Genomic DNA, 531,336 nt, shown 5'->3' with positions numbered 1-531,336 from the left:
CTGGATCCAGCCCCTCCACTGAGGGCATCGTGGGTCTAGGGCACAGCTCCACACTCAAGTTTTTGGGGGCTGCTCAGGGCTTTGTGCACCCAAAGGAGGCACCTTGCAGTGGGAAGCATTGGAGATCCTGTTTCCACATTGAGACCTTGGGGATTGTCTTTTGCCATCTCACCCTGCTTATGGCCACCAAGTGCTATAGCCAGGCTCTTCTCAGGTGCCCGAAGTGTGAGGCAATGGGAGAAAAGCAAAAGTGAACACTGACTATTTTTAGTCAAGGAATTGGTTGCCAGGGACATGAAGATAATTCCTTCCCCATATATCAGGGCAATGGCTGCAGTGCTGTTTGAGAGGCCTAATTGAGAGGATTTATAGTAAAATGCAACTTGTCAGATGTGGCAAAGGCAAAATAAAACAGTCCCTGAGACTAGGAAATCAGTCCATTCGTCATGGTTAATCTGAAACTCCTTGATGCGGCACAGAAACAAATGCATGAGATGGGTATTAGGGATGGGGAGACTGAAGAGACATATCGGATCTCCTGGAAGAAGGGAGAGGAGTGGTTTAACCTGACTTGATCTGCTTTTGGTTTATTATTGTTATTTATGTAACTGCACATGGTTTGACACTCCTGTTTCTGAGCAGCTCCATGACAGGGGCTGTTTCTGTGACTTACACCACTGCAGTGCTCCTACATTGTCCCCTGTGCTCATCCCCCTCCTTGTTTCAGAAAAGCATGTAGCTTCATGTGTCCAGGCTGCACAATGGGGATGAGATTGGAGCCGGTCACTGCACGAGTGGAATGCAGCATGTGTGTCCCCACTTCCCACATGGGGATCAGTAGCACTGTGGGCCATGTTTTACTTCCAAATGGAACATCTGTAGGAAAAAAATACTCCTTGGTGTCATGGACATATAGATCAGGTTGATGGAAGAGTCGAGTTTGGCTCCGCAGCTGAAAACACAGCTGAGATCAGCAACGTGCCTCAGTTTCCCTACCAGTGTCTTGGGACTGTTTCTTTCCTGCACAAAGTGAGTGAAGGTGAGGATGCTTTTCAGTAGTGCTTGGTGGAGGAATGACTCTCAGCACATGGAGCTGCATTAGTAACTGCAGGCTGAGAAAAAAACCAACCCAAACCAGCAAGTTTCTCCCACGGGACTTGCTTTTCCCACCGGTTTTAAAATGCAGGCTCGGGCTTTCTGTCCTGTGTCTGACACTTTTCCCTCCTCCTAGACCTGCAGTGAGGGGAAGAACACGCTCTCAAACTCTGCCTGACAAAAGAAAGTGGTTGTTGGCGCCATGTTTCCCTCCTTCCAGGTCACCACATCACATAATCATGCCCCACATTCAGGTAGCCCTACTGTATTTGACCACTGTATAGTCTGCCTCATCCCTGCAAGCCTTATGGCTGCTCTGAAAGGAAGAGCAGGAAAGCTTAAACCACAGACCCGTTGAACACATTGAAGGGAAGGAAGCTTGTTACTCAATCAACAACCTCCTTTAGTGGTTATTACCTTCGAGCTGTGCTGCCAGAAAAGTTTCTTGGTCCTGACAATCTTGCGAAAGGCTTAGGTGGCTTCTGGACACTTCAGATTCTTCATCCTATCAACCTCTGCTGAAGATCATAGAATCCCAGACTGGTTTGGGTTGGAAAGGACCTTAAAATCATCTAGTTGCAACCCCCTGCCACAGGCAGGGACACCATCCACCAAAATGGATAATGAATGGGGCTGCAGAAGTTGCCCATGTGGCCATGCAGGGAGAGACACCAGTGGAGAAGGAGATGCCAGCTGAAACATGCATTGGGCTGGGTTTTGCTCTGACTCACTGCTCAGTGCAGTGAACGACTGATTCCTCCAGTATACGGATAACTCCCTCCTGCCCTTTCTTCTCCCCTCCCCCAGACCGTGTGCCTCAACAGGAGAGACCATGTTCACAAAAGCTAAGCTGCAAAATAAACCAAGCAAACTGAAGGATCCCATAAAAATCTGGGATCTATCTGAAAGTCCCATTTGGTTTCTGAGGTTCTTAAAATAGCTTGTCATATTTTTCAGATTTCTTTTGGGAGGAAGTGTCAATTTTGAATAGAACAGAAACACAAAAGCTTTTGTTTTACAACTAATTGAACCTCAAGGCAGAATGCTAAACTAATCGCAGAAATAGTCATAATTATGATTTTTCTCAATCAAAGTGCTTTAGCAAAGTCAACCACAATTTGCCAATCAGCTGATTGGCATTTGCATCAAACAGAACTCATTGTTTTACTCTGGAGACTGATTCCATCAATCCACCAGCCAAAAGTGATCTGCTTTCATGGACCATATGACAGAGACATGTACAACATAGTCAGCGTCAAGCCATCCTGTTGGTGGCTGTGTCTGCATTAGCAACATGGGGACCCATCCTGCCTTGCAAGGTGCTGTTGCATTTTACATGATGCTGTTGCATGGAAGTCCAAGAGTTGCATGGGTGTGCATGATGCTGCTGCATGGACCTACAAGAGTTGCATGGGTGTACATGATGCTGCTGCATTGATGGTAGCCAGTGCAGCTCTGCTGACACAGGGAAATGCCTGTACCTGGGGATCTGCCAGTGGTATGGCCACATCCACAGGGTTGCACATATTGCAGCTGATACACCTTTCCTCTGGGCATGACCACACAACATCATGGGCGATGGAAGTGTCCTGCAGACAAAGATTGTGACTTCCTCAGAAACAGCTTGTGGCAAAAATACCCCTCCCACTCATCAGGTCTGTAAATGCCAGTCAAGGCAGGAGAGATTCTGGATGTCTTTAAAATCTGGTTATTTATTCCCTGTACATTTGATGAAATATTAATCTCCTCATCTGCAAAAGGCAATCAAATAAAGCGCAGAAGGGATGACGCACAGGGCCTCGGTGGAGGGAGCAAAAAGCAGCAAAATAAAACTACAAATCCGAACATAATGTAAAATTCTATAAGAGGCATCTCTGCTGTGGCATGAATGGCAGAGACAAAGTAAGTGACCTGGTGCCCTCAGGGCAGATGGGCTTGGGAGGCTGAGTAAGACCATGCTGGGAAGAGGGCTCAGATCAGGCAATTGTTTGGGCAGATCTTAAGCTTTCCTGTAAGGGCTGTTGGAGGGATTTCTTTGAAGGTTTCCCTTTCCTTCTCTTATGCTTTAATTAGAGGGTGGGTTTGTGCCAAGACACCAGCCAGCTTGGGCCATTGTGCTGGAGATGGGAGGAAGCCAGACGGTGGATGTGTTGGAGGTGGTGCCGTCTGTTACTCGTAGCTGTTTGGCATGATGGTGACTGGCAGTCTTGTGGGAAAAGAACTTTGATATGGGAATGTCTCCCTTCAAAACTCAAGGCTGATGCAAGGCCCTGTCTCCATCTGATTTCGGGGTAATGCAACCTGAAAATGGATTTGGCTGTTGTTTGTGGTGTTTTGCATGACTACATTCTCCAAAGCCCTGCTCCTCTGTCTTTCTACACCCAAGAGTATAGAATCATAGAATTGTTTGTGTTGGAAAAGACCTTCAAGATCATCAAGCCCAACCGTAAATCATCTTGTAAATATGACTCTTGGAAAACATTCATGGCTACTGTGGATGGTGCCGGTCCCAAATGGTTTGCATGTGTAGTCAAAGAAAGTCTGGCAAAGGGCTGTTCAGTTTTGTATCTTCTCAGCCCGTTTTCTTGGTGTGTTTGGGGATGTTGGCACATCTTTTCTTTACAAGAATCTCACAGACAATCTGATATTTGATGGCTCCAAAAACTTCCCACCTTCTCTGTTTCTCCAGCTGTGGGCTCTGTAGAGAGGAGGCGGTTCTTGTGGGGAGTGATGTAAAGGCAGCTGGTCTACCAGTTGCAGTGATAATATAATTTGGCTACATAAGTAAAACCAACACTTCATTCCATAGAGTTTAAGGTCCTTTGCAGACTGCTAACTCTATTTCTCATGCATGTTTTACTCTAGCCAGAACTTTTCCTTCATTAGGAATAATTAACTGCTGAGTGAGGGTCAACCAAAGGACTGTAGTTTCTTTCAGGGACAAAGAGGAAATCACAAAGCTGGTCTGTAGAAAGGGAGCCACTTTGGACAGGGATGTATTTCCCCCTTCAGCACATGTTCTTGAATGTCTCAGTGGTGGGCATTGGGTGTGAATGGGGGAGCTGTGTGTGACAGCCTGTGCCTCCCTCCATGCATGGGGAGCACTGCGATGGCAAGGGAAGGGGAGGGAAGGGAAGGGAAGGTGAAGGGAAGGGAAGGGAAGGTGAAGGGAAGGGAAGGGAAGGTGAAGGGAAGGTGAAGGAAAGAGAAGGTGAAGGGAAGGGAAGGTGAAGGGAAGGGAATGGAAGGTGAAGGGAAGGGAAGGTGCAGGGGAGGGGAAGGGAAGGTGGAGGGGAGGGAAGGGGAGGGAAGGGGAGGAAAGGTGAAGGGAGGGGAAGGGAAGGGGAAGGGAAGGGAAAGGAAGGGAAGGTGAAGGGGAGGGAAAGGGGAGGAAAGAGAAAAGGAGGGAAGGGAAGGGGAGGAAAGGGGAAGGGAGGGGAAGGGAAGGGGAAGGGAAGGGAAGGTGAAGGGGAGGGAAAGGGGAAGGAAAGGAAAGGGAGGGAAGGGAAGGGGAGGAAAGGTGGAAGAAGGGGAAGGGAGGGGAAGGGAAGGGAAGGTGAAGGGAAGGGAAGGTGAAAGGAAAGGAAAAGAAAGGTGGTCCACTTCCTCTGTGCATGTCCTTGGTTATCTGGGATGGAGCCAGATACGAAGAGGCCTCTTTCACATCCGGGCTTCTGCATACATTTTTGACCTCAGGCTATCAGGGAATGCCGGCTGGCAGGAATGGTGCCCGCTAGTGCAAAGGCAGCCTGGGTCAGGCTCCATCAGTGCTGATGCTGGGCTGCAGAAAAGCCTCATCTCCCAATTTACCACACTCAGACCCAGACTGTGTGAGGTCACCAGTCTGTGTCACGGATGAGGTGTGTGCTGGGGAGCTGCAGTCCTCCCTTGCCGTATCCCAGCCACTTGGCACTGGGTGTGCTAAACCACACCATTCCTGAACCTCTCAGCACTGCAGTCCAGCAGCAAAGCCCTCATGGATGCACGGACGGATGTCTGCCATAGCTTATTCCTATCTCCCCATCCATCTCCCCTGCTTTTTCCTGCCTGCTGCCCAGATGACGATCTCCAGGGTGCTGGGACCATGAAGCAGGGCTGGGATGTGCAGCAACAACCTCAGCATCTAATTCAATTCTATAATCAATTACTTGTGTGTTGCCGGTTATCCAGAGGAGCAGCTCAGAAACCAGCCGCACAGATAGCTGCAGGTTTACATCTTGAGCACAGGAAGGAAATGGGCAGTAGTGTCTGGACCTGCCTCTTTGTTCATGTGCCAGTCCAAGGTGTGTTGGCAGCACTCTTACCTGTGAGCAGATGAAACTCACTCTGAGCTCTGCAAGGCACCATTCATCATCCCAGCTCCTGAGCTTTACAGAAAGGCAGTGACATCCACTCCAGTGCGGTGACGTGATCTCATGGGTCTTTTACTACTTGGGGTTTTGCTGCTACGCAGGATGACTCAACACAACTAAAACCTTCACATTCCCATTAACTTGAGCTGCTCAAAGCTACCTCCTCAAAGCTTCTAAGGTGTGGTCAGCAAGATGCACAATGCCAAATTTATCTGTTTTAGGCTGAGTGAGCTCCTGCCTCTGCACTTAGAGTCACAGAATCATAGAATCAACCAGGTTGGAAAAGACCTTTAAGATCATCAAGTCCAACCATTCCCCAGCAATGCCAAGGCCACCACTAACCCATGGCACTGAGGGCCTGGTCTACACAATACACGAACACTGCCAGGAATGGTGACTCTGCCACTGCCCTGGGCAGCCTGTTCCAATGCCTGAGCACCCTTTGGGGAAGGAATTGTTCCCAATCTCCACCTAAACCTCCCCTTTGAAAGCTTTGCTGCTGCTAAGAAAGTCATCGTCGTGTCCACGCATTTCTCCCCCATGGGAAGGAACTGGCTCTGCTTTCTAGGCAGAGAGGTGTCTGTGCTGCTCAGGTTTGCTGTGAGTCCCAAAATACTGGTCTGTGTGCAGGCTCCAGCTCCTTGAACCTGCAGGAATGGTCAACCTCCTTCATTCTAGGAAAATTAGGAAATCAGGCTGGAAAATGTGACTCGCAGGCACCCAATATAGGAGGGTGAGAACCCCAAAGTGGAATTTAGGCTTTTTAATAGCTGGGGCCTTCCAGTCGGTGGAGGTGAGTCCCAACGTCAGCTGACAGTTTTTGAAGGTGCTGAAACAGGTCAAGTGAGGCACAGAAATGCCCTTCAAGGAGTTCTGATCCAGGAAGTATTTTCCCGAGCACTTCCAAGAGCAGACTGCAGGAGCTATGGCTGCTTCAATGGAAGTTTTCTCTTCTGCTGACCTCAAAACCCCATGAATATTTCCCTTTGGAAAGCCATAAGGAAGAGACTTAGTTCTTACAGAGTGGCTGGAGCATATTGGAGGCTTGGCAAGCAATAAACGGCCTTTACTTAAAATTAGCTATGGAGCAGCAGGGGCAGATCAGGCTGTGAGTGCAGTGGCTGCTCTGGCTGCTCACCTGGGTCTCCAGTAATATCATTTGTGGTTCTCCTCCATTCCTGGGATTTCTAGTGCTGGTTAATCTTTCTGACAGCTTACCCCACTCCAGAAGCACACCAGCTCTCTTAGCATCACCTGCCCTGTCTCCTCAAGGTTAGCTTGTGCAGGTTCAGTAATGGTAAGTGGTGGGGTTGCCAGGAGGTCTCTTTTCCTCTCCACAGATCCACCTTGCTCCTATGGACCAAGCCATAGTGCAGGGACCAGCATAAAAACCCCTCTGGGCTTCTGGGGTCTTAGATAAGCACACACTGAGCTTTTACAGTTGAGGCTCTGCAAGAGGATAGGAGCCTAGTCTAGCCTTAGAGGGATGCTCTAAGTCTTGGCATCTTTAGATGCTTAGTAACAAGGATCCACGAAATGCCTTAGCAAGGCATTTGGAAGAGGAGGGATGTGCCCTTGTCCTTGACCGAGTTATGTCTGAGTGGCTTCCACCCTGGCTAAATCCCCAGCTCCTGAGCAGCGCTATGTGCCAGGAGGTCAGAACTAAATGAGTCTCCAATCTGTCACTGCCTCCGAGCAGAGACTGGACATTCATTATCCCGTGTGGTGCACCTGCAGGGATCGTGTGCCCTGTGCTCTCAGCAGCACGGGCAGGGACAACAGTGGTGATTTATGTCATGCTGCCAATGTGCTGAGCCAGTGCTGGAGCCTGCTGCCCCCCGTCCCTTCCCAGGACACTGAACTGCCTCCCAAGCAAATCTACACGTGTGCTCTATAAGCAGCACATTGGAGACAACATCCTGCTCTGAAGTGAAGCGATGTAGGTCAGAGAGGTGCTTCTCTGAGGCACCTCCACCCTTTGACCTTCTCCAGTGGGGGAGAAGACAAATTCCAGCATTGCTTCTAGGTGTCTTCAATCTGACATCGGTGTGTTTAACCCATCAGATGATTGCTATTAGGGGTCTACACTTTCCTGGCATTTCCTCAACATTCAACCTTCAAGACGCGGGATTTCCCAGCGGTTCCCTTTTCCCCTTCCCAGTTTGGGCAAAATCAAACAGGGGCAGCTGCCAGCAGCCTGGCTGAGAGTGTGCAGGGATCCCAGGATGCGCTGGCTTATGTGGACTGGCTCTGAGAAGGCACCTAAAGAATGTGGGGAGATGGAGAAGGAGGAGGGCTAATGAAACATCAGAGTGTGCTGGGAACACAGCACTGCACACTGTGCAGTGACAGCAGCAGACTGACAAGGCTGGAAGAGCAAACCGCAGGTAGATGGGAACCTTCTGAAAATGGGGCTAAACCAAACTGGATCCCCAAAGGCCAACCACTTCATCATGAAAGCATCACCCAGTGCAACTTCCTCTGCCTGCATCTGCTGGAGAGCAGCAGCAGTCTGAGAAATCAGGCCCTGTTCTAGTGTTTTTCAGCCTCATGGGAAATCTGCTTTGGCAAACCCAAGCTCCTCTGTACTTTCATTTCCCATATTGTAAACTAAGCTTAAAGCCCAGCTTATAAAGGGTGTTACAGAGGGAAAGCAGAGTGGACCAGTGATTATAACAGGATGAATTACAGAGCAGGATCCCAATGTGGTGAGTGTGTGCAGGAACTTCACAGGGTCTCTTACAAGCAGCCAGCTTGTTATGGTTTAACCGCACTCCCCCCAGACACTAGATCACCATGCCCTGGTGGGATGGGGGAGAGAATTTGAAGGGTAATAGTAAGAAAGTTTGTGAGTTGAGATAAAGACAGTTTAATAGGGAAAGCAAAAGCCCCGTATGCAAGCAAAGCAAACAAGGGATTTTTTCACCACTTCCCATCCCCAGTACAGCAGGGCTCAATCACGCTTAATGGTGACTTGGGAAGACAAATGCCATCGCTCTAAATGTTCCTTCCTTCCTGCATCTTTCCCCAGGTTTATATGCTGAGTTCCACATCCTGTGACCTGGAATATCCCTTGGGTCAGTCGGGATCAGCTGTCCCGGCCATGTCCCCTCCCAGCTCCTCGTGCACTCCCAGTCTGATGGGGTGGTGAGGAGCTGAAAGTGCCTCAGCTCTGTGTAAGCACTGCATTATCAACACTGTTTCCAGTACAAATCCAAACCATAGCCCCACACCAGCTGCAATGAAGTGAATCAGCTCTATCCCAGCCAAAACCAGCACGCAGCTTCAAGCCAGAAGAGCTGTGCTGAGATTAAGAAAATGGGTATCCCCAAGGAAGTGCTGTCTGTGCCCATCCGAGGGGTTACGGGGCAGGATGATGCTGCTGGTGTGGGGCTGTCCCACAGCAGCGTGGGGACGGTCACTGCACAGGCTGTAGATGCCACCTAGGGGACACATGCAAGACTCCAGTGCCTTCTCCTTTGCAAAATAAATCCCAGAACGTCCAAATTTAGGGGCCCAGAAACAACCACCGACAAGAGCACGAGATGGTCCATGGGGCTTTGATGGATGTTCCGTGTTTCAGGCTGTACCTGCCCCTAAGCAGGTTTCATCTGGGCTTCGGTTTTACCATGGCTGGCAGGAACGGCACAGGCTGCTGTGATGGAGACATCCTGCCACATTCAGAGGGTGAAGAAATACAGACAGATAAGTAAGCAGCTTTCCGCTGCTGAGACATGGCTCTGGTCTCTGCACACATCATTTTTTAGCAAGAGAAGAGGAACAATATGCAGGAACATAACTGATGAGCACAGACATTGTGTTTATGCTGCAATAAGAAGGCACCGTTGATAGGATCCTGTCTAACCTGAGGCATCCAGGACCTCTGCCAGGCCCCTGGGTGTCCTGAAGAAATGTGAATACTGTCAAATTCTACCTGGAACAGAGCTATCTGGATGAGCTGTGGTTTTTCTTCTAGTCTTCAGCATGTTTTTTTCCCTATTCCCACTCTGTTATCATCATTTAGCATTCCCAGTTAGCCAAGGACCACAAGCACTTGGCTTAGCTTGGTGGGAAGAAGGTGGCTGTGCATCTTGTTGGAGATCAGCCCTTCTCTGTGACTCCATCAGATCCTGGGGGTGCTCTGGTCCCTTTAAGAAGTTTTTATTTCATTTGGATCTCTAAGAGGTTGGCTGTGCCTTAGGTTGTATTTTAACATGAGCTTTACAGGGCTGCAGCTCCTATCAGGGGTCAGGGTGGTGGCTGATGCAAACCAGGGTTTGCCTGTGGAGTGCTGGGACTATAGCAATGGCTCAACCAGGTTTCCATCCCTAAATCCAGTGTCTGGAGGCTGAAATCATCCTGTGTTTCCCAATAGCAGATGAGCTCAGAGCCTGGATCTCCTCCATGCTATGGAGCTCGATGGCTTTGCTACTGTGCTTATACTGCTGTGATGAAGGTGCACTGGGAGTTTGAGCTGCAAAAGTAATAGTCATGAAATGAGTTGGTGTGATTAACCTTGTTATTCCAGGCAGAGGACCTAGATCAGCCCCAGTCAGCTTAATGGCTGCTCTGTGGATATTACCCAGCCGATACATCTTCCATGTAATCACCGTGCTGTAAGGATGAGACAGAGTGATCTGCGGATGTTTGCCTGCCATTTAACCAGCCCTGTGATGCTGGCTGGGATTATTTAACACACAGTGATTCAGAGGCTGGGAAATGCCTGTCAGCGGGAATTGGCGATCCCGCTGGATTTGTGCTGGAAAAGGCCTGAGGGCATCTTGGTATTGAGCTTAGGCGAGATTTTTTCAAGGCACTGAAATCTTTTGTAAAGCAAAATCCCATCTTTCACCTTTGTTCTTTCAGTTCAGTTTGGTTTCACTTCTGTATTTTTTGTTGGGGAAGGTTGTTATCTGTCACCCCAGTGTCTCCACACTGGGGCTGGTCACCCTAAGCTCCCTTCTTCCCACCCCAAAGAAGATATCTGCCTTAGGTCAAATGAATCAAGCCCTCAGCAGGACAAAGCTAGAAGAAGGAAGAAAGTCATCAGATAGAGGGGGAGAAAGCCAGCTCGGGAAATGCATCAGAATGGGGCTTGGAGCAATGTGGTCTAGTGAAAGATGTCCCTGCCCATGGCAGGGGGTTGGAACTGGATAAGCTTTAGGGTCCCTTCAACCCAAACCAGTCTGTGGTTCTATGAAAAGCATAGAGTGAAGGCTGTGTGCAAGCTCTGCAAAGCAAGTCAGAGCTATTTGCTGAGCCTTGTGTAACACATACAGAAATTTCCTAACATCTTCCTGGAAAATGAGATCTTGTTGAGCTGATTGAAGGGAATTATCCAGAGATACCCTGCTAATATGTTGTGACAAGCTCCCTGCTGCAATGTATTAGGTCTCCACTTAAATGTAGCAGCACAGAGAGTGTCTGAATGAGCCAGAGCTAAATAGAGGTTCCCTGTGCTCAGCAGTGACACCCAGATACCTCAGAGAGGGGGAAAAGAGACAGCCAGAGTCACTGGCAGTGACCCAGGGCAGGAGGTAGCCTGGCTGTCTCCGTGAATGCTTTGTATCATCATTTGCTCTGAAACTGGGAGGCTGTGGGTAGGGAGGGTGGTTTTCCAGCTTTGATGCTTCATTAAGATTGGGGGTAAAGGAAACCAGCCAGGCAGGACCAAGCCCCTGGTCTGGGGGATGCTGGTGAGCATGGCGCTGGGCTTTTCAGTATAACCTGGAAGCCAAAAAATCTCAGATCCTACCAGCAAAAGAGCTGGTCTTTAAAAAGTAATTAGATGTCTCTCTGCCTGTATGTACCTCAGTATGTATGAACTTATTTCCCCAGCTCCGCTATTTCAATAACAGCTTTTCCCTGGGGATGTAAGAGTTGGTACCAGCAGGAGAAAAAAGGCTCTCACATTGCACAGCATGATATGTGAACTGGAAAAAAGCAGGCTTTCATTCCACTGTGCTTTGCAGAGGTTTGCTGTTTGTGTTTGGGAGAATTTGAAGGACAACGGTGTGTTCATAAGGAAGATGCTTTGCAACCAGCAGGTCATTGGAGCCAACAGAACAAGGACGGGACATCTTTCATCCTCCTGGACTGGCTGATTTGCTTGAAATGAAGACATGGGAAGTGACTTGGAGGGCCCAAGGAATGACTGAATGCAGCTTCGCTTGTGACAAGGCAGTGTCCAGCCCACCTCTTGAAAGCAGACATAGGCAAAGCTGAATTTGTCCCCTTCTACACTCCCAGCAGTGTTTCTGGTGGAGCAGGAGAGGATGGAGTAGGTGCCCAATGCTGCATCTAGAGCCACAGCTGGACCCCACTTTTCCCTTGCATGCAGCGGGCATTGCATGCTCTGACTGGGAACCAGCACATGCTACTGGATGCCAAATATTCCCCTGGTGGTGATGGGACAGTGTCAGGCCCCCAGGGCTGCCACCCAAGAGGAACTGGGATGGAGGGACTTCTCCAGGCAGCTCCGGTGCGGAGACCCGCTTGTCTGAGCCAGGCTGAGAGCACAGCAGCGGCTGCAGAGGGAACTGCCGGAGGCAAAGAGCACATCCAAAGGATCAGATGGAAAACGCTGAGCGGTGCCAGTTGCAGGCAGAGCGCCCGGGTCCAGCGACAGCGCTTGCAGGGCGCGGGAGGCAGAGCTGCAAAGGAGAGCCCTGGTTCTCTGAGACCAGCTGTGATAACTGCTCTGCTCCACAGGGAACTGCCTGAGGGCACCTTTGCTGGATCAGAAAGCAGAATACTCCTGCACCTAATTGACTTGACAAAAACATGCCATGCCGGAGGACATGAGGCAGAGCAAGGAGCAGGCTAAGCAAGTACTATTGCTCTTGCCCTGGCCGCTGAGGCTGCCCCAGACCTTGCTGTGAGCAGCCAAGTAATTTCTGATGTCCATATATGCATGACCAGTCAGTTTCCACATACGATCTTCCCAGTGCTCTCCTTTAGCTTCTTGAAAATAAGCTTCAGAGCCTTGGGCAACATGGTTTAGTGTGAGGTGTCCCTGCCTATGGCAGCGGGGTTAGAACTCTTCTTTCCTCTTCTCTCCTCTCCCTTCCTCTCCTTTCTTCATTATAGCTCATCTTCAGAATCCTCAGCCGTCTCTTTTTCATAGTAGCCAGGTCATTTGTTATTCACACTTGGCAAAGATTTAATCTCGTTGTCTCCTGACAACTTCATTTTCACTTGCAGGTACCCAGCACATTTCAGCTTAAGACCCATTCCTGAAACTAGAGGCAGATGCCTGACTTCTCTGCACTTTGAAGAGTGTTTGCATATGAAATACAGAAGGCTCATTTCAGGGACAAGTGCCAAAGAGCAGCAAGCACTTAGGGCCAAGTCCTGAAAACTGGAAGCATGTATGTTGGGGGGAGCTGGAGCGGGGTGGGGAGAGAGAAAAGGAAAAAGGTGTGTTGGGAAGGGGGAATAGAGAGAAAATGAGCAATTACGGGTGCAGTGGAGAAGGGCCATGGCTATCCTTGGTGGTGGTCTGCCTGTATAACCTCTTGGGTTCAGGTAGCCCAAAGCACACAGCCCTGAGCTATCTGAGCTTGCCTGCAGCCCTGGGCATTTAGTTTTTACCATTTCCGTTGCACTGACTGTAAACTTAAGGCTTCCCATTTATTATTCTTTTAAACAGAATCTTCCAAATCAAAGTCTATTGCAATAAATGGAAAAGGAATGGAAATTAAAATAACCCTGGTCGTGACATTTCTTGGGAGCTGCCTGAGTCTCTTTGATCCCTGGAAGCCACCAGCCATAATTTGCTCTTTGGAGGGAGGCTCTGATCTCCCATGGTCTAATGACTGCATGCAGGGCTGTGTGGCTAATTGCTGCTTTTGTCTTCTTCACATTTCATGCTCTTTTCCAAAGCAAAGTCGATTTCTAGAGCAGACAGGAGCAGCTGCAAAATAGAAGGAGAAAAAATACCCCAGAACAACTAAAGCGCAAGTGCTGGAGTCAAAGCCCTATGGGGCTAAACATTGGAATTCATTCTAAACCTCACACCTCTGTGTGTACACGTATCGGGCCTACGATGGAGCAGAAGGGGAGAGCAGAGTAAGATCCATCATCTGGAAGTATGTCTGACCATTAAAAAGTAGGCTTTGAGCCATGCATCTTGTTACCATTGGCCATGACCTCGTCTCCTCTGGTCTTTTCAAGGCTTACTCCAGTGCCCCCAGTTTCGAGGGTATCTGCCAGGCTGGGTTGTCCTGCTCAGTTCTTCACCCTTTACCTGCCCTTGCTAACTCCCCTCCTGCTTACAGCTCCCTGCTTTTCCATCTCCCCACTGCCACGGAGCTGAGCAGATGCCTAACATTCTTTCCCTGACTCCCAGCTTCTGTTGAACATATGAAGGTTTGCAGATGTCATTTGCAGAATAGATAAATACCCATAATATGTTCTAGCCAGAGCCTTTGGAATGATTCTACAGCTTCAGTGAAATCAATACAGCTTTCTGCACCTTTCCAAGCTGAATGCCAGTCAAATAAAGTCATGTTCTTCCTTCTGATTCCTCCAAAGTGTCAGACTGAAGTTAGAACTGTGTCTCCTTCCCACGGGAATCTATTAACTCCTAATGTTATGAGCAATGTTCAGTTAATAATGTTCCTACTTTCTCAATATGTCATATATGCATGGAGAGGAGATAATGCCAAGTGCAAAGCCTTTGTTAATGCCACAGAAATATATTGGATCGTCTCTTTTCTGATAGTGCTCTGTGCTGTGTGTGTGAGAGCAGGAGCGCATGAGGGTGCGCAAAGGAGGATGAGGAAAGAAGCCATAAGCTTTATCAGAGAGATCGTAATTGAAATTAAATTGCATTTGATGTACCATGATTAGCAATTCCAGCATGAATGTGAGACAGGCAAAGCGATAGTCCTCATGAGAAATGCCTTGTTCAATCACTTCACATTATTAAAGTCATTTGGAAGCATCAGTCCTTGCCATTGGCACAGGCTTGCCTGACCCAGGAAATGTGTGCTCTGAAGAACATTATTCATGGGCCAAAAAGCTAAGCAATGGGAAGTGCCTTGCTCTTTTCTGTGTGGTTACCCTGTCTCTGGCTGTGGGTGTGCTCTGCCTGAATTGAAAGCCTCTGTCTGTTTGCTGGTGTGTCAAGACCTACTAAAAGAGTCACAAAAGGGAATAGGAGAGGATTTTGAAACAGATTTTGCAAGACTGGGCTAGCAGGCAGTTTACCCATAAGGAAAGATACAACTTAAGCCATAACTATAGCAGTTTTGTTCCCCATGTATGGGACTGCTGCAACAGGCTGAAGAGCAGAGCCTTCTGTGACAGCTCTGCCCAGGAGAGGGGAGCATCCCCTGGGTGGGCTGTAAGGTACCAACACCACCACCACATACCTGCAGGTGTGGTTGGACTCCAGACCTCCAAAACAGTCTTGCTGGGGGCTTCAGCCAACCCTGACAGTTGTCAGTGTCCTGCTGTGTCCAGCTGCCACCTTGTAAATAGCTGAAATGCAATTAGAGATGCAGAAGAGCCCAACCTGGAAGGCCACTGGGGCAGTTTGGCAGAGGGTCTCCTGTTCACCTCTGCAGTTATACCCTGCAAGTCCCCCAAGCTCTCTCTAGTGACCCATTAGGTCATGATGCCATGGTTATCTTCCATGGTGGCAGTGTCTGATTAAGTAGCTCCTGCCTCCTCCTCACCCCATTCCTCACTCCCCATCCCATATGAAGCTCTTTGTTGTACTGGAGGTGCAATTTCTGGCTCTGTTGAGCCAAGTGGATGGGGAAACCAGCTGAAGCTTTGAGTTGCCCCCTTATCCCATTTTCTTTCATACAGAAAAGAAGAAGGTGTCCCTAAAGGCTCTGCATTATCAGTTTACAGGACCAGTGGTGGGTTTCAGTGAAGGAAGTTGTCTGAATGCAGAGCAATAGCATCTCTTTATTGGATTATTCTACAAACAAAGTTCCATGGAGGCCAAAGGGTTTTCACCACACTGAGCTTGCAGTAATGCAACAACTAAAACAGTCACTTTGAATCCTGAGAGAATGAACTCTTAAATAATTCAGTCAGGGAGAAAAACAATCTCAGGATGTTTATGAGATGGATGAAGGGATTTTAATTAGCCAGCAAGATTTCATTTAAGCTGCATGGCACTCCAGAAGGGGGGATATTAGCTCCTTTGTGAGGTTTTATGCTGTTTATAGCATGTAGATGATGAACTTGCTTTCACTGCAGGAGTGGCATACATCTTTTTTAATCATGTGAAGAGTCCTCAGGTTCTCGGGTGGCCACCGGTGTGCAGTGGGCAATGCTGGATAAGTGATGCATGGAAAGGACCACCGCTTCCCTTGAAATGGCAGGAGGCTGATGCTATCTGTACCATCCTGGGTAGAGGCCGCAGGAATTTCTTACTCGTTACAGATGCTACTTTGAAGAAGGTGGTGGGAAATACCCTTGGAAGCAGCTAAACACACAGCTGCAACAACCAGAATGACTAAATCAGTGTTTGAGTCAGCCCTGCCAAAGGGAGGCTTCAATTCCCAGGTATTTAAAACCTGGCCCGATTTTACTTTTCATTAAGGGATGAAAAAGGTGAAGTTGTGTCTGTGTCATATTATCCACCAGTGCCAGGGAAGGCGTATTCCCTTCAGACCTGCAGACACCCCCATTCCTGCACTGTGAGTCATCCCCTCAATGCCATTTACTTAGCACATTCTCCCACTCAGCCTGAGTCACTCTCAGTTGCGGTGGATTCCCCACTAGGATGGCACTCGCTCTGCAGGAGCTCACCTGGTGTGTGTATTCTCTGAGTATAGATCTGGGAATAACCCCATGTTTCTGAAAGCTAAAGGCAGGAACTGGTCTCCTTCTGCTCTCTGCAGAGATTTTTGGAAGAGGTGCACACATCTATGTCCAGTTTCCTGGACCTGGACCACTGCAGCCTAATGTGACACTTCTGCTCACCTGGAGATAAAAACCCACAAGTATTTTGTATTTAATTGTTTTCTTTCCATTTTCTGCAGAAAGCCTGAATTTGGATAAAGGTCACGTATTGAAGACCCTGCCTTTCTGCTGGACAAACTCCAGCTCTGGGCTGCTCCCATTCTCGTAGCTGAGCCCATGACTTCCAGCCCAATTAGAGCCTGTTCCGTGTAGATGTAACTGCAAAGTCACTGTTCAGTTTTCACATCACTAAAATCTTGGGCCTGCTGGACGTTTCTGCTGGACAGAGCCTGTTTGCTGGAAAGGCACTCAGCTTTGCTCTGGAAACAACAGAAGGGAGGCTAGTGCCTTGTTGGATGGATTAGTCACGCTCATTGCAGAAAAAATCCTGATGCCTCATTTCCAATGCAAAGCTGCCCTGGTTCAGACCCTTACCACTGATTCCTTCTTCTCCTCATTCAAGAGCACTTCACTACCTTGTATTTTCTCTGTAGGGAGGCACTTATTCACTGTGATCAAATCACCTCTCAGTCTGGCTTATTTCTGATCAGCTAACCAGACTGAGCTCTTTAAATCTCCCATGGTATGGCATTTTCTTTAGGTCTCCAATCACACCTAGTCCCTGCTCTTGTTCCCTTCTGATTTTTTCACCTTCTTTTGAAGACCACAAATACTTGCAGCACCTGAGCTCTCCATGTAGGCAGAGCCAGGGAAGCACAGACTAATTGGTTGAGTATTTCTGGCTCCAATGCAGACACCTATTGCCTCCAGTCCTTTCAGAAAGGATGGAGTTTGGTGCTTCTGTAGCCTGGTTCATTTTCTGAGCTGTCAAATCCCAGGATACAGACACCCCATAGGTAAGCCTGGCTTGTCCTTTGATGCAGAGCTTTGTTTCTGGGGAGAGATGATGTCGTGGTTTAAGCCCCGCCAGTAACTCAGAACCATGCAGCCTCTTCTCTCCCCCTGCTCCTGGAGGGATGAGGAGGAGAATCGAAATCCCACAGGTTGAGATAAGAACAGTCCAGTAACTAAGGTACAATACAAAACTATTACTACTACCACTAATAATAATAATGATAATGGAAATAACAATGGGAGAAAATATAAAACTAAAAGGGGAAAAGGAAAAGAAAACAATAAACACAAATTACAAATTACTTTGTCAGGAAAAGTAATAGCTTTCCTCAGTCAAGTTGGGCAGATAAAGTAAATTTTGGGCTCAGTGCTAATCTTTTAACCAGTATTAAGCCAAAGGCCTTTCAGAAATCAAAATCTACTGTGTCAGAGCGGGTACTTTCATCAACCACAAGTGTGAAGCTGAAAATCCACTTGTCTAGAGACAGCCTCAATCCATCAATGGCAAATTATTCCCAGCCTTTAGTTCCCAATTAACCCAATCCCATGATTAACTTTCCCATTATTTTGCCCTTGACTGGCACCCATTTAGTGAATATGTTGTGGTATGGAACATCCCGCTTGTCTTCTCTGTGCAATGCTCCCTCAACTTCTGTAAGTTCCTCCATAAGAAGGATTTCTCACTCATTAGCATTTCATATCAGTGTGCTGGAGAACTCCTTGACCAGCTTTTTAAAGACTGCTGAATAAAAACAATCTCAGATTATCAATTTGAAATGATACAGTTTTGTTCCTACCAGGCGTTGCTTCACAACCTCCTTAGTCACTAATGGAGAGAAAGGTCTTTCATTTCTTGCATTTTTCAGCTCCTTTACAAATATAAAAGATAAATGTTATTGGAGATCTTTTCATGACTGCCGGTATCTGTTCCTCGGAGATGTACAGAGGAATGAAACCTCATCAAAGGACTGAGTCTGGAAATAACCCAGTTCATGTTCTTGGGGGAAAAATATGATCAGTGTTTTTGTGAGAGAGGAAGCTATTTCTGAAAAGACTTTAAAAAGAAAAACAAAGGCAACCTCTGACTATTGTTCTGGAAATAATACAATTACAAAGAGCACACTAAAGCCCCACATGATCATTTATAGCACACAGTGTGAGAAACCAAAGCCTCCAGGAAAAGCTAAATGAAAATGAAGAAGGAAAAGGAAGTAACTATCCCACTATTCACTCTTTTCTGTTGGGGGACATTGCACATCTCAGACACCTACCAGCTGCCCTTCCTCCCAGCAAGCGGCTAAAGTGGTGGAAGTGGTGAGCGTTCCTTATACCCAAGGCTGCCAAAATAATTCCTGTGCCCTGGATAGCGAGACTTGTTTCATCTCTGAAACACCTTTCAGCAGAAAAGCTGCTTGAAATATGAATCTGAGTTTCTGCAGACACCTCAGGGGTTTCCTTCCTGCCTCCATTGCTGACTAGAGTCAGACTTAAGGGTGAAAGGTGTGAGTACAGCTACACTTCTGGTGTCTCTAGATGGAAGTGCTTTGCTGAGGGTTGGCAGAGCTGTGTGAATGGGAACCTGGACTCCTGTGCTGTAGTGGATATGCAGCTGATTTACTGGGAAAAACTTTCTTATCTTCCTACTGACAGAGTCTTTGTGATCAACAAAGCAGAAACTTTCAGGAGAAAGTACAAATACATCCATCCTACCTTGCCCTTCTACTGCCTTTCTAACCGCTCCACCACCTTGCTGACACCCTGTCCCTATGTCCTCTGCAGTGAAGGCTCACCATCCTCGCCCTCGCCACTACTCCATCCTGAGCCACCACTTCTGTAACAAGTACTTGCCTTTAAGCCCAGTTCAAAGCAGGAGGGATGAAAGATTTGTGAAGCTGGGTGGGAGACAGGGGCGAGCAGGGGTCCTCGCACAGAACATGGCTTCAGGTACATCGAGGTTGGGAGGTGAGTGCTGTCTGGGCTGTAAGGAAGGGAATAGGACAGATGTTGTGCCTGTTACTAGTAACAAATGCATGTATAGACATAGGAATAAAACAGCTCAAAACTAAAATGGAATTTTGCCCCCAAAAGTGCATTGTGAAGGTCAGGGGCAGGATGGCTCAGGTGTCCCAGTCCAGCTCTGCAAGTTTAGACTGACTTCCAGATTTGAGGAAAAATTACTTTCCTCTTCCTGTCAACTACCTGCACATGTACAGGAAGCAAAGTGCTCTTTAGAAAGCCTGGGTGATGGGCACAGACGTGCCTTAGCCCTGCCAGCCTGCAGTTGGGAGCCCCAGGCCGTGAGCCCCTCTCTACCATCCCTGTCTTTCCTGTAAGACTGCTCTGACCTGTCAGACTGCAGCGCTGAGAACAGACAATAGCATGAAATCTGTGTTGTCTTCATTCATGAATCTCGATGGTCCCATCAAAAACCAGTTGGAGATGGTGCTGGAAATCCAGTATGGTTTGAAGCAGGAGGGGTTATTATTTGCTCTTGAAGTATAATTTGAAATCTTTCCTTTTCCTGGCTTATAAAATCAAGAAGCAACTTGAAAAGACACCCAGAGTTGATTATAATTTCTTAAAACATTGTGACTTGAATCAGTCACCTCAATTAGATGGAAAGGATGGAGAGGGGAAGGATGAATCCTGGTTTCCCAGTCTGTTGGAGGAAGGGCACTGCTGTGTTTAAGAAAGCCCAAATGAGACTAGGAGGAGGTTGCATCTTCATGAGGTGCCAAGCTCAGCCAATCTCCTCGTGAGCCTCACATATACATAATCCTTATTACATATTCCACGAACAACTTCCACTCCGCTTCCAGACAGCCACCCACCAGCCATTGAGCATGATGATGTTCCTCGCATGACAACCACAAAGTTCAGCAGCTCAGAAGTAGTGGAGCGCAAACCATGAGGGCAAGCATCCCATTTGCCATGTCCCGTGGCTTCCTCTGAGGTACAGTGAAGCCAGAGGACCACTGCAAAGTGGGGGACATGCATCTGAAGCCAGGGCAAGAGGGTGCTTTCCTATGCCACATTTTGAGATTGGGAGAGTGCTGATGTAGAATTGGGCAGTATTTGATGTAATATGATAAAGTATTTGGCAGATAATGGAAGTATTTCAGCAAAACCTTCAATTATTTGGAGTCAGGAATGCTTCCTCAGTGCCATATGGCTTTAATAGAGGTTGTCTAAAATAGACACATTGAGTTCAGTTGCCCAAACATGGGTGGTTATTGCTATCTCAGGTGCTGCAAGCTATCTGTGAGGTTCCTGGTGCTGGAAAATATGATGTAGGACCAGGAAATATTATACACATCTGAAGACACAGGAGTGTCTTCAGGTTGAGGAGTACCTTGTTGCATCTAACATGGAGCTAGACACCTCCATCTAGGCAACTACAAGAAGTCCATGATGCTGGTGAGATGCCTCACTCCTCTTGCTCCATTCACTGCCTTTCTGCAGCTGAGGCTTAGACATCAACCCCATGTACTGACATACATGCAGGCATCTCACACCAGCGACTGGTGTTGAACCTGTGAGGGATTCTTCATCAGGGACTGTAGTGATAAGACAAAGAGTAATGGTTTAAACTTAGATGGGGAAAGTTCAGATTAGATATAAGGAAGAAGTTCTTCCCTGAGAGGGTGGTGAGGTGCTGGCACAGGTTGCCCAGAGGAGCTGTGGCTGCCCCATCCCTTGTAGGTTAGGGGGTGATCTTAAGGTCCTTTCCAACTGAAACCATTCTATGATTCTGTGATTCTATAATGACTACACACTCTGAAGTAGGCTGCGAGAAAGGAAAACATCATCAAGAATTTAGAGGAGAAACAAATGGGCATAATCCCTTGGCTTGTGTTTGGCAGCCAAGGTAAGGAGGATGACTCAGCCCTCCTGGTTTTCAAGTGCCTGAATTGGTGACATGAGGCAAATGCAGAAAAACATGATGGGATGCAGGTCTTGTTCCTGAGTGCACTTGTATTTATTCCAGTGCGTGGAGGCAACGGAATGCTGCAGAGCTGCTGCAGATGAGGGTGGGTTTTGCAGTGGAATAGGTAGTACTTCAATAGCAGTTTCTCATCAGGGCTGTCATGGATCTTTGCCAGCCTAATTGGAGTGGGGGGTGCTTTCCTCTACCGACGTATTGTTTGAGCTCTGGTGGTGGCCTGGCAGCACTTGTGAACATTATTAGCAAGGTGCAAATGAGAAAATGTTGTTCTGATAGAGCTGTGCCTGAAATTGAGGTCTGGAGCAAAAGGCTGAGGTACCACCTGCTTGGAGAACAGATAGTGCTCTTCATCTGATGACCTCCAAACACATGACAGTCTACTCCTCACTGCCGGAAAATGCCTGTTGCCTCATCTTCTCAACTATATCAGTCATCTGCAGGTGAAAGGAGTGGAAAAGGCATCCTGCTTAGCAAACTAAGACATCTTCTCATCAAACATACTTGTCCTCCTAAACCAAAACCCCACACCTCACAATGCAAGGCTGCAGTCCCGATACAGAAATGCTTCTCTATCCCTCATCCACCTCTCCATGACAGAGACTGTGTTGTGGCCATGATGAGAGGTCAAAGCAGATATATGAAGCTGAAAAGAGACCATATTCCAAATTAGACAGACGAAAGGTAGGAAGAGGTTTTCCTGCCTCTCATAAGGAGAAGGGGATCAGCAAATGGAAGGACTTGTTCGATGCATTTGGTGAGTTGTTATCTCATTATAGCTCTACATTTGTGAAAGGAATCCACTGAGATGTGTCTTTTCCAGCCCCTGATTCATGCTCCAGAGATTTCCCTCCTCTTGGAAAATCAACAGCAACAAAAAGAAACTAGTTCATCGCAGTGCCTGCAGGAGCATTGAGGAGACTTGGGAGGAAGAAGGAAGCAAAGCTTATCAGACACGGCTGTGAGGAGCAATCAGGAATCAGGATCATGCTGTCTGGAAGCAAAAGGGAGAAACCATAAATGTTTCAAGCATGGATAGAGTTGCCTGTACTGAGCAGCCAAGTTACAAGTGTATGCCTAGGCGGTACTCAGGTTCAAAGAGCAGCTGCCACAAGGCTGAGCTCCTGCCTACAGAAGATCGCACTCGAACAGGGCAGGAATTCAGCACCTATGGATTGTGGGGAGAAAAAGCTTCTTCTGGTTTCCATGAGTTTCCTTTTCCCTAACACTCTGTAGACCAGGAGACTCAAACACCAAGTGAACCATGGTATGAGACACCAGTCAATCCAGGGATGAACAAGCGGGATCCCTCTCAGGAGAGCTCAGTGGGTTGCCCTCTGGCTTGTCTCTCTGCTGCTGGTGCTGTGTCCCTGAGGTCTTCAGAGACTGTCAAAGGAGTAACATGGGTCTCTGAAAGACCCTGTGCTATTGTGTGGAGAAGGATGTGGACACTGGGAAATGTCCAAATGTAGCTTTTAAGGAGGATTAGGTGTGAAAGGTGGCCCTGCCCACTGCAGGGAGGGTTGGAACTGGATGATCTTGAAAGGTCCCTTCCAGTCCAAACCATTCTGTATTTCTGTGATTAGCATGAATATAGATTATTAAGCAGAAACTTGACAGAAGATAACCAGTCTGGTGCTATGTCTGAGGGACAGACATAATGTGTATAAAGGGTGGATGCAGGTTACCTTGATATTATTGGTTTGCTTACACTACCCTGCTGATAAGAGCTGATAGCAGAAGAAGGTTACACTTGCTATTTGCTACCTGACAGAGAAACCCAAATGATGGATCTGCTGCTGGGTCTGGTTGTATATCTGGCACTCATCGGAGTGAACAGGGCAATGGTGGGTTAGGGACAGAATGATCCATAGTCTTCCAGTGTCACCTTATACCCTTCCAAGGGCCCTATAAACACAAGAGACATCTCCTTTTTGTGTCAGCTCCTATGGGTCTCAAGTTCCACGCTATGCCTGAGGACTTAAATTACAAGTAAAACTCAAGTTGGGCACTGAATTTTGCTGAGTTTTCCACTGTAAGGGGAGAACACATTGTTGGGCTGTCAGAACAACAGCCTTCAGATTGGACCAGATGTGCACAGCATGTCTCCATGTCTCACTTTGGAGAAGATGCTCAGGCTGGACATTTCAGACTGGACCAGCACTTGCATCTTTCTCATTCAATATCTCTGGCTTGGAATCTTAGCAAACTTTGTGACAAAACCCAATCCCAGTTACACTTTTCCCTTGATTCCAATGCTAGTATTTTCCACCAATGCTCGTGGTGACTTTCAGCTCCAATCTAAACCTGGGCAAAAGGATCAGAGGATGTATGTCAGCACTTGTTTATTGAGATCTGAGCAAGAGCCCTTTGTGTCTTTGAGTGGGCAGAAGAAATACAGCAAGGGCAATAAATATTTGCTCTTTGCCTGCAAAGGAATTTGCCTGTAAGCCTCACCAGCCTCCAAAAATATCTTGGCATGTTATTTTCTCCTTTCTCTTATTGATCCTGGAAGCTGTCACTGTGACAGACAGTGGAAAGTGCACAGCAAACACCCCTCTCATCAGGGAAAGCTTTCAGGTGCCTTTCAATTTTGTGTTTAATTTTTATTTTCATACCTTCACAGTGTTTTCGGCACCAGTTCTTGAATTCAGGAGGGGGCTCATTTATTTCAAGCCTAAGCCACTGACTATCTGATTTGCTCATTATTGTGTTTCATAATTCCGCTCTCCTATTACTCTGGAAGCAGTTTTCGATCTGAGGATTAGGTGCTGAAAGCAAATAATGGGCTGGTTCAAAATTAATTGTTCTCCTTTGTGAGGAAAAATAAATAAATGAATAAAGACCAGCAGCTGTGCTACTGAACCACAGGAAATCCTAGTGTCTGTCTGAAAGCTGCTGGGTGAGAGAGGTGGGTTTGTGAGCTGTTCAAGTGGTCTTGGGAGATAACTCAGGTGGATTTGCTCCATACCTCTGTTTTTGCACAAAAAGCAGTGTTTCCTGTACATTAGTTAGCCATCTGAAACTGGTTGAATATATTTATGAACTTATTTCAGATGCCTGAATTTCAGTTCAGGCATCACTGACATATTGGTTCTTGTTTTTCATCTTTGAGGACTGAAAAGCTGCTTGATGCCTCCACGTCCAGATCACAGCTATTCCGAAGAGTTTCAAAGATGGGCCAGATCTGAGATGTTTCAATTCATCCCCAGGAGAAATCTCCTCCAGGGTGAGAGACTTTGGATCTAAGACAGGAGGAACAGGGCAAGGAGGGGTGAGGCTGGGTGGTGGGGGTTGTCAAGGATTGCTCCTTGTGTAGGTGACTGCAGCTGCCCAACAGAGCTGGGTAAATTCTTGTGAACAGAGTAAATGTTTTGATTAGCAGCTTGCTGTGGACTTGATCCAATGTCTGCTACAAAATGATCTGGTTTTCACTTTGGGATTAGTCAGAGTCTCGGTTTATCTAATTAGCAGCTTTTCTCCTTTTAATTAAGACACAGCAATCAACCGTTTGCCCCTTCTTAATCATCCCAGGTAAGAAATACAGTAGATTCATCTAACCCACCTTCATGGATGCATGTGATCAGGCTTTACTACTCAGGTGATAGTTGATAACATTTTCATTCAGCCTAATTCAGCCTTGGCTAATGACTATTCGCCTGCCTCAGTCTGAGCCCATCTCTTCCCAGAGAAGGAACTAAAAGGCATGAGGAGAGGAGATAGCCTGTATTTTTCTTTTCTACTCCCCTAAAATAGTGCCAGTGTTGGCTGCTGTGTTGCAGGGACTGAAGGTGTATTGAGGCGGATGTAGCAGGACCAGAAGAGCATCTGTTAGTGAGGTCTTTCCTGTCTATAAGCTGCCCATGAGCAGCTTGGATCCAAACCCCAGACTGCATTTTTCTCTTCTCTGCCCTGCACAGTCAAGCTGAATATGCCTTATTTCTACGGGCACACTAAAGTGAAATGTTTAGGGACTGGAAAAACTAGTAATTTTGGAAATGTCAAAATATTTTAACAGGTTTGGATTGACGTGAAAGATATCAGCATTGTCAAAATGAAAGTCTCTTCTATGCTCACTGCAAGACCATGAAATGCTGTTCCACCTCTGCTCAAGCCAGTAAGAAGTGTGAGATGGCAGTTACAGAAAGGGTACTAAAAAAGAGAAATGGCTTATTACATGTGATTTGGAAATCTCATGGGATATATGGGGAAATGCAGTGAGCGTTGTGTAATTGTAGGAGACTCTGGCTCCTGCACCTTTTTACATGTTGGTCAAGGTGACCTCCAAATCAGCAGCTCTCCAGCTTGCTTTGCCATCCACAATTGTGCAAGACAGGCAATTGTGGAATTGTGGAATTCAGGAATTGTGCTTGTGGCTTTTCTGAAGCTCACTGAGAATTTGCAGAGCAAAGGGCTCATGCAGGAACTAATGGCAAATTCATCTGCTCGCGTTTTCTGGGTGGGTTTCTTGCAGCAGGCACTGTCATGGAGCTCAGAAGTCACAGGAACAAGCCTGTAAGGAGAGGAAGGTGCCCTCCCTGCTGCCATGCCTGTGTCTGAGAGCAGCTTTCAATGTAATAACTATCACACTGCAGTGCATTGTCTTGGGCAATGTGGATGTGATGCCCTGGCTCCAGCCCTGGTCTCAGCCCAAGTGAGAGCCTTGGAGGGATAGAGAGAGGAGCCAGAGCCAGGAGAAGATGCCTCTTGCTTGCAAATACAACCGGGCAGATGGCCTGCTGAATTCCAGTCCTTAATTAAAAATGCTTTATTCTCTAAGCTAATTATAGACTAATTCCTGCTGTGGGAGGGGCTCCTTTGGCATGGAGAGTGTGGTAATGAACATCTCAGTTCGCCTCCTCATCAGCAGGCTCAGCCCTTCATTCTGCTGCTTTAGGGATAAAGATAGCCTCGGCCGTCATTTCCAAAGTGGACCCTGTGAAGGGAAACAAAAGAAAGGTGAAAGAGGTCTCAGACAGCCCCAGCATTATGGAATAGGATCTTACTGCTGTGTCTGTCACAGTGTGGATAATCCAGGGAGCTCCCACACAAAGCTAGACCCCAAACTAGGTTGTGACTATTAGTGAAAGCTCTGCTAAAGCAGATACATCTCTTCCAAGTGACAAAAATCTGGTTTTGGATAACGTTTAACAGGATTAGAAGAGGTTAAGCTAGCACTCCGATCCTTTTCTTCAGGACTTGTACTTTAAACTAGCTTCAGCCTCTGCTTGTCACATGAACCTGGAAGTGCAACCTCACTGTACATCCCTGTGCTTCTTCCATGACAGCCTATCTGTATGCTGCACTGGGGAAAAAAGCTCAAAACACAGATGGAAAATGACATGAAAAAGAACCATCTGCGCAAGATGCAAAAGTTTCACAGCTTGAGCAACACCAAGCCCTTGCAAGCAATGGGATCCTGGGGTGGCTTTGCTGTCCCAGCAGCTCTCACCTCAATAAATAGCTGGTGCAAAGTGTCACCTATCTCCCAAATTCATCATCCATCACCTCGATGGCTCTGCCAAGTGGCAAAAGATACTGCCTTCCTTTCTCACCTGTTTGCCATGACCCTTCCTAAACGGAGTGAGGTTCGCCCTGTCCCCCTCCATTCTTTGCTCAACATCGATTCTCCTGTACAGCCTTCATGACTTCCCCAGCTCCTCAGGTTTATTATCCTATCTCCAACCTCACCTTGCAATTAGAGAAGGAGAATAAACTGATGCCTACAAAACTGGGCTTGACCCCTTGTGAGAGGCTTGGGCTGGCCTTGCCTTATCAGGGCAGAAGTTGGTTTTATCTGCGAGTGTCAGCAGCACTGTCTTTCTGACAGGGCTCAGGGAATAGAAATGCTGCTGATCTCTATCTGCTTGGCATTTCTTTTTCCGCATCAAAATCAATGTGAGGGATCTTTCTTATCCCCTCTCCCCATTGAAGGAGGTGGGGGGAGAGGGGAAAAGGATGGAAAAATACTCAGCAGATGAGAAACTTTTCTTGCAATTTTTCCTGCCTGCAGCTTCTATATATAGGTTTAATTAGAACATTAAAGGCACCTCAGGATTATGCTGTGAGATTTGTTTCCTCAACCCTGTAACTAATGCCCCGTGGTTTCAATAACGCTGCCTTGACTTCGTTAGCCTCCAAGCAGAGATTTACCTATGGAAATTGCGGAGTTGCTATCCTGGGTTAGAGCACCACATGAGCTCAGCCAAGTCAGAGGCTCTGCTTTAAATGCTCTCTAATTATCTCTAGCTGAGGTTACGGAGGAAGTGGTTTGGCACCTGTGAATTGAATTCTTGGGAGAGATCCCCTTGAAATGAGCTGCTTTGCCTGATACTGGAAAGTTTTGACTCTTGGTTCCCACAACCCTTTGTGGTGGAGGCAGATTAACCCTTTCTCGCCTACCTGAAAAAAGACACCTCTGACGGGGATGTTGAATTAGCCAGCTTTGTTCTGGCTGCCAGGGTAGCTTCGTCTGCCTTTCTGAATTATACTGGAAAAGGGCTGTGACCATGCAGCTCATAGCTGCAACTTGAAGGAAAGCTATTCCTGCCTGTCCAGGTGAGTTTCTGTCTTGCAGGATATGGCCCATAGGGCACTTGCTGGGTGTCCTGGAAACCTGAGTGTGGATCCTTCTGTACAGAATGGCCAATTGCTCAATTATTTTATGGGCACTGAATGTCAATGATACTTCCTGTCATCATAGAATCATAAAATGGGCTGGAAGGGACCTTAAAGCTCATCCAGTTCCAACCCCCTGCCACGGGCAGGGACACCTTCCACTAGAGCAGGTTGCTCCAATCCCCTGTGTCCAACCTGGCCTTGAACACTGCCAGGGATGGGGCAGCCACAGCTTCTCTGGGCACCCAGTGCCAGCGCCTCAGCACCCTCACAGGGAAGAACTTCTGCCTTCTATCTAATGTAATTCTACTCCCCATGCAGTGGTTCTGCATTGTTAGGCTGAGGCAAAAGACCATGGTGCCTGCAGGAAGAGCTGGGGCATAGCCAGGGGCTGAGCTACCTGCTGAGGCACAGACCACATAGACCATGCTAGTCACTGTGGTGGCATCTTTGGTTCTGCCATGAGAATACTTACCATCTGATCCAGCATCATGGCTGTACCTGTATATTAGACCTAAAACTAGGACAGCGCTTAGGAAACACAGCCATGTGATTATATGGGAACCTTGAGGAAGACAAACACAGTTCTCTATGTCCAGGAAGGCTTTCAGAAAGCATAGGTGTTTAAAGTTAAAGCTGAATTATACTTCTTTTCCTCCTTTCTGTTTTCAAACGTCAAGTGGATTGAAATCCCAAGCCTCTTCTGCAGTGTGCTTTTAGGAGACACAGCCTGGTGTTGCACATATTTGCCAAGGAATCTTAAGAGCCTTGAGGACTGCTTTCTACCTGAAGCCTTTCTCAATTACTGTCATCAAAACATAGAGCAGTACAGAAGAAAGGCAGAAGGTGCATCTGGGGCTGCTCCTTCCATCATGGAGATGCAATTAGAAGAGCTTTTTGTGGATCAGACGAGCTCACAGCCGCATTGCTTTTTCTTCCCACCATTTCCTGTATACACAAGTTAAATGACAAAACTGCTGCTGCAGCTTTTCCTCCTCTCTCCTACAAATATTATTATTGTCATTATTATTAAGGGCACAACAAGATTTATTTTCGGTAAAACAAACCATGTTGTTGTCAAGACAGATTTAAAGGGCTGGATTAGGAAGAGGTATTACAATATATTTTGTATGAAAATGAAATATCATGAGCCATTTCTTGGCAGACCTAATATCTTTCAGGGCTGTTCTTTGGGAGTAGCAAATCCAGGCAGGGACTCTGGAAAAAGCAGAGTGCGTCGGTATAATGAGAGGTTGTATCGGAATGGATATGCAGGAGCCGGGCAGATTAATATTTAATGATGAGTGAAGTTTGCTATCCCTAATCATCGAATGCCTGGGATTTGCAAAGTGGCTAATTTTAATGTATTTCATGTGGAATTATTCATGCATTTAAAAGTGCATGACTTTCTTGCAGTCTAAGTCACTGAAATGGAATTTAACTCAATGAAATTTAGTCATCACAAGGTTGGGCGTAAGGTCCAGCTAAGACCACTGCACTGCGACAAGGGTATTCTCTTATTAAAGGATGTGATGGAGCTGGAAAAGACAGGCTTCAGGCATGCAGGCTTCTTGCAGGGCAGGGATGGCCTTATCCCAATGGGTTTTCTTGGGAACCTGTAACAGAATGGATCCTTTGTTGAGCTTTTACAGCAAGGAAAAGCCAGCAGTGGGTAGAAGGGCCAGCAAGAGCTACAGGGCAGGAAAATCATTTAGGCGGATGAAACCGCAGCACAAGGCTCCTGGTACAGGGCAGGAATAGGGCTGGGTCAAACCCAGTGGTCTCATTTGAGTGATAGTTCTGCCACCATCATTTTGGTTTGTCTTCTGCCTAGAATGATTACTTAAAACATGCTTCTTGATCCGGAGCTTAATGAGACTTTACTTTGGCTTAAACAAGTGTTTTTTGGACCTCAGCTGAGACAATTCTTCTGGCGCTTTTTCTGGTCTTTTCCTCACTGGTTTCTTATAAAAGAATGTTTCAAAGAAAATATCTTTTTCACTTGGAAAATGGTTTTTTAATTGGGGCATGGTGAAAGATTTTGCTCCCTGGTACCTTTAAATAATTTCCACTCTTTCTCTGTTAGAAAACACTTTTGTTGAAGTTAATGCACCTTCTTGAAAGTCAGTGTTTGACCCAAGCTTGTGGGAGGCAGTGGAGAATGATTTTTCCTCTCCACACAGTCTATAAATGCAATAAGCAAATGAGCACAGATAAAAGAAACCAAACAAAAAGTGATTCCAGCTATTTGAATGCTACTAATTATGCCAAAGAGCACTGCTGGAGAGGAAAAAATAATAAATTAATAGACGTATGGGAAAGGCAGACAAGGGACGGGCAGAACGGGCTAAAGATTCATTTTTTCTTCTGTTCCTCATATAAAGAATCTGTGTTATCAGTACAAGCAATAATGATGATACTGGCTCATTAGGAAGATATGGTTGGGTAAATGCTGAAGTCAGGAATGAGACAGTCACACCTACAGTCTCAGCTGTGAGCCCTGAAGTCAAATGACATGTTAATAAGGAGGGAGGAAAATGAGGTGTGTGTGCACCTGTATCTTCAGCATCTCTCTGTATTTGCTTGGAAGCAGTTGGAGCATTTTATTTTGTTATTTTTGGAGCAAAATGTTGACACAGAAATAAATTTGTCTTTTCTCTGGATGAACTAAAATCAAAGGTGAGCCTGAAAATGAAGAGAAAGCATTTCACGTGAGCATGAAAAAGCACTTTGATGAACCCAAAGTAAAGAGTTTGGGGTTTTTGTTGGTGTGTTTTTATTTTGTTGTTCTTGTGGACTTCGCAAGGATTTGGCACTGGGCCTACCCAAAGGTTATTTGTTCTTTCCTCATCTTTTTTATTGGGTCCCTGAATAGAAAGATCTATTCTTTTCACAGCAATTATTCTAAGTATAGCTAGAGAAAGCCACATTAAGTCCCAATTTGAATATTAAACATAATTAAAAGACTTTTCTACATCGTGAATTGTTCTCTTATCTGCCTGCCCATAAATGTCAATGTATTAATGGTCACGATTTGCCTCAGATGTAGGAAAGAGCCTTTTCCTCTCATTGCCTTATTTAAGCAGTGGAGAAACAAGCACAGCAGGTCATGCGCACGTGACCATGCAAGAAAGTTCCTGATACAGTTTTGCTTCAGCTTCAGTGGAAAAGCCAATCCCTAATTGCCCGCTGATTACTTCTACTCTTGAATATACTCTTTAAACCAACAAATGTTATCTAGAAGCAGAAACATGCAGGAGTATATTTTAGGAGCCTTTATTAAATTACAAGCCAGAAGGAAATTGAACAAATTAATAACTCAGAGGGTGATTAATATGAAGCCTTTTTTTAATAGCTGGAGATTCAAGGAAGTAGAAACTCGATGTTTTGTAATAACATGAAGAAATGGTCCATGTGAATGTTTGTTCCCAGATTCTCATGCTCTTGTGTTTGACCCAAGCTTTTGAAAACAACAACCACCCTCCCACTAAGGGTTTCCACCTCCAAGAACTCTTGCTCCCTGTGATTAACTTCCATGGACTCTGCATCACTACCAGGCTAATAGCCTTAGTTACTTACTTTTTTGATTTGATTTAAAGCCTGTCTCTGCACGACTGCATTGTTGTTAGCAGATACACAGAGGGATGGAACCACCATACGCACATTGAACTGGTGCAACTTAAATTCCTTGGGAAAGCTGTCCCAAGAAGATAAACGCATATGTGAACATTGGAAATAAAAGTATTAAAGACCAAAAGTTATAGAGCAAAAAAGGAAAAGAATAAAAATAATAATAAAAAAGGAAAGACTATGGAATTTTGCACTCTGGTGACAGGACCAAAAGATGGTTTAGGAACAATTGCTGTAAAGCAGGCAGGGAACTACAAAACCTGCACATTTTTGTTTCAGACATTTCAGACATTTCTGAACTTGCCATGTGCACAAAAGGCAGCTTTCCTCTGCTTTTCAAAGGAGTTTCTCCTAATTGACACCACTGGCTGGAAGTCCCCAACAGGTTCAGTTTTTCAACTGAAAATAAGGATTTAAAGAAACAAGAATAAGCCCCTGAATGAACTGGTTTTGTCAAAAAAGTGATTGAAGTGGGAATTGAAGCCTTTCCTTCTGCTTTCCTGTAATTCAGGTGCAGAAACAAACAGCTGCCGCTGGAATCGACCCAGATGACCACATCAAGGTGAAGCATTTCAAGGTTTCTCAATACTAGTCACACTGTTCAGAGGCTTTGTTTAGTGGGCAGTTTCATCTTGTCCTCAGTGCTAGAAGATTACAAGATGGATTACTGGATGTGTGAATTGAACACCATCAGAAAACGCAGCGGCCAGACTTTGGGAGAACAGAGCTTTGATGGGTGGTCCTGGGGCCCATATGCCCACACTTGAAGGTCCATCCCAATATGATGCTGCCTACCCTTTCCTTGTCCCCACTTTCTTCTGCATCCATAGTGCTTTCTCTCTTATCCCTGTATCCTTGTACTCATGGCCCAGGACTCATTACTGCTAGAAAATGGTGGAAACCCCATTTGTGGGTCTGTTGGGAACTTGACTGAGCACAATGCTATGAAACCATCCTGGGTGCAAATGAGTCCAAGGGGTGGATTGATGTTTAGAGACCTTTGCTCCTTTGCCTCCTCCATCAGTGCTGCCTACCTTGGTCCCTCTGCTGCTCAAAGGAAAGACAGGAGGGAAGCATAGCATTTGCATGGCTTTGGAGATCCAGCACAGAACAGCTGTGCAAGGAGTGCATGGTGAGACTGTGCCTACAGCAAGGCAGAAATTCTTCCTCTGGTGTCTCCATGTAGCTGGCACAGCCCAGCTGCCCTCCTTACCCACCTTCCACAGCTTCTCCCCAGGAAGCCATTTGGTTCTGCAGTGCCTTGGTGCTGCTGTTAGCCTGGCAGCAACAATGAAAGCACCAGGTTAATTAAACACACAAGAGCATAATTGCAATTAAACCCAAACAAACTGCTGAATCAGAATAGCAAATTGCCCGGACACTGAGGGGAAAGGCTGGTTTGCTTATTCTTTTTTTATCATAAGGGCTCATGAGGCACAGAGTGGCCAAGCAAATGCTGCAACATGAGACGTGCTACTGGCAAGAACGTTTATCCTGCTGAATAAAAGATAAAGACGAAGATAAAGCTGGGCTTCGAACAGCCTGGCTGCTCAAGTTAATATAAGTTGGTTTCACTGCAGGAAAATCCCAGGAGCCTGCAAACTTTGCTCCCCAGATGGGGCCAGCCCCACCAATCCATTCCACTCCTCACTCCCTATTTCAGTGATGCAAACCCATGGTGGAGCGGTCTGATGGCCAAAGCACCCCCTTAGCCCTCACCAGAATAAACACCAAGGATGCCTTTCCATGGGATCTGCGAGAAAGATATGATTTGCTCTGCAGCATACCTGATCTTCAAGGAAAATCTCAAGGACAAAACATGGACCACCTGAAAAGGAACCTGTAGGGCATTCCTGTCCTGCCCCCAACCAGCGATACCCATTGGGTACATGGAGGAATTTTTTTCAACTTACCACTTCCACTACACTATTTCTGCAATACTGGTTTGCAGCAAACCCATCTATTAGGCTCACTTTAGGGTTGGTTTCTGTCAAGCTGCTTCAGTCTATCCAATGAAAGGCATAAAGCTGAGAGAAGTCAGTGAATTATAAAGTCTCTGATAGTAGGACTCAGTGAGCGGCTGCTGTTAATCTTCCCTTTGCTACCCAGTTATTGTTCTGCTTGTAATAAATCCCCACACCCTTTGCTATTGAAACTGCAGCCTTGCTACTGCAAAAAGAGAGAAAGGAAAGCTGGAGATTGCCTTCTGCAGAAATAACATAAGAGATTCATGTCTTGGCCTGGCCACTACTTCTGCTTACAAGGTCTGAGTCTTAGTGTGATCACCTGGAGTTCAGTGTAGTAACTCATGCTGGACTATGGTGGCTTGGAAAAGCTGTTGGATTAATGCAGGAAATAGGGCACATGGCGCTGTGTGGTTTCTTATAGCAGGGATGAATGGCTGGTTGGAGACATGATGTGATGTTGCTTCCAAATCTGGAGTAACAGCTGGCTGGGAGTCTTTTTCCCAAATGCCACCTCTGTGGTTTTACTGCTACTTGTGGGAAAAGGTCATACTTCTAATAAAAGCTGGGGGAAAAAAAGACTATCGTAGACTATCATCTACTCTTTGCTTTGTTATGATCAAAATAGTTCCTATCTTGGTTTCAATCTGGGAAGGTATATAAAGCAAGAGTTAAAAATATGAATAAATAATGGTGAGAAAACACAGCACTTGACAGCACTCAAACTTTGGCACTTTTATTCAGGTTCTTCATTTGTGAAACATTTTTGGCTTTTGACTATTCACCTCAGAGAAAAAAGATGTCTTGAGGGCTTTGCAAAAGTCTGCTGCATAGAAAAGAAGCAGCAGATCTTCTTATGGTGGGAAAAGCTGCGTCTTGGTGACAGTTCAAACCATCTCATCACCCCTCCCCGTTCCTTGGTCCCTCTGCTCACAAGCTTCATCATTTCCTGTGGCTCAACAAATCCCTAATCCCAGAGCCGATTTCATGGTCAGGGGTTTACTTAATGTGTAGCCCTGATTCTTGTTGACAGCAAGATAGCTTTATATTACTTGTCAGGCTAGGGAGCATTGAAGAGGGTGCAAATTTCTATTAGCTTCCAGGCAGGAGCTGTAAAAGATTGCCTTTGTGTGACTGAGAATTGCATCTCTGCAAAAACGGTCGCTGGGGCAGCACTTGTGCTGATGCTATAGAATATGAAGTCTTTCATGGTGAGACCATTAATGTTGTGACAAAGGTGATGTACGTTCACAGAGGTAATAGCTTTCATTGGACCAACAGATATAGTTAGAAAATGGAGAAGTTTTTGACACAACCCCTCTTCTTCAGGTCTGTAAATGTTATATGGCTTTTTACAGCCGTACGAGCTACTGTGTTCCTGGCTATGAGGCTGTAAAGGATGCTCCCTGCAGGAATTAAGGTCAAAGGAGAAAAATGAATGCCAAGCCACTGCTATCCAACAACACAGGTAACAAGGCTTTCATCCACTTGATGAAGGAATGGAACTGCATTGCCCATATTTGAAGGACTTAAGACATCAACAGCACAGCCCACACCAGGGAAACGGCCTCTTGCTCTCCCCAGCAGGAGCAGCAATGGGACATGATCTGCCTGGCTCTGGTTGCATTGAGTGGCTGGACATGCTGATAAACTCTTGGATGTCAAACAGGTAAGGGGAAACGAAGCAGAATTGGTCCCAGGCTCTGTAACTCAGGGATTTTGATTTCTTAGAGCAGCACATGAATTGTTTCTACCTGGATCTTGAAAATTTCCATCAGAATTAGTGGAAAAGGAGGGTTTCAACAGCATGCTTTCTTTCCCTACGGTGGGAAACACCAAGACCAACATGCTCCTTCACCCCATGTAGTCCCCAGAGGGAACATCAAAGCATCTTCTCTGAGGACAGTTCTATTTTTCTGATAGCTCTGGTCCAAAAATGCTGTGGATTAGTCTAGAAACCATTGTGATTTGAAGGAATTTGAGCAGGTTGGTTTTTACACAGTTGAACTTCTTTGGAGTGAAAATTGCTTTTTTGAGCAATTCTCCTGTTTAACTTTGAACAGATGAGAAGTGACAATGAACTAGCCTTGAGTAGGAGTTGAATATGAAAAGCAGACTCTTACAGAGGAAGGAAAGATATGAACTTAATGAACTTACTGGCTTAATCATATAAAACTGAGCAAGAGAGCAATGTCATTTCTGAAGTGACAGTTGTGTTGCTGTTCCAACTATGCCAGCTAGTCTAATAAAAGATATGACTTTGCTCCCTATACTTTGCCCAGCTGATTATCTAAACAAATGCCAAGTTCTGTATCATATCCTCAGTAGATGCAAAATTAAGTGGAGTTGTCCCTACTTGCAAGTGCAAATCTGCTGGAAATGTTTTATAGTAACACACTGGGTTGGATAACATAGCACAGGGGAAAAAATTGTGTAGACTCACTCCTACAGACTGAAAATCCTTGCCCTCCTTGTTCCATTTACATTTTTAACACTGTTAAATTGAGACTGGTATTTTCGGTACATTTTCTAGGATGTACTGAAGTGCTTTTTAATATACTTGGATGTTTAAAGAGCAGTGAACGTTTTGCTTCTTTTTTTTCTCTTTTCTTTACCCAAACCTTTAGACATTATTAAAACAAAAGACTGTGATATTTCTGAAGCAAATGCCAGGAATTTCAAAATTCCAGAAATGTAATTTCAATTGAAGGTGAAAAGCCAGAGCAGAGATTTGGGCCTTTCATATCAGAAGACTCTGCTGCTCTGATCATGACCATGGGAATTGCCTGTAACTTGCTATAAGGGCGTTTCTGGTAGATCGATTTGCTGGCCTGCTCAGAAGCAAACATGAGCACTTCCCTCTATTCCTTCCAAATGTTTCCAAATTGCTGCATCCCAGCAATTGCTTTTAGGTCTTCAGTTGTGTGAAGAGAAGGGAAACAAGCTGGTTAAACATCAGCTGGTTTGTTTATGAGATCCTGAGACCCTGAAGCCTATTAGTACCCATTTATTGCTCACGAAAACTCCTGCCCAATACAATTGCTGGTCTTTTCCAGGCCTTTCCAGATGGTTTTGGGGAGCAGGATGAGGATGTCTATCCAGGTCCATTGCTGGGGGCCAAGAACATCACGTGTGAACCCCCCATTGCCTCACTGACTTCTTGTGCCCCATCTCTGTGGGGCAGCACACCAAGGCACAGCGGCTCAGGGGTAAATGAGCAGCTTGCAAAGAAAGCAGGTATGTTTGGTTATCTTTTCTTTCATTCCTGCCCTCAGCAGAGGCCCCAGAGCTGCAGCTGATGACACCAAGTGAAGTAGAAACTTTTTAACTAAGGGGAAATATGTGGCAAAGCTGACAGTAAAATATTGTTCTCCAGGTGAATTATTCATGTTGACATAGGAGGGGATATTCCTTGGGAATTGGGTATTTCTGAAATGACTCGTTTCTTCCCCTAACCCATAGCACAGCTCTCAGATGGTGGGTTTAGGCTGCAAGGCAGCAGGATTTGCTGTTGGACAGTGACTCCAGAGCAAACAAGCTCCCAGTTTACAGAAGAATGTCTCCTTTCATGTTAATTACCTCCAAAACCTCAGCCTGTGCTGCCGGAGACCAGCCGCTCTCTTCCTTTGTGAATCACGGCCAGTGACACAAGGTACAGGGTTCATGCTGGCCCGTGTGACAGCATCAATACCTCCACATCTTCAACCGCTAACTAAAGCCAACCCAATTTTTCCATCTGCAGCTTTGTCATCGTCCTGTGACTCTCCTGGGTCATCATTTCATTGCCAGAGAGGTAATTTGGGGAAAGATACACACACCCCCTGCCTATATCTTCCTTCCTTGTTCATACCATGAGGATCATGCTTGTGGTGCATGTGGAGACCTAGGAGATTTACTGCTGAAAAGATTTCTTGGCTGCTCTTTACTTTGCACGGTGAAGAGCATTTTTTAGTAGGTTTCTTTTCCCTTCTCCTTGTAGGCACAGTGCTGTTCGCTTTCTGAATCATGCTGGCAGATTTGTCTAGAGCAGTACAGGACCACAAAAGGCTGAATCCTGTCCCTTTGCACACTGGGGGAACGTGCATCTCCTGCACGCCTCACCCTAAACTTGAGGACCTCACCCTAAGTTTGAGGCACTGACTCGGAGGTGCTTAGCATCCCTCAGAGAGCCACTCTGGGATTGTTTCTTTGCAGGCACCACCATCTAGTGCAGAGCAATGGAACTTCATGTTTGCCCCTTGGATTTTATTCTGCAATAACAATCGATTGTTGGAGCTGGTGGAATAATTGGTGCTTAATAAATCAGCCATTGCATGGAGCTCTTTACTCTTCCTAACCACGGCGGACAGTCCTCAAAGTGGGCCTGATTTCTAAGCCGGCATGGTTGGTGCAGGAGGTCTCTGCTGCTGAGTCCTTCCGCTCCCGGAGTCCCATTGCTGGATTAGCTGTGGAAAATGAAACTAGAAGGTGCAAATGGAGAGGTTCCTTAGAGCCAGGCTGGCTTTTCCTCTCCTGAGAAGTGTCTCAGCATTTGCGTGGATCACGACTTTAACTAAGACCTTTCAGATCTAATACCTGCAACCGCTACAGGCTAAGCTGGAGGACCTGCTTTTCTTCCCAGAGCGCTGGAACTTCCCCCAAAATTAGGTAGAGGGAGCAATGTGACTGTTACTCCATTACAGATTAAGCAGGTTTATATTTTTGTTTGCTTTGAGATACTTCCCCAACACTAGTTTCAAACGGAAGCTGATTTTCCCCAAATAAGACAGAGAAGCCCCCAATTTGGAAGTTCGGGAAGGGTTGCTTGGTAAAGCTTGATCTAAAACTGTGGCGCATGCCCTGTTTCTCCCCATGCCAAGGCAGCCTGCTCATGGTCACGACTGGAGCATGGAGTGGTGATGGGCTGACATGCTTTGGGGGTGGGAACTGTGGGGCAGAGCACTCCAAGCCTGTTTACAGCATTGGTCATTAGCCGTGTTGTGCAGCCCTCCATCCTTGCATCCACTCACAGTCAAGCACAGGTTTCAAGTAGTGGAAATAAAATGACATTATTCCAGATAGAGCTGATTTCATGCAAAATGCATTGTCTTTCCATGGCTTCAGTGACAATATATTGGTTTCTGCCAGATTTAATTAGAAGCCATCTATTCCTAAACCTTGGGAAGAACTGCCAGGAGAGGGGAGTGACTGTGAAAGGTTTGAGAGACTTCTTGCGGGGACTGAATTAACAGACTTTTACCCTTTGCCTGCAAATGAAACTAGAGTAATATTTCCTCTCCTGAACATGCACTGGAAAATGATCATATAAAAACACTAAAATATAAATTTCTTTATGATCTGGGCACAGGAATTACTGCTTTGCTTTGCTTTGCTTTGGCTTGCAATACATCATTTTGCCCTAAAAGGTGAAATAAAACCAAATACAAGTAAAACTATTACCCACCTTAAAAATAGGAGTCAGGGTGAGTGAAACAGAGAGGTGCATTCAACAGCAAAAATAAATGTTTCTATTTACTTTAAAAGGCCCTCAAATTTCTGGTTGTATCTGCTTTTCCCAATATTGCACTGTGGCAGTTTTGGAGATGAAAGCCCTGAAATGAGAAACCAAGACATTTCATTTTGTAAGTGTCAAGACAAAGAGTCTTCACTTTTCCGAAGTCCTTCTACCTGTTCTTTTTTGAGCTGAACTCAGCAAGTCTTCAAAAAACTATGGGGCTCTCAGAAAGGGCTTGAGTTCTCTTTTTAAACCTCCCAGTCAGCAGATGACTGCTTAAAAGGTGGTGTGTTGATCAGAGACCAAATATCATTTTTCTGGCATTGACTTTGCTACCAAGGAGCCCCGAATTGTCTTTCTGAAAAATAAATGGTCTTGGAATAACTTGGTTTGGGTGCTCCTGAACTGCAGTTCAAGATTAACCTTCCCCAGAGCAAGGCATTTATATTCTGGAGTAAATGTACTCACACACAGAGTTATTCTGCAATTACTACGTGCTTTATGTTTAGTCTCAGTGTAACATGAACAAGCACACAGAGGCAGGGTGTGCTGACTGATGAATAGCAAGAGCATCCTCTGCTGCCTGGCAGAGACATACACTGGACTGATCTTCATTGATTTCTGCATTTGATATTTGGCAACTAAAAATCGATTCTTGAATGAATGAGTGACAGAAAGATGTGATCACCTAAAGGTTTTGTGCTTTGGGAACCTCAGTGAAATCCCTATCAGGTGTTTTCACCTCTGGTCTCTGCAGGAGGACAATGGTTTAATAGAGGGGATGTGAGTCATCATCAGAGGGCTTTACAAGGATTCTGACTTTGCTTTCAAGCGGTTTTGTGTCAATTCCTATTAAACTGGTTTGAAACGAGGTAAACAGCAATGTGCCATTTGGGCAGATTCGTCCGGACAGCAGATAACACTGCTCCAACTAGACTGGTTTGATAAAAATAGTTTCTATGGAGCATAGAAATGCTTCAGCTTCCTAAATACCTGAGTTACACCACCCTCATGTAGGAAGTCGGCCAAAATTAGGACATGCTGAAGGTGACTTCCCCCACCACTTCCTCATCCCCATACAAGCAGTCCCTGTAAATGATGAGTGTGTAATGATGAGTAAATGTAAGTGATTAACAGAAGCTCTGGAAGAGAATGGGCTGCGTTGCTGTGTCCTGCTCTTGATTAATGGGTGCAGCCCTGAATCTGTGCTGCAGTTATCAGCAATTTCCCAAAGAGGAGGAAACAAAGCAGGTTTTGGCAAGGTTCACTCAACCGAATCACAGTTTTCTGTTGAAGGGGTTTTGCTGCTTGCAAACTTGTCTGTCTTGTATTTACTGCTCCTCAGCCAGGCTCCTGGGATGGGGGTTCCCTGTTGGTGCCACAGCAGAAATAATAACTGCAAGAGTTGGTCTCTGAAGAGCTGGACTGATGCCATCACAGGAGATGCTTCAGCTTCCTGTGCTGCCACCACCGCTGCTGCTCTGCCCAGGTCAGCAGCAGTGGGGTCCTGCCCACTTGGTGGGCTCTGTTCTGCTCATGCTGACCTCCACTAAGCACTGGGTAAGCGAGGGTTTTCCTGCCCACTTTATTGGAGACAAGAGCCTTGAAATGCTCTTCCATTGTTAGAAGCATGAGATGCTGCTCTGGTGATAACTGCTATCACATCTGGCTTCCGAGCAAGGATGAGGGATGGCCAATTTTTAGCTGCTTGGGGATTTTCTTCTGAAGTTTTCCATCTGCCCTGGAGAGCTGCTTCCTCACTACCCTGACCAGCTCATGGGATTTGAGTCCCAGCTCATTTTAGACTAGCAGGAAACCTCTCATCACATCACATCTGGCTACAATCACCGCCAGACACAGAGTCACGGCAGTGAAATGAGCAGCACTTGCTTTGTTCTTCCATTAAAAGTTGATTTCATGCTGTAGTAAAACATGAATAAACGAGAAAGCAAAGATGGGACTGTTCCCTCTAAATCAGGTTGCCTACAGAGCCACCTTTGCTACCTTCACAAACGAAGGCTGGGAAATGGCCTCTTTTGCTCTGAGGGAGGATGGAAACACTCAGCAATGCTAATAAAGCACCTGGATTGCCCTGAACCTGCCAGTTTGCAGTTTGCAATTTCACAAGCCACCACAACAGGATCATGTAGGAAAAAGACTCAGAGACCCTCCTCTGCGGGGGCAGCTCTGCTGTAATCCAGACCAGCAGGAAATTGGGCTGTGCCCTTGCCTTGCTGTGCTGCCCAGATCTCCTTCAACTGTAAATCAAGGGATGGACTTCTCAGGTGTGGGGATGTTTGTACTGCAGAAACCCACATTCAAGTGGGTTTTCTCTGTCCATAAAACCCTAACCCAGACAGGGAAGGTGGTGGGGAGTTGTGGTTTAAATCCAGCCAGCAGCTGAGCCTGCCCAACCGCTAACTTCACTCCCCTGGTGGGATGGTGGAGAGAATCAGAAGGGTAAAAGTGAGAAAACTCGTAGGTTGAGATAAAGACAGTTTAATAAGTAAAACAAAAGACATACAAGCAAAGCGGAGCAAGGAATTCTTTCACCACTTCCCATCACAGGCAAGTGCTCAGCCATCCCCAGGACAGCAAGGCTCCGTTATGCATAACGGTGACATGGAAAGGCAAATACCATCCCTCCAAACATCCCCAATTCCTTCTTCATCCCACAGTTTACATGCTGAGTACGACATCCTGGAATAGCCGTTGGGTCAGTCGGGATCAGCTGTCCTGGCCATGTCCCCTCCCAGCTCCTTGTGTACTTCCAGCATCCTTGCTGGTGAGGTGGATGAGGAGCTGAAAAGGCCTTAGCTCTGTGTAAGCGCTGCTTAGGGAGAAGGAGGACATCTCTGCACTACCAACACTGTTTTCAGCACAAATCCAAACCATAGCCCCATACTAACTACTATGAAGAAAATGAATGTCCCAATCAAAACCAGCACATTGGGGAAAGGGGTTATTAATCTTCTTCTATTACGTTTAGGCTGAACTAATTTTAAATTTTTTTCAAAACACGTAAAACCCCCCAAAGTTTTGGGTTTTTGGAGTTTTCGTTGTCATTACACAAGGTTTCTGTGTTTTCATTCTTCTGGCAGCTTTTGTTTTTGCCCAGATATCACTCACCAGCTTCACTAGGAATAGTTCTGCCTGACCTGAGAATGCTTTTCCACTGAGCAGATAATTCATCTTAAATGAATTATCTGCCAAGTGAGAGCAGTGAGAGCAGTGAGTCACTTGTCTCTACAAAGCTGGTAGCAGCCTCTTTACCAGCCAGGCCAGCAAAGCTCACACCCGCAGACAGAGAGTGCTCCATCTAATGCCATTAGACCAGGGAAAACAGATCCCTCCTTCATCTTCTGGAATGAACTTTCTGTCCTTCTGTAGACAGGAGACCAGGAAAAACACCAGGGTAGAGAACTGGTGATGGATTTGCAGATGGGAATGAGCAAGGATGTGCTTGCAGGGAATGTCTTCATGCACGCATGCATCTATGGCTCTGCCTTTCCTTTTGCAATAAGGTAGGGAGAGGAGGGCAGGAGCTTTGGGTGCTGGCAGGAGATCAGCCTCTTCAGACCTGCCTTCCACTGTGCCTGGCAGGGGGCTGTGCCTGCAGGTCCTGCGCTCTGTGGAAGCAGAGGGAGGATCCCCTCTGGATGAGCATATGAGGATGATCATCACAGCACATAGTCAATATGTAATGCCAGTGATGGGCTCATGACGGCGAGGGGGAGCGTTGCTGTCTGGTCAGGTACAGGTAAACTCACAAAACCTTTTACTGCTGAGTCACGAAGCCCGGATTGCTCAAGTGGAGTTACTAAAGAGATGCCAAAGAGAGTTGTTTATCATTTCATTGGGAAGTCTGAATATCAAGTGGGAAGGGTCAACTGCAGATGGAGCAGAGCATTTTAGTTGAAGTCTTGGGTCCTTCTTTAGGTTTTAATTTGTAAAGACTTTCTTCTGTAAATTAGGACACAGTATTTGACAAGACAGAGAAGAGCTCTAAGGAAAGATGTCCTGAGCCCAGGCTGCAATTTTTCCCCACTGAAAGTGGGAAGAACTCTCCTTTAGCTTTTCTGGGCCTTTATTCTTACCCAAAATCTCAAGTACCATCTCAGGGAACCTGCGTTACGTCACTGCAGAACAGTGAAAGGTAAGACCCTCTTGTGCCACACCTTTATCTGAAGGGATCTGTTTAGCATGGGCAGCTCCATAGAGCAACAATTGCCTGTGCTGCTCAATTCTGCAACGGAAAAGCTGTGCAGTTATTACCGTGTTGCTTTGCTCTGACTTAAATTATATTCACAAGGAATACAGAAATTTCATGTATTCTTTCCCTTCAGAAAGGACAAGGATTCAAAACCAGCCTTATTCTATCAGTGCAGGAACAGCTCCACTCTGGACTGGATATAATCTTACTGAAGAGTGAATACCATAACCTAGTCGGGGTCCTGTCCCTGCTGCTTCTCAGACAATTGAATAAACATTAACTAACCCTTCCAGTGTCCCTCAGGAGGGGAAAGGATCAGGTCCATTCAGCACACTGGGGAGCACAGAGTAAATGACCCATTTCCAGCCACCATGTGCCTCAGCTGGCCTCCAGCAAACTTCAGCCCTTCCTTATCCACAGCTCTAGTTCTATAATGAAAGGTCTAATGGTGTCACGGGACACAGCTTTGGCTGTCCCCACAAAATACAGTGGTTTTAGGAGGCTTTATAGGGCTTCTTTAAGTCAAATCACTTCATATCAGCTGCACTCCACCAAACCCCACTGAGGAGATGTCTGTTGGTTTATGGAAATAGAAGTAAATGATTTTAGTCAAACGTGGTTGAAACTGGCTTAAAACAAGCTCTTTAGGTCTGGAGCGGTCCCATGTTCACACTTGTCCTCCAGTGCATCACCAGCTAAACTAAACCAAGCTCCAGAGACGTCTGGAGGAGCAGAGGATGAGCACAACTCATGCAATAATGCTGGTTCAGCTCCTGTTTGTGCATCGGTTGGGACTGAGCATCGCTGCACCACTGACGTTGCCACTGTCACAGCCTGGGATGGGAAACGGATGGGTGTGCAGCCCCTGTAATGACAGCCTTGGGCAGCTTCATTATTGCACTCTAATTAATTCAAGCTGCGATTTACTCTTGATACAAATGCAAATAGAAGGTTTCTACCTGATGGCTCTGCAGTCTATCAGGGCTGGGAAATCCTGCTGTGTCCTCGCAGCACTTCAGGGGCTTAGAGTTGGATTTGAAAGCTGCTTTGGCCTGTTAGAGATGAGTGCCACGCTGAGCTCCAGAGGCAGAGCTGAGTCCTCTCTCTGCATAAAATATCCCTCTTTGAGGCTGGAAATCTCCAAAGGATAAGCTTTTCCACTAGGGCAGCAACATCTTCTCCTCTCTTCTGGCAGAAGCATGTCAGTCGAGTAAATCCCTCTTTGCCTGACCTGCTCATTGTGCCAAAGAGGTTTTGAGTTTCCTATCGATAGCACTTCCCTAAGCTCCATCAGCATGGGGGATGTCCTGATTGGAGGTGTCCTCATCAGGACACCCCAAATAAGACAATGTCCCTGTGTGCTGGGTGTCTCTGCTCCCCCCTCAGTCACTGGGGATTGGGTCAATCCAACCTGGAGAGCCCAAACCAACTCTTGCTGAAGCAGAACCTCCACAGCACAAGCCTCCAGGGTGACCAAGTGTTCCATGCTGAGGTCGAATGGAAATGGCACAGAGAGATCCCCCCTGCGGAGCACCAAGCACCATCTGCCCCATCTCACCTCCCCGCTCTGCTCTTTTGGCAGCAGGATAGCAATTATCTCTCAGATTGGTTTTTTGCTTGTTTTCTCAGTTCAGCCACTTGAGGAAGGACAATCAGGGTTGCTATAGTGATGAAAGGATGACTTCTTAATTTGTGGGATTCTTTCTCTTAATTATTCTGAGAATCGTAATCCCATGAAATGAAAATTCCCGTTAGGAGCTGCACTGGCACTGAAAGAGAAGATTAAAAGAAAGAAAGGCTGATGAAGACATTTTGGGGCAAAAGAATGAAAAAATAGGTATTTTGGTGAATTTTCCTGGCTTATTTCATGTGCCGACAAGGAGAAATGCCTGGCTTTATCCAGAAACAGGGGCCTGGAGTAGGTCCTAAACTTGAATTATCCATGAATAATTCAAAGTGCTTTCATAGACTTCCTGAGGAATTAGATTATCAGGCAGAACTAACGCTTCTAACTCAAAATTAAATTGTGTGAAGCTTGAGAGAGAACAAGTATGATTTCCAGGGCTATTGAAATGGGGAGGTGTCGAAGGAAAATGTCGTTCTTCCCCTGCACTTTTCATCCCCAAATCTCTACGCCCAAGACGCAGGACAGGAGCACTGTCGCTTGAGTTTTGCATGGAATGAAAACCCGCTGTGTCCTGCTTAGGGTTCTGCAGTGAAATGATGGCACAGGAGGATGGAGCTGAGGCCCTGCAATCCCTGCAGCTCACTTTGCACACTGAGTAGGTGCCGTCCCCACTAATGTGAACATCCGCAAACCCTGGCTGAGCCCTGGAGAGGGCTGATAAATCCAAGTTACTGAGAAGAAGTCGGGAATGTCAGAGCGAGTGGGACCAGCTCTGACTGCTGGAAAACACCGCTGCAAACCCAATATTCCCTTTCTGTAATAAAATCTGTGGATGTAACTCACTTTGCAAGCTCTGGGCTGATTTGGGCTCTGCATAATCTCTATGCACCAAGGGGAGCTTCTGCCCCCATCACCAGCCGGATTTGGAGGCTGGAGGCTCAGCTCTGCCACCACTGAGCTATTAATGTGCTAGAATGTTTCTGCAGGAAGAGGAGGAGGAGGAGGAAGGTATCCTGGAGCATCCTCTCTGCTACTGGGTGGTGCCAGGCATAGTTTCCCCTCAAAATAGTTCCTCCAATGGAAGATGCAGTTTCACCACTCTGTCAATATGATGTTTTTATCAGCACCTTTCTTTGGGGGACATGGGTATCATTTCATTCTCTTCTAACACCTTCCTTTAGAAGGTGCTTGCCAATATGCAGCCATGTGAATATTTTTGGTTTTCTTTCAAGGAGACTTTTTATTTTCTCTTTAATTGCTTTAATTGCTTGCATTTGATACCCCATTATAAATCCAAGCATAATATTAAATACATTGAAATTCAATCAAAATTTCAGTTTTATATATACGTTAAAAGCCATTTAACCGAGCCAAAGCTACTTTGGAAGGGATTTAATTTCAGGAGAAACATCAGCGTTCAGCATTATCTCCCCATTCGGAAAGGCAGAGTTATTTAAGTAGTGAGCTATCTCCGCTAAGTGGAGCTCTGGGTACCAAAGAGATTGAAGATCCTGGCAATAAAGCAGTTAGGTGACAAGAGAATCCAAAAAGGTCAGGGAAAGGCTGAGAAATGGAGGGAGATTCATGGGACCACGATCATCTTGAACAAAGTCCTTCTTCCTGGTGCCATCGTTGTTGGCCCAGTGCTCCCTGGCTGCACCTCCAAACCCTGTTGTCCTTGTTTTTTGCAAGGCCCAAGGAGATGCAGCAGAAGCAGCACCCTGTGAAACTGAAAACACACTTGGACACTGATGGGAACGTTCTTCTAGTTCATTGCAACTACAGAAATGGTCTAAAGCTGGGCCAGGGAAGATGAACCACTCTCCTGGCCTGCAACCATCATTGCTTTCTCTTTTCTTCTCTTCTCCTAATCAAGCCCAGAGCGAAACATAAAGCCAATAAATTGGTAGAAAATGCATCAATTTCCATTGCTAAGAAGAGGGCTCTGGCCCAGGGCAATGGAGACCCTGTGCTGAACCACTCAGGGGGCCAAAGCATCTCCTTTTATTCTGAGAACAACCTATTGCCCTGCCTGTAAGGCCACTGCTGACTTTCCCAGTGCAAACCCTCGCCTGCGACACGCTCCTGGGAAGGCTCAGGTGGGGCTGTGGAAGCAGAGGGGGTCACACAGATCTCTTCTCTCGCCAAATAAGCCCGTTTCCTATGTGTTTCAGGGCTGAGGGCCCTCATTCTGAGCAGTGCAGCTTTAGCTTAAGACACAAGAGGGCAGACACAGGCTGTACCAACGGGAGAGGGCTCCGGTTCTGCTCCCCGGTCCCTCAGTGCTGCCCCCTCCACCACCTCATCTCTGTAAAGGATGGGGAAAGGGATTTTCCTCCTAAGGGACATGTCTTCTGTCCCTGCCCAGCTCCTCTGTCCTTCTTGCTGAAGGACATTTGAAACGGAGAGGTCTGTGAGGAATATTCAGAGGCTGAAGTTTGGCTACGAGCTCCCAAAGCAGCTCCTTCACGCCCCAGGGATGCACTGCCATTCCCTGGGTGACCCAAGGAAGGAGAGTGCAGGTCTTCTTAGCTGGGCTGTGCTATCTCAGGGTCTTTTATAGGACCAGCCATGGTGCTTTATCCTTACCATGCACATCCTCCTGCAGAGAGGCTGCTTACATGAGTGGTGAGAGGTGCCAATAGCCCCTACCATCCCTTACACCCCATCTCCCCTATGGGGTCAACACATAGTACATCCCCAGGGACAACCAGAGCTGCTTGCCTTGGCTCTCAGAACACGGTAGCTGATGCCAACTCTTGGGCACAGCCTGAGCCACAGGCACTCAGTGGAGAGCATTTGCCTCCCTGGTTTATCCCCAAGTCCCATGAGCAAAGCCTGGTGCCAGGCAGCACTGCTGGGCACAGCGCTTCTTCCTCCAGACTGCAGCCAAAGCTCTCTACATAGTTAAATAATCAAAGGCAGCAGATGGTATATGGTATGAATTACAGACAACAGGATTGTAAAGACAGTGCATATGGTGAATAAACGAAAGCATCAGCGTACCAGGCCAAATAATGCAGATGGGGGGAGAGGAGGGAGATTTGCAGATGGGTTGATCATGGGTGGGAAAGGGAGCCCATTCCTATAAGAAATTTTGGGGGGAAAATAGTCTTGTCCCTGGCCATGGGGAGATGGTGAGCACAAGAGTAGACAGGCAGAGAGGTCTGGAGCTCAGGAACAAGGGTGCTGTGTCCACTCTGTCCTCAGCTGCTTTAATTCTTCTGTTGCTTGGGTCTGCTCAGTGCTGCCTTCTCCATCCCTCCTGGAAAGGGCATGCCAAGATGCAGGAGGTCTGTAAAGCTTCACCTTGGCTGAAGTTCTGCTTCATAAACAAGGGGCACAGCCCTGTTTAGCCACAGACAGTCTTGCACTGCTCACAAGCCCTTTGTCCTCTCTTTACCTCAGTTTCTCTGGTATAAAAAGAAGAAAGTAGCATTGTGCTGCCATACAGCAGTGCCGGGATGAGTAGCTCAGCCTGAGAGATACTGCCATAGGAGGATGATAATCCATGCTGGGGGATGCCACAGCTGAGCTTGCCTTTGGCTGCCAGGGCCAAATGTGGCTTTGGAGATAGCAAAAGCTGAAACTATCTTATCCCTGGATGAAAATCACCAGGGAGAGGCCAGGGGACAAATGACTCAGGGGTTTGCCAGTGGCGACGAAGCACCTGAAGAGATGATGGAGTCAAATGCTCTTTCAGGGTCTGCTCTCATGGTGTAACAGCAGTTGGGGTTTTAATTTCAAACACTGGGCTCATTTTGTCCTGTGTAATCTTTGGCTTTGTCCTTAAGGTAACCTCATGGGTGGCTGAGATTCACCTGGCATTGCCCTGCAGACTGTGGCAGGCTCAGTCTGTGCTTTGACTCTCTGCTCCCACCTCATCCAAGCTGGAAAAGTTGCCTCCTGGGTGCTGCCATGGCCCCAGGCACCCTCCCCAGCTGTAGTGCTGGGTGCTGCGCAGAGACTGAAACTGGGTTTTAATTCAGTATCTGAACAAAAGCAGGCAAAAATACTGCTGTGCACTGAGACAGGATGGAGGGGAGCTGTTCCAGTCCCTGCTCGGACCCCAGCACCTTTCGTCTCTGGGCTGAACCCTGCTCATTCCCACCTCCTGCAGTGTGCACTAGGGATGCTTTCCTGTGTGGAGGCACCACTACAGGGTTTTGCAGTATCTCTTGGGTAGAAAATCTTTCCCAGTTTGCCTCCCCCACCTCCTCCTTCCAAACCTCCTGGCTGAATGCACATCTGGAAGCATCTTCCCCAAACACATCCATCACTGCTGCCTTTCAGCGCCAAACAGAACATCTGGAGATCCTGCTCGCCAAAACTCTTCCGAGTCCTCAGTGGGTTGAGCCCGGGGGCTACAGAAGCTGTTTGGCTCATCCCTCCCCGGACCCCACTGAGGCACAGCCACCTCCAGCCTCAGGCACCTCCTGCCGAGGGGTCTCGGATAGCATCCCCCTCTCCCTGCCCTCCCCTGGGCTCTTGCCCTGCCGCGGGGCTCCGGATCAATGCAGGACTCACGGCTCTCAGCGCTTCTCTGTCGAGAGTGCTGAGGTGAAGGGAAGCTCTGAGACAGACAGAGAAGAGATGAGAGATGCTGCAGCCCCTCTCCCTCTGCTGCCTCTCCCCACCGAGGCTTGCCCTTCCTCATTTTGTGCTCTGAGCTGCTGTGTGACAGAAAAGAGGCTTCATCCATTGCTTTTTCCGCGGCTCGGGTTGCGTGTGCATGTGTGCATGGAGCCAGGCAGTAATTTCCCCCCCTTTTCCTTTTCTTTTTAGCCTTTCCCTTTCCCTCCCCCTTTTCCTCTCATACTTCTCCTGCTGAATTAGCTGCCCACCGTCCCCTGAGAGAAATATCACTGGCAGCACAGGGTGAGTTTTTGGGGTGGTATTTCTTGAAGCCCTGCCCAAAATGGAGGGGTGGGGAGGGGGAGAGATGCTTAAATCCAGCAGCTCGCATCCCAGGAGCACAGGGAGCATCACCCGACGGGTCTGAAAGCCCCAGTGCTCTGCAAGACATCAGCTCTGGGCAGCAGCATCCCTGGGCTTTCCGCACTAGTTAACAGGCTGTGAGCTGGCTTGTTTTAAGCTCGGTCTCTCACTTAATCTCATCTCCCTTCAGCTCGTGCGTGTGTCCATGTGTGTGTGTGTAGGGGGAGGACTTTAATTCCATTGGCTCAGCTTTTGCTGCCCACCCACATCTCTTCCACATCACCTTGGTGTCTCCCTAAATAAAACCAGCCCTTCTTATCGCACGGAGGAAATCAAGAGCGAGAGTTTGAATGGATTTGATATAAACCTTCACCACTCTAAAGCTACTGCTGAGCTTGTGGGAGAAACTGGCAGCAGCCGGCCTGAGGCTCTGCTTCTCTAGAAGGGTTTAATTACTTTTGAGAGGGGAGGGAAGAGATCTGGATTCAAGTTCCAGCTACAGATTGACCCAAAAAGCAGTGCCAGGATTTAGCTAACTGTTCCTGATGGATCTGAAGGACAGCACCAGCGAGGGCAGCATGGGCAGCCTGCAGCCTTCCAGCATCCAGATTTTTGCCAACACCTCCACGCTCCATGGGATCCGTCACGTCTTCGTCTATGGGCCAGTGACCATCCGGCGCCTGCTCTGGACCTTGGCGTTTGTGGGCTCGTTGGGTCTCCTCCTGGTTGAGAGTTCAGACCGGGTGGCTTTCTACTTCTCCTATCAGCACGTGACCAAAGTGGACGAGGTTGTGGCAAACAGCCTGGTCTTCCCTGCTGTCACCATTTGTAACCTCAATGAGTTTCGCTTTTCCCGGCTCACCACCAATGACCTGTACCACGCTGGGGAGCTCCTGGCTCTGCTTGATGTCAACCTGCAGATCCCTAACCCTCACCTGGCTGACCCAGCTGTCTTAGCCATCCTCCAAGAAAAGGCCAACTTTAAGCAGTATAAGCCAAAAGTTTTCAACATGCAGGAGTTCCTGGCCCGGGTTGGCCACGACCTGAAGGATATGATGCTGTACTGCAAATTCAAAGGCCAAGAGTGCAACCATGAGGACTTCAAAACTGTGAGTATGAGCAGACACTCTGCTTTTCTTTTCTCTGGGTGTGTGGATGGTAGTGGTGGTGTTGCAGGACCAGGACAGCATTGGAGGTCATTCGCCAACACGTGGTGTAATGAGTGGATGGTTCTTGCTGGGCTCTGGCACAGCAGAGGAGGAGGAGGCAGCCTGTTGAGTTGAAGTTTGTTTGCTGGAGGGATTATGTGGGGCCAGCCCTGCAAGGGGCTTGCAGCAGGTCCAGCCTGCATCCTGCATAAAGCTCATGGCTGCTTGGTGTCAGACCAGGGCATCAGATGGGTCCCTGCTGAGCATCAGAGGGGGCTTAGAGGTCTCTTGCTATGGTCAGTGAATACTACTCAGCTGAATGAAGTAGAGAGAGCTGGAAAGAGGCCAGCAAGAAAGGCGACTGTTGGGGATGGTCTGAGTGATGTCCATTAGCTAGTTGTATTTTCCCAGGTGTTTGTAGCCTTGCTGAAATCATGGAAAGGGGAATTATTCTGCTCACTCCTGGTGGTCATGGCTCATAAACCCTAGTTTGCTGCACAGTGTGGGCAGCAGCTGGGTGCTGGTGCTGTGTTAGAGAGAAGGAAGGGGGGAGAAAACAAGGGGAAAAGAAATCAGGCTCAGCTCTGACCCTAGTCTGCTCTTAGGCTGGCAGGGAGGTGGAGAGAGCTGGGTAGCCAGAGGATCCTGAAGGAAGCAGACACTGCTCTGTTTATAGCTTCTGGATGACACGGAGGTGGCAGTGCAGGCTGGCCTGGGCAGTTTGGCTGCCAGAAGGTATCAGCTTCAAATAGAAACAACAAGCAGGTTGCCTGGAAGGAGCGATGCTCCCCGTGTGCTGCTGGGGCAGAGCAGGGGCTGGGCATGGGGCTGCAGAGGGGGCTGCTCCCCCAGGCTGGTGGTATGAGCCATATCCCAGCAGAGATGCAGGCTGGGGACTGTGTTCAGCTGTACTTTGCTCTCAGACCATCCTGGCCAGTCCCTTTACACCAACTGAGCTGGCTGGGGGTGGGTGGGCAGTAATCCTTGAAGTCAGTAATGGTACAGCTTTCGGATGGTTGTTTCTCTGGGAGCAATGCTGCTTGTTCTGCCCACTATGTCCTGCAGACAGGCAGGTGCCATAACAATTTTGTGATGATCTGGTTGTCAGCAGGGTCTTTGTCTGGTTTTAGGAGAAGGGAATATTTTCTATCTGTGCTGCTTTTGGATCTCCCAGCAAATGAGTCCAACTGACTCATAGTACAAAGTCACTGCCATCACCCAGGCTGTGCTCTCTTTAAATGTCTGAGCAGAAACACAGATTTTTATGTCTCAGTTATTGCCTGTGCACAACACTGATGCCTTGCCCATTTCAAACTGGATATTTAGGCAAACTACTCCTTTGCTTCTGCTCCCTTAGCAGATCTTAGCAGAGGCTGGGTCACGCGAGTCATAGGAAGGAAGCAAGAAAGTCACTAGGAGAAGAGCTTGCTAAAGAAAAGCCATGTGTGACTGAGCCTGGAGAATGGGATAGAAAAGGAGAAACATATGCAAAAGTTCAGGGGACAGATGAGTTGGTGAGTAAGGAGAGATCCCAACAGGATGGACAGACCTTCCCTAACCATAGCAAGGGTTTGGGGAAACGGAGTTATTCTGGGCTTCCCAATAACAGAATAAACACCAGCCAAAAGCAAAAGCCTCAAAGCCAGCAAGCAAACAGCACATTCAAAACATCTGTGGGACTTAAAAAGCAGGACCTTTTCTCAGAAAAGACAGGAACAGAGAACAGGACCTGGCAGCCTCCCTGGGACACGGTGGGGTGTCATCTCCCTGACCAGTTAGGTTTTCAAGGTAGCTATTTCTGAAATAATGATGTATTGTTTTTCTATGGGGGATACAGTAGTTTCCAGAAAGGCAAAACATGCTTTGTCTGCTAAATAAATCCTTGCTCTGCTAAAACAGGTTAGGGCCAGCTAGAAACAGACAGGATATTACAGACTGACAGTGCTTGTTGTTGTCAAAGTACTGTGCAGATTCAGAAACAGTGCAGTGGAATACTCCAGCCCATTCTGCCAAGCAGATCCTAGATGATCCAGAAGACAACATCTTCCCCGCATTGCTTGCTGTGCCTTTGTAACAGAGGAAGGTGTTTCTGTCTCACTGAGCCCAGGTGATCCTTCAGGTTATGGAAATGCAGGGAGCAGCACTCAAAAGTGACACAGCAACCCTGTTTTCCTTCCAGACTTTACCTCTCAGAGATAAAAGTCAGCAAAAAGTGTCTGCTTGAAGGATGAGTAGGTCTTTCCACAGGGAGCATGCTGTAAAAGTCTTTGAACTGCCTCCAGGCTGAATCAGAAGCTCATGTCCTGGATGAATTTTGCATTTAATCACCAACAACCTGTTGCAACTGCACAGAGGCTCTGTGACAGCCCATCCATTCTGCTGCATTACCAGTTGGAACAAGAAGCATCCTCACTGGATCCTGCTTTCTTTCCTGTCAGGAAACAGAGGGTGTAAATCCCAGAGCAGTTTTGTAAGACGTCATCATGGCGAAGAGCTCCTGCTCTCTTTCTGTACTCCCCAAATCCATGCAGCTGGGAGCGGAAGAGGCAGGAGTTTTGCTGCATCCAAGCAGATAACTGCTCTAAGGCACTGCTAAAGAACTCTGTGAGGTGTTGCCAGTTGGTCAGCAGCGCCTTTTGATGCACAGGGTGGGGTGTTGTGTGCAGTGTGCCTCCTGAGCAAAGCACACGTTGCTTTTGCTACATGTGAAAGCAGAAGCTGTAATGACAGTGCCTTGGCACTTAGAAAACGTGTCTTCACCCTCCTTCCTCCTCCACTTGGCTGTTTCAGTTCTCTGTTGCTGCTTTATTAACAGTATTTGAGCTGTGCTTTCCTTACAGTCTCTGTTCCTTCTCCCCAGGAAAATGTCTAATGCCTCTCAGACAACATTTCCCCATGTTATGGTCTGCTAAGAGGAGTGAGTCCCCTAAGCTTTTCTGCAGAGATACATCCAAAGGGAACAGGAAGGACTTAGCAGAGTATGTGCTGATTCCTGAGCTGGCATTGCAACGCACTGAACAGCAGATAAGATAATACGGGCCTCTGCTGTAGGCAAAGCAATGAAGAATAGAAAATTGGCAGAACACGCTTTAGCAAACCCATTCCCTTAGAGTATTTCGAGGGGGGAAGCCTGATAACCGCAACAGTCATGGAAATCCTCTCCTTTTTTCCTGCATCCCTCCTCCCAGGAGTTCTTGGTTGAAAATGACCTCACAGATGGCATTTTTCTGGAGGAGCCATGCTCATGCTGCTTGACATGACATTAAGGTCTTCCCATCCTACTGCTGCTGAGCATGGTAAAGCAGTGGCTCGTCAGCCCCAGACACACTGCTGTGATTTTCTGAGTATCTCTGTGGTTGTTCCTGTTGGTGTGGCTCACATGTGGTTCTTTAATGTTCCAGAATGGAATGAACTGGGTAATGGCAGGGGAGCCTTACAGGAGATTTCTGCATGGGGCAACAGAGGAGAAAAGTCTGTGAAACTGTGTCCATGGGGCAAACACAGAATGACTGATAGGATGACCTGGGAGTAGAGACCAAGAATATGAGTAGCAGGGGGAATGGGCTGTCTCAGTCCCACCTTGCTGAGAGAATGAGCTCCAGTGACCAAGCTCTGCCAGATCTCTTCAGACAGTGGCAGTGGGGATGTGAGTGGTTCTGGTGTTTGGGCATGTTTTTCAGTTGGGTCATTCACTAAATGCAATGTTAAGCATGTGCTTCCTCTCACATCCAATTCATTTTAGAGGTAACGCAGTAACTTGTGCCTGCTATGCCTTCAATGCCAGATGTCTATTTATTTTCAGTGGCCATGACAATCGAAGGATATAACTCATTTATTTTCAATACACATCCTTACTGACAGACAGTGTCCACACAATGGAGAGTATCTCATGTGAATAGTTCTACTCTGAGGCACAGGTTTCTGTCAATCTGTCTTTCTCCATGCATATTTTTTCTCCCATTCTTTCTAGTCCACCCATGAGGCCAGTTTTTAGTAAATAGCTTTTGCTTTTTAGACTCATTAGCCCATTCTCATCTCCTGTTATACAACATCCACTTTTCTCCAGAAAAGAAATCAGGATGGTGACTGCTTCATTCAGGAAAACATTCCTTCTTTCTATTTAATACTTTTTTCCTGGAAAATCCTTACTTTTTCCAAAATTTGCTTCAGAATCTGGGATGCCATAATGAGATCTGCACTTCTGTGACACCTTTTACACAAGTTGATAGTTCTTCTTCTGGGATACACAATCTCTGAGCAGCCTTCCCAGTCTGCACTACAACATCTTGAGTTTGCACATGCTGTTGAGTTTCAGTGCATGAGGCACAGGAGGGAGGGCAGTGTTATCGTGTTGCTGTTGTTGGTGTATCGTTGGGTGTCTGAAATGAGGCAGATTGTTCTTGGGTCGCATATCTTGCTGACACGCAAACCTTGCCCTTGAGAAATGCAGATCCTCATTCTACCCAATGTTTGTCTGGACTACGTTTCTCTGTTCATCGAGAATTTAGCTGTAAAATGCGCTGTAAAATGAGTGCTTCCCCATGGTGCTGGTGGGGTTTACATTTACTTTATTTATTAAAACATGGTGGGATAAGGCTTTAAAACTCACCAGAAAATTTCATGGAGGATGCCAGTTGGGATGCACATCTGTTCATGAAAAACTTCCCAGGTCTTGAATCTAACAAAGAGAAGGCTGTAGAACTTCAGTGGGGTCTTTTCATGGCAAAACCAATTTTAAGTCCTGAAAGTATTCACACTGGGTGAAACAACTCTTATAGGACAGAAACTCCAGAAGTGTGGCTGAGGGTCACTGGGGCACTGGTGCTCTACATCTGAGACCCTAGTCTGACTCAAGACCTGAGCAGTATGGTGATTGATAAACTCTTCCTCAGATTTCTTTCAAAAGGTGTGTGCTTTGTTCTGATTGGAGCTGTTTCTTGTCCAGGCACACTCCTCTCCCTCACTAGGAGTTTGAGATGGAAAATACTCTAAAGATCTGAGATATCTCAGAAAGAAGCACAGCCCAAGTATCAGAGACAACTGGAGACCAGAGGGTTTTGAGTGCAAAGGGAGATGAGGCACAGAGAGGGCTCTGGAGAAGGAAAGACAAAGCACTTCTGTGCATAAAAATCAGCTGTGGACTCAGCCTTCCCTTGCCCAAGGCCTTGGCTTTACACTGTGCATCTGGCCGCTTCATTTGAAGGAGAGCAAGAACTACTCTTGTCTTCTAAGTGATTCCCATTCATCACAACCACTCATCATGAGGCCAAGTGAGAGCTCCTCATCCATGCCATCTGTATCAAACAGCATCTGGAGTCAAAGCAAAATGCAGAAATAGGCAGAAATTAAAACCAGTGGTCATGAAGTGAAACAGAAGTTCTCACTTGATTAAAGGAGAAAACAAGCCTGACTTCAGTGGTGGCCTGGGTGGCCTCTTGAAGTCAACCTGAATCATTTTATGACTCTATAATAAAAACCAACTGTATCCCTTTTTGCTGTTTTAGAGGAGTCTCATTTTTTCCTGGAATCATAGAATCACAAACTGGTTTGGGTTGGAAGGGACCTTAAAGACCATACAGTTCCATTCCACTGCCATGGGCAGGGACACCTCCTACTAGACTAGGTTGCTCCAAGCCCCGTCCAACCTGGCCTTGAACACTGCCAGGGATGGGGCAATCACAGCCTCTCTGAGCTCAATTCACTGTCAGTCTTCAATGTGAGTATGAAAAACTAGAGCCAATTTTGGAAGATGGTTACCTTCCCGTCTGTGAGTTCACATTACTGACCTATGGAAAAAGATTAGCCTAAAATGCACAGTTGTTGACAACTCTGTCTGCATGGACTGTCCAAGGCATTCACGGCTCTGATTCTGTAATAAGCCCATCACAGTTTCTCTGAGCAAGCCCCTGGCCTTTTTCACCTCCTGAAACCATCCCCATTAGCTTTAGGAGGAGACAGCAGAGAAAAACCCCTCAAATCCATCATTCAGCTCCTCTTGACTGAGAAAATGTGCCTGGCAGCCCCTGAGAAGCGCAGCTGCACAGGCTGCACAGTAGCAGGGACAGCGAGGTCATCTGAGGTATCTCCATCTTCTCTGGCAGGGCCTGGCGTCTGCAAGTCCCTCCTACGCCTTCACAAAAACATTCATTAAAGACATTTCTACCTGGAGTAGACTCAGCATGGCTGGTGCAGCAGAACTGCACATTAATTGGCTTTCGGGGGGACTTGTGATTCAGGCTGCAGGCAATAAAAAGGCAGATATTCAGCCTGGACAAGAGAAGCTGCATGGAGACCTCAGAGCAGCCTTCCAATATCTGAAGGCGGCCTACAAGGATGTTGGAGAGGGGCTCTTCATCAGGGACTGTAGTGATAGGACAAGGGGTTCAAACTGAAACAGGGGAAGTTCAGGTTAGATATAAGGCAGAAGTTGTTCCCTGTGAGGGTGCTGAGGCGCTGGCACAGGGTGCCCAGAGAAGCTGTGGCTGCCCTATCCCTGACAGTGTTCAAGGCCAGGTTGGATGGAGTCTTGGGTGACATGGTCTAGTGTGAGGTGTCCCTGCCCATGGCAGAAGGGTTGAAACTAGGTGATCTTAAGGTCCTTTCCAACCCAAACCATTCTACGATTCTATGATACTGCTCAGACACCATGGTAAGCTGGGCCCGAGCAGGGCGTCCGATGGATGTATTACTGTCAGAGCTGTATCAACTGTATATAATACTCAAAAGATATAGAAAGCATTTTGCCTACTGTGATGTGACCCTTCATGTGGCTTTCCACAGGAAGAGCTCTTTGGAAAAAATAAATCCATGAAAAACTTTCTTGCCTACAAGATGAGCCCAGCTATGGGAGAGCCAGGGGTAGAGGAAACACAGGTCTTCCAGAGGGAAGATATCATGAACTGTGGCTATATTTGCAGGTTGTAAAAGTCAGTGGTTATTTTGCCACCTGCGTCTGCTGAGAGGTTAAGAAAAAAGTCTTAAATGTGTTCACTTCATTGAGGGATGAGCAGAACCTGAATTGTCTTCTAGAAGCTCATCGGGATTTCCAGACCTCACAGAAAATAGCTGTGAGGAAACCTCTTAGGGATCACAAGCTCAACAAGCTAAGGTGGAAAATGAGCTAGATGAGGGGGATGTGTCTGACTCCATCTGCCATGGATTAATCTATGAGACCAGCACCAGAACAACAAAATTGCCCCTTGGAGGTAAAAAGAGACTGTGAGTCATTTAAACAGATTGACACCAGTATGCTCAAGGCCCATTAAGAAACAATTTCCATCCAGCCATGAATATTTACAACTGAAGCACGTTCCATTATTTGAAGAAAAGCAGAATTGTTTTGCTCATTTGTTGTTGCTGTTGAAGAAATGATTTAGCCTGTGTGTTAATTCAGGGACCATGAAGATGTGAACAGTAATGGAAAACTCACATATATTTGCTGAGGGTGAGATAAATGAAAGGAGGTTTAATCTCTGCTTGGTTGTATTTCCAGAGAGGAGCCCATTGCAGGGGAACCTGGGCCGCCAGTGCTTTTTCACATGCAGTAGAAGTTGCGCAGTTGTCTGCCCCATCAGATGAGCCAGTTCTGCACTGTGATTTCCTCAGCGACTCAAATTTGAAAGGAAAATCAAGACTCTGTGGCTGCTGTTCCATTCGTGTTCTTTCCAAGCTTTCTGCAATCCCACACTCACGCAGGGAAGGACAGTTACGAGGGACTTCACTTTGTGGGGCTGAATCCCATAACAGTGATTCAAAGTGTTTGTTCACCTGAATGTTTGAGAGAAATTAATCTTAGGCCGGGAGAAGAGAATAAATAAACCCAAGCAAATGCTCTCTGGCGACTTCGCTGCATGTACTTGAGCAGGAAAATTGAAGGGCTCAAATCTCTGCCACTGTGACAGGTGACTTACCTCCCCCAGCTCAAGTAGAAAATGATGAGCTGAAGCCCTGATACAGCAGAGTGGAGAGTATAATTGCCATGAGGGATCATTCAATGGCAGACAAAACCCCATCATTGCAGTATGCCATAGGTGGGATGATAAAGGACTAAATTAATTGCAGCAGAGACTTAATGACCAATGGGGAAAATTAATGTACGCTTAACCCTTAATTAGCTAAACTTTCACCACCACACTCCACTACCCCCTGGCACTAAAATGGATGATATATGTAGATAGATCCATTAAAGCCTCTGTATTTCTTCCACCACCACCTGCTATGCTTTGAAAGAGCAGCATGTGTGATCCATCTTTGCCTACTATGCATGAAACAGCAGCATCAGTAGGGCTGTTAACTCAGCAACAGTTTAACATCATTTTGGGAGGTGGAAGGGACTGGAAAGTGATGATTTACTGGGTAGGGATGGACCTTGGATTAGAACAGGATTTTTTGTTTTTTCTCTGAAAACATGGACCAGAAATGTTACTGTGAATTCTGCTAGGAACTGCAGTTTCTGTTCAACATAATGTTATTTTTCTTTGGGCACACTGGTTGGATTATATCACCCAGAACTTGACATGTTGTCTCCTTTTTTGCAGGACTCTTTGCAGCCACAGAGTCCTTGTGTATTAATCTTTTTCTTTGAAGCATTTAATGTTTGGGGATTCTTCCTTTTTTTAATAAAGAGAAACAAAATATTTTCCCAAAAGCTTTTTTGAAAGCTGCTGCTGTCGTAGCTTCTCCAACAATATTCCCAATCTTTATGTAAAACACTGAAACAGTTCTCATGAGTAGCATGATGAGATAGACTGTGGGTATCATGCCCTCACTAGAAGAAGGAGTTGCTGTGCCAGATGTTAAGCTTCACACTTGTTCATTGAGCTGCATTTCCTGTACTCTACCCCGGCGATGAATCCCACAGCCACCATCCCTTCTATAGATGCTCCAAGAACACTCTAAGTAGCCATTAACTAATGCTAAATTATGATGGAGCTTCTCCTGAAATACATGTGACATCTACATGCATAACAAACGAATTTGTTTCTGTCAAGACAATGACAAGGGATTGCAGCAGAATTAACATGAGTGCTGTTTGCTGCTCTACACCAACTGCAATAAGCTCCTTCTACGGTGCATGTCATCACAGGGACACAAATGACAGCAGAGGGATGCTGTGAGTGAGAAGATGCAGTGCTGTAGATGGCTGTTATGGATGAGCTCTGGGAGAAAGCAAGTCCCGGGCTGACAAACCAATCCTATTTCTATTGAACCCCAGTGGAGTTTGTCTCCTGAAGACATTAGTGAGAGTGAGATCATGCTGTTTGCCTTCACAATTGCATCCATCCCTGGAAAAATCATTCTCTTCTCATTATCACTTGGCAGTACAAAAAGACCCTTAGAGGTCAGTCCTATGATGATGTCTCTGAACAACTGCATATCTCCAGAGAAAAATAAACCACCAAAGATTTTTCTATGGTATTCATGCACGATACTCAAAAAATGTGCAAGAGTCTCCTATAGTGCCCATAGGACTCTAAAGTTACTAAAACCACTTTCTCTGCTGGGTACTTTAGTGTTCAGAAACTTAAATTACATCTCTGCTTTGGCAGGAACAGGGAAGGTGAGACAGAAATGGGGGAAAACTGTGTTTATGGCATGAAGGAAGCAAAGTCCTGAGGCTGGCTCAGAGAAAACCAAATTCAGATCAGAAGCAAATATGGGTTTTGAAACAGAGATTGATGAGCCAGTGTCCAGAATCACTCTGAACATTTCCATTGAGATTTTTCCATCAGAAAAAGCTTTCTGAATGCAACCCAGGAGATTTCACATGGATTTTGAGGCAAACCTGGTATCATCTGATGTTAAGGGTGAACCCTGATTTCTATATTCATATCTGGCTTTCCCTGAATAGAGGGATTTCATATATTGCTTTCACACGAGTCGCCTCATTCAAAGGGCATGATTCAGAGCAAGATGCTTTCTGATAGACCATCCTCTGAGCTTTCTGGTTCACTTTTAGCCTTATTTCATGATTATAGAACATTTGAGCAATTTTGCCTCTAATTAAATGAGAAAAGAGCAGAAGTCTCCAAACCAGTTGGTTTCTACAAGTTTCATGAAAACTGGCAGCTGGGAGAGGTTCAAGCTCAAGTCCACCAAGGAGAAGCAGGGTCAGCAAGAGTATTATACACTTAATCTGACAGCGACCAGCTGTCCAACAAACATACATGCCCCACTTTCTCCAAAAGCAACCTGGCAACAAGAAGACAGTTTACACTTTTCTGGCAGTACAGACAGCACAAGGAAGGAAAAACCAGTATGAATCAAGCTGTGCTACCCATGGGACAGGGAGAAACAACCCAGGGGTAGATTTGTGTGTGTGTGAAGGTGGGTACATGGATGTGGGTGTTAGCTACTCCTGTGTTGTTTACTCTGTTTTGACCTGGTGGGAGTCCTGAGGAACCTGGGACAGAGCAGAGAGAGGTTAGAAGACAAAATTCTTATGAAAACAAGCTTCATAAGAAGAACTTGTTCTAGCATGGATTTGTTGTTTCACAACTATGTAACACATCAATTTCCCCTCCTTGTATTTGCTGAAGAGGTTCTCCTCTGCACACCTCGAATCCTGTGTTCAGTTCTGGGCCCTCACTACAAGAGAGACATTGAGGTGCTGGAGCAAACAGAGCCAGTTCCTTCCCGTGGGGGAGAAATGCATGGATGACCTTCATAGCAGCAGCAAAGATTTCAAAGGGGAGGTTTCAACTGGATATTAGGAACAATTCCTTCCCCAAAGGGTGCTAAGGCATTGGAACAGGCTGCTCAGGGCAGTGCTGGAGTCACCATCCCTGCAAGTGTTCACACACCATGTAGACCAGGCCCTCAGTGACATAGGTTAGTGGTGGCCTTGGCAGTGCTGGGAAATGGCTGGACTTGATGATCTTAAAGGTCTTTTCCAACCTGGTTGATTCTATGACTCTATAATTCTATGCATGTATCTACATGAATCACCCTGCTGGGCTGTCACTGCAGTTCCTATTGGGAGCACAGGTGCTGCATCCTGAATTTTTAACCATCACATTGTCCAGAAAGTCAGAGATGCTTCTGCTGGTTATTATTCAGGCATAGCTTTGGAATATAGTGCTGTATATATAATATGGGTTACACAGATCACAAGGATTTGGGGCGTACCAGAGCCTCATGGTGCTGGATGGTTTACGCAGTAAATGCCCACACCCCATCTCTCAGAGACAAAGTGGGAATGTGGAAGGGGAGCTGGGAGAGTGGAGACATCCTGTTATTTTTAAGCAAAGGCCCAGACAAATGACACGAATCTCATTCTTCCCTCCCGAACTTGGGAAAGGGCAGGAAAAGTATGAGTTTAAACCATTTAAACACTTTCTCTTGCTGGGCTTTGCCATTCTGATTAGCCCCTGACAATTCGGGTGTGACTTCTTTTGCTCTTATGGCTCATAGCTCTTGAAAAGAGATGGGAAAGACAAAGAGCTCATGTATGGAGCCCTCCAGTCTTGCTCCTACTGTGCCCTCTGCTCCACCTCACAAACAAGAGGCTGTGAGCAGAAATGCTGCCCTTTCCCTCCAACACCCAGGTTACCTATTTGGATTTGGGAGTTAACTCTTGGCCTCCAACCTGAAGTGAGCCAGCAGCTAATTTCTGTGGGTAGAAAACAGGGATGCTGGTATCTTGCCCCATGGCATGCACAGGACAAAAGCCACGCGTGGGAGCTGCCCTGAACGCCTCCTCCCAGTGCCCAGACCACTCTCCATGATTTTCATCACAAAGACAATGTATGTGTGGCCACACTGGGGAAGACCAGGAGAAGACCCCAAAACCCATATAGGAGTGATGCTGCCTTGTCTCAGCAGGATCCACTCCCAGCTTAACTCCATGTGTAACAGCTTTCCCCCTCCAACCAACTAGCTCTGAGTCTGCCTAATTCCCGTCAGCAGGAGTGGGCCCATGGTGCTGCTGTGAACCTGAGCTGCAGGAATTGGGATGCACAAGCTGACTTCAACTTTGCATTGTATTCCTCAGGGCATGGGGAGGAACAGGCGCCTGCCCAGTTCTGAGCCTCTGTAATACATGTTAGTGCAGCATTTACATTACTCTGTTCAGATTGACAATAAAATTGCCAGCTCCTTGGGGCAAGAACTGTCTTCTTGGTTTATATTTGTTATTACACGTTTAGTTTTAAAATAGATTAAAAATTAAATAAGGGAGGGGATTGCTTTTAACCGGCCTCAGAGAATGACAGAGGTCGTGATTTTGTGCAAGAGAAGAATATCCATCATTCCCAGTTGGAAGGAATTAAAACCAAACAGATTTTTTTCTACAAATGTCTTCACTCAAAGACCATTTTGATAGCCTTGCTTACTGTATTTGCAAGTCAGGTACACAGTGTACCTGAGCATCCACAGCTATTCCCAGCTCTGCAAACCCCAGATAGTTTCTGCAAGCGCCTGCAGGCTAAACAGTATCCCTAAGTAAAAACGCCTGCCTCGCCTCCACTTTGGAATGCTGTTAAACATGGAAGGGTCTTTCTAAGCCTAAGATTATTCCTCCATTTGATGTGCTGTTGTTGTTTGCTGGCACAATTAATTGCAGCATATTTTCCTCCTGTGTTTCAAACCAACCTGTAATGGCATCCCTTGCAGGGGGTTAAAGTAAAGCGCAGCTACCACAGGTAAATTGACATGGCAAACTATTTCTAGAGATCAAGCAAGGACAATTTAGTCACCAGGGATAGGGAAATGTTTTGTGCATTGATTTTGTTGCAGACCAGGTAGGTACAGTCCCCATTTGCAAAGTAATTGTGCAAGCTGGGGAAGAGGTGTAAGTGAGTTGTTAACACTGTTGTTGTTAGCCCTTTTAGCTTGTGTATTCTGGGCCTTCCATACTTCCTTCTAACAGGAGGAAAAATAAATGTATGAGTCAAGTAGGTTCTTGTAATTGCACTTGTCTTTCAAAAAAGACACACACACTTTCATTAAACACAGTAAGAACAGAAAACAGCATGCTAGGAAAGCCTTCAGTCTGCCCCTCCTCTGAGCTGCATGCCCAAGCAGCTCCATCTCCCTGCAGTGTTTCATGGTCCCACTTAGAATAATTTCTCTTCACTTGCTCTCCAGGCACGTCCAGGCTTGAGAGGTTTCCAGATATTGGGTGTGTGACCAGGGGTCCCCCTCAGGCCACGTCAATGGGATGTTTTTCAGTCAAGATGCTGGCTGCTTCCTCACTGAATTATGAAGGATGGTAATGATTCAGTGATGCAGATGATGATTTTTTATCACTTATTACAGCAGTGATGCACTAAACCCCAGTTTTATGCATATGATGCTTGCTACTTGTGGGGAAATCCACGTTCCTGAGATATCCATCTAGGCAGCCCTGCGGGGAAGGTTTTTGTGCCTTGCTTCCTGAGTTGAGAGACAAGAGTCCAGTAACTCCACACTGGGTTTCCCCACCTATCCTGTGCTGGGAGAGGAAGGAAAGGCCGGGGGAAGGGCAGCCTGCTGTTCAGAGTAGTGCCCAGGCTGGTGGAGATCAGGGAGGCTGCTGAAGGTAGGCAAGGGGCTGCAGCAGAGGATATTCCCTAGGGACCATGCTGGCATAGAAACACAGAATCATAGAATGGTTTGGGTTGGAAGGGAGCTTAAAGCTCATCCAGTTCCAACCCCTGCCACGGGCAGGGACACCTTCCACTAGAGCAGGTTGCTCCAAGCCCCTGTGTCCAACCTGGCCTTGAACACTGCCAGGGATGGGGCAGCCACAGCTTCTCTGTGCACCCTGTGCCAGCGCCTCAGCACCCTCACAGGGACGAACTAAGAGCTCATCTCAGTCTACCCTCTGGCAGGTTAAAGCCATTCCTCTTGTCCTGTCCCTACAGGTCCTTGTCCAAAGCCCCTCTCCAGGTTTCCTGGAGCCCCTTTAGGCACTGGGAGCTGCTCTAAGGTGTCCCCTTCAGGAGCCTTCTCTTCTCCAGGCTGACCCAGCCCAGCTCTCTCAGCCTGGCTCCATAAGAGATATGTTCCAGCCCATGTTCAGCTCATTTCTTGCAGGCACCAGGGAGTTATCAGATGTGCCATTGGTCCTTTAGACCAACTTGCACTGGGTGTGAAGATCAAGCTTTTGCTTTAGTTACCACATTTTCCAGGGATGCTGGAATGGATCCTTAAGTGCAGAATCACTTTGGGAACCCAAGCTCTGGTCTTCAATGTCAGTTCATTTGGGGGTTCTCTGCAAACTATATCACTTTGTGCAGCACAGATGGCCATGGAAAAGCACAAGCATATCTAATAGTGTCAGGTGATATTCTCCCAACCGTGACATCAACTGCCTGCTGTGCTGCTTGTGTGATCTTAACTCCAGAAAGGATTTGAATTCAAGGAAGTGAGGGACACTTGTATGAACCTCCATTGCTGGAAAAAATGCTTAGCTCTATTATTTCCCCCTCATTTTTCATGCCAGACTGTCATAAAAAGATACTTCCATGCTGAATTCCATAGCTTTCCTCCCGCCTTTGCTAGCAACACAGAATTATCTTCCTATTCCTTTAGAATTCTGAGGTTTAGGAAGTAGATAAAGCACACTTCTTAAAAACCCAGCCCCAACTATGAAGCAAATACTCCTTTCCTCTCAGGGAACCATTCCTTTGACTTGTTATTTTGAGCTCCATCACGGATGCTGTGCAATGGCAACTTTGTGGAAAAGGGGATTGTCTTGGTTTAGGCTGGGATGGAGTTAATTTACTTCCTAGGAGCTGGCACAGTGCTGTGGTTTGGATTTAGGATGTGAATAATGTTGATAACAGAGGGATATTGTAGTTGTTGCTGAGCAGGGCTGACCCTGACTAAGGACTTTTCAGTGTCCCATGCTCTGCAAAGGCAGGGGGCACAAGAAGCTGGGAGGAAGCACAGCCAGGACAGTGACCTGATCTGGCCAAGGGGTATTCCAAATCACAGAATGTCAGGCTTAGGATAGAAGCTGGGGTCGGGGTTGGCTTGGAAGGGCCAATCGCTGCTCAGGATGGGATTGGCGTTGGTCAGCAGGTGGTGAAAAATGTATGGAGCATCACTTGGGTTTCGTGAAGTTTATTCCTCTTTCTCTTTTTATTACCTCCTTTTCATCAAAATTATTATTACTATGACGATAAATATAGTTCAGTTATTAAACTATTCCTATCTCAACGCAGGGGTTTTACCTTTTCCCAGTTCTCCTCTTATATGCTGGGGCAGAGGGGAGTGAGCGTGCCTGGTACTTATGTGCCAGCAGGGTTAAACCATGCCAGAGGTTAACTGTTAAGGTTAAAACAGATTCAAGCATAATCTAGAGTACCCTTGGCAAACAGAAGTGTTTTAGTGGGTCTCATTCATCATTGCCTGACTGCTTGAAGTGGTGGAGTGGCTCATTATTGTTTTTATATGCCTTTACAAGAGCTGCAAAAGAGCTGAAAAGTAAAGTACCACTGTTTTTGTCCCTTAACCCACACTCAACAGGGAGCAATAATATACAAGACCTCAGAGTGCAATGTAAAAGGTTTCTTCTTCAGAAACCAAATTCCCCTGTATGAGCCATGTGGAGCAGATCAGGCTCAGCTCCAGAGAGAAGGTTTCTGTTGCTTTGTGGAGTTATGTCTACAAAAGCGTTTTGGAGCTGGTAGCAGGGAGCTGTTATTGCCAGCTGGTGTTGCCAGACCTGCTTTCATGAAACCATTGTCTACCCCTAAGCCAACTGGTGGCTTTTCTCCTCATCAATCCTGCCAAAGCTTTTTCCTCCCTGTTCATTCCCCCATGCTACATGCATTAGCATAGAGGCATTTAAGTTGGGCACCCCATGAAGCCGACTTACTGGCTGGAGTCGCTGGAATTCCTTTGTGCTGCTCTTCAGGTGCTTTTCTGCTGACCTATGATCCCTCTCAGTCTCTGGGCATCAAACTGGTAGGGGTGGGTTAGATTGAGTTTCCCCTCCCCTGGCAACTTCAGTTTAAAGCCCTCTTCTACAGCTTGGCAAGCTAGTGAAGATGCTCTTCCCTTTCTCTGACAGGTGGACCCCATCAGCCCCCAACAGAGCAGGTTTCTCAAAGCCAGTCCCATGTTCTAAGTAGCTGAACTGGTTGTGGCACCAGTCTTGTAACCATTTGTTGAATCACCAGATTTGACTGGTCCTTTCAAACCACTTCCCTTGGACCAGGAAGATTGATGAGAAAATTACCAGTGCTCCAGAGTCCCTCACCATTCTCCCAGCGCTTGGTAGTCCATCATGATAGTCCTCAGACTGCTCCTGGCTGTGTCCCTGGTGCCCATGTGAAACAACAGCAGTTGGTAATAGTCAGTGCAGTGTATGAGGCTTGCTAGTCTCTTGGTGATGTCCCTCTAGCCCTCTGGTAGGCAGGACACCCCTCTCAAAAGCACATCAGGTTGATATCTCTGTACCTCTCAGAAGAGTACCTTGCCAAGGACCTTTATGAAGCTGTTTCTTATGGAGATCAGGATATGTTGATGCCAGTGGAGAAAGCAGCGGGGAATGGCAGTGCAGAGCGAACAGTTAGTCTCATGGGCTCAAAAGCAGCTGAACCCAAAGTGGAACAGGTACGGAGAGACTACGAGGAGGATTAAGGGAAAAGCACCTGTTGTAGAAGGGAAGATTATGAGAATTCAGCTTGTTTAAGCTCAGGCAATGACTGTGTGAAGGGCTGTGATTACTCTGTAGAAAATATGCCAAGGGGATAAGCACTGAGAGGGAAACAGCTATTTCAGCTGAATGATGATGCTGGCTTTGGAACAAATGGTATAAATTGGTCACAGATAACTTTATGATGGAAGTTAGAAAGGTTTTTTTTAATGCTTGAAGGAATGAACTCCTGAAGGAACTACTCAGTGGGAATAATGGGGATAAAAAGCCTAGCAGGTTTTAAAATGGGATCATCTCTTGTGGATGGGATTATGTGATGTGGTTGCCAGTAGCAGGAGGCTGCATTCAAGGACCTGTCCAATCTGATGTTGCAGAAGGAATGGATTGGGTGTACACCTGGGTCGTGGGTGTTGGGCACATCCGATGCAGGTTCAGCAACAAAGGGTGGGTGCCTGGGAAACCTGGAAAAACATAGTCATATCCTGGAAAACCCTTTCCCCTGGTTCTTGGAGACACATGGTGTGAATTCTGTGCTTTTCATCATGGGAAGGTTTTTACACCAGCTTGTCAGATCTGGAAAGTTGATTCACTTGGACCCTGCCTGTGTCTAGATGGAGATATTAACATTTAATCCATAAGGATGCAAGCCCTTTGGGTGCTCAGCTGTGTCCACTGCTGTGTGAAGATCCTGTGTGGAGGCTGAAGCAGCTTGTATGGTTGAGGGTTTTCATGTTGCTATGAGCATCTACCCAATATTTGAGTGCAAGACCTGAGCTGCAGTCACTCTCCAGTCTGACCATGTCTCAAACTTACATGTTAACATCAAATTGAGTGCATCCTTGAGTGTTATTCAATGTTTTCACCTTAAAGGAGTGGTAAAAAGGTCCTGGGAGTTTTGCTAATGGCCAATCTGGCCGAAATCAATGCACTAGATGCAGTGGGACTTTATCATCTATACTGATAAAGCATCTGTGAGCCCCTGGAATGCTCCTGTATTAGACATTGTACAAAGATGGATCAGAAACATGGTCTCTCTACTACTTAAAAACAATATAATGTTCTCTCTGATTTAAGAGGTGTCTGAGAAGAATGGAGAAAAAGAAGGGAAAGCATCTGAGAAATTGATTCTGACCAATAGCTTTCCAAAATACAACAGAGAGACAAAAGGAAACCTTATTTGAAAATACAATAATACAGTCCCTCTATAAATGAGTTAGTTGGTCTTGCTTTTATCCACCTGGGTACTCTGATTATTGTCTCATGAAACAGAGCACCTGGTCTATTATCCCATATATAAGTGAGAGCAAATGCACTGCATTTCATTACAAAGTATGGCTCCCCTGCAGGGCTGATGCACATGCTGGAATATACTGCAGAAGAGGAAAGGCATTTGGAAGTTTGCCCTCAGGTTTCCTAGAGAGACAAGGCTGTGGTAGCAGTGAGAGAAATAGTCACTCTGCCCACCGGGGTTTCCCTCCCATGGCTAAAAAGTGATTGTTGTTGCTATTAATTAGAGCTGTATGGAAACATTCACAGGCAAACCTGGAGCCACATCAAACATGCCTTGCAGGGATGTGTTACAGGCTTAAAGTGCAAATCAGCTCCCTTGAAAGATGCACTGCAATGCCTGAAGGGGGTGAGTGTGTGAGGTGGAGGGCTGGGATCGAGTGATGTGTGAATGCATTTAGGACAAACCCAGGTCCAGATGTGGACTAATTAAGACTCACTTTCTGTTGCCTTAGGGGATGTTATCTGGGACTGGCATCCCAGCTTTGTGTTGAATGGGCAGTTCGACCTCCTTTCCTGATTTTAGTGCCAGCCTGGGGATTTTGCTCTGAGTCCATTTTGTCCCCTTTGAATCCTAAATTTTGTGCTCAAAAGCTCCACTCTAAGCGAGGACAGCAATGACCCTGCTAATGCCACCCTGTGCTGCAGTCAGAGCTGATTGATACTATTGAAACCCTCTGGTGCTTTGCTAGATTCACCCTACAACCCATCTTCAGAAGGATTACCCTGATGCAAGGGTAGGGTTGCTTTGCTTAACCAACGCAAGGAGAGAGACTAAAAACTAAACCCATACTGGCTGTTTGATGCAAAGTAAAATAAAGCTATTTGAATGGGTGAGGGTGGCTTTACCAGAGCTCCCTTGGACATTGAAATCACCTCTCGGTCAGCAGTAAAAGGTTCTTGCTGATGAAAATGCAGCAGGACAGAAGCATGAAGGGTCTGCCATAACCATCAGCTCAGCATCAACCCCGAGATACGTGTCAGACTGGAACGTGAGAGAGTTTTCCATCTCTTGCTGTTGTGTTCCAGATCATTTGCTTTGACTGTGTGCATATGTTTTCGATTCACCAGCACCTTTACGCAGTCACTTATAATTCACGTTTGTTGGTTTTTAATGAATGTTTGTTCACTGGAGCATTTTCCAGGGAGTGTGCGTGGTGTGCAGAGCCAGCCCACATCCCAGCAGCCTCCAACACAAGCTTAGCCGAGAAATCAAGCTCAGAAACAAATCAAGAATGTATTATCTGACATGCACCACCTGCAGTGTGAGACAGAGGGGGACTCTCTGGATGGGAGTCTTGCAGGAAAGTCCTAGCAGCCATGTAGATTGAACACTTCTTGCCAAATGCAGTGGAAAATCCCAGGGAAAATCATGAATCTGCTGAAATTCCCTTAAAATCCAAATATAGTTTCAGTCACTGCCACGCTGAAGCACCTCACTGTCTTCTGTTCCCGCGAGGTTTGTTCTCTGGGTTGCTATTGCCATCATCCAGATGGAGAATGGAAGAAAACCAGGGTCTATTGGTTGCATGGTGAGGAGGGCCTTTGAGAATCATGCCAGGAGCCCCAGAATACCCAGGAGGGTATTGAGAGACAGAAAGGATACAGACAGCACCAGGACTGAATGTGATTCTTATAAAGATTCAGGACTCATGCAAAATAGGGCATGCAAGGGCTCTGTGAGTACTTCAGAGAGTGCTGGGAGCCCAATCCGCTTTGTTGATAGAGTGAGCAATGCAAATTCATAATTATTGTAGATAAACACGTTCAAGTTAATTACTTCTCCCATTTGAAGACTGTGCAAATGATGCAATGACTAATTGAGACTGCTCTCCATTCTTCTTTGCTGGGAAAGCCAAGGCTGCAGCATGTGCTTGGGAAGGATGTGTCAGGAAAGCCAAGGAACAGACAGACGAGTAGATGCCAATGTCAAGCATCTTACTGGGGGGCATGAGTCTGTGACCAGGAAACTGGACTGGGATTTCAGAAGCTTTTACTTCTGTCTCTTTGCCTCCAAATACAGCTGCTACTTGGACAAAATCAGCCTGTCTTTAAAGTGGGTCAGACTCTGCAGAACTGAAGTCGTCTCAGGATGCTCTGTAGAAAGAGAAATACATGTCAGTGTGACACCACTCTCTATGGTGGCTTTTAATCGAGTTGCTCTCCTTTTACTGTTCCATGTGATTCAAACAGTGGCTGTAACACAGAAGAAATGCTGCATTCAGCTGGGACAACCCAGCTGGGTCACAAATCCCACGGGTCACAAATCCCACCTGAAGGGATGGACTCAAGGAGAGATGAGGACAGCACAAGAGAACCATTCAAATTCTCAAATTGCTTCCCAAAATATGGACTTGGAGAAGCACCAGGATCCTGAGCATCTTTTTAGCAGATATGGGATCCCAAAACCCTAGTTTGCACTCAGACTCTAGTGTGTGTCATTAAGTAATCCCAGATTTTTTTTAATAGTCTCTCAGCAGTTCAGTCTGGACTATTTTAATAGCGTGAAAGCATCCTGGACACTCTTTATAGGTCTTAGACGCATAATTAGCAGTTTAGGGTTCTGAACAGCTTGTTAGCAGTTTGTGAATCAGCAACACCATGATTTCAGGCACCTGCTCAGCAGCTGTGAGCTTTGGATCCTCCCTTTTAGCAGTCCACGGGAATTTCAAACCTGTTTTTCAGGGAAGCTTTTGCATTAGAATCATAGAATGCCAGACTGGTTTGGTTTGGAAGGGACCTTAAAGCTCCTCCAGTTCCAGCCCCCTGCCATGGGCAGGGACACCTTCCACTAGAGCAGGTTGCTCCAAGCCCCTGTGTCCAACCCGGTCTTGAACACTGCCAGGGATGGGGCAGCCACAGGTCCTCTGGGCACCTTGTGCCAGTGTCCCACCACCCTCACAGGGAAGAACTTCTTCCTTATATCTAACCTGAACTTCCCCTGTTTCAGTTTGAACCCATCACCCCTTGTCCTATCACTACAGTCCCTGATGAAGAGCCGCTCTCCATTATCCTTGTAGCCCCCTTCAGACACTGGAAGCTGCTCTGAGGTCGCCACGCAGCTTCTCTTCTCCAGGTTGAACAAGCTGAGCTCTCTCAGCCTCTCTTTGTATTGGAGATGCTCCAGCCCCTGATCATCCTCTTGGCCTCCTCTGGACTTGCTCCAGAACCTTCATGTCCTTCTGATGTTGAGGATACCAGCACTGCACACAGTGCTGCAAGTGGGGTCTCATGAGAGCAGAGCAGAGGGGCAGGATCACCTCCTTCGACCTGATGCTCATACTAGCCTGGAGACAAACTTACATTTTGTCTCCTGCTATTCCCCAGCAGCCAAATCTTTCTGCTGTGTTTTCCTGGGAGGCAGCAGTCCCAGGCACTGCGATGCCTGAGCTGCAGTTTGCCCTGTTTGCTCTGTGCTCTGAAATCTGCATTTAGCTTAACACATTAAGCCAATCTGTTTCCCAAACCCAGCTGCAACTACAACCCTTGGCAGCGCTGCTGAGCTGATACCACTCGCAGGCTCTTTGGGAAGGCAGTGAAGAGGAGAGGAGACGAGGAAGAAGATGTAAAAGCAGATCAGCACAGCACTTCTGAGTGACTTTCCCTTCTCCCAGAGCCACCCACCATTCAACAGAAACACAAAAGAGAAGAGAAAAATAATATTTGCTGACTCTCAGAGGAATGCAAAGCTGAAGCAAACACCGTGCGAAGGATCTATGCATTATTTATGGCTCTGTACTGTGTGCTATCCCCTGCAGATGAGCAAGTTTTCTTGTTCAGCGAGATGCTCTTAACAGACACTTTAAACCCCAATCCCTCTTTTCTCCACTGAGCTGAGACTGTAGGACATGAAGGCACAGCTGAGTTCCCTTCATCTCCCCAGGGGAAAGCAGCCAGATGGATTTGTCAGACCAATCGCACATGGGATGTGGACCCACCACCCTGGAAAGCACATCTTCCCTGGGAAGAGCTTGCTGCTGGTGCCCTCTTGATTAGAGCCAGCAAAGCTCTGCTGAGCCAGGCAGCAATTAGCCCTGTATTCTCCCTGTCTAGACAGGCCTTGGAAATGGTGCTTGAGTCGAGATCTTCCAGCTGGGGTAGGTTTGTTTCCCAGCCTCGCTTCATGGCTTCCCTTGGAAATGCTGCTGCACTGTGATGGGTCCCTGTCCTGCTGGACCCCAGCCCAGGCAAACCTGCTTTTCAAACCAATTCGTGCTGGTCTGCTCCATGATGCATGTAAAACAAATCAGAATAAAAACCAGAGCAACATGAAGGTAATGCTGATGTGGGCTTGATTGCATTTCACTTCTTTATTACCATAAAATATGAATCTATATTATAACATGATAGGGTTTTATACTGTCTTACACTAGGCTTCAAATATTATAAAGAGTTCAAATTAAATATGACAATAAATATTTTTCAATGCACATATATTAAGTGGGTATTTAGTATAAATCAGATGGTTTTGTTATCATAAAACACCATCAATATTTCAGTACAGCAACATGTTAAATATGAAAGGGGTTAAAGTGATGAATTACAACTGTTTTGCCTACCTAAAATGAAAAACTTCAACATTTTTGTATCACATCTAGGTAGAGAAGGGCTCTCCATGAGTACAGACATCCCCAAAGCCCCTCCATCAGCTGGTAGTCACCTGAACCTACTAACACAGCCATCATGGGCACACACAGTGGAAAAATATGCCTTAAAATACCTAAACATACATGTAGACCCTGGGGTATTATTAGTGCCTAACGCTTTCCTTGTTGGTAGGAACTACTCAGAGTGACAGCCTGGGACAGGAGGAGTTTAAATTGCTTAGTTTTGTCTCTCAGAAGAGGTGATGGGTTTTGCTGAACTTCAGAGAGCCTGAGTAAATGGAGCAGAGAGAAACCTGGGGAGGCAGGCAGCTCTTTTGCCTTCCTGGAAAAACCTCCATGAGGCTCATCTGGCCTGATTCAGCTATAGCAAAACTCTCTGAAGCAGCTTTTGGTTAAGATGTGGTCACAAACGCCACAGGGGCGAGGGCTGCCTCTGCCAGCGGAAGGTGAGATCCATATGGAAAACCCTGTGCAATCTGCTCTGCTGTCCCTGTGTCTGTAGGGCTGCTGCTCCTGTCTCTGTTTGTTGGGCAAGACACAGCCCCAGGGAAAGCCTAAGGAAAAATCAGCAACAAAACGAGCAGTGTGAAGTGCTGAGAGGCAGCAGGAACCTCTGGCGCTGCAGTGGCTTCCAGCAGGAGGAAGCAGAAAGTTGTTTAAGGAGCCATGAAGACCTTCCCAGCCAGATCCTGACAGATATGGGCTCAGACAACCCAGCAGATCTTCCCAATATGTCCTTCAAGAGATGCAGTAAATAAAAGGGCCCTGCAAACCTCTTTAGTTTGTTTGCTCCTGCTGCACATCTGGTGTAGAAATTGAGCCGGGTTCATCAGACAGCGATGTGTGCTGCAGCAGGGACTCGTGGATCACTTCCAATGGATCCCTGCTCTCCCAAATCTTGCCAGGGGAGCAGGTTGTGCCTGGGGCTCTTTTCTACTCAAGCATCCACACTCTGGACTCAGGGACTGGGAGACCCCAATATTTCACAGTCTATACAGGGGAGATGGCCAAAGCTATGGGAGGAGAGAGGGGGGAATCAAAGCAGGAGCTCTGGGATCTGAGTCTCATGCAGGTGCATCTGTGCTGTAAAAGTTGAAAGCATCAGTAGCTGTGGTGGGTCAGCATCACCTCTTCTCATGTCTCATAGGAGGGGACATCCTGCATCCTCACCTTCTTTTAATTTGCCCTAAGCAGTTCTGAAAACCCAGCAGGGGGTGCAGAAGAGAGAAGTTACCTGGAGGGGAGCAGGATGCAACCACCCACTAGCACCAAACCCACCCTGTAAATTGTTCCCTGAGCTGGTAAATTAGGACAGAAAGAAGCTAAGAGCTGGTTCCACAGTGTACAACTTTCCCCTTCTCCTCTCCTGCTCCTTGCCACAGCCTGGGAACAGGAAGAAGCTGAAGTATTGTGTTGAAATGGCTGGGATGTCCAGTTCTCCTGCTACAATTTATTACTAGGCTGGTGGAGGAAGTTGGCAAAAATAGCCAGCTCCATCCAAAGACTATGGAGTGTCAATGCCTTTGTGCATACTCCCCACATCTCACTCTTTCACCAGCTTTGTGAGCTGTCCTTAAAACTCCGTTACCATCCGCAAAGCTCAGTTCTTTCCATTCAGAAACAGCATTTCTGAAACTGTTCTTTAAAGGCAGGTGAACAGATCCTACTCTTGGCTCAGGAGCCTTTCAGTGACTGGGTCCTCTCATACTTCCATTACTTGGGCAGCAGTTCTCTCTGCAATCACATACACATATGGTGCAAGGAGGAACTGTGAACACTCTTGAAGATGCCCCGGCAGAAAGCCCAAGCAACAACTCCCACAGTCAAGAGCAATTCCAAAAAATTCCTTTCTCTTGTGCACCAGGACTATTCATCCTGCCCAAAGACCAATTCTCATAGTTGGGTTCATCTAGTGGTTACATGTGATGAGATGCCATATACATCCAAAATCCACTCTTGGCTCCACTAGTGACAGTGTTTCTGAAGCAATTTTGGACCAGCAGGTCTGACATTGCTTCAAGGAAGTGCTTGATTTCTGAGCTCCACACCTTGAAGTAGAGCTTCCCCAGGCAGAAGGGGAAACTCTGAATCTTTACTGTCATAATTAAAATAGGATTAATGTGAATGTGAGTTCTTAATCAGTGGACCATAAGCCTCCCTGCTCCCTGAGGGCTGATTTCTCTGGTTTTCTATCAGTATGAAACAGAGAAGAGATTTCTTTTGGCTCTGTGACCCATCTCTGATAGAGCAAACTTCCCCCTGAATCCCAGCCTGATGGTTTAACCATTGCAAAAGCCCCTGGTTATGAGGGGCCATGGTGGTGTACAACCAAAGAAACCACTGTGGCTTCCAATGCAGAGATAACTGCTGAGCTGGATGTACTGGCATATATGAGGGGGGCAGGCATGTGTCAGAGTTTGGTCCACGCACCCATACGGCCCCTCTCCTGAACTGCTGGTGTCTTTTCAACCACAGGTACCCCTGTGGCTTTGGAGCCGTGGAGGAATTCATTTTCTTGGGTGCATTTGTTAAGGGTTCCATGACACTGCAATGAAAAGCACTGCAGATTTGACAGTGTGGCCCTGGCAAGACATCTCGTTGGAAAACACTATTTTTCCTCTCTCTTCAAGGATCTCACGCTTTTTATTCCTCCCATATCCACACAAGGCAAGGGTCAGACTTGCGATGAAGAAGAAACACCTTCCTCACCCCTTCCAAGAAGCTTTCATCACAAAAGATGCACTGCAAATAAACCTTGTTTCCTCTTGCAGCTGCGGGTTTTATGTTCTGGGCTGAAGAGATAAACTAACTCCCTATTTGCAACAGAGAGTGTTTGTAGCATTTATTTCCAATCCTCTCTCCGCACACACCCACCCTGGCATGACAAATAAGAGCTTGTAATTCTCTGGGAGGCATGCTTTATGGGAAGCAATGCATTTTCCTGTCCAAGCAGCTAAATATTATGTAGCTCGGCAGCTGATATGAGGTTTGGGCAGTATATTCTCTGGCAGAGTTGCCGCGATTTTCCGATTCACTGAGCTAATACGGGATGATTAAGAAGCCTTACTGGCTTCTCCTGTAATTTTTCCCCTGCACCATGTAATTGATTCCCAATTTACTTTTGCACAAATGGGGTTGCTTCTCCCTTCTCCATGTAGGTCTATTTTTCTTCTTATGCAGCCGTGGCGATCATGTCCCATGGAGCAGGTTCAAGGAGCATGTTTGTGTGTGTGTCTCAGTCCCGTGTAAGTTCACTATTCTCAAAGCTGGGAAACCTGGAGAATATAGTCTACTTCTGCTGTGACCTTAACTCTTTTAAGCTGCTCTTGCATCAAAGCACAGACTGTCCAGGAGAGGAGGGTATGCTGCAGATGACCCTCAGTACCTGAGGCATGAGTCTTACTTGTATTCAGGACGGTATCGAGGACTTGTATTGAGGTTAGTCTTGCACTGAGGACTTGTATTGAGGTTAGTCAGCTCCCAAGTGGTGATCTGTGTTGACCACCCTGCACTGCTTTGTTTAAAATACAACCAGGTCTTTCAGCCCAAAGGCTCTGTAAATAGCACTGTTTCAGTGGGATTTATAGGTATGTTTGCCTCCTTCTGTATCTTCATGCAATCTCTGTTGCTGATACTGGCATTTAACTAGCTAATATCATTGTCTTGACATAATATGGATGCTGTCCTGCAGTTAACAGGTTATAATACAGCTATTTTGCAGTGCAGACACAGTCCCCTCCTTCACCCTGGGAAATTATGTATGCCAGCTCCTACAGACATTGTGTAACAGCCCATTTCAAAATGTATTGATGTTTCTCTGCTCTTCATCATTGTCTTCACGCTCCCTTGGTGGTGGTACTGGTGTCACTGACCCAGCAGGAGCTGGTTACAGTTTTGCTTCTAATCTCAGCAGGGCATAAGGAGCATAGCAGAAGTATAAGCATGCCAAAGAATTAGGAGTCTGTTAATAGGGGTTTTTTTGCTCGTGGTAGAGAAAGTGTTAAATATAGAGACATTGTTCTGAGTTCCAGAAAAGGTAGAATTAACAAGGGTATTTTCTGTTTTTATTTTGGAGCACAGAAGAGATGCGTCATGCAGGGGAATCAGGTAGCTCGATTCTCCTGTGGTTTCTATTCACTCGCTGAATTTACTAGAGGATGCAGAGTGCAAGTGACTGAAGGGCAGGCTATGTAAATTGATGTGGTAGCACAGTCTAGATATAAATTCCCTTTTGTACTATAGGAGTGGGATAATATTCAACACCAGAAGTAATGGCAGCTACATAACAATTGAGATAGAGAACACCAGACTATTACCAATATAGTCTTGATGACTATCACTGAATTCAGAAATTGCATTATCCTCTTCATTTGTATTTTATGACTGTGCCCATGTTTATGCTATTTCTGCTATGTGATGAGAACACTGGTTAGAGAGGAGAGGAGAGGAGAGGAGAGGAGAGGAGAGGAGAGGAGAGGAGAGGAGAGGAGAGGAGAGGAGAGGAGAGGAGAGGAGAGGAGAGGAGAGGAGAGGAGAGGAGAGGAGAGGAGAGGAGAGGAGAGGAGAGGAGAGGAGAGGAGAGGAGAGGAGAGGAGAGGAGAGGAGAGGAGAGGAGGAAGAAACAGGGGTAATCACTGGCCTAGGGACAAGTATAAGACACCACTTGTGATTGAGCAAGGATGAAGGCAAGGGCAGACGAAGGCAAAGCATTTCAAATAGAGATAGAAGAATATTAATGCACTTGTACATGGGGAAATTCTGGTCACATGAACAAGAAATCACAGAAGAAATGGATTTCCCTTGACATTCCTTAGGTTGCCTGTTCCTCTGGCAACACCCAGAATACACTGTCCTGGCAGTAGCAGTAAATCTCTTTAGCAATGGCAACACAAGACCAGTGAGCAAAATCACCATTTTCCTGGTAGGGGTTGCGTTTGCCTGTGAATGGATAATTACTGACCCAGCAGTTCCTCTGCACACAAACTGTCCAAAGGCAAAGGTGGTGGGAGAGAAGCAGAATCTTAAATAGGAAAATGATGAGAGACTTAAGCATATAAATTACTGCAGTGTTGTAACTGTGTCCCAACAAAGCTAGCGGGATGAAAGCTGGGAAACCTACTAAAAACCATCTTAGACTGATGCCCCTTAATGTTTACCACATTTTGGAAGGGACCTGAAGTTCAAGAAGAGAGTAGTCCCAGCAGAGAATTAACTTCACCATGGGCAGAGAGGGACAATGGAGCAGGAGGTGCCTGTCTGGGGAGCTCTCAGTGATGCTCATGGGTTGTATCTGGCTGGGGCTGCTCCATGCTGGGTGGGAGCTCAGCTGCACCTAATGCAGACCTAGAGGTGACAGCGCTTAAGGGATCTTGAGCAGGGCCCTGGCAGCCGTCCTGTGCAATGAATGGCCATGACAGCCTATTACCCAGTGATTTTGCTTCAAGGCTTTAGTTAATATAAGAGCAATTTATCTGTGCTGTAGTCTGCCCTTGTACATAAAGCATCATCTGCCCCTGTTATAAACATAAGAGTGGAGACAAGGTCTCTTACATAAAGGCCTGAAATCTAGATAGAAGCCCTGGATGTCCCATGAGGGCCCCTGGCTTTTCAGTAGTAATTAATTTAGTTGTACTTGGCTCTGGGGATGCAAATTGCACCTCTTCATTGAATTTGTAGCTCTACCTCCCTGCTGGTCCCAAGATAGGATCATCACTTACTAATTAGTGCACAGCATCTTTCTCCTCTCCAAAGGTATTTCACCAGCTGGACAGACTGTGGCTCTGAAATCAAGGCAGTTTGTGATGGGAGATAAAGTTTGGGTTGGAGCTTCAGGAGGAAAGCTCAATGTGTTTGTTCCACATGTACAGGTAATTTTCCAACAGCACAATGCCATAGGCCTTTAATTCCTGAATACAGTCAGGAATCTTTGGGTTTGTATCCCACAAAAAGAGTTGTGTGGTGCTTTTGCCCCATTTTGGGATTATAACTTGAAAGATGATGCAGGTGACACGTGGTGAGCCAGTATACTGGAAGAAAGAAATGGACTTTCTAATACACAGAGAACATAACCAGTTTCCTCTAGAATAAAGAGGATTGACGCGTTTTTGCCCTATCTGGACCACACAACTGAGCAGCTCTTTTCTGTCAGCTAGAAGCTATGAGAAAGCAAAGGGAGGAAGACAGAAAGGGACAACGAACCACTACTGAAGGTTTTTTTTAACAAAAAGAGGGTGGAGAAGTGTTTTCTGTCCTCGGTGTCGTGCCATGTTAGCAGCTTCGTAGCTCTAACAGGATTCAGGAAGGTATAAGACAAAGAAATGAATCCCAGTCAAGACGGGCTATGATCATTAAGTGAATTTTAACCTAGCCTGAAGCTATGCACTGCAAACATCCTAAAACATAACCTCTCTGTGACCTTGAATGAGATTTTTCCTGTTTGAAAATAAAATTCAGAAGGGGAGAAAGGAGAAAATTGATAGAATAAGCGTTCCAGACTTTAAACACAGGCATTATTGAGCACAGCCTACGTAAATCTTTCTCAATCCCTCATGCATTTTCTCATGAAAAAAACCTTTTATCAACTGTTCCATCATATTTGCATTTGGAGAGTGGCTGACAGGCAGTTATGGAACTAGATTAAGCACCAACGTTTGCAATCCTTGGTATAGGCAGAATGAAATGAAGGCCCAGGATTAGGGGCTGTGCTATTACCTGTTTGGAATGCAGATCCATGCACTGCATTGCTTGCCAACACCTCAAAGCTAAAAATAGAAACATTTCTTTCACAGTTGGCATGCAGGAAGAAGCTGAGTGGGACCATTACAGCGTTTCATGGGTAAATGTCTCCTTTGGTTAGCTGTACATGACCAACTGGCATCAATGACAGAAGCAATGAGCAGCGTCAGATACTTTGGAGAATAATGAAGAACAGAGTTGGCCCAGAGCCTACAGATATTGTATACAAGATCTAAGAGGACAAATTGAACCTCAGAGGTGCTCCTATTGGGAGCATAATATTAGGCAGGAAGCACATGGCCTCTGACCACCATGGGGAAAGAAATACTTCAGCTACCACCTCCATCCCTTCTGTTTCACCGGAGTGACATGAAGTGCCCAGAAAGAGGAGCTGGGCCGCATGGTTTTGATTGTAGTTAAAATCTGATGCAGGATCCCTACAGTGTCACAGGTTGGAGAGCTTCATGGTGGCCATAGCTGGTGCAGCTAGGTAGTCCATAGCCTTCTTGTGTCAGTTCTGTTGACCAGCCATTAAGACTGCTGTGTATAGAAGGAGCATGAGAAGATATTAAAATCACTCACACATGTCACTAGCTATGACCTGATTTTGGTTTAGGGTAAGTACCTGGCAAGCCTGCTCAAAGAAAGGTTGGCTGGGGAGGGAAAAGGGTTCACACCTGTCATGAGTACTAAACGGAAGGGAAGGTGACAAACACACCACATGTAAGACAACTTTTATATCTTATTCCATGAACAATCCATTCTGTTTGGTGAATTCACCCACTTCCACCTTTTTAGCCTGGGACCCACCTGACTTGCCACCAATGTCGTGTTTCCAGGTGAGGTGATGGATGGGCCATCATGTTCTTGAGACAAGACTCTGCTCTCAACAATGATATTTTTTGACTGCCTTCCAACCTCCTCCATCTCACTGCCCACAGCCATATCTGGATTACTTGATCCCCCGCAGAGAAGGATGCCTCAGGGCTCTGGGCACATTTGGGAGTCTTCTACCTTCTTCGGGACCTCTGCCACATAATGACAAACTGGATGACGTCTGCAGCCTGCCAGGAAGAACAGGAAGGCAACTTCACATCCTCTGAAGCTAATGAGCTGCAGAAAAATGATGACACCTTTTCAGCCTTGTTTCAGTTGGCCACAAACACTGATCATGGCTGATGATCCAAGAGAGTTCATGCTGCTCTTCTCTCTGATACCGTAGTGACCACAAGCACAGGCGGTGGGAACCTGGGAACCTTTCAAGGGATGTCACAACAGGTCTTTCTCAGCCTTGTTGAAGTAACTGCAACAGCGGAGGATATAACCCACTGCCTCAGAGATGGCTGGCAGGCTCTACTCTGAGCTTTATTGGTAGGACCTTCTCATTGAAGTAACACTGGTTTGGATTGCTCTTGATATAGTACACACTGTTACAGCTTCACTACCTTGTTTTGTTCGTTTGGGGCAAATAAGTGATGGGAATAGGTTTTCTCCCTTTTGGGTTTACATTAGGGTAGTTTTCTTCTTTCTGCATGTGTGTTGGTGAGAAGTCACCTCTCCTCAATTAAATTTGTAAGCAGCATGATCATGGTGAAATGCCTATTTACAGCCAGACTTACTCTTTTTTAACAGGTCCATGCAGAGCAGCTTTTGCTTCTGGCAGGAACAGCCAAACACCCCCTCAGCAAATGCTAGAGCCAGTAGGCAGCCAACTTCTCCACTTCCTTCTGAAGGTTCAGCTATTCTGCATCTTGAGGTCCATAAGTGAGGTCCTGACGCCCACTGAGGAGGTGAAAGGCAGAGTGCGTGCGGTAACGTATATCCTAGGAGGAGTTAAGTCTTGCTGTGTTTGACATGCTCCGGATGACGCGTCTCAGGGACGCGGTTGCAGTCTGTCCTTGATGTGCTGGACCAGAACATTGTGGTAGTGTCAAAGCACTAAGATCAGCCTTAATTATTTGACTGTTGTTTGCTCTGGAGGGAAAGGGGGTGGTGAGGTAGAAGAGCTAGAAAGGAAGAGTGCTAAAGCTCTTTATGTCAAAGGGAAAGGAGATCATGACCCATTAACTATGGATACCCCCAAGCCAGGCAGAACGGGATGTTGGCATGGGAGGAGCAAGGATTATATCAGTGTCATGTGTTTCCTTTCTCCACAGCTGCCAATGGATGGGAGTAACATGCATCACCAAACACCACAGCTATGTGGTGTGGCCATGCAGGGAGAAGGAGAAGCACTGAACTCCATATTTGTCACCATCCCAAGCTTGGACCAGCCATCCCAAAGAGGGATGTCACTATGGGTATCTCTACCATAGGAGATGCCATCTACTCAGTTATTGCCCATAAGAAGAGGACAGTGGTTCAGGAGTTACTGCATGAGGAGCAGAGCACCCACAACGCTGAATATCTCACGGTTTTTTCAAGAATCATTTCATAGTCTGTGTTTGAAGAGGAGAATCCAATTTAGGATTTCAGACAGCCTTTGGATGTCATCTTTCCCTATTCCCTGAAACAATTGTCACCTCTAGGTTAAGAAATACCTAAACGTTGAAAGCCAGACCTCCTCCACCAGCTTCCAGAAGACCCAACTGCTGCATGAAAGGCTTGAATTCTCATTTGAAAGCTTTTCCCAAACACAGATCATCATCATAATCATTTCTTCTGGTCCACATGGCCTGTGAATTGCAGACACTGAAATACTCCTGAAAGCATGCCTCTGTTCCTCATTCCAGTAGTTGTAATAGGATCTCTTGCATTGCTATGGTACATTGGGTTTATGACGTGTGTGTGCTTCAGGTGCAGTGCGCATAGGAGAAACTGGTCTCCCATGAGGCATCTCCTGTGTTGCTTCTAGGTGGTGATATTTGACTGATGGCTGCAAGATCTGACCAATGGTTGTAGGCATATCTGGTTCTCGTTCAGGTTCTCCAGTTCAGATTGTCCTCTTACTCTGTAGCTCCATGTTCCTGTCTGGGTTGAGCATGTAGCCTGCAGAATTTGCTAGTAAAGGTGGATGAGACTCCTCTTTAGAGACATTAGGGTGCAATGTGCTTCCATTTCTGCTCAGACACTTGTGGTTTGTGCTAAAAGGGAGCAATTTATTCACCTCTGCTTCAACACAGAATGGGCTGGAAACAGAATATTTATCTTGGTCTTTTGCAAATGATAGTTGCTTTGAATGAACACTGATGGCGACTGCAGAGGACTTCACCAGAAATTCTCTCTTCTGCGTGATGCTTGTGTTTCTCCCCACCACACATTTCCTGCTTTTTCTCAGTGAGCAACAAATTGGTTCCCACAGTCTGTTGTCTTTTGCAGCACAGCTGGAAACAAGGAGCGTGGTGGCTTTTCACATCCAGAACTCGGCCCTTTATGAATCTTTGGGAACATCCCTCCAGCTGCCAGACATGGAACCAAAGGAGGACAAATCTTTGATACCAGGATGGGGAAAAACTGAGGATATTTGTCATTACCACCTAATATTTTAGGAAGCTGTGGCAATCAGGAGCATGTTTCTCTTGCCTCATAATTATCTGGAGAGATTCTGCTGCAGAGGAGAGGCATTTCTCAACCCTACTGTTAGAGTATAGCTATTAGAGGAGATGATGCAGGCTCTGAAGCTCAAGGGCCTGTTTTTCTTCTTGTGTTACTTCATATGAATCCAGCCAGCCAGGCCAGTCTGCATGGACCCAGGCCAAGGACTGCACTTGCTAGAAGGTGCTGCAGAGATTTCATATTCCCAGAGAAATGAGGCATCATCCAAGAAGTCTGTGCCTGGTTCTGGAAGAGAAATGTACTGCTTTGCTTTACATCCCAGTTACTTCAGTAACTACACAGACCTTATATCAAAACCCATGTCCTGCCATGGCAGTGGTCTTTGCATTAGCTGGACTGGATCTGGGAAGAGAGCCAAAAAGAGCCATGAGCTCTTGCTACCAAGTCCTGGCTCGCACAGTCAGGAGACGTGAACACCACAAATCATTCTGCTTGGTGGGATGCTGAGCTGTCCCTCAGTCATTGAAATGCACTACCCTGATCCCAGTTGCTTGGCAAACTTCCCAGGGAAGCAGGTCGCTGGGTAACAAAAGCCCATTAATTGGTTTTGCGAGCTGCCCTGCTAAACCAGATTTGTTTGGGACTTGAAGCATTGCAAAGCTTTGTGTGCAACGATGGGAGACTTGGAGGGAGGCAGAGGGCCACGTTAGCAGATGGAGGCAAGCGTTAACATTCTACAGCACCAACAAACATGTGCCTGGGGCAGCTTGCAAGAGACAACATGGGATGGACAGCCCCAGCAAGGCTCTGGGGAAGGGACATGCCACTGCTCTTGGACAAGACCATATCAACATTTCATAGCAAAAGCTAGTGGTCCTGGGATTGGGAGATAATTTCGTGCCCATAGAGAAATCTTTGGGAGCTATGTGGGCTCTGGAGCTGTCATCCTGCATAGCTTCCTTTGGGAAAGTTCCTCTGGTCCACAAGCAGAGCTGGCTCAGCTTGGTTAATTTTGTCTGGTTTACTGGGGTTTGGGGCTAATCTGCAAGATTTGAGAAAAGTCTTCTTCAAGAAGACAAGTTTAAGAGTAGGAATATCCTGTCTGCCATTGGTACAGCAAGATCTTGGTGGTTTTGGTTTACTGCAAGGTTAAGTGAGCGGTTTTTTCTTCTTTGTTTTTAACCTCCTTTTCATTTTAAGAACCCCCTACTCAGAATAAAGCATCTCAAAGAATTCTCTCTCCCTCTCCCTTAATTTAATTTGGGCTTGGTTTTCTTATATTTATTCAAACTCAGCAAAGAACAGCTGCAAAAAGCTGGGAGTTTTCAGCGGGGGGTGATAAGGTTTTATAAGCCAAAATATGGCAGCTTTCTGCAACCTCAGGCAGCAGCCTGGGTCCAGCTCTCCTGCTGCCCCCCTTTGCCAGGCTGTGAAGTTCCCTTTGAACCCAGGTTGAGCTGAGTAAAGGAGCAGTTGGATGGTAGGCTGGTGACTCTGGAGGAAGAGGGGGAAATAACTGGTGTTCAAAGTATTAATACATTGAAAACAATAACTTGAAGAATTCTTGAGAAATCAACTGAAAACACCTCTTAAAATTCCAGCATTTCCAGAGTGATTTTCAGTTAATACAAAGTCCAGCTGAAGGAAGCTTTGAAATGAAACATCATTTCAAATGAAAAAGAATCCACTTGTTTTTTTCTCCAAATGCCAGATTGACACGAATACTAAACACTGAAATGTTTATAGCCTCCTTTTTTCCCAATTAACAGCTTGAGTTTACAACATGTATTAGTATCAAACTCATTTATTTTTTAGCTGGAAAAGATCATTATATCTCCCTTTCTCCAAACTACCCGAGCTTCACCTCCTACTTGTTACAGTCTTATGCTCCTGCCAAAATTCAAACATAGCACAAACTCAGTGGTAAAAAGAAATCAAAGGGAAGGAGCAAACAATATATGCTGTTTGCTCCGATGAAGTGAGACAGTTGCTTTGCACATGAAAGCCAGCACTGTAAGTAAACTTGAAAATAGCACTTTTTTCCCTGAGACATGCCTCAAAATTGATATTTCACCCAAGGATGACTCTCCCAGGAGTTGCGCAGCACATGTGGCACTTGCTGCCACAACACTGCTATGCTGACACCCTTTCAATAGACTCCCTTCTCCATCTTCATTAGCAGTGGTGGGTGCTTTGGGGCTACAGAAACTGAGACATGTTTTGGAAAGCAGCATCTTGCATTCCCCCATCCTACCCTGAAACAAACATTTTTGTGATGGGGAAGCTAAAGATCACAGCACTAAAGCAGTGGGATTGATGGGTGGAACAGGGAAGCTCTTTCAGGCTTGTAGATACAACAGTGAGCATCACACTACTAGATTTCATTTCTAACTTCTGGATATGTAAAATTAAGCAAGAAACCCAGCTCCTGTGCTCCCATCTGTTTGCTAGAGATAATGACAATGCTCTATTTTCCGGAAATGTTGAAAAGATAAATATAGCCTTCAACTGTATGAGAGAGAACTGCAAAGCGGAAGGCAATAATGAGTCCTCCCTGTCCATGGGGGGATAACGTGAGAAATAATGGGTTTAAGTTGTAGGAAGAAAGATTTAGGTTAGATGTTAAGAAAAGCTTCCTAATGGGAAGGAGACTGAAACGCTGAGATAGGTTTCCCTGCCTGGGAAGCAGAGTCTCCATCACTTCAGGTTTTTAACGATATGTTAGGCAAGCATCTGAAGTGGTTTTGGGGAGAGCTGAGCTGCTGGGAGGCGAGATTGCCAAGGTGAATCCTATGGGCTCTGCTTTCTCATTTCCTATGAAAGACCAAGGGACTTGATGACAGGCTCTTAGTAAGTGCCTTCGACTTTGAAATAGCTGGGAATGATGTTTCATCCCGCTCTACTATGCCTTTCCCCACTCTTTCGCCGAAAACCACTTAAAGGCTTGGAAGTGGCACCGCAGAGGAATTGCAGATGCTCCCTCAATCCCTGCTCTGAAGGTGCTGTGTCAAAAGAAGGAGAGCAATAGAGAGGAACTGAGCAAAACTGGAGTCAGCACACGTGGGACCTCAGCAAGATGAACACAGAATGTACTCACACTCTGGGCATGGAGCAGTTTATAACTTGTGTAGCCATGCCCTATCGCTCCCAGTTCATGCTTGCCTGGAGATCAATTTTCAAAGCTTTTGAAGTCTGAGTTCCTCTGAATCCCTTGGGGTTTTAACATTAAATCCCTCCAGAAAGAGCAAGTGTCTAAGAAACAACATGGCCTAGAAGCTGGGATCCGTGCAGCCATGGGCATACAGAGCTTCCTGGTCTGACCTGATGGCTCAGAGATGCCCTCAGAGAAACTGAGGCACAGCAGAGGAGCAGTGAAATGCTGAGGAGCATTCACTAGCTGGACCCCGCACACCCTGCTGTGCTGGGAGGGCAGTGAGGAAGCTTTGATCCCTACACCATGACGGGGGGAAAAGCAGAGAAGTAGCCCCAGAGGCTACTCACAGGAGGCTTGTTCACCTCCTTGCCAAGCAGCAGTGCCTACCCTGGCGTTTTCAGGCACTGATATTATCAGCCTCACAATACCTAAGGGGGGCTGACAGAGCAGAAGGATGTCTTGTTCTTGAAGAGCAAGAGGAAGGGTTAACCCACTGCCTTGCGTAGGCTGCAGCATGTTGTTACATGCATACAAATCATCCAGCAACCTTTTACATACAACTTGAGCCAGAGCAAGCAGCAAACAGACCACCAGATCCTGCATGAGCACCCAGCTGCTCCACACACCCATGGGCATTGCAAGGGGCCCATCTGTATGATAACACACATCTCCACGTGAGCCCAGAGTCCAGGGCTGGCTGTGCCAAATCTCAGCATCTGGCTGAAGGTGTCCATCAGCTAGAGGCAGCTTGTTTGTTTAGCAGATGATGGAGGTGTTTCCATCTCTGGAGGTCAGTAGGAGCTGCTCTGCCCTGCCAAGGGGTCTGTGATGTCACCCAGATGGCATTTGTGACCAGGACATGCTGAGCTACTCAGGGTGTAAGCAAGCAAAACCTCTGATGGTTGCTGAGGAGTTAAGTGCTTGATATTGAAATCCTGGACTGCTGTATTTTATTCCTGTTTCCCTCCAGTAGAAAACTCATCTCTGGAATCATTTACTGGACACTGACAGAACATTTCTTTTCCTCCTTAACATGAAAAGTTTTGGGAGGTAAGAATTAATCTCCCATACAAGTCACAAGCTTGGCACGAGTCTATGTAGCTAACTTTGTGCTCAAAGTGCCTTTCTCAGCATTAGTCCTTGAGCTGGAAAGCAGCGTGCAGCAGGAGTGCCAGTTCTGAGCAAACACACAGGAAATCTCTCTGGGCCTGATCTATCCTTCTCATTGCAGCAGGAACAGGCAGAGCTCAACTCCCTGGTTTGGTGCTTTTGGAAAACTTGAAAGGGGAAGGACTGTTCCAGGAAATGAAAAACCTGGTATCTTGGAGTGGTGGGATTCTGGGCTTTGATGATTTTACTCAGTCATCGCAGTATGAGGGCTCAAGAAGCACTCAGAGAATATAGCCTTTGAAATGCTTACCAAAACCCAGCACAAGCTGGTGCCTCCAGGGATGCAGGAAAAACAAACTGCTTCTGGCCCCATCCTCAAGCTCACCCCTACACCTGCATGAGCCACCAGCCCACAGCAGAACTGGAGCTGTTTGCAGCCTTTAATAGATCTAATCCCATTAACACCTCCTCCCCACTGCAGCAGAGTGCTGACACCCCCTTTTACCATTGGGGTAATCACATCCAGGAGAGCCTGGCTGAATTTATGAGCCCTCACTCCCACCCCAAGTCCTATTAAGATTCATTGATCATTGCACCAGCAATGCAGCCACCCTTAGCTGGCAGGAAGGTGCTGAGTTACTGCAGCAAAGCCCAACTGCAGGTATTAGTGCTGAGTTAAAAGCAGAGCAATCTCTTCAGTAAATAGAGAGTTCTGTCTCGGCAGGGGGGGCAAGTGTAGCAGGGAAGTTTTAAACCGGGAGGTTGCTGAACTGGTGAATGCACATACCTGAAGGCGTATGAATTTATGGAGCTGTTGCATCAGTGACCCCTGTGTCAATGTAGCATGAGGGTATCTGAGTGCGGGTGAAGGCCCTTTGCTTTGGAGGGAGACAGAAGTCTACGTCTCCCAGAAACTGTGTTGAATCATTTTTTTCTGCATAGTCCGACCTTCAAAGGGTGCAGGGAACAATCAAACACCCTGCTGGCTGCCTGCCCCACAGTGTGGGAGCACACGCACACTCCCAGGGTAAATACCTGCTGTTTTCTTGGCAGCTTTTCCTGGTGTGTCTTGGGGAGGGTGGTTGATGCTGGAAATTTTGGCCAATAACTGCCAGGACAAACAGCATTGGACCTGCCAGATCCAGGAAGTAGGCAAAAAGAAAGGAGAGAGTTCCCTTTTGAGTGACTTGATAATCTTAAAGGTCTTTTCCAATCTGTTTGGTTCTATAATTCTATGAAAGGAGAGGAGGAATAGGGGGTGTTTTCTCCTTTCTGAAGACCATGTTTCTCTAGTAGGACGCTGACAGTTCCCACATAGATTGGCAGGAAGGGGGTGCAGCAGGAGAGCCCTTACACCTTGTCACACGTTGTGGTAGGATGGGGAAGGCGCAGCCAGGATGGGGACTGTGACCAGAGAGTGACAACCCCATGTGTATGGCACAGCCAACCTGTCTGTGCTGGCATCCAAAGTGGGGATGCTGGAGGAACCTGCTCCGGTCCTTCCCCTGACCTGCACCTCCTCCACCACCACACTGAGGGCTGCATCACTTTAAGCCCTCATAAACCAATCACTGCCCTGCAGCTCTTGGGAGAGGGAGCTGCAAGCCCAGTTTACCAAATCAGAGCCTTGAACCTCCTCATTCCCAGTGTCCCTGAGTAGAAGAATGCCACCTCTTTGTGCAGAGCAGCTACAGCCAGGACACAGATCCCAAAGCCCCTGCTAACACAAGCTAGGGAAGACTCTTCTCCCAACCTCTCTTGCAGCTCTTGCCCAGGCTCAGCTTTGAAGAGCACTGCCCAACACAGGTCCCAGCTTCGGCTCCTCTGCAGAAAGGCAGTTTGCCTGTTACAAACACATTCTCTCAGACTAGCCTGTTGCCTCAAGGATTATTCATGACAGAGCTGTGCAGAGACACTAAGACCCTTTCATTCATACCCAAGGGAAGCAAAGGAGAGACTTTAATTATCAGCCAAGTCCAACAAAGCAGATACATCCAGGTTAATGAGCATCCCACTGGCACACACCTTATCAGAGCAGGTAGGCATTTCTGCTGTAATTGAAAAGAAAAGCTATTCACTAGGCAAAAGTTCTTTTTAGTAATCCAAGGGACTTTCTTTATGCAATTAAACTGCTAATGAGACCTCTTAGTCCTTCCTGCTTTCCTTTCAGTATCTTCCCACTGAGGCACAGCCCTGCTATTGTATTAGATACAAACAGGGCAAGTTTCATTCCTTTAAGGCAGTTGATGGACTCTGGGGGGGCTCGGGGTTGGCAGGAGGGTGCTGCCAGGACCCTTCCCCTCCTGGGGCTCAGGGTTTTTGCTGAGGGCTCTGATTTCTCTGCTTTCTTACACTCAGGAATCCAGGTATAAATGCTCATCTCTAAGCACTTCCTTAGGGTTAAGTTCATTTTATTTAGTGCTAGCTAGCTCTGTTTAAGATACTCATTGTATGTATCTGTAACTATTCCTTCTAAGCTTCCTTCTCACCTAAAGTGCTAGGCAGTGCCTCCTTCTATTTGGTGGCTACAACAGTGGTAAAGGGGATGAATACTGAAGTAGGGACCTCTGCTGTTTAATCTCCTGAGCATGGTGAAGCCACACAGCACTCCTGCTTCTCCAGCATAAAAAGGGAAAAACAAACCTGAGAACCCCATTTCTTTCAGCCTAAAATACACTGCCAGGATTTACAGCAAAGCTGAGAGCATGAACTTTCTATTCCTCTTCTAGTAAGTCTTTTGTTTCTTCCAGAGGTCAATCCTGAGCAATGGTTTTGGGGTTTGGTAAAAATGTTCCGGTGCAATTGCCTTGTTCTGAAAAGAGCTGAGGCTCGTGTAGATGTGGCTGGGCTTGCAAGTGTTTAAGCTCTTTAGGGAAATTGCATGTCATACTTGGCTGGTTTACAGCTGTAAACATCATAAAGACAAAAGCATGGTAGTTCTGTAGTCAGATTTGTACCTGCTCATACTAATATTTAAGAGCAGATGGACTGTAGAAGAAACAAATGCAGAATTCACTGTTTTGTCCTTCTTTCTCACCTCTGGCACTGAAATGCTTTGCTAACTACCATACCCAGTGCTTTCAGTCCAATGCTAAGCACTGCAACAATTGTGATAGAAACACAAAACAGCTTTTATGAGCTACTATTAAGAATGATTATAGATGTAATTATAGATTCCCTGATATTTGCATTAAAATGTTTGGAAGCCCTGTCGAAGGCCAGAACACAGCTATACTAAATATGGATTTCTCTGTCTAATCACCTGATGCCATATTCTTTCCAGTGTTCCCAGCACATCAAGAGAGGGAATTTATTAGGCTTACAGACAATTGAAAAAATGCTGTTGGTTTTAGCTGTTAGGATACCTAATATTTATAATCCCTTCTTTTCCTATTCAGAGCATTTCATATTCCTCTTCTCTAAAGATTGTGTAGAATCAGGAACTGTCTCAGGATGAGATAAAGGCTGCAAAGGTTATGAGCAACTCTGTGCCAGTAGATGCCTTTCCTTCTTTGCAGATCCTCTGGAAGATCTTGGAGCTTTGCCTGGTTGGGAGCATGATAAGCTCCTGAAAACCTCACTGCAATATTTCTAGATGGGGATCATGCTGCTCCGTACTACTCTACTTGTAAAAACTGAAAATCTGTCTACTTTGCACAGGAGCTGCATCCAACTGACTACAGAGCCCATATAGAGGTAGTATTTGCTTTTGCAAATGAACAGGCACATATGCTAATAATTCCATTTAGAATCATAGAATCCCAGGGTGGTTTGGGTTGGAAGGGACCTTAAAGCTCATCCAATTCCAACCCCCTGCCACAGTCAGAGACACCTTCCACTAGACTAGTTCACTCCAAGTCCCTGTGGCCTTGAACACTGCCAGGGATGGGGCAGCCACAGCTTCTCTGGGCACCCTGTGTCAGCGTCTCAGCACCCTCACAGGGAACAACTTCTGCCTAAGAGCTCATCTCAATCTCCCCTTTGGCAGGTTAAAGCCATTCCCTCTTGTCCTATCAAAGGAGAAGGAAATATTTATAGGAAAAATAGGAAATAGAGGACTACATGCTGTGGAGCTGCTGTCAATTATTGCCATTGCTTCAGTCACTAGAAACTCTGTCCTGCAAGGGGTATCTTTCTTTCCTTTATCATGGCCACAACTTCCAGCCCATGAGGCAACCCTGTCATCTTAGCTCAGGGAAATACCAAATACGAAGTGTGAGAAGCTGCTTAAACTGGAGCACGGTGAAACTTGGTAGAGCATCCCCAACAACAAGGGCAGTTTAAAATGGACTGCTTCAGTTTGCTTTTACTGTTGAATTTTGACATGGGTGCAAAATTTGCAGTAAAAAGAGGCAAATCCAGGAGGGAAAACAAAATGGGACCTTTCTAGGACCACCTCCCCTTCCTTTGTGCTCCCTCGCTCTCTCTGAAAACATAAGCAAACCTTCGCACAAGATCCCAGAGCTCAGGGATGTATGAAAACAGGGAACCACACCTGGTACTGCCCCAAGAAAGGTGACAGCAGTGGCAGAGAAGGACAGATGAGGGACAGAGGAGCCAGGGGCAGCTACTAAAAATCGGCAGATAATCAGTACATCTAATCATGTATGAAGGGCTCCTATCTCCTTAGTGCTTCAGACCCAGCAAATCTCTGCACTCCTATTGATTTTCTGCCTGCATCCTTAGGGCATGGTGCTCACTGAAGATAACGGCTTTCCCCTTTGGGCTGCAGGCTGAACGAGGCAGGGCTCCCTGCAGAAGCACCTCCTGCTCAGAGCTTGTTGCAGAAAGAGGAATCATGTGCAAACCCCTCCTTGTCTGGGGAGTCTGTTTCTATCAAGCAATTCTGCAGGAAAGACTGATCCTGGCCCTGAGCATGGTGTTAGAGGCACAGCTGGGATTGGGGTATGGCCTTTAGAGGTCTGGAGCTGGCTGGATTGGGATTTCAGGTGCCAGCATGACATCTTTGATGTAATCATTCACTTTTAGGCTAAATAAAGTTACTCTGATTCAAAAGGAAAAAGGATGTTTCTTGTTTATAGAGCTTGGAAACAAATTGTTTGCTTCAGTTTCAAAGCAGTCCTTCTTTGCGCACCAGACGCTGTCGTTACAATCTAGAAAAGCTTGGGCTTGATGACTTGCAATTATTTTAATGGGAAAAAAACATGTCATCAAAAGACTTGTACTGTGTCTTATTCCCCTTCAGCAGGTCCTTTTCACTCCTTGTGAGTTTGTTTTACACTTGGCAGGAAAAGGAGACTGAGGCACCAGGAGTGCTGGCCATCATCCTTCTCCTCCATTGGCTTTGTCCTATTTTGACAGGAGGATGGTGGCAGGAGTCAGCAAATAAACTACTGTCAGGCAAAACCTCTGAGCTCACACCCAGAGTTGGTCACGTCCCCATGCTTTGGGGACCCTTTCCTCAGGTCTCAGTTCACGTAGTCCATGAAACAGATTAGTAGCCCAAAAAAGGGGTTTGTTGCCTTTATTCCTCCCAGTAGAAGCCTTGAGTAACCTCCCCAAGAACTGAGAACTATGATGGGAAGAATCAGTGTTGTATTAACTGGCTGAGGGAGGATTTTCCACCCTTGGATGTGCTGCCTGGGGGACTCTGAAGTGGAAGGATTTAGAAAAGCAGGCAGGAGCAGAGGGGCTGCCCATGGACCATGACAGCACACAGCTGCCATCCCACAGGAATGCTTTGCTAACGGGAAATAAACCCTATCCTGGGGATGTTCGGAGGGAGAAGAGGCAAGTCCTCTCTGTGCCCTTCAGCAAAATGAGAGAGAGCAATCTGGAAAAGCTGTGTGATGAGCAGAAACTGCCTTCTTTTCAGTCTTTCATGGAAAAACACAGGAATGCCTTGGGGAGGTGCATATTAATGATATATTAAAGCGATATATAACGGCCATGCAACAGGTCCCATGCTTCAGCCCCACTCCCTGAGCTCCCCTGTGCTTCAGCTCATCAGAAGTTATTTACAACAGTGCCTTGTTCTATTACACAAATAATCTTTTCCTTCTCCATTTAAGTATCTGCAATGGTCCTGTGGTACAGGGGGTTGGCAGGAAGGCTGCCCTGTGCTGAAGGAGTCAGGGTAAGTCATTAGGTGCAAGTCCCATGCTATTAAACTGGATAAAAACCTCGTTTGTGTTGCTTTTCTCACAGATCTAATACACTTTCTATCGCATGATTGAGAGCACAAATTGTGTTTAATCCTGCCACCAGAATTACTCATATCTCTGTGCTCTAAGCATGCCAGGAATAGCAAATTTGCAGCCAATCCTTGTGAATTCAGCTTTTTTTTTGGATTAGTGACTTGTCTGTGGATTCTCTCCTCAAGTACTTGTGTGTATTTGCTGAATAACCTGGACAAACTTCAGCTCTGGCAGTGAGTTATCAGCTTGACAGCTTCCTCTGCCAGGGAAAAGGCCTGGAAATGTACATTTTGGATCACATGGTCGCCAGCATTAGTGATTTTGTTAAGAACCTTGCAAAACTGAGTGTTTTCCTTGAAGCCCGAGCTCTTCTGATGAGTTGTGAATCCGCACCTCAATGTCATTTCAAAGCAGAGAAAAGGCTGCAAGTGTGACTGAAAAAGCTGGCAAGGCCAGTCAATGAAATGGACTCACGTCCTTTCATTTAAACCTCCTTACTTGAAAGCAAAATCTCATTGTTTTGTGGATAACTGGCTAGCTTGGTTAGAGCCAGTGCTTCTGGAGGGGCAGAGTGCTCAGCACCTACTCGCATAAACGCAGACATACATACGTACACATGCACAAATGAGAGGAGAAGGGTAGGGCTCGCATGCTGCTTGCCCACAAAGCCTTCGCAGCTTGCCAAATCCTCTGCTGGTCCTCAAGCCCTCACCTCTGCACTCCCTGCAGGCAGTTCCTGGAGCCTCTGCAGTGCTGAGATCAGTTCTGCAAGCAAAATCCTCAATGCAATGTTTCTGGCTCCAAATGGCCTAAGGTTTAAATGAAGCAGAATCCGATGTTCATCCCTAAGCATCTTCTTGTCCCAGGGTGCTCTTTTTCATGCTGTCCCAGTAATTTGGAGAGCCAGACAGAGCAAATATTTGGCAAAACAGAATGCAAATACCTGCAAAACTCACTACCCCCAACCACTACCAAGCACTGCAGCCCTCCCTAAATCACCTATGGTGCTATTTAGAGAAACCATGAGGGATGCATGAGAAGATGGGAGGATAAGTAACAATTTGTGCTCTAATGCAAGCTGGTAATCACAGGATGTCTTCTGAATGTGCTTTGTATGTCAGCAAAACAAGGGTCCCCTGCCCTGCGCTTCCCTAGGCTGCTTCCCCAGCCCCTCCAAGAGCTTTAGCAAGCACTAAAAAAGGATAAGCACTGTGATTTTGATGTGTCACATCCATCACTGGTTCAATCAGGAGAGATTGTGTAGATGCCGACAAGATGTTTTGTCTGTGAAACTGTTTAGACTGATTTAAAGCACTGGGACTTGTGCTTCCAGGAGGCACAACTGCCTGGAAACGGTTGTTATGGCAAACAGGGGCAGGCAGCGGTGCCTACCAGGAGAAACGAGTGTGAAGCCGGAGGGCTTGGGGGGCAGGTTCCTTCCCGATGCCCAATTCAGTGGGGTCAGAGGCTGTGCATGGCGTGGGAGAGGCAGGGATGCTGCCGGTCTGGCTGCATCCAGCACCAGTGCCCCAGGAGTGAACACATCAGTGTATTTTCAGGCAGGGTTTCATGCAGAAGGGGCACAAAGATGCACTTGGGCTAGATCCCAAAGTCCTTCAGACTTTGCCCAGTGACTGGACTGCATGGGGAACGAAGCTGAGTTTCCACATGGGTGCAGGACTGGCCAGGATGAGGGATCTTTGAAGGTGCTGAGGCGCTGGCACAGGTTGCCCAGAGAAGCTGTGGCTGCCCCATCCCTGGCAGTGTTCAAGGCCAGGTTGGACACAGGGGCTTGGAGCAACCTGCTCTAGTGGAAGGTGTCCCTGCCCGCGGCAGGGGTTGGAACTGGATGAGATTTAAGCTCCCTTCCAACCTAAACCGTTCTATGATTCTATGATCTTCTGCCCATGTCTTCATCAGGCACTGGAGAACTGTGGAAGTAGCTCCTAGGTTTTGCCTCCTGGGAGCTGGGGACAATTCATGGTCCAGGTTTCTGATGCTTGTGTCCTGTGATGGCTTTTTGAATTTAGCTGCTGCTTTAACATGTAGCAAAACAACTGCTGGGCTGGAGCCAGGGAGAGCTCTTGACCTGGTGGGTCGGTGAGCAAACAGCTCATTCAAATGGGTGAACTGGTCAGGAGGAATTCTGCTGTTTGAGTCTCTCCCATTGGAGGAAGGAACTGATATTTCATAAAGCAGATGGGTTTCCATAGAAACCCCAGGAAAGTGTCCTGCAGTCATACGGAGGAAGGGTGGGTTTTTAGTCAGTCCAAACAGCTGCCAAGAAGTTAAATGCTGAAGGTGATGTGAAACCCCTGTCCCACAGCCCAGCTGGGAGGGGAAGCTGCTTTTCTCTTCTTAATGCTTCTACTGCTGTATTAAAGTAGCTGCATTTTAATTTGGACAGTTTTAGATGCTTTCCATTGCCCGGATCCCTTCCAAAAAGCAAATAACCCCAAATGCTCTACCGTGCCTGGTGGAATGGAGCCCATCTGCACAGGAGACTCCAGCATGCAGCCAGGTTGGGTTAGATGGTGCATCACGTCCAGATCATTGGCATATTTTGGCATCAGTTTAATCCATTGTAACTACAGTGAGTGAGCTGAGCTGCAAACTCACCTGGCTGAGAGGATGGGAAAGCTGGGACTGGGAGGGAGCAGACTGCAAGGGAGCACTGAGACCGGAGGACATAGGTAGAGCTGAAGGGTTTTCCTCCATGAACATGGTCCAGGCAGTGTCATGCCTTGCATGATGTCCATGTGCTGTTTTGTGGGCATAAGCGAGCTCAGTCTATGCAGTGAACTGATGCAGTCGCCTCTGCTCACCCCCTGAGCTGGGTGGTGGGTTAGGACCAAGAAACATCCCACAGCTGCTGGGTTTAGATGAAAGTCCCCATCCTCAAGGAGAACCACTCCTCACTTCCCCCTGAGCCCACAAGTCTGTCTGTGCAGGTAATATCTAGATCAGTCATCAATAACAACTGCTGGTCCTCCCCTCTGTGTTTTGACCTTCTCATTCCCACACATGTCTTCCTTTTTCCAGGTGTTGTCACTTGCAGTTATCTGGATCCTTCCTGGTTTTGTTAGGTCACCAGCATGGGCAGTACTCATACACTTCCAAGCCATTGGCTTTTAGAGGCAGAGCACAAGGAGCAGGCGATCCGTCATCCCCCCAGTACCCCAGCTCAGGCAGATTTGCTGGAGCTGTCACCAGGCTATTGCTCAGTTCTATCCAGGAGCCTCTGAGCCTATCTAATCCCCTTCTGACACAACTTTGGACCCTTCAAACCCTGTGTCAATGAGTGCTACAGCTTCATTATGTACTGGATGAAAGGATTGCCACTGTCTTAGAAAGGCCTTTAGGGCCATTCCCTGACTCCTCTGATGCTGCATCTGGGAAGCAGCGATCCTCGCCATATCCAGTTTATGATTTTTATCATGTTCCACTGCCATTACTTCTTAGGTTTTATTCTGAAGCTCACTCCCACACTTTCCTGTGCTGACAGCCAGCCCTAGGGCCTGAATGAACATGACCACAACCTTTCCAGGGCTCAATGTCCTTTTGTGAGAGAGCACGCTCTCTTTTAATCTCCAACTGTAAGCATTTTAAACTGTGACTACCAGAAGAATTTGCTGCATCCAAGAATGGGAATCATAGCACTTGCTCAGCCAGGCTGAGAGATGGTAATTACAGAGAGGGAGGCTCAGTGTTTTTCACCAACCCCTAGATGCATGGAGGGGAACGCACTTCCAGAATTCCCTAGGGAGCTTCATCATTAGGGAGGGAGGGAGATAAGCATGGTGCACAGAGGGGATGGGTCTGAAACTTTGCTGCCCAGTGAGGTAGATCCAAGTGGTATTTACAGAGAGTTGCTTTTAAATCTTTGCCCACTTGTGCTATACCTCCAGGAACAACTTGTTCAAGCTGGCTTTGGCAACTGGCATTGGAAGAGTTTTCCACAGTTAAAAATCTCCACACTCAACCTAAGTGTAAAAGTCATGAAAACATCTGGAGATACAGTGTCAGAGTATTTTTTCTGTTGTTTATGATATAAACAAGAATAAAAGAACATTTCATTTTCATTAAACTTGATGCTACAAACTATGGTTTACTGTGGTCCTTTCCCCCACCACTCAAACTGAAAAGCTTCCTAAGGAATCCTTGATTACAAAAATATCCTTTTCCTGATGGCAAAAGTTTTGCTCTTAGTAGGAGTGGTAGAAGTATTTGGTTCTCCATGGTCAGAGCAATAATGTGAGGATGGCCAGGTGCCATCACCTCTTGGTGTTTCTCCTGTGTTTAAGGGATGATGTTACCATGGATTATCCTTGTGCTTTTGTAAGTCTTTGCACCTTCATTAGCTCCATGGAGCTCAAAAATAACAAACCACTAGCCTGGGTGCCTCAAAACCTTTCATATTCATTAGCTAACCAACACTTTTAAGACCCCATAGAGTTGCTTAATGTGAATATAGCTCTTTTATGGGTCTGCAAATGTGTGCTGCAGCCTTGGGAAACAGGAGCTTCTGCTCTGCCTTGGTCAGACCATAAGAGCAAGAGGACTTTCTGAAAATTAAAGAGACACTTAAAAACCCCCAGATGTGCATACTATTTTGTTTCATCCTTTGGAAGAACATATATGTGGCAGGATCAGAGATGAGGGATTGGACTAGCAACGTTTGTCAAGGTTAGATAATTCTCAACTTCCTAGAAATGCTTCAGCTGAAGCTCAGAGACAGTAAATAATTTGCCTGTAGGCAAACAGAGCTGGTGACAGTATGGAGAAATCATATTTCTTCTAAATCAGATGATCTCATTCTTCTGCTGTTTGTGAGCCATGGCCAATAGGGCTGCTTTCCAGTCAGGCCAGACAATCCTTCCAGGCTTAAGTGGAAAATGTCATCAACCCTAAAATCAGCAGTACCATTATCACTTTAAATTTGTTGCAAGGCCAATCCATTTTTGCTGTCCCTCTTTAGCATGATGAAAGCCATAGCAGGGCAGGGATGGGTAATGAACTGCACTGTACTTGGCCCTAGTAATTCAGTTTTCTGCCTTAGTGAAGCACAAGAGCCATATTTTGAAAAACTCATTATAGTCAAGCTATCTTTGGTCAGAGAGGGCAGGGCTAGATACATAAAGTGAACTGCCCTAAAAAGGTAAAACCCATTGGCCCTACATGATGATGATTACAGAAAATAAATGGTCTGGACCTGGGATCCCTGTTGATATAGAAGCAGTTTTTGCTAGAGTGATCAAACACTTTTCCCATTCAGAGCAGACAAGAAAACATGAAAATCAACATTCTTCATGAAATCAGATGTGTCTTCACCCACAATGAAACTTTTTGCTTAAATCATTGGGAAACTTTCAACTTGAAACGAAGAGAAGATGGAGGGATTTGGCTTACATACCTAGACACCGAGAGCACCTTGATCCAGGTTTGAAATTATTTCATTTCCAAAATGCTTCACAGAAAAGCCCTTTAAAGTCTGAAATGAAACAGTTTTATTTAAAAGGAATGTTGCAGATATTCCATTTCAGCAGTTTCCACATCCTCGCTTTGTTTTCACCATAACTGCTTCATGCATGAAAGCAACTTGACCACTTTCTGACCAAGTATTTCATTGAACTCCCAGACAGGTATCAAAATGGGAAAACAGCTTTACAAGGAAGGTCCATTTTCATTACTGCACATTGCACAGATTTAACACAATGGTGAATAAAAGTCTTTAAGCACTTGTTAACTCTGCGAGCAGAAATGAGTTAAGCTCATTTGTCTCTCTCTCTAGATGAATTTTTCATTTTCTCTTTCAAGCCCATTGACGTTTGTGAAATGATTTTCTGGCATATGTTCAGTCAATAAAAACTGCTGCTGGATTTCAAGTCACCACAAAGTAATGCCTGGCATTAGAGATGCAGAGGGGAATGTGTGTGCATTGGGTTATAACAAAAATCCTTGATTTTTATCTCATTTGGATCCATTTCAGGTATTGGCTTTTTGTGTCTCTCTTCAGAGCTGTCAGAGTGGTTGGGAATGGTGGCTGATGAATTCCACTTGTCTCCACCTCAGGCAAATGTGATGGAGCATCTTTAGAGATGTAATGAAATCATCATTGTCCTGATAAAAAAAAAAACCAACAACCCATCTTTGATTTTAAATTCAAAGCCACTAATTTAAGCAAAACTTACCTTTTGCACAGTTTGAAATCAGAGATGAAGCACCATGTCCTGGAAGATGTTTTGGTTGATTGGATTCCCAATGCTTTTTAGGAATTCAAAGGTTAGTTGCCACTTTGTTAAAAAGAGGAAAAAAAATCTGCTGTGACACCTCAAGCACCTTTTCAAATGGGGCAGACTTTTCTTCTTGCCTGTGCATCTTAATCACATAGTATGCAGCCTGAGATGATAACTTTCGGGTTTTTTCAGCAAACCTTAGTCTTTTCCTGTGAATTGAGTAAAGCAGATAGTTGACAGAGAAATAAGGCTTTATATTGGTTCATCCTGTCAAACAGTGGGATGAATTAAAATGAAACATGTTGCTTTAAACACCCCACTGCTGAGAAAAAGCAGAATTTGCCTTTGCGGACTTTGAACAGGGAAGAAGGGAAGGCAAGGGGGAAAATCTCCTAATGACCAGCCTAACGCTGTAAGAATTAATAAGTATGGATCATTTTTATTAGCCTGACCCAGAGTGCCATGGAAGTCATTGCAAGTCTCATCACTGATTTCTGAGTATGTCAGGCTGGGTAGAAGAGACATAAATTGACTTTGCAAAGTCAATGGGGATGTATCGACCTGTGCTGCTAAATACCTGGCCCTGTCTTTACTGCTTCAGGATCATGAGGCTGTGAAGTGAGCAGTCTTTAATGAGGAAGTAAGGCAGTCTGAAAGTCTATACTGCTACCTGCCTCCTAATTAATCCCAGGGTTAATTTTAAAGTTAAAGAGAGCATCCAGAGATGCCCTGTGCTGTAGCCAAAGAGACCCATACAACACACTGACTCCACAAGGCGGTTTGGAGAAAGCCAGCAGGCACAGAGAGCACAGAGAGCTGAAGTTTTGATCTTTAAATATTGCTAAGTAACTAAATAAGTTTTACTTTCAACCACCAGCCTGTAAAGTGATGTTTCAGTGTCTATGTGGAGAGTGCTCAGGTGTTTGGGGACATATCTGTAATTAGAATAATTAAAGCTTGCCATCTGGAGAGAAAAATCTGCTTCCTTCTCAATATGGCTGGGGTCGCAGGCAATTCCACATATGCTACCAATGAAGAACTTTCTTCCTCAGTTATCACCTGATTTATCAATGAATAAGGGCTTGATCTGTAATTTGAGTTCTGGGTATCAATCTGATATGGCTTAGGTGAGGGGAAAAATCATGGTCGTTGAAAATAGTCCCCCAGCAATGGGTTCCAGGCAATACCCTATAGCAATCCTCCCCTTGCTGTTTCTCATGGTTTTATTGCCTTCCAATAATTGGTGATTTTTCTGAAGGCTTTTGTGAATCAGTGAGAAATGCTGGGGTTTGTTCCAACAGTGAGTTTTCCACTGATTTGGTTGCTAGGGGAAGCTTGAAACTGAGACCCAAGAATGACCTGAAAGTTCAAGCACCTGAAAACAAGAGAAGCCAATAATTATTCAACAGTCTTGTGTTCTAGGCGCATGACTGTTGCTTGCTGTAGGGCCATGCCCTGACTGTCTCTTTGCCCTATGCCTGGGAAGGAGCCGTGGGAATGGGCAAGGCATCTGCTGACCATGCTTGGTGTGAAGGGCTGAGCTTCTGGTGGCTCAGTGCAAGAGGATCACTGTGTTTGCTGTGTGACTTCCGTCAGGAGGTTGTGTATACATTGCTCTTCCCTCTATAAAGAAAAAAGAAAAGAATACACTAGCTGAAGATGTTATTTTGGTCAGCAAGAGCTTTCACTGGGGAAAAAGAAACCTTTTTTAATGCTATAGTAAGGAGCTTTTCACATGCTGTAATGGAAACAACAACGGGATCTCCGTCTCCTTGCCAAGCTTCAGGACTTGGCGTCATCCCCGGTCATCGATATGCAACTGATGACTCAAGCCATTAAATTATCCCTGGTGCCTTTTCCTGCTGAGTAGGAGCAAAATACTTGTAATGGCTATTTTGGGGGTGTGTGTCTGTTTGTCTGAAAGAACTTTGAGCTTAGAGACAGTAATGCTCCCATTTAAATTGCACTTGACATTTTCTGGGTGGGTGGTTTCCTTCCCCGTAGTTTTGCCCCTGTGGCAGAGCTAAGGTGGTTCCCTGGTTGCTGTCCTTCTCCTGACCTTATTGCCATGCACCAACCTGCTGGGGCACAGCATGACTTTGCTCTTGGTGTCTCCAGCAAGCCTCTTACTGAAAATGTTAGAGATCACCATACTCGTATCTGCAATATTGATGTTTGTCCACCAGTGCTGACATCCCAGAGTTACTTGGCAAAGACCCAAACAATGCCAGGAATTGGCAAAGGCTCTCAATCACCATTTAACAAAGCAACGTGTTGTCAGTGCAACAAAAATTCGCATAGTTTTTGTCAGCTGAGTCGTCCAAGTGCTTGCCTTGACTTAGGGCTGGATTCTTCTTTCTTCTGTACAAGGGACACTTACCTTGGGAAGCAAATGACACCGAGTATCTTTCAATTCCCTTGGCTTGGTTCTGATGAATCACCTTTCAAATGAGAAGGTTCATCTTGCTGAGGTTGAGCCTAGGTCTCTGGCACTGAGTTTTCTGATGTTTCAGAGCGTATACTGTGTGAGCTTGCACAAGTGTGAGTAGATGCATGTTTGTAAATGTTCATACATTCAAAGCTGTATGAATACACACAAGAGATGGAGGTCTTCCACCACCATACATCTAGGCAGAGTGCTCCTGGGTTTTGTTGAAGGTCTGATTGAGATCTTTAAGGAGATCTGAACGTGCAGCTTGATATCAGTGCTACTGCTGCTCATTCCTTCCACTTCAGCTTGAAGGACTTGAAGGGCTTATTCACACAGTTTTTGCAGAGCTCTGGGCTTGGAAACACCCTGGGATGTGCTGTATCTCTGCAGGGACATGGAGCTGGAAGTAAGCATTATTCAGGCTCTATAAAGGTGTAAAAATGTTTGAGTTTTGGGGTTGTTTTTATTTTTTTGAAGTCTGCAAAGAGCCAGAATTCAAAACTGATCAATGCATTTCTCAATTCATAAACTGAATTAATGCTTCTTTGATACTGCAACTGGAAAAAATCACTTGCCTATCTGCTTTACAGATCAATTGGTTATCATTCAGGTACTGTCTACAAAAGATAAGGAAATGTTGCTTTAAAGGATATTTTTTCACAGAATGCTTTGAGGTTTGAAAATCATTTCAGGAGTGTATTTCTACCCTGATACAAAGACAATCTCACCTTTTCATCTCTACATCTAAATAGCACTCTACTTCTGGTCAAAATTATTTATTTAATTGATTTGGGTTTTGGTTGTTATTGCTGGGTGTATTCATTTGAATATAAGCAAAAACTCTCTAAGTGCCTGGCCTCCAGTTCTGTTCAATTGATGTTTAGAGAACAAGGACAATATTTTAAGGAAGAAAGTCATTCACCTGCTTCCCTTGTGGCTTCAGCAATGGTGTTTGTGTTAATGTCGGGATTCCTTTGAGAGCTTCACCGGAGACTTGTTTTCTCTCTGAGATTACCTCTAATGTCTTTTTCAAGAAGCACCCAAATAGCTAAAGAATAATCCAGATCTTACTGAGGCATTCAAAATGGGCTCTTTTAGAAAAGGAGACAAGGATTTATGACTGGTGAGTACTTGTTGCAATGAACGTGGAGAACTGTGGCTCTAATAACAGCAAGATTTATGGCTTCCAATCCATCAGCGCCCAAGTTGCGCGAGAGGTTTTTATGACTGGAACTTTGTCAAGACAATGCAGGCACCTGAAGGTTAAGTCTCTATTTTCATGAATACAAGTTACATTTGGAGGGTTTTGGTTGTCAGAAAGGAGTCCTGAATCATCTGTAGATTAAAGAGGAAAAACAGCTCTCACAAGAGGAATTATTGGGAGGGAAGTACAGCTGAGGGCAACAAGGCTGGTGGGGCATAATGAAATCAAAGGGCGTTCTCAAGCTATTGCTTGCAAAAAAAGTCCTCCTTCAGGTTTGACATCCTCTTTCAGGGACGGCCAAGAAAGTGCTGTGGTAGATCCTGTGCTTTAAGACTCTACAGACTGCCACTTTGAGCCTGACATAGGGTGCCCTTGGGTGTGACAGGCAACAGCTTCCCCACTACAGCTGTGTCTTTCTTCAGTTAGTGTCAGCATCACTTGCTGCAGTGGTTAATAATAAATGTAATGAGTGCTAAAGATCTGTCCTGCAGGCTCTCTGCTTGTAAGTCAACTCTGTCCATTTAACTCACTGTCCTTCACTCTACCCATCCTCAAAGGGCAGATCTATTTTTCTATTTCAACAGTGTCCAAAATAACTTCCTTCTGACCGTCTTTCCATCCATGGGGTGGTCAAGCTCCATCCCTTGTTACCTTTTGGCTGAGAGGAATAAGCTTGATCTTCATATTCCTTTGCACAATAACAGGTTTTGTTTCTCAGCCTCCCTGGCCCAGCAAAGCTAGGTTTGCTGTAATCAACCAGGCTGTAAAGGAGGCTGGTGGAACTCCTGAACAATGGCTTTAAAAAGTTGATGTTCAAATAAACTGTTTGTTTGTTTTCTTGGATCAGGGTTTGGTTTTGTTTTCCAAAGTCTTTTGCAATATTCTCTATGCATCTGTCTTTCTTACGTAGCTGCCCATCTAGATTTTTAGGAGAGACTTTTTCTCTGCTGGCAAAACAAAAGCTTTGGCACAAATTAAATGGTTACCCGTTCTGTTTGCCAGTTGGCCAAAAAGCAGGAATGTATCAGAGTACATCCTAATGTTTCCTGCTCAGGAGATAGAAGGTTAGGGATGCAGGGTTTACCTCTTGTGCTTATAGAGATATATAGTTCCTAATAGTAAGAAAAATAACCAACTTCAAAAGCACTTGCAAGCTAGAATCCTTGTTATGGTGTTGTTTTGTCACTCAGCTTCACCACAAGCCCCCTGCCTCTCCTGAGCACTTGCTCTGCTTAATCCTTTAAGAGCTCTTTTGCTGCTTTGAATTTTGCAAGTCTCCTCCTCCATGAAGCTTGTTCATGCCCTGAGGAGCTTCAAAGATGTTCAGGTTTTGTCTCTTCAATATGGGAACTGTTTGCTGAGTGAGAACATCACTTTTGTCCCAACCCAAAAACACTTCTAAGAAGCAAAGCCATTTTGAACTTCTCAAAAACAACACAGCATGCCCCCTTTGCCAGTGTTTTCTTCTTCTGCACTGGCTCACAGTCACTAGTATTTTAGAAGCAAACTATCCTGCTGAGCTGCTGCCTTGTTGCTTTGATCCTGCATTGCCCTGACTCTCACAGCCTTTCTTTCCTTGAGCACAAGATTCATCTCATCTAGATGCAGCTGTGTAAGTCTGAAATAGTCATTCTGGGCTTGCTTTGTAGTTATTAAGGAGCAAGATGCTCCTAGAGGGCAATTCATCTTCCCTGTCCTACATCCAATTCCCAAGAGAGGCATCTCTTGTCCTTCAGGGCTGCCTTCTTCACCCTTTTAACTACAAAGGTGGCCACTCAGATCTAGATGGCTTTTTGCTTGGCTCAGTCAGAGAAGATTAATGCCCCCACCTGTATAATTAACCAAAAAAACACCCAATTCTACACATGACATTGAGTAAAAAGGCTGAAAATGTACAAATGAGTTCCCAGAGGTTCAATTTAAAGCACACTCCACTCCACTTAAGTCTAAAGTTATCCTAAATAATTCCTTCTTGCAGTTTCATGGTGGGTATTTTTCTGTGATGCTTCCTCTATGACATTTGCAATGACCCAGTTTACTGTTTTTACAAATACTAATTTGTCTTAATTTTCTCTTCGAAGTTGCAAGCAAAAGACTAAATCTAAATAAAGAGTGAAATCTAAACCTGGTCACCTTGCTGGATGTTTTAGGTCAATAAATTATCTTCATGCATAGCTTAGTATTTTGGCTTTCCACTCCAGTGGATGAGAGCTCTTAATGCTTGTTAAAATAGCAGATATAACTGATTGCAGTCTGAAGATGGAAAACATTGAATAATGCAAAGATCTGTGGATTTTGTGATTTTACTTGGCTAAGGGAGAAAATCCTTTGATTCTTTCAGAGCCAGAGATAAGAAAAGCTTTCTTTTCAGTTAGGACTATCCATATTTTTAAGCCAAACACAGTTCCAAAAAAGTACACTGATGATAGCGTTCAAGGGCTATGCCAGGGATGGACATTTCTGGCCTGTTTTTTGGTTTAAATATTAGGTACAGACTGAGGAAACCTTGTCAGAAGCACCAGTTATTGCTACTAATGCAGGTGATGTTCCAGATGCAGGTTCTGGATGGTCTGATGACCAAAGTTGTTGCCCAAAGTTGGTTTACTAGATGGAAACCTGATTCTAAGGACCACTTCAAATCAACATTACTAAAAGTGGAATGATGTTTCTCAAGAGAACACTGGGACTTCTAACGAGGCAGAGATGTTTATGGAATGAGCCTGACTTCCTCCATTGTATTATTTTATCCAGGCAAATAAAAATCCTCAAGGCCACAGACTTCTTTTAACAAGACAACAGAAAGTTCTGGCAAGAAACTAAAAACTTTTAATGAAAACCAAGTTTGCAGCTTTTCTTATTTCCATTCCTCTCTACAGTCTTTCTAATAAGCTGTAAATCAGATCCTCCAGGGTCCATTTCCACTTCTCAGATCATCAGTTTTCTTTCTTCTTCCTTACAGGGACCATTTTCTGGGTGTCAGGTCTCACTACATATGGCCATCCACGCAATTGTGCTGGCTCGGCTGCTGCCTCCTAGAAGTATCGTCATAAACGAGGTCCATCATTCTGAATCTCAGTACCCTGCAAACGGGGCCATGGGCTCACATTCTTGGCACTGAAGTTGCACTGTTTTTTCCTTTCTTATAAACAGGGATGTATTCACCATTTCTAATATTTGATTCCCCTGTCAGCTTATGAGAAAATAATAATTACACCCTGCTCTGCAGGACTGGGAATTCTAATCAACACCAAAGCAGCAGCAGTACAGAATTAGAAACTTGTTTTAGCTGCTTTGTTAGAATTTATCACGCAAGAAATTGCCAGTGTCAGCCAACAGGATTTTAACCAGTAAATCTAAAAGTGACACATCATTGGTATAATTGCTACTGCAGCAGCAGTTAAAATCTCCACCATTTGCTGTGGAACAATGAAGTCCAAAGACTGTTGAAAAAGTTGCACAAATCAGTCAGAAGCACTGTCCCAGTGTCTGGAAAAATTGGGGTTTTCAAACCAGAGGCATGGCTTTGTCTGCACCTTGTTCCTGCAAGGTTTAGGGCTCTTCATGCCACCCAAGGGTGCAAAGGGAAGTGCATTAGCCCTGCTTGAAGTTGGCTAACTGAAGTATGAAGAGGTACTGAAGTCAGGACCTCTTTTGGGAGGTACTTTGGGAGCTTTGTTCACAAAAAGGACATTTAGAAATTGAGCTGAAGAGCTCCAAAGAACTTGCATTTCACACAGACTTGAGCCAGTCTAGGGTTGGGACCCAATCTTATAAGACTTTTTGAGCAAGTACTTGACCAGAGCACCAGTTTTCCTCTTTCAACTTGCCTGTGTTTCACAGGGATGGCTAGTCTCCACCATCTCCTCAAAGATCTTCCTCTCCAGTTATCCCACGGCTCCCAACTATGCCACGTTCAGGTGTCTGCCTGGCATGTGGCATAAGGATATTGGCCATGTCTGATGCTGGACCATGTCTGGGCTCCTCTAGCCTTTGGGATAGTGATTTTTAAGAGGCAGTGCTGGGCAATATGCTACAACAGAGGAAAAAATTAAGACTGCAGGAGCTGTCCATGCTAAAAGCAAGGAGGACTCACATCCTGGTGTACTTGGCTGTACATTTGCACTGCCGTAAATGGCAGCTGAGTGAAAATAAATACCTCAGAGATCAAAGAGTTGGAAACTCACAGTGGCTAGAAGTGGGATAATACATGAGACAAACACTTCCATGCAATGTATTTGCAGCAAAGGGATACTGATTACATGATAGTTCCTTAGCAGCCTCCTGCGAGCTGGAGACAGTATCATGACTGTCTTGGCATGTCCTACATTCTCTCATTGACTTCCAGTCTTTAAGCTGCATTAATTAAAAAAGCTCCCTTGTTCACCTCTGTTATAGAGTCAAGAGCTTTTCTGGCTGAAATGATTTGGAATCCGTGTAAGAACAGTAAAACACCTTGTATGGCAGTGTTTTAACTGGCTCCTCTGAACCTTTTGTCCTACCTGCATGTTACTCTGCAGCTTAGATGCAATGGATCCAGACCCTACAGCCTGCTCATAGGCCTGCATGGGCTTCATTAAGTGTACACACGTACTAAGTTGTCTTGATTCTTGCTTTTTTTTTCCCCTCAAGCACCTGAGAAGTCTAGACGAATGTGAGAACGCAGGAAAAGAGCTTTTAAACGCATTATAAATCCCATTTTAACTCAGGTAATTATAGCTACAGCATAATTAAAATATTGTGTAGGAAAAGAAAATAATCCTACCAAACTTAAACCTGTGTGTATTAGCATATTGCCATCTGCAGATGACTGAACCTTTTACCTTGAAGCAAAATGATCAATAGCATCTTTTGCCAGGAACAGGGACCCTGCTAAGCACATCTGTCAGGCTTGCTGGGTCCTGGTCAGAGAGGGAAACGTCTCTGAGTGGTGTAAACTTCCTCCTGCTCCCTTTCTTAAAAGGTGAGAATAAACACATTGAAATGTTAGCAATTACAAATCAAAATGTCACACCAGAACAAAAATCCTTTTGACATAAAATGTCTTATTTCATATTGATTAGAAAGTTCCAGCCTGAGAAATGAAAAATGCTGAACTTGCTTTCATGACCACAGCCTTTTCTTTTTTTTTCTATTTACAAGCAGCAGAACAAGCCATCACGCCTGCAAAACAAATGCAACTATTTCCTGACCAGCTGGAACTTAGTAATTTCAGGAGTAATAAATTTGCTGTTGTAAAAAAAACCCAACTATGACACTGAATCTTCATCAGTCACAGAAAAGCACCATATATGTCAAAGAAAGTCCAAGGTAATATATCTGATTTAAATATACTCACACGGGTCAATCAAATTCTTTCAATATCAAAGTGGCTGAATTACCTTGCTTAGTGACATGGAATATTCTTACTGCAAGAAGTGAAGGGAAGGATGGATGTTTCTTCATGTCTCCAGCTGAACCAGAAATCACAAGGCATAGCACCAAAATTACAGGGTGGATGTCGATGTCCCGTGTTATGCTGGAGGTCAGGCTACATGATGATGATAACATTTCCTTCTGGCCTGAAAAAAAGGCGTCTGTGAAAATACAATCAGAGCTTATGGGCCATTGAATGCATGTGCTCAGAAATTCTGCTTTTTAGCAGTATAAATGATATTATCTGCAAGAACAAATACGCTGCGTCTCCCAGAGCCAGCAGTGGAGCCCGAAAATGGGAAAAGTATGAGGAGACAATCCCAACCTGCTTAATTGCTTCACAAATCAAATGTATGGGCAATAACTCCTGTTTAGGGGAAATTCAGATGAGAAATATGATTACTGTTCTCTGCAGAAGAAAGAGAGCACTTTGACAAAAGGAAGACTGATTCTTTCCGAGTGATCCAAGTGCTGGGCCTGACTTGCCAGAATGCCTTGGGAAGGTCAAAGTATTCCATTGTTTCAGCAGTTTTGTGAAGCTTTGGGAGGACTCGAGCTGGTGCAGTTTCGCTCATGGACTGGGTTCATGTCCTTCTGTGTGTGCTGGGCAAAACACAGGGCAGTTTATGGGCCTTTTTTTGAAATTCAAATGAATATGACAAAACTATTCTACACATATATAAAACTTTCCTTTCTCTCCAGGAAAGCAATTTGGGAATTTATTAATACAAAGACATATGAAGGCTTAGATAACTGGGGCTGTTCAGCCTGGAGAAGAGGAGCTGCGTGGAGACCTCAGAGCAGCTTTCAGTATCCGAAGGGGGCTACAAGGATGCTGGAGAGGGACTCTTCATCAGGGACTGTAGCGATAGGACGAGGGGTGGTGGATTTAAACTGAGACAGGGGAAGTTCAGGTTAGATATAAGGACAAGGATGTCATGCGGGACAGTGTCAAGCGTTTTGCACAAGTCCAGGTAGATGACGTCAACTGCTCTGCCACTGTCCATCAGTTCCATAGCCCCATCATAGAAGGCCACCAAATTGGTCAGGCAGGATTTCCCCTTCGTGCAACCGTGTTGGCTGCCACCAACCACCTCCTTGTTTTTCATGTGCCTTAGCATGCTTTCCAGGAGAATCTGCTCCAAGATTTTGCCAGGCACAGAGGTGACACTGACTGGTCTGTAGTTCCCCGGGTCTTCCACCTTCCCCTTCTTGAACATGAGCGTTATATTACCCTTCTTCCAGTCATCAGGAACTTCACCTGACTGACATGACTTTTCAAATATGATGGACAGTGGCTTAGCAACTTCATTCGCCAGCTCCTTCAGGACCCGTGAATGGATTTCATCAGGTCCCATGGACTTGTGCACGTTCAGGTTCTTAAGATGGTCTCGAACCTGATCCTCTCCTATAGTGGGCCTAAGGTCTTCATTCTCACAGTCCCTGCATCTGCCTTCCAAGACTTGGGTGGTGTGGTCAGAGCATTTGCTAGTGAAGACTGAGGGAAAGAAGTCATTAAGAACCTCAGCCTTCTCCAAACTCAGGGTAGCCAGTTCTCCAGATAGCTTCCAGAGAGGGCCCACGTTGTCCCTAGTCTGTCTTTTATTTGCTACGTACCTATAGAAGCCTTTCCTGTTATCTTTCACATCCCTTGCCAGATTTAATTCTAGCTGGGCCTTAGCTTTCCTAACCTGGTTCCTAGCTTCCCGGACAATGTTCCTGTATTCTTCCCAGGCCGCCTGTCCTCGCTTCCACCTTCTATAAGCTTCTTTTTTCCTTCTAAGTTTCCTCAGCAGCTCTTTATCCATCCATGGAGGTCTCCTGGCCCTCCTGCCGCGCTTTCTTCTAGTTGGGAAGCAACACTCCTGCGCACGTAGCAGGTGATCCCTGAATATCAACCAGCAGTCTTGGGCACCCCTGCCCTCTAGGACTATATCCCATGGGACCTTACTAAGCAGGTTCCTGAAGAGGCCAAAATCTGCTCTCTTGAAGTCCAGGCCAAGGAGCTTGCCCTGAATTCTTCTCTGTGAGGGTGGTGAGTGCTGCACAGCGTGCTCAGAGAAGCTGTGGCTGCCCCATCCCTGGCAGTGTTCAAGGCCAGGTTGGACACAGGGGCTTGGAGCAACCTGCTCTGGTGGAAGGTGTCCCTGCCCGTGGCAGGGGGCTGGAACTGGATGAGCTTTAAGGTGCCTTCCAACCCAAACCAGCCTGGGATTCTGTGATTCTATGATTCTTTTAATGGGGCAGTAGATGAAATGTTTGTATATAGGTAACACCCAAGGGAAAGCTGTGTTCACGTGTATTAAGCTTCCAGAATATCCTGTACAAAGTATCTTGCCCCAAATATTTTGTCCAATAGGAGAAAAATGATGTTTTGCTCCATCTGAGTAGAATGAGTCTTGCATAAATCCACTGGCAACTTACACAGGCAGATTTACCCTGTGCTGGAGTAACGTAAGGGACAACATCTAATCTGATATCTTGGCTTTATAGAGAGAATTTTGAAGGGTTAAGAATAATTCCATTTATCAAAACAACCTACTACAAATATAAAGCACAAATATTTGGGTGCATGGTGTTTGTTTGTCTTCGCATAGACACCTGGGTTTGGGTTTGGCTGTTCTCTGCTTGTTTCAGTGCCCATTTGCATCTGCTCAATGCATCCTTGTATGTAAGATCACACCGTGATGGAAATTCAAACTGCACATACACACAGTAATAGGTCTGCAGCTGCGGGTGGAAGCAGGTGCTGTACAGCTTGTGTACAAATGCCGGCTTTGGGTTCATTTTGTTCTGACTTGCGTCTCTTCCCCTCCCCCCCCATTCTATGCCCCAGAGTTCTTTGCTTTCTTCTGGAGAGGGAAAGCTACTCTGTTGTTGGCAATGGTTGGTAGAAGGGTTTGCCCATTGGGCAGTAGAAGCTTATTCTGCGGCTGGACTCAGCCTAAGCACGGCGAGTGGCTGCTCCAGCATCTTCATTTCTTAACTGGAAGGGCTGGTCCAGTCAAACAGTAGGAGCAGAGGTGGAACTGGCTTTTATGCGGCAGCTGGGAGGCGAGTGTGGGAGGCTAAAAGTGATAGGTGGTCGTGGAACATAAAGGACAGGGTTAAAGCCCCTCAGCGTCATGCATGGTGCAAGGGTGAAGCTACTTTTATTCTTTGCTGAGTATTAGTACAGGGATTAAGTGGAACTTAATTGGTTCTTTGGCCTTGAGCTGCCCTCAGCGTGGGAGCTGGAGAGCAGACACAGTCAGCAGCTACTGCAAAGCCAGTGAACTCCAGCCTCTCACCTTCCCTGGCCTCTCAGAAGCAAGCAAACAAACACTCCATTAATTAACTGCGATGAGTAGTGCTGGGAGACATCACCCAGGAGAGAGGAGTCAGGGAAAGAGGGAGGCTGGAAAAGTCAATCCAGCAGAATAATAAACTCTTCCTGGGTAGGAGGATGCAAAATGAATTTGGGCTGTTCTTTTTCTTCATCATCTATCCAGTGCTGGTGAAAAGGGCGAAGTGGCAGGAAGGACCCCTGCTCTGATTACCCACAGGAGGGCTTTCTTGCACTTCTCTGTGGCACTTCCAACATCTGAGCCACTGAGTTACAATGTCAAGGAACAATCCTGGGCATAGGGACTCCAGTATACCCAGTGGTAGATTTAGACCTGGTCCCCATCTTAGGTTTGGAGCAGTCCCAATGGGTTTTTACTAATCGAAATCCCTCATGCAGTTCAACGAACAATTCCCATCATATTGTAGAGTGTAAGAGTTAAATTGTAGTGATCTGGGTGGTTCCCCATCACCTTCCATCAGTGTCAGAGGACAGTCTGTGACAGGGCAGCTTTGCTGGTGTCAGTGCACGCTTGGGCCACTGCAGGGTGATGGCTGTGTGATGGAGTACAGCATCAGGCTCGACAACTGAGCTGGAACGTGTCTGGGTCACCCTACCAAATCTGCACAGAAAGTTGTGAAATGGACATAAGTACCATGTTCTTCCATAGCATTCTAGGAGCCTGGTTGCTCCCTGCTCCCAAGATTCAAACCATCCGCAAGTACAACTGCAAAAAGCTCTCTTAGCAAAACAAATATCCATAAACTTCTTTGTTGGCTGATCTGTGCTCTGAAGGATTTCAGCAGACTTTATCCAGAATGCTCAAGGTCCACCTAGCACAGTGTGAATCTTCTGCATATTCAAAGTAGGGCATGTGCATGTTCCCTACTGCTTCTGGGATACATGGGGATACGTGTTAAAGCTATTTACAACATACGCATTATGCTGAGTCCTTCCCAGGGTGGAAAGACACTTCAAGATGCCCTGTTGGCATGAGTTGCTCAATTAATGCATTGGCATGGGATCTCTACTGTACCCTATCTCACAGAGATTTGGATATACTAATGTATATTTTCTGTGACCTAGAAATGAAATGATTCCTGAGCCATTTGCCAGACCTGTGTAATGCCTGAATTGGGCAGTTTTTGTAAGACTTCTGTAGTTTTGTTATTTTTGCTGCTTCTTGAATCAGGTTATATAGGTCCATTCAACCAAAGAGTTCTACAGAATACCTGGTTTTTAGAGTTCTTATTTTTATTCCCAACTTTTCAGTCATGAAATCAATTTCAAGGCCAGCAGGAGCTGATGAGACATGCCAACTGCCATTACACCCCTCTGGGCTTATTTTCTTATTCAGACTTGTATGCTGTAATGGTGTTCAAGGAAAATCCCCAAAGGTACAGAGACCAATGATGCATTTAGGAGACTCTGCGGAAATGCAGGAGTTTTGTGCTGTGACAGGATTATAGACCAGGCAGTGCAAGAGCTCAGATTCCTGCAGTATCCCATTGATCCTGCTTTCGTTTAACTGGTCTTTCAAACTTCAAGTCTCTCTTGTGGCGTTGTTTCCAAACCCCGAACTTCCAGTGAAGTTCAGGGCTGTGCTGGCCACTGGAGGCTGAAAGGCAGTAGTAAATCTGTATTGATTTAGTTGAGTTGGTAGCTTTGATTCTGATCCTGGCAAGGAGCTGCTATGATGATCCAGAAGAGTCTTCTGCAATTACATTTTAGCTCAGGGCAACACTTGAGGGCCTCCACCTTTCTCCCCTGTCCCAGCACTGAGTTTTGAAAGCAGGGACCTTCCAGGCTCACAGCAATTGCTCACAGTAATAGACTTCCATAGCTGTTTTTGACACTGGCCTCAGTCCATGTTAGTCAAGTTTGCCAAATATTGATGAAGCTGCAGAGGGTTGAAATCCAAGGAGTGACTGCACTGTAGAAACATACCATGGCCACCACCACTTTTGAGTCTGCTCTGTTAGTACTGGCTATAAATATGTTCCAACAGATAACGTCACAGTAACAACCATCACAAAAGGAGGTAAACAAATGAAGGTTGTGTGTTCATACATGCTTCAAAGAGGTTCTGTCTTGCATCCGACTGAGTTGTACTGCAGAGGGCTTTCATCACCAGGGAAGGCCTGGAAATCACTGATAGTTCCCTAGGGAGCCATGGAGAAATGGGATTGAGCTGTGAGCAGCCAGTAAAATGTTACGGCGCTGAAACATGTTACTGGCTGCAAGTCTTGAAGGGTAGGTCTGGGATCTGCACAAACAGAAATACAACCCAAGACTTTCCTCTCCTCTGGTTGCATCTCTTCTGTGTTGCGTCCAGCAGTTAACCTTTAGGGGACAGAACCAGACAGGTGCAGAATTAATTTCATTTTCCTTCATAGACTGTGGGAAGAGCGTAATGAGTCAGAAGGATGATGTCTAGATGGCCCACATGGGGTATGAAGTCTTCAGCGCAGAGAAGCTTCATCCAGGGTTGATCAAGAGAAGTCCATTGAGTTGTGGAGTTTATAAAGAGCTCCGGATACAGTGAAATCCTTTTGCCAAAGTAGCAATAATCTTCTTCCAAAGCACATATTATCGGGCTATTGTAAATGCCACAGGTGAATTGTGGTGCATAAGGTCAAGGGACAATTGCTCTCATCTGTCTGAAATATACTCTGAGACCCTATTAGTACCTCGTGTTTAGTGTTATTCTGGCTGAGTTAATTCAGTCCACCTCTGCCCAAGTGCCACTACATAAACCTCACTGACATTTCCATTTCCATTTCCATTTCCATTTCCATTTCCATTTCCATTTCCAGCCTTTGCTGGCAGCAGACCCTCTGATTTCCTCCCACTCAAGGTTTTAAAACTTTGGAAGAATCTCTTCTTTGTACAAAACAATTTGTTCTTCTTTCCCTGCTCAAGGAAACACATTCTGGCAGGAACATCACTGAAAAACCTGATACAACCAACTTCACTGGACTCGGGTTGTTTATTCTGTGTTCTCAGCCAGCACCTCCTGCAGATGGAGACCAAACCAAAAGGGAAAGAAAAGTGAGTTGTTAGAGGTCTTTGCTATTTCTCTGTATTACCTTCAATGATTGGTCACCCAGAGTTGTAGGAAGGGTCCTTGAATGTCTGTGGGAGCTGCTGTAACAGAAAGGAAAGTGTCCCTCCCATTACAGGTTGACCATTAGCCTCTACACCTGTGGCTCGTACCTGCTAACGAGGTTCTTCTGGAAATCCAACTTTGTTTCTGCAATCCTTCCTCCAATTTACTATATTTCCCCTGAAAACTACAAAAAAAGAACACCACCAACAGCAGCTGGTTTTGGCTCCTATCATTCTCCTGTCTTTATCTCCTGTACAACACTAAGCATTTCTTGCCTGCTTTGTCTAATCTATTTCTACACATCTCCCTTGCAATGTGATGAATGTGATGTCCTGTGGGTGCCTGTTTTTCTCCATTAACTGTCAAGGGAGTCTAGATTGTTCTTGTTCAGATGGAGATAACACTGAGGACATTTACATTTGGACAAAGAATATCAGTCCAGAGTATGTAAGGGATGAGATTCATCTCATCATGCTTTAGGTGTCCAGAGAGAGGATGTCGACAGCTGAGCCAAGGCATCAAGACTTTCTTCTTCCTCAGCAGAGAAAACTCACCCTCAGATGTCGGAAGAGGGGATGACTAATCTATCCTTTGGCTGTAAAAGGAGTCAACTTGGCTAGCTGGGATGTCAATACTCATTTTGCAGATGACTCAGGGTGGGATTTAGCTGAAGAGCCTCACACAGTTGCAGAGCAATGGCTGAGCCCTGGCCTATAGTCACACACCATCATTTGTCACCAGCTTGTCTGGCTCTGCTCCACTACTGATAGTTTAGGGAAAAGAGATCACCCGAGCCTAGTCCTTCTGAACCCGATGACTAAATTTCTGCAGACTTTAGCAATAGAAAGACCAAAATCCACTCACCTTTTGACTCTGATGTTCTGTCACAACAGTTTTGCAGCAAATAGATCACTCACATCAGGCATACATATATTGAAACATGCAAATAGCTCAGTCAGGAAGAAACAAGCCTCTGAGTACGCTGTTGGGGGAGGATGTGGGATACAGAGAGAGGTGATGCTGGCTGTTACCTTAGCAACAATCTCCATCTGGTAGGGATCTGAAGCAGGCAGTCTGACCCCTGGCAATAATGTTTGAACCTTTAATGACTTAAATAACGGAATAATTCTCTGCTGTTATGAAAGGGAGCACCATGTAGCCCCAGTTGAACATCACTTGTAACCATAATGGGTGAAGACACGTTTCACATGCTTAGACTTTGGCAAAGAAGGTGATACCAAAATACATGCAAGGTACTATGTCTGAAAGAAAATGGGCCTGATTTTCTGCTTGAACCAAACTCATGTTATTCTAACTCCACAGAGAATTGAGTCACTATTTCTTTCTAAAAGGAGACAAGGTGGTTTAGGTTATTGGTTATATAGCAATATCAAGCTGTCATACAGCATTGTTAATCCATAGGTTTCAATATCCATTAATGCCACAGAAGGGGAGGGTGCAATTTCATTTCACTTGCATTTCAATTTTTCAATTATTATTTGATTGTGTGTTTTGTTGTGGCTGAGTAATTCTAGATTGATGCCCTGGAGAGTTTGGCTCAGCCTTGAGCTAGTTTCATGGACAGTTTGTAGAGCCCTTTTTGGCCAAAGTCTCGTTGGGTAATAGAAAAAGACCCAGAAGCTTTATGATATGTTCTAGATTGCCATCTGTTGTTTCTTTAGCCACAATTATAACCACACAAAGATTTAAGTTAGAAGGCCACTTTGGATATCCATCTAATCTAACTCCCCTTTGAGTCTAAGGACTCAAAGTAGGATTTACATACAGGCAAAAACTCTTGCCATAGGCATGCTCTTGGCTAAGGCTCTTTTCACCTGAATCAAAGAGCTTTGCTCTGGCAGAGGCTTCTATCATCACTTGCATTTATTTTGTGGCTTCTTTGTGACTGATAGGAGGAAGATAAAATGCAACAGAGATTTGTATTGTTTTGACTGTGTTCTGTTGGAACCTGCTATAGGCCACCAACAACTGACTTAGAAACTATAGCGTCCATCTTGCTAATCATGCCTCATTTTTCATTGTATCATGGGAATAGTTACCTTGTCACCTACTTTTCCCATGGCACAAGCCATTTCATGCAGACCAAGCAAAATTTGGTCACCTAGCACCTATTTCAGCCTTATCTTCTCCTGTGCTTTTTATATTATTTAGTGCAGGACTATGACTCTTCCTCGGCTTTGGCCCATGCTGCCAGCTAGCAAGCCATGCTCCCTTCATAGTCCTGGAAAAATTCCCCATGTTCTCAATACTCCCTGACAAAATAAGCTGAAATACCTATTTCTCTTCACTAACCCTCAGCAGAGCCCAGAACAACTGTCTCAGAAGGAAGGACCTGCATTAATTCACCATTTAGCACTGGCTGGGTAACTGTCATGGAAATGGCTTTTTGCAGAATGCTTTCATCTGCTTCAAAGATTCCTGGCTCTGGAGCTGGCAGTGATGACAACTGTAGTGCTTCCCAGGATAAAAAGCACTGGGGTAATATGAAAAAAAGCAATAGAGGTGGCAGTCAGGCTGTTCTCTGCCCTACTCTCTCTTCCGCAGCTTGCGAAAGGTGAGAAGACTGAAATAGTTCTTACACTGGGGGAAGCAGCCAGTTGCCACCCCTCAGCCCTTGGTTTCTTTATTTCTTTGCATTGGTGGTTCAAAACCTGTTCACTGCAAGCTGGCCCAGACGTATTCACCGATGAGGTATGTGACACTCCCCTCACCAGTGCACGAGGCCCAAGAAGCTGCTGTGGTTTGTAGTAGTGGAATTTGTTCATTTGTCCACAGAAAGTTTGGGTTGGCTTTTAATATTTTTATAAATCAAGAAGATTTAATGCAAGAAGGTAAGCATCACATGTTACAGTTTAACTAAAATGTTATTCACCTGGGAGAGCCATGCCTTGCCTTCCCCATATGCCCAAGTGATCCTTGGGGATTCATCAGTTGCTGGTTTTAATCAGAGGGGAGAGGAGAGGTCAGGACAGCTAAATGAGCATTAACAATCTAATGATAAATTTAAGGCTTGGGAAGCTTGAAACTCTGTGCACGGGCCTGATTTTGCATTTTATACCCTTATGAAACACAAAGCCTGTGCTCAAGAAAACAGATGGGTGGATTTTGGGCTCTAGAAACAAAATGAGTTTTGGATTTGTGCAGAGGAAAACAAAACTCCTCCAGAATAACAAGGTGGGATGAGCTGTGCAAAACTGGGTTTTCTGCCAGCAGAGAAGCAGAAGTGGAGCTGCTGGGAAAAACATCACACCTCCAGCCCTGCACCCCATCTTTGCCTTGGTGCAGCCACTAGCAGAGCTGCCTGTCTGAGCCCTGTTTTGATATGAAACACATTAATCAGTCGTATGAAGATTTGGCCATCACTTCCTTGGGCATAAGTAAAGCAAGGAATGGGGTCCTGGGGAGCCACTTTGCCACTCCAAGCAGCTGCCAAAGGTCAGATCAAGTCCATGCCTTAAAAATGGGTGTGTGGGAATCCTTGTGCCTGGGGTATCTCACCTGCACAGAGGAAGTGAGGCCTGAGTCACTCAGTTCTGAATTACTTCTCTCATGCTATTTACAGAATTTTCAATGTTTGATCACAGATTAGTAGGAAAATGCACATACAAGGCTCATTCATTCCTGTAATTTAGATTTTGCAGTGCAGTTTAAGGTTATCTCTAAATTCTCTCTGTAAGTGTAGAACAGAGAAAAATCAGATAAAACTCCAGATACCTTCAAGATCTTGTGACATGAGAAACCTTGGTAAATTGGTTTTTAGAAAAAGGACTTGTTTTTAGAAAAAGGACTCAGCTCAGTACAGGTTTCGTATTTAAATTAGGATCGTAAAATTGAGATTTTTTTTGCAGCAAGCAAATAGATGATTGTGTGAGGATGGATACAAAGACAAATGTAAGCTGAAAAGAGATAAACCAACTAAAATAAACCATCATAGAATCCCAGACTGGTTTGGGTTGGAAGGGACTTAAAGCTCCTCCAGTTCCAACCCCCTGCCCCGGACAGGGACACCTTCCACTAGAGCAGGTTGCTCCAAGCCCCTGTGTCCAACCTGGCCTTGAACACTGCCAGGGATGGGGCAGCCACAGCTTCTCTGGGCACCCTGTGCCAGCGCCTCAGCACCCTCACAGGGAAGAACTTCTGCCTTATATCTAACCTGAACTTCCCCTCTTTCAGTTTGAACCCATCACCCCTTGTCCTGTCACTCCAGTCTCTGGTGAAGAGTCCATCTCCATTATCCTTGTAGCCCCCTTCAGACACTGGAAGCTGCTCTGAGGTCTCCACGCAGCTTCTCTTCTCCAGGCTGAACAGCCCCAATTTGCTCAGCCTGTTGGGCTCTATAGAGAAAGCTCTGTTAACTGAAACGGAAAACTTTGCATCATTTCTTTTCAACATATCCTTGGAAGAAGTCTTTGGTCAAAGTGACAAAAGATTCCCACATCTGTATAACTACTATTGCAGCATATGTGGGGCTTGAAGCTGGGAGAGGATGGCACAATGCTTGGGCCACTCAGCACTCCAAAGACTGAAGTTTCTCAGTGCATCCAGAGCAAGGCTCCAAGTGGAGTCTCCATACCCCAGCTGAGCACTCTGGTGCTCAGGCTGTTCATCATTCCAGGATAGATTGATCTTTTTCTGTTCTTAATGCAATTTTTCAGAAGCTTCTGACTGTTCTGATGCAAAATGAAAACAAATGTGCAAACCTCAAATAGTTTCACAATTCATCTTTTCCAGCCATGCCAGATTCTTGGAGCATGTCATTAATCTTTTCAGTGGGATAGCTGGGTTTCTTACTAGGGATTTGCTTCTTGCTTACTTTGGATCTGCAAGTCTCTTGTCTTCTCCCACACTGTCCATGGATAAATGAGAGAGAGTGCAAAGACCATGCCTCTGACCAAGCCCATGCTGCTGCTGATTAGGTCCTGCCTGCCCAGTTCCTGGTGGATAAACCTTCATCTTGTGATGCTTCAGGATGTCATCTGTGACATCCCTTTCCTGTATTTCATCGGTGTCATGGTTTCTACAACCCTATTCCTCAAGGGTTGCCGGTTGTGGCTTTCTGTCTGCTCTCAGTTGGGCACACTGCTCCCTACCAACCCATTCTGCTTTATGAAAGGCTTACAAGCACATCCAGTTAACAAACTGTTCCAGGAGCAAAGAGATTTTTCCACATTTGCTATTGTTAAAAGACCAGACGGAACATCCATGTGGAAATGAAATGCTGCATGTGTGTTTCAATTACTGTCAGAGCTGTGGCCTTTGTCTAATGAGAGTAGAAATATGTGGACATAACAGAAATTAAATGTGTTAGCCTGACTCCATGGTTACTAAGAAACAGAAGGATGCCGGTACACTGTAGTTATTTCATTCTCAGATGAGGAAGCTGAAGCTTAAGCTGAAATAAAAGTTTCTTTTCTAAAAGAGCTGTACTTCTGTAATGCAAGAGCAAGCCCCGCTGTTGAACCTGCACAGCCAGTAAATTGTCGTGTTTGTTTTGCACCCTCTGTCCTTTCAGCACAAGTAGATACAAACCTTTGTTCACTTAATTACTTTTTCCTCTTTTGTGTATTAAACCACATTGCCTTCAGCAGATCATGTTCCAGTCGCAGTGGGTAAAAATACTGGAAAGGAATTATTCCAGATGAAGCAAAAGTTCCCACCTCCTTTGCAAATGAGCTTCAGAAAATTAGCAAGACAAGTCAGAAACAGAAGCAAAGGCGAGTGTCAGGTTTGGCAAACAGAATCTTGTGCTTGAAAGGGGTGAGGACTTTCCCAGCCAGTCTCTACGCAGTCATCTCCCTCCTCAGGGAACATGAGGCACATTAGGCAGCCAAGGGAGTGGAGGAGAAACACCACTGCCTCTTCCTCCTGTGCCGCGAATTTCACTTACCAGCTGCTTGAGGTACATCCTCATTGCCTCCAAACAACCCAGGGAAGGAAGGCAGCTGGCTGCACCACCAGGGTAAGCAGCCAAAAGGATTAGATTCCCTTGGCTAAGGCTTCCCCACTGCCACCCACTCCAGAGGGCTCCTCGCTGCCTCTGTAACTCATCTCTGCCCACCCGCTGATGTTTGTCTGATCCTTCTTGCTCACAGACCCATTTCTTTCTCTATGGTGAGCCCTGGCAGGGAGCTCCATCCCATTCAGCTGTTAATATTTGATTACGCCTCTAGTGAAGTGAACACTCATTAAGTTAATTCCAGCAACAATATAAACATCAAAGGGCTGAATTAGTTGTAATAGCAGAATGTGATGGGCTGGCATCAATGCTTATTTGTTGCTTTCTGCCGCTTCCTAATGCTCCCAGTGCCGTTGGGGACAGAGCATGGCTTTGGGGGAGTGTCTTAGTGCTGCTTTTCAAACTTGACTTCAATCCTAAATAGTGACTCCCACTAAGGTTTGCAAGACCTGGTGTGAGTGTGGGCTCTGACTCACCTGAAATATGTCAACTGTGGAAAACAATGGATATAGAACTGAGATTTCATTGTGCTCCTTATAACCCTCTAGAAGACTCTAGAGAGATACAAGCTCTTGGCTGTTTGTGCTTACAGGTTCAGACGAGCACTGGAAGATTTGGGATAACTTCAACTCACTGGGAGTCTGGTATTCCTAATGGAAAACTCTGTGTTTTGCTTTGCTTTTCGCTTTCAAATCTCTCAAATTGATTTCCAATAAAATAAGAAATAGATCAACATTTGGTGGGGATGTTTAGATCTGGGCTGCAGCGCACTGAAATGTGCACTCCAACCTTTTGGTTTGCTCTTGCTACTGGTTCACTGCAACAAGCAAAAAGGCTTTATTTTGCCTTTTGCTAAAACAACTTCCGTTCTGCTCAAACCTGAATGTCACAAGTGATGGTGAATGTTGCTTAGTCTCTGAGGGGATTTATAATGGAAAGCAATACTGTGAGATGGAAATGCTGCCATAAAACTTCCCTATTTAAACAAAGTTTGGAAAAATATTCACGTAGTTCACATCTGTTCCAAAGGAAATGAGAAATATTGACTTTTCAAAGCTTGTTTTCATCCCAAGTTGCAACAAATATCAATTACCCCTGAAAATATTATTGTTTCTCGGCATCCTTGTTGTCTTCCCTTAAATAACAAAACTTCCCATGTACTCTCATGCTGCTCTGCACCTGGTTTTGTGTTGATTACCTGGTGCTACTCAAACCTGCTGGTTTCTCAGGTTTCCAGTAGCACCATTTCTCTCTAGATTCTCACAGTGGGGCATAAAAGGACTTTGCAATTGGCAGAACTGAGCTAACCGATGCCTCAGCTCTTCGAAGACTGAAACAATTGCACAAAGTGGTTCAGTAATGGATGAGGATTTGGAAGCCTATGAAAGACTTTGCTTGTGTTGGGCATGACAGACAAATATAAAACCTGTTGTTTTATCTCCTGTAACTATAATTACCCGGTCAGATGAGGGATTATAGCACTCATAGTATTTGCTCTGGAATTAAAGCACTTGTAGCGCTTTAAAGTACTTGCATGCTCTGGTAAATGAAATCAACTTGAAAATTACCTCATGTATTATAAAATCAAGAGCAAGAACAGGAGGCAGGGACAAACAATTCACCTTCTTGAACGGTTTCATGGGTCTTGTCTTTGCTATTCCTTCTCCTCCCTGGATTTTGGGCCATCTCATTTCTCCAAGTCTGTTTTGCTTCACCCAAGATTAGATCTATCAGATGGATGAAGGGATGTGTGAGCATCCACTACAACTCTCCCACTGTGCAACATCAGCACTACCCTGCCATGACCCCAGCCAGGTTGTAGTTCTGCAGCTTGGTGCAACTTTCAGTTCTTCCCATGCATTTCCCACACATTGTACAGCCTAGTTCAGACACTGGGGATGGGCAATTGGCAGCTGCTCCTTGTACCCTCCTCTGCATCAGAGTTTTGCCCTGGTCCGGCTGCTGTTTGTTGCAATTTTAAACTCATTCTTCAAATCCAAATTTCATTTGAAGAGCATGCCAGAGAGGATAAAGGAACTTACTTACTTACTTACTTACTCCCCTTGCCTCTGTTCTTACAAATCATAGAATGAGTCATAGAATCCTAGAACAGTTTGGATTTGAAGGGACCTTAAAGCCCATCCAGTTCCAGCCGCCTGTCATGGGCAGGGACACCTTCTGCTAGACTAGGTTGCTCCGAGCCCTGTCCAACCAACTTTGAGGGAGGGAAAGCGTCTCTTTATCTTTTCATTCTCCTTGAATGCTGGGTGGAAATTCTTTTGGGGCATTCTAAATATTGCTCTCAGGTCAGGTAGCAGGACAAGTATTACTGCCTTACAAATGTAACTTCCTGCTTTCTTTCCCCTTCTCTAGGGGAATCCAGGAGGAATGGCAAATGGTGGGCTGAAAGTGACTTGGGTCTGGCTCATGTACTCCATCAGGTCATTTCCATTTAACATTCTAACAACTCTTGGTGAAATGGTCATACCTTTGCTGGAGTTGTATCCTCAGTTCCTAGAGCACATGCACAGATCAGCATTTTATAATCACTGCCTTTACTGTAGAAACACTTTAAATCTTTTACTTTAATATGTGATGGCTGCTCTACACTTGTCACCTCAGAAACCCTCTAAGATGCCTGGCTAGATGGGAACACAGTCGCATGAAACAGCACGACACTGGGAACCACATGTTCAGGTCCTGTCCTTCACTCAATAGTTACCTTCCATTTCTTGATACCTCAGTTTACCCATCTGAACTCTCATGTATTCCTGGCAAGGCAATAAGATACTTTGGCTATGGAGCCTTGCACAGGTAGAGATGACTCTGATGTTTTTCTGTAGCATCTGGCTGGCTGCGATCCTGCAGAGCTGATCAGCTCAACACTTCCTCAGTTTTTTTTCACTGCAGGAGGTGTTTGTTAGTGTTTGCAAAGCGTATGCAGTGAGCATCTGAGGTACCTTGAAATAACTAAATAAAATACGGAAAAGACAGTTGCAATCTTATGTCAACTCATACACTGTCATTAAATAAAGTCTGGTGTGAGTGGAAATGTCGTCAGTGCAATTAGCTAAAGCTGGCACTATAAAATGCTCATATTTGATTTCTTCTTCTTCCCTCTTCCTTTCCATCAGCTATTTAACAGCACACAGCAGGTAGAAATGAACACACACTGTTTGTCTCCATTGCTTTTCCAAAACGTGCTCGAAGCTGTTGAATGTGTTCTGAAGTGTTCAGGCTGAGTTTGACTTGTTCACTGATTAAGCCCAGCTAGCTGGGGGTGCCTCCTCCTTGCTTCCCTTGTTCTCTCCTGGTTCCCCAGGTGCTGAGCACAGCAGAAGATCAGCCCCTGGTAGTGGGTGCGGGTGACTTCTGTGTCACAGGGGGTTTGCAGCACTCCCACACCGGCCCTGGGATCCAGGCTGCTGCACAGAAGCAGTTGTCACCATGGACACCAGAGCAGGGCAGATTCATCAGAAGATATTGATAGGGTAAAATGTCAGCGACTGGAAACTAAACCAGCATGGAGTCTTTAAAGGAGAGCAGTGAATCATCTTTTGGTTAGGTAAGGTGATCTCCGACTGCAGGGAAAGTGAAGGGCTAATTTACATCTTGCATTTTTATTATTAATAGCAGTGTTACAGTACTGGAACAGCAGCCAGTGTGTTCAGATGCTGGATAAACAGAAAACAAAACCCATGTCAGGTCCTATGGTTTTGCTGGCTGAGTACCAGGCAACAGCTAGGACGGGCTGGAAAGACTGAGCTGAGCCCCAGGATGTGTTAGACACCAGACTGATGAGCCCTGACACATTCAGCACCAAAGATGAAGCTTGGGCAAGGGCACATCCGCAGACCCTGGGAGCAGGGTGATGTTAGGTACTGACCTTGCAGTGACAGGGGGAGATTGCTGCTTTCGGTCCTGCCTTGTCCAGTCCCTGCTTGCTGTATTTGCTGCAGTGTAACACAGCCCTGATGTTCCCTAGGAGTTAAAACACCCAAGATCTTCCAGCCCCTAACCACTGCCATAAGTTTGTATCCCAGTATCCTAGTATCTTCCAGCTGTGGTTCAGGAAGATACTTAATTCAGTCTGCTCTCCCTCAAAATAACAAAGACCTTACCAGATAGCCCATTTATCATTCCAGAAGGGAATTTTCTCATCAGTTTTCCAATCAGAACCTCCTCAAATCCCAGAGCTAATCAGACACTGATTTACTGCTTGGGTTTGCTATATAATTTGCAAAACTTCATCCACAGTCTTGGCTGTAATGGCAGTGCCTTTACATTCTGTAGTTCTCTGAATGTATCTGATTACATTAGTCAGAGCATCGAAGTAGCTGTCAAATGGAAAGAACAACTTCAATAGACACAAGTTTACTGCTTAAAGGAACTGTAAGAAGAGAAAAGGAATGCAAATAATTCACCAGCTAATGCAATTTTTGATTGTATGTGTGCTAGGCATAAACAGGTACTTTGCAAACACATTTTAATGTGGTTTTGCTTCTCTTGGAATATTTAAATTGTCTTAATTGTTTAAAATCACACATTACCTGTGTCACTTGGAGATCTGTCTTTTTAATATTCCAGAAATGTGTTCCAAAATGGGCTTTCCCGTGGCATGAGCTGTGCTTGAGTGGAAACAGGATCTGAAAGATTAAAAGGGCTTATCTTGTCATGAAAGACAGGGGAACTTTGAGGGGTCATTTCATCAATGTGATAAAGTCTGCAGGTACAGTCTGACATGCTCTCAACACGGCAGGTATGAGTGATGGGGAAGGAGCTGATTCCTAAGGTAGAGATCAGGTTTTAGATCAGTTGTCCAGAATTCCCTTCTAGGAAAACTCAGAACACATTGAGAGGAGCTACTGTCAAGGAGAAAAGTCAAACATTTTTGTGATGATAGGGTAGTTCCTTTTCAGAAACTTCCAGGATGAAAATGGACCTTCTTGACCTCAGAAAAAGGAGAAAATAAAATAAAATTTTAAAAAATTCCTTTGTTTGACCTTTTTTGGAAAGTAATTGTCTGTTTCCAACTCCAAATGAAGTCTCTTCTCCATGTGCAACTGATGGGTAACACCCTTCCTCTTCTCACACCCTCCCCATACCTTTCGGCTTGGGCAACTACCTTAAGCAGTAGCTTAAGCAGAGTCCTGTGCTCACGGAGGTGATTTTGCCCCCTGAAATGACTAAGTGCTATGCACTTGCTGTGCCGATCTAACTGTGGGGTGCTGATACTGTGAGAAGGGGAGAAATGGGCAAGGCAGAGGCAGGGGAGAGGGAGGCCACATGAGCCACCACAGCCCTTTGCCAAGACCCTGGCCACTCAGAGAAGCAGGGGAGGCAGTTTGCAGCCTGCCAGGCTCATGAGACAGAGCAAACCCAGATTGTTTTCTTTGCCCTGGTATGCTGCTTTAATAACTTGCCAGTGTGGAAGACCAAATGCCTGTTCACAGTTAGCCACAGTTGCGCTAGGACTTGAAGTCATTGTTAATGCTGTTAGCTCTAATTCTGATGTAGACATTTTGGTCATTTAATCATATTGAAAAAGATTTTTTCCCTTTTAATTTCAGGGGATTTTCAGATGTGTTCTTCATCTGTCTAATGCATGTACTGAACAATGCTGGTCATTCTGCCTGCCAGGCAGACTCTGGAATGACCCTTGAACTGCTGTATGATTGTTGCATCGTTAGTGATTGATGGTATGATGATTATTTTTTAGGAAGGACTGAAGCAGTGAATAGGAAGTTAGTTGCACTATATTATAATTACAGCAGAATAAATCTGACTGTAATCAGGATGTTCTGATTGCACTCCACAGGGATTTCTGGGTGTCCTTTTTAGCCACGACATCATGTGAATGTGATTTTGACACCATTAGAAATAAGCAACGGGGAAGGGAACTGAGGATGTTGGAAGTAGTCCTGTACAACTAAACCTAGAGAAGAAGACTATTCAAACCGTTCCTGCTCCCAGGCAAAGATCACGCATTTGAGGAGGCGGTTTAGGAGATAAACTTCCAGAATCTATCTCACAGGTTTTGAATTTACATTCCAGGCCACAAGGTGTTTTCCCTATAAACATTTCCAACACAAAATTCTAAGAGATGTTGCCAGTGTAAGAAAATTGTAAAGGTTATGTAGAATGAGCCAAACCATCCTTTGTTGCCTTAAAATCTCCCTATTGTCTCCTCTTGTGAAGCTAACATAGAAGATGTTGCTTTGGGATATTTCTCATAATCCTTGTCATCAGTTCTTAACTGAGGGGTCCAAATGATCAGCAGTTCTGACACAAAAAAGGCAGGTTGATTAACTAGTGCAGTGACAGGAAAAGAGATAGGTGAGTTTTCATAGAAAAAATGTACGGGAGTCTGAATCCAGACTGTTTATTTAGGCCTTGTCTTCAAGAAGCTCTCCTTTCTCATCCTAAAAACGTCAGCAGGGTCTCCAATTCTTTGTTCCCGAAGCCTTTCAAAGGACTTTTCCCCTGACATCCAAAAAGCACACTGGTGAAACACCACCTCTGCTTGTTCATTTACAACAAGTGCTTTTGGCAGCTTTAATGCACGTACACATGTTTTCTCAATGCATCAAACAGCAAGATTCAGGATGCAGGAGTAATCTACATTGCAGGCACAGATTAGCTCCTGGGGGGTAACACAACAACATTTGAATAACTTTCAATACAAAATATTTTCTAAGGGACTACCGTAATTGTTCCATTTAATCCATGGCCCCAGCTATTCAAACACAGCAGAGTTCAGCTCAGCTTAGCATTTGCATTGTCCCATATTCATCATCTTTAGCTTTTCAACCAAATCCAGGCTGGTGGGCTGCTGGCAATGAAGTGGCCAGAAGCTAAGCAGTACTTCCTTCCCACTCAAATATTTAGAGACAAGTACACCCCAGCTTCCCTTGGTGGTAAGAAGAAAATTGTTCTGTGTGGTATTTGGGAGGGAAACTGGACCTTGGAGAATGGGTCATTCCTTGTCAAGGTGGTGATTCCTTCTCAAAGGTTTGCTGAATTCCAGCAGTTCTCAGTATCCCCTTCTATTGTACATTTAATATTATGAGCTGTAAAGTGGATGTCCAGGAGTAGCTCCCTGTGCATGGCTGCTGCTCCAGCAATGCCTGAGAGGGGTACAAGCACACAGTGAGGAGGTGCAACCATATGCTAAGCGTCCTTTGTCAGTACTGATAAGCCAGCATCCTCCCTAACTGAACTGTGGCATGGAAGTCACCAATATCTATAGCAAACCCTGACAATCCCTGTTATTACCTTTCTGCTGTCTAAATAAAGGCATTTTTCACAGGGTCAGGAAGAAGGGCATTTCACATACAACCTTCACCTGTGACTCAAATTCCTTGGTGATTTTTGTTTAGCTTTTGAAAGAGAAGGACTGCTGGACTGACAGGGAATTCTTCCTTTTTATTGTGGCGTTGGAGCATAAATGAGATAGAACATCTTCAGGTTGGCTTTGGCACACATTTGTGTTAAATGTTGCTTTAAATAGAAGGGGGTTTGCAGTGGCAGGACACTCCAGCTCTACTCTCCTTTTCTGTATAGAAAATTTTCTTTTTTTCCGATTTGGGTTGAATTTATTTCTAGGAGTCTTTTGTCCTATTTTATATTGAAGTACTAAGCTAAATAAATAGGATTTAGATGACTAGAATCCCTAGGTGCCCATGTGAAGCACCTCACAAACCCATTAAGGATGGATAAGAGCTTGTCTGGGTTCTGATGAGGTCCTTATGCTGTAGCCTATATAGCTTCGATGCTTTGCTTTGGTGTCAGCGCTTAGATGTGTGTGCTTATGTTCCTTGACCAAAGGCCACATGGGTTAAATCCACTCATGTCTTTAACTGTAGTTAAGTTTGCTTATTAAGGGAAACATTTGGTGCCCCATGCCTACAGGAAAAGGGGGAATTTGGCCTCCAAACCTCTCATCAGACACAGCATCACAGAAAACTCTCAGCAGTGCTGTTATTTTCATGCTTGATAACCTTGACATCTCTATTTTTTTTTTCATGTGTAGTCACTGTGAAAACTATTAAAGCTGCTGTACAAACCCCACATCATTTAAACAAAGCTTTGGAGTACAATGCCTCTATTGAAAATCAAAGACAAGCATTGAGGCTGGAGCCAAGCAAGAGCTGCAACTTCATGGCAATTAACAAAGACAATCACATTCTTATCATGAAGAGATGTTTTTTTCAACTCTAATTATAACTAGGCACTCAAACATACCCATCTCCTGCAGGACACTGAATTGAGTTTAACAACACTTTCAGTAACCTTTTCTGAATGCTTATGCACAAAAATGTATGAAATCCTGTCCTCAAATAATGACAGAATTAATTTTCTTTTTCTGAGCCAGTGACTTCTTTGCTGTGCAACAGACCCAGAATTTAAGGCTGAAATTAGACCCTTTTAAGGAAAAGAAAAAGAAGTGTTTCTGATTCAAGCCTGTGCTGGAGAATGTACTTGTGTCCAGGAGTTGTGTCGTCCTTTCAGGGTTCATTGACAGGTTCAAGAGCTACTCTGAATGAGAGATTTATGTAGGGTGCTTGTGGAGGTTGCTTTCTCGGGTATCATATCACAGTTTCACATGAGAAGTGGCACAGGAAAAGAACATTGTGGTCACTGTTAACTCATTATCCACTTGCTTAAAAAGTACTATTTTAAATTAAATTTAGCTTTTAAAATCTGATTTAGAGGCAGTGTTTTTAGAAAGGAGAACCTTGGTGTACAGCATTTCCAGGAAAGGAGATCCTTCATTTGTCTCAGTTGTGATCTCTATATATACCCCTGATCTACACAGATGACAAACATCTACAGAATACTACTCCTCCTCCTCCAGGCCCCATGGTCTTCTGGCAAGTTTAAGTACCAGTCTGGTCTTGGAGTATCTCATCTGGTAGTAGCTATGTACCATATTCTTGGTCCAGCTTTCTTGGTGGCAGTACCCAAACTGTAATCGTGGTGTGTTTCTGCAGACATCACTGCATGGCAAGGATCTCCTAGAGAATCCCCTTTTCTTAGCCTTTGGACTGATAGCAGAAGGAAGAAAGGGGGTGTGTCTTGGCTGAAAAGCATGCCTTGCTGTCATTCCTCCTGCTTATTGATCCAAGGCCAGGGTCACTCGCTGTTCCTCACAGCTCCAGACTGCTGGAGGGAGGAGTAAATGACGGTTGGTTTTACAGCCAGAGCTGCCACATGGGCTGTGCAGTGAGAGAAGCCATGAGACTGATGAATGTTCAAGGGCAGGCAGCCTGGAGAGATCCTAGTAATCTTCCTCAAGTTGTCCCAGAAATGGAGCAAGTTTCACAGCACTGCTCATGTTAATAGACACCTAAAAGTGTCCATACCCCACCATGAGTAGAGAGATGGGCAAACTGACTGGATTAAGTAAAAGCCATGAGTTATGACATACAGGATTTATAGCTCTGATCCCAATCACACTACTATATTAGCTTGCCTGTCCCACGTCCTTGTGGTGATGATGTCTTCACCACATCCCTTGGGATGCATGCTGAATGCCCAGCTGCTCCTTCTCTTGGTAAAATTTTCATCATGTCTCACCTAGGAGGTTCTTTACTTTCCTAGGACTGCTCTTTGCCAGGTGCTGACTCTGCACAGAGATTTCCTAATTGCAAATTCAAATTATTCACTGCAGTTCAGATGAAGACAACAAATTAATCCATTAGAATGGGGAAGATCAAAGCATCTCATCCCTTGTGCAGTCTGCAAGGGAAAGCAGCAAGCCAGGCATCTCTCAGAGCATGAGTAAAAGGCAGCAGAAGCAGCTGCTTGAAAATGGGAATTTTCCTGCTGCAGGAAGCACCAATATTTCCCCCCTTGTTTGTACTTGGGCAAAGGATAAAATCAGAAAATGGCAAAGGATTTGCATTAAGAACACCTTTCTGACACTACCACACACAACACTTTTCACAGCCAGCTCAATCGCTTGCATTTCCTTCTAGAATTGACACTCTGCACCTTATTCCCACTCATTCCTGCCTTGAACTCATTCTCTTTATTGGACAGATGCATCAGTTCTGCACTACCATGGGCATTATGTCTGAAAAGAGAAGCACATGGTATCCATGCTGCAATTCAGGTGAGGTATCTGATGGACTCAGGATCAGTCCAAATGCTCCATGTCTAAATTGTTTTGCTTCAACTTCCCCAACCAAAAATGAAAAATGCAGCATTTTCCCTGGAAATATGTTGAAATAGGAGCAAAATTCTATTTTCAGTCAGCCTTTTTTCTCCTATTGCAAATTCACCTTGACACACAATCCCCACCCACTTCCAAGTAAGGAAAGCTCTGGAAAACAAGCTCTGGAAAACAAGTCCCTCTGTTTTTAAGCCTTAGGTGAGGAAAATGTTCCTCCATATCACCCCAGGCCCTTCACTGGAGACAGCCCCTTACAGGGTGTCTATAACAGAAGTCTCAGGTGACTCCTGGCAGGTCTGTGTTGGAGGCATGTAGTTGGATGAATTTGTCCTCAGTCTTGCTGAGCACACTAACAAGGGGGTAACAGGTCACACCACCTTGGGGATGGGCATGGAGTGGTTAACAGCTTGACTGCAGACGTGTACACCAAAACCTTCCTATAACAGGGTTGTATTACTGGACCTCAATAATGTAGGGATAAACTTATCTGTTCTTGAGGCATCAATAAATGTGCATAGGGACTGCCCTTGTAACTGCTTAGTTGTACATGCCCAGACATTGGTATCAGTAAGTGCCACCTGTAAGTGGTGGCAGGAATACAAGCTGCTGTCAGTGTTGATAAAACCCTTGCAGCCGCCCAGCAAAGTGCTACTTTATTAAACTAAAACAAGCCATTTTAACAGCATGAGCCATTTTAGCATGGGCCACTGAAGCTCACAGCTACCAGTGACCGCTGATAAATGTCTACTTGCATGCGAGAAGTAGGAGGGCAAGTAGGAAGTGGCTTTTGATAATATATTAAACTCAGTTTGTAGCAAGGATGATGGTTGAACACTGCATGTGACTATAATCCACCTGGGGCCCAGCGGCTGGTTTGCTCTTGGCCTCTGAACCGACTGCAGCTGGCCTCTGAAAACCTTCTGAAAGACAACAACTATTTCCTGGCAGATCAGAGCATAGATAAGAGTTAGAGTAAGGTATTTATTCCTCATCTTTGCTTTCACTCACTTTAATGTAAGTATAGCAATATTGTGGCTTTTAGTAATACAGGGACTGATGAAAGATGCATGTGAAAGTCTCTGTCACTGAGGACTTTTACCACTACCCATCATAACATCTAAGCTATTTCCATAGAAAACCAAGAGGAACATCTCCTAAACTAGCTTCCATTGCCTAACTTTCCTCAAATCAGTTTAGCTCTTTGTCTCCAACTAAAGACATTTCACCCTGCCAGGCAGTTCTGGTCCTAGGTCAGATCATCCTGGCTGAGGACAGGCAGTAGAAATGACAAAAGCCTGAAGGGCTGAAATTGTGAGCTTCTGGAGAAAACAAACTAAAGGAGCACATGAAATAATGCCAGCGTAAAGGTGTTAGATTGGCCTTTCCTATTTCTCCTTTGTGCTGTCAGCTGGAGCAGGAAGGCACTTCACCTAAAGGATCACTAGAAGATTCAAAAATGTGCTGGGTAAGTGCCTTTTCATTCCCTTTTGTTCTGAGTGTTGAGGTATTTAAGGGCAGAAAGTTATAAAATAGAGAAAACCAACAGAACAAAAAGCATGAATATCTACCTGAGTCTTGAGATCATCCAGATCTTACACTGGAAAGCCCCGGTACTTTTACAGGGATATCCATTCTTGTGCTTCCACTTAAATCCCACTCTGTCTGGTGATACAAAAGCTTCATATACACCAGATATTTCTTAGTCCACAATCCTCAAACACTCATATGCTTACTCCCTTTCTTTATAACAATTGTTACAGCCATGGTACCAAAGCTGTGGCCTTACCATGATTGTGTCCTCCCTGAAGCCCTCTGGAAAGCTTTGCCTTGAATGATTTCTCAGCCATAAATTCCCAGCAATGGGAATGAACAGCTGATAAAGATCATTTTCCTCATGGCCAACATTCAGACTGTTGTAAAGGTGCTGAACTTTCTTCCTGGTTGGCGGCTATATCTGGGATGGAAACTTGTTTTGGCCATGACTTTGTGGCTGCAACTTGCTAGAAGTGAGGCAGTCTCAGAGAGAGACTGTACATGTGTGTCTAACTGGACACTGCTAGCTGACAATCTGTCTGTCTGACACTGCAGTCTATCTATGAAGCTCTTTCTCCTAGGAATGCCAATCACTACAGTGCCTGGCTGCCAAAGCTAACGTTTTACTCTTTCCTGCAGTTGTGACCAGGGAACAGCTCACACATCATGGCCTCGGAGGCCCCAGGAAGACACTTGAACTCACAGTAAGCTGCTGACTATCCATACCCCATGGTAACTCAATGCCTTTCCCTGCTTTTCCTCCACATTTCTTAAATTAAGACTTAGACTTTACGGAGCAACATGTATACCTCCCAGCTTATTTTCAGTGTTACCAAAAGAGATTGGTGTTCTTGGCCAATGATCCTCCCTCTGAGGATTAAGCCCAAGATACTGGAGGTGAGGAGGACTGGAGATAAGGATCCTTATGAGCTTATCACCTGCCCTCTGTCACTATGAAAGCTACATCCTGCTCCAAGCTGGAATTCCTCAGCAGGCTGTTTACTTGATGGGATAGGTTGCCTGATGCTTTTTAGACAGGGATAACAGCAGGGGCGCAGGAGGGAAGAAAGGAGGTTGCCTGTTTCTTTTCTCTGGAAAAGCCCACGCTTTAGATGCCATAAGGGAATGTACATCTCTGCTTGGCTGACTCATCTGTCATCCCAGTAAAACAGCTTGACAGCTCGCTGCTCACGCCTGTGTGCAGACAAGGTCACCAGATCAAGGCACAGGGGGTACACATTTAACAGAGGGAACTCCCAAATTGTTTACTGCTTCTTCCAGCAGAGCCTCTCCAAAGAGCTCTGATTTTTTTTCTTGCCTCTCTGGGTTTACTTGGAAGTTATCTCCTCCTGGTAAAAGACATGGCAAAATGAACACACTGATGGTGCAGGCAACTGCAAACCTGCATTCCAGATGTCTCGGGTGATGACTGCGAACTTGACAGTGGAGGAGAGAAAGAACAGGACCAAAGGGCCAGATACTTATCCTAGTTACACCATTACAAATCTACGGTTGTTCCTTTAGGTGTCAAAGGACGTACAATACATTTCTCAGAGAGCAAGTCAAGTGGACTGGAAGGTGCTCTAGCAGTACTGAGACTGAACACCCAGAGAACAAACGGCTTCCAAGTGAGACAGCAGCAGAGATGAGCCTGTTCTCTGCATATCAGGGGGCTTGGAGGGGACCTGGGTCCTCCCTACAGCACAGGATGGGAACCAGTAGACAGTGACACGGGTCTGTTGGCTGCTTTTTAAAACACATGCAAGGCCTGTTGAAGTGCATTACCCCTAATACACCAAAGGTAATTGCATGCTAACTGCTTTTGGCTAGCCAGACTTTTGATTAGTCTGTGTGTGACATATTGATCATGTAATTTCATCAGCCAACTAAAGCAGCTGGGGAGGGAGAAAAGATAATAAAGTACTCCATTTTCTGCCTGAGGGACAGACAATTGGATGACAAACCATGTCTCTAAGAGATGTTAATTACCTTGTTCCCTCTGGGGCAGCCTTCTCAATCTCTCCCTCCTCTCTCTGTACACCATGCCAGTCTTTACCAGGTGTGAGAGGTGTCTCTCACACTGAGTCCAGTGTCTCCTGCCATTTCAAGGGGCTTCAGACTGGTGATCACTTGAGCTAATTTTTCTTGGGTTTAGCTCAGCAGATTGAATGTCCATGGAACAGCAATGAATTGAGAAGCCCTGACCTCCACCCTGCTGCAGGCTCCTGCTGTTCCAACAGGGATTTCAGAGGATTTAATTTCTTTCTTGTACAATTCTTGCTGGGAGCACAATGTACCATCATGACCACCTCCCACCTGTATGCAGGGCATTGGCACCCCAAACCTACAAGCTTAGAACAGTGGATCAAGAGAAAACCCTAAATATCAGGTGTAATTTTGGGGTGTTATTAGAATTTACCCTCTTTCCCACATGCCTGGCAGCAGGATCTCTTCCACGCTTCTGGACAAAGTGAGTTGGCCAAAGCCATCTTATGGCATTTGTGTGAGGCCTCTCTGTCTACACAGGTGAATATAACCCAATAAGCACTTAATTCCATCTATAGGCACTGCTGTTCTTCAGGGACCTTTCCCACACGACACTCAGAAACTCCCCATTTGGCATGCCCTTAACAAGACTTCATCTCCTCTGTCGCAGTCTCTTACCGAAGCTTCATCAGCTATCATCTCGAGCTGTTTTTTCTGGTGGAAATGTAGTGCCTATCCACGAGAGAAATGTTGCTGTAATGCAATTAGTTGGAAATTGCTCATGGAATAAATGTATAATTGAATTTTCATTAATACACTTTGCTTGCATTCCTGATTTCTTTGCACCAAATGTTGAGCTGTATTTTTCTCTCCAAGAACTAGAGCAACTTTTATCACAGGCTGTTATTGTCACACTTCTACCAGGAAAAGCCACAACGTAACATTTCACAACAATCTATCTCATTAACTTGCTTTTCCTCTTTAGTTAAAAGGTAGTTAAACCCCTAAACATTCATTCAACTTGAATGAGGATGGGAAAGTAATTGCATATGTATTTCGGTATAATTATGACTTAATTGCATTACCAGTAGATTTATCTTTTGCTTATTTAGCCAAGCTCAGAAGATAATGTATTAAGGATGAGTTGATGTTTGTTTGGACTGTTTCAAAGGACAACATGATTAGGAACAGAGTACTCGTACACATGAGTACGTAGAGGAGGCATAAGTAATAGATTTTTTTGCAGGTTTAGCATAGACTTTTCCTGAAGGTCAGCTTTAAATGCTTGTTACCAGCTGTAGAGGTGTTAAAACTCTTCAAAGATCAACAGGAGTCCAAGATACAATTTTGCTGGTGTTTATTTTTCTGACTGGTTTTGAAGCTCTCAGACAGCTTCGGAAAAGGATCTTGATACCTATTAGTCACCTCTAACATAATTTGGGCATCAGCAAAGTCAGTTTTGCTGGTCCAAGGAAAACCACTTCATGTTTGAAGTAGTTGTGAGCTGTCTTCTTGCTTTGGTTCTCCTGTGCCACTGTGGTCCCATGTTAACGTTGAACACATGGATGTTCCCTGATGCCTGGAAAGACAATCTGTCTTATTTAACACAAGTACAAAAGTCAGGGAAAAGGGAATGCTTGTGTTTTCCAAATGAATTTACAAACCGCTGTTATTTCATGGTGAACAGAAGGAGCCATTTTGGAGTGATGTTTCAAGGGGCAATAAAAGCTAACATCTGAGAAAATAAGGTTGTATCTATACTAGAACATTCAAGACACTCACAGGAATAAGATTGATTGTTACTAAGCTCATGTAACAGTCTCTGGAACAAATCTGTTCTATGCTAACTGACTCTGTCTCTCTCTTGTGTGCTCTTCTGATAATGATATCGGTATTTCCTAATGCTCTTCATTATAGTACCTGGCCTTCAGCTGCTTGGGAATGTGTCTGATTCCACATCTCAGCAAAGATTGTTCATGTGTACCTCACATTTTTTCTTTTCTTTCAGCAAGATCTATGCAGTATTTTTCCATCAAGAAACACAGAATAGTGTGTTTAGGCAATGTTAGAAAACACTCTGTGATGGCCAACGCAAAATGAATGTCTGCTGGATCACATTTGTGTTGTGAAATACTCAGGCATCTGTGGACTAAAGTTTGGTGCAAATCAAATGCCTGGTACTATTGTACAAAACAATAAACCATTCTGAGAATTAAATGTTCTTCTAAAATACATATCACTCTTCTAATAAATATATGCAACATGTATACTTAATATTCTTTCAGACCACGTTTTTGATACTGGCCCCATTCTGGTCAGAAATGATCCAGTCACTTCCCAAAGTGTATTCCCTAAAATCCTTTGTGAATGGCTCTTCCACACATCATGCTTAAATATCTCTACCTGTTTCTAGAAAAGGCTCTCCTGACTCAGAATTTTGTTTCTGTTTCTGACCTCAGGGAAATAATAATAATAATGCAAAGAGAAAATGGAAAACTTTAGCTGCAATCCATCTTCTTCTTGCCACGACCATGGAAAATTCAGATTTTCATTAAAAAAAGAACAATTTCTCAATAGCTGTTGCCACAAAAGACCAACTCTGCAAAGCATTTAAATGCAGAATTGTCACTGATTTTTAGTATGACTTCTGTAAGTTCTTCTTTGGGATCTACGCTTGAGTGTTTGGGCCTTGAGAAAGGGTCACCTCTGAGTTCATTGCAACAGAATCCTGCCTAATGGTTCTTGGGAGAAGCAATATATTAAAAAAGCCAGGAATGTGTGGGAAGGTCCCCCCCGCTCACTGCATATGCTCACTAAGTGCTGTACCTGCTGTTGCTGTCAAAAAGGGACTGGAAGTCCAGGATAGCAGGAAAATGAAATGCGTATGTGCTGGAATTAGCCTGAAGTAGCTGGAAAAGAGGATCTGGAAGGAGATGGGCTGAGGGGCTGATGGTGGTTTATGCCACACTGAGAAAGATCAGTTGTAAAATTGGTACCTGCTGTGCAAGGTGCTACATAAGCCATCCCCAATCCTGCAGTTGCTTCTGCAGGAATCTGTGGTGGGATATGATTAAGATGGCCAGTACCTGCTGGCTGCAATGGGCTTTCCCTGCAAGGGGGTCTCTGGCTCACAGGCTCTGATAGTTAGAGCTGGGGTCATAGTTATGGACCCTGTTTCTCCAGCCTGCTGTCTTATGTGCTATGCCCTGGTAGAAAATGAGTCAGACCAAGGAGGGGCCTCAGGCTACTGTGGTAGTAACCTCAATATCAGCCTGGGTTGATCTGCAACACTTGCAAGTTGCTGCCCTGTGGAGCCAGGCTACCGTGAGCATTGGCCACCACACTGACACTGTCCAGTACCACTGCTGGAAGTGGAAATCTATCCCCTTAGCTCCCAGCCACAAATTCCCAGACTTCGTCCATCCTATGTCCATGTGTGCCCCAGCACAGGGCAGTGATAGTCTGGGAACAAACACCCAAGCAGATGGAGAGGTCTGGACAGCTTTTTTGTGTAGCCATGCTGTCTCAAAACCAAGAGTCATAAAATGGTGGTGTTGCAGGGCATTAGCTATGAGTGGAAATCACTGGCCTGGCCAAGAACCCCCTCAGACATGGAGGCAGATTGGGTGTACTTGGGGAGGGGAGACCAGTGCCTGGTGAAGGGGTAATGAAGTGCACTGAAGTTGTTATGAAGCGGTTATGGACCATGTTTAGTCCCCTCCTTTCTCTCCTGCTTGACTGCAGCCATGTCAGGGCTGAAATCATCAAGCTTGTAGAGGAGAACACACACGGGACAGTGCCCAGGCACCAAGCTCTACAAATGCATCATGTGTACATCCCTGGGCAGAGCCCTACTTGCTGCTGCAGAGAATTTCTAACCCAGGGAGAGTGCTTGCTTTGGTCCTTGAGCCTGGTACACTGTGTTGACAAGGACCCATTAGAAGAATACAGGAAGAACTTCTGCCATCAGCCTGGCTTGCCGTCTCTGCAGATCAGGGCCTTTCTACAAGTGCTCTGGGGCCAAGTTATGCTGCCTTCTGCATGTGGAGGGAGTGTTTCAGACTTGCCAGGCAGAGGAAGGACAGCTCTATTGTTAAGTAGCAGGGATGAGACCAGTGTCTAGAGACTTGCATTTATGCTGTTTTGTGTATGAAGAGCTATTGTTGCTACCTGTTTCACAAGCAAACGCATCTCCCTTGTAAATAGGATATGTCTTTAGATGGGGATTGAGATTCAGATTACCTTCAGCACTGTCTAAATCCCAGCCATAGCTGATTTACTTCATCTGAGTTTAGGGTAATTAATTTGGTCTGGTCTTCTTCACCAGATGGCTCCTGGGAGTACTTGAAACCAAACAGATATTTCCAGTTTGAATCACAAAGGTGACTGTTCCCTCTTTATCCCACAGTAGATTCTTCACCTGTAGGCTTCACAGAGCATCCCAAGAAACTCATGCCCACTTCTTTGTGGCAAGAACTAAAGCTGGATGGACTCAGGGAACTCAATGTTGTTTGTGACAAGCGTAACCTGGTGGCTTGTGCCCCAGTCTAAGATCTGCTCCTTGAATGTAGGTGTATGATGGGAAATTATGCAGAGATCTCAGAAGCTGGAGTATTAGAAACCATCTTACCCAGCCTTTTTGCCCAAGGTAAGAAAGGAGATTCCATTTTACTGGTCATCTTCCTTCTAATCACCATGGCTCTGCTGTCCTGGAGATCAAATTGTCACCTGCAAGCTCTGGGTTTTACCCACTCAGTCAATTAAAGTAGGTAACCAGATGGAGCAACCTGCACCAGCATCGATGCTCCCAGGCCCCTCTGTGCTCATTCGTGATCTACTGACTCTCATGATCTGCACATTTGCATCACTGAAGTCCACATCTATATTTGGTAAAATGCAGAACACCCAAACCCCATTTACTAGGCCTCCAGTGACTACAGAAAGGCTTCTGCACCTGGGCTGTGTAGGTTGAATCCCACCCTTTAACCTTCCTGCGTAGTCAGGGGAAGGCAACAGGCAGCTCCAGAAGAAAATAAATCCCACATATCTTTGATGCCTTCAGAAGGAGAGATCTATTTTCTATTTCCTTCTCCCACAAAAGCTATAAATAAAGGAGAAAAAGTTGGAGGGAGGGGGAAAGTTGTGCAGATTTTCTTTGGAGAATAAAAGTAAAGTTCTTCATTTGCTTTCCTGTTGTCAGTCCTCAGCACATTTGTGTGATATTTTCCTACTTCCTTTGCAATACAAAGCCACAAATACCCTTCTAAGTGCAAACTGAGATTCTCACACAGTTACACAATTCCAAGAGCTGTGCCTGAAGAAAAAGTCCCACTCTAAAACATCATGATTCTTATTTAAGAAGTGAAGAGTGTTACAGACATCAAGTCAACACAACCGAAATGGGAATACTCATTTGCAAAGTATTTATAGAGTGAAAAAGGGAAAGAGAAAATAAAGTTGAATTCCAAATGCTTTTAAAGAAATGTGCAGGTTGCACTTGGATTCCTCTTGAGGAAAATAATGAAGAAATAAGCCCTACCTGAGGAAAAAACCCTTCTGTATTGAATCAGGTAACTTGGCTCTTGGAAACTGAAATTTATCATCATGCTGAGAGCCAACACAAGGCATCACAGAGCCTTCACCTTGGGGGTGTTGGAGATCACACAGCTCTTGAGACAGCGCCCCGGAGGAGATGAATTTCCCCCTTACTGAGCAGGGACTCCTGTCGCGTTTCCCTGGTGGAATTTAACAATGTTTTCCAATCATGGTTCTCAATCACCTATTGTTGCTGGAAATGGATCCTGAAGTGTGACAGCAGTTACCAGCCCAGCCGAAGAGCTGCTCACTCCCAGCTCCTTCTCTACAGAATGTCTGAAATCATCTCCAGCACATGTTGGTTAAAAATTCAAGGGCAGATGAATAATGAATATCAATGGACGCTCCTGCATTAAGATTTAATACTCCAAAGGAAAATGGAAACAAGACATTTTCCAGGGTTTTGCAGAACAATTACAAGCACTATTATTTCTCTCTAGAACAGGCTTTGTCCACTGAGGTCTTCAGGGATTTTACTGAGCAATCCTACAAACATGCAAGTGAAAGCAGTCATTCAGATAAAGGTGCAGAGTGCTTGGGGCAAAGACATCTTTTCTTTATTAACTTCCTAACTGTGGAATGTGGAGTGAGTCAGTTTTAGAGAATCACATATTTTAAAGCTAGAAATGAACATTAGAGGAATGCTGAGTAATGTAGGTCAGCAAATGTCATTCCACTGCTCTCGTCTTCTAAGCCACAGAGCTTTTAGAAAGACATTTAATCTTGATTTCAAGACTTTATACAGTAACAGGCTGGAAGGCCAAGAGAGGCTGGCTGATGCTAGCTCTGAGAATCAGTGCTCTAGTTTAAACAGGAATTAATTAAAGGAATTCCTTTGCCATGGGGAAATGCCTATGGGTCCGCACAGCAGTCTGACCTCCCATATAAACTGACAAAAGGCTTGCTGTCCTTAAAAAATTTCTGAGGCTCTTTTCGGAAGTAGCTGCATGTTCACAGAAGTCTCTTGGAAATACGGACATCTTTATAATAAGTAAAGCCCTGAGCCAATGCATCACTAAGGGGTGTTCTCATCCTTAACAGTGAGAGGGAATGAGTCAAATTCGGGGATTCAATATAGTGAAATGTTAAAGTAGAGACACAGTCACTCCATCTTATTATGCAAAAGCACAAGTTAAGATTATGACAGGAGACATCTTAATTCCCTTTTCATTTCCCCTCTGCTGCCTGGCAGAGCCGTGGGCACTCAGGTATTTCAACTGTACAGCTTGCTTAGAGAATTGCATTTTCCCCTTTACTGACTTTTCTTCCTCCTCTTTGCCTAAACAGTATGATTCCAGCTGCCACTCCGAGGTGTTACTAGTTATAGCTTCTAAGGAGCTGTAGATCCTAAGGAGCCTGAATGTGCCTTAACGACATTAGCTGTTATTTAGAAGAGTAGATCAGAGGAATGACAGTAGCTGACTAAAACTGATTTGAATAACAATACAGAAATCTCCTATGTTACAATAAATAGGCCTGTTCCTTGTCTTCATTTTGTTACAGCCTCCTGATGGTTGCAGCCGCTGTACTGAGGTATCTGGTATGTGCAAGAGTAATCACTTCCACACACCAAGTTAGTTGGACAAAGGTGGTAATCTGGGTTTGAATACAGCGTATTGCACTATTTCCTTGGCCTATCACTTTCAAGCATCCTTCTGTATGCTCCCTCCATGCCCTTCCCAGCAGTGACTTTGGTTCACAGGTGAGTGATGTAATTCCTGCACATGGATAAGGTCAGGTCCTAAAAGCCCGGCTAATAGGTCCTGGGTCTGGGTTTTGATGTATTAATAAAGAGAAACATGATCCTGATGTCAGTCTACTCCCTCATTTCCCTTCAAGTTTTCCGCCTTTATTGCAAGGGAGACAGGCACTGAACCCCACAACCTACAGCTCAGTACCAAGGTTATTTGCCTTAGACTGTTTAGAGAGATGAGCTGTGAATTGGGAGCCAGAACTATGAATAAGTTAGTCCACCAAAAGACATAGGTAGGTGTCTGTGGTGGTGGTATTTGCAAACGTTCAAGACTGGAGCTAGACTCCAGTAAGAGCTGGATGATTGTTCTGCCAAAGTGTCACTGGGTAAAGATAATAAGAAGGGGCTTTTTTTACAAGAACAACATTGGAGGTTTGGGACTTCCCAACATGGCAAAGGGAAAATACATGACACAGAAGGGTCTGATTTGGCTGAAGTCCCTGGGTAACCCTGAGCTTCGACAGCGCTCATGTGGCTCCTGCTTAACTGTATCTCTGGCTGGCCAGCAGCCTGCTTTCCTGCGGCTGCCCACTTCCACTTCCATTGCATCTTTGGTGCACCCAGAGCCGGGGCTTCAGAGACAGATGAAGCTCTCAAGAGGCAGGGGCGTCTTTGCAGCATTGTAAAAACAGGCTGTAGCAGCACAAGTGCCCACTCATTTCAAAAGGAGTAATTCAGAATTGTGCTGTGCTGTGTTAAGGAGGAAGAAATGTGAGAGACTCACGGTGCTCGGTGCTGAGGCGCGTTAACTGGCTATGAGGAAAAGCAGGATCCTGGGCCCCATTAACTCAATGACTCCTGCAGCATTCTCTCCATGTCAACAGGCTGATACAGAAATCCAAGGAGGGGGGGGAAAAAGCCCTGCTTGAACTCAATTTGTTTTGCTAGCAAAATATTTTCAAGTGGCTGTGGTCGCTAAATGAGAAGGTGGATTGGAGGGGGTGAGAGAGGAGGGTGGAAAATGAAGTATTTCAGCAATTCTGCACATGAAACCAGAGCCTGGCTGGATATACTGCAACACAGTCCAGCTGCCTGAGTGTGTAATTAAACTCCAGTCTCTCTGGTTGAAATGCAGGCGGTATTTCTGCAGTGAGGTTAAATTAAGAGTTAGTGATGACAGGAAGACATTATGGAAATGTCAAAATTAGCATGTGCTGAATGAGAACACTGGATGGCCCGAGCTACAGTCCAGAGGCTCACAAAGAGCAAGGGAAGTCTGAGAAAGTGAAATAAGTCTCACTGCGGCTGCTCCTACCTGGTCTCTGCAGAGCAGTTACTCTACCACATCATAGACAACTTTTGCCAGAGCTGGTACTTTTTCAGGAAGGATAACATGAGGAGGGAAAGATCAGAAGTTGGCTCCTGCTCTGAACTGCCTTATGGCAGTGTCCTCCTTCCCCACCAACTGATGGGGGGAGCAACATCTCCTCAACATAAGGCTTTTAAGACGATGGTTCCCACAGTCACTTCCAGAGCTCCTGGGTTCCCCCAAGATAGAGAAGGCTCCTTTGTGTTCAGTCTCACTGCTTCCTAACCAAGCTGTTGACTTACAATTTTCATTTGCACCATGCCTATATATTGTGTTTGAAATAAACTGAACAAAACAACTCCCGGCAGGAACAGGCATGGATTTTGTAAGCTTTAGAGCTGGTCAGGGAGTCCTCCTGGGTTATTTCTTGTACAAAATGTCATTGTGCAGAAATGTGGAAAAATACTCTTTGGCTAAGGAAATGAGGAATGCACTTAAAATAACACATAGCCTTTCCGATAGGAGGCACTGTTTCAGATCGCTTTGGACTTGAATGCGTCTTCATCATGACAGGAATGTCTGTAAGCTGTTAATATGTTAACTAAGATGGGGGAGAAGGGCAGGACTGTTCATGCTTGCTTGCTTGAGTTCTCCTTCAGCTAGCAATGCTTCTGGAAATAGAGCTGTTAACTCTGCTGTCTTGACAGGGACACCAACAAAGACTTGTTCAAACCACATTAGGGAGCTGTGGAGAGCTCCATTGTGAAGCCAAACCTCTCTCGTAGACCTCTGCTTGCAGTTACATGCAGTCAAAGGGGAAGGGCCCACTTACGACCCCTCCATTTCTCCACTAATGTCTCTTTCATGCTGATACAGCCCAAGTAAATAGAAAGGGAGAAAAAGTCCTTTTTGTAAGACAGTTCAAAGCCTGGCTGGCTCGCAGAAATTGCAGTGATTATCTCGAAATGAAGGAAGAGGCTAAACTGTGTGCAGATGCATAGACTGCCTTAATTCTGCATTCTATTCATTTGCTTGCTACCTGCTACCATGGGCACGAGTTCAAGTGAAGGAGCCAGACTCATCCCTCTAGGGGAGAGATCATTAAGCTCCGTGTGAACACTGGCTTCCATCCCAAACACAAACTGCCCTGTTACCTCAGGGTTCTGTTACCTCTTGTGCTAAGGTGATGGGCAGGAGAAGCTGCAGGAAGAACACACTTTTCTATTTGTCAGGAGGAGATACCCAACCAAGCTAATAGGAATTCAAGACTGAAGTAAGAATGGGATAAGCAAGGGATACAGCTAATTTGCCTGATAAAGCACTAAAAGGATGAAAGGGACTTTTTTTCTTCTTACTTGCCATGACTGTCCTTGAATCTGGATTAACATCATTAATTTCTTTACACAGCTCCATTTCCCGCATGGGGCTAAAAAAGGAGCACAGTTCTCCTCCTCCATGGATCACCAGGGAGGGGCTGGGAAATTAATTCCTGCATGCTGCAAATGCTGAACCTTGCTGGAGGCAGGGAAGGGAAATGGAGAGGGAGAGATCAGTCTTCTAGAGATCCCAGCACGAGGAGCTGCTTCTTGATATTCTTGGGGAAGTCACCAAGCATTTCTTAATAAGATTTTTTAACAGACTCATCAGTAATATTGGATTTTCAAGGATTTCAGAGGGAATTCTTGCTAATTGAGGTATTTTTTTCCATTAGCAGCTCACAGCAGGAGTCTTGCATACAGGTGGAAGAGCATCATGTAGCTTGTAAAATCAATAGTGCAGCAAGGCAAAAAAAAAGCACAATTAGCGTAGCTGATTCAAATTAGAATTGCAAATTCCTAATGGCTCCAGATGTCAAGGCAAGGCTGAGATGTAGGAGTCCAGTGTGCTTCAATCCAGTGACGTTAATTCGCACTCTGTTCCCCACAACAGCACCACGTTCCCTGAGAGAGTCACTCATGCTCCTGGATTTCAGAACATTTCAAGGGGATGCAATGACAGCTCAGTCTCCTGCACTGCTGAGAACACAATTCTCCCTCATAGATGAAGGGAATAGTCAAATGTGGGTTTTGGGCTTATTGAGTCCAATAAATCATAGAATCATAGAATGTTGAGGTTGGAAAGGACCTTAAGATCATCTAGTTCCAACCCCCCAGCCATGGGCAGGGACACCTCACACCAGACCTTGTCACCCAAGGCTCTGTCCAACCTGGCCTTGAACACTGCCAGGGATGGAGCATTTACCACTTCATGCTTCCCTCCCCAAGCTGTTCTTTGGTGTGCAATAAGAAGATCAAACTTGGTCTCTCTGGAAGGCAGGGCTTGTGGGGCAGGGATTTGCTGAGTGAAAAAGAATGAAAACAGAATGAGACCACGTCCATTAGTGTTTGAATCCTTTGGGCCACAAGCTGTTGACTTGGCCACTCTCTTTTATGCCTAGCCAGAAAATGCAAGTAAATTTGGATCACAAATTCCAGAAAGCATTGCTGGAATAAATTATATTAACCATAGAGGACAGGGAGGGGCAACCAGAAGGTGGTTTGCTGGGGTGCACAGGAAGGTACACGAGCCAAGAAGAGAAACTGCCACCGGGTTTAGGCAGTTGTACAAGGACTGTGTTTATGCTACAAGTCTCTTCTTGGCCAGACAAATCTATCTTGCAGAGAAAGTAAGTGACGCTTTATATCCTGACTGTGAACAAACTGTTCATGCTATTCCTCACTTAAAATGATCAGCATTGTTACTTCTAATACTTCTCACATGTCTGGCAACTGTTATAGTTATATATACGGTCACATTTGATTTTATCTGTATCATTCACCATGCGTAAAACTTGTAGCACTTTGAAAATGGGCTCCAGTCTATAACCCTTCACTAATGTTACCAGGGCTTCAGCAAAAGTACTCTTAAATGTGCAGTTCAGCCCTTCTGGAGATCACCAGTTGCTCCTGTGAGGACCAGCACTGTAAGGGTTTGATTAGTGGTTGAACAGCTCGATGTTCAGCTTGGAGATGAGTTTTCAAGCAATGATATTTTGGGTGACAGCAGGGCAGACGTGTCACTGCTGTGATTTTAGAGTAGGTTAAAATCTGCCATTGTCACTACTTGGCCCTGTGGGTGGGCTGCAATGAAAGTCATAGAAGCAGGAAGTAGAGAATATGACCTGCTGGTCACAGTCTGGTCATGTAGACTCTTTCTGAGAGTTTGGAAGCACAATGAACATTGAAGCAATGTAAAGATTATGTACCTCTGTATTCTATACATTTATAACCATTTGTTCTAGACACCAAAGACATGCCCTCAGTATAAGATCCCTCTGCCATATGATCCCTCTCTTCAACACTACATTAATTATTGTTGTCAGAGGTGCCTGGAAAACACACTGACAGGATGTCTTTCTGTTAGAAAATACAGATTCATTTAAATCAAATCATTTCATGAGAACACATTAGGCTTTTCATAACCATTTGCTAAAGGAAAAATCAGTATAAATGACTCCAACTTTTATCTCTGACTTTACAGTACCCAAGAGTTCTGTTTGAACAGAGCAAAATGATTTCATGTCATTCAAATAGTTTTTTGATGTTCACCCTGTATACAATTACTTTAACTTCGGATTAATTTTGCAGCAAAACTTTGTTGTTAGAATCAGAGCGTTCTTGAGTTTTCCATGGCCACATGACCCCAAAATCTGGAGCTTTCTGGCAAAGTCTCTTGGGACACTTGTTTGCTTGTGGGAGGATACAGCTGCAGCCTCTGCTCATTGGCAAGCACCAGAAATGCAGCAGGTGTAGCTCTCAACTACTCTCTTTATCACTGGCAGTATTTCATCCTCTGGATTTGCAAGTAGAGTTCTTGCAAGAAGGGATGTTTTAAGCTGCTGGTCTGGAAATGACAGATAACCCAAAATCAGAGCATGGAGGATGAGCAGAGCCAGGTACCAGACTTATCCTGCATGAACACAGAGTGAGGTAGGATTAAAGTGTTTTTCAGCTTCTACAAAATGACAACACACATTTTCTGCAGGCAGGCAGAGATGGCACCAGAGCAGCTCTGCTGGCAGTTCTGAGCAAACACATTCCCCTTCCAGGAAGGGAGTCAGAACTGGGAGACGAGCTCCTATTTGTTTTCCTAATCTACTTGCTGGGCTACTTGGCTCCCTCTCTGCTCCCCTAGCTGCTGAATCTGCCCTGTGCCAGCCTTGGGGTGCTACGGGTCAGCTGTCCAGGGACTTCTGCTGTGAGAAACCTACCCAAAATCTCTGGAAGTTGGGGATTCTGCTACTTGAAGCAGCCTCTTTCTTTCCTGGGACAAGGTGCTGGAATTCAGATCCTTTAGCACTTCTCCAAAAGCCAAGGTCATCATCCATCAGTTTTCCTCCTTTCCCTCTGGATTCCTTTTGCTTTCTCTATCCCATTTTCTCTGCTCGAGTCCCCTTTCCTCTTTCGCTCTTTTTCAATTGCTACAGCGTTTCCCAAGCTGTTTGTCAAGTGGCAGCAGCCTCTGCTACCCACACTGCTCAATGACCAAATGGCAGCCACTCTTCCTAAAATCACTGGGGAGACAAGGAACCTTTATCTTTTTGAAGGAGCACACAGCATTCAGACAGTCTCAGGAGGATAGAACCGCTGGTTAAAACGGTGCTATAAGCTCTTCCTTGAAAGCTCATTTCAAAGTCCCCCATGCAATTAATTCTATTTTGTCACTGTAAGAATCTGGGACTCTGTTACCAGGCAAACATTATCCACGCTACAAACTTGGGTCTGATACCAAGAATTAAAAGGACAAAACTTGGACTGTAGTGGGAGCTGGTGAAAAGTAGAAGCTTTGTCCCAAATCTTCTTCTTTTCTTTCATAGTGCTTATTGAACTGGAGTCTTCTGGGAGTTGCATGTGAGTAAGTGATAACACAGTCCAAGGACTGAATAGAGCCCATTGCTAATGGGCTTGCAGCTGATGAAGCAGCTGGAGACTGGTGCTGCAATTTGCTCAGCTAGTGCTGTCCAATGTGCAGTTGTTTTAGCCTCCTCTCCCTGTTCCTCTAGCAAAAGAAAGGAGAAGCCTGACAGAGTTGGCTAATGTGAGTTACCTTGTAGTGAGTGGAATAGATAAGGTTTGCAATAGCAAACAGTAAGTCTGCAATAAAGCCTTGCCTTTTTTATTTTGGCTCTGGAAGAGGAGCCTTGTCACACTGATCTTACCATCCTTCCATGCTCTCCTTTTCTAGAAATGCTTTCTGTTTCCTGCTCCACACAACAATCCCACTGAATCCAAAGAAAGCTTACCTATGAATTTCTCATTGAAAGAAAGAATGTTTGGTTTGTTATTTTCCCTCCTCCTCTTCCAACTAGAGGAAGTTTAGTTGGAAGAAGTTTTTCTACCTGCACTCACTTTTCCTCACAACTTCTTCACTTACTAGGTCTGCAGAATTAAATGCACCCTTTTCTCTCTTCCATGCAAAGCTGCAAAGCCTGTTAATTGCATTTTAAACAGAGCCCTGCAATGTCTGGCAGGCACTCATGGTGCTCACAGCTTGCCTGAGTCCTGCCAGATCAGAGGTGTTAGACTGGTTACTGAGCCAGCAGGCCAGAGCCTTTTAAAGCTAGACATTTAAGGTAGGATGAAATGCCCTCAGGATCTTTCTCTCCCAGGTAGCTTACGTGGCTAGCTTAATTGAACCTAGACTCCTAGCTTTTAGATAGCCCAAATCAAGCAAGATCATTACCACCATAATAGCAGGTTTCCTTATGATTGTTCATCTTCCCATAAAGTGGGGATAATAGCATTTCTTCCCGTAAGGTGGGGATAATTGCAAGGCTGAAACGATGCAGGAAACCAAGAGCTCCCAGTCCTTGAGTGAGCGTTGCCTGACCAAACACAGCATGGCCCATGTTTGATAGACTTTTAGTAAGAATGCCAAGATTCTTGCAATCTGATTTTCTGTTTCACTCATAAATTCCCATTTACGTCATTAAGGGTGGGAGAAGTTTTGAGCAGCTCATTGAGGTATTGTCTAAAACACACAAGAGAATCTTACAGCGCAGTTTCCTCAGGAAACAATTTATCACAAAGCTGTACAGAAGAAAATTCTTCCAATAGGTGTAACATCTGTTAAGAATGTTACAGTGGTCTTGGGGCTGTGTCCTCAACCAGCTAAAGAAATGGCCCAGGATTAAAGCAAGTGTCTGCTTCTGCACGTGATTTTATGCTGTGTGCTCCTGGAATATCTGATTATCTGTGGAGATGGGGCTTTTGCAGTGTATGCAGTGTAAGTAGGAGGGAGTTAGTGAGTCATAGACACAGATTTACTTTAGGCAATGTTACCCTGAGTTGTACAGATGTGGTATTGTGCATTACAAAGATTTCATTTCTTTGAATTCAGAGGCTTTGGGGCATTCATCTTTTAAAGGCCTCCTTTGGTGGCATTACATATTTACTGCAGACTTCTGACACTTTGGGCTACAGATTGCTATAGACAGATCTATTCTCTTAATGCCTTGGGCTTTATCCAAAAGAGGAAAAAGGAAACTTTCCACTAAATATAGAACCACACTCACTCTTTCAAATTCTTTTCACACATGCTGATTTTCAACTTTTTGCTAGCTCATTTAATTGCTTTCACAAGCTGCACCCCCCCGCCCTTTTCCCTTCTCACTACTGTAAAATATAGCACCTGGGTTCTTTCTCTTGCCTGCTCTTTTTTCTTCACATATGAGAGGGATGACCAGAAGAGAAACTTCACAAAGTGCATTGTTCAGGCTTTATTTTTCAAATTGCCAAGAAACACAAACCAATTGATGGAGCTGGGTGAGGTTACAAGAGTTTTTCTGCCTCTCTTTGTTTAAATCATAGAATCATAGAACGGTTTGTGTTGGAAAAGACCTTAAGATCATCCAGTTCCAACCCCCCCTTACCTTTCATAGCACCTTACTTTTGTAAGAACAAAACTGTTCTTCAGGCTTTAAAAGAATTGGAAACATCCTTTTCACAGCCCCCTTTTCTACTACAGATTACGTCTTTGTAGCTGTTTAATTCAACTCTGAGCAAGTCCTAAGGGTAAGGGAATAGCAGTTGGGTCTGACCCAGACCTGCTTGGATTCCGTTTTCAGCTCTTCCTTCACAACAGGCATGTATGGTATTATTTCTTTACTAATAGCCAAATATCCTTGATGTTACTGGTGACTGCTAGGATAACTGTCTATTCATTAAATTTAATATTAGCTTGTGAATGGGAGATCACTGCATTCAGGAATAAATTAACAATGACCATCACCCATTTCTGTTTCTGCAACTGAAGCCAGTGGCTCTGAAATGCCCAATTCCTTTCTGTTGTCTCTATGCCTGGTCCCTGCTGGGGTGTTGCTGGTAAGTGGAAGAGCATGAAGTATGGTTGACTCTCTGAGAGCTGTGTTTGCAGGGAGGAGAGGATTAGGTAGTTTAGATGTGACTGTTAATTCAAGGAATTGGTATTTTCAGAATTTGCCTGGTGTAACCACAATAACTGAGAAATGTCGACAAAAAACCAGAATAAAAATCAAGCTGCTAATGCCAGCAAACCTCCCAGCATGGATGGTGCTGTACTGGCAACAGACCACTTTTGTCAGCTCAACTCATGGCGCTTGGAGGCATTTTATCATGAAGCTGGCAACTGCCATACACTGCGTCTACATGAAGAGAGTCTGACAGTGTAGTTATGCCAGAGAGGATCTTTGTTGTACACTGCCCATTAATAGCTTCCTGGGGCTGTTCCGATCTTCGAGCATTTACTACTATTTACAGCCATGCAGCATGCTCCTCATGAGTGGATTATTCAGCTTTAGCACAGCGTGCTCGGCGGCCGTGGAGAATTTGGCCTCTGTTTTCTCTGCAGCTCAAGGCTTGTTTCTCAAGGCAACAAGCACATTGTGAATGTCACCCTCTGCAAATCCCCCCACAGGAGCCATGTCTATCCAAAGCAGCACACTGATGTCAGAGGGCTGCCCCATAACTTGGCATTTCTAGGCTGTGGAGTGAGTCATTGGAGCTGTAACCACTTAAGGCTAAATGAAAAGAGTCAAGACTATTGTTGGTTTCTCTCTGACCTTAGTGTTGGGGAATACGTGGAGGCAGCATTCCCAGAAGCAGTCAGCATTGCTTGCAGAGTCTTGGATAGGTGTCCTTTGTCTTCCTTGTGAATACTCAAACTTGTGCCATCAGCTTCAGTCCTTCCTACCCAAGCTGCAGGAGGCAGAGTAGCAAACATTAGTCTGTCCTCCTTGAGGAGACCCTAGAAGAGACTGTAAATCCTGCTAGTTCTCTCCAAACTCTCCTGCGAGCTCCCTGTTCAGTATCAGTGTGTAATAATTGATGGTGACTGCTCACACTTATGGTCCATTTTGCAGTTACTTGCCATAACTTTTAGTGCTTGCTGGGACTCACCCGTGGGAACATACATCTCTCAGTTTTTGCCCAGTAATTATTTGCTTAAGCAATTCAATGTCCCAGCAGATCTGCAGTGTGACTCAGTGCAGGGATGCTGGCAATTAACCTGCAGTGTGTGATACCCTGTACTAGGCACTGGTGAGGCTGCACCTCGAATCCTGTGTTCAGTTCTGGGCCCCTCACTACAAAAGAGACATTGAGGCGCTGGAGTGGGGCCAGAGAAGGGCACTGGAGCTGGTGCAGGGCCTGGAGCACAAGTGTGATGAGGAACGGCTGAGGGACCTGGGGGGGTTTAGTCTGGAGAAGAGAAGGCTCGGGGGGACCTTCTCGCTCTCTGCAACTGCCTGACAGGAGGATGGAGCCAGGAGGGGGCTGGTCTCTGCTCCCAGGTAACAAGATGAGAGGAAATGGCTTCAAGTTGCACCAGGGGAGGTTTAGATTGGATTAGATGTCACCAAAAGGGTTGTCAAGCACTGGAACAAGCTGTCTAGGGAAGTGGTGGAGTCTCCATCCCTGGAGGGATTTAAAAGACACCTAAACATGGCATTTAGTGACACGGTAGTGGCAGTGCCGGGGTAATAGTTGGACTTGATGATCTTAAAGGTGTTTTCCAACTTAAATGATTCTATGACTTTATAATACAGCCATGTTAGGGACAGGAATAATGATTCAGCAGTTCAATAATTACACATTTTTATGCAACACCACTGTCACTACATGGAATTTTTCATGCAATTAATCACACCATGCCTGGAAACATAAACCACTCCAGCTCTTGAACATAAATAGTCTGTCTGAGCCTTTGCCACCCTTATCAGATGTGTTAACAACTGTGGTTTAAAAGCTGCTGTGCTCATGGAATTTTTCCAGGCATTCCCAGAGGCACGACTGTGACTGGCCCCACTGCCTCAGTCTTTGAGAGACCTGAAAATGCTTTTTCAGTCATGGTAAAAGCCCTTTGCTCAGCATCACCTTCCTGCCACCTAATGATCTTTCTTGAAAAATGTGATTCTCATTTCCTTCCAGCTTTACAGCAGAGAGTTCACAATACTCATTGCAAATGCTTGATCTGCTTAAATGCTGAAAACCTCCAGCAAGTATCTGAGACCTCTGAGGAGAAGCAGATCTGCAGCTCCGCTGTCAGCTGTGCAGGGAAGCAGCTGGCTAATATAATAGCAGATGAAGGTGCCGTGTGGGAAGGAGGTGCCAATGTTTGAAGTGATCTGGCAGCATGTCTTTTACTACATTTGTCCCCAGTGCTAATGAGAAGTTGTAATGAACTTTGGTCAGACTTATTTTCTAATATATTTAATTTATCAGGCATGGCATAGTGGCCAGAAAAGGTAGGGAACCTGAGATGAGATGTGTTTAGATCAGAGAGTGTTGAAGGTCTAAATGTATAAGTTTCTCTGTTTCAAGCCAGCTGTGCAATCATGCTGGAGACTTGGTGTCGGAGAAATGTATGTGGGACAGTTTTAATGTAAGAACATCAAGGACTGGGAGCAGGGTCGCTACGGCAAGAAGGAGCAAGCCCCAGGCTGGAGCTCTGGTTAGGTGCAGCTTCCAGACTGAATGCGAACACATAGAAGACCCAAGAAAAGCCATTACATACCATAACTGGTACAACATCACAGCAAGCAAATGGAAAGCAAGCTTGGGTATCCCTGCTGCAGCCTGCATTGACGATGCTCCCTGGATACATGGAGCCATGCAGAAAAACAGGCTTCCACCTCATGGAGTTGTTTGCAGGCTCAAGGCTGGAGTAACTCACTTGGAGCACTGGGACTGTCTTGTCTGTGCTGTCTCTTCCAAGGATCAGGGTCTTTGGACTCTCTTGCCTGAAGAACTGTGCCTGTTTAACAAGGCAAATTGTATTATGGACATTTTCCACAACATTTTTCTAAATCCCATGTCTCAAACGCATAAGCTAATCTCCTGCATATTTAAAGTGCTCAGCAATGATTTAAGAGGGCAGCAATTACTTGACATGTCTCTTTGAAGGCTAAACAGCACGATATGCTGGTGTTTAAAGTCTAATCCAGAGTGCATCAGGAGCAGGAAACCTAGTTTTGATGGCTACCAGCTGCAGAAGGTGCCTCAGGACCAATTCAAGCTGCAGGCTGTAACATATATTTGTCCAGCCACTGGCTGCTCATGCGAGGGCTTGAAGCTGACAGAGGAGGACGGCTGGATTACTGGTTAGTATTCTGTGTGCAGAGTGAGTGAGAAGGAGGAGTGAGGTAGCAGACTTGGGTATGGAGCTCTTCTGGCATAGATCTTTCCCCTGTGTATAATTTACAAGGACCGGTATTGGGGGATTGTGCTTTCCCCGTTTATGCCTACATTTAGGCTATCACACTGGTGATTCAGTTTGGGGCTTGAGAAATTGTTATTCAAAGAGGTAATTATGTTAAACCTTTCTGAGAGTTTTCCAAACAGTCCAGCTGTTTTGGCAAGTCCATTTGGACAGTGAAAGTCATTTGAAGTCTGACAACTTCATTTTCCCCTATAACCATAAGTATTGGTGAAAGTGCCAGATAGGCAAGCCGGATAACTAAGGGGCAGAAAGGAGGTTTGTTGAAAGGAGAACAGTGTCTTGAGATTGAAGCATTATTGGGTTTGGTGATTTGGTAGCAGTGTGTGTCTGTAAAGTTTCTGTGTGACTTTTGATAAATGACTTGAGATCTTGAGTGCCTGAGGTCTCTGCTAAATCAGTTCTATCCGAAGAGCTGGAATTGTGTATCCCCTCTTCCCATATGGTCAATGGCGAGTGTCAGATGTTTCCAAAGTGTAATCTAAAAGTACATATTCTGGGGAAGGTTCTAATCTCTCCTGATGTGGCCAGTGTGTTATTGTTATATTGTATGTTATTGTATATTATGTATACTGTTATTGTATGTTATTGTTATATGCTTAGTATGTTATTGTTGTAACATATTAGTTACAGTACGTTATTAGTTGTATGTTACTGTTATTAGTATGTTATTGTTGTAAGCTTCACATTCCTGTTGCTACTGGTAGAACAAGAATCAATGTTGAGCTCTCTGAGGTACATCCAAGGTGTCTTTTCCCTTCAAATTTGCAGATAAGGAAAAATGAACTGAGATGTAGTGAAAACTATGTACTTGGGGTAGAAATTCTATCATCTATCTAGCCTGATGTTCAGCTGTGGACTTCCATGAACAGCATCGCAACTGCATCATGTTGTTGTGCACAGGTTTGATGCCTGCTTTGGAAAACACTGCCACTACAGGCATGGTTCTTAACTTCAGTTAATCTTTCTTACTTCCTAAAGTCATGCTCTGGTTACAGAGAAACTCCTCAGGTATGGTCATTTAGCTCTCACTCTGCACGTGGCTGTAGCAAGCCCTACTCACCTCGCTGACCACCAGTTTCTGCTTTTACACACTACTTCCCTGGCAGCTCGCATCTCAGAGCTATTAAGTTTACCAGGTTAAATCTGACATTTGGATAAAACTGTAATGAAACCAGAATCCTCACTTTGGCATCTTTTCTTGCTCCTGTGCATCACACAATGTCAGGGGCAGCTACCTGAATCTCCCATCAGAGTGCTCAGTCCCAGAGCAAGCTAATCTCCCTCTTTCTTACACACATTTCGGAACCACCTAGCTTTGAACAATAAGCCACTGGTGGAACTAATCCTTCCAAAGACTTCCTTCTTTGAAAAGGGGAAAGCTGCAGGGAGCAGAGTAATTGAAAGAACAGTGTCTTGCACAGACAGCAAGATCTGTAATGGACCTAGAATGAAAATGGAGTTATAAGGTAATTCTTTACTAATAGGAGGATAAATGTTTTAGGTGAAGATTAAGTCTCTCCCATCCCTCCTAAAATGCCACTTGGAGCAGACTAGTGGTGGGACCAGGGCAGCATACCCAGCTCCAGCTCTGCCTTTAGTGTTGGGAAGCCACCCTGTTAGTTGGGAGTGTAGGCTTAAATTATAGATTTAACCTAACAATAGTGAGTGTGACTTTAAACTAACATAGTAAAATACAGCAAACTATTATAACTTGCTAACACCTAGGGAGTAAGGAATGTCTGGCTGATGGGTGAAGGAACATCACGGGACTGATAACTAAGAGGGCAGTAGATAAGACCAAGGATTGTCTTATCTGTTATCTAGCCTTCTAGATAACAGAGACCAGAACAGAACAAAAGCAAGGACATACTACTGATAACTCAGTGCTAGGACCATTTACTTCTGCTTTGCACTCTGCCTTCTCTTCTCATTTTACCTTAATTGTATTCTAGGGCCTTACCATTCAGGGTCTTACAAAGCATAGCCAGGAAGTTCTTTCCTCACTCTGCCTGCTGTCATTACTCTAATTAGTAGTCGCTCATCATCAGCCTGTTTCTTCTCTAATTTCTCTGAAGACTTGTCTACATGTGCGAGGTATATCACTTTAGTAGTAGCAGCAAAAGCACTGGTGGTGGAATTTCTCTTCCTAGGGCTGGGAGTACCTTGGTCAGTTATCTAGAGTATTTCACAGAGCTAATTTGGACATCTAGGACTGAGAACTGAGCTTATTTTTGCTATCTAGCTTAAAATGTTTTGTCCAGGAATTACTGGACTCTGACATGGATAGCATCTAAACTTAATGGGGAGAAATGTGACCCTCAGCATGAAGACAACTGTATTGGTACAAAAGTCTTTTAAATTGGAGGAGTTGCTGGGATGTAGGAATAAGATTTACTGGGAATATGCCCTTCCTGTTGAAATAACTCTTGACAGATCAGGGCAGTGGCTCCCATGCCAAAGATGATGATACTAGGGAAATTGTTGCTCTTCTGAGTGTCATTAGGTTCAGTTTCATAGGCCTGAAATAGGTGGTAAGTCTGGATTCTGCCTAATACTTGGAAGTCAATTGCTTGGCTCAAGAGGTGTCCCTGCATATGTATGTGTGATCTATGAGAGTTACGGTTGAAGCCACAATTCCCTAGTCTTGGTGACCAAGCTGGGAAGTTCAGCAACCTCCCTAGGCAGCCCAGGCACCACAAGAGGAGGACAGAGACCCAGAGATATGAGGCAGATGATCACCACAGTTCTTGGAGTGGCATACTCGAGCTGTCACCCATTATGTTGCTCTCCAAAGCCATCTGTGTTTGCAACCCTTTTAAGGACGTGCACTGCAATGAAACCATATGTGTTTTCATTTGGAAAGACAGCTTGTGGTGAAAAGAGACGGGTTATAACAAGACGAGCAGATGGCAAATTTGCTGCAATATCATGATTACTGTACTTCAAAGAGATAATCAATAATCAGGCAATTAGGTTCTTGTTAAATCAGAAGCAGGTTCGGAGACGTTTAGGAGGATGCATTTTCAAAGCATCCCTCTGAGATTCAGGGATGGAGCTTCTCCTCAGCAAAGAAAAATATCTGCAGGAACCTCCTATAGAGCACTTAATACATACCTCTTAATCACACTAATTGTTCACAGAAGTAGCTGAGGGGCAATATGGTAACATTTTATGAACTATAACTTTACTATGTGTCAAAGTGAATGTTTCAACTTCTATGTTTTTAGTTTTTAGAGTTTTCTGGATAATATTGACCGAGATCTGAAATAAATTCTGATTTCTTACTTTAAGGTATAATTTAAGAAAAAGAGTCAAAGCTTGGCTGAAAAGAGATAATCCCATTCTTGAGCATAAAACATGCCTGTCTGGTAGATTTTCTTGATTTCAAAGAGTTGAATATGGATTCATATGAATATCATATGAGTATGATATGGATTTCAACGAGTTTAGAAAAAGAGAACACTACTGGATGTGGCTGATAATTTTTTGGTGTGCCAACTTCCACTTTCATAAAGTGAATTCATTGAAACCAATATGGTTTCAGTCTAACCAAATAGTGATTAGTCTAGTAGTCTAATTTCCTTCTCAACACAGAAAGAAAGGAGAGGGGAGGTTGCAGTTGTAGTTGAACTACCCCTATAGCACTTAAAGCATTGAATTATTAGGGCTGGAACACCCCACCAGGCCTGTCTGACTCTGGTGACAAGAGACAAGCAAAAGGGCTGACATCCTTCCAGCCAATTTATATACGGCCACACTGCCTTTGGCTCCTGTCTGTTTTGTGTGTATAAATATATATGCAAACATATATAATGTGTATATATACATACACACATGCATACATGCATATACATGCCTACATATGCACACTTGTCACACAGCTACATGCAGGTTTCTGCTGGAGCAGCTTTTGAGATTCTTGTCTGTGCAGACAAAGAAATGGCATGAATGATCATGGTGGGGTTGCACTGGTGGTGTTTAGTTGTGCTCTTACTCAAACTCTTGAAGCAGAACTTGAGTCGTGAGCCTAAACTATGTTTGAGTGTCTTATAAAGACCCTTCAAATAATTTATAAGAGCACAGATTTTGTTCTTTTTTATGCTAATGTGATATAGCTCAATTTTGTTTTATTTTTTCCTGAAGTGATTGACTGGTTTATAATTACTTTGTGATGCAGAGCCAGCGAAAACTGATTGACATCTCAAAAATGTTTTTGATGGCATTGCTTAATACTGACTTCAGCTTTCTGAGATCAGACTAAGCTCTGTGCAAGTTAAGTAGGGTTGTTCTTTTTCTTTACTGGGGCCCTGTAATTAAGAAGAGAGATTGCTCACTATACTCTGGGAGTTCATATGATGGAGATAGCTTGGGCTCAGAACACTGTCTTTACTGCTCCTGATGCAATTGAATATAGGGGATTATTTGCTGTATTTATATTGTCTTTCCTGAGAAACAAAGACAGGGGATTGGGCTTTTGCTTCCATTGCAGGAAGACACAGCACCCTGGTAACTTTCACACAGCAGCTTTTCTAACTAGATTACCCCATCACTGACAAGGGTTTTGCTCTGTATCAACGTATGTTCCACAATAAGCTGTCTTGAACCTGCCATTGGAGTTCAGCTTGCACTTTTGTGAAATGCTTAATGTACCAGTCAGAAAACACATTAACCCTCTTACTCCAATTATACACACAGTAGGAGCATTATTAGCAGAGCAAATGAGTTGTGAACTTTGCATCCCCAAAGCAGCCTCTCCTCTAGCGAGTGTGCCTGGCGATGTGTGCTCTCACGGATAGATAGGAGTTGTCTGTTTAAATGTAACTCCACAGGCAAAGTGTGTGATGCTCAAAGTGATTCAGAGAGAGACTCATTGCATCAGGGCCTTCCCAGGTTCTGTGCACCTTGTGTCAGCTGCAGCAAAGCTCTGTATCACCAACTGTGTGTAAATCGGGTTGGAAACTTCAGCCAGAAACTCCAAACTCATGAAGGTGAATCACTTCAGGCAAAGATGCTGATTTTGCTAAGAGTGATAAATAGCAATCTCTTTTCATTAATGTCGCCTTACCCTTTTATGGGACAGCTTTCCGCTTTTCACTTGCAATATGTTTGGAGGGGAGGAGTGAATGTGCACTGGTAAACTGAAATACTGAACAGTAAAATCTTCAATCCAAATGTTTTGATATTTTAACTTGCAATTTCCTTTCAAAGCTTTTCAGTTTAATCTTTCTTTCTAAAACCTCATTTAAATACATGCTAAAATGGAGGAAAAATTTGCAAGTTTGCAAAAGAATAAACCATATAAAATCTAAGCTTTTCATTTGACCTTTTTTTTTTAATTATTATTATTTCTGAAGTACTGAAAAGTTTTGCTTTTGTTTCATAGGGGAACAGTGCTTTTCTGTTGTAAAAATTGCCAGGAAGTGTTCTCCTCTCTTTGCTGCATTAAGTTGCTATCCTCTGTTGAAGCACACAAAGGTGAAGGTGCGTTTTCTTCCTTGGTGTGTATGAAGGGCTGTATTTGCAGGAGACCTGTAGAGTAGTGTCACAGGGAGAGTAGTCACGTCCCAATGACCAGTCCTGCAGTGCTGGGTTTCCTTGCAAGAAGGACCCAGGACAAGCTGCTCTTTGACCACAGGAAGCAACATAAGTAAGATCTGTCTATAATCTGTGCCTGTCTGAGAAAGAAGTCCGTAGAGCATTCATAGGCACATTTCATGGCTCATCTTTTGCCCCTATATCCATGCTTCCAGGTGACACACATGTGCTCAAAAATGTGCAGATGTGACTGGTGTGCTTAGACACCTAGGGAAAGCCTGGAGGGATATAGCACCATGAATATTCATCTCCTCCTCAGCAGGCCTAGCCTACTGGTTTCCATAGTGACTCCGCACAAAGGCAGGAGACCCGCAGGTTGCTCAGCTGTGTTTGGTTCTTGTTAGGTTTGTCCAATCATTCTGATTCTTCCCAGTCAGCTGTGATTTTCCAGAGCAAGCCTTTCCTTCCCATTGCTCTTCTCTGAATGTTTGACCCAGGATCTGCCCATGTGCACAGCCTCATGTTTCTGAGTGATACAGGACTCCTGCCAACATGTTCCTCTACCCTGTAAGAAGGCTCCTTCTATGCATATCTGGTTCTTCTCACCCTTGTGTGTATGCCGAGATGTTACTGTCCCTTTCTGGCGGACAGCAGTTCTGCCACAAACCTTTCTCTTGTCTGTGCAAGTGGCCTAGAGCTGCCTTTGTGTTGGCTGCTTTCAATGCTGGAAGTGATTCAGGTGTCTTCGTAAATGCCTCTATCTCCCTGAAAAATCCATCCCTCCCTCCCTGAACAAAATGCCCTTCTTCTGGCCAGCATGTGGTGACTCTCAGGATCTGGCTATTCTGAGTTTGTGACATAGCACCTTAACAGAGATGTCGTTTTCAGGAAAGGATTTTCTTCAGTGTAGAAGAAGTAAATGAACAGGGGTTGATGATTTCACCTCTGGTAACAGCGCCGATTTAAGACCCCTGAAATACAGACAGTGATGGGTGTTTGAGGAAAGTGTTAAGGAGAGCTGCAAAGGGATAGATGTTGAAGGGGTGTCTGGTTGCCTGGTGCTGCAGTAGTCTTCTGCTAGCAAAAGAGTTACTACATTAGTGCTTGCTGTGATAGCTTCAGCAACTGTAAGAATGGGCCTAGATGAACCTGTATTTATTTACAGAGCTTGTGTTTCTTCAGGTTCTTCACCCCTTTCCTTGTAAGGCTCCTTACCTTCATTGGGCACAAATGAACCTAACACATGGCTAGTTTCTTTAATAGTGAAATGGGTATTGAGTAATGAACTAGCACTGAATTAGAGGCGTTACGCCAATGGTTACTGTCTCTGGGTGATATTCCTGTTTCAGATGTCTGCTTTAATTATCTCCTTGTTCTTTGTTTCCATCAGCTTCCTCTATAGCCAGTGGAGCCTAAGCTGACATGTTTGGAGGTTTCCTGCAAGGGAGAAAGAAGCAAGGTCGAGTAGCTGACCAGTTTCTCTGAGGCAGCTGCCTGATCCCATTTCATGCAGCTGTAGCCGGCTGAATGCTTCTTCCCCAGTAGAAAAGCCTATATGGATTTGAATAAAAACTCCCATAATAAAATAGTTCATAAATGCAGATGTTCTTATAAGCACATTCTGACATTTAACTTTTCCAGCTTTTATATTGTGCTTTTTTCCTATTTATATTATCTTGTATTTCATTGTTTGTCAATAGTAGACCTTAACAGATGCTACTACTAATGAATATGCAACACAACTACTTAAAAAGTGTATAATACTTCAGATAAGTGCAGCAGTTACTTAGCACTGATTGAAAATCTCATCTTTTCTACATCCAAATATCTCCTGTTTATACCATAGAGTGTCAAACTGTTTGATTACATCAAGCTGCAGACATTTTCATCTAGAAAGAGATGAGACCTTTCAATCAGTGCTGAATAGCAGCAGCACTTAATGATGTGAAAAAAAAAAACCCTAAAACCCAGACTACATTAACTCTATATGATGTCATGTGGGTGCCAGTGGGAGCAGTGTGTTTCATGAAATAATGGGGAAATAATAAAACTAATAAAAACTGGGAGCTAATTCCTTTTCTCAAAGTAGGAAATATTTTTAGAAAGCTGATATCTTGCAAAATTTCTGTTTAATGAAGTATTATATCTTGAAAATGAATTGTCAAATGTTAATTTCTGGTGAAATAGGAATGCTGAACTTGATAAGACTCTTCTCAGATTCTCTAGCCTAGTTTTCTAAGACAATGAGGTTGATGTGTTTGGGCTGCCTGTGCACATGTCTGTTTCTTTCCATTAGTGTGTTTTGAACCCATCAGTCAAGTTCAAGTGGATTTGGCAAGGAACTGGAGGTCTTGAAGATAATAAGGGTCCTATGAATTTTGTGAAAATTAGAAGTTCAGTAAAGGCAAGAGATCTCATAAGTATCTTCACTGAGGCGGCAGCAGACAGGAATTCGCCTATTAGTCATAAGAGGAGTCTTAAGAGGAAAGAGCTTGCAGGAAGGTATGCTCTGTAGCTGCTAAGAAGATTCCACTTGTAGGACTCCCATTCACAGGGAGTCAGGCTTACATTGTTCCTTTGCTTGGGAACTGATTTTATGCTGGAATTTAATTGTGTGGGGAAGGGATTCAGCTCATCTCACTTCACATACCAGCACAAGGCACCTGCACCAGAACAACGCTGTTTTCAGAGTTAGTGGAAAGAGGCACTTCCAAACCCAATATTTCTTCTAACCTTCTGTGGATGTATAATTAAGGAGAAGGTGACAAAATTAAAATATAGATTTGCAGGTCTTGGTACATCCTATGAAAGGTTTTAGTCCTCTGAACTAACAAATGTTCATAGAATCATATAATCATAGAATAGTAAGGGTTGGAAAGGACCTTAAGATCATCTAGTTCCAACCCCCCTGCCATGGGCAGGGACAGCTGGCACTAAACCATGCCACCCAAGGCTCTGTCCAAGTCCTTCTAAATTAAGACACCCTATTTGCTTCCAGTTTCATAGATCATAGAATGGTTTGGGGTGGAAGGGACCTTAAAAGATCATTTAATTTCACCCTCCCTGCTGTGGGCAGGCATACCTAGTGCCATCTTCCAGCCCATCTCAAAAAAACTCATCCATGGTTCTAAAGCACAGCTTCAGATCCAAAGCCCAGCATGAGATTTGGTTATCAGACTCCTACAGGTACTAATGAGAAAAAGCTTAACTCCTTTTTATTGTGTGAAGAACCCAAAGCTGAGTTCTGCTCGCCTCCAGCTCATTCACGGGATCCCGCTCATAGGAGTTGTTCTCTTGCTTCACTAGAACTGCTCTCTAAGAGCTCACTTCTCACAGGTTGCCTGGCTGAACCCAAGCTATCTAAAAAAATGGGCCAAAAAAATTCCATTGGAGCAATTTTCTGTAAAAGAAACACCAGCTCCGAGTTTCATGGCATGATGCTGACATTCATCAGCTTCTTTGGGAAAATCATGGTTTGGCTTTATCATATAGTGCCTGCATCCTCTGTATAGGAGGAATTAAGCCTAGCATGGTTTAGGATGTATGCACAGAACCTCTCCTGCACTGGGATTAAAGTAAATGTGGAAAGCTTTAAATTTCAGGATAGGAATCCCACCTTTTCAGAAGGTTTACTTCCAAAACCCCGATTTTGCCAATCTGGCTGTGGGGTCCCAGGAAACAGGCACTGGTTCTCATCTACCTATGGACAGAGACACTCAGGAGTGGATTACACAGCATGGTGCTAACAGATCTCCATCTCCCACAAGTGTGAATGTCAAGCCATATGTAAGAGCATTGGATCAACCTATAAACACAACAGCTATTCTCTGAATGATGGGTATAGCATGTATTCCTCATTTGCAGTCCTTCAGGATGGAGACATTAACGTGAATGATAACTAACCTTCAGGGGAAGGTTCTGCATTCTTCAAGTGGAAGCAGCATGCAGTGAAGCAGGTGGCTGGTCAGTCAGGGCATGAGTAGCTGCAGTTCCTTGCCATGTCTGAGGACACAGGAGGGTGTGAGGGGGGGGACTGGGCATGCATGTGTGAAGCTATTTTGCACTTTGTCATGTCGCTTCTCAAAAGTGACTTTATGCATTCAACAACTGCAGAAGCGTCTCCTGCCTCAGCAGGGCTTTAAGGGTCATCTCTTGTGAATAGCTTCTGCATCTGTGGAGCATGGGTGATGGTAATTGAAAGTGACAGGAGTGTCTTCTAGCCCACGGCATTGTCAGCAAGCCAAACTGCTCAGAGATGACAACCCTGCTTCCTCAACAGACTACGAGCTGTCGCTCCCCATTTGGGTTAAACCAGTGAGGGCTCTGATGAACTGATTTCAGTGAAAACATATAAACTGCAACCAGGGCAAATGGCACAGCGGAAGTGAGGTTTGATTCTGAAAAGACTCCAAGGTGTGAAGTGAATGAGGAAGGTTTATAAGCCAAAACCATGGCAGAATGCTGGGTCAGGACATTGATCTAACTCACCTGGTGCTGATGATGGTGGTTATAGCATTGGGATGCTCACTGGAATCTGGCTGGTGAAAGAGTAGCAAGAGATTATTATGTTTCTTTTCATCTCTGGTAAGGACCATTTGCTGTCACAAGACACATACTCGCTGTAGTGTTCTTCCTAAGGAGTTTCAGTAGCTCTAAGATAGGCCTCCTGTTCTAGAGCAGTAATCATCCCAGAGCATCTATCTACACTCAGGTAGTTCAGGCTTCTGAGACCACTTGTCCAGATTCTTTGACTGTCTGTATTATGGCAAATATGCTTCTAGATGTGCACTTACCTAAATTGACTGGTTTGCCTTTCGGAGAGAAAGAAACCAGGCTTGGCATAGAGTTGCATAGAAGGGAGCCTATGCCAAGTGTAGGGTTGTATAAAAGGGGCCATCTTGTATCTTTGGGTGTGAAATAGGGAAGATACATCCCTGCAATGCGAGGTGTAGCCTTTATAACTTTGACATAGCTTTGATCATGGGCAACTTTACTTCGGGGGGACATTTCCACAAGGAAAAGGCTGGGTGTAAAACCAAGCTTATTTCCCTAAGCTTAGATCCTCCTCTGGGAATGCCACAGGATGCGAAGTTGTGCCAGAACTGGAATGGTAACAGCAGGGTTAGATAAATGTCCAAATAGCTGTCAGCAGGATAACAATGGGGAGGGGGTGGGGAAGGGAGAAGTTTCTTGGATATTCACTTTTAATGCACAGATATTAGATGTTTGTTTCCTAGTGCCTGTTCATCATCTTCCTGACACTTGGAACAATGGTGTTTGAGATTTTGAATAATAAATAGCTTTACTGAAATTTGACACATGCTAAAGGGGATTTTGAGTAACTAGCCAATGCTTGTGTAGTCAGAGCAGCTCAGAGTAAGGATTGTGTGTTCTCATACAGTAGATGTATGCATTCAGTGAGTCACGTTGCAGACAACCCTGTTTGAATCCCACCTTACTGATCAAATGCAAACGTCAATAGTATTTGAACAGAGCATGTTGAATTGTTTTCTTCCAGTATTTTGAGTTTCCTACATCCAGCATTACCTGAGGTAAAATGGTCTCTGGTAGGGAAAAGACCCATGAATAAGAAAGAAGAGTGTGTGAAGCTCTTGGCTGGATGTTCTGCAGAAGTCCTGCTGGGGTCAAACTTCACATTTTCCATGTAGTTGGAAATTTTGTGTTTGGCTTGAGAGAATCTTCTAGTTTGTGTGCTTGTTCAGTTAGTGTCTGGCTCCTTGGGAATTGCTCAATACATAGTTTAATGCAGCCATTTCAAACAGAGACTAAAATAGCCACAAAGACCTGTGTGTTGAGAAAGGCTGCCCTCACGCTGCATTCCACAGAGCAAGGTCAAACATACTACATTAAACCACAGAGCATGAAAACTCCTGTGGGTCTAATGATTGCCTGAGATGTCTGGGGAATTTATGTGGGTTCATCCTTGTGGGAATATGAGCACTATTACTTGTCACGTTTCCTTGCCTCACAGAGCTGTGCTGTAACTTCTTAATTAGTCCCTTGCAAAGCGCTTTGAGATTTTCAGATGAAAGGTAGCATAGAAGTCCAAAGGACGTAGAACATCCATTACCAGCTGAGAGCTCCATGAAGAGTTGGAGAATGTTGAAAGCAGTCCTGCCAGTTAATTTACACTTAAACAGAAGGGTTTGTTTTTCTGAACATTAAAAAAAAAAGAAGCCAAATCAAAATCAAAAAGGTTCAAGACCCCCTGGATAAAATGCTGCCTTTCTAGTTGGTATTTGTTCAGGTTTGCTGATCAAAGCATTAAGACTTGAAAATATAGTGATTGTATGATTCTCATGGATAATGAACCTAAAACATGGGAAGACTCATTTGCTTCTGTGAACGCCAGGTAAAATAAAGCTGTGGTGAAACAGGCTGTTGTCTAGGGAATGAAGACCAGTTTGTCTGCTTTCTCTTCTGAGCTGGCTAAAATACACGAAGCAACCAAACAACTTAACCCAGAAAAATATCATTAGACTTTTGAAGATGTGCTTGTGTGGTGCTATTTATAGGCGAGGAAGGAGAAAGGAGTGACAGACTAGAGGCAAGAGAAAGGACTGAAGTTCAAAAACCCAATTACGAAAAGCCTTTGCTGTCCCTCACTATCAACAGAGATCTGTTGTTTCTCATTCTTGCAGAGGAAAATCTACCAAGTCTACAAGTGAATGATGAATGTGGGGGAAGGAGGGGAGGATATGTTAATTTTTTGACTCTTTCTCCTGGAAAACAAAAAAATCTCATCTGAAGCCTCTAGCTAATGAGAACTCTTGGTTGTGTGGAGACTTTGTTTGGATGCTAATGGGCTTAAAATGAATTCTGTTTGTCAGTAAATATTCAACCTGGCAATAAGGATGTGGCTCTTTCCAAAGGTTTTGTATCCACTGGTTCTGCCCACCTCCTAATGCTGAATGATTTGTGCATATATTCTCAAATCTTATCTGGTGTTTTTCATGACAAGGCAGTGATTTCTCATGGAATTTTTTTGCTGAATTACTCTTGAAGCCTCTCTTATTTCTAAGAAAACCACAGGATAGAGGAGAAGGGCTTTATTGTTTCTTTATGCATAAACTTGTCTTTGGTAGATTTTCAGGACAGGCTTGACCTTTGCCTGTTGCTGTCTTCAGGGCTGTTGTTATCAGCTGCAAACCATGAGGAGCCGTATACTGTATATGGGAGAATGGGAAAGGCTGGAAGCGAGGCAAACACACTTTACAGATAGAGCAGCAAACAGATGGGCTGAGCGGTTTCAAAGAAAGCAACGCACAGCCCACCTCATTGCCAGAATTAAACAAGGGAAACGTCCTGATTCTCTCTGACTCAGAATGGCAGAAAATATTGTCTGGGAACTCTGCAAGTCCTTTTATCCTGAATTCAGATATTCAGACTTTCACATCAGTTCAGAATCACAGCAGAGGACTTTAGTCTGATAACGAAATTTCGATGTGAGGAATTGCTGACCTTGGCTCCCCTCTGCCCAGTGGCCAAATGAAAAATCTGAATTACATTCTGCTTTGAGGTATGTCTTGTTGAACTACCTTTCTCCTCTGCTGTGTCATCTCCTGTATCTGTAGCACACATGATGCTACGCTCAGTGGCATTTTCCAGCTGGTTTTCCAAGAAAGTCTTGTAAATATCTATCCATCAGCTCTGACCTGAAGTCTGCTAGTGATCAGTTCCTAAAAAAAAGATGTGCTTGCTCTGAGGCTTTTGTGAAGTCAAATAAGAGAGAAAAGGAAAGAGCAAGTATCTCTGCCTCTGCAAAAGCAAAGGGTTGCTCTCAAAAGAGATTTGAATGACCTGACAGTATGCATCCAGGGAATTGTTGCTTTTATTGCGCTCTAGGAGGGGAGAAGCAGTTCCCAAACTAGGGCCTAATTCTGATCTGGATTTTAGACAGTCTCTGATCCTACAGGTTGCAAATACAGTGTTCAGGTGTGGCTTTTAAAGCAGGGTGGCCTGTCCACTTGGAGCATTACATTGGCTTTAGAGAGCTGTTACCACCACTCCTCTGGGCTGCTTCCAGTCAGGTACCACTTCTACAACCCCCCAATTTAGTCGTGGGCCCTCTGAGGCAGGAATAAAGCACCTGCCATGGTCGAAGGGTCCCCATCAGCTCTAGTAATACTCCTTAATCAGAAGTGGCTTCAGGATTTGCTGACCCTTCTGTAGAAATACAATATATGATGTGTGTAAGACGTACATGCACAAAGGTCCTAGAAGCCATCTAAGGCCCTCAGTAATTTTCATCTACTCCACCTTAGAGCTGGGAAAAACTTACTGAAGCACATAATGCATTTCCCTCTCCTGCATGCAAGCTTTAATTCTTTATGGATTTTCTCCATCACAACACCCTTTCTAGAGGCAATTCTCCTCTTGACTGGCTCTTCCCTCTGTCTATTACCTTAGAGGTAGAGACAGTCCTGGTGTCCTGCTTCCTCTAAGCTTTTTCTTTTGACACTGTGAAAGGTTTCATCCTCAGCCCCTTGAAAATACCCTTTCCTGGAGAACTAGCTCCTGCCCTTTCTAAACAACCGTCAGGTACCTGTGAACTCATTTCTTCTGCTATGAGATTGGCTGCATATAGCTCTGTACTCGCCTTTCTGTGGATTCCTAGACAGACAAGTGATGCTGACTGAAGCAGTAGTGTGGTGCAGTGAACTGTTCAAGGTTATGAACCATCTGCTCTGCAGAAGGGACAGCAAGTTTCACACATGGGATGCACAGTGAAATATGAAGTGGCCGCTTAACCCATTTAGCAAACTCCTCACCAACTCCATTTGCAGGAGAAGCAATTCTGAGTACAGAGTAAATTAAGTAGCTCTCTGGAGCAGCTGAATATTATAAAGGTTGTGCAAAATTATACAGATGACTGTGCTTTGGCCAAGTTCTGCTCACCCACCATGAACTCTGGGCAGTCTCAGGCTATTTTCTTTGCAGCACTGCTGCATCAGAGACAGAATGTCACAGAAGGGCCATGGAAGTAGATGGGTTGAAGTAGGACTTGCCACCACAATTTTGACTGAGGAAGTGCTTTATAGAATATTAAGAGTTAGTTTTCTAATTCGTTTTATTGGACCTAGTTTTCTTCTCTCCAAGTTCACTAAAGCAAATCCATAGATTGTTCCCCACAGAGTTTAAGACATTTTAGATCCAACAGCAGAAGCCCAAAACTTTTCTTTTTAAATAGTTCTTTTCTTTGTTTTTTGATGAAACAGTTTTTCTGATTTACTCTATTCAGTTGCTGATCTGAACTGTTTACCTGGGATTTGTGTTAAAATTGGGGACTTTATTATGGTCTGTAAGTTTCTTCTCAGGCTCTTCCACTTAATCATTAATATTTTCAATTAAAATATTGACTATCTTCTTTGGTATCTTCTTCCCATCTACCATGGCTGAGGATACAAGGAAGTGGTGCTTTATGGCAGTGATAGACAGCACGGAACCTGGACCAGCTGGAACATTGGATGAGTCTCAGTGCAGCAGCCTCTAACCTCCTACCTTTGCATTTATTATTGTTTCATTCTGTCTCCCCTCTGTTGTGATAGACAGATTAATAAACATAATCTGATGAGCTGTGACAGTGTTTGGGCAGGTTTAATACCAGAGTTCATACAGGTGCTGCCACAGGCCATAACAAAAGAAAACAAAGCAGACCTTACTTTCACATCTTGTCTGAGCTACAGCATCCATAATAGCACAGCACCTTTTAGCTCCATGTCATAGTATTGATCCAGCTTTGATTTAGATAAAAGAATAGCTGTTTCCATGCTCTTGTAAGTTCATTCTGTGGCAGCTAGAATGTTCTTCCCAATCATAGCCACATTTGACTTGGTCCTACTTGCTATAGTTTCAAAGAGCTGAAAATGTTTTGAGTGAAGGTAGAAAATGTACTGGAAAATGAATCCCACAGAGGCGGAGGTTTAAAACATTTACACCCCATTTCAAGTGTTCCTGACCTCACTTCTTTGGACTTGCAATGCAGTTGGGTGAAGCACACTAATACAGTCAAAGCAGTTTCCTATAGACTAGTGAGGGACTGGCTCAGTGAGCCCTAAGCTTTGCTGTGCACAGCTCTGCAAAACCAAACCTGGTCTCCGACAGTGAAGCTCTTGCTTCAGTGTGGAGCCCATGAGCCTCTGGAGGCTGGTTAGACACCCAGTACCTTCATTTTCAACATCAAACCTCCATCTGTCCAGTCAGAAATCTCCTGAAGTTGTAAAGTTGCAAAAGAAAAATGATGATACTTCAAAGACTGGTGACACCACATTATTTTGCTTCTGTTTTGGGTTGATGCTGGGTCTGTTGCTACATAGGGTGGTTCCACCCTCCATATTTCAGTAGCAAGTCTGTTCTCTTCCAGTGGATTTGTGCTAAGTAAAAATAATAGTTTTGCTGAAAACATAATAAAAATATTTGGAATTTTTACAAAATTTTGGAATCCAATAAAAATACTGGGAAGAAGAACAACAATTGGATCTCCCAAAGAAAGAAATCATTTTTCATCTTAATTTCTTAGGAGAGCTTGGGTAAACTTCTGTCTGAAGGAGATGTAGGATGTAGCTTTCTGTTTTAGGAACAAGACTTTCACTTCCTAAACGGCAGAATCTGACTGGTATTGAGTGGTGAAAGTGTGAGAAATAACACTTGCAATGACTGTGACTGGTTTCCAGCTCAGGCCAGATGCAAATTCGATGTGACTAATGAAGTGTGTGGGGAGAAACAAATCCTTCTCCCTTGCTGCACAGAAAGGGAGGGCTTTTACCCTCATCACTTACCCACTGCGTGTCATTATGCCATCCAGCTGATCTGGTTCATGGTCCTGGGAATGGTGCCGCTTCTGTGGAAAGACTGGAAGACAGGAAAAAGAGGGAATGTGGAGACAAGGGGCCCTGACCAATGCTGGCAAGTCCACATCTGTCTGAAGAATTGAAAAGCATTCAACTCTGTCAGGCGGACGCTCCTCTCTTGCTCATGTATTGCCTGGTTTTGCCCAGTGGAAATTTAGCCAAAAGTGGTTGCCTGAAAGCAAGGTGAGGAACCACTTGTTACCCTTCAGTGTTCCAGACAGCCAAATAACTGCAAAGGAGGCCAGAAAAATATGTGGAAAGGGCATGTTCTTTCTCTGTGCTTCCCTATTTGACATTTCAAGTGGGATATTATTTCCCAGTGGGAAAATTCAAATGATAATTTCCCTGCAAGAACTCCAGAGGCAAAAAAATAACACTCTCGATCTTCAACCCAGCAGTAATTCTGAGTACCTGTGTTCCAGGCAGAATGTTCTGTTGTTTCCTAAGGGAACTGAATGAATTCTGGTAAGCAGTATTTCAACTTTTAAGAGAGGTTTCAATTTTTTAGCATCTGATTGATATCTTTCATTTTTCTTTTCTTTTTGTTCACCGAATTACTTCAAAGGCTTCCTTGATTTTCACCAGAGAGCGTCGTGTGGAGCCCATCCTCTTGATCGGATTAAACTTTACATTGTGATTTGCAGATATAATCATCAAATTGCAGAAGTCAACTACAGAAGCCCATGAAAAATTGCAGGTCCCCTTAATAATGAATCATTGCCAAGTGTCCAGATGCTGAAGCAGCACATAAATCTTTGCATTCAGACTGAAGTGAGAGGAAAATGCCATTTTCCAATGAATATTCATGGTCAGAGTAGTATGTGTTGTTAACAGGCGACATCAAAAGGTGTATGAAAAAAAGTAGGTAAATAAAATTATTTAATCATTCAGGCTAGGTCTGCATTACATGGAAGAGCTGGAGTTCATATATATAAATACATTCAAAATGGTTTGAGTGCTGAGAAAGGCAATAGTGTGCTGCAACACAGAAGTGGCCAAGTGAGTTATCTGGGAAGGCCTCTCAGGGTGCTATTTCTCTGAAAAAAGCCATGTTTTTCAGAGGAATAGCATGTGGGGAAATATGGATCTGTTTCCTTACAAAGGTTTGGTTTTACTCACACACACATATTTGCTTGGAATGCTCCAGTCTTGTGGTGGGCTGAGCCTGGCTGGACACCAGTGCCCACCAAAGCCACTTGAACACTCTCCTTCTCAGCTGGATAGGGGGAGGGAATATAATGGAAGGCTTGTGGGTCAACATAAGAGCTCACTCACCAATTACCATCACTGGCAAAACAGATTTGACTTGGGGTAATGAGTATCATTTATTACCAAGCAATGCACAGTAAGATAGTGAGAAAATAAAAACTAAATGTTAAAACACCTTCCCCCACCCCTCCCTTCTTCCCGGACTTAACTTTACTCCTGATTTTCAATACCTCCTCTCCTGCAGTGGCACAGGGGGACAGGGAATCGGGGTTGTGACCAGTTCATCACACGTTGTCTCTACCACTCCTTCCTCCTCAGAGGGAGGACTCCTCACACTTCTTCCTTGCTCCAGTGCAAGTTGTTTCTCTGGCATATTTTCACTTCTCTCCCTGGCTATTGTTCTATAAGGCTCGTTCCTGCCTGCCCCTTAACTATGTTATCCCGGAGGCTCTATCACCGTTGCTGATGGGCTCAGCCTTGGCCAGCAGTGGGGCTGTCTTGCAGCCAGCATTGGCTCTGTCAGACACAGGGGAAGTTTCTAGCAGCTTGTCACAGAAGCCACCCCTCTAGCCCTCCCATTACCAGAACCTTGCCATGCAAACCCAATCAAAGCCTAGATGTAGTCCTTCCCCACTGGCAACTTGAACAGCTCCTTGGTGAGTTCAGGTGAAAGTGTGGCTCAGTGCTGTCTATGCTGTGCGCCTCTGTTTTGAGGTGCTAACAGCAATCACATAAAGCCACCATAACCCCTTCCTCCTGAACTGGGAAAATGGCAGTGTCTAGGATTGATCCTGTGGATAAGTTCAGAGACTTCTGGAGGCAGAATGCTATGGTAGAAGATGATGTGGGCCAGGTAAAATGCTGTCCTCTGGACTGGGCAGCCTGCTCACCTTTCCAGCCAGACCATTGTAGTTGGGTATCGCAAACTCCATGCTAAGTCCCAGAGTGTCTTGATTTTAGGCTGATTCACCTTGTTTGTGCCTTTGTCTCTCTGTCTGTACAATGGAGAGAGCAACAGCTACCTGCATTGTGTGGTGATTCAAGATGAAAGCGCTATCTAGGAATCAGGTGTCTTCAAAGGAAGAGCCTCTTTTCATGTGTGTTTTGTTCATATCGAACAACAATTTACTGGCAGGGGGGTGTTTATTCTCAGTTCTTGGCATCTCTCTGGTTAACTTCTGCCCTGCAAGTGAATGAAACTAGTATTTTATCCACTGTCTACAGTATGCTATTTCTTTGGAAGCTGGATTGTAATAAACTTGCTGTTTATTACAATTAACAAATAAATCCCTATGCCTTTAAATTAGATCATAAATCTTTCAGTGAAATTCAATACTGCTGCGATTATGTTTTTTTTCCCATAAGAGATTCCTCGGTGATAGCAGCCAGGCAACTTCTGTTCCAAATTAGATGACCCTGAGGATGTTCCTTCTGACACTTTTGGCTGCCTTCTCTGTGGCTTCCTTCTTTTATAATCATCTGAGATGCAGTGTAACCGCGGCAGTGCTAGCTAGTGAGTTATAAAGCAACTTATATGGCAGAGAGAATTACCTTCTGGTGGTATAAAATCAGTGCAATTTAGGCTGCTTATCTTCCGGTGGGACTGGCCTGGGAGCTGTACATTCAGTGCCTGGCACAGTGCTGGTCTAAGGAGCATGAGAGAAGTGGAGATGTTAACTACAATACAAAGAGATTTGTCAAGTTTCACTCACTGAACATCAGTCCACTGAAGTCTCTGCATAGTTTGTAGTTCAAGCCCATGCACTGAAGACAGCTCTGTGGCTTCTCCTACTCTCTCTGAGCACAGCACTAGCCAGATCCGTGGTTCTCTGATCACTGAGTTGGGTGCAGCCTACAGAAAACACTGCAGAGATGCAGTGTAGATCAGATAAAGAAACCCTGAGTCCCACACTTACATTACGCTCCCAGTTACAGCTGTGTTGTACATCTGTGCATCATGCAACACCCAGTGCTTTGGCTGTTCATTCCTTCTACGCCTGCGCTGACAGACTGGACCCAAGGAATCACAGAAAATAGGAAACTTGTGAAGAGCTGACTGCAAATGGGCCGGGGCCAACTAACACAGCTTGCCCTTGCTTCAGAGCAGCTTGTTGTTTTTTAAAGTGAACCATGGTCAAATTATCACAGTCCCGATTTTGATTAAGCATAAGTTACAAGGCCAAATCACTATCTTTTCTCACTAGATTTAAGAAAACAATTTAAGAAAGCAAAGTCTGTCTGGCTCTTCACTTTGATTCTACCCTGAACCTACTTAACTTGTCAGAAGAAGAGGATGGAGAAATGTTAGTTAATCTTGGCGACAACCTATTTCTCAGACTTGCCTTTTTAATCTCTAAAGTAATGATTTTATATGTTTAATATGACTCAGGCATTGGACTACCTTATCCCTGCTTCTTGTAGGTCTTTGAGATTTACTGAAAAATGGTTAAACATCCTGTCAAGATGATGTTTTTAACCTGGCAACAGCTTTCAGTATCTTTCTTTCCCCTTTGTTTTAGCTTTCCAATGCTCTCTCAGTCTCCTTTCCTCCCTCCCAGCCACCAAAAATTGTTTCCTACCTCTGACTGGAAAACAAGGCTAACAACTTCAGGATAGAATGAAGATGAGATGTTGCCAGCTCATGGAAAAAGCAGCATCCTCACGGTAAATGAAAAATCAGGCTCCAAAGCCAACTTGTCTTCCCTGAACAGGAGTTTCCACTGTAACATCAATGGAAGACTGAGCACAGTGGCTCTGCTTTGTACCCTCCAGCCCACCTGGTAATGATTTAGGAGTTAGTATCTGTCATGCTTCTTATCCTTTGCCTCTTGTTTTAGTACTTTAAAGGATGTTGAATTCTTGTTGTGATAAAAGCCAGTCTTTTGGATTACTGTATTGGAAGCAAAAGCAAGGGTGTGAAAACAATTACAACACTAATCCATCCAGAGCTTCTAGTTTGCCACCTTCTGTGAACTGGGTCCCATGATAGAAGCTGCCCCTTTCCATGGGCCTGGCTTCTCTACAACCTGAGGGGTTGGCTGTGGGTAGTTCAGCACATGGAGAACCCTCAGCACTAGCTTTTCTCTCTACTCTTGCCTAATCTGGAGCTCATGGAGATGAAATTCAGACCCCTTCAGTACAGAGGGAGAGATGTCCCTTCCCCTCTCAGCTAACTCATCAGAATGAGGATTTGTGTCTTCTGTCTCAATTCAAATGTGAACATTTGTAAAAGACAGTAAATCTTCAGTTCAAATGTTTGCTCTCTTCTGCCACCCACTTTGTGATCTGACTGGGAGCAATGCTGAGCTGTCTTCCTGACTCTGCAGGCAGCCTGAGACACTCGCTCAGAGACATCTGGAACAGATTCTTCAAGTCAGTAGTGAGGAACCAAGACACCAACTTCCAAACATTTTTACATCCATGTTTCACAGCTCAACTCTCATTTGCTTTGTGTGACCCCCGGAGCTGGAGCATTAATAGAAGCACCCTGGACTCACTCAGGAATTGAAGACATTTTCCAGTGCTGAGAACAACCCCAGCGCCCAGTGGTGCTCTGGATGCACAGCTGACTCATGCTGGGTAGGACAGGAGCAAGCACTGAGAATTCTTCATCAGGTATTTTAAAAGCACACATGGAAGCAGCAGCTACTCTTAGTGAAGAGGAAATACAGGATCTTCAAAAAAAAAAGATATATGTCTTTTTTCATCCTAGTTATTCTTGTGCTGATTCCCTTGCTGGGTAGAGCTGGCCTTTTTCCATCCTGTTTCCGTCTGGATTTCAAACCTCCTACATACTACATCTCCACTTCCAGCAATGCTGGATCTCCTCAGAATGGAGCCAAACCCTTTCACTCAGATCACGGGAATGTTCCAGTTGCAATGAGGAAAATTATATTCATTCCCAAACATGACAGCATGGTGCATAGAAAGGGCTAAGCTTCACCTCCATACCTGCACTTTCCAGGGCAATCAGCAGCTCACGTACTCCTCTGTCTGCAGAGCTCAGCCACTCTCCGAGTACCACTCTCCATGGATTTGATGTCCTCTTGCTTCCCCTGAAGGCAGCTTTGCCTCTGTATCCTCCCATGATGTCTGTCAAAAGAACCACTCGAGAATCTGTTTGCAAATGGCTGGTGACACTTGAAGCTCCCACTAATCAGAAATGTCCTAATTAGCTGCAGTGCAAGTTCAGTGTTGATCATTGTCAGCAAATCCAAGACACAATACCAATTAACAATCATAATTCAGAACAATTAAGCAGTTACTGTTGCAGTGAAATGAAGCTTCTCTCCAGCAGCGCCTGAGCTCTCTGGTAAAGGCTTTCCTGAAAAGCAAAGTAAATAACCACAAGTGTATAAAGAAAAAAATCAATGAAAGATAATTTGCAGCTTGTCCAAGGTTTGAGATGAGAGCAGGAATACTTACTAGATTGTATTTAATAAGGCTTCAATAAATGGTGTGTTTACAAGGTGGAATGGGAAACAACCTGGATTGAGGTTTTCAGAACTGTCTACAGGGACTTAGATTAGAACAAGCTGAATGTTTAAAAGCACAGCACCTTCTCTCTCTCTCTCCTTGCATTGTATTATTTTTGGGCAGAAATTCCCAACTGAGTCATTTTAGCCCAAAAGTTACAGTTTTGCTTTTTAATATATAGAAGCTTTCAAGTTCACAAGTTTTCTTCCTTTCATTTTAAGATCAGGAATTTTCTAGTGGCAGATTGGAGACCCACGGGCCAGGAGGGCTGTAGGCACTATTTTCCAACTGGCTGCACTCCTGATTCACCTCTACCATTCACATCTAAAGAATATCCCTTTGTATGTGCTCAATTGCTTTGAAACCTCACGCAATTCTTCCTTTGTACTTGCCTTAGAAGCAGTTGAGTGAGGCTTGGCAGGAGGGAAAAGCCCAACTTGCACTTTCTTTAGTTTCTGATTTTCCTGGGTTTAGGTTGGTGATGTGAATGTTTTAGCGCCTGGAGGCACCACTCTTTGTGACTGTAGCTTTGGTTATTCCGGCTGAACACTGCCTGTTAAACCAGCTTTTCTAGAACTTGGTCAAACAACCAGTTGTTCTCTCAAACATGTGTCTTTGCTATTTGCAAGAAAAAGTCTGCACTGTGATTTAGTCCAAGGGAGAAAGCTGTAAACCTAGAAAGCTTCTAGGCTCCAGGAGGTGCTCGTAGTTTCTCTTCTCATTTGGCTGGGGAATCTGTTTAGCTGTGAAAGGTCACAGTTGTTATACTTTTAAGTACTTGACCTTCTGGTTTATGAAAAAGCTATTTAAGATTTTATAGAGAAGTCACTGAAGCATGGTGGTTAGGACAGGCTTGAAGGCTGTGACAGAGCACACCATCCTCCACTGGTTCCTGAAGAAGTTCATCTGGCTCCTCAAGGAATGGGTATTGGGTTAAAATGCCTCAGCTGGGAAGTCTGTTCCTCCTTAGCTGGAGGCATCACAAAAACTGCAATGCACCACTTCCCTTGATCACTTCTTTCCAGTTGGTCGTTACTATGTGGGTCTCCTTTCACCTTATAATTTGTTCTGCCTTTTATCTTGATTCAGTGGGTCCTTCATTGGCAGACAAGACTTCTTAAGGACCCAGCACTGTCTTTGTGCAAGTGATCTCACATGAGCATTGTCTGGTCTCTATCTCTTAGATACAACAGCCGTGACAGACAGTGCTTGGCTTAGGGAAACTGCTTTCCAGCTCTCGCCTCTTTTACTTGTTTTTCTTGCACCTCAACTGCTGCTTCCTTACTGCTCTTAGTGGAGGGCTGTTTGTGGCTTTTCCATCACTGCCCAGGGACCTTGCAGGCTTTGCCCTAGAGTGGTGAATCCTATCTCAGTGCTATGAGTTGTGTTTGGCATGCGTGCTCATTGAACTAAAGAGAGAAGCCTTAAGCGTGAGATACGGACCTAAATGCAGAGGGGACCATGGTGCTAAAACGTAAAAGTCTGGTCATAGAAGAAGTCCCTGTGAGGCTCCTGCTGCTTCCCCGGGAACTCCCCCTTCCCTGCGTTTTTGCTTCAGGTTGTTTTTTGTGAGTGGGAAGTGATGAAAAGTCTGTTGTGTTATTAGAAACACTGTCACCAAAAACAATGTTAAAATAGCTTCTCTGTAAAAATGCATTGTTCCAGAGGAACTGAAGGGAGGGAGGATGAAATAAAGGAGAACTTCACACTTCCTGGAGGTGACTGCATTTTTTATGAGTGGATTAGCTGATACAAAACCCTTTGTAAATCACTCAGTGTCTGTGTCTGTACTACTTTGTCTCTGCACATGTGAAGAGGAGGAGGCCATGAAATGGCAAGGATTCATGCTGAATCACTCAGGAGTTGGTTGGATAATAAGACAAAAAGACCTGGAACAAAACTTTTCCATCACTTTTTTAATAAATTATTAACAAATAAATGTTTTCTACTGTTTGGCTGCTGCTGTAAGACAGGTAAATGCTATCTGCTGAGAGACATTTTCTGTTTCCCATCAGAGCTAGCATTATGTTTGCTGTGAACTGTGTTCTAGATAGGGAGCTATGAGGGAAGACTCACACCTTTTTATGCACCGATACTCAAAGTCCACTTTAGGATTTTCAATTCAAACATTATAGCAGTGCACATTCAATGGTTGAGTCAAAACCATGTGAAGTACCGACTGGTATAAAGTGGGGAGACAAGGCTGGAAGTTACTTGAGTGTTATACCTGCCTGCAGCTACAAAATGAGGGCGTATTTGTAGTGTGTGTGAGGGAAAGGGAAACTGCTGTACTCTGGGAATTGTGGCCAGCAATGCACCCACTTTCAGCCCTGCAATGGACTGCAGCAGTGCCAAGAGATGCTCAGAACATGCAACCTCATAGGACAACCGCACTGCCATGACACGGAGCAGAGAAACAATTCCAGGCCCCAAGTTCAGGCTCCAACAGCATATTGCAACAGGTAGGGCATGCCTTGGGATTCACAGCGTGTTCTTGCCTTAGCTGCAAGTCACATCACTGCTCTGGCATGTGTTTCCCTGTCTGCTAAATGAAAATAATGATGTTTCACCATGGGCTTTGAGAGGTCTGGATGGAAAGTGTAAGTCAAAGCTGTAAGAGGTGAGGTTTGTACCTGATAGAGTACCAGAGACAGTACCTGATGATAGAAACAGAAACCAGATTGGCTGGCTTTCAGGCCTGCAGCCCTTGAAGTTTGTGGGAAAGGTAACAACTTTGACTAGTTGTACTGATGGAGCTGAAAGAAAACAAACAAATCAGTGAACCTTTGCGTACCTGAAGGTTTGTCTTAAAAAGTATTGCCTCTCCCTGATAACCTTGTCTCTTTAATATCCCAAGATCATCACAGCCACAACACTGTTATGAGAGCTCACTATAAATGGCATCCTTGTCACCTAATGTCTATAGATGAAAGGCCAAAAAGAAGGCACCAGGGAGCCCCTCTTGGCCCTGCTACGGCTGCCCCATTTCTGCTCAGTGATGGCTTTGAGTACACCTGGATATATGCTGTGTATTGGTGTTTGAGCCAGTGCAGCACTGGCTTTTCCAGATCAGGAGGAGGACAGCCTGGGCTGTGCCCGGATAATCATAGGCTCATAGAATAGTTAGGGTTGGAAAGGACCTTAAGATCATCTAGTTCCAACACCCCTGCTCTGGGCAGGGACACCTTACGCTAGACCATGTCACCCAAAACTCCGTCCAAGGCAGTCATTGCTGCTTGGGCTGCTTGAGAGCCAACAGTTTGGAGTGGTTGATGAGCTTGTGAGTCCAAACTGCATGGCAGCCATTGGGGTTGTAGCCATCAGTGATGGTGCTGTGTTGGTTGCACAGTGAGCAGTCCCCGGTAGAGGAAAAATCCACGGGGTGCCAAAAGCAAGATTCTCACTTCAATCCTCTGCACTAGGTCCCACTCCATAGCCATTAGTGAACATCCCTGGAATGTCTCTGTGACACACAACTCAATTTTTGGTGCACCAGCAAGTAAAATAACAATGTATTGTTTTAACAGTGTTAGTGGCAAAGTGTTTGGGCAAAGCCACATTTGGCTACTTCTGTCCACTTAGGTGATGCCGTCCATGGTGGTTTTAGGGAACAGAGAACAGTATCTCCGGCTCATGTGCTTTGCACTGCTGCCCTCAGAGCATTATTCTGGACAAGTTACTTGGCATCTCACCACTATGTGGATGAGGAATGTCTCCATCTTAAAAGCAAGATCAGAATCAGGGCTCTGGTTTGCAAGTGGGAGCAACTCCTGAAACCCTGTTGTGACCCACTCCATGGCCACATCTGCCATCCCACAGCTGGCGCTGGCCAGAACCAGCCTGGGATGATTTTGGATGAATTGGGTTTTTGGTGTACCTGATTCACAGTTTGGCTCACGGGCCATGTGTGTTTCCAGAGGCCCAGCAGCATGCCCAGTATAGGGTGTGCTTTTCTTTCTTCTCAAAACTGGAACCTGGGCATGATTCTGTGCAAGCAAATCCCATGTTTATGCAGCTCTAACGCAAAACACAGTAGAGGTATGTCACAGCAATATTTTGGGATAGAAAGTGAAGAATATGGTATGCCATGAATCAGGAACTGAGGAAGGAAGCTGAGAGTTTGCCAACACAGCAGGGCAAGAGTTTAAACTCCTGTAAATGAAATTCCCTTTAAATAATCCCAAGATGACGGGACCTGCGTGGCATTTCACACTGCATTTTAGCATCTCGTTGCCTCTGGAACTGTTCTTGATTTGAGTAACTACCAACACTCCCTGAAGTGCCAAGCCCCTCAGCACCCCGCTTGGAGACTGGTGGTGTGCCACTCAGTTATCTGAAGCAGTGGCATCTAGTGCCAGTTCATTCTGCAGTTGCCATAAAAGCTGATGCTGGTGCTGTGCTCTCACTCCAGGTGAAACAGCATGGCATGTGTTCCCAAATAGGTCCTTGTAGTGAAATTGCTATATAATGAATATCCTGATTAATCCGAGAGCCTATGCTAATAAACCCAGTGCAAAGTCATCTGGAACCCCAGAGGCTCTCCATACTGCTTCAATATGTACCACTTTAATACTAAGGAAGGAAAGATTTTGCTAGCAGAGGGAAGCATGAATAATGTATGGCTGTGGATAATGGTAAATAGTCATTACACATTCCTCCTTTCCTTTGGATGTACCGTGCATATGTTAAAGATGGTCTTTGTTCAGAGGAAAGGATTATTTGAAACAGGGAGGTGACGCACAGTGTCTCGCAAATTCTAGTTGTGAATGCGGCAGATTGCACCCTGGTGTCTGACAATTGCCTACAACATCAAATTAATTACTCAAGAAGGCCAATTTTTGCTGGCTGCATGTGTGTTTGCAAGATACAAACAAAACAGGGGAGGCCTGTTTGTGTGTAAGGAATCTGGGAAAGATCTTTAGGAAAGGCCACCAGTCCGCTCTATTTGAAAATGCCGAAGTAGCTATTAAGGTAGAGAGCTTTGGGAACACGTCTGCTATTCCCAGGTAGCTGTGGAGATGATCTGCTCCCCACGGAGCTCAGCTTCACAGCAAACCGTCCACTTAAAAGCCTGTAACTCTCAGTGGGGCTAGCACTGGACTAAAGGAGGGTCAATGGGGAGACTGAAGGAGAATGCTGACAGAGTCATCTTGCAGAGCACAGATACTCCTCGTGCTCAGCTACAACTGCCTGCGAGGTTAGGGTCTGCACTGACACAACCACTCCCAAGTAAGAGCCAGAAGGAATTGATCCAAGTCCTATCACAGTAAGGTCACTGCGGTGCTGATATCACACGTGGCTAACTGAAGATTGTTCAACAGCCAGTCTGAACAGCCTGAATGGAGGTTACTATGAGTTAGAAGTCACTCGAGGATCTATGGGTAGAGTCCTGCACTGACATGCCAGTCGGGAATTGACTGGAAATCTGACCACAGCTGATGTAAGCTTAGCTGCTGGGAACTTGTTGCTTACAACAAAATCTGTTCCCACTTCTGCTTAATGCACAGCCAGAAATCTACTCCTAAAAGTCTCTGTGTGATCCAGTGCCCCATCTGCAAACAGGGAAGTATTCCCTACACATTTTCGCCTATCTAGATTTTCAATTGGATCAAAGGTGTCCTCTCATTATGCCCATTTCTGCCCCATCCCTGGCAGTGTTCAAGGCCAAGTTGGACGGGTCTTGGAGCAACCTGCTCTAGTGGAAGGTGTCCCTGCCCATGGCAGGGGGTTGGAACTAGATGATCTTAAGGTCCTTTCCAAACCAAACCATTCTGTGATTCTATGATTTGTTTATTAGTCACTGTGGTGGGAAAGGTTGGGCTTGTCAAGGAACATCATTGAGATACAGGTCCCACAGCAGGGCTGGGGAGCTGTGATCCTGCTGTTTCGGTCCTAGGCAGTATCAGGTGATCTGCCTGAACTCTTGTGGTATCATTGAAATAGTGAATTATTCAGCTCCATGGGCCAAGGGTGAATCCTAACCAGAATGCTGCTGTCACCTCGATAGTATCTTACAAAACCTAGTGTTTGTGGCATGGTTCATTGCCTTGTCGCAACCACACGTGCATTCCTTTGTGCTCACTCCTGGACCAGCTAGGGCAGATCTCTGGGAAGAGCCATGATTCCTGGATGGCTGAGGACACTTTTTGGCACTGGCCTGGGGGGACAAAGCAAGGTGTGTGACCTGCACTGATTCCATCAGATCCATCTGTCCTCTTCTACATTTAATTTAGAGGCACTCTTGGTTTGAGCCTGTCTGTGGAATATACTTTGAAGCAAACTGGGCAGTCCAGGGTTTGGCAACAGTCTGTGTGAGCAGCTTAGTCCTTCTGTGTGCTCTTCACAGGTGAAGGAGAAGTTACAGATCTTTGCCCTTCCCCACCTGGTCACTCTGTGTCTTTTGCCAGATCAACACTTCTGCTCTAACAGCTAGAATTGTTCACTAGCCCAGTTCTATCACAATGATCTGGATTAGCCTAAAGCACTGCTAATAGTAAGGGTTTGTTTGTTGAATCTTTTAAACTCAAATTGACAGAACCAGGTTAAACAGCAGCTCTATGATCAGTTATGCCAGCTGATGTCAGAGACTGGTAAGCGTTTAACCTACCCCAGCTGAACCCAGAACAGCATGTGTGATGACAGCCCACAGCCTAGTGTCTGTCTACCTCTCTGGTGGCAACTAGTCCTATTTCAAGCAAATGTGGCAAGGAGGCAGGTAGAAGTGTTAGGCCCAAGCTGACATTCTCCTGGAGGAAGACTGCTGGGGAGTTGTGTTTGGAGGGAGAGCAGGTTCCTAGGGGAGAAAGAGCAATGTGGGAGAATTCAGGCCTGCTTTGTGCTAAGGTTGGAGCTCAGACATCATCACAACCTGCTTTGCAATGACTTGTCTTTGTGCCGGATGTGTCTCCTCTGTTGGCTCTCTTGGGGCTGACAGGATGCCTCTGGCCCTGCCCACACAGACAGAATAATACAGCAAAGGGAAAGGGAGTCCTCACTGTGTGGAAATGTGCCATGGCTTCCAAGCTGAAAGGAGTCTTTGCATTCTCATGAGGACATTAAAAGGCTGGGTTGAAGTGCCTTTGTTCTGCTGTGCTCTTCTGCTCAGAAAAGTAACCTGGCAGAAGAAGGGCAATCACAAGGGAGGGGCTGGATGTAGGATGAAACATCCACTTGGAAGAGCTGAGTTCTTCCTAAAAGGTCAGTGGAATTAGGTTTTTACTCGTGAGAAGCACTGATGCATCAGAGGTGAAAGCCTGTGGCTGTGTGTCAGAGTGGGAACACAAGGAACTCTGGCTGTTTATGGAGGGGAATTCTGGTTCATTAAATACTTGAGGAAACACCTGAAGAGAAATACACCATCCTCCAGGATGCCTCTTATTGAACAATTTGATCTTCAGGGTACCCATACTCCAAAGTTATGATCAAACCCAAACTTCAGTTATTAAATTCCTAATTTTAGGCACTTTTAAAGTGCCTTCAGTTATTACATTCCCTGCCTCAGGCAATCTGAGGTTGAATTTTTTTGCAATAAGCTTTATAGCTCTGAAGGACCTGGTTCAAGAAGTTTAAAGATGAGAACCAAAGGGCAAGTTTTGCTGCTGAAGAACGTTCCTCCCTGTTTTTTAAGATGTATGTTCTTGAAGGGAACTTTGGAAGCAGGGACAGTTCTCAGCATGAATGTGCACTTACATTGGAGCTCAGGACAGTTATCTTCCAGGATGTCTGTCCCCAGGGCTGATAGACATCTTTCACGCTTCAGCTTTGGACATACCAAGCAGTGGACTAAGGCCTGGTTGCCATTGGTCTGATCCACCAAGACTACTAGAGATCTACATCGAAACTTCAGGGATTCAATGAACTTGTGAAGCTGCATTTCTCCCCTTTATTTTGTTGCAACATTTCTTAGTGTATTTTCTCTCCACTCACCCTTTGCTCAGGTAAGGCTGGATTTGGTGTTACGAGGAACGTGGCATGGCTGGGAAGGAGGAACACTCAATAACTGAGGTAAACAAGATGTTTCTCCTCCCCTGTGGAGCTGTTAATAACCCTTCCTCTATGAAGCCTTGCCAGGTTTGTTTGCCTCATCCAAATCCAAGCCAACTCCTTTGGCTTGTTTAATCACTTGCATCATCCAGCTGCATCTCCCAAAGTCTCTGGTGCAGAGTTTCCAGAGCACAAGGAATACACACAATTTTGAACAGCAAAAAAAGGAGAGAAAAAAGGGGCATGGAGGCAAAATGCAGAGCAACAAAGTAGAATCTCTTTGCTGGCACTGTTCATCTGTATTTTTGAGATTACTTTGAAGCTGGTGAATCTGAATATAGCTATAGAAGGCTGTGCTTCTAATCTGTGTGTAAGGAGATCATCCCAACCATGACCTCCCTCTCTCCACTTGATACAACATTTACTTCAATCAAAGAGGTGATTAAACTCCCGAGACGAGAAATCCCCATGGTTCATGTCCTGAATTTAGTGCAGCAAAAGTTCTTAAGTAATAAAATGACAGAACCTGCAGTTGTTGCTGGCACCAGACAATGCCTAAGGCATAAATACAAGGGAATAAGTTTTGTCATGGATGTTCTGTTTGCCCTGAAGGCCACTGCAGGAGCCCTCACACGTACAACCTGGGCATGCCAACCAGGATTCTGCTAAAGGGAGGTGATGAATGGTAGGGAAAACGTGATGGTGGACATAACAGTGAACCAAGGCACTGGAACTGCAGAGAGGTTCATTTGGTACAGCTTTGTTCTGTTCATTAGCTTAAATGCTGGTCCAAACTCAGAGCTGGCACAGTTACAGCTAATGACAGAGGAGCAGAAGGCGAACTCTCAATAGCAGGTTTTTTGCATTGCTGCCATTTTGTTGAAATAAAAGCTGTTCAGGAGAACACTCAACAGCCATCGTGGTGGAGGAGAACTGTGTTTTGTTTCATTACAACCAAATGGGGGTGATACAATCTGTGTAGCGCATTCAGATTAAAATGATGCTGCAGTATGTGTATGAGAGGGGCAGCACCATCCTTCTGAAATGGTTTGATGACTCCACGTGGAAATGAACAAGCCTTTTTTTTTTCCTCATTAGAAAATGCTGTTTTTCCCTTGGCTTTGAGGTGAAAGTAGGGTTTAAAGGACTGGAAAAATAGAAACTTGGTTCCTGATGAGTTTAAAGATATAGCTTGAGAGGCGAAAGTCAAGGGCTGTCTGTGAAGCCTGGAGAATTTCATTAGAAGTCAAGACAAACTGAGGCTGCTCAGCACTTCTTGGCCATAAACCATTTCAGATCTTCAGAAGGGGCTCTCTCTGTCCATGCGGTAGAAGAAAAGAGGCAGTGACACAGGCGCTGTGAAGCACCTTTCAGGCATCTGAAAGGCTTGTGCTACCTTGCAGAGTGCTACTTGACATATACAGTAATTCCGGTGGGAAGCACAGCAACATTCACATTCATAGAATCATAGAAACATAGAATGGTTTGGGTTGGAAAGGACCTTAAGATCATCTAGTTCCAGCCCCCATGCCATGGGCAGGGACACCTCACACTAAACCATTTCGCCCAAGGCTCTGTCCAACCTAGCCTTGAACACCTCCAGGGATGGAGCATTCACAACTTCCTTGGGCAACCCATTCCAGTGCCTCACCACCCTCACTGTAAAGAACTTCTTCCTTATACCTAATCTAAACTTCCCCTATTTAAGTTTGGAGCCATTACCCCTTGTCCTACCACTACAGTCCCTAATGAAGAGTCCCTCCTCAGCATCCTTATAGGCCCCCTTCAGATACTGGAAGGCTGCTCTGAGGTCTCCACGCAGCTTCTCTTCTCCAGGCTGAACAGCCCCAACTTTCTCAGCCTGTCTTCATACGGGAGGTGCTCCAGCCCTCTTATCATCCTCGTGGCCCTCCTCTGCACTCACTCCAACAGCTCCATGTCCTTTTTATGGTGAGGACACCAGAACTGTACACAATACTCCAAGTGAGGTCTCACAAGAGCAGAGGGTCAGGATCACCTCCTTTGACCTGCTGGTCATGCTTCTTTTGATGCAGCCCAGGATACAGTTGGCTTTCCGGGCTGCAAGCGCACGCTGCCGGCTCATGTTAAGCTTCTCATCAACCAACACCCCCAAGTCCTTCTCCATAGGACTGCTCTGAATCTCTTTTCCTCCCAACCTGCAGCTGTGCCTGGGATTTCCCTGACCCAGGTGTAGGACCTTGCACTTGGCTTGGTTAAACTTCATAAGGTTGGCATTGGCCCACCTCACAAGTGTGTCAAGGTCCCTCTGGATGGCATCCCTTCCCTCTAGCGTATCAACCGAACCACACAGCTTGGTGTTGTCGGCAAACTTGCTGAGGATGCACTCAATCCATGTTGCCGACAAAGATGTTGAACAAGACAGGTCCCAACACCGATCCCTGAGGGACAGCACTCATTACTGTTTTCCAACTGGACATTGAGCCATTTACCACAACTCTTTGCGTGCGGCCATCGAGCCAGTTCTTTATCCACTGAGTGGTCCATCTATCAAATTGATGTCTCTCCAATTTAGAGACAAGGATGTCATGTGGGACAGTGTCGAACGCTTTGCACAAGTCCAGGTAGATGACGTCAACTGCTCTGCCCCTGTCCGCCAGTTCCGTAGCCCCATCGTAGAAGGCCACCAAATTGGTCAGGCAGGATTTCCCCTTAGTGAAGCCATGTTGGCTGTCACCAATCACCTCATTGTTTTTCATGTGCCTTAGCATGCTCTCCAGGAGAATCTGCTCCAAGATTTTGCCAGGCACAGAGGTGAGACTGACCGGTCTATATTTCCCTGGGTCTTCCACCTTCCCCTTCTTGAAAATAGGGGTTATATTACCCTTCTTCCAGTCATCGGGAACTTCACCTGACTGACATGACTTTTCAAATATGATGGACAGTGGCTTAGCAACTTCATTCGCCAGCTCCTTCAGGACCCGTGGATGGATTTCATCAGGTCCCATGGACTTGTGCACGTTCAGGTTCTTAAGATGGTCTCGAACCTGATCCTCTCCTACAGTGGGCCTAAGGTCTTCATTCTCACAGTCCCTGCATGTGCCTTCCAAGACTTGGGTGGTGTGGTCAGAGCATTTGCTAGTGAAGACTGAGGCAAAGAAGTCATTAAGAACCTCAGCCTTCTCCAAACTCAGGGTAGCCAGTTCTCCAGATAGCTTCCGGAGAGGGCCCACGTTGTCCCTAGTCTGTCTTTTATTTGCTATGTACCTATAGAAGCCTTTCCTGTTATCTTTCACATCCCTTGCCAGATTTAATTCTAACTGAGCCTTAGCTTTCCTAACCTGGTTCCTAGCTTCCCGGATAACGTTCCTGTATTCTTCCCAGGCTGCCTGTCCTCACTTCCACCTTCTATAAGCTTCTTTTTTCCCTCTAAGTTTCCTCAGCAGTTCCTTGTCCATCCATGGAGGTCTCCTGGCCCTCCTGCTGCACTTTCTTCTAGTCGGGATGCAACACTCCTGAGCATGTAGCAGGTGATCCTTGAATATCGACCAGCAGTCTTGGGCCCCCCTGCCCTCTAGGACTATATTCCATGGAACCTTACTAAGCAGGTTCCTGAAGAGGCCAAAGTCTGCTCTCTTGAAGTCCAGGGCAGTGAGCTTGCTGCATACCCTTCTCACCGTCCTGAGGATCTCGAACTCTACCATCTCATGATCGCTACAGCCAAGGCTGCCCTGGAGAGTCACATTTCCAACCAGTCCCTCCTTGTTGGTGAGCATGAGGTCAAGAATGGCACCTGTCCTTGTCGGCTCCTCTATTACTTGCAAGAGGAAGTTGTCTTCCACACAATCGAGGAACCTCCTGGATTGCTTATGCCGGGCCGTAACGTCCCTCCAACAGATATCAGGGTGGTTGAAGTCCCCCATGAGGACAAGGGCCTGTGAGCGTGAGGCTGCTCCTATCTGTCTGTAGAGTGCTTCATCCACAGAGTCCTCTTGATCAGGCGGCCTGTAACAGATCCCCACTTTAATGTCCCCCATCGCTGTTCTCTCTTTGACCCTGACCCACAAACTCTCTGTTGAGTCATCACCTGTCCCCAGACAGAGTTCCATACTCTCCAGCCTATCACTGACATAAACAGCAACTCCCCCTCTCCATCTGCTGGGCCTGTCTTTTCTAAAGAGCCTGTAACCTTCCATTCCAGCACTCCAGTCACAGGAGCCATCCCACCATGTTTCTGTGATACCAATGACATCATATCCCTGTAGCCTTGCACACGTCTCTAATTCCTCTTGTTTGTTCCCCATACTATGGGCGTTTGTATAGAGGCATCTGAGCCGAGCTCCAGATGAAGCCGTCTCAATGGCTGGAGCAGCTGAAATATCTCTACATCGCTCCAAGCACTTACTTATTATAGGTGCTGGCAACTGACCGGGAGTGTTGGGATGGATCAATGCCCGCCTCCCCCAACACATCTAGTTTAAAACTTTCTTGACCAGCCTGGCAAGTCTCCTACCAAAACAACTCTTCCCCTTCTTTCTTAGACCAATTTCACCAGCTGCCAGTAGACCTGGCCTCCCAAATTGAGTCCCATGTTCTAAATACCCAAACCCCTGACTATGGCACCACTGTTCTAACCATTTATTAACCTGTCAAATGTGCCTAGCTTTTTTAAGGTCCTCCCCTTTATCCTGGAGAATCAATTAAAAAAAACATCTGAGCTCCAGAGCCCCTAACCACCTCTCCCAGGGCTCTGTAGTCCTTGTTAATGTTCTCCAGGCTACTGCTATCTATACCACTAGCACTCACATGGACCACTAGAAGGGGGTAACAGTCAGTGGGACTTACTAGGCCAGGCAGCCTCTCAGCAACATCCCTGATCCAAGCCCCTGGCAGGCAACACACCTCCCTTGAGACTGGGTCAGGCCAACAGATGGTTGCCTCTGTGCCTTTCAAAGTAGAGTCCCCTACTACTATGACCAGCTGCTCTTTCCTGGAGGCACCAGTAGTGATCCTCTTTACTGGTGCATCAGCTGGTTGTTCATTTGCCTTGGTGTGCATTACCTCGTTAGCCCCCTGCAGAACTGCAAAGCGGTTCTGGGTGGGGACATTGGATTTAGGAGGAAGCCCCTTGCTCTTAATTGTCCTCTTCCTCCTTTTTTTGTTGGTTTTTTTTGTTACTAGTTCCCAGCTGCCTGGGTTAATGCCCTCCTTCTTTCCTGTATGAGCAGTGATGGGCACTTGTGGCCCCTGCACGGTTTGGGCCTAGAGCAAGCAGCCCAGCTCCCTGTCACTTCCCTGGCATCTTTTAGCTTAGCAACAGCCTCCCTCGGTGGCTCTCGCTGCTCAGAACTGAGGCTCCGGAACGCTGTGCTTCCCCCCGCTCCAGTGTTGAAGGCGTCCTCTCTGGAGGTACTCACCTCGGACATTCAGATCCATGTAAGCTGAATTAGAGAAAAATACACATATTTCTTATTCCATTCAATTTTATTCCGTGAGGTTTCCAAGAAGAAAATTAACCACCATTAAATGGGCAACGCTGCCCACGTCCAGCATCTTGAACATTAACTGTTCTTGCTTCCACCAATAAGCCCTGCAATTTCTCATACCTGAGATTCCTGATCAGGCTCTCCCGAGGGCTGTCAGCTCATGAACTCCCATTTTGTTCTGGGTAAAGCATTACTTTTAAGTACACATCATTCCATTTGTTTTTTCCGGTCCACACAGGCAGGAGTAAATGGCTGGGTCATCAACCCCACACGGTTGCACTTGTACAGTTTGCTCTTGCAGTCAGGTTTGCAGCATCAGAAAATGTGGCAGCTTCTCTCTAGGGCTGCTGTGACTGTGAGACTTGCGTCAAAGACGTTCCACACCCTGGTTGATTCTGCTGTGTGTGCCCCTGCAATGGGAGAGCTCCTTTGCATGCCATGTGCTGAGCAGCTTTTGCCTTGAAGCAGAAAAATTGGGTGCCCTGGGAATGATGATCCTAACTCCTGTCACTGCACATGCTCTTCTAGTTTTCTGTAAATGGCTCATCCTTTCCGAGTCTGCACAAATATGTTGGTTGTTTCCTTCTCTTTTACCCCAAGGCAAAGGATTTTACACTACCTCTGGAGGTTGCCCAGGATTTCCTGGCTGCTGAATCAGGGTCATGTGTTAGATCACAGGGTTCCAGTTTCTGTTGTGTCTGGTTGACAGTACGTTTGTCTTCCCCCTGGCAAATGTGGTCTTAAAGGGACAGGCTGGAAAGTATCTGAGCTTCTTTAGTAAGGAAAGTTGCTTTTGTATGGAAAGCTGCAGGCCATGATGTGCCAGCAGGTTCCCTAGGTTCAGGCCATGCCGTGCCAGTAGGTTCCGTAGGTTCAGGTTATGCTTTTTACAACCATATGAAAAAAAACCCCTGTTCAATATACCTAATTCTGGCTGGAAGTGCATATGATTAGTTTCCCTCTTTTAGCCTCAACATGGAGCTTCCTGTGATGCTCTCAGGTAAGATACAGCCCAGTATGAGGCAGAGTACTGATAACAAGAGGACCAGAGCCAGCATTCAGACACAGTCTACTGGGCAAAATCCCACAAAACCATACAGCTTTTCCACCACAGAAACTGTCTTACCTTTTGTATTATCCCTTTAAAACTGAGCTACAATACAAATGGGTCAGAGTTAACACAAAAAGTACCAGGTGAATTGTGCTTTGGCATGGGAGCATTTATTTTTACATGCAGCAGGCAACAGGCACTTCCCAAATTACACGCACACACTCACCTAAACCTGTGATCAAGTTTGGAGTTGCAGTATAAACCTTTCAAGACTGTAAAAGCCAGCATTCAGCTTTGGCTTTTCCTCTTAAAACAGAAAGAAAGTGCTCAAGGATTGATGATGACGAAAGGTATTAGGCACTAGAGAAGCATTAGTGGTCCAGACAATGTGTTTATAGTATGCTTTGACGTGGTCACAGCACTCTGCCTGTTCATCCATCTCCTCTGGCACTGTCCTCCTTCCAAAACCACTCTGAAACTTCCAATAGCCACTTTTATTTCAGGGATCAATCTGCAGAAGAGTTTCCTTCCCTCATTTCTGCCTTCGCTGTCCTGGCTCCATCCTGAGGCTCAGCACATGGCTGGGGCAGAAGGTTCATCTCTCACTGATGTGAAGGTGGTAACAGCTATATGAGCGCACTGGAATGTGCCAATTACTGGCTTCCTAACGAGGTGCATAGGCACTTAGTTCCTTTCCTGGAATGTCTTGAGCTATCCAGCTATAAAATCCTGCCACTGTTCCAATCAGCAAAGCTGTACTATGACGTTGGAAGAGGTTTTTATAGCTCCCAGTGTAGTTTTCTTGGTGATAATTCAGGCTCTTGGATTTATAGATGGATAGAAATGGCAAACCCCAAAATAATCATGACAGTGTAATTTCAGAGAGCAAATAGCTTTTCAAAATGCCCTTTTTTCTGGAGTGCTGTACCTGCAGTACCATGTGGAAGCAAGGCATGGGCAGCTTTGCAGCTACTGCAGCACGAACCACATGGAGCTAGAAGAATTAGTCTCTATTATGTGAGCTTTAAGGACTGGCTCTGTTACAGCAATGTCTTTGGTCTCTGCTGGTGCCCAGGTGAGGAAGACAAGACACTTCTGCATGGCAGCTATGGGGGCAGCCTGTGTAACTCAGTTGTAGTTGCCCCAGAGGTGGAATGCAGCCAACCCTCTGCTCTCATGCACAGAAAGCATGACCTGAAAGCCTGGCCTCTCTGCAGTCAGCAGGGCACTACTTACCTTCTCCCTTTTCTTGCTTCCACTATATGTCAAATAGCCATTCCAATCCCTGTTTAAAGAAAAAGATGGAATACTAGGCCCAGAGCTTAGCTTTTCATTTCAGTCCTGCAAAACTGAACTTCCTAATTTTGGGAAAGAGCATGATAGTGCTGGCCTCGAAAGTGCTGAATGCACTCCATTAGCTGCACAAGAGGCTTTATTCTTGATAATGACCCATTTGGCTGTGCTTCTTAGACATTACTTATGTATTTGAGGCTGCTCTCCAAGGGGGCTTTTGCAATAGATGAGGACTCCAGGGTTATTTAAAAGATGCAGCTTGCTTCCAGAAGCCACAAACCAGTAAAGTTGTTCAAAGGGCTCGTATAAAACCCCAAAATTATTCCTAACACAGAGAAAGAATGAAGCCTGAAAAAGGAAACAATGTGTCTGGTGAATTGGACTCTCCAAGGATGGCTTTGGTTATCTTTAATGCCTGCAGTGCCTGGCTTATGCACAGGACTAAGCCATCAGAGGAAAGTTCAGCAAGGATCTTTCCTTGGGAAGTAAAAATTTAGTTTCATCTATTTTCATGCAATTCCCTTTCTAAATCCAAGCTGAAACAACCAGCAATTCTAATTCTCCACAATGGGAACACAAGGAATGGCTGTACTTTGAAGCGCAGGCACCACCAAGCCTAGTAAAAAACTAAATGAGATTAATTTAACTGTATTATATCCTTGTATCAAATACTCATGGCTCAGAATTATCATCACGTTAACCCTGCTTGAAATGAATTGTGTGTCAGCTGAGCTGTGGTAGCTGTGAGCTGCTTTCACCTGCATCAGATTCGATGGGATATAATGCAATTTCATCCCTTTTCATTGCAAATGAAGCTGAATTGCTCCATCTTGCCTTTGCTGCAGCTTGAGAGGAGGCAGCAGGACCGCAGGCACTGCTGAGCAGATGCATGCTCTCCTGCTTAGCACCTTGGGCTTCCCTTAAGAATTGAAGTGGCCTTGATTTGCTTTATCTTGGTTTGTTTTAGATAAACTCAGTCACTTCAGAAAGTTCACTTGAAACAATCGTCAGGAGTGTTTTGTTGAGGACAAGCCCACAGAGTATTAAATTTGCTTTTCTTTTTTCTCTACCAGCATTTTTTTTCCCCTACAATGATCAACAGAGAGAGCAGTCTCTGTGGATACAACCTTATTTCAAAGCTTCCAATTTGTTTCTCCAGTTTGGATCCTGACAGCAGTTGGGTTTCAGTAGCTGTTCACATTTAGCTTCGATAACATAAGATAATGTACTATTAAGTGCTAAACTAATGATCCCAGAGCTAGCATTTTCCTCGGGACCTTGCCCTATCAAGCTGACACTCCTCACATCATTTTCCCTCTCATTAAAGTAATTAAAGTCAACGCTGTTGGAAAGGCCTTCAGGCAGCCAAACACACAGCTAATACTAATAAGCAAAGCAAGAGCCATGTTTATGTTTCTTTTGATGCACAGTTTAATTGCTGGTAAGCCAGGCACACAGTCTGCTGGAGAGAGCCTTCTCCATATGTGCATTTAACCTACTGAGAGGGAAGGGGACAGGCATCTGGGACAGAGCTGTTCCCCTCCAGCCACTTTGTTCTGGGGAGAAGTGCAGTGAAGATACTCTAGTATCCCATTTACCTCCAGACCTTCCTGTTCCTGCACTGCAACAGCCCTTATTTTCCTTCATGGTCCTAAAGGGTTTCATGGTGAAAAAGCAGAAACAGAAGAGGGAATAAAAATTCTCTTAAGTGTGTGTTTCTGCTGCAGAGAAATTTAATGAGCACATTTACACTGGGTGGTCAAGGGCTGTGCAATGGGTGGTGATGGGAAGAGCCTTGGTAAACTTTAGTCTTAATTCTGAATTCTCCTGGGGACTCTTACCTACCTTGTTCACATTTCCCCATTTCCATGGGTATTGCCCCCAACACTGGCTCTCTGAACATGCTCAGGTTGAGGTTTGGAAATGAGGTTATGTCTCCATGCAAAGGCACTTGACCGATTTTACCTGTGTTGGTGGAGAATTAATGCCCAGGATGAAGCCAGAGGAACCAGCAGCAGAAATACACTTGTAAATCACACACAAATTGTGCAAGACTTTTTGCATAGGTTCTTAACTGGTAGGGACAGGAATTTTGAAGCTTGGTGTTATATCCTTGCCTCAGACCTTGGAAAGTGTCCAGCCTTTGAGAGGAGTGTTTTATTCCCTTAGGCTGGAGAGGGAAAATTGGAATTAAAGCTAGGGATGAGGAAGGAACATTTCACAAAATTTCTCAAGAGGGACAATTATGGAAATAAAGCAGCTTTATTGTGGAAAATCAGTACTGGTTGTGAAAGTTACCTAAGCAGAGCATGGAGCAGTTCATTATTTTGTGCTGTAAATCAGTATTGTATAAGGAGTTTGAAGAACAGATCATCTTATTGTTGCTGTTATTCTAAAAGCAACTACTGCAGTAAAAGTCCTGTTCAAAGGCTAAGTTCTCCCTGGCTGCTGTCAGCTTAACCTGGAAGAATCTAACTGACAGGTCTGCAGTTCTGTGACAAAGGTTTAATTCAGCTTTACACAGACTTGCTTTCAATTTACACAGAGAAATCCTGCTCCAGAGAGTTGGTATTTCTTATCATGGGAGATTACACGTTTGCTGAATAACTCTTTCTGAATCTTCTGCAGCTGCCTGAAACGGGGGCTCAGGGATGAGCTGCTGCCTTCTATCAAACCAGGAGGGACTCTGTGGCGTTGATGATAAACATCTCCAGACAGCCTGAAAGCTCAGCTTGTTATCACTTGTGTGCAGTTGGCTTTTTCAGCAGTGATGTGGAAAATAAACAGACTCAGATCCTACATACAGGGTGAAACAGAGAAAATGTGGCCCAATTGATTCCAGGAATTTGAGGAAGCAGGAAGGAAAACCACTTTGGGCTTGAAAGTTTGGTCTGATGTGAGCTACCCTCTTAACTCTGTTGGCTGTTGTGTTCTACTCTGCTGTGAAAGCAGCACTTGAACACTGTGGCTTCAGAGAACACCCTGGGCAGATCTGGCTTTCCTTCTGGAAACGGAGCCTGTTGCTGGGCAATTTTCCTAATAGCAGCTGTTTTTAAACTTTCTTGTTTTGGTCGCTCCATAGAAATCCCTTTCACATTTTAGGAACTTTCCAAGACCTGTGGAGGAGTAAGTGGGACTCAGTGTGTTCGTGGAGGTCTGAGAATTGGGATTATCGTGCTCTCCCTTTGCCATGTGGGTCACAATGGGAAAATTGCTGAAATGCTTCAGAGGGAGAGTTTGTGACCTCTGCAGTAATTACCTACTGTAGGTGAGACTGCTGGATATTTGAGGTAGCTTATGCTACATGAGGACACTTGATTTACACTTTCTGGGGTTCCAGTTCTCAGTCTGCCAAACACTTTGTGTTAACACTGTTTCCATCAGAACTATTCTGAACAGTTTCAGTCTTTTCTGAGAATAAGACATGGAGAAAATATATCATTAGGTAGCTGAAGAGGAAAGGGCAGCCACAGTGGCTTTGCTGTGAACATTTATCAATTTTCAGCGTGCTGCTTTGGAATATTAATGTTTTCTTAATGTACTGTTTAGTCTGGAATTATCCTTGTACACTGAATGCTTTGCAGAACAGATTAAAAAATATTCTGTGGCTAGATGCACAGTGTAATAGTTAAGACAGTGAAGTGGGAAAACTTAGCCAAGTATCACTAAGTGGTGGTATATTTTAGAGTTCTTCACAGCCTAGTGTTCTTATCCCTTGTGGGATCATTCTTTTTTTTTTTTTTTTTAAGGATATTTTACTCTTTCTGTGATCCAAAAGAAAATGATTAACAGCTCAGCTGCTGTGGGACTGGAGGCAGGGAGGGAAGTGGTGGCTTGCAGGTTGGAAGGGGAGTTGTGGGCAACTTCAAACAATTACTGACTGAGCAAAGGCAAAGTCAGTATCTCCTTAAAGGGAGGATAGATCTTGTTCATTAGAATAGAATCCTGTTGTTCCATCTAGTTGTTGATACATTAGTTCACACAACATGGCAAGGATTTCTGTCTAACCACAGGCATTCCCACCAGCACGTGGCAGGGGAGGGGAGAAAGAAGAGAGGTAGATTGTGAGGGCAGAGACCTGCCCAGCTTCTCACGGCTTGTGGGATGTGTAGCTAGAAACAACAACAAAACTCCTTTGAAAAGGTCTGTGGTGCCCAGGGTATTATGTTTTGATAAGCAGCCAGGACAAACAGGGCAATAGCAGAGACTGGCTATTTAAGATGTATTGCTTCCTGGGGACAGAACTTGGACAGTGTTGGGTTCAGTGTTTGCATAAAAAGAAAAAGACTGAGTTATGCTGTACCAAACCCACAAGAGCTGCCATGTTTCTGTCTTTCTGGCCTTGAAGGGGTGGTGACTAGCCTTTCCAGGTCTTGCACTTCTTTCAGTCAGCCTCCTTTGGTGATTATAACAGTGCTGAGCTCTCACCATGGATGCTGAGCTCAATTCATTTGTTAAGTGCTTTGCTCTTTGGATGAAAACTGAATTTTAAGTATTGCTCAGTTAAATTCCATCTTTCCTTGCCGTGCATGCTGAGGGTATCCAGATGCATTTCACACTGGTAGATTCTCAGCAAGTTTCTTGCTGTGCTGTTCTCTATGGATTATTTTTACATCCTCTTAATTCCAGCACTCCATGTGCTTCTTAGGCAGCGTATCTGCAAAAGCTGTAGAGACTAAGAGAGGAATTCCTTGGGTAAATGCTGGCTTTGATTAAAATGCCAAAGCTTCATTTCATTTATGAAGGAATTTGAAAGTAACAGATTATAGCAGTGGGAGAGGAAGAGGTCAAGTGACTGCAGTTCAGGAGCTGGGCTCAGGTCCTCCCTGTGCCATAGCTTTTGGTCCAACAGTGAACAAGTCACTTACTGGGCCTATAATCCTTATTACATCAAGGGGAACATCCACCTTTGTTCAGGTGATGCAAAGTTGTAGAGAAGTGCTCTGGTTTTGCTATTAACATTAAATTAGTCCTTTAGTTCTTTCTGGCATTGCTCTACAAATAGGAATAGTTACTGTTGGTTTTGTTGGGGAACTGAGGGTCAGGTCTGCTACAAGGCATGAAAACGTGTTGCTGCGGTAGTGCTGTGAGATAACCATCGTGCTAATAGCTTCCTATATCAGCTCAGCACTCTGGATATTTCATCTGGTTTTGGTGAATTAATTATGGAATGTCTGAGACTGATGCCCCTCCTGTAGGCAATGAAGAGAAACAATCTCTCTGGGGAACACTGTGTCTTATCTACCCCTGGGACATCTTAGGAATCCCTGTTTCTCTTCATTGACTGTAGAGACGGCCTCTGTGACTGGCATAGACTTAGAGGACAGTTTGCTTTGGGACAGGAGTTTGACCTCTTGTCCCCATTAAGATTCACACAAAGTGCAGGATGAGGCAGGGCCTGGCTAGTCTTACAGCTAACCTCAGACTTTCACAGGACATAGAAGTTGTTGTAAGTAGCTGGGAGCATGCATGTGGCACTGCTCCATGCTTGTTTGCCCAGTGCTGGGGTTTTTCATACCCAGAGATGCCATAGCCAGCTCCCTCTGTGCTCTCTGCATGTATTGTATGCTGTGTTTGCTTGGCAGACCCGATACCCTGCTATGGTAGTGGATTTAGTTGGTTGGAAGCTGCTGACAAGCTGTCATCCTCATGCTAACAGATGTTTCCATTCTTTTTAACTCACTAGGTAGACAACTGATTGTTCTCTTCCCCACTGGGGCTCTGTTGGAACATTACAGTCTCTGGGCAAACTCTCCTGGATATATCTTTCAGCAAGTGGGGGCTTAGCCGGAAGGTCCTCACAATATGCAAAGAAACTGAATACACTTATCTTTGAGCACAGTGACAGTGCTCAGCATCGTTGTACCAGCTGTGCCCTTCTGCTGTCTACTGGTGCTCGTGCTGCATGACTTCAGCAGCTGGCTATTCTCTAGAGACCTGAATCCTTGGCACATCGTCCCCTGGGGAGTATAGATGACCTATGGCTCTGTGTGCAGAGTGGGTGGTTCCCTTACATTTGAAATCTCTAACAGCCAGCAAACTGCACTAAGGTTAGGCTTGGGAAACCAAATCTAGGTGGTAGGGCTTTGCTTCCATGTGTTCCGCCATGCTGGACTTGCAGTCTGGGAAGTGACAGATTTACTTAAGGTGTTCATCTTCACTGGATACAAACAGGAGAGAAAGTTCCCCAAGTTTAGACGTCTGAGGTGTCATCTGGGCATCTCCTTTTGTAAAATCTTGGAATCTCTTTATTGCTGTGGGAGGGAATAGGTGAGTTTGCAGCTCCTCTGCCCTGCTGCAGTGAAAGCTGAACTGTGCCCTCGGCAGTTGCCCTTCCCTGGTTCAGGTTCCTTGTGGCTGCATAAAATTGAGATCCCCCCTTTGCCCTAAAGGTAGCAAGCCATCATTACCTGACATCGTGCAAGTTCTCTCCCATCCCCAGCAGCAATTCATAACCATGGCTCTAATTCTGCTCACTGCTGAGTTACTCCACTGATATCATTAGAAACAGTGTGTGGAAAATCTCGTCCTTGGGGACTCTAGTTCTCTCTGCCTTTGAAGAGATGCAAACAATGGAAATAAAGACTAATAGATGTAGAGATCAGAATTACAATGCAGTTATTAAAGAGCAGAATCTTGCCAGGGATATGTTCTTTGTATAGAAATTAAGATGATCACAGGAACTTCAAGTTAAATGGAATAGTCGTGAATGAAATCAAATGAAATCTCGCAAAAGGAAGACATCTGTATTTCTACACCTCCACAGAGAAGTAAAGAATGATGATTGTAGATAATCCACTACCCTCATTTTTGTATTGCTTCCTTCACCCCACCCCACCGTATTAACTGTGTTGTCTGCCCAGGTAAAACAGAATCAATATTATCTCTGAAGTAACAAATACTGCCAAAACACTGGTGATGTCTCAGGTAAGTTTCTGAGGTGCCCTGGGTGGCCAAGGGACAGGTTGTTTCTGTGTGTGCTGCTCCTTTTGCACCTTTTAGTATTGACAGACATTGCTAATTCTGGCTTGTAAGTGGGCTCAAGGGGGCCTTTGGTAATGATTGAAGGAACTGGCAATTTGCTTCGTAATTCTTCCTTATTCTTGGACAGCAGAGTTTGGTTTTCTCTCATGCTCTAGTCTGTCGCCTATCTTCGCCAACTGCTGACTGTCCTTGGCATCAGGGAGTTATAGTTAAGGATGATGATGTTTTGAGAAGTGTGTGAGAACAGAGTTAGCAGAGGAGGGTGTGGAACTGCTGAAAGAAGAGATTTAAAACTGTGCTATTGAACCTGTGCTGGACAAGCTGACAGAGGCCTGCACAGCTCAGGACCTGCTTTGTGATGCCCAAGAGTCTTTCTGTAGAGACTGGGCTCCTCTTTCTGCTGAATGGAGTGCAAACAGGGGAAAGAAAATCGTGATCTTTGGTCATAAATTTAGCATACCTAGCTTCATCTGAAGACTCTTGAATCTTAAGCAAGTTAGCTCCAGGACCATATGTTGGGAAGCATAAGCAATCCTGTGAAGCTCATAAACTGGTTCATTTGTACCCAGCAGGGAGCAAACCATCTGGAAGCCTCACCCAGAAAAGTGCCTCTCCCATTCCCAATGCAAAGATGTGTGATACAGCTCCAACAGCTCAGTACAGGGGATGTGTATTATTGATGTGACATCCTCTTTTGCCTCATGAGGAATTACAAGCTAGGTACCTGGGCCTTTTTGGTTCCTTATAGCCATACAACCTAGATGACCAGCTTCCTTTTAGATGGACATCCTTGTACTGCATCGCTGTACAAGGATGTGTTGCTTCATGTGTTACTTCTATTTAACTGGAATCATCAAAGAAAAAAAAGGTCATACTGAGACTTGTGAAATACCTTCCTTTTCGTTCCAAAAGTTGTCATGAAATTCATGGTCACCTGAAGACATTAGTGTGTGTTCCACCCGAGTAGACTTGAGGAAGCACTTGTGTGCTCTTCACAAATTCTTTTTACATTGAACTATTTGGGGTTTGAACTGTTCAGCTGGTGCTAGAATTACTCCAAAGAAGAATGTTCAGCAAAAGCAGATGCCTTGTTCAGGAAGCTGCTTCTTCCTGAAGGACTGTTTTGCTCTTGCTGACGGGCAGGAATTTAAGCCAAGTTTTATGACCCATTGAAACCAATTGGTGTCCATTCATCCCTCCCTGGTGAGGCAGGTTCACTCCCCAGGTCAATTCCTTTTTGCTCACGGTATTTTTGCTACTGGTGGATCCCAGACAATTGATTTGGGTGTGCTATGAAAATTCGAACATGAGCAGAAAATATTTATTATGGTTTTAAGTGCCAAAAATTCGCTTGGCTGTAGGTGGAACAGAATGAAGGCAGTGCCTGAGCAGAATAAGTTACATGGGAATAAATGGAAGAGAGCACATTCTAGGAACTCCAACAAGGAGTTAGGTGGAAGAGATGGAATGCTTCATGCAAAGTGTTTAGGTTCATATTTATGCTGGAAGGGGACAGGAAAGGGTCTATCTTTTGTATTCATGTCTCTATATTCAAGCAAGAGCAGAACAGGATGGGGAAACCAATTCCTTTGATAATGTGACTTACCAGATGGGCCATTAGTGTTATGGGTGGACCTGCCACCACACACTTCAAACAGACCACAAATCCAGGAAATTAATTTCTCATCCTCTCTGTAGGGAGACAGATTCATGGAGCAGGTCAATAGGAGCAGGAAAGAATGGGAGACAAACAATGGTTTCCATTATCTGTAACTGGGATAAAATAGGTGTGGGAGCTGCTCTGATACCACAACCAGCCTGGGAGTATGTTTCAAGGAAATTAAAAATAGGTGGTTGGATGTTTCACTGGAGCTGACTGATGTCTCCAGCAGGCCATTTGCTTCCTTTGAAAGGAAGACATTAGGATTGGTGCTTGAATGTTGATGCTTGGAAACTGTACCGAGCAAATGAAAGCTTTTTGGAACATGCATTGTATTTGAAGATGGATGAACAGTCAGAGTGGACCTGCAGAGAGGAGACTCATTTGAAGAATGAAGTCCTGACACACAAGAAGGATGTAAATGACTGCTGGAGAATGTGCATGGGTTTATTTGGACTTTTTTGGCTGATTCTGTGTGGCAGATGGACTGGCAGTTTTGCCAGGACAAAAGAGAGCTGTCCGGCATAGGTAAGTGCGTATTGTAAAGTGGGCTTCAGGAGCAAGAGTCACACTTGCAGAGGACGGTCAGTGAAGCCTTTTGGAACTTCATGTATGATGAGGTTAATTTCCAATGAAAATCAGAACCAGCTCTAATCCTTAACCTTTTTAACCCATGTCCTTGTTACTTGCCCTTTATCATTGCCATGTCAAGCAGTTCCTTTGACAGTATCATCTTCACATTAACTGTCTACACTTTGTCAGTGCTATCTGATATTCAAAGTGAATATACTATTTGGGGATAGTTGTCTCAGTAGATCAGACTATTTTAAGCTACAAATCTTCTATGAGAAGTAGAACTGAATATTTTAGCTCAAGTATAAGTCAGACTGTTCTTGTAAATATCTTCTCCTGCATGGTTGTATAGTAAGAAATTAAATCCTTTCATCTCTCGTTACTGATAGTTTATGCCTCATCCTAAATCGGCCTTGGTGTATTGAGACTACTGGGGAATGGTGCAACTACGAACCTAATGTTGTCATCTTTGTTTTTGGTTACAAAGAAAAAAGGCAAAGATTGCAGATTGCAGTTGTTTTCTTGGGCAAGATGGGTAAAAACAAGTCCTTTATTATGATTTCCATAACTGAGAATGACTTTTGAAGGTCAGAAGATTAGTAAATACTGGAGTTGAAAAGGGGTTTTTTCTAGTTAAAAATATTTAAATTATAGAACTGTAATTCACTGAATACAAAACAGCAGAAGAGCAGGAGATAAGGGCGGAAAGAAAGTGTTGGCTTTGGGAATTCTTTTTTTTTCTGCAGGGAAAGGGAGGCTGTTTCTAAAGTCTGGAGAGAAGTTTCTATTTTTAAATCAAGTCAGACCAGAACATGCAAGAAATCCATCACTAGGCCATGAAGTGCAAGAGTGACACTTCCAGCAGGGATCTGCCTGTGCACAGTGGCTCTGTGGGTAGGAAATGGGGTCGGTGTGGTGGGACCAGCCCTGCTGTTGGGGTCTGCAGACAGTGATGGACCTGTGGGTTGGAGATCCAGGTCTGTCAGTCTGAGCAGAGCAGACCCGAGCTGGGAGGTCCCATGGTGTGAGACGTGTGGGGTTCTTTCCCCTTTGTTGGAGAGTGAAGCTCACAAAAGGCAATCATCTGGCAGGGCAGTAGTGTCCATCAGAAGGTCCTACGATTAAATCCTGGTCAGTAAACATCTTGTTAGCGTGTTCCCTAATTCCTGGGACACGGGTGACCAGAGGGAGTAGCTGACAAGCGAGGGCAGGGGTTACAGGGACAATGGAGGGAACTGGCTTTGGATAAGCTTTGCAATTTTTTCTTCATTTCTCTTGGAACAAAAATCTATTCCAGGCCCTCATTTTATCTGTAGTTTATTTGTTTCTTTTATTTTAGTTGGCACCAGAAGCATTCTTGACAGACACACTTTCTGGAGTCCCTTGGAAGGAAACCAGCCATTACCATTTTGTTTGTTAAATAGGCCAGATTCAAGGGGAAATAGAACCTTGCAGGGAAGTGGGATGTGGTTGCACAGCAAATGGATCTCTATGAGCTCACTATTTTCAGTAGGATTCCTCTCTTTAGAGGAAGAATTATTGCACTGCTCTCCTATTTTTGTCTCTTGAGAGTTTCTTCTGATTCTCCTCCCCATCCCTCCGGGAGTGGGGGGAGCAAGGAGGGGAGTGAGCGAGCGGCTGCGTGGTTCTGAATTACTGGCTGGGCTTAAACCACGACACCTGTGGATCTCTGCCCTGTTCCTTGGCTGGTGGAACAGCCGCATGCTAGGGTTGGCAGGAAGGAACATGCACCTGCACTCAATATCTTCAGTGCACAGTCCAGATTTTCACCTTCAGGGTGGATTGATCAGTATTGTCAGATTTTGCACAGAAGTAGCTGAGGCTCAGGAAGGGTAAAGTTGGAGGCATTCAGGTTCAGGAAGAAAGCTTTGCTGAGCAGTTATGTTGGCTGTATTCTCTCCCTTTAAACTGTTGCTGACAGCATGATGTGCATCAGGGACCTTCCTCTTCGAGGTGGGTACAACAGGAGAAGAGCACCTGAGTGGGGAATGTGGCAGTGGGGAGACAGGAATGGAGTCAACTGTGGTTGGTGCCAGTTGCAACCACCAGTGCTGTGCTACTAAATGCAGGCAGATTGCCACCAAAACAACTCCATTAAGGTAGTACTTCGATCCTTTGATGAAAAGGGAGGACTTCCCAGAGGGAATGGAGCATTTTCAGAAAGTTCACTGTGCAGAACATAGGCCTTTCCTGTTTCTGCATGAAGATTTTCCCCAGTGAGGGGGGTTGTAGGTTTGTTGTTGTTGTGTTTTGGGGGGGAGTTGGGTTGATTTGGTCAGTTTGTTTGAACAACTTCAGGTTCCTTCCATAAAAACAGAAAAAATCCTGGAAAATCTGATCCTGGATGGGATCCTGAACATTTGCAATGGGTCAGTCCTGGTCTTTTACTTTTTACTCTTTTTTCAGACTGTCTCTTTTGCTAGAGGGAGGAAATCAAAGATGGGTAGAAAATACTGTGTAAAAATGGAGAAAATGTAAATTCCATATTTTGTGGGAATGGCAAAAGGAAGCAAAAAGCCATCAAAACTTTCTACTTCTGAACTGCTTGTCAAAGACTCTTCCAGCTGCTTTTAGACATGCCAACTTTCTGGCAGTGAGAATCCCCCCACAAAGATACATCTGAGAGGCTAAAAAGAGCTGTGAAACCTCTTCTGCTGTTCTCACACGCTGGGCGGTGCGTTGTTGCTGAGATGTCATTCACCATTTCAGAAGCAGCAGTTTCTTCAGTGACTTTGGGCTGTTGCTCTGTGTGTAAATTGTACTTGTTGCTGAATATCTTGGGGAAAGGTGCATTAGAATCCCCAGTGGGATGCCCTGCACTTCCCCGGAGTTTCAGGGAACTGGTCAGTCTGATTTTACAGCTTATGTGCAGAACCAGAAAGGAATTGCCTGGGGAAAATGTCCCAGAACCAGCCTCTCAACAGTCCTGCGTGTCTTGAGCGGAAGACACAGACCTGTCCTGCAGGGAAGCAAGTGTAAGGAGCAGTGCTGCTGGAATTCGCTCCCCTTCTTGACTCCTAAGCTAAGCTTCATGAAGAGGCATAACTTGGAAAAATTAAGTGACAGCCTTTGCCCCGTTGCTTAAGGGGTCAATCTTTTCTCCCCTCTCCCAGATAAGAGCGTTTACCACCGTGCTGAGGGTATGTACCTCCTCCTGCCCAGCACATGAACTCAGTCCTCATAGTCCCTCATCCAGCCCCCCTCAGGCTTTTCACCTTATGAACTGCCAATGCCAGGGGCTGGAAAAGCTGTTTACACAAGTGCTGAACTGACACAACTCAGGTGAGGGGCAAGATAATAAATGCACCCTGCTAGAAATGGGATCTGCCTTAGACCAGCCCTCAGACACCACAGGGCTCCTGCTTCCACATCAGAGACTGCTGGCGTCAGTAGCTTTGATCCCATTGCTGTTGGCCTTTGATTACATTTCAGAAGCAGTTTCCACCTCTGGGAGGTTCACTCTGATTTTGATTTTATTTTATTGCTTGTAAGAAGAATGATTTCATTTACATTCACCTGACACCAGGGGAAAGAGACCCATCCTAAGTATTTTGCTGTCTCAGCTGATGAGGGCAACTAGAGCAAGAACATATGGCAGCAAAGTCTTTCTGTGCTTCATGGCTCTTGCACACCCCATGTGTAAGCTTAGGCAGAGCTACTTTGTGCTGTGTGCTTGCTGGGATCTAGGCATGGAGCAAGGTTATTCACCAGAGAACTGTGGCAGCAGTTGAGTGGCACGGTGAACCATGCCCTTTCCTTCCTGGCCATAGCAGCAGGAGCCATGAGGAGCTACCAGGCTATTGCATGGAGAGGAGCAAATGGATAATTTCAGGCCACAGCCCCGCTTTTCCTCTGTGCCATGAGTTCTGGCCCTGTGCTGTGTGGCTTCCAGCTCTTCATTAGGAAATATAGCAGACCATGTACTGGTGGGACTGGATGGTGTGTTGACACTGGGTAGTTGAAAGTGCTTTTCCCTGGAGGCTAATCACAGTGCAAGCTATTAAATCACAGTAAGGATTTGTTTGAGTATCCAACCAATTATGATTATCAGTTCTGGAAAAACGGAGTGCAGTGCTTATGTCTGGCCCCAGCTAGGTGCTTACATGTCAGTTTGGGGCAAAATGCAGAATCTCATTACTTTCCTCAGCTGGTGACCTGCTTAGCAAATCTACCATCTACTACCAGCTGTAGCTGACACCTCTGACAAAGTCAGTTCATTCTCTTGAAGACCTTACACCTTTCTAAATATTACAGTAGTAAGTGCTCTGGAAAAACCATTTTGTCTCCTGGAACCAGCTGATTCTTCAAAGTATAGTGCTTTAACCGTTCCTTATGGCATAGAGGATTCCCATACTACACAAGGCTACTGGCCTTGCATCATTAGGTGATTGGCCGTTGGAGAGGAAATTCAGTCTTTGAGTTCGTGACACCACAGCTTGGTGATCTTTTATTTCAGTTAAACAGTGGCCTGACATATAAATGCACTGAAAAACATGACTTTGGCTCATCTGTGTGTTATAAAAAATTCTCTCATATTACAGCATAAGTGTCTATCTGTTAAGCTCTGTATTTGAAGGAGTAATTTCCTGATTGCCTATAGGAAGTTATGAGTGACATGCTAAGGAAGCAAACAGTGGTGGTGACAATAGTGCAGGCTAATTCTACACGAGTTGCTGGTACTGTGCTTCAAACCAGGGTGGTTTGGTTTTGCGTATATCTATATATGTATTAAAGACAAAATTTAAGTATAAGAGGCTACCAATAACTTCTGGAAACCGCAGAAACAATCTAAGGACAATTCCTTATTTCTGACTGTAGTTACAAGTGGTTTACTAGCCAGATTTAGACTCCTTTCGCCCAGGCACTGCTCTTGTTTCTGGTATTCACTCAGTTTCCCTTTTGGAAAAGATACAGAGCTCCACTGAGCCAGTTCTCCTGTAGATTCTTCTGTCCCTTTCTGCTCATTGTGGGTTGTTATTCCTGACAGTGCATCACCATTCCTGCTGAGGAGAAGGCCCAGTCCAGCCCTGGGATCAGCAGTCAACTGCTCTGTAGCACTAAAAGGTTGTGTGGATGTTACTCAGGCTGGTCTATGCTGGTGGTGCAGAGCAGTAGGTGAACAGGAAGTGTTTGTGCTTTTGGTGGCAACAGAAAGCAAATCCTTCGTGTGAACTCAATTGAATGTCCAGAGAACCTCTCAGTGAGTGTGGAATTGGGCTTTGATTTGAATTTTCCTTGAGTAACAAACAGTGCTGCTCTATCACAGTCACTGCTGTTAGCCAGGTAATTACAAGCCCATCATGTAACCACAGCATTTTAACTCAGTTTTACATAAATCTGCAGTGACAGCAGGCTTGTTTTTCCAAGCAATAGTGATGTAATTATTACCTTGCAAAATACAGTACTGTAAAGCAACAAGCAGAGATTTCCTTTAGAGGACAGGCAGGATTTAAGCAGCTCTACAGCCTCTGCTAATTGTATAGATTTTGTTAAACCAGCTGCCTGCTGGCAGTGGTGTTCCTTTGGTTTTCCTTTCACTGACAGAGAGGTTCAGATCTGAGAACAAACTTTGGAGGAATATACTGGACTTTTAGGGATATACTTTAAATACTGGGATTTGAGGAAATTAATTCCTAGATCACCTCTGAGCCAAGGGAAGAAGCTGAAGTGAAAATCATGGAACTGGCAGTTTCCCTCTCCCTCCATTTCCTGTCTTGGTGTATCCTCCAGCCTCTTTGGCAGAGATGGTGGCTGTGTCCTGGGTGCAGGGGCATGGGATCAGCTGGGCAGTGGGAGCTCCTCTGCTCCATCAGAAGCTCTCTGCAGCAGAGCTGGTTCCTGCAGAATGGAACTTTGATGTGGGAAATATCAATACAGCCCAAATTGACAAACTAAACCAGCTTTGATTTTCCTGCCAGGAAACAATCCAGCAAATTGATTTAGGCCTCAGTCTGGACCTGAACAGCCTCAGCAGCACGTGGGAGCTGTGGGGTTTTGGTCTGTGTGACTCTTGGTATTTTATACCTGCATTTTGGGTAAAACTCTTCTGCCAAAAGCAATCTTCTGCCCTACACGGTGGTCATGAGATGCCCATGATTCAGTTTAGTCACCAGAAAGCATCGTGATGAATAATACAACTATAAGTGGTTCTGATGCTGTGTTTGTCAAAGGAGGAGGAAGAGACCTCAAAGCCAGCATGCACCACTGTCCCTGAACAGAGATTCTCATCCTGAGCTTCTCATCACACTGGGAGTTTTCACATTTTAAAATGTTCTTTCCACAGGAAGGGAATTTTGCTTCTCAGTTTCATGATGGTTTGTTCAAACTTTCCCACTTCCTGGAGGGAAATTGGTGTGGTGCACCGAGATGGTGCTGCACTCACTGTAAACAAGTGGGACTTCCCTGAGCACTTCAGGGGGGGAAGAAAGTAAGACACAGTCACCACTGCCTGGACCAGAATAAATCCCATCTTCAGCCAGTAGGCTCTAGTCACTGAGACTTACCTTTCTGCAGCCTTTTTACAGCCAAATTTCTTTCTTTATAAATGTAAGAATAAGTAAGAGATGGCATAGGCAAAATCCTGCAGGCAGAACTGCTTTGATAGAAAATGAAATGAGGACTTCCTTGACCATTTGACAATGTTCATGGCAAGTGTTTGTTTTTCTCCATATGCACTGGGAAATATGAACATCCAATGTTCTTATGTTTTCTGCTGTACACAGAATACAATAACAGGCAAAGAAGAAAAGGTGGGAATCATCCCCCATGCCACTACGCAGCTTATATATCCGGAATTTGCACAGAGACCACAGCTTAAATGTTTTGTGGCCCCAATTGCTTTTTTCTTCCTTGAGAATTCAGTAACAACAGTTTCTGATCACCTCAGCAATCATTAGGTATATTTTCTTCTGCCTTTATTCTCTGTTATATGACCTTTCTTTCTTCTTTAAAATGAATGAAATTCAGTTAGTCTTCAGTCACCAAGTGTTCAGCATTGGCCTGTGTTGGAACCTTGGCTCCACCAGGATTTACCACTTCATAGGCTGCTCTATTTGTTGCTAAAGTAGCAATTACTGGAGATTTTAGTCTGAGTCAGTGATAGAGCTATTTACTACAGTGATAGAACTATTTATTTATGTTTGACAAAACAATGGGGTAGGGAGTATGGGATGCAAGGGGGGGATCAGAAACACGGAAGATTTTGGCTTCTTACAGAGCCTCGGGCTTTAATGTTCTGTTGTTCTATGCAGGCTGTGGTGCTGGGCTGGGGTGTGCTCCTGCACAGGCTTTCCTGTCCTTGCCTCCATGAATCTATATCGGATTGAAGTTCCAAATCCATGTCCTTTTCTTGTCATAAAAGCATTATTTCCCCATGAGAGCTCCATTGATTGTGTCCTACCATCTGCTGAGACCCATCCTAAGTCCCATTCATTTTCATTCTATTTCTGTCTAGTTTCTAACGGGGCATAGAGCACTCTGAGGCCTGAGCAGGAAATGTTTCAGATTAAAATAATACAAACAAAATGCAATGCAGATGTTACAGCATGTCAAATTGTATTTGTAGGGCTGCCAGAAGAAGCAGGTCTTATAAATGATGGTAGAAAGTAAAGGTGCCCAAACATTTGGAACAGGGTTATTGTCAGTGATCTTCAAGGAAAAAAAGGCCAGGAACCAAGGAGGTGTGAATGCTGCGGGTGCTGGTGGCAGAGCCATCTTTGTGGCAGGCAAGGGAAAAGCAGTGTTCTGGCTCTGATAACACTGTCAGTATCAGCTCTTCTGTAGGTCGGTCTGTGGGTGAACAGGGCTGTGGTATAGATTGCTTGAAAGGGACCATGTGAGGCTTCTGAGTCACAAACAGTGTAAAAAGCTGAGTCTACACCTTTGTTTGGCTGTCCTCCATTCAGTTAAACCTGAAACAAGGTTGATGGCATTGAATTCATTCTACATCAACCTTACCCATGGTTTATAAAGAAAATTTAAAAGACGTAAAGAGTGATAAAAGGCTTTAAGGATAATACAAATAGGTTAACGCTGTGCGGTACTACTATGCTTTGGAAGGATCCTGCAGCAACTCTGGTTGTTGAAAATGAGGTAATATGTGCTACGGATGTCAACGGAATCTAGACTTTTCTGCCCTACCATGAAATGAGGTTACCCAGGGCAAAGCAAAATCATTTTCATATTCCTCTCTATAGGCTTGCTTTAGTCTTTGCTGAAAACAAGATCCTTATGGAAACCATAAATAGTTCTGATTTTGGATTACGAGGTGCCAGGTTTAGTCCCTGCTGCTGGAAATGTGGTCACAGTCAGTATCTCTGCCATCACTGCCAGTAAAAGTACAGTAGTCCACCATAAATCCTCAGGGACTTTGGTTACTGCACTTAGTGCAGGAGTGTGGCTTTGTCTCCATTCTACAATCACACACACACTTGAGCACACTGAGATACCCGTGTGGTGCTTGGCCTCTTGCTTGGATCATTGCTGCTTCTGGGGCTTCGCTTTGTCAGGACCAGACAGCTTCAAGACAGTGTACCTCTGCTGGGTAACTGTGCTGACCTCCCTCCAGAGGGACAGCAGCTCTGTGTGCCCTCACCCCAATGGTGCACACAGGAATGAAGCATTACTGCTGCTTTGTGTTCCTATTGATTCCACGAATAAATGATAGGCTCCTTGTGATGATGAAGTGGTAACTATAGTTTCCTTAAGGGTAAAAGTGCCAAGCTAAATATTTAAAGCCCACATAAATAATGGATGTATCAGCCTTTCTTCAACAAAAGGAGATTGGGGTTATAATTCCGTTTCTCCCTGAAGGATCTCCTGCCTTCCTCATGCAGAAACTCACCTGGGAACCACAAATTATTTAGAAGGTTGTGCTGCTGTGCTTAGTTTTGTACCCAAACCAGGTTTGTGTTACTTCTTCAAGTGTATCAGCAAAGAATGTTAGTATTTCTGTGACACACAATAGCATGGGTGGGTGGACTCATAAACCAGAGAGCACCTTGCTAAGGTTCCAATCATTAAATCCTTAATGCTCTGCCATTTGGGCTTTCTATTTCTTTATGGATTTCATGATGGATGGGGAATTTGTGGCCTTTGAGAATCTCATCTTGATAACAGCAAAAGGTTTCCTTAATTATTCTTTAATAAACCTTGTCAAAATTCAAGGGAATATCAGGAAGGGAGATGACATTGCCACAGGGTGCAGGAGAACCTGAGAAGATTTGAAAGTGAAGGCTGGGAAGGCACAGGAGGGAGGAAAACTGCAGTAGCAGAGCTCATCTATGAGGAAAGTTACAGCTAATACCTAAAATTCCTAAAATTCCTTCCCTTTCTTTTGCCTGTTGCGTAGTCAAGCCTTAAACATGGCCCTGAAAAGGTCTCTCAGTTCTATATTTAAACTGCTGGGTTTTCCCTGTCCAGCCCCATCCTTCTTGCTTTTATTGTTTTTTCTAATCTCCTGACCCTCTATGTGTAATATCAGCAGAGCTTTGCTCTCAGTACTATCTTCCTGAGCCAGGAACACAACAGGTATGAACTGCAGGGAACAGCAGTTGTGTGGCTGCTCTCTTGGGTGAGTGGGGCCTTTGGCAATACACTGCTAATGGTGTGTAATTGCTTTCTGAATTGGCCTTTTGGAGAGAGAATTGTGTTTTAGGAGCTACTGAACTTCACTGCATGATCAGAGCTGAGCTCATAGATTCCCCTTCATGAAGCACTCTTGTCATTCACTGAGTGCTGCTGCACCAACCCTTCTGAGCCAAGGTGCTCTGCATTCTACCCACCACTGCCTTACCAACCACTCCTCTGGAGCTGGGAGGTTTCTGTTTCTTAATCTCCACCTCTCCCATTTCAGGAAGGCTGGAGTATGCCACATTTCTTGTTGTATGGAGTTGTTGGGCGGACAGACCCTTTTCTAAGGAAAACTGTGTTTCCTGACTTTGACCTCATCAGTAAAGCCCATGAGAGGAAACCCAACACATTCCTTTGATATTATTCAAATTGTATTAATTCCATCAGAAACACACAACACTCCAGCCTAGGAACACAACCTATGGATAATGGATTTTGCTTATGGAAATTCTGCATGCTTTGTCTGATTCAGAGGAACAAGACCCTCTTTCTCATGGCCATTCTGGATCAAAGTCTAGAGCTTTGCTACTGATGGAGCCCTGCCCTGCCTGAGAGGCCCCCGTCGAGCCCAGTGTAGTTCCAAGATGTACAGCTCCTTCAGACAGTGTCATTCCTGGATTACACTGAGCAGTTTTTAGTTTTTCCCATGAATTGGGGAAAAGTCTATTATTTCCCAAACAGATGCACACTATTCCAAGCAGGAGTCATTAGGGGCTGTGCTCCTTTGGTTTTGATTGTCTGCTGTTATTTCTTTTATGTTGCTTTGATTTGATTATTCCAGCTGAAGTGAAGCTGGAGATTCTTTATTGCTCTGATTGCATGATGTTGTGTTTTCTCCTTGCTTGCCAATTTGTTTTTGCATGATTCATCTCTGCATGTCTTGAGGCCTCTTGTTTTCGATGAGAATTTCACTGCTTATGTTTTCACAGTGGTCAGGATTTATGCTTATTGAACTTATCATGATCCTTAGGCGGCAGCTCAGCAAGAGATCGAAGCATGTGAAGTTCCAATGATTTCAAGGGATTTACTACGCATATTTTTAAAGATAGACATAACCCTGTGTAATGTGCTCAACTGGGGCCTTTGTTCTTTACAGAACAGCTTCTGAAGTAGCAAATTGCAGCAGTGGCATCATCTTGGGAACGGGTTCATCATGTGTTGTTTGAGATTTGGCAGACCTGGTCACTCAGGAATCAGGAGTCTACATCCCTCTGCCACTCATGACAGGGACTGAACGAACAAGAACTGTTTTTAAAGAGAAGCTGTTGGAACCTTTGTTTCTATTTGCATTTCTTTCAAAATTGTTAAGTGGAAAAATGAAGCATTTATAATGAAATGCAGAAGTCTTCACTGGATTCCACATCTCTAGGAGCTGGGGCATTAGGAACAACACAAGCAGTGATACTCAGGAGAGGGAGTTTTGTCCAGTTTTATCCCATCTCCTGAGAGGTTTAGGACATTTCAGTGCAATCCTCAATTGCCAAAACATCAACTTCTCCCAGAACACACCAGTTTTAGTGAGAGATTCACAGTTCAGAGAGAGTGTTTGGGAGAGAATGTTTGACTACATCCGAGCTGTAGTTTGGATAAAGTATTGAGACCACACTTGCCAAACACTCAGCCTGTTGAACCTCAGAACCATCTTTGGGGCAGGTTTCAGTGAGCAAATCAAGGAATCTACAGGGAAACTTGAAATATGGCCAAAATATCAGAGTACGTGTAACTGTGTTTCTGCCTACACATGAATGTGTTTCCCATCTTGGAGAGGGAGCCAGGGAATTGACAAGTTGGCTTGGAGTTGCTGTAGAAGGGATCAAGTATCTCATGGGGGTAGAGATATTGTATGCGGTTTGTAGGTGTAGTGGCATGGTCTCAAGTGCACCCAGGCTTCCCAGAACTAGTTGTAGTCATGACAGCAGGATTCAGTTCTGCCAGTGCTGTTAGAAAATACTCAGTCTTGCTATAATCATGCACCAGTATCCCCTGGCCCTGTAACAGAGAGAAAAGAGCTTTCCCATTCTGCAGGATTTTGGGGAGCTCTAAAGTTACCTTGTTCTATGGTGGGATGAAGCTGAGTCTTTTATTTTCTTTTTCTCTTAATGGTGAAAGACACTGACTGAGCTCCAAATACGTCTCTGAGATGTGTAAAAGTCAACATCCAGGAGCGTGGTATTTTAATAGCTTTTATCATAGAATTGTAGAATCATAGAATCATAGAATAGTTTGGGTTAGAAAGGACCTTAAGATCATCCAGTTCCAACTGCCTGCCATGGGCAGGGGCACCTCACCCTAGACCTGGTTGCCCAAGGCTCTGTCCAACCTGGCCTTGAACACTGCCAGGGATGGAGCATTTACCACGTCTCTGGGCACCCTGTCCAGCACCTCACCACCCTCAGGAGGAAGAACTTCTTCCTTGTATACAACCTAAATCTCCCCTATTTAAGTTTAAACCAATCGCCCCTTGTCCTGATTGCTACAGTCCCTGATGAAGAGTCCCTCTCCAGCATCCTTGTAGTCCCCTTCAGACAATGGAAGGCTGCTCTGAGGTCTCCACACAGCTTCTCTGGTTCCTTTACAATGATCTACGCTTCTCGCCTGCTAACGTAAATCGACTCCACTCAGTGGCAGAATCTGCCTGTGGCTCTTTCCTGTCAGCAGACAATACCCTCCCTGCTCAGTAGGCTCATGGCTTTTCTCTGTTTTACTGCTGAGCCAAGTGCTTTTATAGGTGAATTGAACCTTCCTCTTTTTTGGTTGGTGCCCTCCTCTGCTCCCCCCCGCCCCTTCACTTCCATAGGCAGATGTTGGATTTTTTACCTTCTCATGTCACTTATGAAGGCTGTTGGTATTATTTTTGCTGCAGAGGAAAAAGAAAGGAAGAAAAATGTAAATTACAAGCAAAAGTGATTTATCTGATAGAGCATTAAAGAACAAAGAAAAGAAAAGCTGACTTGGTGTCAGTTGACTGATGCCAATTAGTTATCTTTTGTGTAAGAAAAACCACCTTATCAGTGCTCTGTGTTTAATCCAAATCCTGTTGGTTTTGCCTTTCTAGGAATGGAGTATTTAGAACAACCACATGATAACAGCAGTAATAAAAACCCAATTAAAACACACACACCCAAGAAACAGAGGGCGGGTGACTCCGGACTTACTTTAGACGTTTCTCCTGAACACACACAAATCATGGGCTGTGGAAGCATTCACAATCTCTCTCTTGGTGGTGCCACAGGCTGCTGGTGTGGGTTTGGCATCTGGGCACTGCCAGGGGTCATCTCTATCAGCACAACCTCCGATGCTTCTATCCCCGCTCTGGTCCATCTGCACTAAAATGAAGCCTCCTGGGGATGTACGTACAGTGATCAAAGGAAGGCTCAGTAATGAGAATTGTGTGTAGAGCTAATGAGACAGTAATTGTGGTTAGTTACATATAGCTGGTTACTGCCTCTGCATGGTTACTGCAGGCAGCGGCAGCCTGGGAGGTACCGCTTGGCTCTGGGACTGGCCCCAGCAGCACAATTCCGGTGATTTATGTTACTCCATTTCATTGGATCTGATTTAGATTTGAAGCTAATCAAAACACGGTGCTTTTCCACTGATGTAGACATCATGGTGCTCCTGGGATTCTCAGCAACACTGGAGTGCTGGCGTTTAAGAAGGCAGAGATCAATGGGAACTTCCTGACAGAATGGGCTCAAGTTCCCTGGCATTCCTGTGAAATTGAAATTCAGCTGTGGGAGCACTGGGGAGTTGGGAAGTTCCAGTCGGTTATATAGGCTGGGCATGACTTCCTCCCAGTTTTCTTCTCTTTCCCCTGAAAGCGTTTCCTCAAATTCCAGCAAAGCGGAGTCCTGCGTTACTTACTGGAAGTTGATGGTAGAAAGTGGTGCAAGGGATCCCAAGTCCCTTTTTGGGAAGCAGAGGAAATAGAGTGGTTGGCTCCTGAGCCACTTGTTGTGCAGAGGATTCTCCAGGTTTTTCTAGTACTTCCATTTTGTTAAGTTACAAGGCTCACCAGCAGCACTCATGCCCAAGCCTATGGCCTCAAGTCCTTCTAGACTAACGTGGAGTCCTGGCTTGCATTTACCAGACAGAGCCTGGGTCCACCTCGGGTGCTGCACAGTCTGAGGACTTGCACAGTCCCAGCTCCAAGGCAAACTCATCTTTTTCCATCCAAGACACAGTTAAATGTGAAATACTCCTCTCTTGAATGAAGCCTTTGCTGGTGTCTCTGCTGGTTTTCTGCCTCGTTAAACACAGCCTATCGATTAAGCAACAGTGGCAGTAGGAAAAGGCAAAATAACTGAGAAGTAATTAGCCTCTCCTGCATCTTGGAGGAAGAAGCTGTAATTGTCTATAGTGGTGACGCATCTGCCTGTCTGTGCATTTCTGTATGCATGGAAACATCAAACTGTTCAAAATTAAAGGACTTTTGCATTTTAGAATATGTTTGAGGACAGCTGCTGGTCTGAGGAAAAATGTTGCTAAGTTACAGAGTGAGATTTTGGAAGAATAAAGTCCATTTCTGGGGAAAAATGAATCCTTGTTTCTCCAGGCAGAGCCAATCTTCCCAGGGTGATCATGAGAAGAGCATTACACACATAGGTGGGTTCTGTACTATTTCCTCCCTGCTCCTCAGCTGTGTTGCATCTGAGCAGCACTGACCATTCTACAACATTGTGGAACCACTTTTAATCTCGTCTCTTACAATATCAGTGCATGGAGAAAATCCTGCTCTGAACTGTGTGTGCATCAGAGCACTTGCAGTTGGATTGATTAGAAAGGGGTGTTGTCTTAATGTGGAGGAGGGATGAGATTGTAGGAGGTCTCTTGTGACACTGAAAACTTAATGCTGTAGTGGGAAGGCTTTGGTCTCTTTTACTAAGGACTGTGACAGCAGGGGAGGGTGGTCTCACCCGGAGTTGCCTGTGGAAAGCAAGCGAAGATGTAACAGATATGGCAGGATACAAGGAAGAATAAATGGCTGATAAGGCCAGATTAGGACCCGCAGAGTTGGCAAATGGCCTGAAAGTGTCATGAGGAGAACAGAGTACTCAGTGCCACCTCAGATGCTTCAGGACAAAACCATTAAAAATTAGAAAGAAACATAATACCTGGGAATTCAGTGTTTGGTACATCTCATCCAACAACCTGGAAATCGCCGCCCCATGCGTGGCTTGGCTCTTTGCAGACTCAGCACTGAGGCGAGTTTTTAGAGATGTGATGGTTCAAGCATTGTAAACAGGTCTGTGCTTGGGTACTGAGATCCATCCATGAACTCATGTCCCCTCTCCAGCTAGAGGAGGTTCCCTGGGGGCTCCTGGCCCTAACCAGTGTGTGACAGTGAGAGCCAGGTACAAACTCTCTGCTTTACCAGTTGACAGGGTCAACAGAAAAAACATAGACACCAACAAGAGTAGACTTATTTTACTGTCTATGTCAAGGAAATACAGAAATAAGGTAATGCATTTAGCTAAAACAATAAGCTTATAATACCCTAGTTTTAAGCAACAGAGCAAATAAGCAGGGTAATGCACCTAATCATTACTACACAAGGTTAACTACAATGATTAAGAAAGATGATACATCAGCAATTGCCCTTATGCTTCATCATCATTCAGATCCACGGTCACAGCGAGGATTTGGAGGACCTGTCCTAGCAGTTGGGAGGTCCTACACAGTGCCTCCACTCGTAGGTGAGGGCTCCAAAGTTGCTGCAAGAGGGTACAGCTTTTATATAGTTGAATAAACACTGGCAAAACTTCACGTGCAGGAACATTTGGTGTCACCCTCTCTGCTGGATTCTTCCCAAAGCCTGGCCAGGGATTAATGCGGAGCCCAAGGGAGTATCTCCATCTATTTTAGCTTTGATCATGTCTTTCTCAACAAGGGAATATTTCTCTCTTTTGTCTCAACAAGGCTGGACACCTGATTTCACAGCCTTGCAATATGTGTCTAAATAAAGAAGGATCATTCTGCTGGTTACTATGACACAATAAGCATTATAAAAGCAAAGCTTTTCTAAATTGGCATATTGATATGAAAATAGATAATACATTGCATATACGATTAATACTATGTGCATTAGATATATATATTGTTGGGTTGTGGGGTTCATCTACAGGTCAACTTTGGTTCAGAGCCTATTGTTCAGGCCTCAGTACTTCACTCCCTCAGAAATCATCAGTGTTGGGTGAACATCAGTGGCACAGACTGAAAGGGGGATCTTGGTCATGCTGTTAGTAGTTACAACAGCAAAAAGTAGAGAAATAAACAGCCTCAAAGCTGAGAACATAACAACTGATACATGGTCTGCAACAGAGAGGAAAGGCAGGCAAGAACCAGAGCAGTGGTCTGGAGAGAATGTAAATAATATCCGAGTTGTTCACATTGACAGCAAAAATATAAATGCTGGTAGAGTAAGTAAAGAAGCTGCTTTGCAGAGGTGTGCAATCAATTCCTTCAGTAGGTGAGTGAGAAGGGCCAGTTGAAACTACTTCACTGAAATGGCTTTTTGACAGTACGCTGGATTTGTGGCTGAGCAGATGCCTTTGAGAAACAGTGGCTGCTTTCCACAGAAATTCTTTCCTTTTTCCTATTGAAAAGTTGAACTTCTGAAAACCAAACATTTCACATCAGTCTTTTAACACTGGCAATTCTGCCAAGAAAACTCCCAACTACTCTTTGTGGCAACTCAAGGCAAACCATCTTATGCTGGTTTTTAATCTTTTTTTTTTTATCTTCTATGAGAATAATGACCAGTGCCAGCACTGACTCACAGGAAGCAGCTCCATCTCTGCACAGATTGGCTTTGTTGTGCTAATGGATTGTTGGTGTGAGCAGGGAAAGAAAAAGGTCATTTGTGTAACTCAAACTTCAGCCAAAACAAAGCCAGCTCAGATGTTCCTGTCAAACTGACAAACTCCATCTGGGATGTGAAGAGCATTAAGGGCTCCTGTGAAGTGTGACAGGGTAGAGCTTTCCCCGAATCACTGGAAAGCAAATCCAGATCAAAACTCTACATTGGCTCATTCAATCTCCTGGGACTGCAAAAGTTGCAGAGTGCCAGAAGGGAAAGGAAAGGTGGGAGGGCTATAGGAAACCATCTAGACCTGCAGAGAGCAGGCTCAGCACTGAATTCAGACTAGGTTGCTTAGGGTTGGCTTCTGAAAAGCTCCAAGCCAGCACAGTGCATATGCACGAGAGGATGTAGTCATGTGCAGCACCAGCAAAAGAACAAGTGCTTTGACATTTGGGGCAGCTTTTTAGAGGCTCTTGAAAACATCCCTTGGCAATTAGTCCCTAAAGCACAGCACTAATCCAAATGCTGGCTGGTGAAGCCAGGTCCTTTTCAAAAAATAAATGTAGGAAGAGGCTAAGTGTAATCCAGAGCAGGCTCATCACTGACAGAAGAAACAGCAAGAAAAGCAGCGATTAAAAACCGGACAAACTCTGCCTGTGCTTAACCCCATGGAGCACGATGAAGCCAGAGAAGGTTCCAACAAAGAAAAACTCCTGCCAAGATTCACAAAAGCTTTTTCAGCTTTAGCTGCCAAAACTCAGTTTGTGGCAGGTGAAAGTAAATGAGTAGCAGCTATGTGAGGACTGCAACCTCCTGTCTGCCTATAAACAACCTTCTAGACCAGCAGCAAGCTTCTAGCCAACCTGTTGTCAGCAGCCCAGAGCTCTGTTGTAGTCAATCAAGGGCTCAGCAGGCTAGTGTGGAGATATGGGAACTATTTCAAATATAGTTTTATTTGCTCCAGCAAAGAGATTTCAAAAGCACCTTTGACTGGACATAACTACTGCTTTCTGTTAATTTCCATCTGAAGTACAGAAATAGAAATGAGATCCAGCTGATCTGTGCTGGCCTATTGGGACTCTATACCCCAAAATCTGATCAAATTAACTTAAAGCATTTTAGTACACAAGTGAGTTTGGCTCTCCTCAGTTTTATTTCCTATAAATTCAAGCACTGAATCATAATGCAGCAGACTGGAATATCAAGAAAACTAGGAAAAAACATCTCTGGATTTACAATTAACCAGCAGAAGCTGGCGGTTGCCTGTGGGATTCACAGCCCCATGCTGGGCCTCAGAAGAGCACTTTGGGTGAAGAAAAGGAAATCTAAAGGAAACCCCCATCCCTATAGAGCCTTGGGGTGTGCAAACCTGCCTCTGAGCTCCACGGGCAGGACAGGGATAGAAGGTGACAGATGTGACACAGTGACACTGTGCTCAGGACTGCCACTGGCCCTTCCCGCAGCTCGGGGAGGTTGAAGCCACTCCAGTTTTGATGATGCCACCAGGTTTTTCAATTCTGTTTAATCTTTTGGACAAAGGAGTTGTGAGTTTTCAGGGATTGGGAAGGGGAGGGCAAAGATCCTGTTTTCCTCTTTAGCCTGTTCATCATCTCCATGCTGGTTGGCAGGGTGCTGCAGCCAGTCCTGTGAGAGTCACTCACCACAGCAGCTCCTATTTGGTGCCGCAGCAGTGGTATCAGTGCCTACTCATTGGGATGTCATTTACACTGCCACCAGCACGTTGGTGTGTTGCTATCAGCACTATGGATCTGCACAGAATTCTGTCCTCTGGGAAGGACCTTTGCAATTTTTCTGTACCAGGCTGTGTGATACAAAAGATGAGAAGCAACAACTTGTCACTTCATCCACCAGCTATCAAAGTGACTGGCAGCTCGGGGAGGCAAAGCTGTGACTACACTCACTTATCCCTTGAGAGTGCTTTGATATGTAGTTCTGCTCCAGGCACTTGTTTAAGGAGTTGGCACCTAGATTTAGACTCCAGCATGGGACCGTGGTAGGGAAAGGCTGGCAGGAATGTGCAAAGAGGAGAGGGGTCCCTGGCTTTTCAGGGAGTTGAGGAGGGAGAAACTGCATACAGGCAGGCTTTGCAACTGCCTGCAGTCCTGGGAGTATCAGCACATGGGAGGATGTTTGCCAGCACGTCCCTCCTCTGAGCATCTCTGCTATTCCCCGTCACATCAGTTCAATTTACATGGCAAAATATTTCTAACTACCAGCAAGGGAAACTCATCCTGAGATCAGAAAAATAATAATAGTAACTCTTAGTCCTTATGCAGCAGTTTGGAGCCTCTAGAGCACTGCACAGGCGTTAGCTGATGCATCAAGCTGTGCTGCTTCCCCTGCCCCATCTACAGCAGTAAATGTTCCAAGATGAGAAACTTGCTGACATGTTTGTGCTGAGGGTGCCTGAGGCAGAGGGTCATGGGGCTCTAAAGCTGTGTTGCTTTGATGGTGCTGACAGGGGTAAAATTGGAACATGTCAGCAGATATGATCAGGACATGTGCAGGGTTCGTCCTTCCTAGACTGATGGAAATGCAGATTATATCTGGTGGGGCTATGGGAATCCCATCCATAGGAAGCAGAAGTGCTGGATAAAGTGCCAGCCTGGCAGTCCCACGGCCAAAACCTGTTCGTTCAGTAGTTAGTTCAATATTTCTAACAACCAGGAGCTGAATTTGGCCAATTTCTGTGTCATCCTTGTGGTTTTCAATGGGTTTGTGGCAGTTTCCCCATCACAACGGCAGGACATTACCATCAACTGCTTTCAGCAATGTCTGAAGATCCTCCTGCTCTTTTGGGATGCTTTAGGCGTACCAGAGCATCCCAAACGGAGTGTCCCTCCACTACTTGAGGGACTGTTTTGCCTTAAACACCTCTTCTCATCTTCTTCCCAGCCTCTTCCTAAGAGGGACTAGACATTTGCAGTACAAAATGGCAAGAACTAAACATCTTTATTCCTGTTGTCAGTCATAGTGATTTTGGGGGATAGGATGCTGGTTTTAGAGCTTCCCCAAAACCAGAGGCTGAAATCTACTCTGAAAACCCAGGGCACAGCTCAGGGGAGAGAGTGAAGGGGCAGAGCTGAATTGTAAATCCTTCTTTAACCTCATTAGCTGAAGTGTTTTGTGGCTCGAAGGACTCACTATATTTACAGAGTGATTAAATGGTTGGATAAATAACAGCTATTAAATGGGCACTATCAAGATGCTACTGAAGTAACACGTTGGGTTATTTCCTCTCTTGCCTTTTCTTCACACACACACACACACACCCCCAGTTGCTGATATGTATAACTAGCAGTGACAGGGCAATTCTCTGCATCTCTGACAGCTTTTTGGTACTACTGGAAAGGATGAAGGGAGAAAAATACACATCCACACATGCCACTGATGGCTTTCGGCCCCTCTCCAGCAGTTCTGTAGTTCCTCAGACTGCTGGACTCCACTGCAGACTTTACCTTTGTGGATAGAAACCACATCTGCAGTGCAAGACTGCTACCTGTGTGCTCATATGGCCTGGCTTAAATGCTCCCATGATGTTTGTTAATATTAATGAATGATGTAAAGAAAGAAATACTGCTTAAGGTAATGATGCTAACGTGTTCCCAGGGGCTGAGCTGGGGCTTTGGAGCTGGATGGTACTGGAATTTTTAATTGCACAAGAAAAGAGGGTGAGGAAAGTGGAGGGAATTGTGTTGTATTGGTGGGGAGAGCTTCCCAGCTCTTGTACTTGAAAGCTTTGAGACGAAGAACAAACCATCTAACTTATAAAGAGGGAGAGTGTGAGAACAGAAACATCTCCCACCTCTGTACAGATGCTCATCTGCTCCAAGGGAATCAGGTCTGGAGCGGTGGAGTCAGGGAAGGGTTGTACAGAGACAGACCTTCCCAAGGACCATGGTCTAGTGGAAGGTGTCCCTGCCCGTGGCAGGGGGTTGGAACTGGATGGGTTTAAGGTCCCTTCAACCCAAACCAGCCCGGGATTCTATGATTCTGTGATCCTACAGGGAAACCCACCCACCAACCCCACTCTGACCTCAGGTCCGGTCCTAAAGGTAGTCAGAGATGTTTTAATAGAGGTAAACTGTTGGAGAAAAACCCATTAGTATTGTACACAAACATCTGAAGAGTCCTTGCAGTCCTGCTTGTGGGAAGGGGTCAGGGACCAAGCAGTTAACTCTGAAATGTCAGCTAAAAATGAGACTGAGCAATTCTGAAACATGAGAATTTAGATATTCATGAACTGGGGTTTCTCATTATTTCTGGTCAAAAGAGCTTTTTGCTCTAGAAATTATTCCAGTTTAATTAGGAAATAATAGGCTAAAAAAAGTATTTTTAAGGGAATTCAGTTTTTGTTGAACCTGAAAAGAATTTATTTTTATTTTCAATTTACAAAAACAGAGAAAAAATCCCCAAATACTTCTTTTCAGGTTGAGCAGAAAAACCCAGCTTGCTTTTCTCTCCCTGGCCTTCTTTCTTCATGTTTGATATGGGTCATGAACTGAGATCGCCATTACTCACACAGCTCCATTCTGATGTGCCCTCTTTGTATGTATGGAAGGGAAAGAAAGGCCTGATCTGCTCAGAGGTTGGACACGGAGAAGCCTTGAGTGAGAGCAGGAAGCACAAGTGGGCAGAGTGGCCATAGAGGAGGGATGTGTCCGAGTGTCTGCCCGCGTGGGCTGTCTCTGCTCCCTCTCCTCACACTGACAACTTTTCTCTAACCCTCATGTTGTTCTAGTGCCTGAGGCTCATGGTGCCTGAGAATAGGATGGTGTCACTTTTAATAGTCTGTGTAATCAGCTCTTGGCAGGGCTTACAACTCCCACCAAGGTGTCTGTGTTAGCAGCCAACCACAGGGATACCAGGTAACCACAGACATGTGGTGGTAGCTGTTTTTATGCAAGCTGCCCATGTTTTCAGCTCTGAAGATCTCCTGTTTAACTCTTTCAAGGGGATCCATCACACCGCCTGTACCACATGGAGCAGTGTGTGGTTCAGCCAGTGCTGAGCTAACCCAGGTCAAACATTTGGAAGGAATCAGCAGGACAGACCTAATTGCGTATTAAAGAGCAATGTACAACCAGTGAAAAACTGCATCAATATCCCGAGGTGTGGACATTTCTGTAGTTACAAGGAACTGGTCTCTAGTTTTATGCTCCTTTGTATGTCATGCAGGACTCATGATGTACTTCAAGTGCAAGAACCATGGCATGAAGCATGCTGCACTTCCCTCTTGGCTCGGGCCCACAGACTTTCTCAAGGAATCTCCACTGTCACAACACTCTTGGCTGGTTTATTGACTCCTGTCATGACCCCTGGAATCTGCTGATCAGTGCAGAAGAATTAACACCCATTACTCGGTTTCCACATGTTCCACCTCACCTAGATGCACAACACCAAAACCCCACTTGGATAAAATTTGCAGCTGGGGAAAGAGAAGGTTTCTGGAGAGGCTGCAACATGCTCATCCTGTGTGTGAACCCTGCAAGAAAGATGCTTTTAGAAGTCAAGAAATAGATCTACGATGTTGACAGTTCTTCATCAGGGGAGTGTTAGCAGAACAGAATACGGTTTCTGAAGCATATTAGGAGGCTGTTTTGCTTTGGTTGGCTGGTAAATATCTCTCACGCACAGTGTTCATTTGCTCAGGAGCTGAGCAAGCTCTTGGTACTCAAAACTTTTACCTCTTGGTGAACAGCAGCAGCCACTTCCTGGAGAGGAAAACATGTCCCTTGCTCCATCCATTTAATTTTCCCCATAGACATAGGAGTTTCCTTTATCTAAAGAACAGTCTTTATTCAGCTGTGATGGCATCGGGGCCCATGGACACAGTGCCTGTAGCCTCACACTGCTCAAGAACCAGCCCCTGCAGCAGGGGCAGGATGCAGCGTTGTGTGTGTTAGGTTATGCGCTATGTGGATAACATTCCCTCTTTCCTGTGGTTGCAGTGAAAGAAAGGAGCCTGGTTTGCTTGAGAGATTGAACTCACTGAGCAATTATTCATTCCAGTGCTTTGCTGCAAAACTTGCTTTGTCTTTGCTCATGTTTTAGCTGAGAGAAGCTTGAATAATTTAAAGCCAAGAGTTTTGGGGTTATTTGTATTTGATCTCTCATTTTTGTCTTCCCTTCTCTCCCTTCTGTCATTGCAGTTATATGTCTTTTAACTTAATTCCTCTTTTCTTTTGTTGGATCTTGCTTTTACTGGGAAAAGTATCTGCTACTTTGGGTGGAATTCATCTCTTTCAACTGTAGCTACCTGAAGGCAATGGGAGAGAGCAGCACCAGCCTCCAAATGAATCCTGGCTCTGCAGTCTCCACTGAGTTTCTGATGCCAGCATCAGCATTACTCTCTTTGAGGATGTGTAGATGAGGTCCTTCTTAAACTGTAGCCCTTGAGAAGATGCAGGAGGAAGATGCATGGTAAATTGTGTTACAGAAGAGCCTCAGCCTTGTTCCCAGGCTAGGCCGTGCCAGGGGAAAGAGGAAGAAAGGGCAGCAGACAGCCACTACCCATTTTATCCAAAGGATGCAGTGAGATAAGGAGCAGCATTTTTCTGAGCTGCTTATTCACGCTCCAGGAGCAGTTGTATCCTACTACTGCAGTATGTACTGTCCCTTGTACACCTGTGGGGTGAAAAGTGCTAGGCAAACATAAGGCTTGTTCCTTCCTCGCTGTAGTATTGTCACTACATGAATGTAGGTTGTGCAGACAGTCCTATCAGAAGATGTTTAAGTTTCGACCACAAGTTTTGAGCTTTTAATCAGACTCTGAGCACAGCTATGCAGTGGCAAATGATCAAATTATTCCTGCTTATCAGCTGAACCAGAGGAAGTGACCCCATAGATTTCACTTTAGCTGCAGCCAAGCTGCATTAGCTTGTGCCAGTGATTAATTTGTCTTCTTGCTCCAGAGTTGGCATTTCAGTGCTTGTGTGATGGGCCACTTCAGCAGCCTCTGGCATCTGAGTCTGTTGCATATAAATGGGGGAGTGATAATAAAAGCTCTTTAATTTCAGTTTATTGATGTTTTATCTACCCCAAACCATTTGCATTCCTTCCACAAGTACAGACCTACAAATGCCAAGTGCCTTCTCTGGAGGTCTGGCTTTGGCCATTCCTTTGGGGTATGACCATGCAGGTATGTCCCAGCTTGTGCTCACCCTCATCCTAATCCAAAACCTGGCTGTTGCCAGTTTGCTGGAGCATTGCAGCTCAGCCCAAGTGGCTCCCTTAACACTTGGATCTTGTTCCTTATGGAACCCTGCTGGATATATTTTAGAACAAGTTTTTGGTCAGGACATGCAGTTTTTAGTTGCTGTAAGATATGTAAACAGCTATCATACTTCTTAATGCTTTTCACACTCTATTATTACATTAATTTGACTGTTCCTGTGTGTTTGCTTTAATTCTGAAAGCAAACGTCTCTGTGAAAAAACACACTGGGCTGTAGCCAGCAACTGGGATTTATTGGGAAATTTCCTCCCAAGACTTGGGATTTGAAACTTGGCACATACCTCCTAACCCAAGTACTTGCTAGCAGTTGCAAGTAAAGCAATCTGTTACTCCTGCAGACCTCTGAGTATGACAGGTTTTGGAGTCTGTTTGAAAACAAAAATTAAGGCAAAAGGTCTCTTTTAGGAAAATTCAGGGTTATTTTCTTCATTACTGAGTTGTAAAATAAGAACCAAACTCTGGGTATAACCTACCTATAGTCCTTCCCACGTCCTTGCCCCTCTCAAGGGTGGAAGTTTCACAGAGGCTCACTCAGCAGCACTTTACCTCTTGAGCAACATCTTTTACTGGCTCATTTGAGCCTTCCTACTCCACTTAGACCTGGAGGTTATCTAAATGCTGCTGCATGCAAGTAAATATTGAAAGGGCTTCTAGGACAACCTTCTCTCCCTCTCTACTGCTTAAGGAAGACTTACTGGGTGGTTGCTTTGACTTCTCCTTGTCTGTGAGAACACACATAAAACAATGCTCATTTGCCTGGAAACGATTCACATCAATACAAAAATATCCTTCAATATGGGTATTTCCCTCTCCAGATTTATCCTTCTGCTTAGGAAGTAAATTGAAAGAGCTTTATAGCTCCATCCTATAACATGACAAATTTTATTGGCTTTATAAGACCTTGCAAATCAAAAACTGAACACATTTTATGACACAACAAGCTGTGTCGTGGTGTTTTGCAGAGTCTGGAAATACAGATACGACTGACTTTGCATGTTTTGATGATAAGTTTGCAGTCTGGGGGACTCAAGTTCTTTCACCAAAATGAAAGCACTTGACTTTATCATGGAACATGCTGACATTTGTCTATTTGGGGAAGTTCATTCTGTGAAACATCTAAATCTGGATTCTTGTTTTTTAGTTGAAATGAAATTATTCTAAAGGTCAGAATTTCCCAAGGAATGTAAATGAAATTATCCAGTGGACTCGAGTCTTTCTGCTTCTTCTGAGAATAAAGGAAATCTGATAGGGAATATTTGACTCAAAATACAGAAAAGACTGTCTTGATAACAGTTAAAAAGTTGACACAAATGGCACTTCAACACCTCGGCAAGTGTGACATGTTACATGTAAGCAAGTCAGTGTCTTCCTTACCGTGCCAAAGAAATCTTCATTTTCCTTCAGATAAGAGAACGAGCACCATATATTGCAGTCATGACTTTGAGCTTGTTTGAAGCTCAGTCCCAGAACAGAGCTCGAGCTGGATAAGGTTTTAACTAATCTTGTGATGCAAGAGTTGAAAATGGGAATAAATCTGCTGCCTGGGATGAAACAACCCCATGAAGAGCTTCTTCCTGGGTAGTTCAATTAAAAGATTCGATTATAGATTGTATTGATCTATTACAGAGCAGTTTGCTATAGTGTATTTAAACTCATGGCTGGAAGAGAACAGTTCTTTACTCTGAGGTGCTCGCACAGGTTGCCCAGAGAAGCTGTGACTGCCCCATCCCTGGCAGTGTTCAAGCCAGGTTGGATGGAGCTTGGAGCAACCTGCTCTAGTGGAAGGGGGTTGGAACTGGATGAGCTCTAAGGTCCCTTCCAACCCAAACCAGCCTGGGATTCTACGATTCTATGACTTTTTTATGTAGCTACATAAACACATAGGAAAGGAAAAGAGCAGAAGACTAATACAAGAACAAGTTCCTGGAAATGCTTTGGGACATATACAGGCAGAAGCTACCCAAGAGAAAGCTAGGTTATCACCCATGGAAGAAGGAATTGGTGAAGATGAAGATGAAGGACAGCTGGGGTGAGAGGGAGCATGGTTCTTGTAAGGAGAAGAAGGAAGAACAATGCAATGATGGTAACTTTCAATGGGCGCAGATGCAGGAGGTGAGATCTCATGGGAAGCAGATCCAAACAGGAAGAAACTAAGGAGAGGGCTACAGAGTTTTCATTTGGTAGCAGGACTATGAACACAAATCATCTCAATTGAGGGGAAGAATAGAAGGTTCAATAAAAGGCAGCTCAACAAAGTTTAACCTTTCCATTGATTTCATGTTTCCTTCCTGTATTTGCAGAAAATGGAAAGTAGGTTAGAGGAGAAAAGCTGCACTTTAAGAATAGTCAGTGTGTGGAGGGGTACACTCAGAACAGGCAGCACTGAAGAAGACATGGGAGGTGAGAGAAATCCCAGGTTAAATGAAATCATACAGTGAATACCATGAGAGGCCATAGAAAAACCTTTCCCAGGTGAGTCACACAGTGCTAAGGAGGCGCTCACTGAACCACTGAGGAAATGCTTGGTGGAATGCATGGCAACAAAGCCCAGGCCAAGGAGAGATCAGAGGAGAAGCAATTGAGGTCAAACCAGGTGATCCCAAGGAGATTGATCAAGGGATGAGCAAGAGAGAGTTAACTTCTACAGGATAAAAACATGCTGGGGCAACTCCAAGGGACCCACACAGCCTGACGTTGGTTTTCCTGCCTGGGCAAAGCCTGTTTAAGAGCCCCCCAACCTGGCCCTGCATCTGTTCTACACTGAGATTCTTACTCTGTTCCACTGTCCTGATAACACTGGTTGGCACTCAAATTCTGCCAGTTAAAACCAAACCCTTTTCATTTACCCAGTGTACAAGGGCACGCTGTGTGGTCCAAAGGTCTAGAGAACAATATTCAAGGGGAAAGAGGGGCAGAAGTGAGCAGTTAGTACAAGTTAGCTGAACCTGGGGTACCTTTTTAAAAGCTTTCCTTTTGAGAGAGGAGACAAGGGCTTCAGCTTGACCTCAGTATCTAGAAAATACTGAAAAAATAACCTTAAGTGTTTGTTGAGCGTATGAAAGACAGAAAGAAGATGAGTGGGAGCCAACCTGGATTAGAAAAGCATAAATCATGTCAGAGAAATTGAATTTACTCCCAAAACTGAGACAAGCCTTTTGGATAGGAGAAAAGCAGATGCCCTGGGAGGCAATGTACTTAAGTGCAAGAAATATGGCATTTTCCTAAGTGTGTTAGAGAAATCGAGTCTAGCTAAAGCTGCAGGAGGCTGGGCCAGAGGAGGCTGGGAGAATTAATTCAGTCAGGTTCCATTAGGAATTGCCCTGTGTCCAGTTCTACTCAGTACTTCCATTAACTATCTGAACCATGGGATAGTGGCTGCATTTCTTACATTGTCAGAAGGTTGTGAGGAACACTGTGCATGATCGTGACAAATAGAATGAGGGGAATGGTTTCATTAGAATACAAATGCACATCAGCTGCTGCTGAGCAGAACACCAGCACTCCTCAGGTGCACAAATGTGTACTTGGGAACACAGATTTGGGATAGGAGGTGGGAGCAGCCGAGTTTACAACAAATATTAGTGTAAAGAAAAGCTTGCGAGAGATGTATGACAATCATAAAATCATACAATCCCAGCCTGGTTTGGATTGGAAGGGATCCTAAAGCTCATCCAGTCCCAACCCCCTGCCACGGGCAGGGACACCTTCCACTAGAGCAGGTTGCTCCAAGCCCCTGCGTCCAACCTGGCCTTGAACACTGCCAGGGATGGGGCAGCCACAGCTTCTCTGGGCACCCTGTGCCAGCGCCTCAGCACCCTCACAGGGAAGAGCTTCTGCCAAAGAGCTCATCTCCATCTTCCCTCTGGCAGGTTAAAGCGCCGATACCAAGAGAAACTGTGTGTTGGAGGAACAGCATCTCCAGGCAGAGGCTAATACAATTTGACCTCTGATTACAGCTACAGAAGTGCCAGTTTAGCAAGTTTAGCAAGATAGCAACTTCACCTCCAGGCCATGCACCAGTTTCACTGCCTCCTCGCCACCTAATTGGGTGTCCTGTAGTTAATGGAGATCAAACTGTTCTCTGCCAAAAGTTCAGTTTCTAACACTTCCTTGCATAAATCACCTTCGTTATTCTGCATTCCTTAAATGTAATTTGTGGTGTGCGTTGTGGCCTGACTAGTCTGAAAGGACTACAGGGGACCTTATCGCTCTCTACAACTACCTGACAGGAGGATGGAGCCAGGAGGGGGCTGGTCTCTTCTCCCAAGTAACAAGCGATAGGACAAGAGGAAACGGCTTCAAGCTGCACCAGGGGAGGTTTAGACTGGAGATTAGGAACAATTCCTTCCCCAAAGGGTGCTCAGGCATTGGAACAGGCTGCCCGGGGCAGTGCTGGAGTCACTGTACCTGGAAGTCTTCACGCACCATGTAGTTTGTGAACAAAAACAGTGCTGGGGAGCGGTCGGACTTGATGATCTTAAAGGTCGTTTCCAACCTGGTTGATTCTATGATTCTCCTGGTCTTCAATGGAAAAAATCTCTTCTCCATGCCCCTGCTACACAGGACAACCTGTAGGAAAACAAAACTGTGGCAAGATCTGGCTTAGACACCAGTGGAACCTTTCTCCTGCTGCGAGTAGTGTGCGCTGAAATGGATTACGGGATGAATTTCCTCATCATTAAAATGGTGCATCAGTTTTGCCCTTAATGCCCTTCTGCAGAGACAGGCAGCTGCCTCCCACTTGGATTGATGCAGGCTGGCAGAAATCATAGGCACAGATTGCTCTGGAGCCAGACATCTCTGCTGGACACCACTGAAGGTACTTTTTTCCGTCCATTTCTGCAAAAGCCATTCAGGCTGAGAGGGTCCATTGTTTGTGCAGGGGAGCAATCATGCTAATAATAATGTGGAGCTGAGCTTTCTTTCACCATTAATTTTAGCAACTTGGACACGGCAGCAATTTGAATGTAGGAACAACTGAGAAAGGCAAAATGTTTCTAGAAGTACATAAAAGTAATGTGAGGCACTCCACAAGGAGCTTGAAATGGGGTTTTAATAAGCATTTAAAATGATTTTTTTGTGTCTGTGTAAAATGTCATATCTCATCTTGGGAAAAGTGATTTTAAATAGCTCTTGTAACTAACTACTTATTTATTATTATTAAATCATTTACAATGGTGTATTGTTGGATGCATTGAATGCTTTTGTATCAGGGAGCCTGCCCGCTATTCCTGTGGTTGGGAATTAGTTATTTTATGCTGGGGTTGTGTTAAGGCCGATCTGCTGGAGACAACGCGCCCTGCACTCTGTGGTGGCTGGTCGCAGAATGACAGAATGGGTTGGGTTGGAATGTTCTTCTTTAGCTTCTTGTTAGTGTGTATTCCCTTTGTTTAGGGTGAAACCTGTTGATCCTTGCCCATCCACACTGTTGTCTGTCATGAAATCCTGAGGCGAAGGGGTAGAATAAATATTTATATACATTTTATATTTTATACATTATATAATTATATATTCTATATATCCTATATAGTCTTTATTATATATTTTTTTATCTTTTACATATTCTATGTATTTTAGTAAAACCTAATGATGACATTTTCCAAGCTTTGCATCAGATTCTTTCTCTGGCAGGTCTGAAGCAGGAGGAGACCCACAAATTGCATTCGGAGGGGTGGTTGTCGAGATTCATTTCAAACTTGAAAGAAGATAGGCCTGCAAAAGGTCTCTAGAGGTCATTTAATCTCATCAGTGTTTCTCTGAATTCACATTATCTCTACCCAGAGCATGTCTATGGTGTTAAACTCCAGCGGTAGGAATTCCACAGCCTCCCCAAGCAATGCATGTCCTTAGCATTGGATCGAAAGCTCCATTCAGTGTTGGAGCTCAACCTCCTTGTGCCAGACTGTGGTCAGCCTTTGCAGGCTTGTAGGGAGGCAGCACCAGAAATGCTGCCAAAACCTTTCCAAAGCTCTTATCATTTTGAGATTGAGGAATTCAAGTCCTGGTAGTAGCTCCCATGAGTGTGGAGTTTAAGGTTGAGCAGGAATCACCACAGCTACAACCCATCATGCCTGGGCTCCTGCTGTGAAGTTTTCTGAGGGTGTAGATAAAGGGGAAAGGTGAGTGTGCACATCTCCCATGAAGTGATTTGTAGCAGCAATGAAGGATATTAATTGATATTTAGTAATTTAAAAGATCAATACTCAGTGGGCATCTGCATTATCAGGCAGGTGATGGCATTAGCACCAGTTCCATGATGACATGCTGCAAAAACATCCCCAAAGGAATCCAAAAAAGGGGAGCTGGGGCTTGACTTCCCAGCTGTCTTTCCACTGGGAAGGGGAATGAATTTGTTGTATTTCAATCTCTTTGTGTTTTGTAGTCACAAAGAAACCACAGTAAGCAGATGTACCAGAGTCAGGGCTTTAGAAACACCCTGAGGAGTAGTGAAAAGCTCCTTGGACAAGTACTCTGACTTCTTATAATGCTCATGTTCTTACGTCTCTTTTCTACGCTTAGAGTGTGTGTGTACTCAGATGGTTTCTGTTTATTTATTTATGTGAGAATTTCTACTGGCATAACATAAACTCCTAATGAACAATACCTGTTGCAGCTTGAAGGTAGCTTAGACCTTGCCTAGCATGGGGATTTCCATCCCAGAGCAAACAGAGGGAAGGAGTGGAGCTGTCCAGATTGTTCCATATGGAGGGTCAGATCCTCAGCTGCTATTCCAACACCAGTACAGCAACAACAGTTGGTACTGACTGTACAAGTGAAGCTGTACCTTCACACCCTATACTGACACAGGAACGACAGTAGGCATGCGACAGGTAAGGCAGTCAAGCGATGGATATACCAACCCATCTACTGACTGAACCTGCTTCAGGGTGTTCAGTGTGTTCCTGCCATCACCTCTTCACGTGTCCTACCCGACTTGCAAAGAAACCTTTCTAATGCTAATAATCAATGCTTCTTCTCGAGGCTTTCTGACTAAATTGCACCATCTAGGGTTAGCAAGAGAACTGCAGAACTGTATTCCTCCCCAGCTGATTTTGAATGAGACAAAAGGAAAGCAGATGCAAGAAACCTGACTGGGTTAGAAAAAGAAAAATCCAGGAAACTGAAGGTTTGGAGTTACAGGCAGCCGTTTACATCTGGAGGGTCAAGGCCAAGTAGCTATGAATGCTGGGCAAACAGGGAACCAGTGTCAGGTTTAACTGATCACAGGGCTATGCCTGATCTCTGTAGTAACTAAACCAACTATGTTACAGGTACAGCATTCCCTTACCTGCCTCTGCAGTTCCTCCTTGCCCTTTAGGCTTTCTAATCCACAGCACTCCTTTTGAGGCACCCGCATCCACAAAGGCCTCTAGTCCCACATGCTCTGCCAGGCATGTGATGGAAAACCGAACATCTCTTACCAAAAGCATGGTCAGTTTTGGCCCTCATCCCTTGTGTGTGCATTATTCCTCTTCCCCTTATACACTGCAGCAAGAGGCAGGGAAGGAATCTGCAGTGAGAGCACTGGGGTTTGTGTCTGAATGAGACTCTTGGTTTCATCAGCAGGATCTCCAGTGGGAGCATCTCCTGGCAGCTGCTCTGACCCGCAGGCAAGGTTGATGGGAGCTGAGCTAAGCTGAGCTGGCAGACAACACCTCTTACTGAGACACATCCCAGCCTTCCCCACTTGGAGCCAGAGGGAAATGGGAGCCAAAGGCACCAAGTGCGCTGAGATCACAGGGTTGAACTCCGTAGGAGAGGGTTCAGACACAAAGTGAGATGTGCTGCTTCAGCCTGCCTGCTGCTTTTGCTTTCTTTTTCTCTCCACCAAGGCCTTTGTGTCACTCTTAGTAGGAACTAAGAAGATGCATCTCCTAGATCCATGTTGCTGCCTCCGTCAGGGCTGCACCAGGTCCTTGGAGAATGGGTCCAGTGGCTGTCTCCTGCAGGTTTCTGGGCACGGTGCTGTGTTCTGGGATTGATACCTGCTGCCCCACTTGCACATGGATCTGATTAAACATCTTTTAAAGCAGGGATTTAAATCTGCATCTCCTTGTAGTGCATGCACTGACCAGTAATGTATTGGATTCCTAACTGAGGAAACATTTTAGCATCCCTTGAAGCAATGGAGATCTCTGGGCTGAGAGGATGTTCTCCTGTGTTCACCCTCCTGGCTGAATTCGGCTCTTCCTGCCTTGGTGCCTGAACTACAAAAAAAGAAGTTTCAGCCTTTACATGACCAGCAGAGAGGAAAAGGCACTTCTATAGCAAGATTTGCTTCGTACCAGAACGTCTGAATTAAGCAATTTATCTGCCTGTCTCCCTCCATTGGCTCTGAGATTAGACTTTGGCTGACTTAAAGTACCTGCACTGCTTGTACCTCTCTCAGATTGTGAGATGAATCCAGTCCATGCTCTTTTCACTTCCCTATGGCTTGTCAGACTAAAATGTGTCAGACTATTTTATTAAACCTGTCAAAATGGAATTGGTAGAGACCCAGTATAACCAAGAAGGGAGCTGGGTCGGGTGGAGCCAACTTCCTGCAACATCTGCCCTGTGAATTGCCGGGCAAACCTATGCAGAGGGGCAATAGACCAGAAAGCACATAAAATAAACCCCAAATGTGTGAAGCAGCTGAGAAAACGGAATAGAGCCAACTAGAGAGGACAGGTTTGGCCTTGGCTGTGGAGGGGGATCTTTTTTTGAATCCACGTGAGCTCACTTCTGTAGTTCCATGTCAGAATGCACAGAAAAGCAAGGCAGTGGCCTGGTTCTTGCAGAGCTCTCAAAGTCAGTTTTAAAACATCCCCTGGGATGTGCTCAGCTTGGAGATGTCCCCAGGTTGGAGATGTCCCTTCAGCTGCCCCTCCCATACAGGAACAGGGCTGCTAGCCTCCTTGGGAAGACTAAGATGGATGGATGGAGAGAGGGAGGGAGGGAGGGAGGGAGGGATGGATGGATGGATGGATGGATAGATGGATGGATGGATGGATGGACAAAGGGAGAGGAATGGAAAACACACTCAAGTGGCTTTGCTCTAGTCAGCTGCTGAACACGCAGGAGCAGTATTGAGTTAAGAGAACCTCACAGTTCTTTGACTGAATTAGGAGCAGTCCAGGTCTTGATTCTTTCCCTTCAGTCTTGTGTAAATTATTCACTGTATTGGAAAGAAGACCTTCACACCCAAATGAATCAGCTGTGATCTAAGAGTTTAATAAGCTCAAGAGCACAGACCTATCTTCCTCTCCCTCCTGCCGTGCATAACTGCTGACAACTGATGAGCAGCTGACAGGCACTAAGCTCAAGAAGTGACTGAGCAAACACGGAGCTGGATGGTGGCACTTTGGAGACCCCAGAGCAGGCATGCAACACCCTCGGGGCTGGTCAGCAGCAGGATGGAGAGGTACTGCCAGAGCTGCAGGTTAAGGATATTTGTCTTTTAGTTTTCCTTCTGCTGTCTCCTCTCTGCCAACTTTGCAGCAAATTGGCCAACTCAAGGTGAACATAGCTGAAGAATAGAGGTGTAAAGATGATTATGTTCCTGCAACTGTAGACATCAGTGTGTGAGCAAGACGCAGAGAACTTGTCTGTGCTGCAATTGTGGGAAGAACTGCTCTGTGCTTGTTCCCTGTTAGATAATGTAGAGTCTAACCCTTATCCGGTAGAGGGGAGAGAAAGCAGCAGTCACAGCTCACTCTTGTTTGATAGGGAAATCAAAGGAGCACACAACACTGGCTGCCCTGCATGACACTCTTCCAACAAAGTATTTTGCACTGAAAAGCTGAATTTTTCACACAATGAAGAAATGCCATTCTGCCTGTAAACTTGGTGTTTTGTGATGAGAAATGGAAACTATCAGTTCTGTGGGTTTGGAGTTCAGGGCCAGATTCTTCCATAGGGAACATGGAGAAATAAATGATCCATATCTGACCATCTGTGGTTGTTGCTTGGAGATAGCAGAGTCCCTTGGTCTCAGTATCTGTTGTGTTGTGTGGTAATGAGGAGCCAGGCAAGGCCACAGTCTCCGAGCTCAAACAAATCCAGAGGCTCCTGAGTCCAAGCCTGCTTCTCCCACTGGAGTTGTAGAGCCCAACAACCTGTTTTGCACAAAATGACCCATCAGTCCTGACAAGCAGCATTGCCCAGCACCTACACAGCATGATGCTTTCTGGGCAGGGTTTAATTCCTTCAGCAGCCCCTGGGGCTCCAGCAATTTATCTAGTTCTGTGCAGCACATCCATGACCTCTAATACAGAGCAGGAGGAGGAAAGAGCTTTGGGGCTCTGCTAATAGAAGTTGCCCTGTGCTGTGCATATCTCTTTGGCAAGTTACCCATGAAGAGCAGTGTTTCTGGCTGTGCATTCTATTGGGGCTAAAATGCTGGGGGTTTGGCCCAGGAAACTCTCATCTCACATGGGCCTTACCAGCCTCTCAGGTTACTGTGGCCATTGTGCATGCCCCATAATGGGAGTCACCCCAGGAGATGCCCCCCTCAAAGGGGTCTAGGCAAAGACCTTCCTTTAGGAGAAGCCTTGGAATGCCTCATTCCACTGTTCCATAATGCGAGGCATGGAACCAGGGTGGCATCTGGAGATGCTCCAGACTAGACAGTAAAATCCCTTCATTAGCTAGCAGAATGTGAGCTTGACATCCTGAAAGGATATGCTGAATCTCTTCCATGACATGCATTTAGCTTGTCTCTGTTGCCTGTTTCAGTGTTTTCCATGGTCTTTGCAAGACTAGTTAAACTTAGGAGAAAGGTGAAAGGGCGCTTTGGTCGGAGACACAGCCTAAGCCAGCTATGGGCAGAGAGCTGCTGTCAGGACAGACACTGCAGGGTGCAGGGTGAGAGCAGTCTCCCCTTCTGCCTGCTTCTCTGTGTGTGCACCAGATTCTTCTCATCAGCAGAAACCTTTTAGCCAGAACCTGTTTCTTTCCTTTTTGTAAAGACAGGTTTAAATGCAGATTATCTGCAGCAGGAAGATCACCTTATGACATAATTTGTATTAAAACATCCATCCCACAGGGCACAACAAACCTTTGGCCAGGTAGAATTGGCACATATAACCAAACAATGGGATAGGTTTGAAATGGATCTTTCTCCTCCCTTCTTTTCCCTTTCCTTTTGGGGTGAAGAGTGGTGAACAGGATTTCTTTAAAGACTGTTTCAAGCAGCTGCTTTGGCTGAATTTCAAAGGTGTTGCAAGCCCAGAGGCTGCTGTAACCAGCCTGGGTGCCAGGGCTCTGCCCACAGCTCTTGCCTGGGGGTATGCAGCCAAAGGAGGAGTTCAGGCTGCAGATGAAGCTTTGTGTTCAGTAAAGGAGAATGAGATGTGCCAAGTGCAGTTTGTTCTGTTCAAAGACATTGGGGACTTTCTGACTTTCTACTGGCGAAACAATTGCTTGACTCCATCGTGGATTTAAATGATATATCACATTTATATAATGATATATCAAATTTATATAATGATTTAAAGGTTATAATCATATATAGAAGCATGTTTCCACCGCCCATCCCAGAGCCCTGATCACTTATCCAATAACCTCATCTTCTTCTGATTTGCTGGTGCCTACAAAGCACAACAGCTTCAAAGAGAGGCCTGAAAATTGTTTGTCTGGGGTAACTGTTAGGCAATAGCTGAACTGAGCTGTGGATGAGTTTATAGAGCATAGGTTTAACTTCCTAATTTCCTGAATTAGGCCATATTGGAGCAGGGCGGTTACTCTCAGGGCATGGTCTGAGCACTTGTGTTTGCAAAACTCCCATTCTCAGTTGTTTGATGGGTTTTGGTTTCTTTCATGTGAAAATGTCCCCAAGCCTCTGGTTTGCTCTGATGTGTGATGGAGTTTTTTGGGAGGATTTTGGTTTGATCTGTAACTTCCTTTTCCTGGCGTGAGAATTCTGTCTCCTGCCCAGCTCTACTCACTGCTTCCTCCTTGCCAATAAAAGTGAGAAGAGACCTTTGAGTCCTGCAAACCTCTAGGTTGGACAACCACTTTCTGACAGGCAAGAGTGACAGTCCCAATGTATTGCACTTAAACTCTTTGACTCTCAGCCCTCAGCTCGTCCTACCCAGTGACCCAGCAACTCCTATTTCTGGCAGTATGGAATCCCCAAGGTGAGAAATCACAGTTTTCAGGTGCTGAGCTGGCCGATCCATACATCTCAGCTCTGAGACAGATTGCTCCCTTGCTGTCTCGCAGCCTCGCCTCCTCTGATGCTTTTCCAGCTCTTCTCATTTATTTTTGCGCATTGAAACTCTGAGAATACAAGTCCTGCCCTGCTCTGCTGAACAAACCCAGCTGTGAGACCAGAGCACCACCCAGGGGCCACTGGGCTCCTTCCTGCTCTGCCTGCAGATCCCACCGCGGGCTCTGGGCCTGCCCACTGCCCATTCAGCATTGTAGTTTGCTGAAAATGGCCTGAAAATGGGAATTCAGTGTCTCTGCAGTCCCGTGTTTGTTCTGCCTTAGCAAAACAATCTGTGTGTAACACCTTCCCAGGTGTTTGCCATGATGCAGGTGCCTTAAGCAGTACTCCCTGCTTGGAGAAATGGCTAATGTGATGCCCAAAGGCTTCTTTACCCAAATCTCTAGGCAGCTGTAAGTAGTGCCTGTGCCAAGCATCATCCATGACTTTATGTCACCTATATTATACTAATTATATATAACCTATATTATACTAAAGATGGATGAATATTCTCCCTCCTCAACCGCTTTTTGACATAAATGGAGATTTTGTTAACTTTGTGACTGTCTGTTTGCCACAGAACTTAAAAGACAGGTATTTTTAACTTGGACATTGCGCACCTTAAAATGGGTAGATGGATCACTGAGTTTATTAAGGTCACTGCATCACTGAGTTTGTGTATCCTGTTGCCTGTATTATAATCCCACACTCCTGCCGCTGCCTCCTTAACCAGACTCACTTCCCATCACACACTGAGGCAGTGATAATACCAGGAACCAAGATATCTCAGGAGGGAAATGGTCTGACCAGAAATGCAGCCTGTAACTGCTCATTAATTCTTTCGCTGTTTCCTTCTGTCATAATTCCCTTTGGATCGAAGGAATTTGGCCGAAGAAAAGCTTTGGTCTCAATAAATTGAAATTGTCTTGAAAAAGACCCCCAGCAAAACCTCCTGTGCAGCCTGTGGTGAAGGGCACTAGATTAAAGTGCAGGTCCTGGGGCAGATGTGGGTACTCAAAGCTGGCTAATCCGCTGCTGTATTTTTAGTGCTAGAGAGAGAATCAGAGATGCTACCCAGAGCTTTGAATATGTCACTAAGTCTCCAGTGGAAAGATTCCATTAACTCTGCCAGATACTGGATCAGTGAGCAATAACACAGATGATGTTAAGATTCAGGTTCCTGAGCTGCTACCCAAAGAAGCAATTAGTCATTGAACTAACATTAAAGTCAGGAAATTCAAAACAAAACATAGAAATGTATATGTTAATGCTGGAAATTCTACTTAAGCCTAACTTTCGAATCCTACAGAGAAAAAAGGATATAATAGGAGTAAAGTTGCAAAGGAAAATATGTCCTGGTCAGATAAAGGACTTTAAACTCAAGAGTGAAACAGCAGATAACAAATAACAAATTACAATGGGTATGGTCTGGTTTGACATTTTAAAGTGAAGGTTCTCTCAGAAGAAATTCCTTGCATGGTTTTGAAGTGTCCACTCATGGCTAGAGATGGCTTTATGGCATTTTAGGCTAGATAGTGTCAGTTGCTACTCACCTGGGCTACACCTAACCACCCAGCAGCATCTCTGCTTCATGGCTGCGTATTGTGCTGGGACCGTGAAGAAGAAATAGAGATGGAGACAGCAGCAGCTCCTGTTGAATCTGGTTGCATCTTTAAATCACAATATTTAAGCAAGTTATGAAATTCTTTTCTGCTTTCTGACACTTGGGGAGCTGTTTTGCTTATAATTCTCACAGGATCTTTGCAGTTTATGGCCAAAAGATTTCTTCAGTTCAAAGCTCTGGTTCCAAGTGAAGAGCAGTTGCATGGTAATTTTGTGACTGGCTTTGTTCTGTGGCATTGCCTGGTAGCTAATGAAGTTATGCATGGTGTTACCAGGCGTTTACAGCAAGCTTGTGTGTGTCTGTCTGATGTGCTGCTATAGAAGTGTTTATCCTTGGATCCTATAGGTAAAGATCAGCACCTCTGTTCACGCAGCAGACTGGGCCTTCCCCAGTGGCACCAAGTGCTCCAATGTTCTGTATTTTCCTGTGATGCACCAGAACAGTCCCCTGCATTTATTGAGTTGAAACCCACACTTTTGTCCTAGCCTGGAAATGCTTGAGAGCAGAATGCTCTCTCAGGAGCTGTGCGCCTGTCATACAGAAAGCTGTATTAGGATGCAACCCCAGTGTTACGCTTCTTAAGACACTGAATAAATCCCATTTGTTTCCAGGACACCACATGTAAGCATCAGGATGCATTTGAGAAACTGTTACATAGAACTGATTGCACAATGCACAGCCCAAGGATGCTCCCAGAAACCTTAAGGCCTCACATACTCATGTGTGGTTCTGATCAGCTCACCTGAGCATTGCTTTTGCCTTCCACCATGTTATAGAAATCCCTCGGGACAGCACATTCACAGGTGAGATAAAGCACCAACTACTGTTCCTCTGAAGAGACACATCTATCCCCCAGCTTACACATCTCCAGCCTTCTCCCCGCACTTCTAACTATCTGCCTTACCTATCCCATCTCTCCCTGCTGATTCTCCTTGCTTGGCGCTGAACATTCCAGCAAGTACCTTTGAAAGCATTCAGATCCCCAAGCCCCTAAATGCTGTTGAAGCTGCTGGGAGCTGATTTTCCTTTTGGCTGGGGTTTTGTGCAGGAGGAGGTGCTGTCTTTGTGGAGGAACAAGGTGGCGTGTTCATGTCTAGATCCCTCAGAGTGCCTAGGAAGGGTTGCAGGAATATAGGTGGATTGGTCTCTTCCCTTGCATCTGAAAGCACAGCTTTGGTGGTCACTTCTCCCATATAGTTTTATTCTGGGAAAGGAAATTCCTTAACATGAAATCATTTTATGCATAGGGTGGCTGAGGGGTGGCCAAGTTAATTGATCCATGAGGTATTGAGCAAACTGAGGTTCAAACACCCAAAATGAAGCATTTTCATTTGGGTTGATCTCTAAATGGAGTGCTACAAGTTTCTGAGGGTGTGATTTGGTTAAAGAGCAAAACTATCTTAAGTCTGCTGATATTGCCTTGTCATGGCAACAGATAGTAAGATTTCATCTGGGAAATTTGTGGTCCTGTATATATCTGAAGAAGGGCTCCTCTGGACCCCAAATACCAGCCAACAAAATGCTCAGTGCCTCTGGTTTGTCCCTATTTCTGTATTTACCACTGCTTCCCACTATGTTTGATTAGTCTCATCATATCTGATGCGAAGATGGCCGCAGCACATCACGCTCCAGTGAGGTGGCTGCAGTACATTCATGAATGAATTGTGTTAGGTAGGAACGGGCTGAAAGGTTTGAGGTCTGGAGTAAAATGCCCAGCAGTGACTTGGGAGTCTTAAGCTGCATTTTGAGGGTGAATTGGACTCTTGAGAATATATGTAACGGTGGACCTGAGGGCCCGTTTGCTTCTGTCTATAGCCTTTGACATATCTGGAACATGAAGTCTCAGTAGAGGTTAGCATCTGTACTGGAGGTGCCTGGGAGAGAGTTTGTTCTCTTCATAGCAGCTCATATGGAGCTATGTTTTGGACTTGTGCTAAAACCAGCACAGCACCTCTCACAGCACGAGGTGCAACTATGGGAGGTGCATTCCCTCTGATGCACCAGCCTCTCCCTTGCCTTTTGGTTGGAATTCCTTTAATCCAAGGTAAAACTGTCACTAGCCAGGGACTGAATTGTTCCTCTAAAGGCAGAAAAATAGCTTTTCTCCTACGCTTTCAGACAACACAGTTTCCAGCATCATTTTCTTTAACCCAATGCTTCATTTTAGTTCTCCAGCCCTGCTCAGAGAAAGAAGCTTCTACTTGGACTAGCAGCTCCTTCACAATCTAGAACCAAAAGAAAAGCTTTTCTCTAACTAGGAATTCCATTATTTTGGCATTCAGTTTTGTTTGTGAACTGGATGCAAATTCAATATATCAACATTTTAGTGGCATTAAACATTCAGGGAAATGTTGGTTTGGAAACAGCAACCTCAGATTTGTCTGGTTTGAGCAAAATAAATACCTACTTTCATAGAAATGCCATTTTTGACAGATTGGGTTTTCAAAATCTTGATTCGGAGGCTTTAGTTGAGGCTTCTTATAGGAAATGCCCATTTTGACAATTTTCTGTGTTTTGTCATGTAAACCTGCCAGAAGATTCCCATCAGATCTCCTGTTTTCCTGGTGCTGTTTGAAGCTGTGCATGTGCCCACAGAAAGCATCATTCAAACCACCAGAACTCAAGCTCACAAAAGCCTTCAGAAAGGCTCTGGCTTCTCTGGCTGTTCTGGACAGAACCACAGTTATTGGATGTAGCCATGAAAATTCCAGGTTTATTTGCTTTGCAAGCTATTCAAAGAGCAGAAAATAAAAGAAAAATGTAATTTGGTGGTGAAATAAACAGCTGGAAGTTCCATGTTCTGGCCTTGGTTGATTTCTGCATGAGTTGAAGCTTGCTAGTTCTTTTGGTTTGTGCCTCAGCCTCTGCCTCTGCCTTTTAATCAGTACCATTTTATTCTCTGAACATACAGATCATCTGTCACCGCGTATTTATGCAGTTTAAGCAACAAGATTCCAATCTGCACAAGGTGTAAAAACAAAGCTCAGTCCTCAGGGCTAAAATCCCCTTTGGGACTGTGGTTTTCCACCTGATTTCCAGATCAAATATATCCATTCACTTCCCAAAATCACTTTTCACTCTCGTGTTCTGTTTCCAACCTTTATTTCACTTTACATTTCACACATTTCTGCTTTTCTTCCTGCACATCAAGGATAAATCCCAGACATTCTGGGGTTCCCCTCAGGTTCTATCTCCAGACCCAGGTGATAATCTGTTTGTATGACCTGAAGGCTTTTTAATTCCCACCTTTATCACCATTGCATTCAATTAGAGGTGCACAAATGTTACTATCAAGTGGCAGAGCACTACTTGGTATTTTTTAAGTATTTCTCTTTTGCTGATGTGTTTTACCCAAATCCCCCACTAGATGGTATGAAGGGACTGGAGAGAAAATTCATTCCAAAAATGGAAAGAAAATTCACTCTAAAAAAACCCACCAATACCCTGAAATAACAGCGAAGATGCTCAGGATGGCAGAAATAAGACCATGTGTTGGCTCAGTGGAATTCAAGACACTTCTTGGTCCTGCAGCATTCACTAAAGTTGGGCTCTTTTGTAGTGTTTGCTGGACTCCAGGAATACCCAGCCCAGAGGGTGACCTCAGTGCAAATGGGAGTTTTACACCCTCAGTTTTAAGCCCCATGGGAAATCAATCATCTGCTCTTTACATTGAATGCCTCTGGCTTAGTGAGGAGCCAGGACTCCTGTACTGGCACTATGGACCATCACTTGCTAACTCCTCAGAGCTCCGCAAGGAAAAGCTCTTCGTTCTACTGTCCCTCACAGCAAGAACAAAAGGAGCTCATTTTAATACCCCTTGGAAGTGTGTGGCCATTTACAGCAGGACACCTTCCTCCTTCCCACACATCACATCCACAGCAAACCAGGTCAGTTGAGGAGAGTGGAGAAGTTTCCAAAGCGATTCATGGCTGGCAGAAAGGTGACTGCTTGGCAGAAGGGCCAGCTGCTGGGGACACGCTGCATCTCTGGGTCACACTAAAAGGCAGCTGTTGAGTACCTAAGGGCACAGTTAGCTGGTTAAGAGCTTTGTGGAAGAAAGGCAGGGGTTGAGTTTCACTTGTAAGCCAGCAGGCAGGGATACACTGGGAACCCCTGGTTCTTGGGCAGGTAGTATGTTTTTGCTGGGGGTGTGGGAAATTCTCTTTCAGGTCTCTGGAGAAAAGTGGGTGCTCATTTTTTTGTGAGGTCTTTTCATCACAGGTGGCAGAACTAAGACAACAGCTAGAAAACAGATGAGCTCCTTTCCCTTGAAGTCACCCAAAAGAGCTCCTCTTTCTCTGAAGCCCCAGATTTAGACTGGGACGTGTCATCTCTAACTCCACTACTTGGGCCTGGAGAGATCTGCTAGAACAACCTGAACAAAGACCAACTGATCAAACAGGTTGGATTGTTCTGGTGTTTCTTCCTGCAGAAGCTGCTCTCCCTGCCCCAGTACAATGAGGTTTCCTTGAATGAAGCAGGGTAGGAGAAGAAAGTGATTCTGAGCTAATCACAGTGGGGGCAGATCCAGAGAGAGGAAAAGAGAAAATATGGGATCTGAGGAAGGAGAAAAAGAAAAGGCTTCCTCTGACTCACAGTGCAAAGGGGTGGGACTGTCTCTCAGCCCGTTTCTCTCACTCACTCTTTTTCCCCTTAAGAAAAGAGGGGTGGAGGCAGGGGCAGTTCAAAGGAAAGCAAATGAAGAAAGGAAAAAGAGAGAGACTTTAAAATGAAGTGTTTCTCTGTCAAATACTAAAAGAGCAAAAGGAAATATGAGGTGAGATAATTCTATTTCTTTCCATTGAAAATGTGCCCAGTGCTAGTCTCAGGGGTAGAGATAACATGCTGTTCCACATCTCGTGTGTCAGATACGCGGTGCATTCTGGTGCTCCTGATGATGAGTGCAAATTGCCTGTGAAGACAGTAATTTGTAATATCTACCATGGACTTTGGCCATCTGGTGATAAAGCTGGTCTGTAGCCTCCAGCTCATTCTGGCCTCCTGGCCAGACACCCGGCTGGCTGTTGTGCTGGAACATCCCCAGTCCACTTCTGCTGGCAGACAGACTGTGCCCCACTTACCCAGAGCCAGTGTGCGGATCACCTTCACAGCCTCCACGGTGGCAGGGAGGAAGGCCATGGAGCCTGAGGCACAGGACGGAGGCACCATCTTCCCTTCCTCCTCCTCTGCCAGGAGCACTGCACATGTGATGGGACAGGCACTTGCCGGAGACCTGCAGAGGCAATAGGTGCTGTGCCATTACACCCCTCTGGAAAACTCTCCTTGCACAAAGATTCCACTTGCACCGAATGAGCCTTTCGTTCCCTCAAGCACTCCTCATCCTCCCCTGAAAGCCTCCTTCCAGAGGCTCTTGCAAAGCACTTTTTTCCATTTAGAATGGAAATTGCCTTAGAAAGCTCGACTCTTTCCTCGTATCCTGCAACAACCAGGAGGCAGCCTGGGAGCAGAGCTGGTGCCTGTCCCAACCCATATTCCAATGAGCTAAGCTTGAGTTTCCGCGGTTAGAAAGCAATCTGAGAGAGATCATAGTAATTAAGAAGGAGGGTCCATGATGGAAGGGCGTGGCATGGACATAAACGGCTGTGGAAGAAATCACTGCATGTATGGCAGCTGTAAAATGGACAAACACGGAAATGGTACACTTCAGCAGCAAACCAGCAAGGTGGCAAACCCACCACACCTCTAAATGTACAAACATTTAGTATCAGTTTCTTCATAGTCTGTAAGAGAAAGCCGGCCTGTGTCTGCTCGGGAAGCAGCCAGAAGGGCACCAGAGCTGGTGCAGGGCCTGGAGCACAAGTGTGATGAGGAACGGCTGAGGGACCTGAGGGGGTTTAGTCTGGAGAAGAGAAGGCTCAGGGAGGACTTATCACTCTCTCCAACTGCCTGACAGGAGGATGGAGCCAGGAGAGGGCCGGTCTCTGCTCCCAGGTAACAAGATGAGAGGAAATGGCTTCGAGTTGCAGCAGGGGAGGTTTAGATGGAGATGAGGAACAACTCCTTCCCCAAAGGGTGCTCAGTCATTGGAACAGGCTGCCCAGGGCAGTGCTGGAGTCACCGTCCGTGGACATGTTCACACACCGGGTAGCCAAGGCCCTCAGTGGCATGGGTTAGTGGTGGCCTTGGCAGTGCTGGGGAATGGTTGGACTTGATGAGGTTAAAGGTCTTTTCCAACCCAGTTGATTCTGTGATTCTGTGATTCTGTTATTCAGAATCATATTTGCAGAAAATTAGCCCCTTCACCTGGAGGGGTACAGGATGAGGGGACATGAAAAACAGTCTGCGAGCGTGTGTGTGTACCGGGGTGATGGGGTGTGTGTCACACAGATGGTGTATCTTTTCCTGGGTGAGAGTGTATGTGTAAGAGAAAAGCCTTCCCAGTGTATCTGGAAGCTGGAGCTATGCTCCGTACAGTGATCCAGATGAGCAATTCCAGATTTGAATTACAGCTCTCCAGCTGAGTTGTGTGGTGCCTGGGGTCTGTTTGTTCACACTCAGGGCACACTTAGAGCAAGAATTCTGCCACCAATAGATGCAGATTCACACCAGTCTCAAAAGTTCCTCTTGCCCTGTTCCCAAGTCAGAGGTTCTTGCCATAGACACAGCCCTCTCCTTGCACCAATGGGCACTGCTGAGGCTCTACAGAGAACCCGTCCAGGTTAAATCTAACCCAGTGGAAGAAGAAATGATTGATTAAATGGGATCAGATCCCAGGTCCCTGCACTGATTGGGTGGTGCTGGCAGTGGGAATGGTGCTGGCAGTGCAGTGGCAGTGGGAATGGGCAGGCAGGTGGAAACCAGATTCTTCTCTTAAGCATCAGCATGTGGCTCTGTGCCATGACTCAGGGATGCATGGAATGTGTTTTTGCTACCACAGCTGGGCTGGGACACTGATGCAGCATCAATGTACATAGACATAAGTGTATGTAGGTGAGTTTAGGTTTGGAAAGGCAAGTGAGACAGGGGCAGTAGGATCAGTTTGGCTGTTGCTGGTGTGGTCTACAGTCCCCCCGAGGTTTAACTGTGTCTACTCTTCTCCCCATTCTGTGCACAAGGCACATCCAATACATTCCATGTAAGATACTACTGCATCTCAAGAAGTGTTTTGGCTCCCCTTGTCATCCAGAAGGATGCTGTTAGGTTCAGTGGCATATTCCAAACACAAGATGCCTGCTTGCCTGTGCTAACCACTGCTCTCTGCCTGAGTTCTTTATTCCAAGTCTTAGAAGTCTCTTACCTCCAAAACCCAGTGAAACACATCACCTTGTTTTTGCTGCAAGAGAAGAGGGAGCTCCTGTGCCCAGGGCTGCAGCAACATCAATCACCCAGAAGATGCTTAGTGGGAAAAAAATGTAATAAATAGGATTTTTGTTCCGTGATTCAGAGCAGGACAGAACTGCATCAGTTCTCCTCTGTCTGATGGCTTTTCTGCCTATCTGGGGTGCTGCCTCTTTGATCCTTTGTGCAAGCTTATTATGAAATGAAAGCTGAGAAGAGCAAGCTGGTTTTTCTTGGTACTGAGCACAGGGAGGTCACAGAGCCAGATTAGACACATTCCCTGGAGAAGCAGGCGGAGCTTCAAGATAGTTTCTTCATGGCCCTTGACATTCCTTCAGCTCCGAGGCACTGATGTAGTTCTTTTAAAAAAAATAAGGAAAGAAAAGAGGAAGGGAATGAAAAATCCATCTCTGCCTGAGACACTCAGTGCCTCTGTGTGTCTGAAAATGAGTTCGCATCGCTCTGGCTTCAACATGAAATAAAATGCTACACGGCCAGACTTGGGAGAATGACATCAAGTAACTAAAATCTCTCTCTGGACAATTAATAATTTATCTACTTAAACTGCCATTTGGATCCCCAACTTCCTCCCTTCTCTCTCTTCTTTCTCCACAGAATGAATGGAAATTTGGTACTACTTCTTGTTATTCTTGTACCTTCTCTTGAGGGTTCCTGTGATTTGCTGTTGGCACATTGTTCCCAGCAGTACTCACCTCAGTGTTGCTTTGACTAAGGACAGGTAACATTGCTAACAAGAGTCCCCAAACCTGCTGGGACCAACTTCAACTTTCAAAGTGTCTTTGATTCCTGTTAGGGGAGAAGGCAACAGGCACAGTTTTAATATTTATTTTCTGCAGATAAAGGTCTTGCTTACATTAAAATAGACTTCACTGAGGTGGAATTTCATGGAAGAAGTTTAGAGTTTAGATCAGCTCTTCCCAGTGGCCAGTTACAATTGTATTATTGTTATCAGTCTTACAGTATAGAATGGTTGGTTGGTTTACTTGTTGAATTGTTTGTTTTAAATTCCATATCTTTTGATAGCCCATGCATTTCTACATGCTAGTGGAGAAAAGGTTGACAACACAACATAGGTACCCTGCAAATGGCCAGAGGCCAGTTTCTAAGGGAATGGAGCATCACAGGTCGTATTAGAAATGCCCTAAGCCCTCCTGATGTTCCAGGCAGTATCCTGATGGCTGGACAGGGGCTGAGAACTGAAATGTGATTCTGTGTGTTTATGTTCAACACTGCTGGTTCTCAAACAAACCCAATCACAGCTACTCTTTCTAACATCATCTAGTCTCTGTCTCTAGGTCCTTATCTCTTACTTACCTCTGAAATACTTGAGTGTGTATTTGCACCTCAGGATCTGGTCACCAAGTGGTAATTAACCTTTAGAGTCTAAGAAACATGTTTTCGAACTATATCCTCCTCCAATTTCAAATCCCCAGCTGGGAAGGAGCTGAAATCAATGAGGAACAATTTGTTGTTCCTGCAGTGAAGCTCTGACAAGTTGTATGTGTGGGCAGATGCCTGGTGCCAGCTCTGGGAAGTCTGTATTTGAAGCCTGCAGAAGAAATTGCATTGTCTGTCATTGTCAGCATTATCAAGAGCAGACACAAAACAAAGCACATTTGAGGATGTTCGATAGATAATTCTTAGGAGCAGGGAAGCAGGTAGATAAAGCTGAATCCTAGAGCAGAAGAGCCAACATTATACATCATTACTGACAATAACATTGCCTTAACTTCATGGTGTTAGACCTACCAGAGACCCATCAGCTCCAGGGTCCTGGGGACAAAATCTGAAAGATTGATTAGAATGGGGAAGGAAAACAGAAGAAAGAAAATTCTATCCACAGAGAACCTGTTGTGCAGCTTGAAGAATGGCCTGAGGGAAGGAGTGGAGTGAAGCTGCTGTGCAGATAGGTTTGCATAATGTCTGCTGTAGAAGCAGAGTTGTGAGCTCTGGAAACCTGCATGGTCCTGTCATACACCAGAGCCGGGAGCTCTTGTAGTGAGGTGAATTCAAAAGCAAGGCTCTATAACCCTTCTCAAGCCTGGACTTCTCTTTGCACAAGGGTGAATATAATCCCTTGGGATGCTCAAGGCATTCAGATCCACCTAAAACAGCTCAAGCAGCTCTTGGTGCCAACAGGCCAGGCAGGGTGGTGGGAGAAGGAGGCATGTTGTGTGTGATACAGTGATCATTAAGTAAACAAGCTGGGAGACAAAGGTGTTGGGATTCATCTCACTGTACTTCTGTTGCTTGCAGTGTAAGTGTCCATGCCAAAGTCTGGATTCCCTTCACAACCACAGGAGAGCAGAGACGAGGAGCCGCAGGTTGCTCAGCCACAAGATGAATTCAGTGAGGCCAGCCAGGCCCACGATGTGCTGCCTGGTCTGACTCCGTCTCAGCGACAGGAGGGTTTTAACCCATGGCAAGGCACCAGCAATTCTTCACTGACGGAAATGTGATGGGAAGTGACACAAAGTCTACAAAAAGTGAATAAACCTAAACTCTGACAAGGAATGTCTACAGGTGTCTGCACTGTGCTGTCCTGGCTCATGTCTGTCCTGCTGTTCTCGGTACCTAAGCCTGTAAAAGATGGTCAGGATGTGTTCATGGTGGCTCCAGTTCTGTGTGCTGGGTGAAGGGCAGAATTGGTAGGGGAATTAGAAGTTTTAGTAGCTATTTAGCCTCTTGAAAAGTGAGATTCATCTGACAAACATTGGTGCTTGTAGTGCAGATGAAAACCTGGAACCTGCTGCGAGCCTTGTGGAACCCTGCGGGAGCAAGCAGGGACTCCCTGTAGCCTTCTGACTTCTGACTCCTGCAGTGTCAGGTGATGGATGGATTGCTCCACTGTGGCCATAAACAGTAAGACACAAGCAGAATTGCTGATGGAACATCTTTAATTAAGCTGCATCTTTAATTAAGATAGCAATTTCTATGTAAAACAGTAAGCGTAGTAGCTGATCTCCCCTGCTCAACCTTCACTCCTGCTACCCTTAGTGTCAGCTATGCTTGCAGGGTAGATGAGCCTGTTACTAACATTGAAAAAACCCCAAATCCTTTTCTCTCAAAAGCTTTGAGTGAATTTACTGAGCTGCATATTCCATCCCAGCATGCTTTCTTTGAAAAAGATAGGCAGGTTCATTAGAGCTGGTTGAATTGTCTGGTGACGTGGCTCAGAGAACTTGTGTGAATAAACAGGAGTGAGTTGGCTTCTTCTTATTGTGCCTGGAGCCCTGCGACCTCTAAAGACATGCAACAGTCTCAAGAGAGGGGTGTCACTAGATCTGAGTGGAGATGTCTGTAATGTAGGTGTTTAGTCTGCACCAATTGTCTGGACTCACTTGAAAGCTGAAATAGGCTCATCTTCTTTCTTCTCTTGGAATCAGTGTTGAAATGCATGAAGTAAATCATGCTTTAGAGCTGCCTCTCTCTTCAAGAGACTACAGTTAATTAGTTCAGAAGGGAACATTTGTGATTTTGGAACACCACACCAAGGAGTGAAGGATCCCACTTGTACTGGCTCTAAGAAAATTCCATAATCTTGATTTTCAAGAGTGATTTGACTTTTTTTTCCAAAGTTGCATGAATAGATACATAAAACGTATCATACATTTTTAACACAGATGGGTTAATACCTTGTTGAAAACGGGATCTGCAACCAAATCAGCCCCAAGATTCTTCTCTTCCAGCACAGTCTGAGATATGACAGCAGCCTGGCCAGTGGAGAGATCCATGCTCCCAGGCAGGGATCACAGACTGCGGGAGGACTTCCATGAGCCAGTGCACCTCTCACCCATCTCCTTGCCAATAACTCTCGCAAAGAGTGTTCAACAACCTTGTTACTACTATCAATTCTGTTCTCTCCCTCATCATTCCTGGACCACTGAGAGGCTAAAATATTAACCAAGACATTGATGAATTTGAGGCTGAATTATTTTAATTCATTCCTGGCTGAGCTCCTACTTGCATCCAGAACTCCACTCTAGTTAATTCAGAGAATTTATGGCTTTAGCCCTATCAGGTGCTTTGAAAAGTCTCTGTTGGTTCCTCATTAATGGGATATTTTTCCCCTTACTGGAGAGCCTACTACCTAAGTAGGACTTTTTTTAATAGGGGAAAAAAAAATTAGTAAAGCAAGAAGTAAGAAGCCTCATCCAGTCTTTTATCGTCAGCAGCGGTGGTTTGGTCACAGAAACCTCCTGCAAGGACATGGTGACTAAAGTGGTGTGACATGCTCCTACCAGCAACTGGACACGTGGCTTCACATCAGAGCTGGCAGGGGACATTTTCAGTCACCTACACTCCTTCTGAGGGCTTCATTTGGTCATCTGAAAAAGCCTTGTTTCTTCTAACCTCGTCCTCTGCTCTGCTCATCTGTCAGTGGATTTGACCTTGCAGCTCCTTGTTAGATACTCACTGCCGCTGGCTTTGGGAGAACCTGCCTTCATATCTTCTCTGCGTTGAATGTGACTCTGCATGTTGGTTTATTTTATCACTTGATATTTATCTGTCTTTCTGTCTATCTAGACAGAAAGATTCTTTTGTTCTATCTATCTGTATATCTATCTATCTATCTATCCTTCTATCTTCTTTACACTTACACACATAATTGCTGTATCTGAGCTTCTGTTTTCGCTGGCAGATGGAACAGGGTTGCCAGTTGAGCGTGCTTGGAGCCAGGAGGGCTGTGCTACCCCCTGGTTTCAGGATGTAACAAATTCAGGCTGAAGGGCTGAGACAGGAGTGTGACTGTGGGTGATGTGGACATTGGTTTCATGCTTCTTGAACACATTCTTGCATTCAAATCACGTGGTTGCTCTTCTTCCTCTTCAGAGTGTTGTATCGTGGTTAAACTTCCGTTGAAGACCATAGAGTCATAGAATCCCAGACTGGTTGGGTCGGGACCTTAAATCTCATCCAGTTCCAACCCCCTGCCATGGGCAGGGACACCTTCCACTAGAGCAGGTTGCTCCAAGCCCCTGTGTCCAACCTGGCCTTGAACACTGCCAGGGATGGGGCAGCCACAGCTTCTCTGGGCACCTTGTGCCAGCACCTCAGCACCCTCACAGGGAAGAGCTTCTGCCTCAGAGCTCATCTCAATCTCCCCTCTGGCAGGTTAAAGCCATTCCCCTTGTCCTGTTCCTACAACCCTTGTCCAAAGCCCCTCTCCAGGTTTCCTGGAGCCCCTTTAGGCACTGGAGCTGCTCTAAGGTCTCCCCTTCAGGAGCCTTCTCTTCTCCAGGCTGCCCCAGCCCAGCTCTCTCAGCCTGTCTCCAGAGCAGAGCTGCTCCAGCCCTCGCAGCATCTCTGTGGCCTCCTCTGGACTTACTCCAACAGCTCCAAGTCCCTCTTGTTTTGCTGCCCCAGAGCTGGACGCAGGAATGCAAATCCTGAGTTTGATTTCATTTTAGTGGGGATGGATATTCCCTATTTCTTTTCCTCTTTAATATAAAAATCTTCAGAGTGTGTGCCCTTCCTTCCTGGGTGTTGAGTAGTGAAATGAGCAGCCTTGGAGTTTAGAGTTGCAAGCCATGGCTATACCCACCAGCACAGCCTATGGCCCTCCTGGGAATGGAGCCCGGGCTGGGCTCTTCCTCTGCCTAGCTCCTGTCAGCCCTGGAGTCTCTGCAGGGCTCGAGTGACCTGTAACTGGGGTTGGACAAAAGACTTTATTTGCCAGGTTTCCCGTGGAAAGCAAACACATCTGCCTGGGCATTTGTTTTGCCTCAATGAAGTTCCTCTCACATTGGTAAATATTTCTGGCCACTATAAATATGTACAGGAGTGGGAGTGGGATTTCTTTTTGAAAAGCTGAAATTATTTTATTTTGATGTTTCTTCGATGAATCATTTTGATTTCTTTTGTTGCAAGTGTTTTGTCTAGAAATCTAGCTTTCCATAGTGATTTTAAAAGATATAAAATAGCAGCAAATTAGATGTTTAATTTAATTCAAGCATTGGGAGGAAGGAGAAAGGAGCACGACTGAGCAGAAAAGAATGTCTTAGGAAATGTTACTTCAGGAAATGTAGCCAAGCAAACAGAAATATTGACGGTGGCTGCTGAGTTGTCATCACTATCTTGGGTGGGCAGAAGCCTTTCCTGGGTGCTGTAAGTTACTCCAAGTCCAGCTCTCACCATTGTGCCTGGGCTCTGACTCCCATTATCTGCCACTTGGCCCAGTGCTATTCAATTCATCTACAGCATCACCAATGGAAGGAAGGAGACTTGGCTTTTCTTGGTCTCTGTCCCAGCAGCACATAGAGCACTGTGCAGGTACAGCCCCCCTCATCCCCAGAATCCCTTATCGGTGTTTTCCAGCCTCCTCCATGGTAAGTCCCATGACCGCACATCTCCAAAGGAAATTGTCCTGTTATATCTGGCCTCGGCTGGAGCATCGTGCAGAGGAGCAGGGGTAAGACAAGGGGTGATGGGCTCAAACTGAAAGAGGGGAGATTTAGGTTGGATATAAGGCAGAAGCTCTTCCCTGTGAGGGTGCTGAGGCACTGGCACAGGGTGCCCAGAGAAGCTGTGGCTGCCCCATCCCTGGCAGTGCTCAAGGCCAGGTTGGACACAGGGGCTTGGAGCAACCTGCTCTAGTGGAAGGTGTCCCTGCCCGTGGCAGGGGGTTGGAACTGGATGCAAACCAGTCTGGGATTCTATGACTCTATGAGGCTGGCCACTGCCACCAGGCACCTACTGGTGCAATGTGCTTACTGGACTTGTACAGACTGAGCTTAGCCAAAAATCTCTTGCACCCATGGTCTGTCCTGAGCACTTGATGTCCTCAGCAGGAAGCTGCAGCACAGGGTGAGACAGCTTTGAGCAGTCGCTCCAGGGGATGGATGGCAGCACGAGGGAGTTCACTCTGCTAAATCTGATGAAGACAAAGGAAGCAGCAGAAAGGACAGAAAGACAAATAGAAATCAGCTTATCTGCCAGCCTCCCTTGAGGTAAAGCTGCTTCCCCACGCAGCGGTGGGAAGGGAGCTGGGCAGGAGTCTTCTGCCAGCAGGAGCTTCTTTAAAGGAATTTCACATTGCTCATGATTATTGATTGGGTCATCAAAATGAAACATTATGTTTTGATTTCTGTTAAAACAGTGGTCTTTAGTTTGGTTTTATTTCTCTATTTATGCCCCTCCTTCCCTCCTCAGTGGGTCACATAAAGATCCTTCTTTTAAGAAGGGAGAGTTTAATGGATGGACAAGTGATCAAGTTTTAGTTCATTAAGAAGTTTGAAGTTCCTGGGATTTGGAGGGAAAGAGGGGGCAAAATTTCACCTCCTTCCTAGTGTGTTATTGACAACTCAGTCTTTTCCTCCCAGCTGATCCTGACTCTGTAAGTTGGTGGGAGAGATCTCTTTGGTCTGTACAGAATGGCATTGGAGAAAGCAAAGTCCATGGCTCCAATCAGTGCTTCTGTCAAGGCAGAAATCACACAATAGTGATGCACAGTGGGACACACTCCCTACATCATTTCATAGTCAAAGCAACTGGTAATATCTCAGTGTCCCATGGGGCTGTACGAGGGTTGGTCATAGGTTGTGCTGTGCAAGATGAGCTTCTAGTTCCTTTCTACCTTTAAGCTCTATCAGCGTCTGTAAGAGGTAACCTGAACTGTGTGCTGGAAACCTGCAAGGGATATAGCTCTTGTGTACCATAAGACAAGTTTAAGTGATCATTAAACAGTAGGAGTTACTATTTGAAGTCTAACCAGGCCATTCTGTTCCACCCCAGGTGAAATCCACCCCTCAGAAGAACAAGGCCAAAGCATAATTTAAGCTTCACTAAACCCTTGGAAAATAACTTCACCAATTCCGAACACATCAATTTTATTTACATGGAACATAAAAACTTAACAGGGCTCTCATCAGAATCAATTCCCTCTTGTATTAAAGCCTGTATTGTGTGCCTCTGCTGATAGCAGGCTCAAAAAAAGTACTGTGAACAGAACAAAAATAGGAAAGTAAATAGATGCTGAACTATTAACATCAGAAGAACACTGAAGTCTTGGTTTCAGAGCTGACAACCACTTTGAAAGGAGACCAGTAGCCTTATCCCTGTCTTAGGAACAGGAAACAGAAAAGCATTGGGGCTAGAGAACTTAACAAAGCAGGTCAGGAGTGGGGACAGGCCTCCACCCAGCTGATCACTAGAGAAAGGGAAGAATCAGAATCAGAAGCATCTCTCCATTGTCTCCTTCTCTGCAGCCAGGGAGGTCTCCAGTAATTTAGGAGAGCATTTACCTAAAACTGCTCCATCTTGTTTGAAAAGGGAAGCATGGTCACGGCTATGAGTTAATACAGAAGAATTTATCAGAGTAATCTGGTTGCCTGGAGGAAGGGGCCAGAGGCATCTATAAATCTCTGAAAACATTGTGGCAGTCACACAGACCAAATGTGGGGACTTTGGCAATCTCAGATTGTACTGGTTGGGTACGAGCTGGTATTGAACAAGTATGGGAGGCTGTAGATGCTTTGCCAGCTGACTTCATGTGCTGCTCTGTCAGAAGCCAGTGGAGAGGAGGAGCCTCCCTGGACTGGTTTTGGTGGGAGCTGGATTCAGGTGCTGTGTGTCTTTGTGTGTGGGAGCCCATTTCTCATTGGTGACTATCACAGAATCATGGAACCAACCAGGTTGGAAAAGACCTTTAAGATCATCAAGTCCAACCATTCCCCAGCACTGCCAAGGCCACCACTAACCCATGTCACTAAAGGCCTCATCTACACCATCTGTGAACACTTCCAGGGAGGGTGACTCCACCAACACCCTGGGCAGCCTGTTCCAATGCCTGAGCACCCTTTGGGGAAGGAATTGTTCCTCATCTCCATCTAAACCTCCCCTGGTGCAGCATCAGAGGAATCAGGGAAAACGAACTCCTTCATTAGCCGTGGCAGCTGGTGTGAGCACCCTGCTGGGGTTCCAGAGAGGGCACGCAGCAGCTCTCCGGGACAACAAGGGGATTGCTCTCCAGGTAGGGACGTTGTGCACATGTAGTCTTGGTAGGCTGAAGGACCTGAGTTTGTCCTAGGCTGATATTTGTTTCTCTGTATGTGAGCAGTCCAAGGGGCTGAATGGTCACAGAGCCATCTTTCACCCCTTAATTTCTTTCTTATTAGTTAATGGTCTGATATTATTCCTATAAGCAGCAGTAATGCAACCTGTGGTTAGAAAGATCAATCTTTAAAGACACAGAATTGAATTTGTCCCTCTCTCAGGCTAATTTTAGGATCTGATTATGACCAAGAAACCATCTTGAAAGAAAAATAGGAAGAAAAATTCACTCTAGGTATCTGGAGAAGATGGAGCATAAGCAGCAGCTGAAATGCTCTTGGTTTAATGGGGGAAAAATACAGTTTATTTTGATTTGCCTCATGTGAGGACTCAGGACTAAGAATGAAAAAATACTTATAGAAGCTGGAAATTTTATTTCTTCTTCAAGATCTAATAATTCTGACAAGTACACTGAAAACAGCAGAGGAGCAGATCTTACTGTCCCTAGATGAAGTAAGAGTGAAGTTAGTAAATGGCACATTACCATATTTCTGATGCTCTTCCAGCCTTCCTTCAGAAGGAAATGTTATGGGGAATTCATTCATTATCAGAGGATTTTTCAAGGTCCCTCATTCTGGCTTGGAGCTAATGACAGTGAAGAGCCTGTGTGGCTGAGACCAAACCCCTTCAAAACCAGGTGGAGACCTTCCCCTTCTGCTTAGCCTGAGCTGAAGCTCCAGGTTGTTGTGTGCTTTCTTGAGCGTCCCATTGCGCGAGCTCTGGAGCAGCTCTGTGCAGGCTTTGGGTGAGAAGTGGGTTTTCACAGCCTGACAAAGTTACACGTTCTTACCCCAAAGGACTGTTAATGCCTGGTGCAAAATGCAGTAAGAACTAAGGCAGAGGCTCCTGATCAGTTCTGGAAAGCTGTATCCCAACTCTTCTTACCAGCCCCAAGTGATCAGGTGAATGTGAAGAACAGGTTAACACACATCTGCAGGGACAGTCTCATCCCTGGTGTGAACAGACCAAACGTTTAATTGTCTGTTCAAGGCTATGTCTTCTTTGAATTGTAACCAAGAAATCCACATGGTGCTTGAGAAACTGTCCCAGAAAAAGCCTGTGGAAAATTCAGTTTTGCCATAATGGCTTCTCTAACAGATCTATTTTAAAAACCTATCAAGAATATTTAAGGAATTCTGATAGCTACAATGCTTAACAAATCCTGAACATAACAGAAGTAATAGCTGATGCCTGCTCCCATAGCTCTGAATTTCACAAGTACTTGTGAGTAGCAGCTGGCTTGAGGAAGTAGACGAAGATGGACGTGGAGTCAGTAAAAACGGTCACTTTTCCAAAATGTTAGAAGGATATAAAACCTTAATAATCCAAATCACGTGAATACCATCCTCCTCGAGCAGTACAGATGAACCTCACAGCAAAGGGCATTAAAACAGGGGTTCTGCTTGTGAAAGGAATAGGATAGTCTCTGAAATAAATATTTTTATGTCCTCCTTCTAAATTACTATTGAAGTTTGGGAACTTAAACCAAACCAAAACTTCTGCTTCACAGAAAGCCAGGCTGTACGTGTTACTGGTGGAGAGCTGCTTGGAAAAGAGACAAGCTGGTCACACTGCCTTAGAACTGGAAGAGAATAATGTACCTAAGGAGGCTCAGATGTAGCTTTGGGAGCCATTTACTGCCATTCCAGATGAGAGAAGACAGTCATTGCTAAAACAGTCACTGTCCCACCCAGGTCATGCTTTTGCCTACGACTGCTCCCTGCCGTTCCAAACATCATTAATTTTTCAGGCTTTTTCAGTGCTTAACCTCCAATCAGTGGCATAGAGAAGGTGTTATTCCATGTGCAGGGCTTGATGTGTCAGGGAAGATCACCTTTCTCTTCTGCAGCTTGCAGTGTGATGTTCTCATTAGCCCCTACTGAGAGGCAGCCAGAGTCCTGCAGAATGGAATCACACATCTGAAAGTCAGGCTGATTATCCCAGCGGGAGCAAGCTCCCAAGGGAGAGGCAGTTAAGGGTGCCCTCAAGTTTCCCAATTAGAACTTGATGCACTGAACATCAAATTGCATCACAATTATCACCTTGCAAAGGAAAACGTCCTTTTTCTCTATTGTGAGAGAGAAAAGTAAAAATAGCCACAGTGTTCTTCAGGTTTTCCATTCAAAAGAGCTGTTTCTTTGGCATGTGATGTAAATAGGTAAATGCTTCTCAGAATGTTCAAAAGTGAAATGAAGCTCTTCAAAATCACTGGTAGAAAATATTTACTTTATGCCTCAGTAGTATTAGTGTATTTGGGAGAGGTATTTTAGTTTTCCCTATTAATCTCTGAATTCTTCAGTTTTCCTTTCAGTTTTGAAGAAAGATTTTTTTCTTTTGGTTTTAATCTTGATTTTTTTTTCCTCTGGAGTTCAAAAGGCAACTTAATTTTAAGTGGCATCTCCCTCATCATATGTAATTTTGTGAATGAGGACTAGGAGAAATGCTTTTCTCTTTTGCTCCATAGTATCATACTCGTATTCAGAGCCCGAGTGCAGCAGAAGTTCCTGCTCCATGCTACAGGGCCCTTCAAAACCTATAAAGGTTTGAAAAATCAAGCAGAGTTGGAGTATGGGAGCCAGCAAGACTTAATTTCTCCCACAGACTTTATATATTCATTTTTTCAGTTGCTCTGTGTAGTAAATTCACTGAATAATTCCCGTTACTTCTCTATTGCCTGTTGGAGCATTGGAACATGAAGGTGCCTCTGTCATGGCAGGCTCACTGTGGGTGACAACACCCATGAATAATGGAGGGCTCTTGGTCCTCGAGGCTGTGCAGCCAATGCTGCTCCTCAGCTGCTGGGCTCAGACGTGTTGTACATTCACCCTTCTGGTAGTGCCTTTTCCTGGGATGAGATGGGAAGACTCAGCTCACCCCAGCCCTGCTTGTGCAGTACTTTTACCACTCACTCTTTAGTAGAGATGTGCTGAGTCTGTCTGCTTCAGGATACCTGGTTGGTTCAAGGACTTGCCCAAAGAAGAAAAGAGGGGCAGGTTTCGGTAACTGGTGTCTTGCCTGGCTGAGACACAGTTGAGTCCTTCAGAGACCTGCTTGGGTGATGGAGGAAAGGGGGAGAGAGACAGGAGAAAGCACTACTGGGCAGAAAGCCTGAATCAGCATTACACCAAGAGGGCCAAGTATCTGCTGGTTACTCATTCCCTCAGGAGACTGAAAATCCAGGTTTAAAGCCATCCTTTAGGAATGCTCAGTCTTTGTACCCTTTCAGGATGCCTGAATCAGGTATCCTGCATATACAGTTCCTCAAAAAACATAACAAGTTCTGGAATGTTCCTGAAATGTGTCTCTTAATAAGTGATCTGGAGCTGCAGGTTTGAAAATGTTTGACTTGAACAGCTGATGTTTAACATCCTCTTTGATTATACTGAATTCAGTCTGTGCAATCAAACGTTGCTCTGGGCCATTGGAAAGTGAAGTGTTTCATTATCCTTATAGGATATGAATATATCATCCAAACACAGAACTGAACTATTTATTGACTACCTCTGCTTATTCCATGTTGGAAGGTTCATCTTCCATCCTCTCTAGTGCTGGAAGTGATTCAGCCTGAAATGTTTAGGCTAAAGTCACTGTGCTTTCAGCAATGAAACAAATGTTTGCTTGTGCCACATACTTTCTTCCCTAGGAAGAAGATCAGGTTGGGAAAACGCAAGGATTTCCCTTACAGACATTACTTATAATTCTGATGAAAATCCTGAACTCTTTTTCTTAGAGGGGGGCTGGAGTGATTAAAAAAAAAATAAAAGAGACTAAGGCATTTTTATGGCAAAAAATGAATAAGCAAAACCACAGTCTGGAGGGTCAGAGGGGCTCTTGAGTTGTCTTGTGAGAAGAAAAGGGCTCTGTGTGCCCCACTGTAGCAGTGCCCGTCGGGCTCCTGCAGCAAACTGTCCTGCTCTGGGTCTCTGGGGAACATGTGGCTGTTGGGGAAAGCAAGCAAAACGCCCTCCAGTTCTCCTAAAAGCATTTTCTGATGGACAGGAAATGTCTAAAGGGAAACATTTAACCCAGCCTTACCAAGAAGTTTTCCCTTGTCAGTAGACACAAAGGATATCCCTTCAAATAGGACACTCCAAGAATCACTCCCACATTTTTCTTCGGGTGCTATTCTCAGGTACTGAGCACATTTCACTGCTGTCAAACTGATGGAGAAGAGTGAGGAGAGCTGCTGCTGAGGGCAGGCTTTGGTTGTTCACTGAGAGGTGAACAAGTGGGGCCCTCAGCTCCCGCTGGGGAAGTCATTAGCTCCCCTTTGCCTGCAAAACAAGAACTATTCCCACACTTGCCTTCTCTGAAAATCACAAACTGCTTTGTAAGACTTTGTCTCCTCCTATAACAGTCAATTTTTCCACTCATTGCTTCAGCTTGGCCCCTGTCCTCTTCTTCAGTGCAGGAAGAGAAGAACCAAACCCTTCTGTAGTTGTTTGTAAGTCTCTGACACTCATTTCAGAAGAGCCCAGGAGCTGTCAGCTCAGATTAACTGTTTTTCTGCAGCAGTAATTACATCTTTTTGTGCTGTGCTGAGCTCGTGTTTGTTGAAGTGTAAATGTGGACGTTCCATCCAAGTTGCGTTTCTCAGACAACGAGCTGAACATGAACCAGCATCTGTCCTTGTAGCGAAGGCCAACAGCACCCTTGGACTGCATTAGGAAGAGTGGTGTCAGCAGGTCACAGAGGTGAGACACATCTGGACCTGGGCACACTGGGGTGAGTCCAGCAAAGGGCCATGAAAGCTGTTTAAGGGGCTGGACACACGAGGAGGGGCTGAGCACTGGGATTGTTTAGTGTGAGGTAGAGATGGCTCAGGAAATCTAGCGAAGGGTATAAAGACTGACCCAGATGCTTCTCAGGAGTGCCCAGTGAAAGAAGAGACTGGAACTAAACCACAAGAAATTCCATTTAAACAAAAGAAGAACCTTTCCTGTTGTGAGGATGGCTGAATACAGGGCCAGGCTTCCCAGACAGGCTGTGGACACTCCATCCTTGGTGATACGCAGCACCCAGTTGTACCCTGCTCTGAGCGGGAGGGTTTTACATGGTGACATCCAGATGTTCCCTCCAACCTCAGCAGTTTTGCAGGGGCGTTGAGGGAGCATTGGCACTGTGCTGGTCTCACAACATTAGTGCTGCCTGAGCATATCGTAAATCCTCTCTGCGGGAAGGAAAGCAGAGATCTGAAATACTTGCCATTTCTATTGACTTTGGAAACACTTCCCTACCCACCCCTCAGGATCAGTGAATCCCCGTAAGGCAGCTGCTCCTCAGCCCCCTGTCCTGTGCAGGGTCTTCGGCTGTGATGTGTCCAAGGGAATGGATGGAAGTGACCTGGGACTCTGAGGCTTAGTGCAAAGGATTCTCAAAGGAAAAGTAGGCATGTGGAAATTGCTGCTTTGCCCTGCAAAAGCTAAAGTTTTCCTAAGCCCTAGGATGAAATCCATCTCAGTTGACATAAAGGGTTATTATCAGAAGTTGCATGGTTAAACAGTGCCACCTCTCTTTGGATCCACTCCATAGCCTGCTCCCCACCTTATTCTCTGCCATGGGGCAAATACAGCTGGGGTGAGGTTATCCACCACCAAGGGCGTGCTGCAGATGTATTAAGAGAGAAAGAAAGTGATGGGACACACACAGGCGAATGCAGGTTTCTTTTACCAGCCTGCATCGGTTTGCATCTCTGCTGTGCTGTGCTCCATGGGGAAGCTGCACCAGCCACCAGCTCCTGGCAGTTGTAGACATTTTGAACATCAACTTCTCTTTTCTAAATGCTGCCTGATCACTCAATAGCTTTTTACTTTAGGTAATTGTTTCAGTTTTAGGATGTTTTTTAAAGCCTTTTTGTAAGGGGAAGTGGAGTCCAGAAATAGAAGCAATACTTGGCTAATAACAGTGATTGCTCCAAACTACTAAATAAAGGAGGTAGCACAGACTTAAGAGGTGCTCTGTGCACCAGGCCACCCCAGTGCACTCACTTCTCTGGGCACATTCCTTCCTACCATCCTGACTGTTGTGGTTTAACCCCAGCAAGCAGCTAGCAACCTATCTCACCAGTAGCTTAAATAATTCATCTTTCCTGATGCCAGGTTGGGAACGTGGCGGCTCTGCCGCTGTTGTCACCACCTCTCTGGGCCTTGGTTGCACTTCAAGCCCCATTCCATTCTCCTCCAGGCCCCAGGCCCTTTAATGTGCAGCATTACTCACATCCAGAGTAAGCCAGCAGCAGCTCTGGGCAAGGAACTAGTTCAAGCACGAGGCCTCTGTGTACAGGGCTCCAGCAACACTGAAAGAGGAGTTTGAAGGTATCTCACTGGCTTTATGGACTGTGCTCCCACAGGCTGGTGTAGCTCTAGTGGTGCCAGCAAACCACACTGGATTTACATTGGGAGAAGTCCAGTGTGTCCAGCCCATGCAAAAGTTGGGGGACTGACCAGCGCCTGAGCAGAGGGCTTCCATCTCTCTGGCTTGTGCCCAGCTTATTCATTTCAGGAGCTCACCTGCCTGGTGGGTGCTGTACCCATTGCCATCAGGGCCATGACCACAGAGCAAGGCCATTTTTAGCAAGGCATCTTCCTCCAGCAAGAGGAAGATGTGGTTCACAGACAGCAACCACTCTGAAAGTCCTTCCCCAAATGAGCCCAAGTGTCCTCCATCGACTGCAGGGTGCAGGTCTTGGCCCAAAGTGGGCACGTTTGGAAACAAAACATTTACCCTAAGGCTCAGTAAAAGCGGGATGATGGGGCCCAGCACAGGGGCTGCAGCCCCTCATTCAGTCTCTGGTCTCATTAACACGTGAGCACTGGCTGGAGATCTGTCATCCATTCCAGGAGAAGGCGGTAGAAGACACACGATAAGGTAGAACAGACAAAGCCGTTAACCAGGAGAAATAGATTGATGTTCTATTCCTGTTAAAGCAGATGACAAGAGAAACAGACATCTCCTGCTTGCAATCTCTAATCTTGCAGAAGGGAGACATCATCGCACAGCACTAGACTGGTTATTTCAGTAGCAACAGGATTGAAGGAGAGCACCTCTGCCTACCTGCCAGCCCTGTAAGACCTCCATCAATTTGATCTCTGATGCTGGTACTCACAACAACTCTGTGAAGCTGAACAGCACTGTCAGTCTCACATCAGAGCAGGCAAACGAAGTGCCTGTGCACCTTCAGACACATTTTCTCCTGTGGCTGAATGTACATGCTGACAATACAAGGGAAGGATTGATGCACCATGACAGAGAGCAGAGCCCAGAGCTGAAACGGGAGAGGTCGGAAAGTCCCTAATGTGGCACTTGTGATGGGGAGCACGACTCTAAGGAATTATATCACAGGGCAGAAGATGAAGATGGAGGTTCCTGACCTCTTGCCAAAGATGAGATATTTCAAAAGGTCAAATTGGGGAGGTAAGGAAGAGGAGCATTCTTTCAGGAGCAGGGAAAGCCATCTGTCCTCACGGAACTGTAGAGATACACAGGGTTTTCCACTCTTTCTCCTCCACATCTGGAATTTCTAAAACAAGGGCAGGATACAGTTTTCCTTTGGATCTTGAGGGGCAGATGATCACCTGGCTTTCAGGTAGCTGCCTCCTTGCATCAGCTACGTATCTGTCTTGTGGGCATCGCGTAAATCCATCCCTGTGTGACATGTCTGCAGAGCAAGTAGCAGACGTTTCTTTTTCAAGCTCTCTGCATCAGTGTAGATGTTGTGTACAAGCATATCCAAGAACATCTTCTACCAGTTTAAAGTTCCTCATGAGATTTATGAGCTATTTGACTTCTGTACACATATGATATTGCCATAGCTACTAATTATTAACAACACCCTGAAATGAAGGCTAACAGGATGTCTCTGGAGGGAGGGAAAGAGGGTTTTGTAGCTTTTGGTTCCATCCACAGTGTTATTTAGCAACAAGCTTGAGGTCTTTTGCTCAGCCCAAGACACGAAAGCTGCCTCTTTCAGCCTGCATAAAGCAGGGTGTATCTCTTCAGGATTTTCACCACCTCTTTGTACTCACTCTTACCCTTTGTACTATTATGGCATCAGGTAATACCCTAATAAGCCTTCACCATTGCAAGTCTTTGCTTGTCATGCTGAAGTGGTGCCCAGTTTGATCTGTCACTCCAGCTGGGCACAAAAAAGTCCTTCCAGAATGAAGCTGTTTGCTCATTCTGGAAGTCTCTGGTGGCACAAACGTTCTGGAGGGCTAAGAGGGATCCTGTTCCCTGCACATACACTGGCCAAGGGAATCCATGCTCTTTGACTTCTGATGATCAATGTAAGAGAAGAACAAAGTGAATTTAGGAGTTGTAAGAAAATAGCATGATTCAGAGATAAAGTATTGCAAAATACTTTGCCCAAGGCTGAAAAGAAACATGTATTGTGGGCTTAGAGTACTGATAAAATGTGGTCTGTTTAATTTCACCTCCAATCCATCCCATCCTCTCTCCTTCTCGCTGTTGAACCACAACTGCGGCTTCCCTGGCTCAGTGCATCTCAGCCTGTCATGTCATACCAGGCCCATGATGTGACACAGGAGAATAAGAGGTGACAGGGCAGGAAGAGCCTGATGGGCTGCGAGGCTGGAAGCAGAAGTGAAGTGAGTTATTTTGGGATGGGATGCCAGCAACTGACAGAGGATATAAACCAGAGCTGACAGATGAAACGGCCAAGCTGCTGTTTTCAGCCTTGGCAAAGGAATTTACTGACCTTTAAAAATGGTTTTGCGCATCCCCCATTGCTGAGTCACATCAGGCCAGCAGTGAAGGGGTTCATCTCCCTGCCTGTGGGTATGCTGGATAAATAGTTCAAAACACAGTTGTTGCTTTGCCCTGCAATAGGCCAGGAGCAAGTTGCTCCAAGCTGGAGTCACCTTAGTTGTAGATGCTGAGCAGATGACTGAGACAATAACTTCAGCTCCTCTCTAGTCAGAAAAGACAAGCACAGCCCAGGGGTGGTTCAGCCCTTTGAAGACAGACAACTGAGACTCCCGGAGGTGACCTGAGGTCCCATCTCCATACAGCCTGAGAAGTAGGGAGGTGGAAGATGGGTGACTTGCATAGGTGGGGTAGATGGGGATATTTAACAATGAGGTGTCTAATGTTAAGTGGGGGAATCCCACCCTTGGTGTCTCTGCATGACATCTCTAAAAAGGAACAAACAAGCTCTTTCATCTCAATTTATCATGAAAACTCTTTAAAACCTGCATGTCTTCTTAGATGATGCTGATTTGGGAACATGGACTGAGCCATGGCTTTCAGATGAGCTTTTTACTTCAAGGTGGAACTTTGAGGCTCCAAGGTTTGGAGCAAATCCCCTCTATCTATCTGGCCCGTGTCTGTACCATCCTCTCCAGTGTCAAGCACAGCATTTTGAGGCCCAGTGTATGAGCTCTTCTCCCACTTTAAGAAGGAGATACTTCCTTGCATTCAATGGAAACCATAAGTGGTGAAGCAGGGATTGCATTTAGCTCAGGTAATGCCCAGTGCCTCAGTGAAACCAGAGGAAACATGAGCAAAGTCATACAGGGGGCCCCATGACTTTCACTGTGGTTAAAGTTGTTTTCTAACGCAAGCTACTCCGAACCACAGAGGTTTGCTGGGAGACTTAGAGAATCTATTTGCCTTCTGGCATGAAACAATTCCTCTGACTGTTAGTTGTATTTTCTCTGAAATTATAGCCATAACAGCTTCTGCAGATGCTCTCGGGATGATACATAACACTCAAGTCTGCCCTGGGATAAAAGAATTCCCCATAGATTGCCAGAGTGTCTGTTCTTTCTGACATTATTTCTGCTACCCACAGCAAGTTTTGTAGGGACATGCTGCATTTCAGTTGCCAGGATAAAAAAACCCAAAACAAACCCCAACAAATTATCCCTGAGGAATCCCCCTTTGCCAGTGTCATGTTAGCCAGGGCAGATGGTCCCATCAAATCAGCTGTGGATACCAAATTCTTCCCCTCCTGCCAAAGTGGTAAGAAAAGGTGAAAGAATTGGGAATTTTTTAAGGGATAACTTTCTTTACCTATTTGGTCTGAATTTAGTCTTTTGAACAAAGTCACCATAGGAAATTCAGATGATTTTCAGAGTTTACTTCCACTGTTTGTCCAGAATTGACATTTTCCACAGTGACGGCCCAAGGGATTTCCCAAATGGAAAACTTTGTGCTAGTCTTCAAGAGGGAAGCTCTATGCATCTTTCCCATCCCATTCTCATCTCCCAGTGAGACCTCTGCATGCATTCCATATACTGCTACTGCTTGTCAAATCCAGATCTGCAGCAAAACAATCCATCTCCAGCACCTTCCCAGGAGAGTAATACCACTTTAATTTAGCAGCATGCCAGAGGAAACTTTCAGCTGTGACAAGGCAGGATTTGGGAATTTTGCATATGTTGTGAGAAAGGAAGAGAGATCATTTGCCTCCTGAAGGCTGCCCAGCATCCTGCTTGGAGTAGATCTTAGGAGAGAACATCCTTCTCTGGAAGTGCCTCCCAGAACTCGTGCTCAGTAAATCTCCAGTGCCTCCATCCCAAGGGCATGTTCTGCACAGTCTCATGTCTCCCATGATAGGATCTCGTGAGCATGCTGCAGGTTAAAGAGGGAGGATGATCCCAGCTTAAAGAAAGAGCTGTGCAGTACCTGTGTGCTGAGGGGGCACACTGATGGGAGAGGGTGAGATTCCACCACAGTGAAAAGCCACATTCCATCACTGTTCAGTGGTGGGGGTGGTTTTCATCTTGTGTTTGCTAGGTGTGCCCACAGCCACATGAACTTGACAGCACTGGCTCCAAACTGGAGTGCTTTTGCAGCTGCAGCCAAGGACTACGGAGTCATTACCTGTGGCATCTTGTTTGTAAAGGGTGGAGATGGTGCTTTTCTTCTCATGTTCTGAGAACTTCAGGTGAGAGGGTCTGCAGAGCATGTTGCAGAGATGGACAACACAGCCCTGCATGGAGAGCAGAAAGAAATGGGTTTGTAGGGGTATGCTAAAGCCTCCTGGCAGCTCTTGCAGCAGCCTGAGACACCCCACAGCCCTCTCCCTGCTAACTCATACTCAAATGTTATCCACAGTGTCCAAATGCAGTTTATTGGATATATATTTTGCTTGTCCTTCTGGTTTCACTAGGAGATAGACTTTTCTCTTTGAAAAATGACTTAAAAACAGTTTTGCCACTCTCTTGGGGTTCCACCTGGGAGGTACCGAGGCTCGCGTGTAGTTAATATGTTTTCTAAAACGACAAAGCTTCCCTTGGGCTTCAGCCCAAATGAGTTAGAGGAAGATTGGGAGTATATTAGTTATATTATTGCTTTATTATATTGCTGCTGGAGGAGGCAAGGCTGTTCTTGTCATGTGTGAGAGGAAAGAGAAAATACTGGGATGATACCTCTTAGCCAAGTAAAAGCCCTGCTCTGGCTGCTGTAGGGAGACCCAGGGCTGGGGAGCACAGCATGGCAGAGCCCACCCTCCCTGAGCTCTCTGCTGTTGTGCACTCCTCCTGTAGTGCACAATCACTGCAGCACGTTGATGGTAGCGCCTGGGGGGAACTCACAGTGGGGGTGAGTGTCGTTACCAGGGCAGGCTGGGGGAATGCCAGGGCTTGGCTCCCGAGGGATGCAGCAGGTTTGGGCTGGAGACTGGGCAGCCCTGAGTCCTGCTGCAGCGTGCACAGAGCTGCGTGAGTGTGTGAGTGTGAGTATGTGTGAGTGTGTGTGAGTGTGTGTGAGTATGTGTGTTGGTGTGTAAGTGTGTGTGAGTGTGAGTGTTTACATCCCTGGCAGTGTTCAAGGCTAGGTTGGACGGGTTTTGGAGCAACCCGGTCTAGTGGAAGGTGTCTCTGTCCATAGCAGAGGCTTGGAACTGGATGAGCTTTAAGCTCACATCAACCCAAACCAGCCTGGGATTCTAAGAATCAATGTATGCATAGACAGATACATAACAGATTCTCTGTTGCTGTCTTCTCCTGAGCCTTCAGCCCAGCTCTCAGCACAGTTCTGCCCCTCTCTCTGTGTTTGGTTCTCCAGCACTGTGCCCCACTAACCAAAGATGCCGTCAGCATCACAGAAAGTGCTGCCCTGGCAGAGTTGTTGTTCAAATTTTACTTGCTTACCTAGATGAAAAACAATGCTGGAAGCAATGGATTTTTAAGTCCTAATTTTGCTTCTTGATTAAACATTTAAAAGATTGCATAGGTTCATGTGATTAAACATTTAAAAGATTGCCTGGGTTTGATGGGGGACCAGGCTGCCTATTAGCTTGCAGTTGTATTGAATGTATCAGGGTAATTTAGCCCTGGCTGTCTGCCAGGAACAAGAGCTGTAGAACAAACTAAAAACAGGTTTTTAAAATTAAGATTAAGAATAATCCACTTTAACTGGCTTCTTTTTAAAAGAAAATTGAAGAAATTAATTGTTTCTAATTTATACCATACTTCGTGAATGGGAAGCACACATCATCTTTGATGCTTCAGTTCCAGCTCTGCCTCTGCCTGTGATTCTGACATGAGGAAATACTGTATGAAAATATTTTTCCTGAATCTCTGTGGGAATTTGAGCGAATTGATGGGAAACCTGGAAAGAGTTGGATGAAGAATTAGTTCAAAAGCCAGTGTCATGGTCTGTGGTGATGTGAGAGGCTTCCCTGCTGTCCAGCTGTGTGGTGGATGTAGGCTCTGTCCCGACTGGATGTGCAGAGGAGCTCCACTCGGCTTGTGCCTTGCTGGGCTTTTGTAGGGTGGCTGCAGAAGGATGGGCAGGATCTCATCTGATGTGAAGCCTGGCAACATAAAGCTTTCCTGGGAGCATTTGCACTCCTGAATATTTTGAGTGAAATTTCCTGGGAGCTACATCATGCTCTGTGTTAGTGCCTGGAAGAATGGGTGGGAAATTATCAGTCATAGAATGGTTTGGGTTGGAAGAGACCTTAAAGCTCATCCAGTTCCAACCCCTGCCACGGGCAGGGACACCTTCCACTAGAGCAGGTTGCCCCAAGCCCCTGTGTCCAACCTGGCCTTGAACACTGCCAGGGATGGGGCAGCCACAGCTTCTCTGGGAAAAGTCTGTGCCAGCACCTCAGCACCCTCACAGGGAAGAGCTTCTGCCTCAGAGCTCATCTCAATCTCCCCTCTGGCAGGTTAAAGCCATTCCCCTTGTCCTGTCCCCACAGGCCCTTGTCCAAAGCTAAACAAATCATAATAAATTATATTATGCTGCATTTTGCTATGTCTGTGTGCTTAAATGTTTTCCCCTGCTCTTACAAAGGCATTCCTGCACGTATCCATGGCACCTCTCTGAAGGGACACACTCTGTGCCAAATGCCCACGGAAAGCCGGGCGCACACTGCTGTAAATCTGGGAAAAGCCACCTGACAAATCCATGTTCATGCTTTATGGCAAATCCGTGCTTTTGCCATGAGCATCAGGCAGCACTGTTAATATTAGTGATCTTAGTCTCCGCTCTAGGAGCTGACTCAGCAATTCAGCAGCACTTGAAATCCTGCTGAAAGGAGAAACTCGGGAACAGCAGGAAACTGCTGAGGGGGTTTGAAGTTGATGCAAAGTGATGAGGTGTTTTACCAGAGGCTTCCATACATCCCCCAGTCCTGGTGGGCGCCCACAGTGGGAAACAAACAGCGTGGGTCCTGCATGTTGCAGAAGATGAGGAGATGAAAACCTCATTTTCCCAGTTCCAGCTCTAGGGATGTAACCTGTCATGGTGACCACAGCTCCAAGGGATTCTGTATGTGGGCAAGTGGGTAGGGAAGTTCTGTTGCTTGCTTTGCATTAAGCTCGAGTGTAAAAGGCCCCAGAGAACAAGCCTTTAGGAAGAATCCTGCTTTTGTTCTCAGCTAACAAAATTCCGTGTCTCATCTCTCTGATGAGACTTGCAGAACTTGTGTTGTACTGTGAGAATAGAAAGACTCAAACCCTGAGACAGAGAAGCATCGGACTCTTCAGTTCCTCCCTTTTCCCTTTGAAGCTGACAATAACCTTTCAGCAGCAGAACTTCTTCCTCAGACATCATTTTCAGTTTAGCTTTCATGCAGGGAAGAACAAGTGGGAAGAGACTTTCCAGTTGGAGCCTCTCTCCCCACCCCGTTGCACACCAAGTGTGGAACGTCCCTGCTTTGGACATGCACCACTTGCACAAGCTGCTGTATGAGCAAGAGACCTCTGCAGCTCTGCACACAGCATGGTGACGCTAGGGTTAAGCCAAAGGCAGATTATTTTCTATATGTGCGCAAAGACAACCCTTCCCTTTTGGGTTTTTTACTTTTCAAAGCCAGATGAATAGGAAAAGTGCAGTGCATTGGTTCCAGTTTATAATGAGAAAGCAATTTCAATCGATTTAAAGGAAGGAGCAGTTGGGGTAATGATCATGGAAAGAGGCTGAAATTAGTTAATAAATTAAGTGCAACATCTTATCCTGTCTCCACTTCCATTAGATTAGAGACACTTTGAGACTAACTGCTCAGGCAGTAACACATTGCCTGTTCATAGGCAGTCCAGAGCACAGCATCCTCCTGGTACAGGGACACCAGCATGGTCCTGGCAGAGGGTGTCCTGCTCTGAACACTGCTTATATAGAGACTGCTCAGGACTTCATTCTAGAAACATTATTCTGCTCACAGTGTGAAATATCCTGGCGATCCTGTTAACCCTTTGCTGTTGATGCTAGAAATTCTGCAAACAGAAGTTCTGTCCAATGCATTCTGTGTATTCCAATTGTACAGACGGAAACAGTTTGTGGCACAGATGAGTGAGCTGAATGGTTGAAGGTGGTGGCAGTTATGGATTAGAAACCAGGACACCATGAATTCCTTGGGAGACTCTCTCAGTGCTGTAGCATCTGTTCTTCTCGACACCGTGGGGAGGGAAGGCACTATGGAGAGACAGGGAGGGAATGGGTGTCAAAGACATGTGCTGTCATGTTTGTGAATCACACCATCCCAGACTGGCTTGGGTTGGAAAGGACCTTAAAGCTCATCCAGTTCCAACCCCTGCCACGGGCAGGGACACCTTCCACTAGAGCAGGTTGCTCCAAGCCCCTGTGTCCAGCCTGGCCTTGAACACCGCCAGGGATGGGGCAGCCACAGCTTCTCTGGGCACCCTGTGCCAGCGCCTCAGCACCCTCACAGGGAGGAGCTTCTGCCTCAGAGCTCATCTCAATCTCCCCTCTGGCAGGTTAAAGCCATTCCCCCTTGTCCTGTCCCTACAGGCCCTTGTCTGAAGCCCCTCTCCAGGTTACTTGTAGGCCCCACCTCAGGACATATCAACCTTCAGGCACAGTCAGAACTGTAGGAAATCAGTATTCAATACAGTCCATTTAAAATTCATAGACATTGATGTGTTAGGAAAGGAATAGATTAACATTCACGGTGTACCAAAATCACTGTTCTCCAAGATCTTTCACTCCACGTTATATCAAGTATGTGAAAGAGAAGGAGAAAGAGGTGGGAGCTGGAAATTTAAAGATTTTTATATTTTATATTTAATTTATTTATGCATTATGGACCATCTCCTCCACATAACACATTGCACATTGTGCACATTTTGCCACAAGGTTTCCAGACGGTTCTGTGCCACATCACTGTGGTCAGATACACACAAGCTTGTTCACCTGAAATGCTGGATGCTCTTATGTGGAAGCCATGTGGCTGTACCAGCGGCCAGGGTACTGCAGTCACAGCGCACCAGGCTGAGTCAGCTTGCTGAGATAATATGCATCAACTGCTTCTGCATGGGAGCTGGCTTGTGTTTGGCCAGCTTGATGGGTGTCAGAGGGATGCCAAGCACCCTTCATGGTCAGTGGCGAAATGTGAACACTCCAGGGCAGGTCTAGTTCCTCCTTAAGGAGACCTCGCTCACTTAGATGAATCCTGCTTGTTTCTATCTCCTGGGCATGAAAGGAGCTGAGAGTGACATCTGCTCTGTATCTACTGAATGGGAAGTGAGTGGAGTCCCACCAGCACAACCGCTCCTCGCACAGAGGTGGGAATCTGGATTCCCAGCATCCCAAAGATGGAGAGGGAGCTCTGCTGTGTGGCCACATGGACCTGGAGTGGGACTGAAGAGAGTGCCCAAAGACAGGCTGTAGGAGAAACGTTTTGCAAGGGAAAGAATGAGAAATTACTTTCTTTTTAGAGGTAGATGATATTTTTAGATTAACTTTTATCCCCCTGGAAGACACACATTTAAATAATGCTGTCAACTAAAAAGTCAGTGGATCATCTGCTTAAAAAAATCCCTAAGAAATTGAGCAGACTAAAGAAGTTACAATACTTTCTGTTGGCATCTGCAAAACAGTTTCAATTGTTCTATTTCTCTTCAAAATAGACTCTGAATTTGTAAAAAAAAACAGAACAAAAGTATTGAAAATCTGAAACCCCAAAGAAACTTTTCATTTTGGCCCTTGTGAGATGGAATGCTTCTCCTTTGTGCTTTTTCTTTTCTGTGGTGGATATCTCAGAACCTTCTGACAATAGTTTCCATTGTAAGTTGTGTCCCCCTGCCCACAACCACCAATTTATATCTGATTTTCTTGTGGAAAGAACCCCCACAACCCAACCTGAAGCAAAGCAGGTGTTAGTCCAGCTTGTTTTGTTGAAGAAATCTTGACCCGGAAAGTTCTTCAGAACACGTTGTATCTGCAAATGAAACAACCCCTTTACAGGAATAGCTCTTCTCACTGAAGAAGCCAACAACAAACCAACTGGGACTTGTACAACTATGTGTTCCTTCTTGTAAGCTCCCTTCTTCCCACCCTCTTCATTCCCCCTGGAAGCCTTGTACCACCTGCAAGGCGTCAGCAAATACAAACCACCGTGACTGAGCAACATGTTGTACCCTCTGCTCCCTATAGAAGCCTCATTGTAACAGTGGGAGGACACAACCTCGGGGGGAGCAGACAAGTGATAGCCCGGGGGGGCCATGAGGTGCAAGGTGGAGGGGATCTGCTCATCTCCATGGCAATGATTTTGTGGTCCCTCTGGTGGCACAGTATTAAATCACAGAATCACAGAATCATTAGGGTTGGAAGGGACCTCTAGAGATCACCTAGTCCAACCCCCCAAAGCCATCTGCTTTCTTGAGGTCGGTTGTCTTCCATTCTTCTTTGAATGGAAGACATCCTCCATGGCTGGGGATGAAAGGGGTTCACCTGGTGCAGTGGGTTCTGGTCCACTTGTGGTGCTCCTGCGTAGAAATTCTAGTGGTATTCAGCAGCACAGGGCTGAGCTGTGGTGTGTTTCCCGTCATGTTATCTACTGATAGGACATGGGGCAATGGGCTCAGACTTCAACATTTAAGGGAATTTTAGGTTGGATGTAGAGAAAAAGTTCTTCCCTGTGAGGGTGCTGAGGCGCTGGCACAGGGTGCCCAGAGAAGCTGTGGCTGCCCCATCCCTGGCAGTGTTCAAGGCCAGGTTGGACACAGGGGCTTGGAACAACCTGCTCTAGTGGAAGGCGTCCCTGCTCGTAGCAGGGGGTTGGGACTGGAGGAGCTTTAAGGTCTCTTCCAACCCAAACCATTCTATGATTCCATGTTCACAACTCGTTTTATTCAGTTCTCTTCTGTGCAGAGCACTCTCTATCTCCTGAGAAGACTTGGCCCTGTTTCCTTTATCTCTTGCATGAATTATTAGAACTAGTTGGACATTTTTGTTCAAACACAGTTACATTAAAGTTGCCGTCAGCCCTACCAGTGGTCAGATAACAGCACTGTTTAGCTCAGCCAAGGCATGTATCTTCTGCTTGCCAAATGTGTTGCTCACAAATCTGTTCTTTTCTCATTCCTCCACCTGTGATGTTGCTGGTGATGGAAGGGAAGTTTTTTAACTCCTCTGTGTGTCTCACTGGTTATTACCAACTTGGCAATGGAGGCACACGATCTCAAGAACACAGAAACAGTTCCACAGTATGTGAAGTAGAAGTGGTGCAATATATTGGCTTTAAAAAACCTGCTGGTTCTGCTCCTTAAGGACTCCAATGACTGGCAAAACTGGGCACTAACTGAGCCAGGTTTCCATGTGCTCAGGTACAGCTCCTTTTTGGTTGTATGGAGTCCTGTGTGAATAGCATCATGTGGAGTCTGGTCTGGAGAAAGTTTTGCTTCCAAAACCTCTGAAAGTTCACTTCTGTAAACTATTTACCTCAAGGTCCTTATTTAGAACAATTTCTTTATCTTAAAGTCCTCATTTGGAACAGAGCCACGATTTTATCAGAAGTACAAGGAGGAGTCCTGGCCCACTCTCAGGCTCTATGGGGAGCGTGGCAAGACACCAGTTCTTCTGCTTCCTCCAGTCCTACTCAGTAGTGCTGTGCTCTGGAGTTAGGGAGGGCTGAGGATGTCTCCAGAGTAGTGGTTCCTGCACCATAGTCCGTGATGGGTGGTTTGAGAAGTTGTTGGAAGTGGCTCACAGAACCATGTTGAATTTTTCACAAAGTCGTGCTGAAGGGGATGCACAGTGCATGTTAAGGGCCAGCATGGCCTGATGTATTGCAAGGCACTCCTCTAGAGACATCTGGATGAGGCCTTCCTAAGTTAGGTTTTGTTTGTCTATGACAATAAATGCATTGCTTACTAGCAACCTGGTCTAGTGGAAGGTGTCCCTGCCCATGCAGGGGGTTGGAACTGGATGAACTTTAAGGTCCCCTCCAACACAAACCACTCTATGATTCTATATGGTTTCTTAAAAGGCTTTTGACCTCTCCTGTGGTGTTTACTTCAGGGTTTAGAAACAATCCAGAACTCCAAAGTGTGTGAACATATGTGTCTATGAAACTAGCCAGGCCCTTAGGCATAGAAGCACTACTATTGCCATCCTACCTTTGCCTGCATAATTTCTCACACCGTTTGCATGGTGAGAAGAGGAAGGACTCGCAGAACACCCACTCTCCCACCTGAATAATCTGCTCTTTCTCTCTGGCAGTTCTGCAGGGTGATGAGCCCATTGATTATCTTGTGTTTCCTTGATGTCTGCCCAGTACCCTGCATGTGCCCATTGCAGATGTAAAGCTCACACATGACACAGGGACATACTAAAGGAGGGCACAAGAATGTGGATACAAAGAGAGAATCTGATTCTGTGGTTGGCTGGAAAGAAGGTGCACTTCCTTGCCTGTCCCAGTGCCAGCCTGTCTCTGCAGGGCATTTATATTCTGCTTTTGATGTGCTGGAAGTGACCAGGTTTGCAAGTTAATTTGCCATCAAGAAACTGCAGGTTAGAGAAGGACAAGGCAGGAAAAAAGTCCTTTGCTGTATGGTGTGACTCTGACAACTGACTTCTTTGCATTTCGTAGAGGCTCTTTTAAAATGATATGGGTGATGGACACTCAGTGCTGCAAACCACCACATGATCCCGAGGAGCCCAACACTCTCCACAGCTTTACCAGTGCCACCCCACTCCAAGACCACTTCTTAATACTAAGCTTATACTCCACATTGACCAACTCAGTGAACAGACAGAAACCTTATTGCTGCAACAGGAATCCAGAAAAGCTTTGTATGGGAACCAGCATGTCAGCTCAAAGCTTCATCTCTGTGGTTTCCTTCATCTCTCAGGCTTCACTTACAGTTCATCCCAGGACCAAGTGCAGTCCCCATCCCACCAGAGCCAACTCCTTATTCCAGAAGGACTGCAGGAGAGGCAGGACCAGCCGAACTGTGAGACAGTAACACTGCCAGAGCGTGGCCTCAGGCCCTATATTGGGTCTAGATCATGCCCAGAACCAGCTTTGGGTACAAACAGGCATGATGATCCTGTAGTGCTTGTGTCACCCATAAAGCCCAGGGCAGGCTCAGAGTGCTCCTTGTCCCCAGGAGCCAGCTCCCCTGCAGAAGGGTCTGCCTGTGGACCATGTGGCATCTCCAGAATTCAATCATTAAACACTGGTTTTGTGCAGGAAACTGTTCATGTGTCTCTAAACTTTCATTTCCAAGTCATTTACTGGACCAATAATACAGCATTTATCTTTATCCTCCATCTCGTTGCTGGTATGTCTGTAATTTGCTTTCTATTACACTCACTTTGGCTCCTGCTGGGTGGACTGAAATATGCAGACCCTGGTAGTGTCTGGGTAATGGAGCCATTGACACACCTCTAGCTGCCATTTCCCTCTCAGTTCAATCCCAGTTCAGTATTTCCCCCCTGGAGCTCAGCCTTCTTGCCTGTTCATAGAGTCATAGAAAACCAGACTGGTTTGGGTTGGAAGAGACCTTAAAGCCCATCCAGTCCCAACCCCCTGCCACAGGCAGGGACACCTTCCACTAGAGCAGGTTGCTCCAAGCCCCTGTGTCCAACCTGGCCTTGAACACTGCCAGGGATGGGGCAGCCACAGCTTCTCTGGGCACCCTGTGCCAGCGCCTCAGCACCCTCACAGGGAAGAATTTCTGCCTAAGATCCAACCACCTCCATGCTGCACATGCAGCCGCAGCCATCACACACCAGCCAGTGAAATAGTTCTCTTGGTTTTACCTTCACTTTCTGCTTATTTCAGTTTAGCTGCCTGATGCAGCTCAGGGACCAGCCCATGATGTATCTACTGTGGGGTGGAGGTTGGCGTTGGGCAAGGCAGCACTGCTGGCTGCTGAACATTGGGTGCCATGAAAGTCTCACCTCCAGGTCTCACCACAGTTTAGCTGCAAGGTGACACAACTAAGACCAAGAGATAATGACCCACAGCCCTTCCGGCATCTGGCTTCTCTCTTAAAAACCTTAGCACAAAGAGGCAAGAGTGAGTCCAGCTGTTTCCAGCTGAGGAAGACAGGATCAACTCCACAAATACACTGCTGGGCAGGCCCCAGAGGAACCCTGGACAGACTTTGCCCCAAAAAAGAAAGTAGACCAGAAAATGAGGTGGAGTCTGTGGAACAGGTACCTGACCAAAGCAGAAGAGATTAAGAAATATGTCTATAATTTAAAAATGGAATTTGGTAGCCCCATAAAATGGCATTAATAGTTCCCAGGGTGCACTCAGCTAGAATGTCCTTTCCAGTCCTACATGAATCATGTTTTGTACTACTCCCCTGGGACAGATGGTCCCTGTGACAGGTGGTTTGGTTATTAGATTTTATTGTGCTAAAATAATGTCATAGTCTTGAAAACTGTAGGCTCTGAGCCAAGGAGAAGTCACAAAGAAGACACATCTCACCCAACTTAATGCTTGTAACTGAAGCACCTAAGTGAAAAGCCTGGTAAAAATAAGGAACAATGAATCCCTGTATACACAGCTCTGGGACAGAGGGTGGCACCCTCTAGAGCCACTCGAGACCCAAGTCCCCCTGGAAGGACCTCATTTTCTCCGCTGTTTATGGACAGAGCTCAGACTAATCTAAACTGGGCTCCTAATGTAAATGCTTCGGTTGAGGTTCTGATACTCTGCAGGTGCACCAAAATGTTCTTCATCCTTAGGATGAGTGTCTGTGTGGTGCTTTCTCTGTGCCCTGTTTCTTTAGCACTCATGGTCACAGGTTGGCTGCAAGCAGCTGGGATGTAGGTCACATCTAATTCATTCTCTGCTGTCTGGGGTTTAAAGCTATTCTCACTCACCACATTAATGGCTTCAGAAGCTTTTCAAAGGTAAATGTGTCCAATCCATTGCTGCAGCCTAATTTACATATGTTTTGCATAACATAAGTATTCTGCTTTGGGTGTTTAAACCCACCCCCTCATTACCAGAACTAACTGTGAGTTGGCTTTATCAAGCTTTTTAAGCAAAGAAGCCTGTCCAAGAAAAGGCTGGGTTGGAAGATGCCAACCCATGAAGAAGGCAGTTGTAGTGCACAAGGAGAAAGGGCAGCATGAGGTCTTGGGGAATTTAAGTGCTCAAAGATCTGCAGGGAACCCATAGAGTCTGTGTAGCAGGTAGGATTTACTGTGCTGAATCATTATGTGTTTGTCTAGTCTATGCTTATGCCTGTGATCGTGGAGACTCCAGCCATCTCCCCAGGCACTCTACTCCAGTGCTTCTTGGTAGTGTTGCTTAATGCTTTCCTAACTTTTAACCCAGTATTTCTAGCTGCAACTTTTCATCCTCTTCACTGGCCACAGAGGGCAGTTTGTTCCTGTTCTCTGTAGCAGCTTCGGGTATATTTGCAGACTGTTATCTCTGCCTTTCTCTTTTGATTATGTTAAAGAATCTCATTCTATTTTATTATTAGCCTGGTTTGTAGGGTCCTGATAATTCATGGATCCAGGCAGTGCACAGCTTTCCTGAGGCAGAGCTCAGCACCATACCTTGCACTCAGCTCTGACCTACTTGGTGCTGGTGCAACACAAGGACAGACAGATTTCTACTGGTGCCTCCCAGGAGGGTTTTTGCCTTCGGTACAACAGCATCGCTTTGCTCATTTATGTTTTCCCAGGAAGGCACTAAAACCATTCAGATTCTTCTGTGCAGGACTTCTGCCTGACAAGTTTTATCTAGCACATATTTATGCACTAGACGTTCCAGTGTCAGCACAAGTAATACCCAGGACCACTTCCTGGATCCTGATTTTTTTTATGTTAATTTCTCCAGTTTTTCCAAAACATTCTTCTCGAGTGCCTGTATTCCCCTGGAAACAGCACAACTGCTCTTCTGCTTCAGGCTGGGGGTCACTGCAGTCTCCTGCCTCCAAAAGTGGCCACACACCAAGGACGTGTCTATGAAACTTCCCATAGGTGCCTTCCCAGCCTCTGGCTGTTGAATATCTCCTGCGCCTGCTATGATTTGTGTCTACACCTTTGGCAAGCAGCTTCAGAGCTGTGTTACCTGTTGCATGAAGTACCATCTCCTTTTGCTCCTCAACTTGCTACCAGGCTCATAAGCCTCTTCTCTGCTCTGTCCCCTGGTTACATGACAAATACTACACACGTAGAGTGCCCAGCACAGCCCTACGTGGAAACACAGTCAAGGCATCCTTTCATTTTGATGCTCAGTCCTTGAAATCTGTATCTAAAGTATGATTATAATGATGCTTTTACCCCCTGCCTTTGTTTGTTCTACACCACTTTCTTTGGATGACATCTGGGAAAGCATTTCAGCAATTAATTCTGGGAAATTAATTTAGTGCTGCTCAGGGTGTTGCAGCATCAAAGACGTGCCAGGGACATGATTCCAGTATTACAGCAGAATGTCCGTATGAGGATATGGGCATTTTTCTTCAGTACATTGCATGGCCAAATCCACTGTCAGTGTAAAATGCTTTGAAGCCAGTGGGGTTACATCAGCAGAGAATCTCAAAACAGAAGTGATAAGTGGTATTTCATGAGTCATTTCCAAAGTGCTTGGGCTAGAACTTTAAAAAGAAATCAAAATCAGACTAGCTTGGGATGCAGAAGTTGAAATGATGCTGCTGCTTTTTTTTCTGTTTTTCTTGTACTATGTTCCAAATAAGTTAATGTCCCATAAAAGAAAGCAACTAATGGAATCACAGAAGCTTCTGAAAGCTGAATTGGACAATCCTGCCAAAGTCCCTGGCAATAATGAGCTGGTTACAACCCCAAATCTGTAGAAGAATCTTGAGCTATTATGAAAAGGGGCTTAAGTCTATGAACCTCCAGTGCCCTGAGACAGCATCAGTTCAAACTTTTCATTTGAACACACACATCAAGTGTCAAAAGACAAAAGCAAACCCCAGCTTTCATGGCATGTAGAGTGTCACATGTAAGCTTGGAGCCCCAGCTCTGCTCAGAGGAAGCTTCGCTGCCAGCCACCGGTTCATCAAAGTCTTGGCTCTAAATGAGCTCAGCAGAACAAATTATGTAAAAATGGCAATATTGGCCATTGATCATGGTACCCAGGATGCTGCCACATTTTGCTGCCAGGGAGACCTCAACAGGGTAACATTTAAGCTGATAGTGATTTAAATTATGCTTCAGACTTTAACAGTTTCTTGCTCTAATTCCCTGACTGACTGATCATGCTGGGCTTGGGGCAGCCATGGGTCTGCCATGCGAACTGGCTCCCCTTCACCTCCCATGTCTATAAAGCCATGGTTGCACAGTCACAACATGCAGCAATGTGTTTCTGCTCTTTCCTCATCTGTCCCTTTACTTGCTTTACCTTTCCTTGTTCTTTAGTGCACCAGATCTCCAGTTGTATCTTTGGTTGACAGGTTCGTTCCAGGCTTTTGTTACAGCACAGACCAAAGCATTTCTCGTGGTGTAAATTAAAGCACATGGTGGTTGACACATTATTTCCCTCTGACCTCTTGCTGGGACTTGGATCTGACCATCTGGTGTGATTTTTGAGGAGTTGCCATAGTTTGGGTTATCTCATCACTGATGTGAGAGCCACACACTTTGCCTGGGGCTTCCTGGCATCTCTGAAGTGGCCCATAAGCCGCCTCTTCCCTAAAACCACGGCTTGAAGGAGCTCTGAGCTTTACTGGTACTGCAGCTCTTGGAAGGTTGTCCAGTATCTACCACTGAGAGGTGGACCCTTAACTTTTTGGCCTTACCAATAAGATAAGACTGGAACAAATATTATTGGCTTGATCCAGGTGTGGGAACGGAGAAGTTTTCTTCTTGTGTCAGATTGTTAGCCACCTTCTGCATGCTGAGGGCATCGACCTTTAGATAAGCACCCATCATGGGCTCTGGAAACTAGAGTAATATGGTGGACATCCTCTTTGAGTGGTCTCAGTTCTCCCAGAAGATGAAGCAGGGCTGTGAGTTGCAACAACACTCATTAAACAGAGATAAACCAAGTATTTCTCCCAAGGAATGATCCCCGCCTGCTCCCCCCGTCCTTGTGCTTCACAAGAGAGTCCCCACATGCCCTTCACCAGCCCTGGGCTTGCAGCAGCTGGAGCTGCTGGGGGAAGTTGTGCTTTTCCAGATGATTTGCTGATAAGGATGTAAAGTCTAGGAGGTTGTGTTCAACAAATTCTACATTATGAAGCAATTCCAGAAGGTCAGGGAGGAGGGATGTAAACATAGGAATAACCGAAAAGCTGCTTGTGGCCAGGAGCAGCCACCTTCAGCTCCGGTTGCTTTACTGGTTCAAAAGGAATAAGCTGGGATAGAGAAATCAGAATATGAGGTGTTGGAGGGGAACCATTCCCTGGATCTCAGAACAGGCAGTGCTCTAATTTGGAGGGAGTTCTTTGTAATTTCCACAGTGCCCACAGGTGCCGAGATGAGGGCGTTCAGCTCAGGGAGGGAATGTACTCCTGTATGCCACCAAACCACCTTCATGCTGGTGCTGCTCTTTCCAGCAAGAGAGCAGCTCCAAGGCCAGTGTGGATTCTAGATGAGAGATGTGGGTGTTTGTGCACCTGGTTCTCCCCTTCTTCCACCCCTGCCTGCACACTCTGTTATAGCCCGCGCACTTGATGTTCACTTACAGATTTGGTTTGAGGTAGGGCTGATGCGTCTCTGGTGAGGTACCCTACCAGTGAAGTGACATCAAAGGAAGGTAATGGTTTCCCACAGGGTCTGTCCAAAGCTTCATCACTGGCAGTAGTGATACAGCAGGAAACATCTGGAAGCAATGGTAAAATAACTGCCTTCATAATGAGGAACTAGATGGGCTCAAGATGCCTTTTTTTTCCTGAGAAGTCATCTTCCAAGGGAACAGGTCTGATGCTCTGTGGGGGCATGGCTGTGTAAAAGGATGATCCTAACCCCACAGAGAACAGCTTCTACTCTTTCAAAGCCTCCCTCCCCCCCCCCCCCCAAAAAAAAATCTCATGGGACATTTCTTGGAATATTCCCAAAGTTCAGGTTGATTCTGAATTTTCCTTGCAATAGAATCACAGAATCCCAGACTGGTTTGTGTTGGAAGGGACCTTAAAGCTCATCCAGTTCCAACCCCCTGCCACGGGCAGGAACATCTTCCACTAGAGCAGGTTGCTCCAAGCTCCATCCAACCTGGCCTTGATCACTGCCAGGGATGGGGCACACATTAAGCAGACTCCAAGTACACCATTTTCCACAGGGTACCTTTAGTTCAGGGTGATTGTGGTGCAGTTCAGCTCCATGTACCCCTGAGATCCTGCAGGCTGAGTGCACACCGTGGCAGCTCTGGGCTCATTCATGGTCACCTGCTGGGCCAGGGCAATATGATCCAGAAGTGAGACCTTCAGCTAAAGATGCAGCTGAAGTGTCTCTGTTTCAGCCAGGATAGGAGCAGGGTGAGGGCTGGCAGAGAACTGAGGCACCATGGAAATGGAGAGACCAAATCCAAAGAATGTTTTCTTGAGCAGTGTTGAGCATAGGAAGGGAGAACAAAGGAGCACAGCAGAGGAGAAGCTGTGACAAGTTTCACCAGAAGCAGTGAGTTAAATATAGCCCTTGAATTTTGTCAGTATTAGAGGTGGGAGCTGAGCTAAAGACAATCATATCTCATGCTTCGATGCATAAGTTTCTGCAGGCATCTGGAGTGAGCCCTCTCTCCTCTTATGTAGCACCATGCAATTAATCAGAAATGTTAGTAAAAGCAACTTTCAGTAGTTAAGTCTGGGAGATCTGTCTTCAGTTCCACTTCCACCACTGATCCTGCCTAGCCACAGGCACAGCTTTCCCCTGCTGCATGCCCGAATTTCCCACTCTTAGGAAAGGAGACAGTGGAACCCACTCATCTTGGAAAAAAGCATAGAATCCCAGAGTGGTTTGTGTTGGAAGGGACCTTAAAGCTCACACAGTTCCAACCTCCTGCCAGGGGCAGGGACACCTTCCACTACAGCAGGTTGCTCAGGGACCTATCCATCAAGGAAGGACATCAGGGGTGTCCTATCATCAGGAGATGAGGGTTGGTGAGAACCAGTGTTTATTAGTAAGGGATTCTGAGGGGTCAGGATTTGCTTCCTGGGAAGCTGGTCAAACATTGCTGGGCCTTGGAGCAATGGCGGGGCCTGGCATGAGCAGCTCTGAATCCCTCTGCTTGCATGGAAGGAAATGTTCACCTGGAGCAGCTGCTTTTCCACAGCTCTGCCGTAAGCTTTGTGCCTGTGATCAAATCCATTCAAATAAGTTTTAAACTGAAAAAAGGGGGGTGAACCCACGCTGAATGAATTGTACCAGTTTAGTTACGGGAGAATGGCATTCCTCATCTGTCAGGAAGAGCTGACATTGTGACTTACACTCACCAGCTCCAGCTTCACCCCGTGACGGCTGCTGTGATATGCAGTTCACCACTCTTGACTTTTCAGTGGCTTTTTCTGCTGCTGTCTGCCTGTCCCTCCACCAAGTTCTGAATTGTGCCTGATGTGATTGTATCATGAGTCCAGATCACAGGCTGGAGACCACAGTTTGCTTCTCATTAGGACTGAAACTTCACATTGCTTACCACTGTTTGCCCGAAGAGATGGCAGGAGATATGACTGTATTTTCAAAGGAAATGAATACGATCAGCAGAGGCTGGAAGGCTCAAGGTGAGGGTATTGGTAGGGGAGAGCTTTTCTTCAGCTCACTGGTTTGAAGGTGACTTGCTGTGATAAATGGCTGTTGTTTCTATTTGATGGCTCTGGGGAGCCAGAGGGAGAGAGTTGTGGCCCCATCATCTTTCCTGATGAGCTGAATCAGGCAGGTAGCTCCCACACTGGACCCTGTAAAGAAGCACAGCATAGAGAACAAGGAATGATGAACACTGGAGAGCAACCCCTGTTCCATGCCAGTTCCACACACCTCGGCAGTGCTTGGATGCATTTCTGGCATCACTCGCTCTGCACTCACCTGACTGCCTGTGAGCTCAGTGTCCAGAGTGCTCAATCCATGGGATATTGCTGAGCTCCAGAGCTCCTGGACTCCATGGGAATCCTTCACTAGTGAGCTGAGCACCAGGAAAGCCTGAAAACCCTTTAGCCCATGTGCTTAACAGGAGTTTGGTTGCAGGGTTCCCAATTGCCCTCCTGCAGGAATGAATGAGCCAGCGCAGAAACGCGAAGGGAGAGGAATTCATGGGCTGACAGAAAAGAACACAGAGAGGAATTGAGTTCTGTCGACTCTTTCTCAATAGGTGGGTGAATTCATTACAGCAAAGCTTCTGGGAGCAATTGTAAGTGGCTAATAGAGTTTGAATGAAACTGATAGCCCTGCTATGGCGTGTGTGGGAGTAACAGTCTCATTATGTTTCACAGGGCATCCCTTCTATTCAAAGGGTGATGTGCTGAGTACAGAGGGGTGGTGGAGTCACTGATTGAAGTGAGACAAGAAAGACTAACAGGAGAAACTTTGCAGAGCATAATTGCAAGGAAAACAACTTAACCGGGAAAGCGATTGCACTGTGTGTTAGTCTAAGAGAGAAAATGCAGGAAGTGTATTGCTCCACGTTGGACTTGGACCTCGGGACAACAAGCCTGGTGAAATGATCTTGCAGCAGTTGGCGCAAGGACTGTCCTTGCACGATTCCTACAGCAAAGAAAGCCCGTTTGGCCAACAGCCTGGTGAAATGCAGCCCTGAGCAGATTATTTGAGTTCATTTACAAAATGCATTCCATTGCTGCATTGCCCAGCATGGAATCCATCACAGGAATTGTGGCAGGATGGCAAGGGTGGATGCAGTTGAATGCTGGCTGTGCTCAGGGTGAGTAGGGCTGAGTTCCCTGTGTGGGAGATGTAACATAATTGAGGCAAACAGACTTCTGGTCTTCTGGGGGCACCTTGTGAGCAGCCTCTCTTCACCAGAGTGATTCTGGAGCCCAAGGGGGTACAGTGTACTGACAGCTTTAAGTGCACCATGAGGGAGAGTACAGGGGCACGAGCTTCCTACATCAGGTCATCCCAGCCTGCTTCCACTCTTCAACCCCCTTCCACAGCACCAAGACTGGGGTTTGCCTTTGTCACAAGGACATTTCCCCGTGGCTGGGAAGCAAAGACCTCCAGGGACAATGGGGTAGTTTGAAGTCCTCTGTCTCCCTTTGCTGAGATCTTCCCCGCAAAACTTTCCTGAGTGGGATTATTTTCCCTGTTGCTGTCTCTGTGACCAGTTTTCATTTTAGATCTGCACCCCTGTGGGTAGTACCTGCGTTCTGCTGGCTCTGACCTGCTTACAAGAGGTTGTATGGCAGAGGGAGCTGTGGACTGATGCACAGAAGCCTTTAAATTAGCCAGCTGATATATGGGCCCCTTGAATACTCCTGTCAGCTTCAGCTTAGAGCAGTTGCTAGACAGCTTCACCCTGGCCAAGCAGCTCTGAACATGGGATGTGGCATCCCTCTGGGATGTACTGAGCCAGATGCAGCAGAATCCGGAGCATCACTGGGCAGTGGGAAGCAGCAGCACCTCAGTGTATGTGCGTGGCCAAGAGCTTTGTCTAACCTGAGCTGATCTTTGGTCTCAGGTCCTCTTAAGTTCTGATGACTTTGATAAAATCCCCTGGAGTCACAAAGCCCATTAGTGCTACTCCTTAGACCTTGGTGCTTGAAATGTTGCTCCCCTGTTTATGTCTTCAGTGGCCACACACCTACTCTCCCATTGCCATATGGATTTTAATGGGCATGCTAACTAAAACCACAGGGACAACCATAATACCTTTTATGAAGGGTTTGATTTTCCGCAGGGAGACCAGGCTTTTAGGTAGAAGTGTTATCTTTTATTAGATCAAGTATAGCTGGAAAAAGCAGAGAAGCTTTCAGGCACACTTTCAGGTCTGGAATAGAAGCATCAGATTTGAAAGGTAAAAACAAGTTGAGGATGATTAATCAGAGTTTTATTAGAGTTATATCAGGTAGTTCAGCTCTGAAAGAAAAGGTAGGTGGTAGAAATGCGGTTGTAGGTAAAGATGTGGTAGTGTGCTCATCTCCTAGGAGAGGAATGGGGATGGTTAGAGCCTGTGTTAGCACAGGGAAGATACTGGTGATGACTGGCTTGCTGCAAATCAGTATTCCCATTTGATCCATGTTTAGTCAGATTTCCTGCTGCTGGTAGGAGCTGGAAACTTGGTCCCATTCTTCAAATACTTTGGAGAAAGGGGAAAGCCCATTTCTGCACTGTGTAGCACAATCTGGTGTCCTGTTTTATTTCATGGTGCTGCTTTGCAAGGAACAGTTTCACCGCTGTCTTCTTGCTGCCTTAAATACTGCTTTATCCATGCAGAGTTTCACAATTCGCCTCTTCATTTAGCAGCTTGCCAGTGAAGACAATAACCTTCCCACTGCTTGGGGCTCAGCACTGCTTATTTTGGGAACATGTACCACAGAACTGAGCAGGGAATGATGGACTGCCTGGAGAAAGAGTGACATGTCCTTGAATCCTCCAAAACGTTTCATAAGAATTCCCAAATGTTCTGTTCAGACAACCACACAATGACTGTTATTAATATTCCCCAGAAACCCCCCACCCTTATCCGTGCGTGCCATTTTATGACTTATGGAGAAAGTGTTTCTATAGGAAGAGGAAGCATTTTACACAGAAGTCACCAAAAATACCGTTTTCAACTAAAAAAGGGAAAGATTCAGCCTGAAGTCTTCCACAGAACTCCCAGTTTGGTGTTCTCATGTGCTGCTGTGCTGCATTCATGACACTTGGGTGCTGTGGTTCCCAAGCACTGCTTTGAATATGTTCCCAATCCCTTTCCTTCAAATTACCAGCCTTAATCCACTGTCTCCCATAAGTAATAAGGAGGGAAGAGCCCCACATGCATTTGAAGCAAGCCTCACATCTAAAAGAGTCTTTGTTTGAAGGAGGCACAGCATTTCCTGGCCATTAGCTGCTCACTTCAGGTTTTCTTCGTTATTTCTTTGCACAAAGCTTCTGGATCTGCTGTGAAAAATCAAAGAGTTCGGATGCATTTTTTAGCCCTATTTCATATTATTTGCTAAATTCAAAGTGACTCCCAGGTTCCTGCCTCCCCTCCTGCCTGGCACATAGTAACAGTAGCATGTGTTTTGCTAATGTTTTCTTATTCATCATTTAGTCCCTGCTTTTTAGCAAGCTGCAGCACCTTTTGTTCTCCGATTTCTCTGCCATTGCCTCTTCAGCACATTATCTACCTCCTTAGGAGCTGAGCTCCCTGATGAATCCTTCTCTGCATTATCTCTTGATCTGCCCTGAACCTGAGTTCTGATTCTGAGGTTATCCTTGGAAGACAAAGGCCGAGTCCACTCCACCAGCGCTTCATCAGAGCGGGGCCTGGGGAAAATAGCTCATTACTAGTTTGCTTTTTGGATTCGTATTCTTTCATTACCTTCAGAGCACTTTCCCCTGCTTGACATCCTTTAAGATGTATTTTCAGCCTGTTTCTGGTATTTAACTTCACCTCTTACCATAAAAGCTTTTTTCCTTCTTCTATTTCTTTTTATTTTTTCCTCCCAAACTTGCACAAGTTGTAAGCAAAACCAACTTGCACTAAGCTGTAGTTTGACTGGGGGTCTCTGGCTCAGACACCATTGCTAACACAGGCACCAGGTCCCCACTTTGGGAGTTCTGAGGGAATGCTAGTTGCCCTCTACTGGGCTCATATCCAGCTCTTTGGCACTTCAGTATTATCATATGGTTCTTATCCAACTGTCTGTGGTTCTTTGCTCTTGCCTCTCACTGTAACAGTGGTTCTGCTGCCTACTCGTGTTGTCTCTAGTTCTGCCATGTCATGATATGCTGAAGATGAGGTGTAATCACGCAGCACTGAGTATCCCGATGTCTCTTCACTTGGGGAATATCACCCATCTCATGCTTACATCCATGTCTGCTCAGAACCAAAAAGATGCAGTCACTGGAGACTAAAGGTCTCTGGTGATGATGATTAGATTAGGTATTTGCACATACAGGGTCATAAATCCTGTTGGAATATGGATTACCCTTAGGAGACAGAGAGAAATGGCCTCAGTAATGACTGCATTGGCATTAAAAAGTCACACTCATTTGGCATTGCAGCCAGTCAGAATTGTCCCTCTAAACAATTAGGTGGACAAGAAACAAAGAAAGGGTCCATATGCTTTTGAAGCTCAAGAATAAACAGGAAGAAGCCTGCATGAAGCCTATCAGTATTTCAGAAGGACACATAGAAGTGCTGTGCACGTGTAGATCCCATAACACCAAATGTACCTCACTGAGATTGGGCCTGAAAATTGATGGTGCCATCGTGTTTCTGCATGGAAGATCCTTGGAGTTGAAGAACTGCTTTAAGAGTTCTAATCAATCTGTTCCAGACGCCTGCACTGCAAACGGGTAGGTGGGTTAGCGTTGGAAGAGCTCAACACCAGGAGGTTTCAGTAAGATTAAGCAAAGAGGTCTGGATTCCAGGCACTGTGCAATGGGGACCTGATGGTTGTCTGGTTTCTACCGCTCCTTCAGGAGGTTCAGCACAGCAACATGTCTTGAGGTGAAACCCGTCATCCAGAAATATCAATAATTTGGACATCTAACAGAGATCAGACAAAAACGAAGGCAAAGAACAGAGAGAAATGCATAGCTCGAGTGATTTGTTTGGTAACAATTCCAGGATTGGAATGATTAAGTTTATTTGCACATTCATGCTAAAATCGTTTGACTATTTCAGTGAAAAAGAAACTTAAAAATGTGAAACTTCCCATTTCAGCCTTTTCTAAACAATATTTCGAGTGGGTGGTGTCCAAGGTCCTCCCATTCCTGCATGAGAAAACCAGAAACAAGCAATGAGGCTGCAATTTGAAACCCAAATTAAATAATTCATTGCAGACCATACAGAATATTTCATTTAATGTGAAAGAAACTTCATTGAAGAAATACCAGGAAAAACAGAAAGGAAGAAAAAAAAAAGTTTTTTTTTCCCCCCGTTTTGGGGGTTGAAACACTTTGGAAACAGCAGTTGTTTATGCAGCTCTAATCACAGAATTCCAGACATTTGGTTGCCCCAATCACATTGATTTGCTCTTGTCCACAGGTGATGTTACTCCCTTGTAAGAAAGAGCAATCCACTTAACAGCCAAACGTGTTGAGCAGATGTAGTTAAAATCTTGATGGCAAGTGGAAATAATGAGCCCAGTCCCAAATGCATTAGCTGCTCCTCTCCCTGAAGTCAAAGGGATCATTTTGACTCTATTTGCTGTTTCATGTTATTGCCCGATTACTGCAATCTTAGCTCAGATTTGAAAGGTCAGCTCTACCTTTCCTTTCTGCTCAGAGGCCAGGCACTGAAGAGGGTTCATCCATAGGTAATCAAGCCAATGTAATGGCCTCTGATTAGAAACCATCTCCACTCTTTCCCTTTCAGGTGGGGCATGCCCTGTGGAAGGCATTACTCTCCTCTCAGCAGTGCTCAGGGTGTATTTAACACAGAATAAAGGCATCAAGATTGGGATGTAATTGGGTCAATTCAGGAAGCAGAGCAGAATTGCCATTCCAGTTCCTTAATCTCATGCTAAGTGACAGTTGGTGTAGCTCAGAGGGATGGCCGAAGATCAATGCAGTGTAAGGGGATGGCACATGCTGCCCCAGCAGCTCCTGGGCTGGTGGTCCTAAAAGCTGGTGTGATTTGCTAATTGAGCCCATCTTCCCTCAGCCAATCCTTGTGCATTGGCTGCGTGGAAGGTGAGATCCCTTCTTCACCCTTCAGAAGACCTGCTGTACTTAGGCTGTCTTGGGAAGGAACACTGAAGCAGTTCCTGTTTGCAGTAGCTTTCTGCTGTCTCAAAGAGAATTAATCAAGAAACTGCAGCGAACTCTGTGTAGAATGAAACAGATGGCTCAGATTGAGTGAAAGAAGATGGGGAAAAATGGGAAGAAAAAGTCACCAACCTATGAAGCTGAAGAACCACCCTTGCAATTTTAAGTGCTTTAGTTTCTCATAGAGTGCCTGGGGTTATCCAACTTCACTTTTGTAGGTAGAGCTGACTGTATTGACTAGACCTCCAGTGACTATGTGGTGCTTTTAACAAGTGGGACTCTCTCCACACTCCTTAGCATGGAGACTCACAGGTGTTGTAGGAGGAGGGAGTTATGAGGAGGATGGGAAAGTTGAGGACGTTTTGAAGGACTGTTCCTTCCTATCATGGAAGGTATTGGAAGAGACCTACCACAGCTTTAATGCTCTCCTAGTAGGAAAATTGACCTTCTCTTCTTCTTTTAGCCTTGTTCCCCAAGCGTCCGTCATCTACAAGCTAGGATGTCTCCACTTCTGTCTTTTGTATCCTGCAATGGGAAGGGGAGTGCCTTGGAAAAGCAGAGAAGAAGAACTAACGTTATTTTGTAGGCTCTGTGTCATGTAGAGAAGTTGAACTGCCTTGTAAAAGGAACCTGGATAATAGCCCAAACCGTGATTTATGGCAGCTTCATCACTATGAGCTCGGGTTAAAAGACATTACACAATGCTCAATGTTCCGCCTGTACAGAATGATTCAACTACAATGTTGCAGCGTGCACAGGTCTATGCATTTATCTTATAAAACACCAAGCAAAGAATAATCATAACTCACAAAACTCATGGTTTTTAGCAATAGAAAGAAAGGCTTTGCAGCAAGAAAGGGATAAAGAAAATCAATCAGAAATTATTGTAGAAATGTGTCTCCTTAAAGGAGTTGACAATAATATGGGTTTGATTATTTTGGAAGGAGCTTAACTGGCCTCTATAGCCAGATTCCATTCAAAATGGATAATTTTCCATTTAAAAACATATTTTTCCCTGCAGTGAATAGGAAATGAATCCAGATGACTTTGTATCCTTAAAAAATGCATTATCCAGATTATCTTTGGGGAGATTTAAAGAAAGAACCCTATCTCTTTGCAGCAGTGACATTTCAAAGGCTGCTAATTTTACTGTGACGCTTTAAAATAAAGAGACAATTTAATTCTTCTGCTGTAGCAGTGTTGTCTGGCCCTCACTTCAGCTCAGGTGCTTCTGAAAGGAGCTGGAAAATAATAATCATGTTCCCTTCTAGGCACATAAATCAGCCTCTTCAGCAACATGATTTGAGATCACAAACATCAAAGTTTAGGAGGAATTTCACATCTCTCAGTTTAGCTGTTTGCAGTGAAGGTGTTCCTCAAGTGATGCCTCAGCCACTACCTTGTGTCTTCTGGGCCTTTCTTTGGGTTCTAGTTCTATAAACTGGTCATAAAATTTTACGGGAAGGAGCATTTCTCAGCAGGGCAAAATAAACAGAACTCTTTCTACTGTGGAATCCTTCGAGGTGGTTAAGAATAGCAACAAGAGATCTGCAGGTTTATGTCCTCTGCTTACAAAACAGGTCATGTAAGGACAAGACTTGCTTCCTGCCTCTCGTCCAGCGTGAGTCAGTGCAGTGCTGCTGCTGAGATGAACAGGAGCTCAGCCTTCCAGCCCAGTCATTCTCTGACTCCCATGGAAAAGGCTGATCCCCAGAGATAATCTTATTAAAACAAAATAGAAGGCAGGAAAATTGCAACTGTTTCCATGAAATGTGTCTTCCCTTCTGCTTCGTGAGTAACAAATTCCTGGTTTTGCATGCTTCATTCGTTATGTACATTGATGTATGTTAATATAGATTTACCTCTTCTATCCTCTCAAAGAAAATGAGACTTTCCTGGTCACTTCAGAATCAGTGGGAGCCTCCTGTGCTGATTCTGTTGCTGTCCTAGGGACAGGTATATGGGCACCTCATTTGCTTTAGGCATCTATCCGTTACACTGAGAGAAGAGAGCACCAGGACACAGTGAATGTCCTTTGTAGAGGAGAGATGCTCAGTTAGTTTGGAGCTTTTGGAGTCTGAAAGATTATTGATTCCCACCACATCTCACACACACAGGCCCAAGTAGCTGGTTAGTGCGGTGAATCCCATTTCCCCTCATGCTGTACATTTAAGCCTAATCCTGTGCAAATAGATGGCACATGAAGAGCCTGGACAATTTGAAGAAGATTGGAGATGCCTACATGCCTACAATTTTCCATCTGCTTTATCCCAGTTTTAATCAAAGCTCAGGGAATGTGAAAATCAGAGGTGATGAGGTCTGTCCTGGCCCCGTGGTCCCTCTCAACAGCACAAGGACTTACGTGACCTGCCTGCCCATTGCAGGATCTACCCTGTCCTCTCCCTTTGGGCTCTGGGGGCTGCTCCTTGCAGAATTATCACCCTTTCTTTGCCAGCTCTGACCTCACATGCATGTAAGACATCTTTGACCATAGTGTGCTCCCGTGGTTAATGATTAGCTGTAGGGGACTTCACCAGGTCACATCAGATCCTACCTACCCTGTGCAGAGAGAAGATGGAGAAAGCAGCTCCTCTGGACTATATGAAGGGAATTGCACTGTAGGCTCAGTTAAAAAAATATGTTCCTTGGTACTGGTCAAATGGGTAATAAAATCAGTTGTAGGAAATCTGGGAGGAGGTTTTGAATCAGTCATAGTGGCTGTATGGGGGCATATGATGCCAGATTGAGAATCGTGGCCTTGGAGTCTCACATTTACTGGGATTTTTGCTTAGAGCAGCACCTGCCTAGTGATGAGAGCAGGGAGGTGATTTCTCAATGCTTGTCTTTCACCTGCAATAACAGAGTTTAATTCAAGACCATTCTTCCCAGGACAGACCAGCGATTTGTTTTAAGGCTTTCATGTCCTAATCCTATACTTTAGTCATGGAGCTATTGGAAAAACCTTGAGGGAAAAATCATCACATCTCCTAGGTGTACTCTGCCCAGAGTTCCTCCTTCCCATTCCTCGAATCTCCAACTCAGTCAATGTGCCTCCTCTTACAAGTACAGTAATACCCTGCAGCCATAGAGTCACAGTTCAGTTCCAGTTGGAATTTTGCTCACATGAAGAATTGAAGTAATCCCAAATAATGAAAAAACTCAGAGAGAGCATAGCTGAAGCCCAGCTCAAACACAAGCTGTAACAAAGCTTTAAGCTGGCATGCTGTGTGAAAGGAAGAGAAAGCGCAACTTTGGGACAAATGCTTTAAGTTTAGAGTGATCTGCTATAGATCTGTCTTCGTACTCTGGCAGTGCACACACACAATGTCTTGCTACAAGCTGTAGCTTGTGGCCATTATTTAAATGTGTGTGCCTTTGTTTCTCGTGTCACAAACATCTCATTAACTAAAGCTCAGTGTTTCCCAGGCGTGGGGAAGGACTTTCAGTCTGAGCCGCAGCCTGGCTCACGTTTGATATTGCTTGCCCTGGGAGCACAGTTTGTCCCATTGCTGCTGTTTAAGGGCTTTGTTTTCCAGAGAATGGAAGAATGGTTGCTCTGAAGCAAAGCTAGATGCCTTATCCACATCCAAATGTGTTGTCATTTGAGTGGAACAGGACTAACGCTTTCTCCATACTCTTGGCTGCAGGTTTCTCCTCCCTCATGCTGGCACATCTCTCACTGTGTTCAACTTTCAGGGTGTTCTTTGACCTCTCCCAGCCTCAGACACTTGGAGACAGGGCTGAAGTGTGCATCCCACTGTGCAGTGCCTCCAAGTGCCTCCAAGGCATTCCCCAGCTGAGCTCTAAAGGCTGTTCGGAGGAAGCAGTGCTTCCAGGGCTCCCCTGCCCTCTCTGACACACCAGAATCCGGTTTGACCATGGAAGATGGATACGCTGCTTCTTTTCCTGAGTGGGAAAACTAGTGAGCTGGAAGAGCTCTACCCAAACAATTCTCCATGTAGTTAGAGGTATTTTTGCTTTTCTGTCTTGATACTCTCCTTTGTCCTTCTGCCTGCTTCTCTCATGAATACATTTACTGCTGACCTTTCGAAGCTGCCTCAGATGAGGCACTTTCATTCCAGTGCTGCTGCCTTCTAAATAGTTTCTTTTATGCTAAAAATCCCTGTAAGGGTGAAATCATTCTTTGAGATTTCAGCATCCTGGTTAACCACTCTGCCATTAGGACAATTTGCATCACCAGCATTGCTTACATAAAATAGCAGGTACTTTGTCTTAAAACCCATTACAGCATTAGCTGCTACCCAGCGCCAGAGCAATTGAATTGCAATTCATAGCAGCTCCAGCATAAGGCCTAGAACATCACGACTGGGCTAATACTTAACAGTCAAAGTTTCCTCTTCTTTATGGGGAACTGACTGAACTGGCTCTTTCTGAGTATTTTCTGAGTTTTCTGAGTTTTTTATTTGTCCAGTTCCTTTCTGAAGAAACTTGTCTTCCCCAGGGCAGTTAGAAAATATGAATGAAAATAAATGTGGAAAGCTAAGACTGCTTGTGCTGAGCTGACAAGCATGATTCCCTTGTGGCTTTGATTCTCTCCATCCCTCTGTCTGAATTTGCAAGGGATGGGATTCATGTCAGGGGCTGAGTATATATCCGAATGAGTTGTCCTGAGTTCCCTGGTGGTCACTGAATCCAGGCAGTGGACAACAGAACACGATCCATCTGTCTAAAAAACAGGCGTCATGTTTAGAAGAAGTGAAATGCACCCCTCTGTGTCTGTGAATGTTGGACATTAATTCAGATAATCTCCATCATCACTGAACCTTCATGTATCTGCCTTTGTATTTCCCTCTAGAAAATTTTGAGGCAGAACAGATGGGTTCAGCCCCCAGAGAGGGTACCCAAACATATGTTGACCACATGTAAGAGTCAAGAGGCATATGTGGTGCCTAACCTAACACCACAGCCAAAGAAAACCTTGAGTGCCCAAACAGAGCCCTCTGAGATGGAGATATCTGCATGAGGCTGTCAGTCGTGACCTAAGACGTAGGGGAGACCTACGTGGATGTTGGAAGTCAAGAGTGACACAGGCCATTTCCAAAGGCACGCTGCTCAGGTTCAGCAATTCAGCCAGGCTTCTACCCCCCATGTGTACATTTGCATTTAATTGTTTTAATCTTGAACTACAACACCCCCCAAATGCCTTTTGTATTTTGTGGTTCTGCAGGGCCTGATGCCACAGCGTTGCTCTCCATGGCAGGGACATGTAGGTGGTGCTGCAATACAAGTGATCAATAACAGCAAGCAGCCTGACACTTGGTTATTTATTAGTTAGTAATTTACCTTCTGCATCGTGGCTCCTTGTTGGTGTCAGCTCAGTCCTCGTCACCTTGCCTGGACAGCTAGTTTCCATCATGCTCAGCAAAATTTACATCAGACCGTTTTGGCTTTGCATCCCAGAGGCAAAACTGTGACACATCAGACAGATCTCAGCCCAGCTTTGCTTAAGATAGCAAGGCAGGAGGATGCAAAATAGTCCCTCTCACCAGGACATGACACTCAATGCCAGACCCCTGCCTCTGCTGCAGAACTCATCCGTGCTGCTGCACTGAGGAGGTGAGGATCTGGATCCTGGCCCTAACCAAGGCAAGGTGAAGGCCATTTGTCTTGGCATCTACCTCCCAGTGAAGAGAACATGGAAAGAGGGGGTTGCCCTTCTGATGTAGAGGGACTGCAAGAGAAGCAGAGATCATTATAGTCAGAGAAGGTGGGAGTGTGGAGGTGGTGGTGGTGGGGTGGAGGCGGTATTCCTGCCTTTTTATCCACATTGGTTTATATTGCTCCATTCCTGTAAATTAGTTCCTTGTGGAAAGAAATTATCTAGAATTTGAGGATATTTGTGTGGGCTTAGGGATTTTTTCCCCACCTGTTTCTTTCTCCATCACACCTTTGCTCTGACAAGGATTTGGAGGTTTTTCGTTTGCTTCGTGTGTGTGTGTGTTACAGTTTACCCACTGGAAATATTGATTCTCATAAAAAATTCAACAGCTTTTTGGCCCCAAACCACAACTTTCCAGCCAAGAAATGGCTTTTCATTCCAGAAAAAACCTTTCCTTGGGTACAACTCACATTTTGTGAACACTTTTTTATCATAAAAAGCCCTACTTGTACACAAAAATATCATTTTGACGGACGATCTCTGACCAGTCTCATTGGGAACATCAAGCTCAGAGTGCCTAACCTCCTCCTTTGGCTATTTTTCTTTTCCTTTGGGGTTTTTGGAAAGCACCATTTATTTTTCTTACAGCTTAAGGGAAAGCATGGTGGAAGCACAGTTGTAGCAGACAATCCTTTCTCCTGTTTGTCAGACATTGCAATATAAATCTATGTCTCTTCAAAAGCTTTTAGAACACCGTGTTTGGAGAAGCTGTTCATTCCTACCTCGCTTTCTCCACTTGTTTCTCTTAGATTTCATTCTGTACAATGAAATGTAACATTATTCCCATTTTATAGTAACTAACTAACTGAGAAGTTAGTAACTAACTGAGAACTGGGGCAGTAAAGGCAGTGGTAGACCTGAGTCACCTCCAGGTCCCTGTCTTACCCGACGTCACACTTTCCCTAGGAGTGTGACACCATCATCCTCTTGGAAGCTGCCAGCTCTGGTGTTACACATGACTTTTTGGTTAGACCCACATCAACTTAGAGGTTGTAGGCCAGAGAGAGGATGCTGCTTCCAGCAGAGGACTAAAGATTGTCTCCTTAATGTGCAGAAAAGAAGAAGTAATTCAGTGGGCATGGGGCTTCACAAGAAGACCTTGGAAGTAAGGGCAAACCATGGCTCCACTCCCTCTGCCTTGGCCCCTGCACCCAAACACCCCCCACCAACAGTTAAAATGCATCTTTTCAGGCTGCTGTTCCCATCCAGTGCAACTCAGCTGAAAGAGCCTTTGAAGTGGGATTATACAGTTTATCTTGTTTCCTCTTTTCTTTTGTGTTCAGGCATTTTTGCTCTTGCAGCCACACCAGCAAGCAGTCAGGAGCAGAGGGGAAAGCTATTTTGCTGGTTTGGAGTCTGGTTTGCATGGGGCTACTTTACAGTAGCACAGCATCAGTCTCATTGTCCATGAAGGGCTGAAAAGAGGTTTCTTGGTCTAATAAAGGCTATTATCACTCCCCAGGAGCCTTCTTTGGAAAGAGAATGACAAACCAACACAGTCTGAAGGTGAACTTCAACCTCTAGTCACTATTCCTTTCTCCTGACAACTCTTTCTCTGCCTGGAGAAACAAAGTGATAGCTTTAGGGCACTGAACACGTATACACCTCTCCCTGGTTGCCTGCTGTCATCCTTGAGTGAGCAACAAATAAAAGGCTTTCCAAACAATCCCTCTGTTTCCACTGGACTAGGAAGCTTGGTCTGTAAAGCCCCAGTCCTGGGCACGGTGCTGGGTGTTAGACCTAAAAATGGTCTCAGTCAACGTTTTACAAGGGCCTGTAGGGACAGGACAGGGGGGAATGGCTTTAACCTGCCAGAGGGGAGATTGAGATGAGCTCTGAGGCAGAAGTTCTTCCCTGTGAGGGTGCTGAGGCGCTGGCACAGGGTGCCCAGAGAAGCTGTGGCTGCCCCATCCCTGGCAGTGTTCAAGGCCAGGTTGGACACAGGGGCTTGGAGCAACCTGCTCTAGTGGAAGGTGTCCCTGCCCGTGGCAGGGTGTTGGAACTGGATGAGCTTTAAGGTCCTTTCCAACCCAAACCAGTCTGGGATTCTATGAACTTATTGTAGGTGTTTCTTTCTGAGCTTCCCATGGAACAAGCCCAGGCTGTCTGGCTGCCCAGGTTGTAGCTGCAAGCATGTGGCATGTGGGGCGCCCACCTACTCCCCATCAGCAGACACTGCTGTTCATGGTGAGATTCAGCCTCCAGGCACTGCCAGGCTGCCCCCGAAGCTCTGCCAGCACCAGGGGTGTCTGCCAGGCCCTCGGAGAGCAGGAGGTGGACCCATGACAGAACGCACTGTGCTCATGACCCCTCCTCATAAGCAGTATCACTATACCCTTGGCCTCCAGCAGCTAAGGACCATGGTAAGCTCTACCATCTACTGTTTAAAGTGCAAGCAATGCTGCTATATATTGAGAAGAAAAATACAACTGAACAAAAGGGCATTTTCTGCCAGATACAGGAAAAATACCATATGATGAATGCTAATCACATTGCTTAATACACTGCTGAGAGATGCTGGGATCCTGCAGTGCTGAGAAAAGGATAGAGCCTTTGTAGAGCAGCTTGTGCTTCTTTTAGGCATGTGCTGAAAGCGGGTTTTTTTTAGACCATCTTCCAGGATGAACCTCTTGCAGGGGTTATCCAGCTGGAGCTTCCAGTTGAAAGCTGCTAAGAATCAGAAGGTCTGGATCTAACACGCTGCTCTGCCATGGGTTTTACTGCATCTTTAAACGCACTTACAGCTTTCTCTAGTCTGGTATTAGAAAGTTCTCAAACCCATTCCCATGTTTCCAACACTGTGATTTCCCCAGTCACTGCCTCCACCTGCTGCATCTTGCATGAACGCTGAGGAATGAGCTGATCTCCTGGTCATGATGATTCTTCATTCAGTTCCTGGCCTTGTCTTTATGACACCCCAAAACAGCAGTGCCAGAAGCGATGCCAATTGCTGTGTGCTTGGAAGAGAGGTCCACTGCTGGGAGGAAGGCTGGAACAGGGAACCAGGCTTGAGAGAAGACTTTCAATTATCTCAGACTTAAAAGCAGGGTATGAACAGGGATGAGGCCTCCTTTGGAGCCACAATTTTAAAAGCTATTGCAAACCTGCTACCAACCACCACTGGGAGAGAATTATTCCTGTCGCAGCCCAAACTGGAAAACATGAATCAAGCCTTGAAAGAATAATGAGATATTTGGTTTTAATTATATTTGAGGGTTCCTTTTGTATTTTCCTCCCAGCTTTATGGAACCTGATGGCTTGTTTAGGCTATATTTAAGAGCTTTCTTCTGAAGCTGCAAGATTTAAACATCTTTTTTGTTTAATGCTACCTTAAATTTCACTGAGGCTTTAATATTGTTGCATTCCTTATAAAATAGTAAGAACCTGCAAACCTGGGTTTTCTACTGCAAAACATGCCAATATTTCTTGTTGTCTTACCAACATAATCCTTTCCTCTTCTGTTTCCATTAATACATTAATGGGACAAGCAGTCTGAGGCTTTGTGCTATTGTCTGGGTGAATATACACAGCCAAAGATAGATACACAAATAAAAGATCAGAGTCTGAAACTGATGTTCTGCAGCCACTGGCTTTGAATCCAGACTGGAAGATGGAGGCTAACACGAAGAAACTAAGGAGAATTTAGACTGATTTAGGACAACATGCCATTTTATGCTTGCAGCCTTGGTATGAGAGTTTAGGCTGGGCCATTAACAAGCTCCAGATCGTTTTCTTACCCTGACCAGACTGTGCAAAGGAAACAAACCAGCAGGAAATTGGCCCACAGGGCACTGAGAATCTTCTAGTGATGTTCCTGCTTTTGTTATTTGTGTATTGTGCTTAGTGGAAGGTTTAAAAGCAGCCAAGTGGGAAATGTTGGTTTCAGCAGAAAGACTGGATCCAACAGCATTGAATATACATGCCCATAGGATAAAATGTGATAATACTGAACTAGAGCTAATAGGGAATAGGGGAGATGGAAGGAAAAGCTGATCAGTTCCTTCCCCACTCCCTGGGATGTTATGACTGTCTCTCCCAAGGAGGCACTACACACTGACAGCTCTGTGACGATGTGCATACTGTGCTGCTGCTTGTATTTAGAATCATGGAATGATTTGGGTTGGAGGAGACCTTAAAGATCATCTGGTTCCAATCCCCAGCATTTGAACACTTCCTTGGCCACCTTCTCCCCACTCCTCTCCCAGCAGCAGCCTCCTGGTGTGCCTGTTGTCTCTGCTCAGTCTGGGTTCCTGGCTATTCCATCCTGTTTTCTGCCCACCCCACTGGTTCCCTCCTGATCTGCCTCCTCAGCTGCAATGTTGGTTGGTGTTTCCTACCCCAGGCTACAGCTTTCTGCTGTGTCAGACCAGCTTTGCTCATCCTCTGAAGGCAACTCCTCTGCAATGGGAGTTGGCCACATTCTGGGCTCCATCCCTCCTCTGTCTTCTGGCTCTGTGATTTGTTTGCCAAGGCAGGTTCAGATGGACATTCCTTTCAGGTTACCATGCCTCATTTTAAGCAGCAGATATGTTTCAATTTTGCTCCTGCGTCTAAGTTGGCATCACGACTAAATTGTTCAAGATATCAAACTGTGATATATTGTGTCTTTCCTCTGGCTTTCAGAAGAAGCAGACACAGAGGAGAAGCATAAAACAAATGACCCTGTCTCTTCATAGACTTAATTAGCATTTTCTAGCTCTGTGGTGGTCCAGAACCAGCATAACTCCAATCGAGCACTTGTCCAGATGTTTTCTGAGTGGGTTAGAGCCAGTGTAACTAATGTCAGTTGGTGATTATCAGATGTCAGGAATAAAAGCAAAGCAAACAAACCCAAGATTTTCGATCAGGATGGGTCATTGGAAACCATGAGCAATCACTTCTGTCATGATGTCTGAAACAAACCAGAAAAAAGAGACAGACAAAGTTCATTTTGATTTAGACAGTACCATCATACAGGGTTGGTTTAATGTTGATATAAGAACAACTGAGGATTTTATTTTGCTGAGCTACAGTGAGCACTATTATCCTTTTGTAAAGGAACTGAGTTTAATCACATCTGGCAGACCTGCTGGGTATAATGTGTCCCAATATCCCATTACATTTTCAATTTACATGTATTACCTTTCCCTGGGAATGTTCCTTTCACTTCTGCCCATTGAATTAAATGGCTATTATGAAAACAGTGCAAGACATTTTAGTGATTTGGATGTTTGATTTTACCCTGGGAGGTAATTAGTGCTAATAAGTCCTGTACCCAATACCTGGTTCTGATTGGTCTCAAAAGTAGAGCATATCAAAGGCCTCAGGTGGAGCAGTGAGACATAAGTTTCGTAGGGCAATTCCCTTTCCACCAAAACCAGTAATGGAGAACAGAAGAGCTGTGTCTGTGTGGGATCAAATTTTGCATCTTTTAGACTGTGTAACTTGCCTACTGTTACTTCCAAGGGAACAAGTAGCATTCAAAATCAATGCTAGTTTAGTCTGTGTCTTGCAACACAAACTAACACCATCCAAAACATGCTTGGGAGCTAATGATGTTACTGAGGTAAATAATTAAAGTAGAGGGAAAAAGGCAGGCATTTAAGGGCTCAACAAAAGTAGAGGAAGCACATTATAGACCAGATTTGAAAGGAGATGAAGACTTGATCCCCATAATCTATATTGATCAAGGCATTTCCAATATGCTCATCACTAGCAGAGAAAGGAAACAAGGAGAGTGTCATTAATCACACTACAGCTCTGCCAAAAGGCTCAGTCAGTCACGTTCTGTACTACCTAGGCACAGTATTCAGATGCAGACATGCTACTTGCTAAAGGAATTACAGTCCAAATATGTGTTCTACAGGCAGGATCACAAGCTCTTTGATTTTAGGCATTAGGATTGAAGAGCTGAGGCATTCCGAGCCTGAAGCTCAGCAGACAGGTTCAGTAAAGCCGCAGGGACAGAGCTGTGGGCAGGCTTTGCCAGGAGATGAGAGGCATGAAGTAGGAGGCTGGTGGGGAGCAGAGCGAGGGAGGCAAAATGCAGGAGCTGGAGCTGGACCAAGTTCATGGTGAGAGTCTCACATCCAGCACGTGTCCAGTCAGTATTCCTGAGGCTGCTCACCCAGGAACGGGGACCGAGCTCCAGAGAGGCTGGCATGGAGCAGAGGGATCTGAAATCACAGGATCCATCTCCAGCAGCTTAAAGCCAGCCAGGTTTTACCTCCATGAGAAACTACAGCCTTATGAGGCGTGTGAGCTCTGTGAACAGTTTACAGGAGAGGTTCTGCTTAGAAACAATACTGTCCATTGCACTATTTAACAGATAGAATCATAGAATAGATGAAAATATTCTCATGTTTTTAATTACTAGGGACATCTGTTCCAGTGGCTTATTCTTCACCTGCCAGTTTTATAATCTTTGTAGCTTCTAAATGCAATAGCACGCCGGGGACATAAGCAATAAAGACCTTATTTTCATGCAAATATGGCTAGAAAGAAGAACAGCAATCAGGAGCAAGAAAAATAGACGGAATAGGTGAATATTTATCAGAGCAATATTGCCCAAAGCTCTCTGCAGGATCTTGATTGGTGTTTAGTGTTAAGGAAAGTAAAAAATGAAAGCTAGAAAGTGGATGTGTCTCTGGTTTTCTACCCAGTTACACAAATGCAAGAGCTGAAGCACAGTGCTGTGAACTGCTGTGTCCAGACAAGGGTGACTGGCACGGCCAAACAGCAGAGGAGAAGGTGCTTATAGAGTACAAAGAGTCAGGGCATTTCCTGGAGACTGCTTCTGAGTGTGTTTGCTGGGGTTTGTAAAGACTGCTTTAGGAAGCCTGCCGTGAGATCAATTTTTATGGGCCTCTAACATTCCCAAGACTATGCTTTGGAAGTATTATAAATGAAATTAGCATTGCACTTAACAGAGGGAAGGTTGCAGTTGACATGGCAATAGGGTTGGGCTTCTCCACCTCCCATGGACAGGAGCACTGAATGCAGGCCAAGTAAAGTGGGCGTATACGGATGCTAGAGGAAGTGGAGCCCCTCTTCTCCTTGCCTACAAGCTCTGCCTACTCTCCTCATCTCAGGAAAGGTTCCTGTCCTCTGTGAAGTCTTTTCAGTGTTCTGCAAATTGCTGCAGAAAGCAATTTATAGATTCAGCTATTCTGATGTTGCAGATAAATATTAAAGGCAGCACAGATAGAATTTCCATGCGACTTAACACAAACCACCTTCATCCATTCCTTTAGGCAGAAGTTCTTCCCTGTGACGGTGCTGAGGCACTGGCATAGGGTGCACAGATAAGCTGTGGCTGCCCCATTCCTGGCAGTGTTCAAGGCCAGGTTGGACACAGGGGCTCGGAGCAACCTGCTCTAGTGGAAAGCACACAGCTTTCTCCAGTCACTGTTCCAGTTACCTCCCTAGGTGTATGAAACATGTGGTGCTTCCATCCTGGAACTGGGCTGCTCCTGGCCAAGCCTCAGGTAGCGCTGCCTTCCCACAGCCCACCTCACCAGCGCCTGTCAGAGGAATGGGTAAGCAGGGAACACTCGGGTCCAGTGTCTTCTGATGGTGCCAGAAAGACAGGAGAGAGGGAGTGGGCCTTCAAGCAAGACCATAGATGGCCAGAGCAGGATTCGTTCTTTCTGACTTTGGTTATCTCCAAGCCAGGTATCTGCATTCCAGTTCTATGTAAGCACTGACCTTAGGACAGGAAGAATTCCACTGAAAATGCAGCTTAATTTTCTTTCATAAATACCTCTTTTCAATACATTAAAGCACTCCACAAACTCTGTCTTGCCCCAAGGTAGCTTCTGACATGTGCTCACAACCCCGCTGCCATGCAACAAGTACTGTCAGGGTGGTTGTTAATGTAGCGATTTTACTCCCAGTGTTTCTACAATATCACTTTTGTATGCCTAGAATTTATTTATTTATTGCCTTCTGCTCCATGTCTCAGCAAAGTGATTGCTTTGAAAGCTGGATAGATTTTCTCTTGTGCTCTGGTTTTCGTCTGTACTGAATGTGAAGGCTTTGGGAGGGAGTCAGAGAGGGAGAGTTTTCTAAGGTTTTTGAAAAGAAAATGCTGGAGGTATTTACATAGTAAGAAATTTGTACTGCAAGACATATATCCCCATAGGTTTTCAGCACTGGGTGAATAAAATCAGCTACAAACAAAGGCAGCATAATAAAGGCAGGTGGGAAAATGTGTACAGAAAGAAGATGGACTGTCCTATTCGCTTCTAGCCCCTTAGTTTTGCTGCAGACTTTCAGCAAAACTGGTCTCTAGGTTTGTTCAGCCATTGCCTTCTAAAGAAGGTTGTCCTGTCTTAACACCTTTCTTCAAGCAGACTTTCCCACAAGGTGCTTTTGGTGCTGGATGTGTATTCTGGAGCAGGAGCAGTTCAAGGCAGAGTGTCCAAGCAGAGCAAGCTGGCTTTAAACCAGTGGCTGGTGCCTGCTGTTGCTGTGTCATTGCAAACACATTTGAAAGCTGAGTACAACAACGCAAAGCTGAATGTAATCTGTGTTAGACTCAGGAAGAAGCAATGTGCTCTATTGTAGCTGAGGATGGTCTCTCATGTAATCATGAGGCAAATCTTGTCATGGATAATAGGTGTTTTGTCTTTGCTTTGCAGGGCTGGGCTGTCCTGGATGCTTCTCTCTCCATGTCTGCAGATGTATGTGCTGGCTCCTCTTTGTGTCAAGTATAAATTAGTTGTCTTGGCTTTAAAAGGCTGTGAGACCCACTGGGGGATCTTTACCATGGTCTCTCATTCCCTTCAGACAACTTCAGTGCCCTCTGGAGACCTGTCCCCAACACCCCATCACCCATCTGTTAGGTTTTTGTGCTACCTCGCATGCTGCTCCTTACATGAGAGAAACAATGTGCAGCCAAACTCAGAGCCTTCCCAAACGCTCCTTTCCTGAACTTATTTTCCTGCTGCCTGTGAACTAACTTGACAGCAGTTACTAATCAGCAGAGAACAATCTGCCATAGGCAGCTGTTGGCCTGGAGCAAAGTCTTTCTGTCTCTTCATCCTTCTTCTGTGCTTTGTGCTGTACTGGGCACAGTTGGGTTGTAGACTCACAGGCCTTGATCATATAAAAAACTGGTAGCTATAATAACTACAAGCTACAAGCTGTTTTTCCTGGCTCTCTGGAAGCCCAGAGTCTCACTGCTTTGGGTCTTGTTCTTTGTGAGCATAGACTGTCTGCAGTGTGCTGGCCTAGCACCCACTCAGGTATCGATCATAAGTCTCTTCTCTATTGAATTTCCCTCCAAGCAAACGAATGAATTAGTTTCTCTATCAAAATAGTGGAGCCCAGCAGCAAATAGAGTGTTTCTGGGCAAAGATCTTTCTCTGTTGCTTTGTAGCAAGCGAACAAAACTGCGAATCTTTTGTGCATATTTAAAAACCAGGTTTTGGAAATAGTGGCTGATATTTTCACCCTGTATTTGTATTCTTTCCATTGAGGCTGGTGAAATGTGGGGTCACTAGTCATGGAAGTGACACAGGGTTTTTGAAGGAAAGCTGCTCTTCAGGAGTGGCTGTTTTACTACGTCCAAGTCTTGAGGTCATGTTTAAACCGCAAGTACCCAGTTCCATACTGGTTTCATGCTGTGTGTTCACTCTCAGACTGGTGTCTGGAAGTTTCCCAAGTTGGGAAACTGAAGCAGGGGCAGCTGGAGGGAGATGCCTTCCTCCAGCATAGGAATGGACACTTCATCTCATGTGTGGAAGGTATTTTTTTTGCCTGGTCTTGGCCATTTTTGCCCTAGAACAGTGAAGTAGGCAATGACCAGCTGATAGAGGACACTGAGGGAACACGCGCATGTGGCGTACAGCTCAATCCTAATGGAATGTTTACTTCCAAGATGATCTTAGGCAGAAGGCGGCAAATATGAAGGAAGGAAAAATGGTGTAACCATGTAACAAGTCTTTCTCTTTACACGTGTGAGTGTTGGTGAAGGGCCAGGTTGACACAGCACCACACGTCAGATGCTCCCCACAAGCACAGCAGCTCGCTGCCAGTATGTGGTTAGTGGCTCCCAGGTAGAATGCTTCAGAGCCATTTTTCTCAGCTCCAACATTTCCTTCAGCAGAAGGAAAGAGAACCCTGAACCACAATGCTTCCTTCCCACTGACTAGCTAGAAAGTGAACTGAAATGGCGACAGCAGCCACAGCCTCCCAGTTCTACTGATCGAGGGAAGCCTGAAGGCCGATCTGGAAGAGAAATGTCAATCCAAATACTAGTGTAATAAAGGGCAGGAGATCCTGGGATTCCTCACCAACCTCATGCTGTAAAGCTCAGTCTGTGGTTCCCTTATACATGTCCATGGCTTGTCTTTCATCACAGTGAAGACCATTTTTTCTCTGTAGTGAATACACCTTTCCAGAGAAAGCAGAATTCTCTGTGCAGCTGTTTTCTGATGAAAATATTCCCACTGAAATCTGAGACAAAAAAGATTTCCTTTCTCACGCAGGAAAAGAGTAGGTTTCAAACAGAAAACTCTGCAGTTTGATCTTTCACCACACTTTTCCCATTGTCAGTTGTCAAAAAATACTTTGCTGTCTACTGAAATGTCAAAACGCCCTATTCCTACATAGCAAAAATCACATAAAATGACATTTTCAAGACATGGGCTTTGGTGGTACCCCTGTAACCATTCCATGAGATCCTTCTCAGAGAGTTTGGCTCAAGGGAAAGAGGCTCCTTCCCACTGCAGCCTGAGAAAGCCTTTCATTTTCCCAGAAAGAAAGATGCAACAAGATGCCAAGCCAGGAAAGCATCTTCTGTTCCAGGCAGGGTGGAAGCAAGTTCCTCTGGGCTATTTGCAACTTAAGGTTGTGGGTAATAAAAGCCTTCTGCAGCTAAAACACAGCAGTACCTCTACAGAACACAAAAGCACCTTCCAGGTACAGGCAGTCCTTGAGTTGCAGGCTGAGAGGCCGAGGTGCAGGAGTCCTGTTGGGGCACCAAGCGCTGGTTGCTGCCTGTCCTACAAGGAGTGAAGAACCCAGCACCTCACCAAGCTCAGCAGCCTGCACTGGGAGCAGCATCACCTACCAAGAGTGTTTCAGGAGAACCCCAGCTCCAGGAAGCTGAGCTTGGCAGGCCTCTGACAGAGAAGTGCTCTATAAGTGATTAGGATGAGTCCAAATACAACTGTAGTTCTGTGTTCTGACAGCTAATTATTGCAGAGGTTTGTAGCCAAGGCTTTGCTGTGATAGTGACATTGGTTAATGAAGCTCCATTTGTTTTCTTGTCGTTAATATTTAAAGTATCTTCTATTTTCTGGATGGTTTCTTGCCATCATAAAGGGGCTGTGCTCTCAGAGATGAGGCTGAATTCTCCCTTAAGGGGAGAAATAATAACCTCTGTGGCAGACCTGCAGAAGAATGGGCTGATTGAAAGGGGGAAAAGGAAACAAAAGATGCTGTTTAGGAAGACCACAGAGCATTAAGCAAATCGCTTCCACCACTGAAGGCTCCAGGTGAAATGGGCAAGAAACCAACATCAGGTTATGGCTGTGTGTCTTGCACTTACTACTGTAGTAAACTGAGCAGAAAGCCTTGGAAAGACTGTCCTGGTAGGTTGTTTTCCCCGTTTTTCAGCTGCCTGTTCAGGATACATGTGTACATGGGGTGCAGAGGCAGAGAGGAAAGTGCAGTTTGTGAGAGGGCTTGGGAGATGTCCCACCTGCCCCTGCCCACCACACACATAGAGACATGTTTGATCTGCAGGCAGTGCTGCTGGACATACTCCTCTGGAAAGGCCGCGTCTCGTAGCAATGTTCTTTGGAAGAAACAAACATGCTTTGTAAGAATGATGTCTCCCAGGCAATGCTCTTTGGAGGGGTAAAGCTCATGCCTTACTTGGAACAAAGTTGTCCAGAGCGTGAGAAAGGGATGACAGTGCTCACCCTTGGCACTGAGAAAACATTATTGTGAGACTGACTCCCCTGAGTCCTCCCTACACTAGCGGTGAGACCAGGGGGAATGGCTTTAACCTGCCAGAGGGGAGATTGAGATGAGCTCTGAGGCAGAAGTTCTTCCCTGTGAGGGTGCTGAGGCACTGGCACAGGGTGCCCAGAGAAGCTGTGGCTGCCCCATCCCTGGCAGTGTTCAAGGCCAGGTTGGACACAGGGGCTTGGAGCAACCTGCTGTAGTGGAAGGTGTCCCTGCCCGTGGCAGGGGGTTGGAGCTGGATGAGCTTTAAGGTCTTTTCCAACCCAAACTATTCAATGGTTCTATGATTTTATCCGCCAGTCAGCCCTGCCTCTCCCATGGCTTGTGGAAAATATTGAGAAGGAAAATTCTGACCTGAAGATAGTAGAAGAACCTCATGCTCATATGAAACAGATCAATACATGCAGGACATGCATACATGCACTCAGTGAGATGAGGACTTGGAAGAAGCAGAGTGCATTTCTCAGGGATGTGCTTTCCCCAAAGATGCTGTTGTGTTGTTGCGATTGTCCCCTGCTGACATTTCACTTCTTCCACCAAACAGGCAAATTCACACAGAAACATATTCCCAGGGAAAAGGTTTCTAATTGCTGCTGCCCCGAAGGCCATATTTTAGGAGGTACTTGTACTGATTCACATGGATCTGGGTGCTGAAGCTACTCCATCCCTTTGTGGATGTGGACTCGCAGATCACACCATATGGGTGACCCACACAGTATGGGCCATCAGGGTGGCACAGGCATGGACCACAGTTGTGTAGGTGATTTGTGTGGGCACGGAGCTTCCAGCAGACTGGTTGAGAGATGGGTTTGGCTTTGATTCTTTCCCTTCTTCAGTAGCACTGAAATTGCTGGGATTCTTTCTGTGGAGACACAAAGACTTTCAAATGAATGATTTGGTCCTTTTGGTGAGGCAGGTCTCTTGAAAGGAAACCTGCAAGACCATGTTTCTCAGGGGACCTCCTCTGAATAATTGTCATCCTTTCTTATTTGAGCTTTACTTTGCCCTAGAACAAAATTCAGGTGGAAATTGTGCTGCATGGGAACGGTCTTCTCATCTTGAAAGAATCTTTAAATATTTTTCCTGTTTTGAATTGGAAGAAAGAATAAAAGAAATCTCAATTTTTCTGTCACTGAGGAAGTGAAAACTTGAACCAGTCAAAACATTGGGTCGTCAAGCTGTTTATTTCCATTTGACCTTTAAAAAGCATTTGTAGTGTAAACTAAGTTACATTTCTAAACTAGAAGTTATTCCAAACAAGAAATATTGCATTTGTTGAAAATGACAAAATGGGCTTTCAACAGCTTTTCAACATTTCTTTTCTTCCTCTGGCAGCAGATTCATCAAATTGACCCTTTCTCACAGATATTCTTGACTTCAACAAATTGGCGTCATCTGAGGAAGAGACATTTTGCCAGTGAGGAAGTTGAAGCAGGAGTTTAAGGAACAGCTATGTGGGGCTGATGTGTTGTACACAATAACAGGAAGGGCAGGTGACCAAAGGGTACAAGAGCACAGGTCTGCCCTGAATCCTCCATCCATGCGAGCAGGAATCATAGAACCACAGACTGGCTTGGGTTGGGAGGGACCTTAAAGCTCATCCAGTTCCAACCCCCTGCCACGGGCAGGGACACCTTCCACTAAACCAGATTGCTCCAAGCCCCCGTGCCCAACCTGGCCTTGAACACTGCCAGGGATGGGGCAGCCACAGCTTCTCTGGGCACCCTGTGCCAGCGCCTCAGCACCCTCACAGGGAAGAGCTTCTGCCTCAGAGCTCATCTCAGTCTCCCCTCTGGCAGCTTCAAGCCATTCCCCTTGTCCTGTCCCTACAGGCCCTTGTCCAAAGCCCCTCTCCAGGTTTCCTGGAGCCCCTTTAGGCACTGGAGCTGCTCTAAGGTCTCCCCTTCAGGAGCCTTCTCTTCTCCAGGCTGACCCAGCCCAGCTCTCACAGCCTGTCTCCAGAGCAGAGCTGCTCCAGCCCTTGCAGCATCACCATGGCCTCCTCTAGACTTGCTCCAACAGTCCAGAATCTCTCCATGTGTGTCCGTATTTTGGCACATTAAAGAAATGTATCTTCTTTTTCTTCTACTAGTGTGTTTTAAGGCACCACTTTGGTTTTCTGACCACTCGCAGCCATTTGCATGAGATCAAGCTGCTGGTCCAGGTCTGCAATAGGTCTCTGAGCAGAGTGTGGGGTTTTGGTGCACTGAGGTGGAGAGAAGGGGGCTGAGGCAAGGCAGTGATTTATTTGTGGGCTGCAATGAGGGAGCTTCAGATACAGGCCTGAAAACTCTGTCTCTAGCCTGACAAATGGGATGACAGCCCTTTCAGGCATTTGCTTTATTGCGGCTATTAGTTATTTTAGAAAAAGCATTGTAATCTGCCATTTCTCTCATGCATTATTCAATACACTTGTTCATTTCCCATCCCATACACACGCATTCACAGCCCCAAACACTCCTCAGTGTATATATACACAGACACACCAATAAATGGACCTCTAGAATGATTTCAGGAGCAGGCTGAGAGCAGCCAGACCCCGTGGTGTATCACAACCCTCTATTTCCACTGCACTTTGCCAGTGTTTAGTAATTTAGCAGGTTCATATTGCACAGAGGCTGAGGTGCAGAGATTTACTCTGGTGGTGCCACGGTTCTGAGCCAGAGGAAACTCCAGAGCAATAAGCTGGCTGATTTAGGATGATGTCTCCAAGAATGGGCAGCAACAGACAGTTTCGATCAAGGGTGCTCAGCCTACACCTTAGAAACCACCCCTGGATCAGCAGAACATCATGCCTGGCTTGGTAGCCCTTCTCTCTCATCTTCTCTCCGATGCTGTTTAGCTCCATCCCTGCGCCAGCCTCTGACCTGGAGCACAGTGTTCATAAGACAGAAAATGCACACAGCTCCCATCAAGTGATAGGCATGCTTGTGGAGTGGGATAGATGTGCAGGTGGATGTCAGGACACATGGCAGGAATGCTATGAGGGGGAAATGGTCAGGAGAGGAGCACAAGGGCCTCTGACCTGCAGAAGTTCTGGTCTGTCCTCATCCTTAGGAGTGGGTGCTGTGGTGCTTGGCAGCTAGGTTGCATTTCATTAATCCCTTCAGCAGAGGCAAACAGCTTGGAAAAGAAACATGACCAAGAACCCTGCCCTGTCCCTCGGTGACCAGAGCCCTCTGACAAATAAACAGGGAAACGGGCCAGTGATAACAGCACAGCCCTCCCCTTTCCAGTGCCTGGCTGATGTGCTGAGACTCCTCTCAGCAAGGATGGGCCTTTCAGGGGAAAATGGGCTCCTGTTCACTGTGTGATTCCAAAGTGTGTTTCTGCTACAAGCAAAAGCAAGTAGATCGGAGATGGGCTGACAGTGATGACAGCTGAGCTGAAGAGCAAGATCAAGAGCGAACCACTTCGGAAAAGGGAACAGCTAGAGAAATCTTCAGAGCTGAGGATAAAAGCTTGGAAATCCCTTAGAAGCAAGGGAAGATGAGCAAAGTCACATTCACTGTTACAAATCGGTGTCTTTCTGTACTGACACAGCACTGGGGCAGAAAGTCACCAGGAAGGAAGCACGTTCTGTGAGTGCAGCCGCTCTCGGGCTGGCTCCGAGAGGCCACTGCTGGAGCCATGTACCTGTCCAGGCATGGGAGATGGTTACAGGACACATCTTCATTAGCCAGACAGTGTCACACCATCCACAGGCATCCAGCTGAGCAGCCGTGGAGAGCTTTTTAAGCAAAGCTGGGCAGAATCAGCCACTGAACAAAGCCAAGCTCTTGAAAGCACTGCAGGTGCCCAGAGATACTTGATCGCCATATGGCCGAAGGAATAAATTGGACCTCAGAAAACACCCTGAGGAGAACAACAGGCCTCTGCCAGCATTAAAGCTCCCCAGGTACGCGGAAGACCACTGGCAGATGTTGAAACAGCTCCTCTTTCTCTCGCTACGAATACTGGATGGCAATGAAAAGGCAGGCAAGGCAGGTAGGCAGGAGCCTTGTTTCTGACTCCAAAGCATTGAAGGTGCTTAGTAGTTTCCTGCTCACTCAGGCAAAGGAAGTTGAACTACAAAGTTACATTGAAGGGCTTTGATGGCTGCTGCACTCCACCAAAAGCAAGACATTTCAGAGACCTGTACTGGAACAATTCTAGGCAGAGTTTGTTCTTTGCTATCTATCGTTGCCAACAATTACAAGTTTCCCATTCAAGCTAGAAATAATTAGTGCTGGTGATTTAAAGGAGATGTTGTATTCATGGTCCCTTCCGATGGCTGAAAAATGACTCAGGCAGCATTTGGAGAAAGGGAGAAGAATCCGTCAGAGGAACTTTGTCTCATCATCCTTTTCATTTGCTTTCATGAGCCAGGCTGTGCTTGGCAGAGACATGCACATGAGAGAATGGAGATGCAGAGTAAATGGCAGCCTCTCTGACTAATTGCCCTTGTCTGTAATTCAGTGGCTGCTGCCAGATTCCTGTGAGATGAGAAGGAGCTGGGGTGATGGGAGTGCTGGTGAGGCAGCCCCAGCTGCATGGGTTGTGTTTGCAGCTCACAACAGGCTGTGGCAGCCTGGTTTCTATACTAGCAAGTGACAGAGGCTTTGGTGAGATGCCGACTGGTTTCCCAAATGACAGTGCCCACAAGTGCCAAACCACATTCACTTCCATCCGCATTAGGCCTTTAGCCCTAGGCACCAGGTTGTGGGGCATCCACTGGCCAAGACCTTGCATGGGGTTCTGCTAGGAGCTCTGCTCACTTGCACCACCCCAGTTAGGCACCTCCCAGGAGCTTTTAGTCTTTGGATATACTTGTCCTGTCCCTTCCTCTGGCAACTGAATTCCCATCAGTGGCCCTCCACAAAGAACTGAAGGATGAGATAATTGGCGTTGACCCCATTATGGATCTTCACCTTCAGCTGGGGAGACATAAGTCATGAGCTCTGCATAATGTCGAGCAAGTTAGGCTGTTGCTGAAGGATGAGGGGTGTTTTATAGCTGACAGGGGCTTCTTCTGTCTCCAAGGAAGTAAAGATGCATCTTGCACATGACAGGTTTTCAGCTGGCGAGCATGGAGACAGTGCCATGCAGGCTTTTCCCTGTAGGGTCCTACTGGTTTCAAGGCTTCATCTGAACTGTTCCTCACTGCTCTCCTCTCTCCTCATCCTGACCCTGTTGGCAAAATGACGGTCCCCAGCCCAAGACCTCTCGTGTGGTGTTTGTCTTCATGTAGTCACCAGAGGAGCAAGGCAGCCCAGCAAGGGCTGCAGGAGTCGCTCCCAGTTTGGTTCCATTTCCCAGCCCCAAAGCTTTCCTCTTACATGCCTTTCCTGGGTTTCTGTAATGTTTTCCTTGAGTAAACACAAATATGCAGATACTTCCAGTCCATTTCGAATTTCACTGGTATTCTGGGGCATGTAAATTATCTCTCTTCAGAATTTCCCCTAAGTCTGAGGTTGAGATGCACATAAGCTGAAGCATGACAGAGAGAATGAGGAATGTCACTTATGAGTTATCAGAAAACCTAATAGTGCCCCTCCAGCCTGAGCTGAGCTGGGAATATCCAGCAGCATCATCTCTGGAAGGAAGAGGCAAAAGGATCCTTTGCTCCCTGACACCTCTTGGCACCAAAAATGTCTTCTCTTTCTGTCTAAGTCAAAAGGTGCCGACAACAGCCATTGCCTCTTCCGGCCAGAAGAGCTTGTTACTGATGCACACAGAGGGGAGAAGGAACAGGAAGGGTTATACAGAATGCCTGAGATTATAAAGTGCCACCTAACCTGTTGTATGCCAAAAAGAAACAGGTAAGTACCATTAACTAGGAATTATTTCCTCAAAGGCTCTCCAAAGATCAGGAAGCCCTTCACCTCCAACCTGCTGCACCCTCCCAACAGCGTTGCCTCAGTTTACCCATTCATTAAGTGGGTAAGGAAAGCTGAATGCAGACAGAGCTATGGGGTAAGTAGTTAAGCTTCCAGGAGGGATCTGAACATCAAACTCATGTCGAAATTACTTATTCAAGTTAATATTTCCATCCCAAAGAGAAAAATTACCTGTAAATACCTCCGTGGCTCCTGGGCTACATTCTGCTTTGCTGCCTTAATTCAGTTTGGCAGAAACATTGGCAGCAGCTTTTATCTGGTTGGTGGTTTTTTCAGGATATGACCCTGGGAAAAGCTTTATTTAATCCCAGGATGGGATTTGTTTTAGCTGGAAATCAAATTAGGTCGACAAACTTTCGAAATCCCTATCCAGAATGAGAGTAAAATTACTGCAGTGAAGGAAAGGTTGAATGTAAAATGCAACAACAGAATCAAGAAGTGTTTGGGGAGAACGCTGCAGGAATGATTGGAGCTGAGGTGGAATACACCAGGAAATTCAGGCTTGGGTCAGATTTACAGGAAAGCTAAAAATCTGAGATTATGGAAGTGAAATGTAACATCTCCTACAAGCCTTTCTCTGCCTTTGCAAATCTGAGAGTTTCGAGGCTTCCCATATTTGTTCCTTTAGTGCAACCACCTTCACATTTCCATAGATTTTGAAGTCTGGAAAGACCACACAGTAACAGAGAAAAATAAAGCAGACACATCCTGTCTTATGAACATAAAGAACTCACAGTGCCCAGTTCAAGAATTATACTTATGTAGAAATATTTGTTGAGCAACACTGGTTTTGAGCAACAAATTTAGAAACTGCTTTTTTTTTTTTTTTCATGGATGCTTATTTCCAAGGAAAAAGGCTTAATATACTGGTTGTGATCTGTTCCACTGGATTTATTTGTCATTAATTGGAATCATTGCAAAAATCTGTGCTATCAGTTGCAGATTGTGGCCTTATAGAGAAAGTAAGGAAGAAAAAACTTCCAGCTAAAGCTGCAACAGAAGCTCAGAATGTGATATAAGATGCTGCTAATAAGAGCAAAGTCTCTCTTTCGTGCCAAGAAGTGGCACAGCAGAGGCGTGGACAAGTATACAGCCTGCGCATATATTAAGACATACAGCTTTCACCAAACAGAGAGACCCAGACTTCTGCAGATGGCAACTTGAATAGCAAGAGCTTTTTTGAAATCTTTTACCAGTTTCAGGAAGTTTCTCCACTGTTGGAGTGAAGCTGGTTTTTGGTGAGGGGGTCATTTTGCTGGTAGCCTGGTTTCCAATGTGCAATCATAGAATCATAGAATCCTAGACTGGTTTGGGTTGGAAGGAACCTTAAAGCTCATCCAGTTCCAACCCCCTGCCGCGGGCAGGGACACCTTCCACTAGAGCAGGTTGCTCCAAGCCCCTGTGTCCAACCTGGCCTTGAACACTGCCAGGGATGGGGCAGCCACAGCTTCTCTGGGCACCCTGTGCCAGCGCCTCAGCACCCTCACAGGGAAGAACTTCTTCCTTATATCTAACCTGAACTTCCCCTCTTTCAGTTTAAATCCATCACCCTTTGTCCTTACCACTACAGTCCATGATGAAGAGTACCTCTCCAGCATCCTTGTAGTCCCCTTCAGACGCTGGGAGCTGCCCTGAGGTCTCCACGCAGCTTCTCTTCTCCAGGCTGAACAGCCCCAGCTCTCTCAGCCTGTCTTCATAATGGTAATTATGAAGACAGGCTAATTCCATCGCAGGTAATGTAATGGGGTGCACAGCTCCGTGCTTGGTCAGTCCTCATTCACTTCTGACTGCATTAGCTGATCTCTGTAAAGTTTGGCCTGGTGGTTAAGGATTCAAAGCTATGATGGTTTAGTGGAAACAACATTCAAGAACACGAACTAGTTTATGCAGTTGTGGAATTAAAAATATTCTTAGCTCACCTCCTGTGTTCAGCTTTGGTCCCCGCTCTACAAAAAAGGTGTGGACAGGCTGGAGAGGGTCCAGAGAAAGGTCAAAAAGATAATCCAAGGACTGGGAAGTTGTGTGAGAAAAGGCTGAGAGAACTGAGTCTGTTCAGCCTGGAGAAGGCCCAGGGGAGACCTTGTCACCATTATTTGGTATATAAATGGTGGCTACAATGAAGATGGAGATTCGCTTTGTACAAGGAGGCACATGGAAAAGATGAGGGGTGATGGGCGCAAGTTACTGCTGGGGGGATTCTGACTGAACTGAAGAAGAAAATTTTTCCCAATGAGAACCAGTCACTGGAATCATCTCCCCAGGGAAGTGATGGATTCCCCAACACTGGACACCTTTAAGATTCAGCTGGACAGGGTGCTGGGCCATCTAGTCTAGGTCATGCCTTGCCTAGTAAGGTTGGATCAGATGATCCTTGAGGTCCCTTAGAACCTGGCGTTCCATGATTCTAGACACCATAGGCACCAAAGAGTCTAGACAAGAAACAGCTTTGAAAACCAGGCTTTTATCTGCTGTTCTAGGAACTATTTGCTTTCTAATCCAAAGCAAGACCCACTTTCAAACCTGAATTGCAGTGTAAGGCTTGAGGAGTACAGCAACTTGCTAGAAACCACTGGCATAGCAAAACCAATTACCTGCTTATATTAACAGGTTATATTTTAAGCTTAAGAATTACCTGTTGTGCTCAGTAAGCATCCACTCCTGCAGTGTGTGATATTACATATCCTCAGGACGAAAGCTGAGAAATAAGAAACAAGAGAAATTTGCTTTTCTCCACCCAAAATGCCTGTTGAAGGACTGGCCAGACATTGTTTCATGGAACTTAAAATTTGAGGGAAGTGTCTGCTTGCCCCCAAAATCCTCAGTTTTTCTTCATGGAACCAAAGCCACAACATTTCTTTTTATGTAGGAACCTCCAATTTTCCCCCTTTTTTAGGACTGAATTTCCAGTATTGGATTTCAGCCAAAAAAAGTTGGTCTTCAATTACTGAGATTCAATTTATTCTCTTTCTGAGCACTTGGCTTAATCCAGTGCAGAAAGGTACATTAATGAACTCTTTTACAAATGAAAACAAGGAGCAATACTTTGCATTTCATTAGCTCTTAAAAGAAAGCTGAGCAAGTTAAGCAGGGGCCAGCAATATTTTAATTAGCCTTCCCGAGACTGTCTTCTGCAAAAATAGTCCTTTTTAATTACATTGGTTACAATACCCTGCAGCAGGTCAACTCCCTACTTAAAGATCTCTGCAGTGTGGTTTCTGCACCATGGGCATGCAGATGAATTCAGTGTTTGTCCAAGTGTGGCAGCCTCTGATTAAGTCCCATCTCCCTTCCGTGGCTGAACGTGCTTCTTGCACAAGGTAACGCATAGGTGTGGGCTGCCCAAGCTCTTGAGAGGCAACGTTGGGTTTGTCTGTTTGTGGGATGGATTTTAAATGTTCACTGTATGGCCTTGCTGTCTATCAGGGAAATTGCTGCTGGTTATGCTGGGAAAAGCAGGCCTGGCTCTGGGTAAAACACATCTGGGAGGTTTACAGTCTGAAGCAGCATCAGTCATCTCACAGTCTTCTCCTTCCTGATGGTGGTAGCATCAGTCGCAGCATCAGTCACCAGGGCTCTCTGCGGGTGACCTACTGCAGACAGCCTGCGAGCTTCTTCCACCTCTGTGCTAATCACTCTGCCCTTCGTTAGAGTAATTGGTCACTCCTCAAGTAAGTGGTCACTCCTCAAGCTTCTCTCTGGGGGTTCGGAGGGAGTTGGCTGGTTCAGCTGCTGCGAGCAGCGCTGTTGCTTGGGAAGGGTAGTGTTGGCGTCCACTGGAGGACAGAGACTCATGTCCACTGTTTAGCCATGTCCAAATGACACAGAAAAAGAGCAAGTGCCATCTCAGCCTTGAAGGGCAGTAAGTTATCAGGGACCCAGGTGTATCCTGCAGGAATGCCCTCTTTCCTGTCCTCTCACAGAGACAAGACAGATTTGCTGAAATACAGAATCCCAGCCTGGTTCGGGTTGGAAAGGACATTAAGATCAACTGGTTCCAACCCCCTGCCACGGGCAGGGACACCTTCCACTAGAGCAGGTTGCTCCAAGCCCCTGTGTCCAACCTGGCCTTGAACACTGCCAGGGATGGGGCAGCCACAGCTTCTCTGGGCACCCTGTGCCAGCACCTCACCACCCTCACATTTTCCTCTTAAATATTTTACTCTCAAAACTGTTTTCTCAGTCTGTACAACTGTTATGTTTATAATGCCACATTCATCCCTTTGCCTCTGCACTTTGCATCTCCCATGATACATGACTGCCTCCTGCCTTCGGAAAAGGAGGAGGATTGTGAGATACCCTCATGCTGCTGCATGATGGCAAACACAATGTGGGCTGGGAGCCTGCAGCAGCAAAGGCTGTGGTCAAGGGACAGACAGGCTGCAGATTCTCCACACTCCTCCCAGATCTTTCCAAACTGGACCACCCTGGTGTCCACTTAAACAGCTTAGATTGCCAGCATTGCACTGTTCTGCAATAAGCAATAAACTGTATTTTATGGATAAGCTGCCCCCCTCCCTTCTCCCCACTCAATAATCATTTTCTGCCAAAAAAAATTTCATTGCAAAACACTCCGTTAGTGCTGAAGTGCCAGAACCCCACACTGCCTCCACCAGAGCCTGCGCTCAGCCCTGCTGCAGTGTCAGCAGGTCCTGTTCACAGAGCTCCTCAAGGGCCCTGGGGTGGTGGGGGATGCACAGCACTTGGGAAGTCTCATTCCAGCTCAGTAGATGTTGCTGTAGCTGCTTTACACATGTGGGGCCAGCCAGTCCACTTCACAGTGTGTGAACTGAGATGAATCTGGGCTGTTCTCTGTCACCCAGGAGGTGGGAAGCCCCTTAGGATACACTTCACATAGCATGAGTGCAGCAAACTCCTCTCCAACTTATTGGTCACATTCATAGAATCATAGAATGGTTTGGGTTGAAGGGACCTGAAGATCATCCAGTTCCAACCCCCTGTGATGGGCAGAGACACCTTCCACTAGACCAGGTTGCCCAAGGCCTGTCCAACCTGGCCTTGAACACTGCCACCATCAACTCTTCACCACATTTTCACAGATGTAAAGAATGTAGGCCCTGTGTTTTACTCAGTTCTTTTACTCCCTGCATTCCCAGCTGGCAAGAGTTAGAGACATTTGATTTTCACCTAAGCAGAGCTCTTCAAGGCCACATGTCAACACATTTGCAGACAGATATTGGTTGTGTGGTCAAAGGCAGCAGCCTGGGAGTGCTTGGACTCAGGAATGGGGGTGGGATGACAGCATAGGTGCAGTGGAATAGTGCAGAATTTCTGCTGGGAGAATGGAGCTGGGGTCGATGCGCAAGGTGGGACATTTACTAGTATAATTTTGTCATAATACCAGGTTCTAAAGTTTCTTCTCCCACTGGTGTAGGCTCTGGATTAAAGACTCCTCATTCCAGCCTTTTGGACACTGTCAGGAATTATATTTCATCCTTCTTGTGAATCATGTAGCGGGATGTTGGCAGGCAAATGCTGCTACTGATGTCAACAAAGGGTAGCCCATAGAATATGTCATGAGATGTGGCAACATCAGTAGCCATATTATGGGAGACTTATACCATGGTGAAGTATCTCCCTCATTCAGGCAACAGCTTCACCTCCTGACCTTAGCAAAAGAGCGTCTTTAGACCAGGAAAAAGATGTGGGTTTTGTCTTCAACTGTCTCCCCCATGCTATCGAAGTACCTTGAGATTGAATCCAGAGATTTTCAGCAGGTGTATTAAGGCTCTGTCTGGAAGTGTGGTACTGCTCTCATTACTTCAAGTTATTGAAAGGAGTTAGAAGAGTTTAATGTAGATTTTGCAAGTCACTGCTGAAGCTGTGTCAGGGAAATTATATGACCTCTCTTTGTAGAACAAGGCAGTTGTACTGCTAAGAGGGGAGATGGGTTGCAGGAAGACTGTGGCTGCATGTTCTGTACCTGGAAGCAGTTTGAAATATGTAGGTCTTACTCTGTTGTCAAGATCTCATATGCCATTAATTTTCTCTAAGCAAAGTAAATATCATGACATAATAGGGAAAATGTCTCCGTGAAATATGGTTAATAATCATTATCCATTCCACCAAAGAAGCACCAATCAAACTTGGTCCCCGATGTCGCAGACCTGTTAGAAATGCATCACGAGAGACACCTCTACTCCTTAAAAGCCTACAAAGGAAATCACAGGTTCATTGTGAAGTTTCAGGGCAGCAGGGAGGCTTGGCCAGTTCTAATTTGTGCTTTAACTGAAACCTTACTATTGCTGTCCCTGAATCCCAATGGCATGAGTCTCCACAAAAATTATAAGCCAGCTCTATATGCAATGGTTTAAGTAACTGAAGGGGGGTTTTGCCCCCTACCTGTCCTTGCGAGATTTCTTTGCAGCTCAACACACTCCATCCCTGTGACAGTTTCCCCTCTGTAGTCTGTACAGCACTGGTGAAAGAGGAGTTTTCCTGTGAGCCTTCCCTTGCTCTCAGAGAGCGGGATGGGAAGCAGGATGCGCTGTGTACCGCTGGAGCCAGTTCCCCCAGACAACCCACATGCCTTTGGGTTCAAACTGTCCCAGTAAAGTAACCCAGGGTCAGGAAGATTTCTCAGGCAACATGTCCAAAATACCACTTTTCCTGGAATTCAATATATTCTTTTCTGTCTGGCTTCCAAAGAACCACATGTTAATTTGAATGTGGGGAAAAAACAGCTCTCAGTGTCAGTCATCAAAGGACTTTTATTTCTGGTTCTCACAATTTTCTCAACAGTGGTAAACTTTTAACAAGCAGAGATTTTTCCCATTTTTGGTACAGTTTTGAAATTGGTTTTGATTTTATTTCTTTTTATTAATGGGGAAATATGTTTCTTAACTGTTCTGAGGTTCTGGGTGCTCAGTTTTCACAGGCCATGACTCTTTACATAACAAGCCTACGACTAGTATGTGCTAGAACTGCAATATGCAGCTCAGGTCACTACTGCTCCCAAAGCAAGACTCCAGTTTAATCTGTGGTCCAATTTGCTGTGTGACTGGATTCCAAGTCACAGTCCTGGCTTCCTTAGTGTTCCAATACGTCGTTAAAAATACTCCATCAGCTGACACCCCTTTGCCGCCTAGATATGCCATCAACACCTCTCTTAGTTTGCAAAAAAACACATGCCCAGTTTTATGGTTTAGGGTTTTTTTGTGTGTGTGGCTAATGTTGAGTTTCCCCAAGTGCAGAAAAGCAGGAGAATCTTCTGGTTTGAATGGGGTGGTTTTGAGTTTCCAAGGATGAGCAAAGAAAGAGGTGCAAAAGGAAAACCTTCAGCAGAATAGCAAAATACTACAGGACAAACCCTTTCTATACAGTAAGAATTATCAGCATTGTATCTAGTGCCCTTGTGCAGGGATTAAAACCTGATTTATAGTCAAAAGGTAGAGTCTGGCTGCAAGTGGTTCTATGAAGGAGGAGGAATTGATTTCTGAAGTAGTCAATACATCTCCTCTGTCCACGGAGCAGCAGGACTCCTCGGGGACAAGCTTCTCCCAGAGCTTCAGACAAGGGCATGGATCTCTCCTGGCTTGGGACTCTTTTCTTCCTTTCAATGCAGTCTCACAGCTGGAACCAAGTAGGTAGACCTAAATTTGGACCTTTATTTCAAATCAAGCCTTTTACATATCTTTGTGCCTCCTTTTATTTTGTCTTGGAAGCTGGGCTGGACTCAGGAGTTCTACTCAGCATGTTTCTGTAACACATGAAGAAAATTCATGAATGTGTGTGTCCTTGAGGAAGAAGATCATTAAAAACTAAGCCGCTTTGAAATGCTGGATTTTTGTCTGGTTTTTTTCTTTCCAGCTTGGAAACAATTTTCTCCTATTATCCAGAAACTTTCCCCAGAGTCACATCTCCTTGAAAACTCCTCCAAGAAATGTCCATGGAAAATGTTGACTGGCTAAAATGGGCACTTGCCACTGGCAAAACCATCAGTGGGAAATCCTTGCCCCATCCTGCACCATTGGCCTGCGTATGGAAGGGTTGTAGTCCATGAGTAAACAGGTTTCTCCAGAATGAAGGATTTAGACATTTTAGGGTGAATTTGGCCTTCTTTTATAATCTCTAAAGGAAAAAGACCTCAGTGTGGCCCTGTGGAAGGTGCAGTTTCCAAGGACAAGGACAGTGTAAAATAAGAGAAAATTTCCCCAAAGGGCAGTGAAGGTGTGAATGCAACCTCGTTTTCACTCTTATTCAGCTACCTTATTCTATGTGTGTGTGCAGACAGTAGTTCTTACTGGTAGAGCTGGACCTGTACCCCTGAGCTGCTCTCATTTCCCCCATGCAGTCAAGACCTCAGAAGCATTTCTCTATCTGGACATCTCCACCTTGTCAGGTCCTCTGCTCTCTAGTGACCAGCTTGTGTGGCCTTTGCTCCCCCATTGGGGTACTGGACTTTTGTTCTTTTCACCAAAGGGGTTGCAGAACCGTGTGGGATAAGGGTCGGGCTTGTGATATTTGCGTTTCCTTGAGGGTGTTCTGTAGGTTTTGGCCTTAGTAGAGGGAGGTTTGAGAGTGAATAGAATAGTGTTTGAGAATGAACAAAACAGAACAGAGCAGAGCAGAGCAGACTAGAAAGGAGAAGAGAGGAGAAAAGAGGAAAGGAGAGAGTAGGAGAGGAGAGGAGAGGAGAGGAGAGGAGAGGAGAGGAGAGGAGAGGAGAGGAGAGGAGAGGAGAGGAGAGGAGAGGAGAGGAGAGGAGAGGAGAGGAGAGGAGAGGAGAGAGGAGAGGAGAGGAAAATAGGACTAATTCAGTTGGAAGGGACCTGCATGATCATTTCAGGGCTGACCAAAAGTTAAACGTGTTGTTAAGGGTATTGTCCAAATGCCTCTTAAACACTGCCAGGCTTGGGGCACCAACCACCTCTCTAGGAAGCCTGTTCCAGGGTTTGACCACCCTCTTGGTAAAGAAATGCTTCCTCATGCCCAGTCTAAACCCTCCTCTATTGCAGCTTTGAACCATTCCCAGGGGTCCTGTCACTAGATCCCAGGGAGAAGAGCTCCTTTTTAACCAAAACATGTTTCAGTAGAAAGCCCACTGTATTTAATGCTCTGTGTCTTCTCTCAGTGACACAAGGCACTGCATGATCAGAACTAAGAAGTCCCAATAGGAGCAGAGGTGCTCCAGGTTTGCACAATTCCCAGTAAGCTGTGTTACTCATTCAGAAACAGCACTCAAAAAGCCTTGTTTGAGCCGTGTTTGCTGACAAGGAGTGCAGCCTGCTTCCAGACCCAGCCCTGAGCCTCACGGGGTAGGAACTTCTGTATTTGCTTATAGCTTCTTAACTACCACTGCTGCAGGACCCAGGAGGATACAGGGAGATTCCCAGTAACTCTGCTAATGAAGATAGAACGCATGAGCATTCCATGCATTTGTTGCCTGATTACTATAGAAATAAATGAATCAGGGCAGCACATCGAACAGTCAATTCTCTCTTATTCAGAAACCAGCACAATTTAATTATGCCTAAATAGCACTTCTAATGGTGAATAGTGAATCAATTGATGGGCCCAATACTTCAGAGTGTGCTCTATTGACAGCTCTGCCTGATTCCCTGGATGCTCGTGCCAAAATTAAGAGATCCTTTCACAAACCTATTCCTCTCCAGGCTAGAGGCTGCTAAGTTCACTCGCAAAACAGATTCTCCTTTCAAGAGTTAATTGGTCTGTAATCTTTCCAGAGACACAAATATTTATTGAGTCTTGAGACAGAATCTGTTTCAGTTCACCAGGGTGTATATCAGTAGTGACAGCCCTGAAAGTCACTAAGACTACACAGGAAGAGGAATCAGGACCTCAATGCCACAGGCTTGGGGACAATGCCCTGGTTTACAGTGCATCTTCATGTGAGGGTCTCAGCTTGATTGAGATGAAAACCCATGTACACCCTGCAGCTGGGAGCATGAGTTCAGTGGCCTGTCTCATCCAAAAAGCTGTCTTGCATAGTCCCAAACATAATATGTGTCATGCTCTAATAAAAAACCCTGTGGTGGTGGCAGTGGTGAAGCTGGCACTGAAACACAGGTCCTTCTCTCAGTTATGCCCACCTCGGTCTGGAGTAACTCTGCTGAGTTGGTTGTTACAAGGCTATCAAAACTGTGAGTATGGACCCCATTTCCTAATGGGGTGTGTCTCGGTGACTGTGCAGTTGGTTACACATGGAGCCACTGTGCTCTAAGCTGACCAAGCTGATGATGCTTTCAGGTGTAGCTGCTCAACAGCAGCGTTACCTGCTCTGCCTCCCATTTCACAACATGCCTTCTCCCCACCTGACATTTCCAGTAGCTCTCAGCCCAGGAAGGTACATGAAAGCTCAGGTTAAGAGATTTCAGCAGAAATCCCCGAGTAAAGAAGTTATTTGCAAAGGATTATAGAGGAGAAGCGTTACATCCTTCAAAGGAGGTCTAATAAGCGAGGAAGCGCCTGGTTCCGGTGCATCACCGAAGCCCTGTGCCAGCACAGTGTCCCTCCCCTGAGCTACTGCCTGTGTTCTCTGGTGATCTGTCCTCATTTTGCCATTGTAGGGCTTGGCAGATGGGGTGAAACTGGACGTTATCATATACTGTCACTGTGATTAATTCTAGTGCAGGCTCAAAAGGAGAAACAAGTCCCTTAAGTCCAAGCCCAGGTGCCTTTGGGTTACTCTGTTGTGTGTCCATGCTGGCTGGACTTTGCTTCAGCATCTGCTCTGGGTTATGAGCCGAACACTGGGTGTATTTGAGGCGATAGCATCCAGGCTTCCTTAAGTCTCCATCCACATGGCACAGGAAATCTGTAGCCCCAAGGATATTCTGTCCCAGCTGAAGGTGTGCAGACATCTATAGCTGAGCTGAGCTCCCTTTAAAGTCAGTGGAGAACAACCTTGGGATGCCTAAACCATGGACCAGGCCCTAGGGTTTGAGGCATAAGGACATGTGGCCCTAGGGTTTCAGCTAAGTCAGCAAGTCCATGTTGTGACTGAGGGTTTATCTATGTTTTAGCACGGACCCAGACTCACATGGGACTGAGACACCACAAGAGCAGACAGCTGTTTTAGAGACAGATGTGTGATTCTCTCATCAAGCAGCTGTAGGGTAATCCTCTTGCTACATCACGCACTTCCAGCTATTTCAACGTCTTCTTACAAAGTTCTGCTGAACTTTTTGCATTCCCCATTGTATTTATCTGACAATAATTAGAAGGTTTTTTCCTGTTGGTCTCTGAATTTTGGTCAGAGCAATAGTTCCCCATATTACCCAGGGCAGTTAATTGAGAGGGAGCTCCTGAGATGATAGCAATTTCTTTTTTAATTAGAGTCTTCAATAGATCCCATTGGAGGGAAGACCATTAATCAAGTTTTAATTTGTGCAGTGGAGAGTTACAGCAAACACAGGCACGGAAGAGGGATGCTGGGTTCTGAGGGGCAGGGTTTAATGAGGTGCAGAACAAGTGGGATGGCTGGAGACTGCGCTGATGTCTTTGGACTCTTATGGGAAGCCATAAATCACAGAGCAGTTTGAATAGGATCAGGCTTTTATTCCAAAACTTAAACACAAGTGTTTCTAAGGCTTTTTTTTCCTTTTATCTCTGGGGAAATTAAGTTTTGCATTAAGCCACTGAGTTATACATAACAGAAGAAAATGAATTGTTCAAAGTAACACTTTTGTCGATTGGTTTTTGAGATCCCAGCATCAGATCTTCTGACTCCTCAGTGCAGAACTGTAACAATATTGTGTTTTAATAAACAACTTCCTGCTTCCTTGCCAGAAATTATGCTCATTGTGCACACAGTATTCCTTTCCTGTTGTTCGAGCCTTCAGTGTTCAGCTACCACTTCTTTCTGAATCTTGATCAATTTTGTTCTCCATAACAAAGGAAGGGGATGTGTTGCAATCAGTCCTTCACACTGCTCTAAGCCACAGTTCAATAACTGCAAGTTGTTTTTCATCGGATTTCGCAGAAGTCCTAATTATAAACCTGCTCTTGTAAGATTAGCATTAAGGGAATGTTAATCATAGAATCATAAAAGGGTTTCAGTTGGAAGGGAACTTAAAGCTCATCCAGTTCCCATCTCCTGCCATGGGCAGGGATACCTTCCATTAGAGCAGATTGCTCCAAGCCCCTGTGTCCAACCTGGCCTTGAGCACTGCCAGGGATGTTCTTCTATGTTTAGCATTACAAATGAGGAAACTGAGGCACTGAGCACACACACCACCCTGATTCCTCCAGCGAGAGCTGAGATATGGTCACGGAGATCTCCCTCTTCCGTATCAAATATCCTGGGAGCTCATATAATTCGTGTGTTTAATGCACAGCTTTTAAATGAATAGGTCATACTAGTAATGCATTTCAAACCATCACATGAGCAGGCATTTGTTCTAGTTCCAGCAAGGGAAAAAACAAAGAGAATGAGAAAGGCTCATCTAATCTGACCATTGATTAGCTTCTGGAGAAGCTTCTTAACTGCTTAGTGACCCATTTACTCAAAGGCAAAGAACAGATGAAGAACTATTGTAATGAGAGTCAAAGTGGAAGGTAAAGTTGTATTGAGTGTTTGTTATCTGTGACTCCAGTCAGCTGCCCAGGCTCTAAGGGAAGCAGCAACCTTCCCTACAAGAGAATGAGACGTGGAGAAATAAGATGTAACGGGGGTTTTTTTCCAAACTTTCTGGAGATTTCACTGGAGAAATTAAGAACTGTCAAATTAGATTAGACCCCAGATGCATCAAGACCTCTCCAAGAGGCGATGGGTAGGAAATAGTCCCTTTTCCTCTCTTTAATCCTTTATAACTGACAACTGATTTGAGATACGGAGTTACTCTGACTTCTGACCTCTTGTTTACCACTAACTATTAAAATTGAGGTTATTCTTACTCTTCATGTGAAGACCATTCCCTCTCTGGCTTCCCACAACTTTCCAAGGCAATGCTGTCCAACACCAAATCCGTGTTTTGTGTTCCCCAGGACACACACCACTTGCAGGGAATTGTGTGGGATGTTTCAATCACCTCATTTTGGAATCCCCTCCTCCTTCCTATAGCTAAAGCCACAGCAGTGCTTGCTAAAAGTCATTTCTCAGTCGGGGATAATAGACTGTCCCCAGCTCATAAGTGATTTGCGTTACATATTGTCCTGAAGTGATGTAGGAAATGCATCAAATGGTTTATAGTTGTTGGGAGTTTGGGGCTTATTCTTTTTAATAGGATTGCTTATTTTCCTTCCTGCAAGCTAAGCAAGGTTCTCAGAGCTGAGTGCAACTCTGTGGGGCTGGAGAGGAGAGAAAACATTGGAAGTGATAAATGCTGGGAATTAAAAGTGATCTAAAGTTGTGTCATGTTATAATGCAATTTTCAGGTCCAGTATCTCATATTCTGCAAGATTTGAATGTAGATTACATGCACCTCTGGAAAGGGAGGACTTGCCCCTGATCCCAGGCACATAAAGCACTGGCTCCACATGGGAAGTGTTTGCAAGATCCAATAATAAATAATAATAACAGGACCTTAAATATGTCGCTAAGCAGAGCTCAGTGATGCCTCTCACATATTGCAGCCCAGTGCGAGTGGAGAGTTTCCTCCTGGGGTGAGGAAGGCAGGGTGTTTTGTGGTTTATTTGAGGAAGAGCAGAGGAAAATCATCTGCAGGCTGCTGGGGGGTGGCAGGACACTGGGAGAGACCCACTCATCCCATCATATCCCAAAACATCCGAGAGCAGGGGAGGGTGTAACACAGCTTAAGCAAAGCTTTGTATTATTTCTATAGCAACATATAAAGTATCTGGGATTAGGAAGCAGCTTGAGCTTTGGAAGAGGAGCCAAACCACAGGCTTTGAGTTCACCATCAATCCCTACTTGATGTGTTCACTTATGCCCACCTCTTTCCCAGGCAAAGCTTAACAAAACAAGGTTTGGGCATGGAGAATTGGCTCCTGGCACTGCTCTCCCTGCTCACTCAGGCTAATGATCACTCTGCAGGGCATAATATTTTTTGAAGCAGATTTAAGAGGAACTTCAATTGATCATCACTTTCTGCCCAGACTCCTCCATGCACACCCACGGCTGCTTTGCATTCCAGCCAGGATTCTGCTGCACCGAGCAGGGAGATTAATTCAGCGCAGTTTTGAGAGTGCAGTAGGTTAAGTCTGAAAAGCCTTTCATTTGGTAGGACACAATGCGGGTATCCTGCACATCACCCTGATGGGGGCAAAAAGGGGACGAGGCAATATATAGCTGGCAAAATAAGGCAGCTACTGACACAAGTTTCAGGTTTATTCTTCCAGATCTCATTAATGATGTATTTTGGAGCTGTTAATAAAGTGACAGGGAAACATCCACATAAATAATGTTGTTTGCAGATAAAAAGGTAGGGTTGGTCCTGCTGACAACTTGCTGAGGAACTGCTGAAGTTCAAGAAGGCTCAGTCTGGCTATACGCAGATGAGACAGGGGTGTCACACTGCAAGCAATAATGATATGAGGTGTGCAAGGGGGGCGATGCCAACATGAGGAACATGAAGGGGTTGGGAAGGGAGCAGCCCTCAGGTGTTGAAAGGAAGCACCTATAAAAGCTTATTGCAAAGTGTTTTACCACCACCCTGCCCATTGCCTGCAGAAAAGGCAATCTCTGCCTGGTGGCTCCCTGTATTCCACCAAAAATAGTCCTACAGTCAACCTTACCTCTCCTTCCTCCTCTCCTGTCTCTTCCCCATGGTCCCTGCTTCAGGCCAGGTCCCTGTAAATTGTCCATTGCTCCCACCTCTGCTCAGCTTGCTCACTAGTTACATCCCCAGGTTCTTCCAGACTCCTCATCTTCAGTAACGCAGAGAGGCTTAGTGGTGTGCAGGGAGGAGTGGTGACCCTTCCAGAGACCTGCAGATGTAATGAATGCTCCCAGGCACTACAGACTCAAACTCCAACATCTTTATTCAAGTCAAAGAGACTTGCCTGAGACTAACTGAGTGGGTGAAGTAGAGAATCCTCAGTTAATCTGCACTGGCAAGGCAGGAATATCAACATGATGCTGGCACTGAATTGGGGCCAGTCCCGAGGTGGATGCGAGCACTTTGAATTGCATCGCAGAGCAGCTTGAGAACCAGAGAAGAATGGAATGTACTGAAGGATTACAAAAGGCTGGTATTGTTTGTTGCCTCTGTGCAAAACACACTCCAAAGCACTTCCTCACTCTCTCCTTTGGAATATTTTCTTGCACATTTGCAGCTGAAGTTTTGTTGAAGACTTTTCCAGAAGCAAATAAACCACCACCCAACCCAGGTGTGTGCTGGGTTGAAAATGAATGGGTTTTGTGAGCTGAGAGAGTGGAAAAGTCAGTTTTCCAACAGAAGGAAGTTCCCGCTGGTCTGGAGGAAGACTAACACAGAATGACACACTCTAATGGAACTTACTTGCTTTTTCTTTATTCCCATCCAAAAAACAAAAGCTGAAAAGCTCTCCCTGTGTCACACTAAAATATGTTTCTTTTTAAAGTGGCAGCTGAACTCTGCAGTCTTGAGGGGCAAGGTAGGGGGGATTTGCCAAAGTGACAGGGAGGGACAGGAGCTGTGCGTGCCCCAGTGCTGGGAGGATACAGCTTTTTGCCTCTGCACTGCTGTTCCCCAGGCTTCCAGGGGTCTGTGTTCCTCAGCTGAAGGACTACAACCCTTCCTTGCTGAGAAGGTGATGAAAACAGGAAGGGAAAGCCAAATGCTCTGAATACAGAAGAGAGATACTGGCTGGGTCCTCCCTTCCCAGCCAGCACAGAGCACTCAGGGCTCTGTCGATCTGTCAGCCCAGGGATGGGGTATAATTCACCACCATAATCTCTCTGGGAGCTGATATTTGCTCTGGACTGCAATTTCTTCCAGTTCATTCCTTCCTTGTGTTTGAATCCTGTTTGTAGTCTGCAGTATTCAAACGCTGAGCACTGCTGCTGAGCTGTGATTGCTCTGATAAGCCCGAGGTATCATTTCTGATCCGTAGCTGGGAGTGCACATTATCCGTTTCCAGAGAGTGAGTATTTGCCTGCAAAGATTTGCAATGCGGTGTTCACACATGCTGCTTTCCAGCAGAACCAGCTCCTTCAGCTGAAAATTCCCACCCCCAACCAAAGCAAGAGCAGCTCCATTTGGGAAAAACCTTTCCAGGATGTGCTTTTCATGTCATTCCTTCCTAGTCCCTGGGAAGGAGGGTGAAGTGCCATCTGTGGGGCTGGCCTGGGAGCAATGAAAGGTCACCGTGCCTTGCTTTACAGATGGGGAAACTGAGACACGGAGTGATGTGCTGGAAATCCAGTGGATTTATTGAGAACTGGGTCTGGTAGGATAACCAGCATCACCCTGATGTGCTGGGGTGAGGCTGCCCTGCTCCTCGCTGCCTTCCCACAGGCACCCGCTTGTGAGTCCCTGGCAGCAGAAGGCTCTCATGCTCCTGCTTCCTGCTGACCTGCTGCCTTTCCAGCTGGGAAGCTGAGGCCCTGAAGGCCTTTGCTCTGCTTTGAACCACCACCAAAATTACAAGAAGAGGCTCTGCGAAGGCTGTTCTCCCTTTCACCCCCCTTTTATTTTTTTCCACTTATAAAAATAACTCTTCATGAAAGAAGGCAGCATCTCCTTGCCTCCCATGAAGAGATGTATCCTTAGGTAATGGCAGAGCCAGTGCTGGGCAAGGGAGGGGAGATGCGAGATCTGCCCCCCATGCCCCATTAGAGCCCTGAAAGCTTTCATTTGTCAACACAGAGATTCCAGCCCGGATCCTGCAGTGACAAATCATTGTCACTGGGATAATCAAGCTGCAGAGACAGGGTCGTTTATCTTGGCTCTTTGCTAAACAAAGCATTTCCCTCCCTCTGCCCGGCTCTTGCAGGGCTAAGGGGGCCTGCACTGCCTGGGCCATACCATCAGAAGTCCCCATGTCCCGCTGCTGTCAGTCAAAGCCTGAATTAACCAGGGCTGTCAGAGGTACACGGGGCTGCAGCATCCTCCCAGGCACCCTTCGCTAGGGAAATATAAAAGCCAGCCAGTATAAGGCACTTGTTGCTTTTTGCCTCTTCTGAGTGCTGAACCAGGCTTGCAGAATTCACCAGACATGCATTTGTGAGCTGGATAGCTCAACTTTATGGTCTTTTCGTGCTTCAAATATAATATATTTTATTGGAAACAGCATTTAATAAAGCTAACCTGGTAGGCAGCAGCTAGAGAGGCGTTTGAGAGACTTGTGCTCATTTCCCTGATCCCCCCAGTGCTCCACCTGCTGCATGATTTAATGAATCCAAATGCTCAGGGCTGAATTTGGTGCCTAAATCTCAAAAGACTCAACTGCAGAAGAGGCAGATTAATGGACTAGGACCCACAACAACTTGCTAGACCTGGGGAAGCCACCAGCTTGCATCCCTCCAGGCTGGCTGGTGGGTGCGCTTGTGTCCCAGTAAAGCCATTCAGTGTGAGTGCCATCACCCCCACTTCAGCTGGACGTGGTAACTCATGAAGACCCAATAACAGCCCACAACCTTCTATGTCTGTGCTGCAGAGGGAGCCCTGGGTTGGGCTGTGGGTCTGAGTTTGCATCCAGCTCTTGGGGAGGCTATGGAGCAATCAGAGGTGATAGTGGGTGTTGGATACAGAGGCTGTGTGAGTCTGCTAAGTTGTGAGTGAGAGTCTTTGGTGGCAGACAACAGGAATGAGCTTTGCTCTGGCTGGCCAGGCTGCCTCTCACTGCTGAGCAGGAGGTACAGTGGTGCTGTAAGTTGTTTTCTCTCTTTAACAGTGAGATGAGTTCTCTGAAGCAAAACCCCTTACTAAGTCCATTCTGCTGCTTTCTCTGATCATGGCAGGTGACTTTTCCTTTTCACTGATGTGCTCACAAGCTGCTGTTATTTTGAACTGTGGTTGGTGGGAATGTACTTCAGGCTGTGGGTTTGCTCATGACTTCTTTCCCAGGGCTTCCAGTTCTCCCTGTTCATCCTCTGCTCTTCTCACAGTGTACTTGAGCACTTAAACTGATCGCATATTGTTTCTGCCTGATGACTGGCATGCTCCTATTTAAGTTATAGAGACTGTGAAGCTGAATAGGCAGCCACTGAGCTAGGGAAAAAATAATGATTTTGATTTGAGTCATGATTTTCTCTATTTAAGTAATTTTAAAATGTAAGGATGTAATTAAAATGTAATTGCTACTGGGTGAGTGTACTTTCTGTTGGATCCTAAATCCTAGAAAGGGTTTGAGAAGGCAGGTAAAGAAACAGGAACATTTCCTGCTCCAAGACCCTGGCTACCTGCATACTAATAGTTTACATGTGAAGTGCTGCTCACAGCAGTGAAGTTACCAGCTGCTGCCTTAGGCTCCTGAATTTTACAGAACCTTGTCCTGAGTTCAGTTCCCCCTCTCAAAGCTGAGGGTGCCACCTCCAGCCATGGTGTGCATGTCCGTGGGGAGAGAAAAGAGAGCTGCTTAGAAACATTCAGCCCCATTCCCACATAGACATTGAATGGGGAGAGCTTGGAAATCAGATGAGGTTGAGCCCATTCCTTAAAGTTTTACATGATTCATTTATTTGTGGTTGCACCCTGAGCCTTGAAGAGGCTCCATCTGCCCAGTTTCTGGGATGCAACATCAATCCCAAAGATGTTCTCCCTTCTGAGGGTCTCATCCCAAGGCTTCACTTAGTGCCTGGAGCTGGAGAGAGGGTTTCCTTTGCAGAGAGCCCTGGATCTGAGCCAGCCCGGCTGTTCTGAGCTCCTGCCATCACTCAAAGTATGAAGGTGAACTATTTTCTGACAAACGATGTGGGCAGACTGGACTTTTAAGGCTTCATTACTGCAGGCACTGGCAGGGTGGGTGTCTCGGCTCAGTGGCCTGAGCATGTGCTGGGGAGCAGACTCTGCTGTGCAGAATTAACAAGCACTGAATGATGTGACAGATTGGCAACAGATTTCAGTGTGTGTTCCACCACGGGAGGTGATTGGCGTTTCTGTGGTACTGCCCTGCTAAGGAACTGCCCACAAGAGATGTCAGCACAGTGTGCTGGTGAGCCTGAGGTGATGGGGGGCCTGGGGAAGCAGGATGTACCCCTCCCACAGAGCACAGATGGGGCTAACACACACACCCCCTCCCGCGGTTAATTACATTGCATGAGGGTGGCATGGGGCTGGGAGCACTGGATAGTGTGCCTGTAGTCATAGAATTCCAGCCTGGTTTGGGTTGGAAAAGACCTTAATGCTCATCCAGTTCCAACCTCCTGCCACGGGCAGGGACACCTTCCACTAGAGCAGGTTGCTCCAAGCCCCTGTGTCCAACCTGGCCTTGAACACTGCCAGGGATGGGGCAGCCACAGCTTCTCTGGGCACCCTGTGCCAGCGCCTCAGCACCCTCACAGGGAAGAACTTCTTCCTTATATCTAACCTGAACTTCCCCTCTTTCAGTTTGAGCCCATCACCCCTTGTTCTATCACTCCAGTCCCTGATGAAGGTCCCTCTCCAGCATCCTTGTAGCCCCCTTCAGACCCTGGAAGCTGCTCTGAGGTCTCCACGCAGCTTCTCTTCTCCAGGCTCAACAGCCCCAATGTTCTCAGCCTGTCTCCATACGGGAGCTGCTCCAGACCCTGCTCATCCTCATGGCCTCTTCTGGACTTGCTCCAACAGCTCTATGTCCTTCTTCTGTTGAGGACACCAGAACTGCACACAGTGCTGCAAGTGCGGTCTCATGAGAGCAGAAGAGGGGCAGGATCACCTCCTTCGACCTGCTGGTCACACTTCTCTGGTTAGCCCAGGACATGGGTAGTTTCTGGGCTGTGAATAGTCCCTGTGGAGTTTGCGATGAGGGACTGGCCGTGGCTCCCTGTAAGTCAGGGTACACCTCAGATGCACCCCGTGACTCAGTTTACCCCTTTACTAAATGATGACCTGAGCAGTGGTGGGCACCACCCGTGTGCTGTACCCTCCAAACTGAGCTCACCACACTCATACAAAATATGGGGCTGGCTTCTTTGTCTGCTGGAGCCCTGCAGTCTGCATGCACTGGGAACGGTTTTCCCAGCCCCACCGTGATTTAACCTCTGCCCCATTCCTCCTCTGCTTTCTCTGTGTCATTATCGATTCTCCCATTTGATGGCAAGCAGGAGTTTTCCAGCAGGGCAGAGTCATCCTGTGTGTGCACACAGGTACACAGCCTGTGCTGGGGACTGGGGAGGCTCTTTCCCTGATATTCAGATTTCCTTTCATCCAAGCAGGAAAGAAAAGGGCTTCTTGGTACACAAGCTCTGAAGAAATCCTGCCCTTACACCCTGTTATTGAGACAGTATCATTATCCAGTAACAAAACTGGCTGGAAATCTGCCTTTCAATATTCTTTTTCCCCTTCAGAAATCTTTGGACGAGATGGACATTTCCCTGGGAAATGTTTTTTGTAGGACTTCATTGCAAACTCAATGGGAGCAATGAGGAAAAGAGGTTAACCACCCCAGTTCTGTCCTTCTGCCCTCCTTGTTGCCCTGTTCCTCTCATTTCTTTCAGCATATATCTGGGAGTAATCCACAGCTTCATATTTAACACGACAGAGACCAGCCAGCCACAGCACCAAGTCCCCCTGTACCTTCCACCAGTTCTCAGCAGTTCTCCTGCCCCATTGCTATGGATCTAATGGCACAAGTTAGGTCACAGAGATGAAGGCTCTTCAGTTCCTTTTTCACATGACACTCTGGCTCCTAATTAAGGCAGGTTTCCTTCCTACCTTGTTCCCTCTCCCCATCGATCCATGGAAGCACTATGGTCGGCACAGATCAAAATGTCCCTTAAACAGAGGCAGGATAACTTTATATTCTGCTTGGATGTTTGAGCTTCCTATTGGGTCATTTCAAAACAAACCCTGGAGAGTTTCATTACCTGAAACAGCAGAATGAATTTCCCTTGCTGTTTTTCTGGTTTCTTATTCTTCAACTGAAAGTCCCAGCTAGTGCTGGTCCAGACTGCTCAGTCCCACAGTGGCTGCCTCTCCCAGGTGAGGGGCAAAGGCAGAACTCACCAAGGGATGCAGTGAAACAAAAATAAAGACATTACTTAGTTCTGCCTTCTGTTTTCCCCCGAGATATTCATTTTCAGCCCACTCATCTTGCCCTGAGCTGGTCTGACTTCAAACCACATTCCCTTTTCCTGCTGTATCAGGGTTTCTGTGCTCCATCCCCCAGCAGCTGTGGGCAGGCTGGTGAAGGAACAGAGATGATGAATTGGTGAAAATGAGCAGCACGAGCCCCTCCAGGGCTGTGAGGAAGTGTCTGGGTCTGCTCTGGGAGGAATCACAAAGCTTACATGTCCGGGAGAGACATGAGCTAACACTGTGTCCCTGGCAGAGGAGGGGGGAGGCAGCGTGATGGGACACGAGACCTTCATGTCTTTCAGAAGTCACCTTCAATAACAAATGTAGTGAAAACAAACATTAGTTCTTGCTTCACATGCTTCACATGCTCTTAGTAATGTAATCAAAGAACATGCTGTTGCAAGGCTTCATCTACAATGCTCGGATGTGCTATGATCTATTGAATTCCTCCTTGATGAATCTCTGAAGTGAGGTGCTCTACTTGTCCTACTCACCACCTTTTCCCAGCCCCAGAGAGGCAGCACTGTAAGCTTTCATGTTGCCTGTGTCTGGCATGAAAGCATCCACACTTTACATCAACGGCAAGGTCACCTTCATGGTTGATGGCCTGTGGGGTTGAAGGTGGGACTCACCAGACCAAGAATGGTGAGCAAGCTCGTGGTGAGGTTTCCAGACCTGGGAGCATTCACTAACCGGCTCCTGACTGCCACTGTGGGGGTCAGACAGAAAACCCCTCATAGATGAAAACCTCACCCCATGCAAATCTAACTGATCCCTGTCTCGCTGTCTCGCTGATAAAAGCCAGAACCATCTCTTCTTATCACCAACAACTGCTTCCTGCAGCACAAAAATACTGATGGGCCTTCTCCTTGCATCACTCTGGGAGATTTGAAGGTTTCTTGGCAGCTGTGGGAGGGGAGGTTGGTCACAGCCATTGTTCCCACAGACATGGGAACTTCAAAACACTCTGGAATAATCTATGTAACAGCCATCAGTGAGTCGCTTACTTTCCTGAACATGCCACAGGCCTGCAGTTGTGCTTTTTAGGAAGGTTAATGCCGTGGTCTTGCTAGTGAGGAAGGGCCACTAATGATCCCAGCGTGGCACCGAGAGATGTGTCTCCCTTCTCATCACTTCCTCACAGGGTGACAGCAGTGCTGATCTCTCTGTTTTCAATGCAGCGATGAAAATCTATAGCCAGAAGTGCCTGGGGTGATTATGGCTGGGTGGTGATAATTGCGGTCAGGGACAGTGAGCATTGGAGACACTTAAATGCGGAGTCATCTAGGAAATTACAACCCTGGGGTGGTTCTGAATGCTCCTCTCTGCTGAGGAAGAGAGGGCTGTCATCTCATAAAGCACATGAGGTTTCTCAGTGAAATAACACTTCTTTGCTTCTCTGTGGATATTAGCAACTTGCGAATGAAAAAGGAAAAACAAATGATTGCTGACAGCCCTGCATGAGGAATGGCTTGGGGTGCAGCTCAGAGCAGTGCTGCAGAGCTTGAGGGTTACTGTTCGTGTTTGGTGATGAACTCACAGTGTTAACCTTTTGCAAGAGACTTGTGTTGATCCGTGATTTGCAAAGCATGGGTAGAAAAGGACTGAGATAGGGTCCATGATGGGAGGTGAGGGGAATCTCTGCTTTTGACATAGCTAACCAAACTACATTGCAAATGTCCCCAAATCCTACACTGTCTGGTTGACAAAGCACATAAGAAGGTGCCCCATAAGAGGTGCCCCGCTTACTTTGGAAAGTGATGCACAAAGACTATGGAAAGACAGAACAGATGCTTTTATTCCTCATTTGCCTCCAGAAATCCATCTCCTGCTCCTGCTGGAGGAGTTATCCAGGAGGACACGTTCTGTGCTACACAACCTAGGGCTGGTAGTTACAGGCACATATTGTTTCTCAGTTCTACATTGATTTTCCACTGTAGAGATGGCAGATGTGGTTTAAAGGCTGAGACTGTTTTCACACCTCATCCTGGTGATGTGCCCTGCTCTACAACGAGAGCTCCTTGCTGATCACCCTTCTGTTCCACCACAGTCCAGGAGAACTATTCCCTGCTCCTTGATCAAGTCAGTGCCTGCTGCAGCTTAGTGAGCATCCCAAGAAAGTGCATTCCCTGCCAGACCATCCTGGCAGAGACTTTCTAAGCAATCCCTCTTGGAGCTAGCTGGCAACTTTTCAGCCAACCTTTTCTTCTTAAACAGAATAAATGGTGCTTTGATGAGAGAGACCGTTTTTTCAAACATTGAAATAAGTCTCTTTCAGTGAAGCTTTTGGGATTTGGATTGAACTTGTGGGTAGGTAGCTAAGGACTGCCTGTGCAATGGTCAGAGAGCAGCCGCCGGGGCATTTGTTTCATAGAATCATCCTAGAATCCCAGACTGGTTTGGGTTGGTAGGGATGTTAAAGCTCATCCAATTCCAACCCCCTGCCATGGGCAGGGATACCTTCCGCTAGAATAGATTGCTCCAAGCCCTGTCCAACCTGGCCTTGAATGCTACCAGGGATGGGGCTTCCCCAAAGACATGCTGCTGCAGGAGAGGTATGAACCTGAATTGACTCTTCTGACCACTGGGCTCTCCTCCAGCAGTGAGCAGCTTCTTTCTTTGGAGTTTTGGGTCAAAATGTTGAAGGGTTCTGGTTTCACATCAGAGGGGAGTGAAAACAAAGTGTAAATCCTTCCAGTACCTTGCAAAAGGCAATTCTTGTTTCCCAGCCATTCCCTGCTGTGGTGCATCAGAAGATCTCCCTGCTGCAGGAGGAGAGCTGTGTTGTGTGTGCTGGGGGCACCTCTGCAGCACAGCAGGCAGGGCTGCAGGGCGAAGGGCTCTTCTGGGATCACGACTGGGGGTGATTCACAGCCAGAGCAGGCTTGCAGCTTGTGAAGGAAAGGGGAACGGGGCGAATCCAATGAAAAATGTTGGTGTGAGGTGGGTGGGATATCTAGCAATGGGACAGTGGTTCAAGCTGTTGTCTTGAGTAACATGGGGAGGGTCCCCCCACCACCCTGAGCAGAGAATCAAAACGAGTGTGTCTCTAATCAAGGGAGCAGTTCTTCATGTAAAGAAAAGCTCTGTCGAGACTCCGGCTAAAGAGAAAGTTACTTCGGAAAACAAGGACAATTATCTTGGGTTTTTTCTTACTTGCCACTAAGGATCTGTCCTTCTCCTGGTAAAGAAAAGTTTGAGACATCAAATTGAGAAGCGGAGACAGTGCCGCAAGAACTGGGTGAGAAATACTGGCAAAAATTAATGATTAGTAACTAGCTGAATGGCACCCCCGTGTTCACATCTCCTGGTTAACAGGTGTGAGTAATGAGTAAACTTGTGAAAACCAAACAGCAGGTTGTTTTGCGACACAATAACGAAAAAAAGAAGAGTCAAACAGTTGGTTCATTTAAATGCAATGAATAAATGAATCAGTTCTATTTTCTTCAGGGGGATAAAAGCAAACAAGAGCAAAGACGACATATCTGTGCACAGAGCATTGTTTTCAAACCTCAGCTGTTACAAAGCAGAAAATATTTGCAAGGGGGAGAATGATTTGAGAAATGAAATTGCAGTGGGAGAGGGAATCTGCACTACTTCCATTTGCCTGGTATTAGCAAAGTCCATTGGTATTTTGTCTTGGACGTGGGGGACAGTGATCTGAACAGGAAGGAAATGGGAATGCCACAGGAGGACAGCACCTGGAGAAAGAATTATCGATTCATCATCTCCTATAGTATTTCTAATGTACCCACTGGAAGAGGGGAATACAAGCTACAAAATCAACTGTCATAACCAGGAAAGGGGGGGTCAAATATATCTCTGTTCAATAGGAGTTAAACATTGGAGTGATTTGTTGGGAGAGATGATAGAATCCCAGACTGGTTTGGGTTGGAAGGGACCTTAAAGCTCATCCAGTTCCAACCCCCTGCTACGGGCAGGGACACTTTCCACTGAAGCAGGTTGCTCCAAGCCCCTGTGTCCAACCTGGCCTTGAACACTGCCAGGGATGGGGCAGCCACAGCTTGTTTTCCTTGCTGCAGCACATGCACCTGCAGCCATCTCTGCAGTTATCAGTGTGGCAAATACACTGAGCACTTCTAACAGCAGAGAAATCCTCCCCTTTGTTTGTACTGCTGTGTTGCCCATGCCCCACATTGCCAGCCTTGCCTCTTGTTGAAGGGGCAGCAAGAAGGAGCCGCGGGGATGGGAGAGGCAGGAGTCAGAGGAGGGGCCAAGGGCCCAGCACAGGAGCAGATGCTCCAGGCATGCAAATCCAAAAGCTAATTAAAATGGATGAGAATTATTTTTATCTGTTTAAACAATTGTGCAATCACATTTTAATTAAAACAATTTTAAACCATGTCTTTTTTTATGTAGTTTTGCTAATGTACATACTCATGCACTTATCAAAAATAGACAGAGAGACTGGAATGACTTTTCTTCTTCCTAAAAGGCTTTTAGTGGCAGGAAATTAAGATATATGCACGTGTGTAAGGATTACAGGCATAAAGACAGCACCGAGTTATAGAAGGTTCTGTCTGGGTGAGGTCTTTCTCTTTTTCTTCCCAGCATTTAACTAGTTTTTGATGTTGTAAAGACGTTTTTGTGTGTAAAGCTCTTTGCAGCTCAGAGAAACCTTTATTGAAAAATAATTGGAAGCCTTGATTCACTGAGGGAGAGCGCTGGGTTCCCCAGATGCTCTTTGCACATATCCTGCCTCTTTTTGAGAGTTTCTATGTTTAGTATGGAGACTAAATTACTGCTGTAACTCCTTCTCTGTTGGTTGGGGAGGTGCCTGCAGGGGATGAGGAGTTTAGGGTGGAAGGAGTAGTTCAGGAAGGGTGACTGGAGTGGAAAGAGGAAAGGGGTGTAAAAATGCATGGAGGAAGCCAGATTTCCAGATGGCAATGGATAAAAGATCAAGGAGGTGCCTTTATCTGTTCAGCTATGGAGAGGTCTAGAACCCAGGGAAGCGTGTTCCATGCCAGCAACCACTGCTGTGTTGTCTGATGCATTTTCAGCTCTCTTCTGGGTGCTGGAAGGGACCTTAAAGCTCATCCAGTTCCAACCCCCTGCCACAGGCAGGGACACCTTCCACTAGAGCAGGTTGCTCCAAGCCCCTGTGTCCAACCTGGCCTTGAACACTGCCAGGGATGGGGCAGCCACAGCTTCTCTGGGCATTTGCCATGACAGGTCCAAGCTGAATAACGCAAACATGCGTGTTCCCATGCTGGTGCCTGGTGATGCTTTTAAAGAACTTCAGAACTCTTTGGAAATGTCATCTGACGCATGTGTAGCTTATCACACGCCTCATTTGGCACAATTATTGTGCTCATTACACATTCAATTAAATTGGTTTGAAATTATGTTGCTTAAATAAAGAAGCACTACCGGAGAGGGCGGGATGGAGCTGCCTGGCTGAGCCTGAGCACATTTAGACATCCACAATCATTGTGCTGCAAAGGAACTAGAAGTTGAAGCCAGTGCAGAGTCCCAAAATACCCCTTAAAGGGGGTTGAAGCAGAGAATTCCAACACTCTGGATTTTTATGAAGATTGGAATGAAACCATTGTGATTGACTTATTTGTTTATTTATTTGGTGGTTGGTATTGCTAAAAAATAGAAACATTTCCCTTTTTTTCCCCCTATCCTCAGCTTGAAATCAGATCATTTCTGTAAGTAAAGCTGTGGGACTTGAGCCAGTCACAGATGTGACATCACAGATTTATATCAAACCTGGTGATACTCGCAATGGTGCCTCTTTCCAGGAAGGAAAACCACTAACGTTCCTTCCAGCAGCTGGTATTATCCTGCACTTTCTGCTGACTGAGCTATGCCAGGATGGAACAGAAACGTTTGTCTCCTTTATGACACATTTCCCTGCATGTCCCTGTGTAATCTCCAGAGCCATGTGTGTAATAAAAAGATGGAAAGAAAGCAGAAACAATAAGCAGAGATGATAAATGACACAAGAGAAAGAACTTCTTTAGGTGCTGCTGGTCTCAGACCAAAGTAGACTGTATCAGAAGGGTTTGGAGCTGGTGTTTCCACTGTATCAGTGACTTCCCTGGAACTGGGCTAGACCAGCAAAAGGTCTGTTGTTTCCCTTGCAAATCTCACCACCCAGATGGAGTGTTACACCTGAGAGCATCAACAGAGAGAGGCAGGGAGAGAGGAAGAAGGTGTAGGGGTGTGAATTATGGAGTATTATGAGATTGCTGGTACTTGTATCACTTCTATGGCTCTGGCAGCTGGGGCTTTGATTACAGACATTAAAGGGGAAAAAAACCCATAGCCACTCATCAAAGGACACATGAGATAAGCAGACTGGCTTTGTGCCATCCGAGGAGGCTGCCCCACCAAACATGAACAGGGAATGCCTAAGTCAGGATCCCTTCTGATGAGGAAGAGCATGGTATCAACTTGAGTTTCAGCAGTCAATAGAAAGCAAAGACAGGGGACAGTCAAGCCCCGAGGTGAGGACATCCATGAGCCAAGCTCAGGCTGATGGTAGCATCCAGATCCTCCTCCTGCAGCTGCTTTGAGAGCTGGAGCATGGAGAAAAAGCTGCAAGAAAAGTCAGGGAGAGCCACGGGACAGAGGATGTGCATTTTCCTGACAGGAGTCCCTCCCTCAGCCCTTCATCAAGAACTAGAGCTGTTAATGAAGAGCCCATTTACTTCCACCTGCACAGAGCGCTTTCTTCCCTTGCTGCTGCTGAGACATGCTGGCTGTAGGCAGCTCTTCTGACCTCCCAGGGCCTTGGGGCAGCACTGGCAGGGTCAGGGGCTGCCCAGACCTCGGGCACATCTCATACTGCAGACAGGAGCCAGTTTCTCCCACTCTGAGAAGAAAGAGAGGACAAAGAAGAAACCAATTTGTCAAAACCCTCTTAATGAGCTGTTGAAGTCACTCAGCCAAGGCACTGATGACCTCCCAGGTTAATTAACCTGCAGCAGAACCTGATGGCTTCTCTTCATTCTCCCTCACTATTCTTTCTCACAGCCAGCCAGGATCTCCTTTAGCCTGGGTGCCAAGCTGCTCACTGGGTGACATCTTCAGGTGCTTTCATGCCTTCCTCATCCTCTGCCGGCAGATCTGGCACTAGACAGGAGTGCCAGGAGCCAGCATCCCTCCCTGCTAGCTTCATGCTTCATGTTCCATTGCGATGTGATTGCATCTGGCAGGAGCTCTCTGCCTCCCAGCCTGCTGCTGTCCTGAACTGCAGAACTGCCACAATGGTGCCTTCAGGACTAGCCCAGCCCAGGCTCTACTGCAGGGCAGTGCCATGTGGGATGGTGACAGAAAGGAGCACACAGACCCCCAGGGCAGGAAAGCTGATGCCAGCGACAAGGAGCCTGGAATGACCTCGATGATCTGGTGGCATTTCAGCTCTCTGTGGAAAGCAGAGCATGGCTCAGACACAACCTGCAGGTGGATCATCCCAGTTATGGACAGATTTAGGTCCCTTTCATCATAACCCTAAGAAAGTAGGAATGGTGACAGAAGAGTAGAGCCATGGAGCTGTGCAAGGGTGGGAGACCTTGTAACAGTCTTTCAATAACTGAAGGGGCTGACAAGAAATCTGGAGGATTTTGACAAGGGCCTGTAGGGACAGGACAAGGGGAATGGCTTTAACCTGCCAGAGGGAAGATGGAGATGAACTCTGAAGCAGAAGCTCTTCCCTGTGAGGGTGCTGAGGCGCTGGCACAGACTTTTCCCAGAGAAGCTGTGGCTGCCCCATCCCTGGCAGTGTTCAAGGCCAGGTTGGACACAGGGGCTTGGAGCAACCTGCTCTAGTGGAAGGTGTCCCTGCCCGTGGCAGGGGGTTGGAACTGGATGAGCTTTAAGGTCCCTCCCAAGCCAAACCATTCTATGATTCCCAAGGGACTTGGGGATTTCAGCCTCTCTAGAGGATCCTCGAACTCAGATAGACTCCTTGGGAGAGCTCATCATTTCCAAACACACCCAGAGGGCTTTTCCCACAGGAAGAGGCTGCATTATCTGAGTGAATCTAGCACCCAGGAGTGACACCTCTTTGCCTGGGACTTTGCTATTTTTAAGCTGCAAGTGTGAATGGAAATGGGGAAGAATATGTACTGCAGAGAGGAGCAGAGTTGCACCAAGTATTTGCCGTTGACAATTTATCTAGCAGCTTCCTCCTCCATCTCCTCTGTTACATTGACTGAAAGCCTTCCAGAGCCCAGGAATTTGTTTCTCCTTCATGCCCAGTTGATGTACTCCAGCTGATGTCTTATATTTGTGCAGATAGACCATGCATAATCAGCTCCTTTTTTTCCCAGTGGGGCAGAAAGTGCAAGTTAAATGGTCAGAAACAAGGTGTATTAATTGTTCGGAGCAGGCGCTACATCCTTTTTTCTCCAATGACAGTCACATTTGCAGATCTTTCAGTAAAAGGGCATGGCCAGGTAGGAAAAGGAGAACAGTCCTGTTCCTGGAATGGGAATGAGGTTGTGGTACTCACCAGGCTGTGAGTGTAGGCGTGGGATGAATTTTGGGTGTCATGTTCATTCAGTCCCTGGCTGGATCCATGCACTGTGGCCAATGGGATGAGGTTCAACAAGGCAAAGTGGCGGGTCCTGCACTTGGGCCACAACATCCCCCTGCAACGCTCCAGGCCTGGGGAAGAGCGGCTGGAAACTGCTCATGGAAAAGGACCTGGGGGTGCTGACTGATGGAGCTGAACATAAGCAGCTTGTGCCCAGGCACTACAAGAGAGAGACTGAGGTGCTGGAGCAGGTCCGGAGAAGGGCACCAGAGCTGGTGCAGGGCCTGGAGCACAAGTGTGATGGGGAACGGCTGAGGGACCTGGGGGGGTTTAGTCTGGAGAAGAGAAGGCTCAGGGGGGACCTGATCGCTCTCTGCAACTGCCTGACAGGAGGATGGAGCCAGGAGGGGGCTGGTCTCTGCTCCCAAGGAACAAGGGATGGGACAAGAGGAAACAGCCTCAAGCTGCACCAGGGGAGGTTTAGATGGAGATGAGGAACAATTCCTTCCCCAAAGGGTGCTCAGGCATTGGAACAGGCTGCCCAGGGCAGGGCTGGAGTCACCGTCCCTGCAAGTGTTCCCAAACCATGTAGACAAGGCCCTCAGTGACATGGCTTAGTGGTGGCTTTGGCAGTGCTGGGGAATGGTTGGACTTGACGAGGTTAAAGGTCTTTTCCAACCGAGTTAATTCTGTGATTCTGTGAGTCTATGAAGCAAAGCTCATCCTCATCCTCCCACCCAGCAGCTGCCAGGACATGATCATTCCCATGCAGCAGATCAAGGGCTGCTCCGGGTCAGACCTAATGGAGCACCTGGTTCAGGCCATCCCCTTTGAATAATGGCAGAGAAAATCCTTCCCCAGCCGTGCCCCTGCCCTCCTCGTGCCTTGCGTCATGCATGAGCTTCTCTCAGAGATGCATTTTCCAGCCTCCCTCACCGCTGCAATCAAAGAGGATTTTATTGGAATAAAAAAGGTTTGTTAAACCTGGCCAGTTTCACCAAATCGCATTGATCACCATATTTTGCTTCCCAGTTAGAACAAATGGATTTTTCAGCAGACCTAAAGGCCACATAGTGATGTTTGGCCATCTCAGAAAGCCAGAACTCAGTACTGGAAGTGGAAATTGTATTTTGTTTTTAGCTTAAAACAAATAAAATTCCCTAATAGAGGTCCTGAGTCATGCTGAAAAATGAATGTTCCTGAAAGGTTCTTCACGTGATGGTAACATCAGTGGAAACAAGAACCATTAATAACCTGCTTAATCACTTATTGCATTGCACATGTATTTGTCATTAGCTATAACAATCAGATATTAATATTATTGCTATTTTATTTAGATAAAAGGCTGGACATCTGCAGTTATTCATTATTATAGATTATTCATTAGATTATAATTACTGTCATTATTCTTTATAAAACGGGGACACATCAGACAGGGCCTTGGGCAACCTGGTCTAGTGGGGGGTATCCCTGCCCGTAGCAGGGTGTCAGAACTGGATGATCTTAAGGTCCTTTCCAACCCAAACCACTCTGGGATTCTATGATTCTAAATACTGTGGGGTTTGGAGTGGACTTTTTACACCAAAAACGTGTGTATCTGTAGTTGTTCTGATTAATCAGGTCTGAAGGTTGGGGTGCATCTCCTTGTGCACCCCTGAGCAATCTCCCCACCATCTCCTCTGCACAGGGACACAGTCTGACCAGACCGAGCTCTTGGGGAGGTTTGCAAAGCTAAAAATCATCCTTTGGGCCATGAGGTGCCCTCATGTAACCAGCCTTGCTCTTTGCACTGCAGTTTACGTCAGTCTCACAGTGCGTCTATCACTAGGTAAATGAGAGAAATTACAAAGAAAAATTACTTCACTTATTTAGGAGGTTCTTTTTTTCCTTCTCTTTTTCCTCTGAAGCTGCAGCACACACAAACCTGTCCAGGATTCTCATTCTGCAAGCTTCACTTAACAGGGAAATTGTTCTATTTGTGTTTGGGTTTTGAATCGAAGCCTAATGACGTGCAGTGCTGTGGGTTTTCCATCCCATTTTATTTGATTAACCAAGTACTGAGCATTTCTCATCTCCGCTCAGGACAAAGCACACTCCTGTCTCAAGAGAGAGGAGTTCTGGCTTGTCCCTTTTTCCTCTACAAGCTGCAATACCAAGATCTGCTCATGTAATGGCACGGCAACACGCAGATGTTTCTCACTGCCCTTGAATGTACTCCTGTGTTCAGGTGCAGACTCTGATGTGTTGGGAGCATGGGAAGGAGAGCCCCTAGGCTAGGTGTAAACCCACAGCCCAGCAAACCTCCTTGAGTATCCCACAGCAGGGACAAACATCGTGGGCTGTGGTTTGTGAGGGTTAATGCAGTGCATGCTTCCAAGGGAGGTGTTCAAAGCTCACATTTGCGTGGTACTGAGAAACTGGAACCTCCATTCTCCAAGCTGCCTTTGTGTAGCTGGAAGAGCTGTTTCCTCCAGCAGTCCTCCTGCTTTCTGATGTGTTAGAGATCCAGAATTGGACCTGCATTCTCTCTAGGTGTCCTCCTGATGCTCTTCTGAGGAGTTTGACTGTCTCCATTCTTCAGTGGGGAGCAGAACACCATCAGGGAGGGTAGGAAGGTATGCCCAAGCTGGAGGAAGCAATGGTGTAATAATACTGTTTTTCTCTTCAGTATTATCAAGTCCTAACAGCCAGAACTCATTTATCTCTGCCTACATCATACAACTGTTTCCTGGCAGCATCACCTGGATTCCTGGAAACACTTTGCTCCTGTGCTGGCCTCTGCTCTAGGAAAAGAGCCTGAAACTGCACATCCGAGAACCACCTACAAAGGACGGCAGCCTCCAAAACTCCAGCAGTCACTTTCTAAAAGATGTGGAGGTTGTTTTCTGAAGCATGTGACTTTTTAAATGGAAAAATTGCCAGATTCTCATTTTTTAACTAATTTTGTGAGCTTTTGAAGCTGGAGGGGAAGTGTTATTTTTAAGTTTTATCAGCAGTTACTGAACTGAAAGCTGAATCTCATCACATGCCTTTGAGTCCTGAAACTTTAATAAAACCACAGCTATTTCACAACTTCCCGTAAAACTTGGAGAGGTGATCTCTGACTATGTGAATCACCTAGGGAAGCATTCTCTTAAATTCTTAAATGTTATTTTTTCTGCCAGCTCTATGTTTCTTGATACCAGAGATGATCCTACTAAATAACAGTGAGATTTCAGTTTTGTTTGTTGGTCATTTAATCCACTCCTTTTATAAGGAAAGGTAAAGGGCACAAGGAATATGAGGACTGTAATATAGTCTTGGAAAGCTGTCATTCTCCAGCTCTTGAGTGTGATGGATATACAATAAGCTCAGTGTCCTGATATGAGGTGGGAAGAGGTGGGAGGAGATGAGGGCAATCATAGGGCTTAAAATATTCTTTGCTGGAGTATAAAGTAGATGGTATAAAGTATAAAGGAAGATGGTATCATTGTCATTTTACTGTAGGGAACCAGAGGCACACGACTTCCCATGTTTTTCCGTGGCCTTCCTCTCTCTTCTGTGGACACAGACACCCCAGGGGGCCCAGACCCAATATGAAATCCTTGAGCACCAGTCAGAAAGCAGGTTGAGCTCCAGTGCTGGTTGCCGGAGTATGGCTTGTCCCATTTCTGTGCTTGGTGCTCACTGTCATGGAATCACGGAGTGGTTTGTGTTGGAAGGGACTTTAAAGCTCATCCAGTTCCAGCTGGATACAGGGACACCTACCAGTAGACGAGGTTGCTCCAAGCCCCTGTGTCCAACCTGGCTTTGAACACTGCCAGAGATGGGGCAGCCACAGCTTCTCTGGTCACCCTGTGTCAGTGCTGAAAGTACACTTCGTCAAAATAATGCTTTACTCCTTTCATCTGAGGATTTCAAAGCACTTTGCAGACACTAAACATACCTTAGCAGTTCTCTCTGCACTTGGTGAACATGACTGCTCAAGAGGATCATCTCAGCAAAGCAGATAGGCTTTTGCTTTCTCTGCTGGTGAGACAAAGGGCTGAGTTGACCTACATCCCATGGCATCTGCAGGACCTTCTGGTGCGGAGAAGTCCATTAGGATCCCTCTCTTGCCTCTCAGAGATTGAAACTGGGCCTTGCCCATGTTTTTTGACTATAATCTGAGCCCTTTATGAGACTGGAGAAGTCAGTGCACTGGGTGAAACGTAAAGGGAGCCATGGTTGTCATCTCAGGCATCTTCTGAGCTAGACCCAGACTAACCTAGCTCTGCTCATGGCCTGATGTGGCCTTTGCAGCTCAGGCCTGGGTGGCCACGTGTCATCTCCATTCCCTTGAGACACATCACAGCCAGGCTGTTCCTGTTTCTTCAGAAACTCAGAGGAAAGGAGAGCAAGGAAATACCAAGAAAAGAAAGAGAGAAAGAAGATGAAAGATGGCATTTCTCTCTCGAGGCAATGCAAGAAATAAAACAGAATCCTACTTCGTTCTGCTCCCCCTCCCCTTTTTTTTTTTCCAAATTAACATATTTGTTTCCTTTCTTGGCCTAGAAGATGGTTTTGTGCCCAGAAAGATATAATATACTCCTTCATTTCTGGCTGACAGCTTCTGAAGTGTGCCGGGGAGCTCTTCCTTTCAGCTCCAGCTCTTTGATAGCAGATGCCTGACTGGCACTGAAGTGCAGGCTTAGGCACGGCTCCTGCACTGTGGTCCCAAGCACTTCCCCAGGCTGCTTCAGGCAGTTTAACTCAAAAATAAGGCTGGGACAAAGGCAGTGGCAGCCTAAAGTGGTGGGTATTGGGGAGGACTAGATTTATCCAGCTCTTAAAACAACAGATGGGGACTTAATGCTGAAAAAGGAATGGTGCTCTGTCTGCTTTTCTCAAACTCTGCAGAAGAGTGGTGGCAAAGGGTCTGTCTTGACTAGCTGCCCTCTTGGGACACTCCCAACAGACACAGCCTCCAGGGCAGCTTTGAGGATGACAGGGTTTGTTCCTCCTGCTGAAGCTCTCCACCCCAACCTCACCTCAATCATGTCAGTGCTGCTTCAGAACTGATGCGATAAGATGAGAAGTGATTTAGTAAATTAGGAATGGGGAATCTTGGAGAGAAACTGGTCTAAAGATAGAAGCTGTTGGAGCTGGTGCAGCTACTGAAGTGCCTGTTTAACTCTAATCTTGACCACAAATTTAGCAGGTTAAATTTTAGAGCCTCCATTTCTTTGTAGACTGGAAATAATGCAGGAGCTCTTGTATGGCTCTTGCTTTGGGATACTGGAGCAAAAATACCCAGACATTGTCCCAAAGCTGAAAGTTGGGAAGAATAGCATCATGACTATTACATTTCCTTCATGGACTATGCATGTAATGCCAAGCAAGACTACACTGAAACTTTTAAAATCCCCATCCATTTCCTGAAACACTCTGCTCAGGGTTGAGCAAAGTGGCTAGATCTATATCCACTGGCAGCAAAGTCAGAAGTATGGGACTAAGTATATCTCAGCCCTGCAGCCTCCTTCCAGAGAGGGGAAGAAGGAAATAAATAAGAACATGGAATGTATGAAGGGCCTGAACATTCCCAAAAGTCATTGCTTCTCACGTTATAAAATATAGACGACATTTATGAGTCTAATACCAATATTGATGTTTGCAGAGACATTTGTTCAGTGCTTGAAGTAAATACCTTCTCGATCGATGTGAATAAATGCAGCTGGGTTTTTGGTTTGTGTAGGGTTTATATTTGGAGAAGAATTGGAAATGCCTTTTCTTTTTTATTTCTTGCCTCCTTAGAAAGTTTCAGATATAGAATCCTTAGCAGACCATGAAAGGGGCAGATGATGGGTGAGACAAAGACAGGAACCAACATTTTCAAGGATTTTACTAGACATCCTGTGGTTTTTCTTTTCCTGCAGCACCCCACAAATTATTTCCATAGATCAGTACAGTTAAGTTCGTAATAGAGAAAATATAGGTAGGGGTTTAAGTATTATTTGACTAGCTCCAGTGTAGAAAAATGTAAATGTGAGATTCCTAGGCTCAAAAAGTCTGCCCTCTTTTGCTGCACAGAGAGATGGTCCTATTCCTACAAGTTATTCCTTGAGTATTCCTTGACTCAGCTCACTTAACTGGAAGAAAAATCACCCAGTAATGAAAATGCAATGGGAATAGAGGGGAGGTGGGAATAGTCCTGCCTTATTTGGAGACAGACAGACGTTCTGGTTTAACCTTGGAGTGGAGCCTTGGTTTAATGGCGCAACTACCAGCAGTGCTGCCAGTTCCAGAGGTGGAGCCTTGCACAAGCCTGATCTCCTCCAAAGCAATCTCTGGGGGTTGGGTGAAGGCTCAGGGTGATTGCTTAAAAAATTGAAGACCTTTGTATTAATACTCGATATTTTATGGGCTCAAATAGGAGGATCCTGACTCCAAAGTTCTGCAAAGCTCCAATGCTGAACCTTTGGGCGGAATTATAGTGCTTGTGGATATTGCTTGTGGGAGACCAAACAGGAATTTGGACAGAAAAGGGGAAATAAACCTCTGCTCACATAAAGTGGAGCTTTTCCGGGGTGCTGGCACAGTGGACAGGGCCTCATTATTTAAACTCTACACTGGAAAAGCCCTTAAAATAAACCTGGGCTTTCCTGCTAAATCTGCAACAAATCTGAGCGTGTTTCTGCTGACGTTGAGAGCAGTTATCCAAGAGGTGTGATTCATGTTTAGATTGCTAAGATTTTTTCTTCAGTTCAGCTGAACCCAGGACAGCTGGAATTTAACTTGTCCTAATAGGGAAGGACTAAATGTGACCATACTGTTTCAGTACAACTCGGCTTCGTCTGAGTCAGTACATTTATCATCTGTAGCTGTCATGCAGGGAGACTTCTGTGCTGAGGAGTCTTGGAATGAGAAATTTGATCCAGGGTTATTTTATATGCAGTTCTTGTTTGCCAGAAAGCTGGTTTTACATGAGCAGCATATTTGTATTAAAGATAGTAAAAGGTCACCAACAACCCAGCAGTCTCATGCTTGGTCTGAGCTCGGTCATTTGGTGCAGAAAACACCTAAAGCAGCACTACCAAGAGGAGGGGATTTCGAACTAATCACACAGGGAGCCTGAGAGCCTGAGAAAGCAGCACTGTTTGCAGAGCCTATTTTATTTTCTTATAATGGAAATGTAACAAGTGGAAAAAATCCATAGAGAGCCCAGAGTAGTCAGGGCTTTCCAGGCAGGGAGAAACCACATATCCTATCCTGTAGGTTGATAAGGTAAAGATTAATCAAATGCATAATCCCCACTGTTTCCTTTGGATCACAGTTTTAATGTCTGCATATTGTTAGTCTTATAAAAGGGCTTGACTTTGTGATGGCAGAAGAAAGAAGCTGGGAAGGGATCTTTGATCATCAAAGTCTCCAGGCAATGTGTGACTGCGGTGCAACTCCTGGCAGGGGACCCAGAGCATTTCCTTTGCTTTTGTAAAGAGAACCATTTTTCATGTCCACTGTGATGGTACTAGAGTGACATTTAGTGACAGGCTGTGGTTGAAGAAAAGCTTCCCTAGGAGCAGCCAGTGGCTCTGCTTCGTCCCCATCCTCAGCACAGTCCCCTCCTTCCTCCTCCCTGGTGGCTGCAGGCAAATCAAAGCTCCTCAGCTTTCAGCAGCTCAGGTATTACTTTCTCCAAGGAGACCTGTGGAGCCAGTGCTGCTGGGGAAAGTCTGACCTATGAGCTGGGGTTGCACATGGAGCCGTTTGCTTCAGCCTCACACCTCTGGGCAGGTTGCTTAGATCTGCCCTACAGACCTCCTCCTACAACAGATAAATTGATTTTGAAGCAAGCAAGAATTGCAGTGATTGTCTTGTAGGTTTTCTACTGGGGCAATCGAATCTTTCTCTTCATGATGTACTTCTAACATCCTCGTAGCCATAGAAACTGGGGGAATTTATAGGCACCACACGGCTTCTTTGGCTAAATCTCTGTCGGTAAATAGCAGCTTGCCAGGGAATGTTGTTGGGTACCAAAACATGCTCGTCCTTACAGTAATGTTGTGAGTGTGCTCCCTGTCACGGCACCCTCCCCATGTCCTGGGCACTGCTAAGACTGAGCATGAGTTCAGCTTTGCTGTCAAGGGGCAGTTTGCTTGAGGGTGTTTAGCAGCATCGATTGGATCACAGGCTCTTTGGAGGGAGAAGGAGACTTGGTCTATCCCTGGCTGGTGCAGAGGATGCACCTTGCTGGCATCCCATAGAACTGTCACAGCATGGCACTCTTTGCTAGTTTGTCACCGTCACTAGTGGGACAAGAACATCTACTCCTCAGTAGATGATTATCCTCGTAGAAATTCTTCTGGATATTGGGGCTGTTTGTCCATTTGTACAATATACCAGATACAAAGGTCTAGTTCTGGATATATCCATATGCAAACGGGCTGTCTAAGGGGGGAGGCTTTGATCCAATTTGTTAGAAATCATTTACGGCTTAAGACTCTAAAATTATACTTATCTCTAAAGTGAGTTTGAATTCAAATCCAAGACACATCAAAAAACCCCATCTGAACCTGAAACTTTTGACACGGAAAATCAGGTTTTGGATTTTCCTGTGTATTTCCAGAAAAAACACCTGCTCCCCTTATGTTCTTCAATATTCATCAGAAAACCCTGATGTCAAAACCCAAATAACTCTTAACAAAAAGGCAAAACTCTGCCGTGAAAGAAGAGGTGGGAGGGAACATGTTACAAGGAGCTCTATTCAAAACAGAGGTTTTTTAGCTACTTCATCACAAAAAGGCTGTGAAAAAAGCGAAGGGCTGTAGATCCTTTTTATGATCACATAACTCAAGAAGAGCTGATTAAGATCTTCTGAAATGTGGAAAACATCTGAGAAATGTCAAACCAATAAAGGTATTTCTGGTGTAACTGTTTTAAGCAACTGACAACAAAGGTTTAGTGCAGAAACACTGTCTCAGTGGTGCGATGTAGCACCACATTGGCAAGGCTGGGGAAATACTGAAAGACAATTACTAGCTAGCTGTTTTTTCCATGACTGGCAGTCATTTGGCCATGTGTGTTTCCCTGCCTGAGATGCTAGAAAAAGAAGGAATTGAACTGCTAGAATCAAGGGATCTTTAATCTTTAAAAAAATGACATCACCCAGTGGAGGAGAAAGCAGTTTCCTCAGAGAATCACAGACTGGTTTGGTTTGGAAGGGACCTTAAAGCTCATCCAGTTCCAGCCCCTGCCATGGGCAGGGACACCTTCCACTAGAGCAGGTTGCTCCAAGCCCCTGTGTCCAACCTGGCCTTGAACACTGACGGGGATGGGGCAGCCACAGCTTCTTCGGGCAACCTGTGCCAGCACCTCACCACCCTCACAGAAACCTATATTTCTCCTTTTTCAGTTTGAACCCATCACCCCTTGTCCCATCACTCCAGTCCCTGATGAAGAGTCCCTCTCCAGCATCCTTGTAGCCCCCTTCAGACACTGGAAGCTGCTCTGAGGTCTCCACGCAGCTTCTCTTCTCCAGGCTCAACAGCCCCAATGTTCTCAGCCTGGTTCCATACGGGAGCTGCTCCAGCCCCTGCTCATCCTCGTGGCCTCCTCTGGAATCTTCATGTGTACACAAGTAATCCAACCCAAGTCAGCAAGAGCACTTGTTTGTGCAAGAGCTCTTGTTTGTACAAGAGCTGTGCTCAGCAACCACCATGTTCAAGCCTTGTCCAGAGAGAGGAGGCACATCCTCAGCAGGCACATCTGCTTGCTCTTGAAATTTTGGCTTGAGCTGCAAAACACTGTCCTGAAATTGCTCCATGAGAAGGGGACACGTTGCTGAAAGCTACATCTCAGCTTGCTGTCCAGAGAGCACCCTTGGGAGCAGCCAAGGAGCTGGCATTTCTAGATCTAACAGGAAAACTTCACATGTGTGGTGGTAAAGGCTTTGTTTTCCTCTGGGCACATGCAGGCTCTGCCTAGGTTGGTACCTTTGATGTTCCTGGGATATTCTCCAGGATTGAGACAAGTCAGTGTGTCAGGAGATTTCACAGCCCGCATATCAGGGAGGTGGAAAGCAAATGGCCTCATCACTGTCATCAGGGGTTGTCCCAGCTGCAGATCTGTGCCTGCAGACTTCATGGGAGAGTGCCAGTGGCCACAGGCCTAGAGCTTGCCAAGGAGCATTCAGATGGCTTGGCATCCCTGGAAATGTCTGAACTCTGCTAACACACATGTGCAGTTAGGAGCTAAGGAAAAGCAGAGTTTGAATGCACCCTTCTTGCAGTGCAGGTATTCCTAAGTAGCTATTTCTCGGTCAGGTGTGGAGGGAGGGGATGCTCCTTCATCTTATCATTGTTTTCTTCCTTTATTTTAATTTAAAAAAACATCCGAAAGGTTGTGGTCACATCATATCTCCAGATGATTTCTACTATGACTTTTTGTCCTTGATCCACTGCTGTCCCTTAGTTTATCAACATGATTTATGTAAGCAAGGGGCGAGAGTCATCTCATTCTAAATGAGTTTGTTACCTTTGATTAGGTTACTTTGAAAGTGACTTTTTGGCCTTCTAGATTAAGTGTTTCTCATGTCCTCAAAGCCCAGACTAGTCACACTACAGTGCTGGGATGGAGAGGGATCCATACGTTGTTATATACAGGATCAGAAGCCTTTTGAATCAGTGCGGAGCTGGGTACATCCTTCTTAAGGGAATTGCTTTTCCCTCTTGGACCAAGTTCTGTTTAACTGCACCTTCTGGTTTTCCAGACCAGCCTTTCAAAGCATTTAGTGCTTTGCTTCCTGCACAGAGAGAGGAGGCTGAGGTTAAACTCTGAGACAGCTTCAGGCTTTGGCATAACAACCCCCCAGCATTTGCTGTTGTCAGAATAGCAGAGATGAGGTTTGAGAGCTCAGTCACTGGAGGCCACTTTGCAACATTTTGCATCCTAGGGCTGCAATATGGATTTTGTCTCCTGAATTTCAATAATAGCCTCTCGGGAGCAGAAGAGCAGCTTTGGCAGAGATGTGTTTGCCACCTGTTTATGGCTTCGAACAATACTGCAAACAGCCAAGCCTGCGTGGGATGTGCAGCTCCTGTGGATGTCTGCAGGACACAGAGTATTACCTTGGAGTGTGACCAGTTGTGTTCATACACAGGATCCCTGCACATTCTTTCTATGCTCTCTCATGCACAGGAACTGTTCTATTCTGTGCTATTTAAAAAGCAAGGTCAGTCTCTTCAAATGGCCATCTGCATGGTTCATATTCCCTGGGGAATATTTGTACTAGCTTGCCATTAGGTGGATGCTGAATCCAGATGTTCAGCAATCCTGCAAATTCATCGGCCCATTAATTGTAATAAATTCTGACCAGGTAATTTCTTCTACAGCCATATTTCTCTAAGCCAAGATCAGAAAGAGGTGTCTGAAAGCCCCCGTGGTTCTGATTGCAGTGATGGAGGGTGAATACCTGCAGATAATGGAGCATCCCTGTACAGGAACACAAATGAGAGGTGCCAAAACTAATTATTTTAGCACAAATGTGGAGCTGTGTGTTGTGCTGCCAGGCAGATCCGCCTTTAACCATGAACCTCCAGTGAGGAGGGCCAGGCATTAGGTCTAGGTTTTCTCTCCTGTGTGTCCTGGAGACTGGGCATATGAAAGCAGGACATGGGAACAAACCAAGATTTGCTTAATAAATTGCACAGAGACAGCAAAAATGTGAGGTTTGTGGTGTATTTCTCCATGGGGAAGCCCACAGAGAAGGCAGGAGATGGCTCTGTTGAGCCTGGCTCAGCGAGGCTCGTTTCCTGATGTTAGGAAGTCAGGGACGGGATGAAGGATGAAGGGCATGAACACTGGGTGATCATAGCAGTCATTAAAATCATAGAAAATCATGTCTGGGAGGGAGCTCAGGTGGTCTTTTCTTTGCCAGAGAAAGGAGCATCCAGGTTGCTCCTTCCTGAGAGGTGCATGTCTCATCCGTTCTGCACACCTCCAGTAAGGCTGTTGCTCCACCTTTACCAGGCAATTTATTTCAGTATTTAATTGGCCTCATCACAAAAAAGCTTTCCCTGATGTCAAACCCAAACGTCCCTTGTTAGAAACTAAGCCAAATGCTCCTTGTCCTACCTCAGAGCTCCTTCATACCACATAGGTCACAGGGGCTGCATAAGGTATTACTTCATCATGGCAAACCCAGGAGAAGGAGACTTTGTGCAACACCTTTTCTTACAGCTCTGTGCTTATACAATGCTGAACACAACAGGGACTTAATCCACGTTGATCTGCAGGCATTCTTGTAATAAGCATGATTAATAACAAGATAACACATTTCTTTTGTTGGTTTCCTCTGGCAAAAATAAGTCAAAGCACAAGAATGAAAAGATTTTGCAGCTCTAGGAGTATCAGAGTATAGATTGTGGCTAGTTGTAGGCAGGCAGCAGGCATGAGCTGACAATATGCAGCAGCAGATTTTGGGGCTCAGAAATGAGGAAATGTCCCTTTTTCTATCAAGAAAAACCATAGAAAATATCCTTAAGGAGAGGCTGCCCTCAGGCTTGAGAATAGGAGGATTGGTTTCTGCTTTCTGCACTTTTCTTAGGAGTATAAAAAGCTGAAATCCCAAATTCATGGTTGACTTATTATTCTCCCTTTCTTCATGTTTCTCATTTGTTTGCCAAGGTTTAGCATACAAAGGGAAACCCATTAATATAAAACTCTCCAAACTCCGACAAAACATCCGGAAAATAGATACACATGACTGAGCTCTCTTCCAGCACAACTGGAATCTGTATTAGCTCCTAAATGCAGCTTTGTCGTTCCCATTCTCCGAGCACTGCACATCTATTTACTGCTCCATTGTAGTCGTCCTATATCTTCTCCCACCTGCACTAATGCATTTTGTTACTTCTGAAAAGAAAGAAAGCAAACATTTGCCTAATGTAAACCAGGATAAAGGGCTGATTTACAAAAAGTGTTTCCTTCTGGAAATCATGAGCCGGGTATTGCAGTTTCTGCCAACAGATGGGTGATTTCAGCCATGGAAATCACCTGTAATTTGGATAACCCATCTATTCAGGAAGGATTGTAAAACATCTAAGGGTGCCTTCTGCTACAGCCCAGATGCCTCCACCATGGGACCCCAAGACACGGGTAATTCCTGTTAATTGTTCTTCTTTCCACATAAATAAATCCAGTTTGGATGAGGGTTGAGGGAACCCTTTGAGGCCATGGGTGGAGAGTATCTTGACCTTCCTGGCCATTGTGGCATCTTCAGAACATGCATACAGGAGCTGTTCTTCATACTAATAATAAAAATGGTAGAGAATGAGATGTGCAATGGATGTGTCACACTGGGAGCAAACGGCTGGTCCCAGCACAGTCAGAAACAGGAGGTTTGAGGTGATCTTAACCTCCATGAACTTCCCACAGTGTCAGCAACCTCTTCTCAGCTGAGCCAGGGCCTAGCTCAGCTTTCAGCTTAAGCTTATTGCTCATCTTTCTTTCAGCTGATGGGTGAAATGATGCTGTGTCTGACAGGGTTGCTGAGTTCGAGATGGGGTTATGTACAAAAGCAGACAGTTGTGGCAAGGTTTGGGTCATTCCTCTGCCTCCGAAGGTGTTTCCCAGCTGTTTCATTATTCAGGAACAATTTTTGCAAAGACTGGGGCACAGATTTACTGCCTGCTCTTCCTGTCCCATCTGCTCCCCAGGGTCCTTGCTGACCCTTTGGATGTGTGGGGCACAAGCCAATGTCCCTTGGCCTTGAGGGAGTGGTAATTATTCTTTTTCTTCCAGCTTTCCTTCTTGCTCAATGTTTTCTCTGTCTTTTCCATGTGTTTGGGAGCAGTAGGTAGAGGTGGATGCTGGAGCTATTAAAATTACGGACTAAGCCATAACCGAGGGGCACACAGTGCCACTCAGCCCCCCACACCCAACTATTTCTATTCTCCTCTGACTAAAGCCAGCTCCAGAAGATGAAATAGAGATGTCTTAGTGTCTAGGAACAGCACTGGGTCTGGGTGGTGAGTGCAGGGGAAGAAAGGGTGGGGTGCTACTTGGGAGAGGCAGCAAAGCAAAGGAGGTGCAAGGGAGCCAGTACTCCAGGGGCAGGGCTAAGGGTACTGTGTGTGCTTTGTGGTGGCCATCCTCATGGACTCGCTGGCTCTAGGGTGCGAGGTTGCACCTCCTGTGCTGAGCATGACCAGCCAAGAGACCTAAAGCCATGAGCCCCAAAGGTGGGAATCCCAAAGCTGTGAATCCCAAAGCTGTGACCCTCAAAGCTGTGATCCCCAAAGCCATGGCAGTTCAGCTGCTTTTGGCACAGTGTCATGGTTTAACCCCAGCTGGTAACTAAGCACCAGGCAGCAGCTTGTTTGTTGCCCTCCTGGCCTGGTGGGATGGGATGAGAATTAGAAAGAAGGTAAAATCTGTGGGTTGAGATAAGGATAGTTCAATAGTAGAAATAAAGTAAAATATAATAATAGCAACAATTATAATAGGAAAAAGAGAAGAATAAACTCCAAGAAACCCAAGTGATGCACCACACCGTTGTTCATCACCCGCTGACTGATGCCCAGCCCACCCCTGAGCACCAATAGGCCCCTCCCAGCCAAACCCCCCCAGTTTCTACCCTGAGCCTGACATTCTGTGCTTTGGAATACCCCTGTGGCCAGTTCAGGTCACTGTCCTGTCTCTGCTCCCTTCCGGCTTCTTGTGTCCCTCCTCACTGCAGAGCACAACAGACTGAAAAGTCCCTGTCTAAGATCAGCACTACTGAGCAACACCTAAAACATCGGTGCGTTACCAACATCATTCTTATCCTAAATCGAAAACACAGCACTGTACCAGCTCCTAGGAAGACAATCAACTTATCCCCATCCAAACCAGGACACACAGCTATTCACAGTGCGGGATTGCCCTTCCTCCGTGCAGCTGTGACACAAACCAGCTCCAAACCCAAAACTCACAGCACTCTGGTAAGCAAGACCAAGCCTGGCCGTGTGGAGCCACAGAGAGAAGCGAAGGGCAGCACATGGGGAGGGTTTATCCCGGCACAGGTCTGGCTTGGGAGAGGAGGATGCACTGCTCTGCTCAGGGCGGGGGGAGCCCTGGTCCCCGGCAGAGGGTGGCAGAGCTCCGTGCTCAGAGCCAGAGGTTGCAGCCCAGCCGCAGGAGCAGGAACCCTGCGGGCTGGAGGCTAATGCAGCCGGGGCTGACCTGTGCTGTCACGGCCCCAAACGCTGCTGAATTCCTGGGCTTTGAGCCAGGTCCTGTAGGAAGGTGGAGGAGCTGAAATGTGAACCTGAAGCCTCACTAGAAGGTAGAAATGAAGGGAGCAGTGATGCTGTAGCCACAGAGGTGCTCAGGCAGCCCTCTCCCGCTGAAGTCTGTGGCAGCGAAATAACTGAACACCACCCATGGCTCTGGCTTAGCCCTCCAAAGGTGTTCTTGGAACCTTGACCATACAGAGAACAGCCTTTCCAAGCCCTCTGGAAAAGGGCAGTGGTACAACATGAGAGACAAACCTGAACTCCTGCCTTCGGGGAGGTTCAATGTTTCGAAATTCATTTTCACTTCAGAATGAAAGGGGAAATTTAGAAATATTTCACCAAATGGAAATTTCATTTTGGGAACATCAGAATCCCCTTCTGGAAATGCTGCATTCTGGAATATTGAAGCAGGATGATTTGAAAAAGCAAATGTAATATATAAATATTAAACACCTATAAAATATTTACCACACTCCATATTATTTAAATTCTTACTACACCTCACTGTGTTACATTAAAACGGTAATGTTAAACCAGAATTCAATCAAACAAGAAAGTGGAAATGAAGAGTCCCATTTTGACTACAGGTTATTTCCATTTCCAAGGGTGACTCGTTCTCACTAGATCTTCCCATTTTGGAAAAAGAAGGGTTTTTTTCCTGAAATACTGTTTCATTACACATCCCTCCCCAGTTGTAGCAATAAGGTACAGTTCCTAGTGCTCTCAGCAAGAGACCTCAGAAACATTCACCTTGAATGGGAGGTCTGTATTTGTGGTTTTAGATACAGAGTGATCACAGAGAGGAGAAGAGGGGAGAGGCTTTACTCTCTTCTGACTTCAATAAATACCTTTTGGACTTCCCTCCATGGAGGCTCCATCGTCTGTCTGTCTTGAGGAGACCTTCCCTCCCCTGCCAAAACCTAGAAGACCGTTGAATTGCAGACTTGTTTGGGTTGGAAAGGACCTTAAAGCTTATTTATTCCATCCGCTGCCACAGGCAGGGACATCTCCACTAGACTGCGGTTTACAGGGGTGCATAAAAGCATAATAAAGGGGCAAATTTTGCAAACTCTGCCCTGAAAAGGTCACAGCCCGAGGGATTCAAAGGTGCTGAATCAGAAGCTTGCTCAGTTTAGAAAGGCAATCCTGGGGCTGGTCATCTCCATGCCTATAGAATCCTTATAGCTGGGTGGATTAATCCAAGCAGGACCCACCTCCAGGCAGGACAGCCAGGAGTTAGTCAAAGCCCACAAACGTGCAGCCAGGGATGAAATGTCTTCTCTCAATCCATGCACAAAGTCTAACAGAAAACAAACCTGGTTTTGCTGATTTAGCTGCCAGGTCTCACATTATCACTGCCCAGTTTGCACAGCCCTTTCCAGATTCCCTGGGAAGCTGGGTTGAGCATCACTCAAGTTTAAAGCCTAAAATGATATTTAAGTTTCTAGATCAGTCACACTGCTTCTGCTCAGCCTGAGAAAGGCATTTACATCCCCTAAAAACAAGTGTTTTGATTGTGGTTTATGTAGAGTACACATCACCAATTGAAATGTAATAGATTCTGTGTTACTGAGCTCATTTCTGCATTGCTGTGGCTTATGTCTTTATATCTTTGGGACATTAAATCATCCCTAGGGTCTCGTGTTTTCTTACATCCTCTAGCACTGTTTCTTTTATGGTAGACTAAGTCCCTGTATGGGAGATTAAGTTTTACAGTGTGATGCCTTGATCCAGTTTTTTGTTACCACTGATTGTTCTGTAGAATTCCACTTGCATGTGGTAGAAACCTCGGCTCTGGGAAGTGCTGACTGTGCTCCAGGTTGCCACACACTCAACCTCAATCTTTCCTAATAGGAGTTTTAGCTACAAATAGCCAAATGTGTCCAGCAGCACCTTGGCATGAAGCAGGACACCGGGAGGAAAGGGGAAGGTATGGTAGTGTTTGGGACTCTTTTCTACTCTATGTTTAGCATTTCTTTAATTATTTAGATACCAGGGCTTTGACATTGGTGCTACAACACACTTCCTGTGTGACTGAGATGTATTCAACAGGCACAGACTGGAAATGAAGTTTGTGGCCACCAGGAATTTTTCAATGAATTTTCCTTTGCTGGTTTTGTCAACACTGAAAAATGCCAGTTTGTGACACCCGGAAGAGGCAGCTCTGAGGCTTTGCTTGACTTAAGATTTGTTTTGAGAAAAATGCTGCCATAGTCGAAACATTGCAGTTTTGAAATAAGGAGTCTCTGGGCATTGAACTGGGGCTTTCTGGTCAAAAAAAAATAGTTAATTTAGATTAGGAAAAAGTAATTTAGAAGCTGAAACCAAAACAAATGTCAGCATTTTGATTTATTCTTGCTTGAATCCATCTCCCTGCACCTCAGAAGGAGGACTTGCATTTGGTTTATTTGATTCACAACCATTTTTGCCATAGCTCGAAGCAGAATGTTTTGCTGTTGCAGAGCTGTCCCTGGAACAAAGCTCAGTCTCTCCTTTGGCTCAAGGGAACAGCACTGCCCTTCCCCAGGTACTGCAGTAATGAGGCCAGTCAAGAAAGATAGATAGTTGTGACCTCTTGTGACTATTGCTGTCATGTGCAGATGTAGGGGACACCACTGCACTCTACTGCAAGGCTTGTTGATCCATTCTCTTTTTATGTCTCCTTGCCTCATTGCCTTTAGCTTTGTAACTGCCCTGCCAACGAGCTCCTCATTACACAAGTCCCCAAACACATCCCTTAGGAAACAAGACCAAAAAGGAAAACATATTTAACTCTAATGATGCACACAAGCTCTTTCTGTTGGGATCTATTGCAGTTTAATGAGCGAAGGAGTTGCAGCCCTGTTGGGAGGATGAGCAGGACACGTGGCTTCTCCAGCACATCTTCTCTAAAGATAGGTGGCTCAGACAAGGTACAAGTGACCCGAAGGAAACATACTGCCAAGCTCAACATTTAACTAGGAAATATCAGTTATTATGGATGAGTGGGATGTGATGGAGCCTTAAGGTGGAACTGGAAAAGACAGATGGGGACCAGTTTTCCTGCAGCAGTCTGCAGCCAATGGGTGAATTATCGTAGAATCGTAGACTGGTTTGGGTTGGAAAGGACCTAGTTCCAACCAGGCAGGGGCATCTTCCACTAGACCAGGTTGCTCCAAGCCCCGTCCAACCTGACCTTGAATTATGCCGTTGCAAAATGCTTGCAACAGTGGAAACTGCAAGTCCAAGTATTCCAGCAGATGTAAACCAGAACAGTTAATGAATCTCTCCATGAATCTTTAATTTTTAAGACAAGAGGAAGAGCTGTTGGAGTGACAATCCTTTCTCTGCACCCGACCCAGCCCAGCGCAGGAAGGTGTATGAATGCTGCTCTACCTCCCAAGAGGCACTAAGAGGAAGAGATGCTGCCTGGAGATTGTGTCTGTTCCTTCAGAGCAACAGCTCTGCCCCCCATTTCTAAATGCTCTTCCTGGATACCCTCAGGATCTGGAGCACACACCAAATCAATCTTCCCTTCTGTATATTCACAGCCTCCAAACACAAAGATTTCTCTCTTCTTACCTTTCAAACTACTTGCTGCTTAGTGATGCTACAGGTATTCCACTCTTTTAATCTTCCCTCCTAACTCAGTCCCACCAATGCTTTAATTATTCTTTTCCTGCCATTTTTATGATCTCACTCCAATCTTTCTCCTGACGAGGTGCTTTGAGCTGCATGTAAAAGCCCAGCTTAGTTTCATTCCAGCTCACGTTAGAGCCAGTCTAAAACTCCAGTGAAACCAGGCGTCCTCAGGAGAAACCCCATTTCCTGCAGCACAAATGATCTCATTTAACACTTCTGAGCTCCACACTTGTTTGGCCAAGCCCGAGGCTGGGTTCTGTCTAAGTTCTTCCCAGTTAGCTCAAGGGCCAGGAGTACAGGGAGCTGTGGGCTGGTAGCCACCAGCCAGGCAAGTCTGTGGCAGGTCTGTGGATTTTAGGAGCGTGCAGGATCTTCCCCCGCAGCATTTCAGTGCCATTCACAGCCTTTCCCATTTCTATCCTCAGGGAAGCTGCCGGAGATGGTGGTTTCACGGCAGCAGCTGCAAAATCGTGGGAGTTTCTACTCTGTGATATATTTAAAAATATAGTATTGGTTTCGGTTCAATTTGGACCAAAATCAACAAGTATAAAGATTAAAAGAAAAAAAAAGGAATTTCTTACAAATTTGCTTTTTGGCCATCTCCAGCTCGTGTCTCTGTGCTCAAGGACATGATGGGTTTGTGAATGTTGCTTTCAACTTGCTGCTACAGCACACTGCTTGAAGCCAAGAAAGAAGTCAGCCTAAAAAGCATCTAAACCAATCCATCTTTTGCAGATAATGCGAAGCAGGCAGAACTTGCATGTCTCGATGTAAGTGTCCAAGTGGCAGCTTGTGACTTGCTAGAAGCTGTTTGAATTAGAGTAGATGTGAACGTTGGTGTTTTTAAGGTATGGACTAATTTGGGGGATATACGGGAGGGTTTGTAGCTTTCCTGTTCATCAAGGATGCTGGAGAGGGACTCTTCATCAGGGACTGTACTGATAGGACAAGGGGCGATGGGTTCAAACTGAAACAGGGGAAGTTCAGGTTAGATCTAAGGCAGAAGTTCTTCCCTGTGAGGGTGCTGAGGCGCTGGCACAGGGTGCCCAGAGAAGCTGTGGCTGCCCCATCCCTGGCAGTGTTCAAGGCCAGGTTGGATGCAGGCGCTTGGAGCAACCTGCTCTAGTGGAAGGTGTCCCTGCCTGTCGCAGGGGGTTGGAAGTGGGTGAGCTTTAAGGTCCCTTCAACCCAAACCAGGCTGGGATTATCTGATTCAAATTAATACAGTGCAGTCTGTTACACATCCTCACTAACATGCTGCAGTTACATTTGTAACCTCTCTGCTTTCCTCAGATCCCAGCTGCCTCTGTGCCCACTTCTACACCCTTAAATCTGTTTTGTATTTTGATGAAGATGTTTGAACCTCCATCCAGCCCACAGACAGTTCTGAGGTAGGCTCTGTTGATCATCAGCTCCCTGCTGGTTTCACATCTCCCCTGCTGAGTGCATCCAGCAGCTTGCTTTGAAGCGAACTCAGCATCACAAACACATTGCAAGCAAACAGCTTGGCATGGTCCTTTCAATTGCATACTTCAAACTCCATGAACTCACTGGAGCATTTCAGCAGATTTTTTGGGGACCCAGGTCTGATTAACTCCTCTCGTAATCTCTCAAGCCATTATGTTCAATGAGAAGTGTAAACAGATTGGAACTCAAGCAAACAGAAAAATGTCAGTGCATTAAATTCTTGGCTGCAGCCTAGCGAAGAAAAATAGATTGTGAAGGGAAAAAAGGCAACAGGGGGAGGGAGGAAGGAGCTTGTCCATCACAAGCCTGTGACAAGCATTCCTGCTAGTGGCATGGGAGCATGACAAGCAAGCCAAACATCCTCCAAGAGTGCAGGACAAGGGAAGGATGCTCCTGCCAACACACGTCCTGCTCCCCAGGCTGCAGGAAGTTGTATGCATCCTAGGACACCAAATCCTGAACTGAAACAGTTAATTGCACTAATCTGAGCATGCTTAGTGTGGTGCTGTGTTGTACAGGAGGTGGGTTTGGATTTTTTCTTATTTCTATTCATAGAATCACAGAATCTCAGATTGGTTTGTGTTGGAAGGGATCTTAAAGCTCATCCAGTTCCAACCCCCTGCCACAGGCAGGGACACCTTCCACTAGAGCAGGTTGCTCCAAGCCCCTGCATCCAACCTGGCCTTGAACCCTGCTGGGGATGGGGCAGCCACAGCTTCTCTGGGCACCCTGTGCCAGCGCCTCATTACTGACACAGGTTATGTCTCTTTGGGCATAAGAGACCCAGGACCATGTTGTTTGTGGGCAAGAAAGCAGCTTTTCTGTCCTCAAGGGCTTTTAGGGCTAAGAAGGTATCCTCAAGACACATCTCACCTGCTCTGGAAGCTCCAAGTCATAGGATCTATATGATTACTAATCTCATATGGTTAGTACCATGGTTTAACGGTGGCCTTGGCAGTGCTGTGGTAAAGGTTGGACTTGATGAGCTTAAAGGTCTTTTATAACCTGGCTGATTCTCTGATTCTATGATCTCCCATCCCATGGGCAGGGTGAGGTGCCCTCAGGAGCTGGGACAACCACAGTGCATGGAGAGCCCTGTGCTGGATGCCCCAAGGAAGCAAGGGGAGATCTGGTCCCCCTGCAGCTGCAGCAGAGTGCAGAGTGGGAAGGAGAAACCCGTCAGGCAGCAGAGAAGTGCATTAATTTCAAGCTCTGTTAAGAACAGTGAGGGAAGGGAAGGAGAGGATTGATTTCTGACAAAGAAATCAAATCCAGCAGGAGAGACATCTTATTTCAAACCTGCTCAGAGTGCTCTGGAAGGAGACATCCAACGTGTTTAAAACTGACCAAGAGGCTCTCAGTGCTGCTGGCATGAGCCAAGTGGCAGAAGGCAATTTGGAGCAATGGGATTTTCTATAGTAAAAATGAGGATGTGGAGTAGGCATGAAGTGAGAGTGGACCAGTTGCGGGATCAGGCTGTGGTCTGGGAGGGATTCAGGTGGAGCCAGTGAAGTCAGACTCCAGGGAGAAGGGGAGGCTGGTTGTTGAAGGATGTTTTCATGGGAAAAGGGGACAGTCAGAGCAGGGAGCAGGGTCTTCACATGGAGCTGGCTTAAGCTTGGAGTTCCCTACCAGAATGAAAATGAACAACAGCAACCAAAATTGAATATTTGGTTTAGGAAGCATTACGCTTCCCAAGAAATTCATCAATACATGCTTTGTGAAGCATGTTGAAATTTTATTTACATACCACTTTCCAGCAGAATATAATGATTATGAAAATTACCCAGAAGGTTTATTCCTTAGGGAGAGGAGGAAAGCTGAAAGCAAGCATTCACCTCTGTAGCTTGCAGACATTAGTCCGTGTCACAGATGACTGGTGCAACTCAGGCCATGAAAGTCACTGCAGAAATACTCGTGGATGTTTCACACACCACAAAGTCAGATAAGCAATAAATGGCATGGACATAAGAAGCAATGAAGGTCATCTCTGCGGCCATACTGTGCAAATATTTTTCTCACAGCTTTTGATCCCGACTCAGAAATGTCTTTTTTATCTGTTGAATTGAAAAATGAATTGCTTTCTACTCATCTCTGAAAAACAAAACCTGCCAGACAGAAGTAATGGCCGCAGAGGCCATTAATTTCAGCAGGACTTGAGCTGCTTTCCCCATCCATTAGACAGAGAAAGTGCATTTGTAACCTATTGAGTAGCAGGAGCAAGAAGGGAGGAACACTGGAGTCGCTCAAAAATATCTCCTCCATTTCAAACATGCCTTTATTCTTTCTTTTCTTCTTGTTTCTTAACTTTCTTTCTAACGCAAGCGAATCCTGCAGGCAACAGCCTCTGCCCCTGCCCAGGGCAGGTTCATCTCCTGCACCAAGCCAGACACCATGAGGAAGAATTAGCATCTGATGATGCAATTAATACTGGTTTCAGGAATAGGTACAGAGGGCCTTGGATGAAGTCACAGGCCCCAACGGTACTTCACTTGCTCCTTTGCTTCTCTGAGCCTGTGTTATTTAATAAGGCATTTTGTGGTGGGTGGAAATCCAGATGCTTCCTTACCCTCACAGGCAGGGATGCTTAGCTGCAGGAGAAGACTGCAAGGACTTCCTAACAAACACCCCTTACATCTTAAAACGGCAAAGAACAAAAGAACAATCTCATCTCTGTAGCTGTGGTGGCTAGCACAGAGAGTTCAAGGGCTTTGGACTGAAGCTCAACACTAGCAACGATGCTGAGTTTATCAAGTAGCTGGCAATTTAGCAATTTGGGGCATCTACCTAGAAATACCTTCAAAAAGCCTACTGATAAGGTGATGAATGCTTAGTGCTTTCTAAATAGAAAAGCTCTTTCCATCCTTCTTGAGTCAGAATCAGCCAGAGCAGAGAAATCCAAAATCTATTTCGTTAATTTTTCTCAGTGGAGAAAATGTCCATCGTGCTTTAAGTGACCCTGGAAGGCTGCTGTGATGTGACTGCTGATGGGAGAAGAAAAATGTAATGTAGAGCTGACAATTCTGCTTTTTCATCTATTCTAAAGCTACCTGCAGGCTACAATTTTCTGGTGCCACTCTCTACAAAGAGTTTTGCAAATGTTCCAGGTTAGGCAATGCACTTTTAATGTTACAAATGAGACAGCTTGATCCTCTCACTCTCTCGCTCAGCATTTTGGGGGATTCTCCTGAAGACTTTTCATTCCTGGCTGTAAAAACTTCCCAGGTTAGAGAGGCTCATCTGCTCCTATGTCCTCACCTTCAAATCTGGCACCAAGAGCCAAATCAGCTGACAAGCGGATAAGTTTTGTGGGTGAAGGATAAACTTGCACTGTGTGATTCTGGTACTTTCAACAAATTTTAGGGAATCTCCCATGATACAGCTGGTCTCTTCCCTCCAGTCATCACAACCCTGTGTGCCAGACTCTTGCCTTTATCTCTAGGCCTGACACCTCGGTTACTTCTACCTCTGCAGATGCTGCATTTTCTTTTCCATTTTAATGTCTGGGTTTCCAGGATGTCTCATCTTTTCACTAATTCAAATGATCCCATCAGATTTGTTCACCTGGAAGCCCCTGACATGGACTCTTAGCTCAACTTCCAGTGTCACAGAGCACTTTGTTCAGGCAGTAAAATAAGAGCAGCCTGCTCCTGTCATCAGCTGAAAGCAGTGGTTGATCAAGCAGGGCTACACTTCATCAGCCACCTGCATCAGCATTACAATGGACTCAGACTGGGGAGGGTGAAGACTGCTCTGGTTCCATTCCAGTGCTGTAGCAGAAGTAGCCTGGGTTTCTAAGGAATGTTAGAGGCTGGAGCAGAGCTTAATGGTTTTAAACTAAAAGAGCGAGATTCAGGCTGGATGTGAGGGAAAAATCCTTTGCAATGAGGGTGATAAAATCCTGGCACAGGTGGTGGATGCGCCAGCAGGTGGTTCTTACTCAGCAGGCCATCAGTCTTGTTGAGATTTGGGCAGCCAAGGGCCAGCAGCTCCAGAAAGCACGTCCATCACTTTACCAGTACTTGTCTTTCTGAAGGCTGCTGCCTGCTTTTCCAACACGTCTCCTCCCTCAAACACCAGCAAGGGCTGAATAAAGAATTAACTTATTCCACTCTGCTGTCAATAAATGTTGCCCACAAAACAGACAAGTTAGTGAGTACCTCAAACCAGCTAAGACAGAACCTCTGTTTATTTTCTATATCTAAAGAAGCACTGCTGTTAATTCCATAACCTTCTTTCAGAGAACTGTAATTGCTGCTGTGGCAACATAACAAGAGATGCTGTTTTCCACCCGATGCTTCATTAATTTGACCCTAATTGGCCAAGTAACCAAAACCAAACTGATGATCAATCTTGATTTTGAATGCATCTCTTGAAGGCATCTGGAGAAGACAAGCAGAGAAGGACTCAGTTCTTGAGAAAGAGTGCACAACAAGCAAGAAAATCTTCAGGTCAAAAATAATCCTGCATCTACTAAGAATAATCAACCCTCTGCTTTCATTTCATGGCCAGAAACGTTAAGTAAACAGTTGCTTAAACGAGGGCATTTCTCCCTCCTTCCCCCCCCCCCTTCTATTAATGATGATTGAGAGTGAATTAAATGGCTTGGTTGCTCATTTTTCATCCTTCGTGTTCTCAGATGTCTCTGAGAATAGAACAGCAGACAGAGAGAAGGTGGTGTGTACACACCCGAGCTGCTGACACCTCCAGTGTACTGAACATCCTCAAATGCCTGGGAAAGGGTGGAAGTAACAGCATTGTTTTGAATTCAGGGTTAAACTAAAGTGCTGCGGCTTCTGGCCAAGCCCAAAGAATGTTTTGCCAAGGGTTGGTTGCATCATCACCGGCAAAGCCCCTGCATCCATAGGTGGTCCACAGGAGGTTACAGAGAAAAAGGGAGCAGCAAACTAAAGTGGTCATTATTTCTCTACTGAACATCAGGTTTAATTCCCCCTTGGTCCCCCAAAAGGCTCAGATTCATCTCACATCCAAGGCTATCCCAGGTAGTCACCCTCAGGTGGCTCTATAGACAGTGAAGTTTATGCTGCGAAGCATCTGGCCAACCAAAGGCATCTACTTCAGACTGAGATGAAGTGCATCTCTCCTCTGAAACCCTTCCAGTTCCATCCAAAACATCTGTTTCCTCTTAGATTGCTCACTTTGGGGGGACAAAATGCCTGACAAATTAGTTTTGTCAGTTTGGATGTCGTGTCTAGATGTAACTGCGGGTTGAATGTCTGCAGCATCCTGAATTGCAGGATCTCTGCTTGCAGCCAGCCTGCATCTCCTGGGGAGGAAATATCCAATAACACCTTTTGTCCTTGTTGTTCCCCTCATTCTTTTTTTCCTAAAATGCCCCAAGGCAATGACAAAAAGTCTCATTGACTTCAGCAGGGCCAGGATCTTGCCCTTTGAGTCCATAAAAGCTTTCTTGACAGCAGCTGATGCTTGCTGGGCAAGGGTTAAAGTTGTGTTCAGCTTTGGAGACAGGAAATAAAATGTTTACATCTTGTCTCATTAGCTTTTTTCTGGCCTGAGTGCATAGCATGACATTCAAGGGCAGTATATAGCAGAGGACAAAACAGGATTGTAGAGACTGAATTTGTCTCTTATACATTAAACCTCAAGCAGGTCCCAACTTCTAGAAGTCCCCAGTAAGCCCCATCCTGCACAGGTAAGTCAGCTTCCCATCAAATCTGCTCTGGCACTTGAGTATTCATCTGTAACTGTTCTTTTTTTTTTCTTAATACTATTTTGGTTTCCAACATGGCTTTAAATGAGCAGCAGCAGTAAAGCCAACAGAGTACCACTGAGGAGAGCAAGGCTGCTGTCCTGCATGCCCTCAAGACCCAGCGATGGAGTCCTGCTTCTTCTGCTGCTCCATCTTCCTCTGGTCGCATTACGTTAAAGTCTTTCCTGCACAAAGGCAGGACTTTAGCAAAACGGGAGGTGGGGAAACATCCTTTGTATTTCTGGTAGGAATGGAGTATGAATTTCACTGGAGAGGAGGTGATCTTGGATCTGGTTCTGCAGGTGTTCGTGGCAGTAGGGCACACTGGAAAAAAAGATAACTGTCCCTCCAGCTTTGTTTTCCTGTCTGTATAGTGTGGAAGGGGCTGAAATGAGCCCAAAATTAGGGCTGGGAGCACAGAGATACAACTTCAGATGCCCAGGGAACATCATGGTCCAGCACACTGAGGACTAAACTGAACACCTGGCATTTTGTAATTGCAATTTTGCATTTGAGGATCTGCATTTCACTGAGCTCCTCCCTGGGCACCTCCACTCTTCAGTGATTCTCACTCTAAACGGTCTGTGCATCTGTGCCAGATTGGCAGGAACGACTCCTATGGGATTTGGGGGTGTTGGATCAGACCCTGCCTGCAAGACCACTCCGTAGAGGAAGTGCATGATGATTTGGAGAAATATGATGTGTTATGAACATCGTTTATTTCTTTAGAGCTTGGCCATGGAAGCAGGGCTGGACTGGCCAGGCTTCCCAGCCACAGTAAACTGCTTAATCCCTCTGCACTGTCAACACCGTCTGTGGCTCCCCATCAATTATCCATAAAAAGCTGTTCTGGAGTGGCGATGAAAGCTCTCCATTTCCACAGCACTAATACCAGGTCTGGGCTTTAATGGCCCAGAGCTGCTAAACGCATGATAGATGGTTTGTTCTGAGGCATCCGCAAGCGAAGGGAAGGTGGGATGGGGGGAGGAATAATGGAAGGGGGGAGGTGATGGAGGGAGGTTTTATAGTGCTCTCATTGCTAGGAAACTTCACAAGGAGAGTAAACACTCAGTGCCTCAGTGCTGGGGGTTGGAACTGGATGATCTTAAGGTCTTTTCTAACCCAAACCATTCTTCAATTCTATGAAACAGCTTGGGAAGTGCCTCAGGAAAAGGACTGTGTGTGCCTTTGTTTTTCCAAATACAACGAGAGGAAAAAGAAAAGAAAATATCTGGGAGTTTACTTAAAAGGGTTTTGAAAGCCTCTGGTGCCCCTGAGGCATCTGTGTTAGATCACTGGGATCTAAAATGAATATTTGCTTGCTATTTCATTCTCCCTCTGCATGAAGAAAAGGTGAAAAATATTTAGGATGACCTTGGTCCGGCTGCATTGAGTCAATACATTCAGAGTATATAAATTCATGTAAAAAAAGCCAGTTATTGGGGAAAACACTAAAGCCCAGAGATAAGAACGGTAAAAAAAGCCCAAAACCAAACAGCAAAACAACCCTCCCCCCAGCCCAAACAAACAAACCAACAGACAACTCCCCAGCTCATCTCAATGAATAATTAAAACCCCAAACAGCAGAGAAAGGATAGCCAGGCATCAAACAGCAACTGCCCAGCCCAGGCATCATCCTGAGAACCAACCTTTTTGGCTCTGTGGTGCTCCTGGGAACCACTAGCTGGGAAATGCAGTGTAATTATCAGTAGATACCAACTCATCTGCATTTCCCATTTCTATCCTTGCCAATAGCCTCTGGGGAAGGGTTTTCATCTGGTTTTGATGAAAGCAAAATTAAAATAATCATAACAAAAATGTATCTGACTGCATCCCGGAGAGGAGGAGGGAGTGGAGCAGAGCCCTGTGCTGGTGCTTGCAGAGCTGCGCTGGCCATGTGGCTGTCAGGTACGCAGGGTGGTGTGTGCTGACAGAAAATAGGAGGTATGAGACAGAAATACAGATACTCTTTTTCCATTATAAAAAGCAGAGCCACATTTGCAGTTGTATAATAACACTGAAGCATAATCACTGAAAAAGCAGAGTTACTCTTGGGTTTTGCTGGCCTAAGCCAGAGGAGAGTTAGGTCTGCAGGTTCCTGGAGTTGGAGTCTCCTCTCTCTCAGGCTGTTCCTGTGTCTGACAAGACAACTTCTGCCTTCTCCCACCTCTGCCACTCTGCAACTCTTGCTCTAAGCCCAGAATAGCTGATAAGAGCTTTGCATTACAGTCTGTGGTGTCTGGAGGCCCTTTCAAGGTTCAAAAAGCATGAAGTGTTTTCAGGTAGATCCTTCAGCATGTCTCTCTCTGGGTTGTGAAAGACAAGTCTCACTCTCTCCTCCTCCCTGTCTCTTGGTTGCTGCTCTGTCCTGGGCACTGTAGACCAGGACAGAGGTGAGGTATGGCACTGATGGGTGTTAGTACAGCAAACATGCTGTTCCCTGTAGGTGTAGCTGTGTAGACATGTACCCTTTGAGTTATTTAGGCAGTGTTAGCTGAGCCATCACCCAACCAACCTTTGATGCATCCAGAGCACTTCTTTGCTGCACATACCAGGGAAAAAAGGCTGATGTGTAAGCAAGAGAACACAATACACCGTATAAAGACTGGTTGTCATTATATGTTGCGTAGAGCGATTACTTTCTCCTGCAGCCTTACTGCTCCAGGAGGCACTAGCAGAGTAGGAGAAGGTGAAGCTCTTGATCATCCCAGTATGTAGAACCGATCTTTGAAGATTCATCTTGTTGAATACTGGTTGGGTAGAGCCCCTCAGCAGAGAGCAGGCTCCTTTTGATTTGTTCATCTCCACTGAGTTCCAGCCGTTGTGGTACGAGCCAGAGGAGCTCAGCTGTAACAGGCAGTGGGGAGAAATATTACTGCAGCTGGGAAGGGAATGATTTAGTTCCTCTTCTGTAGATGCCTGCCCACCAGCAGCCCCCTGTGCAAATGCCACACGGCAATTGCTTTCTCCTGCCAGGAAAGAAATGTTCCTTTGGAAACTCACACTGCTCTTTTGCATGAGCAGAGGTTTAATTTCCAGCCATTAATCTGCGTGATCTGCACTGAGACTGCAGGCAGTGTGTTCAAGCTGGATAAAATCCTCTTTCATGTGTCAGAGCTGGGCTGGGGGCATGCTGCCAGTGCTACCAGATCCATAACCATCCCTTGACACCCTGCTCCTCCCCTTCCACCCCTGTGTCCGGCCTAACCCTGCCTCCTTCCACACTTCTGCTTCGAGAGGCAGCACTTCATTTGCTCAGGAAAGCACAGCAAACACAAGGTAATGTTTTTTCATCCCCTGCAGAAAGAACACATTTTCCTCTCTTGCCTCTAGTAGCCCCTGCCTGAAGGCTTTGGGCCAAGATCTTCAAAGTCATTGTGGAGCCAAAACATCTTTGAAAGTCTGGTCTTTATGGCTTGTGAAGGGACATGTATCCCCAGAAAGAATGCAAAAGTCAAAAAGAAGACCCCTGGCAGGCACCAGAGCAGGGGAAAATCTCGCTCCTTTGATGTTTATTGCAGCTGAAGTGGTTGTGCACCATCACGCTTGGGCACAAGCATGGAAATGAATCCCCTTTCCAGCTTCTGCTTCCTGCTTATACTCAGCCCTGCAGCCTGGTACCCGGCCCCTTCTGCCCATGGGCCCTGATTCAGCTGCAGTTGTCCTCTCCTGCCAGGAGAGAAATATGCTCCAGGAAGCACAAACTGCTGGACATCAGCAGAGTTTTCATTTCAAGCCTTTCCACAGGCTCTCCATGTTTCCAGGTCCCAAAATCCACCATGAGGGCAATGTTGGACCCTGCACTGAAGAAATCATTATCCAAGCTGTTAATGCAGAGATAGGGTGTTTCAGCTGGTTTGGGGAATTTCTTTGTGTCTGGGGACTTGGGGAGAAAAGGGAAATGATGCAGAGAAACATTTATGCAGACTTTTGAAGGGATCTGTGGAAATAGTTTACTTTTGCAACTGCAAGACCCAAACCACCAGTTCCTTTGATACTGGGTGATGTAAAGTCTTGCCCTCTCCAGGTGCCCCAGTGCCACCCTGGAGCTGGACCTCAGGTGCTTTGTATCTGCCTCCTCCCCTGTGTGCCAGGATCAGCACGTGAATCACCTTTCCTATGATTGCCCCATTGCAGTCCCTCCCTACTTAATGGCATGTAAAGCAGGGCATGGTGCTTTGAAGCTCCTGGGTTTTCTACCAAGGCTTGGCCTGCAAGCCTGTTCTCTCTTTAAAGCAGGTAAATTGCTCCTTTCTTCTTTCATTTGCGTAATGATGGCATCGGGGTGTATTGTGTTTGTAAGGAAGCAGTAGACTTAACCTGTGTTTTCCTTAGTGATAACTCTAAAGTGGTTGTTAGAGTTGCAGTAATAGAAAAAGACTGGACTTAAAATTTTGCTTGTTCCTGTATAGAAACCTCTACAGTACATTTTAATAGGTCTGAATGACCTAATAAAAGAAAATAAGGCTGCAGAAAAGCACTTCTGACCTTGAGATGCTTGCAGTACTCTTCCTAGGTCTGTCAGCTGTGTAAGTTTAGTTGGGGCTTGGCTGGGCCGGTCCATGGGCTTTTCTATGCTGATGAGGATTTATATCTCACTTCAAGATTTATCCCTAAATCAGGCTCTGGAAGGTGACAGTTTGAGCAAGGACTTGTGCAGTGCATCTGTTATCTATTCCAGCTGCGTTTCTGTGAGTCTCTGATCCAGGGGAAACCCCTGGATAACAATAACAGCTTTGTGGCTGCAGCCAGTATTGCCTTCCCCTCCCAGTATAAGCTGGGGGACAGCAGGCAGGAGAGCTGCCCACGCAGATGAGGCTGCAGAGATGATTTATAGCCACCATCACAAAGAGGTGAGCACCATGTGGTGCTGTGGGATGCCTCCTGGAAGCCCCTCTCGAAGCTGTGTTGCTAAACCCCCTCTGGAGTTACTTCCTAGGCTCGCTGCTGCTGTTGAGACCTGAGTCATATTGATCACTTGTCAACCTAAAAGAGCCACCAGTTACACCAACAATTGGTGTTATTCCCTTTGCCTGTGTTAGAGGAAGAATATCCAGTCTCTCTAGACGGAAACCTTGAGTTAACAGGACGGCTTGTCTAACTCGTTCCAGCTGCAAAAGCAGCTGTCAGAGCCCACCAAATCAGTTGTGTCTGGCTCTTGGCTGTTGGTGGAGAGCATGGCTGCTTACTGAGCATGTTTATACCTGTGGCTGCTCTGATACAGGGAAAGATGGGACTTACTTACTTAAACTGACCACTCTCTGCAGAAGAATCTTCTCCTGCTGCTTGGAGCCTCCTGAATGTCAGTTTACAGCTGGTGTTGTGAAGCAGAAGGGATTAGGGTCACCTGAAGGATTTTTGCAGGAAACATTGACCTTTCTTTTTCTCTTTCTTCTTTTTTAATTTCTCTTGCCCATTGAGACATCCTTGGTATTCACATTTTAAAATGAAACACTTTCATTGATGGTTCTTGGCCCTGAGTCATCAACGACACTAGGCTCCAAAGCCTGGCACATTATCAATTCCTTTGTGAACTTGAATGCAGACTGGAGTGGGGTAACCTGTGTGTAGCTGTCTGGCAGGAACAGTGTTGAGAGCAGCTGGAGGCAGAGTGAGGCTAACCCAAAGGACACCCATCCCTTTACTTGCAAGGAAAAATTGGTCACTTGGCAGAAGAGACTCATGAATACTCAGGTTTGATAGCAGCGCAGCTGTCATATCATAAGGATGGGCAGCAGACTCTGGCCTGAGTACAGTGGTCGCTGCAAGGGCAGCCCTTGGAGCCTGAATGGAGTCCCATTTAGCTGCCCTCCCTGACAGGAGGATGCTGTGCAGTGGTCCTGCAGGTTGGACAAAGCAAACCTCCAGGGACTAAACCCAAAAGCAAGTTGTTCTTTATTTGCAGGCACAGTTTGAATCACTCGCTGCTGCAGTTAACGACAAAACTGAATGATGGTCATTGTGTGCTTTATGATAGCCCATAATTCCCCTTTTATGCCATAGAAACCATAGAGCATGATGGATCATGAAATAACTTTTAATGTGCTTTATACGCTAAAGAAAGCCTTTCAAAACCAGTTTAATGACAACTGGTCAGATTAATTTTCCTTTGGCCATTAGAGATTATTAGCTAATTAGGATGTCATTCTCATGCAGCACAGCCTCCTTTTTTCATTCCAGAGGTCTGGGGCCAAAGATGCGATATTGTGCATGGTCTTTGCCTCCTTCAGTGCAGCAGCATCACTACTTAAGTCAGTTGGATCAGGGATTTCTGAGCAGGCTTCTTCTGTGTCCACTGTACAGCCCCTTGGGAATAAGGCAATCCAGCATCTCCCATGGGAGCTGGTAGGGGGGTGCTTCAGGGCTGTAGGAGTTATTTTCGCCAACAAGCTGGACAAAACTCATCATCTCTCTCCTGCTGGAAATATAGAAATTTCAGGAGAAGCTGTCAGAATCCCACAAAAGGGAAACATTAAAGAATTTTCCTTGAAGAACAAGAATCTGATGTCCTGCTGTGATCAAAATAAATGTAGGCTATGTCCGAGCCTAGGAGCTCAAATTCAGCTCTGATTGCTTCTGGCCCCTGGCTGGCTGGAAACCATCCTGAAAACCCCTTTGAAATAATATGTTGTGAGGTTAAAGAGGGACTATATGAGCTGCTATAGCATAGCATGGAGAGATGCTTGCAGGTCGTGTTCCTCCCCATGAGCTGTGGTCCACAGGCTGCACAGGATTGTCCCTCGTGAGGTTGAAATCTTACCCCTGGACCTATTCCAGTTTGAGAATGTGTGAGTCAAAATACCCCAGTGAGATGGTGTTAGACAGTGCCCAGACAGCCTCTGAGGCATCTGGAGTCGGTCCATCTGGGTTTATGACCATTTTGGGCATCATCTATGCAGCAGGTAGCATTCCTGATGCAGGCAGGTTTGTACCGAGGTGATGAATAATACAGTCATGGCCACAGCATCAAAGGCACTGGATTCCTTTTCGTATTCTCCCCCGAGAGGCTGAGACCATCAGAAATGTGGAGATTACTACAGAAAAACTCTATCATCTCTAACAAACTATTTGAAAGAACAAGAAGATGATTTCTGATATGCCCATGGGGGTGTGTGAGTGACACAAGGATGGAAGAGAAACATGTGCCAGGCACCAGGAAGGGCAGTACCTCTGTTTTGTCAGTAGCTGGCACCCCTGTAAGCTTGGCATGGCTGTGAAGCTGTCCTGAAAGGGACAGAACAGCCTGCGTGAAGACTTCTGGCAGAAATATGATGGCAATATCTCACAGGCTTTTGTCAGAACTGGATTTCAGGGTGGGCTTGATTTTTGTGCAGTGTCCCTGCGATGTTTGTGCTGGGGAAGGGAGGAAGACACGGCGCTGTCATCACTTTCATGGGATGTCTGAATTCTGCACAGGCAAAGTCTAGTCTCCTCAGTCCAATAAGTAAGCAGTAAGACCAGCTTTTCAAACTTGGCACCCCCCCTCCAGCAGTGACCATGAGTAGAATCAAATCCTTTTCCCAGTTATCTCCTCCCACCTCCAAGCAATCACTGGTTTTAGGAGCTCTGAACCAGCAGATGCTACAATCCATCTTCCCAAAAGCTCTGGAGCTGCTGAAATTGCTGAAGGCTTCAAACCCAAATTCACAAACAGTTTTAATAGACTCCAAAGTATATTTGTTCGAGGCAAGTGTAGTCTAAAGCAAATTTGCCCAACACTGAACCGGTGTTAGCAAAGCTGTCAGTGAGGCTGTTATCAATCACAGCTTCAGCAGCTGTGAAGAATCCTTAAGCACAAATCCACATTTGAGGAAAAGGGTAAAAAACCCAATATATTTAATATTTATGTCTTTGCTTTATTACAGCAAATGTAGTTTATGTCCAATAGATGAAATATATAGCACCAGTCAAATTTCTTGTTTTGAGTAACATCCATTATGAACTCGGCTCCATTTTTGTTTAGTAAATCATTTGCAAGGCAATCCTGGTGGCATTGTATATCATTCATAAATCTGAGCCAAATAGCTTCTTTCCAGATAGTCAGCTTTTGCAAGAAACTTCATATTTACAGACTGGTAGACTCCATAGAGGAAAAAGTTCTCTAACATCGATTACATGGGAAGCTGGACTGAAGATCGAGTGGTAACCGTGTTAGCTTTCCAATATGGGAACCCGCAAATGTGCTGCCCACAGCACTGGGCCAATCCTCAATAGGATATTAAGGAAATTTTCTCTAACTTTTGGTTAAAGACAGTGTACTGAGTGAATTATTTTCACTTGTACAACACCAGTCAAATGTGAATTGCAAGATAAGGTGCAGGTGCAAATGGTAGCAAAATGCCTTTAAACTGGCTCTGGAGTGTTTTGGAGGGTATTCACAAAGATTCATTGTGTATTGGTGGATTCTCCCATGCATAAAGACATCAGAACGGTGTGGTGGGTTGGTTTATATCCAGCATGACCAAGACAGGGTTTCATGAGACTAAGGTGAAAATAGCTGGAAGGCACAAACTCCACCAATTTCAGTCCAAATAAAATTGGTCTGGATGGAAAAGTTAACTTCCAGAACTTCTGCAAAAGCTAGGAGGTTTGGAAGCCAGCAGCTCCTTAGTTTGATTCCATGCCAGAGTGTTGGAAAGAGTGTCAGCATTTATAGAAGAGGCTTGGAAAAAGTTTTGTCTTTCATTTTTTGAGGCCTTTTGACTGATTGTTGCTCTCAGCAAAAGAACTGGAGAAGAGGAACACATCAAAGGATGGAATATCTTAGTGGGGTTTCCCATCACATCTTGAATGAGAGGGGCCAGCCCTCAGCTCGTGTAGTTTGGAGGCAGGCAAAGGACCCAAAGTCCAGGGTTGTTGCAGTGAGTCTTGTCCTGCTATGGGGAAGGAACATCCCAGAGGCAACTCTTGCTCTTCACAGCTCTGAACTACCTGACCTCCTCCCACAACCCTAAACTAAGGAAGAGGAAACATCAGATAAATAACTGAAAGAAGGGTCAGTGCTGTGATAGATTGAATGTGAAGTGGCTTATGTGATGTGATCAGAACATGAATTGACTGTGCAGGTAACTGTGTAAACTAAATGCATGAGAAGGGGACCTGGGATGTGGGTTTTGTTTTTTTTTTTAAATGAAATTATTAAAGGATCATCTGGCTTAGGAGATGGGGAACAAGTAAAGGTGACGGAATAACCAATTTTCTGGTTCACTGGCTCTTCTGGATGGGAAAGGAAAAGGTATTTTGGGTTGAATGAAGTGTTATGTTTCTCCTGAAACATTTCCTTTGAGTGGCCAAGGGGTATGTTGTGTTTCAAAAGAAATAAAACAGAAGGTGATTTTGAAAACAAATGTCTTTTTTCTTTTTTCCACATCCTGAAGTTGAAAAGGGTCTTGAGCTTAGTGAGAACGACCAGGAGGCTCCTGGATGTGTTGCAGTCCCTCACAAAGGGTATTCCTCACCCTAGGTCCTAACTGTCCAACCTCACCAACAGCCTGGTGGTCACAAGCTCCTTAGGCATAAGGAAGCTGCCATGGGACCAAGGAATGCTGATCTGCTGTAACCAATGGGACATAATTCAAATATTCCCCAGCATAACTCAGAGTCTCGCATAAACCTCTGGAACAGGTCACACACCAGCATTGAAGCTTCAAAGGCACAACCTCACCTTAAAACCTTTAAATGCATTTCCATGTAGTTAAATCTGGGTTGTTAATTTACATTGAGTTGATATTATAGGAGTGTAGTTTCCAGCTCTGCTCTGCCTCAGCTTCCCCCTAACAGTGGTTCAGGCTGACTTTTAGCTACCACTGAGGTCATCAAAGGAATGGGGACCTTTGATCGCTTCGCTTACCTGTGCCGTATTACACCACCATCTCTCTCCTGCATGCTGTTGCAAACACCTGTGTATTAAAAGATGATGTGACCAATTTACTGAGCTTTAAATTAAGCTGTCATGTTGAAATAGAGCTGCCTCTTGGGAGGCAAGCACACATTTTATGGTCATTTATTTTTTTTGCTTAGGATTTTAAAATTTACTTCATACTTAGAATGATTAAGATTCAGGAATTCTTGCCCATTTCTGGCAATTACAAGGTATAAATCATTAATCTTTATGATGGTGAAAATTGTAAAGTTGGATTTTTCTGTAGAGTTTGGTTTTGCCTTCATACGGTTTTGGTACAAACACGCTTAGGTTGGAGTTGACAGTCATCCATGGGAACAGGCATGTGCATGGGCACATGGAGCATCTCAGCACCTGAGAACAGGATGTTTCAAAGGCAAATTCTAGATCTGTTGGAGCAGCCTCAGCCAGGACATGTTGGAAACAGCATCAGTAAGGACTAAAGCCATGGAAAACCAGACTCACCATGATGAACTGATTTGCAAGAGACAGCAAAACTGTTCTTCACTTGCCTGTTTCCTTACTTTCTCTCTTTGCACTGCTCTGACCTCTCTTTCTATCTTCCTTCTCTCTGGAACATGTAAAAGCAGCCAAGAACAGGCTGGAAGTTGCCCAGTAGATGAGCTAAGATCAGATATACAGAGCAGATGCTCCAGAAGCCTACTCTCTGCCACAGCCACTGTAAGTCATGAGCATCTGGGGAACATCTCAGCATGATGTTGGCACACAGGAGGTGGCTGTGATGTTCTGGATGTTGCCATTGTCACTCTCTGAATGTCCTTAGTGCCACCTGCCCTCCAACCCCCTTCAGCCCTCCAAAATGCTTCTGGCAAGTAATAGCATTCAGGCTGTGAATTACCTGTAAGCATCAGAGCTCAGCCAGCCACCACAAGGGCTCTGACAAGTAATAGGTCCCTCCACGGGGATAATTCTGGCATAAGAAAGGCTGAACTCCAGTCAAGCTGTCATAGAGAAAGGTTATGTCTGAGGTACAGTGAAAAATTACTAGATGTGCTCATGGAGGAAAACAGCAGGATTGTTTCCTTACACGCATTCCATGGTCATTTCACAGTGACCTTGTCTTTAAGCTCCAGGTTGCCAATCCCCATTCCTATTGACTCCTCTTTCACATTACTAAAAAGCAAAGTAGTTTAATGCATTTCGTGTAGGAGGGTTATGAGATTTGCTTGGCAAATGACTAAAATGAGGTGTGAGAACTTTTGGTGAAAAACAGATTAGAAAGGGCAAGTAAAATTATTGACATTTTCCTCTAAGTGTCCTGCTACTAACAGTGCTGTAAGATCATCTTGGGTTTCCCTCGTCTCAGTTAGACACAGTTGTTGTCAGTATAATTCTTTTCTAGATAACATGAGTGAGATTCAGATGCTCCTGAACACAAAAGAGTTATCAGCCCCCCAGAGTTATTTTATCAGATAACCAGAAGTCTGCAAATCCAGCCCCCCACTACCCCAGAATGATCTTGTTTGTCTATTAACATGGAGAGTCCAGCTCACAAGTGGAGAGCATATTCCCAAGGGCATGAAGTTGCCAGGGAATATACATTGCTGTGATGGTTTTATATTGGGCATTGCATGAGCTATCCAATGATCCCAAGACCAGACCACTCACTGCATGGTGTAGTTGGAGAAGGAGCAATGGGGGGGGGGTGGGGGGTGGTGAAGATATTTGAGCAGAGTGATGGCAGACTTTGCAGTTGCAACTGGAAAAGACATTGCATCTTTTCCCTAGTTTTCTATCTTGGATGCTTTGATGAACAGAAAAGAGAGAGGAGAAAGCTGCTTTAGGGGTAGCCAGTGCCTCAGAAGCACCCGGAGGCCTCCTCTGTGAGGCACGATATGCCAGAAATCCCGCTTTGGTACCTAGAGCTCTTCCACTGGCCTGACCTAGAGCATCTCCAGGGCAGCTCCTGACAGTAGCTGTTTGGTGCCTTCCTCTGCCTGGGAGGGCTCAGATGCCCATCTCTCTTCCCCTTCCCACCGCTCAGGGCATCATGGGCATCCCTGCACAGGAGAAAGGTGAGATTTCTGTTTCTAGCACACACAGAGGCCTGCCCGCCCGCCCTGATGCTCACAGCATCCTCCAGGGAACAGCCACTCTTTCCCAAGGAAGGCATCATCAGTTAAATGCTACAAGCCATAGTGGCTGGAAATGGGAAGATGACTTCTCATCAGCTTCAGAAGGAATAAAATATTTCAGCTGATAAGTAACATTTGACATTTCCAAATTGAAATAATATTGATACTCTGTTCCACAAAGGAAAATAGAACATTACAATTTCAATTCCCCTTCCCACCATTTGGGACAAAACCCAATACTGAAATGTCTCAATTCATCCCTAGGTGGAAATCCACAAGTGCTTAGGTCTTGTATTAAGAAAGTTTTTGGTTTTATATTTCCCATCCATCAAGTGGAGAGCGGAGCATGGTCTATGAGTGACTATGCCTCTGCTGCAGAGGGACAAACCAGCAATTCTTGTGACAAGCACAAAATTAAATCTCTGAGCATAGCAGCATGTGAGAAGTACAAGTATCTAAAATATTCACTTCAGTGATTCTGATGCAGCAAGAAGTGCCCTCAACATCTACATGCAGTCTAGTGATCTCTGCTCATCAAAATGTTACTTGCATTTTAGATACCCTTTAATCAAGAGCTTGTGATGGGATCACTTCAGAAATCAGGACCTTGTGACAGGCTTTAAAAACAAGGCACAACACAAACCAGCCACGTAACCAGCTTCTCTGGACTGCTTTGAAAGCAGGAAAGATCCAGGGGGAATGTATAGGGTCATAGAATCACAGACTGGTTTGTGTTGGAAAAAGACCTCACAGCTCATACAGTTCCAACCCCTTGCTATGGGCAGGGACATCTTCCACTAGACCAGTTTGCTCCAAGCCTTGTCCAACCTGACCTTGAACACTGCCAGGGACAGAAGATTCACAACTTCCTTGGGCAAAGGAAGGAACTTGGCATGAGAAGGAACTATCACTTACACAGGCTCTCCACCTAATGGCAAATAAATAAAGGGCTGACTGTGGGTGTTCCATGAGAGAAAGATCATCATCCTTCCAGGGCTTCAAAGCCCCATGTTCTCTACGCAGCCACAATTGCTTCCCTAAAGGAGCTGTGTCCTGGGTACTGGCTGGGTCAGTAGTACAGTAACACAGGGAAGCTGCCCTCCTGAGGTCATGCAGGTCACTCCAATTTGCGGATCTTGGAGGTACATCTTCTGTACGTTGTGAGATGAATACTCCTACTGTTCAGAGAGGTGAGCGCTGTGGGTAGCCACTGATGTGATGCATTGATGGAAGGGTTGTGTTATCATAGAGCACCTTAAGGTGTTTTACAGACAGGTATCCCAATGTGCCCAGGAGGCTGGTGTTCTGGAATGTGTAGATGAATGAGTAGCTTGAGCAGGAATGGGAATGGGCAGCAGCTCTGTGACCTGGTGTCATTTCCACACCCCAACATATCCCAAAGCTTCAGTTTCCCCCTAACTTCACACTGTTGAGTTTGGTGTGTCCAAAATTACATTCCTAGCTGGATCTCTGCATTCGGAAGGAACACAGCACAGTCCTATGGCTAAACTGGCCCTGCTGGTCATTCACATGGAGGTGATAAACACCGCTATGAAGTGCTGCTGCTGGCTCTGACCTGTTCTTCTCCGGTAAGAGTGACCGCAGCCATGGCCTTGTAGGTGGGGAATGGGAGGGCCAGAAGGGTGGGCAAATCACTTGGGCACTCACAGCAATCAGCGCAAGCGTTCATTCTCATTGCCTTCTACAAAGCCAATATTAAGGAAATTACTGCTCATTTCCAGCTGCTGGCTAACAATTATGAATTCTGAAGAGACTTGGCATTGCCAGGGCTTGGATGGGCAGTTGGTGACAAATGAAGAGGCTTATGAGTCCTGTTGAGATTCCCATTAAGCCATTGGAAGGCAAAGAGACAACACGAAGCACAGCTGGTCAGGGAGGCAAGAGGCAATGCCCTCACTACTGCATCCACACTGTGTGAGCAGCCAAACAGTTCACAAGGAACCTGCGGGAATGGGGAACTGGAAACTTGAGAGCCGGGAGAGGGGAGGATGGAGTGTGTCGAAACAGAGCAGGACAAGGCCAAGAGAGTTTTGTTTAATGGGAAAAACATGCAGGAAAAACTACCACAAAAATATCCAAATGCAGAAAAATTGCAAAACCAAGATAATATTAAGAAAATGCCTGTTTTTGAAGGTGGTTTTGTGGCAGGATTGAGCTGAACAGTTCATTTTTATATAACCTAAAAATTTCCTGCTTGATGCTGATATTTACTTTTAATCATACTCTTTACTGGTGTATACTTGTAAAATGGCAGAGCAAAATACAGATATTCCAAAAGGAGAAACTGAAATGTTCCTTTGTGATATTGTCATAATGTTTCGACATCATCAAAGGGCTTTGCCTTCCCTTTTAAAAAAACCCAACATATATCAGGGAATGATACATTTCCCCAAAGCATTTCAGTGAAATACAGTTTTCCACATATCGACATTCAGCCTGGAGGTTTCTTACCTAGTTCCAGTGTTTAGCTAGTTCTGGGATGGATTTATCACTAAGGAGGTGACATTGCCACCCTAGTATCATCGGACACAGGGTGATTTTGTCATGTCAAGGGGTATCAGCTGCCTTACATTCCAGGGCATAACTGTGCCCAACCTGGACACACAGAGATGTTCTTGGCTCTATTGCTTGAAGGATGTGAGTGTCCAAGGGGCATGAAAGTGTTTTTAGAACAAATAACTTTTTGCATTAAAGTTATTGTTTTCAGAGCTTTTGAGCATCCAATGACTTCAGCAACAGAATTTGCATTCTCTCAGCTTGGCATAATCAAACTGTAAAATTCCAGGTGGGATCTCACAGCGATCTGTGATCACAGGGATCTGCCAAACTGGGAGCCCTTCACCTCAAAGACTGCAGAGGCATCTCACAGAGGGGTGGGCAGAACCCTGGGGGCTTGAAAAGGATTAAAATCAAATGGAGAACACAACTTGTTAACATATGGAGGGGGGGTGTGTGTGTGTGTGTGTTTGAAGACTGGTCTTTCAGGTGTTTTCCGCATCTAACATTCAGGTTTTCATCCTCTGGCAAAACTTTGCACAGAAGTTTGTCCACACTGGAAGGTTGTGTGGGAGCTGGAGCTCCTTGCTGCCAGATGTGTCCAGAAACCTCTTCTGCTTCCATTCAATGGGATGCTTCAAGGTCCTTTCCCACTGGTTCTAAACGAGAGGTGGCATCAGGGTGTCAGAAGGTGTCATGGGAAGGACCTTGAGGTGACCTGACTCCAGAATAGGTGAGGTTTTACTTATGTTTCATGTCCCTAATCTGATAGACGGACAGAGGTTCAAAGTAAAACAGTCTGGTACTGGAGGGCTTTGAGTAAGTGGAACTGGCAGGGGGAGAAAGGAAATGGTAAAACATATGTGGGAACACAAGTGAGGACTTCAGTGTAGGCATATTGGAAAGTCAGCTTCAGGACACCGTGATGAAATGTCTTTCACAAGTAGTCTGCTCTGGCAAAGCTTAAATCAAGCAGTTCTGAAGTTCATGTTGAGAGACCTCGAGCTTCATTTGTCAGGAAACTTGACGCTTCCAAGGGCATTTGACTTGAAAAATGGGAGCACTTAGTGTGATTCAAGCCTGGTGTGACACCATGGTTGGGGTTTTTTTCCTGCGTGTCTGAGGCTTTTCATGCTTTGGATAAAGCAGAACTTCTACTTTAGATTTTCCTGTTCCCACAAGTAGGGGTGCATTGTTGTGCAGATGAAGTGATTGGTTACCTGCAGAGTTTTCCAAAAAGTAGGACACGGTTTCCTCTTCTAACATGGTTGCAGGTGCAATAAAAAACACAATTGTTGATTTCTGTCTCTGTGTGTTACCCTGAAGAGCATTTCCAGCTTCTTTTTCAGTTCGCAGGTGGACAGGGCCTGTTAGGCAATCTTTAGCTGAGCTATTAACACAAGGAATGGTGCCATTAAAGAGGAATTAAGAATGTGCTCCCTACCTTTGGGGAGTTTGTGATAGATTTCCTCATTTTATCATCTCATTCAGTGCAATGTTCTCTCTTCAATCCTTTTCCCTGCATCTCAGTTGAGATTTTGATGACTCATAAAATTAATCCTCTCTTAGCAGCAAATCTCTTCCCTTCCAAGTTTTAATATGAGGAGCTGTGTTTGCTGATGCCACGTTGTCTTGGTTTTAGCTGGGAGAGAGTTAATTTTCTTCCTAGGAGCTGGTACAGTGCTGTGGTTTGGATTCAAGATGTGAATCATGTTGATAACAGAGGGATGTTGTAGTTGTTGCTGACCAGGGCCGACCCTATCTAAGGACTTTTCAGTCTCTCGTGCTCTATAGTGAGGAGAGACACAAGAAGCCGGGAGGGAACAGAGACAGGACAGTGGCCTGAACTGGCCATAAGGATATTCCAAACCACAGAATGTCAGGCTCAGGATAGAAACTGAGAGGGACTGATCACTGCTTTGGGACAGGCATCAGTCAGCGGGTGGTGAGCAGCTGTATTGTGTATCACTTGTGTTTCTTGGGTTTATTTCTCACTCCCTTTTGTTACCTCCCTTTCATTATTATTATTGTTATTATCATTATTGTTTATTTCAATTATTATAGTGTCACAAAAGTCATCAAAATGAACAGAAATGGACTAAAGTGGGAACCTATTTGTGGGTGTTTCCTTTCCAAAGGAATATTTCCCTGGAGGAAAATAAATTCTTCTCCTGAAGAAATGCCTGAACAGACTCTTTAAAACCCCCTGAACATGAGGTTAAGCACGAGGCATCTGCAGCTAAAAATCCCCACATTTTTAAGAAGAGCTGCAAAGCTCTCAGAAATGGTTTAACTCCCTCAGCCACAGCAGAGGACAGGCAGCCATGGCTCCTGCACAAGGCATGTACTGACACCCTTTGTGCTGCAGGAGGATTTGGCTCCAAATCCAAATTTGATATTAAAAAAGGCGAAAAATAGTTTATTTTAATAGTTCTTCTCTGTGAAACTCAGTGACAGCTAAAAATCCTTCAGGAATAACTCCTAGAATGCTGCTTCCAAGTCCCACAGATCTCTCTGAAGCATTTCTAAGGTGGCTATTTTGGCATTTTTTAAGGTGCACCAGCTTCTCTGGGCTGAAGCAGCCTGAACATGAAAGTGTCTTCCTGACCTTTTGCAAACAAGCAGGAGAGGAGAGAGAGCTGCATTCTCATTAAAAATAATAGATCGTTTTTGAAAGTGGTAATTAGACAAGTTACCAGCAGCAGCTCGTGTTGATCATTCAGACAAGTGCTTTGTTACTGGCTGGGAATGATTATTGTCATGTGCTGGGGCCGGATTTGCTTGGCAGGTTTTGTTGTTTGCTTTAAATCAGTTCATAATTTCCACAGGCTCTTTTCAAGTGTTGTGCGAGCAAAGGCTTTTAGAACATTACTCATTATACAGATAGCTGAATAACAAAGAGTTTTGGTTTAGATACAGGCACATCCACAAAATTGATTTAACTAGGATTTAATTAGGATTTACTTTGGCAAAGTTCTGCAGCCAACTAACATCCTGTATTTATTTTTAAACTTGTTTTCTTCCTTTAATTAATTGCCTTCCATTCTTCTATAAAACAATCCTTTATTTTATTGGGAATATCTGTTCCCAGAGAGTCTCTGGAGACTGACTACCTTTTTATCACCACTTTAGTACCTGAGTCATTTAATTTCCTTGCGTGGAGTTATCTTTGATCCAAGTAAGCCAAGTGATCCAAGATCGGAATTAGGCTCTTCCGCAGAAAGAAGCTGTGTATGGGAAGCAGAGATTCCTGAAAGCCCTGGCTTGACTCTGGAGAGGAGGAACAGGCTGCCTGGGCAGCACAGCAATTGCTTCTAGAAGGACATGTGTCCTAAGCCGGGTCAGAAATACCCTTGTACTTCCACACCTAACAGGCAGAGGTCTTCCAAACCGTCCCATCCTGACCTGCCCCACTGCTGTTCTGCCATGATCCTGGCACCTTCCACTAGAGCAGGTTGCTCCAAGCCCCTGTGTCCAACCTGGCCTTGAACACTGCCAGGGATGGGGCAGCCACAGCTTCTCTGGGCACCCTGTGCCAGCGCCTCAGCACCCTCCAGCCTCAGAAATCTTTCCTTGTTGTGACCCTTTGTGATGGACAGTCACCCCCTCTGATATAAGACATCCCTTCCTTTAATCTTGAACTCTTTGGGAAAACCCCTTCTAACTAGCACCCTTTTCACTAGTAAACCACTTGCTTAAAAACCAGTGTAACTCATCCCTTTTCTACAGTGGGATTTGATATGTCTGACCTTTGGTCTCCACTAAAGGTTTTAAGTTTGTTATAAAGCACTGAGAAGCATTTGTGGCTCAGGCTTCCCAGGCTCAATCTCTGTTGCACCCATGCCTGAAATAAAAGAATAAATTAGACCTGGGGATGCTGCTGGTCCCTCCCAATACCCTATTCCTGTGTGGATCTAACACTGAAATATGTGACTACCATCTCTTCTCCCACTGAATTCCATTAGTTCCTATTTCCCAATGCTCCTGAAGTACCTACATTTAGTGTAGGTAACAATGATATAGTAGCCAAAGTCTGGAGGCAGTAATATTTCATCAACTAACCCAAAATAGCAAAGCATATGCAGGGAGAAGAAGCTCTAAATAAACAAAACCACAATCTGCTCTTATAAAAATATATTTGAATAGTATGCGCACAACAGACTGGGTTCCCCTCAGGGCATTTCCAACATTTCTGAGGGTTCGAATGGGTAACAGCTCTGAAATGTGACATATTTTCAGCCCTAAAAAGCTCAGAGTCATAGTAATCACTAACTCTTTTCTTTAAGTAGGAATATATTGGCATTGGATTATATTTTATATTATTTTTAAATGACAGTAGACACAATGACAGTTTCAGCTGTTTATTTTTGGAAAAGAGGAGGTTTTAAAGGAGGTTATAGGAGAAGTGATGCTGGCGCTTATGGTGCCAGGGCTATGATGGATTGAAGTTAACTTCATCTCTGCATAAAACCAAACCAGCCAGGTAATCCCTTGTCTTTCAGGTTTCCACAATATCAAACCAGGGCAACAGGAATCATTAGAATCATCCAGAAGATCCCTGCAGTAATGCAGTTTGCAGTATCAGTGAGGTTCCACCTAACCTGGTGTTTGCAGGCCTAGAAACCACAAAAAGTGTTGATTCATTGAAAAGAACCAGCAGAGAAATGGAGTCTGGTTCTTAAGGGACACATTCAGTCACAACTAAATTACAATACTAATTTTTTAATAAGTATGCAAAGTATGTGCACTGCAAGGAGGGGAAGGAAAGTTAATTCAAGGAGTTCTAACTAGAGATAACGCGATAACACTGAGGTAGGGAGTGTCTACCCCAAACCAGGGAGACTTGCTTGACAGTGAACTGTATTTCCAGAACTTTGCCTTTCTTTTCCTTTTCAACTGGGAATATGTTGGTTTTGCTAAAAAAATATCCTCAAGTCCTGAGTGTGGTTTGGAGGGAGAATCTCCAACCAGTTTTCTCTGCGGTTAGGGCTTGTGCTGGGAATACCACAGTTCAACCCACCATGTGGTCACATTTGGAATAACCCTCTGAATTCATGGTTTGCAGATGACTACCAGTCTTTAAAATGTTCTTTTTCCCCCTTAAATCAAAGCCCAAGGTGTTGGGGTGTTAAGGATAGTGTAGAAGTTTGCCCTCATCCTTTTCTTTTGATGAAGCTCTTTCAGCTCTTGGCTGTTTAAAGCTGCTAATGGAACAGGCTGATGGGAATATGCTGGTGGATACCATCTGAATAACGATATTCCTAATACAGCAGAGTGTGTGTTGTACTGGGGAATTGTGTCCTCTTAGAAAATGATGATTAATGCAATCAGAGCTTCCTCCCATTAGGATCTCTCAGACAAGTGTTCCCGTGTGCTGAGCATCCCTTGGCTGCTGATGGGAACCAGAGTGAGGATCCTGCAGAGCTACAGCATTGGCTAGCCCCATCATCGCGTGTCTGTGGTCCATGTACCTCTCACACTTCTCAGCCTTTGCTCTGCTGCAAAGGGATGGTGAGGCATAGACATGATGTTTGCAGAATTACAGGCATCAGCTTGCAGGAGGAAACACCACAGGGAGGATGAGGCCAAGAGCTGGCTCTGAGGCAGGAATGAGCCATTGCAACAGCCCCAGCCCCTGCCAGGTTATGACTTTGGCTGGAGGCATTGCGTTATGCTGTGGTGTGGTTATACTCTACCACTGTGTGACTGCTCTTGGCACCATGAAATGACGTGCAAACAGCATGAAAAGGAAAATAAAATACCTTCCAGCACAGAATTTTGTGATTTTCCAGTGAAACATTAATGTGGTTGAAAACATCTGTATTTCCAACCCTTTTCTTCACTTGGTGTACTCTGACTATTGAAAGGAGCTGCTGCCTTTTTCCAAAGGGACCACTGATACTCAGTGACTTTCAGCATCCACCCTTTAGATGAGGGTTAGGATCTCACAGTGTGGGAAGCATTAGCCAAGGTGCCACCAGCCAGATGTGCCCAGCCTGCCAGCAACCGGATCCATGCCTCAGGCAGCAATTACAGGCAGAGAAATCATAGGGATGGGCTCCAGCTGCCCACCAAAGCTGCTTCTTTCTCGAGTGTTCTCTGTGGCTATATTAAATAGAAGAGAGAGGTGAGTTGTGTTAGCAAAGAGGAGAAACAAAAGAGAGTGACTGCAAGCACCCCTGAGCTCTCTCCCCAGGCCCTTCTTGCCTCCCCAGAGATTTTAGCTCCAGGCCTTTCTTTTAGAAGGAGAAGAGATGGGCTACATTAAAACAATGCATTCAAGAAAATACCTATTTTCATACCTTCTTCTGATTTTGTAAGCTGAAGCTCCTGTCAAGGTAAAGAGTGAGAGAATATAAAGAAATCATTTTTCCATGGCAGAGATTTGATTCCTTTTCCTATTACCCTGCAGAAAGCTGCTTTGGGCATTAGCATGCTTCGAACACTCCTGGAAGCCTGGGTGAGGACAAGGGTCAGGGGGGAACATCAGTAATGCCTGGTGGAAATTACAAGTATTTTAGTTTGATTTTTTTCCTCCTGAAGATTATTGCAAGGTGTTGAGGAGCTTTGAGGAGGTGTGTGCGTGGGGTAATCCATGGCTGAGTTTCCACCAGCTTGCCCCAGGCTCTGCCTTTGGAGCTCAGCGAGCTCCCAGAGCCAACAGGAACCAGCAGGATGTCATCCTGCACTTTGCTGAGACCTCTCCAGAAGACACCAGCAACAGCTAAATCCTGACTGTGCAGGACACATCAGCACCTTCAACATGGCCCTTTTGCTGCGGCTGGCTACGGATTGAGCTCCACACCGAGCCCCACGTGAGAAAACAAATCCAGCTATTCTTGCCTCCTGTTTCCTTCCTGATACCTTGCAAAGCAACAAGGAGGCAATCGGTTGTGCAGGAAGGGGATGTCCCCCTCAATCCCAGCTCAAGTGACACAAATGCCAGCAGAGGAGCAAAACCAGAGCAGAGCCTAGGGAAGGATCTGTTGCTGGAGGAAACCTGGCTGAAGGTGAGGCCAAGAGGGTGCCGGGTGAGGTAGGATAGGTTTTCAGGGAAGGCATGGGCAGGACAGATGGTGCCAGGCTGAGAGCAGGAAGTGTGGAGGAGGGAAAGCACCATATGGGAAAAGTGGGTGAGCAGGGAAAAAGAGTGACATTGTTTTCTGTTCTTTTTAGCTGTCCAGAAACGATAAAATACACACTGCGTTACCCATGATTTCATTGTTTCTTGGCATTGGATTGTACCACAGTATGTTTTCTTCCACTTCAAATCCCCATTTCCTGGAGTCATGTGAATATGTGGACATGGCAGGACATCAAATTCGGCAGGTTGTTAGTGACCAGCTACACATTTACCATGTCTCTTGTTCACTACAGAGCTGGGCAAGCTCCAGCTAAAGGTTTTCTGGCCAGGAATTATTGTTTTGTAGGAACTGCGAGCTGAGTTTCCAAATCTCTGGAAATAAAGCTTTTTGAGAAGAAGTCTCCAAAACATCCCATTGTACATTTCTGTAGGAAGGGGTGGCTTTTCACCTGACACTTCTCTTTTCAGTAACTGCTTTCTGAAAGGGAAATGCAAATGTCAGCTTTTCATACTGACAGAGCAGCCGTGCCCCAGGCTGGACCTGGGTGAGGTTTGAACTGCTTTGAGCCCTGATGATGAGGATAAATGTCCTTCACCGACGCAAGGCTGTGCTCAGTGGTAGGTCACCAAGCTATCTGCTGCCCCAGGGACATGTGCATTACACAGCCCAGGCTTTTCAGCTCCTGACACTGCGTTTTACTCAGAGATCCTGCTTCAAGCAGCCAGCTTAGATTTACACTGGTTCTCTAACATCTGGAGCGAGTGTCCTCATGTAGCGAACGGCTTGGGATGAAGTTGAAGAAGAGCATTCGACGCAGCAGCCATCCCTGGGCAGCTTGGGGTCCATCCCAGGCAGATCACACACCCCGAGCTGCTGCAGGGGCCGGGCATCTTTGAGCTGCATTTTGCTTCCAGTCTCCACTGTCTGGCTAATCAATTTGTGAATTAGAGAGATTACCCTGGACTGTCTCCTTGGATCTGGGGACTTCTGAAACTCAACGGACAGAAAGAAACCTTGAGCTCCCCAGAGTCATTTAAAGGACTGCTTGATTACTTAGCCCTGAATAATGGCTTCATTTGAGCATGGATTAATTACAGGACTTCATCTTCCTTGTAGCTGAGGTTGGCTTTTGCTTGGCGCTTGCATGGTAACTTTTACAGTAAGATGTTAGCTCATAACTGCTATAAAAATGCCATCACCTGTGGTTATTAAAAAGGAGACTAATTGTGTTGAAAGCAACACTTACAACTTCAACAGCTCCTGATAAAGATCCTTCTCCTGCAAGGAAAACCTCGCAGCATGTTTTCTGCCAAGCAGGCTGGAAACAACCACAGAAATGTAATTTTCTTTCAATACCACTAAGTCCACAACAACTTTTCATGCAGCTTCAGACACGGAACTCAGCACTACGCAATCCCATGTGCTGATCCTGTGCTCCTACAAGATGCTCTATGGCAATTATACATCTACAAAGCAAAGGCTAAACCATAATTGAATCACATACCACCAATTCATCTCTGTTTAAGGGGAACAGACCATTAGATACATGCTGACACACTGATTACAAAATTATTAGTATTATTATTAATGAAAGTGTTTGTTTTCCTCATTGCTGTGCTTATTTTGTTACTATTGTCTACACACAGGGTTTTTTGTCTCCAAATCTTTGTTCTAAATTCCTTGCCTTGGCTCCTGGTACCCAACAAGGTGGGGTGTGTGCACCCCCTATGTGAAGGACAGCTCCACATCGGGACTGTGAGCACTGGGATTTGTGCATTTAAAGAAAAGGTAATTTATCAAAGATGACTTACAACTAGTAAGTAGCAAACCAGGGGTGTTCCAACTTCTACAGGAAGATTCTGGAATTTCCTTTTACAGGAAGGATGCTGGAGAGGGACTCTTCATCAGGACGTGTAGGGACAGGACAAGGGGAATGGCTTTAACCTGCCAGAGGGGAGACTGAGATGAGCTCTTAGGCAGAAGCTCTTCCCTGTGAGGGTGCTGAGGCGCTGGCACAGGGTGCCAGAGAAGCTGTGGCTGCCCCATCCCTGGCAGTGTTCAAGGCCAGGTTGGACACAGGGGCTTGGAGCAACCTGCTCTAGTGGAAGGTGTCCCTGCCCGTGGCAGGGGGTTGGAACTGGATGAGCTTTAAGGTCCCTTCCAGCCCAAACCAGTCTGTGATTTACCCATGAGCTGGTTTAAAGATTGTCCTTAGAATCCCCAAATGCTCAGTCCTACATTCCAACTCTTGTTAAAGTCATTTGTGTAGTCAATTATCTACTTAGATATGTTTCCCTGCAGAAGGTACTAGTAGCAGGCACAGCATTATATACTGTTGTATTTTCAAGGCATCTAATTGTAAACCATGGACAAAAAGTACTGCAATTCAATTTAGGGAAAACCTCCTACGCTGGCAAACTGACTTAGGGTGAGACCTGAAGGATAACGTGGTGCAGAAGGCAGAGTTTCAGAAATGCCTGAGGAGCATTTGAAAACGTGACAAAGACATTTCTGAGAAGTGAATCCGTTTTTCTGAGTGCTGCACGTAACGGGGAGAACCTTGCAATGAAAGAAAGCATAGTGCTGAGCAAGAGGATAAAAATACATGTGTAAGAGCACAGTCTCGTGTGGGAGATGGATTCAGGAATCTCATCCTGCTGCTGCAGGGACAGCTTTTCCCACTCATAGGCTTATGCTGGCATAAAAAGGACTTGCCACCACATGGGTTATTGCTGGGAGCTTCAGGAGTACCTGATATATTCGTCAAGGCACTTTTGCATGAGCTCAGCCTGGCCCAAGCAAGATTAAAATAAAGCAGTAATGAGATACATGGGAAGACACCTACCGGAGATCTGCTGCTCCTTGCCAGGAAAGCTGGTGTTGCCACAGGGTCCAGAGAGGCCGAGGTGCAGGGCTAGGGTTGAGTAAGCTCCTCCAGTCCACTTGTAGCTGGCTGGTAGGAGTCCTGTGATAGAGCTGGGTACAGGAGGTGACACAGTACAGTGAATGAATGAGGCTGTGAGATATCATAGAATAGTTGGGTTTGGAAAGGACCTTAAAGCTCATCCAGTTCCAACCCCCTGCCATGGGGAGGGACACCTTCCACTAGAGCAGGTTGCTCCAAGCCCTGTCCAACTTGGCCTTGAACACTGCCAGGGATGTAGCATTGATGTTGGTGGTGTTGATGTTGATGAGATATGTGGTGAAGGGATTAACAAGGTGTGGTGCAACAGCCTGATGGGGGTGATGGGCTGCTGATGGGGGTGATTATGTTATCAGGTGGAGGCTGGATGGCCCTTAATGCCGCCTGAGCCTGGTGGAAGACGGAGTGATGGGAACTTTTAATTGTTGTGTTCCACCCTTGCACAAAACCCACAGCCCTTGAACAGCCTGGACAAAACTCTGTTATCCCTCATTTACATATAATTAATACACCAAAGTGACAAAGTGGCTGCCCCCCACACCATCTATGATGGCAGCAACAGGTAATTTGACTACAGTCTCAACACCACTTCTCTCAAAAGTATAAAGTTGGCATTTGAACGTCTCCATTCGTGGAGGATGAGAATATGACCCCATTTACAGGCCAGTTGATGGGCTTGCTCCTCTCTGCTCCCCAAAGCAGGGATGCCTCTTTGGTAAGATTTGCACCTCTGACCATACCAGATGATACCCAGGTGGAGCTAAGCTTAATGAATTACCAATTGGTTTTTCCATATGAGCTTACCTAATCGTTGGCTAGCTTTGGATTTTATTGCTGATGCAGTAAGTGATTTTATCGATGGCAATTCTGAATCTGTATTTCTGATGCTTCAATAACCTGCACTATTCACGAGTTTGTAATTGTGAAAGTTCTTATTGAATGGGAGCAAATGTGTTGAATTGGTTCTAATCAGGAATTAGGCCTGGCCTCACTCAGCCCCTCTGATCTCTGAGGACTGGCTGGAATCCCTGACAGTGTTCAAGGCCAGGTTGGACACAGGGGCTTGGAGCAACCTGCTCTAGTGGAAGGTGTCCCTGCCCGTGGCAGGGGTTGGAACTGGATGAGCTTTAAGCTCCCTTCTAACCCAAACCAGTCTATGATTCTGTAACACAAAGACTGTTATTTTCTGCCAAATTTCTATACTCAACACAACACACAGCGAGGGGACAGGCTGCTGCCAGCATTGCCATGACTGCATCGGGAGCTTCAGTACTCCAGGACTGTAGAGTTGTACCCAATATTCAGCTTCAGGTGAGGACTAACTTGAATCAAAGAGTTTCTCAGGCCACACTGTGGTTGATTTGATGTCACTCAATGCCTCTGGTTGCCTTGCTGGCTCTTTCCAGCATTTCTTTTTCTTCTTTCTGCAGTGGCTGTGTCCAGGAAACACACACAGAAGTGCCACAAGCCCCACATAGAACCCAGCTGCTGTGCCAGTGTGGGGAGATGTAGGGCAGGCTGTCACATTTGAGTTGATCATGCCCAAAGGAGCAGCTGTTTTGAAGAAAGGAAATGCCAATGAGACAGAGCAAAGTCCCCACAACACCCATCCGAGGCTCCGTAACACAGCCAGCAATGAAACTTGCTTCAGGTTTTGCCATCGCTGTCATATTACATTGCCAAAGCCCCTTTGTGTCCAAGGGGCAGCTGTCACTTCAGTGTGACAGTCATACTGTGCTTGCTCTTGCAGAAATAGGTGTTTTATTCTTTACCCTGGCAGCTGTTTTCCTTCAACGGCCACAAAGGCTGCTCGGGCTTAAAAGGTAAAACATGACATCAGAAGTAGGAAAACTCAGGATTTTCACTTGAAAAATTGCTGCAGAAAGGTATTTTCATGGATTAGGGGCAAAACAGCCAAAGCTGAAATGTTGTAGATGGGTAAAATAATTCCTTCAAAAAGGCACCGTGCTACCTTCAGGAGAGCTGGTGTCTGAGCAGCTTGTGCTCCCATCGGGATGTCAGACACATCAGTCCTTTCTGCTCAGCTACATCCTTCTGTGATGCCCTGACTCAGTTTCCCCAACATGATGCTATTAAACCAGACTGCAGAAGTGAACTTGTGAGTGTTTGATGGCTTTGAGGTTTGTAGGCGTAAATGCTCTTTACAGGGTAAATGTGTTCTTTGCGAGCGAGACTTTATGAAGTCCTTCTTGAAGGAGGATGAATTTTTCCTTGATAGTTATTCCCACAAAGTAAACAAAATACAGATTTTCAGCTGGCTCAGATCCAAAGGTGTTTGAATTTTGTCTCAAGCTACACAAAGCCAAACAGGCCGCCTGTGGGATCTGAGTGCCAAGCTGTGTCTGTGAAGGATAAATGAGAGGTTTTATTCTTCCTAATCCCGCTAGAGTTTGCTTAGGAGGAGGGGAAATCCTGCTTCAGGATAGAGTGAGAGGCAGATGGCTGTAGAAGTACAAAAACCACTTGCAGAGCTGTGTTTGGATTCCTGCCTGCCAAACTCCTCTGTAAAGGCTGAGCAATCTGACCCCAATTGCAAACCAGACTCTTCCTTTAAACCCCGAGCGCTGTGTTAAAGCATCAGCAGCATCCACCCCATCTCCAGAGGAAAGGGACTCCTTTCTCCACCCCTGCAGGGTGCAGAAAGGAGTATTTTGTAATATGTAGGCAGCAGTAAGTCCCCTGAGGTGTTTGGTTGCCTCAGGCTCTGAGTTACCTGAGTAGCTTTTCCTTTTTTCTACTTCACCGGCTCCTGCTCAGTGGGGGGAGATTCATCTTAGTTAAGCTGAGCTGGAAAATCTAACGAGAGTTCTCAGAGCACCCATAATGGACATGCGCAATGCATGCATCCAAATATGTGTGTGTATATATGTATTAATACATATGAAAGTATATATGTATGTGAATATATATAAATATATAGAAAGAGCAAGATAGACCCCAGCTTGGAAAGAGAGTAAACTGATTTAAGTTTCTTTCTCTTTGCTGCCATACAATCTGTCTTCATTCCTAATGGCAGAGGAGGAATATGGCTCCTGTACCATGAGAGGAAGGAAAAACGCCTGTGTCTAATCAAGTCATTCTCTTGTTCTCATGCAAAAATGCTCCTCACATACTGGGTGTGAGATTATTTACCATCATTGATTTGTTGAGGAAAGAAAAGGACAAAGGACCCCACATAATGCAGAGCCACTTATTACTGAACACAAAACAAACCCTGAACATTGGAAATAGGATTTTTCTTTGCAGTGTTTGTGAGATTTCTTATTTAACCTCTGAAGCAGCGCAGTCTGCTGTGTGTGCTGCTGATGGTGAGTGTGTGCTTGTGGCATATGCTGTGCGGGCAACATTTAACATTAATGAGAAACAAAGAATTCCTGCAATCCCCAACAGCACAAGCAAGCTCAATTAGATATCTGCCTGGCTGCAGGAAACAGATTGTTTGCTTTCTATTGCATAGAAACAAGAGCCTTTGTCCCACGTATGCACGTGGATGTGGAAGGCAATCTGCTTCCCAGCCAGGAAGAATCAGACTATAATACACAATTATCCGTGAACGTCACTTTTCAACCTTAAGGTTATCGATAATAAAATCCACCTTTCTCTACTATTTGTTCTTGTATTCAAAACTCATTCTTGTTATTTTTATTATTGTTGTTAGGAGCATGTTATGAAAGGTCCCTTTGTTATAGTGCTGGCAGGTGTCCCTTTGTATCTCAAGGAAAAGATGTATCCTCAAAGACTCTTAGTCTTTTCCAAAAGGAGGCTGAATGGGGCAGTTTGTACCTCTCACTTCCCTGTCAGACAAGTCAGAACATAGGGTGATGTGGCACAAGGTAGTTCATGGAATCATAGAGGACCTTCAAAGGTCTGACCTCCCTGCAACGAGCAGGTACACCTTCAACTAGAAAAGGTTGCCCAGAACCACATCCAGCCTGGCCTTGAAGTTGTCCTTCTGGTTTTAAAGCAGGTGCATTCTCCCAAGTGATGCTGAATGGATGGTGAGGCAGGAGCTGGGGGCAATGGGGTGATCAGGCTTAACCTGGCAGAGAGGTTGCTGAGGAGCAGATTTCAGGAGAGTTCAGGCTGAGCTTTACTGCAGATGGAGGAAGGCAGAGAAATGTGGGGTTAAAGATGAGAAGCTACCATAGGAACAGAATGAAGCACCTGGAGTGGACCTGCAAGGCCATCCGCGGTTGCAATGTCACTAAAAAGATTGGTGATTTGTTTCTTTTGAAAGCAGAGAGTCCTTCAAAGTTACAGCCTGGACAACAGTGTAGGGAATAAACCTGAGCTCTTTATCTATGATATAAAATGACTTCCCTGTATTGACAAGACAGACCAAGAGGAAGACAGCAATCCATCAGTTATAGCACCAGGCAGTGGAGAGGAGCGGCCAAAACAGTCATTCTTGAATGAGGAAAAGGCCTGTGATATTGAAGGACAAGGGAAAGAAATGTGCCCTGCTGCCAGCTGGGCTGAGGTCTGGGAGAGCAAAGGGAGAGGGATGGCTCAGCTTTGCTTGACATCCCTTGGAGGAAATGCAGGTACAGTGACAGGTATCTCAGTGATCTTCAGGAAAAGGTTACATGCTGCTTTCACCCAGGGACTTTCTAGTGCATGAGGAAGGAATAAGTGCAGAGGTACAAAGAGATGAGTGGCTCTGCCAGCCATGGGAGCGAAGTCTGGGGTCTCAGGGTGGACCTCGGTGCATGACCCGCTTTGCAGAAGGACTTGTAAGGTCCAGGGTTTGTAACATGCTGTCTGGTTTAGGGAAGATGGATAAGGTGGGCAGTGTTCTCAATAAATGACTGCTATTACAGCAAAATGCAGAAATCTTGACATGCTACTCTTGAGAATAAAGGGCTTTTCCAGTCTGGAAAGGCCAGGTTTTCTCCTAGGGAAGATGCTGTTGTCATAATGCCAATTTTACCAATGCATGGTTTATTATTAAAAGCAAACAAAATTGAAGTGATTTTTGGGTGGAAAAAAAAGGGGGTTCAAACTGAAATGCTTATTTTACTATACTCAGAAAATTAATTTCTTCTGCCCTCTGCTTTCTCTACTGAAGTGGGAAGAGAGATGGCCAGGGCAGGATGAAGGGGAGGAGAGAGGTGCCACATCCTCTTCATCTTTCTCTCAGTTTCTCTTTCCCACACTATCGCGCATGAAAAAAGGATCAATGAGATGTAGAACGCCTCAGCTCTTTACCCATCCCACATCCTTTCCCCTGCCAAGCAGCACTTCACCAATCCCAGTGCACGCTCAGCACTCCTCCCTGAATCATAGAATCCCAGCCTGGTTTGGGTTGAAGGGACCTTAAAGCTCATCCAGTTCCAACCCCCTGCCACGGGCAGGGACACCTTCCACTAGAGCAGGTTGCTCCAAGCCCCTGTGTCCAACCTGGCCTTGAACACTGCCAGGGATGGGGCAGCCACAGCTTCTCTGGGCACCCTGTGCCAGCGCCTCAGCGCCCTCACAGGGAACAACTTCTTCCTGATGTCTAACCTGAACTTCCCTGTTTAAGTTTGAACCCATCACCACTTGTCCTATCAGTGAAGTCCCTGATAAAGAGTCCCTCTCCAGCATCCTTGTAGGCACCCTTCAGATATCAATCCAAGAACCTTGATGAGACATAGACTCCCACACTGGTTTGGGTTGGAAGAGACCTTAAAGCTCACCCAGTTCCAACCCCCTGCCATGGGCAGAGACACCTTCTACTAGAGCAGGTTGCTCCAAGCCCCGTCCAACCTGGACTAGCAGGACACGGCATAATCACTAAAACTTTGGGGAACCTCATGAGACCAAGGGACAAGGAAGGAGCTTTTCCAGCTTGGAGAATGGGACTTGCTGCCTTTAAATAAGCAAGAGAGCATGGGCTTATCTGACAGACAGCTGGCAAGGCACAATTACAGCACGATTATAGCTGCGTGCTCTTACTTGAAGGTAATTCAAAACAACACTAAGTGTCTTTTTGCCACTCAGGATGGAACCATAATTCGCCTGTCCAAGAAGAGAATTTGCTGGAGCAGAAACAACTGCTCTGTAAGAGCGAGCAGAGAGCCACTTCTGGAGTGAAACACTTGTAATTACTGCATGCAAATGAGCGCAACTGCAGGTTGCCCTGGGTACGTGAGCATCGCCTGCTTCATTTGGAAGCAGTTCAGTAGTTAGAAGTGAACTGTAAGGTTCTCATTATGCAATTAGGGCTTTAGTGAAAGACTCATTAATCTGAAATGCAATTAGTCGGGCTGCTGCCGCACTGAGTTCAAAAGTGATTTTGCTGGGTGATGACTTTGCTGTTCACGTAGCGTTGGGTGAGTTATCTCCCAATGCATTGATAGGATCTTCTCATTTCAGGCTTCCAGAGCCTCTGTTTGGAATGATACAAACACGAAAAGAATGAGGATTTAGTTCATTTAAACTGTCAGCCGCTCTCTTACATCTGAATTTCCTGTTTCTACTAATCTCTGCTATTTGTTCCTGTGGGGAAGATTTATATCTAGTGCTTAGAAACAAGGGCTGACGGAATGGCACTCGGATATCACAGTAAACATTATTTCTAAGTAACGTGCAACCAGTTGGGTCTCTTGGGTTCAGTTATCAACTCCATGAGTGGCTCTTTGCATGATCTTCAACAAGACCAGACCAGCTATGTTACTGGCATCATAAGATTGGGGAATGAGTGGAATGCTCAGCACAATCACTGCATAAGGCTTTCTATCTCAAAAACTGGGTTACAGAGATGACAGACCAGCTCGATCATAAGGATTTGGGTATTATCTTCTGGTTTATAGTGTTGTGGAAGTAAATCATTCTATGCAGGTCCTTCAGGAGTCCTTTTTGTGAAGCTGAAACTGCACAAAATCTCCCTATTGCACTCTAAGGCCTTTCCTGCAAGAGGAAAATGAGGCTTCCCATTACTTCTGTCCTGGTTTATCCTCAAATAGCTGCTGTGCTGGCTCACTGCCCAGGTTAGGTTTCACCTACTTTGCTCGCAGGTAAACCAGACATTTTAATAGTCCCAAGTCTGCTGGGTAAAAGGTGATTTGAGAACATAAGAGAAAAGGTTCTTAAAGAGCTGCAGCTTCACCTGCACAAAATATTTTGCCAAACATTTTTGTCTTAAAAAGACTCAAGATTCAGCAGCAGCAAATTGTTCCCTGGATGAGTGTCAGCCATGAGGAATTGCCCGTGACACACACAAACAAAACATCAGAAAGTGTAGGAATGTTACAAATAAAACACACCTTGATGAGAAACCTCCTGAAGTTATATTTACACTGCGATTAAAGAAAATACTTGGCTTCAAAATGGAACATTTTATATTAGGGCAAACTTATCCCAAAGTTTATTTTTTCCAACTTCTTGATCAACCAAAAAAACTATCACGGATTTGAATTTCAAGTTGACCCAAAGCAATTTCTTGTTGGTTTATTTGAGTGTTTGAAATTGCCAGCGAAGGAAAAAATCAATTCTTTACACTGTTCTACCTAGGATGTGCCTACCTCAAGTGTGTGATAAACACTTTGCTTGCCAGGAAATGAAGAACCCTGCCACAAAGCATATGTGATGTGAATCTCTCTGGAGGGGCTGAAGAAGCCGGAAGCTGCAGCTGGTCAGGATGAGACCTCATCTGGAAGTCACCATCCCCTACTTGCTCTCCTGAACCTGCCCTCGTTTTCCATCCAAATACAAATATTCCCATTCAAATAATAAGTCAGATTCAGCTAGAACTATAATAATCTTCGTGTATCAAAACCCTCGCTCCCATCTCTGATCATGGCTTGTAGAGGATGCTTGGGGGATGTGTGTACATACAGGTTAGGTGTATAAAAATGCTATTATCTCCCTCCCTTGGCATCTGCAGCTCAAAGACTTCCTGAGCTGGAAAATGTGGAGGTCACAGGGGTCAGTGCAAAATAAAGTAGAGCAGATTTGATCACCTTCAGCAGAAGTTTATTTCTTCTGCTTGATTCTGCACTGAAATATCAGGAAAATGCACACATCTTTGTCAGCAATGCTTGTGGTTTCCCATAACTGAGAGTAGTAAAAAGCAACCTAGGGCAGTCATTTTTTATCTCTTTTCAGTTCAGAACACAAATGTATATGCCCTTGTCCTCTCTTAGATGTCTACACAGGTACTTAAAGCATTGACACACAAAAAAGATCCCACTTGGGTAGGGCACCTTGGATGGAGGGATCTCTCCCAGCTATTGAGCTGGGCTTCAACGGAGGAAGGGTCACCAACTCCCTCTGGGGAATTGCACCTCCAGTCCAGTGCTGGTCTGGAGCAGATCTCCACTGACTGCAAAGGGAGTCCACAACTGGGAGGCTTCACGTGCTGTAACAACCAACCAAAGCTGTTTCTCTCAAATGAGCTCTAGCCACAAGCAAGGAGGAACACGCAGTTGCCCAGTAAGGAGACCTGTAGCCTCAAAGCCCAGTAAATCCTCTTTCCTTTCCTAATCTGCTTTTATGTTTGGTTAGCTCCTTGATTATGAATGCCTTAGGGGTTTTCAGCATGTTGAATATAAGTAGGAAAGGGAGAAATTCAGGATTCTAGGCAAAAAAACCCACCTTTCGTTAAAAGAGAGAGCCCAAGATCTCTGCAGTCTCTCAACTGGCACAAGCTTTGCTTTACAACACCATGTCCCTGAGGTCGTTTTGGCAGCTCTCAGGCATACAGTTTTCCTACCTGTGGCTCAAACAGGGCTTGAAAACGTGTGTTTGTCTGATGCCAGCCCCATCTGCAGCTGGAATGCTGTATGCTCAAACTGGATGGCACATCCCTCTCCAGAACTTCAATCACCTGAAATACCAGTACGTGATGGCAGCTAAGCAGCTGAGGAATTAGCCTTATCCCCCTTCCCATGTGGCTGCTTTGGGATGGGCTGGGTGAATCCTTGGAGGCACTGGGCTGTGCAGAGGGAGTGTGCTGCCCTTGGTGAGCCCCAGACAAGTGTCAGTGGCTGAACCCCAACCATGGGCTCTGGCTGTGCCACAAAACACTCCAAATAGCTTCAGTGCTTTGCCCAGACGTCACTTTGAGTGGAGCTTTCTCAGGACACATCTGTCCTGCCCTGACCTTGCCAGAGGCCAGAGCTGTCCTGGATTGTCTCCTCCAATGCTGGGCTCACATACTGGCCCTGCTCAGTGAGCAGACAGCCCTTGCCACCAGCTGCAGCATCCTGCATCCATCCCACATCTCTGCTGTCTGCAGGCTTCTGCCCAAGGGGACAAACTTGTTACGATTGGACTGAACAAACCTCTCACCTAAGGTCTTGGGCCATCCTTTGGAACAATCTCTCTTCCATATTTCCATTATCAAGCAGCTGTAGCTGGGCCTTGAGGAAATGTTATTTCATGTTGTATTATTTCAATAGCACCTTGAAGCTAGAAGAAGATTGAAATCGCCTTTATGTTTTCTCCCCATATGTCAGGCACCTCAGTGCATACCCATGGTGTGGCTGTGACCTCTCAGCTCAGTGCTCTCCAGGGAAAGCAGATGTGATTTAAAGGTCAGCACAGGAGTATAATTGACAAGTAGAGTCCACAACGTGAAAGCTGTTCCTGCAGAGGGATGAGAATCGATTACCGGCCTCCTAAAGCTGCCTGGTACGTCAGCATTGTCTCCTGGAGAATGGAGGGCTTTGTCATAACATGAATCTGAAGAGTAAAGGGTCAGTAGTGGAAAGGGCAAGATCTCTCTCCTCTGAGGTACATCCTAGGCTGATGGTGAGCACAAAGACAGACGCAGGGTTACAGCATCTTCTGGAGCACTCAGTACCATGTGCCCAAGCGGGGGTTGCCCACCGCCCTCATACACTGCCCACAGGCTTTCTGCAGGGAGGTGATGATGAGCTGCTGCTCCAGGAACTGCAGCAATACAGGTGTCAGCTTTGGTAATACCCATGACACAAAATAGAAACAGCCCCAGCTGGCTGCAAAGAGCATGGACTGAGTAGGCAAGGGATGGAGGCATCCCCCAAGATCTCCAGTGCTCCCTGCTTACCCCTCCCCATGTCATTGTGTCTCTTGCAGAGCCTGTTGGCCTCATCCATCCCTGCCTGCTGGAGCCATGTGGTGGGAGAGGACCTCTCACTTTATCTTCTGTATTAAGCTTCTGACCCTCTGTATTGTGCAAACGTGACCTGCAAGCATCCTCCAAGGCTCAGAAACCAAATGAGAAAGAAATTAATGTTTGCATATACATGAGCACATCTGATGATAGCGTTGTAATGTTTGGCCAGTAGCACTATCCAGGGGGAAAGGGAGATGACTTACGATCTTCTGAGTCTTGTGTTTGGCTTTACCAAGTCTGGATCATCTGCAGTTGCTTATGGGAGGCGTTTTTTAGCATGAGCTAATTGAGCATTCATTGCCTCATTATTAAACAATCTTCCCATTTTGTGCTCCTTCCGATCTCTCCACCTATGGATAATGTTCTCCAGTTTTCCCTGGAGACGCTTTGCCCTTTGTAAACGGCAGGTTTGCTCTTGCTCTTTTCAAATCAATGTCATTTTTGCTTTGCAAATGTCCTTTTTTGCTTTTATTGCTTTCCACCTTCCAGCCCAGGAGCTTTGCTCGTGCTATATCCAGTGGAGACACTACGTGTGGCACTGACTGGGGGAAATTACAATTCAGGGTTTCTTCCTTGCTGAGGCCAATACAGAATTGCCTATTGCCACCTCTTGGTAGGAATAAAGAACGGCAAGTGAATCCTGTCCCCTCGGAAAAGACAAGGGTGTGATTTGGAGACATTCGAGAATGGGATTCTCTGTTTCCCTCCACCTCCAGGAATGGCAGCATGACAGCAATGAGATCCAGCAGTGCATTCCAAGGCATTGATGTGCTTGGGTGTAGAGAGGTCCAGAACTTTGGCGTCTGAAGGTCTCCAGTGGTGTACACAGAGCCATGTTGTTGGACTCAATGAACTTAAAGGTCTTTTCCAACCTAAATGATTCTATGATTCAACGTACCACTGGCATTCACCATAATGTGTCCACTGCATCCTGAAAGCCCCCAGTCCTACACCTTTGGAGGCGGTTGGAGGCTGTTCTGTTGTTATAAAGAACTCAGTTGTCTGTCAAAGAGTGGACAGCTTGTCCTCAGTGTGCTGGTGCAACGCTTGCTTGATGCTGAGCCAAGTAACTTTACTCAAGAGGAGCAGCCTCTTTTTAGGGGCTTCCTCAGCACCATTTGCCTCAAGACCTTAAGTTGTGCTGAGGGACCAGAGAGCGAGGTGAATGTTTACTTGCATCTTATCAGCCTTAATAAATTCACCTTTCTGCTAAAGCTGCCAAAGCACTGAACTAAACCTTCCCCATAAACATCCCACATGGGTATCTGTGAATGGATAAATCATGCACTATGAATGAGAGAGGGAAGAAAGAGCTGTGTGTGCATGTGGGCGCCTGATTGTATACCTGTGCGAGCAAGGGGTAAGTCAAAGGAGAAGGAAATTCCTTTCTTGTAGCACTCACTGTGTGGCCGCTCCTGTGGCTAAGGGTGAAAAAATAAAGGGAGCACAGGGAAGATCTTTGGCTCTACCAATGTAGTCGTACCTTCTGTTTTCAGCTCTCAGGGAATGGTACATGACAATACACAGTAATTCCCAAGGAAATACTCCTTTTACTCCTTTTTCTTGCTTTAAGCATAAAAAGTCTGACTACAGACATCTGGGTTGTATCTCTAGATGCATCTTGGGGTTTCTAGCAGGAAATCCAAGGGGGATCTCTGCCTGTGTGCAGTCAGGGCTTGCTCTGGCTGCAGCAACATTGCCAGTAGCCAAATCCTCCCCAGCTTTATCTCCACCAGCTTCAAGCTAGAGCTTGTGTGTCTAGTGTTTCATAAGCCCTGATGATACAGCTGCTCTTGAGTTTGGGAATTTCACCAATTTCAAAAAGATCTCCGTGGTTTTGCAGGGCTTTAAAATGGCAACGTGTCAGACCTGAGGAAAAAAGCAGGGGGAAACATGTCTTTGAAAATCGTATCCCCCTACTATGAGTCAGATCAGGCCAAATGCTATTGGTAAGGACTTATATTGAATATGATTAGAGGGAATCTTGGCTAAGGCACTTAAAATTAAGTATTTCAGGCTCAACAAATTGGCTTCTCATCTGACCAGCTCTATCCTCACCTTCAGGCTAAAAACTCTCCAGCATGAACCACGGAGATCCTGCCTGCTGGGTAAAAGCAGTGGCAGCAGTTTTGGGGCTGTTAGAATTCCTTTGTTAGAACAACAAGTGGATTGACATCCAAAACGGACCCTTGCCCAGACAAAGCGAATTCGTTTGAAAAGATGAATGAACATTTGCAGGAAATTCATTGCTGCCTTCCCTGCAGCCCAGTGAGGATAATGTTCTTGTTCTGCCTCTCAGGACACACAGAAACACACAGCATCTATGCTTGATTTTTATTTAAGGAGACATTTTATTTCAGGTTATATAGAGAGTAAAACAGCATTAGCAGTCTCTCATGCTTGGTTTTACAAAGAAAACATATTTCTCAGGGACTCTGAAACTTTGCTCCCTCTTCCTTGTGTATGTGGGTTATATGTGTGTGTTCCGCCTGCACCAGAGACCCCGTTCCCTCTTTATCTCTCTATATTTTTGACTTCTCTGCCATTCTGGGTCAGATTCTTCACAGGTTCTTTAATTCTCAGAGTTAGCATCCGTGAGTGATTCCTTTCCTCCTCATCCCCCTCCAGGAGCAGTATCACAACTCTCTTTATCAGCTTTGCTCTTTGAGGATGCTTTGATAGTTGCATTTCTTTATGGACGAGAGAGAGCTTCAACGAAAAGTAGCAATTCTTCCTGTGAGTCTAGATTTCCTTCTCCTGTATCATTCTTGAGAGGTTCTCATGCTCCTTAGTCAGCTAGACAGGATTCAGTAGCCCTCACATAGGTGTTTGATGCCACTGTGGATGTCCAGGGTCTGTTTCAGACCCCTACTGGCCTCCAGCATCTGCAGGTCCTGCGTGTGATCAGGCATTCACATGTCTGGGATGCCTTGGGGTATGCTGAACACCACTAGGTACCACATTTGGGCAGGTGAAGCCCACGCTGTTCATCTACAAGCCACACAGATGGACATCCACGCACACAGCCCCGCTCCTGCTCAAGCAAGGACAGAGCTCAGCCCAGCTGGAGGAAAACCAGCAATTGTTATTTCTTTTCTGATCCTTCCCAGCCCTTGTCAGGGTGTGAAAACATTCAGACAAAATGACAGAATATCAATTCTTCTTGCCGGGGGGATAAAAAAATCAAGAAAAGGAGAAATCCTCTGAGGATGAAGCCATCTCTGGGCAATGCCAATTACAAGATCTACTAAGCACTTACAACATCCTTCTGACCTACTGCTGGTCGTCTCAGCAGTCACTACAATAATTCCACAAGGTGGTTTTTGGAGGCTGTCTCTCTACTCTGAGCTGAAACATTTCCAACTCCAGTTCCACTGTGCTTCCTGGCTTGTGACGAGTGTGTCACCCAGCTTGTGAAGGGGGTGACACACTCATCAATTGCTGAGCCACCCAGTGCTAAGCCCCAGGTGCTGGATATGTGCCAGGCACAGGGATAAGCGACAGTGCCAGGGCCATCCCATAATGGAAAGGATGAGGGACATTTTCCAACAGTTGTTGTGCTGGAAAGGATGGCACGAGATGCTCGTTGTGCGTGTTTAATTGGAACGAGCAGCTCCAGCCTTGCCCACCAAAGGACTTCGTTCAGTGTGGTGAAGTTCATTAGCAGCAGACAGGGAGATAATAGCTGTTCTCTCAGCTGTTCTCTCAGCAAGTGGTGAGAAATGTCACTTTGATGAAGACGTGTTACCATGGGCATAGTGCGCCAGGATCAGTGTCTCTGCTGTGCTCTTGGCAGTGTAACTCTTCAGTGGATCTCACCTTTCTCATTGGCTTTAAATGAGTCCTAAACCTACCCAGAGAAATTGATAGTGAGTAGCAACAGAGCCAGAGAACCCAAACCGAAAGCATCAGCAAAGTAATAGAGGTAGGCTGGAAAGCAAAGCATCCCCTGTCCCTGCCTTCAGCCATTGCACCCCAGTTCTGCATGCAACAGTTCCAGCTTGGAACAGCATCGATCCAATGCATTCACCAGGCACACTACCCCAGGCTGGTACAGCAAGGACAGGACATGAAAATGGAGCCAAGTCCTGAGGTTCAGGGTAATATTTACTAGAAGTGCCTCTATTCCTGGACTTCTCCCAAGTCAATACTCATCATTTTCAGACTCGTTTCTGCTGTGGTCTTGTCGCTATGTACCAGGCTGCCCTGTGAATGAGCTGGCTTCAGATCTGGAGGGTTTGGGCAGGCAGTGAGGAGGATGGATCACTTTCTGAAGTGAAGACTCCAGATATTCTGGATCTGGAGTCTTCACTTTTTCCTGCTTCCCAATTACAGTAGAGTGACCTTGACTCTGCAGGGATTCAGTAAGAAAAAACTCAACACTTTGGCTTTTTATCAGCTAGTCCTGCCCCAGATGAGCTCATAGGAGAACCTCAAAATGCTTCTCTTGCTGCCAGGGTCACACTAAAAAGGCAGCAGGAGCTGCTTTGCTGCCTTCAGCCCAGGTTCACACAATGCTGGGATAGAGAGAAACCACTCAAAAGATCTCAGGGTCCTCTCCGGATGAATTTTCTGACCAGCAAGTCCAACACAGGCAAAGCAATCTCCAAGTGCATGGTGTCAGAATTGTCCCACTGGACTGGAGGTCACCTGTGGTCCTTAGCACTGTCCAGACAATGACAGCAGAGCGGGTTAGCTCTGGGGGGGGGGGGGTGCTAACTACTACATACAGGGGTAAATTCTGTATTGTTTGTGTGATAGCACACACTTGCCAATAGTGATACTCTTCCCTGCTGGCTCGAGCACCCACATTTATGACCACGTGTTTATGGAAAGTCCTTAGTAGTTTCTCTTGGTCAGGGCATGATTCGCCTCAAACCTCATCACTCTCTTCCTGGCAGAGCTCTTCAAGGAACATCTCAAAGAGAAACTCTGAGTAAAGAGGGCACAAAGACATTTTTGCTGCAGATATATTGCCAGCCTTCCTCTTGCAAAGAAGTTTATGATAAATATTACAGGGAAATGAAAGTCCCATTAAAGATCTGACATATATTGAACAAATCAAATACATTCTGCTTCTCTGCATGTCTAATAGAAGGAAGACTGACCTTCTCCTAACTCCTTCCTTGCTGATATGCTGCATGCTTATTAGGTGTTTAAATATTGTATTTACAAGGAGCTACATCTGCCTGTGGAACCTCTGCTTGTGCCTTGAATTCTGTTTTTAATTATGATGGCTATTTTTAGCCCAGGCTCATGGCCTGGTGAGTTCCCATTATAGACACGAGATGTGGAAGGCCCTCGACTCAGGCTGTGTTGAAACGAGGGCGTTCAAGACACTGTCAACCACTCTCCCTAATTACACCAGCACAGTGTGGTGTAAACTCATTTATCATTGCTTGCTTTAGAATAGCATCCAGAGACACTGCCTGAGCCAAATACACCCCCATGCACCACAGCACAACACAGAGAAGGGCACAAACAGATGCAGAGTGCATTTAGTGGCTAAAAAATAAACACGGGTAAAAGAGGGAACCAAGAGAAAGTCCTAAAATGGGAAAGTAGCTCTTTTCCCATGTGCTACGTGGCTGTAGCATCCTGTTTGGACTTAAAGAAAAGAGTTCCTCCAGGTTTGAGCATGTCTTTTACATGACATATTGAAAAGGCCAAAAGGCTTCATCATAAAAATGTAGATTTGTCATTTGGGGTACACAATTGCATGTGGGCAAGTCACCATGGTCTCCTGGAGTACGTACACAGGCAGAGCTGTACACTGTACACTGTGGAGGCAGGATGTGTGTCCTACCATCAAATCCGTGGATCCATGGATGTCTGGTTGGGAGACAAGAGCAGTAGGGTCACCTGGAGCCACCTACTCTGATGATGCCTCAAGGAAAGTGCCTTGGCTCAGGGGAGGGTTTATGGATATTTTATTTTTGGAGCAAAATTGACTGACATGAATTCACCTTCGTGTCACCGAGTCACCATCTTTACTGAAGAAAGTCTCAGCCAAAGCTTCTCACTCAGCCGAGATATAATAGGTGCAATAATCCAGCTTTAAACCTTCAGTGTTATCAAAAAAGGCATTCCTATAAATCCTTCTTCCAGAAATACTGGTCCCCTAACAGCTAACCAGGAATTGAAACGCTTCTCACTGGAGGTTGGTAAATACTTTGTCCCCTGGGGTATAGATCCATTAGAGGAGGGCTTTTTTCTCCCATTAGCCCCTCAAGACCAGCAGGTTGATGAGTCTTCTGAAGTTCCTACACCCTTAATATGATGCTTAAATAAGATGCATATTTGCAAGGGAATATCTGGGAGATGGGACTCTGACTTTCATGCGGTTTAGTCCTTACCTCCTGAGGCTGGTCATCCAAAAGGCTTGTGCCAAAACACTTAGGGCACCTGAAAACTGAAGACATTAATGTGGTATCTGCATGGGCCAGGAGGTAGATGGGAAAGCATCTCTTTTCACATGTCAGATGATCTCTTTAGTCCCAGATCCTTGAAACAGGACACACCTGGGTTGCAGTCGAGTTTTCCTCAACATCACTTCTCAGAACAGAGCTGCTTTTGCAATGTGACTGTTTCTAGCACATCAGCAACAAGCCTAAAAACATGTGATTAAAAGAAAAACCCACAACCCTGGTGTTAAATTAGTATGGACTACCTTATCATTAATTTGAGATTAATGGGAACAACTGAGTTAAGATTCTGTACCGATAATTAGCAAGCAAATTACAATAAAAGAGAAGGGAGCAACCAGAAGTAATTATAGTGTACATACATTAAGAACCTGCACCGCCTAGCAAAATAACACGTGTAGTGAGATAACTACACTGCCTTCAACCTGCATGGAACAGCACAAGCAGCAGGGTAGGAACAACCTGGAGGCTCCTCTGGCATCACTGCAGGGTGCGCATCTGATCTTGGTTACTACTTGTGCTATTAAATAGAAACCTGAGTATGGTACATATATGTAAGACAGAGCTGCAAACCAGGAAAGATAAGAATTTCATTAAAGCTCCAAAGTGAAATGCTTCAGATACGGGGAATGGAAGGTACACTTTACACTCCTCATTCATCACTTCCACTCTTCACCTCCTGTGTGAGTTATGATACTGTCTTTATTTTTCACACTGCTTTCAGGAAGACTTCTGCCTGCACCAGGCAAAGACAGAGCTCACTTGAAGAGAGCAGTTTTCCTACCTCATCTCTGTCTTTATGCTCAGTGCTGGTTCTCAGGCCTTACCTGCTTATTGGGGCGGGGGGCAGGTGAAAGACAGTTCTTGTTATCTCCTGAGGTTTTTCTACAGTTTTCACCGTGGTTGTGTTGAGCATTTCACAAACACGAGGAGATTCTCTGCAAAGAGATGACATGCTTACCCCTATAATGGATAATGGGAGATGAGAGAAGACAGGGAGCAGTTCAGAGCAATCTGAGATACTTAACTCTTGATTTTCAGGCAGTTTTATGTCACATTTTATGTCACAGGATGGATATTCACTCATCCTTGCGTTTGTCACAGCCATCTGACTTCTGCAGTCCCTGTTTAGATCCTTGCACTGTCACAACTCTTTTCTGGTTTGATATATGCACAGCACCCACCACTGAGAGGTCTGGGTCCTCCAGTGGGATTTTGAGCTGCTTCTACAACACAAACAAAATAGTAACTTACAGAGACTGAGTATTTAATAAAGCTCCAAACCAGCTTGGAGGGTAAGAGAGGGTTGGAGCAGTCAAGTGGCTCAGCCACTGGCTGGGGACGAGGAAACCCTGGTGCTGCCCCAGGCTCTGTATTTAGTTGTATTCACACTAGGGTCTTGAACAAACTTCTTCACCTCTTTTGGCTCTTTCCAGTCATAGAACATCCCGCTTGGTGCTTTCCTCTTCTTGCCAGATCTCAACAGAGCCCCACAGCCAAGGGTGGGACGTGTCCCGGCCCCATCCTGACCGTGGAATACCAGGGAGGGCAGCACAACTCCCACCAGCCCCATGGTACGAGCAGTACTGAGTCTCCTTCTCCCCTCCCACAGTGTCACAAGATGACAAAGCATCAAATTGGATTCAGATTTGCAAATTACAACTTTGGGTGCAGCTGAGCAGAACCACGAAGCTTTGACAAATGAGTAAGTGGCTGATGTTAGAGCACAGGTCATTTGTCAGGAAGGAAGCTTTCCCCCCCGTGGGCTTTTTATATATATATTTTTTGCTTTAGCATTTCAGAGCTCTGATTCGTCAACTCAGACCACTTGAGGTACAGACAACAGTGAGAGCTGCATTTTAACTAGGCAAACAGAGCTGGTTTAGGAGTGGCCTCTTTGGAGAGGTTAATATTATAAATGCATCTTAAATGTCTAATACATAATCAAATGCCATAAAAATGGAAATGTTATGAGTATTGAAGCCTAAAGAACAAAAATCATTGCTCATTGCTTTTGCCACCAAAGAATTCAGCTGTGAATACAAGTTGCAAACTTGCCTGGAGTCAGATTCCTGGAAATATCATGATGGAGCAAAAAGAAAGGAAAAAAAAACAGGCCATGCTTACTTTTTTCCAGGTTTTAGAACTGCTGTTAACAGCAGAGTGAAGCCTCCACTCGATCACAGACCCCACAGGCTTTTATTATCAATGGTTACAAGGGTAGCAGGGTTTCTCCTAGGTCCACCTTCTTTTCAGGTCCCTGCAAACAGTACCACCACCTACTTCCCTGCGCATAGGATGCCCTTCCCTGTGGGAAAAGGGTTTGCATCCATCAGGAGTAATACCAGTCCCAATAAGGGGAAGGATATCTGCTTAGTGTATGCATAAGTAATGAACTGTCTAGAAAGTGCATGACAGAGGATGATAACCGTTAGGTGAATGCATGATATAGAATCATAGAATCATTTAGGTTGGAAAAGACCTTTAAGATCATCAAGTCCCAACCATTAACCCAGCACTGCCAAGCCCACCACTAAACCATGTCACTAAGTGTCGCATCTATGTCTTTTAAGTACCTTCATGGCTGGGGACTCCATCACTGCCCTGGGCAGCCTGTTCCAGTGCTTGACAGCCCTTTTGGTGAATATAATGGATGAGGAGCTGATACACCTATAGAGAGGAGAGCTGTAGCTTAGATAATTGAGTTTCAAGCTGATGGACAGGAGTTCCTTGACTGCTGAGTTGTTGCCTCCTGATCAATGGCGCGGTTACTCCTGCCGCTTGCTCTCCTGCCCTAATAAAGAACCATGAATGATGGACTGAGCATTGACAGGGCTCTGCAGCACTGCTGACAGGGACCAGCCTTCTGGTGACACATCTTCTGTCAGCTGAGCCTGTTCAAGAGGGGTTGTGTGCTACCTGAAATGTCCATACACCACCCGCCACACATCTTCTATGACTATTAACCATAGAACATTGGTCAGTCACCACCCTCGCCCTGCTGGCATGGCTCTGGGGACATGTTTCAGGATATCTCCTTGAACTGCCTGCTATGTTTGTTGCTCAGCAGACCCAAACAAGGAGCTTTATGTGGCCTGACTTATCAAACAATGTAAGATTTTGCTCATTCCTTGCAACAGAACTAAACTTGTGCCATTCCCTTCCAGAAACCTGTCACCATACACCATGCATGAGCCTTTTTGCTTGGTGCAGACAGACAGAATGAGCTGCTGGCCTTACACCGTGCAGAAGCATGTGGCTCTACACACATGCATGCAAATCTGCACCCCACATTGACATGTAGCCCGCAACCCCTACATATGAGAGGAGTGGCTGCTCCCCAGAAGCCCCACAGGGCACTCACACTTTAAAAGCAATGGGTTATTTAGGCATTGGCCATTGTAAAAACATTTCTGGACCACAGGATTTTCCATAGTAAGTGGGATTCAGCAATGCAATACCAAGACCTGCCAACTGAGGATATTTGGATTAAGTTCCAAATGTCATTCATCAAACTAAAGTGGCTTGTAGGGAAGGGCTGGAGCTGACAGCTATCTCAGCCCAAAGGCAGCTGTAGCAGAGAGGAGAGGCAGCAATGGAGCTCACAGTTATTTCAATGCCCCATTTGCCATTTTGAGAGGAGAAAGTTGCAGTCTGAAGTGCTTTTTAAAATTATTTTTATTTTATTTAAATGGACCCAGTGACTATTTGGGAAGGAAAAACAGCTGAATTTTAGAATTGAAACCAAACGCATCAATCATAGTATCCCAGACTGGTTTGGGTTGAAGGGACCTGAAAGCTCCTCCAGTTCAAACCCCCTGCCCCGGACAGGGACACCTTCCGCTAGAGCAGGTTGCTCCAAGCCCCTGTGTCCAACCTGGCCTTGAACACTGCCAGGGATGGGGCAGCCACAGCTTCTCTGGGCACCCTGTGCCAGCGCCTCAGCACCCTCGCAGGGAAGAACTTCTTCCTTCTATCCAACCTGAACTTCCCCTGTTTCAGTTTGAACCCATCACCCCTTGTCCTATCACTACAGTCCCTGATGAAGAGTCCCTCTCCAGCATCCTTGTAGCCCCCTTCAGACACTGGAAGCTGCTCTGAGGTCTCCACGCAGCTTCTCTTCTCCAGGCTCAACAGCCCCAATATTCTCAGCCTGTCAAAACGTGGTGTTGGGATTAACGGGCGCTGAGCTCAGCTGCCTCCTCGGCTGCTTTCTGGGTTTATTAGAAATGGTTCAGTTTGGGTGAACCTTAGCAAATCCCAGAACCCCAGGGACATTCCAGGTGCCTTTGTAAAAAGAGTCAGCTGAAACTCCTCCCTGACCCACAGCTTCATCCGTCCTGAAGCAAAAAGCCTGGTAATCCCTGACCCTCCCAGTCCCACCAGAGCTGCTCCAGTGCCATTCTCCCCACCACCATTCCTCCATCTGCCTCCAGCAGACACCAGCACCAGCCAAGGTGATTTATGGGCTCTACCTTCAGAAGTTTGCTGCTGCCAAAGCCTGCGGAGCACCGCGCCTGCAGCACTCCTCAGCTCTCCTCTCATGCGTGCAGCAAGCTTTGAAAGAATAACAACCAGGAGACAGCCTGAAGAGTTAAAGGAGACGAGTCAATCCTGACTTATTATCTCCTAATAGTTTACACTGTGTTATTCTATAATTACTCAGTGAATCACGCTGACAGTTTGCATGTTTGCTGTTTTCTCTGAGTTACTCCCATGCCTGCCTCTGAAGGCATCATTATTCTTGCTTGCAAAGATGCTGCCCCAATGGATGGTGGTGTGCAGCTATCCCGCTGCCAGGCCACTCCGGGAGAGCACAGGGACACTGTTTGCTTGGGTTTAGTAACAGTTTCTCATCTGTGTAAATAATTCCTTGCTAATTACGCTCCAACTGGCTGGTACTTGTTGTACAGCCCCATGAATAATAGAGCGGGGTAGTAAATCCTTGCTTTAATAAGGCCAAGAAATATTTAATTCAACCACCGTGCACGAAATTAAACAGGCCTTCACCAAAGCGTCTGAGGGAGCTGAGCTCCGCCTCCTGCAGAGATTGCTTTGTCACTGTTTTTCTTCAGGCCACCGATGTTTTTATTGTGCCAATGCTGGTGCCACCTCCACAGCTTTGCTCTGGGACTTCATCAAGTCCTGCAACGATGGTGGCTGAAATAAAGGACTGTTTCTCTGAGCTACTCTAAAAGCCCTGCTCATGCTGACAAAACAGGGCTCGTAGAGAAACTCCTCTTTTCTGAGCCTCCCTCTCCCATATTTCAGAATCTGAATATCTATCTCCCATATTCAGCATCTGGCTCATGTACCAGCCAAACTGGGGTTTGCCATGGAGGGCAGAGGGCAACTACGGGCACAAGACTGCAGGGCAGCACTTAGCTTTGTGTTTAGCTTCAGGTATTAGGTCGAAGTTCTTCCCTGTGAGGGTGCTGAGGCGCTGGCACAGGGTGCCCAGAGAAGCTGTGGCTGCCCCATCCCTGGCAGTGTTCAAGGCCAGGTTGGACACAGGGGCTTGGAGCAACCTGCTCTAGTGGAAGGTGTCCCTGCCCGTGGCAGGGGTTGGAACTGGATGAGCTTTAAGGTCCCTTCAGCCCAAACCAGGCTGGGATTCTATGTTTGTATTGCAGCTGCTGGTTTTCCTGCTAGAGTTCCCTAGCTCTTACCTTACCAAGTCCTAAGAGATGCTACACTACTTCCCTCATCCAGACCCCACCTGCTCCAGCTCTGGAGTTGTGTGATGGACACGCACTCAGAGGGCTGATATTCTGCCTGCATCCCCTGGCTCCTGCTCTGCACTGGTGCCTGGAGAAGCTGGTAGCAAACAAGCCTGGGCTCTCTCCACAGCCCTGGTTTTGCCCATCGCTGGTGTGATGTCACCCATTGCATCACCGCTACCCAGTTTTCTTCATCAGCATTTCTTGGTTCGTTGTGACTTTTCCCATGTGCCAGGTGAGCATTCCTTTTTCACTGGGCTTAACCTCTCTGCTTCAGCAGAGAGCTTTGCTGTGGCTGTTAAACAGCTCAACTAGAATGACCCAGCAGCACGCTGCTAATTGCACGGGCTTCTCTTGGCTAATTGTGTCTGCTCTGAGGTAGCACCAAGCTCCTGCTGCAGAGGAAGGCAGCACGTTTGGTCTCAGCATCTTTCCCCTCTGCAGTTGGGTTAACAGCTCCCTGCCTTTTCCAAAGGCATCAGTGGCCAAAGCTCTGGCCTGGCCAGTTCCCGCTGTCACAACAGCACCAAGTCCAGCAGCTCAGCTTCCCAGCAAAGCTGCGAGCTGGTTCTGCTTGGGCCATGCCCAAAGCCGCTGCCACCTCTCACCACCAGCTTTTGTTCAGTGCCCCAGTCTCCAAAACTTGACCTTGATGGATGCAAACATTGGTGCCACCAGCAGCACGCAGACTTCCTTATTGTAAGGAGGCAGGTTAAAAATGCTCATCGCAGGAGGAGAGAAATGATGCTGTCTATGGAAGTGACTCAGCAACTCAAATCTCGCAGGAAACTCCATCAGCTGGTGTGCCTCTAAAATCAGGACATTGCTGGGGGTGTTTCAGTCTAGATCAGTAGAGCTGGCTGTTAACATCACCACCAGCTCCCAGCTGGACTCTTAAAACTAACTACTAGTTTTACCCTGTGTGGCTCATCCCCCTTTTCCATGGCTGCTCCCAGGCAGGGCAGGGCATCCCACTGATCATTTCAGAGCAGTCTGATCTCTTCACCACCCTCCCCATTCAATCCCACTGCCAAAACCACTTCATATTTCTTTGACAGCACCACCTTGTCTAATGCTCTGCAGCTCTGTGAGCCTGCGGCCGGTTTTATTAGCTGAAAAATCAGTGCATGGTGTGAAGGAGCCTACTTTCAAGCAACATGAAATATTCTGGTATTTGATCTTGGTGTTTTATTTCTCGGTGACAGAGCAGTCTCTCACCCCAGCGTGGATCAGGGAATACCAATCTAGCCCACGCCAGCCCTGTTCCTCAGCAGGGGTTTCTCGTTGAAAGCAGCATGCACACAAATGTATTCCAGTTGTATAAAAGTTTGCATTTCAGGAGACTTACATCTGTTTATTTAAAATGTTTAAACTAGAAAGTACTTGTGAAGTTAATGATTATTTATGACCACGTGTCACACATTCTTCAAGTACTGAGGGGCTCTAACCAAACACAGAGAAAACACCAGGCAAAGAGGAGAATGACAAAGAGTCTGAATGTAAAGGAAATCTTTGATTTCGACTTGTCTTATTTCCAGCTCCAACCTCCTGGGGCTAAGCAGCACACTGAGAGCCACTGCACTGACAGCACACGTGTGTCAGTGTGAGAAGTGGCTCCAGGAGATGCCCCGCTCCCGGGAGCTCTGCCAAAGGATCCTGAATGTCAGCCCCACATAGAATCACAGCATCATAGAATCAACTCGGCTGGAAAAGACCTTTAAGATCATCAAATGCAAACGTTCCCCAGCACTGCCAAAGCTACCACTAAGCCATGTCACTGAGGGCCTCATCTACATGGTTTGGGAACACTTCTAGGGACGGTGACTCCAGCGCTGCCCTGGGCAGTCTGTTCCAATGCCCAAGGACCCTTTGGGGAAGGAATTGTTCCTCATCTCCATCTAAACCTCCCCTGGGGCAACTTGAGGCTGTTTCCTCTTGTCCCATCCCTTGTTCCTTGGGAGCAGAGACCAGCCCCCTCCTGGCTCCCTCCTGTCAGGCAGTTGCAGAGAGCGATCAGGTCCCCCCTGAGCCTTCTCTTCTCCAGACTGAACCCCCCAGGTCCCTCAGCCGTTCCCCATCACACTTGTGCTCCAGGCCCTGCACCAGCTCCGGTGCCCTTCTCTGGCCCCGCTCCAAGCACCAAAATGTCTCTCTTGCAGTGAGGGGCCCAGAACTGACACAGGATTCGAGGTGCAGCCTCACCAGTGCCCAGTGCAGGGGGACAATCACTGCCCTGGCCCTGCCGCCACACTGGTGCTGACACAGGGCAGGATGCTGGTGGAATTCCTGGCTGCCTGGGAACTGCTCATGATCAGCCATTAACCAGCACCTCCAGCTTTCCAGCCACTCTTCCCCAAGCCACCTCCCTTCCTGGAGCTGTTGTTCTCCTCTGCAGGTGGACTGGAAAAAAGCAACAGGTTTCCCCAGCTTTCAGTGCAAGGGAAGGTGTAATTAGGAGCTGCTCTCTTGGGCAATCAAGAAATCAGTGATGGAGAGCAGTTCCCACGAAAGGGCCTAAGCAGCCCCCGCAGTGACAGTGGGTCCGCATTGCAAAGGGTCACACGTGGCAGGAGCAGGGGTGGGTGTAGATTAGAGAAGCAGCAGCAACTATAGCCTGAGCTATCGTGGCACATGGACACACAGATGTGATCACCTGAAGCGCTCAGGTCCCTCAGACCCAGGCTCCACAAACGCAAGAAGCAGTGCAGTGCTCATCCGTAGGCGCAGACACACACACTTATCCCAGACTGGAAGTAGGTGCTACATTCCCAGCATGGGATGTGATTTCCCACCCAGCCCTGCCTGCTCTTCTCCATACCTGGCAATGCCAGCCCTCCTTGTAAAGCCGCCTAAGGCCAGGATGTAACTCCTCATTTCCAAAAGGCTGAGCTGCCAAATTACTTGCTAAAGCCAAATGGTTTTGGGGTGCTTGGGGCTATGCTGAGCTGTGCTTTAGTGTCTGCCTTTTAACAGGGTGATCCCTGCTGCTGGGAAAGCAGAAGGGAGTTTCACCATTGACTCAGCAAGGCCACGGTGTAATCCCTAGCAGCCCAGAGGCAGGATCAAGCACTGTGCACCTCGAAAGAGGGTTAATTTTCACTTATTTAAACACCTGCCCTGTGGTTCACTGGGGTCACCCCTTGGTGTTTCAGGGCTTTGGTTCTCAAAGTTGTACCCACTGCAGGTGGGGAGATCACCATCTCTGCCCTGCCTTGCTCAGCCCCTCTGCATTCATTGAGGCTTTTGCAACTGCCAGAACAGCAAATGCAGCCACGATCATGGCACGCATGTATCCAGCCCTCCAGTGCAGTGCAATGGGAAGCAATTCGTAGTTCTCCAGGAATCACGTCCCATTTTTGAAAGGTTCATCCCTAGAAAATGCTGAAAGCTAAACATTCACTGACCAACCCATCTTCTGAGCCCTCTCTCCACCCATTAAGCATGTGCATAACCCTCCTGAACTCAGCACGCTTCCCTGGTTTAGCAATAGGGAGATCTCAGCTCGTAATCAGGTCTGTGTTGTTTTCTTACCAAACAGGGGCATTTGCTCAGATTATCACCCTTAAAGTGACTCCTGTTTGTACAACAACCAAGAGATTACAATTCTAAAAGCAAGCACAGAGTGTGTACACAAACCTGCCTGGCAGGAAGCGTGGATCTAACTGGGGCGGCTATGCCGCTGCCTGGATATAGAAGCCCAGAGTTATTCTGGTAGCTGATTCAGTCCCTTTTAAGATGCATGAAGCTGTTACTCATGATAGTAGCTCCAGGCCATGTGCGCATCTGAATTTCACCACCAGGCTCTTGTGGGTGCATTAGGTTTACACCAGCAAGAAAGAATCTGGTCCATTTTTAGAGAAACCTGTTGGAGATCAGACAATCCTGGGTTGCACTGAGGCCAATTCACTTAGCTTTAGGCATAGACCTTGAAAGTGTCTTTTAGACTGCTGGAGAAGTCTCAAGGGACCTGCGTGAGGAGATCCAGCCCTCTTAGAAAAGGCAGAGGATAGCATCATGCTTCATTTCTGAGCTGCTGCATCCTGCTGTCTGGGTACCAACCCTCAGGGAGTCCAAGGATAGACTCTGGCAGTGCTGTGGCCACAATCCTGACTGCTCCCAGCATGGGGGCATCCTGCTGGGAAGTTTGGGCGAGAGTGGCTTTTGCTCAGGACAGCAGTTTCTGACCCTCACCCCAGCACGCCCTGTGCTGCATGAGCGCTGCGCTCTGCCTGGCGCACACCGTTAGCGCACCATTGCTCCTCCGGTGCCTTAGTCCAGTAAATGCAACAAAGCAGAAAGCTTTCACAGGGCTGTGGGTGATTGCTCTAGTACTGCCTGAGTTCTAAGCAGGCAACAAGCAGCTCAGTCTTGGCATTTTCAAACAACCCAAAATCATTATTATGTATGCTCATATAGAACCACAGAATCCCAGGGTGGAAGGGACTCAAGGATGATCTGGTCCAACCTTTCTAGGCAAAGCATGACCTAGACTACATGGCCCAGCTCCCTGTCCAGCCAATATTAAAGGTGTCCAGTGTTGGGGAATCTACCACTTCCCTGGGGACATTATTCCAATGAGTGATGTTTCTCACTGGGAAGAACTCTTGGTTTTCCTCCTGTGTCCAGTCGGAATCTCCCCAGGAGTAATTTGTGCTCATCACCCCTCACCTTTTCCTTGTGACTCCTTGTAAAAATTGAATCTTTGTATACTTCGTAGTCACCTTTTGAATATTATAAATATTTATATAAATATATATATCATAGAAATATTTTAAATGATATCAATTGAAAGTACACAATCTTTAGAATGATTAAAGAGTGTGAGTGATACTGGGTTATTCACAAACTCTCTGATCATGCGTGTGTCCATGAATCCCAGCCTGTGTGCAATGCAGGACAGTTGTTGCCCCAAGCGGTGTTAGAAGCATGTCGGGAGCTGTGATTGTCCCCTGCTCCTTCCCAAGAGGAGACTGAACAATGCAGGTGCCTGTGTGCTCTGCTGTAAGCTAAACCTCAGCTTTTGGGAAGCACCAAACCTGGGTTTCAGCTTTAGAGGTTCAGAGAAGGTCCCTGCACATCTAGTTTGCAGTGCAGACAAACGACAGTTTGTTCTGGTTTTACTGAGTTGTCACTGAGTTGAAATCCATTTGTTTTCCAGCAGCCTAATGGGAAGCTGTTGGATTCAGGCATGTTCCACTTCGCAGAGTCTGGAGACTGTCAGGAGTGTAATGTAAGACTATGAAAGTAGCTGTACTAAATCAGATTGAGTCCGTCTTTTCCAATATCCTGTCTCTGATAAAAACATACACCTAGAGAGCAGGATAAGAATAAGGACAGAGTGTAACACTGTTCCCCAAAACACTCTGCTAATCTCTACCAGCTTGTGGTTTTTCTCTTGAAGGCAAAGGTGCATCTTTGCATTACTAGCCCTTAACCGATTTTTCACCCTGCATGATATGGAGCAGTGCACTATTCTGAGAGCTGGTCTTATTCATCCTGGAGAAGAGAAGGCTCCAGGGAGACCTTAGAGCAGCTCCAGTGCCTAAAGGAGCTACAGGAAACCTGGAAAGGGGCTTTGGACAAGGGATGGAGGGACAGGACAAGGGGAATGGCTTTAACCTGCCCGAGGGGAGATGATTGAGATGAGCTCTGAGGCAGAAGCTCTTCCCTGTGAGGGTGCTGAGGCGCTGGCACAGGGTGCCCAGAGAAGCTGTGGCTGCCCCATCCCTGGCAGTGTTCAAGGCCAGGTTGGACACAGGGGCTTGGAGCAACCTGCTCTAGTGGAAGGTGTCCCTGCCTGTGGCAGGGAGTTGGAACTGGATGAGCTTTAAGGTCCTTTCCCACCCAAACCATTCTATTGTCCTATGGTTGTATGATTCCTGGGTGCACCCCAGGCTCTGGGTGCTCTCAGAAGGGATGCGAGTTTGTATTGGCCAGAGAGGATACTGGTATCCAAACCAACCCTTTGCTAAGCACTAAGGAGCAATAACGCAGTATCACAGTAAACTTCCCTGGAGAGGCAAAGGAGGGATTAGCTTGGCAGGACCATCAGGGAGGTTTGTAACCCCCAGACCTGCAGCTGAGGTGGTGGCTGGTCTGTGCCAACACCTCCTCAAGGAATGGATTGCACCCCAGCACTGATTTGCTGCCCAAAAGCTGGGTCTTTGCACAAGAGCTTGTGGAGAACAATGTCCCAGGCCAAGCTTTCCAAGCCCAAGATGCCAGTTTTCCCTTTAAGTTGCCTTTAAGAGCAATATTTTGAATTGTTCCTTCTTTTTCTAAGGTCAGCATCACGTATTTCCAATTATCACCAAGAAACGCCACATTACTTCATCTGGAAGGGCAGAAGCAAATAAATTGGAAATGCTGATTATTTGTCTTGTGCAATTATTCTGGGAACAGTTCCCTGGGGGCTTACTGCATAATGTGATGTCAGTGAAAGAAACCCTATTGTCATGAAAAACACCCACCAAGAGGAACACAGTCAAGGTATTTTAGTGTCCACATGGAAATGTGTCATCTCAGTCTCTTTCTGTCCACCTCAGAGACCTGATAAACCTAATGTGTCGCTATTTCCAGGGGCAAAATGGGGAACATATGAAGGGTGCTGCAAATATTTAGGAGTAGCCAGAAGGAAAATGCAGTCCTGCTTTTCCTCTGTTTCATGAAAGGTTTGAGGAGGCTTTTTGGAGCATGATAGGCAGATTGGCAGATTCCCAGCTGCTGATTCCCCCTTACTTGAAGGCTCCTGACTGCTATCGCCTTTCATGGCACCAAGGAGTTGCTCCTCCCAAAGCAGGGAAAGAGGATGAGGACATGTCCAGTGCCCAGGTTTTAAAGCCTGGTACATTGGCACAAAAGTAATTGCTCCCTTGAAGCACCTTGTTTACAAGATTAATGGCAAAATCAAAACCAAACTCGTGAAGTTGTTAACTCAGGTTCTTGCAGATACAAAGCAGAAAGCGGAGGGGGCTGCTCGGAAGGAGGGCACAGAGGAGAGCAGAAAGTGTTTGTTAGGTGCATTTCCAATCACCCTTTCCCGGTTCTCCATGGAGGTTTTATACCTTCGTGTGCATTGTTTGAAAACATCAACTCAGAGAGAAACAAATGCCTTGACAAGAAGAAAATATTGACATGCCAACTTGGAGAATTACCCAGTCCACAAGAAGCATCCAGAGGGGCATCAAAGCACCATGTGTACCCGCCTCACACTCACCCAGCCACATCCAACGACTTTTAAGAGTCAGAGAGAGGAATTGTGAATGGAAATGTATGCAGTATTATGGGACTGCTAGAAAGGAAAATAAAAGACCTGGAAACTTCACCTTTGTGCCTTATTATACACCTGGAAGAAACCCAGTTCTCTTGGAGGGGTACAAGAATCAATTCAAACCTTCCCAAAGAGCACTGAGGACGTTTCTTCAGGGAAGCTAATTCTGATATCTTGCCTTGTGTCAAGGCAGCATCAGTCCATAGGCCCCTCCTGGAGGAACCTCCTTTTTGCTGCAGTTTCATTCCTTTGGAGCTTTTTCCATCTAAGAGCTCCCTTCACTTCAGGTTCTCGTGGGATCATATTAAAGAAGAAAGCAGGTATTTTTAATAATAATTAAAAAAAGGCATCAGCAATCAGACAAGCCAAAAGGAGCCTACAGGGAAGTGTCACTAAAAACATCCCAACTGGCTCAGATAGGAGAGGGGACACCTTGACAGGGGCTGGCTCCTGACCAGGAGAGAGGCCAGGCTTTATCTGAGCCAGGTCCTGTTGTCCTTCACGCTGTACCAGCCTGTGCCTGGAAACCTGCTGGTCTATACACGAGAGCTGGGCAGGGACACTGAGGCACAGAGCAAGATGTCCAGCTTCACATCTCCAAGCAGTCCTTTCCCCGTGCTCTGGGGGCAGCTTGCAGCCCAACAAAGGGTTGCAGCAGAGCCCCATGAGCCCAGTGGGGTTTTGGGGGGGGGTTTCTGGCTTTCCCCCAGCCTGAAGCACACCCAGGCCTTGGGGAACCAGGGATGGGGGTCTCATGCTCTGGTTGGCCATCCACCCACTTGCTGCTCCTTCATGTGCTCTCATCTTTGGTTTTGACCTCTGCCACCATCTCCTCCTTATAACAAGCCCCAAGGCCGGCTCCATGGGGTTAGTGGGAGCCCAGCACCCTCCAGAGCTCCCCAGGAGCTGCACTGGTGGCTTTGCAAGAGGCACCTGCAAGGGGCCAGGACAGTGTCCACAAATGATGCCGCATCCCTGCGAGGTGCAAACCCCTCCTGCATCCCCGTGTGCCCTGGTACCGGTCGGCATAGTAACAACATGCACAGGGAATACTGCCTGGGTGCAAACCACAGGCACTTCCCTGGGTGTGACAGCTCAGCCCATTCTCTCTTCCCTGTACAGCACCAGGGGCACTTAGATGCTGTAAGGGGTTCAATAAATCCTGTTTCTCATTCCCCCTCTTGGGAAAATGTGCTGAAAGTTCACAGGGAGGGACCCAAATTTTCCCTGCTGGCAGCAGAATCCAGCCCAAATCGTTCCAAGTTTCCCAGTGCTGGGGAAGAGTTTTTGCTTTTTTTTTTCTTTTTTTTCAAATTAATGTCATTTTAAAATTATATAACTGCAAAAAAGCATCTGAAAAACTTCGGGCTGGTGCTTCTATTTTATCAAACCTTTTCTCCATTAGTCTTCCCACACAACTGCTGTCACCCATTAGCCTGCCAAAGAAACGTTAGATGGATCCTTTCTGTTTGGCAGCTCAGCAGGTAGCACTTACCTGCCCCACCAGCCCGCCCTGCTCCTGTCCTGCCCAGCATCCCCGTGGATATGCTTTACCAATGCTAAGGACAGAGGGAATATTAGTGGGGACAGGCCTTTAGCACCGACCCAGTGACCTCTGGTCTCGGCCAAATCACATAATGAAGGTAAAAGCCCCCAAACTCTCCTTCTGCAGCAGCTGTTGGTGTCAGGAGAGTTTGCAGCGACCTGGGATTTGCACGGATGGGAATTGCCTAAAAGAACCCACACTGAAATACCTGGCAATATTCCCACTGAATTTGAGAGGAACTGGAGCAACTTTGGGGCTGTCAAATTTTTTCCTTTGAAACGGCTTTTGATGAGAATTCAGGGGGTTTTTTTGACAGAGAGGGGGAGTCTTTTCCTTGTGCAGAAAGAGGTTGCTCCCTTGGGAAATATCCCTGAACCCCCCCCAATACTTGTCTCTCTGGGAGTTTCCACATGCCTTTGCTCTGCAGGGTGAACACACCAGAAGCAGAGTTAGGTGAAAGCTGGATCCGCTGGGGACTTGGCATCTCCATGCTTCCAGCCATATCCCCCAGGTACAGCAGGATGGTTTATTAGAATTGCATTTATTGATTTCTTCCAATGTGACCTCTGCGCTCAGCCAGACACGCGGGGTGTGAGCAAGCATGAGGTGCGCATTGTATGTGAGACACACACGCTCCCGAACACCGGGTCCCATCCTCAAGACATCTATCTCCAGGAGACCCCGTGCTGTGGACCTCAATGCCTGCTCTCCGTGCAGAGCAAATTGCTCATAAACAAAGAATAAACGCCCTACACTAGAATTTTTGCAGCAGCAAATTGTTGTGCAATCCTTTGTGCCACAATTCATTCCCAGGAGCAAACAGATTTGGGGATGGGGAGGTTTCAGGGGCAGCTTTTGGGTCAGATCCTGTCTGTGGGACCATTCCAAGGCTGCTTAATCCTTAAAACTCCAGTCAAAGCCTCTGTGGGGAGACCCCAAACTGGTCCAGTGAGTGAAATATTTGCTTTCCAGCAGATGATCCTCAGGCAGCAAATAAAGCAGCCTCCAAACATGGCTCCGGTGCTGTGGGATGAAAGTCTGATGTTGTTCCATGCAAGAGGCGACCATCCCCTTTCATCCCAGCCGAGCTGTGCTCATATTTCAGTATCTGAAGCACGATTTTTCCTGCTTCCCTCTCTGCTGCTATAAAGCACAGGGCTGTGGCAGCCTCTTTGCCTTTGCTTGTATTTGAAATAATAGCAAAAGGCTTGAGAGGAGAAAGGACTATCTCCCAACTGGCTCCCTGAAGAGTCTTCAAGTACCTAGGAAAGACAAAGAATAAATATTAACTTAAGAAATTGCTCCCTTTACTTGATTTAGAAGCAAAACTCCCTGGGAGAGATATAATTTTCAGTCCCCTTCAGCATGTAAACACAGAGCAGCTTTCCTCTGTATTTGCTAAGTCCAGTAAATTTAATCTGAGAGAAAAGTGTTCAGCAGAGGCAGGAAGGGTGGAATTAAGGCATAAGGGGCATCTTCTCTCCAGACAAAGATGACATGAAATATTCAGCAGGACTCCTAGGATGACTGCAGGGGCTGGTGGGCTGGTGCCATGTCCAGCCACAGGGAAGGACCAGGCTCCCAATTTCCAGCTGCTATTGCTCTTTGAGGTTTGAGGTCAGGTGAGGTCCAGAAGAACCTCCAGATCCACTTTCACATTCCAGGCATTTGACCACATAGCATCCAGAATTATCCCCCACGCCATGGGAGCTGGGATCTCCCACCCATGCTTCCCACTATCGCATCCCACTGCCACAAATGAAGGTGTAGGTGATGTCTGATCCCCATCCGGATCAGCCTGGGACCAGAACACTGAATTACTCAAATTTGAATAGTAAAGAGAGCTTTGAGGGGTTTTTTCCTTTCCCTAGATTCATTCTTACTTAAGCCAGGACATCTCCTGTGGCAGCGTGCATTAAAAGCTTCGGAGTGTTATTGAACACTAAGCAAAGCAGTGGCAGCATTGCCCCTGCTCCTGCACTGCACAGCCCATCAGAGATAAAGATGTGAGCTAAACCAGCAGGAGCTCACCCAGCAAAATGCCAGGAGACCCAAGCAAACTTCAGCCCTTCAGAGAGAGCATCGAAAAAAAAAGAGGAAAAATAAATGACAACACAAAACCTGGTTGCAGCATCGCTCTGCAAAGAGCTGCCCCAAGGCTCTGAAGCTCAGAGACACTCTCATTCCAAAAACAAGATAACATCCTATTTTCTTCTTTGTCCTCCTGAAGAAGGAATAACTCCAGCTTCTGGCCATGTCTCATGCATCCCCCCACAGCTCCCCACCCCACTTCCCTGCAGTCTTGCTGGGCTCCTCTTTAAAGGTGTTTGTGGTGGGTGAACCCCAGATGGCAACTAAGCACCGCACAGCCACTTTTTCACCCACAACCACCATGGGATGGGGAGGAGAATTGGAGAGAAGGTAAAAGCCCTTGGTTAAGATACAAGAAATCTGAAGATGGACTTTGGACAAGGGCCTGTAGGGACAGGAAAAGGGGAATGGCTTTAACCTGCCAGAGGGGAGATTGAGATGAGCTCTGAGGCAGAAGCTCTTCCCTGTGAGGGTGCTGAGGCGCTGGCACAGACTTTTCCCAGAGAAGCTGTGGCTGCCCCATCCCTGGCAGTGTTCAAGGCCAGGTTGGACACAGGGGCTTGGAGCAACCTGCTCTAGTGGAAGGTGTCCCTGCCCGTGGCAGGGGGTTGGAACTGGGTCTCTTCCAACCCAAACCAGGCTGTGACTCTGTGATTCTGTGATCAGCTCTGCCCCACCAGGGCAGCTCGTTGTGTACTGGTGCCGAAGCCATATCCCAGCAAAGCAGCACGTTTGCAGGCTGCCCCCCAGCCAGCAGTGCCCAGATGTGCCCAGCCTTTGCTTTCTTCATTGGCATCTCCAGTGGCTCCAGGGAATGCTTCTGTGCAGGGAAAGGGGGTCCCTTTCCTAACCAACAGTGGCTTGAGCCTCCTGCCTGGGGACTAGGGGCCTTTTAGTGTCTCAGCCCTGCCCTCCTCAGCTCGAGCTCCTGAGAGCTACAGTCAAGGCCTCCATTTTTTCAGGGGCTTTCACAACATAAAACCCAACACTGTCAGGTGGAGATCAGAGTCCTGCACCCTTTGATCCCATCCTTGTGATCTCACCTCCTGCTTTTAGCAACTAAAACTGCTCTAAACCAGGTGATATCCCAGTGTTTGTGAAGCTTATCCATGTCCTGTAACTACCAACCGGTAACTCCTCGTGGCATCGAACCAAGGATAAACCTCCTGCCCACTCGCTCACCAGGAATTGCTCTGCAGAACTGAGCAATGGGGTAAATCCCATAAATCCCCTAGGATGTCCCAATTCCCATTCACAGGGGTGAAGGGAAGCTGCAGCACCATGAGCCAAGCCCTAAAACCTCAGAAACTCTTTTGCCAAAATCACAGTTATTGAGCTTTTAAGTCAGGGTCTCGCTCTCCCCAGGGGCTTGAACTGGGGCTTGTGGGGTTTTCAGCTTGCCAGTCCCACCGTGAGTCCGGAGGGAAAACTGTTGGGGTTTGAGCTTTCCCTCCTTTTGCTCCCTTACGGGATGAACTAAATAATAATAAAAAGGATGCAGCTGGAACAAAGTGTTATGATTTACTTTGGGGGCAGGGCTTAAAGCTTTTATTTAATCCTTTTTGTCTTAACCTGAGTCAGTGTTTGAAGTGAAATGAAGTTTCAAAGGAAGGTGACGCTTTTAGTTTAGAAAAACTTCAGAATGTTTGTCTTTTCCATACCTGCCAGGGGCACACAGGTTACATCCTGGAGGAGGAGAGAAGGGCAGGATTCACCCGAAATTATTCCCTGAATTTCTCCCATAGAGTTTTCATTCCATCCCAATTCTTTCTCCAACAGAAGCAGCAAACTCACCCAGCCCAAGGGATAGTTCTAAAAGAGACTTGTTGGTTAACCAGCAATATTTATTGATTCCAGGTCTATTATTCCATCCATGCACTAAACCGAATAAGCTTTTAAGCTGCTCTGGCTGCAAAAAGAATTAACTATTGCTCTGATGAGGTGAGTGCTCGGGAATGGGAACTGAACACATGGAACGGGAGCTGCTTTCCCAAATAATTCAAAAAATGGGGATGGTTTCCAAGGAGCGGGTGGCCTGGCAGGGTGAAGCATCACACCAGCCGTGCAGGGGTTGAGTTTTATGGTCAGGTTTTCTCTGGTTTATTCAGAACATTTTCATGGGAAGCTTTTGTATTTCAGCACAGAGTGAAGTCAGTCTTGGCCATCCTACACCTATTGACCATCAGTCAAATCAGGGAGATGTGAGCAGATAATTCAGAGTGGGTGCACTCAAGAGGAAAAAGCAGCTTTCCACACAAACCTGCTATTCTTTCCTTTACGATCCCTTTTTGCTGAGCTACTTGCACCTGAAAAACAACCTCAAGATGATAAAAACCCTTTAGAGAAGGGGAAAAGGTTGAAAACAAGCAAGTGGACAGAGTCTAGGTGCTGCCAGAGAACCTGCCTTTGCTCCAGGGTAGCAATGAGGTTTGTGGGAGGGAATATTTGAGGATGTTTATAGTCAGGCACCTTTTATTTCCTTGGGTTTGTGTCAATATATCACGGGTGTAACAAACTCAGACCGCCTTGTGGCGAAGCAGTTTGGATGTTTATTATCCTGTGAGTGAGCCAAGGGGAAAAACTCCCACTGATTTCAACAAGCGCCAGGAAAAAAGCCGAGCTCTGCTTCGAAACCAGACTGGGAGGTGCAATGGGAGCTGTTAGACACAGCGTTAGGATGAGTGTGGGGACTTCTGCCCTTTTCCCGGTCGGTTTAAGAAAGGTCACAGCCATCTTCCTGGGTTTGAAAAGGATTTAACCCCACATTGGGGTTTGCAGCTTTGCCACAGCAAAAAAGAAACTCTCCGAAAGAGAGGCTGGAGACAACCAGGCTGTAATGACTCCATCTATTGGGTAAAAATATATAACGGATCAAAATGCACATGGAAAATGAATTTAGAGGGGAAAAAACCCCAACATCAGAGGGGATTCAAAGCAGTTATCGCCACTTACAGCTTAATTGGACACAGTTATAGGGATGCTTCTTGATACTATTCGAAATCAAAATGAAGGTAACAGCAAGCTGCTTTTCAGAGATCAGAGCTAAGCGAACTCGCTGCGATGCCAACGTGTAGCACAAGTTACTGGTGTCTTCTCGAGGTATTGGGTGAAAGGGGCTTTCTTTTTGAGTGTCCGGTGCAAAATGAGCCCTCGGTCCCCCAAAGGGCTTTTCTGTGACACAAGCAAATGGATAGCAAGGGTCGGGACGGGGGTGATGCTTCCATGAGTCTGCTTCTCCCCACTTCCATCAGAAGCAGAGGACCATAGAGCATCTTTGCTATGGAAAGGAAAAAGCATCATTTCCCCCCTCCCGAAATAATAACCCGCTTTCCCTCCGAGAACAACCGCTACGAGCAGCCTGTTCAAACCTACGTACACACACACCCCGGGTGTCTGCGGGCTTCGTTTGTGGCTGCGCGATCGTGTTTTCCCCCGGGGATGCTGAAAAGCAGAAAAACTCCAGCGGGAGGAGGGAGGGAGGGAGGGACGGAGGCGGGACCCCCAAACCAGGCCGGGGCCAGCGCCAGCGGCGGGTCCGGGAGCAGCGAGCGGACCCCCCCTAGTCCTGCCGGGGGATAAGGGAGGGCTGCTCCAGTGAAGCAGCGGAGCGATCGGGGCCGAACCTCCCCCTTCCCTCCGCCTCCCGAGCGGGGCTGGCGCCGAGTGGCGGAGCTCGCCGCTGCAGCCGGGACTGGCACCTCGGGCGAGCTTCGCTCCGTTCTTCCTCCTCCTCCTCCTCCTCGTCGTCGCCGCGCAGGGCTCTCCCCGGGGGGAGGCGGCGGGCAGCGGCAGCCCGGCCGGGGCAGCATGAGGACCGGCGGGGGCCGGAGGGGGTAGGCGGCCGGCCGGGGGGGGAGTCCCGCCACGCTCACCCCGCGGGGAGGCGGTCGGTGCCGGGGAGCACCGGCGGTCCCGGGAGCGGTCCCGGGAGCCCGGTCCCGGGGTCGCGGTGGGGCGGTCGGGAAGGTGGGGGGGGTGTCGCAGCATGTGAGCGGCGCGGCCCGGCGGGAGGTTCGTCCGGCGGCAGGGCGGCCCCGCTGCCCCCCGTAGGGTGCGGGGAGGCGGCGGCAGCGGGGCCCGGCATGCCGCGCTGCCGGAACTGCTGCCCGGCGGAGAGCTCGGTGCCGGTGCGGCGGGCTGCCCGCGGCCGCTCCCCCCGCCGCTCGGGGCCGCTGCCGGCCGCGGCGCGGGGCTCGGCGGGGCTCGGCATGGCGCGGCGCTGCTCGCACTGATCCCGGGGCGGCGGCGGCGGCGGCGGCGGCGGGGAGCGCCCATGGCGCGGGGGTGCCGGGCCCGCCGCTGCGCACCCGGCTGCACGGGCTGCGGCACATGTGCTCGCGGCGGGCGGCGCTGCCGCGGCGGGCGCTGTGGGTGCTGGCGTTCTGCACCGCGCTGGGCTTGCTGCTGTCCTGGTCCTCCAACCGCCTGCTGCACTGGCTCTCCTTCCCCTCGCACACCCAAGTGCGTACCGAGTGGAGCCGGCAGCTGCCTTTCCCCGCCGTCACCCTTTGCAACAACAACCCGCTCCGCTTCCCCCGGCTTTCCAAAGGGGATCTTTACTACGCGGGTCACTGGCTGGGGTTGCTGCTGCCCAACCGCACCGCCCGCCCGCTGCTCACCGAGCTGCTGCGAGGCGACGAGGCGCGGCTCCGCTGGTTCGCCAAACTGGCCGATTTTCGCCTCTTTTTGCCGCCCCGGCACTACGAAGGCATCAGCGCCGAGTTCATGGACCGCCTGGGCCACCAGCTGGAGGACATGCTGCTCTCCTGCAAGTACCGCGGCGAGCTCTGCGGGCCCCACAACTTCTCCGCGGTGAGTGCGCCCTGTTTCCCCCCGGTTCCCACCGTCGCCGGTGCGCGGGTTTCCCGCAGCACCCCCGGGCTGGGCTCCCGCACGCCCCGGTCGTCGTTGCATCCCCAAGTGATCCCTGCCCGTGAAGCTGGATCCTGAACGCTTAGTTCTCCTCTGGGCTGCAGCTGATGCTTTCAGCTTTCAGGGTAACTCTGGCCATTGGCAGAGGGGGGGTTTAAAGGCTAGGTGCCCTTTTAATTTTGAATTAAAAAGATAATCGTGCAGCTATTGCAGCTGCTCCTGTCACACTTTCCCTGTTGCTTCCCTGCTGCACTCTTATCTACATAGGAAGCAAAGTTTCCTCGGGTGGGCTCTGGCTGCAGGTGCGAGTTTGGTGCCCAATCGCAGTGCATTCCCGGTGGGATAGCAGAGCTGCACCCCGCGCAGCTGTGTGGGATTGTGCAGCGTGATTTGGTTTGCAAATGATGAGCTCTGCTAATTAGAGCCAGTGCCTTCACGTCCTAGAAGGCCCCTGGTCCCCTTTGTGTGAGCTCAGATGCTCCAGGCAGGAGTTTGCCCTGAACTCAGGGCCCTGCTTTCCAAACCACCAAGAGCATCTCTGCTTGAAAACGTTCCCATGGGACTGTTTGCAAGCTACAGCCGGTAAGAGGAGATATGGAATGGCAATAGCTCTAAATGAGAGCCGACACCAGGCTCTCTTGAATGATGCTTTCATACTCCATTGATAGCAGCAGGAAGTTTATTGTGCTGGAATATTCTGCTCTTTTAATCTCTGCAGATATCCAGGAGGGAGAGGTGTACACTGTGATTAAACACTCCTGCTGCTGGGAGTGGTGCTGGCGTCTGTAGGGAGAGATAACTAGTTTGAGCTGTTGCTGCTCGGCATGCAGGAGAGGCGTTGAATTCCCAGTTCTGTGAGTGCTGCCTGAGATGCATGCCTAAAATCAGAAGAAATTGTCTCTTTGGGCTTGTCACATCAGCCTAGCTGACTGCTAAATTGCTAAAGGGCAGGAGAGGGAAAATCCCTGCGGAGTGAAGTGAGCTGCCCAGGACTGTGGAGTTACTGTATGCTGCTGCAGAGGTGAGCAGAACTGGCCAAATAACATAAATAAAATAGCATGTTGAGATGGACCCTTTCTAGCAGGACAAGTCTGCAAACCCGTACAGTCGCATAAGGAAACTTGGGAATAACAGACAGCAAGAACTGGCCTCCCTCTTCCAGTTCCCCAGCTCACCGGTGTGACGAGGTTTGCCAGTCCTCAGCAGGGCCTGACTGCAGGATGTAATGAACTCTTGTTCATGTTGCAGTGAGCGAGACAACACGATCCATGATGTCCCAAGAAACATCAAGCCTGGTGCGTGGTTTTGTCTTGGCATGGGCAAAGGATGCTGTGGGGAGTGATGCGGGAGTTGAGGGCAGGCTCTTTGATGTAACTGGTTACTCAATGCTCTGCAGCAGCTGTTTTATACCACCAAGGTGGGCTGATGGCTGTGGTTTTCTCCAATCACCCTACGCAGATGCGAAGAGCTGCCTCTTGAGGATGGCAGGGGAGGAGATGGATGAGTGTCAGCCCCAAGAGTCTTGCTGGGAGCTCTGGCACACCAGGACCTGGCCTGGGGCACAGGGGAGCACTCCCCATCTCCCATCAGACGCATGCTGTCACCTGAAATCACTCAGCTGAGGAAATAGGGAAAATACAATTGTATTCTTTCCCATTTTCCCATCCCAAAGAGTGTGTGGGGTGGACACTGAGGTGGAGATGGGAGCCCTGGGTGCCATGGGGAGCAACTAAGCTGCCTTCCCTGCGCCAAGTTGCTGCATGGAGCTGGGTGAGGGGGGTTAGTGCCAACTCCTCTGTCACAGCTCATTCTTCCTTCTCTCAGTTTTAAAGGAAAAGAGAGTGACCTCTACATTGTCCTTGAGTAAAGAGTGAGGAGCTTTTCCACCTGTGAGTCTCTGGTAAAGGGAGATACTGGGCACAACTCCTCTGGGCTCTGGTGTGTGTCCAGAGAGCTCGCTGTGGGACCTCACCCCCGGGGCACATAGGCTGGGATCAAGATGCCAAACCCAGGCTTGGCGGATGCTGTGAAGGCTGAGAGTTGGGCAGCCCAAGTCGTTCCTTTGAGGCTGGGTTAGCTGAACCTTCTGCTTTTCCTCCTGAGTTGGGAGGGAATAACACCAATGAGGGGCAAGAGAATCGCGTGGTTTGAGCTGGGCACAGATACGAAGCAAAGCGGGTGAGAAAGATCAAATGCAAACTGATTAAATGATAGCGTAAAGAGTGTTTTGCAGTTTTTATACCTACTCGGATGCTCAAAAAGCATTTTCTGTCTCAAAAGATGAGAGTGAGGTAATGCTTGCCGGGTTATAGCTTTCACTGGGAAAAAGAAAAACAAACAAAAAGGACCAAACCAGACATGTTTTTGAGCAAACAAGCCCTTCCTTAGATCTGAAGCAGAAGAAAACACTCTGGATGAGAGAGAGCTGGTGTCCTTTTATATTTTCCAACTTGTTAATGCATCTCATACAAGAGATTGTCTCTCCTTTCAACCTCGCTTTGTTTATGCCATTAGGGTATGGTGGGAATTGCACAAAAGGCTACGTGAGAGTAGGCACAGCAAAGGCAATCTGTGTAGGTACCGTTGCTTTTTGATTCCCCAATATACGTGAATACAGGGGGGTTGCACTGATTTGTGGAACTCGGTGCTGCAGGACTAACAGGATTTGCTTGGGCTTGGTCTATTTTATTCACAAGTGCTCAAGTTTGAGTTATGCTCTGGCTTGGGCAACGATTGTTGGCTGTGGACAGTGTTCTCCAGCTGGATGGGGGTGGTTGTACCCCCCACTCAGTGTATGTGGCTTTACTTATTTAGATAGGCTGGACCTAAAATCTTGGCCCTTTCCCTATGTGGTGGTTCTGTGCATGTTAAACTGTCCACTTGACTCAAAGGGCAGCAACTGTTCAGTACTTGGTGTCCTTCAGAAACCTCTTCCAATTTCTGGTCTAAAGCTGTCAGAATTGGGCAATTTAATGCTCCGAGATGGTATTTGCTTTCCCTTGCAGGAACAGCCCCATCTATCTGTAACTGAGTATCAGGATTAAGTGGAGGATTGCTTTGCCTTGCATCGTTTGAGTTTCGGTGTTGATTTATTCCACTGAGCTCCCTTTGTTTCCAAGATATTTGATGTTAGTCTTGGTTGTCCTGTCCTGTGCTTATTGATTTCTTTTCTTTTTTTTTTATTTGCTTTTTCTTCTTTCTGAGCAAGTTATTAAAACATCCCCCGGTTGGGATTTATGGGCTAATCACCTCCTCCTGATTTCAGAACTTCCCAGATGAAACTTGTCACCTGTGGTTCCGCCTGGGACACTGTAGTTCATGACCTGCCCAATGGACAGGGGTGAGATGGGCTTTGCAGGGAGGGACAGGACCTATTGTGGTCCCACCTCGGTGAAACAAGCCCTGGTGCAGGCTCTGGTTTATGGGGCTGCCTCAGTGCTCTGCAGTCAATACCCGTTAGTGCGTTTATTTGCTCACCATTTAAGTTTTTAAACGTTTTCATTTATTTTTTATTGTTTATATTTATATTTTTATACACATAATTTATTACATATATTGATATTTTATTTATTTTACTTATTCCCAGATCGAGGTCTTTACGGGATAGCAGTTGGACAGAGACCCAGGTGCTGCTTTTTGCTGCAGGAAAAGGTGTTTTTAAAAGAACCCCTGAATGCTGGGGCTGGGTGGGTTTGTTTTGCTGTGTCCCCATCAGATAATCAGCTGTCCCCAGTGTGAACCTGACACTCATCAAACTAAATGAATGAGACATTCCAGCACTGGATTGTGCTGGGGTTCGTGGTATCTGCAGACGGGAGGCTCTGTGCCATGAGCTTGGATGGGCTGAGGCTGGGAGTAGCTGCAAGCAGCAGATTTAGCATCACCATCACTAATGGCACAGTAATTCCACTGCGTGTGTGTGTATTTGTTTGTTTGGGGATTTTGCTCACTCGATAACAAACCAACTGTTTTACCAAATTCCTTTTTATACCCCTATTCTGTTATATTTTTACTTTAATTAATCTTTTTTTTTTTTTTAGTGCCAGTTCCAAACATAACTTAAATCTGGCTTGCTGTTACTATTGCTGTTGGAAGGGAAGTGGGTTGCTTTTAATTCTGCTGATGTGGGGCTGGAGCTTTAAGTATGCTCCTGACTTGTACAACTGCCATTGAAGGGAACTGCGAGTGAAGCCAGTTGGATTCGGTCTGGCTCATTCAAGTACCAGTGCCAAGTCGGTGCTCTTCTCACCAGACTGCAGCAGCGCGAAGTAATGCTGCTCATTTTATGTTACCTCGTGTCAAAGAATCCAAGGAGAAATTGGGACCAAACTGTACTAAATGCTGCCCAAAATGATGCTCACTGTGAAAGATGGGTTGGTCCAACAAGGGGTTTGGGGTGATTTCATGTATGTTTGGGTCAATTGGCCCCTGTACTGCAGTTAGGTACTCTTGTTTTCCTGCAGAGTTGGTAGCTGAGGTGATTCTGACTGTGTGGAATAAAAGTTGAGATGAGCTGTCTTAGAGCTTTGGTACCTGATTGCTGGATCCTGGCTGGGCGTGAGATGGGCATCAGGCTGATGAAGACGACCGTGGAGCATCCCTTTGCTGGTGCTGCACTAGCCCTTCCAAAGCAGGTTTGCTCTGGCGAGTTTAAGAGATCCCAACTAAATCCACAGAGCCAGAAAAGCTGGGCAGCTGGGCACGATCTGGGATTATGGGCTTCTTCTCACCTTATTTAGTTTAGAGCCTAATGCTTGTGGGGAACCAGCTCCTTCAGCAGCAGCTCTGCAAGGCTTTTTATTGTCACATCTTGATTCAGGAGTCTGAAATGGGATGTGGCTGGAATGTGGGTACCTAAACCCTTTTTACTGTTATTTGTCTTGCTTTTGGGATTGATGGGCCACATCAGTACAAGCAAACAAATTAGGAGGTTGGGGTGGAGCAGACAAATATGGACTGAGAGGTTTCAAGGGTGGATAGAAACCTGCCTAGTTGGTCTTCTATTGGAGACAGGCTGTTGAGAACAGGCTGCAGGAACAATCCTTTCCTGTCTTGTGGGTGATCAGTTTGGTCCAGCAAAGCCGCTCTGACTCTTGTCTCTTCTTTGTTCTTTTAATTTGAAAAATGAATCTGGGTTTGAAGGGCTGGCATCAAACTGATGTGAGGGACGTGCCTCGCTGCTGGGTCAGCACTAACGTCTCGAGCTCCACCAACACACCACACCGGGAGGGCCACGGGGACATCTTTCAAGCTGATGTGGAGATGTGCTGCCCAGGCTCTTCCTTGAGGCTGGGTAGGGTGAGGGTGTTGAGGGAGACCTGCTCTCATTGCTAACTTAGGAAAAAATATGGAAAGTTCTTCATATGTTATGCCTTTACAGCCCCTTGGTCTTTATTTCTGGGTAGTGCTGTGCTGCAAGTGCGTGGTGTGGAGGATATCCTTGAAGACTAAATGTCTTTCTGGTGCGGCAGGCTGCGCTTGGGTCACTTTTCCTCTAGGTTTGGCCAGAAACCGGCCTGCGGCAGGAGGAGACCTTTGCATTAGGGCTCCTTGCTGGGCTGGTGGAGAATAGCTGTGCTATGGATTGTGTGGCTCTAAAGGGAGGTGGGTTGCAGCTTCTTAGCCTGCCGGATTTGGGAAGAACAGAGCTGGCTTCTGCTTGTGCTGATACATGCTCCTGAATCCTTCGCATCCTGTTCTTTGCAACCCACTTGACCTGGGTCCAGATGCAAACAACTGTTTAAACTTTGCACGATTGTAGCTTTTAACAAAATCTGGGCAAGTATTTGGGGTGGAAATGATGGGGACTGTTATTTCAGGCAGGAAAGAAGAAAAATGTGTCCAGTGGGGAAACAGGTCAGCTCAGGTTTTGCTGCTCTCACCATGAAACTTCTGAGCTTCTCCCAGTTTCTTGTCTTTTTTTGTCCCTGGGTTGGAGCACAGGATGAAACCCCATTGCTTGCCCCATCCCTGGCAGTGTTCAAGGCCAGGTTGGACACAGGGGCTTGGAGCAACCTGCTCTAGTGGAAGGTGTCCCTGCCTGTGGCAGGGGTTGGAACTGGGTGAGCTTTAAGGTCCCTTCCAACCCAAATCATTCCATGATGATCTGGGAATATCATGATTCCATGTTATTTTTTTCTACATACTGCTTTTTTCCTTCTTCCTTTATGCCAAAGCCAGCAGGCAGGAAGTGAAATCCCGGTTAGCCGCATGCTAAACGTGTAATCATCAACATAGGTTTGTTTTAGCTATATAATAGATTCCAAATAATTACTTGCCTCCCTACAGCAGAATTAATATAATTATGGCCATAATTACAGTTACCAACCACTCAGGGATGCTGCTGAGGCTTAATTAATATTTGCAAATTGCTTCAGGATCCGCCGACCATCTCCTAATACATTATGAACATGAAGAATAATTCTTCTCAGATTGTTATGTAGGTACCAAAGGAAACTGGTGTCAGGAGGTTAAATAAACACAGCGGAAATCCAGGTCTTCTGCAGGATGGGAGTAAGTTGGAGCTGGGCTCCCTGCTGCCCCCACACACTTGGGAGATGCTGCCAAGAGTTTGTTTAATGGAAATGGCTGTGGGGAGCCTCTTATCCCCCAGAGGCTTCGGGGTTTGCTCTTTCCTCTGGGTGGCATTCAGGGTAATGTCATTTATCCTGAAATCCCCAGGCTGCTGAAGTGTTAGTTGTATGGTGCCATAAGGGCTTTGCAGCTCTCTGGCTCCAGAGGCAGTTGCTTTTCCCAGCGGGATGGCTGAAATTGCAGTTGGGATGAGCTTTTTCTTTTGGGTTTGCTTTTTCTATCCTGGCTGCAGGCTCCTCACCTCCTCAGCTGGGGCGGGGGAGAACTGCTCCAACTGGATAGCAGGATGTCACTGCAAATGCATTATCCCTGGTTAGGGCTAAGCCTGCCTGCAGGGCTGTTGCTTGTCCGTAAGTTCTGCACCTTGCTGTCATCCAGGGATCATGTTTTCCATTCCCTGTCCATGCAGGCAGAGGCCAGCCTGGAGCTGGACCAGTCGCTGTGGCTGCAGGGCAGGGATGGTGCCTTGGATGCCCTTGTTTCCTGCTGCAGGGACAGTGGCCACTGTGTGCACATGGGGCCTGAACCTGGCTGGGGAAATCCTGCCTGTAATGGGTTGCCCGTGCTTTACAAGATACAAGTCAAACTCAAAAGACAACGTGGTGGCACATCAGCAGGCTGAGCCAGGGGTTAGCAGCAAGGCTATTTTACTTCTTCTTGCTTTGCTTTCCTCTGCCCTTTTGCTTGACTGCAATCCCATTTTTTTCTCCCCTGCATTTCTGCTCTGTCTCACCTTCTTTGGCATTTTCACCCTTCCCTAATTTCCTTTCGCTTTTCCGTTCCCCTCTCTCTGCTGCTCTGCCACCCAGCCAAAAGTCACCCGTGAACCTGCTCTGTTGTGGAGTATGGTCTGTGCTGCCCTGTTCTTCTCTGTTTCTGAAAATGGGGAACCCTGTTGCAAATCTCGGTGATAATGCAGCTGATTCATTTTGCTCTCAGGCAGTGCTGGAAATTCTTCCTCTCATTTTTTTAACTCCCTCACCCTGAGCACTGTAATTTCATGCAGTGGGAGCAGGTATTTGTAATCTGTTTTCAATTGTTCCACTCCCCTCCCTCCTAATTTTGTAATTTACTTCTGGAATAAAACAAACTCCAGCAAAACATCTTCTTCAACGCCCTTGAGCTTTACATCTCTCAATAATAAAGTGTGAACATAAATTAAGAACTGAAGCTGTTACTAATCTTATGACCACAGTCTCTCACAGGCTGATTTTCATATGGTATATTAAATCAAGAAGAATGGCCTATTATAATACAATTAGCTGTGAATCACAAGTAGGAGTTACTGTCACCAGTGTGGGGGGAAAGTTGCATAATATGATTGGAAGAGACTGAAACTTTGGTGGTTTGGGTTTTTTTCCTTTCCTTTTTGCCTTTTAAAAACACTTCAACAGCTGGAACCAAGGAAAACCTGTGATAGGGAATTCACTCCGTATTCTGTAGTAAATTTAAGTAATGATTGAAAGTGTCTCCATTGTGGGCATGTAAATCTTTATAGGCTCCCAGCAGATGTTACTGACAAAAAGAAATAATCTCATCTTGTGGCTTTATTAGACATCAGCATGTTCCAGCTCACTCATGTGGAAGGACATCAGTCTGTCTGAGCAGTGGGCAGGAGCAAAGGCATTCACAGCCTGGCCTTAGAGCTGTGTTCCTTTAGCTCCAAACCTGAAGTACTTCCTTGTGAGGGTGCTGAGGTGCTGGCACAGGGTGCCCAGAGAAGCTGTGGCTGCCCCATCCCTGGCAGTGTTCAAGGCCGGGTTGGACACAGGGGCTTGGAGCAACCTGCTCTAGTGGAAGGTGTCCCTGCCTGTGGCAGGGGGTTGGAAGTGGGTGAGCTGTAAGGTCCTTTCCAACCCAAACCAGGCTGGGATTCTATGATTCTATCTCTCTCTGGCTTGAGGGCTTGCTAGGCATCTCCATGTGCAGTGCTGTGAGTCTGCTCAGGGTTGCATTTCCTTTCTGTAGTCTCTTAGAGGACTTGCTGCTTGGAGCTGTGGACCCTAAACTGTGCATCTTGTGGGAGGATGCTTCAGGGTTCATCCAAAATCATATGGAGTTGGTGCCTGAAGTCCTTTGAGCTCTGTCTGACTTAGGCTTGTACCCCTTAAAGCCTTGTCATTCCAGCAAGGAGTTTCTGGTTTTTCTCTGTCCAGGTGGCAATGTCAATAAGAGCTACTTCGTGTAGCTCCTAGGTGTTTTTTCCCTCTTGGTTTTTGGATGGGATGTTTGATAACTTCCTTGCGTGTGTGCTTGTGGGAGAGGAAAACTGCTCTCTTGCCTTGCCGTCTTTAACCAGGCAGTGGGAAGAGACATGGTTATCTCCCACTCTGCCTGAGGGCAAACACAGTGACCAAAATATCCAGGAAAACAGGTCTGGAAATCACTTGCAAAACTATAAGTGAAATTTAAGTTGGCTTGTGTCACCAGCCCGTTCTCAAGGTGCTGGGATCTGCTCCCATTTATGCAGAGATTTAACAGGCTGTGTTAGAGAGGTGGACAGGGAGAAGGTCTAATGGTCCTTTCCCATTGCAGTCTAGAAAGCAATGTGCCTGTCTTGGTCCGCACCTTCTCTTGGGAATTATCCCCCATCACCTTCAAGAGCTTAGGGAGAGGGTTTCGCCTTTCTGCAGGTGGGGAGGTGAGGAGATGCTGAGGATGGTGCTAGGTCCCAAGGCGAGCTGAAGATGTGCTCATACACCTCCCAGCTCCATGGGGAACGGAAACAAGGCCTTGAGGCTGCTTTTCCCCGCACAACCGCATGGGAGAGTGCAGGGACACCCACTACCGTGTCACCAGACTGCCCCCCTAAGGCTTGTGTTGTGGAGCTTCATCTCTCAGACCTTATTCCTTGCTAAATTTAGAAGAAACTACCAAATGCCTCCAAAAGTAGTGGAAAACAGGCAAGTTTTTCTGCTGTACTTCGGATGGAAAGCAGCCTGAATGGTTCCCTAAAACACACCAGTATGTATCATATGGTTCCCCCAGGTGCATATAAGTTTATAATAAATATTTTGCAATAGCAATGGATTCTGTAAGGTCTCTACCCTCTATTTTCTTTCCCCTACCACCTACCTGGCATAATGCATGGAAATGTGTATGCTGCTCAAGGTGGGATGGGGAGCATTGAGGTTGGAATACCTCTTTGTTGCTGGAGCAGCATCTTGCTGCTGTGTACCAGTCAAGATAACCAGCTAATTTGCTGCACTGGGTGATAACGGAGCATCTCGTGGTCTCTAAACTAGTTTATGCTCAGCTGAATGCAGAAATACCTTCCTTCCAGAGCGAATTTTCAATGTAAGGTATCACCCTGCCTTGAGTGAAACAATCCTTAAAATATTTACTGCGTAAGGTGACAAATCCAGACATTGCGTGCACATAATCCCAGCTACCTACATCATCATCAAATCAACACGCTCCATAATATCAAACACATCAATCATTCTGTTTCTAATAGTGTCTGCATCCATACACTCTGTGTCGAAACCTCCTACAGGTCTGGGATGACTTACTGCACCCGGGGCTGCAGCTGGATTCTGCGCGGTGTGCTTTAGTAGCGGTTGATGACAGTGGCTTTCGTGCATCCACCAGCATATTGCAACCGAGCAACCAGCCAAGGCTGCACATAAAACTGGCTGATGGTTTTCTTCTGAAAAGACCATTTGCTTTCTATCTTTATAGACTTCGCCTCCCTTCCCTGCCCCTGTGTTGAACATAGCTCTGATTTCCCTCATCCTTCTCTCTCCGTCCAGATTTATTAGTCTCCAGTTGTTTGGAAGCATTAATCCTCCATCATTCTGGCCCTCTCTGCTCTCAAGCCACCCCTTTCCCTCTCCATGCTGGGGTTGGGGACACAGAAGTCCCCAACCTTTTGATGAGATAATGGCCCCTTGCTGTTCAGGGGTGGGTTTGTGATTGTAAGAGGCTATTTCAGCGTCACGGTTTCTGCTCGATGCTCTCTCATTAAATAATTAAAATGCAGTTTCCAGGCATTAAAAGTATGATCTTCCTGACTCCAAGATCATCTGTTTTCATGACCCCGGAGGGAAGAGGCTTTGCTGTGGCTTTTCTGCCAGGGAAGTGGAGCAAGGGCATAGACAGGACAGATGGGTGCTCCTGCCTTGGCTGGTTTTCCTTCCTCTCACTTGCAAGCTCCCAGCTACTCTCTACTGTTGGCACATACAGGAAGACGGCTCCTTCCTTGGTGCTCTGCATCACTCTGAGTGACTTTCCCTGGTCTTCCCTCTCCTTTCCACCACCTCCCTGCTGTTCTTGTCACATTTGCTATTGTCCTGTTCCCACTCCCACCCCCAGTTTTTGGCTGTTGTCTGTTCTTGAGCATCCACCTGTGCTGCTGCTTGGTGGCCTGAGTCCACCCCCTGTTGCTCTGTTGGCTGAGCAATATTTTCCATGTAATATTGAACACAAACCTTTTGGTGTTTTAAACATCCTTCTTAAATGGTGGGGCCCAGAAGTGCTCACAGTATTGCCTCACCTTGAGCACTGTGTGCTCCCTACAGCTTCCTGAGGAGGAGACATGGGGAGGGAGGTGCTGAGCTCTTCTCCTTGAGATCCAGGGACAAGACCCCCGGGAATGGTTCGAAGCTTCATCAGGGAAGGTTCAGACTGAACATGAGGAAGCTATTTCTAACCAAGGGAAGAGGTTGTGGAGATTACATTGAGAGTGACTCCTGGACTCAGGATCTGTCACCTCTTGGGAAGGATAATCCATAGATGGTGAGGAGATACATCAACACGAATTGCAGGTTTTGTAGCTTTACACAGGCTGGTACCCTGCATGCAAGCAGCTCTGTTGCAGTTCCTGTGTGTCAGCACAGAGAGGGTTACACCTGAAGATGCACCAAAGGGTTTAGCAGGACTGAATCCTGATAGCTGGCTGAAAGTTAATAAAAATACCATTTTGAAGATGGTTAAAGATTTTCCTAGGTATTTGTGTTTTGCTTTCTGGCTCAGGCATTGCTGGAGGTGAAATGTCCAAGCTTTCCTTTGTTATTGTAAGGATTAAGCACTTAGATTAAAAAACACATTCACCCCATGGTGAATTCACATTCATGGGTGTCCTAAGTGCTAGAGCCTTTAAACATCAAGTACTGTGTGTACACACAATCCAGGGGTTTGGCTGGGTGGAATGAAAGCCCAGGGTGATTTTGTGATGTCTGTGCATGTTGTTAACAATGTGGTCACCTAAAAAACGTTACCAGCTTCAGGCCTGGAGATGAGAAATGTGGGAGTTATTAGGAAATATTTTGGGTTTTTTACCATCCCAGTAGGACCTGCCAAGGTGATTTCTTCTATCCTTTGCCTCGCGCAAGGAGAAGCGGTGCGGGTTTGATAAGCTGCGCTGATCTGTTTTAACAACTCTGCTCGTGCTGATGGAAACATCTGGAGAGGTTCGCAGGCGGTCAGCCAAGGCAGGCAGAAAGATGCCAAGTGCTGGGGAAGAGCCTTGAGTTTGTGGTAGGTGGGTGGTGGGATTTGTGCTATCCAAACAGCAAAAATAGCACATGATGCTCTCCTCACTGCATTTTATAGCCTGGCTGAGTCATCCATCTACCTTTTTATTAGCACTATGGGCGCTGCTGTGTTGGGGATCTTCCGTGTTGGCTTGTCATCCTGTCTTGGGTGTTGATTGCTTCTCAGGGAGAATGCTGGTGGGATTTACCTGAGTTCCCACACTGCTGATTGCGCTCCCAGGGTGAGTGGTGGAGAGGAGACTTGGAAAAGGGGGAAGATTTTCTTGTACAGCACCCTGCGCAGTCATAATTTAATGTATATATAACAGAAATGGAAAACAACCCTCTGCTTCAAAGAGAAAATTAAACTTCGTGTGATAAGGGAAAAGAACAGAGAAGGGTCCCTGCAGAAAGTCTTTCATCCTATCCTAGTGTGCTAGGATGAGGGGGGCTGGGGATCCTCTCTAGCCTCTGAAAGGGACCTGGGCTCCTCGTTGTCTGCATCTCTGCAAGAGCAATTACATTTTGCCTGAGATCTCATGAACCCCATCCTTGCCCACTCTCTGCTCTCGACTCTTTTTCCCTTCCCCTTGCCTGTTTCAGCTCATTGCTTTAAAACCACAGATTGACAGAGGTGGTTCCTGCTTCAATCCGTGGAATACGTGGTGTAGGGAGGCGAGTGTTTGTATGGGCTTCTGAAACTGGTGTGGAGCCACCCGTTGTATAGGGTTAGTGGAAATGTTTGGTCCACTGATTATCCTGCTTGGCAAGGGAGAAGGTGAGAAATCAGGGCATCGCTGGCTGCTTAGAGATGTTAGAATAGAATAGTTCAGTTGGAAGGGACCTACAGTCCAGTCCGTGTTCACCTCCTGCAGATAGTGGAGACCTCAACCCCAGGCTGAGTTCCCCAGGGTGATGTGAGATGGATTTGGGAAAAAGAGTATCAAAGGGGAAGAAGGAGTGAAATAAAGCATGAGAGCAGCTTTGAAACATGCAGGTGACTCTGGGCAGCTTGTGCAAGGGGAGAAGAAAGATGCTCGTGAGGGTTTTCATCTGTATGGTCATCATAATGCTCAGAGGTTTTTGTGGCCTACTAACCCAAAATGTTTAAATGCCTCAATTCTAAGAGGAGAGTTCTAAGAAGGTGAAATAAAAGTGCTTAGAACAGCTCTTGTTCATTTTAAATACATTCTTAGCAGCAAGTCTGGCTGCAGTGCTACTATGAGGGATGCTCCACAGTGAGGGGTGCATGGGGATGCTCTCCAGGAGCGTTGCTGGAGCTATCAAGGTAGGTTGAATGAATAAATGGAAAATTTGAATAGATAGACATCCTCACTGTGGCTCTGGAGAAAACAACCTTCTCAAGCAGCACCGAGATGGTGTGATCTCCTTCTGTACAGCCAGGTACATGAGCCTGAGCAACTTCTCGTGGAACATACTGCATTGTGGTTTGGTTCCCCTCCACCTTTCTGAAGTGGTTTTGTTTCTTTGGCCTCCGTTTCCTGCCTGTCTTATTAAAGATGATCTCCAGTGGAGATGAAGGGAAGACCAAACCATTGGTGCCAACCACGTGAGCCCTTCCGCTGTGGTGAGACAGGTTATTAGTGGGACTGCTGGCTTCTTGGTCTTAAAGAGCCCAGTGCTGAGAGGGGCGGCAGCACCGTGGTTGGGTCTTCACCTCCCATTTTCCCATCAGAAGGATCACAGTCTCCTCTCACCTCCCTGCTGGCATTGGATGGACTCACTCCAGGAGTTTTGACTTCTGTCAAGGAAAAGGGAATAAGTGCAAAAGGGTCTGAGATGCCTCAAAAGAGGTGGTTTCCCAGCAACTAAAGAAGAGCAGGAAGAAACCCAGACAAAATACTTGATACCTGGCAACCTGTTTGTTTTAGAAGCTGTTCCTGAGACATCAGTGCTTGTTAGCATTAATCTGACACTTCCTTGGTTTTCATCTTGCTCTCCTCTGGGTGAGGAAAAGCAGTGCTTTTTTTGATGTTAAACATCAAGAAAACAGGCTCCTGTCTGCTGATTTGGGGATCCCAGACGGAGTGGAGGGATGCAGCCCGCCTGCAGCACGCTGATTGCATTATGCACAGAGCTCATGTTTCTAATTCATACTTCCTTATCTTCTAAATGTAAAAAGCACACACAACTAAATAATGGGGGGAAGAAAAGCTGATGCATAATAAAGCTAAAGCTCATTGTGATGAAGACATGCTGCTACTTTGGAAGAAGATCAGCATCAGGCTGGGATATGCTGTGGGTTAGTTCATGCTCTGCCTCTTGAATAAGGTTTTTGGAAGCTCTGGGTGTCCGTGATGGAGGAATTAGTGCACATTTATTGCTTTATAAATGGCTTTATTTAGTGTTGTACCAACACCGGTATGGAAAGCCTTGGAGGGAGATTTCATTCTGTTGCATGGATGGGCAGGGCATTGAGGTGCTGATGGTTGGAGGACTTGGTTCAAAAGCTGAGCAAAACCCAGCGCAAACCATGCAGTGAGCAAAATCCTTATTAAACAAATGCTGTAAAACCTGGGCCCTTGAGGGAAGACTCATAACTTTGCAATACATATTGCTCGTGATGTGATAAAGCGGGTGAACATTTAGCTGCTGGTGAACTTTGATGGATCAGCAAAAGCTTTGGAGTCTCTCTCGTGGTGGAGGAAGGTGGTGGGATTGCAGGTGTCAGCACAAGGGCTTCAGCCCTGGCTTGGGGTGATTGGGTATAGATTTGCTTGTGGTTTTATTTCATTAACTTTGCCCTGATTCTCTGTTATGCCTTGAGGTGGAGGAGCTGGTCTTGGGCTCCACATCACCCCACGTGCATCCCACATGTGAGCATGGGCTCAAAGCCAAATTCCCCTGGGCCCATGTTGTAGCAGGGTGATGAGCTTCAGGAAAGGTGGGTGCAAAACTGCTCCGATGTCCTTACCCTGTACTCAAGGACACGCTTCCTCCGAACATGGATAGATCAAGTTGTGCTTGGATGGATGCTACCTCGTGTCCCTCCTGCTTCTCGGCTATTGTCCATGGCAGAGGGTGTGTGGGGTATGTGTCCAGCATGGCACAGAGCCAAACAAACAGCAATGACTAAGAGACATTGCAAAAAGGAAGGTCTGTTTATCAACCACCAGATCAGACCGTGCGGTTCTTCAGTTCTCTGGTGTAGCTGGGACACCACAGCTCCAAAGCAGCAGCCTTACACTAATCGCCCATGACTCCTTGTTTTTCCAGCAAGGTTACCTCGCCAACATCTGCTTTGCCTCCTCCCATTATTGGTTTTTATCTCCCAGCACCCAGCTGGGCTCTGCTCATGAATCTTCAGTCTCCCTGGAAGCGCGAGGGTTGGAAACCGCCTCTGAATTGACGAAGTTTGGATGAACTTTGAGGAGGGAACACTTATGTCTGAGCGAAAAGGGGGGTTTTTTGCCATTGCTGTAGGTATTTTTGTTGCTGTTTAATTAGATCGGTGCTTTAGGTTTGGGGGCCAGCTGTTCGCTTTGCAGACAGCCAGAAGAACTGCCAGCATCACACTCCCGCTGCTTTCATCGTGTAATGAGCTTGTTAGCAATTAGTTGCTATTGGAACTGGCTGCCATGGCACGGAGCAGCAACGCAAGGAGCTTGACATCGGGAAAGTGGGTTTTTAGTGGGAACTGGATAGAGAGGGGCTGGAATATAAATGGCTTTAAGACTGATGGGCAGGACGCATCAGCGCAAGTGGCTCGCACTTATGGCAGTTCCCTTGGCCTTCTGTGGATAGTTTGGGATTATAATACACAGATATAGTTTGGGGCTTCATATATACATATAAATTGGGGATATGAAGACAGGCTGAGAAAGTTGGGGCTGTTGAGCCTGGAGAAGAGAAGCTGTGTGGAGACCTCAGAGCAGCTTCCAGTGTCTGAAGGGGGCCTACAAGGATGCTGGAGAGGGACTCTTCATCAGGGACTGGAGTGATAGGACAAGGGGCGATGGGTTCAAACTGAAATAGGGGAAGTTCAGGTTAGATATAAGGAAGAAGATTTTCCCTGTGAGGGTGCTGAGGCGCTGGCACAGGGTGCCCAGAGAAGCTGTGGCTGCCCCATCCCTGGCAGTGTTCAAGGCCAGGTTGGACACAGGGGCTTGGAGCAACCTGCTGTAGTGGAAGGTGTCCCTGCCCGTGGCAGGGGGTTGGAACTGGATGAGCTTTAAGGTCCCTTCCAACACAAACCAGTTTGGGATTCTATGATTCTGTATATTTTTTATTTTAAACATTTCCAGCCTGGGAATTTTTCCTTCTCTCCTAATCGGCGTACTGGGGGATTCGTTGAAGAACTTCATTCTCTCTGAAGTCTTTTTCTTACCCAGCCCTATCCATCTCTGCAAGGAGACGTGGATGGTACAGCACATGTTGCGGAGAATGGGATGTGCTTCAGGTGCCTGTTTGGGCTGGCAGAGGTGGGGATGCCTTCTGGGGAAACAGGAAGGTTTTACAGCATGGGGCCTGTTCTGGTTGTTGATCCAGAGCCTGGATTTTTGCCAGCCTCCTGGGGTGGAAATGGATCGTGGATAGGTTCTACCTAACTGCAAACATGTTGGAGGGCTGACCTAGGACATTTGACCGCGCTGAGCTTTTCCTTGCAGTTGGGTGCTGCCCCCAGGGGCCATCCCAGAGCTCTGGGTTCCTGCCCTGTCTTTTCCTGCTAGATTAATAAACCTGAGCTGTGTGGTCAGGACTTGGACAAACCTTGGAGGGTATCTTGAAGGATATCTATGAGGCTTGGTTATGAACAGATGCTGTTGTGGGAGTTGCTCATAGTCCCACTAGCCATTCCTGGTGGGATTTGCTTCCCTGGGCAGGACTGGCCCATTCATTATAAGGCACAAATACTGTCATTGCCAGGGACTGACAGGGGAAGACAAGCCCATGGGGAGCTGCTCTGATGGCTGCAAGCCCCAGGTGTGCCCTTTGGGGTGCTGGGTGGCAGGAACAGAGGGGAAAATCACTGCACCTGAGTCCACACACCCCAGGGCTGTTTTAGGGCTCATCTCATTTAAGCTCTTGCCAAGGCTGTTGGAGGACACAGCTGAGCCTGGCAGGGTTCTGAGCTGTGAGCTTTGCTGCAGACTGCTCCGAGATTTAAACCCCCACAATTTGGTAAAAGCAGACCCAATTTCTTCCTGAGTAAAGTTGGACATCTGGGTTTAAGCAACCTCTTGGCTGGTACAAACTATATTTCAAAGCTGGGCTGTTCTGCCCCAGGAGCCTTTCTAAAAAGGATCCCTGTACTAGAAAATGAAAATGGAGATGGGACTGTTGCTTTCGCAGAGTTTCTGTTGCTCTCCCCATATTCTGTCTCATTCATCTTCCTTTCCAAAAATCACCAGACCGTAATGGCTCAAATACTCCAAGCATATTAATCCTAGGAAAGGCTCACAAGTGGAGGCAGGGGGAATGGAAATATTAAAAAATGTGGCTTTTGGGAATGTCCTAAGGAAAGAACAAATCAAGAAAGAAATGAAGCTTATTTTTGCAAGCTGCTTTAATTTAACCCTAACAACGGTGGCTCTCCCGCTCCGCAGATGCGGTCTGCGAGTCACTGAGGCTTTGCAGATGCCATGCACGTGTGTGTCCAGCTTCCTGGCCATCACGGCCACGTGCAGCAAGGAATTGCTGTTTCCCTTCCTGGCTCACATGGCTATCGGATGTAGGAAGTTAATAATTAAATGAAGCTGGAGGCTTGTATTGACAGCGAAGTTTGCATGCAAAGGAGGACTTACTCTTATTTAGCGATAAATAAAGGAACCCACTGAGATTTGCTCGTGACACACAACCGGAGTTGTGTATTTGGACCAGAGGAGTGTTTTCGCAGGGGCTCTGCTCTCTCTGAGCTGCAGCCAGGGGTTAATGAGGGTTAAAGTTTGCTTGCAGCCACCGATGCTGTGTGTGTGTTCACATGCGCGGGTACATGTGAGGATGTAGATGAGTGGCTGATGAAAACTTCTGATCTTCTAGCCAGAAAGCTGTTTGTTAAGGAAGGGCAGGGTCACTGGCTTCTTTATTTACAGTCACAGAAGTGTTCTTGGTATAGGATTGCATGTGCTTACTCCAAACAAGATGTGAGTGATTTCTCTGGGCTGCTACGATGAAAGCAAAGGCTCGCAGCAGAAAAACCAGACATCGGCTGCTGCCTCTTTTCTACCGGATGACTAACAGGAGTGAAAAATACCATTTCTGGGAAAACAGCTCCAGGTTCTTCCAGCTAAATGTGTCATTTTATCTGCTTTACACATTCACTTCCTTCAATCCCTTATACTATCTGTCTGGTTTGCATATTTACTCCTCTGCTCTGTGGGGATGGTGTTACAACCAGGCCTGGCAGCCACCTCATCCAACTGCCTTGTACCAAGGTGATGTGGGATTTAGTCTGGAAGCAATCAGACAAACCACTGCACCTTTGCTGTCTGTTCCTCAGCACTACAAGGTCGGTCGCGATTTCCTTGTTAACACAAACCTTACACGACTTCTTGTGTTTCAAAACAAACTCCTACATGTGTCATCTCGCACATCGGCGATTACTGATGCCAAGTGCCCAAGCTCCTCATTAGCTCCTCAACGTTCCTCTTGCCTGGCTTTAGGAGAACCGTTCACATGGTCAAACGGAGGGTGGAAGCAGTAGCCATGCAGGGATTAGGTGATGCTATGGGAACTATGATGTGCTATAGGCAGCTCCACCAGGGTTTGATACTACCTGGCCTGGGAGCAGAGGGGAAGGTGGTGGCAGCTCCGCTGTGGTCCTGCTGCTGCTCAGAAGGTGCTCAGGTGCTTCCACTGAGCTGGGTGAGGATCACTCCCAGTTTTGGGTCTGGCATCTATAAACCAGCCATCTGCTGCAAGTGAAAGGCAACACAAGAGGGACATGGACCTGGTTGAGCAAGTCCAGAGAAGGGCCACAAAGATGCTGTGAGGGCTGGAGCAGCTCTGCTCTGGAGCCAGGCTGAGAGAGCTGGGCTGGGGCAGCCTGGAGAAGAGAAGGCTCCTGAAGGGGAGACCCTGGAGCAGCTCCAGTGCCTAAAGGGGCTCCAGGAAACCTGGAGAGGGGCTTTGGACAAGGGCCTGTAGGGACAGGCCAAGGGGAATGGCTTTAACTTGCCAGAGGGGAGATTGAGATGAGCTCTGAGGCAGAAGCTCTTCCCTGTGAGGGTGCTGAGGCGCTGGCACAGGGTGCCCAGAGAAGCTGTGGCTGCCCCATCCCTGGCAGTGTTCAAGGCCAGGTTGGACACAGGGGCTTGGAGCAACCTGCTCTAGTGGAAGGTGTCCTTGCCCATGGCAGGGGGTTGGAGCTGGATGAGCTTTAAGGTCCCTTCAACCCAAACCAGTCTGTGATTCTATGACTAGTGGCATAAGGACATAAAGACTTTGTGGAAACTTGGCATCGAGTGCCCCTGTCAAGTTAGTGATGTGTAAATTGCTGCTCTGACACCAGTACAGTGGCTGTGACTGATGCTGGGGATGGTGGCTCCATCTCATGCCCAAGGGGCTGCTGTGCTACAGAGGGACCCCAAGCTGTGGGCTTTTCAGGAGGCTGCTCACTTGGGAGATGTTGCAGTGTTACTTCATTATCCGCAATGATGCAGCGATGGTGCAGCTGCAAGAAGTCTAATAGAAAAATGAATCTTGCCATGTATAATGCATCAGTTCCCCCCTCACCTGTATTCAAGGGAAAAAAGAAAATAATCAGGCAGTTTCCTAGCAAGGAAGAGTGACATTTCTATTTTTAATAGACCATTTATAAATAGTGGCATTATTTCAGTCTTTGGCAGGGTGTGGGTGCAGCGCATCGACCTACAATGGACCGAGCTTTGCTGCAGCCCGTCCAACTTCCACTCTCTGTTTATGCTGTGCAGGCACGTTCTGTCTTGACCTATTTTTTTTGGCATGTGTTTGTGATAAGCCCCAGATGTAATGGCTCTTTTTATATGAGTTACTGAAGTCATGGATTTGGAAGGAAGGTTTTGACCCGTTGGCTGATTGCTTACCTGCGCTGTTGTTTTATGCCTTGGTGGGTTCAGCCTGTGGTGTGTGCAGGAGGAGGAGGGAGAGTGGGGAGTTGTACCTACTTTATGTAACATGGTGAGTGGAAATGCTGCTTCATGTCTCTTAACACAACCCTTTCCTTGCTCTTGCTGATGGGGTGGAGGTACCTTGCTTTCGTGCACCTCCATGTGAATTGGTGGCAGTGACAAGCTGCTCTGCAGGCTGCTCTCCTGGGTTTGCCCAGGAGGGAGATGGAAGCTGCAGCTCTGGGCTGATGGGCAGAAGGGGCTGGTTGAATGAGGGTGCAGGGAAGGGACAAACAAAGCATCTCCTGCCGGCCTCTCCAGACACCTGCAGTGGAATTTCTCATTTCCTACTGCCATGTGCTTTAAGGTCTCACTGCAGTTTATTTGGCTGATGAAAAAGCACAACAGCAAGTGCATTTCTGAGTCATAGAAATACCGACTTGACCAGCTGCTTTATACCAGGCTTTAATGCCAGCTCTGCCTGGGCAGCCCTTTGTCCATGCTGCCAGCTTCAAGACCCTGCTAAGTCAGCAGGGAAATGCAGCATCAGGGCAAAGCGCTCATGGCTCTCCCCTGCTGTCGGGAAGGCTGAGATCATTGGTTCCATGATCATTGCTTCCTTGATGTCAGAGTGGGAAAGATCCACCTGTAGATCTAACCCGGATTTCTCCCAGCTGGAGATAACTCTGTCAGTCCTCCTTGTCTGATGCCTCCAAGCCGCGGGGCTGCCAGTGTTCCATCAGCATATGTAGGTCTAAGATAAGATGTGGCTGCCGCCCATGTGTGGCAGCGGGCACTAGGTTTAAAGCAGGTTATTTCACTGAGAGCAGCTCTGTGTGAGTCCTGGGGCTGTAATTGATAATCTCAGCGCCTGGTGGAAGATTGCTTCTTCTCATTGATGCTGTGAGCTGGTCAGTACGAGCTCTGCTGCAGCATGAAGCCATTGGGCCCTTCTCCCTGCCTTGGTTAAGCCCGGCTGATACTGATGGGATTTGCAGGAGGGTCCTGGCGATGGATTCCCTGAAGGTCACTTAAAGCAGCTTTTTAGATGCAGCTGAGATTGAGGATTTTTTAGCTCTTAAGCTCCTGCAGCATGGGGCTGAGCACTTTCACACTCAGTGCAGGAATGGGGGGTGAGGACTGAGGCTTGGGTCCGAAAGCAGTGGCTAGACAAGATCCAAACTTTACTCTTTATTACATGACAAAACAGATAACTGTTCCAGAGAGGAGATATTCTGGAGAGAAAGGAACAGATATGGTTTATGGGTGAGGAAAGCCTGTGGTTGGGTCTGGACTCTGCTGGTACCTATTGATAGCACTGATGTGCCACTGATGGTTTGTGAGGAGCTTTAGATGAAGCATGCATGGACAGAAGGACATCCCTAACATCCCAGCTCTTGAAAGGGCTTTGCACTCTGCCCTTCCATTATTTTGGCTACTCTTTGTTGTGGTTTAAGTAAAAATAGTAATAATAATCCTTCAGTCTTTATCAGTCCCCTTAGATACATTAAATCTCCATCAAGTTGTGTCTGTGTCATAGGAAGCTGTGGCCCAAACCTGCTATTTCATGCAGAGCCACAGTGATGAAGGAAGGAATTCCTTTTGTTATTTGGTGGTTTTCCTGTTCTTTGAGCTTTGGTTCAGAAGGTCTTAGCTGCCTTTTGGGAAGGTTGGATGGTTTTTACTGCCTGTTTAGTGAGTTAAATCAAACCCACCGGGTGGGTGCCTTAGGAGACTCTTAATCACCATCACCGGGTAAAATAAAAAGCATGCTGAAAGATTAGAAGCAAATTAATTCCTGTCACTTCTGGGTCTTTGGGAAAGTCATTTCCATTTTCAGGTATTGTAGGGATGCTGAGATACTCTCAGTGCCTGGAACAAGAGCGATGGAGTGCTCAGCTTTTGGGTGGTGCATTCAACCCAGGAGAGATGTAAATCCCCCAGTAGTGTGAGCACGGAGGGGATATTGCCTATGTGCAAGAGAAAATAATAGGGGAAATGAGCGAAGTAGAGAAAGATTGTGTAAGCACAGGCAGGGTTTTTAATTGTAGGCTGTTAAAGGCATCAGTGGGACATGGAGATGGGAAGTTTGGGGCTCTTGAGAGGGTCTGGGCATAGCAAGGGTTGTGCTGCAGGGATTAACATCATGTTGGGTTTACAGGAGCAGAGGGGACCGTAGGAGCCTTTTCACTTCCATAGCAGAACCGAGGTGCTGCTGGGGATGTAGCTGCATGGACATCATGGACTTGTCCTCACACAGCCCAGAAGCTGGATGGTAAAACCGCATGTGTTGAGCAGTGTTTGCTTCGAGGGTGTAATTTCCTACTTAATCATGTTGAACAACATTAAAAAAGCAGCTCCGCAGTTTATATTTAAGGACCTTTGTCACAGCAGACAGGCTGTGCTGCAGCACATCTTTTCCGAAAGTGTTTGTGTGGGTTAGAATATACTTATTAATTTTCACTTCCTTGTGTATCATATAATCAGGAGCACTTAGAAGAGAAAAAGAAAGCACAGACATGTCTAAGTGATTCAATTAATCATGGGTTTCCCGTCCAGCCTCTGAAGCTGTGGTTTACCAACAAGGTTTCTTATTGTTAAATGATACATATATTAGAGGCAATTTTCACATAGAGACTTTTGGAATAAGATGATTGGGCTGTATTGCATAATAACTATGTTAATATAACTCGTTAGCCTTCATAACATCATCTTTGTATTGCTACCAGTGATGGTTACAGTTAAAGCAGCTGTCTGGTCAGAAGATGCAGCATTAAAGCTATCCTCAAACACTAATAACAGTCATGCATTTTCAGCAATGGAGATCACAACCAAAACTTCATTAACCATCCCACCACCAACCTTTGTTCTGTCTCATGTGCATCATTTAGCATGATTGTGCTTCTACTAAGCAGTTATTTTGCCACAGAATCATAGGCTGGTTTCGGTTGGAAAGGACCTTAAAGCTCACCCAGTTCCAACCCCCTGCCACGAGCAAGGGACACCTTCCACTAGAGCAGGTTGCTCCAAGCCTCGTCCAACCTGGTCTTGAGCACTTTTTTTCTAAAATTTGCTGGTTTTTTGAACATTTTTGGGGTTTTATCCCAAATTCACGTTTTGAATGGTGTGGGAATGTCTCCAGGTGAGCTCAGAAAGCATTTCTGTGCTGCAGGATGTGTCTCCTCTCCACAGGCACATACTTTAATTTGAGCTGATTCCAGTGGTTGATCTTGAATGGAAGGTCTTGATCTTTTACACTTGCTGAATGCTGGACTGCAACTTCCAGGATGATTTTCTATCCTTTGGGAAGCTGCAATTTGTCTCTTTTCTGGAGATGGGCCACTGCTAAAATACCAAACCTGAAACTGCTCCTACTGTGTGATGAGTTTTGTGTTTCCTCCCTCCTTGCCGCAGCTCTTGAGCCTGACGATTTTTGGAGCAGAGAACCAGGAAATTAGCATCCCAATTATGCCTTTTAAAAAGAGAAAGAGAAGAGAGAAAGAAAAATCCCAGTCTTCTCCCTGAAATTCCTCATAGGACCAAATAATTTTGGGTTTATTCTCCAAGCTGAAGAGAAGGAGCTTCCTTTCACTGCCAGGTTTTAATATGTTATTTTATTATCTGATGGTGAGACCAATTAGATTAAATACCCAGCATCCACATAGCCTCGCATGGACCAGAGGTGAAGTTGAGAATATTAAACATTTTGCCGAAAGCCATCAGCATTTTAGAGGGGTTTGTGCTGTAATAGCATATAAAATGTTCAGAGCTACAATCAACGTTGCCAACTCCAAGGATGTTTTAATTAAAGATCCTGCCATTAGAGACAAGTGATGTGCAAATTCCTGTTTTCTTCCCTGTTTTTCTAGAAAAGAAATACACATTGCCCTGGCAAATGCAGGCTCTGATACACCCCAAAGACTGCATGAATGTTTCATGCTGGTGCTTGGGATCTCACCCAAACTTCCTCATATCTTTTAATTAATTAACCTTGATATCATGTCTGTATATGTCTGTGTGTCTGGACTGATTTTAAGTGTGTACAGCAGCAAGTTTGGGGAAGGAGAGTGCAGTCCCGGCTCGATTGCTCTTTCTCCTTATCCTGCAGCTCCTTTTTTTCCCCTCATTTTTTGGAAGAAGAGATGGGTTTGTTGCAGAAAATGTGACTGCTTCAAAGTATGGGAGACTCATCAGAAACAGAGATGTTATTACAATGAAAAAGTGGGGATTCGAGCTGTTTGGGCAGAGGTGTTGCTTGTGCCTGCATGAGTTATATGAGGGTTTGCTGCAGAAATTACCATAATGCTCCACAGTAAGGAGATGCTGTCCTGGACAGCACCGGGGCAGAGCTGGCTCCCCCCAAAACACCACCGGTGATTGAACCCAGCACATGTGAGGTTGTCTGCCTGTCTGGAATGGCTTTCAGATACATTAAGGGTCTGTAAAACAAATCCCTCGGGGGATTGGCAGCACCAGGGGCTCGAAGAGGCTCTATGTTGGCACCTATTCAGCCCAAGGCAATAAATACGAGGCTTTATGGAGCTGCAGGAAAGTTTTATCTCTGTCTGCCTTTTGTTGTGTAGCCTGAAAATCTTGCAGGTATATGGTTATTTGCCTGGCTTGCTGCCTTTGGTCACTCCATGATGTGCATGATGCGCATGATGCCTTCTTATGAGTAGGGATGGCCACCAAAGCCCAAAGTATTAATGCTACGAAGGCAAACCCGTTGTAATCCAAAACCCAAGGGCATCCACACTTAACTCCACACCGATGGCAGCAGCAGAGTAAATCCGTCACATGGAATTGATTGGGCATTCTGGTTACTTCCCAAAATGAGATCTACCCTTCTTATTCCTGGGGGATAATTGGAAGTGTGCATCTCTGCGAGGCCCCCTCATCTCATTAGGTGCTAAGGTGATTAATGGTGATGCTCTAGTCTCATCACGCTGGTGATGTTCTCTTCTCAGAGCCTGTGAGGAGCAAAACACTCCCCAGGACTGGAGCCCAGAAATAGCAGCGATGCTTCATCAAATGATTTGTTTGTTTGCCCACAAAACCCATCAAAGTGTGTTATTTACCTTTAGCTGTACCAGGATTTCTAGCTTAGCTTGGAAGACAGAGAAGTGCATCGGTCTCAAGGATTTTACTGTGCTGTGGCGTTACAGGAGCTGTAGTTTATCCATAAATGTCACTGGCAGGATATATGTGTTTTGAATGTATAAGGCAGATACGGTCCCTGAAACGAGAAAGACCCTTGCAGAGCCATGTGAACAGCCTGCCAGCACAAAGCACCCGCATGTATTCATGGAAGGAGACACTGAATAAGCTGTTTCACATGGCAGATTATACTGCCAGGAAGCTCCGGAGGGGAGATGTGTCCTGCCACTCTTGGTCTGTGTAGCTGTGTGTCCCAGCAGCTCCTTAAACATGGTAATGACAACAAGATGTTCATATTTAAACCTCATCATCTGAGATGCTGCTGGGTACCTGGGGTTTCTATGAGGAAGGCAGAGAAAGCCTTGGGGAGGTGGGTGCCTCTGCGCTGGGTGCCTGTGCTAAGGCAATGTGCAAGCCCTGTTGGGCTTTAGCCTTAATTTCAAATGTGATGTGACGGTTTGCTCTTTCTTTGGCCTCAAATTTTGTAGTCCTTGGACCCTCCTACAGCCCTAAAACACCTTCAGGTAGTTTAATGCTGTCTCTGGAGAGCATTGGTCCAGGGGACATCTGGGTTTACACATGCTCAGCATCCACTTCTCACTGTGAGTCTCAATAATTCACGGTGGGTGGCCATTCTGCTCCTGGAGCTCCTGGTTTCCAGCCTCTTATCCTCCATGGGCTGCTCCACATTGTTCTTTGCCTCAGCACAAGGCAGGTTCCCCTGTTGTGGCATCCAGCTGGTGTGCGATGCTTACCCGTGTTTGCCACATTTTTACCTCAGCCACCACTGTTGCCCAAGGGGATTTGTGCTTTCATGGAGTGTTACCATGAAAAAACACCCACTCTTGAGTGCTTCTTGAGTTGTCACCTCTTTGGATTCTGTACAAACTATTGGAAAAAAGTGTAGATATTGAGAAAAACCCTGTTTGGAGACTGTAATTTCAAATCAAGGATTCGTAGGATGCTCCCCAGGTTGCCATGTGATGCTGGGGAGCTGGAGATGCTGTTCTGCAGAGGAAGACTGAGCCATCTGGCCGGGCTTGTGGAGTCTTAGAGTTGCTTTTCTTTCAAGGTCCCCTGATCTTTGCTTCTGGGTGGGACTGGCTTATCCCTGGCTTCTGCTTCCTAAGAAGCACTAAATGCTTCTGTTCAAAGGAACTGGAAGTAGGCTGTCTCTAAATTAACAATTTTAGGTATCTCCTTGCTTCTTTAAAACCAAGCTTCCTGAAAGTAGGTTAAATTGCAAAAGAACTAGGAAAGGGAGTCCAAGGTATGCGGATGACATTCAGCACATGCTTCTTGTGGTGACTGTCAAGACACATCAGTGACAAGAAGGGGACAGCCACCACTCAAGGCTCTGCAAACAGCAGTGCTGGCTCCTGGGGGATGATGGATGCATTATGGTTATGGGTAGCAAGGACCACTTTGGAGGTCCCTCCCTGTTCCTCTCCTCAAAGAAGAGCAAACCTCCGTGGAGAATCACTGATGTTCAGTGCCGCTTCTCAGCCTTGTCACCAGAGACAGCTCTGAAGTAGGGACCTGGGCAGGTCCCCATTCCTGTCTTGTAAGGGCTGTAGGGTCCAGGTTTCTTTGTAGAATGAGAAAGGAGGAGCAAAACTAGTTCCTTTCCTTTAGCCAGCCCTGGTGTGTGTCTGGTATCACAGCTTGCTGCGATAGCTGCAATCCTGAGGAGAAAAATCACTTATCCCCAGGCGCTCCCTGTCCTCTCTCCTTCCCCAGCTCGTGGGGGAGGCTGTTCCTTGCTTGGTGTGTTTTGGTGGTGTTTTTATTCCTCCCTCCCAAATGCATCTTTTTTGACTTACTCATGCAAAAATCTGTTGCCTTTGTGTCTTTTCCCCACGCCTGCTTGCCGTATGGCTTTCAGTCATCCCAGAGACAATCTGTGGCACTGGTGGTATTAATATTTCCACTCGACAGACTTAGCCTGGTCATTAATAAGCAAAGCCAACAGCTAACAGAGCCTCGCTGACCCACGTCTGCTCGAGGTGACCTCCCACCTCCAATTTGTTACCCAATTTATAGCCCGTGTCCTTGGTTTGAGGTGACTAAGAGCAAAGCACGTGTGCCTGTCACACCGTTGTCCTCCTCGTTAATGCATCTCCTTCATTCTCTGGTTCCAGGCTTTCCTGCCGTGAGCAGGTAATGAAAAGCCTGCTGCCCCCTGTAAACAGCCCTCTGCCTGCAATTAGTGTGAGCTCTTTCTGAACTGTGTTTAATTGGGATCACATTTGGCCAGATTTACCTGCGGGTCAGCTTGTGACATGACTCTGTCCAGACAGTGCGTAAAGAAGGGTGTGTAGAAAGCCTCATACTGAAACCCCTGGAGTAGTTGGGCTTGATTAAACATTATATCTGCTTTTATAGCCTTGCATGCTTGGACAGCTTGTTTTCCTGCTGGAAAAGCTTTTAGAGCATCCGATTTCCCCAGCAGTGGTTTTCCCATCCATCTCCCAAACAGGGTGGAGCAGCTCTGTGGTGAGGCTGGGGGATGCTGGATGTTTCTCCAGGATGTTTCTCCTCACTGCCTTAATGGAATAACATCTCTTGGCTGAGTAACTGCATTTCTCTGTGCTTTCCCTGTTACTCTTTTAAACTGGAGATTACAAACAGAGATGTTGTAGAGCCTGTGCATTGCACTGACCTGGATAGAGGAGGAGACCTGGGATGCATGCCCAGAGCCGGGTGCCTGCATCAGCCACTTGCAGTGGGTATTTTCCAGGGACTGTTGACAACTCAATAATAATAAGCTTCATTTCTTTTGCACCGTATTCTCTTCCCATCTACAGGCTAATTTCAAGCTTTATTATGATTTCAATGTTTTAGTTTATGCCGCAAGTGGAGAATTATGTTAGGATTCAGAGAAGCTCATTAGAGCACATTAAAGCTCTTTGTGAGATGGTTCTCCGGAATCAGAGGCTTTAACCTTGTGTAGTTAAAATTCAAAGCCAAGTCTGGCCATGGCAGGACGGGAAGGGACAGTTTGCTCTGAGGTTAATGCTCTTTATCAATCCACTTTAAATCCCCTCTGCCGTTTCACCGGCTGCTGCATGGGCTCATCCAGGCAAGCCTTCCTGAGTCCCAGGGTAAAGCAAGCGCGCTGCTTCTGAGAGCCACCGTGGGCCAGGGTGGTTAGTGCAGATTTTGGTAGGTTTTGGGAAAGAGTCAAGCATAAAAGGTGGTTTTTTCCCAGAGTTGATGCTGTGACCGGCTGGTAATCCTGGGATGGGTTTAAAAGTTGGCTGGGGGAGTTTAGCCATGCTGTACCTGAGTCCATCCTACAGTCACTTTAAAGCGAAACTCCCCCATTCCCAGGTAAATTCATGATCTCTGTCAATTCTAATTTTCCAGTTATTTCCAGCTCAGTGTTGGCTTTAGGGAGTTAGAGCTTTTCCTTAGTGCTCATGTAGCACTTCCCAACCCCAGTATTGAGCCAAGAACCTGTTTCCTTTTAAATAACTGCCCAAGGACCTTGCTGGAGTGCAGCCATAAACCCTGCACCCTTCCAAGCTGCCTTTGGTCTCATCCAGGTTTTTTCCACCCACTGCCACTCAGTCCCTTTCCTTCAGGGAGAAGAGGAATGGATTTATTATCTACAAAGTTTGCCTGGCTGTGGTGGGGTGATACCTCCCCAGCTTCTGGCAGGGCTAAATAGCAGCTGTACTTCAGAGAGCATCACTCGCACCACCACAAACATAACTGATGTGTAGAAGCAGATTCGGTCAGTACTTATATTTGATTTATTTATAGCTACAGTGAAAAGGGGTTTGGGATTAGAGCTTTGTTTTTCAGGCACCAGGCAATAGCAGCTGTGAATAGGATGTGGTGAGTTACAACATGAGAGCAACATCGGTGCTCTAGGGGGTTCACTGGTGTGGTGGGAACCAGGTAAGACGAGTGACATGACCAAGGTCACACACGGAGTCTGTGGCAGGGGATGGAGGTGGATGGCAGTTTCATGGCTTTTAGGCTCATGCTCAGATTTATCAAGGTGGCATAAAGGGCCTTTGTGTCAGTTGGGTTCAACTTCCAAGGTTTCTTTCATGGGCTGAATTTCCTTTCTCTGGAATTTGGCAAGGGAAATATCCCCAAGAAGGCCTCTGAAGACCTGCCTTCAGAGGTTTGGACTGGAAAGCCTTTGCAAAGCACCTGCTTGTGTAGAGACGGTGCAGACAGTGAGGAGGCTGTCCTGAGTTTAAGACTTCATTTTGGAAGTGTTTTACATCAAGCAGATGTGGAATGTGGACTGGGCTTGAAGCAGAGCAGCAGTGATGTGGGACAAGGCATGGAGCAGCCCCACTAGCAGTTTGGGTTAGGGAAGAGGATGGCTACTGCACAGAAGTGATTGCTAGTTAAGATATTGCTTCATCTATCTTTTTTATGAGCTATAATAGCAGTAATATATATAATAGAGCTATAATATGTGGTTTGTTAGGGTGCAAGCAAGGCTTTTCTGCAGCTCAGATACCTGCTTCAGGAGCACATTTGCATCCCGGATGTGATATGTCCTTGCACAGAGGATAAATTAATTCCCTGAGCTCTGAAGCAAAGAGAGGATAAATTAATTCCCCTGAGCTCTGAAGCCAAAATATCCTGGCCGGTTTTCCCATACTTCAGTATTGCTGCTGTGATCCTTGCATGTGAGGGTGCTGAGGCGCTGGCACAGGGTGCCCAGAGAAGCTGTGGCTGCCCCATCCCTGGCAGTGTTCAAGGCCAGGTTGGACACAGGGGTTTGGAACAACCTGCTCTAGTGGAAGGTGTCCCTGCCCGTGGCAGGGGGTTGGAACTGGATGAGCTTTAAGGCCCCTTCAACCCAAACCAGTCCGGGATTCTATGATTTGCAAAAACCACTTCCTAAGTAAATACGATTAATGCACTGGGGAGGCTGGGGAGCTGGGGACTCTATTGTTCTGAATTAACTTGCTTGTGTTTAATGCAGGGGCAGTAGGTGGTTTGGGTTAGCACAGGAGTTGGAATTTGAGCCACAAGTTGGGAAGCAGGTGGCTTATTCCTAGCACTCGCCAAAAATGAACTGATTGAGAAAAGATGGGCAGAGAGAGGTCTGGCTCCATTGTACCCACCACAGCACAGTGCCGGGGAGTTGATTTGGGCACAGGGCAGTGGGAAGTGGTGCGGAGCATCAATGTGCACCAAAGGCATCATCACAGCAGGAGCCCAAGTGCCTGCTGCTTCCTTGGGGAATATTTTAACATCTGCAAGGGGTTTTTGGTATCTCTTTTTTTCAATGAAACCTGAAAATCTGGTAAAAGCAAAGTGATGCTCCCAGGGTGTTGGCAGCATGCAGGGAGAGAGCAGCTGAGCCACAGGTTTCCCTTATAGTTAGCAAAGAGAGGTAGACCCACATGGGCATAATTCAGCTTATCCTAAGGTGCACATGGAAGGGAATGGGTGCTCTGTGCCCTTGCAGCATCTGTTGTTGTACCTGGCATGTTGCTGATAGATAACATGAAGTGAGATTAATTGTGTTCTTGCTGTCTAACCTCCATCACTCTTCAAGATGTATAAAGCACCTAGAAACCTTAACCAGGGAGGTTTACCATGTTTTACTCTGGATAAAAAGAGTTGTTTCATATGGCCACTGTACGCAGGGGAGAGCGGTGGCTGTGGAGGACCCACATGCCGTGGGGCCACATGGAGACACAGAGGGCAGCGGGTTGTTGTGCTTGGTCATAGCAAAATGAACTACTTGATCTAGTCATGCATATCCACTGCATGTATATGAAGAGTATTAAAAGCCTTTTTAGACCTGAGGGTCCTTAAACATCAATCTGCTTTCCTCAAAATCCATTGACCCGGGTAAGATAGACCAGGTAGCTATTAACACTGGTGAGCTGGTGGGATCCATCTGAGCTCATAAATGTCATGAAATGATAGGTAATGTAATAGGGACATAAAAGAGAGCAGCACAGTGAAGGCATCCCAGTCATAAAATCTGAGACCTCTCCACTGTCTTCAGGTTTTTTTCTTCTCTGGATTCCCACCTCAGTGCACCCACCTCCTGAGGTACCCAAACTTCTCTTCTTGCCTGGCTTTCTGCAGTGAAACCCAACAGCATCCCACCATAGCACAACCTGCCACCACACCTCACATCAGGACCACCTCTAGGCTCAGCCTTAACATCTCTCTGGGCAGAGGAACCTTAACAAAAGCCATCTCCACCCTGCCAGGTCCTGCTGGTTGTCAAATAATAGTGGAGTAACCCCAACATGAAGCCTTCAACTGCAGGAGAGAAATCCATGCTTCACTTCCCTGCTTCCATTGCAACTTCGTCTCTTTGTGGATTTGGCCACGGTTAATCCCAGCACATGTCAGAAGGAGAAGGCTGGAGGGATTTTAGTTCTGCTTGGTTTCCAGCTCAGGTTTGCTTGTGTGGGGTCAACTGGTTGCCTCTGCGGTTTGTAATTTTCTTCTACACCAGGTCTGTTATTCTGTTAAGAACAATAAACTTTCAAGCTGTCAGCCCCTGCTTTGCTGAGAATAAAATACATTGGGAGCAACACAGCTTTGTAGAGCAGCCAAGTAGCCCGGGAGCATGAGAAATAACCCAGTGGATGACTACAAAATGATAAGGTGTGGAGGGAATAATGACCCAAGTTATTACGTTGCTTTACAGAAGCTTTTAGCATTTTGGACAGCTACAGTTGTTCTAACCTGATGCTGCTTTGCTTTTAATTGACTGCTAATTGCTGGTCCATGAAGATGGCTCTTGGTAGTGACACAGAGGATTTCCTAGCTGGTTGAATAGCCAGGGGAGGTCCCATTTTGGTTGCATTTCTGATAATCCATCTCCATTGAATTGCTTTTGGCTCGTATTGTTGTAGATGAAGGAAACACTTGTTCTCCTGTCCCCGGAGCTGGTCCTTTCCCTCTTCAGTGTTATTTTAGACCACCTTGATCCCATAACTGTGTTGTGTTTGAGGTGTGTATTTGTACACCTATAATGTATATGGAGCAGCTTATCTCCTAGAGGCACCTAACTGGTGTAGGAGCTAAGCCCGTTCTCAGAGGATGTAAGACAGGCTAGTCAAGATGCACTGAGGTGCTGAGATCCAGGAAAACCAAGGGGAGTGGGGAGCAAGTGTGTTCCCCCAAGGTGCTTGGCTGTTTGCGATAGGGGCCCTTAGTGGCATGGTTTAGTGGTGGCCTTGGCGGTCCTGGGGTAAAGGTTGGGCTTGACGATCTTAAAGGTCTTTTCCAACCTGGTTGATTCTGTGATGCCAGGCTGTATGACACAGCACGGAGGATGCTTGGTATGTTCCCTCTCATTGAAACCCAAAGGGCTGGGAAATGGGGTTTGTCCATGATGGACAACACTGTGGTGGCCAGGACTGGGGCTACAGAACTTGATTATGTTGCTTTGTGAAACTATGGCTCCAAGCCCAGCCTTGGAGCACAGTGCTGGAGCAGGAGGTGTACAGGGATAGTCCCTGCTGAAGGAGTTTGCAGCCACCTCATGTAGGAGCATCAGTCTCATAGCAGGGTCAGTTTGAGCCTTTATTTCTTAGTGGTGTGGATCTAAGTGTGGAGAGAGGGATTTCCCTCACTCAGTAAGGCTGAAAGCAGAAGCAGAGCAAGTGATCACAGGGAAAACAGCACAAAATGGTCTTCCAGGATGAGCCACTGTTTCCCCTTCTGGCACCTAAAGCTGAAGTAGGAAAGCCTTTTCCATGAAGCAGGACCATCTCCACACCACAAACCCCTCCCTGCTTTTCCCTGTTAGCAATTTTTTTCCTCCACTGACTCAATTTACTACTTTCTATATTGATTTGCCATCTCAGACAGGTCAGCTGTGAAAGCTGCTGTGATCCAAGATGCGCCAGCTCAGTCTAGGTTGGTTCAGACAAGTAATATCTACAAGGCTGACTTGGAATAAATGACTTGGTTGGGAACAAGTAGCTGCAAGAGCCCTCGACAGAGCAGATGAGGCTTTCCAGGATCTGGCAGTGCTTTTAAGAAGTCACCAGGGAGACATGAAAGTGCAGAGAGCTTCCAGAAATTCTTCTGTATTTCTTATTTCATTGCAAAGGATGGAGGCGGTGAGACAGTGTCTGCTCACCCACGGCCAAGGGAATGCTCAGGGCAGCAAATTCAGGGCAGCAAATTCAGGGCAGCAAATTCAAGGGGAAAAAAGGAAAACTGACTGTATTAAAAATGCAGAGCCCTGATGAAACTGCCACAGACTTTCTTGGTGAGGCTAAAACTTCCATGGGAAGCCTTCCAATATCTGAAGTGGGCTACAGGGATGCTGGATAGGGACTCTTCATCAGGGACTGGAGTGATAGAACAAGGGGTGATGGGTTCAAACTGAAAGAGGGAAAGTTCAGGTTAGATATGAGGAAGAAGTTCTTCCCTGTGAGGGTGCTGAGGCGCTGGCACAAGGTGCCCAGAGAAGCTGTGGCTGCCCCATCCCTGGCAGTGTTCAAGGCCAGGTTGGACAGAGCCTTGGGCGACATGGTCTGGTGTGAGATGTCCCTCGTCATGTCAGGGCGGTTGGAACTGGATGATCTTAAGGTCATTTCCAAGCCAAATCATTCTATGATTCTATGTAAGAAGTCTCTGCAGATAAAGTTGTGTATCTGGAGTTACAACAGTGAACGGTTTTGGAAAGAAAATAGAAATGTCATTTGCGATAGAATCTCCAGCAAGAAATGCTCCTTTCCCCTTTGCACCCAGGGGAAGGTTTTGGGCTGGGGCTCTTGGGTCTAGCTGCTTTGATGATGCCCATTTTTATTCTCTTCTTGTTTTTCCTGGGCGTTTGGGTCAGGCTGCACACCCCAGAGACCTGCGGATTTGCTTTGCCAGTGGCAGGATGGTCATGAAATATTTTCACTTGGAGTTGCATTTTAAGAGTTGATCCCATTGAAAAGCTTCTCCATCGATGTAGTTTAGTCAATCAGCCTGGCATTTAGGTCGTGAAATGCCTCTTTACTTCCAAGCGCAACACCCTTGTTTCAAACACAGCCCAGTTTTGGCTACAAAAGGATTTTCTACTGCAGCCGCGCATCGCTCCCTATTTGCATCCTGCCACAGGCAGGTCCCTTGCTCTGGCAGCTTTGTGTCCTCAGCATCCGGCCACCACAATCCCTGCAGCATCCTGACTCTCAGCAACAGCTACACAAGGCAGCTCCTTGAGCTCCCAGCCCCTCACCTGCCTGCAGAGTGCTGCCTCCTTCCCCCGCTGCCTGCAGGATGCTGCCGTGTGCCACCTCTTGGTTTTCCTGCAGAGGAATTGCATGGCTTAACCTAAAATCCCCTTTTTATAGGTGGGTTTGGTGTCAGAATGCCTCTAAAGTCCACTTGGAGGAATTTATGAAACAGGCTTTCTTATTGGTGCTGCAAAGCAAATGGAGCTGCATGTATTTGTGTGCTGGATGTGCAGGGTATTGTCAGGAATAGAAATTGCGTCAAATCAATTCCTTGAAATGGAGAGAAGGAAAATCTGTATTAGGTGAGCTCCTCAAGCACAGTGCTAAAGAGCAGAGACTTTTAGTAGTTGGTGTCAAATTAATTACAAAATAAAGCCTTTACATTTCTCAGCAGCTGGTTTTAACATCCTTAGAGTTGAATTTTGCTCGTGATTACCGTAGGCTTACTCCTGTGAAGCGAACCATAGAATAAGACCAAGGGAAAGTTGTTAAAGGAGTCATGATACCTGTAATTTCAGGGCCTGACTGGAGTGCACATGCTGAGGGTTCAGGGATTTTGGTCCTGGGTATTTTCCTAGTGTGTATATTCTCCTTTAGGAAGTTTTTCTAGTGCTTTGATTAGTTAGGAGGGCAGGAACCGATGTGTGCTGCTTGCATCGAAGCTAAAATAAAAGGCAGAAAGAGGACAGGTTTAAAGACACTTTATGAAGTGCTTTTGGAAGCCTTTGTGCTGTGCTCTTAGGGTCATTCACATTTGGATCAGAGGATGCTCCCACCGCTGTGGCATCTGCCCTTCTTCAGAGCGGCTTTGGTTGCTGCACTGTGAACTTCCACTGCAGTGAATGGGAGTGAAGGCGAAGTGGAGCTGTCGAGCAGCATCCCAGGGAGTGCTTGAAAAGCAAAATGTTTATTTTTTGGAGTGCAGCTTCTCAAAATTTTGCATTATTGGGATTCCTGCCTCTGGCCATGGATTCACAGCAGGGTGGTGGGTTTTGTCCAACAAATGCTCTTCCCTCCCAGCATAGCCTTGGCCAGAGGCAAAGTGCTTCTGCCTTTATATTAAAAGGAAACGCCTCTATAGGTGCTTGGCTACCAAACTGTGTAGTTTGGACAGGGGCTGGGTAATTGGGCTGAGGATTTAGCACTTGGTGCCAAAAGGGTCTTTGTGGTGTGGGTAAACCCTTGTCTCAGCCTTGTGAAGCTGGAACAGGAAGCACGTTCTAGGGGCTGACAAGTGCTGGTGGAGTTACAGATGTATCTCTGTGTGTGTATATATATATGTATACATTTGGCAAGCTAATTAAAAGGATATTTTTCTACTTGAAAACCATGCTGTGTGCACTGAACAAACTCATTTCCTTGCCTGGGTCATGAATATCTTCTGAGGTTATTATGAGCTACAGGCAACTAAAAGCACTGAATCAAGCCACATTGGCTTTGTTTTCATGTGCACTCAGCCCCAGGTTCCAGACCCCTGGCTTGAGGATGCTCCAGAGAGCTGAGGGGTGGTGTGGATCAAGCAAAAGTTTAATTGCACATTTTATTGCTTCTCTCACAGCTTGGAGTCTGTCTCTAGTTCAGGCTGTCAGGTCTATGTCTCATGTGCCCCAAGTAGCATAGTTGGAATATATCTGTATCTCTGTGTTTCTTAAAAAAACACCAAAATCTGGGATGCTTTGGGAAACTGTGTTTGCCCATGAAGACCTTTGAGACCCCCTTGAGTGTGACAGGCAGTAAAACTGTGAAGAAGGAGCCAGCAGACGACTAACCTCTTTGGCAACAAGTAAATAGACTTTAGACTATACCAGACCATAAGAGGTGGAGGTTTCCACCAAAAATATGTGAGTGTTGGATATAAGAAAGGATGTAGACGAGCTGCCCAGCTCCCTCGTGTCCTGTCACACTTGTATTTGCTGTGATGAAGGGATCTTCCTTTCCTTCTCTTGCCTTGCTGCATTTCACACTTGCATTTCCAAAGCAAATGATCCCCATCTCAGGGGTTGGGGGCATCCTTGGGCAAAGCCAATGGCAAATGTCATGAGAATTAACCTGAAATTCCACATGTATCAGGATCTCTTGGGCGTGTTTTGAGTTGAATAAAGAGTGAAGGGATAAAATAATTTTGCCTTTGGACTAATTGAGCTTTCATTCACCATCAGTGATGGAACAAGATTGCCCCAGCCCTGGAGGAGGGATGCAGAAGATGTTCCTGTCTGGCCAGTGCTTCATATCTTGTGCTGAATACCATGTTGCTGCTGTTCAGCTGAGGGATGTGCACAGCAAAACCACCAAGCTTATGGCAAGAGCCGGAGTTTCCCTGTGTGTGCCTCGTCCTGGGGCTTAGATCGAGTGTTTCTGAGGTAGTTCCTCATGTCCCCATGTAACTCAAAGCGCCAGCTCTGCACTGTGGGGTTCTGTGTGTCACCACCTTCCTGGAGCGGCAAGGGGTTGCTTGGAGCTGTACAAATAGTAAATAGTGGCTATAAAATCTCTTGCTGAATCAGCTACTTGAGCGGTAATTTAAATTAAAAGGCTCACTGAGGTTAATCCTTTAGCCAAAGGATGCTGAAAGGGTGTCTGCGCTGGTCTGGCTGTGGGGGCATAGTACCATCACCTGGCCATGTGGTCGTGGTCCTTCGCACCAGCCATGGTGGCTGAGCTGGTCCCGAGCATTACCCCAAGCCCTGTGCTGGGTGGGGACAGGCTTTGCTTTTTCTTGTGCCCCAGATATTTCACTCCAGGCAGGAGCTGTAACACTCAGGGCTGTAAGCAGTAAAAGCCTCCCAGGGTTTTAAGCTTCGCTGGCTACAGAGAAATGCTGTTTTCAGTACGACATTTAGTACTTCTCTCCCCTGTGTAAGGATGAGGGAGCAGTTGCTGCTTTTCCTTCACAGAATGCATGAGATGAAGTTGCCCTATTGGGAGTATTTGGATCTGTTTGTCCTTTTACACCAGGCTGACGCCTCCCTCCTGCGCAGCTCTGCAGAAAGGCAGGGAATGGCCTAAAAAGCTCCAGACATGAGAACAATTCTGTAGCAAGGAGCAAAACGCTTCTGGCATTGGCTGGGGAGGAACCTGTATTCTCAGTATCTCAGGGGGGTTGTGGAGGAGCTGAAGGCCATGGCTAAGGAGTCTTCAGCCAGTCTTGCCCTCAATGACCAGGATGGTCCAGCTCACGAGCATTTCTCCATCTCTCCTTTGGCTTTGCAGTGCTACTTAATGGCTTAAGGTGCATGGGTCGTCTGAAGATGGTTGTTCAGCATTTTCCAGAGAACTCATTTGGTACATGATACCCTTCCTTAGCTGGAGGGGTTTGGATCTGACACTGACATTTCAAGTCCAGATGTTTTATCACCCTCTATGAGAAGGCTCCATAGCACCTGCATAAGTATCTTCACGAGGTTGAGTGCTGGGGAGATCCGTGGGCTCTTGTTGAATGCTCTCAAGGTGTTTTTGGCAGGGCCATGCAGCAGTATTGCCATTGCCAGTCCCAGAGCTGCTCATGAGCTGGAGACAGGGCTGTGCTGCTGCTCAGTAGGGAGTTCAGCACAGGGTAATGAAGAACGATTCATTAACTGAATCGGTGGGGAGAGGTTAGGAAGACAGATTGTAATTATTATCAGAGTGAATCCTGGCCTTCGAGCCGTATGCTGGCACCTGGTAAAGGCTCCAGGGCTCCTGCTGCTGGGATGCACAGAGCTTGTCCACGCATTGCTGCTGGTGGAGGGACGGCCTTGGTGGTCACCAAGGAGCAACGCAGTACACCATCACCCGCCATGCTCCTCTTCCCACACCATCTGCTGCTTCCTGAGGGCATCATCTGGGTTATTGCCTTGTGTGACCTTGTTCAACCCGAGTCTGGTGATACCACAGTCCCAGCCTGACGTGTCTCGGGCCATTGACCTTATTTCACCTGCATGTGATGCATATTCATATGTGCCAGGTGGCCTCACGCTCGTGCTGGGGCGCTGATTTTCATAACATGAGAAACTCTTGTTCAAAAACCCTCACCTTCTCCTCCCCAAGCCTCCCAAACACGTAAAAAGCAGAGGATGCTGTTCTGCGTCGGGATATGGAAGGACCAGTGGATGGTGTTCCACAAATCAAGTCTTGGGAAGCAAGAAATGTTAATGGGTTAATTTGTGTTCACATGGGAGATGAACCTTTGTGGGAGCATGCTGTTTCCTGCAATTAATACATTATGGTCTGATAGAACAGAGCTCCTGCTGCATGGTTCTGCATCAGTTTGTTATATGTGGAAGTAATCAGGGCTTGATGGGGATCAGAGAAGAGAGTAGCAGTTTTCTTAGTTTATGGACCAACATAATTCTCTAATATTTGGAGCTTCACCATTATAGTTTATTCATTTGCTGTCAGAATATTAGTGCTATATTTCTTTTTAAATACCCACTCAACCCATGCTAAATTGCAGTGAGGGCTGTGAAGGTGATTTATGCCAGCTCTAAGGACCCTCCATAAGCACTCACCATTCTGACAAATGCTTTCACCAATGTGCCATTACAGGGAGGGGCTGATTGCACAAATAAGAAGAAAATGGCAATATCTCTTAGTGAATTAAATGTGCCAGTGTGTGGTGCCTCTCTGTTAGTGCTGCTCGAGTTTAACTGAAGGGTGGAATGCAGGGGGCTGAATTGTGATCCACTGAGCGATGCTTAATGCCATCGTATAAAATAAACAAATTAAAAAGAGAGTTGGTCTTGTCCAGTGGCAAAAAGTGGTTTCGAAGGTGGAGATGGATGTATTAGGAGTGTTATGCATTATACAGCAGCTTGGCACAGTGATAGACTATTACATTTGGGATGCTGGTCATTGCTAGTTAGTAAGAAAGTCTTGCGCTGGCATTAATGTTCTATCTTAGCCTCAGGTGGTACCTAGGATGACTTCTTATTTAAAACAGCAGACATGTATAAAAGCAGAGCTGACATCCCTGCTGTTCCCATGCAGTCATGCGACAGCGGTGCCCAGCGGGGTGTGGGCAGACATTGGACTGATTTCAAGGAAACATCTCCTTGCCTTGCCTTGCAGAGCTGCTTGACAAGCCCCACTGGGATATCTCCATCTTGGAGGCCGAAAGGAAAACCCTCTCTTTGTAAACACATCTCTGACAACCTCTATTGCTCTGCTTTCCGGAGCTCCATCCCCATTACTCTTCTCTGTTGTGAGATTAAACCTGACACCATGAAGGATGGATAATATTTTGCTTGTCTGACATGCTTCTATGCCAGGTTTCCAACAGTACAAAAACATGGATTTAAAGAGAAATCCATGGCTAAATCTCCTTTGAGGGGGAGAAGATAGTGAAATATGTCACCTATATGTGTTTCCCCTCCTGGTTTATGTTAATATTTGAAAGAGCTGTGCCTTGCCTTACGGTCTCTTGAGGCTGACCAACCAAATCACCTTCTGAATACATGGGTCTGTGAGGTTTTTGTATTCCCCCAGTGTTTTTGTAGGACTGGGATGCATAATCCCCGCCAACAAAGAGGATGCCCTAGAGGCTGGTTAGGCTTGGGCCCCCTCTGTGTGGGATAGGGACTTAATTCCTTCTTTCCTTCTTCATTTTGGAAGGGAGATGGAGTCCTTTTTGCCCATTAGTATGAGTTCCCTCTTTACCAAGCTGTAATCAGAGGCTTGTTCTCCCTTTGAAAGAGATCCCCTTGGGATGTGACGCTTCAGAAACCTGTTTATTGTAGGCATCCATTGCAATTTGCTCTTCACAGCCATCATTTCATTTTAAATAATGTACAGCAACCTCCTGCCGGGGTGTGAACAAATGGACCATCGCGATGTGCTTGCATGGAGCCAACCAGACCATGCTATTCCTCACACCTCGAGTGAAATGTTGACATGGCTCGATGCCACCGCTGGCGCAGCCGGTGCCATTGGAGAGCTGGTAGTGATGGGGATGTATCACTCTGCCAAACTCTCAGAAATAAGGTCGTCTTTCTTTCTAAACAGGATCATTTCCCCATCATTTCATGTGTGTTCCTGCCCAAACCCATTTCCATTCCCTCCAGCCCTTTCAGCTTCATGTTCCCTTTCTCTTGGACCTGTCTGGAAAGCCCCTTTGTTTTCCTTTTTGCTCTGTTGTCCATGATGCTGTTGGATGTGGCTTGATAGAATATATATCTCTGAACCTTTGTGTACTGCAGTTGCAGAGCAAATGGTAGTGAAGGATGCTAATTTACTCTCTTTTCAATTGCTGGAACCTTAATCTGACAACTAATGTCTTGCGTTGTCAGTGAGCTCTGTCTGTGTCTTTGTCTGGATTTAGAAAAGTAATTTATGGGCTCCGAATTACTTGCTTTTACCATCATTTTGCTCCATATTGAAAGGATAATTCATCAGCAAACATGCTTGTCCTGTGTATGCTGGTTATAAACCATGAAATACCTTTTTCTCTATTACTTTGGTCAGGCTTGCTTGCTTTTTGAATATCAGTCTTTTTTGGACTATTGGTTTGACACACAGCAGGGTATATACATTGATGTCTCAGAGCTCTTGATGCTTGTGTCTTCTGTTCTGTACGTGGAGCCTGCTTGAGATACCCACGGTCTGCTTTTTAATTTCACAGGATACGCATTTTTCCCTTTACGTGCTGAAAAAGGGTTCATTGTGTCACTCAAATACTATTTCACAGGCTTTGAGCATGTTTACCCTGGTACTTCAATGGGGATTTTCAGAGGAGCTGTCAAAAGTAACAGGTGATCTATCAAAGAAAAAAAATTGGTATTTTATAGTCTATTCTCAAGGTTCATGTTTGTATTTTTGTTTCTGGCTTGTGCTGGACCTTTTTTTTATTGCAAGTTTAAACATTACTAACAGCAAGGAGCACTATGTTCCCCTAAGACAAATAAACTGAGGTTAAATCATTCTGCTTTGCCTCATGTCTGCTGTCTCAGGTGTATCATGGCAGGTAGTATAAACTGATGGTGCCCTTTCTGAACAGCTCTATACTTTTATCCTGATGATCTGGTAACGCTTTGAATCCTTCCCTGTTATCAGGAAGCCCAAAAGAGCCTGAAACCAAAAAGATCCCTTGAAACAATAAGTTGTATCTTTCCAACAGTTCCTCCCGAGCTTTTTCACTCTGTAGGTCTCCTCATCCATGCTGTTTGCTGATATATCCCCTTGTTGGTCTCCTCTTGAGCACTGGTTCTTTGCTTAGCCACTAAGCCTGGAAGTAGCCCTACCCCAAGTGTTTCATGCTGCTTACTACCTCTGGGTAATTCAACAAAGATGCTTGATTCCTCATTCGGACAAGCATTCATGTTCTCTGTCATATCACAGTCATGGCTCTGGTGTGGTATTTGGCTGTACAAAGCCATTAAGTAACTGCCTGAGATGAAATGATGGCTAAATTCCAAGAGCTTTAATGGGGATCTGTGCTTGCTGGTGGCCTTATCAAGGATCTGGATGAGGGGATTGAGTCTACCCTCAGAAGTTTGCAGATGACACCAAGTTGGGCAGGAGTGTTGATCTGCTGGAGGGGAGGAGGTTCTACAGAGGGATCTGGACAGGTTGCATCAATGGGCTGATGCCAATTGCATGGGTTGTTTAGCCTGAAGACAAGGAGGCTCAGTGGGGACCTTCTTGCTCTCTACAACTACCTGACAGGAGGTTGTAGTGAGGTGGAGTCAGTCTCTTCTCTCAAGTAACAAGTGGTAGAACAAGAGGAAACAGCCTCAAGCTGCACCAGGGGACATTTAGGTTGGATATTAGGGAAAAATTATCCACTGAAAGGGTTGCCAAGCACTGGAACAAGCTGCCCCGGGGCAGTGGTGGAGTCGCCATCTCTGAAGGTATTTAAAAGATGTATAGATGTGGCACTTAGGGACATGGTTTAGTGGTGGGCTTGACAGTGCTGGAGTAACAGTTGGGCTCGATGATCGTAAAGGTTTTTTCCAACCTGAACAATTCTGTTCTGAAGAGCAGCAGAAAATCATCAGGCTTCCTTGGAAACGAGTCTCAGGAGCAATGCAGCTGATGCCAGCAGCACCTGGATTTAAGCTGTGTCTCAGATGGTCCCTGGGGTCTGCTGCTGCTGAGGAGCAGATGCTGGGAAGCAGTGGGAAGCAGTTGTATTTCTTCCAGACGTGTGTCAACACATCCCAGGTTGTGTGTGGCTGGACAGGTTTCATATTTACTGCTGTGCAAGAGAAACATCTGCTGAGGTTGTGACAGATGAGCTCTTGGCCATGGCCAGCACCTTTCATGGACTTTGATGGTCGCTTGCTGAGCATGGAGTGGAGGGGATGGAGCAACATCCCATCCTTTTCCAAGTCACAGTTTGTTTTCTTTTGCTGGGATTGTGTTCCAGACATGCAGCCTTGGGCCCTGTCACTTTACATCTTGTTTGCTGGATAGTCGTGCCCTAACTGGAGATTTTACACTTCAATTTTCACAGCTGCAAAGGGCCATATAAAAAGCCCCATAAAATTGCCTGGATGTATTTGGCTGAAGCCTGCACTGGCTACAGCAGCATTGAAATCCTTAATCAGCATTTACATTGTGTGGTTGCTCTCGAGATAAACTTGCTTGTTTTCCCATCGTTCTCAGTAATGCAGGTTTTGTTCTTGCTGTATTTTTAACTACCTTAATTAGAAATTGTTGACTTCTGCCTTCAAAGCTTATCTGGGCAAACCCATCTACGGGGCACTGGCTGCTAACACAGGCTTGCTGTTGTGCAGCTTATCTTTCCAGCTTGAGTGGTTTAATAGGTCAAGTATTAAAATGAGATTTTCACTTGAAGATAAATTATCTTTTAAAGGGCTTCTTTTTGTTTTTTTCCCTGCAAATGTTTCATGTTCTTTGCAGTCTTTTTTGCTCTCATTGGAGGTTTTAAACTTGAATGCAATTTCCTACTTCTCTGATCCCACCTGCTTCCCTCATGCCGTAATTATAAGGCATATGTCAATATTTGAGGGGAATAAATTGCTGATGACTCGAGCTTCTGTTTAGTTTTATGAGTCATCGTGGGGTCATATGAGCTCAGCAACTGCGTTAGTGGTGGGAGCACAGCCAGCACCAGCGTGCTGTTGATGGTGGGATCCCTTCCCTCTGAATATTCATTTCTGATGTTTGCTGGTTGCTTCCCGATTGCAGAGCCCAGACTCTCTGGCTCTGAGCCATTTTATCCTCTTTTAGCATAGTAGGAAGTTCTGCACATCTACATGTCCCCTGGTCTGTCAGTGCAAGCCATAGGAGGGACTTGTGGTTTAATCTTTGGTTTTCCATATGTTCTTCCACTCTGGGGGAATGCTGAGCAAGACCATCTGTGACCAAGACCAGCAGTGCCACTGCCATCAAAGGTGTCACATCTCTGCTGCCCCACCAAGAGTCACCCCCCTTGAAATCCATGTCCCCGCCATTGGAAACCCATGTCCACCCCACTTGGAAACCTGTGGCAGCCCTGTGTTACAGAGCTGGTTGTGGCAACAGAGCCCCTACCTGGGCTTTGCCCAGAGTTTCTTTCAAGACACAGGCCAAAATGAGACTAAAGAGGGGCAAAAGTGGTGGAGGAAAGCTTTCCTCATTTGTCCAAGTGCTTTTAACTCTTTGTTACTTGCCAAGTAGTGGCAGAGTGAGAACTTAATGGGATATTGTGGTTTTTTGTGTCAGGAGAGCACAGGCATCGTTCACATTGCTCTGTTTGGGTGGAAAGCAGTGAGTGAGAGGGACTTTGGACAAGGGCCTGTAGGGACCGGACAAGGGGAATGGCTTTAACCTGCCAAAGGGGAGATTGAGATGAGCTCTTGGGCAGAAGCTCTTCCCTGTGAGGGTGCTGAGGCGCTGGCACAGGGTGCCCAGAGAAGCTGTGGCTGCCCCATCCCTGGCAGTGTTCAAGGCCAGGTTGGACACAGGGGCTTGGAGCAACCTGCTCTAGTGGAAGGTGTCCCTGCCCGTGGCAGGGGGTTGGAACTGGATGAGCCTTAAGGTCCCTTTCAACCTAAGCCAGGCTGGGATTCTATGATTCTATGAATTGCGTTATATTTTAGAAACACAGCGTGTACATGTGTTTCTTGGAGACGCAACATGATATGACTCTGGTGAGCTGCTGAAGACATTTGTTCACTGCTCTAAACCAGCTTTCCCTTCCTCTCTTCCATCTTTTATTTTCTCTCAGGAGAACACAATACGCTAAATGATCAAACCAGGTTAGATTTAGCTGCAGACATTTCCCTCGGAGCTGTGGTGTGTGGCTGTTTCTCATCCCTCTGCCCTCGTTCGGGTGGGAAAAGGAGTTGATTATATGGAAAATATTATATTATTTCTCTTTTCTCTCCTCGCAGGTGTTTACAAAATATGGGAAATGCTACATGTTTAACTCAGGAGAAGAAGGACGGCCTCTTCTTACCACAGTTAAGGGTGGGACAGGCAATGGACTGGAAATCATGCTAGACATACAGCAGGATGAATATTTGCCAATATGGGGAGAAACAGGTAAGACCTTCTTTTCCCTCCTGCAAACATGCATGTACTCGTGATTTTTGCTGAAAGACCATCCCATCCCATCCCATCCCATCCCATCCCATCCCATCCCATCCCATCCCATCCCATCCCATCCCATCCCATCCCTCCCAGCCAATGTCTAAAACAGCTCTTGAAAGCAAGAGGAGCTTAGTCTCTTCAAAAATCAGTTGCTTTTTGGTGCCTGTAGCTGCCAGTTGGGACCAGCATTTCTATAGTTCAGCTCATCAGTGAGTGCTGGACTTGGGTGTCTTGGTGTCAAAGTTTGGGAGCATCATCACCTCTCCTGGGACCAGGGTGGCTGTGTGACAGGAGGTGTAGTGTCTCTTTCAGATGCTCCAGCATGTCCCTCTTACTTAGGAAGGGTTTCTTTGGAGGCCTCGTTCAAGGTAGACCTGTTTGTGTTTTCCTCCTCAAAATTTGGGGACATTTGTTGCTCTGACTGTTGTCTTTGTGTGGGTTGCTGCCTGGGTGGACAAAGGACTTGGCTCATTGCGCTTGGAGCATGTGGGATAGATGGCATCTGTCCCTTAATGAACCCAACTAGGTTGAGCATCTTCTGAAGAGCCAGCATGCTGCGCTGCAGCCCTCTCTAGTCCTGGCACAGAGAAGGGCAGAAGGTGCCGATCAGAAAGGCTGGGGCTGTCTCGCAGGTCTCATGGGTTGGGATGGCAGCACTTGGAGTGAACATGGAAACGCTGCCTCCTGCAAGGGCAGCTCAGCAGCTCCCATCATCTGAACCCTAGATGATGGTGGAAGTTGTTGGCACTGCTGGTGCCAGTTCCTTTAATGAACCCTGCCGCCAAAACAGTGGGTAGGAGGCTGAGCTCTGCAAGGGGGGTGGCATGGGCAGGGGACAGCATGAGGAGTGACATGTGCCACCAAAGCCACCCATTTAGAGCAAGCCACATCAGTTTTGCAGCCGTGGCTGCAGTTTTCATGGAGCCATGTTGACATTTGAAACAAAACATCCCAAAAAGGGTTGGAAAACTTGCCAGCCGCTCGGTTCCTCTGGCAGTTGCAGGCAGAACATTGTGGTGGGAGGTTGTTTGTTTATTTTGGGGTGTCAGACAAGGGAGAGGAGCAATTACCCCTTAAGGTTTTATGTCACCATTGCACCGTCATTGTGTGCAAACGAGTCTCTTCAAGCACCTTTCAAACTTCTCAACAGTGAAGAGGAGAGTTGGTTGCATTCATTCAGAACTTATTTGTGTGGCGGTTGATTCTTGCAATTTAAACAGATTCCCATGGTCCCATCAATCATTTAAAATTGCACAGGCTTTTATAGCAAGGGCTTTGCCTTCCAGTGTTTAGCTCGTACTCAGAGTCAGCCTGATGTGGCCCGGGTGAGGGGGAGGTGACAGTGATTTGGAATAATCGTTTCTGACTCGTTGCATTTGTTTGAAGTCTTGTCCTTTTAAAGCCAAACCAGGTTCCCAGTACAGAGTGGGAAGATGAAGTGCATTTTCTACCTCTGATGATTTATCGCTTATAGGCTGCCTTGGGGGAGCACGTAGGGGCAGGAAAACCACCACATTGATGGCTTGGGGATGTAGCAGGTTTGGGCAGCCACACCACGAGCTCTCTGTGTTCAACCTTGTTGGGTTTTGGACCCCCCTGAGGTTCCCCATGGAGACACAGACCTTGTGTCACACTGTTCTCACTTTAGGCTTGCTTTTTGGAGCTCTCTTTTGTGGAATTCTTCACTATGAGGGTGCTGAGGCGCTGGCACAGGGTGCCCAGAGAAGCTGTGGCTGCCCCATCCCTGGCAGTGTTCAAGGCCAGGTTGGACACAGGGGCTTGGAGCAACCTGCTCTAGTGGAAGGTGTCCCTGCCTGTGGCAGGGGTTGGAGCTGGATGAGCTTTAAAGTCTCTTCAGCCGAAACCATTCTTTGATGATTCGGTGAATCTTTAGGAGGAACCCATCCAGGAAAGTGCTGCCTTTAGAGCTGCGCTTTTCTATCGCTGCCGTTCTGGGATGGTCTCAGCTGAGTGAACCAGCTTCTCATTATACAGGAGGCAAAAAAGAAAAAGTAAATAAAGAAGCAAATGGAGAACTAAAGTGGGAGGTTAAAAGGTGAGGGAGAAGGATCAACCAGGTCTTGTTCTTGCCATCTGGCAGAAGAGCCTGTGGCAATGGGGAAGAGGTTTCCAGTCTGGTACCTCTGCATCTGTGAGCATCACTGTCACCCAGAGGTTAGGTGGGATGGCAGCTACTGCTCTGGTCACGTTCATCAGACAACTTTCAAGCCCTGCATGTGGCAGAAGTGCTTGAAACCTGGCCATGTCTGAGGACATGAAACCTGAGGGAGGAGGAAACAACCCCAAGTGCATTCATTTATCCAAAATCTCATGGCTTTTAGGGTCTTTTAAGCTCCAACTTGATTTTTGACCCCATGTGGAAGGGAGAATTGTACCCCTTTGATTTTCAAGATGCCTCTGATGATGTCTTGCCCCACTATGGCCTCACCACTGCTAATCTCACACGTATTTAAGTTAAATTTGTACTCAGCTAAAGATTGAGGAATAGAGAGGGATTCTCACGCCTCTAGAAGTGGGTTGATATTATGGGGCTAGTTGTTAAGGTCTCTGTCTACTGTGAAATGCTGTAGGATTCAAGATGGAACTATATAAATAAGTCTCTTGATTTGGTTAAATCGTGTAGGAGAAGCTCCTGGACTCGTTGCAAGCAAACTTTGCCATGTTCTTACAGGTCTAGGTAGAACTGGTACTTGACTGTGAAGCTCATAAAACATTAATCTTAGCCTTTCAACAAGGGACTCTTTCATCCTCCACATTCTTACAGCGCCTTGTACAAGCTGTCTTCAATCTTCATTGGGCTGTCTGGACACTACCAGAATGAAAACATTAACTATAGTGGTTAATAGTTGCTGTTCCCATGGAAACACTTAACTCAGCTTAGTAGGTAAGTGAGGGAGTTGATTATTTCCAAATATTTGCATAAGAATGTAAATGTGTTTGGAATTAAATCTCCTCAGCTGCTTCCACTGGGACTGCACAGTTTTGGCTCTCCAGTGAAAAGCTTTATCAAGGACACACAGCTCTTGATAGTAAACTTCATCCCTGGCTATGGAGAGGGATGGGGCGGGCATGGAGTGAGATCTTCACAGTGCGATACCAAGCCACATGGGGCATGGGGAGGTCCAGCCATGGGGATGCCTCCAGGATGGAAGGAGTTGAGTTGTTTCTTCCCAATGAGTTAGTATCTCCATTATAACCTGAACTATTCCATCCGCTCTTTAACTCTAGATATTTCTACAGACCAGTGTTGCTGCTCCTTTTTCCCAGTTGCTGTACCCAGCAACTGTTCTTCTAGTGGCCTCTTAGGCAATGATTTTTGTGTGGTTGAGTTATTTGACCTTCTCTTCTTCAGTTTCCAACTTCTGCAGCATCCCTCGGACATGGATGCTCAAACCATTTCTTTTCCCAGCTGTTTGTCCCGTGTTAGTCTAAGTTTTCCCAGAACTATCTGGAGCTGCCCTCACTGAACTGCTGTCTCAGACATGGTGTTTGTACCCCCTTAGGGCTTCACAAATGCTGAAGGTGGACCAACCTCCATCACCAGAGGGAAGTCTCCATCACCAGAGGGAAGTCTTCACATGGAAAAATACACATTTCTTTGGGCCATCGTGGTGGCCTTGGCTCATGCTTCCTGCAAGGGTCTGTCCCATAGAAAACAGCCACCCAAAGAACCCTCCAGGTTGTAGTTTACTGCCTCTCCATCCCAGCCATGGCCACAACATCTCATTGGGACCTTTCCTTCTGCACCCCAGGATGCTCAGACCCTCAGAGCAGTTGTGGTTCTGTTGGATGCAGGGCTGACTTTTATCATTGCCGGGCCCAAACAGTGGCATCTTACTCTGTGCTTAGTCCCATGACTGCTTTGCTTTTTGCTCCAGATTTGGAGATACCACAAAACCGCGTTCTCCTTCAGAGCCCTGCAGGAAAATAGTTGGAGCGTGGACTCAAAACCTCCTCATTTGCTGCCTCAGGATCTGGTCTTTCTTTATAAAACTGTCCTTTGCAATTCAAATAAGAAGCTAAGGAGGAAAATATTTGTTTGTAGCTTGGGATAGGGCTGCTCAGGAACTGCTGCCACCATGTCACATAGGCATATGCTTTGTAATCTGAAAAGTGATTTAGCTGTTACTAGCTCAGCAAACAAAATGAAGTGCATTGTCATTTTGAAAAGGCCTTTTCTGAGTATCCATTAATATCTTGGGAAGATGAAATATCTTCTCTAACAAGTTACTTGTAACAGAAAAATATACCTCTAGCTTGACTGTCTGCATATGCAAGCAATTTGAACATGTTAAATTTATGTGCAGTCTAATTTTGGAATAGCGAGTGTACACAGGCTGCTTCAGTCTTTATTTTCAAGTGCAAAGAAAAGGGTATTTTGACTGTGTCTAGATGTCACGGCATCAGGCAGCTTTGCCATCTTTGGGGGTGCAAAAATATTGTGTCAGGACTGTCAAAATCATGGGAAAAATATGATGGTACAAAGAAAAAGAGACGGAAATCTGTCTTTTGAGTTTTGCGCTGCTAGGATTTATATTTTCTAGCGTTGTACTTTAGCTGTGAGCGCACTACACATGAACAGAGTTGAGGAAATAGGTTGTGGTTGAGGTCTTCACATCACCTTTGGGCTTTAAAGAAAGCCTTAAATGTTCCAGGTGGGAATCATGATGCAAACATCCCTATGTTTGCAAACATTGCAAAAATAGCAATCCTGCAGGAAGTTAAATTGAAAATGGAGAAAACTGATAGCAGGGAAAACTCCTTCCAGGAACCGAAGGGGAAACAGCAAACCACAGACTCGGAGCAGCGTAGGTGGGAGCTGCAGCCAGTCATACATATGGCTCGAAGTCTCCCAAATTCCGTGGTTACACATCTTTGTCTCACAGGATGAGGCACCAGCAAGTGGCAGGGCTGTGGAGGGGGTTTGTTTTATTGCACTTGATAAGGAAAGTGGCAGGAATGCCATCAAATAGGGAAAAGAAACTAATTTATAGTGGCAGCTATTTGATTGGAAAGGGAATCCACTTCGGGTTAATCTTTCTGGAGTGGTCCGTGGTATTACATAGTGACCTAATACAGCATCTCAGTAAATTGAAAGTCACTCAGGCTACAGGGCTGTAAATAAGAAATACAGTCAGGGAGTTCTGTGTTAGTGCTTCAGGAATTGTTGGGTAAAGATGAACATTTCATACCAATTAACCAAGTAACACGATGAATAAAAAGAAAGGGGATGAGAAATGCGCTATAAAACTGCACTAAGAAGAAGCATGAAATCTATAAAGCTTGAGGCTTCAATCCACTTAGGAGACTATCACATAGTATTATGGGCTGCTATTACTTAGCTCGATGAAAAACATGGGCTACAAGGAAGACTTCTGATCTAGGTCATGCAGAGGAAGATCTCAAGTTTGTTTCCTTCACACCCAACCCGTTTGGATTGGAATTTATTCTGTGCTTCCCTGCAGGGCTTTTTCGTGCTGTTAGAAGTGGTACGTACCAACCCCTGCCATCAAATGATGGATGCAAGGGAAAACCGTTTGTTGGTGGCTGGAGGAAGCCCCTCTCCAGGGAGTTGTGGTTTGGGAAAAGGAAAAGCTGATGGTGTGTGGTGGGAGATGGGGACCAAGGTCTGCTACGCCCAAGGTGCTGGATGCTCCCCTCCCTCTGGGCATTGCTGAGGCCTGTCTGTAGCATTAATCCAAACTAGCCAGAGGTACAGGTGGTTTCGGTAGCATTGAATTTCCATACCACTGCTTTTCTTTCTCATAAAAGCTGCCTTAATTCTGCTGATCTCTTTCCATTTCCAAATTGAATTTAGGGAAATTGAATTAGCACAGATTTATTTTTTAACCGAGGTCTTCACATAAGCTGGAGAAGTTAGCTTGGATGTGTTTGTGGCTGCTGGCTCATCTGGAAGGGGCCATTTGGGTCCTTCTTGAGTTTCTAAAGGGGGGAACAGTGACAGCGGTGCCATCCATGCTGTGGCAAGCAGCACTCCTCAGCCAGCCCTGACCTTCCTCCTGTGTCTCCCTGGGGACCAGCTGGCAGTGAGATGCCTGCAAAGCAGAGACATCCCTGGGACATCATAGAATCCCAGACTGGTTTGGGTTGGAAGGGACCTTAAAGCTCATCCAGCTCCAACCCCCTGCCACGGGCAGGGACACCTTCCACTAGAGCAGGTTGCTCCAAGCCCCTGTGTCCAACCTGGCCTTGAACACTGCCAGGGATGGGGCAGCCACAGCTTCTCTGGGCACCCTGTGCCAGCGCCTCAGCACCCTCACAGGGAAGAGCTTCTGCCTCAGAGCTCATCTCAATCTCCCCTCTGGCAGGTTAAAGCCATTCCCCTTGTCCGGTCCCTACAGGCCCTTGTCCAAAGCCCCTCTCCAGGTTTCCTGGAGCCCCTTTAGGCACTGGAGCTGCTCTAAGGTCTCCCCTTCAGGAGCCTTCTCTTCTCCAGGCTGCCCCAGCCCAGCTCTCTCAGCCTGGCTCCAGAGCAGAGCTGCTCCAGCCCTCGCAGTAGCTCCGGGGCCTCCTTTGGACTTAGTCCAGCAGCTCCACATCCCTCTTGTGTTGTTGCTCCAGAGCTGGATGCAGAACTACAGGGGGGGTCATCATGCCAACACAGGCATGAATCTCACTGCCTGGCTTTGTGCACAGCTTGGGGTAGGTCATATTTTATAGCAGGTGTCTCTGGTAGCTTTTTTCTGGTAAGGAATAGGTCATCAGGGCTGTGTGGATGCATCTACTGCCTGGTTTGGGTTTGGGGATCTGTAGTGGAGCATCTCCAGGACCTGCCCAAAGTTTGGGATGCTCCAGGCATCAGTTCAAAGGGATTTGCCTCACAAATCATCCACATTCACTCCTTGCAGCCAGCACCATGGCGATGCTTTTGGCTGGAGGCAGGGCTGTTCCTCTCATTGCTCACAAAAGCCCAGATAACCTTTGGGATCTTGCAGCCAAGTCACTATGGAGGGGACTTGGAGAGGGCGAGGGTGGCTCTGGGCAGGCACGGGGTGGCTGGAGGCCAACACTGCTAACCCTGGAAATCCATCTCGGGGAAGTTTGGTGTGGGCACAAATTGAGAGCGTTTCCATGGTTTCTTTGACTTTTCTTTATTTATTTTCCACCTGCTGCCCTCTGGGATTTTGTGCCAGGCAAAACAGATTTAAACAGCATTTCCATGCTGCTGAGATGGGTCAGCAGGGTTCCTGCTGTACTACAGCATCTTCATTGCAAGGGTTTTGACAGTGAGGAAGGACAGTTGGTTTAGCTCAGGGGTCAGATGTCCCCGCTTTCCCCAAAGCCCCTGCAGCCCAAGCACTTGGTCTCCAGCTGTGCAAGCTTCTGTGCATAATAAGCCCAAGCCCTGGAGCATTTGCTTTGCCAGCTGTGGAGATGCACAAAGCCCTCGCTGTCACTTACTTCTGCATATTAAGATGATTAGTGGCAGTTCTTCATAAACCCGTGCCTCCTTTTGCTTACCGAAGATGTGAATTCAAGGGCTGGAAGAGGCAGTCTGGGCTCTCCCAGGCCATTGCTGCAAATGCGCTGGGTTCCTGGCATGGTCCAAGGGGCTGTTTTGGATTTAGACCATGAGGTCTGCAGTCTTTGAGCCACCAGCGTGAACCACAGAGTTTGGGAATAGAAAATAAAGCACTGGTTTGTGCATCTGCTTCACTCACAGTTTGTGGAGTTCTAAGTGGAATAATCAAAATTAATATAAAACTCATCTGTAAATATAAAGGAAGTAGGAAATGACCAGGGAATGAAGAAGTGATGGGTAGCAGCAGGTACGCACCATGGTCGGTGGTGGGCTATGGCAGTGGGTTGCAGGAGGATACATCATACATGCGTGTGTAGAAAACCCTGAGCACATTTTAAAACAGGAATATGCGTCCTTAAAAGTCTGTGGGGTCAGTGCCGACTCCAGGGCTTCTCAGAGCTTTGGCAATTTCTTTTCCATTCCGGGATGTTGTGAGCAGTTGCCTCCCGCATGCAGCTGTGGCTGCCTCAGGGCAGATCTTTGCAGATGAAACTTGTTTGCCTTGGAAGGGTTGGTTCTCAGTTTCGTTTATCAATTAAAATAACAAAGGAGACTAAAAACAGAAGAAGAAAGGCCAAGGTGTGTGTATGAGTAACTTGCTTTCTCCAGCACTTTTCAGCCCAGAGCATTTTCACCAGCTGATTAACACGTGTAACAGCGCAGGCAGGTGAAAGCTGCTCCCTCTGGAAAGAGGAAAGACCAAAAAAGGCTTTTATTATTCACAATAAGAATGCAGGATGATTTAAGATGGAGAAAATGACACTGAATTTATGTGCAAACTGCAGCTGGGACCTGGGGAGATGGAGGGAGAGAGCTTTAACTGGGGCGTTTGGGTTGGTGTTATCAACAAAGAAGCACCTCAGGATCCTAAACTAACAAATTCCCCTCCCGATTAGCTGCAGTTAATTTTTTATTAAGAAATGACTGATAAGACACGCTAGCACCTTCACTGCAGCTTTATTCGTGGCATTTAGGGGTTGTGGCAGTGCACTTTGAGCAACCTGGTCTAGTGGAAAGTGCCCCTGCCTGTGGCAAGGGCTTGGAACTGGAAGAGCTTTAAGGTCCCTTCCAACATGAACCATTCCATGATTCTATGATGCCTTGCTCTCAGTTATGCATGGGGCTTCACTAGCTGCTGGCCATCTGCAGGGCAATGCAGTGGGTTTGGTGATGCCATGTGGTGGCAGCAGTGGTGGACATCCCTCCCTGGCTCCTCTCCCTGTGTCCCAGCAAGCCAGAGCAGAGAAATGAATCTTGGATAGTGCTGGATTTCAATTTTTGCTGGAGCAGAGAGCCCCAGAGAGGCACAAAGTCAGACTCTAAGTCAAGACAGCCGCAAAGCCATAAACCTGGTATCCCCCATCACCAAGGGCAAGCCACGAGTATTGGCTGCTTATGAAAGCTTGAGGCTGGAGGTGATCAGTGCGTTCAGAGCCCTGCACAGACACCTCTGTGCCAGAAATACTGTAGATTACAATCTGCAGTGAGAGCCCATAAAAGCAATGAAGAAGATTGAACTAGGACAGTAAGTGGTTGAGTGACATCAAACTCATCCTTAGAGAGTCAAATTATCCTTTGCTGCTTTATCCTTGGGTCAAATTATCCTTGATGCCCCTTTCTGCAAAATGAAGAAGAGCTTCTCCTGCATAAATCTCCTCTTGCTTAAATATAAGCTATTAAATGCTACCTCAAAATGACTTCTGCTGCACCGCAGGCAGTGCTGCAAAGAGAGAACACTGCTTTATTTGGAATGATGTGAAAGTTTGGCATTACCAGGCAACCATAATTAGCCAATGCGACAGAAAACCACCCCAAATCCCAATGACACAGGGTTGATTCATCCTTCTGAAGACTTGAACATCCAAAGAAATAAATGGTACCTATAAAAGCAGCAGTGGCCTTCAGCAGAAGTAACACCGAGGGGTTTGGGCTAGAAGAACTCGATGATTTTTTGCAATAGGAATCTCTGATCACTGATGAACTCATCAAAGACAGTTTGACCTTTAGGAGGCTGGTTGGTGTCACCTAAAGGGAGGCATAAAATGTGCTGCATCTTGAACCTTTTCCTAATGAGAGCAAGAATTCATTCAATTAGCCAGGTTTCCCAGGGAGAAAAGGTCAACACTATTTCCACCTTCCACCAGTCCCCTGACAACCAGAGCATCCACAGAATGAGGCTGCTGCTAAAATTAATTGTTTGCCTGAACACACTCATCAATAGCTCCGGAGTGAAGAGAGGCAGCTCAAAGGTTACTCAGGGTTTTGTGTCTGGGCTGTGTCATTAAGGTTGTCACATAACCGATAGACTCCTGTTTGTGGTGAGTTGCTCTCCAGAGTCTCTCAATGTTATCATGGAGCTGGAAGAAGCCAATGAATGGTTGAAAAAGCTGGTTTTCCTCTTTTGTGATGTAGCAGGTACCCAGGAAATTGTCAGGGGCTAATCCAGGCCTGGGTTGCTCCAGAAATTGATGTTGTTGGCCATCCAACACAGCTTATGGAATGAAAGGACTTCCCTGTGAGGGTGGTGGGGCACTGGCACAGGGTGCCCAGAGAAGCTGTGGCTGCCCCATCCCTGGCAGCGTTCAAGGCCAGGTTGGACACAGGGGCTTGGAACAACCTGCTCTAGCGGAAGATGTCCCTGCCTGTCGCAGGGGTTTGGGACTGGATGAGCTTTAAGGTCCCTTCAACCCAAACCATTCCATGATTCTGTGACCTGGGGCAAAAGGGGAGTGGAGGGGGGAAGATTTCAACTTAGTTTTAAAATCAAATGCTTGTCTGTTTACAATAAATAGGAGGAGATTTTCATTTGGAGCCAGTCTTTAAGCTTTTTTCTGAGCCCAAAACAGATGCTCTTTGTAGCCGTTGTGGAGAACATCTCAACAGCTTTGACAGCTTGTAAGTGAACACGAGCCAGTGGGCTTTTTGCAAGGGGTTTCCTCACCAGGAAGTGCAGGCGAGTCAGTGGCATCCCTGTGTCTTGTCCAGCAACCCATCTGATCCCCAGGATGAGCTCGATGCTGAGGTCCTGGCCCATGAGCTCATCTAAGGAGTGTGTTTCAGCCCATCCTAGTGCAATTAGCACATCACACATTGTCCTCTAGGTCCAATTTGGCAGTTAAACACCCAGAATTAAAAGAAGAGTAAGATAAAATCACAGTGCTTGTTGCTGCAGGTATCTCATGTCTTCCTTTCCCACTAGCCAGTCCCCTATCCAGACATGTATGTGCAGAGCAGTTAAGATGTGGCTGGGAAAGCTGCTCCTATTGCTGTTCTCCTGCTTGAGAAGGTATGAGACAGCAAGGCTTTATCCACCACAGGGCTGGTGTAGCAAGCACAGGCAGATGGCCTCAGTCACATAATGTTGATGAACTGAAGGCTGTAAATACGTATCAGTGACTTAATGGGAAAATCCTTTAAGGGATGAGAATGCTTCAAAAGCTTTTCTTTAAGGAAAAAAAAAAAAAAGCCCCAAAGTCAGGAAATGTTCATTTAAGACAAAACTAAAGGAATAAAAGCTAGAAACTTGCTTTGGAAACGTGGTAAAGCAGAGAAAAGGCACCTAAAATCAACAGACACATGACAAAGCAAGGCCATGCAGCATTAAAATTAAACATGCATTTCATGCTGCATCTTTCATTCAAGTCTTCGTGGCTGGTGGGTGAAATTAAATGTCTGTAGCCAAAATAGCAGAGCTCAAAATAGAAGAATTCATGGGGTAAAAGGAGACATGAGAAGAAGCCTGGCGCGGCCAATGTTGTGGCTACCAGCCAGTGTGGGGGGGCTCACACCAAGGGGGCAAGTTTTGGGGGCTGCTGGCTGCAGCATCAGCCTTTGCTGTCCCAGGAGCTGCAAAGGCACCTGCAAACATCTGAGTTCTATTGCTGTTTTTTCTGAGTGGGAAGTGAGGTATCGGTGTCTCTGGTGGGGTTTTGGGATGCTTCCGGATGCACCAGTTGTATGTGAGGATCATCCAGGTCATTATCCACCATGTCTGGGCTTGACCCTCCCGAGAGCGTCTTCATTTCCCTCTTGGAAGATGAAGACCTCAGCACTTGCTAATCAGTCTCACGGAGGTACCAGGAGGTTTTGCAGCTAAAAAGCACTTTGTAGATCAAAGTCTTTTGCAAGGACTAATTAAATTTAATTGTATTCATCTCTCTGGTGCAGGGATCATCATTTTGCTCTGGCTTTGTCCAGCCCGGAGCAACACGGGCTCCAGTTGATGCTTGAGACCTCCCAAGTGCTTCCTGAGGCAAATTGCTGTAGTCCCTGGGTGGTGTAAAGCTGTGCTGAGGATGGTGATGGAAGGACTTTCCACTCCTGTAGATGCTCTGGAAGCATTTCAATTGTGCTAAGCAACATGGGTAGAGCCTGGTGGTCTTCTCTTAAAAACATCATTGCTTCAGCCAGCTCTGAAGGAGCCAATGATCTGTCTTTCCTGAGATATGGAGCAAATAAACTATGTATTTCCTGAGATAATGCAGGACTTCATGAAAGCAATCGAGGAGCCCCAGTGGCCATGCACCGTTCAGAAGTGCTCCGTGAATGTTTCCTGCAGCTCTTGGTGGCTGCTCCTTATCTCATCTCATTTCATCCTCAGGCAGCATCACCTAATTCTCATTGTCCTTTCAGTCACGGCTCTCTCCTGTCTTGTTTACAAGACAAAATAGGCAACGGTCCATGTTGAGCATCTCTGTTGAAGAGCACAGCTGCCTCTAGTTGTTCTGTGTCTCGTTGCTGTAATACAAAGCGCTCAAAGCAATCACAGATGGCAAAGATCATCTAGAGCATGCTTCTGGGTGGCTGGAGAGCAGGTAGAGACTCAGCAGAACAGAAGAGCAGAGAGGAAAGAAGAAAAAGAGATGTGATTAATCGTTCAGCTTTTATAGAGGTTAAAAGGAGGGCAGGGAAGAGTCAAAGCTGCTCTCATCAGCCTGGGAGCAGTGCACTCCTGCAGCTGTGTTTAGTAGAGCTGTGGTGGTCGGATGTGTGGAGGAAAGATGAAAAGGGAGAAAAAGAACTTGAGTGTTGAAGGTCTTTCTCATCTCTGCTGAGTCTGTGCTGGCGGAGCTCCAGCCATTGCAATGATGTGGTGGTGGGACCTGCTACCGTGTGAAGTCTTCTGCTGTGCAATGTTGCCTGCCGCAGCACCAGGGTTCACTCGGCTTGGTTGAAATGGGGAAGGAGTCGACACTGTGGTTTAGAGAGGATGAAGGGGAAACCCTGACAAGTCTTCAGGTATGAGAGAGACTAAGCTGGGTAGAAAGGGAGGGACAAGCATGGTGGGTAGGTGAAGGATGAATGGACTTAAGTGGTAAGGCATAAAGCCCTGAAAAGGTGTCTTCTCCTCCTGTTGTCCCTTGTGATGTAATGGACTGAGGGAAACCATCTTCACTGGAGCCTTAGGTACAGGTTTGATGATGGTCCATCAAAGGAGACTGGGGTGGCCATGACACAGCCCTGGATTTGATGGTCTCACCAGGGCTCTTCCAGCCCTGGCTATTAAGACAGGTCGCTTGGTGCCCGTGGGGATGCTGGCAGGAGCCGGCCCTTCCTGCCCTGCAGGGCCATGTGTGGGTGATGTTACTGGTCACCCACACATGTTGTGTGTTGGCGTCTTTGCTTCTTCAGGACATGTTTCTAACAGCTGCTCATTTCTTTTTGGCAACTTGAGATGTCCCAGGTCATGACTGTTGATGGGGCTGGATGACTTTTGTGCTCAGTGACAGCAGACTGAGACTGCAAAGCCATGCAGCAACAAAAAATGAGCTGTTTTAATGCTGTGTGGTACACAGAGGTTGGGAAGAAGCCCAAGCATTCCAGGCCTATCTCGGATTGGGTTTGGCTTGCTGCCACCACTGATGTACCCTGTGCTTCCAAACACACTGTGAAACTGGGGAGCTTTAGGGAAGAGGACTGTGCCTGTGTTTTGTTGATCAATTTTAATATTTTTGTTGTTGTTATTCCTTCCACTGCTCCTATTTAAGGAGAAGCTTAGAAAGATTAAGAGAGGGAAATGCCATCTGCAGAGTTTGGCCAAGTGACAAATTCTAGTACGCGATGTCGTTACTCAAATATTTTGGAGAGTGGGAACAGCAGAGCAGGGAAGTGGTTGCCATTGCCTTCTCTCAAGTATATAAATGCAGAAGGAAAAGTCTCTTTTCTTCCCGTGGAAGGTCAATGTGAGAAAAGGAAAATAGATGTCTTTGGAAGTGGGGATGTGAAAGAGGTTTCTGCTGTTAAACAGCCTTGTATATATCTGAAGGGGGCCTACAAGGATGCTGGAGAGGGACTCTTCATCAGGGACTGTAGTGATAGGACAAGGGGTGATGGGTTCAAACCGAAACAGGGGAACTTCAGGTTAGATATAAGGCAGAAGTTCTTCCCTGTGAGGGTGCTGAGGCGCTGGCACAGGGTGCCCAGAGAAGCTGTGGCTGCCCCATCCCTGGCAGTGTTCAAGGCCAGGTTGGACACAGGGGCTTGGAGCAACCTGCTCTAGTGGAAGGTGTCCCTGCCTGTGGCAGGGGGTTGGAGCTGGAGGAGCTTTAAGGTCCCTTTCAACACAAACCATTCTATGTTTCTATGTCCCAAAATGTGCCAGGCAGTCCTTCTCTTTATGGAGAAAGGCTGAAGCATAGGCTTCATGCAGGGGCATGGAGAAAAAGGGCTCTGAGCCACCTCTGCTTTTCGTTGTGATCTGGTTACATTTGGTCCATGCCAAGAGACCTGCAGCTCAAGACTTGTTTTTGAAGTCTCAGTTTCAGGCAAGAAACCCATTTTCCACCAGTTCTGAGTACCACAGCATTGGTGTTTCAGCCATCCAGCGTCCTCCCCACACCAGTTTCTCTTTCAACACTTATTCACTTGCCAGAACATCTGAATTTGTCCAGGCTGCTGGTCACAGTGGTGGAGCAGAAGGTCCTCCCAGTTTGCTCCTCCATGATCCAGGCTGTTTCACTGGTGTCCTCTCTCCATCACTTCACCAGCCTCCTCCTCCAAGACATGCAGGTCATGGAGATTTGACTCCCATCTAATTCCAGGCTAGGGCTGAAGCTGCTCTGGTGTAGCCACATCGCAAGGGATGTCAGAGCCAATACTGGGGGGAAAAATGGCAAAAAATCTTATTTATTTCAGTGATGTCCCAGTTCAGATGGATTTCTTATGCTCCAAGCTCTTACCTGAGCGTGTTCCCAAGGGAAAAATTGGCACATTTTAACTTCACACAGCAGTTTGTTATACTCCATCCCAAGAGCTATTTATCTTCAGTGTCTCATTGTAATGCCCTTCAGTGCAGATATTTATTTCTCTAACAATAGCAATGGCCCCACAGGGTTGTTTGTATCATGGTGCATGGGCTTCCATAAATATTTCAATAAACAAAGCAAGAATTAAGCATTATTGCTGCAATACAAGTTAGTATTGAACTTGTGGAAGCTGCGAACTCGTACAATGAAGAACTTGGGCTCCTGGCTCCATCCCACACTGCTGCGGCCAAGAGAGCAGGGCTGGCCTTTGGACTGGAGTGGACCAAGGCTTTAGAGGCTGGATTTGGGCTTTTTGCTGCCCCAGGGTGGGATCTTGACATTCAGGAGCCTGTGTGAGCCCAAGGCTGTTGCCATAAAGATGCTGACTGGGTCCCATGGATGCAGGAACCCTCTCACTGTGCCAGGGCAAGAATTGAGGTGCCCAGAGGCAAAAGCTTTCCTTGGGGTTGGAGTTGGGGTCCATAAAACATAATGATGCAGATCTTTGGGGCTGGGTAAGAGTGAGGAGGTACAGGAGGTAGCTTTTGCATCTTCAGCACCCTGATGGTCTGTTCCCCTGCTCGATTCCCTGATGGTTTCACTTTCTGGGTGAAAAAGCGGGTGCAGAACATGCATGATGCCCACCGGGATGAAGAAGGACCTCATCCTTTCACCATGAACTTTACAGCCCTGAAATGAGCTGTGGGGCTGTCCGTGAGCTTTTGCAACCAAAATCTCTTTGGGCTTCAAAAGGGCAATGCTTCTTTTCAAAGAACAGATGATTGCAGTGTGGTATTTAAGCTGTCCATGCTACCAATACACTTCCTTCACAGCTCTGTATTGTTGGCTTGAGACCTTTTGATTTCTAGATTAAATTGACTCACCATCAGCTTACCCTAGCTTGGATTTATGTTTTTTTACAAATATTTTCCTGTTGGAAATGGTCTGCTCCTGTCTGATGTTTGCTTTTGGTGTATTTATAGAGAGGATTCATAGCCTTCATCTAGCCAGACGACACACAACCCAAGCTGTGTTGGACTCCTCCCAAATGCCAGGTTCCCTGCTCCTCTTCCTGTCCCGGCCGCTTTGGTGTCCTCCTTTCCCTGTGTGCATCGATCAGGCTCCAGTGACCAGAACCAGTGACCGTATTTCAGATGTGGTTCCCCTACTGAGACTCTCTTACAGAATCATAGAATAGAATCATAGAATAGTTTGGGTTGGAAGGAACCTTCAAAGCTCATCTAGTCCAACCCGCTGCAATGAGCAGGGACATCTTCAACTAGATCAGGTTGACTCTTGGAGTCCCCTGGCTTGCAGGCATCATTTCTTTGTGTGTGTTGGCACCTGAGAAGGTGGATTTGGGTGATGAACATGGTGACTGAGCTCTGACAGCTGGAGTGGAAACATCCCACCCTCTGTTACCCATCGAAAAGAGATTTCTCATCTGAGTAAGTCAAAGGATGGGGTGGTTAATCACCCATCCCACTGCATGGGCTGTGGAGGGACCCTGGTGACCTCCTGAGACGTGATGGGCAGATCCAATATGGCCAAAACTTGAGGAGCCGAACATTTCCCTCACCTCGTCTCTTGCAAAATCCACCTCATCTCCCTAAAAGCTCAGCAAGGTCCAGCTCTGCCTCGTGCTCTGTCCTGTTGCTGTATTTCACCTCCTGCCCACTCTGTCGTGTTGCTGTTTTCTCCTCATGCCTTGCAACAACTCAGAAGCAACCTCCTGTATCAGCAATGCCGTTTTCAGCTTAAATCTCCAGGAGAGCACTGATTGATTCTTCTTCTTCCCCCCAACTCCAGCAGAACTCATTGCAGCGCCGCGGGCTGCACTAAATGTGATGTTCACAGGTTATTTTTATCAGAGGAAAATACTAGACTGCCTGCTGCCATGGCGTGTCTGTGCCCCACCGGCCTTCCCGTGGGCAGCACCCACAGCACAGCACCAAGAGTTTTATATATAGCATCCTCCATATGTTGTATTGGGGGATGGAAGGAGGAGAGAGGGCTGGAGTAGATCATTGGAGGCTTTGGAGGGACAAAGGGAGGGAGGTGGAGGTGCTGTGAGGATGCAGTGATGCTTTGGGCTGCAGGTGAGACACAGAGAGAGAGGGAAAATCCTTTCCTGGAGCAAAAAGGGTTTGGTTTTGGTGAGCAAATGATGGAAGTAGTTGAAGGAACCATAAAAGGTCTGCTGGTGGGAAGCTGAGGCTGGAGGAGCAGAAGGGACCGTCACCTCCTGTGGCCACCCGCTCTTCCTACTTTAATAACTCTCATCCTGAAATATTGCTATAAATTGGGATATCAAAATAAGCTAACAAATAAGAAATAGGAAATTCTCTGCTCCCCAGGCCCACAGGCTTTTAGTTTTTCTTCTGTTAACATCTAAAATCCATTTTGCTGCTGGGGTAAAAATTCCTCAGTGGGGACTTGTTAAAGGATGAACTGAAACTTCTGTGGAAATGTGTGGAAAAAGCTAAATCTCTCTAAGAGGTCCTGCATCCCAATTGCTGAATCATTGCTTTGGATGCAAAATCAAGACTTAAACTCCTGTATCGTGAGTTAGAGCAGGGGTTTCATAGAATCCCAGATTGGTTTGGGTTGGAAAGGAAGGACCTTAAAGCTCCTCCACCTCCAACCCCTGCCACGGGCAGGGACACCTTCCACTAGAGCAGGTTGCTCCAAGCCCCTGTGTCCAACCTGGCCTTGAACACTGCCAGGGATGGGGCAGCCACAGCTTCTCTGGGCACCCTGTGCCAGTGCCTCAGCACCCTCACAGGGAAGAGCTTCTGCCTCAGAGCTCATCTCAATCTCCCCTCTGGCAGGTTAAAGCCATTCCCCTTGGCCTGTCCCTCCAGGCCCTTGTCCAAAGCCCCTCTCCAGGTTTCCTGGAGCCCCTTTAGGCCCTGGAGCTGCTCTAAGGTCTCCCTTTCAGGAGCCTTCTCTTCTCCAGGCTGCCCCAGCCCAGCTCTCTCAGCCTGGCTCCAGAGCAGAGCTGCTCCAGCCCTCGCAGCAGCTCCGGGGCCTCCTCTGGCCTCGCTCCAGCAGCTCCACGTCCCTCTTGTGCTGTTGCCCCAGAGCTGGATCAGGACTGCAGGGGGGTCTCCCCAGAGCACAGCAGAGGGGCAGGATCCCCTCCCTCAACCTGCTGCTCACGCTCTGGGGGTGCAGCGCCGAGAAGCCAGGTCTGTCTTGGTCCTTACTGGACACGACTTTGCAATGTCTGAGCAGGAGAAGCATTTCCCTCACCAATGTAACTAAAATACTTGGGTTTTTTCCCTGCTCTGATAGACAAGCTCTTTGCTGGCATTTTGTAATCAGAGCTGCCATCTGAGGCACATCCTTTTCCATTAAAATAGGTATTTACTTAGTTGCCGAGTTCACCAAAGTGCTTTGAAATTACATCACTTGAAGCACTGACATTTATAGGCGATGCAAATTAAATAGACATAACCACAGCTGTCAGAGCAGTTCCAGCAGGGCACGGAGTCAGGGTTTCTTGCAGTGGTAAAAACCTCTCTGCCCATTGCCTGTCTTCAAATGTCCTTGTACCAGCAGTGAGTCTATTTAATCGCACGATAACTTCAAAGCTTTCCCGTTCTGCCAGGTTTGCGTTAGGAGAGAAATTGTATTTCTCCTAAAGGATGCAAAAGCAAACGGGACCAGCTCCGGAGCTGCATCCTGCCTGCGGGGACTGCTGTGCTTCAGCCTGGAGAGGGACCAGGAGGAAATAAAGGAAGGTTATTACTCGTCGGAGTGGCTGCAAAATGGGAAGAGCAAGCAGGTGATAGGGAGGCATGAGCTTGGCTGCAGAGGGAAGTCTTGTCCTTGCAGGATAAAGGCCCAGCAGGAGCAAATCCTGTTTATCTCCTGGTGCTGCTGGACCGCTGTGAGCTCTACAGCATCCTCCAAGCTGGAAAGCTAAGCACAGATCCTGCAGAGGAGCTGGACATGGCACGAGGTGGGTCCAGCTTGTGCTGGACAAGGTGGGCCTGCTGACCTGCATGGACCTTGCAGTCCCATGGAGGCTCTCACCACAGGTCAGGGTGGTGACAGCGATGGGATCACCACTTGGGGTGGTCACCCACCCCAGTCATCTTCTTCAGTCCCACTTTGGGACTGTTGTGCCTTCCCGTGGGACCCACATTCCTGGAGAGGTGTCAGGATGCAGAGGGGCTTTCTAGAGGCCAGCAATGCTCAGAGGTGGAAGATCTCCCTGGCACCTCTTCAGACATCCAGTTTGAGAAACCACGTTCTCCTGACTACCAAGTACACAGAGATGCCATCTCCCTTTAATCAATGCCAAAAGCTGGCTGGACCCCTGGGCTCAGCCTCCGAGGTATCCCAGTCCCCTCCATCCATCTGCCCCAACAGGAGCAGCAGCAGAGCCAGGCCCCAGCCTTGGCACTGGGAAATCTGCTTCCATCTGGCTCCGCTATCAGCCAAAATTAGCAGCAGCTCCTTGACTGTTTAATATTTCAAGATGTTCTGGGGGAAGCAGTGAGGCTCCTGGAGGGGGAGGGATGTGTGAGGGCTGCTCCTGTGCCTTTAAAGCCTTGCCTTCCTTCTGCTTTTTCCTTTTTTTCCTTCTTTTTTTGTTTTTTTGGGGTTTTTTTTTTCCTTTTTGGATCATCCCTCTCCCTGCGGTGGCAGCAGCTTGCTGAAGCAAAAGCCGGCAGATGGGTGGCCCAGGAGGCTGGCACGCCCGGCTCTGGATGCAGGGAATATTGCTCCCCTCCAGAGGGAATTTCTCCCTTCCTCCCTCAGTATTTCTGGCAGCAGCTCCCAGGAATGGAGGAGATACCTGCTTTTTTGGTCATACTCCTTCCCGTGGTCACCCTTCCCAAAGGATGCTGAGGTGGGAAGAACATATATTTTCCTTCCCCACTGAGAAGCAATCATATAAGCAGCATAACGTGGCACAAACAACCCTCCCTGCCCTGGCATGACCCCACCAGGGAAGCAGATTACGAGCCACGTCTTTCCCCATGTTAATGACTGAAGCTTGAGCTTAATATGAGAGAAGCAAGGAAGTGAAATATTCATTTGCTGGCTCCTTGTGTCCAGCAGAACCAGTTTAACAGCCCTGGGCTCAGCTTGCTGCCCGTTCCTCCTGCCCCGTATATTATGTAAGGAGCTTTTTAATAATATACGTTGAGACATATGGCCTCTCAGATTTAGTATGCAAATGCAATATGCTCAACTAAAAATAGCAGATATGCTTAATGTAGTTTTGTTATAACACCTTCTGTTACTTGGTGAGTAATGAATCGCGACTGCGCTTTACAGAGAGCTTGGAACGGAGTGAGCAGGGGAAAACCGACGCTCCAGGTTTAGGTTTTGTGGTGAAGGAGCTCGGTTGCGTTCCATCTCCTGCCTCTTCCAGCACAGTGACCACATAATGAAGCAGAAGATACTCAAATAGATGCTTAGTGGGAGATGAAGTAATGAATTGCTGGTGGGAAAGCTTTGGCTCCCAGCTAGGTGTAGTTGTTGCCTTATATACTGGAGCATTCACTTGTGGTTTGGGGTTTATATCCTCTATGTATTATCAGAGTTCACACTGCAGGAACTGTGCAGTGGTTAAATCCCAGCAGTGTAGGATGAAAACATCAGCTCTGTGCCCTTATCCCTTGGGATTAGATGCAGAGGCTTCGCTGCTGCTTTTCCAGCCTTTGGGCCATGGGAACAGGGAGAAGGACACCAGATCCATCTCCTGCCCTTCCCAGATCTCCCTTTCAGTCTCCTTTTCACAGGCTCTGCGGGCACAAGGCTTTTTTCCTTCTCTCTCCTCTTTTCTCTGTGTGCAAGTCCCTTCTCGCTGAAGCAAAGAGAAACAACAAACCAGAGGTGTGATTTCAGGGTGACAGCGGTGCTCCTGTCCCCTCTGCCAGGCAGCCGAGGTGGGGAAGCAGCCTTTGTGCTCCTTCTCTGCCCCTTTCAGGTACAAGGAGGTGAGGTTTTTCAAAGTGGTCTTTCAATAAAATACAAGAAAAAAAGGGGAGAAAAAAACCCTCTGAAATACTCTTTATCCCAAGAGATAAGAGGAAGGATTAATTTACCTCTGTAGCTAATACCGCTACTTTGCTTGCCTTTAACACAAGCTGGTGGCCTTTCATTCTTGTAGCTCTTTCAGATGCAGGTCCTTTGGGTTTGTTTTCCCAGAATAGATCTTTAACCTCACACATGAAGTACCTTATGACTTGCTATAGCGGAGCTTGTCACATGGTGCTTCTGTGCTGTTCTTCATCATTATAATGATGCTCTTCATCATTATCAAAGCCTCCAGTACTCTCGAGGTCGTCACTGATGTGCTGGAGCCACATCTGCCTGGGTTTTCCAGCTCCTGGGCACTGTTTGGAGGTCTCAGATCACTTCCTACCTCCACGAGAAAGGAGTTGATCCACCAGGGAATGATCCTTTTTCCCCCGTCAACCCAACACTGATTATTCAAGAGGACCAGGGGAACATGAAGCCCCTGTTGCTGGTCGTCAGCAGCACCTTGAAGCAGCAAGGTTTGATTTCATAGGTACAGGGAAGGGTTTATAGAGAGATAAGCTGGTTACCTCTGTTGGTTCCTAAGCTCTGAAAAGGGAACGCCTGGATTTCCCATTGGGACTCGCTTGTGCTTATCCGATCCTATTGTAACTGCTTATGGAGATTAAGGAGCTGCCTTGGCTCGGTGGAGGGAAGTTGCAACACCTTGGACATGACTCATCCTGCTGTAGACACCTCCCTGAGATGGGATGAATCACTCTGAAGCTGCCTGCCTCACCCCTTCAATGACAGGAGAAGCCTGAAAATAGATTTAAGTGTCCAGAGCTGGGCACAGGGCTTGTCCGGAGCTTGCGTTGGTGCTGTCAGCAGCAATGAATCCTCCAGCAGCAGTGGGGACCCTGGGGTTGTCACTGCAGCATCCACAAGACCCAATGTGGACCGTGGCAAGGAGATCATGTTGGAGAGAAAAGGCAGCGTTCTTGTGTGCTCGAAAGGTTGTGAAGGGAACAGCCTTGGAGGTGATGTCCTGCTTTTTGGACTCTCAGCAGAAAGAGGATGAGGTTGAGAGACCTGTCCTTAAAGGACGGGGTTGGCTGTATCCATCCTTTATACAGGGCTGTATCCATCCTCTATGTAGGACTATAACCTGTAGATTATAGGACTTCCCATCCTATCACCTGCAGCCTAAATGTAATAAACGCCTCCTGGAAAGCCGTTAGTGAGGTTTTCACCTTTTCGACAACAGCGGCTCTTCTGCAGCTGCTTTGGGGACATTTTAGTTTCCTCCAGCATCAACTTATTCCCATTCCCTTGGTCCAGTGCTGACCCTACAATGCACTCGGTAGCAGCCAGACCCCTCTGAAGCTTGGCCAGATGGATGAGACCATGATGGGCTCCCCACTGCCGTCACACGGGGGTTTCGGTGCCTCTTCAATGCAGGTGAGCAGCCAGGCTGGAGTCACACACACTCAGCACAGCCCCACTGGGACCCTCCCTCCTGCTGCAGCTGAGTGGGACACGAGGGATTTTTCCCAGCAGCTGGTAGACATCTCATTTTCATCCGTGGGGAAATCTGTAATCCATGATTGATCCCAAACCAGCAGCCAAAGCTCAGCCCACAGTAGCAAAATACACAGGACCAATTTCAAGCTGCTGCTTTTGAGTGGGGAAAGCGGCGTCGACTCAGTCGCCTGTCAAACGGGTGCTCCCAAACCTCCCCGAACCCTGTTGTGAAGACTCTTATTTCAGCTTCACTTAATCCTGTTACCAAGCAACTTCAAGTGAAGCAAAATACGATGCTTCCACAGAAACGGGAGCACACACAGGGAAGCGGAACTGGTTTCGCTGGTGTTAAACTGGTTTCTTTATAATCCCCCATTTTGGCATGGTAGGCTTGTGGGTCCTGCTTTCTTGCACGTTTCCATGGTGATTTGTTGGGGTTTTTTTTTTCCATCTATAAATTTTTGTCTATGAGAAATGTGAATGTTGGGCATTGTTTTAGATTTCTGCATGGATACAGCCTGGGTGAAGCAGTAAGTTGGCTTCCCCAAGGCTGGGACCACAAGGCACATCCTTTGGCTCGATGTGGGTCCTGGCTGCCCCACTGGTGTGATGAGCACAGTGTGCTCAGGAGGTGCTGTGCTGCAGGCACAGACACTGGTGGGTAATCTGAGGACGCAGACAGGTCCCATGTGCTGCTGAGCTACATTGGAGGCGTGCAGGAAGGATTTAAGGGTTTGGTGGGAATGGGGATGTTGCCATGGTATTTTGCACAGCCAGAGCAACTCAAGGTGCTCAGCTTGGTGCTGTAGATGCCAGTGTAGCCCAGGGTGATGGGCTAGTGGAGGAGCACTTGCTCTGATGCCCAGCATTTCCATGGTGATAATGAGCGAAGGATGCTGTAAAAATCGGACGTGAACCTCAACATCTCACAGCATCTTTTGGGCATGTCTGTGCTGCAGCAGCAACCCCTCTGCTCCTGGGGAGCCTTCCTCTCTGGGGGAGACAAGAAACCACGATCTCAACATACCCTTCATGGGTGCAGTGCAGCCAGCGCAGGGATGAACCCCTGTGCTTCCTTCCAGATGTTGTGCTTGGTGCTGCCCCTATCACTTGTGGACACTGTCCCATGAGGTAGTCCATATCTTTGCTCCTCAGTAACACTGTGGTGTGAATTGAGTTTTGAAGAGCATGGAGGAGGCACTGGTGACTCTTCCAGCCCAATGAGATGCATAGAAACATGGGTTAGTGGTGGACTTGGCAGTCTTGGGGTAACAGTTGGACTTGATGATCTTAAAGATCTTTTCCAACCTGGTTGATTCTGTGATTACTTTCCTTTTATAGATGGGGAAACTGAGGCACAGGTCAACGAGAGTCTAGGGAGAGCCCAAACCTCCCAGCTCTGTGCTTACTTCTGCACAGCACGAGAGAAGGTTTATTACCCAAAATAAACCTTCAGGCCACTGTCTAGCGCAGTCATAATGTGAACCAGCTGAGAAGATACTATGTGCTTTTCTCAGGTCGAGCTATATAGGATCCGCTTTGGTCTTCTCCAAGCAGGAGCACCTTCTGTGGAGCCCAGCAGAGCTGGCAGGTGACAGCTCCAGGTCGAAAGGACACAAGACACAAGGCTGGATCTTCAATTCTTAATCAATTAGTGCTGAGCACAGCTTCGGATGTTAATTGCCAGCAAGAAGTGGATCAGTTTGGACATAATCAGGCAGGGGAGACAGTAGCTGCGTGCCTTTGGCAGCATTTCTTCTTCTAATTGCAGCTTCTTGCGTGTTCACAGGGATGAACTTTGTAGCCTGCACCCGAAGTGTACTGGAGCTTTATTAAGCTCTTCTGAGCGATGCTGTGAGCAGAAAGCCCAGACGAAGCCATGGAAAGCCAAGCCCAGAAATAGAAAGCTGTGCAATCTGCAGCATATAATGCTCTGCAGCCAGCTTGATGCTGAATTAATCCCCAATTTAATTAACGCTACTCTAATCCTTCCATGAAAAGAGCAGCTCGGGATTTGTTTGGAAACACAGTGCTGTGTACAGTAATATATATGAATGTATTTTAAAATGCAGTCCTCAAGGAGTTTTTGCTCTGTTCTCAACCTGGATGCACTGAGAAATGAATTTACAGGCACTGGTCCTCTGGAAAGTGGGATTGGAGATTGAGTGAAGGGCTGTGGTTAGGCTTCCCAACATCACAAAATCAGTTTAAAAATTGTAAGGTATGACCCAAACCCTGAGTCACCGCAATTTAGTTTTAGTTTTTCTGTCATTTGAGCCAGTCATAGAATCATAGAATGGTTTGGGTTGGAAAGGACCTGAAACTCATCCAGCTCCAACCCCTGCCACGGGCAGGGACACCTTCCACTAGAGCAGGTTGCTCCAAGCCCCTGTGTCCAACCTGGCCTTGAACACTGCCAGGGATGGGGCAGCCACAGCTTCTCTGGGCACCCTGTGCCAGCACCTCAACACCCTCACAGGGAAGAGCTTCTTCCTTCTATCTAACCTGAACTTCCCCTGTTTTAGTTTGAACCCATCGCCCCTTGTCCTATCGCTACAGTCCCTGATTGAGAGTCCCTCTCCAGCATCCTTGTAGCCCCCTTCAGGTATTGTCAAAGGGTTTTCAGGGTTATTTTTCACCCCATTGATGGGTGATTACAAGAAACAGGCTTAATGAAACAGCAGCAACAGCTGGACCAGTGTTCAGTCCCGTGCCTGCAGGAGGTACTACTAGAAGAAGCCATTCAAAATGACGCTAAAACTGCAAGAATTGGCAAAACCATGGCTGGGACATGTCTCTGTGAGTGTTCACAGCCCTGGATGCACCTCTCCAGAATCAGGGTGATGGGTGGGGTTTGCCAGAGAGCCTTTTGGGCTCTGCTCTGCTTCAGGGATGTTCATTTTAGCTGAATGCACCCAGAACCAGACAGTCTGGTGCTTCTGGGTCCTGTGAGACCTTCCTTTTCCTTATGCTTGCAACAAGTGTTTAACCCACATTAATGCTTCTCAGCCTCAGCACTGAGCTTGGAAACATTTAAGATACAGCTAATGAGGACTGGTCCAGGCATATTTCATCAAAGGGTTTCATAGTTGGGCTTTTAATTTTTCTCTCTTAGTGGCAAACATCTATTTTGTAGAAAATGATTTCTTAGAAGTGAGAGTTTTTCAAAGCCAGTTTCATGTTTATAGCTTCATCCTCACATGTTTCTCGCAGGAAAAACGCTGAATGCTGCCGGCTGTTTGGCAGCTTCTTTACAAAAACGCCCTTTTATTCTGCTTTTCATCACTGATGAAAATTAATAACCCTGTGTTTTAAAAGCAGAGTTTCTTCTATGGCATAGAAAATGCTTTCCCCTCCCCAGCCGTGATTACAACTGCCTAAATGCCATGATTTTCTGTTTAAAAATATAAATCCTATTGCTTTTAAGTCTCTTATGGATAGTTGCAGGCTATATGCAGTCCTGGGGTAAAGGTTGGACTTGATGATCTTAAAGGTCTTTTCCAACCCGGTTGATTCTATGATTCTATGATTCTATTATATCTATCTTGTTTGTTTGATATGGACTTGATATGAATGTACAGGTGTTTACCCACGGATGATAGACTCAGGGTAGCACCTGGGCATGGGAAATACATGGAATTAAGTCAGAGCGGAGCAGATCTTGGTGCAAAAAAAGGGCAGAATAACTTGGGATGGAAAATGTTTCGACAAAACAGTTCCCGTTGCCCAACAAGTGAGACTAAATAGAAGCGTTCTCCTCCAACTTGGCAGGTAATTGCTAAAGGGAGCATATGGTATCTCCTCTGAAATGTTGGAAGGGGATCAACACCAGGCAAAGTGATGGAGCAGGTGGGATCAGTAGGAGTGGGCGTCATGTTGGAATAACAGGATTGGGATTGAAATTGGAGGAGCTGGTGGGAGCTCGGGAAAGGGTTTGAACTCATTCTGGTGTGTGTTCACCCATGGGGTTTGGACACCTGGGTGCTGAACCCACTGCGGAGCTCAGGGCTACTGTGGTGCTGTTGAGCAGTGATGAGGTTGGATGGGGATGCTCTGCATTGACAAAGGGTCTGGGGAAAGATGGCTTGACCCTCAGCACTGGGGTGTTTCAAAGGGTCAGCAGTGGGGAGGTGTTGGCAGGGAGGAGATCCTCAAATGGAACCCCCATGGGTTGGGAATGCAAAGCTTGAGCTGGCAGTGAGAGAGCTTGGACATGTCAACGTCCATCTGACGTCTCTTGGGGCAAGGGGAGCCCAATTACGGCTGAGCAAGGCAAAGGCAAGGCAGGGTTTTGTCACGATGGGTCCCAGTAGTAGGGTTGTGTTGCCTCCATCACGGGAAGGTGGTGGGGAGTGGATTCGGGTTGTGGTTGTTGGATCTTGCACATAAGCAGAGGCCAAGAGCAAGGATGGTCACTGCCAGTCTTGCTCTGGGAGGCTTCAGTGTAGGGAAAAGCCAAAATAAATTCATACTTTCTGTGCCAGCATCCCACCAACATGGGATTCAGAGGAGATGCACTCAAGCTCTGCATCCACCGTGTGCAACCCCATGCAGTAGCAATGCTCCGTGCCCTAAGTCATGGCAATATTTAGATACCAAAAGCACTTTTGTCACAAGGAGGCAAAAATAAGTGATTAGCTTGCATGGAGCATTGCAGAACTCATGCACAGGCAGGCAGATAAGCGTGGGCACCAGAGGCATCAATCGATGAGAGCATGTGTTTAAGAGTAAGCCTTGCAGATCAATACATCTCTGACTGGTTAAAAGTCCAACTCCAACTGCTTGGAGCTGAGCCCTGACCAAGTGCATGGAGAGCTCACTGCCATCGCAGACATCCGCAGGAGTATTCAAGACCTGGGGAGGGAACTGTGAATAAATCCTGTTTATCTTCAATTTGTTATCCTGTGCCTTAGGTAGACAAGCTGGGCTTTGAAAGTTTAATAGCTCCAGCTGCAAAGGTTGCCGAGGTCAAATGCCTGAGATGCGGAGATGCTGCTGGAAGACATGTGGCTGCGGGTGCAGAGCATGAAGTTTTGTGTTACCAACATGTAAAGCAGCCTCGCTGTCAGAGTGGAGCTTTAAAAATGTTGGTTGCTCCCAAAAGCTGAATGAAATTCTCAGCCTGGAGAAGAGAAGGCTCCTGAAGGGGAGACCTTAGTGCAGCTCCAGTGCCTAAAGGGGCTCCAGGAAACCTGGAGAGGGGCTTTGGACAAGGGGGACAGGAAAAGCATAAGCCCATTCCCATCCTTGCAGTCTTTGGCTTCGTTTGCCTTGGGAGCTACCAGGTGAGCAGGTTCCAAGAAAGTCCTCTTGGGAGAGGAAGGCTGATGTATTTGCTGCCCAATTGAGTCAGCAGTTACATCTTCTTAAGCAGTGGGTTCCTGATGTCTGGTCTGTAAACCTCATGTTTCACCTTATTCAACTCTTGCCCTTCTCCTCTGACCATATCATCCCCTGGTCTAGTGTATTCTGTTGTTGTCTCCTGCTGCCCATCTTTGTGCAGCCCCTGGTGTAGCAGCTCTGGGGCTGTGATTCCTTGGTGCTGAGTTTCTGTCAGTGCTTCAGATTGAACACGGTGCTGTTAAAAACTGAGATACATAACAAAATAGTAGAAAAATACCGAGGAATAGTAAGAAAATAAAGAATGATTCATCTTTAAACAGAAGCTCTTTAGGTGTGGAGGTGGTATTGCTGGCCACAGGCATGGATTCATATTAGTGGGTAACATAGTTTTTAAGCCAAATTATGCAGAGTTAACGACTTCCTTTGCAAATCAGCCCCCCACCCCTTAGGCCCATATGCTCCCTCTAGTTGGCTGAGATGTGAGACCGTAGCAGCAATACTAAAGAGAGGAAGGTTACATGCTCCAGCTGCGTGAAGATGCCTGCGTGATGAGAGGAGCCCAGAGTGTTCCTATGTCACACTCGGGGCTGATTTGCATCCCATTAATTCTGCTTCAGAAAGTCTCTTTTGGGTCGGTTTTAGCTTCTAGTGGAAGAAGGGGACTGACCTCGAGTTACTTGGTATTCAGCATAGCTTTGGGATGTGGGAACCTCATGTCACCCTTAACTCAGTGATGTGTCAGCCCCTGGGCTGCAAATGCCTTTGTCCAGCTTGGAACAACTTCAGCTGCCAAGAACATGAGCTCCTTTGAATTTAACCCACTTATTGGTTATTTAATTACCTACATTGTCTCCCAAGTGGCCTCAGGCTGCATCAGAGGCTGTCAGCATGGGAGACCTTATGGACAGTAGAAACCTCTCTTTGGAGGAAAGAGTAAGTTTTAGTAGTAAGGGAATGAATTCTGTAATTAAATAGCAGCTAGAAAGTAGATGTCACCTCCTGTTTTCTCTAGCTTGGAATTACAGACCAAGCTGGAGAAATCATGAATCTGTGTTATAGGGAGGGTGAGCCCTTGGGATAGGCAGCAGTGTAAGGACCAGGAGCATGGAGATGCTCTTGGTCCCGATGGGCAGCAGTGGTGATGTGGGCTGAGTCCAGGGTGTCCTCTGCTCACCCAGCAAATGCTGCTGCTGCGTTTTCTTCCTCAATGCCCAGAAGTGTCATCATCCAGGTGGAGCACTCCCAGCTGCTTATCTCCTGCTTCTGAGCAGCACAGGTTTACCAGATACCATTTTCCATGGAGGGGCAAACAGGTCCGTGCAGGTGGACACCATCCAACCCACTACAGTCTGCTAACCTCCTCCCTTCTTCTTCCAGAGGAGACAACATTTGAGGCTGGAGTCAAAGTCCAGATCCACAGCCAGTCCGAGCCACCCTTCGTCCAGGAGCTGGGGTTCGGGGTGGCCCCTGGATTCCAGACCTTTGTGGCCACCCAAGAGCAAAGGGTAAGTCCTGCCTTTCATTTACACACCAAGATCTTTCCAGTGGGTCTGTATGAGAGCTTGCTTCTATGTACCAGTGCCCCTTGAGAGTCATCGTCATGATTAACAGTAGTTCTTATGCCTTGCTTCAAATTGGTTGGGATGAGGGCAGGTTTTTCAGTGTTGCTTCCCATGCATTGCCCATGATCCTTTTAATTTTGGCCACAGAAGGGACTTCATCCCTGGTAATTTCCCTGCCTTGCTCTTCCATACCCTCAAGGGCAGCCTCGGCTGCAGTGACCATGAAATGCTGGAGTATGAGATCCTTAGGGCAGCAAGGAGGATGCACAGCAAGCTTACTACCCTGGGCTTTGACCTCTTTAGGGATCTGCTTGGTAGAGTACCATGGGATAAAGCCCTGAAGGGCCCAAGAAAGCTGGCTGATATTCAAGGATCACCTCCTCCAAGCTTAGGAGCGATGCATCTTGCCAAAGAAGGAGTCAAGCAAGCACTCCAGGAGGCTTGCATGGGTGAACAAGGAGCTCCTGGACAAATTCAGACACAAACAGGAAGCCTACAGAGGCTGGAAGCAAGGACAGGTAGCCTGAGAGGAATACAGAGAATAGTCCAAGCAGCCAAAGAGCAACTCAGAGAGTTTCGGTCAATGGCTTAATGTCCAAGTGGATACCAGTGATGAGTGGTGTCCCTCAAGGGTTGATATCGACACTGGAGCTGTTCAACATCTTTGTTGGCAACATGGACACTGGGATTGAGTACCCTCAGCAAGTTTGCCAATGACACCAAGCTGTGAGGTGTGGCTGATGCACTGTTGGGAAGGGATGGGATCCAGAGGGACCTGGACAGGCCGGAGAGGTGGGACCGCGTGAACCTTGTGGAGTTCAACAAGGCCACTGCAAGGTCCTGCCCCTGGATCGGGGCAATCCCAGCACAAACACAGGCTGGGGGAGACTGGATGGAGCAGCCTGAGGAGAAGGACCTGAGGGTGTTGGTTGAGGAGAAGCTCCCCATGACCCGGCTTCAGTGTGTGCTTGAGCCCAGAACCCCCCCGTGTGCTGGGCTGCACCCCCAGAGCGTGAGCAGCAGCTCAGGGAGGGGATCCTGCCCCTCTGCTGCGCTCTGGGGAGACCCCCCCCTGCAGTCCTGATCCAGCTCTGGGGCAACAGCACAAGAGGGACGTGGAGCTGCTGGAGCGAGGCCAGAGGAGGCCCCGGAGCTGCTGCGAGGGCTGGAGCAGCTCTGCTCTGGAGCCAGGCTGAGAGAGCTGGGCTGGGGCAGCCTGGAGAAGAGAAGGCTCCTGAAGGGGACACCTTAGAGCAGCTCCAGTGCCTAAAGGGGCTCCAGGAAACCTGGAGAGGGGCTTTGGGCAAGGGATGGAGGGACAGGACAAGGGGAATGGCTTTAACCTGCCCGAGGGGAGATTGAGATGAGCTCTGGGGCAGAAGCTGTTCCCTGTGAGGGTGCTGAGGCGCTGGCACAGGGTGCCCAGAGAAGCTGTGGCTGCCCCATCCCTGGCAGTGTTCAAGGCCAGGTTGGACACAGGGGCTTGGAGCAACCTGCTCTAGTGGAAGGTGTCCCTGCCCGTGGCAGGGGGTTGGAGCTGGATGAGCTTGAAGGTCACTTCCAGCTCAAAGCATCCTGTGATTCTGTGGTTCAGCTCTGGCAGTTGCTCTGTGTGTTGGGTACCTTCCAACCCACCAAGAAAGGATGCTTTTTGCCAAAAAGCTCTCACACTCCAGGGGTATAAAAAGAGACGAGAGAAGAATATTTAATTATGTAGATCAGCGTGAATCCTTTCAGGTAACACAGAAATAGTCACACTATTTATTATAAACTGTGGTGGGATGCTCATGGCTCAAGATCACCCTCCCTGAGTCCTGATGGTGACACATCATCATGATGTGGATGGATGTGATGTGACGTGGTGTCATTACACCCAAATCCTGATGATGCATACAGGAAGCAGGCCAGCGGATTGATTTTTTCCCCCATCCTGGCCCTGGTGCTTTCATTCCAGCCCTCCTGCCTCATTGCCTCTCGCATTTTCTTCCCTGCTCTTGCATCCACCCTCAAATGAGACATAAATCAAGTTGAGGAAAGCAAGCACAAGCTGTTGAAGGGTTTGCTTTGATTAAACCTCCGTGGAGATCAGAGCTGCAGTTGTCACACTTCAGCTCAGAGCAACGTGAGGAATTCATCACCAAATACATCGTCAGGTACCAAAATACACCTGAAGATGCTGCGTTTCAGCGAGCCCGGATGCAGATCTTCTCTCCTTCATTACGGTGGGCTTGTGTGTAATCACCCAGCAGATGATGAACGTTGTGGGATCCCGGTGGGCGAGCTCAATTAAAGCAGAGAAATGTTTCGCTGCTGTCAGTTTGTATCTTGTGGGAAGTCTGGTGGGCTGGAGAAAATGAGCAGCTTTATTAGCACACAGGGCTTTCATTTGGAGTGTAACAGCAAAGGCAAAGGGCTTTTCAGGTCTGAGGCAGCGACTGCTGGTGTCCAAAGCAAAATCAGGCTTGAAAAGCCATTTTGGGCATTTTTCACACCCATTCCCTTGACACAAGCCCTTCCACTCATCCCCAAGGTCCTCACCTCGCTCTGCAACTGCTTTCTGCTGCCCCAGGGGACCCAGCAGCATTTGGCATTGCTTCCATGGGGCATTCTGCAAGGTAAAGAGGCTGGAAGGCTGGAAAACTGATTAATTAGCACGAGAACTGTTGACAGCAATTAGCAGGCATTGAATGCCTTATCCATTGCCTCTTGGGCATCTCATGGAGCACGCTTGGGCGAGCCCCATGCCTGTGGCTGCTTATGGGCATACACAGTGCACAGCGGTGTGGTCTGGATAGCAGCGTTAGGGTTACCAGCTCTGGGATTAGGGCCAGATATTCCCAATAATGGCTCCAGATGGGAAACAGCAGCTCCTGGCAGAAAGCTTGGAGACGCTGAGTTTCCCCAGGGAGCAACTTGCCAAAGGGGACAGAGGAAGTCGCTGTCGGAGCACAGCATCCCATGTCCGGGTCTTGGCATCACCATCCATTTACATGGCACTTTGCATGCTCCATAAGCAGGCTGGGGATGTGTTGTGCATGATGCTGAAGGGGTTTGGCAGCACTTCCTCGAATCAAGCTCACTTGGCAGCACGAATGGTAATGGGAAAGATTTGTCTTCCTTAAACGTCCTGGCTTCAGCAAGATGTGGGAGCGTGGCTGGGAGCTGGAGCCTGCAGCGAGGATCTCAAGGACTTGCTTTCAAGATAGGAATAGAATAAATGCTGGAGACTTTTCAGACAGCTGCTGTAAATCTTCCCCATCCCATTGCCAGCATTAACTATTTCATTATTTCTATTAAAAAATTAGATTTCCTATCAAGAAGACAGCGAGCTGAGAGGGAAAAAACCCATCCCTCCCCCAGTCCCTCCTGCCAGGCAGGGAAGATGTAGAAGATGACCAGAAAAATAGATCTGGGGTTGCTCTTTGCTCAAGCAGGTCCCCTCTTCTGCAGGTTTTCCCAGTGTTTTGGTGCTAGGAGAGGGAAAGGCACATTTCTGGTTGGGGCCAGGGCTTCTGTAACTGGTTTAAAATCATACCACGGACTGCAAAGGCTTTACCTGGAGATCCAGAGCTGCCTGCCTCGAGCAGCATCAGCTCCCTGTGCAGTGCTGCCTACCCCAGTCTCTCCTCTCCATAAAGTCATTTTTTCACCTAATTACAGCCATTACAGCACACATATGCTACTGCATCCTCTAAAGTACCCCATAGGGGCCGGCTGGGCATCACCCACCCTCTCAAGCCCCAAATGCACATCTTTTATTCACATCTGGGGCAGGTACGTGCTGCTCCTTCATTAAGGCAGAGCAAAAGGAGGAAAAGCCCATGAGCAGCAACCAGAGGGCTGAGTCCGGCCAGTTACTGGGGTCCTAAGCCATGAAACATAAATGAAATGATCCTCCAGCTATTTCAGAAGAACAGAAGTAAAAATAGAGCTATCTCCCAGCTCAGAGCAGCCTCTGTGTTAGTTAAAAGCACTTTTCCCAGTAATTCTCAGGTGTAGAATTGGGCAGACTTGTCTTGGTGTGATGGTAGAAGCTGTGCGTCTTCTTTGAGACAGGCTTTAGCGTGTAGGGGATTGATTCGTGGCTGGTTTAGAGGCTCCTGGCGTTATCTCTGGCTCCGTTACTATTCCCTGTGCCTGTGCTCCAGTCAAACCCTTCGTCCCCCATCCCAGTCTTGGAACTAAGAGTATTTACTGGGCTTTACTTCCTGATTTCCTGCCTTTCCAGGTATGCAGCCGCTTAGTGCAAGTGAGGACTTTCATCTTGGTGCCAGAGTGATAAATCCTGGATCTTTGTACCCAGAGCTTTCCAAAAGCCCCCTGTCAAAAGGAAACTGGCTCCGTGATGGTGCGTGATCTCATTAAATCTCCCTTTAAAATTAGCTGTCAGTCTCAAAGAGGAACAAAATCAGCTTTTCCCCTCCTCCTGCAGTGGCTGAGCCCTCCGATTCCTGCAGACTGACACTTATAAGATGCATTTACCAGTTTGGGAACTGCATCATTAATGCAGTAACGATGTTATGCAGGTTTGCACTTGTAGCATCATAAGAGGGACTTTACATGCACATTGGTTGTGTGTGCTGAGTCAGCAAAAGCAGTCCTGCAAAGGCAATGCCAGCGGGAGGTTTCCTCCGTAAAACAGGGTGGTTGGGTTGTGTAGGCCAAGCTGTTCCTGTGCTGTGGACTCGTGGCCGAAGGGAGATGCTTTCTGTCTGAAATCTCAGACCAAAGCCATGCCCTGAAGTTTCAGGGGAGCCACAACTGAGCTCCCTAAAGTGATTTGGGAGGTAGCACAGCAGAAGGCAACGCATAATGGACAGTTGCAATTAAAACAAGAGTGTCATGATGGAGAAGGGTGGAAAGCATCTCTGGGTTACTTGCTGCAGCAGTGGCTGTGCCTGAATGCAATGTGGAAGGAGCCAGAGTGGTTTACATGGACTGCCAGGCCATATCTGCTGTTTTGTGGGGGTTTCACACCATTTCACGTTGGGGAGAGCCCTGTACAGACAGAGATGCTCCGGCCACGCTGGGGAGTGGTTTCCATGGCAATTCCTGAGCCTCATGAATAAGGTTTGTTTCCTCATGAATGGGCAAAGCCCTGAGCTGTGCAGGAGCTGGCCTGGGGCACGCTGTGCGGTCACCACCCTGATGGGTCCCAAGGGAGGGCAAGACCACCCCGAGCAGGGCAGTGCCTTCAGCTCCTGCTGCTTTGGCTTCGGAGGGATGCACCTCAGTCCTTCCCTTTTCCTGGCTCTTTTGGGTGAGCCTGGTGCTTTAACAAGCCTCTTGTGTTGTGCACATCCCTGGGAAGGCTGCAGTATCCCCCCAGCATCAGACCATGGCACCAAGGCTGCGTGGACACACTGGACATTATATTTCAGAAGGCTGATCCCCTGGGAAAAGATAAATCCCTCCTGGCTTTGACTCCCCTTTTCCCATCTGGGTTTGAGAGCGTCGTCACCTCATCTTGGCAGCACCACCCGAGCCTCTCTCATAATGGATGGGATCAGATGATGGTACTTCCCCAGCTCAGCTGCTCCCCATCGGCACGGCACGTTAGAGAAGATGAAAAGCCCACTAAAAATGGCAATTTCTGCCAACTTGGCAATAAAAATTTAAGAGGCTTCAATTAAGCAACAGGTTCGAAGATGGAGCAATATTGTTTAATAGGGCTCTAGTGTGCCTTGGAGACTCATCCCCTCGTAACGCTTGCATGGGACAGAGAGCATCAGCTACCAGCAACTGCAGTATCGTGAGTGTAATTACAGAGGCAAGAAAAAGGGGCTCGGGGTCTGGCAGTGATCACTCTGAAACCTGCATTTCCCAATAGGGTGTAGGCAGTGGCATTGGAAAACGAGGAGCAATTAAATAGCATTTCCCATGTTTCCGAACCCTCGCTCAGAGCATCTTCTCCTACCTACAGTCTTACACCTCCTCCTAGAAAAACATTCACTCTCTGATTTCTTTCCCTCAATCCCACGCACTCTCCCAGTTGATTTCCTCCAGTATATGGGCAGACTCTGAATTAATTCAACCACAAGAAGCAGAACTGGCAGGCAGCAGTGGCCAGCCGCAGAGAAGACGTCATTGCATAGGGGTGGTTCAAAGCAGGAGATGGAAGGAAACAATTGCACGGCTGGTTTTGTAGGGCAGCAGAGTGGTTTTGCTTCAAAAACAGCATTAGGAGTGATTCAGCCTGTTGGTAAAAGGCTACAAAAGAAAATGGGTTTAGAGGCAACCGATGGAAATGAGTCAGGGCCAGGAACGGTGCATCTGAACGGGCAGGGATTGGAAAGGGCTCGCTTAGGAAGGTCAGGAAGAGAAAACATTAGGGATGTAGATGGCGTAATGGTCTGGGTGCTTCTTCCGATCATATTATATGGGTAAAATGGAAAGCTGCTCACTGAGGACAGGAGAGCTTCGGGGGGTCCAAGCCCCAAATTGGGCACCTCTGTGAGACTCAGCCCAACAAATACATCCTGCTGTCCCCCAGCACGATGAGGGTGACACTTTTGGTGCTTATAGATGTGCCAAGGAGGGGACCAGGAGGGAGAGGGCAGAGTGTATTGCGATTTAAGGCTGAGTTTGCACGAGTGAAGGATAATACCACTCATTGAGAGGGGCACTAGATGCAAGTCTGTAGATGGTCAGTGCAGCAAATGCCAGGAGCAGCCATCCAGCGGGTCCTGGGATCAGACATGGGATGAGGCTCAGAAGGGGCTGCCCTTGACATCTGGGGAGCCACAGGAAGTTTCAGTATTGCTGTTTGATTGGCAAAATTATTTCTGAGGAAATGGGGACCCAAAATCACATTCTTCTGGTGCCTGCTCACCTCCAGCACCTGATGACTCTGGGCTGTATAACTTCCCCAAGCTCTGCTGAGCTTTCAGTGCTGGAAGGGTTAAGCTCTTATCCTTAAAGACAACGACTTCTTTAGTGCTTTTGTGAAGGGAGCAAATGGGAAGGAACAGCACCCAGCAAAGGGAGACAGCAAATAGACAACTTCCAGCATCATTAACTGGGAGATGGTGCCAACCAGCTGTGTCTAGGCTGATTTTCTTAAGCATTTTACAAGTGCTAAAGCTGCCTGGGATTGAAATTCTATTATGTTGATGTTATTTGATGTCTCATTAACCAACGGAGGTTTCTGATTATTGAAGCAAACGCAAACACACCCCATACAGGTTTTGCCACATTCAGGGAGAGGTTTATATTCCTCCTCCCTGATTTCTGCCTCAGTTTGGTGGAATCAGGTGAGACCCACATGTGGAGGAGTCAGGAGAAGGGCTGAGCTGTAGCAGGATGCAGGATACATCCTCAAAGCTGGATTCATCGCAGAGCCCAGGTGAAAATTGAGCTGAAACTGCCCCAGCCTCATGCTGGAAGCATCTCTGCCACGTTTCTACATCTTCCCTATTACATCGAATTAAACATGCAGAAAAAAACAGAGATGCCACTTAAAATAAATGGAAAAAAAAAAGACCTCTGTGGCTGCAGACAGATGTTGGCGGTTATTGGGAGGCTCAGTGCCAGGAGCAGCATGTGAAGGGCAGCAGCATGGCCAGGGAAAAGGGCTGTGACAAGGACAGGGCTGTGCTGAACGGCCCCCACCACCCTGACCCACTTCCCCCCTGTTTACCAAAAGCAGCCCTTCCTTGTGTTTCGGGCAAGCAAGATCCATCCTGATCTTAAGGAGACTAGTCAATTTGTTCCTTTTCTTTTCGGCGCCCGCCAGTTTGTAACAGATCATGGTAATTCCTAATAGCTGGGATGAAGAGAACTTAAAAAGCATTTAATTAATTAATGAAGTATTAATGATTGTGAGAGTGCGAGGACGTGAGTTTGTCAACCCCAATTAGAGGCTGAAGCTGAATCTCTATCAGCATGAGACGGCGCAGTGCCGGGGAAGGACGTGTGCCCTTGGGAAGCTGCCGCGGCAGCAGAGCAAAGCTGGAGCTCAGCGCTACTTTCCTGCAGGAACCCAGGGCAGGAACTGCCTTTACCCCTGCGTTTCTTTTTGCTTTTATGCTTCTTTTCCCTCTCCGGCTTCAAAGAACGGTATTTTTGGTGGTAGCAGAGCAGATGGGAGGGGAGCAGCTCGGAATCCTCGGACAGGAGCCACTGGTCCAGCGCCTGAGCCCTCCTGCCAACCCCAAATTAGCATCATCTAGAAGAAGGGAAAACATTTCTCTCAAGAGGAGGAGATGTCTGTGTGGCTGCAAGGGAGAGGAAGCAAATCCAAGTAGTGTCTCTCCCATTCATGTTGTTTACGTGGCCATGGAGTAATGGTTTAAACTTAAACGGGGATTTCAGGTTAGATATAAGGAAGAAGTTCTTCCCTGTGAAGGTGCTGAGGCGCTGGCACAGGGTGCCCAGAGAAGCTGTGGCTGCCCCATCCCTGGCAGTGTTCAAGGCCAGGTTGGACACAGGGGCTTGGAGCAACCTGCCCTAGTGGAAGGTGTCCCTGCCCGTGGCAGGGGGTTGGAATTAGATCATCATAAGGTCCCTTCCAACCCAAACCATTCCATGATTCTACGATCATGTGTGTTCCTGTTCCTGGGTTGGCTCCCCAGTGTGCTCTTCTAGCGGCCCCGTTAGCGTCATGGGCAGGAAATTCGAATGTCAAATGGGTGAAATGAGTCTCTCAGGTAGCTCTCTGGGGCCAAGTGCTTTGGATGTTTACATCGAGATTCCAGCCCCATTTTGGTGAGGAGGGGGTTAAAGAGGGATGCTGTTATGGGTGGAACATTAACCGCAGGGCTTGCAGGGCGCTAGGATGCCTGTGCCAAAGCAGGAAAGGAAATGGGAGTAAGGATGGGGCTGGTCTGCAGGGGAGAAGCCTGTGATCCTGCTCCATTGCTCTTCAGGACAGGAAGCTCTGTAGAAGAGTTTGGCCCCTGGGCTTGAGTCTTTAGTGCAAGGTGCAGTATTTGATGGGTAAAACCATGCCCAGCTCTGGATCTAGATAATGGCTTCTTTGAAGGATAATGCTGAACATTTCAGAGGATGCAGCACAGCAGTCCTGGCGCTCACCTTGTACCTGCAAGTGATGCTGCTGTGGTTCCGAGCACAGACACTAACAGAACAGTTGCCTTCAGAGATAATTGGAAATAAAAGGTCAGGACAAGAGTTGTCTACATCAGAGACTTTGGTGCATTGGTGCCTGCTCACCAAAACCACCTGGGAAATGCACAGGGAGCTTTCCTGGGACCAGATTATCTTTGGATGCTGAGGCAGAGTCTGGGAAATGTGCCCCCCCTATTCACTGCAGAGCCCTGTCCCTAATGATGTGCTTCTCTCTGTGAGAGTTTGCTTCTGATTACAAATTGCAGAGCAGGAGGGAAGCGATGAGCCTTTCAAGCTGTCATTACCATGGAGGATCCGGGTAATAACCCTTGATGAGCCCCTTGGAGAGAGATGAGTTCACTGACTTGCTCAAGGGAAGGAGGGTCCGACCTGCCAGCCCAGGGAGAGTTGTCTCTAAGATCTTGCCTATAAGGAAGAAGCACGGATTTGCCTGTCACGCTTGAAATGAACCTTTGCTGCTTCACCAAGCCAGTGGGGGGGGGGGAAGCACATGGATTCCCAGTGCTGGCCCCCCAGGTGTGGGAGATGTTTTGGTTACCTGCTTGGAGGCATGGCCAGCAGCAAGAAATCCTGCCTTGAGGTACAGAGATGGAAGAGGTAGGGATTAATATAGAACAAGGCAGCAGCGAGGTGCCTCTGTCACACCCGATGGGGATCTGCTGCATGGCCAGGAGTGTCACTGGGGAAATTTCCTTCTAAAAGGAAAAATTGGAGCTTCTCTGGAGTCGCTTTTCCATCCCAGATTCCACACCAGATGTGACGAGCTTTTCTCCAAAAAAGGGAAAGCAGAGCAAAACAAAAACCAAACTCCACCAGTGTTAAATGTAACAAGAAGCTTTTTCTGCGCTTGAGTATCAGTGATGCAGAAAGCAGAGGGAGAGCAAAAGCCTTGGCCTGTGGCAGTGGAGATGTGCTGCACCTATTCCTGCATGTTTAGAAGGCCAAAGAAAAGTGAATTACACTTGTAATGGGGTACGCTTGTGCATGGGGCTGTGTGTGTGGCAGGGTAACAAATCCCCAAGGAATTATAGAACCACAGACTGGTTTGGGCTGGAAGGGACCTTAAAGCTCATCCAGCTCCAACCCCCTGCCACGGGCAGGGACACCTTCCACTAGAGCAGATTGCTCCAAGCCCCTGTGTCCAACCTGGCCTTGAACACTGCCAGGGATGGGGCAGCCACAGCTTCTCTGGGCACCCTGTGCCAGCGCCTCAGCACCCTCACAGGGAAGAGCTTCTTCCTTATATCTAACCTGAACTTCCCCTGTTGGAGTGTAAACCCATCACTCCTTGTCCTATCACTCCAGTCCCTGATGAAGAGTCCCTCTCCAGCATCCTTGTAGCCCCCTTCAGATGCTGGAAGGCTGCTGTGAGGTCTCCACACTTTTGGAGAGATGCAAACCAGCATTGCTTTGTGGTATAGGAGTAGTCAGTGCTTGTGGTCCTGGCTACAAACCAGGCCATAACTCTGTTAATGAAGTTGCATTGATTAGAGTTTTAATTAATCATTCAGCCCATGCACCTCCTGTGGACACGGTGCCAGCTCACAAGCACCATGGCTCCAACCCAGCACTGGCTGAGCAAAGAAGTGGGTAAGATAAAATATCTGATCATGAATCCATCGTTTTCGGATCCCATCACCTTCATTCAGGATTTGTGTGTAGCTGTGCTTAAAAGATTTGTGTGTAGCTGTGCTTGAAAGAGAGTTGATACCATCTGAGACCACAATTATTTATTCTCCTTTATCATACAACAGGCAACATATGGGCCCCTTTCTCCACCGTGGATGACTAAGTGATGGCATCTGGTACTCTATTATATTGCAAGTGTAAAACAAATGAGAAAAGATCCCCTTCAAACAGCACTTTGCTATTGTCAGAACGGCACTTCTATGATTTTCATTCCAAGGTGCTGCTTTGATGACTTTCAAACCCATCCCATTCAGAGCCAGGCCTGTTTCTGGATGCTGAGATTGCTGGCAACTGTGGTTTTCTTCCCTTAATGCTTCATCTGGTCCCTGCAGATGGGATCCTTCATCACCTGCTGCATCTTCACTCCCCATGTAGATACGTCTGTTCTTCAGATTGGAGCTGCTGAGCACAGAGGTTGGTGCATGTCACCCTGAGCAGCTGAATAGCTCCAGCCACTGCTGGTTTTCAAAGCAGCTGGAGCAGCAGTGTGGGTTGAGGCAGATTTGGGGAATGCCAGAGCTCATGTCCCTCAGGGAGCAGCCTGGGCACCCTTGGGTGATGCTGGCTCTGGCATATACAGCACCCTAGTTCTTTGCCTGTGCACACCAGGATGCAGAGGTGCTGACCAGACCATTCAGATCATAGAATCGTGGAATGGTTTAGGTTGGAAGGGACCTTGAAACTTGTTTAGTTCCAACCTGCTGCCATGGGCAGGGACACCTTCCATTAGACCAGGTTGCTCCAAGCCCTGTCCAACCTGTCCTTGAACATTTAACAGATGTGCTGTGGTTGAACATCACTGCAAAGTTTTCTGTCTCACTGGCACTTGAGACCAGGGATGATGCTCACAGGAGTAGGGGAAAGGAGCTGGTGATTCCTGGCTGGTGCAGGAAGCAGAGCCAAAGAGGGTTCACCATCATTTGAAGATCCCCTTCACCCTTGTGCAGGCAGGGTCTGAGCTTTTCTTGGGTCTATCCTGAGGGTCATGCAACTACCATCTCATAATGAGGGGGACTTCTGGCTCATCCAGAAGATGGGTATGCCACAGGGCTGCCATGTCCATGGTTCCAGCCTGTCCCATAAAGCCTGCATCAGCCCTTTAGAGACAGAAGTACCTGGGAACCAGTGTAGTGCCCGTAGATGCTGCAAGCAAAGTGCTGGGTTCTTGAATGGGAACTGTTCATGGCAAAATTGTTCTTAGGGAAGGGATTACTTTGACTTGGCTGAGCTGAGAGCTTGTCCAGCCCCACAGGGCAGGATCACGCTCTGAAGCCTGGGATCTTCCCCAAACTCTGCTTTAGCTTCCGGGTTTCATGCCCCTCCAAGGCAGGCTGTTCCCATACCCAACTGTTCTCACCACAAGCCGTGTTCATTCCAACATCTCATCTTTCTCTTCCTGGCTGCAATTTAAGCCCATTATGGGTTTCTAGTGACTGAAAGGTTCATAAGAGAAAGCCACAGGGAACTTCACAGTTATGCCAGCACTGTGAACTGGTGCACAAGGTGACCGCCTTTCCACAGGGTGCTTTGGAGAGCTGGAGTTCTGCTCTCACAGATCTCATGGGGCAGACCTAGAGCAGGACATGGGCTCCAAATGTCCCACACCAGGGTGGTTTTGTCACAACTACCCTAGGTCCATGCCTGAAGGATTCATGGGGTCATTATTTATCCAACAGCACCTGCAATGGAGCTCCTCTTGGTGGGGCATCTCTTTTCTCTTTTCTCTGGTCATCTCCAGAATAAACCCATAACAGGCACCATAGAACCTTGCCACGAGGTCCTAGGCTTATGCTCCATCCATGTTTACGTGTTTATTTTAGGATGTGATTGATGTTACTCCATTTTTTAAAGGGATGTTTCTGTTTAAGCCAACGTGCTTTGCCAGCACAAAACGTTCCGTGTCTGGAGCGGAGCACAGCAAATGGGACACTGCTTTGAAACACAAAGAAGGAGGGGTTTGGGGAATGCTATTTTCTGCTCTCTAGCAAAGAGTATTGCAGAGCATTTAGCAAAGATAAAGAGGGACGGAAAGGCTGCCAAGCTGCAGACAAGAGGAACAAGGTGGATTTCTCCGGGAGGGACCAGAAAGTAACTGTTTTTCCTCCAGCATGTCCTGAGCTCTTCATTAAGGTTTCTATGGTGGATTGTGGAGTCCTGCTTGTCTTATCTTTGCATTTGCGTTTAATAAAGTGGTGACAGCAGTAGGGTTTGTATCGCGCTGGCACTGAGTGGAGCAACTTGTGAGCCTCACGCAATGCAGTGTGCAAACAGGGGAGAAGACGACAGTTTTCTTATCATCATGGGGTCCCAGAGAGGGGATAGCGTATGGAGCTTCACAAGTCTGTCCCTTCAGACACCGGGAGCTGCTCTGAGGTCTCCACGCAGCTTCTCTTCTCCAGGCTCAACAGCCCCAATGTTCTCAGCCTGTCTCCATACGGGAGCTGCTCCAGCCCCTGATCATCCTTGTGGCCTCCTCTGGAGTTGCTCCAACAGCTCCATATCCTTCTGATGTTGAGGACACCACAACTGCACCAGAACTTGCACGGAGACTGCAAGTGGGGTCTCACCAGAGCAGAGGGGCAGGATCACCTCCTTCGACCTGCTGCTCACGCTCCTTTTGAGGCAGTCCAGGACACAGTTGGCTTTCTGGGCATCATTCAAATTGTGCTCTGGGGGCTCCTCTGTGGCAAGAGGAGGGAGATGCTGTGCCCTATCCTCGCTGCCGGTCTCCAGTGTCCCCTGACACCCCGCTCCTCCCTCTCTTGCAGCTGACGTACCTGCCTCCGCCGTGGGGTGAATGCCGCTCGTCGGATATGGGCTTAGACTTCTTTCCCGTTTACAGCATCACGGCCTGCAGGATCGACTGCGAGACCCGCTACATTGTGGAAAACTGCAACTGCAGGATGGTTCACATGCCAGGTCAGTGTGCGGGGGGCAAGGGATGGAGGAGCAGGGACCTCTCCCTCCACCCAGCCCACATCATTCAGTGTTAACAAGCTGGGAGGGGACCAGGGATTAAAGGATGCTTCCCTTTGGAAAGAAGGACGCTAATAGCCATTGCAGAATGCCTTGAAATAGGGGCAAGACGTGGCAGAGGGTCATAGGTCTGATTTGCCCTATTTAGCCCCACTTAACACCCCTGGGTGGGATTTCCAGCAGCCCCCTCCTCTGTTTGCAAGAAAAGGTCCCTGCAGCAGGCAGATAGAATCACAGACTGGTTTTGGTTGGAAAGGACCTTAAGATCATCCACACGCAGGGACACCTTCCACTAGAGCAGGTTGCTCCAAGCCCCTGTGTCCAACCTGGCCTTGAACACTGCCAGGGATGGGGCAGCCACAGCTTCTCTGGGCACCCTGTGCCAGCGCCTCAGCACCCTCACAGGGAAGAACTTCTTCCTTATACCTAACCTGAACTTCCCCTGTTTAAGTTACCTCTGCTGCCCATCCCCAACCTGGGTTCCCTTTGCTAAAGGGAGGTCCTTGTGGTCCCCAAGGAGAGCCCAGTGGTCCCCAGCTCCCTTGCAGCAGCAGTGGCTGATGCCCACTGATGGATGTGTCCTTCCCATGCAGGGGATGCTCCCTTCTGCACGCCGGAGCAGTACAAGGAATGCGCAGAGCCTGCACTCGGTGAGTACCAAGAGGTCTCCCTGGGTACCATGGGTGTCCCAAGTTAAGGGGGCTTCCAGCAGCCCGTGTGCTCCTGGGTGGCAGGACTGGGGCAGTCCTGATGGGTTTTGGTGAGACCCATCTCTTTAGGAAGGGCTGGGTGCACCTTGGGATAAAGTTTCTCCTGGTTGTACATGGGGCATGGGCTCCATCAGTGCAGAAACCCTTGGGATAATGGGCACCTCAGGATATATTGGAGGGGAGTATCTCCAGGTCCGAGTTTGGGTCTGGATTTGGGATGGAGGGACCCTAGGTCTGGATTGAGGAGGCTCAATCACCACATGTTCCCTGAGCATGTGCTGGTAACAGAGTGTAGCCTCCAGCAAAAGGCATCTCTCTGAGATGATGGGGATGGCCATGCAATGAAGTGGGAGAGGACTGGCCAGTAACTGGTTTCCTGCAGCTCCTCGGGCCCTCTCTGGGTGGCATAACCTTTGCTCTCACAGCTGCTGTATGTCCCTGGCTCCATGAGATGTAACTCTGTGACCTTCTCCAGGTTTGCTTGCTGAAAAGGACAGCAATTACTGCATCTGCAGGACACCCTGTAACCTGACCAGATACAACAAAGAGCTCTCCATGGTCAAGATCCCCAGCAAGACCTCGGCCAAGTACCTGGAGAAGAAGTTCAACAAGTCAGAAAAATATATCTCGTGAGTGTTTGAGAACACAGATCACCTTTGCTTTATGGGGGACAGTGCCTGTAAAGCCCCTTTGGCTGTTTAAACCAGCCTGTGCTAAGACCAGATCTTCTCAGTGCTCCCATCACCAGAGTTATGTCCTCCAGGGACTGTTAGGGCAAAACCCTTGAAGACATGATGTGTAAGTTGCTTTCTTCTCAGTTGATGTGTTTCCAGACAACTGTGTGCTCCTTCCCTGGCCTTGTCTTCACGAGCTGTTTTGGCCCTTTCCCAGCCTTGGACACAGTATTGCCTTGTGGAGACAGCAAGAATTATTCCATATTAAGCATCCCTTAGACTCTTGCTGTTATCAAATTGAGATCCAGAACTCAGATCCTGAGACATCTTGGGGAATCATTTTCCATCTTCTGCTAAGGCTGCCAGAGTCCTAATGATGCCTTATGGTCTTGGTCTCCAAGAGGACCAAGTGTCTGTGGGTTGCTGAGGACCCCAAAAGGAGAACAGTCAGGACAGATTGGGTAATAAAGCACCAAAATCATGTTTCTTTTCTTGTCCCAAAGCACACGAGGCCGCTGCTGGCTGATGGGCTGATGCTGTTCTCCTCTTTCTACAGAGAGAATATTCTTGTGCTGGACATATTTTTTGAAGCACTCAACTATGAGACAATTGAGCAGAAGAAAGCCTATGAAGTGGCAGCCTTACTTGGTAAGAAGAGATCAGGGGTGCAATGTGGAGTCTGTGTGAGCCTTTGTTGGAGTCCATGTGTGTTTAAGGGATGGACAGAGTGTGCACAGTGTAGGTGCGTTGCCTTGAAAATCCCAACAAGGTCCAGACACCTTCCTGGCCAGTTTTCAACCCCATCTCTTCTTTTCCTTCCAACACCAAGCTGTCCCAGGAATACCCCAGGGACTACAGCTGGTCCATGTGTCACCTATGAAAGGTTAACATGAGCTGCTCCATCTCTGCTTGCTACCAGGACCCTATTGTTTGGGGCTGAGCAGGTGATGGATGCTCGCTGTGGTGTCCCCATGCTGGAAGGGCAGTGTGTGGAGGAGGACAGCTCTTCTGCCATTTACCCATCATCTCTTAGATGCTCCAAATCCATCCTCCTTTGCAGCCAGGTCAGGCAGGACTCTGGGCCCTTTGCCTTTGGGTGCTGGCCCACAGCTTGATGGAGAAAGTGGAGGAGTTGTTGCATTGCTCAGCCTCAAACTGGGTCAGGCTTTGTGGATGCCAGCTACCGATTTGGGTGCTTGGGTTTTGGGGTGGAGGTGTTTGGTCAGGAGAACCAGCATTGCAGCCCCCTTCCATGTGCCACCCCAAATCCCTCCTGGGATGCAGGGAGCATTCAGCACCTTCATTGGAAAGCTGGAGCTGGGTCATCCCGTGGGGCTGGATGCTGCGAGCCTGCCCCAGGATGAGGACACTGCATGGAGCAGAGCCCCCCATGTCCCATGGGGTGTTCCCATGTCACCCCGCAGCGGTAGCTCTGCAAACCGTCTGTGCTCTGAGCCCTTCTGCACATGTCATGGGTTCCCCAAGAGTGCTACAGGGAGGAAGAGGAGGCTGGTGATGAAGCCTCTTTAACTCAAACCTCCCTATTTGCATGACTTTGCATGAGCCTTGTTCCCAGGGCACTGCAGGCTTTGGGCAGAGTCTCATCTCCCCCCAGTCCTCAGCCCCTTTTGAACCAGGACTTTGCCCCCAGGCACCTTCTGTCCTCTTTCTTCTGTCTCTGTCTCGTGGATACCCACAGCAAAGGCCCCATAGCCCCTCCACCCATGGGTGCCTTTGCTCTGGGAAGCATCACAGTTGACCCACGAGTGTTCTGCAGCAGAATCCGTGAGATTTGTCTTCCCTGAAGCACAGCACAGCATCTCCTGTCAGCAATTCCCTTCCCAGCAGATTCCGGGAAGTCTCCTCTCCCAGTGATGCCTCCTCCACAGCCCTTCCCCAGCCCTGGGGCACTGCAGCAGAGGCAGCTTTGAGATGCTCCCCTAAAAAGCAGCACAGCTCCCTTAACTCCTTTTGGCAGGTTTGGGTTTTTTCTCAGCTCCCAGGGACGTTACCTAATTCTGCTCCAGCATCTTTTTCCTTCCCCCACCCAGTTTGGGAATTGGGATTCGGGATTCCTGGGATGGAGCCTGCTGTCTCGCTCTCACAGATGGCTTCCTCAGGTGCCACTGTGCAGCATCACATCCCCATTAGGCTTCCAGCTGATGGCCTCATTAGCAGAAAAACTACTTTGGTGGCAGGCAACATCCTTCCCGGGATGCTTGGCATGGCATTAGAGCTCTGAGTGTTTCTGGGGTCATTTCCCCACTCTTTGGGGACAGCAGCACCCAGGGCAGCTGCACTGTGGTTGCATGGGTGCTTTGAAGAGCTTCCACCCAAGCAGTAAAACTCATCGACATGTTGTTCTCTCTCATAGGTGACATTGGAGGCCAGATGGGGCTCTTTATCGGTGCTAGCATCCTCACTATACTAGAGCTCTTCGATTATATATATGAGGTAAGACCTTCCTTATTCCTCTGACAGGGTGTTTTTGCCAGCCTTGATGCCAGGCTGGGGTAGTCATGGACCAGGACTCTCCATGCCCAATGTGCCCATGTGGATTATTAAGTTTAATTAATGATACTATATAATTAATGCTCTACAATAGTTCTGTATAGTTACAGAACTATTGTAGTTACAGTCATGACTATGTAACATGATGGGGAGATCCCTGCCTCAGGAGGGGCTCTTCATGGAGGGGTTGGCATGCAGCCATGGCATGGCATAGCCAGGTTCACGAGGCACCCTGCTAATGAGATTTGCTTCTTGCTTGGGCTAATGAAGCACCACCTTCATGTGCTGTGCTGCTCCCCTCCAGAAGCTTGTACTGCCTGGGGTGCTGGCTGGGACTTGCTGCTGCACCCTCCTGTCCCTGTCCCCGTCCCCTATGGGACTTCTCCCAGCAGCATATTATCATCTTCTCATTAAAACACCTTTAATCAATGCTCGAGTCCCCAGTCCAGCCATCAGGCAGGAGAAGAAGCAAGTCCAGACCTTGTACCACTGTCAGGGGGTGGAGGAACGCCAGTCCCTCATATCTGCTGTCTGCAGCTCTGGAGCAAGGAGCTTTCTAGGAAGCACGAAGAGGAGCTCAAGCATGGCCCTGTGGCTCCACAGTGGCTGAGAGCATCTGCTCCAGAGGAAAGTGCAACCCTCCAATTCCCATTAATGGGGATTAATGCAATAAGCATTCCAGAGGGGATGTTGCTTTCCAGCAGCATCCCTCCTCCTGCCCCCCAGCAGCAGAGTTATGATCCTTGTATATTTTGAATCTCTTTTTGCCTAAGCAGGTCCCCCAGCACAGCTTAGCATCTTCCAGGGGATTTTGGCTTTTCTATGCCACGGTGCCAACCCAGGCCTGAGTGGTGCCAACCCAGGCCTCGGTGGTGCCATGCTGTCACAGCCTGCCCGTGGGCATCACCCCTCCAGCACCCTCTGCCATTGCCCCTGTGAGTGCAGACACAGATTCCAGCTGCTCTCTGCACCCTCTTGCCACTTGGACTCATTTTTTCACCTAAATGGGCCACAGTCCAAAATAACCCTTCCTGGAGTGTCCTCCCCACAGTCCCTGATTTCCCTTCCCAGTCTTCATTGCAGAAGGCTTCGTGTTGGGGGTCAGGCTCATGATTTTGTTTATGAAAGGGGAAACTGAGGCAGGGAGAGGGCCTGCAGCTGGGTGTGAGCTGCTGAGGAGCATCTGGTTTGCACCAAGATGACCCCAGGGACCCAAACACAGACGCGTGTGTCATGTTTTGTAGCAGGGAAGAATGAGTTTATGGCTTGGGATAGTTTCAAAGAGGATGCAAACACCTATGGAGACAGGTGATTCCCAGCAAATTTGGCACATCCCAGCCCAAGGCCCTTTCCCTTGTCCCTGGGAAAGTGCTTCCTGCTAATTCAGCCCATCTGCTCATTGCATGGTGAGTTCAGTGCGGTGGCTTTGCACCCCTGCACCCAAATACGCAACATCTCAGACCTGCATAGCCCTTTCTCAGCCCCATACTGTGATGGGACCAGGATCCCACGGGATATTGCAGTCGGGGTCGTTGGTGGCTGTTGCATCCATGTGTGCCAGGCCAGGTGGATGCACAGGGATGTCGGGCACTCACAGTCTCTGCTCCAAGCTTCATGTTATTAAAGTCGGGATGCTGGCTTTTTGTTTTAAGTTACTCCCTGTCACAGCCCCCTCTGGGCAGCTCTTAGCACTTGGTGGCATTATTCTGCAATAAAATATATTGGAAATTACAAGCATAAAGCTCATAATGGCTTCGGAGTGCAAACAAAACCTGCGCCTGGGTTTAGAGCTCAGTCTGAATGCACACAATATTTCATTAAAATCACCTATTCCTGTCTTTCTTGGGGTTCTTTCATAAGAAGATAATAAGACATCTCACAAAGCTTGGATTTTTCTTCCCTGTTTTACTCCTTTGTTTGACATCTCTTTATAAAACTTGGCAAATAGTTTGCTGGTGATGTTTTTCTTCTCTTTTTCTTCTTCTTTTGGGGCAAAAATGGCTTAGGAGAGGAGCCTGTCCCCTTGGACAGGCTCCCCGTGCACACCTGGGGGTGCACCAGCAGGTTCACCCAGCTATGTCCTACGCGGGGCATCTTCATGGTCACCCATGGCAGATATTTAACCCACACCAGACAGTGAAAAAAGGGATAAAATGTCTTAAGTGATGCATAATCCACATGGTTGAACTAATCTGCTCAGGGTTACATCAAGGCAGGGTTCAGCGCACCTAAAACTGATTGAGTTTTCAATCACAGCCTTTGTAAACTCTGAGACGGTCAGCAAAGGGACACAACCATCCTTTTCATGTGGGTTAGCCAAAATCGGATGAAATATTGACCTTTGAGATGTTGTTTTGCATTGTTCACTCACCTTAGTCCTCCTCCCAGGGCAGAGTCGTGCTCCTGGGCTTATTGGGGTCCCAGATCCCCACCGCACGTCTCTGCATCTCATACAGCCAGCATCCACCTCGCTTCCTTGGGAACTCACCCCGTTTTTCACATTTTTAGCTTTCTTCTTTCTTTTTTCTTTTCCTCCAGTGGAAGTTTTTCAGGAAAACACTCATTTTCAACCTTTCTGGGATTTCCCTTGGAAATACATTCTTCAGCAGCAGCTGCCAGGGAAATAATGTGGCTGTGAAGGGAAACAGCACTCCCAGAGCTGGCATTTCTCAATAGGCTCCTAAATACATTTTAAAAATTAGAGGTTTGGGGTTTTTTTTTCCCATGTGAAGAATTCCAGTTTGACCTATAGGGTGGTTTTCTTGGAAAGATTGTCTCCTTCTCCATACCTTAGGGAGAGTTCAGAGGGTTGTGGTCAGCCGAGTAGTTGGAGGCCTGTAGTCAGTGGCATTCCCTAGGGATCAATACTGGGTCCAGTCTTATTCAACTTGTTCATCAATGACCTGGATGAAGGGCTGGAGTGTTGCCACAGCAAGTTTGCTGATGATACAAAGCTGGGGGCAGTGTCTGAAGGGGCCTACAAGGATGCTGGGGAGGGACTCTTCACCAGGGGCTGTAGCGATAGGAAAAGGGGTGATGGGTTTAAACTGAAACAGGGGAAGTTCAGGTTAGATATAAGAAAGAAGTTCTTTACTGTGAGGGTTCTGAGGCGCTGGCACAGGGTGCCCAGAGAAGTGGTAAATGCTCCATCCCTGGCAGTGTTCAAGGCCAGGTTGGACAGAGCCTTGGGCAACCTGGTCTAGTGTGAGGCGTCCCTGCCCACGGCAGGGGTTTGGAACTGGATGATCTTAAGGTCCTTTCCAACCCAAATCATTCTATGATTCTACAATACACCTCATGGCTGTGCTGCCATTCAGCAGGTCCTTGATAGGCTGGAGAATTGGGCAGGGAGAAACCTGATGAGGTTCAACAAGGGCAAGTATAGGGTTCTGCAGCTGGGGAGGAATAACCCCAAGAACTAGCACAGGCTGGGGGCTGGCCTACTAGAGAGCAGTTCAGCTAAGAAGGACCTTGGAATGTTGATGGATGGTAAGTTGACTATGAGCAGGCAGCGTGCCCATGCGGCCAGGAGGGACCCTGGGGTGCATCAGGAGAGTGGCAGCAGGTCAAGGGAGGTGATTCCTCTCCCTCTACTCAACCCTGGTGGGGCCACATCTGGAGTCCTGTGTCCAGTGCTGGGCTCCTCAGGACAAGAAAAGCAAGAAGCTGCTGGAGATGGTCCAGTGGAGGCCACAAGGATGCTCAGGGGTCTGGAGCATCTTATGAGGTGATATTGTGGGAGCTGGGCCTGGTTAGTCTAGAGAAGAGCAGACTGAGAGGGGATCCCATCAATGCAGATCAGTGTCTCAAAGGACGTGCCAGGAGGATGGTGCCAGACTCTTTTCAGTGGCGCCCAGTGACAGAATGAGGAGCAACGGCCAGGAACTAAACCGCAAGTTTCACCTCAACATGAGGAAGAAGTTCTTTCTGTTGAGAGTGGCAGAGCCCTGGCACAGGCTGCCCAGGGGGGTTGTGGAGTCTCCCTCTCTGGAGACGTTGAAACCCACCATGGACACGTTCCTGTGTGACCTGCTCTGGGTGGCCCTGGATGATTGGACTGGTTCCAGTCCATCCTGGTTGGACTGGATGATCTGCAGAGGTCCCTTCAACCCTATTGATTCTGTGAAACCCAGCACATCCCCTGGGCCCTTTGGGTGAGGCTGGTGGATGCCCATGCAGGCAGTCTTTGGATGTCTTGCCTGTTCCTGCCCACTTTAACCCAAGCTCCCTCTTTTGCAGCTGATCAAGGAGAAATTATTAGACCTACTTGGAAAAGAGGAAGAGGAAGGGAGCCATGATGAAAACGTGGTAAGGAGCCCCACTGGGAGACAAGAGGCAGAAGTCACTCGATACGGATGCAGTGTTCAGCCACTGGTTGAGTTGTTCCCAAAGGATTGATGTCATGGCTCGGCTACAGAAAGGAGATAGCGTTTGGGGAGGGACAGGGAGCATCCGGAGGCTCTGGGATAACCCTGTCCCCCGCTCTCCATCCGCAGAGCACTTGTGACCCCATGCCAAACCATTCGGAATCCATCAGCCACACTGTGACCGTGCCGCTGCAGGCCACCCTGGGAACGCTGGAGGAGATTGCCTGCTGACACCACCCGACCGCTCCACAGTGCCAACACCTAAGGAAGGGAAACTGCACAGGGAAGCAGGGACCGAGCTCAGGTTTGCCACGGGGGAAAAAATAAAAACATAATGACAAAAATAGAGTAAAAATTTTAAAAAAGGAAGAAAATCACTATGCATTAAAACAAAATAAATATATATATTATATATATACACACTCTGCCAAAACCAAGCGAGAGACGCCTTGGACTTGACTTGTGTTGTCCTTTCCTGTGGGGGGGTTGTCTTCAAGATGTGAAGGCAGCAGCTCGTTTTCGAACTGTACAAAACAAAGAGAGCACCACCAAACCCAGCCCCGCCATGCCACATACTGCCACATGTATAAAGCACTTGCATGCCAGTTCTTTTTATGGCACTATATTCCTATCTGTCTTTATAAGCTCTGTTCCTCTTTACAGTCTCTGATTTTCACTACAAGAAGGAACTCGCGGGCCCAGCCATCCCCTGAAATCACCATTACTAACGTCGTAGGCTGAATTAGAATAAAGAAACAAAAAGTCGCAGCTCTTGGATTCTTCTTACGTTCTTGTCCTTCGTGTCAGTCTGTGATGAATCTTAAGCTAAGCCGGGTCCCCCTGAGGCCGGGCCACCTCAACGCTACCAGTCACCCCAAGGTGAGCATCCCTGGAGAGGGGACGGACCGGGTGGCTCTTGGTGGATCGTCCCCCCCGGCTGCTGGGTCGTGCTCCTCCATCTGCAGTGCCTGGATAGTCCGTGCGCGGCGGGTGGGCACGGGGTGGTGGGGGGGGTTCTTTCTTTCTTTCTCTCTTTCTTTAATTTCTTTCTTTTTTTCTTTTTAATATTTTAATTTCTTTCAAGATTTTTTTTTTCATTTTTTATGTTGGATTTTGTGCTTTCTCCTCGTTCTCATGACTGATATTAAAGCTGGTCTTGTGGAAATGGCCGGGCTGTGTCATTTCTGCCTTGCCCCCCCCACAACTCCCTTCCTTGCCCTCCCAAATCCACCCCAAGCTGGAGTCCCCAGTGCAGCCTCGGCACAGGGTAAGGGGCAGACACGAGGACAAGACACCTTTCAGCCCCCTTTATCCTTTCCACCACATCTTCACACATGTCCTGATGGGGTGGGCATGATGCTGTGCTCAGCCTCTGGTACTTACCTGCATCCCTGTCTGCTCTGTGATGAAAGTCCAGCTCCGATGTTGTGCATCGAGGTCATCTCTTGGAGCCTCATTTATTAGCAACCAGGAGTTTAAATAGAACTGGGTCAAAATGACGCTGCTTTACCCCAGTAAAGAGAGAAGGCAAATTTCCTACAGCTCCAAACCCTGCTAGTTCTGTATATTCTGTAGGAATGGGAGGAGGATGTGACGTGAGGGCGTGTTTGTATCATCTCTGGTAGCTCATGGCTGGGGGCTGCTGCGTAGCCAGTGATCTCCACCAGTGTGGTGGACACAGCAGGGAGAATCATGGCTGGACTGTGAAAAGCTGTTCTGGGAGAGCTGATGATGGAGTCCCAGGCTTTGGGAGGGCATTAAACCCAAATCATGTCCCCCCCCATCACATGCCACCAAACCTAAGCCCAACAACAGGGCCTTGGAGCGATGCTCCCATGTCTGCCACTGCAGCTCCCCAAAATGACCTGCGTGAAGCAGCACATTGGCAGGACAGCCACAGCAATGGGCTCTTTCCATGCAGCAAGCTCCGTGCCTTGGAGCTGTCACGTGGCCTTCCCTGGTTGGAGCTGGAGCCCATCCCAAACTCAGGCTCCCAAGCAGTGCTCATGGCTTTCCCAAGCCCATAGGATGTGATTCTTGGCTTTTCCTCCAGCAGCTGGATTGGGGTCTTCTCTGGCTGCTGCAAAGCTGGTACCTGTAAGGAACAGTAAGGCTTGGGACTGAACACAGCCCAGAAACCTTCACCAAGCAGGGAGGCAGAGAGAGTCCTTTAAGACATCCAGGAGCAGCAGATGCGTTCCAATCCAATCCTCTCCAGGCTGGCAGAGAAGTGCTTAGAGGATGTGTGCTCAAATGTGTGCCCTCTGAAGGGTTAAGAGTGGCAGTGACTCCAAGAGTCATTTCCATGCATAAACATTTCTCCAGTTGGTAGCTTATTAAATCTCCATTAGAAGACTTTGGTAGAGTCATTAGGAATCTGCTGAAGGCGGATGAGGTTGGACATCACGGGGATGCCCTGAGGTACTGTGAAGAGCTTTGCTAATACCACCTATAGAGGAAAGCCACTTGAGCAGGGCAGGCAGGGGTTGGCATGAGGATGGCATCACTGATTGCTCCTGAAGAGCTCATTCTCCAAATGCCTTGCTGAAGAGCTCGTTTTGTGTTGTCAGGTTGGATTATCTCCTGAGACCTGGATGCTGGCCATATGTTCATTATCCATGGGATGCCCAGGAGCTCATCGACAGCCTGGCTGCAGAACTACCGAGCTGCCAACCTCTGTCTCCCCTTGCCAAATCCCTGGTCCCTGTAGTCCCTTCTGGACCAATGGAGGGAATTGGTGCCAGGCCTGGCTCAAGGGGATGCACTGCAACATCTCCAGGCTCTTGGCCATGCCCATGACACTGGTTGAACCAGCCAGCTCCTCATGCAAACTGGTCCTTCTATCCCTTACGCTCATTACTGGCTGGAAGGGAGCTGGCCCTTTATCCATGGTGGACCCTTGTACTGTATTAGTGCTTGAAGGAGCGGGAGTGTTTCCACCTTTGGGTTGGAGTCTAAGGGTGAACTTGGGATTTTACAAGATCCAGCCCCCAAACACAAAAGCAACTCAATGACAGAGTGTGGGCATCGAGAGGGGAAGGGGAATGAGTAGTGAGATAATCTGGTAGCAGATAATCTGGTACCATTTGATAGGTAAGAGTGGAGGAGATATCACCAAACTGGGTAGATTTAGAAAGCTCAGATCTTGGGCTACTTTGCTAATTTCATGGGGCAGACCTTTACTAAAAGAGGTATTTGAATCCTGAGCCTGTATATCAACCCAAAACAGTCCCATAGGCACCTTTGGGATCACCACCAAATTGTGTCACATCAACACGCTGGGACAGCAGCAGTGTAAGGGGTAGGTTGAGTGGCAGACACTGCCCCACACTGAGAGCAACTGACCCAGAAACCACCACTCTGAGGCTTGCAGAGCTCTTGGCTGCCTTATGTCCTTTTGCCCTGTGAATCCAACATCCACAACCCCCAAGATGGAGATGCCACCCCACATCCAGGGCTGGGGGCTGCCCTGCTTTCAGGAGGCTGCTGTAACTGCAAACACACGGCTCTGGCTCGGTGCTGACATAGTGCTCTGCAGCACTATCTGCTTGAGCAGGAGGCCGTAGAAGGTGGAATAACATGGACTTCAGCCATGATGTCTTCCCTCCCTCTGTGTAAGGTGGGTCACACTGGGGCACTCACGGTGGGTTTGACAGCTTCAACACTGGTGGATTTATGCTTGCCCAGACGGTCTCCCCCATTCAGCCTGGAGATGAGAAGCTGCGTGGAGACCTCAGAGCAGCTTCCAGTATCTGAAGGGGGCTACAAGAATGCTGGAGAGGGACTCTTCATCGGGGACTGGAGTGATAGGACAAGGGGCGATGGGTTCAAACTGGAACAGGGGAAGTTCAGGTTGGATATAAGGAAGAAGTTCTTCCCTGTGAGGGTGCTGAGGGTCAGTATAATATTCCCCAAACTTAAAAGCCTCACGGTGCCCTAAGGCAGGACATATCTCTGTGGGCCACAGTTATCCCACTGCCACCCTCCCTCCCATGCAATGTGAAGCCCAGGTCTGGAAGCAGCTCTTGCAGAGGGAGGGATGCTGGTGCATCACAAAGGCTTCAACTGAGAGCTGCAAGGGCAGACGTGGGGCTTGGCGAGCTGCCTGCAGCAAGATGAAAGTTCAATTCATTTGGTCTAACAAAGGGAAGGTGAAGAGGTGACTCCATCAGTCCATAAATTTCTCAGCAGAGAGATTTCTAATAAAGGGTTCTTCAATCTGACAGATAAACAGGGAGGACAGGGGGAAGCTAAACACATC

At 46.3% G+C, this 531,336-nt stretch overlaps 1 protein-coding gene across 3 annotated transcripts; it reads left to right on the top strand.

Annotated features, from left to right (window-relative positions):
- The first annotated feature begins 50,200 nt into the window (after positions 1-50,200).
- On the top strand, positions 50,201-527,843 carry LOC115617883 (acid-sensing ion channel 2). 3 transcript variants are annotated; one of them, XR_003994691.1, is made up of 11 exons: positions 50,201-50,764; positions 475,644-475,794; positions 504,877-505,004; positions 518,606-518,756; positions 519,407-519,463; positions 519,999-520,152; positions 520,754-520,845; positions 522,572-522,651; positions 526,948-527,016; positions 527,205-527,379; positions 527,739-527,843. XR_003994691.1 is itself a non-coding variant. In XM_030508893.2 (10 exons), exons 1-10 carry the CDS (start codon positions 50,201-50,203, stop codon positions 527,304-527,306), a joined length of 1,548 nt encoding a protein of 515 aa, XP_030364753.1. In that variant the 3' UTR covers positions 527,307-527,843. The 3 variants fall into 3 exon arrangements, 1 of the variants encoding a protein (XP_030364753.1); XR_003994692.1 differs by lacking the exon at positions 50,201-50,764 and adding an exon at positions 429,595-430,812; XM_030508893.2 differs by having other exon boundaries at positions 527,205-527,843.
- Positions 527,844-531,336: the final 3,493 nt, after the last annotated feature.

Source organism: Strigops habroptila, chromosome 19, assembly GCF_004027225.2.
Source record: "Strigops habroptila isolate Jane chromosome 19, bStrHab1.2.pri, whole genome shotgun sequence".
Classification (NCBI taxonomy): Eukaryota; Metazoa; Chordata; class Aves; order Psittaciformes; family Psittacidae; genus Strigops; species Strigops habroptila.
The sequence above is the reverse complement of the archived record's forward strand: the minus strand, read 5'-3'. Positions and strand labels throughout refer to the sequence as shown.

Coding starts and splice junctions, on each gene's coding strand:
- LOC115617883 (XM_030508893.2), top strand. CDS start 50,201: ATGGATCTGAAGGACAGCACCAGCGAGGGCAGCATGGGCAGCCTGCAG. Junction 50,765..475,643: donor ACCATGAGGACTTCAAAACT/GTGAGTATGAGC, acceptor CTCTCCTCGCAG/GTGTTTACAAAATATGGGAA. Junction 505,005..518,605: donor TGGCCACCCAAGAGCAAAGG/GTAAGTCCTGCC, acceptor CCTCTCTTGCAG/CTGACGTACCTGCCTCCGCC.